This window comes from Perognathus longimembris, chromosome 6 (genome assembly GCF_023159225.1).
Source record: "Perognathus longimembris pacificus isolate PPM17 chromosome 6, ASM2315922v1, whole genome shotgun sequence".
In the NCBI taxonomy this organism is placed as follows: domain Eukaryota; kingdom Metazoa; phylum Chordata; class Mammalia; order Rodentia; family Heteromyidae; genus Perognathus; species Perognathus longimembris.
Window position 1 is genome coordinate 51,978,440 of NC_063166.1, and position 576,716 is coordinate 52,555,155.

The 576,716-nt window shown below is 41.3% G+C and overlaps 1 protein-coding gene across 1 annotated transcript; it reads right to left on the bottom strand.

Moving 5' to 3' along the window:
* Nucleotides 1-287: 287 nt before the first annotated feature.
* Slc24a3 (solute carrier family 24 member 3) lies at nucleotides 288-485,749 on the bottom strand. Its single transcript, XM_048348728.1, has 17 exons — nucleotides 485,323-485,749; nucleotides 410,972-411,100; nucleotides 180,840-180,916; nucleotides 120,182-120,256; nucleotides 115,463-115,547; nucleotides 114,985-115,088; nucleotides 60,646-60,720; nucleotides 47,921-47,946; nucleotides 43,031-43,084; nucleotides 37,155-37,288; nucleotides 34,986-35,146; nucleotides 33,307-33,577; nucleotides 27,139-27,305; nucleotides 24,290-24,404; nucleotides 22,709-22,821; nucleotides 3,796-3,861; nucleotides 288-2,255 (listed from the first exon to the last, which is right to left on the bottom strand). Exons 1-17 carry the CDS (start codon nucleotides 485,459-485,461, stop codon nucleotides 2,106-2,108), a joined length of 1,941 nt encoding a protein of 646 aa, XP_048204685.1. The 5' UTR covers nucleotides 485,462-485,749; the 3' UTR covers nucleotides 288-2,105.
* Nucleotides 485,750-576,716: the final 90,967 nt, after the last annotated feature.

A 576,716-nucleotide genomic window follows, 5' to 3' on the forward strand; every position in this document is an offset into this window, starting at 1 on the left:
TATATCTCATGTATGTATATATGCTCTTTTGGATTGTATGTATATACATATGTGTCTGCATATATATGTTAGCTATTATATACATACATATATATGTACACAAACAGATACAGACATACACCAATTTTTTTAGGTAAGTCTATCCAGAAACAGTAGAAATGTAAGTAACTGGCCACAGTGACCGCAATCATCCCACAATCATTCTACCTCCTGTGCATTCTCCTGGCTATAAAACAAAACATTCCACAAGAGAAAGTAAGACATGTTGCCCAAGGAAAGGATACAGAACAGAGAAGTTTATTTTACACTATCCATCCAAGAAAAAAATCGCCATAACCCAGTGCAAAATGTGCAACAGAATCAATATGTGTCTCAGCTCTGAGAGCCCAAATTGGTGATTTCCTCTCCTGGTCCTAGGCCAGGTGCACCCTGGGCTTATGCTGCCCTCGGTTTGCACTCTAGACAGAAACATTCGACCAATTTGTAGCAGGTTATTATTATAATTTTTTTTTACAATTCATACCAGAATGTGTACAAGGGACTGGAAAAACCATACCAAATGAATGATAAGTGATCAGTGCTTAAAGGAAATACGAGGGACAGCACGGGCGGGCAAGAATCCACAGTTTCAATAAATACAAGTGTAACAAGCATGGGTAGGTCTCAACTCGGTGGAATTAATCTGCATAATAAGTCAGCATCATACAAAAATCTAGCAGGGCTGCTGAGCAGTGATTGGCAGAACATTCACAATAACTTATGCCCTTGAGCAAGTCCGTGGTTATTAACACATTCTGTGGTTTCCAAGGTGTTTGTTTTCTGCCTTCTCCTTCCCTGGCCATCCCTCTGGGTGGGGAAGGAAGGGGCCCGGCCAGCTTGGGGATGGCATCTGCACGACCGACGAGGAAGGATGGTTGTTTGCCCAAGAGCCAGCCGTCAGGGTCCAGTGTACTCAATACCAAGTGACAAATTGGGACTTCATTGACGACATCTGTGTGCAAAATGCGCTTCTCTCCATTTTCCAAGAAACCAGTGTCTATAACTCCTGCCTGGAAGTTAGTAGTGGCCCCTAAGTCGCTCCCTGTCACCCCACATGCCAAGCAACAAGTACATATCTCAAGGACTCACAGGCCGGGGAAGCTCCTGTCATTGGCTGCCTGGCGCCTCGCGGATGGACAGTGAACCAGGGCCTTTGTGTCAAAGGCTGCCGGCAGGCTAGAACTATTGCTTGAAAAACTAGAAAGAACCTCGTGAGGAAGAGATGGTCAAAGTGAACATGTGGGAAGTGAGTTTTCTTCGTTGACACCTTGTGTCTCCCCTGTCCTACCCAGGTAATGCCTGCAGGACATTGGTGAAGTGGAGGTACCCTTGGGCAAAAAAAAGAAATGTCATGCATTTGTTCCTAGTGGCCTTGCCCGGTGAAGTAAGTGCGAAATCCATGCATTCTCCAATCCACCTGGGGTCCCCACCAGGAGCCTCGCAGTATAACCTGCAGATCACCAACTAAGCCACAGCCCAGGGAATGAAGACACAAGGGAAATCCTGATCCCTGGAAGAAAAGGAATAAAAGGGGGACCCCCCCCCCCCAAATGAAACAACCCTTTAAACCCAGTAAGCTAGGAATCACCTCCAAACAAAACAATCCTAAATGCTCTCTCATCAATGGACCCTCTTGTCTATTTCTTCAGCAGTCTCGGGTCATAAATTAGGGCAGTCTTCCATCAAATAACTTAAAAAAGGAGGAGGGATTGTAGTAAATTGTGCCTGGCTTGGGCCAGTTAGCAGCCAGTTTTGTTCTAAAATCTCAGTCACAGTTCCAAAGTGGAGCTTGAAAATTCACGTGGATGCTGGATGTCTTCACAAGGACCAGGTAATGAGGGGTCGGCGGGCAGGGGGCCAGGGCTGGGCAGGAGGTAGGACTGAGGAGGTGGGGCGTGAGGGAGGTGACAGGGAGAGCCTGGGCCACCAGGATATGAGCGGAGGCCTGTGGACAGCACGGGAGAGACGGACGCCGCGGCCCTGGGGGCCCATGTGACTCGGGGTGCGGCTGGGTCTCGTATTGCACAGAAAAGAAGGACCTGGGCCTCTGTCGATGGCTGGGCAGATCAGTGGTCTCCGCACATGGGCAAGTTCACAAAGGTGAACACATTGAACTCTGTCATGATGGAGAAGCACAGGAACACGCCGTACAGGAAGAGGCACCCACACCCCAGCTTCTTGTCCAGTTGCCATTTGTTCAGGTGAACGCCAAACACCTGCAACACACAGAATGGGTCAGAGGCCACCAGGAGGAGGGGTTCAGGAAGGGCTGCGAGTGGCCAACCTTGGACAGGGTGCTGTCTCTCAGCCTGCATCTTAGCTGGGTGTCAGTGGCTCATTCCTGCAAGCATAGCTAGTCAGGAGGCTGAGATCTCAGGACTGTAGTTCAAGATCAGCCTGGTAAAAAAAAAAAAAGGACGCGAGACGCTTATCTCTAAATGAACCAGTAAAAACCTCAAGTACAGATGTGGCTCAAGTGGTAGAGTGCCAACCCTGAGTGAAAAGCGCTAGGGGACAGTGCTCAAGCCTTGAGTTCAAGCATCAGGACTAGCAAGTGTGTTAGCATGCACACATGCACACATGTGTGCATGTATGTGTGCATGTACACAAGTACACACATACACACGTGCACGTGCACACACACACATACACACCATCTCATATAGTGAAAGGCAGGAACATCAAAAGGATAGGAAACCAGAACACACAGGTGGTGGCAAAGTACTTTATAAAGAAAACTGACAAGACCACCAGAGAGAGGGTCGGGACTCTCCCTGGACTCCAACCCTGTAGCTCTCTTGTATTAGTTCAGCCTGTTTTTGAAGCTTCCTGCATCTACCCTAACAGGTCCTGGCTCTTCCAGGAGGACTCAGACTGCATTGCTCTCTGGTGGTGGCCTGGCCTAATGGTTCTTCTATTATGCATGAACCTCTCTTCCAATCCTGGACCTGCAGGTGAAGAAGTTGTCTTTCTTGCCCTCGTGGCTGCTTCTAAACCATTGTCTTCTCTTCCTCCCTAAAAACACTCAGTGTGGAGTCCTAAGTCTTCTCACTACTGGTGTCTGGCATCCAAGATTATTTTTCTTGCTTTCTGTGAGCGCTTCTGAATTCCCACTCCTCGGTACATGTAGGTTAAAAATAGATCAGCTGACATTCGGTTGCACACTTGTACATCAACTGATAACTCATGTGAGCTGATCCAGGCATTGGTATGAATTTGTTTCCACCAAACATGTAGGTAAGGTAGAGAATATTAAATCACACAAATGGAAGCACTGGCCCAAACAGTGACTGGAATGGTACAACATATATTCTTTGTCTCTGAAGATTGATCAAATCCACAGATTCAGGAATGTGTTTTTTAACCTGGAATAATCAGTTCATTGGAATCTACCCTACAATGGCTAGCATGCATAAATGTGGGAAGTTCTCTTTGCCTTTTTTTGTTTTTGAAATTCAAACCAGGGTTTCATGCATGCTAGTCAAGTTCTCTACCACTGAGCCAAAACCTTGACCCTCTTCTTTGTCATCGATAAACATTTTTGGCTTATTAAACATTCTAGGGGCTTTGTAGCAGAGGGCTGGCTCCTTTCAGAAAGGGGGTGAGGGAGGAGAGATGCAGTAGGTGTTAAGATCCTCTTTCAGAAGCAACTGCTAGCTCAGATGTGACATCTACAGGTCTTTCCCCATCTCCCAGGAGCTCAAGCTCATCTCTGGACATGTGAGCTCAAGAATGAAAGGAAAGCTGCCAACCTACCGTGACAAAGACAGAAGCCAGTAGCAAGCCCACGGAGTAGATCAGCCCCCTGCTGTTCAGCCGAATCTGTAAAGAGGGATTAACCAGAGTTAGACCTATCTGCTTAGCACGGGGCACTCAAACAAATGGCTGTAGCCATGGTTCTAACTGTCTCCTCTAGGATGGAAAGGCAGACTGCCAGCTGCAGCAGCTGTATCCTGTCCTTGGGATTTGTGCTTTCCTAGGAACCTGAGCTGGTCCTTGTCCACTCTCGACTCAAACTTCCACAAGGTTGCATCAGCTGGAGCACTCAATGCCAATCAAATTCTTGGCATGCATTGCGAGATTCTTGCTGTCCATAAAATGTTTCTGTTAACCTGATCCTGAGATCAGGAGCTTTCTCAGACTCATATTACTTTTATTTTATTATTTTTAGGGTGAATTTTACTAGTCTGGTGATGGAAGCTATGACTACATTTTTTCTTTTGCATAAAAATGTGTACTTCCATAAGTTGATAGAAGAGGTGAATGAGGTGGGCTTGTGAGTTAGAACAGAAGAGGGATGAGTTGAAATGTCATTTCTGATATTGGTAAAATAATTTGGGAAATTTGGTGCTTTACAGTAATGCAATGAGGTTAATGTGAAAGTTCTGAAGAGAGGAGAGATATAATTTTTAGAGTTTTATTTATTTTCCTTTTTTATAATTGTTTGTAGTCTTGAGATTTGAACAGAGAGCCTCAAACTGGCTAGGCAGGTGCTTTACCACCGAAGCCATGCACCCAGCTCCAATTTTCAGAGTTCTGGAAGATCTTCCTGCAGTGATGAAATGTATTCTCTGAGTTGTCAAATACAGTACTCATGTGGCAGTTGAGTAAAGGATCACAAAGTCCAATATTTGCTTATCTTTAAATAAATTAAATTTGTATATGAAGAGCCACATGTGATTAGTGGCTACAATATTGGGCAGAGCAAGTAGATGGATTAAGGGGTCAGCTTTGGTCAACAAAGATCCTAGAGATTTTTTTTTTCCCCATAGTGTAGAGAGGATACTATTTCTGCCTGTGGCTGAAATCCTGAGACAGGCCTCTGGCATACAAGGGATTCCTGAGAGCAGCAGTTCCCAAAGGGGTGGAGCCAGGTCTCCCCAGGGAACTTGTTAGCTGGGCTGGCCCTGGCCCTTGGTCCACCTGGCCCAGCTGAGTCAGCTGAGTCAGCCCCAGAGGTCTGAGGGTGGGTAGCAGCCTCAGGGCAGTTCTGATGCTCAGCAAAGTTTCAAACTACCTATTTAGGAGAAGTAAAAAACTTAATCTCACTTTTCTTCTTCTCCCAGGGTTCTGGGTATAGGACTTCATCAGTAGTAGTGGTCCCTCCCTCCCCCCCCACTCCAACAATATACATGGATTCGGGGAGAGTTCCTCTGTGTGTTTCTGGTCAAGGAGGACAAAGCTGACTCATCTGCTGTTTACTATGCAAGAGTCCTTTGGGCCCTCGGCAAGGTTCAAGGCACATCATGCCTTCATTTCCACAGTCCACCGTGGTGGGGCGTGGGAGCCAGGCTGTGTCTCCACAGGTGGGTGTGTCAGGTTCATTTTTTATTGAATGTGCTAAACAGCCAATCCTTTCTGTGAGGACTTGGAACATCCTACATCTCTCATCCAGCAGCGTTCTGTTGCAGACCGAGTGAGCCGGGCTCTCTTCTGAAATTCAAAATCTCTGAGAATCTATCATCTGCTAAATCAGAGCAGGGCTTGGCTCCCAACCGCCAACCAATTTCCTAAGAATGAAGAAGGAACCCAGGCACAGCTCCAGGACACACAAGCAATGGGTTGATCTTGTTAATTCAGTGTGGTCAAGCAGAGGATTGGCCCTGTCTAATTTGAATGGTCGGGTAACTTCTTTTACTTCTTTTAGGGCTGGTATTAGGTTTTGAACTCAGGGCCTTGCACTTTTCCCTGTTTTGTTTTGTTTTTTTGGCCCATGGCTGGCGCTGAACCACTTGAGCCACACACACATCTACTTCCACGGAAGCTTAGCTTTTTGTAGACTCCTAAGTTGGCCGAGGCCAGATTCCTCTTCCTTTTATCAACCAGGGTTGGTTTGAAGAGATTGGCCCTGAAAGATTCTTTCTCTTGACCACCATGGTGATACAGGCCTATAATCTTAGCACTTAGAAGATGACGCAGGAGAGGAAGACCATGATTTTCAGGCTAGCCTGGGCTACATAGCAAACACAATAATGCTTCCCTCTTTCAAATATACAATTCACATGGATTCTACAACTGTCCCACTTATACCCTGGCTAGTGTTGGAGGGGAGGTGGGTTCCCAGAGCATCATGGTGGTCCATAAGCAGTAGGAAGAAGTCTGAGCTGTCCTCAGTTGCACAATCCTTGGGTGGCAAAGAAATACTCAGAAACTGTGAATAAACTCTCAAATCCTTTGAGCTCTCAATTTTCATCTTTTTGAAAGCCCTGCTTAGGCTCTGAGCCCTGGGGCTGAATCCTTGTCAGCAACAAGAATCGAGGCAAATGATTTTTTACCCTTAAGACACCAGAGGTAGGGCTGGGAATATGGCCTAGTGGCAAGAGTGCTTGCCTCGTATACATAAAGTTCGATTCCCCTGCACCATATATATAGAAAACGGTCAGAAGTGGTGCTGTGGCTCAAGTGGCAGAGTGCTAGCCTTGAGCAAAAAGAAGCCAGGGACAATGCTCAGGCCCTGAGTCCAAGCTCCAGGACTGGCCAAAAACAAACAAACAAACAAAAACAAAAAACACAAACAAACAAAAAGAAACCAGAGGTCAGTAAGAATAAAGATCCTAGCCAGGCACCTGTGGATTACTCCTGCAATCCTAGCTACTCAAGATCACGGTTCAAAGCCAGCCCAGGCAGCAAAGTCCATGAGACTCTTATGTCTAATAAACCACCAGGAAACTGGAAGTGGTGTTGGCTCAAAGTGACAGAGTGCTATCCTTGAGCAAAAGAGCTCAGGGACAGCACCCAGGCCCTGAGTTCAAGCCCATGACACACACAAAAAAGAAAAGATTCAAACAGGAAAATTCCCCCTGGCTAATCATTTTCAAAATAAATCATGTTAAATCAAAGCATTTGAACTTTACTCTTCTTACAGTCACATACAGTGATTCAAAGAACTATGCTGATGAAATTCTAAATCTGGCTCCAAAGATGAAAGAGGATTGAATCTTTTGTGGAGGCTTTGGATGTTTTCCGCTTTCTCACATCTTCTCTCTGCAGTCTTTTTGGGGGTAGCCTGGGGAATATTTTTACATCTTTTTATTATTAAATCAGAGACCTGAGTTTTAACAGCCTGTACTTACTTCTTGATGCCTTACCCTACCTTTCCATATTAATGTGGAAGTCAGGAATTAGATTCTCTCAGTGCTTTTAGCCTGACTCAGGCTCTTCTAACCTCAGACGATGGGTAGTAGTTGAGACAAGGGTCAATGGACTATAATGCTTGAACCAAACTTGGCCCTTTGCTTTGTTTTTGTCCCCCCTCTCTCTCTCTTTTTTGTAAATAAAGTTTTACTAAAATTCAGCTCATCCATTTAAAAATCAATTCCCCCCCCCCCCCCCCACCCCCCACCCCAGGCCCTACTTGAGCTCAAGGCCTGGGTACTGTTGCTGAGTTCTTTTTTGCTCAAGGCTAGTGCTCTACCACATTGAGCCAGGGCATCACTTCCAGTTTTCTGATAGTTAACTGGAGATAAGAGTCTCACAGACTTTCCTGCTGGGGCTAGCTTTAAATCATGTTCCTTAGATCTTTGCCTCCTGAGTAGCTAGGAGCCACCAGCACCCAGCTTTTTGCTCTTTTAATTCTACATTACAGCTTAGTAGTATTGAGAGAGACTGACTCACAAAGCTTGAAATGCTTGTTCTCTGGCCTTTTATAGAAAAAGTCTGCCAACCCTGCTTAAGGGCACAGATTTTCGATTCAATCTGGAAGTTTTGCCATATCTGATTGGACATTCACTTGCTGAACCATCATCTAAGTTCCTTAAATGTCAGTTATAAGAAATGCAAAATGTGGCTAAGACAGTCCTACATTGTGGATATCTACGAGAATTCACAGAATTAATCCACATGAAAGCTCTTATGCAGGCCTGGAGTGTCTTGCATTCTCAGTAAGTGAGCACCATTATCCCTGCCTGTGGGGCTAGCTTCCTGGGTCCACCTCCCCCAGCCCTCCAGGCATGTTTTCCTATAGCCTCACACCTCTAATGCTTGACCTTGTACCTATGACTATGAGGGAAGCATTCGGCCACAGTCTCCCTTCATCCCTCGCCTTTTTTTTTTTTTATTATTACTTTAGTTATTATTTGGACAAGGTCTTGAGTATTCGTGCTTTGAACCAACCCCTTGTAGCTGGGAGCACAGATGCATGCCACCATGCCTGGCTTGTTGGTTAAGATGGATCTTGCTAATGTTATTCATTAGTCTGAGGTTGGCCTCAGACTCAGTCCTCACAATCTCTACACCTCCCAGTGAACTGTGATTACAGGTATACCAACATTACCATGTCCATCCCTTGGGTGTACTCTTTTTACACTAGCGTTTTTCTTTTCTTTATTAGGAAACGAACCTAAGGCCTTGCACATGTTAGGCAAGCACTCTACTAAATAGTCCTAGTGTCCCCCTTCTCCCCCTTTCTTTTCTTTTTCTTTGTAGTAGTAGTGTGGTTTATACTCTGGACTTCACTGGTCAGGCTAATGCTCTAAGCCATTTGTCTAGCTTTGCTTCCCCCCTCCCCCCATTATCTTAGAGATAGAGCCTAGAGAACCATTTTTTTGGGGGGGGGGGGAAGTAGGCTAGCCTAGAGCTATGATTGATCCTCTAGATCTCAGCCTTCTGAGTAGCTAGCCAAGTTTGCCCAGCTTCCATAGTTTTTTTTTGTGAGATAGGGTCTCACTAACTTTGCCTGGGCTGGCTTCAAGCCCTCCATCATTCTGTCTCTGCCTCCCAAGTCGCTAGGATTATGAGAATGGACCACTATGCCTAGCTACTCTTCTTTTATTCAGCATAATTTTTAAATTTATAAAAATTTAAAAACTCTTTAATGGTTACCATTTCAATATACCCATTATTTTTATACAGTAATGTTCTAAATATGTCATAGTTTCCACCCTGTTGTTGAAGGATATCTGCTGCTTCCAATTTTGAGTTACTCTTCTCTAATTAAAAAAACTCTTCTCTAATTAAAAAATGAAAGGAAGCCTACATGGGTCCTTGTCTCAAATAGAAGGGCTGGTATTGATCTTGTTCATCTGATTCAGACATCCTGTTTGTGCGTGGGGCTCACTCTCACCTCCTCAGCTGGTACAAATGTCCTGAGGGATGCTGGGGTGTGAGTGTTTCCTCATTCCATATTCTCAGTAGACTTAAATGAACATCTGCTAGTGACGCCAAATGTATGTATGGGCATGCCTGCTGGGTGGTAGAATAGCTGAGCCGCACAGGCCAAGTGTGGAGACGTCAGTGGAGAGATAGATCAGAGAAAGGGATAGTTCTAAGCTAGCTTTTCTAAGAGGGCATCGTGTGTGTGATGCATAACACTACAATAAACACATAGATCGTAAGTGTATTTACTACTGGATATTTTTTTTTTCCTGGGAGTGGTGGTCAGTACTGGGGCTTTAACTCAGGGCCTGGGCATTGTCCCTTACTTTTTGCACTCAAGGTTGGCACTCTACCACTTGAGTCATACCTCCACTTCTGGCATTTTGGTGGTTAATTGAAAGTAAGAGTCTCACAGAATTTCCTGCTCGGGCTGGCTTCTAAGCTTGATCGTCAGATCTCAGTTTCCTGAGTAGCTAGGATTACAGGTATGAGCCACTGGCAGCTGGCTTTGGATGATTTTGACAAATGCATATAACCACCATCTCAGTAAACACATAGTAACTGTCCTTCAAGGCAGCAGCACTAGTTCTTTGGGGCCTGCAAACTAGACAAAATAGCACCAGACCCTTCTCACTTCTGTATTACCTTGGAAAAGAGCTTTCGAGTTCTGTGTCTGCACAGTGTTGCGCTAAATCCCTTTCCTTCTCCCTGCTCCACAGATGCCAGGCAGAGCAAGAGCAAATACAGAACAAGTTCATGGCAAGGCTGATCTGGGAGCAAGTGTGAGACACATCTCAGATCATCCCATCTGATATTTAATGTTGTTTTTATTTCTTGCCTTCACAAATATGCATTGAATGGTGACTCCTTTGTACAATTACTTCAAAATAATAAAAAATGTAATTAAAAATTAAAGTAAAGGAGATACTGTGAAGGAAAAAAAGAAAAAGAAATATGCCCTTTCACTTTCCAAATCCTTCTTGGCAGCTGCTGTGGAGGAAACAGGGATGGCTGCTTCCAAAGTTAACAGGAATGTGACCTATCATGCACGCATGCGCACAGCACTCACATCGAATTTCACGAATTCCTGCTGCTCACAGAACAGTTCCCTAAACTCCACTGTATTTGGGGACCTAATACCTCTGCCTAAAGGATTTTGATTTTCCCCAATGCAACACTTTTTAAATCCCTCTATGATTTTAGGTCCGCTCCACCCAATCCAAGAACTCTTTTAGAAAAACAAAATAAGCCCTTGGATTTTTTGCACATTTATTGATAATTTGAAACACATGGAGCCTGTTGCGCTATATTTTGTGGTTTGGATAGTGTGAACACTTGTTTGGTCTAGTTTCCAAATGGGTGTTACTGAACTGACTTTTCATTGGATGGTATCACTGAGTAGGAATCTCTGTCCCTAAGATTAATGGAGATGGGAAAGTGAACAAGTGCATCCACAAGAGGCAAATTAATGACAGCGATCACCCCTCGCTCCCCTCCTTTCCCAGTGCTCTCACGCACACAGTGTCTCAGTGCCACTTCACAGGTAATGTGTTGGTTTTGTTCTCTCCCTCAGAAGATGAGGCAACTTAAGCTAACACACTTTTAGTCAAAGCTACAAGGCTGGAGAAAAGTTGTCTGCTTTGACTCTAAATTACAGGCACTTTATAGAACCCTGAGGGTCCCCTGGTGGTGGTGGGGCAGGTTGGGGGGCAGGGCAGGTTGGGGGGCAGGGCAGGATCTTCCTTTATACCTAACAGTCTGGGCTTTTCCTGCCTGCCATTTTTGTAACAGTCCTGAATGGATTTGTAAGGACTACAGAAGCCATGATGGGACACGTTTAGTCCACTTTCTGTGGTTATAACAAAATACCTGAGGCCAGGTAATTTATACAGAATGGAAGGTTTTTGGAGACTGGGAAGCCCAGGATCATTGTGACAACATCTGCTTGGCATGTGGTTGGAGCCTGGTGCTGCATCATGGCATGGTGAGGAGGGCATCTTATGGAGAGACAGAGCAAGGGGGCCAGTTTATGCCTCTCTTCTTCTTCTAAAGCCATTAATGCCATCCCAGGGCCCCACCCTCATGTCCTCATGGAATTCTGATCACCTCCCAAAGCTCCACTTCCAAATACCATTAGCATAGGATTTATAAAATGCTAGGGGACACAGGCAACCCACTGTACCACACCCAAATCCCTCCAGCTCCAGATGTGACTATTTAGGTGGCTGCCACAGCTGCCTCCCAACTTCTTGTACCTGCCCCTATGACTGAGAGCTCTTTCCTAAACTGTGGACACACACAGCAATTGATTCCAGGTGCTAATGACAGTCATGATCAGGTACAAATGCCTCTGTTCCTTCTGAGGGATCCTTGTGAGACAGGGGCTGCACACGGCCTCCTGCAATCTGGGAGATTCAGCTCCAGTTTCCATGGTGGTAACAGATCTGCTAATATACCTGCTGTGGGCTGCCTCTTAACTTATCTTCTCCATTTTCCTACTTGAGTTTCCCGTCTCTTCTGACTGATCTCCTCACCTAAATTTTTGTCCTAGAGTTGATAGTTCCTGGAGACACCTAAACTGTCACATAGTGAGATTTATCAGGTGAGCATCCCCACCCCCCGATCTGTAGCCATCCTTCCTTCCCACAAATGCCACCTAATTTTGCTAACACAGTGTCTGAACTCCAAGGGTCAAGGCTTGAGGAATGGTTCCTTCCAGGTCCCGGTGGAATGGAGTTTAGGTCTCTCCATGTCTTTTACATGCCATTACGTGGCCAATTCCCCAGGCCCAGCCTCATGGGAGATGGGGGTGGGGGAGGCATCACCCTGTAGCTTTGTGTTGAGATGAAGCAGTCATTTGGGAAAATAAATAAGTCAGGTTCATGGCAAAGCAAACTCCGGGCTTACTTGCTACAAGCATTTGCTGCTCTGCCCTCATCTCTACCCTCTGCCCATCCCCAGAGACTGGCTTCATTTCCTGGAGGACACTCGGGCTCATTCCATGTAGCCTGCAGTAACCCTAGGACATGTTTCTGCATCTCTGACATGGGAAGCAAGCAGCTTGTGTGGGTTTAATGGCCTCTCCCAACCTTGCAAAGGGACCTGCTGACAATTCTGAAGCCATTTTTCCATCTTGTCCAGATGGGATTTCCAAGTCATAATTATGGGATAATTATCATCCAGACAGCTGTTTTGAGCCTGGTATTAGGTTCAAGCACTTGGCAGGGAAGAACGAATATAGTTTTACAGATTTTGACATTTCTTACACTCAGCGGCTTGCTCAGAAGCCAGCTAGTTACCTAAGTGCCCTAAATAAGAAAAAAATTCTAAAAAGTCCAAGTTTGGAAAATGAGCACTTCTTGTCCAATTATGGTGATGAACATCTGTACAATGAGGTTGAACAGAACTACGAAAGTCACTGGGCTGGCTACAGGGAGCCAGGGCAAAACTCATTATTTCTGAGTTAGAGCTTAGAAATGTAACATAAATCTGAGAGGGAACAAGAGAAGAGTAGCTGTAATTTTTTATTTCTGTTTCTAAGCAGGAGTTCACTTCACTCCAAGGGTGCACAGAGGTAAAAAATAAAAAAACAAGTGGCAAGTAGAAATGTTTTCACCCTACACTTGGTGACTAGTTCATTCTTCCTTAGGTCAAGCATTAACTGAACACCTACTATGTGCTAGGATGCTGTGGTAATAAGCAAGGCATAGTCCTTTGCACCTAGAGTGACAGCTTGTGGAAGAAGCTGAGCATGCCAGCAATTCCCACCAAAGCAGGGTGTATGCTCACCTGAAGGCTAGTGGTGCAGGAGGTGTAGGGTATAGGGCAGTGGCTGGAGAGCTGGGAGGTTAGTGAGAAACTAGCTGTTACTTGATGAGCCCAGGTGATCAGAGAAAGCAAGTAGGGATATGAATGAGAAAATTTTTTCTCAGGCCTAAGGAATAGCTTACAGAGTTAGTTACCAAGGCTTGATTCACTGAATGAAGGTACCAACCCTCCACCCAGGGGCAGTTCCTGTGGCAAGGGGTAGGGAGATATGTGAGGGAGTTGGGAAGTGGGAGAGCACAGGTATGAGTGGTAAAAAATGAAATGGAAATCAGGGGGTGTGTGGGGGTCACATGGTAAAGGGCACTGGAAATCATGGTAATGGAAAGAATGAAAGCTGTTGGAGACAACGAGATGCAATCATGTGGCCTTTCAGAAAGAAGATTCTGAGAAATTCATGGAGAAAAGGTTGGAGCCCAGACCATGTGGATGGCAGCAAGACTAGCCAGGAGGCATTTTGCATGAGAAGGAAATAATTAGGATTAGGATTTCGGTGGTTTTATCAGTTAGCTGTCCCCACCATAATGCTGTGTAACAAAAGTCCCCAAACTCCATTAGAATCATTTCTCACTCATGCATCTGTGGGTTTATATGTGTCTGGCTGAATCTGTCTTGGCTCCAAGCTTCAGCCAGGTCTAGTTCCAGTGTTTCATCTCATAATGAAAGGCAAGGGCACCAGAGACCACACCTAACTCTGCACACATAGTTCAAGTTCTGTTCTTGTATCTGTTCTTGTATAGTTCTGTTTTTGTATCAGGCCCACTCATTTTTCTATTCAACCAAGTCTATCCCACAGTCAAATCTGAACTCAGGAGGCAGGGAACTGTTTCTGCTCATCATGAAGTTAGAACCACTTCTTGATGTGTCAGGGACCGAGACCCTGACTTGAGCCTCTGGCTGGAAGCCACCATAGAAAACATGCTATTGAGCCTCTGGCTGGAAGCCACCATAGAAAACATGCTAAGAAACCAACCATTGAGTCAGCACCACCTTGGTTGCACTAGATGGCCCAGTTCATAGAGCAATAATAATAGATAATTCTTGAGAATAAACCTACCAGAACGTCCTACAGTCAAGTCTCTTAGCAACCCAGGTAGGACCCAGTGTATAGGAACATTTTGTGGTCAGGTCACTTAGCAACTCTCCCCTATAGCATGACCAGTAACCTTTTCACCCTGCCAACGTCCTGCTATCCCAAGCCAACTTCCTACAGGTGCTGAAGAACTGCCCCCTCCTGCTCCAAGATTGCCCCCTCCTGCTTTAAGAGTATATAAGTGTGTGAAAAATCAAAATAAATTGGCAGCTTGAACAGACTCCCATTTGTCTTGCTGTCCTCTTTGCGTCTCCCTTTCCCTTCATTCTCTCTCGTAGGTGGTCTCCCCTGTTGATGTCCTGCAGGTCGGGACATTGATGTTGGCCAGGAAATTAAAAAAACAAAAAACATCTAGCTGGGTCCTGGTGATTCATTCCTATAATCCTAACAGATCTGAGAATCCTGGTTCAAAGCCAGCCCTTGTAGGAATGACTGTGAGATTCTTATCTCCAATTAAGCACCAAAAAGCCAGAAGTGAAGCTGTGACTCAAGTGGTAGAGAGCTACCCTCTAGTGTAAAAACTCAGGGATAGTGCCCAGGCCCTGAGTTTAAGCCCCAGGATTTGTACGTACACACACACACACACACACACACACACACACACACACACACACAAAAGGAAAGGAAGGAAGAAAGAGAGAGAGAGGAGAGGAAAGGAAAGGATAGGAAGGAAGGAAGAAAGGAAGGAAGGAAGGAAGGAAGGAAGGATGGAAGGAAGGAAGGAAGGATGGAAGGAAGGAAGGAAGGAAGGAGTCTACCAAGAGGTTGAGAAGTAGTCATCAAAAAACTAACAAACAGGAACCAAATGCCAACAAAACAAACAAATGAGAAACAGGAGAACTGGAAGAAACTGAGTCTGTGGAGCCCAAGAAACATTTCAGGCCTTTTCCAAGGTTCTTCTGAAGCCAACCAATATCTCCTTCTCCTCCAAGAAGCCTATCTCACCAAATGGAACACTTCCAGAATGACATGGGCTGGAATCACTGTACTGAGAACAAGGATTGAACCCCCACCCCCATCTTGTGCTGTGAGAACCAAATGGAGGGCCTGTGTGGAGTGGACCAGTGAACCAAATCAGATCTTGATGTCTCCCTGTCTTTCTTGTTCATCTTTTCTGGCAAGCTTCATCAAGTTCAGTTGCCAGTTCCTGGAGTCTGACTCCATTGACTAAAACAAGCTTTCTCTTTTCTGAAAAAAAAAAAAAAACTCTATTGTCTCCCACAGGGAGTTGGAGCCATTTCAAACAAAATCTAGAAGCAATTGTGTGTAGCTTTTTCTAACACACCTGCAGTGGATTGGAACTGGCCAGGATGAAAGTATTTATACCACAGAAATTGACACGAAAGCAGAATGCTACTACCAAAGCCAATCTCCAAACTATTTCCACAGGACCTGGAGAGGCAACGTGGATGTTTGACAACACCCTAGTGAATGGCACTTCTTGGAGTTGTTCTAAAAAAAGAGCTCCTAGGTATGACAGTGACACTGCCCAATACTCTTAAGTAATGGGGCAATGGGGACATGGAGAAGGAGCATGTGAAGAATAACACGGTAGCTGGGGATCTTTTAGATAACACTTGAGCTGATTTTTTCTTGGGGATTTTTAGACAAGACTTGAGGTGATCTATTCTTAGAGATTCTTTTTTTTCATTGACAGTTGTCTCAAGCAAAGAGCTAACTACTAGGAGGATAAATAATACTCCAAAAGGATTTTTTTAAAATTTTTTTTGCCTCTTCTCCCATTGTTCAGTGCACTAGTTGGCCTGTTACTATACTGCTCAATTTACCTTCTAGTCCTGACTCAGGTTGAAGATTTCCAAATAGTGAAAATTACACTATTTTGGGCAATCTTATCAGGTTATGGAATGTACAATTTTAACAAAAAAGACAACAGATTCTAAGAGTTTCAAGTTGTGATTACTGAAAAATTAACCCATGTTGGGGACTCAGTTTTGGCCTTGGTGGGGGAAGGGCGCCAAGAGCGAGACGCTGCCCTTCCCCCCAGCCCTGGAACAATGTAACAGCGAGTCCCTCCCACCTTCCGGCCTCAACCGGAAAAGAAGCCCCCCGCCCATGGGGGGCGAACATGTGCATGCCACCATGATAGGGTTGTCTAGCCCACAAAGGAAGTTTCATGACATCACCTGATGGGCAGCCCGGCTTAGCCAATGGCCCAAGTCCTTCCCTTTCCCACCATTACCGCTATATAAACCCCCCTCCCAATTAAATCCTTTGAGACTCATTCAACCATCCAGCCTTCTCCCCGTTATCTTTCTCCTGCGGTTCCTGACACATTATGGGGGGCCGAGGAAGAGATTTCGGCATCCCACTTCAGCCTAGAGCAGTCCAGAAAGGACACGCCTTACTCCTTCTGCCGGTATGAGGGGTAGGGCGGAGTTTCTTCCATAGAATCGAGGTTCAGGCATTCCCCCCGGAAGATGGCGGGGGGGAAGGGGTCCTCGAGGCCCCAACATTGGAACACATCTCCTCTGGAGAAGTTAGGAGAAGGGGTCCTCAGAGATCCTGACAAACCCATTTTTTTTTTCTTTTTGAATTGTGTCTTTCTCCCCCTTAAATAGTACTAGTGTTTGAACTCAGGGTCAATGCCTACTTAATAAGATAGGTATTCTAGCATTAGAGCCACTCCCTGCTCCCTGCTTTTTGTCTCATTAGTTCCTGTGTGTGTGTGTGTGTGTGTGTGTGTGTGTGTGTGCCAGTCCTGAAGCTTAAAGTCAGGGCCTAGGTGCTGTCCTTTAACTTTTTTTTTTCTCAAGGCCAGTGCTTTACTACTTGCACCACAGCTCCACTTTTGGCTTGTGGTTAATTGGATAAGAGTCTCACAGACTTTGCTGCCTGTGTTGGCTTCAGATTGCAATCCTCAGATCTCAGCCCCCTGAATAGCTAGGATTTCAGGCATTAACCACCAGTGCCCAGCAAATCTCATTCATTTTTGAACAGGATCTTGCCTTTTGCCTGAGCTACCCCAGATGTCAGTAGTCTTAAGTTTCTTTTGTAGCTAGGAAAGAAGGTGCACACGACTGCACCCAGTTTTTGCTGGTTGAGGTGGGATCTTGTGGACTTTTAGCTTGAGCTGGTCTTTAATAATGAGCCTCCAAATACCAGCCTCCAAAATAGCTAAGATTTTAGGAATGCCCCACCATACTTGGTTTTTCTTAAGAATTTTTTTAAATTTAATTTATTTATTAATTGAACACAAAATTTTTTGACAAGGTGTTATGCAAAAAGGGTACAGTTACATAGTAGGGCAGTGTGTACATTTCTTGTGATATCTTACGCCCTGTTTTTCTTTCCTTTCTCTAGGTCAGGTAGACATATATACAATATACAATGTATCAAGAACATATACAGTAGCCATGTGGCCAAGCCCAAGAAAATTCGCCTAGGGCTTTAAATGTAATGTCGATATTAGACAATATGTCAACAGTAGTCTTATATGAACGTACATACATAGCTTTCGAGCTATTGTATTCCACTGAGAGGTCAATTTTTGACCTTTATATGTTGAGTAGTTGTTTGGTTTTAGTTACATACTGTTGGGTCGCTGCCCCAATCCTGTGGGGAATACCATTTGACAAGCAGTTTTTGGTTTCACAGACCTGGTCTCTACTGTCTCTCTGTCTCCCTTTGTTAACAGTCATATATCAGGGAGATCATGCCCCTTTGTTTTCTGTGTTCTAGGCTTGTCTCGCTCAACATTATTTGTTCAAGTTCTGACCATTTCCCTGCGAATAACAATATTTCACCATTCCTAATCGCTTAAGAATTTTTTTAAAAAACCTTTTTGTGCTGGTACTAAGGCTTGAACTCAGGGCCTGTACACTCTCTCTTAGCTTTTTCACTCCAGCCTGGCACTGTGCCATGTGAGCCATAGCTCCATTACTGGCTTTTTCCTGGTTAATTGGAGATGAGAGTATTAGGAAAGTCCCTGAGACTCTCATCTCCAATTAACCTGGCTGGCTTGGAATCACCATCCTCATATCTCACCGTCCCATCTCCTCCTATCTCCTAGCCTCAGCTAGGATTATAGGCATGAGTTTTGGGTGCCTGGCTCTCCTTCGGATTTTTAAAATTTCAAGAAACAAAGGGCAGTGGAGCATCTGGATTCTATATGCAGAAGAATGAAGTTGTACCCTTGTCTCCCACAATATAAAAAATGAATTATTCATTCCCTTGGGGATCATGAACTTTTGATTATTATTTCCCTCAACTTCTACTTTTAAAACAGAGGTCTATATGGGTTGCTTGCATTTCTGGAAAAAAAGTGAAAATCTTTCTTGTACTGGTTACAGAAATAGCAGCATATGGAAGAAAATGCAATGTGACACAACTTTCTCTAGAATCTTCCCAGTCAAAGTTTCCCCCAAGAGGATATGGTGTATGCCATAGTTGCCATAGTTATTGTCACAGACATCTGGTTTCCCTGCCTCTTCCCTTCTAGTTCAAGGACAAAGGAGGGCTGGGAATATGGCCTAGTGGCAAGCGTGCTTGCCTTGTATACATGAAGCCCTGGGCTCGATTCCCCAGCACCACATATATAGAAAATGGCCAGAAGTGGCGCTGTGGCTCAAGTGGCAGAGTGCTAGCCTTGAGCAAAAAGAAGCCAGGGACAGTGCTCAGGCCCTGAGTCCAAGGCCCAGGATTGGCAGAAAACAACAACAACAACAAAAAAAGGACAAAGGAGACTTTCCATGGCAGGGCTAGCTGTAGTTGTTGTACAATTCCAGCAGAATGACCAGTGACCCCATTATGTCATCTTCAGATGGAAAGCTTACATTTGTGCCAAACAATTAATAGGAACTGAAGTTTTGTCTTCATGATATCACCCTGTGATTAGCTAGCAAGACCTGGAAAGGGTTTGTTTTCATAGCTGTGGGAATTACTGACATGACAATATGTTTAATTTTCTGTCATCTACAGTGTGTTGGGAGAATGCCAGAAGAGAGGGAATGAGGGTAGACCATTAAGGGAATTGTTTATCATAGACAGTGGGTCTGAGTCAGAATTTTAGGCCCAACATCCGTGTTCAGGAAGGGTTCAAAGTTGGCAAGAAGACATGGTTTGCTTCTAGGATGATCTCTAATTTTTGTTTTTGGAAGTTTTGGTTTTACCTTCCATAACTGTTCCTGTGTAATTGCAGTAAAAAAAATTAAATATAATAAAAAACAAGAGATGCTAGAGGGCCAGGTGTAAAGGCTTGCTTCCTGGGCAGATGCTGCTGGGAGTTGCTGTGGCTCTTTAAGAGGTAGACCCAATAAGTCATTCAGCACCTGACCCTGATTAGCTTGTGGAAACTTAGTTTTTGTCTTTGCTCTTTTTCTGTGCCCTGCTTCCCCAAGTGAACAGGGTGTCCTGACACGAACTCCCACCACGAGGGAGCTAGAAACTCTAGAACCATGAGGCAAAGCTAACCTTCTCTCTTCATAAGTTGTCAGGTTTTCCACTGGAGTGACACAAAGATCTCATACCCTGCTCCTGCCTGTCCATCTCTTGCTGAAGAGTCAATGTGAAAGAAATTCATTACTTGGGGATTGATGTTCTGGGTCATATAATAGCACCCATTCATCATCTAGGCTTTAGCTACAATGCTCTAGTCATCAAGAGAGGAGCTCAAAAGCAGTTGGAATTCAGGCAGCTGTTAGTTTTACTTCTTCATAGTTTTCTAAGGGGGAAGTGGGAAAGTAAAGTGGGTTGTAGGTGACCTAGAATTTAAATGGGTGAAGGAACATAGTTATTGGCTACATTGCTCAGGAAGACTAAATATTAACACAGGGCCATTAGTCTTTTCTAAGGAAGCTAGGCCATGTTAACTGCAGGCCTTCTTTTGAGAGAGGGGCAAGCAGGCTTGAGGATGGGGTTGAACTGATGACAAGGGAGGGTGGAAGGATGGAAACAGGAATCTTTCATTTTTACCCTTCACTCACCAGATACTCTACTATTTCTCTTCCTAATCCTTAAAACAGGTGGGAGGTATAGCTCAGTGGCAGAGTGTCTGTCTAGAAAACACATGGTCCTGAGTTCAAACCTTAATACCACAAAAAAGTGGAACTGTTTAGATAAAAGTATGGGCTTGAAGGAGTATCATAGTTCTGATGCTATCCATACCCTCCATCTTAGTGTATGTGAAGTGTTCCCCTAACTTGTGAACAGAATTGTTTGTCGAAAGCTGGCACAAATGCAATGGGAGGTCTAATCTCAGTTCTATTATTACACGCAACACCTTTTTCGTGGTGTAATATCTGGCTACTGTATTAGCTAGTGCAGCTGTAAACTATTTCCCCATTACAGAAAGTTCCTCTGAGCAAGCTCTACCCCACCATTTTCTATACTTACTATAAGCACAAGTAACTTTAACCACAAGATTAAAAAAAAAGTCAGACTAGCCAGTGGTAGATAAATCCCAAGAAATTCTTCAGTACTGCCACAGTTCTTGCTGTAACAAAATGACAAGCTGGCATCAAACTATTAGTACTTTAATGATATTTAAACTATTAATAAACTACTCATGAATACTCCTGCTCTCAGCTTGAGAACAGGATACACTAACAGAAGGAACAGGTGGTCCACATGTGACCCAGAGAAAGGGAATCAAAGAGACTGATTGGCTAATGTGCCAGCATGACCATGACAGGCTCAACCCCAGTGCTTTGCTCTTGTGGTAGAGAGCGAAACCTCCAATAGGGTGGATGCTCTGAGCAATGGCAGCTGCAGGAAAGGTTACTCACTGGATTCCTTTTGCTTGAGTTCTACTTTCTACCACACGAATGAGCCTGCTAGCATTCACAGCCACCTGCCCCTCCTCTTTTTCCTGGTGACACAGATAAATTTAGTTGAGATTCAAAGCTAAATGATTCATTCTTTCTTGCATCTAGGTGGTTACCTGTGACTTATCTGGTCAATTAAATGGCCACAGAGAGGGCATAAGTCAATACTAGCTCTCACCAAATCACGATCTGTCCAATGTTTCATGCCTTTTCTTCCTCTGATTTTTGTGTCATTAGAGAAGGACTCCCAGATGATAGAACCACATGATGCAATAAGCCCTAATGCCTGAGTTTCTGTTGGGAAGAGTCCTTTAGAGCTGTCAGAAGGGGAACTTCTGCTGCACAGAATTTGAAAAAGAAACCACTGCTGGATTGCTCCAGCAGTGAGATATTGAGAGTTGTCGGTAACATAGTAGTGAGGACTGCTAGTCTAAAAAATAGAGTATTTGATCATCTGTGCAAAAGGTGTTAATGCAGTTCCAGTCTGGGGCCCAGTGGAGGCAGAGCAAGCCCTGAAAAGGTGGCTCCTCAGAACAGTACTGACCCCCAATGCTGTTTTATATAAACGAAGCAAAGGGCCAGCTTCCACCAGCTTGCCTAGGAAGCTTTGTAATGTATACTCTGTCTCTGTGCTGGGGCTCTGAGAGTCAGTTCCTACAGCTGTCCTTGGAGAAGAACTGACTACCACGTCCCAAAAATCCTCCCACTCCAGGGGACTTTGCTGGGCAGACATCTCACACAAAGCCCTGTAGTCCACTGCTACAAAGAACCCAGTAGGGAAGCGATTGTCCTGCACCTGATCTGTTGGTAGTTCATGCTTTTGCTGCCTTTACCCCCACATCCTTTGCCATAATAAATCTTATCCACGTACATAACCTGGTGTTGATTCCTGCACATGTCACTGGTGGACCACTGCACTTAAGGATGCTCATGGAACACCAAAAATAGCTCCCACATGAGATTTTTTTTCTTCAGAAATATAGAGAAAAAAAATCACTCTAAACATATGCCTTCTGCCTGGCACTTAACTCTTTGATAATATCAAAGGCTTGTGAATTTGGTTGACATGAATCAATTCGTGAAAGTGAGATAACAGCCTCATTCTTTAGCTGACACATTTTAGGATGGTCCTTTGGAATCCTGTAACCAATCAATGGCCGACACCTCTTCACAGGCCAGCCTGGATGCATCTCCTCAGTATCTCTTACACGCATCATGTTACCCAAGGGGAGATGAAGCAAGTCCAAATGTACGAGAGTAGGGATGGGCAAACTGTGTCCCAGGAACCAAATCTGTCCCACCAACTCATTTTGCACAGACCATGACTTAATAATGACTTTTATACCTATAATCCTAGGCAGTTGAAAGGCTGCCATCTGGGAGGATTGCTGTTTGAGGCCAGCAGAAAAGTTTTCGAGAGCCCAACTAGGAGTTGGGAACACTTATCTCAGTTCTGATGTAAATCATAAAACAGATGGATTTTAGTCCAGGCATGTGCCTGGGTAAGGAAGTGAGACCCTATTTCAAAAATAGCCAGCACAAAAAGGGCTAGGGGTATGGTTCAGCAGTAAGAATGGAGGCTGCTTCCTCTCACATCGGCTGTGATAGAGAAATATCTGTCCCATGATGCCCAAGATGCTGACTATACTGGCTTGTGACAGAAGAAAAAACATTGCTTGCCTCTGCTGTAGGGTCCCTAATGTCCCACAAGCATGGCTTTGGAGGGACATCAACAAGAATGATTTGTTTTGTTCTCAACATTATTATTTCCACACCACACCTCCTCTGCCCTAAGAGAGTCCTGTGGCCAAGGCCATTACAAAAAGAAGCCAGGTTGTTCTGGATGGAAGGAAAAGCTACACAGGATAGCACTTACGTAGGATCCGTAATCCACAGCCAGAGTCTGCAGAGCCCAGGGGAGGCCGAGGCCGATCAGGATATCAAACACATTGCTCCCAATGGAATTGGATACAGCCATGTCCCCCATTCCTGCAAGAACCAGAAGACACTTAAGCCAGGAGGGGACGGGGGAGCGGAGCTTCACATGGACTCTCCCAAGTCTTTGGTCTGATGGCTGGAAAGCCATTTTGCTGGACTACATAGTTGAATATCCTTCCTGAATATCAGTCCATCACTGAAAAACAGAATGACACTGATTGTAAAACACACAGTCGATGGGACGATTGACCTTCACTTCAAATGTGATCACTGATTCAATGTAAGTGATTCTGTGGACGTACTGAGTGAGCCGTGTTCTTGAAGGAATTAACTCAATCTATACAGTGGCTCAAGAGCTTATCAATGTATACATTTTAGCATCATCTTCCGACTGCTCTCGGCTGAATTCAGTTCTTGTGAGCAATTGAGTCATATCAAGATAGTGCAGTACTTTTGTGAGGATGTCAAGAGGGTATTGGTAAGTTCTGTAGCTGCACAATGAATTGGTGTAAAAAAATGTCCCCAGCATCCATTAGTCACGTAACTGACAGTGAGCATGGCCATCAAAAACGTTCACACAGGGAGGGGAGCACAGGTTTTGATTTTTTTTTTTTTGTCAGTTGTGGGGCTTGAACTCAGGGGTCCTGAGCTCTTTCACTCAAGGCCAGCTAGCACTCTACCACTTTGAGCCACAGCTCCACTTCAGGTTTTCTAGTGGTTATTTGGAGATAAGAGTCTCATGGACTTTTTCTGCCCAGGCTGGCTTTGAGCCTCAAACCTCAGATCTCAGCCTCCTGAGTAGCTAGGATTACAGGTGTGAGCCACCGGTACCCCACTTGGTTGCATAGTTTTGAAGAAGGAAATGATCATACACTGAAAACTGAACTCTCACACCTGTGGCTTTGAGAAGTGTGAACTGGGTAAACCTTAGATGCAGAATTCATTGCTCTTTCAGCTTTAGCTTTTTCATCCATAAAACGGGAGTATGCCTGTCCTGCCTCACAGAGTTGTTCAAATTGCTGGGACACCTAGAATGCCTTACTTGGTAAAGGTTAGCTATCACTGGATTTCAGCATTGCAAGGAGGGTAATACAACCAGAGGACCTGTGGGTGCTGCCTAGGAAAATATCCCTGCTTTCTTCAAGGGTAGAACCTTTTGGCTCTTTTCTCTGTTCTTATCACAGGAAGCCTTTGAGAAACTCAGCATTCAATTCACTTGTCATTCCTTCCAAATGGCATTTGTGCCCCAGTAGCTGCCAGGTGGGCCTCATCTGCCCCTCTCCATGCTTCCCTTCCTCCTCCCTCTCTCCCTTGTTCTCTCCTTTTCTCCCTCCTTTCCCTTCTTCCTTCTTTCCCTCCTTCCACCTTTCCCCCATTGGTCCTCTTTCCCTTCCTTTCTTTCCCCTTCGTCTCTTTCCCTTCCTCCTTCTTTCCCTCCCTCCACCTCTCCCTCCCCCCTTTCATCCCTCCTTCCCTTCCTCTCTTGTCTTTTTATTCTCACCATCCCCAGAGGTCCCACCTTGTCTGGCTACGATGAGGCTGGCCATGCAGTCAGGCACACTGGTTCCTGCAGCCAGGAAGGTGATTCCCATGATGACATCAGGAATCCCCAGAGTATAACCAATGATCGTGACCTGGCAGAAGCAGCAAGAGGTATGAGGTAAGGGCCACTGTGAATCCCACCTGCCAGCCTTCCTCTCATTAAAACACAGAAGATTCCAAGCTGGATGAGCTCTCTGGGGGGAAGCTCTGCTCTATCAACATAGGGGACAATGAACATCATGGGGATAAGACTAGGGTTGTGGGTCATAGATGCTACACTTAAGAGAATCCACACTTGCCATATAAAAGTTCCTTTCTCATTTGTTCTTTTAAGATGACACAGTCTTAGGGGACTAGATTATTATTATTTTGGTGGTACTGAGATTTAGACTCAAGGTCTTATGCTTACTGGGATGGTGTTACACCATTTGAGTTATGCCTCCAGCTCTGTTTATTGCTGCTTCTTTTTAAAAAAGTTTCATTGACTTTTCTGCCTGGCCTGGTCTTCAACTAACATCCTTTAGCTCTCAACCTCCTGAATAGCTAGGATTGTAGGTGTGAGCCACTGACACCAAGCTAGCACTAGACTTTTAAGGAGCAGGACAAAATATTTGAACTCATGGTGGTTCTGGGAAATCTGTGATGCTAGGAAGTTAAGCATGCTCATCAGCAGATGCATTGTGGGAAGAAGCAAGACATGGGAAGGGGCTGGATTCCACACTTTTCTGGTCTTGTCAGAAAAGCCATAGTCAGCTTTTCCCGTCTTCTATTCCTTGGTGACAATGTCATCTTTCAGATCAGCATTCCTCTGCTTCACCTTATTGATGACTGGCTTTGGTCTAACTCTTTTTTTTTTTTTTTTTTTGGCCAGTCCTGGGCCTTGGACTCAGGGCCTGAGCACTGTCCCTGGCTTCTTCCCGCTCAAGGCTAGCACTCTGCCACTTGAGCCACAGCGCCGCTTCTGGCCGTTTTCTGTATATGTGGTGCTGGGGAATCGAACCTAGGGCCTCGTGTATCCGAGGCAGGCACTCTTGCCACTAGGCTATATCCCCAGCCCCTGGTCTAACTCTTAATTGTCTGGAGTAAGTTATGCTGCACCTGTTTCTCAGGTGGGGATACGGAGGCCCAAGGAGGCATCTGCCTGGGTCATATATTGCCGGGAAATGACAGAAAGCATTCCAAGTTGGCCAGATGGGCTCATTATACAGGCAGCAACGTGTGTGTGTGTGTGTGTGTGTGTGTGTGTGTGTGTGTGTGTGTGTGTGTGTGTGTATTGGGGCAGATTTGGGCAAAGGGTGGAAGCTGGGAGACCTGATATTCCCTTCTGCAGATGAGCCCACTGTGGCCCTCTGGGGCCTTTTCATGGGCTGAAAGCATTAGTGAGAGAGATGATAGAGGAGCCGTGTGGGCCTGAGGAAAAGGGATTTTTAAGAGGCGATTATTCAGGATATTTTGGGACACCATTGTCCCTTTCTATAACATTACAAGAAACACAGCCACATGTTTTAAGGAACATGTGCTTTTCAGAAACCCCTAGGGCAGCAGTTGAAAGACACACCTACTCACGGAAAGCTGATTTCACTCCCAAATGCTTTGATTGCTCTTCCCTGCCCAAAGGTTTGGGGGACTTGAGTTAAATCCACTGCCATGCCTGACTTGCTCTCTTCCAGAGCAGGGGGTGTTGTTCATGTCCTTTTAGAGCCGAATTTAACCCGGAGGGGCCACAGGCTTTTAACTTCTAGTCTCCAGGGAAGAGAGGAGATGTGGCAACATACATTTCTATTTTGTTGTTCCAGGAGCCTTTGTAAAATGGAATGACATGCATCTTGGCCAAACCATACCTTTCCTCCCTTACCCTCAGCAATGTCCTAGAGGACTGTGGTCTCTGGCTGGGCCTGGATTGACCTGCTGCACTTTTGTTGTTATTATGATGGTTGCGGTTGAGTCTGGGGAGTTGGGGGAACTGATTATCCCAGGAGGCCCAGGTCTTTTCCTCCTCCTGTTCTTTTCCCTTTCCCATCAGTCATTTTTCTTATGACTTAACAGACCCTCCAATGGCAAAGTGTGATGTCGAGACCAGGGGTGAGAATTCATCATAACAGGTTTATAAATTGGCTCTCACCTTCAAAATAATCTTTTCATTCAGAAACTTTTCTTTTTAGCTCTCTGAATATGTCCAATACTTAAGCATGTTATTTGAATTTGCATAGTTTTTTTTTTAGGGATTTTAATTTCTGTCTAACTCTAGTTGCAACGAAGTATGTTTATACTAAGACTTTGAAGCTAGGGGAAGGGTGAGATTGACCATCACTTCCCGGATCTTCACTTTCTAGCAGGCCCTTTGCCTATGGCCCTGCTGATCCTCCACTACAGTAGGTAGCATCTGTTTTACCCACTCAGGAATTGGCTTGGCTAAAGGAATGTGGGAGAAAGTAATGGTAAGTCAGTCCTAAATGAAGTTTTAAGGGGGTGCCTCGTGTTTCCACTTACCCTCTTGAGAGATACATTTCCAGCTCACTATGAGCCCAGAGGAAAAAAGAGTAAATAGAATAGACATGGACCCAACTTGCTGCCAGAATGAAATGTAACCATGCTGTAACTCAAAGCAGAGCTGGACAGCCAGTCCCAGCTAAGATGAATCAAATCACTCAAAGATGTAGGAGCAGAACAAACGCTTGGGATTCTAAGACACACTGAGTCTAGGGGTTGTGCAGTTTATGACAGGTTACAGTTACTGGTGGAAGCCTCAGCTCTTGTTCTCCTCTATGTTACTGTACTTTTCTCTCTAAGAGAACTAGCAACACCTGCCATCCTCTGCATCCTCACCATCCACACCATCATGTAGGAGAAGGCTGCAATCCACAACGTGGAGGAAGCAAACGTCACCATGAACCATTTCTCCCAGTGGGGCTTGTTGCAATTGGGGACAGTAAAGTATAAGACGAAACTCAGTGGCCAGGTGAATGCCCATTTCATAATTTCCAGTTTGCCAGCTGGAAAGAAAAAAAATCAGTTAGTTTCATTTCTTTGTTCTGCTGCTACCCACCACCCCCCTGCATTTTATATGTCATATTATATGTCTCTTCTTCTAACACCTTCAAATGGTTTTCCACCACCAAGGAATAAACAGAATAAAAAAAAACCCACAAATATATCCACTGCTTAGCAGTTAGTTACATCAGGCTGGGGTTCAAGGGATGGTGTGGCAAATGCAACAACTGGAAAAGAAAGAGGACACAGAAGGAGTGCAGTGTACAGATGTGTGAAAGGTTAAAGAGGGAAATGGGGAGCTACGAAGACCACGGGTTTGTGAATCTTGCCAGCATAGTCTGGGAATGAAGTTTTTCCACATTATAAAGTGCTGTTGGACACAGTGCCACCTAGTGGACTCTCTCAGCATTTGCATCCCAAGTTGTTAAGGATTTGTAAATGCATACTTGCTTTCTGGCTCACTACTTGCTAGATGATGAAGGATCTGCCACCAATGACCTGTTGACACCATCCCAGTGATGCACGGGGGACCTTTGCCTGAGGTTTTGTGCACCAGTGACACCAGAAATGCATATTTGGTACTGTACTGCTATAAGTTCCTTCGAATCTCAGATCTGACAATCTTATCAGTTCAAGTTTGGCTTTTGTTATCATCTTGCTTAACTGGGAATTCACCTCTGGAAAGAAACATCTGCACATGCACTTCAGTTATGATGAAGAACATCTCCATCTTCCAGAAAGTCCCTGGTGTCTCTAGTCCACTCTCACTCTGACCACTGGAGATCAGCCTTTCCTGTTCTCCAAATCTACATGGATTAAATCACCTAGCACATTCCCCAAATTGTTTCCAAAACTGCATAGAAAAAATACCTAACATCATTGTTGGCACCCTCTGCTCTCCCACAGACAGCCATGGCAAAGTGGTCTAGAGAAGTGAGTGGGGGCTTCTCTCTCACTCAATTGGGGCTCCAGCCCCCACTCTGTGTAGTAATTGAGTTGTTCAGTTTCTTTTTTTTTGGCCAGTCCTGGGCCTTGAACTCAGGGCCTGAGCACTGTCCCTGGCTTCCTTTTGCTCAAGGCTAGCACTCTGCCACTTGAGCCACAGCGCCACTTCTGGCCGTGTTCTGTATATGTGGTGCTGGGGAATCGAACCCAGGGTTTCATGTATATGAGGTAAGCACTCTTTGCCACTAGGCCATATCTCCAGCCCCACGAGTTGTTCAGTTTCTTAAACTCCCTAAGCCTTGGTTTTATCATCTGTGAAATGTGGACACAGTGACACTGAGCTCACCAGGAGAATGAAATGAAATGATCATCGAACAGGTAATGGAATAAAATAAGCTTACCCAATTCTCTAGTCAAAAATCTCTAGAGTTGTTTTTGCTTCTTCCTTTTCTTTCAACCCCATGCCCAAACCTGACATCTGTCCAGGGCATTTCTGTCATCTCCACAGCCCTCACTTCCTCAGTTTTTCCATCATGGCCTGGTGAGAGACTTGGCTTTCCTATGGAGTCTACCCCAGTGCCTATCCTACCTCTACCAACAGCAGAAAGAGACAGAGCTTCAAAAAGCAAACTGTTCTAGAATATTCCATCAACATCCACTGGTTAGCTTCAGAGTAGGATTTTAGCTCTCTCCCATAGCCTATGAGGCCCTACTTGGTTTGGCCTGAGCCTCTCATTTTCCTGCTTATTTAGTATTTCCCTTTCCACTGGTTTTCCTTCAGTCCTCAGGTCCTCTGAGCCCTTTTCTGCCTGAAGGAAGCTCAACAAATATTAATATTATTAATACTATTATAAACAATCTAATTAGAACAAAGAAAATCTAATTAGAACAAAGAAAAGTTTAAGAACCCAACAAAGATGGATCAAAGAAAGGAACACAAATATTAAGACAGATGGGTTTCTTCCTAGCTGCTGTGCATCTTCTTTGATTCGAGGCTTGAGACAGTGATGTCCTTAAGGTTGAATGGGCTGCAAAACAAGACTTTCTAAGGGATGTCTAGTGCGGAGCTTCAAATGCTGCAGGATCCAGAACAAGGTCAGGTTTCCTAGAGTGCAAGTGCATCTGGGATTCCTGCATGTCCCTAAATCCTGCAACAGACAGAAGAGGCACTGATCCATGGGGGTGGGGTGGGGTGGTATCTTGGAATCCTCTCCCCTAGCTGATCTTTCAGAGAACACCCAGGTAGAGAGGGGGGAGAGAAAGAAAGAGAGGGTGAGGGGGGGAGAGAGAGAGAGAGAGAGAGAGAGAGAGAGAGAGAGAGAGAGAGAGAGAGAGAGAGAGAGAGAGGGCGCTCATGCATATAATCATAGTTACTCAGGAGGCTGAGATGTGAGGATCTCAGTTTGAAGCTAGCTCAGGCTGACTCTTATACAGCCATTTAACTAGCAAAAAAAGCTGGAAGTAGAAGTGTGACTCAAATGGTAGAGCACCAGCTTTGAGTGAAAAAGACAAGCAAGAGCACTGAGGCCCTGAGTGCAAGCCCTAGCACACAGACAGATAGACCACACATACACACACACACACACACAGTCCACACAGACACATAGACACACACAGACACACAGACACACAGACACACACACAGACACACAGACACACACACACACACACACACACACACACACACACACACACACACACACACACACTGCCAAGCTAGACAAAGGGGAACGAGGAGACAAAGCTGCATGCAGCTGAAATTAGGGCTAAGGAGGGCTGAGTTTTCCCCCTGCTCTTTGCAGATATTTCCACTTGGCCAGGGGAGGATGCTGTCTTGGAAGGCATAGCTCCAGGGTGCTGAAAGGGCTGCATCAATACTGCTCTGTAATGACAGCCTTAAAGGCAGCGATTCAATGAGTGTTATCGAAAATATGTCTTGAATGGTAATGTAAGAAACATAACTGCTCGAAGAAACCAAAATGATACCAAAAGGGATGTTTTCAATGATTCAAAGCAGTCCAGTAAGGCCATTTTAGCTGGCCTTAATGTCTGTTCCTGGACAAAAGAGTAAAAAGATTGCCTTTCCTCTTTGTGACTGAAGCAATTTTGGACATTATGTTACCTTTTGCTTCATTACCATTTGGTCCAAACAAAGCCCCAAAGGGACAGGCTTACTCATTCATTTAGCAAATATTTATTGGGTATCTTTTGTGCCACATGCTGCTACAGGCACCAAGAACACAGGGATTGGAGAACACAGTCCTCCCTTTCATGGGGCCCATATGTCAGGATGATGAGAATGCTCTTGCTGCTCCTTCCCTTTACTCCAGTCACAATGCTTGGAGGCATAGGGCATGCATTCTAGTACATTCCTTGGCGAATGACTTGGATTTAAGTAGCAGAAGCCTTGATTCTACAATTGTATTCCTTCTTAAGCTTTTAGAAAGTTTCATCCGTTTTACAAAGATTAACTCAACCACAAAGAGAAGTAATATTTCACACCTCACCTGCAAACAGTGAGCTAATCAGTTGGTTTTGTTTGTAGCTGCTACATATATGGTGAGTTAGAAAGAGGAGAGAAATGTAAGGGCAATGTGCAAGGGAAGAATGAAGTGTTGAGACACTTCTTAATATGGGTTTCATCTGGTTGATAGGGACTAAGACTACCAAGAAATATATCCCGAAGGTGGCAAAGTGGATAGAGCCAGGACAGTGCACCCCCTTATCTGCAGGAGTCACATTCCATGCCTCCAGTGGATGCCAGAAATGGTGGATAGTATTGAACTCCACATTTACTGCTTCTTTTTTTTTTTTTTTTAATATATTCATACTTGTGATAAGGTTAAATTTACAAATCAGGAAGAGATACAGAATAATAACAAAAGAAACAGATCAATCATAGCAATATACTGTAACACAATTGCCATCTCCACTACTTTTATGCTACAGGGTTACTTGACTATAAACAATGATACAACACAATCACTGTGTCTGCTAAGCAACTAGCAGCTGGGTAGTACACACAGCATGGACATGCTAGACATGGGGATGAGTGATATTCTGGGTGGGACGGAGCAGGATTATACAAGAGTTTGTCACATTCCTCAGAAAGGAGTTCCATTTATTTCTGTAAATTTCTTTTTTCCTTTTTAGTCAGTTGTGGAGCTTGAACTCAGGACCTGGCCCTAGCCCTGAGCATTTTCACTCATAGCTCGTGCTCTACCACTTTGAGCCACTTCTGGTTTTCTGGTGGTTAACTGGAGATAAGAGTCTCATGGACTTTCATGCCAGGGCTGGCTTTAAACCTTGATCCTCAGATCTCAGTCTCTTGAATAGCTAGAATTACAGGCATGAGCTACTACTGGCATCTACCTTGTTTCCAAAATTTTCTATTTGACATTTCCAAACTATGGTTGATTGCAGTTGATTACAGTTGACTGGAGGTACAACAGAAAACAAAGCCATAGATAAGGGGGAGCTACTGTATGCTGTTTTCCCCCGATAAGATAATCTACTAACAAGCTGCAATTTAACTGGCTGGTTGGTTATGGAATCTGGCTAGAGGATAAGAATTTGCATGACATTTTCTAGTTAGTTTTGTTAGTTTTGGGAAGGACATAACAAGGTTTCCATCTTAGGAGCTGTGATGGGGCATGGGAGCCATTGGGGTTTGGGTTTTAACTGATGTCTCCTGGGGACACACAGAGGAGCACCTCAACAGCCCCAGCTAGACCATGCCCCAAACCCACACAGGCCTCAGACATTCCACTCTCACTTCCCCACTAAAGAGGGGGGGCTCTGAAATTCTTCCTCAGATGGTCCTCATGCCAGTTCAAACACCCTAGGGAGGCTGCACACATTAATCAAGCCTCGGGCACTTGATAGTGCCCTGAAACAACCAGAAGCTCCTAGAAAAGAAGAGCAAACACTTTGGGCTTAGTCCATCTGTTCTACTAATGGGCAAGGCAGAGAGTAAGGTTATGGCAATGTCCAGCAGTCAGAGACACACAGCCTTGGTGACTCGGGTCCTGAGAGCTTTTACCAGCCATGCCCTTCCTCCTTTCAAAGTGCCAAGGATGCCTGCTGACCAGTCCAGCTGGGTAAAGACCTGCAGATGATATATCTGGGCAGGTCTGTTCCCCCAGCAGCTCCAGCCCTGGAAATAAGTTCTGGGAAAAAGAGGGAACTGAATAGAGGTAAAAGATAGGAAACGAGAAGGGGATTTGGGCATGTGTCCCCAGGGCTGGCATTGGCAAGAAGGAAGGCCTCAATCAATGGTAATGGGACAGGCAGAGGGCCATGAGATGCCTCCGCCCCGGAGCACCAAGCTTCCTTACTACTCCCTCCACAGCACTACACATTCCACAGGAGGGCTAAGAGGAGATCATTGTCCACACAACTTTTTTTCAGGGGTGTGTGTGTGTGTGTGTGTGTGTGTGTGTGTGTGTGTGTGTGTGTCATACTGGTGTTTGAATTTAGTGCCTCCTATTTGTTAGGCAGGCTTTCTGCCACTGAACCACACCATACCTCTAGCCTTCCTTTGTGTTTGTTTGGTTTGATTTATTTATTTTTGAGAAAGGGTCTTCTTGCCTGGGTACGTGCCTGGCCCACAAGTCACTTGCTTTAGGCACAGGCCAAAGTACCCAGACATTATGCTCCCCCATAGTAGCTTGGGACAAGAGGTTTGTGCTATACTGTATCTAAGAATTGGTTGAGATGGAGTTTTGTGAACATTTTTTTTCCTGGTTTGGCTTCAAACTATGATTCTCCTATTTCTGCCTCCCAAGTCATTGCGATTACCAATTACCAACATGAGCCACTTTGCTCAGCTCATACAATGAACTGGAACAGAACTCAAATTCCAACTCATCATCATGGGCTACCATGCTGGTCATCTTTGGACCTTTACAACAGTCCTACAAACCACTGAAGAAACGAACATATTTATGTTCATATAGAGGCTTAAGAAAATTGAATAGTAAAACCACCATCCAAGTCAAGGCATTCATTCACTGGCCCAAAATAACTCCCCACCCAAACCCAGACACAGGAACTTACAGGGCGGGTCAAATGGTGTGTATGGTCCTTCATCATCGTCTTCCTCCTCTTCCTCTTCTTCATCATTCTCATTGTTTTCATTGTCCTCATTCTCATTCTCTGTCTCATTGCCGGCCTCAGCAACAGCATCATCCCTCCGGGTCCCATTCACGCCCCTGTCTGGGGCACTGCTGGGTCCCGTCCCGTTCTCCACAGTGTGCTTAATTGGGATTTTGATGGCCACCTCTGATTCACCATTGGCATATGCCCTGCTGTTTATCAGTCTTTGTCTCTGGAAAGAGAAAGTGATATACTTACCACAGGCAAGCACCTGAAATCCAGAGCTGGCACTATCAATGCTTCCCTGGGCAGCTAGCTGGAGATGCTTTCCCGAGACTCTGGAGTCAAGTGCTAAGAGATTCCTCAAAGGGACAATGAATTCAGACAAGCTCCTACTAGGAGGAAAGATTTTATAAGCCACTGGAATTTCCAAATCTCTTTAGAAGAACCTTCCTGGAATGCAAGCACTTCTTTGATGTGTACACTTTGCAGTTATCTTCCTTCTCTAGATTATAGGAATTACTGTTCCCTATGTGAGCAAGTCACAGAACTGTGGTCAGACCAGTGTTATTAATATGGCTGTCATTCCAGAGAAAGGACAATTAGGTCAGAGACTCTGGATAACTTTAACGAAGGTATCCTTTATTTAGCAACAATTTTGGTTCAAGATCACATTGGGGACTTTATTCAAATGGATAAACAGAAGAAAAAGGTGGCTGGGTTCTGGTGGCTCACACCTGTAATCCTAGCTACCCAGGAGGCTAAAATCTGAGGACTGTGGTTTGAAGTCAGCTTGGACAGTAGTGTCCGTGGGATGCTTATCTCCAATTCAGTACTAACAAAGCTGGAAGTGGTGCTGTGACTCAAGTGGCAGAGCATTAACCTTGAGCACAAAAGCTAAGGGACAGTGCCCAGGCCTGGCGTTCAAGCCCCAGGACAGAAAGAGAGAGAGAGAGAGAGAGAGAGAGAGAGAGAGAGAGAGAGAGAGAGAGAGAGAGGAAGAAGAACAAGAGGAGGAGGAGGAAAAGGAGAGGAGGGAGAAAGGAAGAGGAAAAGAAGGAGAGAGAAGGTAAAGGCGAGAGGAGAGAGAGAAAGGGAGGTAAAAAGGAAGAAAGAAAAGTCGGGCACTGGTGGCTCATGCCTATAATCCTAGCTACTCAGGAGGCTGAGATCTGAGGGTCAGAGTTCAAAGCCAGCTTGGACAGGAAAGTCTTTGAGACTTTTATCTCCAGTACCCACCATAAAACTGGAAGTGGTGCTGTGACTCAACTGGTAGAGCATTAGCCTTGAGCTAATGCTTGAAGAGCTTAGGAACAGCGCTGAGGCCTAGAGTTCAAGCCCCCCAACTGACAAAAAAGGAAGAAAGAAAGGAAGGAAAGAAGAAAGAGTTCGGTAGAAGGCAACTGGGGAGTTTTGTTATGTAACTAGGAGCTAGGCAATGTCTTTCCACTTATAGAGGGAAGAGAGAGGAACAACATACACTTCCAGCCTGTGAGCACAGATGTTGGAAAAGGATTAAGGGATATTATCAAGTTAAATTCTGAGCCAGATGCTGCTTCTTTCAAATCAGGAAACTTTCTTTCCTTCCCACTGTTTCCCACTCCTATCTAGCAGTAGATGGGCCTTGCTTTCCCAGGTACCTCATTGATTAACATGCGGCTAGCCATTGAGAGCCGGGTCTTGGGGGGGAAGTGGCTCGTAATCATGATTCGAAGGCCGGCCTCAGAGAAAGAAAGCTGATGCGGGTAGGCTGACAGCAGCTCATCCACCATAATCACTGACGCTTTGCGGTGGAAATTGGCTAGAGAAAGGAAAAAGGTACAATAAAACAGCATTGAGGTCAGATCATTCTTCCTCCTAGTCTCTTCTTTGTCTTTTCCTCTCACTTCTATCCATCCATCAATCCACTCATCCACCCATCAATCTATCCACTCACTCATCAGTCCATTAGTCCATCCATCTGTCCATCCATTCATCCGTCTTTATACTCACCCATCCTCTCCCTATCTCTATTCCCTCTATCTATGTATTCAGGGAAGGTTACAGTGAGAAACAAATTGGGAGAGGAGTCAAAATTTTTCATATTAATAGCTTATTTGAAAGAATTGAGGCATCATTCATTGACATGGCCAATAATAATAATCTAAGAGATTTTCTCATTTTCTTTTTTTTTTTGCCAGTCCTGGGGCTTGGACTCAGGGCCTGAGCACTGTCCCTGGCTTCTTTTTGCTCAAGGCTAGCACTCTGCCACTCGAGCCACAGCACCACTTCTGGCCATTTTCTGTATATGTGGTGCTGGTGAATCGAACCCAGGGCCTCATGTATACAAGGCAAGCACTCTTGCCACTAGGCCATATCCCCAGCCCCAGATTTCCTCATTTTTCAAAGGTTATTTTCTCACCATTTAGATCTGGGGCACAGGAAAGACACCATAACTTTTAGTAATGATGCCCTTTGAATGGCAGCAATATTCATACAGAACTTTTAAATGCTATAGAACTGACTATTGCACCAGGTAGAAGTCATGGTACAGGAATGTGCACTCTTCTGCAGCTCAGCCTGTGAGCAGAATGGACAAGGGAGCTGGTGGGTAAGTGAGCAGTCTACCTACAGAAAACCAATATGAAGGGGGCCGGGGACAAGGTTTCTGCATAATGATTTTGTGGGAGACTGGAAAAAAATGTTTCACTAAGGCCCTTAGTGGAACAATTCACAATTCTTATGAATGAACAATACGTGCTCACAGCTCATAGGTAACTAGCCATAGCTGCTGTTAGTACTTGTTCCCATTTTCCAAGCCACTAAGAACCTCAAAATGATTTCTAGAAACACTGACTAATATTAGACAGCTCTCTTTGGTTCCCCAAGAGCCCTCTTATGATTATAAACTATTCAGACAAGAAACTAAATAAAATCTTCATGGAGAATGATGCTAAATAAAATCTAAGTCTTCTATTAAACATACATAAAACTCAGAAAAATATATCAAGTATTTGATTTTTAAAATCTAGTAACTGCCCAGACTCGAGATAAAATTGAAAATAATATATAGATTTTGTCACTTCTTTTTTCCCCCTGCAAAACAATAGTATGGTACACATTTCAGGAAATAAAAAAATAAATGAAAATGAAATCCCTGGCAAAATTAAATGATATTTTTGTACATTCGTCTACAAAAGAATATTATTTATCAGAAATTACCATATTATTTCCCTTAATATATCAGCTATTTGTAAGAACCTACTGAACACAGTAATTACTTTGTAAAGGTAATTTCCTATCTCCTTTTGCAGCTTGGAAACTGAGTTAATGTACCTTAAAAGTTAATTTGGATATGTGTAATAATATACCAACAACATTTGTCATTTTATAGACTATCACATTAAATTCCTCTATGTATTTTACTTGATTTACTCATTAGGAAAATGATTCTCATTAATCAGAAGAGAAAAATAAGGCCCTGAGAGGTTAAGAAACCTGCTTCACAGTAGCACAAACCAAGTATGGCAGAATAAGTACCTCAAAACCCATGGACATCTCTCATTGGATCTCCTGTCCTTATTTCCCATATGACTTAGAAAATGTGTTCTCTGCAAATCTCCACATAGCTTTCTGTGTTGACCCATTACCCCCATGATGCAGCCAAAGGGAGGACAGGAGGAAAGCAAGCTTCTGTAGCCTCATCTCCTCTCTCTTGGGGCAGGCAGTGTTTCCTCAAGGTCAGCTAGGATGGCTTGGTGTGTCTACGAGGTGGGCAGGAGGACTTAGACTCCAGCACTTCCTTCTTGGCCACAGGATCTACTGGTTACCTTTCTTAAGTAGCACCACAGTTGCGTCGCAGTTGCTGCTGTCATCAATTTCAGTATTGTTGGCCAATCCATTGACCATGTTCCCAGCACCTTTTGTCCTCCTTTCAAAGCACTGATGTATGCAAGCATTATATCTGAGCAAAGCAATAAGCAGAGAGAGACCATCAGAGTTTTCATTTCTCCACTTCCCAACTCCCACTGCATCTTCCCTGACGCTCTCATGATCTAGAGATGTTAAGTGGAGTCCCAGGCCACAAGCTATGATATGTTCTTATTTTGTCATCCTATTTTCACTACCATAGAACAGTGGATGATAAATGAAAATAAATTGATCCTAGTATAAATCAGTAGTAGCATGAGGCTTTCTTTGCCGCCTCTTACCTCTGGGATTGAGCTCCCGTACTCTGAATCTGAATGGTAGGCTATGACAAGGTTCCATGGATGGTCAGCACCTCCCTCCCATGGATCACATCTCTTGGGCTTTTATTGTCAGGCCTTTGCATGGCATGGAATGAGATGTCCCATCCACACTGTCACCATGGTTTATGTGGTACAAGCCAAATGGCTGTCTATGTCTCTTCCTGTCCTTTGTTTCAACTAGTCAGATCCTTCATTGTGTGAATCTCTATTAATGTTGTACCCCAAAATTCCTGGTCCAACTGGCTTTCAGCTTTATGAAATAAATTCTGAAAAATGATCAATTATTTTCTTTGTAATATGAGCTAGCATATCCTTTCTTTTCTTTTTTTTTTGCCAGTCCTGGGGCTTGAACTCAGGGCCTGAGCATTGTCCCTGAGCTTCTTTTTGATCAAGGCTAGCACTCTACCACTTAAGCCACAGAGCCACTTCTGGCTTTTTCTATATATGTGGTGCTGAGGAATCGAATCCAGAGCTTCATGTATACGAGGCGAGTACTTTTACCACTAGGCCATATTCCCAGTCCTAGCATATGCTTTCTTAAAGGAATACACAAGGAAATTTCCCGAAAGAAAATAAAGACAAATATTTGCCACAACTCTGCCAACCAGGAAGACAAGAAAACACCCAGCTCTCTGAGTGATAAGAACAGCTTGAGCACAGTGCAGTGGAACTGGACAGTAACTATGAAGACTGGAATTGGGAGGGAAGAGGCTTCTACAAGTTCCTTAATGTTTTGGATCTAGAGCCCTAGAAAATTCTCGTGGAGTCATCCTAAAAGACTTTGGGATACTTGTGGGCAAAGATCTGGACAGGGTTTTCAGAGCACTGTAGGCCTCAACTGTTCATTTTTTTTTCTTCTCACATTCAAAGATTTAAAGTTTTCATGGTTTACTGGCAAAGAAAAACTCCTTTGTGGAGGCCCCTAACCTGACCTCCAGCTTTTTATAGGAATTGCCCCCAGAAATAGGAGAATCTCAATTGCCAGCTAGAAGATCAAACAACTTCTGTTTCTTTTCTTCATTCCTTTTGTTGTTACAGGAGTCCCTTCCTGCTACTTCCTTGTGCCTACTTTTTTCCATTACAGCAGCTCTAGGGTGGGTTGATGGTGGGGACAGACGTACTCTCTGTGCTTGGACCTTCTTTCCCTTGAACTACTCCCTGTTACTCTTTGGAGCCTGTAGTTGTTCCTACAGTGCATGAAAGAGAATAGAAAAGTAGTTGAAAGTGAGGGATGCTGTCTGAGAAGAAATATCCTGGAAGGTTCTCAGAAGTGTAAGAGGTGGGTATAGAACATCACTATTTTTCATGGAATAATGGATCCAGATATTGAGCACCAGTGGCATCCAACATGACAAACAGAGAGAAAGAAACTGTTGGTGGTGTCTGTGGAAGCCACATTCACTACCACTCAGGACACAGTCTAGCCAGATTTGACATCAAATGAAGTACATCTGATTCCCAAGGTAGACAGATGATGGGAAAGCCAAGGCCTGATCAGAAACACACTTCTTTAGCTTCCACTTTTGGTGTGATTTGAGGTTGAGACACATAGGACACATAGGAATCAGGCCAAGGGAACAGGCTGCAATACATCACAACATGCACTCAACAATTTCTTTCTTTAAAAAAATTATCCTTAAGTAGTTTTACAAAAGTTGCCATTTAACAAAGCAGTTTATGAATACAATACATCTTGGTCGATGTCAATTTCTAAACCATAGCAATCTCTGCAGGGCAAACAACTGACCTTTCTGACAGAATGAATTGCAAGGAAGAAAACTACACACAAAACAAGAGTATAATTTTGCAGGTAAAAAGAGATCCCAAATAGGCTGGCAACAATTACAGCAACTTAAAAAAATCATTCATTTGAATTCTGATTAAAAAATATTACTGATACTCAAAGAAACTGTCAAATATGCTACTTATGAGATTGCTGGAAATTTGAACATGGATTATTTTAAGATACTGAAAAATTAGTATTCATTTTTCATTAGTTTTAGGTATAGTGATAGTAATTGTGGCCGTGTTAAAATTAGTACTTTCAGAAACATGCTAAAATTTTTAGGGGTGAACAATGTGATGTCTGGGGTTTCAAAATTCACTGGAAGGGAGGGCACAGATGGTGAATGGATGGAACGACTGCGTTGATGGTTGATGGGGCTGGGCTGGAGATGGTCACACGAGGCCGGCCACACTATCCTGTCAACTTCTGTGCATGTCTCACATCCATCCTCCCAAAGACAAAGCTCCCCACTCTAGATTCTGATGGCATGCTTCTCTCCCTCCCATGGGAGGAGAGGCAGGGATTCCACCCCTGCCACCGAAACCCTCTCCCCCCAAAACAACCCAGTCCTGCACGAGACAATTCGTTGTAAGAACTATTATGTGTTTTACCTTTATTGGGGTTTGGATAGCAGGATAATACTACCATAAAATGAGGGATTTCTTGAAACTGGACTTTACGTTACTGACTTAATAAAGCTGTCAGATGTGAAAAATGGAAAGAGGTAAATTGCAGGTATGGCTACATTTGGGAGAGATGGGGGAGAACGACGAAAGGATGATACTGATCAAGATGCATTGTACTCATAAGCTGACATGTTGAGTTAGAACTCCCTTGTACAACTACTTAAATCTCCCAAAGCTGTCACATTCCATCCTCATTAAAAAGGAAAAAAAAACACCTTTGGGGGCTGAAATTATTAATTTTATTTGAACAGTCAAAATGGCCAAATCACTTGACCAAGGTGCCATGGTGGGGAGGGGGAGGGATGGCAGGGTGAAGTCTGCTGCCACTGCTGAATGGAAAGCACTTGCTCTTTCTTGCCCACTCAGCCTTACTTGGGGAACAAATGTCAAAGACAGGTGTACAGAAATCGATTCTGCCAATGTACACCTGTGCCATGCATTCCCTTAAGCTTTCTACATATCTGGCCAACCTGATATTGTGTATGAGCCTTCAGACCAATGTTCAAAGTTATTTGAAAGTTATGTACCCAGGAAGCAGCTGATGATTTTAACTTATGTTGCTGTTTTCTTTTAACTACAGTTCGGTTTTATGTTTTTAATTGAACATTTTAAATTCTGTGCTTGTACCTTGAAGGTATTTTATTGTGAAATGTACAATTTTATAAATTAGGGATTTTATAAAAACCCAACAGTTAGAGCTTCTGGTTGCAGAGGGGACTAGCGAGGGAGCAGAGATTTCCACTTAGAACCTAGGACCAGAATTTATGCAGAAAATTCTGGAAGCAGCCATTTTGCTGCTTTATTGTATCCTGCTGGTGGGCGGAGCTGGGACCCTGGGAAACTGAGGCCTCAGCAGAAACACACCTCTGTTCCCACATTTGGTGTGATTTGGGGTTCAGGGTTTTCTGATAGCTTGGCAAAGGTGTGCATTTGTCATAAAGACACACTAGCAAAATCCTTCAACCTTCCTTCCTCTTAGACCTCAGATGTGTTTAAAGACCACCTCATTTTGTGAAGTCCCCAGAATGGGTTATACTTTTAGAAGTCCATGTCAGGCATACGGCAGACACTAAGGCACTGTTCTTCCCTAATCATTATGGGTCCATCCACATTCTCTTCTAAGAGATGTAGAGCATAGAGCCTGAAACAGTTTCTGTGGCACTGTTTTCATATATGGTTTTGCCAACGTGGGCAAAGAGGACTAAGATAGTAGCCTTTTCTTTTGGAAGCTAGAGACTCTGAAAGCCATTGGGCCAATTGTGTTTTTCTCTGGGAGCTCAGTGGTAAGGAAGGTGATTAGTTTCATGGTGTGTGACTCTAAGTTTCTCCATCAGTTCCTTCACTGTAATCTATACCAGTGCATGTTCCAGTAAGGTCCTACCCTAATGAAATGTGGTGGCCACTAAGAAAACAATGACCACTCTGCAGCTCCTCGAACAAATCTAGGTGTCATGTTGAGTGCATGAACAAGATTGCTCACAGCCCATCCTAGACATCAGCCACGCCAGGTGCTTGCCAAGGCCCTTCTAAACAGGTCTTTCTGTTATAAGTAGCCAGGATTACTTTCTTCAGGGCTCACCAGCAAGGAAAATTTACCATGTCAATTTTACACTGCTAACCTGATACGTTCAAACTGGCATTTTCTGAGTCCTCTACTCATGCTGCTGGAGAAGGTGGTCAGCTACATATGCTAGGGAACACAAGGGCTGATTGAGAGCAAAAAGGGACAGCTCCCATAGGAGAGACCACTTTGTGTCATTTATACATTCAGCACTTCAGTGACACCAGGCAAAAACATGAACAAGCAGGTTCAGTTTACCCAGAGAACAAACACATGAGCAATAGAATGCCTGATACAAATAAAGCTGCCTTGACTTCCAGAGGTAAAAAAAATATGGGATGTGGTGGCTGAAAAATATGTGAACAAGTATTTGACACTCTTTCTTCAGCAGACAGAGCCCTCCAGTGGCCAATACTTAGTGATTGGTTCCTAACACATCAAATATGGCAGGCATGATGGCATAACTTCTGAGATCACAGAAGGTGTAGCCAGAACCGTCATACTCTTTTTTTTTTTTTTTTTGCCAGTCCTGGGGCTTGGACTCAGGGCCTGAGCACTGTCCCTGGCTTCCTTTTGCTCAAGGCTAGCACTCTGCCACTTGAGCCACAGCGCCACTTCTGGCCGTTTTCTATATATGTGGTGCTGGGGAATTGAACCCAGGGCTTCATGTATACCAGGCAATCACTCTTGCCACTAGGCCATATCCCCAGCCCCCCTTCATACTCTTTCTCTCTTGCTCCAGAGGAAGCCACTCAGAAGTCCTAAGGAGGAGCACACATGACAACCTGAGCTCTGTGTGTGGGCTCTCTCCAAAGTGGACCTAATAACCACCCCAGCTAACACCTTACCTGCAATTTCAGGAGTGACTCTGAGCTAGGACCACCCCTACTCCAGCGAAGTTGCTGCTGGTTTCCTCTCAGAAATGATGTGAGATACCATATGTTTGTGGTTTGAAGCTCTTGAGATTTGGGGTAGTTTGTTATGCAGCAATGGATGACAGATACAAGAGTAAAGCAAGTCTGCAGGTGTGGGATCCTTGGTTTCAGAGGTCTCCCAGTTCTCTCTGGTTTCCTCTTCCCTAATCCTATGCAGAAACACAACTTACTATACTTCACCTTCTTTCTTATGAAAGTCAAGAGAAAGGCTGTTAGGTCCTGAATAGGTAGCAAGGGTTCTAGAGAGTTCTCAGTGAAACATGGAAGCTGTGATGTAGTCATTCGTGTGGATTACATGGGGCTGCTGTTATCATTAGTCATCAGAATCACAGGAACTCTCAATATGTTGCCAAGGGGTTAAGTGAGTTTACGATGATGAATGATGTAAACCAGATTGATGCTCCCTCTTCCTCCCCCCTCTTCCTATGTTACCACATAATTCTAGGCATAGGAAATTGGGGAAAAAGTTATGGAAGTCTGTTACTTACTTCATGATGACAATGTAGATGAGATACATCATCACAAGGACTAGGGACTCCCACCTGCACACAAACCAGAATGGTTACAGAAGGTGACTCTTGGCCCACACCACTCCACTCAGAGAACATCTGATGCCAGTGATACAGAGGGCAATGCAGGTGAGTAGCCAACATTTTCTGGTCTACAGATATTTTTAACACTGAATATGACAGCCAACAATCTTTCTCATCTAAAGGGAAAATTCTTTTTCTTTTCTGGCATTTACTCACCTAAAAGAGCTCTTGGAAAGCAACAAGTCTTTCATGTATATTGCTATGAATACAGGCCTCTATGTATAAATCAGTTCACAGCTTAAGCATTCACTGAGATTATTCACATATATATGTTATATATACATATACATATATATTTACAAGGGGAAAACAAACTAGAGGAATTGGCAAGAGTGACTGTGAGGCTGTTGGATACATAGGGGTTAGTCAGAAGTCGTATAGGCAGAGAGAGGAAAGAGATACATTCAGACAGAGACGGAGAGAGATCAAGAGATAGAGACAAAGTCAGGGAGAGAGACAGGAAGGTTGGGAGACAAAAAAAAAGAGAACCTGATAGAGGCAAAAGAAGAGGGAGAGGAAGAAAGAAGGAAAGGGAAAGAGGAAGAAAGAGGTGGAAGGGAGGGATATTAGGGAATGCAAATCCCATATTGTGTCCCAGAGGATGATCAGTGATTGGTCAAGTTGCAATTCAAACTCCCCACTTCCTAGTTGTTACCATAGATGTACTTGAGAGGGTATCAAGAAGTTACCATGTTGGATGGGGATGTCTTGTTTTTGTGCACCCTTATCTGCAAGTTCCTTATGTGACTCAATTAACTACAGATTGAAAATATTTCTTTAAAAGATCTACATTTGTACCCTACATGTTTAGACATTTTTCCTTGTCATTATTTCCTAAATGACACATCATAGCAACTGTTTATGTCACATTATCATTGCATTAGGTATTTTAGGAGAAAGTGTGCAAATGCTGTGCATATATTATGCCATTTTCTAAGGGATGGAAGCATCTTTGGATTTTGGTATTCTCAGTATGACCAAGAACCACCTCCCCCACCCCAAGGGATGATTGTATTTGTATTTGGTGAAGTTCATTTCCTCCTAAAAAAAAGCACTCTTGTTTCAAAATAAACACAGCTGAAATCAGTTTCTTTTTGAAGATTTGGAGTGAGTTAATTAAATGCCTTGCAATTTCTAGGACATGCTGGAATATTCTATAATGAGGAATGGAATCCACTGTTTGAAGTATTATCAAAATGTTACTGTGCTTTGATTGCGTAGATTAAAGAATCTGATTTTTAAAGAAAGAAACCAGCTCCTATACATACCCTTTCAACAAAATAAATTCTTGTGGATTGGCTGGGTAAGAAAAAAGCAGGAGAAGTGAACAGCGAAAAATAACTTCAAGTTCAATATATTTTGCATTCCCTAAATGAGGAATTGAAATCCCCAGAAGTTCCAAAGCAGCTACGGGCCAGTGGTGCAGAGTTTAATTCTCAGCGCTACCCATGTGAAAAATGCTCTCCATCAGCCCCTGCATGTAATAGCAATAATTACACAACAGGCTGGTGCTCTGAGAATGATGTTTTTCTGGGATCCTAGAAGCTTCCCTGGCTTAGTTCTTCCCTGGAAGTGATGACTGTGAATGATTTATGATTCCAACATCTTTCAGGCTAGAACAAGGCACACAACATCTTTGGGCCTCATTTATCTGTGGCCCTCTTGGACTGCCAACTCCATATACAGGAGCTCCAGTGCTCAGCCACAAGGCCTAGTGACTTGCTGCCTTTCAGCATCTACAGCCTTCAGATGCAGGCTTTGGGGGCTGCCCTCTCTTTCTTGGTCTGTCCTATTGAGATGTGAAAAGATGTTTTCATGGTAACAACTGAAGTTGACTTGTCCTAAAGCCTGCTTTCACTCCTCTTGCTGCAAGCTTCCACTGCAGCTGTGCCATGAAGATGAAAGCTTCCTTCAAAATAACAGACAAGACAGCAGCCTAGGGCTGGGAATATGGCCTAGTGGCAAGAGTGCTTGTCTCATATACATGAAGCCCTAGGTTTGATTCCTCAGCACCACATATATAGAAAATGACCAGAAGTGGTGCTGTGGCTCAAGTTCAGAGTGCTAGCCTTGAGCAAAAAGGAAGCCAAGGACAGTGCTCAGGCCCTGAGTTCAAGGCCCAGGACTGGCAAAAAAAATCCCCAAACCAAACCAAAACAAAACAAAAAAAACAAAGACAGCAGCCCAAAATTCTTAAGGATTTTCTGCGTAACAGCAGTAGAACCAATTGTAATCAACCATGATCATAACTTGCTTGGTCTTTAGGGCAGCCATGTTAGCAAAGGCCAGCAACACGGGGTCACATCAAAGCACCTACTATTTGCTAAGGCAGAGCGAGGGGTTTGCTAGTGGTGCCATCTATTTTCAAGAGGTTGCTTCTAGAAGTTTCCTTGCACTGCACTTTATCTCTAAGCAGTGTGTCTGAGGTGAATCTACTACTGCCTTGGGTGACCACATCTAATATGACAACTGATGAAGCTCTTCCTTACCTCTGAGACATGGGGTACTTCTAAGTATTTTAATTCCTTTCAGGATCTTGATCGCTACTACTAAAAAAAGTCCTTCTTAAAAAAAAAGTCCTTCTTACTTGGAAAAAGTTATACTAAGTGAAGTGAGCCAGACCCAAAGAAACATGGACTCTATGGCCTCCCTTATTGGGAATAATTAGTACAGGTTTAGGCAAGCCATAGCAGAGGTTCACAAGGCCCAATAGCTATACCCTTAGGAACACATAAGATGATGCTAAGTGAAATGAACTCCATGTTATGGAAACAATTGATATATCACAGTTGTAACTACTTTCAACGTCCTAGGTGTATGTGTAGTTTCTATTATTGATGATGCTCTTGTATCACCTTCCTATGGTTGTACCTACACTATCTCTGTAATCTTATCTGAGTATATTGGAAACCGTGTTTACTGGTATTGGAAGTAGGAAATTGAAAGGGAATACCAAATTTGAGAGACACAGGGTAAAAAAAAGAGAAATAACGACAAAAGCAATACTTGCAAAACTGTCTGGTGTAAGTGAACTGAACACTGGGGGGGGGGGGAAGGGGGGAGGGAGGGGGGCATGAGGGACAAGGTAACAAACAGTACAAGAAATGTATCCAATGCCCAACGTATGATACTGTAACCTCTCTGTACATCAGTTTGACAATAAAAATTTGAGAAAAAAAAAAAAGTCCTTCTTGTTGATTGATTATTTTGTGCTAGTCCTGGGGCTTAAACTCAGGGCCTGGGCACTGTCTTTGAGCTTTTGTGCTCAAGGTTAGTACTCTACCACTTTGAGCCACAGTACCATTTCTGGCTGTTTGGTAGTAAATTGGAGATAAGAGTCTCACCGATTTTCCTGCCCAGGCTGTCTTTGAATTGTGATCCTCAGATCTCAGCCTACAGAGCCCCTAGGATTACAGGTGTGAGCCAATGACGCCCAGCTCAAGACCTTCTTATTGTTTATGAGTCAATCTGGAGACCAAGTATCTTGCAGGATATTCTCCAGGCTGTCTCTACCTCTCCCCTCTTGGATGGAGGATAGAGTTGGCAAAAGTATAACACATAGGATTCTTCATCAGTGAGATAGATTTCCTAACATCCTCAAATTCTGGAAATCACAGTGATGTCCTCAGACACAGATACTTCCTCCAGCAGAGGGTTAGAACAAAGGGTTACTATTCGTTTTGCTGAAAGTGAAGCTAGATGAACATTTTCTCTAGCTCATTCTGAGCTTTAAGTAGTTCCGAGAGTTTTCTAACTACAGAATCTTTCCTATTCCAAAGAGGTTATTTTGCACTGCTCTACTTCTGCAGATCAAATATTTGAAAAAAATGTACCAAGAATGCACAGTACAATCAATTTCTATTTCCACTTCAAACATCTGACTCGCTCAGAACTTGACTCAAGAATAGAGATTTGGACAGTTGGTCAAAATGCAAAATATCCTATATTTGGGCCAACATTTCTATCAGAAATAACCACTGATATTCACAGCACTCTCTCTTATTTTTTTTTAATATCCAGAAACACTTCAATGGGTTGAAAGTCACTGATGTTCCTGCATCCTGACTCTTAGGGGATGTGTTCATTTGCTGAACTTGGTCTGTATACTTCTATATTTTGGATCTGGAATGCCCCTAAAGGCTCATGCATTGAAGGTGCAGATTCCCATAGAGAGGTGCTATAGAGAGGTAGAGAGGTCCTTGAACCTTTAAGAGGAGGCACCTGGTAGAGGATTTAAAGTCATGGTGGGCATGTCCTTGAAGACAATAGTGGGATCAGTCAACTTCTTCTGTTTTCCAGCTGTAAAGTGATAGACTGTGAAATTCTTACCAGACCAAAGGGTCAAAAACAACAGGGCCAACTGATCATTATAAAGACCTCCTAACTGTGACTGAGAATAAACCTTTTTTTCTTTATAGGGTGATTGCATCTTAGGTGCTTTGTTATAGAAAGACACACAGATACAGTTTAGAATGATCAGCCCAATCTTAGCCAAGGCCTAGCAAATAGTTGGATATAGAAAGGCACAGGAAGGTCACAATATTGAACCTGGATGATAAAAACACCTTAGCCAAGAAGATCTCCACTAGAACCCATCAGCCCAGGGCCCAGGGGAAAAGGGTTGCTTGGTGAAAGCCAAGTTAATGTCTTTGTTTAGTTGGACAGAATTCCTAAGGAATTCTAGTTGTTTCAGGCTGTCATGACACTTGTCTTTCCTAAACCCTAACTCTAGTCTCTTCAATATATTTGGGATCACAATCTAACAAGAAAAAAAGAGGTACTTACCAAGAAACCTTTTCATCATAAATGAACTGGGAAAAAAACAAAAAGAATGAGATTAGATATGTACACACACACACACATACACACACACACACACACACGAATGATGCTTTAAGATGGTCTGTTGACCTTTGTTGTTGGCATGGGGTAATAAGAACTGGTATGGAACAGGAAGCTCTTGTGGGCAGACTCTCTGGTTTAGTCATTAGCCAGGGTTTGCAGAAGGTGTGGCTGGCAGATTGGGGTGGAAATGTAGAGAGGGGAACAAGCATCAAGTAGCCTCCTGCTCCCTGCACCTTCTGTTCGACAGTGTAGTAACTGGGAAGGCTGTAATATGGGAAGCAGAAAGAGGAGCGGGGCAGGTCCTTCTGAATGTTAGTCCTTGTGTGCAACTGTGAGATTGCCACACTTCTAGGAGCAATGTGCAGCTTCTTTAGTTTCCACGATTCTCTGCGCTCAATGCTCTTCTTCCTCCTTTTCCTTCTCCTCCTCCTCTGCTACTAGGGTTTGAACTTGGGACTTCAAACTTTTGCTTGGTTTGCTTGCTCGGCTGGTGCTCTACTACTTGAGCCACGCCTCCAGCCCAGCTTTTTCCTTGCTAATTGGAGATAGAGTCTTTGTGGACTTTCTCTCCAGGCTGGCTCTGAAATAAGATTCTCCAGATCTCAATCTCCTAAGTATCTAGGATGACAGATGTTATTCATCAGCACCCTTCAAATGCTTTTCTTTTGATTGAGTTCATTGTTCTCCATAGAAAACCTGACATTATGACCAGAAGTAGGGGATCAGTATCTCCTGGTATCACATATAGGAGGGACCATGAAAGATAAATGCAATAACAAAGGTGTGTGCAGATCCAGGCTGGGCACTGTTGTCTGCCTGGCTAGGCAGGAGTTGGCCCTATTGAGAAGGAAGAGATTAAAGAAGGGTCAGAAGCAATGAGAGGCACAAGGGTCAAACAGATTTTTCTTATCAGTCAGGATTGAACATATGCACCAGGATTTAAGTTGATTAATCCATAGTCCATATACCATGTACGATCATGTCCCACTATGGGAAAATGCTAATATGATCCTTTGATTGGTGTAGGGCTGCCTAACTTAAGTAACTTTCCAGGGGCACTTGCATTTGTTCTACAACTCAGCACTGGTTCTTAATTTGGTGTTCTTCTCATAATATGTTGATCTACCCAAATAATTTGTAGAAATCAAATGGGCACATGTGTGTTATTCAGGCAGGACACCCAGGAGGTTTGACAGTCCATTCTGCACTCAGGAAATACAACTGCTTTGTACATGATCATCTTTGAGTTCCACTTCCCTTTGGAGGAAGGCTCTCTGGAGACTCAGATGCTTGCTGATCGATCTGGGTTTAAGTGTAATTATGACACTCAGATGGTAAACGTAGTTGACAGTGTGGGCCTTGCTTCCATCTCCAGTGATGAGAGTAAGCGCCAGTTATGTTGAGATGCGGGCCAAACCTCAAAGATATCCCACAAGACACATACAGGGAGCAGTCTCACATCTTGAAGCTCCAAGAGAAGAAGAGGAAAAAAGGAACACACTTGTTTGTAATTTATTCTCCTAACAAAGTGTTGAAAAAAAGGACACTGGATTCCTCATTTCTTTTCCTCTTGTCTTGGTCATTAAGTTCAACAAAATGACATTTCGATGAGAATGCCAAACCAGAATGGGAAAGAATGAAAAGAGTAAAGGAAAAACAGCCAGGCATTGGTGGCTCACACTGATTCAAAACCAGAAAAGTTGTCAAGAATTTATTTCCAAAACAACCAGAAAAAAGCCAGACTGGAGGTGTGGTGGAGTGCCAGCTTTGAGCAAGTGTGAGGGCCTGAGGCCAAATGCTAGTAGTGCCCCAAACAGAGGGGGTGGGGGTCAGAGGGAAACAATGCCATAATCTAGGCTAGATGGTATGAAAGCCTTGGGAGCCTTCACAGTTGTTTTTGTAGTTATCAGCTTTAAAAATTGCTATCAAGAAATAATAGAACAGACTAAATTATTTAAGCTGGAACAATTTTTATTAATTAGTTACTTCAATAGTAGTCTTAGCAATGAGCTGGCACAATCTGTTCATAGCCACTTAAGAGAATATAAGATAGCAGGGGAAGGGAAGCTTATAGAGCAGGCCAATTAAATTTTCTTCTATCAGAGAAAGTGAGCAATGCCAATAATACAAATACAGCTTTTAGTAAGCTCTTCTTCTCTGTGACCTTTCCCACAAATGGGGGCACAGGTCCTTCAAAAGGAGTTGCTCAGAATTCACTCACTCTGGAACTCACAAAATTACCTTCTCTATACTTTCTAGGAATCAGCATGGACAAACATGGATGTAGCTTTTTAATAATTTTAAGGATCATGTCCAAGAAAAATATGAGACTGGACTTAATTGTACAAAAGTCTCCAAACTGTGAACAAAGTCTACAGCGAGCCCAGTAAATCAAAGACTGAGAAAACTTGTATGAGGTTGGGCAAATGACCCAGTTAGAGGCAGAGCCTCTTGAGCTTGAAGGATTAGTATAGTCAAGGGAAAGGGAGGGGTGTGATTCAGGAGGTCAACAGGGAAAGAGAAATGAAGGCCATCTTGGGGCATGACCTAATAAACAGCAGAGGTCTGCAAACATCCAAACAACGGAGTTTCCCCTCTGATTTCTCTTCCTAGCATGAGGCTAGGGCATTCCTTGTGGGTACACGGTGTTGATGCTGAGGTTTCAACAAAGCCAGGAGGACTTGGATGTTTTGTGACTGATTGAGCAAGCACAGGTTTATCCCTGTATGTGTAATGGACTGTGTAGAATGAAAAGAAGGTTTATAAAAGTACAGAAACATGGATGACAGGGACTTAAAATCAGGAAGGCCTATAGAAAAGATAAGTGGAAATGGCCTGCTGTAAGAAAGGAGAAGGAAGGGAAGTAGGACTTAGCTCTGAATGCTCAGAGGGGGTCCTCTGGGCAAGTGGAGGCTGTTCGGTTCTTCTTGGGGACACTGAAAATGAGAAAACAGGCATGGATGGTAAAAGTGCCTCTTTAGGAGAGGACAAGTGACACCAGCCTGATGTTGCATTGAAATCAGTAGACTTTCAAGTCCCTAAAACGACATGGGCAGGTGTTACTTTTGCTTGAGGCTGCAGATGGTTCGGGAGAAATGCATTTGTTGTTACAGATTTTATTTCATTCAATTATCTTGAGATAAGCAATGCATATCCTTCTGTTCTTAGGCTCTAGCTGTAAGAAAAAAACAACTCCCTCCACCTCTTACAGCAGTTAATTCTAGTGTGGAAGAAACTGAAATCGCTTATTGCTGAAACAAGTTCCCCCCAGTGACCATTAGGTGGTGCTCACGCTCCAGTCCTCACCTCATGTTTTACCCTGCCAAGGCAGGGGAGTTGAAATGAAGTCAGTCCAAGTCCATTTTCAAAGCTTCATTAAATCTCCTGGAAGGAGGGAAAGCACTTCAAGGCAGACAGCCTGCTGAAGAGCCTTCAGCCAACCTATGGCTATCATTGGGTAAGATGGTATTTTAAGGAGGGGAGGGGGTTGTTTCTGCTTAAGGCTCTTTCTTGGGGACAAGTTAGAATTTAGGTGGACACTTGATCCCAGAGTTGCAATCTAGAGACCTCTTGTGTAGCCTTTGGAAGTGAGCTAGCCTTTCCACAATTGGGCTTTTGAAAGCAAGTCTCTGCTAAGCAGCTCTGGTCTTTAGATGGGCTGGGGCCAGGCACTGGGATGGTACTGATAGCTTAGACCTCAAGTTTGCTAAGCAAAAGGGGCAGGCCAGGAGCTCTGGTGTCTGACCCACACGCAGTCCATCCAAAGCTATCCTTGGCTGTGCCTCAGCTTTCCATGTGTTCTGCAGCTGGACTAAATGTGAACTAACAGGAATGGAAAAAAAAAAAAAAAAGCCCTCATTTCCCCAGGCTTCAGAGAACCATTTGGGTGCCATGGAAACCAGCTTGTCAATCCTGGTGTCTGGCTCTAGAATTCTTTTCCAGCAAGACAGGCTGACATCAGGTAGGTGAACCCCTATCGATGTCAGAGCATCCCAGGGAACTGCCAAAGCAGTAGCTGCACTCAAGATAGGAAGAGCAGGGAGAAAACTGGGGGTTAGGGGGCTGACCAGAGGTGAGGCTGGGAGGGGCAGTGGGTGGCTGCTTCAACACAGCCATGTCAGTCCTGAGGCTTGCTTACTGTAAGCAAGAGGAGATAGAGGTGGCTGCTTTGCTGCAGTTAGGGTTACAGAGCCTCTGCTATAATCATTGGCACCGCTAGAATCTTAAGCAGTGAAAATAATAGGAGCAAATCAATACCATCACTTTCTTTCCGGAAGCTAAAACCTTGAAAATGGAGCTAGCTCCCCATAGACTTTTCTCATTCCACAGCACAGGGACCCCCTCAGTTGATCTGCATCTGGGATCCTTACTTTTTCAGCTCTGGGAGCAAGCGGTATTTAGTCTGGCTTACCTGGCTTAGCTGAGGCCAGCGTAAATTTATACGGAGGGGGGTGGGGAAGGTATCCAGTGAAATATACCAGAAAACAGCTTAGACTTTAAGGCTACACAGAAATTCCCACTTCAGGACACCTTGCAGGCTGACTGGCTGGTGTAAGTGTTGGTAGGAAGGAAGGAAGGAAGGAATGAAGGAAGGAAGGAAAGAAGGAAGGAAGGAAGGAAGGAAAGAAGGAAGGAAGGAAAGAAGGAAGGAAGGAAGGAAGGAAGGAAGGAAGGAAGGAAGGAAGGAAGGAAGGAAGGAAGGAAATAAAGATGACCTAGAGACTGGGTTTGGAAAGAACTGCTTGTTGTATGTAAGTGCATAAGGGCAGACTCCAGGGAAGAAACAGAGTGAGAAAATAAATTTAGAAAACAGGAGATGAAAGTCTCAAAAGCAAAAGGCAGCACAAAAGACAAAAACAGCACAAACTAGGACATCCAAGTCATTTTTCTTATTAAAGCTTGGTGACTCTCTTTGAAAGCTTGCATTATCTAAGGCCAGCTGACCCATGACCTTGTTCAAGAAACAAATGCAAGGATGACCCTAGTCACCTAGTTTTGCCAGCATCTTTAAAAGTAGATAGCAGAGACTGCAAAATGGGCAACTTCTGTTTGTATGGCCCGAGTCAGTCTGTCACAATCATTGCCTATTACACTGATATTGTCACTTGGTATAAAGAGAGCTGAAATGAAAATGGGGTACAATGAGTGTACTCAAGGAAAAAGAGAGGTAAACAGTTAATTCCCAGGGAAAAATAGAAAAATCCCAGAATGGTCGGAGGTTGAGGCATAATGACTAATACAACCATTAAAAATTTCTTTTCTCTCCCATAGGAAAAGCAAGATAAGAAAAAGCAAGATAGATTTCTTCAGCTTGGTGTTGGTGGCTCATGTCTGTAATCCTAGCCACTCAGGAGGCTGAGATCTGAGGATGGTGGTTCAAAGCCAGACTGGGCAGAAAAGTCCATGAGACTCTTTTTCTTTTTTGTCATGAGATTCTTAACTCCAATTAGCCATTAGAAAACTGGAAGTGGTGCTGTGGCTCAAGTGGTAGAGCGCTAGTTAGCCTTGAGCTGAAGAGATCAGGGACAGCACCCATGCCCAGAGTTCAAGCCCTATGACCGACCAAAAAAAAAAGTTTTTTTTTTTCTTCAGTGGCTCACACCTGAAGTGAAATTGTGGCTCAAGTGGTAGAGCATTTGCCTTGAACAAAAGAAGCACAGGGACTGTGTCCAGGCACTGAGTTCAAGCCCCAGGACCAGCATACACACAGAAAACGGTTCCTTAAAAATATATTTAAGAGGGCTGGGGATATGGCCTAGTGGCAAGAGTGCCTGCCTCATACACATGAGGCCCTGGGTTCGATTCCCCAGCACCACATATACAGAAAACGGCCAGAAGTGGCGCTGTGGCTCAAGTGGCAGAGTGCTAGCCTTGAGCAAAAAAGAAGCCAGGGACAGTGCTCAGGCCCTGAGTCCACGCCCCAGGACTGGCCAAAAAAAACAAAACAAAACAAAAAAAAATATATTTAAGGGGGCTGGGGATATGGCCTAGTGGCAAGAGAGCTTGCCTCGTATACATGAGGCCCTGGGTTCAATTCCCCAGAACCACATATACAGAAAACGGCCAGAAGTGGCGCTGTGGCTCAAGTGGCAGAGTGCTAGCCTTGAGCAAAAGGAAGCCAGGGACAGTGCTCAGGCCCTGAGTTCAAGGCCCAGGACTGGCCAAAAAAAAAAAAAATATATATATATATATATACATATATATATTTAAGATCCATTGTCCTCATGAATTCTGAGAGGAGGAGGAGAACCTGTTTCTTTTCTGCCTAAAAATAAAACTATAAAATAAGAATGATTTAAAAGACAGTAACCGGCATATTTTGTTAGATGAAAGATTGGATTGTGTTAGTTGCACACAGTGGAATTACACTGGAGCAATGAAGACAGCCATATCATCTTAGGCACCCACTCTGGGAAACATGAGGCAGGAAGCTCCCTGATGTTGGCCAAGTCATTTAACCTCTAGAGCCTTGATTTTGCCATGATTTTAATGGTATTCATTCACTGGCTACTGTGTGTGTCATGAGCATTAAACTACAAAACCATTCTCAGCAGCCCCAGTGTAGCCCTTGGTCCACTGAATATTGACCTATGCTATAGATGCCTGTGAGGATGCATTTATATTTCCTATGTGATAGCTTGCTCAGTAGAATGGCACTATCCAATATGGCAGACACTAGTTACCTATGACTATATACATTTAGCTAATTAAGATAAAAAATGGAAAGTGCATAATTTATCAATATAGAAGCAAACACATCCTGGGTTGTATGCAAGTATACACAAGTATATTAACTGAAATATGGTATTTGCATGGGTGAATTCAAGTGGTGTAATTTTTTTTAAAGAAAACAAACTCATAGTGCAACAAAATGAATGCCAGAAAACTGGCACTTGAAAGGTGTGAGCGGAAGGCCAAAGAGAGAGGGGTGGATGAATAAAGAGGAAGGAAGAGAATCCAGTCATAATATTCAACCTATATCCCATGAATTTAAGAAAACTGAAAGGAAGGGTTAGGTTGGGAGGGAGAGGGAGAATAATAAAAGGGATGACGTCAATCAAGATGCATTGTACTTATAAACTGATATGTTGAATGGTAACTCCTTTGTACAACAAAGATAATAAAAATGTAATTATTAAAAACAATAGAAAACTTAGTAAACAATAAAGCACAAAAAAGTGCAGCAGTCTAGTCAGATCTACTTCAAGTGCTCAAAAGCCACATAATATAGTCTAGTGGCTACCATAGTGGATACAAAGTGCTAGACCATTTCTATCACTACAGAAGGTCTTTAGGGAGTGTCCATGGTTTGGATGAGTGTCCTCTAAGGTCCAGTTGTCAAAGGCTTGGTCTCTTGGGTGGCACTATTGGAAGGTTAATAGGACCCTTGTGAGGTGGAACCTAGCTCTCATTGGGGGCATGCCCTTGAGGCGATTGTGGGACCCAGCCTCTTCTTATTGTCTCTTGCTTTTTGGTCATTGAGGTAAGAGGTTGGTTCTATCCCACACTCCTGCCATGATGAGCCACTCTTATCAGAGGCCCAGAACAATCCTTACTCTTTCTAGTTGGCCACAGATATCTTGCTATTGTTACTGAAAAAATGGTGAATAATACAGAAGCACCGACCATCTCAGGCAGGGCTCAGCTAAGCAGCCTCTCTTTTTCATTTCAAGATCCTTTCACCTGGGCACGGGCAATGAGCACTCCCAAAATGGAGAAGGAAGCATTAGTTCTGACTAGCCTCACTGCTGGGCCTGTGCCCAGGCTGCCTCCATGAGCACTCCAACATGGCTACAGCTAGGCAGCACCGGTGGAGTGCAGTTCAGGACCAGCCCTGGTGATGAAGAACCTGTTCCACAGGACTCTCCCGTCTCCCTGGAAGTTTCTCTCCTCCTGGAGCTCTCTTGAGTTCCTGTCCTCAAACTGAGATGAAGGGTAAAAATAAAGTATTTCTTTGAGGGCAGCTGTTAGACTGATGATGCAACGAATCATTTGCATTTATGGAGATTACATGATTATGGAAATTACAGTAACATTTCAATAGAGGAAAGTGACAGGGCTGCTAGAATTTGGAAGAAGGGCAGGACTGGGAGGCCTGAGATGCCCAAGGTCCAAGGCTCCTGGCGGGTGGCAGAGAAACAGATGGAGGGTTGCAATGACCTGTAGCCTATAGGCATCTGTTGGACCTGTTGGATTGAAGGAGATCGGGAAACAAAAGAAACACCCAGATGGCCTCAGGGCTATAGGTAAGGGTGTCTCCAGTCACTGAGGAAGACTCCAGGAACTGTCCAGGTTTCCCAAGGCCTGGTGTAAAGAGTATCACGAGGGAGTAAGGTGGGGGGAAGGGCATGAGAAGAATATACTTTATGCTTTTGAAACAGTCATTTCTCTAGGTAATGATACAGTCTCATTTTTTTCTGCTTTCTCTTTGGAACAAACAAGCAAATAAAAGTAGTACCGAGCAATGTTTAGGTAATGGGTTTTGGAAAGCCTGACTTGATGTCTTTCTATGAATTGTTCTTTAGCTATGTTGGTAGAGGATGCAAGTACTTGTCCTACACCCCAGTTTTTACTTTCTGCCCTGTTCTTGTCCCATCTGTGTCTGCGTGTCTGCTTATGTGTCAGTTGTTTTAGATCTCCAGGAAGGATGATGATCTTAGCTCCTTCCAGGCCTACTCTGAGCCCTTTGCCCCTGAGCAGATCAGCATCTCTGGAGAAGCCATCTTGCCAGCTCTTTGGCAAGATCCCATGGCTGCCCTCAGGGCTCCCATGCACCACTCCAAGGGGCCTCTTGGTTGAGATGAACACAGAAATTGCATCTGGTCCCATTTATTCTGATCTTGCCCAGTGGGTGAATAGACTCTTTATTGTAGAACCTCAGGGGACCAACAGTTACTCTTTTTGATACTTCAGAACCCTATAATGGGGAGAACATTAAAAGAAATAATCTAATAGCTAAATAAATTGTTTGGGAAGGTTGGTAATTATTTTGTGGGTTGGAGAAAGGGCTTTTAAATAAAGGAATCTTAAGTGCCCATAGCAAAATCCTAAAGAAAGGCCTTGTATTCTATAAGGAAAACAGGAAGAAAAATGATTTTATTACCATCATATTTGGGTAGGAAGAGAACAAGAAACTCTGACCAAAAAAGCTACAGTGTATTTGTGAGTGACAGCCTGAGGCTGGGCCACGGAAGAAATTTGGAGACACTTGGAAAGTTGCTTTTGCTAAGTGCAGCCTTTCTGGAAGTGACATTCTTTCATTCTTTGTTCAGTTTTAAGCCTTATATAAAAATGACCCTAGAGAGTGTCGCTTCTATTTAACAAGAATAAAATAAGCCAGGAAGATGAACAGGAATTAGAAATCCAGATGGAACATGAGTTCCTCAGGTTTCCATGATTCCTTTTCTTTGAGAATCTCAAGATTTGGTAATTGCCTAGCTATGATGATGAATACTCAGAGGCAAAAGGTTTCCAATCATGGCACAAGGTAGGGTCCTAAAAATGCTATGTGATGTGAGTGTGACTGGCCTGTGACACCTGTCACCCAGTGATTGACAGGGTTGATTCAACTGATTTGATTAGCTGGGTGGTGTTCCCTTCTTCCCTCATAGCTCCATGCTTACTCCAGTCAAAGAAAATGTCCATCGCTATAGAGGAGGACTGCTCTTCAGTAAAGGGTTTAAGCGTAGCTGTACTCCCTGCTAGAACCTTCAATTGTACTCTCAAATGCTGTGCTGTGCCTCTGGCATCAGAATCCCATGAGGGTGGAGGAAGATGCTGGCTGAAATGCAATTTCCCAAGTTTCAGACGACAGCCTGTGGAATGGATTTCAATGGTTCCTGAGTTTTCAGTAGGCTAGTTGTTTCCAATGCATCCTCAAGTTGGGGAGAATACCAGTCCAAGGAAAAAGAGCCAAGATCCGGCCCTGAGAATGCAAACATTAACACTTCTATTTCTTCTTAACAATGGTTCAATGCAATGTTTCTGAAGATCACCAAACTCAGGCTTTGAAAACATGTCTGAAATATGCAGCGTACATTTTCCAGGGTGGGCAAAGCCATGTGATTTTGTAGTTCATTGCTGGTGGAGGAAATAGCTGCCCTGGCAGCCTACACACTGGACTGCCTCAGCTGTGATTTATACATCCTACCCTGAGGGTGGATGGTTGTTTGTCCCAAAGACCAGGCTCAGGGGAATGTCACCTGTGACCCACAGGAGCTAAATCTCTTTACTTCTTCACACATCATTAACAGCAATTTTACATTTGTTTTGTCTTGGACAGGTCCAGATAAACTGGCCCCCAAACAAGTTATTTCACACACAGTCCAGGAGGTGTCAATGCTGAAAACAGAGTTTAAGAAGACTGACACCAGAGAAATCGCTCTTGGGAGTAGAGATTGCTAAGCTAGAGCTCCTGGCAGACCTTGACCTTCTTCAATCCATCTCATTACCTTGTCTTTTTGAGCCTTGTCATCTCTTTCTGAAATTCAGCAAAGTAGATGGTTCATTTACACTAAGGCTTATCCATGTCTTTTGAAAAAATATTTTTCAAAAATCATGCTAAAACACCCCCAAAAGGCAGAAAAGCACATGATGAAAAAATAACACATGATGAGTATAAGTTGGCTTATCTCAGGCCAAATTCTACTGGAACGAGAATTTGGTAAGTATGGGTTGGGGCAAAAAAGAGAGATTATGAGGTTCCATGGTAACAACCAACAATAAGTACACAGTTCCTGTGTCTATTAACTAGGTCTTGGAAAGATGAAACACATCTTCAACTCCAGCATGGCCTACTGAGCCATTCTCCACTTGAGATGGGTGTTAATCTTCTTAACTTATTCTTGTCTCAACCCTAGAAGCTCTGGAGGACAAGCGTCAGTGCACATATAACTCCATGTTTAGAACGTACCTCGCGATGGGTGGCAAACCTGAAATTTTCAACACAAGAAACTGAAGAACACAGCTGCTTCCAAGTGCCATGATGCATATCAAACAGCATGTTTATTTCACTGGCATAGAGAGTTCCAATAAAATAATGTGCAGGAGAGTGCTTTGTGAAGTAGATGACTATAGATGTCTTAGTTTTCTATATTGTCTTGTAGGTGAGACAACTGAAAGCCAGAGAGGTTTGATTTCTCCAAGATTATTAGTTAGTAAGGTGTATCAGTTTCAGCTCTCCAGATATACAGAACCAGTAGGAGATATTTATTGACATACACACATACATACATACATGCCTACAGATACAGATAATTATGAGATAATGGCTTGCATTATTATGAAGGTTGAGAAGTTCTATGACCTACCATTTATAAAAACCAACAGGATTAGTTCCAGTTCAAGCCCAAAGCCCTGAATATTAAGAAACTAATAGTGTAAATTCCAGTTCCAATTAAAAGGCCCAAGAACCAGGAACTACTGTCTAAGAGCTGAGGAAAACAGATGACCCTGCTTAAGAAGAAAGCAAATTCACCATTCCTGACTTTTGGTTCTACTGGGGTCATCGAGGGATTCACTCACATCCACCACATTGGTGAGAGTGATCTTTTTCACTCATTGTATGGATTCAAAGACTAACCTGTCCTGGAAAACTACAGATACATCAGAAAAATATTTCACCAGTCCATTGGGCTTCTGTTATCTCAGTCAAGCTGATATGGAAAATTAGCCATTATGTGTGTATATGTGGGAGGGACCAGCATTAGGAGTCAGAGCTTCAAGCTCTTATTACACTGTTCTTTCCAATTTGCTATTTTCTTCCACATGGCTAAGCTTGAAAAACTAAAGAGTTGCCGCTTCCTCCAAACAGGTGCCAGTGATGAGTTAAACAAGGGCTGAACAGGTACTCAGCCCTGGTAGAGACTTGGATGGCTCTGAGGATTGACTCAGGGCATAGAAGTGAGGGGAGGAAATGGCTGTGACACTCCTACTTTTCTGCCTGCCCTGCCTGCCATGGGATGCATCATAGCTGCTGCCTCAGTTCAGTCCCAGGCTGTAGAGACCCTTCCATGTGGGCTATGGGATAGATTTCTACAAGACAGAAATGCACAAGACACTAAGTCAAATGGGTATAGTATGAACTGGGGAAATGTCAATGTGCTATCATTTTTCTAAGTCAAGTGATTGTGATAGGATGGGGGGTGAAATATAGGAAGAGGACTAATCTTGGGGGAATACATCATCAAGTTTAGAGATGTGTTGAGTTGGGGGTGTGATATCAAGTATAAAGTCATGTACCCACAAATGGGCATTAGGCAGGTGTTCATGCTAAGAACACAGGTGGAGGGTGTTGGCACAAAGGTGGTAATGGTGAGAGATATTTTGTTTTGCAAGGGGAGCCAGAATCCTGAAGACTCTGAAGAAGGGAATCAAAGAACCGAAACAAGTCAGAGCGAATGGCCAGGAGGGCCATAGAAAGAGTCACGGGGACTGTCATGGACCCAGATATCCTAGGTTCTCACTCCCCTTTCCATAACTCAGTTACCAGGCAGAAACTCTGGGTGACCAAAGTAACAGAAAGAAGGAAAAGCTGCTTCCACATAAAGACCTGCACTTGCCTATTCACCACTAGTGTCCTTGACTGAAGCTCCATGTAGAGGAGCTGTGCATTGCCTGTGCTGCAAAGTACGCTGATGGGAGCCCAAAGAGAAAGATCAACTTACCACAATGAGTGCCACCACGGACAGCGTGTAGTAGATGGAATCCCTCAACAGGCACCAGGAGGAAAGAGCCACAACCTAAAGGAAGAAGAAGACAAAGAGAATAAGAAACAGGCTATCCGAATGTGCATGCTAGAGAGAGTGATCTTTTTTGTTGTTATTGTTGTTGGTCTTGGGACTGGGGATTGAAAGCAGCACCTTATGTTTGCTAGATAAGTGCTCTATGACTTGATGCATACCCAAAGACTTTTGCCATTTATTTTTGCTAGGGACTTTTGTATCAGCCTAGAAGCATGATCCTCCTGTCTTTGCCTTTTGTGTAAACTAATGTGTACCATCACACCCGGTCCTACAGTATGACTTCTGCCAGCTTTTGTTTTCTCCTAGTAGAGGACATAAATAGAACAAAAAAGGCAAAGGAAGGGGTGAATTAGCTCATCCTTAGGCTGAAAGATCTATTTTCCTGGCCAGTTACAAACCAGAGACAATCTTATGTCTGTCTGCAGTCTTGAACTCGATCAATCAGCCAATCAATAGGAATTCACTGAGGGTCTTTAGGTAGATTAGTCTGGATCTTCTGAGAGGCAGGTACCAAGACAGGATTTAACTATAACAACTGGGTTGGAAGGAAATGGCTAGTGACAGAAACCTTCAGGTTTGACCCCTGGGAAGGAGAGGGAACTGCTGGGTCTTCCAGGCTGCCAGCCAAGAGGAAGGTATGCAGCATGGCTGAGGGGAATCTTGGGTGCAAAGCTGCCCATCACAGTCCTCTCATGTCTTTCAGGACACGCATTCCTAACCTCAAAGTGGTGAGAGGTACAGACTTAACCTGGGCTTTTGTTAATGTCTGTTGCAGTTCCCTTCTAAAGGAGTACAGATGGAGACCTATATAGCGCCCTTTTGGCCTTCACACTTCATCTCTATTTTATATGTCTGAACTTGTTGTCATTTGACTCCTGATATAATCAGAATTAAAGAAAGAAAGGGAAAAAAACCCAACAACTGACCTGGTGATCTGGTGAAAGTGTTCTTGTTACTTGGGACATATGTCCTTAAAGAAATACTGGCTTTTCTGAGTCTAGGACAATAGGCATGTTGCTAGAGGTGATGGCAACCAAGGCTATAGGAGAAAGAGCCTCTGGGCACCACAAGGAGCCAGAGAGCTGGATGTTGTGGGAAAGTGGAAGGAGCTGGGGAGGCAGGTAGAGACTCCTGTTCTGGAGAGAGAGTCATTTCTTCCTGGTAAATTCTTTAAAGCTGCATTGTGAGGGCCACTTGATGCTACTCTGGCAAACTCTTATGAAGATGATGGGAAAGATCACAGAGCCATCTCAGAAAGCCTGATTATCACTCTCAAATGTCCCCCTTCCTTCAGCTCTTCATGTTCTCTACACCATGGTCACTGGACATTTGTTTGGCTATCTTTGCCCTTGGCCCAATAAGTAAAACTTGAACTTGAGCCCTTCTCACTCTTGCTCAGCTTTTTTGCACTCTAACCTTGAGTCACACCTCCATCTCCAGCTTTTTGCTGGTTAACTGAAGACACGCCTTTCAAATCTGTCTGCCTTGGATAGCTCTGAACTTCGATTCTCAGATCCCAGCCTCCTAAGTAGCTAGGATTACAGGCATGAGCCACCAGTGTGCCCAGTGGACCTTACCCTCTTTTTGCCAGCCATCTGACCTTAGCAAATTTGAGAGACATACCAAGATCCTAGCAGGTGTATTGGGGGAGAACTGGGAATCTTGGGTTCTAAGTCCCTGTGCACAAAGTCTCAAATGGAGGCCAGTATAAACAACAACAACAACAAAAACCCAAACCAAAACAAACAAAAAAACACAAACAAAACCAACCAAAAAATAGCTGTCCATTGTAAATGCCTCCCATGGGGTGGGGGTGCGGGGGCTTTGTCCTCCATCACTTGAAGCTGTTGGGATAAGTATATTAGCAATTGTGGCTAAAGGGTCATGGTTAAGGGCTCCAAGACCAAATGAAACAAAAAAAAACAGTAGCAACAGTTAAATTTTAAAAATAAACTGCTTTAAAGAGATTCAGAGCAAGCTATCAAGCAGAAAGACAGGCATAGAGATATATGCTAGCGATGGACATAGGAAAGAAGCAACTAAATCAACACTGACACCACTTGTCCTTGTGGGTAGTTTTCAAAATTAAATTCATGTATTGGTAATTGAATGCTTCGCTATTCCCTCAATAAAAAACATACCAACCCAATGAGGGTTCACATAGTTCATTTGAATTCTCAGTGAAAACAAATTTTTCTTTCTTTCTTACCTTTTTTTTTTTTCCATCACCAGGGTTTGAACTCAGGGTAGGAAGGTTGCTTGACATGTGCTCTACCACCTGAGTCACAAGCTAGCCCCAACCTAGACTTTTTTTGATTTTTAGTTATTATTATTATTTGTATTTTAGATGGGATGATTTTTTTTTTTTTGGCCTGGGGTTAGTCTTGGATTGTGATTCTCCTATCTACACTTCTCCCATAGCTGGAATTAATGAGTATTAGACATCTTTTTGTTTTTGTTTGTTTGTAAATCTCTAGATGGGTTCTAGTGACCATCTGACTTAGACCTCGAACATATTTCCAAGAAGAGAGAAACATGTTGGCATCAAAAGGGGAGGTCCCTTGCATCTGGAGGCGGTTGTCAGTCAACCCAGAGCAGGCTGATGAGAAGCCAGTTCAGGTTCCTTGGCACTTTGCAAAGGGATTACAAGGAAGCCAAGGTTTAGGGAAAAAGCCAAAGTGGGCAATTCTGCCCTTAACCTGTCATAGAGATGATTAAAAAGTCAGCCCCCAAGGAAAGCCCTCAATAAATTCAGCCAGAGAGTCTATTTCCCCTGTAACTCTAGGACTCCCTCCCAGTTGGAATTTCATCCTGGTATTTCCTTCCCTATATCTGGACTGCATTTCACACATTCTCTATTGAATATTCAGTTTGTTTCCTTCCTGTAATTTCATTTAGCTTCAGAATGGCATAATGCAGAAAGAAATCACACTTCCAAAACACAGGAAAACACATTCTATTCTCTTTCAGAATTCTTTCTTCTCCTAGGAAGTTAAAAATAATTATTGAGAATAAAACTATGTGCATATACATCACAAATCTATATACAGCTCTCTCTCTCTCTCTCTCTATATATATATATATAATAGACTCCCAATACCTATGGGTACTATGTATGTATAAAATATAACATAATATTTATAGCCACATTTCTTGTCAAGTGATGGAATATGACATGGCAGGCACATTTTCAAAGGCATAAATACTCTCAATTTGTGAGTTTGACTTTTTTTTTTAAAAAAAAGATCATCATTGAAGCAGATAAAGCACCATAATAGTTACATGACACAAAACTGCTATCTTCTTGGAGAAATGTTATTACACACAAATTTCACAGAAAAAAAGATTTGAGAATTATAACATGAGTTTCATGGCAAGCTTTTGAGCTGACATGATTTCTACAACAATTTTTTTTTCAGGATATATAGTCATACATTTTGGAGCTGGATAGGGCTGTAGTTGTCCCCCAAACAGTGTGAAGACATCAGCATTGAAGTTTGGTCAGGTGAGAGTCTGACATGGGCTTTTTTTCTAATGGGTAGATTGGCGCTATCATCTGTTTGTTGTTCCAATCTGGTTAAAACCTCACTGAAATCCGACAGACTTTCTAGAAGTTCACTACTGCAAATGGACAGTAGCTAGATGCTAGTGGCTCACACCTGTAATCCTACCTACTTAGGAGTCTGAGATCTGGAGGATTGTGGTTTGAAGCCAGAAGGGGTAGGAAAGTCTGTGAGGCACCATCTCCAAAATAAGCAAAAAGTAAGGCTGGAGGTATGGCTCAAGTACTAGAACATCAGATGAGTGAATGCAAGGCCTTGAGTTCAAACTCCAGTTCCAAATGAACATGGCCATGAGAAATGGTAAAACAATGCTTTGGAAAAAGATAATGAACTGCTTATTAATCTTTACATCCAGGAACACACAGTACAGTTTTAGTTATAGCTTAAATTTTATATATGTTTTCTGAGGAATTTCATTTTGATTTTTAGGGTTATGTGAGGAAAAAAAATGACATGTAAATAAACTGCTACTGGTGATATATTTAAATAGAAAAGAGACCACATCAGAACAGTGCAGACACAGAGATATCTCTTGAATATTCTTCATGGAGCACAGGAAACAAGACATGCTCAAGACAGCCTGGGGGGGGGGGTCTCTGCAAAACTTATAAGTGCTTTCTTCCCTCTCTACAACATGCGTTATGTGCAACAGTTTTCATATTAAATGGAAGTTATTCACTGTGTGGCCTTCACAAGTTGGTAGTTCAGAGTGCTTACACAAACATACACATCAGAATTCACAGTGGGCTCCACTGCTAGCAAAAAAATGCTGGCCTTGCAACCACAGGGCTATGGCTTCCCTGCTGAGCTCCAGAGCCCTTTGCCCACTCTAGAGACCAGGGACCAGTGAACCTGCATTCACTCCCAGGCTCTCACAGACTAGCATTTGATAACAGATGCAATGCTAGGTGCCTGGAACAAGTCTGTTGAGTAAGTGTAGTGCATTTAGGGCCATTTTATTAAAGTGAAAGTGTTGGTTTGAAGTCTGCATGGGGGACCATGCAGACAATATCTTCTTGTTTCAGCCAAGTGGAGAGAGAGCTAGGGTACTTATCCACTCAATGCATCCATGTCTGGTTGAGGGCTACATTCAGGCATGTTAATTTTCTGATATGTTTCTTAGCTCAAAGGCTTTAGTGGCCAGGAAAGCCCAAGGACAAAGCAATGGAGGTCTGGCTGTAGGAGTCAGGTCAGTGGAAGTGAAGTGGTAAAGGTGAGGAGTCACAGATGGAGTATTGGCAGTGTATGTTCCAACTGGAAACAGGATTCATCAACAACCAGATAATCAGAGTAAGCCTTCACACATGGAGTTAAAAAATCTTTAAACGGGACCTGTGATAGTTTGAAACTGGAATTCCTCCAAATGGCCATGTGTTAAAGGCCTCATCCCCAGCTTAGTGTTACTGGGAAGTAAGACCTTCAAGAAGTGAGGCCTGCTGAGAGGTTTTAGGTCACTGTAGGTGTAGGAATTTGACTATACCTCTGCTCTTTTCTTGTTTTATTTTTATTTTTGTCATCCATTTTTGCTTCCTGACCATGAGGTAAACAGCTCTACTACATGCTCCCTGCCATGATATACTGTCTCCCCACAGGCCCCAAAGAAGCAGGACCAACCGAGACCATAAGCCAACATAAACCTCTGCTCAAGCCTTTTTAACTTGATTATCTCAGGTATTTTGTTATAGGAATAGAAAAACACAGCCCACTCCCATTGAGTCAAAAGTAGCTTCCACAGTTTCACACTCGTTCAGGTCAGGAATAGTGTTCTGTTTCCCCAGCCCATAGAGTTTGAAAGAAGACAGGAAAGGCTCCTGAAAGCCAGGACCTCTTTCTTTCTCCTTCTGAGTGCTGACTCCTGGGGTACTCAGTTTGCAAGGTGTCATAAGTGTGAAACCACACTTACCATGTGCTCACTTTTCTGAGTATATGTGGGTTTTCAATGAAAATGTTACTCAAATCCCTAGAACCACATAAAAGTTACTAGAAAATGAAACTATGTTTGCTATCAGTTAATATTACCTGTTAGTTCTTGTCTTCCCTTCTTCCCTTCCCTGTTCTTTCCTTCTTCCTCTCCTCTCCCATCTCTTCCCCTCCTCTCCCCTCCCCTCATTTCTCTCCTTCCTTCCTTCCTTCCTTCCTTCCTTCCTTCCTTCCTTCCTTCCTTCCTTCCTTCCCTCCCTCCCTCCCTCCCTCCCTCCCTCCCTCCCTCCCTCCCTCTCTCCCTCCCTCCCTCCCTTCCTTGCTCCCTTCTTTCTTTGGGCTTGAACTCAGGACATCAAGAGTACTTCGGTGGAACTCTAGTACTTGAGCCATACCACCCCGCTGCCCCAATCCCTTTATTTTTTTGCTGGTTACTAAGGAGATGGAATCTAGTGAGCTTTTCTTCCCAGGTTGGCCTCAAACCCAAATCCTCCAGAACTCAGTCTCCTGAGTAGCTAGGATTACAGACCAATGTGAGCCAGCAGTGCCCTGCTTATATTAGTTTCAATGTTAACTACTCCATGGAAACCTGAGGTTGGCTTATTAATCACATTATCTTCTAAGATACAGGAAGATTTTTAGATGTGGATTCAGAGAATGATTTTGCATTTCTTTGGATGAGCACACCATTGGCAATTTAGTGATTTTGGAAAGCTAGATCTTTTACATTGCTCATGAGTCTCAGGCTGGATATCGATGGTGGTTTAATTCTGGTTGTTTGTCTTGGTCAGTTTAATTTGTTACTTGCTAATCGGAATACTTACCCACATATCTATTGCAGTTCTGGGGGTAGAGTGATAAGATGGTCCAGGACTTTTGCCTTCTCTTGCAAGGCACCCTCGCATCACCATGGAGCTGATCTGTAGCAGTCTCTTTAGACAAGGTGAGCACTACTCAGCTTTCCACGAGTCCCTCAATGCCAAAGCCAAGAGTCAGCCACTCCTCTCTTACTGTTGTTTTGGCCCTGCTTGCTTTCACTCACTCAATTCTGTATACTTGGACCTTGGATAAACATGCACTATGTCCTCTGACTTAGAAGAATTGCACTATTAGTATTGACAACGAATCTAGCCAGCTGCCATTTCCTTGAAGTTTAACATGGTGAGGCTTCTTGAATATTTTCTGGGCTAGGCACTCATTCACACTCTGTGAATCTCCTTTCAGTAGAATGTATTAAAGGCATACAATAAATAGCAAAGAGTCACAAGAAGTTGTTCATTGAAATTCAGCTATCCAAATATGGAAGCTATTTTAACATATGCTCTTCTTTGTAAATGAGAGCTGGTAAGTTTCTTTATTGTCAGAACAGGCAATCATTAAAATAAAGAGATGAATAAAGAAGGAAACTGGGAGCTATCAGAAACAACTAGAACATACCATGAAAGCACCCTATATTTCCATAGAGTTGATGACACAGGTATTGGTCCATGTTTGTTCTCTCATGGATAATATAACGTAAATTTTTCTCCATCCAAATTCACTTCCCCTGCCCCGCCCTCCAGTCCAATTTATGGAAATGGAAACCGTGAGGTTTTACTTATTAGCTCCTGGCATTTGGTCATTTGATTATCTCTCCACCAGCAGAAGGACTTAAGGTAATGTGTTCCTGGGTCTACCCTGGTAGTGCTGGTAGAAACTCAGGTGTAGGAGGTAGAAACAAATGGCAAAAAATTCTGACTGGGGGTATCTTTAGGTTTCAATTATGTGTACTGTTTGGTCCATTGTGATAGATAAAAAGTTGGCCATATGTCTGTAGTTTTTTTCAGGAAGAATGAAAGTGGCTCGTAATATTCATTCTCTTCTCTCAGACCCGTAAGTACAGAAGTGGAGTCAGTCCTTGGAGGACTGAACGATGTTCTCTCTCTCCACAGCTAAGTGTGTGCCTGCTGCAATTTACCTCAAGTGTGGTCCAGGATAGCAGTGTGGCTATCCCTGGGGAGTTGTTAGAAATGTACTTCCCAGGCCCCACTGCAGACTTACTGCATCAGAGTCTGCATCTTAATAAGATGCCCAGCTGATGTACAGGCACTTCCAGTGTAAGAAGCACTGACCAGCATAGAGCTGGGGAATTCCCAAGTCACATAAATGTGAATGCAAAAAGGGAGAGACTGGTGAGGGGCCACAGCCCTGGCCCTGAGCAGTGGGTTCTAGGTATGGTGAAGGTGGCACGGGAAGTCATCTAGGATCTTTGGGTCAGAAAGCAACTCTGTGGGTGAGGAAGGTGGAGGTGGGAGGATGAGACTACAAATGAGAAGCTCTACTTGCTGGGACTTTCTTCATCTATTTTGAGCATTAACCCAGCTTAAGAAGCTGGGGAAAGAACATCTCCTCTTACTACAGAACTGTATAAAATGATTCTAGCTCCTTTACAAGATACCTACATGAAGAAGCAGCATAAGGAAATTCAAACCTGAGTGGCACAGAGTTTATTTTATAACATATGTCTTTTGGGTTAGGGAATAAATATTTCCTCTTACCATTTACATAACCTGAAAGGGCCACCTCAAGCTTGAGGGGACATTTTGGTGCCTGATCTGTAACTCATCATCATAGGACTTGGTCTCCAAGCTGGCATGGAGTTTTCCTGTGTCCCAAGTGTTGATCAAATGGGAAGATAATACATATCACGTGAGTTGGGAAATCAAACAACTGAGACCTTGCCCAGCACTTGCAGTTAAACATATTGGAAGTAAGACAATCCCTCAAGTGACAAAATTTATTACATTAGCATTTGGTGTCTGTAATGTAATATTACCAGACTGTGGAAAGGTGTGAGAAAATGGATAATGGAATCCTAGGGATGCAGTGTGTTCCATTTCCTTCTACTTGCTCTGAAAATTAAAAAGCTGTAAGCCAAGGTGATAAGAAATAGAATGAGCCATTTTTCAGTTCACAGGCTTGGATATGATGTTAGAAGTCTCCTTTTCATAACCTGGAAAAATCCAAGCTTTTCTGGTTCCTTCAATTAACAAAGAGCAAGAAGGACTGAATCTGCACTTTCACAACAAAGATTTCGACCTGCTTTTTGTCAAAGAATGGAACAGTTGCTATGCCAGGAGTTAAAGGGTTTAAAGTGGTAGTGTGTTCAAAGAACAGACGTGGGTGATCACTCTCCCCAACCATATTTGGGAGCTCCAGGTTAGAAGGACATCCCCTTGCAGGTGAGGCCAAGTTCTTATCTTACAGGGCCATAGTGATCATTTCACACTAAAAACTACTGGTTGCTATGCCTTTGTAGCTACTGGCTGCAGTTTGCTTTCAGACACTCTATTCTAAGAAATTTCCGTGACTCAGAGTAGGGAGAGCAGGTGACACTCATGAATCAATCCTACAGCCAGGGCAAAATGAACATAAGGGCATTTCATAACATGTGCTTGGAAGACATTATCCTCCTACATTAAATGAATTGGGAATTAAAGCACGGTAATAATACATCCATAGCACATCCAGGCTTGATCCGTCTAAAACAATAGAGCAGAGCTAAGGGACTAAGATAGCCAATAAACCCGCCAGTTATCAAAGGCCCTTCCCAAGGAGCTGAACAATTTTTAGATGAACAGATGGAGAGAGGTAAGAGAAGTGCTCCCTTCTTCCCAGTGCTCACTCTGGGGAGATGTTTTCTGCTCCCAAAATGGGGACAGCTCTCCACTGTCAATGAATTAGGCATAGAGTGTAACCCAAAGACAACACTTGGACAAATATGAAAAGTAGAAGGTGCTTTCTAATCACATACCCTGCAAAAATGACTAGTTTCCTGCTTAGTTGAATCTTGTTTTACTTAGTGATGACTTTGAAACAGGAAATTTGAAGTATAGTTTATAAGCATTAAAAGCATATCAACATAAGACCTATAACTCAATGAGTTATAAATTTTTTGGTATGCCCATGTAGTCTTCATCCCAATCATAATAGAAAATATTTCTATCTTCCGAAAAAGTGTCTCCCAGTCACCAGCTTCCACTCAATCACTGACAGCTTTTATCTTTCATTGTAGCTCTGCTGTGACTTAAGTTCAGGTCTTCCTGCTTGCTGGGTTGGCACTTTGTCACTTGAGCCATATGTCCCCAGCACCAATTTTTTTTTTTTTTTTGGCTACTGTGTATATGTGTGAGTGAGTGCGCATGCTTGTGCTTATCCTGGGGCCTGGGGCTTGCATTCATGGCCTAGGTATTGTCCCTGAGCTTTTTTGTTCAAGGCTAGCACTCTACCACAGCTCCATTTCTGGATTTTTTGATAGTTAATTGGGGATAAGAATCTCATAGACATTCTTGCCCAGGCTGGCTTTGACTGTTAATCCTCAGATCTCAGCCTCCTGAGTAGCTAGGATTAGAGGCATGAGCCACAAGTGCCAGGCTTGCCAGCTACTTTTGAGATAGGGTGTCAGGTCCTTCCCAGGCATGTCTGAGCTGTGGTCCTCCTATTTCTAGGGATCTATGATTACTGAGATGGCAGGCATGTGCCATCTCATGGCAGACTCTCCCTGTGCAGACACAGTCTCTTGGACTTCAATTCCCGGAGTTGCCTAGAACCACCTTCCTCTCAATTGGAGCTTTCCAAGTAGCTAGGTTGATAGGCATGAGCCACCACATTCAACTCTTCACTGTACTTTTGAGTTTTATCTGTGTTGTTGTATCAGTAATTTGTTCCCTTTCATTGTTGAGTAGCATTCCATTTGTCCATCCATCTCCCTGTTGGGCACTTGAGATGCTAACAGTTTTGACATATGACTAAAGCTGCTATGAACATTTTGAAACAAATCTTTTGGTGGATACTAGAGGGGCGCTTTAGATGTACATGTCTTGAAGTCCTTAGTTTCCTTCTTAAGGGTCTCGTGTCTTCCTGGCAGTTTCTGGTGACTGCTAAGCAACTGAAATGTGTAGTTGAGTTTTTCCTTGACTGCCAGAACTTGGGCTCTGAGTGGGTGGAAGGAATGAACTGACCAAATCAAAAGTGGCCTATGGGGCTGGGAATGTAGCTTAGTGATAAAGTTCTTGCTTAGCATGCAGGAAGTCCTGGGTTCGATTCCTTAGCACCACATAAACAGAAAAAGCCAGAAGTGGTATTGTAGCTCAAGTGGTAGAGTGCTAGCCTTGAGCAAAAGTAGTCAGGGACAGTGCTCAGGCACTGAGTTCAAGCCCAGGACTGGCAAAGAAAAAGAAAAAGGGAAAAGAAAAAGTGGCCTATGAAAATCAAAGCCAGGATTGCTGAAGTGAAAATAGTTGACCCAGGACTTCCTTGATAATAAACATTTCAAAGAGAAAGGCAGCCTACCTTTAGACAAGCATACAAACACTATCATGGAGGAAAAGACCTAAATGCTTCCCCTTTGACTGGCAGTGTCTCAGTATTTAGGAAGGACCATAATTATAAAAATAAGCTCTGAGTAGGAAAGTTGAAAGGAAGTTGAAGGCACAGGAAGTGTTCCTTTCCTTTCTAAACCTGTGAACTATTTTATAGCAGATATAGAAAGGGGTGGGAGGGTGTGCTGGACAACTTCCTTGAATAACAATGGCAGTAGCAACAGTGGCATTTTATTGAATGGTTATAAATACCAGGCACCATCCTTAGGAATTTTTTCTGCATGCTTTAACTAGTTCAATGCTCATGCAACTCTTTAAGATGAATGCTTGCTACTCAGCCAAGTAGGTTTGGGGTGTCTTGGCCCCAAATAGCTTACAATACAACTGTTTAGATATCCAGTCTTGAAGGAGGTAATTAAATTTATTGAGGTAATCAGTATGGACCCTAATCCAACAGGCTTCTTGATAAGGAAGTTTAGTAGGGTGCAGAGATATACCCAAAGAAGACCAGGTGAAGATACAGGGAGAAAGATGGCCACATAAGCCAAAGAGCAAAAAAAAAATCTCAGGAAAAAAACTAGCTCTCCCATATCTTGATTTCTTTTTGTAAATATAACTTGAAATTTTAATATTCATTTATATTAAGGAACTCATTTTTCTCTAAAGACATAATAAAGTGCCATAATTAATATGTGTCTTCTTTTGGATAAGAATGTACAGGATAGAATCAGGCAAAAGTAGGAGTTGTGATAGAACCCCTTTTCTCTTTCTTCTTCTCCCTTCTCCGAGACTGTGTCCCTCTGCCTTTGAACTAGGGGACTGAATATAAAGCATCTGCTAGAAAGGCACTCTACCACTAGAGTCATAATTTAACCCCCTTTTCCATTGGCTATTTTTGACACACCTTGATTTTGACTTTCAGCTTTCTTTTTTTTAAATTAAATTTTATTGACAAGGTATTGTGCAAAGGGGGTACAGTTACATAATAAGGCAGTGAATACATTTCTTTTGATATCTTATACCCTCATTTTTCTTTACCTTCCCTAGATCAGGGAGGCATATATACAATATCCAGTGTGCCAAAATCATATACAGTAACCACATAGGATATGCCACAGGAAATTCGACTTTCAGCTTTCTAAACAGTGAGAAGGTAAGATTTTTCTGATCAAAGCCACTTCATCTGTGCTATCTTGTGGTGGCAGTCCTGGCTACCTGATGCTATTCAACACAATGTAGTTTCCATTTTATAGAAGTGGGCAGCCAAGGGTGATGGTAATCTGCTATTGATGGATGCCCAGAATGGCTGAAAAGCTCATGTTTGGAAGCATTATAGAAAAAGACTTCCTTTTTCTTTTCTCATGGAATAAAAACAAAAGGTGGGGATGGTGAGGCTCTGTGTCCTGAGTGAGAGAGGATAAGTCAGCCTGGCGAGCAGTGTGTATGGTCCAGTCATGAAACCGAGCAACTAATAGTCTAGGATGGGTCTTCTGGGCCTTTCCCCATGGCAGATGTGTTGTTGAGGATACCTCACCAACAGCATCATTGCTCTTTCTCATTGACACTGAGCTGAGCACTGACATGCAGGTCTGTCCGATGGTCTTCTGAGAAAATAGGTTATTTGGTGCAATCAGCTAAGATGTCCGTATGTTAATCCTTAGAACCTGAGGACACGTTAGTTTGCTGGTAACAAGAGCTTTGCAGCTGTGATTAAATTAAGGATCTTGAGATGGAAGATTATCCTGGATTATCCTGGCATACCCAAGGTAATCCCATGAGTCCTTACAAGTGGGGGAGGGAGGGGAAGAGGATGAGAGGGGTAAGTAGGTGTGACCATGGCAGCAAGAGGATGAAATGGCACCTGGACGAGGCCATAGCCCAGGAATCTACATGGCCTGGAAGCTGCAAAAGGCAGGAAACAGATCTCTCCCCACAAAATCTTCCAAAGAATTCAGCCTTATTAACACCTTGATTTGAGATTTTTAACCTCCAGAACTGCAAAAATGATCAATTTGAGTTAGCTTAAGCCACTGAATTTGTGATAGAGGACCCAGGAAACCATTAAAACTGTTCTGCTGTAGAACTCTGTGTTCCTAACACAAAGCATGCATCTCCTCTAACTCTATGTCCAGCAGGTGCTCTGAATCAAGGGAGTAGTCCTTCGGAGATGAAAAGAAAAATGTCCTGCGCTCCTCAGACCAAGTGGGACTCCCAAACTCTGCAGCAGACACTGGGTGGTATTTAACTCATATCCTGTAGAGAAGCATGTGGTCACTGTCGTTTTCCAGAGAAGGAAAGAGACTTCTCAAGAGGGAAGTGTGGCAAAGTGAGACCAGAACCACACTGCCCAAAGTCTGGCCTAAAATGTCAAAACCTTAACTTTCAGAGCTGGACATTATGGCACACCCCTGTAATCCCAGCACACAGGAGGCTGAGGCAGAAGGAGCACAAGTTTGAGGTTACCCTGGGTTAGAAAAGACCCTGTCTCAAAAGAAATAGAGATAGGCAGACAGGCAGAAAGAAAGAGAGAAAGAGAGAGAGAGAGCTGAGAAAGAAGATAAGAGGAATAACAAAACTCTCAAAACAAACTTTTAAAAGTATTAAAATACTTTATAGATGCCATCCTAGCCACTTTTTTTGGCCATAGTTTGTCATCTTACTGATTTTCAAGGGTACAGTTCACTGGCACTAAATCTGTTAAATACATTTACATTATTGTGCGTTTGTGGTGGGCTTTGTATCACAACATTTACAGCTATTAACACACCATCGCTACCAACCACCTCCAGAATTTCATTTTTTCCCCCCAACCTTTTTATACCCATTAAGCAACAGCTGCCCACTTTTCCTTTCCTTTTTCCTGGCAACCTGTCTTGGAATTTGACTACCGTAGGTACTGAATGTAAGCAAAATCCTATGCATTTGTCCTTTTGTGTGGAGTTTATTTCACTCAGCATAGATCCATGCCTGACTGAAGCCATGATTTCAGCCCTCCCATCATTTCCCATGGCTGCTTGGGCAAGCTCTACCATCTCAGCACGCATCTCCAAACTTACAGCAACTCACCAACCATTCTTGGTCCTAAAGAATACTGTCGTACTGAATTATGAGACCAAAGTGTATGCTCAGACTGTCCATATATTGCCCATGGAAACAATAATTATGACAAAATAAAAAGTGGTAGCAAAATTCTTTGTGGTATCAGTCCTGGACTTGAACTAAGGGACTAGGCTCTGTCCTAAACTTTTTCATTCAAAGCTGGCACGCTACTAGTTGAACCACAGCTCCAACTCTGGCTTTTTGGTGGTTAACTGGAGATAGACTATCATAGAGCCTGGCACTGGTGGCTCATATCTGTAATCCTAGCTCCTGAGGAGGCTGAAATCTGAGGATCATAGTTTGAAGCCAGCCTGGGAAGGAAAGTTTGTGACTCTCATCTCCAATTAATCACAGAAAAAGCCAGAAGTGGTGCTATAGCTCAAATGGTACAGTGTTAGCCTTGAGCAAAAGGAGCTTATGGACAGCACCCAGGCCCAGAGTTCAAGGCCCAAGATAGGCAGAAAAAAAATAAAAATAAAAGGAATTTTATGGACTTTCCTGCCTGGGCTAGCTTTGAACCATGATTGTCAGATCTCAGCCTTTTGAATAGCTAGGATTAGAGGCATCAGCTGCTGTCGCTTGGCTTAGAATACTGTTAAAAAAATAAAAGTCAAAGCATATTATTACTTCTTCTTTTCTGGATCATCTAAACCATGATAGAGGGAAAAGAGGCATGACTACTCTATAAGCTTAAACAAATTAAACTTGAGGCATTTGGGCTTTCTTTTAAATATGCTGGTAAAACAAGTTAACATCTTGTCTCATCATTTACAATTATACTTCCATAATGAAGTAATTGATAACCACATTCTACACACACATAGAGACATGGTCATGCTGATTATGTTTTACATAATGGAAATGACTGTCAATGTAATTGGGTTTTATTCCTAGTAGTTAACATGCTCCATCCACACACTGAGCTCTTTGAGGGCCAGCATCTGAATTCTCTGCAGAGTACCATCGAGGCAGACCCAGTTGCCCATGTTGTCCTGATTGTGGGGTGTTTTTTCACTCTGTGGAAACATCTCTCTGGACATTTTATGTATTAAATCAGGCCTTTCCCACAGGAGCCTGTTAGGCCCTTTAGAAATTCTTCTGGGGTAAGCGGAGTCCGATAGAAATGGCTTATGTCATAGCTATGAAAAACCATATTCCATAAGAAAATGAGGTTATATACTGTTGTGTTAGATGGAAAAGGATGACTGTCACACTGCTGTCAAATTACTCCTGTAATCTCAGCTACTCAGGAAGAAGAGATTGGGAGGATTGTAGGTCAAGGTCAAGTCTGGATAATCCACAAGCCAGGAATTGTACCTATGGTCTCAGCTACGTGGGAAAAAAGAGGTAGGAGAAACATGAACCTCAGCTGACCCTGGGCAAAAGGTGGTTATGGATCGAGTGACAGAGTATCTGCCTAGAAAGGACAAGGCCCTGAGTTCAAAATCCAGTACCAACCGGGAGGAGAGAAATCCCCACCAACAACTCATGGAAGGTCTGTCATATATATTGTGAGTCACTTTTCTTTTTCTCTGCTTTGACCATTTGATTATAATGAGTCTTGGTATGGGTATTTCAGCATAAGTCCTGTGGGAAACCTTGGCACTTCTGAAATCCTATGTACACTTCCTCTAGTTCAGCAAGTTTCTACTCATCATTTCCCCAGATAGGCTCTTAGTCCTCTCTACGATGCATGGCTGAGTCCACTGGATGGCATTCTCTGCGCTTTTTCCTTCTTGCCCCACTCACTGAGTAATTCCAGATGGATTCTTTCTTCTGTCAGTCTTATCTACTACTGATCTGCACTAGGGATTGCTCTTCCAATTCAGTTGTTCTATTCTCCAGACTTTTTTTTTTTAAGTTTTTCTCTTTTTTTATATTCTGGTCATTAATTTTTTTTTGTCTGCTTCTTTTCTCTTTTTGCTCACTGAACATCTTTACGATTTATTCCATAGGACTCTTATCTCCAATTAACCACCAGGAAAAGATGGAAGTAGGGCTGTGGTTCAGGTAGCAGAGCACTAGCCTTGAGCAAAAAGGCTAAGGGACAGTGCCCAGGCCCTGAGTTTAAGTCTCAGTACTGGTGGACACACAAACACGCATGCACATAACACACCCACACCCACCCACCCACATACACACATACACACACATGCCTAGTGTGGAGATAGTGTTGCCTTAAAACTCCTGATGAAACAAAAGACCAGGACTATATGGGAAAGATACAGATTTCAAAGAATTGCTACTTGCATTCACTGTGGCCAACTGTCCTGAATAGATACTCCCAGCTGGGACAAATGACACCATGCATGTCTGCAGTTCCTGGCTCCCATGAAGAATGAAACTATAGAAAAGTGGGGTTAGTGTTATTGGAACAGCTGTTACCATCAGCTGTTCTTAGCAGCTGCACCTTGTTTTTTAGAAAAAAACTGACAGGTGCTATTGGCTAAGGATAGGACGGCAGGAGGACTTCCTTAGTAAAATTACACCCATAGATTTTCTCAAGGTTCTTGTTCGTATAATACTGGATTGATAATAACTGGCTGCCATTAAAATACAATGTTAACCTCTTTTTAATACTGTCCCGAGTATGGACAGGGTATCTCATGATGTCCCACTGTGTAGTCACTGAAGAAGATTCCATCTCTCAACCCTACCTGCACTTAATAAATGACTGTCACCCCTCAGATTACCTCTATATAGTAAATTTTGGATGGGGGATGAACCAATCCTAGACTATATGACCTCATTTCGTCTGACAGACTGCAAAAATAACCCCAGATTCTTTGGAGCTTGTACGATCCAGGAATGGCAGTTCTGCTCATTTTCTCTCCAACCAAGATGACTTGCTTTGAGCCATATACAACACACTGACATGCAAGGTGCAGGTTCTAAGCTGTGGTCTCAAGAGGTTTAAAGTCCATTCTCCTGCTGGAAATTTTCTCACCACTATGTGAACAAGCCTGGGGTAGCTAGGCCCAGCGTTTTTACATGAGACCTTTAAGTAAACCCAGTTGGTCAGGCGCAGCCCAGGCCAGAAGGACCAACCCATTCAGCTGGGCTCACATCCACTCACCCGCAATACTGAGCTCCATAACATGGTGTTAAACCCTGAAATCTTGAGATAGTTTGTTGTATAGATAAGTGAGACCTCCAGAGCTCATTTACTGAGTCAGAACTCTGTGAGTGGGCTCTCCGAGCCATTCCTTTCCCTTCCCTTTCCAGTTCTCTGATTCCTTTCTTTCTTCCTTTGTCTGGTTCTTATTATGTAGCCCTAGGTATCCTTCAACTCACTATATAGCCAAGGATGGCTCAAAGTCATGGCCATCTTGCTTCTGCCTCTGCTGAGCTTACAGACCTATGCTACCACCTCTGGTGTAATTAAGGATCTTATTTTGTTTTTCTTTCAAATCTAGGTTTCTGGCATGCTAGGTAGTACCCTACCGACCATACCCAGATTACTTTCTTTCTCCAAGAACTGGATAATCTGTGCAATACACTGTGTGGGGCTGAATTGACACACATTTTCCCCCTCAATTCTGGTTTTATATTGTATAGCAGGCATGTTTGTAGGTCTTCTTACAAAATGAAGAATGTACATTGTAGTGCCTTGATTTCAGGCATGGTGATGTGGTTTTCACTGGACACTGGGATGAGAGAAGATGTGATAACCCACTGTTCTCTAAGCCTAGCATTAAGAAGCCCAGCATATTTTACCTATCTTCTTGTATTGCTGCCATCCTTGAAAAGATTTTTCCCCCTTTAGTAGCAGCTGCCATTTCAGTCTGTCCCCAGAATGAAGGCTGAGAGATAAATTATTTTTGTGAGTAACTGAGATTTAAGGGTCTGCTTGTTACACAGCAGTGGCTTACTCTCACCAATAACTTTATTTCCATTTTTCCAGTCAAGTGGTATATCACATTCCATTCTTGGCTGGCTTCTAGGTTTGGCCTCAAGGATGACAGGTTCCAGGGTATTTTCCTGCACAGAAGTCCCCAAGAGACTTTGGAAAATGACCTTCTGAGGCCAAGATAAGATAACCAAGTAGAGTCCAATCAAAACATCATAGAGAAGAGACTGGGTACAACGGTATGTATAAATGAAAATTCCTCAGAAAAAGAGCATCAAGCTGCCCAAGAAAGGCAGACTCTTGAAGAAAAAAATAAGAGGAAACAAGTGAGATCTACAAAATTACTAGATAGAGGTCTGTGTGTAGCATCTGACAAGAGGACTTAGCAGGCTAGTCCACTGGGAGAGGCTTTATGGGAGAACAAAGCAAACTCTTCAACTCCCTCTCTCCTTCCTGAGTCACAGGGATGTGCATTTGTGCCTGTTGACATGTAGCTCAGTCCATCTGGGTATGGTCTTTCTTCCTAAGGACACATACTTGCTCTGACCTTTAGTGTGTGACCACTTCCTTGCCACTGGAAAGACTACCAAGATGGTGCACACGATTAGTTACAGAAATTGTTCAATAAAGAAAGCTTCCTGTGATGGTAGGACTCCTGGGCCCTCCCCACAACCTTGTGCTCTGGAGCCTGGGGACTGTCACGTGTATGATGGAGGCACTGAATCTGACATTTTATTTAACTTTAGTTAACTGAAAGGGCCATGTGTAGTCAGTGGCTACCATTCTGGACAGTATAATTCTACAGGCTGTTATGCACCTTTAATAAATAGCACCACCACTGGACGGGTAAAAGCTGTTGAAACATTAAGCCATGCCAAACATAGCACAGGCTTGCTGGTTCCTTTTGTGGTGTTCGCTTCCATGTTGGATGTGCTGATGGTAGGGAATCAACACACAGTGTTGACTCTGAAGAAGGGCTATTGGCAAGAGAATGGCCACTAGACAATGAAATACATGACAGCAATATGGACCTGTGCTGCCAGGTTTTACAAGTTTCCTGAGCAAGTTAACAGCATATGGCACCTTCCAACAAGAAATCTCTCCTCTTACTCAACTGAAGACCAAAATCAGGCCAGGTGTGGTAGGTAGTACAACCCTACAGTCCTAGCTACTTGGGAGTTAGAGATCAGGAGGACCATGAAAGTCCAGTCAAGGCAAACTTTAGCATGACCTCCTCTCAACATAAAAGCTGGATATGGTGGTTCACTTGTAATCCAAAGTATAAAAGAAGCATAGGCAGGACTGTGGTCTGAGACAAATCCTAGGCAAACATTTGTGACTGTCCAAAAAACATCTAAAGCAAAAGGGTTGAAGGCATAGCTTAAGTGGTAGAGCACTTGCCTAGTGATCATGAGACCCTGAGTTCAAAGCCCAGTACCATAAAAATGAGGACCTCTTTAAATGCAAGTGACTGCTTTGGTAACTGTCCTTGTTTAAAAGCAAAATGAAACAAGCCCTTACCACTGAACTCATGTGAACTCCACATGCTGCTCCAGGGTTGGAAAACCACCCAGCGTGGCTGGAATGTTAAGCCCACTTTCAGATATGCTATCCCCCAGTTTAGCCCAGAGCAGGGTGTGCTGGCAGTGGCCTTCTCAGAAGCACACAGGAGCTTCAGGAATGAGAGTGGAAATGTGTTAGACCATGCTCTTTGAAGCAGAATTTTTTGTTTCCCAGATCTTTCAGATCAGACACCCGTCTTCCAAGTGTGTGAAGGATAGCTGCAGGTTTAATGACATGCAGGAAACTATCTTTCAGACCCATTCTAGGTCTGTAAGAGACATTGAACATTACCCAGCCCAACTGCCCCAGGCACCACCTTCTGTGTTCCTCTAAGTCCTATAGCTCTTGGCAGATTAGCCTTTGATGACTTCATTTTCACAGAATAGCTATTTATAGGCGTATCCATCCACCCACCATCCATCCACCACCCACCATCCATCCATCATCTATCTATCTATCTATCTATCTATCTATCTATCTATCTATCTATCTATCTGGTTTGAACTCAAGACCTTGTGCTTGCTAGGCTGGTGTTTTGCCACTTGAGCTATGCCAGCAACCTTTTTGGCTATGTATTTAATTTTTAGATAGAATATCACTTCTTAAATACATTTTTATCACAGAACTGGCTTGAATAACAACCATCCTACATTAAGTTTCCTGCATATCTGCCCTACAACGTCTAGCTTGTTAATTGAGATGGAAGGCTCCCTAAGTTTTTTGTCTTGGTCTCAAACTGATGTTCTCTTGTTCTCTGCCTCCCATGTAGCTGGGATTTGTGGGGCACTCAATCACCTCCTTGATACATGTCAGAACCCTGCTCTAGCTCCCCATCTTGCACCAAACCCCTCTGCCTGCTCCTATCCAAGTGTTATTCTGACTCCCTAGGGCACTCAGCACCAAGACAAAGTTAGTGCTTATGAGCGCTCTCTCTCTCTGTGTCTGTTTGTCTCTCTCTCTCTCTCTCTCCTCCCTCTCTCCCTCCCTCTCTCTCTCGGTCTCTCTGTCTGTCTGTTTCTCTCTCTCTCTCTCTCTCTCTCTCTGGTTGCTTGAGTTTGTAAGTGTATAAGAATCCCTGAAGACAGTTTCTCAGATTCCATTCCCTCCCACATCTTGCCTGATGTTGGTCCAACATAGAAGTTCCAGATAGTTTTGACAGTGGATGGGTAGAGTCTGATGTGATGGACAAGTTTGCATTGGCTGCCAAGAGATTTGGTAGCCAATGCCTACTGGTAATAATTTGGAAACTGATCCACTGAGAAGAACATCTCTGAAGGAAAGCAGGTAGCCTATGTGGCTCTGATTAGCCTGCAAAGAGCAGAACACAGAGAGGTTGCTCTACAGCCTCATTCCTTAGCATGGCCAGGGAAGCTGGTTACAAAGGCACCCACTGCAGCCCTTCTGAACCACAATCTCTGCATTCCTCAGCTTGGCAGCGGTCTGTGTACACACTAAAATGTGAACAGTGCTGCTTTAGCAGTAAACATATATCTGAGACAGACATAAGTGTGTGAAACCTCCTGAAAAGGAACCCCTCACAGAACACATTTGGGAATGCATATGATTCCTGAGGGACCAGGGCCAGCCACACCTCTGACCAAGAGTGTCAGGACCCAGGCCTCTCCCTCAGCGAACATCATTAACTATCTGTAGTAAAAACTAGACCAATCAAGCAAGTCTGCCTCCACTCTCAGCCTGAGGAAGTTAGGTGCCAGGGCAGAAGGGCACTAGAGGGGAGAAGAAAGAGAACCATTCAATAAGAGACCTAGGAGCAAGGTGAAGCTACTTTGAGTCTCTTTACTGGGTTGATCACGTCAAACCTGGAATCCATTCAAGCTACTGCTTAAGAGGAGGATGCTAATGAGAAGGTGTTGACCAACAGGGCTCCTTCAGGACAGGAAGTTGGGGAAGTTTCTGTGGTCTCTGTAAGAAATAATGTTCTTTGCTTCTTTTTTACTTCTAACTTTAGTAAAGGTCCAAAGAGAGAGAATAGGAAATATAAATGTGCACATCACATCAAACCCATACCAGAAAGAAACCTAGAGTTCACAGAATGTTACTTCTCAGGGAAATCTTTTCAGAATCAGTGGCATTTTCATTCTGCAGGGAAGGAAGCAGGCGAGTCCTGCTGGGTGCTGGTGGCTCATGCCTGTCGTCCTAGCTTCCTAGGAGGCTGAGATCTGAGAGGATCAGAGTTGGCTCCAGGCCAGCCTAGGCAGGAAAGTTTGGCGACTCCATTTGTGATCCTCACAACTACAAGAAGTCTAAAATGGGCAGATCACAGCTCAGGCATGGAAGAAAGACCTTATCCTTAAAATAACCAGTGAAAAATAGGGCTGGAGGCATGGCTCAGCCGCACAGTGCCAGCCTAGTAGGCCAGAAATCCTGAGCCCAAATCCCAGTACTGCATCCCCCACCATAAAAAACAACTGGGTTTTTCCTACATCCAATCTGCTAGGAAGCTCCCCATTCTGTCCTCTGCCTTTGCAAGGAGCTGCAGCTCTTTGTAGATACTTATCTCCTTTCCCAGCTAGCACCCTGCCATGGGAGCTCAAGACTCTTAATTCAGGTAAGAGCAGATGAGATATCATTCCAGCTTGTCTACAAACACAAACCTGGCAGGTGAAGCTTTATATGATACCCCCATAAACATGGGAGCTGCTGGCCTGGTGACACCGAGGACAGCTGGTGAGCATGCTCCCTCTGTCTGCTTCCCGATGAGCTTCTGCTTCTTCTGCCTGCCATCACACTTCAACATAAAAGTGCCAAGGGTCTGTAAGGCCAGTTCTTACTCTTGCAGTCCTTTTCTCTCAATAATGACACATCTATATCTCAAGGTCTATTAGGTTTCCCACTGCAGAGAACTGCCAGATGTCTAGGTTCTAAAAGAGCTTGAATTTGAGGTGTTCAAGTGCAATCAGGATCTCTCCAAGCTGAAGACTGATAGCACATTGAATCATTATGATTCCCTGACCACCACTGCCTTTAATGCAAAGGAACAAGAAGCATCATTTAATCTTATTTCTAATGTGCTGGAAGCTTCCCAGAGATAGTAAAGGTGATGAGGAGACTTTACAGTACGACCACCTCCTGGTGCTGAGAGACCCTCAGGCTAGGCACACTGACAGATGCTCAGTGGCTTTATTAAACCTGGCCATTGTAGAGTGAATAGGCCAAGGGAAAAAGTGGCCCAATTCTTCTGGAAATGCAAAGGAGGGCCTTTGAGAACGAAAGCTTGGAATCCTTTGGGTGGGTTTCAGGGGAGGTTCCCCCCCTCCCTATTTTGCTTGAAGAATAAAGTATCCTAAATCCATTGATATGGCCTAATCTCTCTCCTCCCTACCCTCTTCCCCTTCCGTTTTTCCTTCCTTCTTTCCTTCCTTCCTTCCTTCCTTCCTTCCTTCCTTCCTTCCTTCCTTCCTTCCTTCCTTCCTTCCTTCCTTTCCTCCTTCTTCTGCACCTTCCTTCCATTTATTTTTGTGCTGGTCCTGGAGCTTGGAGCTTGAACTCAGGGCCAGGAGCTGTCCTTGAGTTCCCCCCCCCCCCCCCAAGGCTGGGATTCTACCATTTAAGCCACAACTGCACTTCTAACTTTTTTGGTGGTTAACTGGAGATAAGAGTCTCACAGAATTTCCTGCCTGGGCTGGCTCTGAACTGTGATCTTCAGATCTCAGCCTCCTGAGTAGCTAGGATTACAGGTGTGAGCTATGGGTGACCAGTTCTGATCCTCCTTTACCTTAATCTCCTTTTCACCAAGATTTTCTTTGGCCATAATTTAAGTGCTACCATAACTTCATCCATACTGCTACCCTAAAACTAGACATGTTCTTATAATGCTAAACTGTCATTGGCCAGCAAACAAAAGTTCCTTCTAGTGATTTTCAATTACATAAATGTAAGAATACTATTAAAAAGTGGTAGAATTCATTGTTATTGACCTTCAAGAGGCTGACTAGAGCCTTTTCCCTTTTTGAGAAGCCTTGAATAGCTCCCTTTAAGGTCTAATCCAAAGTGGTTGGATTTTTATCTATACAGTTGTGCCAGCTATGTTATTAAAAACAGGTTACTCCAGGGCTGGGGATATGGCCTAGTGGCAAGAGTGCTTGCCTTGTATACATGAAGCCCTGGGTTCAATTCCCTAGCACCACATATACAGAAAATAGCCAGAAGTGGCGCAGTGGCTCAAGTGGCAGAGTGCTAGCCTTGAGCAAAAAAAAAAAAAATAGAAGAAGTCAGGGACAGTGCTCAGGCCCTGAGTCCAAGCCCCAGGACTGGTAAAAACAAAAACAAAAAACCAAAAAAACAACAGGTTACTCCAAACTGTGGTGAAATCAAACAACCCTTCTCAGATTCACAGTTTCTATACATCTGTAAGGATAGCTTGGGTCTGCTCTGCCTGTCATCAACTGGGTAGCTTGAGGATTGGAGACTTGAGTCAGGTGGCTATCACCTATACTTATGCCTGGGTTTTGGAGTGGAAATACTCAGTTGGGGTGTGGACAGCTGAGGATCCTCAGGCATCGAGCTCTGGTCTTTGTTGTTGTTTTTTTAGAATTTATTTTAATGTTGTTGTAAGGGTGATGTACAGAGGGGCTACAGTTACATAAGTAAGGTATATTTCTTGTTGTATATTTCTTGTTGAACATTGTTACACCCTCCCTCTTTTCCTCCCACTTCTCCTTCCTTCTGACTTCCCTTTCCCCTAGGTTGTAAAGTTCATTTCCAACATAGTGTTTTGTGAGTATCATTGAGCTCTATTCTTTTGGGGTCTATGCAACATGGTGGCCTCAGGGAAGCTGCGTTTGCTTCACGATTGTGCAGGTCCCAAAATACCATGTCATGAGAATATGTGTGTGTGTGGGAGGGGAGGTGGGGGGGAGGGGAAGGGGAGGGAGAGGGAGAGGAGAAAAGGGAGAAGGGGAGGGGGAGAAGGAGGGAGAAGGGGGAGGGGGAGGAAGGGAGGGAGGGAGGGAGGGAGGGAGGAGGAGGAGGAGGAGGAGGAGGAGGAGGAGGAGGAGGAGGAGGAGGAGGAGGAGGAGGAGGAGGAGGAGGAGGAGAGAGAGAGAGAGAGAAAGTATGACTGTGTGTGCACGCATGCCCAAGTACCTTTCATATCTTCTCAGCCTTGGAGCCATGTGATGTCCCTCCTCCCTGCTCTTGTGCTGAAGGCAATCACTGCACCAATGATAACAAGAAGAGGTGATTTAATCGCCACTGCCGATAGGAGGAAGGTAAAAGGATTTTCTGCTATGTTTTGAGTTGTGGTGGGCAGGAATGGGGGAATGGGGAGAGGAGTATGGGCAGCAAGGCTGGGGAAGTGGCCGGGAGCTCTGGTTCTTAGCCCTCACCCAGCTACCATTTTACAGCTGGCTTGTGAGAATCTGAACTCTTGACATCTGAACTCTTGAAAATACAGACTACAGATGCTTTCTGAACTGGAGGACAAAGTCGGGACTGCCTTGTCCCCATAGATCACTACAGCTTCCCTTCACATTAATAGTCATTCCTCTAAAATAGTACTCTCTCCCTAATAACCATGCAAACATTTAAATATACAATATTCTAACTCAATTCATACTAACTCACTTAATCCTTCCAACAACTGCATGTAGGTGCTATCACTGTACCCATTACTTAAGATCATCGAAGTGTTCGTTACACAGTGAACTGTGTCCTCTCAAAATTCCTGTTGAAATCCTTACCCCCACCCCTATCCCCAAAACTGGAGCTTGAACTAAAGGCCTGGATGCTGTCTCTTAGCCTCCTCCTCCTCCCCCTCCCCTTCCCCTCCCCTCCCCCTCCCCCTCCCCCTCCCCCTTCCCCTCCCCTTCCCCCTCCCCCTCCTCCTCCTCCTCCCCCTGCTAGCAGGTACTCTACCACTTGAGCCACAGATCTATTTCTAGCATTTTTCTGGCTAACTAAAAATACGAGTCTCATGTACTTTTCTGACTGACCTGGCTTTGAACCACAATACTCAGCTCTCAACTCTCTGAGTAGCCAGGATTCCAGGTGTGAGCTGTGGGTGCCTGACATATGTTGAAATTTTAAGTCCCAGATCCCAGAATGTGACTATATTTGGATAAGGGCTTTGGGAAAGGCAATCAAGGTAAAATACAGCCTATGGGGCGGGGCCTGCACCAATCTAACTAATGTTCTCATAAAAGAGCAGGACAGGGAGGCACACAGAGGAGGCAAGGAGAAAGGCCTGGGAGAACTAATTTGGGTGACATCTTGATGTCAGAATTCTCACTTTTTAGAGGTATAAGAAAATGAATTTCTGCTTCCAAAGCCTCTTTGGCTGAGGTGCTTTGTTACACAGCCCTAGCTGACTAATGTGTCTGTGATGTGGAGTCAGGACCCAGGCAGCCTCTGCCTGTGTTCTCACCCATCCCACTCTGTGGCCAGGTGGGTCCCATATATGACTGTCTTCTCCAGATTTTCCCATGGACAGTAACAAAAGTATTTTAAGTCATACTTCAATTCTACCGTGCAAATGTCATGGCAAGTGCTTCGTAGCAATGCGAGGAGGAGAAGCCAATTCAAAGTGAGGGAGAAAATCAGGAAACAGACACCAAACACCAAGATTGGAAATGAAATTATTTAAAATAGGATGAGAAGTGTGTAAAAGCTCTCTGGGAATCTGGCTTTGGAAATGAAATTATTTAAAATAGGATGAGGAGTGTGTAAAAGCTCTCTGGGAATCTGGCTCAGAAGTTGGAAGTTTAAAGAAAAAAAATATCTCAGAGGCTTCAGAGTTCCCTGTCTGTTCATTATGCCACAGTTAGATAACATGCAGTACTGCTGGGGACACCTCTACTATTTACATTAAGTCTTAAAAAAATAAAAGGAAAACAATCATTGCTGTGACACAAAGAAAGCCCATGGACGTGGAGGGGTTCTGGGAGAATGTGGGCATGGGGCACGGAGTGATTTGGGATTGGTACTGTGAGCTGTAGACTTCTGCTGGGACAGCCTGGCTCCAAACCTTAGAGAAGGAGCCTGGACCAGCTTCCTGCAGCCAGTCTGTAAGGAAGGGGATTTTCTCAGCATTTGCCTTCCCAAGTCTGCCCCAAATTAAATCTCCTGGGCTGTGTGTCCTGCAGGCCTTTATGAGAAGAAAGCACATACCAATTCAGTACCAGCTCCACTGGGGGGTTCTAAGCCCTGCAGATATGGGTTGCTGACTTCCTTCTTCCTGGAGGGTAGTGAGTAGAAGGGTCTGGGTACACTTCCATGGCTGCCACAGTCCTGGGGGCTTCATTCCCTAACATCTCTGAGATGCTCTAAGGACATCAAACCACCAAAAAGAGTGGGTTGGCACACATTCCTTGGCATTGACCCATGAGGCACGTGGCTGCCTAGATTCTTAAAACTCATCAAACCCTAGGGTGGGCTCAGATGACATGCTTTAGGGAAGTCTATGGAGCAAGGTTCGTGTTGAGCTTTGTCTTGTAAGATTGTAAGCACTAAGGGATGAGATCATGCCCTTAACACTGATGTACAACTCCAGCCTGGTGCCCAGCATGCCCAAAGGAGAACAAAGTCCATGTGGGCAAGGGTTTCACCTGCTTCATTCACCACAAAGAGGTATTCAATAGGCACTGAATGGATTAACGAAAGAGTACGTGAATGCCCACCATTCTAGCCTGTGAGGAGCTCCAGGTGTTTGTTACTTCATTCTATTCCTAAACAGGCCTCAAATGGGGCCTGCCCAATGGGGCCAAACAGTACTGAGATGTCTTTAGAAGGAATGAGACAATGAAAGGGAACTGATATCCTTAAGGGTATAGCTTATCATAAAGCCTTCAAAACTCCTCAGTGTCATCTAGATCTTCTACTTCTTTTTGGATAATTAAATACTGCTTGCAATTCACTTTTTAGGGGTGATTTTGAGCACAGAGATGTCTTGGTCCATTTCCAAGTATCTATTTTTGGTAGCCTCAGCATCAGTGGGCAAACCCAGGTCAGCTGTCTTAGATGGACAGTGGGCCTAGAAACTGGATGGGCATAGCTCTTGCTAAAACACTTTTAGTCTTGCACCCAACTGCACTTAACTGACTTCCTTCCTTCTGGGTGCCCATGAAGGCTCAGAGGTTCTAGATGAGGCCTCCAGAAACAAGATACTAAAACCTTCTCCATAAAAGCACTTGATGCCCAGCTGTAGAGGTGTAGATATCAGGTGGCTACCTCCACAGTTGCAGAGAGATGCCTTACTAGGACACATCTCTGGTAGGAAGTTCAAGCCTCACATGGGCTCTACTTGTTCCATAAATCGTTACTTGCATCACAGCCTGACTCCACCTTCTTGCTCCTTTTCTTCATAGATATTAAGCCCTAATAACATCTTGCACTGTGAACACTGCCTCATTATCTTCCTCCAAGAAACTTGGACCAGTAACTGCATAAGATCCATTCATTCACCATTCCTGGACTCTGCTTCAATTATTGACTAATATAGTTTGTTTGTTTGTTTTTTTAAATCACCATTCCTAGACTTGGCTTCAATTCTTGCCTAATAGGTTTTTTTTTTTAAAGACAAATCAAAACATGCACAAATGAAGCCAAACAATAACAAAATCAACTGGAAGGGGAGTTCAACCACTCACTAGGAAAGAGGCTCTATCCCATAAAGGTCTGTTCAAGGATAAAGCTAAATTCCACATAGTCTGTGAAATTAAAGCTTAAAAGATTATGGCTTAAAGAAGAGATTATAGCTGGGATAATGAGCAAACAGAAGAGACTTACTAATCACAACACAAATACACACATACACACATACACCACCACCACCACCACCAACACCACCAGAAGCAGCAGCATACTATGATTGGGGCTGTTAAGTGCTAACTTAGTGGATTATTTGATCTTCCTTGAATGCTCCTTGGAATTCAGCTCATTCTTCACCCTCAGACTTAGCAGAAGGGTCTACGTGAGGAAACTACCTGGGAACAGAGGAAAAGCTACAGTAACTGTAAACTTGGTGGCAACTGACTCTGAATCCACAGGGGCCTCACTATCCCATGCTATACTTTCTCCACTCTGTAGTTTGTGCTACAAATTTGCTTTTTAGGGGCCTTCTGTATGTCACTTGCTTTCTCTGTCTCACTTTGGTGGTTCAGAATAACAGGGGTAAGGTGGGTTAACAAAAAAAAGTCACAACATAGCCAGGCACCAGTGGCTCATGCCTGTAATCATAGCTACTCAGAAGGCTGAGATTTGAGGATTGAGGTTCAAAGCCAGCCTGGGCAGGAAAATCCATGAGATTCTTATTTCCAATTACCTCCCTCAAAACCAGAAGTAGTGCTGTGACTCAAAGGGGTAGAGCACTAGCTTTAAGTGAAAAAGCTCAGGGATAGCACCCAGGCCCCAAGTTCAAACCCCATGAATGACACCCCCCCCCAAAAAAAAACACCTGTAACATGAGCAAATGGGTCTTTATGAAGTTCTGAAGTATGAGACCAATGCCTAAAACAAAGGAAAGCAATAGGCCTGGGACACTATGGAACAGCCTCTGGGAGGGAAGAGTTTGGGTTGGGTCCTGTAAGAACCACATTCTGAGATAAAAATACTGTACAGTTAAGAGTGTAATGGCAGGCCATTTTCACTTCATGCCTGGTGCCATTCTAAGTGTTTACATATATTCACTCATTTAACTACTACAATGGCCTATCAAGTAGAGCTCCTATTACAAACCCACTTTACAGATGAGGAAACTGAGAATTGAAGCAATCTGCTCAATGTCATACAGACAGCAAGTGGAGAGATGAGATTTGATCCAGTAGTTGAGTTCTGAATCCCAAGTGCCTAATTACACTTTTAATCACAATCTTTGCAAATGACACTTAGGCAATCTTGTGCAATTCTACAGAAATTACAAGAATACATGCTCCTTACCTCAGTCCAATTTCATGCCTAGCTGCAATTCTAATGAGGGTTACCAGACTCAAGGGACTATCAACAGCTTGCTTTTGGTAGAAACACCTTAGATGGTAGTCTAAATTGTAAGTTTTGGTCTAAGTTCTAAGAAAATGTGGCCATCAAGGAGATTTCAAACTAATCACCCATTGGAGGAGTCCTGGGTTTCCCAAGATTACTTACTACTATTATACCATTCACCCATAGGCTGAAAACCATCAGTGAGAAATACTACCATGGCTCCAACATGGTGATAGATTTCAGAACATGGCTATGACCTATCAAGATGGTCACTCTATTTCTTCTTCTTCTTCTTGTCTCCTCTCTTCCCTCCCCTTCCCTTCCCTTTCTTTCCCTTTCTTTCTTCCTTCCTTCCTTCCTTCCTTCCTTTCCTTCTTTTCTTTTCCTTCCTCCCTCCCTCTCCCACTCTCTTTTCTTTCCTTTCCCTCCCTCCCTCCTTCCTTTCTCTCTTTCTTTCCTTCCTTGATATTTTTCTTTTGATTTTTTTTGATATTTTTCTTTTGATATTTTTTTGATGATATATTTCTCTTTTTCTTTTCTCTTTCTTTTTTTTTCTTCCTTTCTTTTCTTTCTCCCCCCTTCTTTCTTCTGGTCCTGGGGCTTGAACCTAGGACCTGGCATTATCCCTGAGTTTTCTTACTCAGGCTAGCACTCTACCATTTCACTTGAGCCATAGCCTCACTTCCAGCTTTTTGGTGGTTAATTGGAATAAGAATCTCATAGTCTTTGCTGCCTGGGCTGGCTTCAAACTGAGATCCTCAGATTTCAGCCTCCTGAATAACTCAGGTTATCGGAGTGGTGAGCTACCAGCATCTAGCTCAATTCACTTTGTAATCAGGAATCTGAGAGGCTCATTCTTTGAGCTGCTTCATATTCCCAGGTGATCATGAGCAGTGGAAAGTGTTGAGTCACCTGCTTGGGCTCCATTCCCACCAGCAGTCTTATCTCTAACTTCAAGATAGAGCAGTCTTCTCTGGATATTCAACAGATGTAAATTGGCTCCACCTTCATCACACCAAAGAAACTATTTATCAGATCTGCAGACAGACAACAAGAAGCAAAGTTCTCACAGTGGAAGAATGAAGATATAGAAAGATGCCAACAGCCTGTGTCAAGACAAACAATGATAGTATAAGGGGGAGGTATGCAAAGAATGTCACTCCTAAATAAAGAACAGGGTGGAACCTGAGAAAAACACCTAGAGGGAGCTGCTCAAGTGTTATGAGGCAAGTCTAAGAACCAATTGCTACATGGACCATTGTTGTCTTCAGCTTGGTGAAAGGGTGATGCATGTGATGGGGAAGAGATGGTCATGACGTACTGGGAGAATCATATCCTCTCTGTCTGGTCACAGTCCTGGAATAGAGATGCTGTGAGGCATGAACAACCCATGAATAGCAGGTGTTTTGCAGCCAAGGTCCATAAAGGTAATTGAGAGAAGCAAAGAGAATCCAGGAAACATGTTCTGATATAAACAAGAGGTAGAGAAATTTGAGAATTTGCTATTCATGAATGAATACACAGGGAATAAATGTGTTTTGGTTTGGTAGAGAAAATAGAAATGGAATCTGTTATCATATAGTCCAGGAAAGGAAAATTCAACAAAAAACTGTAGTGAACTTTTTACCAAATTAAAACAGAATGGCAAGCTGTATCCCCAAGGGATAAACCACTGAGGCTTGATGAACTCTTGATCAAAACATTGGTTCGTGTCAATCACCAAATAGCTATCAAACACTATTTAGGAACAGGGAAGACATCAGGAAACAACTGACAAAACACTGCTATGATTCATTTTGTCCCATTTTGTTTTTGTTTTTGTTTTTTTTTTGGCCAGTCCTTGGTTTTGGACTCAGGGCCTGAGCACCATCCCTGGCTTCTTTTTGCTCAAGGCCAGCACTCTGCCACCTGAGCCACAGCACCCCTTCTGGCCGTTTTCCATATATGTGGTGCTGGGGAATTGAACCAAGAGCTTCATGTGTAGGAGGCAAGCACTCTTGCCACTAGGCCATATTCCCAGCCCTCATTTTGTCCCATTTTGGAGGAAGCTGTATAATATATGAATAGATGTTAAATTATCATGTAATATAACATATTGTAGAGAAAAAAACAAGGCAGAACAAAGGAAGAACTGGGAGTTCTGGGAGGGAGGGGCGTGTGTAGGTTCCATCCACCTTGTTCTTCTATTCCTCTGATTAACCAATCACAAATGGCAAATCTCAGCTCTAAAGGATAACAAGGAATCAGGCCTTAGAGGCTACTCCTTGGCTTTTGTTCTAGGTATGATACGACCTTCATGGAGTTTAAGTAGAGTGGCGACATACTCTACCTTTGGCAACTTCAAAGATCACTCTGGCTGCTCAGTAATTTGGATCTTGAATGTCCCTGAAGGTTCATAGGTTAAAGGCTGGGTTCTCACTATGGCACTATTCTGAAGTGGTGGCCTTTGAGAAAAAGAGGCCTAATGGGAGGTCCTTAGGCTATGGCCTTGAAGGGAACCTCTTCCTCTGCTTTGCTTCATAGCCATAAGGTTAGTGGTTTTGCTCTGCCACATACATCTATTATGATGTGTGCCATGCTCCATAGACTCAAAAGTGAAAGAACCAACTGACCAAAACTATGAGGCAACTTAAACCTTTTTTTCTTGAAAGCAGGCAGGGCCTTGTGCAGGCTAGGCAAACACTCTACCACTGAGCAATGTTCCTAGCCCTAATTTTTCGTTTTATAAGCTGATAATCTCATGTATTCTGTTATAGTGAAGCAAGTAACTTCCAATCTGAGCATAGGAGAGTAGATGCTGGAACTCTGTGTTTGTAGGACTTAGTACGTGGAAGACACAGTGGTATCCAGCCATAATTTTGTCTGAAACAACCATTTACACACACATAGGCTGGACTGCAAACTATCAGTCTCTGACATTTTTTGCCTGAGCATTTCCTGGTTGCCTGAGCCTCCTCTGCCCCCATGCATGAGGCTGTATATTTCTGGGGAGTAATCATCTCAGGATTTAGCTCTGCACTAGTGACTAATGAGCACTGGTGTCTTTACACCTCAGGTCTCTCCCAGCTCCCAGAATTCTACCAGGACATTGCATCTCCAGTGTACAGAGTGGCAGCAGGCAGCTAGATAACACACTGCTGGCTACCTACTTTATCTCCTTTGTCTCTGTCTCCCACATGAGTTCAATGTTTGCTACCATTCTGTTCTGAATAAATCACTCATTCTTGAATCTTTTTCTAAGGTTCTGCTTCTGGAAAATACAAAATTGGACAGAAGGGGAAAGCTGCAAGATCTGTCATCGCTAGATTCTGATCATTTCTCTCTATGGCCATCCCTAGCAGAAGGCAGGGTGGGTAATAACCTAGGGGCTCCTGACTACAGCTGTGCATGAGGCTGGGGGACAGTACAACCCCACCATTCTGTTCCTAGGCCAAAGAAGGATGGCCAGGTCATCTCTAAGGTTAGCTTAGCATTAGTGATTCATTCATACCTTAGAGAAATGGTGGCTCTGTGATCTCAGTGCATATCTGTGCAAGTAAAATTAGGTCTGGTTAAAAAAACAAAAAACCTCTGAAAACTAGAAAAAAAGAGAGGAGGAGAATGAAGAAGAGGAAGATTGGGAGTAAGAAATGAGAAAGGAGAATGAGAAGGAGGAAAAAGGAGCAGAGGAAAAGGAGGAGGAAGAGGAAAAGAGGAAGATGAGGAGAACAAGGAGGAGGGGCAAAAGAGAAGAAGAAAGGAAGAAGAAGGAAATAAAAGGGAAAGAAGAAAGGAAAACAAGGTGCCAATTTTCAGGAAAACCTTTTTTTTTTTTTTTTTTTTTTTATACCGGAATTGTAGTAATAGACTCAGTTAACTCACAATGAAAACAAATGGAGCAGTTTTCTACCCAAGTTCCCTTACATGTGGTTCAAGACCTGCATTTTGACTCAGGAAGTACAAACTGAGGATTTGTGGCTTCAGAGAAATGCTGTTGGAATGTGATGGGAAGCATGGTAAAATCTCAGTCTTACTATTACAGGTAGCTTCCAGTCAGCTCAATGGGAATATAGAGACCTCTTTATCAAGCCCTTTTTGGCTTCAGTATTTTTTTTTTACTCAGAGAAAGAAACATTCCTTATTATTTAAATATAATAAATCTGATGGAAAGAAAAGACAATATAAAAGATGCCTTCATATAAACTATGTGAAATGGGGGTAAGTTAATAAGTAAAAAAAATGATTGCATTCATTATCTGGCAAAATAAAATATAGGAATGTAATGTTTCCTTAAAAGTTAGGCTCTAGGAGCAAACCACACCCTGCTCACAACAAGAGAAAAGGGTTGAATTAAGCCTTGATTGTTCCTTGCTATCATTTCCCCCTGCATACAATGGTAGATGAGCATAACTTCCCCTCCCCCACTTCACAGTTAATTCTCCCACACAGTCATAAAGGGAGTTGGGGAAAATGTTGCATGAATTTCATCATGTTTTCCAGGACTGTGTCCTAATCCTTTAATTTTCTAATCCTCCTTTTTTGGAAGGTTAGAGAGGCCATGTCATCATCCTTGTCTCTTTTCCATCCTCAACTGTGAGTCTCTCCTTTGTCAGTGCCTCAGTGTGTGGGCTGTGTGCCATTGTCCAACACAGGCACTTTACAAGGTCTTCCATTTTTGCTAGACTTCCAGCCTCCCTTTGCAGTCATGCAGTTGGTTTGCATTTTTATGGGATATTACAACTTCTAACAGAGAGCTACAAACTGGACAAAGAGGCTGATGTAATGGATGGGAAGAGATGCTACGGTAAAGCAGGGAAGAATGGATGTGAGGGTCTACTTTTGTAAAGTGGTCAGTTCATTAGTAAACTCCATGTGTCCTGCGAAATCTGTGGATAGCAGTTACTCAGATCATGAACAGTGTATTTAGGTTGCCGAGGTCTCCGGCTCCACTCCATATAACACTCTCCCTCTGTCCACTTAGAAAAAGCAATATTGTCATTTTTCCTCTTTAGAGCTTTACTGTGATGTGATGGATTCTACAAAAACAAAAGCATACCTGAAAATGGAGTTAATCTACAAAGAAAGTCACTGGCTTAGTGATGCTTCTTCATAAAACAGTGTGCAGATGTGGGAACACATGAACAAACAGAATAGCTATCAGTGAGTCAACTTAGCTCCTGCAGTGGAATCATGCACTGGAATCTTGAAGTCTGTATAATACCCTGGGCACTTCAAACTTACCAAACTGAGGCTTTTTGCTTTCTGTTTGTTTGGATGTATATTCTAATCTTATATTTCTGATGAATATTAATATATTTTCTCAGTTTCATAGTTCCCATATCATAACACCGAAGGAAACAAAGAGCAAAGACATCAGGAAGTGACATTGGACATGGCCCTGAAGAATAAAAATGAAATATGGGAGGAGATATAGACTAAATAGAGGTGAAGCAGGCATTTCAGTTAGGAGAAACACTATGTATACAAATTATTGTGCAGGCAAGACAATGAGGGTCACACAATGAGTAGTTCAGTTCTGCTGTGAATGTGGGTAAATGAGAAGCAGCCAATCATTATAGATGCTGTTGGAATAGGAATGGTGGATTCAAGAAGTCTGCTCAGTGCAGATGTGACTGGGGGGGGGGGTGGTACAGAGGCATGAGGGGTTTGGGGGAAACCTGTGGACCAAGTGTGAGGCCAGTCTGTACTAGACAGTGGAAAGGACTTGGAGAGGAAGAAACAGGTAAGAGACATGCTGCAGTGGGAGAATGAATGGGTCAGATTTGAGAGCAAGTAAGGTGTGAGGAGTCTGGAACAGAAGCCAGATGTATGCATTCAATGCATCTGAAGAACTCAGGTGTCATGGCAGGCTGTTAAGCAGGAAGTTTAACTCAAGGTTTACACCTTGAACTAGAGGCTTTCTCTGAAGACTCAAGTTGGAATGATGTGACAGCCACTGGCAGGCCAAGTCCTGAAGATGTAAGAAAAGTCATAGCCAGGGATGAAGAATGGATGCTCAGAAGATGAAGTTGAAGTCTGATAAGAACATCCCATATAAAAGCAGGATTAGCTGATGCTCTGTGGGAAAGGAATGTCATTAGGAAACAGAGGGATTTTAGAAGGAAGAGAACATTTTGTAGAATGGAGTAGTAGGAAAGAATGTTCCTAGCTGGGATTTGTGTCTTGAAAGAGCTCTGTGAAGAACTTGTGTTGGTTTAAATTGGCAAGCAGGGCAGGAGAAGAAGGTAAGCTATACATTGTGAGTTCCAAGGAGAATCATTGAGTTGACTGGTGTGTGTGTGTGTGTGTGTGTGTGTGTGTGTGTGTGTGTGTGTGTGTTTTCCTAGAAGGTAAGCCTCTGGACTCATTCGCTTGCCTATCCTTCCCCCATGTCTACATGTCTCTTCCTTCACTGCTGAAGAGACCCGAGGAACTAAAGACGGGCAGATGCTGACACTAGGTGGAAAGAACAGCGTGGTCACACACTGCCCACATACACACTGGAACAATGAGGGAGGTTAAATGTGAAACAAAATTGTGGAAATCAAGTCCAATCTGTGTGGCCTAGAAGGTCATTCCCCCACTTCTGAGCATCAGATCAGTCATCTTCAAAATGAAGGATGAGTTCTCCTTGTTTCTAACATTCTTTTAGGTCATAGTTATTCTTTCATGTTTGTGACCTTCCTTGGCTTTCCACCTTTTACATCCCCCATCCTCAGGTCCCCATTGTCCCCAGACCTCCCACCCACCCCCTAGTGACACATGAATGCTTTCTATTTATAGTCACTGAAAAAGAAGAGGCTACTTCCTTGGGGTCTCAATATTCATTCATCAAAGTCATCCGGTAAATACTGCTCAAGATTCAGTGAGAGATCCTAAGAGTTGTAGCAGAACTTGAAATCTCTCTATAATCACCTTGTGTTTCTGCATTTCAACACCAAAACATTAAAATTTTTTTTATTATCTTCAAGTAACTATCCACAGGAGTTGCCATTCAACAAAGCAGTTCATGAGTACAATGCACCTTGATTGATGTCACCTCTTTCAACATTCTCATCCATCCCTACCAACCCCACACCTTTCCTCACTAAAATATTCTTGAATACTCTAAATTAGGAAATTCAAAACTAACATAAATACCTATACTCTAAAGAATATTTAAAAAGAAGGCTCACTGCAGCATCATTTACCATAGCCAAGATATGCAATAAGCCCAGATGCCCTTCAACAGACTAATGGATCAAGAAAATGATGTATATATTCACAATGGAATTCTACTAATTCATCAGAAAGAATGATATTGTGCCATTCATGAGGAAATAGAAAGACTTAGAAACATAGCTTGCGTGTTTTTTCTCAGTTGTAGTGGCTAGAATGTGCCTATAAATCTACAAGTAAGCACACTGGGTTACAAATGAATTAACTGAAGTGCAACATACTCTATAGAGAGCACAAATAGCATAATGCTTTAAAAATACAAAGCTAAACTCCAACAAAATAAGTACTAAGAAATAGGTACTTACAAGAGGGGAAGGAGGAGCTGAAGGGAGAAGGTTAGAGAATGAAGGGGGCAAGGAGGAAGAATGCAGGCAAAAATTAATTGTATATGCCACAGAATTAAAAAAATATAAAGGAGCCAGGTGCCAGTGGCTCACACTACAGTCTTAGCTACTTGGGGCTGAGATCTAAGGATTGCAGTTCAAATCTGCCTGGGCAGGAAATGCGTGAGGCTCTTATTTCCAATATTAATATTCAAAAAATGTCAGAAGTAGCACTGCAGCTCAAGTGGTAGAGTGCTAGACGAGCAAAAACGCTCAAGGGCAGCACCCAGGACTGGCAAAAATAACAATAATAAAATAAAAATAAATAAAAAATTAAAAAAGGAAGTGGTGGGTCAAAGATGGGTGAAAATGTTGAACTGATGAAACAGATCAAAATGCATTATATACATAAACTGCTTTGTTAAATAGCAAAAAGTCCATACATAACCTAAAATTATGATAAATAAGGGAAGGGGTGGGCTGGGAGAGGTGGATGAAAATGTTGGAAAAGGTGACAGTGACCAAGATGCACTGTACTCATAAACTACTTTGGTGAGTGGCAACTTCCCTTTTGTACAACTAAAGATAATAGAAATATTAGAAAAATATAAAGAAGGCAATGCATGCTATAGCTGTGAATGAGGAAATGTGACCATGTTTGACTAGGCTGGTAGGAGGAGGGTTGACCTTTGTTCTCCTACTAGCAATCAATATAAATTACTAAGAATCAGAAGAATTAGAAGATGTTGGCCTCAGGAACTCACAGGTTGCTATTATTGCATTCTAGTACCAAGGGTACATTTTATTTAAGAAAAAAAAAGAATAGGAAAACTTCTTTTGTGGAGAAGCCTTAGTAGGAGTCCTAATTGGAACCAATACTGAGGCAGTGGATTTAAGTGATCTTAAAATATCACAAGAGAAAGAACTGGAAATAAATATAATGTGAAAGCCTTTGAACATCTGACAGCTGTAGGTGGGCCTGTGAGTATAGGTCTTTAATTAAATATAATCAAATGCTTGTTACAAATAGTGCAAATCTTCTCTTTGCCCAGTCTTTGGCCATTTCAAACCACTGGGGGAGCACAAAATTGATGACTAGTCGAGAAATGAGATGGAGCCAACATGTTGTTTGCTTTTTCCTAGATCATTTGCTTGTTAAAAGCTGAATGCCACAGGTAGGAGGGCAGAGAGGTTAAGAGAACTATTTGCATAAAACAGATAAATGTCTGATTCTCTGCTTTCCCACTTACTACTAAATCCTGATGTCTTAGAGTCTGCTTTCTTGTTTGTCAAACAGGGAAATGGTTACCTACAAGTTATCAACTGCTGTGCAACTGATTATTTTCACACCTAGCAACTTCAAACGATAAATATTTACTATCATACAGAGTTTGTGAGGAGTATGAATTTTGAAGTAGCTTATTAATGACTCATTAGATTGCAGTAAAGATGTTGGTTGGGGCGACCATCATTTCATGGCATAGAAGAACTACTTCTAAGGTGGCTCGCTCACAAAGCAGGAAAGTCTATACTAGTGGCAGCAGGCTCCAGTGCATCCCACAACATGGTTACTGCTTTCCACAGAAAAAGTGAGCCAACAGAGAAAGGCAAGGCTTCAGAAGCCCCAGAAGCCTCATGCCACCATTTTCATAATGTATTACTGATCACATGGATTGGCTTTGTTCATTGTAAGAGTAGACTAAAACACTTGAGTATCTGGAGGCTGAAATCTATGGGATGCCATCTTGGAGGATGGCCACCACATTGATTAAGTATCATTTTTTCAAATTTCAATGTTAGTATAATGAATAAACAAGGAAATATACATGTCATGTAGAGCTACATATAATGTGTAACATGCATCCCTCTTAGATTTTTGAATCAACTGATTAAGTGATCAGATCACTTAGTACTGTCTGAAAACTACAAAGACCTCTCTGCCCTTTGTGATAAAAAGACACTGGAATCTCTGGCTCTCCTTGGAAATTCTTACAAACCTGTGAACAATGGTGCTCAGTGTAGCCCAGAAATAACAGAGAGATCAGCGGGCTCAGCTGTTTTATGTATCAGCCTTAGAGGGAAATAGAGGACCTAGACAGCTGCAGTAGGCACCCCAGGAATTTGTAGCTCTACCCCCTTTTATTATGTGCATCTTTGGCTTCAAGACCAGTAATAACACACTTAATTTCAGAATAGAGACAGTAGTTAAGAAATTAAAGGACAAAAGACTGAGAAGAAAAAATGTACCCAAATTCTAAACACTATAGAAAATATCTTCTTTCTTCTGATGGAGAAAAGACTTCTTTCAAACAATTGCCAAGTGGTTTGGCAATGGACAGCCTGCTGGGTGAACAGGACTTAAGACTCAGGAAAGATTTAGTCACAAACATGAAGTCATTATGGACTATTTATGGAGTCCGTTAATTTAATCTCTGATGGGGCCCATGTGACACATGAGCAGCCAAAGCAGGCAAATCATCCCAGAAACACCATCCACCAATCCCCACTCAATATTTGTTTCTTTTTCTTGGTATCGGAGAGAAATTCAGTACACAAGGTTGGAGATGCAAAAATACAGTGCATCCCCAAGCTGCATGAACTCTTATCCATCAGAAGGAAAAAGAGACTTTGCAGAGCTTTCTGAATTTGAGTACATCATGCCCCAGTGATTTGATCTGACCCGGAGGCAGATGCTGTGCTATGGTCAACAATGCTTAGACTAAGACCCTCTCTATATTTAAGCTCAGGCCAGGGGACTTGGTGAAGCAGGCCTAGCTCTGGCCAATCAGGACTAGAGTCTTAACTATACATAATGATCATTTTGCATCGAATTCCTACTTGGGCTTCACTAGATCAGCTTTGAGTTCCAAAGAAAGCCTGACACATCTTACTGGGACCTAACTGAACATACACTGTGTGTGTCCCACATACAACTTAGGCGAATCTTGGTGTGTATAAACCCACCTGGGTTGGACATTCTCCCAGTGGTAGGAGAATAGGGTCTTGCAGGATAGGCAAACCGGCCTTCAACTTTCCACACATTCATTTGTTGGTCATCACCATAGAGAAAGAAAGAGCACTGAGAACCATCTGTGTTGGACCCGTTTCCTGTATAGAGGACCAGGAAGCAAGGATTTTATATATGTGGACATAGAACCCTTCAGATGTGTCTGCTTATGAAGAAGAAACATTTAAGTGAAGCCAGGCTTGGTGCAGGGGACTGCTTTGGAATTAAATAGCTGAGAATGTGGAATGGCTGAGATTCTAGATTTGGCTAGCCCTGGGTTTGAAGTATGAATTGGAAACATTGAAAACCAGCCATGGCTTCACTTTATAAAAGAGGATCCGGTAGCTGGCTAGATAAAGTAGAAGGCAAAAGGGCGCTGAAGCCTATCATCCTAGGAAGGGTGCCATGGAGACTTGTGTGCAGAGTGGTAGATGGAAGTTCTCCTGAGTAAACCATAGGCACTGCCACTGTTGAGCTACCTTCCTGTGCTTCCATCTGTAAAACAGGGATAATGACAGTACTTTCTTCAGGAGGACTAAGAAAAACAATGTATGTAGAGCCCACACCACAACAACAATACTTAAGAACATTCAATCTATGTTAAAATAAGTGTTATTTAAAAATAACTACTCTTATTTCAATTTTTCTTGCTAGCAGAAAATGCCTTCTCTTAATCGCATTCCAATAGTCTTACTTAAAGCAGAACATACCAAAATCTAGATTTAAACACCCATGTAAGTAATATGATTCTATAAAACAAAATTATTAACATGAAATATTGATGACAGTATTCTCTATGACAAAAACATGAATTCACACCTCTTTCCAGGAAAACTCCAATACTCCATATGATCTGACTTGTAAGATGCTCAAATTCACAATGTCAACTTGGATGACAGTCCAATGCCCTGGCATTACAGTCATGTGTCAGAACCCTTTCGAGAAAGGGTTGCACCAAATCTTTGTTGCCTATGAGTAACCAGGAAGGAACTGGTCACTTCCTTATTTTGGCCAATAGGTTAGGATAAAAATGAGGAGGGGAGGCTTCAGCTTGGGTGGGCATTTCTCCCCAGGAATGAGGAGAAAGGGTATAGATGTCTAGGATCTAGGTGTGGCATTTTTTCTGCTCACCTTTGGGTATCAATCCCCATGTGGAAGGGATTCTAGTTCCTTGACATCTGGGTAGCCAAGGCTTAGGAATTCCTAGAGGAGGGCCATTGATCAGGGCACCAAAGGGACAGGGGATGTCTGAGAGGGCAGCTGCTGCTGCTGAAAATAAACCAGAGGCCTCCAGACCAGGGGCCTTGTGGAAAAAGCCTGCATTCTCCAGACAAGCTCTCATCTGGGCAGAGAGGCCAAGCCAAGGCCTGGGGCAGCAACATAGGCAAAGGGTGGGGCTGCCTGGTAGAAGCTGGGCAGCAGAGAACATCTTGATGAACTACAATGTGGGGATTGAGGGAAAGATGAGAAAATTCAAGTGGACCTGACAGGATCCCCATGATCATGGTGTAGTCAAGTCTTGGGGACTGGTGCTGCATTCATGTTCTTGCTTGTGCTCATGCTTGAGCTGTAGGCAGCCCTCTGGGTAGAGGTGAAGCTACAGCTATGGCTGTAGAGTCAGGCACATGTAGGCATTGGGAGATCAGCTCTGCAGTTACTTGCTGCAGAATCCGGAATAACTCATCTTTCTCTTTGAAGCTTCACTTTCTCAGTCCTCTGTTTGGGAGGAGGAAAACATTTTCCTCTCTGGTGCTGAGCAGATGAACTGCCCGCTTAGCTCATGTTATGGATATTTCCCACGAGGTGACAATTTTCTATGTGTTCTCAGATATACACATTTCTGAGCCTATGGTAACAACACTATTAATGGGGGGTATTATTGTTACTCTCAGACAAGAAGACTAAGGTAATATGTAATTGTCCTCAGTTCAAACGGCCCGGTTGTGGAGATGCTAGGATTTGAAGGCAATCAGCCTTTTCATAAAAAAAAAAAACTTAGCCTAGTGCCTAGTACAAGATGACTAATATTTACAATTATTCTCTCTGCTTAGGGCCAGAATTGGAGCCATATATCTCAAGTATTTGCTTCCATTAAAACCGAGTAGATTCACATTTCATTAAAATCTATTTTCATTTATGCTAGATGACAGATATGCAATGTTCTTTTGTCTTATTGTCATAGAGATTAAAAAACTATATTTTAGCTTGATATTGTTTATCTTATATGAAACTGTAAAGCAGGCTTTTGGATGGTACTGAGCCTTCATAGAAATATGAAGACTCCTGCTAGGGGCTTACTGCCTAAATAGAATTTATCTAAGTCTGGAGAGGGACGGTTCATTGAGGCTGAGCTGGCAGGGTATAAAAGCCAAAGCCTCAGGCAAGACAAGGCTCACAGGTTGGAAGATTAATTCCCATACTTACATAAAGGCAACATGTCTTTTATCCTGACTTTGTTCATATCTCTGAAACCAACAACATTGAGGCCTTCCTTCTGAAAGACAGTCTGACCCTTTAACTTTGTCCCAGGCTTAATAGGCAGCATGTGGCAAAACTTTCCAAATTTCTGAGAAAGGAATCAAACATGAACAACACTGAGCTTTGACTTGCTGGGTCAGTAAGAATTACCTGGAAGCCCTCCCTTCCCTCCTCAGTTTTTCCTCCATGTCCCTGAAACAGTGGACTCTCCTGAGAAAATGAAGAGACTATGGGCAGAATGGGATCAACAGAAGACAGTGGGGAAGTGCAAGCTGTGCTGCTCTACGTAGTAGAACACCACTGCAGCGAAACACAGGGGTATTAGACACAGGGAGCAGAAAGGGCCTTAACATTTTTTTCATCCCACACTGCTTTTCAATCGTTCCTAAATTTCACAATCAAGGCACATATAAATGTAAGCCAGAACGGAGTCTCTGTTTCTAAAAAAGAGAAATGATCATGTTCTTATTCAAATGACGGACCACCTGGGTAGCAAGTTTCAGCATTTTCTACAAGAGACTGTAAAACAAAGAGGTTTTAGATGTGGTTTTCTAGACTAGAGAGGAGGGTGCGGCAGTCTTGGAAAATTCTGTCTTTTCTTGGTGAGGGTCAGTCTTCTACCTTTCACATCAGAAGGTCCCTCTGAGTTGCTTTTCTTCACTGACTTATGTGTGCCCTACAGAGATTGAGAACACATTCTGGAACCAAAGCACCTAGCTCCACTTCCAAGCTCTGCTATTTCTACATGTGTGGCCCAGGGCAAATTTCTCTACCTCCTTCTTTCTGTTCTATTTTCTCTGCTGGAAAATAAGAAAAACAGAATTTAGATCATTGGACTGGTTGAGAGAAGGATTAAATGAGTGAATACATATAATTTTGTATTAATTCAACTCGGATCCCAATAAAGATTAGGTATTGACACAATGCTGTTCTTAATTAAAAAATAGATAATAACAACGAGCAGAAGTTGTATATTGTCTTTAAAAAGAGGAAAAACAAGATGCCATTGGGGAGAGGCAGGACACATGGTTTTAGAAGCTGTGGTAATCAAAGACAGAGCAAGAAAGCGGAAAAAAAAAATAAGGTTTACAACATAATGGCCAAGATCTGAAAATGATGAAGGTCAAGGGTCAATGTCCTGTAACAGCTGCACCTAGTCTTTGAGTCTCTCAGCTGTTGGCTACCGCATCGAATACACAAATTCCAATTTTCCATGCCCCAACTGCAGCGACAATGTCATCTTGGAGAAAAAAGTCACAAATAAATAAAGCACAGGAGGCCAGTTTTTTTTCCCATGTCCTGGGGAAGGGAGGAAGGAACTTACCGTTCTGCATGTATAAAGTAAACGGGCCCTTTGGTAGAGTCAGCGGAGAGACAGAGCATCCTTTGCCAGTGAAAATAAGATATTTGGTCCATGAGCTCGTCATGCCCCAAATAATCTGCACATTAGCTGGACAGGCTAATGAATGGCATTTGTTTTTCTCACTTGGAGATTCAGGCTCAGGTCCAGTGTTAAGGTTTCCATTTAAATGCAGAGTTGTATTTTCCCTGCAGGAAAGGGCAGCTGGATCAGGAGGTATGCATGTCTTACTTCACATCTGTCAAAGGAGACTGGCTTGGGAAAAGAAGGATTGACCTTGAAAAGTGTTTTTCGTATTATAAAAACAACACAATAAAAAAACACTACTTTTTTTTCTTTTTTGCTATTTCTTCATTTTAAAGTTGCAAACTGAGTCTGTTGCTCAATGCCTTAGCAAGGAGCTAAGAGAGCTGGCCAGAAGCTCAGAGAACCTGTAATAAGGACATCTCCATAATTTTTGCATCCCAGTATGTGCTGATACAATAGCCAACAGCTAGCTGGGTAGAGAGCTGGCTGGGAAAGAAGGTGAGGGAGGAGAGGACAGAAAATGTGATGGGCTAAGCAGACTATTGTAAAAGCTGGTCAGTCTCCTGATTTGTTTCCTGTTTCACCATAGGCAAACAGGCAGTCTGTGAATCATCATCAATTTGAAATATACTAAGCCAAGCTGACCTTGAGATGGGTAGTGTTAGCCGGGGTTTAGGGGTCACTATAAGTGGGATTCTACAAAGAGCCAATCAGTACTTCGATTACATTATCACTAACAGGAGTCAAGGCTGGACCCTTGAGAAAACTGGGTGCTCAGGGAGGTTGGGCCGGGCTGCCAGGGACTACAACTCCCCAGTTGATTGAGCTTTTAGTGTGGGTTGTATAATTACAATTAAATTGAAAGTTAAATTTCAATTAAAAATAAAATCTCAGTATTTATTTCAGTGTTTATCTCCTCCCAAGGTCATCTTCAACACACAGTGGTCAACTTTAGGATATGCTGAATGTAGTTTGCCTACTCTCTGAAAACAGTCTTCTAAGTTCTCATGGCCATTCTATAATCAGTAGAGTCAACAAATATTCTTAGAAATTTTCTGCATTAAAAAATGTCAATGTCTTCCATGATTTGTCTTATTATACTAAGGCTATTTTCAGTCCATCAGCAAATCCTTTTGGTGACACCACCAAACTACTCTGAAAACCACTCAGGTCAGACCACAGACTTTCTATCAGGTCTCCCTGCTGTCATCTTGCCCCCATAGAGACCTTTCTCAACAAGGTAGCCAGAGTGATTTCCCCAAAGGATAACTCAAAAAATGCTACTCTATGCATTCAAATACTTCAGTGGTTTCCCACTATATTCAAATTCTCATCAGGACTCTGGATTGGACTTGATCTTCTTCTGTCACCGTCTCTAAATTCTCTCTTAACTTAGGCTCCAAATTAGCCTTTTTTCTGACCCTCATCCATGCCAGGCTTAGTCCTGTATACCCATTCTCCTTTCCACCTAGTATTATCTTGGATCTGCATATGGAGCTGCTTTTGTAACCTGGTGTTCTTTTGACACATCTTCGCTGACCAATCTCACTAAAAGCAAATTCTTTACCTTCTCCACCTGTCACTTTCTAGCCCACTGCCCAATGCAGTTCCACTTTCAATTTTAATCATTTATTGGTCCACATGTTGTTTTTTTCTGTATTCTGTTACTGGTCTAGGAGGACAGAAAACTTACCTATGTTGTCCACTTATTATGCCCTGTGCCTGTACATAATAGGCAGTGAATAGAAGGCCACATTAAACTGCTAATTCTGTTTCATGACTCATCTCAGGTTCTTCTCAAAGAGTTTCTACTGTTTTGATTTTTTTTTTTGGCACAACATTGAAATTTAATTCTAGATAATATTTATCTGCCAACATGCTATAATACTTATCAGTACATTAAACATTACATATCAGCTCTGCAGGCAAAGGTTTTTTTTTTCATATACATTCATCATTTATTCATTTATTTTAAGGCTTGAACTTAGTGTCTCATGCTCTTGCTTAGCTCTTTGCTCAAGGCTGGTACTCTACCACTCAAGTGACATTTCTACTTCTGGCTTTTTGTTGGTTAGTTGGAGGTAAGAGTCCTAGGATTTTTTTTTATTTATTGTCAAAGTGATTTACAGAGAGGTTACAGTTTCATATGTTAGGCACTGGATACATTTCTTGTACTGTTTGTTACCTCCTCCCTCATTCCCCCTCCTCCTCCCCCTTTCCTTCTCCCCCCATGAGTTGTTCAGTTGGTTTACACCAAACAGTTTTGCAAGTATTGCTTTTGTAGTCGTTTGTCTTTTTATCCTGTGTCTCTCGATTTTGGTATTCCCTTTCACTTTCCTAGTTCTAATACCAGTATATACAGTTTCTAATGTACTCAGATAATATACAGTGATATTGCAGGTACAACCACAGGAAGGGGTCTATCAGTGTGCACGATAACAAGTTGTAACATCCACCCAATCACAGAGATTTAAGGCACTCAGCCTTCACATCCATTGCCCCCTTCTGCAACAGGAGCAATGTACATTTAATTTCTTTTCAAAAATCATCTGAGTGCTAAACAATATCCAGCACTATTCTTCCTGCCCATATTGCAGGCTATGTTGGGAATCAGACAGAGACTAGTTGGACTCTGGTGAGCTTATAGCCTAGCACCATTAGTCTCTATTGGCATAAGAGAGATTGGCTATGCCTTTGTAGCCCCATCACATTTCATTGTTGCTTAGGTTGGAGATGGTCACTGGATGCATAGCTTCCTATTGCTCTTGGCACTGCTGTTTGCTTACTCTAGCTTAGGAGGCCAGCAGATCAGCATTTCCCAGTGTTTCCAGGGGCAACGGCTGTCTGTGTGCTCAGATGGGGTGTTTCCTCTGCTTGAGGAGTGACTCATGCTTGTAGCAACACTTGAATAAAAGAGCACATTTTAAGCAGTAACATTTTCTTCTCAGAGTGGAAGATAGCATTTTTTTTCACTACATTAAACCATCAGCCTTTGCAGGGTTACCTTCCTTTCTTGAAAGCCCTTTAAGATAGTACCTGTTCTCTCAGGCACTCATTGTAGACCTTACTTTTCCCATAGCATGAGCCTCCATTGAACACAGTGTATCTCCTTCCCATTTCAGTATCCCACTGTATAAATGTCTCACTATCTCTGTTTTCTATTCACCCATCCTTCCTGTACGCATCTACTTTCCTATTTATCTATCTACTCACTTACTTACCTAGCTATCCTTCCATTAACCATCCTTATTGAAGTGTTAGTAACCTTCAGCCCAATTCTAGAAAGCAAGTGTTTTCCACCAGCTTCCTAGAGGTGCCCAGAAGAGTGTTTATTCTCTGGTTTTTGTGAGGGTCAGCCTAGCTTTGGTTCACTTAGGTATGAGCCAAGATGGCATATTCTAATCAAGAGCCCAGAGCCCACTTGTCTGGAATGAAGGGAAGTATGGTGTGTACTGTGTCCTGGAAGGAAATAGCTTTGTGTCAAGAGATAACACTCTGTTCTTGAGAGGATTGGTAATGGTGGTAAGGCACTGGGCTTCTTGTGTGGTCTGTGTCAGCACCAGTTCCCAAGGATATAGGTGTTGGTTCAAAGCTCACTTCCCAGGGTGATGATGTGAAGCTTAATTACATGAAAAGGATTGACATCCACAGCTGCCAGGAAGAGTACATATGGCTTCCCTCCTCACATTTAGGGATGATGCCCCTGACATCTGGGTTATGGCTGCATTTGGCCTTGCTGGGCACATGGGAAGTGACCTCTTCATTTTCTTCTGCATAGCTGAGAAGTGATGTACTAAGCACCTCTCTTGTAAACCCAAATGTGAGCAAAAGCACTAATAAAGCATCGCTACGATCAATAGAAGCCATTTCTAATTGCCTCACTCACTATTGATTGGACAGGACTCAGGGGAGTGGTTGAGTCGAGTGATCTAGACAATGGGGTGGGATGAAAACTAGCCCTCAATTAACACACCAGTTCTGAACAGACTGTTCACCGAAGAAGCTGGGAAATCTTCAGTGAAAAGATGATGATCAATACCCTGGCTCATCAGGGAAATGCAAATTAAAAGCACAGCAAGGTGCTATTTGTGCTAGTGATCCCTAGAATGGTTACAATAAAAACGAAAAGAAAACAAAGTAAAATTGATAATACCACATGTTGGTGCTGATGACAAGTAACCTGAATCTTAAACAGTGTTGATGAAAATAGAATAGCTATTTTGAAAAGCTGTTTGGCATTTTTGTATTAAACATACACACCACCAAGAGCAGTAAAACTACTAGGTTATTTGCTCAATATAAATGACAAATGTATATCCACAGAAAATCCTGGGGCAGATCATGTGTGGCCAGTCACAGAGGCAGCACAAGCCTTGCCTTTTCACTACTTATCCCTGCATGACAACTAGGGACCAAAACCTATGCATCTTGGGGGAACTGATTGGATGCTTCTCTTCAGGAGAAAAAAGATATGGGTAGGTGGTTGTGATTAAATCAATAGGGCAATGCATGTGCCCTAATCAGAATGGTTCAGTTAGACCTGAGTTGGCCCAATTGGATTTTTGTTTGATGATGCTAAGTGGAGGCTGCAGGGTGGTGTGGACAGGAAGACATATTCTTTCTCTTTCTTGATCAATGTGATATATATATTTGAGCACTGAAACTGCCTCCATCATTTTCTGCTATGAAGGAAAACCAGTTTCTAGGAGGAGACAGAGGATATGAGAGACAAGAGCATGATTAAACTAAGGTAGAGCCCTGATCATATCATACTTGATGTCCACTTTGCTCTGAATTTATTGGTATTAAAAAAACCAATTAACTTTGTTCATTTAAGATGTCAACTAAAAAGGTTAGGAGTATAGCTCAAGTCATGGAGTGTTTGCCTTTATGTGCAAGGCCTGAGGCCCAATGCCCAGTCTGTCTATCTAATCTGTCTCTCACACACATACACAATGTCAGTTAGAGCTGGATAATTTTTACTACCTGAAACTAAAAGCCTCTTAACTAATCTAAATGTGGATCTGTGAGTGGATCTGATTTCAAAAGATAATTCAAAGAGGTAAGTGAAGCCAGAAACAAGTTCTGGAAGCCAAAGTCAGAGCTAAGACAGGGATGTGAGGTGAAAAGATGGAGAAGCAATCTAACTGGAGCAGCTCTGGGCTTGGAACTCTGGGCCTGGAAATAAGTGTCTTGCACAAAGATCATGTGTGGTACTCGGCCAGGACCTAACCTAGAAGGGAAGAAGGTAGGAACAGACAGAGAAAAGCAACCACTCAGGACACTGAGGGAGACTGTCTCAGGCAGATGACCAGTTGGATGACTAGGACATCAAACAAAGACTTCATGCTATAGGGCTGCCTGGACTCTCAGGCCATCATTAGCCTAAGAATGTGAATGCAGCTGTTGGAGCTGAAGCAGATTCAGCTGCTCTTCCCATTCATTTGGCCTGGGAGTGGGGCTAGGGAGCTGCATTCTGACAGGGACCTGCCTCTTGACCTAGGAAGCCTGTAAGGGAAGCTATGTACCTGTAAAAGACACAGGGAGAAACTGTTTTTTGGGTCCTAAAGCCCAATGACTGCTCCATAGGCCAAGGCACTGGCCTTTATTCACTGCTGCACAATGCATTCTGCTTTCCAGCCACTCACACGACAACCTGCTTCGCAGTGGGCTCTTCTGATTCTTTAGTTCCTTCATGCCTCAGGGATTTAAAAACATTTTTTTGGTATCCTTTCATCTCCCTCACCATAGTGGAAGAAAGGCCTTCAACTCTACTTTTAGGCTTAGCCATTGGTGGTAAGTGTTTTTCAGCCTTGCCTTTCCCAGTCCCCAGATCTTGAGGATCTGAATGATTGCCAGAACTGGAACGCGGCAGCTGATGTGTTAGGTTTTACCTGGGGAACAAAAGGCTGAGCACGGGGCTGGGAACTGGGATGGTCTGTGGATTTCCCTTTATGCTTGTCAGCACAACTCATCCATCTGTTTGGTGAAAGCAAACAGCCCTGAGGAGGATGCTGTGTGTGGCCCGGGATGGGTTCATCATCAATCTTGGGCCCCCACCCTTGTATGGATATGTCCATTCTTTGCATTGTCCTCAGGCTGTACAGGCCAAACTTCTAAAGTACTTGTAAAGGTCTCAGGTTAATTATGAGATACAGTAATTGCATCTGGCTATTTTAAAATCATAGTGAGAAGAGAAAAGGTTTTACGGTCAGCTGACATGTCTGTTCTTGTCATAGCCACATGGGTAGACCTCTCCCAAGGCTTTCAGTGTCCATTTCCCTGTGGTCAGTATGGCATTATCTTAAACCTCAGCAGGTGTACTTCCACGAACATTTCCAGAACATTGAGTAGGGGCCTGCGCATTAGAGAGGCATAATAAAGAATAGCTGGGCCTTTTTAATTATTTTCTTAAGGTGATATAGAGAAGTCAGGTACTGTCTTGACTTACAATAATCTGACTTAATTATGTCAGTTAATAAGTACATTGGGGGGGCAATGTCACCCCCTGCCTCACTCTATCCCAATAGCTCATATTTTTTACACTAGAAAACATTCTCTAAATGCAAAGTGTTCTGGGTCTGGACTATGTTTTTCCCCCAGCACTGAGGATTGAACCTAGGGCTTCACACATGATAGGTTAAGTGCTCTACCAATACGCTATAGCCCTAGCCTATGACTCTGAACTTTGAATAATTCAGTCGTACTGATGCTTGTGTTTCCTGGATATTCTGTGGGCCCCAAAGTCCATTGTTTATGTTCAGCAAACCAGGATTGCTAAGGAATTCATATTCCTTAAAGAAGAACCTTATCCAATGAGTGGTAGAAGTTGGGGAATAAATTCCCTGATGTGAAATGATTCAGACTCAGGTATCTAATTCCCACATCTGAATGAAACTCCAGTTGTCCAAAGTATAACTTGCTCAATAGCATACTTTCCATTGCTGCCTCCTCTTCCCTTCTTCACTCCCTCTGAAATTTGCTGGCATTTCCTAGGGTCACCTTTCAAAATTAACTACTTGCACTTGAATGTTTGCTTAGTGTCTCCTGGGGATACTGAAACAAAGGCAAGTTTCAATTCAGACCTGCAACTTCTGTTTAGTTTTAACAGCCAGTTCAGATAGGGTGTATCTGAAGAAAGGTAAACCCAGCCAAGATTAGATGGGCCTTGCCAAAGAACATCAGGAACATTCTGAGGATGCCAGGAGCCAATGTGGAAGCTCTTTATAATAAGCTGGAGCCATCTGCCGGCCTGTAATAACCAGAATATGAAGTCCTAATCTGGGATGCAGTTAAACTGTTTACTCTCTGTTTGTGGTTTTGTATTTAAAGCTTAACATGCTCTGAATGCTGGATTTAAATTCATAAGCACATTGTTTTACAAAACTGGCATGAAGTCCTTTCAATGCAATATGCAAAATTGCATCAAGACTTTCATGTTTTCTCTTCATTATTATTCTTTGTTCTTAAAAAAAAAACAAAAAACCTGGTAGGACCACAGACCTGTAAATGTCTTGCAGGAATGCCAAGAACAACTCTCCCAGCCAGTTTCTAAGAAGCAATTTCCTTCCAGTCCTATAAAACTCCCCAAAGCACCTAAGGCGAACACTGAAACATTGGGTATGTTTGCAAACTGCAAATACAGCAGACATTTAATTACACTGAATTCATCAAAACCCTAATTGAGACAGGAGCTCAAATCTTACAGCTTAATTACTTTAATTTCAGATGGGTAACAGACGTCCTCATGTACTGCCCTTTATACTGAAATTCGTTAGAGAGAGGCCCACAGACGCACACTAGTAATTCTCTCAGCCAAATGAAGGTTCGGATCAACATAAATAATAATGCTAAGTGAGACCCCATGATTGGATTTGCTAATCACTTCAATTCCCAATTTCTATCCTTTGCCATAGCGTTCCACCGAACCAGCTCTGCCGCCTGGGAAGGTTTCTGAGAGTGCAAAGCTAGGCAGCTTTCAGTTCTAATTTTTCTTTTCTTGAAAAAAAAATCCAGATTTAAATTTTCCCACTCATCAGACAACACAGAATCCAGTGCCAGTCGTCTGAGACTGTCCTTCTGTTAATATTTTATTTTGGTTCTCAATGAGTAGATCTTCTGTCTAACTTTCCCCTTTCTCCCCATTGCATGTTTGGTGGGAACCCCTCATGCCCCTTCATTTAACCAAGTAAGTGGTCAAATTTCCCAATAATCTGGGGTGGAATGTGGTGGTAAGAACTCCAGGGATTGGTATTCAGAGAGCTGATGTAACTTGTAGTGACTTGTCTTGGGGGACCAGGTGCCACTAATGTTGAGGACGTCTAGCTTCATCATGGTGGCAATGTTACCACATATCCATGCTTCTACCCACTCCATGGATAAAAAAATTGAGGCTTAAAGAGAAGTAACTTCTCTGAAGCCCCTTATTTAGAAAATGACAGAGTCCAACTGCATTCCTAGGCCAATCAGATTTCCCCTGCCCATGTTCCATCTAAAAAATAATTTTGCTTCCTCTACAAAGACTTCTGGGTTCTACAAAACCCTGGAAAAGAGAATTGGATAGCTCTGGAAATTTCCAAGTGGGAACAGGACAAGGAAAATTGGAAGGGACAGCTGGCTCCCAGAGTCATCATGAGGACGGCTATTTCAAACCCCAATCCTGGAGGTTACTTCTGTCTAGTTAGGTAGAGTTGTGAGATGACCCAGCACAGATGCAGTGATAGACAGCAGCTTCTGCTGAGGTTCCAACAGCTATGTGCCCTGGAGGCAGGCATTCTAACCAAGCCTGATGAACTGTGCTGTTGATGAGTTATGGCACCCGCCACACATGCATTCAAGCCATTTCCTAAGTAATTAGTTGTGTGACACTGACTAGACTCCACCCAGTCATTTGTTTCACTTCTTTTTACATGATCTCTTCCCCTTTGGGCTTGCTTTTCAATCAAGTTTCAGGTACAAATGACTAATGAACTAATGACAACACTAATAATGGCCAGCCTAATAATCATAGTGCTAATGGTGACGATGCTAATTAACAGAGTGTTAATAGCAACAGACTGCTGGTGTGACTATTCATCTCTGGGAGGAGACCAAGCAGAGGCAGCAACAAGCACCAAAGGCAACCACCTAGGGACAGTTTTCTGCTGCTAACCACATACACAAGAGAATGATAAAAGCTCTATATTGTGAGTCCAAAAAACCTAAGACAACAGATCACTGGGAATATAGAAAATGTTCAGTTCACTGAGCTTGGCAGAACTCAATCATCATGAACTGAAACAACTATCTAGAAGTCCCTTTTCAGAAGCATCCTATCTGCCTGGGACCCCTGGAGCTGATTACTGACAAGATCAAGATGACCCACTCGTTGGGCGTCAGTAGCTCACATCTACAGAATTCTCAGCTACTCAAGAGGATGAGATCTGAGAATTGCTGTCTGAACCCATCTCAGGCAGACAACTCCAAAGAAGCAGTACAAAGCAGAAGTGGAGGTGTGGGCTCAAGTGGTAGAGTACCAACTTTGTGTGGAAAAAGTCAATTATGAGAATGAAGCCCTAAGTTCAAGCCCAATTCTAGAAAAAATGCCCCTTTTCCTGTCACTCAGAGAGGGACAAAAAAATACAACCTGGCAATTCAAACAATTCAATGGCATGAAGAAGGTGGTAGTAAGAAATGGGCTCTATAGAGACCACCAATGGTACACCTGAGTGCACTTTCAAGGATACTCTCTGAGTCCACACCAGAGAGACACACAGCAGGGATGCCTGCTGGCTGGTGAAAAGAGGTGGTAGCTGGCACAGGGTTGGGGAGAAGGCTGTCAGAAGATGCTGTCTTTAGCCTTTTATGTTAACCAGCCACTTCCAGCAAGGCACAGAATGAACCACATCAAAGCTGCTGACTGGGTAATATGGTCACCAGTTACAAGTGGAGTCACTTCACTGGACTTCTAGAAGCTCTCTTTCTAGAAGTTGCTTTCCCTAGAAGTAATTTGGCTGCCTGGAAGCTTCACAGTTAGGTGACTTCTGATCAAATTCCCAAGACTTTGTAAAATAGATACCAGTATTCAGGAGGGACCCAGACCTCTATGAAAATCCCAGGCAATGGGTGGGCTGCAGGCCTACATACCCCCACTGAACCTACCTCTGTAGGAAGAAAAGCTAATCTGAAACTGCGACCACTGCAAATTATTTTAGCAGAAAAAAAAGTCTGGGTTTTTTCATATTCTTTTTCTCTTATTTGTTTTATTTCTTCTGGGCCAAACCATACTGAAAATTGTTTTAGTTCATCCTAGTCCACATCATTAACTCATCAATATGAGTGACACTTGCAAATTCAAAATTTCCATCTTTTGGGCTGGTTATTATTTATAGAGAACTGATGATTCTAGGCTTCATCAACCTTCATTGAGGGCCATTCCAATTGATCCAACTTTGTAGAGTACAAGTCTCCAAATGACCATTTTCCAAGATCACTGGGCTCTGATGTGGTTGTTCCCCAGCAAGGAAATCCCATCTTTGCACTATGGCCCTCAGCTCCAGATTCCCTGCTCTACCACCAGAGAAGATTCATCCTTCTTACCTGTCCTGCAAAGAGTCCACAGACACCAATGATACACAGGATGTTGAACACTGCCGAGCCGACAATGGTGCCAACTCCCACATCGCCCTTGGTGATGAAGACTCCTGAAACACAGACTGGATGTCAGCCTTGCTAAAGCAGCCCAGCTACATCCCAAGGTGGTGACCTTGGTTACCTTTCTAAGTGCAGTTCTATTCTCATGATCTACAGGAAACAACTGAGGTTTGGCAGGAGTTTCCCAGCGCAAAGGGAAAACTGATGTAGCAACACTGGGTCTGGGACAAGTTCAAACAGAAAAAAAGTATTATTTAAATAAGCCAAGAGCACAGTGGGAAACTGATGCTGGGCTTGGGGCCCCTGGACTTCATTTCACATCATAGCCAGCAATCCCAGTTTGGGAGCCAATATCTCTAGACCCCTTTGCTTTAATGTAGGCCAAGGCTGAAATGTGTTCCCCTGTCTTCTTGTGCTCACCTACCTATGACTGATGTAAACAGCTCCGGGGCCGAGCTACCTGCCGCCATGAATGTAGCCCCTGCCACATCTTCACTTAGGTGCAGGCGCTGCAGAAGAACAAAGACAAAGCACAGGTGAGTTGGGATCCCAACTGGGAGTGCAGATGAGCATGGTTCCTAAGGTCTCAATCCCTGAAAGATTAAGGGTCGGGGCTTTAGTGAGACCTGGGGCTTGGTTCAGTCCTCCTTTCTTTCTTCTCCTTCCAGAGCTTACATTCCTGCTGGAACCCTGCTCAGCCAAAGTTCCTCTCCCCATCCTTCATAGACAGGATGATGGAGAGGATGCATTGCTTCAGGAGTCAAAGGTTCTGCAGAAGATTTAAAATTCCCAACTCCAAAGCACCCTGGGGTGTGCTGCTGAAAGAGAGGAGGGGAGTGAATAGGCTGAAGCCACAGTGGATGGTAGGCACACCACGACAGTGGGCATTCACCTGCATGACAACAGAGCTGCTGTGTATCTTCAATGCTGCCAGGCACTACGATTTTAAAAGAGATGCCAATAACCCAAATTTGTGTGATTTTTTGCAATACCTTGATAACTTCAGGCTGAATAAAGCTCATGGGAAGCAGTGTGTGAGCTTTCATTTTATGACATCAAAGGAGGAGACTTTGGGGGTGTGTCTGTGGGATCCCCTTCTGATACTTACTCCCCATATTTGATATTCATATCTTGGGCAGCAGAGTGGAAGTGGATAGAAAGCCATGGCCCACACAATGGACTCTACAGATGACCCAGGTTGTTAGAGCAAAAGGTGATTTGCAAGAGAACAAGATGCATAAACACTAGAAGCTGCTTAGTGTCTTTGTGTTTTCTGTATTCTATCATGACTTAGCATGTGAGTTTCTAGCTCTCAGTGAGCAGCCAGTTCCCTTCTTGCATCCCAGCCAAGACTACTAGTGTGGAATGCCATACACCCTCTCCTACAGTACCTGCACCCCCTTGCTCAGCCATAGAGGGGCAGCATGCCCTTGGCAAAAGCCACTGGCTCAATGGACTGATGGACAATGGACTGAGGGGTGGAGCAGGGCAAGGAGCTGCAGGCAGCAGGAGTCCCAATGGAGGAGGAGAAGTTGGTCTTGCATCCTGGGTCCCTCAGCTCTGTACTCAACAGCTAAACTTTTCATGGGGCGTGGAGAAAACCAAATCCTTAAGATACTGAAAGCTGTGGCTGGGAGGGATACTTGATTTCCTCGGTCTTGTGGAATAGAGGACGGTGAGGAAAGCAGCCTGACAGAGAGCTCAGATCTGCTGTGGTTGGTTTGTTGTGAACCGTAATGGTGAGCTTTGGCCTTTTCCCTCCCTCTACGCTCCATAGCCTCTGAAGCTGACTCACGTCTGATTCCTCTCTCTTCTTTATCCAATCTGTTTCTTTTCCCAGATCTCCTTCCATTCTCTATCTTAACCCCAATTTCCTCGAGCTCTGGCAATATCCTGGGGTCTTAGGATCAGCAGCTAGGGGTTTTCTTGCCTCTAGACTTCTGATGACTATGACATAGTCTGGGCAAGTCCCAGGCTACTTCTTGGGCATGGAAGAATTCCTTACTCTCCAGCCTTACATACACAGGGCTCCCAGGAGTTAATACAAACCCTGGTTCTGGGTCTGTGGCTCAGAATTTTCTATGTAGCCTCAGCTGGCTTCTAACCCACAATCCTCCTGCCTTGGTCTCCTGTGTGCTGAGATTATGGGAGTGTATCATGCAGCCACCACATTTATCTTTTCTTGAAATGCTTGGTCAATAGGACATTTCCTCCAAGCACCACTCCTCTGGTCCTGTCCTCTGTACAAGCCCTCCAATGCCACTCCCAGTGGCATCAATCCCTTTACACTTGCATTTTCTAAGTTCCCATCCAGCCGCTGAGTATCCAGCCAGCTCTTAAGATGCTTGCCTCTTACAGAAAATAGTGCAGTGTTCGCATATAACCTGCAAATCTTTTCTCTTATATGTAAGTAATCTCTAGATTACTTACAAATTCTAACACATAATTGCTATACTGGTAGCAAATAATGACAAGAATGAAATATGTACATATTTAGTTCAGATGGAACTTTTTAAAATTAGTATTTCCAATCTGAGGTTGAATGCTCAAGATATAAGACACCATATAAAGAACCAACTGTATCGTTCTGGATCCTGCCAACTTTTGGATGGGACAAATTATCCTGTATTTTGTCTAGCATCTTCCCCAGCCTTTGGTACAGAGCTAGGCCTGAGCAGAGCCTAGCTTAGTATTTACTGCTTGGGAAGATCTACTGCTGCCCTGGAAACTTCATCATGATCTCAAAGCTTTCCTGCCTTTCCCATTTGACTTTATCTTTGGTCCATAAGCTTCTGCTTCTGTGTCAGGAATGGTCCTCAGGAATGCTGTGGTTTCACCTGTGCTGAGCCTTTGTTGGTTTTTCTTCAGTGTCCTCTCCCTATCTCTCTCCTTTGCCTCTGTTCACCCTGGACCTAGGATTTCTCAATGTGCTAGACATCTTTGCACGTCTCACCATGAACCCTCCTTGTTTAGTTGGAGTTCGGGGCAGGTGAAGTGGGTGGTGTGGAGCAGCGACTTTGATAACCCCAAGGCCTGGCATGTGCTTTCAGGATCACCATCACATTGATCCTCTTCTTTCCTTTTCCTTCACTTGCTTCCCACCAACCTTGCTTTTGTAAATGACTTTAAAGGATTGGAAATTGAATCTATCCCTAGCTATGATTTGTTGAATAACATAGCTTTCTTTCCCAAATCATCATTCACAAAAGCTGAAAACAACTTCCTTTTGAGCTTTCTGCCTTGCCCTGCTTTTGTCCTCAAGTAACCACAGTATCATATCAACAGGCAGTGTTAGGGACAGCCCAAGAACAAGCTCCACAGAGATGACTCTGTGGAGCAGAGTGGCGGAGAAGCATGGATGGCTGGTGGAGCTCAGGCTGACTTGTTCAGATCATACTCCTCCTCTAATTAGCTGGGTGATCCAGTGCAAGTGTGCTCAAAGTCTCCAGGCTCTGGCTTCTCTGTTCCTACAAGTCTATTCACAATAGCCAGCTGTGGAACCAACCAAGGTATCCAACAACCAATGAATGGCTAAAGAAAATATGGTGTATATATAATACATATATGTATGTATGTATAGGTATCTAGTACCATGGTGTACTCAGCCATAAAAATTGAAGTTATGTTGTTTGTAAGAAAATAGATGGGATTAAAGTTTATCATGCCGAGTGAGCTAAGTTAAAAAAAGCCAAACATCCCATGTTTTTATTCATTTGTGGAATTTTGACATAAACGATGATGATGAGGATGGTGATAATGAGGGTGAGGGAGAGAATCAAAATAATAATAATGGGACCTGAATGTAAAAGGGGGACTGTGTGGGGGCAGGGATCAGTAGATTATTGTGGAATGATTATTTATAAGTGCCAAAACAAACAAAAACAAACTTCTAGAATGGAGAAGAAATGGCTTAAGTTAGTGATTCTCCAACAGTGGTTTCCAGGTCAGAATCCTTGACATCACCTGGGAACTTACTAGAAATATAAATTCTAGCCACTGTCCTCATTGTTCCCTAAGATGTACTGAACCAGATGCTGAAGGGAGGAGGAAGGAAAAGGAAGGTGCTCCAAAATTTGGGGATCATTGACAAAATAAAACTAGAGATCCAGATGGGAGCTCTGTCTGGGAGACATGTTCTCTGCTAGCTAGGATGCTGAATGAACAATAAATGAATCATAAATTTAAATCTTGAAGATAAATTAAAATACATCTCAGAACAGACAGTGAGATGAAAGAGGCAAGAGAGTGAGAGTTCTTAGATAGGGTAATATGTTTTGATGAATGAGACTCAACATGCTCAACATGCTCTTCGGCTTAGTGTTCACTGTGATGATCTGTGATAGGGACACTTTCCTGGATCTCTGTGCCCAATTCTTTTACCTTAGTGCCTTCTGGGTTTCCCCATGAACTCTGACTGTAACATATATAGAGAGGAGTCTTGAAGGCAGTGTGTGGTGTCACAGGGTTCTTACCCTGAGAGGGTTAAGAGAGCCAAAGGAAATGGAGGAAGGGAAGATGGAGGAAGTGAAAGGGCATGGAAATAGCAAGATCTAAAAGAGGAAAAGAAAGTGGGGCAGCACAACACAGTACAGGCGGACCTTTCTATCTGAGGGCTTTACTCAGCAAATTCAACCAACAATGGCTGATAAACACTGGGTAAAACTGTGTCTGTACTAAACATGCCCCAAATTTTGTCTTGTCATTATTCCATAAACAACACAGTATGGCAGCTATCTGTAACAGCATATACATAGTAATTGATATTACAAATAATCTAGAGATGGTTTATAGTACATAAGTGATATATGGAGTGTATGCAAATATGACTCCATTTTCTGAAAGGGAATTGAGCAGCCATAGGTTACGGTATTCCCTAGGTATCCTGGAAGCAATCTCCTAGGGACACCCAGGGACAATTCTAGCACCAATTATGGCTAAATGCAGCAGGAAAGGCTGGCTGGTTAAAAGTCTGATGATCCACTGATGTCACAGAATGCTTTTCTGTTAATATTATCCTTCTCTCTCAGGCATACAACTGTCTGTCATCTAAATCTTACCAGGACTTCAGAGGCGGCTGGAATACAACCATAGCACAGGACTTATCCCAGGGCTCACCCAGCACAAGGAGAATCAAGGAACATACCTCACAGATCTTCTCCAACGAGGGGACAAAGAAGTCATCGCATACTATGGCAAGTGCGTAGAACATGTACATAGCCTGGAAGAGAGGAGAAAAGACAGAGGCAAGGTCAGGCCGTGCCAAGGGTTTGAGGGTCTGGTCAGCCTCTGCTTCATTCATGTTCTTTGTTCTCATGAATTTACCCTCACACTCAGAGGAAGTAGAAAGGCTTTGCAATGCCTACAAGACCTGATATGATTGGGCCTCAGCTTCCTTTCTACCTCACTGCTCCTCATCCTCTTTCTCCCAATAATGTCAGGGATACCTGCTTCAGGATTCTTGTACTTGCTGTACCCAAATGCTTCTCAGTATTTTAATGGCCAATCCCACGTTCCCTTCAGTTTCTCCCCCAAATGTCAACCCAACAGCCCACTTACCCCTTTTCATCTTCCCCCTCATTAGAACATATATTATATATTAGGTTAATTTATCTGTTAAACTTTTCTCCCATGAGAAATTTACAAGGACATTGAATTTATCTTATAATTATTGCCATATTACCAGAAGTCAGTGCAGGATTGGTGCATAATAGGTGGTCTGGAATGAAGGAATAAATAAGCCTAACGTTTCCAAACTGAGCTTGCTTATTATCCTGGTCCCTGCAGGGCTGACTTTGCAAAACTTGCTTTTACATCTGGGTCAACTGTGACCAGGGTAGCTCCTAGGATTCTACATTCTAGACAGAAATTACCTCACCTTATCCAACCCCATGTTTCTTCCATAAGAAATGAAAAATCATTTGGATTCTAGTGTTGGCTGACCACCTAACATATTCCCACTTCTTTTTAAGGGAACCTCACTTACCACCCCCTACCCAAATATTCTCAATGTCCTACGTGGAAGGTGACTCTACATTTTTCTGTAGTTGTACATAGAGGTGGGGTAAGTCTGTGTGAAGTATTCTTATTGTCAATGGATATTAGTTTTAGAGATGAGCTTGTGCTCTTAGTGGGATAGCAGTAAAGGTGTTTGTTTTATTTTTAGTCAACATTGGCAAAGGGAGCCATTCCTCACTCTCTGTTGCTAATTTTGGACAGGAAACTTGGGGGGTCCCATCAGCCACTGGAGGAAGTTTGACTTGGGATGAAGTTAACCCTGAGTTGGAAAGCACTTGAATCCTTAATGACATCACTGAGCCATTTACCATAATGGCACTAGAGTCTACTCTGCCTCTGGACTCTGAAATACCACAAGCATTGCCGAGGCCACTTTGACCTGGAGTTTCCCAATTACTTGCAGTCCAAAGCTCTACAATGGTTCAGTTTTCAACATCCTTGCTAGTTGATTCGTGATTCACATGAATCTCAGCATCTTTTCCTGTTGAGAACAGGATGGCTCCACAACTTGGGGTACTTGATCATCCCACCCCTGTTCTTTACCATAAGACACAAAAATATGACTCAGGCTAGCTACCAGAATTTACTCTGTCATACAGTGGTAGGAGAATGCAAAGTCTGATAATGGGCCTATGCAGAGATTAATAGAGAAGATAGGAGAGAGAGTCTCTTTCCCTTTAAGATTTAAACACTTCTCTCAGGCTTAGAGCTGTTGTAGGCAGCTGTCCTATAAAAAGAGCTTGCCTGAGAATATTGCACATACACACATACATACACCCATACACACACTTAGTGATATAATGTGAACACCAAACCCAGCTCAATCTGAAAACAAGTAAATTTTCTAATTTCATAAGCCTTAGGCTGTTTTGGGTTGAGTTTCTGTCACAGCTGTCTTTCACAAAGCCTTCTGTAACAACCTAAGTATAAAATGATCTCAAGCCTTTGACTACTGAACTAATTCAGTCCCATTTTTAGTCCTCTGTATGTACACACGTGCCCTCATGTGCACATAACACACACATGCACACACACTGACACACAAACACACATGTAGATATTTTGTCTTTTCTGCCAGATTGTAAGATTCTAAAGTATAGTCTAACACTTGATCTGGGAGTGATTCTGGGAAATACCAGACAAATGCACAAAGATATATTTATTTACAAGCTGCTATGTCAAATTATCAGAAGTCAATAAAATATACCATAGGGATGAGTTTTATAAACTATGATTCGTTATCCAATGTAACAATATTAAAGGGGTTTAGGAAAAGCCACATTTTCATAAGAAAATACATTCATAGTACATTGCTAAGGACAAAGTGTTAAAATATTTCATGGATTTCTTTTGTTAAATTATCTAAGTATATGTTCTGTCTCTAGGCATATGTGCATATAGAGTTTTAAAGCCACTTATCAAAATTATAGCCATGTTCTCTCACTTGGTTGGTGTGAATCTAAGTATTTTGAATACTCATTATTCATAATTTCTAACTTTCTACCCCGAGCTTGTCTTTTTGTGTTATTTTCTTTGTGGGTGGTTTGAGATTTTAGGGGTTAAAAACTCTATTTAATCTGAGGAGCTGGTAAGATGGACATACAGAGAATAACTTTTTAAAAAATCTTCTTTATCAATTTAAATTTTTTCATTTCTTTATTGTCAAAGTGATGTACAGAGGGGTTACAGTTTCATATGTAAGGCAGTGAGTACATTTGTTATCCAACTTTTTACTGATTGACATATTTATAATTTGTATACAATTATTTCTCTGTGTTGTTAGAAGATTTAAATTTAACAATAATTAATGCTGTGTTTTATAGTCTGGTGGATAAGCCAGAAAATTCGTATCCAAATTGTAATGGACTCAAACCCTCTTTTGCTATATGACTTGGCTGATCCAGTAATGTGCGGGTCTTAACATTATCCTTGAAAGGACATCCAAATTCAGTAATTGAAACACTGAACTGCACATCTGTGGATTAACTAAGATCTAAATAAGCTGTCCATCACTGACATATTCAACTCACTGAAGCAGCCAACACTGCTTAGAAGTCCATAAACCATCTCACCCGGACCATGTTCCCATATTAAGTATTGATCTTGTTTCAAGGCAAAAGGGACCATCTAACACACTATAATATCAGTGCTTGCACTGGAATGAGAAATAAGTAAAAATTGGCTGAAATCTGCTGAGCTCTCGGTGCTTTTCAGGGTGATGCCTACAGAAAGCCACATTAGTTTGTATGCACAAGGCAGGGCGAGGCAGGGAAGCCTGCTGTCAACCAGAGACACCCTATGAGACAAATCACCTCTGGGGACTCTTTGAGAGGCCTGCAAGGCAGTAGGGCTCCCTGCCAGTGGAAGGGATGTCCCTGGCATCTGAGAGCAGGCTTGCCTCTGTGGTTATCAAACCCTCACTCTCCCATATTATTCACTGGAAAACAGGTTCTCCTTAGAAAAATAAGCACGCAAACAAAAACCATGCATACAAGTAAATAGAACAGAGGAGCAAATAAAGGTACAGAATTCAAGTTTAGGATGTAAAGGGCCTACCAGTAGTACAATTGGAACAAGTATTTTTTTTTTAAAGAAGAGTAAGGCAGTTTCAAATTCATTTGGCTCTCCCTATATTTCAGATGGCTGTAATAATAGCATAGATAATGATATTACATTTACTATTTGCTACTGTTTGTTGTGAGAAACTCCATGTTCTTGGTACTTTGCAAGGAATATCTCACTTAATTATCACCACTGAAAACCCCTTGATGTATGCTAATAAAAAATATAAAGACATGTTTGAACTGGCCCCAAACCTTGGGTACCCAAAAGGTGTTACAGTATGCCCTGGAGTCCAAGCCCTGAAACCCAGCTACAGCAACCAAAACAATAAAGCCCACGAAGGATCTTCTCAGGAAACCATGGGTAATGCAGGTATAGAAAAAAGTCTTTTGAGCTGGGTGTCTGCGGCTCATACCTGTAATCTTAACTACTCAGGAGGCTGAGATCAGCAGATTGCAGTTCAAAGCCAGCCATGGCAGGAAAGTCCACAAACACTTACGTCCAACTAACCATTCAAAAACTGCAAGGGGTACTGTGGCTAAAGTGGTAGAGTGCTAGCATTGAGCACAAAGTGGCTCAGGGACAGTGCCCAGGGGGACAATGCCCAGGCCCAGAGAGAGAGAGAGAGAGAGAGAGAGAGAGAGAGAGAGAGAGAGAGAGAGAGAGAGAGAGAAGGAGGGAGGGAGGGATGGAGGTAGGAAGGGAGGGAAAGAGGGAGGGAGGAACAAATGAACAAGTGAATGAACAAACAAGCAAGAAAGTGTTCTGGAGCTTTATTTCAAGTCTCATAACCACTGGACCGTCTCTTTCATAAAAATGACCAAAGCCCCCTGTGTGGGAATTTGAACTTGGCATTGATCATGTGAAGCCTGCTGTGTCATATCTCTCAAAGGACAACAGTTATGGGTTTCACTCATCTGTATCCACGCTGTCCTTGATCAGGCTGGCATATATGAGGTTAGTGGATCCCATCATACTATTCACAGAGTATCTGGGCTGGGCACAAACAGCTCCTGAAAGAGTTGTAGCCTGGAGCCTTGGGGGAAGCCCAGAATAGGTGCAGGATCTCAGAGCAAGTCCTGGCTTGACACTTCTGAACTGTATGACCTTGAGTGACGCTTCTCAATTCATTTATTCCTTAACATGAGGTGAATCAGTGTGCTCTCTCATGAACTTACAAGGCTGTTGTGGGCAGAACATGGAAATGAATGGGCAAAGAGGCTTGAACAGAGCAGAGCACCACACTTCACACATAGTAATTATTGTTATAACAATGTCATGGGGATATGCCTAAGCTAGCCTGTCAGCAAAAGGAAAAAAAAAAAAAAGACTTGAGAAGCAGATCTGAGTCACCCAAGTTGTTCCTGCCAAAGCAATCAAGCAGATGAAGTGAGAAGCATTCAGCTAATTCTCTAACCTAGGCCAAGTCCAGTTCAAGTTCCAATCAAATAATGATTTACTGTTTTAAGTCACTGAGGTTGTAAAGCCGTGTGCTGCATAGCACTGTTGTGGCAATATGTTGACTATATCCTTTGATGTACAGGTAATAGACAGAGCCAAGATAAGACGACAACTGTAGTGAAAATGAGTAACTTCCAGGAGAGCAGACTTAAAAAATTCCTACGAGACAAGATGATGGAACAGAACTTCCAGGGCAGCTAAGACCACAGACTCTCCTCTCTGCAGAAATAATATTTATATGCATAAAGTATACACAATTCAAAGAAAAAAATGATGCTCTTCTAAGGAAGTCACAGCTTTGGGATTATGAATGATTTATTTATTTATTTATTCACCAGCTGGGCAGTGGTGGCTCAAGCTTGTGATCCCTAGCTATTCAGGAGGCTGAGATCTGAGGATCATGGTTTAAAGCCAGCTAGGCAGAAAAAGTCTACAAGACTCATATCTCCAACAAACTACTCAGAAAAAGCCAGAAGAGGCGTCATGGGTCAAGTGTTAGAGTGCAAAAGGAGCTCAGGGACAGTGCCCAGGCTCAGAATTCAAGTCCCATGACTGGCACAAAAAAATAAAATAAAAAATAATAGGAGTTCCAACTCAAAACCAGATGCACTGGTTGGTGGGAAGAGTCCTAAGAATTAAAAAGTCGGGCTGGGAATATGGCCTAGTGGCAAGAGTGCTTGCCTCCTACACATGAAGCTCTTGGTTGGATTCCCCAGCACCACATATATATGGAAAACGGCCAGAAGGGGCACTGTGGCTCAGGTGGCAGAGTGCTAGCCTTGAGCAGGAAGAAGCCAGGGATGGTGCTCAGGCCCTGAGTCCAAGGCCCAGGACTGGGCAAAAAAAAAAAAAAGTCACTGTTCTGGGGTAAAGAAAGACTTCAGTTATAGTCAGGAATACCCAAGGTAAGTAGCTCCACCTAGGAGAGCACCTGTGAAGATCCTAAGATAGACAGCTTAGTTACCTGTCCATTGGCCATTCACATTTATCTTGTGAACACAATTCCAGTGCTGCTCTGATTAACATTATCTTTAGCTTTTCTAGCCTCCCTCGAACTAGTCATGGCCATGTGATACCATCTGGCCAATGGGAATAAGACATAGATCCAACTCAAATATCCTTTCTGCCTTGAACTTTGATTTGATATTTGAAATAGCAGAAGCCACTATATGACCATGAATGAGTGAGGCAGAAAGCATAAGAACAGACACCAGCATACTGAGTGGCCAGTATTCAAGGACACCAGTCTCCATTTGAACTAATGTCTAAAATCCACCGTGCTTCTTATTATATGAGAGAAGGAATCCCTTATTTGCTTTAGTCACCAATAGTCGAAGTTTAGATGCTTGAAGCCATGAGCCCCTTACAGATATGGAGCACAGAGGAAATTCTACTGGGTAGGGGTAGTGAAAGAGGCCAGAGAAGACATCAGAGAAAGCTTCACAGAAGTGGCAACTGAATAGGGATGTTGTAAGATAAATGATGCAATAGTTCTCATTAGGTAATTTCAAAGGTTGATTGTGACAAATAAAACTGGAGAACTTTGGTGACAGTGCTTAACATACAAAATATGTAGGGTAACAAGAAATCATTGTGGCCTGTGACTTAATGAAGGTGAACAGGCTCTAGCTGAAATGTCGTTAAGACGTAAGTGCTTCTGAATTGTGAGGGCAAATGTATTTGAGCAGCCTCACGTTAACCTGCTGTTTTATGGGTCATCTACAGTCAGCAGTTTTCACAGATAATTTCTTTTTACTACATCATCTGCACTCCTGTCTCTGTCTTTAATTTCAATGAAGGTATAGCAGGAGGAGCATTTCCTAGGGAAGGTCTATAAAACTCTGGCTTGGATGCAATTGTTTGGAATCTTTCAAGGAATATGGTTTGAATTATTAAAAAAAATAGAGAGATCTTCTTTTTCCTTCTCTGTTTCATAGTTTCAAGTGATCATATGATTCGACTGAGAAAAAGAAAATTATTATTATTTTTTCAAACACACTTCCTCTCATTCCAGGCTCTTATATATCATAGCCCACAAGACCAAAGCAGAAATCAATGCATGTGTGTTCTTGGGTTTTGTTACCTCTGTGGATATCATTCTTCTGGAAATGCTCAGCTACTCTAGTTACCAGAAGGTCAAGCTTAGCTTCACAGCCCAAAGAAAGCTTTCTGAACAGGAACATTGGAGGAGGGAAGCTGAAAGGAAGAGGAATGTAGCTGATGCCTAGCATGTTCCTTAGGCTTTACTAATTTAGAATCCATGGATTATCCAGTGGAAGAATCTGCCTCTGTTTCTCTGAAGACTTTCAGATCAAGAACTGGTGAGACATAACTCTGTAGAGTCCTCAACCAATAGGAGTGAGCAAAAGGAGTTGGGGGAACAGTGCCCAGCCCCCTTGTGCTCTAGTTGGGATAATTAGTCTTCCTCCAAGTTCTCCAGCAAATGAAGTTCCACATGCCTAGATGGCTGCATGCTGTGCACGAGCCTTTTATTTGCACCCTTCCTGTCTCTGTCCTGCTCCCTATTCCTCTCTAGGCATCACTGAAAACCCCTTGCATTCAAGTCCTTTTCTCTGGTCTGCTTCTGTGAGAACCCAAATTAAAACACGAGTGACATGAGTTAAAGAAGATTGTGGAGGGGGAATGAAATACAATTAGAAATTAAGATGTAAGATGTGCCGTTCTCATCGATAACTGTCTTTCTAAAGCTCAGGGACCCTCTCCTGAGTTCCACCCCAATTAAGTCAGTTGACAATGTCTTTGGCCCCAGTAGCAGTCAAACTCAAACTCTAAATCAAAAAAGTGTATGTTAATGAAGTTGTGCCATTAGCACAAATCCTAAAATTATTTTATCCTAATGGAGTTTCATGATGCCCAGATGTGGGGGGTAGCTCAGTGGCAGAGTACTTGCTCAGAAAGCACAAGGCCATTGGTTCAATACCCAGCATATAAATAAATATATGTCCAGTTGTGGCCACTGCTTTTCAGTGTTCTTGGAGGTCACCCCAGTGGGAGCCATTGTTTTAGAGCCTTACAAAGAAGGGATCTGCAATCTCTGCAGAAGTATGTCAGCAAAGAAAGAACCTTCAGAAACCCCCTTGTATTCTTCAACTTCCTTCTGTTTCTTTTCCTTTCTCTTCTCTTCTTACTTCCCAGGCCTCGTGCACACTGTCCACTCGCTGAACTACCAGCTCCTGTGTCTTTGTGGAAGTCATTTATTTTTCCCTGCTGTCACAGTCCCCAGTATCCACTGCCATGTCCCATTGATAACCACTGAAACAAGGTCAGGAGTCAGAGTGCACAGCTGGACTGGTGCTGATGCTGATGTAGGTGCTGCATGTGGGTCAGGTACACCTCTCCCCCTCTGACTCCTAACCTGCAGGTGGGGATGCAAGGTGTCATTTAGCTTCACAGTTGTGATCTGAGGCCCAGGGAACTTCATGAACCTTGCATAGGCCAGGTTTGAACCAAGGTGACCTTGAGTCAGAATTCTGACCACCAGGACTCAGAAGGAGGATAGCCTGTCTTCTATTGGAATTAAATCTATTCCTAACACCCCTATCAGATTTCAAAGGCTTTTCTGGGGAGATTACTTTTAGATGGAAGTTTGTAATCTGGACCCATATGCCCCTAAACTCAAGGGGCATTTATAAAGATTTGCAGAGTTTGTTGATTTGGATGAGAATAAGTCACTGGTCTTGTTAACTACTCTTAACATTGGTTACTTTTATTTTAATTAATTAATTTATTGCCAGTCCTGGGGCTTGAATTCAGGGCCTGAGGACTGCCCCTGGGTTCTTTTTGTTCAAGGCTAGCATTCTACCAATGGAGCCACAGCACCACTTCTGGATTTTTCTATATATGTGGTGCTGAGGAATCAAACCCAGGGCTTCATGTATACAAGGCAAGCACTCTATCACTAGGCCATGTTCCCAGCCCACTTTTATTTTATTGATTGACACAATATTTGTGCTTCTTTATGAGATAAAATGTGATTTTAAGAATAATTTTTATCATTATTATAAAGGTGATGTACAGAGGGGTTAGAGCTACATAAGTCAGGTAATGAGTACATTTCTTTAGGGGCAGTGCCACCCCTTCCCTCGGTCTCTCTCAGTTTTTCCCTCCCATCCCCACCCACAAGTTGTATAGTTCATTTTAAACTAGTCTAGTGACCACTACTGTTACATTTGTTCATCCTTTGTCCTTTTTTGTTGTTGTTGTGCTGGGGATTGAACTCCAATCTGTCACATGCTATGCAAATACTGATCTACATCTCAACTCCCAATGTGACTTTTTGATTCATTGGGTAATGATCAGGCAGGATAATTCACACATTCGTCATCTTTAACTTTCATCAGTTCTTTATGGTGAATGTATTCAAAATCTTCTCTTCTAACTATATTGAGATACACAATGCATCATTGTTAGTGCTATCTACCATGCTGTGCAATTTTTCTCACTAACTTTGAATTGGAATTCAGCATTTCCTTCTTCTATAAATATGAGCAACAAGTAAATAATGGTATTCGTAAGATTCAGGACTATATCTTCAATGGATATCAAAGATATTTTATATCACTCTTTGGAAGTAGCAGGAACCTTGAAGTATTACTTACAACCATCACTACTTCACAAATAGGAAATGTTAAGACTTGATGCTAGATCTTCTAATTTCCTAACAAAAGATTACACCTACTACTATATCACCACATCACTTAATGTTCATCAGTGTACTGGAAAATGCACAAACATGAGAGACTCCAAGCACCACTTCTAGAAGATTAAATTCACAGGTTAGGCCTGGGGCCCAGGGAGCTACATTTCCAACCCCAAACAAGGTGGTTCTGATGCCAGTGGTCCAAGGGAACACACTAAGAAGGACTCTTGTGTGTCTAGTAAATACAAGTAAGTTCTACTGCAAAAACTAAACAGGAGGGGCTGGGGATATAGCCTAGTGGCAAGAATGCCTGCCTCGGATACACGAGGCCCTAGGTTCGATTCCCCAGCACCACATATACAGAAAACGGCCAGAAGCGGCGCTGTGGCTCAAGTGGCGGAGTGCTAGCCTTGAGCGGGAAGAAGCCAGGGACAGTGCTCAGGCCCTGAGTCCAAGGCCCAGGACTGGCCAAAAAAAAACAAAAAACAAAAAAAACTAAACAGGACACCTTGAAGGGGTCAAGTTTAGAACAGTGGAAGAGAAGAGCTAGGGGTGTCTGACTAGGTCCAGCAGGAAACAAAAGCCAGCTCAATGAAGTTTGAGTAAAGACATTTTAAACTGAAGACTTGTTAAGAAAGGGCTTGTTTCCAGCAGCACAGTCAAGGTGTGGGAAAGCAACAATGACTGTTCGTACACCTGGAATCTCACCCTGGTGGAGAGCAGTTACTTTTTTCCAACATGAGGAGTGGGAAGAGTTGTTACAGCTGGGTGAGTGTGGGGAAGGGTTGCCGAACAGGTGGGTAATCACAGAAGAAGAAAGGAGGCAGCTGATGTGAAATCCTGGAGTAGCAGGGTCAAGTGAAACACCCGTCCTTTCTCCTACCACCTGCCCCTCTCCTGGCTGTCTTCTGTTGGTTGAGCTGGAAACTAGAGGAAAGGAGCCTTGGAAGAGGCCTTTCGTGGCTGATTTTTTAGTGCAGAGAAAGAAAGAAAGAAAGAAAGAAAGAAAGAAAGAAAGAAAGAAAGAAAGAAAGAAAGAAAGAAAGAAAGAAAGAAAGAAAGAAAGAAAGAAAGAAAAGAAGACTGGAGAAGTGATATAGCTGAAAAGACCACTAGGAAGCTTGAGGAAGAAAAGAAAGAAGAGGGTGGAACAGAGGGAAGAAGCAGTCCTTCAAAGGGGAAGACGAGGAGTGAGATATGAAGACATTTTAGATCTAACTCACAACATAGCCACAAATATATGAGTCCTTATTTACTCCTTCATTCCAACACCTTTCTAGATCATTCTAGCAAAGATGAATCAACTTCCTTACTACAGAAGGGCCTCACACTGAGGAATTACTCACCTCAGGCCTACAGTTCATAAAAATGAAAAGTGTGAAGGTTTAGGATACTTTCAAACATTTCTGTACCCTCAGGCCTAGAATGCCTGACACTCTGCAGGACAGTGGAATGCTTCATTTTAAGGCTAGAAGACCAATTTCTTGTTTTGTTTTGTTTTGGCCAGCCTTGGAACTTAAACTCAGGGCCTGCACACTGTCCCTGACCTTCTTTTGCTCAAGAGTAGCACTCTACCACTTGAGCCACAGCGCCACTTCCAGCTTTTTCTGTTATGTGGTACTGAGGAATCAAACCCAGTGCTTCATGCATGTTAGGCAAGCACTCTACCACTAGGCCATATTCCTGGCCCTAAAAGACCAATTTCATTTTTTTTTTTTTTTTTGCCAGTCCTGGGCCTTGAACTCAGAGCCTGAGCGCTGTCCCTGGCTTCGTTTTTGCTCAAGGCTAGCACTCTACCACTGAGCCACAGGGCCACTTCTGGCCATTTTCCATATATGTGGTGCTGGGGAATCGAACTCAGGGCTTCATGTATACGAGGCAAGCACTCTTGCCACTAGGCCATATTCCCAGCCCCAATTTCTTTTTTTTTGGTGCCAGTCCTGGGGCAATTTCTTTTTTTTTTTTTATTTTTTTTTATTAATTGGACATAAATTTTTTTACAAGGTGTTGTGCAAAGAGGGTGCAGTTACATAGTAGGGCAGTGTGTACATTTCTTATGATATCTTACAACCTGTTTTTCTATCCCTTGTCTAGGTCAGGTTGACATATATGCAATATACAATGTATCAAGAACATATACAGTATTCACAGACTTGGCTGGGGCAATTTCTTAATAAGGATTTTATTAATAACTTGAGCTGAGTCTTTCCATGGAAGGCCATAGTATGGAAGTAATATTCTTGCTAGACCTGCCACTAAACTTTTACACTACATGGCTCATTTGAAAGATAGCAGGCTGGTTAAAGATACCAAGATACTTACATTCTTGCCTTCTTGTTCCCCCCACCCCCATTCTCTCTACAAACATGATCTTGGTAACTAGAGACTGAAGGCAGTCAGATAACAAACATCAAACAGTGGAACTGCAGGCCAATCAAAGCTGAGCAACCAAAACCAGAATTGGCCTGAGACCCAAGGACTTAAGACAGGTTGGCAATATGGTGCCTCTTCACACACACATACACACACACACACACACTTTACTTTTTTCTTTTTTATTATTAAATTTAATTGTATTGTCAAGGTGATGTACAGAGGGGTTATAGTTACACATGTAAGGTAGTGAGTACATTTCTTGTTATACTTGTTACCCCCTCCCTCATTTTTCTTCCACCTTTCCTCCCCCTCTTTATATATTTTTATTTTTTCAACATGTATTCAGTGAAGGATGGGTAGCAAAGTTAATCATCTATTAATGAGAGTATATACAAAAATAAAGGCATTTAGTAATTCATTTTCACTGGTACAAATATAGTCAATATTCTGAAGAACATTTCCCATCATTCTGTATTTATTACTGTCTTTCAAGCTTCTTTGTAGTTTTCTAAAGTTGAGAACTTCTTGTGGATAAATTCAAAGTTTTGATATTTAACATTTAGGTGGAAAACTATGTTTTATTGGACATTGGAAAATACTATGTACTATTCAGATTGAAAACTAGCTAGATGGAATGATGTGATCACTGACCAAATGCATGTGATAGAAATAGGGAGGTGAGAGAAAAGAGCGAGATATTTCCTATACCTACTTTAGGTAGTTATTTACTTCAGGTTCAAAGGGTCAGTTATTTATCTTCAGTGGTAAAAGGATTGTGTTGTATGGAAGTTCAAAGTAGGTGGCATCATCTTTCCAGTTAATTACCGCAATGAGTAGATAGACTCACACACTGAATCTACCTTTGGCAACACAGCTGGAAGCCACAACAACCTTCTTAAGTAGGGACCGTAACCTAATTACTCGACTGGCAGAACTAACCCAATCCCAAAACATGTGCTCTTGGAGTATAAGGAGATTTTTGTGGTAGTGGTGATGGGCTCCAATGAGTCACCTTAGGGCTTCTAACTGGATCCTTCCTGCAATGAATGTAAAGGGCCCACAAACTGGATCATTGTGGGCAGAGAACCAGTTTGAGGTTGTGTGTAAATGAACAAAGCCAGCAGGCTCAAGTGGGATTTAAATTCTGACTTCTATTTTATTGCTTAAGAACTAGTAGAGCTAGCTAAGCCATACCAAAGCTTCTGACTATAGCGCTTCCACCTCACACTTCAATGACAATCCATTAAAATTATCTGATGACTACTATGGATTTTTTAAACTAAAAGATTCAAAATCTCTTTTGTCAGACAATTAGCTTTGCTGGGCACATAGACTCCTTTGCTCTGGCTGTTGTAGGCTGGTTTCAATTGAGGGGTAGTCTGGGGAAATTGGTAACACAGTACAAATGACTTGTAGTTTTAATCTGCCCTTCTTGCAATCTGTTCACTTGTGGTGTACCCTTAGAAAAGCAATCAGGGTTCAAGGAAAAGATGTTCTAAGTAGAGTGCAATACTCAAAACCTCTCTGTTGTCAGAGGAAAAATGTGAGATGTTCTCATCATTAATGAGAAGGACCTACGCTTGATGCAGTTTGTAGATGCTGACACTAACAACATTAGGAACTGTGGCTGCAAGCTAAAATTTAATCATCCATCCAGTTACCTACCCCAGAAGTCTGAAAAAGCAAGAAGCAAAGTTACAAATAAGTACCCAGGAGACCATCTAAAGGCATGCACAAGGAAAAATCCCTCGAGGTTATAAAGGGACTAGAAGACAGTGATATCTTCCAGTTTTTGTAGTCCTCTTTTGCACCTTACAAAATAGGAGAGAAGAAATTCCCTAGGTGATTACTGATGCTCTTTTCAAGGATAAGTCAGTCATGGAGGCAATGAGGATACCACCATCATGAAGCAAGAATCTATCTGATTCTATCTGAGTCTGTATCTCAGCTTTGAGGTTAAGTATTTAAACAGCATGGCGGCTTTGGTTTTCCTTGTCTATAAAATGGGGGAAATGACAGCAGCAATGTTGTCAATATTTAATAAGTTCTAGGATATTGCTGGAGGGATCACTACTATTTTAATAAAATAGAAAAGCACAGAGGGGTGCAACTCTATAGAAATGGACTGAGGAAAGCATTCTTACTCTCTTCTTTCCATAATCAGAAAAAGAGATTGGCCCATCTTTTTCCTCTACATGGAGGTCACTTCCATTGAAGCAGGCACAAGGGAGTGGTTTCTCAAGGATCTTGGTTTCTTTTTCTTCCTTTGTCTTTAAGAGGTTGTTGCCCAACCAAGGAAATCCAACCCAAGTTTCATGTTCCAAAAAGCACATGATATTAGGATTCCCCAGTGGTCAATGGGATGGCCAACTCGATGGTAAAATACAACCCACCCCTGGATCCAATGTTAATTGCAACTGAAAGCAGATGGTATCTAAATCTAGGCCCATCTGCTCCACATCTGTGGGACATTTCCCCAGCACAGAAGACAGAACCATGGCCAATTGGTGTTTGATCCAAGAAAGTCTGGACTTTTGCATTTAAGAAACTATCTTATTTTTTGTCATGATAAGATTTTCTCTTATCTACATAACCACAGAAACATTGGTTCAGACATCCAAGCAAGGAAAAGCCAGTGGAAATACCTCAGGAATGTAGGACTTGCTACTACAGTGCATGATATGATCATAGAGAGAAGAAAATATCTGACTATGACTTGTCTACTGGTTTGTAAGACAATCTCTGAACACCACCCTTCTCTCCTCCCACAAACCCTTCACACAGATAATTTCAATAGTTAAGTGACTCAGATGGGAAAATTCACTTATTAGATCCTATTACTTATATTTCCTATCTTTTTACAAACCAGTAAGGGAATAGTTTTGAAGAAAACAAAATCTACTAATTGAATAAAACAAGAATGGATAACATGGCTCCTGTAGGGAATGCCAGTGTCACTAGGATCTGGTCAAGTGGGAACATTGAGACTACTGGTATCAGCTAACAAGAAAAACATTACCATTGGATATTAAAGGTCTCTTTTTAGTTATGTCTTCACAATAATGTTGTGCCAAACAGGGAATGATGCCTTTGATTGTAGATCTAATGGTAGATATTGTTGACTGGTGCTAACAGTCAAAAGAGCTTTAAAAGAATGTGGAATATGGAGCAGATGCACCCATTTTTTGATCCATGGCTGACAACTGACAGCTTCTACCTCATCTATCATTTCTCTGACTTTCTGCCTGAGGTTTCCACCAGGGCTGCATAATATTCCTCAGCTTCAGTTTGACAATAAAAAACAAAAACAAAAACAAAAAATAATATTCCTCAGCTTATCTTTAGAGCAGCCTGAAAGTGGCAGGGGCAATTAGCAACAAAAGAGAGGTTGAAGTAGGGGTTAGTAAACCAATGATCCTTCTAAGACCTCACTTACGACATTCAATTTGTGGTATGATTCCTTAATGGGACTAAATCCACTTTATGAAACGGTTAGCTATGTCTTTATTTTGCTCTTTCTAGGCTTCCTACCTCTCCTTGCCTCATACTTTCCCACCTTCCCTTACTTCTGACTCTTGGACACTGTCTTTAAAAAGTCACATATACCTGATGGTGTGTTGGTTGAGGTCTAGGAGAGCCAATTATTAAAATTTCAGGAATTTTGCAAGTCAACTGACAAATATTGGTAACTTAAAAATGGCCATGTTGAATTTACATCCTGAAAATTTACAAAAGCTGCCAATTGGGACTTTTAAAAATTAATTTGATTTTTCAGGAGATAAAATAGTTGTTCAGTATTTACAGCTAGCTTTACTGTCTTCACTTAAGTCCTTGTTCTAGACACCCAAATTCAGAATGTGAATAGTAGGTGCCTCTAAAGGTACCAATACATGAACATCATTAACAAAAAAAATATAAAAATTTGCCATGGCTATTAGATATATTTCTTCATGGGCTAGAGGATTAATGCTTCGCAGTGCATGAAACTGGTAGATGATTTGTTAGTAGATTTAGAGGTAAGTGGATAGAGAAATTCGAAGTAAAAAATGCCAGGAGCAATTGCCAATTAATAATTATTCCAGAAGAAAACATATGTGACTTGAGTTACACAAAATCTCACTAGGTAGTACCCACAAATACATAGAAGTTAGAATTAGTTTATGAACACGTAAGTAAATATGTTGGGTGGTATACAATATGGAAGGTTCCAGAGAAAACTCAAATAGTGTGATTCCTTATAAAGACAAAATCACAGCTCAAAAAGATAAATGATAGGGAAACAAGTATTAGAAAGGGGTGGGTCAAGGGGAGAACGGTGGATAAATAAAGAGAAGAAATGGAGGAGAATGCAGTCAAGAATTGAGTGCATATTCTAAAAAATTAAGAAAAGTATGGGAAGATGTGGGTGCGAGACAATGTTGAAAGGGTGACATTGATCAAGATGCACTGTTTTCACAAACGACTCTGTTGAATGGCAACTCCTTTGTCAACTACTTAAAGATAATAAAATATGTATACATACATATTGCTTTCATTGATTAGATGAGAAGATATAAATTATCTTTTAAAATAAATTTGGCATTTGCTTTTTTTCTCTTTTGCTTGTTTTGGTTTTTTGCCAGTCCTGGGGCTTGAACTCAGGGCCTGAGCACTGTCCCTGGCTTCTTTTTGCTCAAGGCTAGCACTCTACCACGTGAGCCACACAGTGCCACTTCCAGCTTTTTCTATATATGTGGTGCTGAGGAATTGAACCCAGGGCTTCATGTACACGAGGCAAATACTCTACCACTAGGCCATATTCCCTGGGACTGTCTCAAAAACAAATAAAAGACAAACTAATAAACAATCTCACCAAATAAAAACAACCATATCAAGTGTTGGTGAAAATGAGGAAGTGGAACATTCATAAGTTGTGAATTGGAAGGTAAACAAGCTACAGTTACATTGTTAAATAGCTCCACAGTTTCTTACAAAATTCAACATGCACTTTCATACCATCCCTAGTAGTTACTTAAAAGAAATGAAAATTTTGGCAGACATGACTGGACATGGGTGGTCATAGCACCTTAACTCATAATCCAAATGCTTGCCAACTGGTGAATGGACAAACAAACATCAATACTCCTATCTAATGAAACTCTGCTCAGCAGAAAAGGAGCACACACAACTATATGGCTAGATCTCTTAGCATGATGCTAAGAGAAATTAGGAAAATACCAACATCTTACTTTCTAGATAGAATCGCCTGAAAATTGTACATCACTGTGGTCTTGAGCTGAAAATATGTACCTGTAATCAAATCACGAGTTAAGAGAAGACAAATTCTAGATGCTCTGGGCTCATCAATATTGTAAAGGTCATAAAATATAAAGGAAGGGTTGAAAAATACAGATGTTAACATCAGGGGAAACTAAGTGAAGGGCACACGGGAATTTTCTACTAGTCTACTGTTCTATAGCCTGAATATTAATTAAATTTGTGTTAAAATAAAACATACGTAACAAGAGTGCATAGGTAGGCTAAAATTATATCTCAGTATTATTGACTGAAAAAATTAGTATGTCTATGTTTCTCAAATGTGATTCAGAAAGCCTGGTGTTTCCTCAAAGGACTAACACACTGGCCACTACAGCAATGTTTTAACACTCCAGCTAACAACAGTGCCTCCTTCTCAAACTGACATCATTATTTAGAGTTTGCCAGGAAAAAAAACACACACACACTTATTTAATTACTTAACTCAGTGCTGAAATTATTTAGCTGACACTGAATTCTCTACCAGTTTGGGTGATGGGGTGGAGGAAAGGACAATTTAATAAGACAAACTGATTATTAGCCCCAGAAATGATTTTCCAACTAGAATACTTGGTTAGGAGAAAATAAACCTACTTCAATTATCCTCATGCCTAAAACACATTGGGAAAGATACCCTCTCTAACCCCTGGTGGTACTGGGGATACAACCCAAAGCCTCATGTTTGCAAGGTAAGCACTCTACCACTTGAGATATACTTAAAAAACTGTTATGTTCAGAGGGGTTACAGCTATATATGTAAGGTAAGGTAATGAGTACATTTCTTTTTTATTTTTTTTTAACCTTTCTTTATTGTCAAAGTCAAGTACAGAGGGGTTACAGTTTCATATGTAAGGCAGTGAGTACATTTCTTATCCAACTTGTTACCTCATCCTTCATTTCCCCCCACCTTCCCCATCCCCCCTTTCCTCTCCCCCCATGAGTTGTACAGTTGTTTACACCAAATGGTTTTTAAGTATAGTTTGTCTTTTTTTCCTTTGTCTCTCGATTTTGGTATTCCCTTTCCCTTCCCTAGTTCTAATACAGTACCCAGGGTACTAAGATCAGATATAGTGATAGCAGGGATATAAACATGGGAAGGGAATATGAGAGGAAAAAAAAGGGTACTGTTTCACATGGCATATTGAAAATAATTACAACAATGATAAACCACTTGTTTCCATAATGTGGAGTTCATTTCACTTAGCATCATCTTATGTGTTCATACAGGCATAGCTATTGGGCTATTGTGATCTTCTGCTATGATTAACCTGCATATGTACTAATTATTCCCTATGAGGGAAACGATAGTATCCATTTTCCTTTGGGTTTGGTTCACTTCAATTAGTATGATTTTTTTCCAAGTCCTTCCATTTCCTTAGGAATTGGGCAGTGTCATTCCTTCTGATAGAGGCATAGAATTCCATTGTGTACATGTACCACATTTTCCTGATCCCATCATCTACTGAGGGGCATCTGGGTTGGTTCCATATTTTAGTAATGACAAATTGTGCTCCAATGAACATAGCTGTGTTTGTGGCTTTAGTGTGGTCTTGCTTGTAATCTTTTGGATAGATGCCCAAAAATGGGGCTGCTGGCTTGGAGGGGAGCTCTGAGCCTTCTGAGGAACCTCCATACAGCTTTCCAGAGTGCTTGAACAAGTTTTACATTCCCACCAATAATGTGTTAGGGTTCCTCAGGCCTGAGGACCAATGAAATTGAACTGAAGACCCAGAAATGAACTTGCAGAACTATGGCTATTAATCTTTGATAAAGAAACTAAAAATATAGGATGGAAGAAAGAAAGCTTCTTCAACAAATGGTGCTGGCAAAACTGGTTCAACACCTGTAACAAACTAAAACTAGATCCTTATTTATCACCCTGCACCAAAATCCATTCCAAATAGATAAAAGACCTCAAAGTAAAATCAGATACCCTGAAAACACTACAAGAAGGAATAGGAGAAACACTTGGGCTCCTTGGCACAGGACGAAACTTCCTTAATAAAGGCCCAGAAATGCAACAAATCAAAGAAAGATTGGACAAAGGGGACTGCATCAAACTTCAGGGCTTCTGTGCTGCAAAGGACATAGTTTGCAAGATAAACAGAAAGCCTGCAGATTGGGAGAAGATATTTACCGGCCATACAATGGACAAAGGCCTTATATCTAAAATATACATAGAACTCAAAAAATTGAATTCCTCCAAAACAAATCCTCAAAGAACCAACTGTCCCCTCAACAAATGGGCTAAAGACCTAAAAAGAGACTTTTCTGAAGAGGAAATGAGAATGGCACTAGGCTATATTCCCAGCCCTCAGGATCAGTCCTTTATAAAAGCTCCAGAAAGCTCACGGGCCTTTCCACCATGTGAAGATACATGGCAAACACATGCCTTCATTTTATGCCTTTTCTGAATTATTCTTTCACTCTCGGGGAAAGGTCAACAGACTGGTCTGGCTCTCTCAATGTTCCTCCCCTTTGTACACCAGAATGTTTTCTATTTTCCATGGTGTACATGGTTTGTCACCCCTTTCATTGTTTCCCTCTGACTTTCCCAACGCCAGCCATGCCCCCTCCAGTTGCCTGCTTGTCCATGGTGTACATTTCCAAAAACCTTTGTAGCAATGGTTCTTTGTATGCTTCAATGCATACATACCCTCAGTTTGGGGGTGCTGCCTTTGACTTCATAATAATGTCACTTAGGAGGCTTGGCCTCAAGCTGGGCACTTGTGGCTCTCACCTGTATTCCTAGTCAGGAGGCTCAGATCTGAGGATTGTGCCTCGAAGCCAGCCTAGACAAGAAAGTCTATGAGATTCATATCTCTAATTAACCACCAAAATGCTGGCAGTGGAGCTGTAGCTCAAAGGCCAGAGCACTAGCCTGGATCACAAAATCTCAAGGACAGTGGCAGGCCCCGAGTTTAAGCCTCAGTAACAGCACATACACACACCTAAAAAAAACCAATGCTTGGCCTCACTGTTCCACAGCTTCCCAAATGTGTGTATCAGTATCCCTCTCACACATGCCCCAATCATGCTATTCTTATTTACTGGGTACCACAATGCCAAAGACATTATGAAGGATGAGGAAGGATTAATCCCACCTGGACCCCACCTCTTGAAATTTACAGAGCTGTGTTAAAGAGAGATTATTAGAAGCACCAATGAGTAAGATTTCACTTTTCTATGTTTCCATTCACTGTGAAAGTCACCTTACTTTCTTGTGATGAGGTGAGTCACCTTACAGTACTGTGACCAATCTACCATCTTTCCATGGATTTTAAAGGTTTTGTCAATACCAGGAACTATCTATATTCATCTCTCTCTCCCACTCTCTCTTTCTCTCTCTCTCTCTCTCTCTCTCTCTCTCTCTCTCTCTCACACACACACACACACACAGCTGCGCATACAGTGGTGACCACACACACTGTGCTGTGTCCTATAAGGTACTTGTGACTTAGAGTAACTATCCAGAGAAGGAAAAGGGAAAGAAAGGAAGGGAGGGAGGGAGGGAGGGAGGGAGGGAGGGAGGGAGGAAGGAAGGAAGGAAAGAAGGAAAGAAGGAAGGAAGGAAGGAAGGAAGGGAGGAGGGAGGGAGGGAGGGAGGGAGGGAGGGAGGGAGGGAGGGAGGGAGGGAAGAAGGGAGGGAAGGAAGGAAGGAAGGGCAAAGCATCTGGCACATTTAGAAGCATCTAGGTAAGTATATGCCACCTTCCTCAGAAGAAGCGAGATGACACAGGAGTAATTTCACATAATCCTGCCTGTTCTCACCCATGGAAATTTATACTTGAGGGGAGGGAGCTTCTATGCCTGGCCTCTAACAGGCCAACGAGACTGGAGGCTGCCATGAAAACCTAAATAGAAAGAGGACAAAAAGATCCTTAGAAATGTTTAACCTCCAAGTAAAAAGTGTATGGAAGCAGCCAGTATAAAATGCTATTTCCTAATGAAATTAGATTCAGCCTCCTTGCTGGAGCCCAGAGATCCAGCTAATAAACAATGAAGCTATAGTTCTTTTGTTGTCAATGAGACAATGGCAAGGAATGTAAAACTGGAGGAAAATAAAAACTGTTATTGTAAAGGTGATGTGCGGAGGGGTTATAGTTACATAAGTCAGGTAATGAGTATAATTCTTTTTGAACAGTGTCACCTCTTTCCTTGGTTTCTCCCAGTTTTTCCTTCCTGACCCCTCTCTCACACAAGTTTTATAGTTCATTTTCAACGTAGTTTCTAGTATCACTGCTGCATTTGTTCACCCTTTGTCCCACTATTTCTGTGCTCTCCCTTACCCTCCCCCAAACAGATAAACTTACATACAAGACAAAGGGACAGAAATAAAAAACAGTGACAAAGGAGAGAAAAGAAAGAAGCAAAAATAACATAAAACCTCTTGCTTCCATTTCTTGAAGTTCATTTCAATCAACATCATTTTATATGATCATATGCCCATAGATATTGAAAGTTTGTTATCCTCTCTTTTGGTCTCACTGTGTGAATGTCTAGAATCTTGTATAATTTATCATGCCCAAGTGTATTTTTTTGTCTTTTACCATCTAGTATGTTTACATGTAGATTTATAGGTACTTTCTAGTTATAATAAGTGAGGGAAACCGTGTAATCTATGTTTCTTTGGGTCTGGCTTACTTCACTTAATATTAATTTTTCCCATGTCCTTATGAATGGTACAATTCCAAACTTCCCAGTAGATGGTCAGAATGAGATGCTACTAAGCTCTACAGAGTCAGAAAATTTAGTGTTGGAATTGACTCAAATCAGAAGAATGTGTTTGATGAGTTTCCTAGTTTTGGGGTGGACATGTAGACAGAACTTGTGAGGTGAGTTTTAGAGGTCAGTTTTAAGAGAGGCTGTCCACGGAGGTCTGGGGATATGAGAGGAGAGAGGCATGTCTATTTCTTCTCTGCTCACTCTCTTATCCTGCCTCAGCCTAATAAGTGGATGGCCCAATTGTTCTTCCTAGACAAAAGAATATTCCCAGGGATATACCAGCAATAAGTTTCAAATGAAAAAGACTAAAAATGTAAAAGGTAGATCTTGAGGGAAAGTAAGAAAAGTAAAATTCTCTTAGGTGAGAGGTAACTAAATCACAATAATGTCAGGCAAATTCAAGAGCAACAGCAAAGAAGTGAATAGCTTCTTGCACAGTTGGCCAAACCAACTTCCAATGTTTTTCTTCCCTTGTTATTTTTTTTAAAGTGTTTTTATTTTAGAGAGATTTTGACATAATTTGGGCTTCAGCAATGATCTGGTAGCATAGACCAGCCTTTCTGGTCCTCTGAGGAGTAAATGGAAGTAGGCTGAAGGTAATGAATGAGCCTCTTGAAATGATTCTAGGAGTCATGAGGAGACAGTTGAGAGCATGTTCCACAGCGTAGGAAATGAACAGAAGGGCCTTCATGGGATGGTGCTCCTATCCTCCCCAGCAGGAAAGGAGCACAGCCCCTCCCTACCCCAGGCTAACAGTTGGGGGGATATCTCAACACAGGGTGACAAGTGTTCTCCAGAGGAAGCCAAGAGGAAACCACATACAAAGAAAACAGCCTCAGGACATGCACTAGCAACTTCATCAAGGAACTTATTTCTCTAGCCCCATCATGCTGGCAGTGAGAGGTCAAACAGATGTGGGATGGAGAGTGGGAGTGAGAATTAACTTTAAAATATGACACTACTGTTTAACTACCAGAGAGATTGCCCCACACACATTGATGATCTTTTCCACTTTATATATTCTTAACCTTCAAGGGTCTAATTATAACCCAGAAAGACCCTTGCCTTTCCTAAGTCATAGTAGACCTGGCCATTATTAATACCTAGTACTTCCTCCTTAGCCTCAAATTCTTTCCTCCATTCTACTCTGATCTCTACATCCTGCCTAGATGATTACACCCAATGTCCTGACTTCAATATTCCATATATCTTTATTAGGAATTCTGCCTGGAAATTATGAGAACCAAAGGGAAACTTTGCTAAATGGGAGGATAGAAAGGGCCAGCAAGTTAAGAAAGCTGCAAAGGCATTGCCATAGTCCCTGAACTGACTCTATTTGAATTTTTTTCCTTGAGAAAAATAGGAATTTACGAGTTGAAGCTGTTATTAGCTGGATTTTCTATTCTCAGCAGCCAAATGTGACTCTTCAGGTGCACTGTATCTGCTCCGTGTCACGTGCCCTCCTCCCCTTCTCACTCTCATTTGCTCTCAGACCTCACTGCCCACTAGGGTCTACTTCACTTTCTGCTCTCGCTCTTAGCCTCATCTGTTGCTAATTACTGCTTCTTTTTAATTTTTTCAATATGGCTCTTTAACTGGTCATGGCTTTCAAGGCACTTCCGCTCTCAATTAGACTCAGGGGTTACTTTTCTACACAGGTACAATACAAGGGGCTAGAGGCCATGGATTGAAGGGTTGGAGTTAAGTCTTACGTAAAGGCAAAAGGAAATTATATTGGTCCCAAGCCTAATTATATTATGACATCATTCTGCTGGTGTTTAAATGAAATTCAAATAAAAAGTAGAACCGCATTGACCATTTTCCTTGTGCGTGCTCTCTCTCTCTTTCTTTCTCTCTCTCTCTAAGCCCCATCTTTTCCTAATTGTGATGTTGTTGCTACCTATAAGTCAAGAGGATAGTAGAATCTTTCTTTTCAAATTTTACTTGTTTTTTTTTTTTTTTGGCCAGTCTTGGGCCTTGAACTCAGGGCTTGAGCACTGTCCCTGGCTTCTTTTTGCTCAAGGCTAGCACTCTGCCACTTGAGCCACAGCGCCACTTCTGGCCGTTTTCTGTATATGTGGTGCTGGGGAATCGAACCCAGGGCCTCATGTATACGAGGCAAGCACTCTTGCCACTAGGCCATATCCCCAGCCCCCAAATTTTACTTGTTTATTGACCTCATTTAATAAACTAAGGAGAGTCTTTCAAATATAGTGCCTGCCTTATTCAGCAAAACGAAGCTGAGCTATATCTTGATTGGGAGGAGAAGGGACTAAAAGAGCAGGGCAGATAAATGAAAACAAGAATGGTAGGCCAATAGAGCCATACTACCCAATGTACATTTATAAAAATGTATCTAGAAAACTTGAGATAGATAGGGATGGAAAAAATGGGAATGAAAGAATGATGGAAGGGGTAACTGATCAAGATATATCGACATGTTAAACTGAAACATTAATTGACAAGTTAAATTAAAATCACTTTCTACAACAATTTGGAGAAAACAAAAACCAAAATCTACTGCCCTATCATTCTCTCTATGGGTCTCCTTTTTCCCCTTTGTGAGAAGGGTTAAATACTATAATGCACAACAAAATTGAGGCTCATTTTACTACTATCGGTGTGTATGGAGTTTTCAAATGACACATGAGTGAAAGATTTTCTTCTAAATGTGTTTTTATGCATTGCTTTTCAAAGAATCAAAAAGAAATTCATGAAGTAGAAAAATTAAGAGTAGGAAATAAAAGAAATTGATGTGATTCCTGGATTAGAGCTAGAGTAAGAGACTTTAGAAAATAGCATAGCACTTACTTTCAGAAAATGTTCAAGACCAAATTTAATTAAGTACTGTCTTGGCAATCAAAGCTTTTACTTGTATTTCTTCCAAACATACTTTTTCCTTGATAAGAAGGACTAGCAGTATTATGTGTAACAAAACAATATATTTGAAAGAAAAATATCTAGAACTTTTATTTTGAAATAAATGTCAAAATTCAAATTCATTGTCTTGGAAAAGTTTTTCTCATGCTTTCCATTTTTCAAAACATGGTAGGAAATTAGATTTTGATCACATGCATTATAACCTAAGTCATAAACTCCTCATCAGTTGGGAATAGATACTGAGTTTTCAAATGAGTCAAAAGTTTTAAGGTTGAATCTAGTAACTGCATTGAAAAATTAAATTATGAGTTATATATGTGTATATATGTTGACATTCTTAAAATTCATGTCTGTCTTCTGTTTATAGCTGAGTGAAGTTCTGTTATTGCAACTTCTAATCTCAGAGGACAATACATCTCATTTGGTTTGGTTCATTCTAGACTGTTTCTCTAAAATGCAGTTGAGATAGGGACCTGTTTAGCTAGCTACCAAAATTTGTTGCTTACCTATTGATGGTGTAAAAACTTCATGAAGAAATGACTAACCAGAGTAATAAAACATATATCAGCAGCCCTTGTAGTTAGGTACCATCAAGTGCCTCCGTTTTAGCCAATCAAATGTGAACTGGCAGGAGGGAGGGCAGTTGAGCTTATTCTTGGAGAGTCAAACACCATTAGGGAAGGCCTCAAAAGAGGGCAAGATCAGTCTAGTGAACAAGATTTGAATAGTAAAAGGTATTTGCCCTGAAGATATCCTCTACTGATGGCTGACATCCTGATTTTAGCCTTGTGAACTTGGGCAGGGATCCCAGCCAAACTTTGCCTGATACATGAGATAATAAATAGTATTTTTTAAGCTTCTAAGTTTATGGTAATTTGTACACAGCAACAAAAATAAGGGGTCTACTTGTTATAATAGTTATCCTACTCTATTACCTGGATCTATTGAGAGTCATAAATATTGTAACATCTCATTAATTATTATAAAGTATACCTCTAATTAATGACACTGAGTTTTTTTTTTTTTTGACACTGAGTTTTTAAGGCCACTAGTTATAGTGTTAAGAGTATCTGAAAACAATGAGTTTACTTTGGAGGTCAAGTGTTCTATTTTTACCAAGTGTGTTATCTGTTAGCAGAAGGGAAATTCCAACTGTGTAGTATCAGAAAGAGGCTGAATACCAAGCAGTCAAGACAGGGACTCACTGGTCAGATGTGAGCACTGCCAGCCTTGCTTGTAATTCTCTCTCTCTCTCTTTCTGTCTCTCTCTCCATATATATACACACATATATTTATATAGAGATATCTATCTATCTATCTATCTATCTATCTATCTATCTCTCTATCTATCTATCTATCTATCTGCCAGTCCTGGGGCTTGAACTCAGGCCCTGGGCTCTGTCCCTGAGCCTCTCTGTGCTCAAAGCTAGCACTCTACCACTTAAGACACAGCACCACTTCCAGCCTTTTCTGTTTGTGTGGTACTGAAAAAATCAAACCTAGTGTTTCATGCATGCTAGGCAAGCACTCCACCTCTAAGCCACATTCCCGGCCCTACAATATATTTTTTACAGCACAACCACCCCATTCATGCGCTGAATGATATGACCTTAAATATCCAGCATGGTGATGGAGGAGACTGTGTATATTCAGAGGAAAAAAGAAGGAAGGTAAAAGAGGAACCTTAAAACAACAAGCTTTGGGCTGGAGTTCATCTTATGATTTGAGGGGCAGGGAGAGCTGGAACCCTACCACAGTTCCCAATACTTGGTTATTTTGCTAAAGTCTGCAGTGGTATCTATGAAGATGTCCTGATTCTGTGCCCAAAGGAGTCCATTCTATTTAGAGAGCGGACAGAACTACAGCAAAGGCTGAGGGTTACTAGAAAACATGAATTTCTTATTCTGGCTCTGGGACACCAGCAAAGGAACTGTAATTTCAGCATCTGACTCTAAGCTGGGCTCCGGGCAAGGATAGGCTGAGAAGGGAATTGTTTTTGGCCTGGCCATGCACCCAGCTGCTCCTGAGCATGCACAGCTCTACATGAGGCTCCGTATGAGGAGAGAAAGACCATGACAGCAGCCGTGTGGCTTCAGTCTCTGGTGAGATCCGGATTCATTGCATTGCCTTGCATTTATTTCCTGAACAGCTTTATTAAAACATAATTTACATACCAGAAAATCCCCCATTGTAAGTACACAGTTATGACTTTCAACAGATGTATACAACCATGCAACTATTGCCACATCTGGTTGTAGAATACTTTCATTAACGCCCAAGGTTCCTCTGTGTCCACTTGCAGCCAATCCTCACTCCTACCCCTACCTTTATAAAACCAATGGATTGCTCTCTCCCATTAGTGTTACTTTTTGATAAATCCCCTGTCATTAGAATCATGCAGATCTCACCCTTTATGCCTGCCTTCTTTCACTTAGCTGGGTGCTTATGGGGCATCCTGAAGGCACTGAAGATGGATTGAAACCCTCATGGAGGTTAAGACTAGTTAAGGGAGAGAGATGCTAATCAAAGCATCCTACAAACATGTGTAATTACACACTGTGATAACAATAAAGCACAGAAAAGGTAAAAACTAGTACTAATCCACACAGCCTGGGGATGTGATTTGACCTGGGTGTTCAGAGGTACCTGCAGAGAGGAAGTGATCTCTCAGCTGAGATCTAAGGAATGAGCAGTGGTTAATATCCTTAAGAGAGAATAAATGTCAGGGAAGAAATGGAAGGTCAGATGTGTTAACTCTGTGGGACATGGCAAGTGGGTAGAAAGGAAAGAGGTGGAGGATACTTTCTCAGCCAGATTCCTAAGGAGGGAGAATGCACCAGAGCTGCTACATCTGGAGGCAACTGCAGTGGAGTCAGCGGCAAGAAAAGAGTAGAAGCGGGGTACCATTTGCCTCACTCCATCACATGCATACAAGTCCCCTAGCAATCTTCCTAAAATGCAGATTCTGACTCTCAGGGTAGAGCTTGAGAGTCTGTACTCTTTTTTTTTTCCTTTCTTATTTTTAAAATTTTAATTTTATTGTCAAGGTGATGTATAGAGGGGTTACAATTACACAGTTACATAGGTAAGGTAGTAAGTACGTTTCTTGTTAAACTTGTTACCCCCCTTATTTTTCTTCCACCTTCCCTCCCCCATCCTCACCCCCATCCCTGGCTCTGGTGACACCTATACTGTGGTCAGTGAATGACACCGTTTGAAGCCAGCACTGTGAAGACCTGCCAGTAGAGTCAACAAGACTAACAAAACTAGAACCCAGGATGATGGTACCCAGGATTCTGGGCTCTACAAATGCAGGAAAGGCAGCACCAACTTCAGAGAAGAGAGAGAGTCTGCAAAGAAACAAGTTTGGGAGCTGAGGGCTTGAGACTTGCAGGGCTGTGCATGGCTGTGCAAGGCTGTGCTACAGAGAATCAAAATACCTCTAAGTCGGAAAGGACCTAGTTGGAAAATCTTGGAAAATCACCAGTGTGGCTATGTGTGCTGATTCATACCTGTAATCCCAGAAGTCCGGCAACTGAGGCAGGAGGATGGAGAATTCCAGGCCAGACTGAGCTACATGGTGAGTCCTAATGGGCCAGCCTAGGCTACATAGAGACAGCCTATCTAAAAAGAAGAGGAATTACTAGTCTGAAGTTCTGGGAAATGAAGGAGGGTTTTAAACTATAATGGGGAGTTTTGAACATTCCATGAAGTAATACTGGAGTTGGGCAATGTTGAGATGTAATGGGGCAGAGGCAACAGCTCTGGTCCTTCCTGCTGGCTTTATGAAGTTTATCTGTTTATATATTTATTTTATTATTGCTGTGTGTGTGTGAGTGTTTGTGTGTGTGTGTGTGTGTACACTGGGGCTTGAGGCTTGAACTCAGGGCCTGAGCATTGTCCTCTAGTTTCCTTCTTTCCTTCTTTCCTTCCTTTCTTCCCTTCCTTCCTTCCTTCCTTCCTTCCTTCCTTCCTTCCTTCCTTCCTTCCTTCCTTCCTTTCTTTCTTTTTTGCTTGAGGCTAGCATTCTGCTACTTGAGCCACACTTCCACTTCTGACTTTTTGGAAATTAACTGGAGATAAAAGTCTAATTGAAAATGTACTCACTACCTTACATATGTAACTCTGTAACCTGTCAGTAGATCACCTTGAAAATAAAATCAAATTTTAAAAAGTCTCATGAACTTTCCTGCCCAGGTTGGCTTTGAACCACAAACGTCAGATTTCAGCCTTCTGAGTGGCTAAGATTGCAGGTGTAAGCCACTGATGGCTGGCTGCCAATATGTTTTATATACTGATGAGATTTGGCTTATAATCTTACTTTAAAAAGGAAAGAAAGGGACTTCCAGGAAGACGGCAGAGGAGCAGCAGAGTCCTAGCTGAGCTCCCTCTGACATCACAGTTTTCTCACCCCGGAGAAACTTTTACTCCTAGAAAGACAGCCAGAGTAAGTTCTCACAGTACAGGGATTCTGGCCAGGAAGGAAAAATCAACTTTGCTCATCTGAAAACACAGATTTGAGCTCTGGGTGGTGTCTGGCCGCTGCACCAGTGCCGGCACCTGCACAGCACCCGGCACAGCGACCCACACTCCGCGCGGCTAAAGCACAGAGTGTAGACCAGGGAGAAATCCTCCAGATGGCGGCTGAGCACAGACGGGCTGAAATCACAGAGAAAGCGTGAGTACCCCACGAAAAATATTCTCGCTCACACCCACAGAGCAGCTTCTGGAAGGTAGCCTTTCCCCCACCGCCAGAGCAAAGCGCCATCTTTGAAACTGGCATAGGGTCAGACCAGACTGGAACTAAAGTGGGCCTGGGGAAAGCGAGGACAAAGGAGCCATCTTTGAAAAGGGCAAGAGGGACTGACCAGTGAGAGCCAACTCCGCCCAGGAGAACGCCCCCTGCCCAGGCGGGAGGCTTGTCCTGGGCCACGGCTTCACCAGAGGTGCCCCGCCCAGCCCGCTGGAATTTCTAAATTTAAAGCGAAAGCGGGGAGCAGCTATCGGCAGCACGGAAACATCAGATGGGGGAACAAACAGTTCCTGAGACAGATAAACGGTCCCGTCACAGAGGAAGCACAATTCCCAGCCCGAAATGGAGCTGAATTCCATAGCCAGCTCCTCCAGTCAGCCGCCCTGCCCAGGAGGGAGGAAGCTCCCCCAGGCAAGCAACTCTTAGCCGGGTAAACCAGGCCAGAGGCGCCCCGCCCGGCTGAGTCCACAGCCTATTCAAAGCCAGGAGTTAAAGGCCGCAGCCCCACAGCAGACAGGAGTCATGGTTCCCGAGACTGCTCACGTCCCCATCTATAGAGGACGCCCAAGGCCTACCTGCAAGCTGTGCGAACCACAGAGAGCCAGGATTGCACCAACAGGGGAGAAGGGTCAGAACAGATCCACCCCCTGCAAATTGAAAGCAAGTCAAACCATCCAATCAGGAAAATAGACTGCAGACCATCACAAGGAAACCAGAGACTGGGGAAAGACCGCCCAAACAAGGAGGACTCCATTTTTTTTTTCCTTTTCAAACATTTTTAAAACTTTAAAAAAATTTTTTTTTAATTGTTTCACTTCTGAAACGTCGTTGGTTTTCTTGTTTTCCATTTTTACCTGTTTGTTTTATCAAGTTTTTTTTTCCTTTGGTTGTTAGTTTTTCTGGTTTTTTTTCCTTTTTATTTTTTATTTTATTTTTTAAATAATTTTTCTCTGTTTTGTGCATCTGTCTTCCAGTATTTTTGCTTTATTTCTCTTTTTGCATTTTCTTTCTTTAAAAATTACTTTCCTATGAATAACACCTCCACTCTTTTCTGCTAACTCTCCATTGTCTATCATTTTAACCTTGTTCTTTCTACTGATTCTACTCTTCTCCACATTTCCACGTCACTGAAACTAAACCAAAATCATCACCCCCCTCCCCCAATACATTTTACTCTATTCTCTTTACTACCTCTAACTTTCCCTCCTGACTTACTTCCAGGACATCCAGGTTCCACTGACTCCTGGTTATTGGATAGAGGGTATCCTGCTTAATCTGAGTGAATCAAAGGGGTTCATAGAGAAAGCCAGTCCTAAAAGAACTAAATATAAGAACAAGAATTGCTCATAGGGTTGTAACAGTAAATAAGTAACTACGGAATACAGGGCCCAGGATCAGTTGTTATATTGAAATTGTATTCTTTAGGAACACCAAATCTAAGTTTATAGACAGGTATACAGGTATCTGTATATAATTGTGAACTTATAAGATTTACACAACAGTGCTTGGCAAGGGCTGCTTTGAGTCTTAAACGGTGCTCACAGGTGCTTGTAGATTGGTATTCCCAATCCAAATGGGCAGAAGAAACACAAGAAAGATGGCAAACAATGGAGTCTTTTCTCCCACTCAAAACAAGCAGGAAACAGAGCAGCCAACCAAAGACATAGAAGAGAACCCTCAAAATGCTCTACAAAGGTTACTGATAAAATCAATACAGCAATCCTTCCATAAAGTAGTAGATGATTTCATGGCCTCAACAAATAGAAAGATAAATGAAATTCAAGAGTCAAATGAAAAGATAGCTACCCAGGTAAAAGATTTGAGAGACAGCACTCAAAACCAAATTAATGAAGTAAAGAAATCCATGCAAGACCTAAGAGATGACATGGAAATCATCAGGAAAGACAATTCAGAAGGAAAAGAGATTTGAAATCGAGTAGGTAGCCTACAGTCCCGACTAACTGAAGCAGAGGATCGAATCTCAGGAACTGAAGATTCCCTAGAATCTATGGAGAAAGATAAAAAAGCAATACAAATCCAGTCCAATCAACAAAACAGATTGCTACAGGAGATTCAGGACATGATCAGGAAGCCCAATTTAAGGATAATAGGTATTGAGGAAAACTTGGAGAAAGAAGTTAATGGTATAGGCAACCTATTTAACAGAATATTATCTGAGAACTTCCCAAATATCCAGAAGGATAGGCCTATACAGATACAAGAAGCATTTAGAACCCCAAACCGACCAGACCAGTATAGGACACATTGTGATCAAAACAGGATCAGTAGAGTACAAGGAAAGAATCCTTACAGCTGTTAGGGAGAAGAAAACAATCACATAAAAAGGAAAAGCAATCAGAATTACCCCAGACTTCTCAGCAGAGACCATGAAAGCAAGGAGAGCCTGGAATGAGGTATACCAAACACTAAATAAAAATAACTACCAACCGAGAATACTGTACCCAGCCAAACTCTCATTCATAGCCGAAGCTCAAATAAAACTCTTCCACAGTAAGGAAAAACTGAATCAATATATCTCCACCAAACCAGCTTTACAGAAAATCCTCAAAGATGTACTATACAGGGAAAATAATCAAGATCCCAATACATAGAAATGAACCCTAAATAGTAAACATCAGATCAAGAAATGGGAAGACACAGCTTTTAACAAGATAGTGATAATGAAAGGAACAAACAATCATCTCTCAATCCTAACTCTCAACATTAATGGACTTAATTCTCCAATCAAACGACATAGGCTCATAAGTTGGATCAAAAATCAAGATCCATCTTTCTGCTGCCTCCAAGAGACACATCTATCCAGCAAAAGTAAACATCTTCTAAAAGTGAAAGGCTGGAATCAAATCTATCAAGCAAGTGGCCCCCATAAGCAGGCTGGAGTTGCAATCCTAGTATCAGACAAAATTGACTTCAAATTAAAAAAGGTAAGAAGAGAAGGTTACTACATACTAGTAAAGGGATCTCTCCTACAGGAAGATATAACCATTCTAAATATCTACACACCAAATGCAGGAGCACCCAACTTCATCAAACAAACACTACTGACTCTAAAAACACTCATAGACCCAAACACATTGATAGTGGGGGACTTTAACACTCCACTATCATCTCTGGACAGATCAACACGCCAAAAACTGAACAAAGAAATCACAGAACTAAATAATTGTATAGACCAACTAGACTTAACCGACATCTACAGAATATTCCACCCAGCAAAAACAGAATACACATTCTTCTCTGTAGCACATGGAACATTCTCCAAAATAGATCACATCTTAGGGCACAAAGAAAATCTGTACAAATTCAGAAGTATCAAAACTATTCCCTGCATTCTCTCAGACCACAATGGAATAAAATTAGAGCTCAACTCAAACAGCCACCACAGAAAATCCTACAATTCATGGAGACTAAACAACACACTGCTGAACCATCAGTGGGTCATTGAAGAAATTAAAACGGAAATTCAAATGTTTATGGAATTCAACCAAGATGTGCACACAAAGTACCAGCTCCTTTGGGACACAGCAAAGGCAGTACTCAGAGGAAAATTTATATCTCTGAGTGCATACACCAACAAACTGGAGAAACAGCAACTCAATAATTTAAGGAAGCACCTTAATTTCCTTGAAAGAGAACAATAAGCCAAACCCCAAGTCAATAGACGGAAGCAAATAATTAAAATCAAATCAGAATTAAATCAATTAGAGACGAAAAAAACCATCCAAAGAATCAACAAAACAAAGAGTTGGTTCTTTGAAAAAATCAACAAGATAGACAAACCCCTGGCAAACCTGACCAAAAAACGAAGGCAGCACACTCAAATAAGCAAGATAAGAGATGAAACAGGTAACATCACCACAGAAATAACCGAAATTCAGAAAATAATAAGGGACTATTTTGCAAACCTTTATGCCAACAAATTCGAGAACTTGGAAGAAATGGATGTTTTCCTAGAAAAAATTCATATCCCCAAACTCAACTATGAAGATTTAAACCTTCTAAACAGACCCATATCCAGTATTGAAATAGAAACGGCAATAAATGATCTCCAATCCAAGAAAAGCCCAGGTCCAGATGGATTCACTGCACAATTCTACAAGGCCTTCAAAACAGAACTCACACCAATATTTCTCAAACTCTTCAATGAAGTTGAAAGAGAACGTTCACTACCAGACATTCTATGAAGCCAGTATAACCCTCATCCCAAAACCAGTCAGAGGACTATAGACCGATTTCCCTGATGAACATAGACGCAAAAATTCTCAACAAAATTCTGGCCAATCAACTTCAACAGGTCATCAAAAAAATCATATACCACGATCAAACTGGATTCATCCTAGGGATGCAAAGTTGGTTTAATATACGCAAGTCAATTAATGTAATCCACCACATCAACCGGAGCAAGGTAAAGAACCACATGGTTTTATCTCTGGATGCGGAAAAAGCGTTCGATAAAATCCAGCACCCATTTATGCTAAAAGCCCTGGAAAAACTGGGATTCCAGGGAACATTCCTGAATATAATCAAGGCAGTTTATGACAAACCAACAGCAAGCATAACTCTAAATGGTGAAAAACTAACGCCATTCCCTTTAAAATCAGGAACAAGGCAGGGATGTCCACTCTCTCCCCTGCTCTTCAACATAGTACTAGAATTCCTAGCCAGAGCAATTAGGCAAGAAGAAAATATAAAGGGGATCCAAATAGGAAAAGATGAAGTTAAACTTTCTCTCTTCGCAGATGACATGATCCTATACTTAAAGAACCCCATAGACTCTACCCCCAAGCTACTAGAGCTGACTCAAAACTTTGGCAAAGTTCTAGGATATAAAATAAACCCTCAAAAATCAACGGCCTTTCTCTATGCTAATGACGCAAAGACCAAGGCTGAAATCAGGAAAGCAACTCCTTTTGCAATAGCCCCCCGAAACATAAAATACCTAGGAATAACCTTAACCAAAGAAGTGAAAGACCTCTTTGATGAGAACTTTAAAAGCTTGAAAAACGAAATTAAGTCAGAACTAAGGAAATGGAAAAACCTCCCATGTTCCTGGATTGGGAGGATTAATATAATCAAAATGGCAATATTGCCAAAGGCTATCTACAAATTCAATGCAATACCCATTAATATCCCAACACCATTCTTTAATGAAATAGAGGAAGCAATCCAGAAATTCATATGGAACAATAAAAGACCTAGAATAGCAAAAACAATCCTAAGCAGAAAGAACAGTGCTGGAGGAATTACAATACCCAACTTCAAGCTGTATTATAAAGCTATAGTAATACAAACAGCTCGGTATCGACACCGGAACAGGCCTGAAGATCAATGGAACAGAATTGAAGACCCAGAAATGAACCCACAAAACTACGCCTACTTAATCTTTGATAAAGGAGCTAAAACAACAGTTTGGAAGAAAGATAGCCTCTTTAACAAATGGTGCTGGCAAAACTGGTTCAACACATGCAACAAACTAAAACTAGATCCTTATATATCACCCTGCACCAAAACCAATTCCAAATGGATTAAAGACCTCGAAATCAAAACAGACACCCTGAAAACACTAAAGGAAGGAGTAGGAGAAACACCTGGGCTCCTTGGCGCAGAACGGAACTTCCTTAACAAAAACCCAGAAAGGCTACAAATCAAAGAAAGGTTGGACAAATGGGACTGCATCAAACTGCAGAGCTTCTGTACGGCAAAGGACATAGCTCACAAGATAAACAGAAAGCCCACAGACTGAAAGAAGATCTTTACCGGCCATTCAACGGTCAAAGGCCTCATCTCTAAAATATATGCAGAACTAAAAAAATTACCTTCCTCCAAAACAAAACTGCAAAGAAGCAATAGCCCCCTCATCAAGTGGGCTAAAGACTTAAAAAGAGACTTCTCTGATGAGGAAATGAGGATGGTCAAGAGACATATGAAAAAGTACTCTACATCACTGGCCATAAAAGAAATGCAAATCAAAACAACATTGAGATTCCATCTCACCCCAGTCATATATCAAGAAAACTAACAATAACAATAACAATTGTTGGAGGGGATGTGGCCAAAAGGGAACCCTACTTCATTGTTGGTGGGAATGTAAACTGGTTCAGCCACTCTGGCAAGCAGTATGGAGATTCCTCAGAAGGCTAAATATGGAACTCCCCTATGACCCAGCAGCCCCACTTTTGGGTATCTATCCAAAAGACCACAAACAAAATCACAGTAATGCCACCAGCACAACAATGTTCATTGCAGCACAATTTGTCATAGCGAGAATCTGGAACCAACCCAGATGCCCCTCCATAGATGAATGGATCAGGAAAATGTGGTACATATACACAATGGAATTTTATGCCTCTATCAGAAAGAATGACATTGTTCCATTTGTAAGGAAATGGAAGGACTTGGAAAAAGTTATACTAAGTGAAGTGAGCCAGACCCAAAGAAACATGGACTCTATGGTCTCCCTTATTGGGAATAATTAGCACAGGTTTAGGCAAGTCACAGCAGAGGATCACAAGAGCCCAATAGCTATACCCTTATGAACACATAAGATGATGCTAAGTGAAATGAACTCCATGTTATGGAAATGATTGTTATATCACAGTTGTAACTACTTTCAACATCCCATGTGTATCTGTAGCTTCTACTATTGATTATGTTCTTGTATCACCTTCCTGTGGTTGTACCTACACTATCTCTGTAATCTTATCTGAGTATATTAGAAACCGTCTATACTGGTATTAGAACTAGGAAATTGAAAGGGAATACCAAAATCGAGAGACACAGGGTAAAAAAAGACAAACAACTACAAAAGCAATACTTGCAAAACTGTTTGGTGTAACTGAACTGAACACCTCATGGGGGGAAGGGGGAGGAGGGAGGAGGGAATGAGGGACGATGTAACAAACAGTACAAGAAATGTATCCAATGCCTAACATATGAAACTGTAACCTCTCTGTACATCAGTTTGATAATAAAAATTTGAAAAAGAAAAAGAAAAAGAAATAATGCAGGAGGCAATGTGGCATCTGAATAATACTCTATGGATCAATTTGTATCCATGACTAAATATGCTTACAATTGGTGTGTGTGTGTGTGTGTGTGTGTGTGTGTGTGTGTGTGTCTTTCTGTCTGTCTCTCTGTCTGTCTGTCTATATGTGTCTTTGAGGGTCCTGAAAAGACACATACTTCTGAACTGGTCATTGTACTTGTTCCAGCACTGCAGAAATACTGGAAGATATCCACCCCCGGAGGAGGGACCAGGTACCTGTAAGAATGTATCACAGGGGCTGGGGATATAGCCTAGTGGCAAGAGTGCCTGCCTCGGATACACGAGGCCCTAGGTTCGATTCCCCAGCACCACATATACAGAAAACGGCCAGAAGCGGCGCTGTGGCTCAAGTGGCAGAGTGCTAGCCTTGAGCGGGAAGAAGCCAGGGACAGTGCTCAGGCCCTGAGTCCAAGGCCCAGGACTGGCCAAAAAAAAAAAAAAAAAAAAGAATGTATCACAGGGATGAAGGCAGGGCCAAGATTGTCCACATGCACACATCATAGGGGGATCTACCAGCATCACTCCCTCCTGAAGGCCTGCGAAGCACCGCTGACCTAGTTGTTTGATTCCTTTCAACTCCACATGGGAGTAAGAGTCAGAGGGAAAAAAAGCAGCTGTTTTATCTGGTCTTAATTAAACATGATCTGCATAGAGGGAAGCATCTCTGTACAAGTGTGGGGGTCAGGACAGCTTACAAGAAGGAAGGATTCTGAAGAGAAGCCAGGCAGAGGCTGGGAGCTGAACAGGCATATCAGCCTGGACACTGGGAATTCTGAGTTGCATTTGTCCATACAGGTTCTTTGAACTACTTACTCACTCAGATCTGCTCCAAAAGATTCACTTATTTTACATAATTACATATCATCTCCCCATCTACATGATAAGCATCTTGTGTTAAAAACTGCTTCCTCTATTTCCCATACATAGTTTGGACCACTCTTTTTCCCCTCTTGGGAGCTTCATAAGTAATGAAAGATAAATAATGTTACTGCATTATTTTAAAACTCAATGTGATCATTCTTCCACAAAATCTTTAGGAAAAATGAGTGTGTCTTTGCAGCCTTATTCTTCCTTAATCCTTGGATTTGGTGCTGGAAGAAACCATCCATATTTCCTTCCCATGTACTAGGATGCTAATCTGAGCTCAGAATTCAAGTTCACAGGGATTCTTTATAATGACCTGCATCTGTGCCTTTTTTTTTGGGGGGGGGGTTGGTCATGGGGCTTGAACTCTGGGCCTAGGTGCTGTCCCTGGGCTCTTCAGCTCAAGGCTTGTGCTCTACCACTTGAGCCACAGTACCACTTCTGGTTTTCTGGTGGTTAACTGGAGATCAGAGTCTCACAGACATTCCTGCCTGGGCTGGCTCTGAACAGTGATCCTCAGATCTCAGCCTCCTGAGTAGCTAGGATTACAGGAGTGAGCCACCAACGTCCAGCCATCTACGCCTTTTATCCCACATGCATCCTCTGGTCTATTCTGCTGACTGTACCATCTTAGATCTTGTGGAGAGAGCAAAGAAAGCAACATCTGAACCTGGCTTTGGGCCCCTAAAAGCTAGTTGTTAGTGTTTTGCACATGTGATTATTATCAGATGCATGCTTAAATTCAAAGTTTGCTATTGTTCTTTGCTAAGAAATTCCCCTATCAGGAGAGGCAGATGTTATGTTTATTAATCTTCCTTCCCACCATCTTCAGCCTTATGAATTTTAGAACAAGATTGTGATATCATTTGGGCAGAGTGATATATTCCACTTCCTTGAGCTTGGGCTAGAACTTTGACAGATCCTTCTATGCTTATCTGCCTGTTGATTTTCTGACTGTCACATCAGAATGTAGACTCTCAAAACTGAGACACAGGATGAAAAGTGCCCCTTTCCTTCTTGGACCACTTCTCCCATCTTCTACAGGACCAAACACAAACTCTAAGAGAGGACTTCTGTGATGTTGCTACTTCTCATTAAAATTGCTTTCACAGCCTCCAGCTTACCTATCTGAACAACTTCAAATGTAGCAAACTAAATCCGTAAAGGGTGGTTTTGATTTTAAGAATTGGCCCATAATCTAATATGTGGCTTATGTGGGTGGTCAAGATGGATAATCATTTTTTTGTTGTTGTTAGAAATGAATTGTGACTGTAGTAGCATAACAAGCTTAACTTTCTGGTGGGGCTGAGAAACAAACAACTCTTCACCCAGAAAGAAAAAGTTCCAGAAGTTTTCAACATGACAGTGACTTCCCAGGAACCATCGTGTGATGGAGACACATGAAGGGGGCACACTCATTTCAGTGTGTGCATTCAACAATCTTTAGGAGAACTAGTTTGTTAAGCCATGCAACCAGCACTTTCTGAGGTCAACCACCCATAAAGTATGATGTCATGTTTCTCCTAGAATGAAGTTGCTATGCTTCCTCTCAAGGCCTAGCAGAGTCTTCTCATCTACCCAGCGGAAGAGTCCCATTTATTCAGCTTTTGTGGTGTGCAGCCTTTGTGCTCAATGCTCAGCTCTCATGTACCTTTGTCAAAAGTCTGCCCCCTCTTAACCCAGGAGCCTATGTTTCCAAAATGATGATCAAAATTTCCCAAAATGATGTGACATTCTGATGCTCACTATAGTGACTATGTATTGAAAGGAGCCCCTCTTATCCTGGGGAAGTGGAGGCAATTTCCAAGATAATCTGTGGGTACCTGGAATCTTGGATGGTATCAAACTCTTGTGATAACAAATCATGTTAAGTGAGGTGAGGTAAGCCAAGCTGAGAGACAAATAGCACATTTCCTCTCATATGTGGAAGCAAGAACTAAAATATACAGGAACACGATAGATTATACAGGACTTTAGGCATTCACACACAATGAGACTGAAGAAGGATACTCTTAGGAGAGGAATACAATGCAATGCCTATGTGTCTCTGGATCATACAAAATAATATTTATCAAAATGAACTCCAGTAAATGGAAACAGGAGGTTTGTGGTGTTTTTTGTTGCTGTTTTTATTCTCTTTTCTGTCTTGTATATGTGTTCACATGTCTTTGGGAGAGTAAGAGGAGGCACAGAAATGGTGGGACAAAGGGTAAACAAATGAAACAGTGGTACTCACTAGATACTATGTTGAAAATGAACTATACAACTCGGTGGTGGGGAATGGGAGGGTAAAACTGGGAGTGAACAAAGGGGTGACATTGTCCAAAATGCATTGTACTATGCCTGACTCCTGTAATTGTAACCCTCTGTGTACATCACCTTTATAATGACAGTAAAGAAAACCAAAATAAAGAAAAAAGCCCTCTAAATACTATTTTTTTCCTATTACGTCAGGAACATTCACTTTTAAACTAAAGAAGTACTCTGGGGCTTGTCTTTGGTATTATTCAAATTGCAATCATTGCTGCTCTGGCCCTTTGGGGTATCATTTTGTAAAGTAAAGTTTACTTGAATACACAGCATTGTGATATGGAGATGGTTGATCTGACAACCCAGAGACTAAGTTTCTAGTGGGTGGGTAGTGTATACAGCATAGGTACACTGGACAAAAGTATGACTCATATCCTGGATGAAAGATAGATGGCTCCAGATTTCCTCATACAACTCAGAGCCTCATGCTATTTATAATCCAGGAATTGTTTATTTCTGGAACAAATGTTTAATGTTTCCATTTAAATGTTTTTTGGAGCATGGTTGACCTTGAGTAACAGACTACAGGAAGTGAAGCTGTGTATAAGGGGTGGCTGCTGTAGATATTTTCAGAACCTAATAAACGCATGCAATGGCTCCCCCAACGTCACATTCTCTAGTGTTTCTGAATAGATAGGATGGCAATTTTCACATTGGTTTCAACAATTTCTATCCACTCAGGTGTGTTTCCTTCTTGAGCTTTGCCTTTCTTAGCATTGCCTGATCCTATCTTTACCCTTCTAAATGCCCACTTTCTACCTTACAGCAGGAGGTCACAATTGGTTCATCTGAAAATGACCCATGCTTTGCTGGGTCAGATCTCTTGAATTCTCCTTCGGTGTTGCTATAAGCTTATCTCTAATGGAGTGTAAGGGAAGGCAAGGGGCTAAATCTTTCTCTTGTTTCCAGATGCTTAAATCCTGAGAAAGACCTGACAACATACATACATACATGCATACATACACACATATATGTATATATGTATACACATATATGTATATATGTATACACATGTATATATACATGTGTATATATACATGTGTATACATAAATATGAATGATATATATCCTCTGTACATAGGTTATATGTAACTATATATAATTATATATATATATATATATATATATATATATATATATATATATAAAATACACACCCATGCGGTAAAGGCACCGTGATGCACATTGCAGATGAAGACCTTTGAAGCGGGAAAGAGGGGTGGGAGGGGAACATGGAGCAGATCTAGAGTCACACACAGTTCCCAACTCCACAAGATCAGCTTGCTTAAGTCCAATCCTGTTCCTTTGCTAAAGTTCTTTTAAATCTCAGGAAGGTATTTTATTTAATCAGATACATTAAAAAAATCACAACTGCTATCCCAAGAAATTAGTTTGGTAAGTAAGGAGACTGTATTTACTAAGAATCTCCCCAAATCTGAGATGCTAGGCAGATGCTAGGCAGCTAGGATCCTGACTGGAGAGGAGCTAGGAGGAAATGAGGACATCCACTTTCTTAGTTGCACCCTCCAAATCCTTTCTTCTGCATCTGTCCTGACACGGGCAGCCCTTCATGACACTTGCTGATGGATGAATATTACCTGTGCTGTGGGTCTCAGAGCGGCCATGGGGAAAGTACTGTTCCTGAATGGGCACAGGCTTTTTAATACTTTAACTTGACCATAAAAGGGCAACAGGTCCAGGCGAGGGCTGGGTGCTTTCCAGAACATAGAAAGTGAGCAAAACTGAGGAGTCTTAGGGCAGCTCCAACTTATTCTCACAGGGCAGCAGCCTGGAGGCAGCATTCTTATTACTATTATTATCAAGTCTTTCACACAAGCCGTGCTTTTTTTTTCCTGTCTGAAAGCCTTCCACTGTGGGTTTGAGCCTAAAAGGTACATTTTGCCGGAAGCTTTAAGCAAACTGTATGCAGTATAAAGGGAGAACAGAGCCAAAAGCTGCTTTTAAATCTGAACATGTGAGCTATGTATGTGTGTGTGAGTTCTTAAAGTAGCCACCTTTCAAGTTCTTGCCCTCTCTACCATTCTTAACTAGGAATGTTTTGTAGGGTAATCTCTCAAGAAGCAGGAAAAAGGGCCTGGTGAGAATATTAGTTTGAAAACTGCTTCAAAACCTATACATTTCAAATATACTTCAAGTGACACTGTTATTAAAATAGATTTTCATTCACACTGGTAGTGGGCCTTTAGTGGAAGAACCATATGACCTAGGACTAACTGCCAAAGACTGGTAATGTTTGATTTGTCTCCTACTGACAACTTGCTTTTTCTACTGCTAAAAATAGTTTGGGAAATTAAGCAAATCCAATGCAAACTCACCTATTAATGCATCCAGTTAATGACTACAATGTGAAAACAGAATGTCAGGAAATGGCCCCAGTCTTTGTGTGATATTAACACCCACAGTGACACATAGGATGCGCCTTCCTTGTCTTCCTCCCCGTGATGCTGGCTCTGCCCTCACATAATATTCAGAATGTACCGCACATGCCTAGGAGTTGCTATTACTAGCCCTTAAGAATCATCTGCTTAATGTCTGTGTGAAGGAATGGTGTCTGCATTTTCATGGCATATTAGATCATTCATTTGCATCTAAATTGGGGGTACAGGCAGAGATATCAGCCAATGGGCTTTCCTTGGCTGTGGGCTGTTCACATTGGGCCTTGGAAGATCCTTACTTGGAGCACTGTTTACTGGGTTCTTGGATTTCCCTTTCCTGGCTGCAGGGCCAGGACTTTTGGAAGACTCATTCTGGAGGCCCAGAAGACACTGCTCCAACAGCAACTCTCCTCATGTGTCCTAGATGGGTCATCCATCCTCTCGGGGCCTGTCAAATGTAGCAGGCAATAACAGCAAGCATGTCTATGATGTTTTCTGTGTCACATGGTTTTGAGGATAGATGTCCACAGGCCAGCAGACACACAAGAGGCAGGCCCCCTAAGTGCACCAACCCGTTCCACAAGGCCTGCAGGCTCCCAGCCATGCACCAGTCCAGTCTGCTTGGAAGATGCATGGGGCCCTTCCCTTATACAGCACTAGCCTGACCTCTAGCACAGTCTTTCATCCCAGGCTGCCTCCTCGAGGTATAGAGGGCAGGAAGCAAACTGGGTTCTGTGTGATGGGGACTTCCATGGTACCAATGATCCTGATTTCCAATTCCCTTTAAAGTGGAATGGGGATATTATAAGCCAGCAGTCTGGATGATTTCCTGCCCAGTGAATACACCAATGCAATCAGTAATCAGAATGAGACAACACAATATGACCATAGTCACGAACCCCTAAGAGCAACTAATCACCATCTGGGCTGTCATGTTTAGATCTTGACTGTCCCCTCATGTATGAAAGGCTTGGTCCCCAGTTTGTCCCCAGCTTGGTGTTACTGGAAGGTGGTGGAGTTCTTGGGAGGTGAGGCCTAAGAGCCCCTGGTCATTGAGTATTTGCTCTCAAAGTGGATTGTGAGACCCTGATATCTTCCTCTTCCTTTTACATGTTGGCCTCAGTCTTGTACAGACTTTACTCTATCACATGTTCCCACCACGTCCCAAGGCACAGGGCCAATTGATTCTGAACTGAAACTTCCAAAACTGTGAGTCAAAATAAGCCTTTTAGGGATTATGTTTCTAGTTTCAGACTGCTGTTTGCTTCCCAGAATTGTACCTGGTCAGACTTGACTGGCCACAAGTAGAGGTGACCTGGGAGGTGCTGCAACAGGACACGTGCTGGCTTTAGAGTATGGAAAAGCTGCTTTGTGGTAACTGCCAAATTCTGTATTTACAGGAAACTGGCACTTTGTAAATACCACGCTGTGCTATTTATGTAGCTGGTTCTCATCAATATATGTGGAGATTTTGTAATTATCATGAGTGCTATTCAAAGGCTTCCTGAACCTCAGACAAGGGAGCATAACAGATAGTGGGTGGAATCCTCAAGATACCACTGGCCCTGGTTCTTGCAGTGGTGTAGTGAACCCATACTGTGATGAGAACCAAGGGCTCTGAGGACTCAGTGGACATAGAGGATGGAAGGCAGACACCAGTCCCTCGAGGTCCAGACTGGGAGTGCTGCAGAGCCTGTCCACAAGTCTCTGACTCACCTCTGTGTTAGATTTGATCTTGGAGCAGGCCATGATCCTCATTTTGAGGCCTTAGGCCTCCAGATCCTCTGGCAGCTTAAAGGAATCTGGGAAAGCTGATTTTAAATCTATATTTAAAACAAAGCTGAGAAAACAGATCCTTAATGTGCCTACTGCTCAGGCCTACTAGCCATTGTCACTGGAAGGGGAATTTTCTCTGCTGGAACCCCAGTGCTCACCAAGCTGAGGGCATGCTCTTCCACACACACGCAAGGTGCCCTGAGCAATTCCCTCAATTTCTCTGTGAGTTATTTTCCTCCCTAGTAAAGTGGAAGAATGAATTATATCTGCACCACAGGGAGCAAGTCATTTAACAACCCTGAGTCCTAATTATCTATCTGCAAAATGGGAGTGACAGCAGCCATAAAACAGAATACCGGATGTCCACAGTGTGCAGAGATCTTCTCATCCCTCCCCCTGTCATCTAACACTCCCAGTTGGCATTCTCCTATGTTGTGTGGACCATGCTTTATCTATTCCTCCTTGTCCCCATTCTGCATCTCTCATTCACAAAGATCTCAGTGAATACTTCTTCATTTGACTGAACCCAAGATATTGACACACAGTCTGGTTTAAACACAACCTACATAATTTGTTTCCTTGAAACAGTTACCTTTCAAGCCCTGATTTATTCACTTATATAATGGGAAGGATTACAGCTCAAGAGGATCTGAATCTATTCTCAAAAGAGCGAGCAGAAATCCCAGCACAAATCTCCACACAGCAGGCTCAAGCTAGTACCATTTCCTCTTAAAGGCCGGGAGGCAAAAACAATTGGACAGCTGTGTTTCTATATCATATACTTCCAGGAACCACATTTTTCTCTCTCCAATTATTCTTTGAAAGCATCTTTCAAGAAAGCATCTTGAATTCCTAATTACTTGGATGCTTATTTGGGAAATTTTAGGAGGCCTTCTAATGGACTCAGTACCTTAACATTGAGTCCACTTGTGGTTAAAACCTGAAATGGGGGATCATTGGGTGGTATACCTGTTGTCTGAGCAATAAACACAAAGAATCAATAAATATGAGGTAATCTTCTGCTCACCTCATCCTGATGCATGTGGACAGGTCTGGAATTGATGTGACTGCTGTGAACAGCTGGGCCATAAACAACGGGAATCAGCCATTGCCCAGCATCTTGCTCCTTGCCTTGAATATTAATCTGTTTTTGAGGCTAGAGACTTTTATTTGTGATATGAGCCCTACTCCCTATATGGGATAGCTGTGGACCTGCATGGGTAATGTGGCTTGATCTAACTCCCAGGGCCTTAGAGACATGCCCATCTACTCAGGACGGGAAAGTACAAAGCCTCCTTCTGGGACTGCCTGATCATATCCCAATGCCCAAGCTCTCAGCTATTGCCTAGGGAGCTTGAGATGGACAAGCTCAACCCTTCTGTTGTATTTGCAGGAACTTCAGGCTCTCTAGGAGGTGGTGTGTTCTGGAGAATCCAATCATATCACAGGTGCTCAGAGATGGGGATTCAGGCTACCCAGGAGCCCTTTCCTCTTCTACTGTATAAATCCACAATCTTGGACCCTGAGAATGTTTCCTTCTTTTAAGGATGAAGAACTCAAGATAATGAAGGGGAAGTGACTTTCTCAAGGTCATGGAGCTTTTGTCTTTGGGACAGAATGACGCATTCATCACCTGTCAGGGAAATCAACAAGCTTAGGATCTGGATATTCTCACCCAGCCATGTGCACTGTCTTTGGTGGTTGGGCTTGCCATTACTGTCCTTCACAGACAAAAAGAAAGAGACACTTAGCAATTCAGCTGATTGGAAGACACTGAATTCAGTATGGAGGCCTGGGCATTACATCTCAATGCTAGATAGCTTGCCTAGCACTCATGAAGCCCTGAGTTTGATCCCACTACCACCATACACAACCAAAAAGAAGCAGCATGGCTATCATCATGCTGATGTCCAGCAGGTACAATTTCTTTGTATCTTGTAATTAGTCAGACCATAATGAAAAGCAGTGGAAGTCTCTGCCCATGTCTCACAGTACAGGGTACCCCCTTCCCTTCCTTCGTCACGCTGTGTCTCCATGCCAACACCATCACTAAACCAAGCTTATACGGATATATTCACAGAACAGATTTTTTACTTCATTTCTAGAACTTATTTTTTTAAATGAAGGCCAACTGGTTTTATAAGGAAGGACACAGTAAATAATCTCTTTAGTCATGCTGTGCTTTTCTAGTTTGAACAGATTCCTCCTTGAGCTGACTCAGCTATTTATTACAGGAAGGGAGACAGGAAGATTTACTTTTTGCCATTTTTGGTATAGAATAGTCTGATTCCTTTGCCAGCAAAGAATAGAGCAAAACATTGGGGTGGCGGGTTGTTGGTGAGAGTTCACATAGAAACAAAAAAATTGGGACATGTGTAACTAATTGTACAAGACAGCAGTGTGTAGTTAAAGGAAATCAAAGAAAAGGGTGTGCCTGGGCTCTTAAGGTGGGAGAACCCTGGAATGTTAGAGGCAGAGGAGGAAGAAGGTCTAGGGCAGAAGTATTGAGTGGGGGTTGGAAATAAACTTGGCGAGATGGGTTAGATCACATAGTCATAATTCTCGTGTATATTTTTAAATCAACACTCGATTTTCATATGGAATATTATCATAAAGGAGAGACTAATTCACAAGCACTTGCAGTGGTCCATTGAGAGAGAGATAGTAATGGCCTGCACAAGGGCCAGGAGAGTGGAGACCAAAGGAATGGGATTAAGACACAAAACTTGACAATACATGGGAAGAAGGGAGAGAAATCAAGGTTTACTTAGAAAAGTCAAGCCTCAGCAACACAATGCATAGTAGTAGTAGTAGTAATAGTTACTGAGATGACAAGGATAAAAAACAAATGTGGGTTAGGAAGTCTACAAAGACTTTGTACCTCTATTTCTTGTATCCTGATGCTGTATGAATCCAGGGACTGTTGTATGATTTGTCAAGGGAGATACACATGCAAACACATGCACACATACATACACAAACACACACAAAACACACAAACACACAGATGTCCCACATGTATATATACAAATTTTTTCAGACTCCCATTTCATTTTGTGTGTGTGTGCGCGCGTGTGTGCACGTGCGTGCTCATCCTGAAGCTCGATCTCAGGGCTTCAGCACTGTCCCTGAGTTTTTTTGCTCTATCACTTGACTCACAGCTCCACTCACAGATTTTTCGCTGGTTAACTGGAGGTAACAGTCTCACAAACTTTCCTGCTCAGTCTGGCTTGGAACCATGATCCTCAGACCTCAGACTCCTGAGTAACTAGGATTATAGGAGTAAGCAATTAACACTTGGGCAGAATCCCATTTCAAGTAGCAGTGTCTCATATCTTTAAAATGTTCTAATGACAATACTTGAGATTGAATTTAGGGTCTCATGCTTGCTAGGAAGTGATCTAGCACTTGAGCCATGCCTCCAGTTCTTTTTATTTTAGTGTGTTTTACACATAGGTTCTTATGCTAATTTATTTGCGTGTCCTCAGATTATGATCCCCCTACCTCACCTCAAAAGAAGCAGAGACTATAAATGTGTGTCACCTTGCCTGGACCTGCTTATCATAATTTACAAAATGTTAAGTGTGTGTGTGGGTAATAGATGCACTCATATGTGTGCATGGACAGGACCTCCAGGACCCGCCCTCTATGGAGGAGAATACTGGGTCTTTCTCCAAGCTGACTCTGCAAAACCAAAACCAAGGTGAAGAATTCAGGTAAATGTTGACCTATATCCAGGATAGGGTGAGAAGGCCCAGTATCAGCTCCCCCATCCCCCCAAAAAATGCTGCTCCCATCACAGCTTCAGATACTAAGAAGCATTTTGCTAACTTTCAAAAATGTATCTCTGCCTAGTTCCTATGGTCTACAGAGCAGAGAAGGTACTTCTAACAAGCCCAAGAAGGAAGAAGGAAATCTTTAGGCTTCTACCTTTGGATATTAAAAAACAAAACAAAAATCGAAAGAGCTGATAAGACAGATTCTATGATTACCTCTGGAATGTTCTTATAAGCAACAGGAGGACTTTTAGTACTATGAGGATATACCATGGAAATCAATGACATTCAACCAAACCAAAGGCCCAATACTGAGGGCTCCATATGGACCTAATTAGCATCCCTGCTTAGAAATTTTCACATCATCAAGGAATCTATTTTGGCTAAATTGATCCTAGGATTCTGGAGGAAATGGTATTGGGAATCTTAGGAAATAAGTCTCTCAATCAAAGTACCATTGATAAGTTAAGATTATCCTAAAAAGATGGGCAAATGGGTTCATCTTAGACTACCAGCACGGAGTGATATTTTACTTGAAGGGCCCTTCCACCAATTTTTTGAGATCTGTTTCCAAATTTCAAAGCAAATATGTTATGTAAAATGAAAGAGCCAACAACTTTTGATCATATTAGAGATCTCTAGAAACATGAAAATTTTGTGAGGGTCTCTAGATGTTTTTAAGCAAGGTAAGAAGCAATCAGGATCACAGGAAATGGAGAGATGACCAAGATTTTGGCCTCCTGAGGCTTTTGTTAGGCAGACTCCAGGGGGTTGGGACAAAAAGGACTCCTATTTCCTCCTGGTGGTTGCATTCCAGGCCAAATAGGCTTAGGAAATCAAAGCCACATTCCCCAACATCTCCACTCATCTTTAATTCATGACATGTTTGGACACCTTTTATAAGTAGGCAACTAAGTTTGGTTGCTAAAATAATCCCTGACTAGTTGTAGAGACTGGCCCTTCAGGGAAAGAATTTACCTCAACAGAAGTTGAAGAACATTATAATCCTCATTAATGAGGATGTTTGTTTAGATGTTATGTGTTTGTGCAAATGTTCAGAAAGAACTCCTTATTAAGTTGTGAAATGGACATACTTTCTTCAAGGGAAGATCTCCATTGTACTAGGTCTCTTCAAGTCCCAGGCTATATGAGCAGCACAGATATTTTATAGAGAGACAAGGTATTCTGTTAGTATAGATGACTTACTACGTGTACTTGCTTCAACTTGCTCTCTCTTTTCTGTACACTGGAGTATTCTATGGATTCAACTCTACATGTCTCTCAAAGTAGGCCTGGCTCCAGAAGTTCATCTTTGATGGATCCCCAGAGCCTTACAAAAACACTGAGCAGCAACTCTGACTTAGTGAAAGGGACAAACTTCTACTCAACAACCAGGATACTGAACATACATCATTTATTCATTTACTCAGACATGGCACATTGAGTGGGCAATTTTTGATACAAAGTGCCATGTTGGGTATGATAGTGACATAAAGATGACCAGGACATGGTCCCAAGTCTCTAACACTAATCTAGCAAGAAAGGAAAGGAGTAAACTTGTTATAGAGGAATATCAAAGAAAAGTAAGAATTAAGAGTAGGGAGATGCATGTTACCATCATTTCTTTTTCCCTTGTGGAAAATAAGGATCCTGGGGGAAAGAAAAAAGAATCTTGAAGGAGGATGAAATGATCCCAAGAAACACATAGCATATCTAGATTAGCTGCTAGGATGCTGAATCTCCTTTGCAATAAGGTCAAGTTTTTTTGGTTAAACTTGAAAATCTTACCTAGAGTCTATATTCTGTCAGGAAGGTAGAGAGGGGAAAGGAAGGAAAATTAGAATAAAAACGAAAGTTCCTACTAGGTAGTACTTATTTGGAAGTCTTAAGGTGTAGTAAACAAAAGACTTGTATTGATGTTTTCCAGAGAATAAAATTGGCAGAAATCTACTGACAAAAAGTAGCACTATTCACCCTAGACAAGGTATGGGACTATCCCAAATGCCCTTGGATGGACAAGTGGATCAAGAAAATGTAATATGTATATGCAATGGAATTTTCCTCATCCATTAGAAAGAATGATATTGTACCATTTGTAAAGAAATGGAAAGACCTGGAAAAATTATGCTAAGTGAAGTCAGGCCCAGGTAGACAAAGGATGATGTTTTCTCTCATATGTGGAAGCTAGATTAAGCTTATAAATTTGTATGTAAATATGTTGGGTGGTAAGCAAATGTATACAAATGTCTTAAATTAAATGTAGTAGATTCAAAGTAGATCTCAAATAATGTAATTCCTTAGGAAAGCAAAATCAAAGTTCAGCAGCAACAACAACAAACAACAAAAACCAACCTAGAAGGAAGTAGGTACTCAAAAGGGGTGAGATGGGGTCAAGAGAGAAGATGTAGACAAATGAAGAGAAGAGGGGGGGTTGCAGTCAACAATCCAATGTATATCCTACAAAATTAAGAAAAGTGAGGGAAGGGGGATGTAAGGGAGAAATGGGTGTGCCTGCTGAAAGGGGTGACATTGATAAAGATATATTGTATTCATAAACTGCTTTGTTAAATGGCAAATTATTTTTACAAAACATAAAGATAATAAAAAAAGCAAAATCCACTCAATACCTGGTATTTAATATACATTTGGTTGTTTTCTGATAAGTTAGAGTATTTTGAGTATTTTTTTTTCCAGACTGATTTGTTGAATATTTACTAAAGGCTGTTTCTTTAAGTTATGACGTGAGGGGCTGGGAATATGGCCTAGTGGCAAGAGAGCTTGCCTCATATACATGAAGCCCTGGGTTTGATTCCCCAGCACCACATATATAGAAAACGGCCAGAAGTGGTTCTGTGGCTCAAGTGGTAGAGTGCTAGCCTTGAGCAAAAGGAAGCCAGGGACAGTGCTCAGGCCCTGAGTCCAAGGTCCAGGACTGGCAAAAAAAAAAAAAAAAAAAAGTTATGACATGAAAAACCTGAACACTATACCTAGTCACTGATTTACTTTTTGTACATACATTTTCCAGTGGGAAAGTATTCTTATAGGTTGTAAGTAGTCTACAGATAACTATATTATCTATTATCTGCCAGTGGTTTCTGGGATAGCCAATGTCATCTCACAGTTTATTTACTATATAAAAATAAAAACAAAATAAATATTGGAGTGTTAAACAGGTGGATCAAATAATAAGTTAGACAAATAACATAAAAATGGGGAGGGAGTTGAGCATGCTGTGGATAGCATACGTAAATATTCAGTATCTAAGCAATGTGCAAATGCTCTACTGCAGGAAAGAAATGAGCTAAAACACAAAACTATCTCTCTGCTACTTTCATTTGGGCTCTCATAAAATTAACTCTGAAACCACCTACTCAAAGTTCATTCCTTAAACTGCCTTCTTTTTTTAAATCATCATTTGAATTCTTTTTTTTCTTTTTTTAATTGTCAAAATAATGTACAGAGGGGTTACAGTTACATACATAAGGCAGTGCGTACATTTCTTATCAAACTTGTTATCTCCTTCTTCATTTTTTCTCCAATATTCTCCCCTCCCTGGTTCCCTTCCTGCCCTCCCCTGAGTTGTGCAGTTGGTTTATAGCACATTGTCTTGTAAGTATTGCTGTTGCATTGGTTCACCTTTTACCCTTTGTCTCTCCATTTTGGTGTTCCCTTTCCCTCGTTCCAATAAACATACATACTACACCCAATGTATGAATGGATCAAGAAAATGTGGTACATATACACAGTGGAATTCTACACATCTATTAAAAGGAATGACTTGGGCCCCATTTGTGAGGAAATGAAAAGACTTGGAAAAAAATCATACTAAGTGAAGTGAGCCAGACCCAGAGAAACATAAACTCTATGGTTTCACTCATTGAAAACAATTAGTACTTGTCTAGGATAATCCTAGCAGAGGGGTATAATAGCTCAATAGCAATGTATATATGATCACATAAGATGATCCTAAGTGAAAAGAACTACAAGATTTTGAAATAAGCGGTTTATCTTTGTTGTTGTTATTTTCAACGTATCCTATGAAATCATGCCTTTTTCTTTTGTCTTTCTTCCCCATGGTTTTAACCCCTGATGTTACTGTAACTGACTTTGGTACACTGGGTATTATATGTACATTTATAGAATTATTTTTAGTTAACATATATTTTAACAGGAGATTTCACTGTGATATCTGCATATATGCACACAGTGCTCTCTGAACAAATTCATCCCCCCTCCCCTTATTCCATTCCTCCTCTTCCTCAAACTGCTTTCTATCTTGCTTTAGGTTCAGGACATGAGCTGAAATGATGACAAGACAGAATGACTTACACCAGACCTTTTTTTCCTTTGCATGTGTGGAAAGAACTCAGGTCTCAGAATTCTGTATCTCCTTTAGTCTCCTGGGTTTGAGAGTAGAGCCTTATTTACATAGTAAGAAGACAGATGATGCCTGATGAATCTGGGCCTCAGTACTGAAACTCAGTATCAAGATCTCACAGTTCAAGTCACTAAATTGAGGAGATCCCTAAAGTGTCAGACAAAAGGCTTCTAGTTAAGGTGTGTTAGGCTGAGCACTGAGGAGTGTGGTTCAAAGCCATCCTGGGAAGAAAAGTCCATGAGACGCTTTTCTCCAATTCCAGCAAGAAGCCAGAAATGGAAGTTAGGCTCAAGTGGTAGAGTATCATCCTTGAGCAAAAAAAAAGCCAAGCAAGAATGCAAGTCCCCGAGTCCAATCTCCCAGTACTGGTGCAAAAACAAACAAAATGGTATGTTAAAGAACAAGTTATCAGAATGATCTGTAGCACTTACTACTGCAGGGAATGCTAGAAAACAGTGTACAGCATATATTTGGTTGGTGCAACTGAGGAATAAAGGAACTGAGATATTTATTTACCATAAAAGACATTTCTGACAAAGGGCTGCTTCCAGAGCTGTTGAATTCTGGAACTCAGAGACTGTCTGCTGGAAGAGTGGGCTTTAGGGAACAGAAAACATCCAGAACTGGAAGGAGGTACTGGGAGTTGGTGACTGGGTGAGCACATACAACTGGCAAGTACTAAGTGAGTACAGGCTGCAGTATGCTCTACTCAGTGCCAGAAACTGTGTCGAGAGCACCAAAACCTGATCTCAGGCATCTTACAAAGACATCTGATGACATCGTTGCTGTGTTTGTCTTCAGTGAAAGATAAGGAAACTGAGTGGTTTGCCTATGACTGTAGGCTAATAAGTAAAAAAGCCAGGACTAAAATGGAGGTGTGTATCATTGAAAGTGCATACTCTAAACTATCACACTTCATATCCGCCTTAGGGGCGCTGGGATAGGAATCCACCAGCAAGCATACAGGGAGCATATGGGACCTAATGATTTGATGTAGGCTTTCTGAATGAAATCTCATGGGCAAGAAGGGATGGGGGTGGCTGAAGATCCCACCAAAACACAATGTTACTCTCTTTGTGCTAATCCTCTCTGGACACCAGTTTTAGCTTTGTGTTGACACTGACAAATTAAGGACATGCTCAGCACTTTTCCAAGAGTAAACAGCAAATTCCACAAGCTGTTCTAATCTTTTTTTTTTTTATTTCTCTTCCAGGGTGAAATCCCTTAACTAAACACATTTGCCCAGAGTGTGAATTATTGCTGGGACCTTTCTGACTGGACCATATAGGTCCCCTTGGCTAAATTTACTCTCAACTTATTTTATTAATGTGATCGTAAAAGAGATTGTTCTTGTAATTTCTTTTTTCAGATTTTACTATGTGAAAGTGCTACTTGTTTTCCTACATTGATTCTGTAAATTGTAACTTTGCAATTTTTTGGTTCTAACAATCTGGGCTGGAGATTTTAGAGATTTTAGTTGCCTCTGCATAAGATCACATTGTTAGCAAAGAGTTTCATTTCTTATTTGCCTGTTTTGTGGTTAATGATGATGAATTGCATATCTCAAATTGCTAAGAGTGGATTATATTTACTTGTTTGTTCATGTAATCATTCATCAGTACTAAGGATCAAACCCAGATTTGTTTGTTAGGCAAACTCTCTGCCACTGGGGTATATTCCCAGCCTTCCTCCCCACCACCCTGCCCAGGGGATTTTAAATGTTCTCATCACAAAGAAATGACGCATATGGGATATGTGATGATGGATATCTTAATCTGCCCAATTTGGTCTTCTACAATGTATGCATAAGGAAATATCCCACTGTTCTTCAGAAATTCAGATAATTATTATCTGTCAATTACAAACACAAAAATTAGATTTGCAGGACCCTGTTCTAAGCCCCAGACTTGATGGAAACACCAGTCACAGAGGCATTCAATGGCACACTGTCCTGCTGCTCACAGGAACAGTGGCTGTATCTGACTACACCTGGCACCCATCATGTGACAGCTTAAACATCTGCTTTTTCTGAGGTATGGGGTTAGAAGAATGTGAAGACCAAAAATTCTCACACTTACTGAGCATCTATCACAAGCTTCACTTTATAGATTTGTAAACTGAGGCCAGGAGAAGCTCAGGGATTTGTCTAAAGCACTGAGTTGGTTGGTAATAGATACATTTTACTAGCTCATATCTTAGGTGACCTTCTTCCTCCCAGCATATTATAGGCTACCCTCCACTCTGTAAGCCCAATAGCCTGGCAGTGCCTCTTCTGCATCTTGCTTGTTGGAACAGCCAAGCACAGACCATCCCTCAAGAGGACCCAATAAAGAAGCAGAGCATCTGCTGGCAACCCTGCTTCGTGACCATCTCTGCTTCTTGATTTCAAGTAGACAATAAGGCAAGGGAAGCAAGATGCTGAGTTAGAATTCATCACTAGGCCTCCTAGGGTAATCCCAGTGGCATGTGGCAATTTGCATTTATACTAATTAAAATGAAACAATGCTGGGCAACAAGGACTCAGGCCTGTAATCCTAGCTACTCAGGAGGCTAAGGTCTGAAGGATCATGGGACCAAGTCATCTATGACAGAAGAGGTCACTAGCTCCCATCTCCAATTAGCTAGTAAAAAGCCAGGCTGGAGAATGGAGAAAGGAGTGATATCGATCAAGATGCATTACACTCATAAACTGATATGCTAAATGGTAACCTCTTTGTACAACTACTTAAATATACTTGTAATAATAATTACACTATGAAATCCCTCCTCACAAAAAGATAAACCAGGTTGGAAGCATAGCTTAGGTGGTAGTGCATCAGTCTAGCAAGCAAGCAAACTATGCAAACACAAGCCCTGAGTTCAAATCTCAGTTACAAAAACAGTTCTTCACCTATGGCCAGTGAATACCATATTAAGACTAGTGAATATAATCAGCAAAGAAGGTTCTGTTGGGAGGACATGGTTTAGGATGGTCTACAGGGGAGCTTTGAGTTCTAGAAACAGAGGAGTTGTCCTGGGAAGACAAGAAGTTCTGAGGCTGAGGTGGATTGTGAGCTTAGACTGTTAGGGAAGGTGGGAGCTGGGAAGGGGCCTTCTTTGTCCCTTGGAGAAGGATGTGGGAAGCTGTCCACACTTCCCTTCTGTTTCCTAACAATCAGGTAATGCCTCAATACATTCATTATTTGCCTCTTCACAAAAGCAATCTTGACCCAGAGGAGCACTTTCAGGCAAACCATTTTCAAGATATCAAAATTAAACAGCAGAAATAACTGGAAGTGACATCTATTTACTTGGTGAAATCCCTTCCAAAGCAAAGCTGCTTCCCCTTTGCTCAAAAAATGTCCAGGAAAAAGCTGGGAGCCAGGGAACCCCTCCTTCTTGGGCCTGGGAAGAGACTCACTTGGGCCCAGCTCTTTGAAGAACTCTGCTTGAGACAGAGGAGGCTGTGTTGCAGAGCTTGGTCTCCCATTCTGGGAACTGTTCCACCCTTTAGGCCTCTGGAAGGAAGCTGTATGATTCAGTTTTGCTGAAAAGTTCAGACCTAACTCAGGGAGGTCAGTCAGCCCATATAGACTAGTGACCCATGGCCAGGCAGAAAAACAATGAGCCAGTGTGAGACTTTGGGGAGCTGTGAATGAAGAAATGAACAGGTGCTATTAGGTAGTAATCAAGCAGGGCATAGAAGAGTTACCAAGTAGAGTCAGGGCTAGAATGGAGCAGAAACACATCTCTGAAGAAAACAGAAGTTGTACAGGGAGAGACGAGTGTCAGGTATTTTGGGTACCATGCTAGGCTGGGAATAACACAAAATAGAGAAAACTGGTCATATACATGCACAAGCCACAAAACCAGACAGAGGACACTATTTAAATATATTGTATCCTCCCCTATTTCCAATGGCTTTTATCTTTTTCTATCCCACTAATGCCATCCGGTTTACTCTGCAGTTTGGGGAGCAAGGTTAAGTCACAATGGAATCCTAACACATAAACCAGCTAACATTTAAAAGCTGATATGAGAATAAGAGAATGTAGATCAAATCCCACCATGTAAATGTCCCCAATTTCCTGAGTTCTTTGGGATTGGGGAGGAAGGAAAAAACATGGACCACAGGAGAGAGGTCTGGGGATATCACCAATCTTGGGATCCAGCTCTGCATATCATCCAAGGGGGACATCAAAGAAGTAGCATCAGTAGTCCCTCCCTATCATTCCTGGAGGGAGGGCCTCCATCTGCAGAAGTCCTGGTTGATGGGCAGCACAGGAATCATATCTGGACTTCTAGAATGACCCACCCTCATGGAGCCCACTTTCTTTATTACCTGCAAGCCCCTAATGGTTACTGCACACTGAATAGAGGTGAAGTGGGACATGTAAACAACGTGGTTTCCACTGGTGGACAGAATGGGTTAAAGTAGATGGCCAGGAATTTCCCATAGAGTTGAGGCATCATGTTTGCTGTTTTGAGAGACCAGAGGGGGTCCAGATAGTAGGCACTCTAACAGCTCAGAAGGAAAAAAAAATCCTTCTTGGTGAGTTCCTATGAAAATCCCTCTGGTAAGCTTCCTATGAAAATCCTGGGAGTGTTTGGAGCAGGTCTAGGTTTTAAAATATGAAGATGCACATAAAGAACATTCTCACTGAAACTTTTCTTCCCTCTCTCTCCCCTCCCTCCTTCTCTCTCTTCCTTTTGGTGCTGGAGATAAAAGTTGGGGTCCCCTACAAGCCAGCCAAGCACTCTATCATTGAGCTATACCCCTAGCTCCTCATATTGATCGTTCTTTCCCCATCATGCCAACTGACAGTACTAGAAGTATAGAACTAGTTAGCAGCCCTTTTCTAAATAAACTCATTTAACAAGAATTTGTCTTAGTAAAGGAGAGACTTGTCAGGTGTGTGACACTTTCAAACCACCATTCATACAAGCACAGAAATATCTGCCTGCTGGAAGAAAGGAATTATATTAAAGTGGAAAAAGAAGCCTCAAAGCTTAGGAAGACACTTTTTGAAAGCTGACAAGGTGCAGAGAGTGTATTTATTCCTGCTGTGGGGTTTGGTCTATTAAGAGTACACAGCTTCCCACATTGATTTTGAGAACCTCAAATATTGATTATTTAAAGCTTCTTTTACTGAAATTAAAAAAGAAACAGCTTGGCTGATAATCTCAAAGATTCAGCTATTCATGTCATACAGGGTAATTAGCAAAATTCTGCAAGATATTTATAAATCACAAACAAATCACAATTCCAGAAAATTATTCACAGGCTTCTCTCTGTAGTAGGGGGAGCCTCAATGAGTTTATATGGGTAAAAATTTCTTCACTGATAAGAAATCCAGCCTTTATTATCTCACTGTCTTGAAAAATGGGATATAAAGCAAACTTCAAAGCCCATATTCGTTGTTGAAAAAAATCATACAGATCATGGATTCCCCCCAGCCCCTCATAAGCAACATACCCACAAAGGACTGTTGGAAGGAATGGAATCCTCTTTTTGAAATGCAGTCTCAGGGTTTAAGGATTATATCCACAAAAACAGAGAGATCCAAAGGGAAATTAAAACTATAGTGTTTGGCAAGTTGAGCTCAAAATGGATATTTTAGTTCCACAAATCATATACAATGGAGATAGGTATTCATATGATAGAAAAACAGAAGCAAGTCTGGACACTTGAGATCGAGAGGATTGGGCCAGGAGCCCCCAGAATCATCTGTATCCCAAGACATCATCCCAAGGATGATAGTGAAGTGCTGACAAGCACGTCTGAATAGACACTCACCAGGCCTCTGGCATTCCTCATGGTATCTTGGACTTTTTGGCCTCCTACCCAAATGGCCCAGAACGTTTTCCTCAGCTTACTGAGGCCTTTCTCAGGAAGGAAGAACACCTCTGACCAGCCTTAGCCTTTGGCAAGGAGGATGGCTGAGGAATGGTGAGATCAGAAAGATGCTCCTATCCCGGTCTAACTCATAGCAGACAACTGTCCTCATGGTGCTTCTCCATCTCCCTTACTATCTTCTCCACCTCACTGCTCCTCCAGCAGATCTGTCCTCAGATGCTGTTACTCCCTGGCCCCTCACACCCATGCATCCATTAGCATGGCTATTTTCCACTCCTGCCGGGACAAACCCTTTTCTCCTTTCTCCTTTGGAAACTGCCTTCCTAGCCATCCTTCAAGGTGAGCACCCCCTTTGTACCTTCTCCGAGCACCCACAGCAGTCATACATCATTCGAAGCACTTAGTACATGGCAGGTACTGACCACAAGTGGTTGTCTTCATAAGATGCTAGAGGAGGGTGTTTCAACCATCTAGCACAACACTATCTCATTGCGGGGCTCAGAGATATTTTTTTCTAGACAGGAGAGTTCAGAAAGTTTGTATTTAGCTTCTTGCAATTTTGACTCATGCACTCATCAGTTTCCCATTGGTTCCTAAAATTCAGTTTGCTGTTATAGTTGTTCTTACAGCCAATGATGTTCATTGAATGATTCTTGAACATCTTGAATATGTTGGTTGGCATGATTAGTGAATGGGGATAAAATGAATCCTGTATTGTACAAATAAATATGTAACTTTAGTTGTTCAATGAGCTGAAAATGGTACAAACTGGCTTCTCTTATGAGGCTTATGTCTCGATGTAAGAGGCTAAAGTGGGTTAGAGTTGCACCTCGACTCTGGATACATCAAAGTTCACTGTCACATTTGTCTTTGCCATATAGGAAAGACATTTTCCACCCTTACTGGCCCACTTGTTTCTGTTGTGGACAATACATATGTAAGTGGAGCCTAAGTAGCAAATTTAAACCTTTTCATCTGAGTTTCTTACCGCCCCCCCCCTCCCAAGAAGTAGACACTGAATGGGGGCCAGGGTAGATAGGTCTAGGTTTGGGGGTATTGGGGTGGAGAATTCTGCCGTGTAGATCTTAAAGTGAAGGGGCTCAAGGTATGGACTAAGAGTAGCATGGGATATGCCAAAGAAATGATCTGCAGACCGATGGCTACTCTTGTAAGGATGCACCTGAGGGCTGTATTACCTATTCCTACCCAGTTTGCCTTCATGCTTATGTGGAATGACATTAGCATAGGCCGCAGAGGTATTCCTGGGTACCCTGGGGTCATGAAGAGCAAAGAAAATGCAGGTTACTTGGCCTTTAGCTGGGGGGGTGGTGAGGTGAGGAGAAAAGGTGCTGCCAGCTGCAGGCCACAGTGCTGCTCTGGGAGGATGAAAGCCCACAGTGATTGGGGGTGTTGTAGAAATAGCATATCTCACATGTCAAGGCAGCAGGGTACTAATGGCTACCCGGGAATTCTGGATTCCACTCAGTGCCTGGGACTCCTCAGTCTAGTGACAGAGGAGCCTCTGTGGTGCCACAAGTGGCATCTGTATTCATTGCTCAGTGTACGCACCTCTCTGGAAGGGCAAGGAGGAGTGACAGGGCTCCAGTGTTACTAGCTACCTGATAATTTTAGAGTTTCTTCGCTTAAAGGAGACATCTAATGCTGTCACATCCCCACCCTGTGGGGAATGTTGTAGAAGATTTGATTGCTTTGACCTGGAAGTGAACCAAGATCAAGTGGTTTATGGGTAAAGCGAGGTAAACCATATTATTAGAAGCCACACAAAAAGCAAGGACAGCAGATGGGAGCCTCATGTCTGATCTGTCTCCAGAGCCTCAGACCCCAGGTTGGCCTGACTGTCTATATGTATAGACCGCAAACAAACTTCATGTCCTCTTCTTTTCATCTTGGGCTTGTAGCTGCAAGGAATACAATGGAAATGACACTGTGTAATCTCCAAGGCCAAGTCACAAAAGGTCAAGAAACTTCTTCCATGCTTGCTGTACCTTGCCCGTTCTGAGCCCCAGACTGCCACAGAGAAGTCTGACTCCTGGAGGCTGCCGCACTGGGGAGGCCCCAGGGAAGATGCTGGGGCAATGATGGAATTACAAGGAAGGGAACAAACTCTTACTGATCATCTGCTTTGTGCTAGATACTATGCCAGTTGTCATCATATTTAACCCATGGATTTAGCAAACATTTTTCCCCCCTTAACATGTGCCATGAATAGGGGTGGAGGTGAAACCAGAAACAAAACAAAGTCTGTGTTCTCCAAAAGGTTTATACATGAGTGAGGTCAACAGACAACAACATAATGGCAGGTCACGTGGAGAAAAAGTAAAGCATATTCAGGGGAAATACTGTGTTTGAAAAGGAGTCTCCAAGAGGGTGGTGCGAGCAAAGAGAGAATCAGAGTAAACAGTGAGAACAAGTCCCTTTGTCTTTGGAGTCTACAGCGGAGCAATAACACAGAGGGAATACAAATGTCTTTCAGATCATGAGTTGATGCGCTGTAAGAGATACTGCATTTGGAGATGCTCCCCTACAGAGTTCCAAGGACCCTTATCAGATGTGTTGGCAGGAGGGAGAGAGATGTCCTTGTGGGCACTTCAACTGCCCATATACCTCCACCCCATGAGCCATCCAGGCAGAGGCAGGGAAAAGGTACTTACGCAGAGCACGTGCAGGACCACTGCTCCCTGTCTTCTCTCCTCATTGCTGAAGATGTCACTGGGGAATTCGTGCAGGGCTAAAGGACAGAGAAAGAAAACTAACTCAGTATAGAGGGCAACATTTTCAATGCTGGAGGTCTAGGACCACATCATAAACCTCAGTTTAGACTCTTGGTTTTAATATGACATCTAAGAATTTGGATGAATATAAAAGAAAGTATTTGTGAGTTCACAAAACAAATTAGAATTTAGTATTTCCCTCAAACAAGGATGGAGGTAACAACTGGTAAAGATGACTCATGTCTATAACCCTAACTACTCAGAAGAGAGTGATCAGGAGGATCATGTTTCAAGGCCACTCTGGGGAAAAAAATCATGAGATTCTAGCTCAACTAATAAAATGTAGGCATGGTAGTGTGTGCTTATCATCCCATCTGTGCTGGAAGCATAAATATAGAATCACAGTTCAGGCTGGACCAGACATAAAATATGAGAATCAATTTGAAAAATGATTAAAAGCAGAAAGGCCAGGGATATGGTTCATGTAGTAGAGTACCTCTCTAGCAAGCACAAGGCCCAGAGTTCGAATCTCAGTATGAGCACCACTTCCTTCCCCACCCCAAGAAAAAGAATATAGATGACAAACCACAGTAGTAGACTTGGAGAAGCAATGTCTAATAGAAATATTCATACGCAAGATGTGCCTTGATATGCTTATAGGATTGAATTCCAGGACTCTAGGCGGGATACCAAAACCCTGTGCATGTTCAAGTTCTTCTAGAGATGGGCACAGCATTTGCATACACCTATGCATATCTTCCCATATATTTGCATCACCTCTAGATAATTTATAATGCCAAATACAATGTAAATACTATGTAAACAGCTGTCATACTGTGTTGCCTAGGGGATGACAAGAAAACAGTTCATAGATGTTCTGTAGATAAGATTTAAAACAACATTTTCAATGTCAGCTGGTTGGATCTGTGGGTGCGCAGCCTGTGAGCACAGACGGCCAACTGTGCTATATTATATTCTTGCAGCTCCCTGTCACCTTAGCACTTGAGTGGTTTGCAGATCACCACTGGTGACTTCAAGTTTACTGAAGGAACATATCAACTACTATCACACACATTTGTTGCCAATTATTTTGACATTTCATTTCAGTATGATCAGCCTTCCTTTGTCACTTTACATTCTGTTACCCATAAAAAAATGTTTTTCTGGGGGCTGGGAAAATGGCCTTGTGGTAGAGTGCTCGCCTCGTATACATGAAGCCCTGGGTTCGATTCCTCAGCACCACATATATAGAAAAAGCCGGATGTGGCTCTGTAGCTCAAGTGGCAGAATGCTAGCCTTGAGCAAAGAGAAGCCAGGGACAGTGCCCAGGCCCTGAGTTCAAGCCCCAAGACTGGCAACAAAAACAAAACCAAACAAAATGTTTTTCTGAGCAGAACCTGTAGCCCAAGAGAGCACACACTCTACATAGTTTAGGACCCCTGAACTAAGCTGCCCTTCATTTTCTTCCCTTCCATCTCACTCTCACCTGCTCTGGCCTAGTCCTGTGGTCCACACACAGGACAGCAACTCCTTCCCTGCCTTATCAACTCTGCTCCCCCCCACCTTTTTAAATTTAATTAAAAAAATTTTTCCCCTTTATTGTCAAAGTGAAGTACAGAGGGGTTACAGTTTCATATGTAAAGCAGTGAGTACATTCCTTGTTCAACTTGTTACCTCCTCCCTCATTTCTCCCGCCACCTCCCCATCCCCCTTTCCCTCCCCCCCTCTATGAGTTGTTCAGTTGGTTTACACCAAATGGTTTTGTAAGTAATGTTTTTGGAATCGTTTATCTTTTTATCCTTTGTCTCTCGATTTTGGTATTCCCTTTCCCTTCCCTAGTTCTAATACGTGTATACATGGTATCCAGGGTACTAAGATGAGATACAGTGATAGCGGGCTGATTTAACCCAGAACTGCCATAGGACGAGGATGGCAATCACCAGGAGGGGCTGGCCACACCTCTCTCTCATCCCACACCTCCTGTATTGGGAGTACAAGCCTGAGAATATGAACTGATGGTCCTGTAAGATTCCTGCTTTCCTGCCGCCCCCCCCCCCCCGTGTCTATTCACTCGCACAGGTGCTCATGGGGCAGTTCTACCAGCAAGGCATTGCAGGAGCTCAGCAGGGGGCAACACATGTGCTCTCAAATTCCCACTAGATGGGATCATAGATGTTTTTTCACCTGGAACATATATTACACTTTCTTGTTTATATACCTTTACTCTGCTTATTTGTTTACCTATACAGTTTTTAGTATTAGCCAGGAGTGTGTGCCCACCCTTATCTTTGTCTCCTCTCCCTGTCTCTAATAAAAACCAATTGCCCTTCATGGCCAAGAGCTCACATCACTGACATCACTGCTCCTTTATGAGGCTCCTGTGGTCCTCCACTAGGAATCTGTCTCTTCCCCTTTGGAGCAGGTGTCAGAACATATCTATCATGACAGTTATCACTGACAGGTAACCAGTCAGCCGTCTATCCTGATAGGGCACCAACCAAAAAAATATCTGATTATCAGACAGCTCTATCACCAGTGCAGAGTTATGGTGCACAGTGGTGGGATTGAGGTACATTTTGTGATAAGTATTCAGCAGTGAGCTATTCTTTACTTGCTCCTCAGCAGGTTTCCTACACAAGGAGTCATGTGGTTGTAAGAAATACAAGCTGGAGGGGAGAGCCAATGGCTCATGCCAGTAATCCTAGCTACTTAGGAGGCTGAGACGTGGACAATCATGATTCAAAGTCAGCCCAGGTAAAAAAGGTGAGATTCCATCTCCAATTAAGTAGCAAAAAGCCAGCATGGATTTTTGGAAGAATGACTAAGTTGATAAGACTACCGGCAAAGTAAGCAAAGCCAAGCAATTTCAAGGTCCTAAGTTCAAGCACCAATAAGGGCAATTTTTTTAAATAAAGGAAATAAGGGCTGGTGATGGCAGATGAAAGAGTTGAGGCCACATGTTAGAAAGAAGGTAGAGGTGTAAATTTGCATCTGTGATGTGTCTATATCAGCTCCACTGTTCCTACCTCACTGGTAGGTTACTGAGGATGATAGTGAACTATGTATGTCAGTAAGTGAGAACTTGGGTTCTGAATCTGGCATTTTGATTTTGAACCCTCTTGATATCAACAAACAGCAAATGGATCAATGAAAGTCAGTGAGACCAGGATCCCACTGGCTTGTGTGTGTGTGTGTGTGTGTGTGTGTGTGTGTGTGTGTATGTGCATTCTAGTAATGGGGTTTGAACTCAGGGCATCCTGTTCTTGCTTGGCTTTTGTTGCTCAAGGCTGGTACTCTGTCATTTGAGATACATCCCCACTTCCATCTTTTTGTTGATTAACTGGGGTTAAGAGTCTCTTGGATTTATGAGTCTAGGCTGGCTTTGAACCATGATCCTTAGATCTTAGCCTTAGTTAGGACTGTAAGTGTGAGCCAGCAGTACCCAAGCAGGATTTGCTTTTTGGTTGTAGAAGTTTAGTCTCACATAGACTACATGGACTTATCCGAACCTCCTGGGAAAGACCAGGCTGGAGGCTGCACACAGGATGGAGCAGGACCCAAAAGATCTAAAGTGAGCTCAGCAAAGTCCACTGAGGCATTACTTAAGATCATGGCCCAATCAGGAAGGATGTGAGATGAGACTTAAGAAATGAATTCAGGGACTTTCCTCTCTATCTTTTCCTGGTAGTGACTCAATCTTGTGCCCTCCAGAGCTGAACTCTGATCCAGCAGCAACTCCTGGCCCTTGGCTAAAGGTATCTCCCCATCAGAAGCCATGATAGGTCATGAGAAATTGTGTGAAATTTTTCAATGGAGTGAGGCCAGCCACCACTTCAGCATAGCTCATGCCAGAGTCTGGAAGCAGAGCAAGTGGGGGAACCCTGGGGAACTTTTCTTTAAACAGATGTGGTTGGCCCAGGGCTGAGATGAAGGTAGGGAAGGTGGTGTGGAGAAGGGTGTAGAAGGCAGAAATGAGTCAGTCAAATGCTTTCAAAGTAATTTGCTTCCAGAAAAACAACAGGAATTCTTCTTTGGATAACTAATAACATCATGGAAAGAATGACCAGGTTGAACATCCCTCTAGGGAGTCTCCTGGCATCCATTGCACGTAATCCACTTGCCTTTACATTAGGGCTCCTCTCAGCAAATACTATAGGCTCGGACTGAAATTGTAACAATGGTTTCAGAGCACTCGTGTACAGCTTGTGAAGAAAAAAAAAAGAATAAATATTTTGGACCATACTAGACCACATGTACTAAAGCCTTGAAAAACAAAACCAAAGAGCCCACCTACAGATACCATCATAAGGGAGATTAGGATGCTGCCAGATTAGGACTCCTGTGTGCTGTGATGCCTCTACGAGAGATACACAAAAGTAGGAACAAAGAGACCTCATGATTTACACCTGCATAATTAGATTTGAACCACAACATCAGAAGTGCAGAAGGGAAGTTATGATCAACTTCCAATGCATTTTTAATCTAGTATGATAGGAACCAACTATTAAGATTCCAACCATAGTTAGCTCAACTGTAATGTAATCTTGCAATAAAAATCTAATTCCATTCTGTTAGAAGCAACCTTGATCCACTTGCAAGAGCATTGCCAGATGATCCTGGTAATACTGAAGGTAAAATAGGGAGAGTTCCATCACCAGGGACTCACTGGGGCAGAAGCTTTATTGGGGGAGGAGGAAGCCCTTGACATAGCCTTTATATCAGGCCCCTTCCATGTGAACTATGCACACGCTTGCCAAAACACAGTTCCCCCCACCCCAAGGGCTGATAAGGGCTGCCTTATCATGGTTCTGAAACTCTTTGAACCTCCCTTCGGAAAGAGTCAGACTAGAGTCAAGGAAAGCATCCACAACTGGGGATCTGGACATGCACAGTACTCCCCAGCAGAGCCTTTGGTGACAGGACACTGCATCTCTCTGGGCCTATTGATTATCTCAACAATGTCGTCTGAAGGCTGTTCACAGTGGTTGAAGTGTATAGTATGATGTAGAGCACGTAGCAGATGCCTACCAATTGTCAGAAGGACAAAGAATGCCTAACAGAATAGACTCCAAACAGCACAGGAATGGCGTAAGTCAGTTCTGCCCAGCTGGCCCAATGGCTCAGGGAAGTACTGCCAGCACAGCCTGAGTCCGTTCCCCAGAGACCAGGCAAATGATCCACGTGGATGACACACTCTGGTGCCTTGCTTGTGGGAACTTGTGTTTTCAGAACAGCTACACACTCCAAGAGGAGTTTCTGGAGACAGAGTGGCAACTGGACTGGAGGGCACTGTCCCAAGTGCTTCTTGGCCTTGTTTCCCTTCTCTATAAACAGGAGGCCAGACAGCATGGGGCCTACAGGGCCTTTGGCAGAGTTAATTGTTGGTGTTGATGCCATTCTTCGTGTGGGTGTTTCTCATGCCAAATCCAAAAGAACCAAGGGTTTTTCTTAAGGCTGGTGCTAGGATGCTCAATGTCTCTGAGAGCTTGACAATTTCTTAGACCAGCTTGTTCTATTTTGCATAAAGGCCTGTAGTGAAGAATCGAACTTAGGTTCAGATTCCACTATACCACACAGAACTTATTTCTTTCATCTGAAGATGGGTATGTTAATGTAATTCTTGCAGGGTTTCTGTGAAGAACAGAGATAGTGTATATGAAATACTACTTACTGATTCATAACAATAACAAGATGTTGGTTTGGTATGGGACACATATAGGGCACATTGCTCTCTGCTACTGATTCAAATCACTGATTGTCAACTGTCGACCTTACATTAGCATCTGTCCCCGCAGGATAGTGTTTCATCCATGGAGCTGTGTTTATACATATTTAGGCAGTTGGGACCAATCACAGGCTCATGTAACATGTTAGGAACAGCTACATATGTAGGAGAAAGCAGCAGTTTCATCTACAAGCTTTGCCCAAACACCTTCAAAGTCCTCAAAATCTCTTTCTGCCCCTTTCTTCTCTTAATTTTCTTTCCAGTACATTCCACCAGCCCTGGGGACCAGCAACAGCATCAGTGTTGTTCCCATGGAAACAACTGATCCCTGAATTGGATGGATTCCCCCTTTCCAAGGCAACAGCAATCAGTGATCCTGCTTCTGTCTCCTGGCTATGTTCATAAGGCCTGCATTTGATGAGTCTAAATAGAGGTTTGCAGAGAGAGGTCAAAGTGTTTTCTGTTTTGTCTGGAACAGCAATGCAGCTAGGAAAAGCATGCCATCTTTAGACAGACTCAAGGAGCAGCCCAGGTTGGACACAAACACATCCTAAAGAGGCCAGATCTTTCAACATGTCTGACCAAAGGAAACCAGGTTGCTGCAGCCATCAGCCAGGCTCTCATCTAAGCCTCTTTCTCATGACAAATGACCTAGTGCAACTTGATAGACAGGTTTCTCAGGATTGCTCCCCAAAGTGGGGGTCCATTGCTGCCTAAGTCTTCCCTGCAGTGATGGGTGACCTCACTCTATTGTGTCAGACACTGCCTTCCTCTCCACCACCACACACCTTCCCTAATAAAACATGCTGCTCTCACTTTTCCTGGCTGGAACAGTCTGCACTCTGCCAGGTGAGGTATTTACTTGGCCTCCCACAAAGCCTTCCTTTTGGCACCCCAGTGCAGCATACAAGCGCCCATCAAATGATTTTCCAACCACACTGCAGTCATTTGCTTACCCTGTGTACCTTATATTCAGGGACACTGTGAACTCACTGAGGATAGGAACCCTATATCTTTTCTTTCAATTGCCAGCACCTACACCAAGTGGGGAATCCATGAAAATAAAATAAATGTCAAGTGACTCTAAGGGTGAATGAACACAGAGACCTGTTTGTCAGGAGGTGGCTTTTAAGTGAACACAAAAGAGAATTACTAACTGGGAAATGCCATTGAGAAAGATAACATTTCTGTCAAACTTCCAACAAATTGATCCCAACTCTAGTGCTTATTCGAGTTGGTCATAAATATCCCAATTCTTTTTGTACCAATGACTTGGAAGGATTGCTTTCTATCATATCATTATTGGGTGAGGCCAGCATGCTAGTTTAGTGAATAAAATAGGAGCAAAATGACACATGTCACATGTCACTTTGAAAACCTAACTCACTATCTTGCATTTCCTCATTTCAAGATTCCTGAAAACATATCTCAGGTTGAATGTTCATCAGCCTGGGTCCTTGAATGACATATCAGAATGCATAGTGCCCTGTTATACACATTCTATAATACAGCATGAGCAAAAAACATTTCTGGGTGAGGCCAGCATGCTAGTTTAGTGAATAAAATAGGAGCAAAATGACACATGTCACATGTCACTTTGAAAACCTAACTCACTATCTTGCATTTCCTCATTTCAAGATTCCTGAAAACATATCTCAGGTTGAATGTTCATCAGCCTGGGTCCTTGAATGACATATCAGAATGCATAGTGCCCTGTTATACACATTCTATAATACAGCATGAGCAAAAATCATTTCGATCTTTGTGGCCACTGAGATTTGAAAACTGTTTGTTTTCTAGTATATTCTAGCCTGTCTGAGTAATGTCACAGATGATATGATCTGCAGCATCCCTGTAACTTTTTATACATAAAGTCTTGTCTTACCTAAAATTTTGGTTGTTTTCTAGCTTTTCCACTACACAGGGGGGAGGTGAAGGTTAAAGCTGCAGGAAGTTCATTCGTCTCTGTTTCTCCAGTGCTGAGTAAAATGTTCATTTTAGAAATTAACATACTTTTCTCAGTTGATCGAGGTAAGGGGCCAAGAAGTAATCAGAAATTAAGACTTCTTTTCCTAACTGAGGCCCATGAAGAAAATTATCTACAAGAGAACCTGTGTGAAAGATTATGCAAGTTGACAACTCCTTATATGACATGTTTGGGATTAGCAGTGTTTTGGATTTGGGATTTGCTTTTGGGTCTTTGAATACACACATACACACATACACACACACACACACACACACACACACAATGAGAAATTCTGGGAATGAGATCCAAGTCTAAACATAATATAGCTTGAAGGTAAATTTTTAAAACACTGTACATTTGTGCATGAAGCTAAGTTTCATAGTGTGGAATTTTCCACTTGTGGTGTTACATCAGCCATTAAACTGTTTCATATTTTGGAGTACCTTGGATTTTGATACTTTGCATTACAGATTGTCTGGGCACAAGTTAAATTTTTAAATATTTAATTTTTGGAAATGTTTTAGAGATATTTTAGTGCCCTCTTATACTTGGAAAGGTTAATTAAGCCAGTTATAGTGCCTGAGGGAGAAAATCAGACAGGAGGACGCTGGTTGTTCCAGGGAACTGAAGTTTGCTCTGAGATCATCTTTTGATTTTGTGTCTGCTTCTAAGGACCATGCCTTAATTAGTTTGAAAACTTCATTAACAAATCAATACAGTGCAAAGAACCTCATATTTAGTCAGCCCTTATCATGTGCTAGATGCCAGACTCAGCTCTACTTATGGAATGGTTCACAGGCATTTGTCTTTGAGGAAAGGTGAAGCTGAGGCAAAGAGAGTTCTCAGGTCTGTAAAATCATCCCAGTCATTTTAATAGCCTGAACCTAAGGATAGAAATAAACTTTATTCAGCAAACAAATGCATACTTATCACATGTTCAGTATTTCTCAATGATCAAAAGCATACTCTTCAAGTTACAGTTACAGAGAAGTTATCTGATGCCTAAAGAAAGTAACCACCTTTCAAAAACCAGAAATAAAGTTCAGCTTTAAATAGACCAATGAGTAAATGGAAGCCGGGCTATGGAATCATCCCTGTGAAGAAAGATGTAACCAAAATGGTGGGGGCAAAGAGTCTTCACAGGGAGCTCATAATTGGAAATACACTTTCAGGTTGGTTGAAAAAAAGTTGTAGTTGTCATATGCTTATGAGATGTTAGTACTTAGGATATGAAAGCAGAAAGGTTATAAGTTCAAGGCCAACCTGGGATACAGACTGAGTTCTAGACTAGCTTGAGTTACATAGCAAGAAAAAAAAACAACAGCTTATAATGTGATATTTTCTTACTGCAGGAAGTCAGAAGAGCCTGAAGGCCTGGATGTGAATTTCAGCATGCATAAGTTCTGAAATCTTGAGAAAAATGCTTTAATCTCTTAGAGTCTTAGTTCTTAATATACAAAATGAGAGAACAGAAATAATACAAGTTTATGTTATTATGAAATATACGATAGTTAGGATCAAACAAGTAATCACTAAATGGTGTATCTTTTAAATTTAAATTTAATAAAGATGGGAGGGTGCAAAATACAGGTCAGAGGTATTTCCCAAGGCATCAATGGGATAATCCTGAGGCCCAGTCGTTTTCATGGTACCTGCCAGCACTTGTATGAGGTCTTTCTTCAAAGCTTCCAGACACAGGAGGCTGTATTTCTGGAGAATAGCTCTTTTTCTAGAGGTCTCATAGAACAAGGAAGCACAAGTACCCAGCTCCCTCCACACTGGGATGAAGTAACTCAAGTGTATTCTACACTGTTGGGAGTTCCTAGCAAAAGGAAGCTGCTCATAGTGGTGACTGTCTTTATAAGGCAGCTCCAAGTAGATACCTTCCCTTCCCTTTCTCATTATTTCCACTCTTATCACCTCCCCAACAAACTACTTGAACTTGAGTCTGTTTGGGGGACTACTTCTGGCAAATCTTCATTTAGACAAGGAGAGTTAGAAATTTTGTATTTTTTCACTTCTCCATTTCAACAAAGACAAGTTTTTTATTCAAAGGACTCATTTATATTCAGGTGCTATTTTCCTCCAAACAATAGTAATCATTTCTGTGGGCAATTTGCAGTGGACTTATTATTTTCATGCATTTATGGCAATCTAGATAGCATTACAGCATCACCTTACTCTTGAATGCAGGTTGGATAATTGCCTTTGCTCCTTTTCCATGGTGCTGAAGCTGATCCAACACCCATGACAAGCTCCTCGTTTTCTACTTTAGAGTTCTTTTTCTCATGTCCATATTGGCAGGAGACTTTAAACAATCATCCCACAAGATTTTCTCCTGGAAGGGAACAGACATTCTTTGGGACTAAAGAGCCTTGATCATTAGTTACGTAGATGTTTGGCCTGGCAAAGCACTGAGATGTAATTTGATGAACAAGAAACATATTCTTTTTATCAATAATAAAAAACCACGGCATTAGTACCGCTCATGTTCTGAGCCAGTAGCTACTGTAGGACATCCAGTGATCTCATGAATAATGTAATGATCGCAGGCCACAAACTACTTGCATGTAGCCTACCACCTGCATTTATTGCTCATGTTGGACTATCAAGGCTGTGTCAGCAATGAATTATCATGGAAGAAAATAAAATACTTATGGTAAATATCCTTATGGTGTTCAGAACTTTATACACTTCTTGGACTCCTTTGCTTCTCAAAATGTCCCTCAGTGCCAGTCAGAGACAGAACACATTTAAATGAATGACCGAAGAAACCCAATCCAGATGCTGTATCTCTTACATTCTTATGTTCGATGATTGATCTAGAGAAACTCACAAGCTGACATACCTAGAAACCCTCTTAATAGTTCCTAAAATGGATCCACAATAATTAAAAAGCAGATCCATCTCCTGGTGTCCCACTAGTTGAGAGTGCTTCTCAGGTGAAGCCAGGCTCTCAAGGACACTAGGAGGTTTAGGTTAAAGGGATCAGAGACCATCGTTGTCTGTCCTCTCTGTTTCCACCTGTTCAGTGGCAGTGCCTCTTTAAGACCTGTGAAAGTCTGGGTTACAGAATAGTTGGGATTCTTTGTAGAGACACTAAATAATAAAAGCATGGACTTTGTTTTAAATACAGAAAAAGAGAAGCAGATCCATGACCTGAGCATGCATGGAGAGGATAAGGTGCCAATGAAAAATTCTCAGGAAAACATGCTTGAAATAATTTCTTTTATTTCTTTGGTGTTCCTGGGGTTTGAACTCAGGGCCTGGTATTTTCTAGCAATCTACCACTAAGACACACCCTCTTGCACTAAAACAGATTTTTTTCTTTTAAAAGAAAGTATCAACTCCCTATTGGAATTGGAATTTAATATGTTTACTCTTTAATCATTTAATTTATAAGAGATAAAACATACATGCTAAATGACTGGAGGTTTCAAAGTCAGTGTTTAAAGTGTTAAATTATCAAATCTCAGAGCTAGAAGTAGCCTTTAGTGTTCTATTGAACTCTAACTAGAAAGGTAATAACTTGAGAGATTTTGTGACGTGTATAAACCAGCTCTTCCCCCCCCCTTTTTTTTTCCCAGGCTATTCTGTGGTTGTGAATTTTGGGAATAGAAAATAGGTATCATCTGTGTTCATCAGTTGACTGGATAATGACTGACTGTTAGACTGAGAATGAATGACAGACCATCTTGATCTACAATGTCTACAATGCCTGTCATGGCTATGAGAATGGGCATAGGACTGTGTGTGTGGTCTCTCTCTCTCTCTCTCTCTCTCTCTCTCTCTCTCTCTCTCTCTCTCTCTCTGTCTCCCACTAACTGGACATTTGCTGAATGTTCTAAAATGTGAGAATAACACTCACCCTTTAGTCTTGGTAGGAATGATCCCGCCATGATTTCCTTTATACCTCTTTCAAAACAATTTTAAAAAGAAGCATATTTCAACACAATACTCTGAAAATACTAAATACATTCAAGTACATGGATTAGATTATTACTCATAAAAACTTAACTTGAAACTTAGTCTATGAAAATAGGACAAGTAAGGAAACTCACAGCTAGTTGTAGGAAGACAAAATTAGTGGGCAAAATACAGATGGGCACTGGTGGCTCATACCTGTAATTCTATCTGTTCAGGAGACTAAGATCTGAGGATCTCAGTTTGAAGACAGCCCGGGCAGGAAAACCCATGGCCTTCTTATTTCCAGTAAACTAGCTCCCCCTCACCCATTCCTTGAGGGGAAAGAAAGCAGATGCTACGTACAGGAAATCACTTACTTACTCTTTTATGTAACCACAAGTTTTATATATATATTATCATTTTCATATGGTTTTAGATAAAAACACTCAAGAATCTACCAATTATGCCAATAATTCTTTTCAAGGATAGATTTGAATGCAACACTTTTGTGTGTCAGGTAACAGCTTGTGTTCAAAGTCTAGATCCCAAGTATCATGGATCCATCTCTTTGAAAACATGTCACTGCATATGAAGAGGTCTTAAAAGACCACCAATTAATCCAAACTCAAAGTCATTTTGTCCTTTGCTTCCATTTCCTTGAATCATATGAGACTCTGGAGATAGCATATGGTAACTTTAGACAAAATAACTTGGTGACTTTTGCTTTGACAATGTGGTTTGGCTTCCAACTAGGCTTTTAGGGTATGAACTGTTAGAAATGGCTCAGGGTCTTGAGGTGTCGAGATCTTGGGGTGTCATATAGGAATAAGGACACCAATTTGAAAGGAATTCAGCAAGGTAAAGTTTACTTCCCCAAATCTGGCAAGCAAGCACACAGAGCAGGCGGCCTATGACTTTTTTTACTCCCTAACCCAGGAGGCCTTACCCATCTGTTCACATTGGCTGAGCTCAGATTCACAATCTGCAAAAGGATGTGTGTGGCTTAATTAACAGAATGTTACGAAAAATTAATGATCTTCTAATAGGTTATCTTTTAAAAATTATTGTAAAGGTTATGTACAGGGGGTTTACAGTTACATATGTTAAGTAATGAGTACACTTCCTTTTGAACAGTGTTACCTTCCCCCTTATTCTCTCCCAATTTTTCCCCTCTTGACTTCACTCCCCTAACAAGTTGTATAGTTAATTTCCAACATAGTATCTAATGGGTTTCACTGTTGAACTGGCTCATCCTTTGTCCCATTGCTTTTGTGCTTCCCCTTCCCCACCTCAAATCAGATAAACTAATACACAAGACAAAGTATACTGAAATAAAAAACAGCAACAGAAGGAAATAGACTAAAGAAAAAACAAAAGAAGGAAAGAAAAGACCCACAGTACAATAAAAAACCTCTTGCTTAAATAAGAAAAAACAAAACAAAACCTCTTGCTTTCATTTCTTGGAGTTCATTTTGAGAAGCATCATTTTATATGATTACATGCAGAAAGGAGGGTATTCTTAGGAGAGGATAGCAATGGCTCTATAACAGGCTATCTTAAAGTATAGCAGGAAAAGGTTGTAACTCAAATGTAATTAACAAGGGCCAAGCTACCTGGCCAAAGCAAGAACTTTTCAGAAAAAAAATTCTCACAAGATTACCAGAAAGGAAGCAAACTACTTTGATAGTAAAAAGGCTTTTCTCACAAAACCTGAAGTAAGAACCAACAATAAGGGAGAAGCTGAGCAAGACACGTGTGCTGTCACAATTAGCAGAGCAGGACTTTCATAGTTTGGAGTGGACAAGATGGAAATAAGAGAACTTAGAATCTACCTAATAACTTTTTATTGTATATTTGATTTCATGGATGACAGACTGAAGAGACTCTGGATTTTTTTGTTTTCTTTTGAAGAGTGTTCAGTTTTGTTCTAAAAAGATCTTATTACTGGAAGGTGATCTGTGATGGTAGTTTTAGGCTTTAGGGTTGAGTTGAGTTAGTCATCTTTTGTGGGTGGAAAGACGCTATTCTAACAAGCATGTTTTGTGTCCTTGGTCTTTGGATGTGCTCCTTATAGGACTTTGATGGGAAATGAGCTCTTTATCAAGCCCATTTAACTTTGGGAACTTCAACTCATAACTCTGTCTTCCTAACCATTCAGCCTTCCAGCTGTTATTTCTCCCTGGGCTGCTTGGAATCTTTCTCAAGCATGCACAGTTCAGGGGCCAGCAAAAATGTGAGAGGAGTTTGCAGGGCTTCTCCTGAGTGATTACTTTTTCTCTGATGAGTCCTCTAATAATTCACTGCTCAAAACGAATGCCTCAACTCACTAAGATTGTGCTTTCTGCTGGGACTCACACCACCTAATACTAGTTTCCCAAAAGGAAAAGCCAACTGATGTGCCCCATTCCCAGTGTGATTTCCTGCTTTCAGGTTCATATTTCCTTCATCCTGTTTGCTTTATTCACTTTCCAGAACTTTAAAACAACTATTATTTCTTTATTTTGTTTGGGGTTTTCAATTACTCCTATAAAACTGTTAATCCAGTATGATCTACTCTATATGACTCAGGGTCAAAAGTCCAGATTATATCATCATGACCATCTGCACAAACAAAAACAACAAAAAATCACAGTAAACCAAATTTACAAATAGATTCCCCAAACTTGCTACTTGCCACATTAAGTTCTCCAAGGAATTAGTGCTGTCTGAATCAATTGTACAGCCCACACATACATCAGAACCAGGGAAAATGAAGATTGTTGAAATGGGCTAGCAAGATAAGATGAAGACCTAGGAGGTTGCTTAATTTAATACAAATTTATATGGATAAAGAATGATTAGACAGAAAAAAATGATTTGGAACAATAGGAAGTTACAAGAAATCCTACAGCATTCTAAATCCCTCGGCTATAAATATTTCAAGGTTGAGCCTTCTCAAGCAAGCATTTGTGAGAGTTCTGATGTCCCTGACAGGTGATATCCCCAGGCTCAGAAGTAAGAATGTGTGTTCAGAGGAAAAATGGTATTGGACGCCAGTTAAAGCCAAGGGAGTGAAATTGTTCTGTCTTTTCTTTTGGAATCTGGAGGATCTCTTACATGTTTTCTATAAGTGTCATATTTTGATGTCCCACGTGAAGTTAGCAAATTGAACTTCACAGCAATAGAAGGTAGGTGTTTAATAAATGCTTTTCAAGCCTGGACAAATTTGTGAAGCTTTATGAAAAGGAAATAAAGGTAGACAGAAAATGCGATTTTGACCAAGTCCAGTCACTACAAAGAGCACATAAAAGTCCTAACAATTTTTTGAAGTAAAAAAAGGAAAATTCTGTCTTATTCTTAAGTCAGTTGTGACCAAAATAATAAATACCACAATTTTGGTCCAAAGGGAAAGAGACAACACAAAGTATGAAGGAAAACTTTCACATGATTATTGCATAAGTGAATCTCTCTCCTGTTACAGGTAGGTAGTGACCTCTAAGACCCTCAGAGCTTATGAGTCTGTGTCATTGGCTGCCCTTGTATTCTTCTATATTTCACTGTAGAGTTAGCCAGAGTTGAAGACAGATAAAAAGAAATTCCCAATCAACACAATTATGCAAGACCAAATAATACAGAGGTGGAGGCACCAACCTAAACCCTGTGATGTCACAACCTTGGTCATGACATCACAGGATGCCAGATGTTAATGTACATATTCATTGAGATGAACCAGGACAAATCTGTCTCAATTGAGCAAAAGGCTGATCAAGGAAATAAACATTCTTTATAATCCTACCATCCACGAACTACTTCCCTGTGTCCTTGAAGAAGCTGGATTACAGCTCATCACCTGGCATGATGCTTGAGCTCATGGGATGGGTAGGATAAAGTAACGGACTTTCAAAAGACAGAATTTCCTATTATTAATTCCTTTGATGATGAGAGGCTAATTTACGCCAATTTTTTTTATTTTGGATTCATTATTTTTATTTCAGATTTTGGAATATTTTCATATGCATAATGAGATATCTTGGCAATAGAACACAAGCTTAGCATGGAATTAATTCATGTTTCTTTCTTTGTTTGTTTGTTTTTCTCATTCTTTTTTATTGTCAAGATGATGCCCAGAGAAGTTACAGTTACATGCTTAAGGTAGTTAATACATATATATTTCTTGTCATACCTGTTCTCACAGCCATTTTTAGGGCCCGGCTAGACTCTGAACAGGTTACTACCCCAATAAGTAACTTATCTGTACATTGATGGATTTTCTCATAACCACTAAATTTTCTAGATCTGGTGAGAATATTGATTTAAATAATTACTTAAACATGATCTTTTCAAGAATTTTTATTTTACCCTTGTAGGTGACTAAATTCAGTACTCTACTGCTAAACTATCTCCTCAGCCCTCCTATTGATGCCTGAGCCCCTTAAAAATTATATATAGTGTTTTAGACTATGAGACTCTAATGTTTAAAATTATTTTGCATAGCTCAAATAAATGCAATCAGCCCATCAAGCCTATCAGCATAAAAATCTCCTATCTCCTAGGTAACACTAAGATGAGGAGAGAGGTAAAAGGGCTTCTTTTCAATCTGATGACTAGAAGCAGCAAATCCTGTGGGGAGTAAAAACTGAGGAAGCAGAGCCCAGCCTAATAACATTGGAGAGGCCAGCTGTGGAGTATCTGTAGGTGGGAGGGTTTGTAAGAGCAGCTTGTCTTTCTCTGAGCCTCTGAGCAAGTCGCTTATTCTCAGCAATCTCAGGCAAATGACTCTTTCCAAGGACATAGAGTTCCTTTGAGAAAGATTCAATGACTCTGGCTTCTTTATGATCACAATCAGCTTTTTAGGGACACATATATGCACGTTTCCCCATCAACTGAACTCCAGCATTCAGGATATAGTTGCTACATCTGCCATGTCACTATACTTCTGTCAGAGAATAACAAGGGAGTCGACAACATGGTCTTAACTTCATAGAGCTTATAGCTTCACTGGGGAAGCCAGGTTCAAGCATACATACATGCTTACACATGTGCGCGCTCACACACATACAAACAGAAAGTAAAGGATGTCAGAAGGCAGGATATGTCCCACATGGTGCTTGAATGCATGTGCACACATGGTTGCACAAATATGAAAACATGTATGTTCTATACATGATATGTGTGTCTTCATTTTGTATATTGACATATATATATATGTATATATACATGTGCAAGTGTGTGTGAGACCTTAACCCCCCAATGCAATGGTATTGGAGGATGTGACCTTGAGGAGTAATTACTTGAGAGGGATTAGTGCCCTAAGAGTCTTGAGAAAGCTTGCTTCCAGCTCTGTTCTCTACCTCCATTTGAGGACATAGGGGCATCTGGAAGTCTATAACCCAGAAGAGGACCCTCTCTATAACATAGTCATGCTGGCACCCCAATCCCTGACTTCAAAACTCCAGAACTGTGAGAAATAAGTATCTGTTGTTTAGAAACTACCAAGAATGGTACTTCAGTATACCAACCAGAGAGCAAACTAAGACAGTAAGTATGTATATTATGTCTAAATACTGTTGTCTAATGATCATCTCTCACAGTAATGCTTCAAGACAACACTACATGTATTTCACTATTTTCTCTTCCTTTGTGGTGGTAGAATGGCTCAGCTCCTTCCTTGGCCACTTACACAGTGGTTGGATCTGGAAACGTGTGAAGACTAATATCTCAGGGCCCACTGGCACTGGGGCTGAGAAAAGCCAAACACCTGATGTGGCTGGGAACAACTGGGGCTCCTTGACCTCTCTCTCTTTCTCCCTGGTCTTTCCCTGTGGTCTGTTCAACATGGGCATGCCTCATCTAGTGGCAAAGAGCTGCACATGCATGTATGAAGATGGAGCCAGGGTCAGTTGCATGTGGCTCACAACTGTAATTCTATAAGAGGCTGAGATTTGAGGATTCAGGTTCTAAGCCAGCCAGGGCAGATAAATCCCAACATTCTTATCTCCAACTAATCAGCAAAAAATCTGTAAGTAGGGGCAAGTGTCAAGTAGTAGACCACCAGCCATGAGCAAAATAGCCAAGCAAGAGTACAAGGCCTTGAGTTTAAGCCCCAGTACCAGCATAATTTTTTTAAAAAGAGAGATCCAGGAAGAAGTGAAATGAGTGATATGACTACTCACTCATAACCAACCTATCCTAGGCACTTACCCAGAGCATTTCTACTGTGGTGCTCTGTCCTTTAGGGAAGATACTAAGTTCTGGTCAATCTTAGTGGGAGGGAGTGTGGCCTCAACTTTTGAGTTTTTGCTGGAGGTGGGATAAGATCCCACAAAAACATGTGGAGTTATTGCGGCAGTCAATTTGGAAGATACATTCTGCCTCTATCAGAAATGATGAATCCATAGCTATTACCATGGAACAGTGAGTAGTTCACACACAGGTCAGGAAGAAAAGGATGACCCTTTCATCAGTCCAGAGGGGAAAGATCTTCCTGGGACAAGTCAAGTTGAAATGGATCCTTGTGAAAGAGTTGGTTTTACATGGCACAGAAGTGGCCATGCAGACAGAGAGGAAAGAAGAGAGGAAGGGATAGAGGTAGGGGACCATCCTATGTCCTAAGATGGCAGGTGTTTTTTAATATGTTTCTTCTAAGAAACAGACAAACTGTCCAATGGAAACAGGATAGCTTTAATGTGCTTACACATTACTGCTTTCATTATTGTCCTGATCATTCCTGATTCTCACAATTCTGTGGAGGAAACTGGGCCCAGTTAACAAAGCAAGTGTGTTTCTGGGACCAAGTGTTCTAAGCTAAGTGCCTTGTTTCTCTCACCATGGTAGTCTCTTCAGAATCATCACTGGGCATAGCTTAGCTCATATTTCCCCCAAGCTCAGGCCTTGTGATATCTTTATCATATCCAGAACTTCCTATTCTAGTGGAATGGTCCCAGTTCCTTCTACCTCAGAATAAATTCTTGCCTTATGTGAGGGTTCTTGTCTTGTTTCAGTGCTGGCAATGTCCGCATGTGTCTTAACTATTGTCTTAGGTCGAGAATGAGCCAAGGAGTCATTAGCTTCTCATATTACCTGCCATATTTTCTGAAGAAAAGCATGTTGGCACCTTTTGCCAGGGCTCCAAGTTATTGCCTGTATTCTTTATGGTCATGAGACATCCGTATCTTCATGTTTACTTTTATTTATTTATTTTTTGTGGAGGTAGTAGTGTTTGAACTTAGGGCTTTGTGTTCTATTGCTCATGGCTGGCATGCTACCACTTGAACCACCATCTACAGTCCTGAATATTTTTCGTTCTACAAGGCAGAAAAAGTTGTTATTGGGCTTTTGAAAGATCTCAACTTGTAGTAGAGCAAGGTTTAGACACTGGGGAAAAATGGATGTGAAAGTGGCCAGAACCAAGAGAAGCAAGTGCTTTGCTTCTCCCCAAGGATGCCTTTGCCATTTTTCTCACTCCAGTTCTCAGGGTGCTTTCACAGCCACCACTGGGGACTCCTCTGGCAGGGACTCCTCTGTAAGCCTCTGCTCTATACGCTGTTAATTCCCGACTCATCCTCCCTGTTCCCACTGCCTGCTCTACATCTTGATTTTCCAGGGGCCACTTTTCAACATCTCTTTCCCATGAACTTATGCCAGGCTAAGCCCAGAACCACACAAATATGGCTTTTTCCTCCAACATTCCCTCAGTCATCCCAGAGGAATCCTGTGCTAAATCATTATAGAGATCAGGATCAAAACACGTGAGTGCAGACTGGTGAGCGGATAGTGGGCAGCAATTCACTTTTCACATGCCTGGGGGATGGGTACAACCCTCCTTTCAGTGAGGGAATCTCCAGAAAGTTCCCCAATTTATTGGTTTCTAGAGGAGTCTATCTATTTGTGCCCTGCAGAAGAACATTCCTTCTATCAAGACACTGCATGCCTACGATCCTTACTGAACTGAAATGGGCAGGCTGGTATTTAGAATGGACTGATGCAAGACTGGACTTGCTCTAGGAAATTGTCAGTGAGGATGGGGCAGGGAATGAAGAAGCCACAAAAACAAATACTCATGGCCAAAGTTTCCATTCCCCATGCCAGCTGAAAGCAGCCAGGGGTGTCCCAGAGGCATGTCTGACTAGTCTGAACTGAGGCGGCTGTGAGATTGTCTTCTCACAGTGTTTAACTGGTTCTGAACACATTCCAGACATTTCTGTGTTTGCTCATCACATTAGTTTTTTTCTTTTCTTAGCCTTGATTTTACTGGGAAGGTCAAATCCAAATAGCTCAAGTTGCAGAATGTGTGGTTATGTCTTCGTCTTTTGGAAAGAGGTACACACTAAGGTATCATCAAGGTACCTCAACCTGGAGTACAGAGGAGGATTTATTTAGATATTAGAAACATACAGGATGAAAGAAAATGGCGACTTGGGTTTAGCAATGGAAAAGATTGTAACTTTTGTACCATTTCTAAATACTAGGGAGGCAAGTAGCAGAGAAAAGGTAATTGGTCAGGGGCAAGACTAAACATATCCAAGATAGAAAAAGTCTTCCAAATATCTTTCACACAAAAGGTATAGACCACACATGTTATTAGCCAGCCTTCCCTTTCTGGGGTGGTGGGGTGGTGGTGATGGTGGAGAATGATCTTGCCATAAAAATGATGGGAACAAGTTCTATCTGTGCCCTCATATTTTAATAAGCCTGGATGAATAGTTGAGTGGCTATATCCTTAGCTGGTGATGATCTATATAGAAGAGTTTCATATTTGACCAATTACTTTATCATATGCATCACTCTCCACTCTATCCCTCTATAAAACACATCTAAGACCTGCATAGATTAGAAAGGAAAAATAGCTCTCATAGAAGAATGGAGGGTACGTCCCTATAAAGTGACAAGAACTTGTACAACCTAGCCAATACAAGTATAAAGAAGACAACAATATGATGCTCTACCCCTGTAGTGGATACTGTAGGTGCCTTTCCAAAAGGCTTTCACTAAGTTGATGACTCTACCACCCGGTGTTGTTGGTTAATGGCTCCAAAGGCATAATTTTAAAGATAACTGCCACTGGCCAATGCTTGCTACCTCATCCAGAAATAATTGGAAGATTAAGTCTTTGCTCTCAAGGTACAAAGGCCAGTTTCTGCCCCAAGGTGGGCCAGCTCTATGGTGCCTCACGTGCTTCATGGTTCCTGTGGGTTCAGGATAAGGTAGCCTGAACTAAAACGACTTTTAAACAAACAGTACAAGAAATGTATCCAATGCCTAACGTATGAAGCTGTAACCTCTCTGTACATCAGTTTGATAATAAAAATTTGAAAAAAAATTACTTATTTATTGTCAAAATGATGTACAGAGGGGTTACAGTTTCATATGTAAGGCAGTGAGTACATTTCTTGTACAATTTGTTACCACCTCCCTCATTTTTCCCACCTTTCTCTCTCCCCCCATGAGTTGTTCAGTTGGTTTACACCAAATGGTTTTGTAAGTATTGCTTTTGGAGTCGTTTTTTTTTTATCCTTTGTCTCTTGATTTTGATATTCCCTTACCCTTCCCTAGTTCTAATACCAGTATATACAGTATCTAGGGTACTCAGATGAGATGCAGTGATAACACAGGGACAACCACAGGCAGATACAAGAGGATCATCAACATAAAAAAGCTACGGTTTCACATGCATGTTGAAAGTAATTACAACAGTGGTATAACACTCATTTCTATAACATGGAGTTCATTTCACCTAGCATCATTTTATGTGTTCATAAGGGCATAGCTACTGGGCTCATGTGATCCTCTGTTGTGACTAGCCTAAACCTGTACTAATTATTCCTTATGAGGGAAACCATAGAGTCTGTGTAAAATGACATCTTTGCTGAGTCCCTTTCCTCCAAATTCTCACACTCTTCTTCTCCTGAGAACTCTCTATCAATAAATCATTCCATTTGTATCTCTGCTTTAGGGACAAAACCTGAGACAGTCCCTTTGGTTAGCTACTGCTGTCCATCTCCATAGGGATAGGTCATTTTCCTCCTTTTAAATTTTTTTTTTTTTTTTTTTTTGCCAATCCTGGGCCTTGGACTCAGGCCCTGAGCACTGTCCCTGGCTTCTTTTTGCTCAAGGCTAGCACTCTGCCACTTGAGCCACAGCGCCACTTCTGGCCGTTTTCTATGTATGTGGTGCTGAGGAATCAAACTCAGGGCTTCATGTATATGAGCACTCTTGCCACTAGGCCACATTCCTAGCTCCTTTTCCTGAAATGTAGAATGAATACCAGATGCCAACATTATCTCACCTACCCATAGCTACTTAATGATGACCAGAGCATCCCCTTTGAATCTCTGCAGCCCGGAATTGGAATTGTAATCCTAGTTCATTCTGTTCCAGGCCAAACCCATGGGCCTGAAAAAGCTGCCTGTCAGGCTGTGCGCCCTGGAAACTGAGCACAGACCAATTCAGATTTGGCATCAAGAAACAAATGTGCTCTTCCCCCCAACCCCCAAATAGTTCTGAGATAGTTAAAATTGGGAAGGATTTCCAACTGCCAAATCTCCCTTTGAAGTTTGAGGAGGGGTTTGGGGGGATGTTTCATATTTTAATAAAAACTTTCTTTCCTAGATGATTCCATTGCTTGGGAGGGAATGAGTTTGGATGGAATCAGACATCCTTGTGGAGACACTCTAAAGATTTGAGTCTTCAAAGCTTTCCTGAGCAGAGTTTATATCTCTTATAGATTGAGCTATGTTACTACAAGGAACATTTCTCTGTTTCAGGACCACCTTTTTGCTTTCTCTCTCTGTCTCTGTCTCTCTCTTTCTCTCTCTCTCCCTCCCTCCCTTCTCTCTTTCTTACAAGAACTGAAAGTGTTTCATATTTTCCATGGCCAGGACTGACTTTGTTGAGGAAAGACTATTGATAAGACCACCTCACAGTCGAAGACATTCAGATAACACAGAAAGCACCTGCTGGTTACATGCAGACCAGCTGGTTAGGGCTGAGCAGTGTAGAAATACTTATCAAAAGGAGAGTCAACAACCAAAGCCTCCCTCTTCTCCTCTAGACAAGTGCGAATGATCAAAGTCCTAGATAGCCAGTTAGAACCCACATGAAAGAAGTATGATCTATTTTAATTTGGAAGGCAACAAGCCAAATCAAGGTGCCAGAGCTCAAAAAAATCAAGTGCTCATCAAACACGCCCATCTGTCTCCACACAGGCTTCCTAGGAACAAAGATGCAGAAAGCACTGTTTGTGGCACACACCTAAAAAGTTAGTCTCATTTCTGTTTTTCTTTGGTGTGGAGTGCTGTGCCATACTTTTCTTGGGAAAGGGAGTGGTGGGTTACTTGGCAGTCGACCTAAAGGCTTTACTTCTTGACCCACTCTCATCCTGTCTATAGCCCTAACTCAGATTCCTGATCCTCCACCCACCAGTGTTCCCAGGTTGTGATCTTGTGACCATTATCTGTCCTTGAAGTACATTTTCATTTATAGACTTTCCTACTCATCTTCAAGCTGGTACTAGATGTTCATAAAGTAGTCAATAAATGATTAAGGGATGCCTGATTATTATATGATATGGTTTTAGCACTTGATTTATTCATTCCACAAAAACTTTGGAACACCTACTCTGTGCAAGTGCTAGGTTCATCTACAAATGCACAGTCACTCTGCTTATATTTCTTACTCTTTATTTTTATATATAGATATCATTCATATACATATATGTATATAGTATGTATATATATGCACACATATGTACATAAACTTCCTTCCATGTTATAAATGTTATACCAGGTTCTATGGACTTGAGGTATGCTAGAATTGTGATCTGAGATGATGACTGTTCTTGTGACCAGCTCATTAGGATGGAATTGAGAGCCACAGAGATGGCTGACAAAGAAATGCCTCATACGATAACACTTCTCCATCCCACTGGTCACCTGGTCAGCCTGTGCTGATTTCTGTTGCCATGGTAACAAGACTAGAACTAGTCATTTAATTCAGAGAGCTATCTGTCAGCCCTACAGTAACTTCAGGGTCAGAAATAATTCTATGCCTTGAGTCAGACATCAGAACCATGACATGATACTGAAAATATTAGTAATGCCATACTTACAATAGCTGTTTAAACTACAGAGTTGTAAGTCTGGCAACTTTAATGAATGAGATACTCATGTACTTCCAGGGTTATGTGAGATAATGTTAGGTCATGTGACAACAAACAGAAAAATTGGCCTATAATCTCAGTTATTTGGGAGGCAGGAGGATCAGGAGTTCAAGACTAACCTAACTGGTTAGTGGCAGCTAGCTAGTTAGTGACCTTATTGACAAAACAAAATGACTGAGGGTGTGGCTCAAGTAGTAGCGAACTTGCCTTGCATGCATGAGGCTCTAGGTTTAATCCCAAAGTACGACAACACAAAACAAAAACTAGTCATATAATGGCTATTTTTTAATATTGTTGAGCTATTTGTGTTTGTTAGTGAAACAGATAAAATAATATTTAAAAAGAAATACAGTTTTGGAACAATTTCAAGGATATTTTTTTTCCTAAGGAGTAGGTAGATACAGTAGCCCTATAAATGTGGGACACGGGAACTTAAAATACCAGGCCCTTGAGCTGTGGATTAAAGGGGCAAAGGTCCATACCAAGTGTGTGTGGTGTGGGGAAGGAGTATTGTCTAACATATTGCTCACTTCCTTGCATCCTCTGTCAGAATGAGAAGTATGGGTGAACTTAGGACAGGCCAAGGATTGAGCAGGCGCCATGGGATGAACACCGGTCCATCAGCATCCTGTCTCTATTGAAAAGATATGGATATTCAAAAAGACAAATTACCTGCAAAGCCACACAACCCCTGAAACAGAACCAGACTGAAATCTGTCTTTGACTCTAGAGCTAACTTTCTTAACTGTAATGTTGTTCTGCTTAGAAGCAAATACCTGGTTGAGAAGGTAAGGAAGAACATACATGGTTCTGTTAGAAGCATTACTTAAAACACTTGCAAACACCTGTGCCCTCAGTTGGCACTTTCAGATTGGGCACACAGTAGATGACTCTCTTGTTTTCACTGTATCCCTTCACCTTTCCTTCTACTTTCCAACAGCCAGCACCTGCATGCCTTCTCCAAAGTACAGCCTAAGAGCAGTCATCAAAGAATCTGGGCTTTAACTACTTGCCCCTTCCTCTTCATGTAAGTGGGAGCATATGTGTAAGCCAGCTTCTTGGTCTAGGGTTGGGATGGCACATGGGGAGTATTCACGTTTGAGAGTACCCTGTGAAATTGGTGTGAAGCTGCTCCAAAAAATACTTTACTGAGGTCCTACCCTTGATTTGTTTTTCTTTCTCCCCCATTCTTTCCTAACTCTCTTAATGGCATGCCATAAGTAAGTGGCCAACACACAAATCATCATCTTGAGACCACGTCTGGGAAGTCCATGATGTCCATCCTGTGCCTGACGCATGAGTAAGAATAAAGAGGAAATTATAAGAAATTCTTAGAACATGATAGCAGCACCTAGAATGAAAAACTTGGTGAGGCTGAAGCCAATATGACCCCAAAATAGCTTTTACATGGCCACCTTTGTACATCAGGGCAAGGATTAGCCATTTCTGACCCAAGGCCATTAATATACTAAAGAGCATGGCAGACTAATGATACTAATTAAACAAACTCAGGAACATGTGAAACAATAGAGATGGTGCTGAGACTGAGCATGTTGAGGGAACTATGTTTGAATAGGTGAATTATGGACTAGACAACTAACAAAGACTGGGGATCTAATGCAAAGGACAGACAACACAGTGGCCAGAAGAAATCAGAACAAAACAAATACTTAGAGGAACAGGAGGAATAAACAGTCCTCCTTGCTTAGATGGCTCCTAGAAGTTCAGATGAAGGACTGGGACATTGACAGTTTGTGTCCAGACTCTTGACATTTAAATATAATGAGGAACTGTCCTAACTAAGACAAGGCAAGACCAACTTCACATGCTCTAAATGATTATTGCCATAATTGAATTAGTGATGCATGGAAAAGGGAGAAGACCAGTTTTACTAATGTTTAATATTTTAAAATATAAATAAACCACTTCCTGCTCTGTGATTTGAACAGTGCATATTATATTCATGTATTGAAATATCACACTTGCACCACATAAATAATTATGTGGTAGCCAATTCTGTAAGAAAATATCTAAGGAGATAGTCATGTTAACTATCCTGGCTTGCTAATCACATACTATCTACATGCATCAAGTTATCATACTCCATAAATTTGTGTAATAAAAATAACATCTTTAAATTATAAAAATAATGTCCTAAAAGTAGCAATTGTAGATTGCTATGAAAGAAGGTAGCAAATTTTCCCCAAATCCAGTCATTCCTAAGTAATATAATATAAATATTACATGTACAGACAGACAGACATAATGCCAGCACAGGGGTTGGAATTCAGAGACCTAAGCTCTCACTTAGCTTTTTTGCGTAAGGCTGGTGTTCTACCACTTGAGACATGCCCCTGCTTCTGGCTTTTTGATGGTTAATTAGAGATAAGGGTCTTACAAAATTTTCTGCCTGGGCTGGCTTTAAACCACAATCCTCAGATTTCACCTCTTGGAGTAGCTAGAGTGAAAGCCATAAGCTACCAGAGCCTGGCCATGATGCATATTTTTAAAATCCTTGAGGAAAGACAAGGAGCAGATTTTCCCAAGTGCCATGTAGACAGATTCCTCCATTGCTCTGTGAAAAGAACACAGAATCCCCTGTCCTCTAGGAAAAGGGATCTAGGAAGTAGACCAATAGCTAAGGAACAATGTCTTTCCAACATTGGTGTGTTGGATAAAACATTCATCCTATCAGCCTCCCCTCCCCAACTGGAAGGCTCTAACTTCTCACTCAACTTTTGAGTCAAAATTACTATTGTCTATCAAATGTCTAGGTCAGGCTTTCTCAGATTCAAACATGACTGCTCTTAAAGCTGTATCTTAGGCTAATCATGGACATGCTAATGTGGTCCAGGTATCTGGGAATCTCTCTGTAGAAAGCTAGCTTATTTGGAAACAAGAGGACATGGAACTCTTGGGATCTGGCCTGCTTCTCAAGCTTCACTGATAAGAGTTAGGGGCAGAAGATATTTCCTAATAGCTTGATTTCTCAGGTCTGATAAGCCATTCTGTTTGAGTCAGGGACCACCTTCCCAGTTACCAAAGGACCTTGGCTGTGTCTTTGAGAGCTATACTTCCTTGAGCTCAAGGTTATCTGTATTTTGCTGTCCAGAGTGACAGATGGAAGGACATTTGGCTTTTGGGGGTCATTTTGGGTAAAGTGTCCAAAATCCCTATATGTGGTCTGGAGCTGTCAATGACTGGGAACATGAACTCCACAATCTCTAGATGTATGTGAAGTTTACAAAGACATAGGTTAGCAATTCAGGAACAAACGCGCGCGTGCGCACACACACACACACACATACACACATGCACGCACACACTTTCTCTATTCTCCAAAAGATTCTTTACTTCCTCCTGCCAGAAATCTCCAAAAATGGGACAACAGAATATTCCGGAGAGGCTTTTTCCATATGTTAACAGATGAGCCATAAATGAAAGAGACATGTGCTATAAAGTACACTCTTTGCTAATACTTTCCTGAATGTACTGTGGATTTCCTTTGATGTCTCACAGAGAATTTGGGGCTGGCAGATCCTCAGGACCAGTCTCAAGTTTGACAACAGTTAAATATTCCATTGACAAGTACTTCGGTATCTCTAAATTGTGGCCTCTGATTGATGGTATTCTGGATCATTCCAAAGACCCTTGACCTTATTGGAAAAAAAATAAATTGGGAAACATCCACAAGGAAGAGAAAAATGTTCAGGTTTAGACTAGTATCTACCAAATGGTAGGTGCTTAGTAACTATAAATTAGAAACCAAGAATAAAGGCAACGATGCCATAGCAGATACATGACTACAGAGTTTATGTCATTTTCTTGAACCAAGGGCTGCTTTATCCTGCAATAGTAATTAAAATTTTAAAAAATGAAGTATTTGCCACAAAATCCATGATTTTAACTCAGGATTCTGAAATGTGAAAATCCATATATGCTGAGAAAATACAAAGTCACGAAGGAAATGGCTACCAATCCCATGTGGAAGGGGACCTGTGTGTGTCTCAGTTCCTTTGAATGCAACTGAGACCCTACTAAGTCTCCATTTCATCACAAACAATGACCATTTGTCCTGAGGAATGACAGACAGCAGTTCTGTATGCATGGGTTGTACTAGGCTTTGTGCCCTCCCCAGAAATTATAAGGAGAGAAAAAAGGGAAGAGGGATCTAGAAAGTATCCAGGTTTGTGCCCTGGGATTGCTCTCCATAAACACTGCTTGTGCCCATTAACAAGGAAGTTAAAACATAACTTGGCCAATTTCCCATTTATTCTCATCGACAGGGATTTTTTTTTTCTTGTGCAGAGCAAGGGTTTGAACTCAGGGCCTTACTCTTTCTAGGAAGGTGTCTACCCCTTGAACCACAACCCTAGGCATTTTTGCTTTAATTATGTATTGAATAGTCTTACATGTTTATGCTCTGGCTGGCCAGGACTGAGGGAAATCCTATTTAGGTTTCTATGTGGCTGGGATAACGGGGGTATATTTCATTTTCAGCCTTTCATTGCTTGAGATTGAAGGTCTTATGAACATTTCACCTCAGCTAGCCTCAAAATGTCACCCTCCAGATCTCTGCCTCCCAAATAGGTAGGATTACAGGCATGAGTGGCTTAGCCTGGCCACAGGCAGCCCAAATCTGAAGACGGAAGCATCCTAGCCACATAGTCTCAGAGGGAAACAAACAAAGCAAGGAAATCTCCCTAGCAAGACTGATGAAGTTCAAAGAATATCACTCCAAAAAGCCTAGGACAAAACTTTATGACACCCAAGTAGTACCAACATCCTGGACATCAACAAGGATTATTATTATTATTATTATTATTATTATTATTATTATTATTATTGCCAGTCCTGGGGCTTGGACTCAGGGCCTGAGCACTGTCCCTGGAATCTTTTTGCTCAATGTTAGCACTATGCCACTTGAGCCACAGCGCCACTTCTGGCCTTTTCTATATATGTGGTGCTGAGGAATCGAACCCAGGGCTTCATGTATACGAGACAAGCACTCTTGCCACTAGGCCATATCCCCAGCCCAAGGATTTCTAGCATTGAGTATCTGTGGTGTGTCCTGTAAGTTCACTGGGCAGGTGGTGTGGTGCACAGACCTCTGTCTTTGTCTTCTTAACTCACAGCAACTGACCGGGTGAAGAGGCTGTGATAAACTCTACATTGAATTTCTTACTGTCTGGTGATACTGATGGTATTGTGTAACCTGCTAGATTGAGGTTTCCAGAGAGGCTTTGGGTCCACCAAATCTGTGAATTTGGGGAATGATAGCTAAGACATGAGTCTCCTCTCTTTTCCTTGTTTGCCAAGTTAGAAAAGAACTGTTTCACTTTGGAAGTTGTTCTTGTTGTTAATACTATTATTCAGAAGCACTATTTCTGATGTAAGAAGAGTCCATCAGACTTGGTGAAAGACAGTGGGGAGAAAGAAGTGGTATGTATGTAAACAATGAACTAGGGAGAGAGAGAGAGAGAGAACTCAGGTGGTGAGAAAGCAGAGCCACACCTTGTACTTAGAAGGAAACAAAGATTCCCAATGGCACTGGGCCCTCCAGTTTCTGAGTCCCTCATTATCCCATTACAGGACATTAAGTCAATTCAGGAGGAATCTCTCCAACATCTCCTATATCCTGTTCACTTGGCTCTAAAAGAAATACCAAGGAAACATTACAAGGAAATAATTCAATGCTCCACATGAACAGATCATGCAGATTCTCTTTTGAAATTATTATCAAACTTATCTGCATTTTACAGCTAAGAAACTGAGATTTAGGTGTTAAAATAAATATGTTCAAAAAATTGGAACCCCAACTCAATACTACATTTGAATGACCCCATTTTCAGTATCTCTCACCATCCATCACCCAACAGGGTAAAATTCCATGGTAAATGAATTTGATCATGCCTGTATCTCAGCCCTTGGGATCAAGGGCCTGAAGTACTTCGGTTTCCAGGCTTCCTATGCAATACCACATCTTTACTGATTCTGGAGAATGTGTAGTCCTTGGTAGACAGTAAGTGGAATCTAAGTTTTCCTTTAGGTACTACAGAAGCCTCACCTCATCCTTAGTTATTATTTTTTCTTGGCTAGTTCTGGTCCCCACTGGGATGAGCCACTGGATGGACAAAGTATGCAAAAGTAAAGGCAACAAGAACAATTTCCAGGAAGTGGCAGTCAGTACTGTTGATGGAATCAGGCAAAGAGGGAGGAAGAAACACAAGAACCATAAAAATAGGTTCTTAAAGGGGAGCCTGTGGGCGGAATCTCAGGCCATCATTCCTAAGTAAGGAAGGGAGTGAGGTCTGGAGCCCATGGCATCATAACAGTGTTCTTTTTCTAATTCATCCCACTAGCAGGCAGATATAGCCTTTTGGAAACTTTCATTTGGTTTTCAAAAAATTACACATTACTAAATTCACTACTTTCAGTGCATTTGGGTTTTTTGACAAAGGCATTTTTTCATTCAACTCCTTCATAAGGAAGATGGCAAAACATTTCTCTTGTCCTCCAAATTCTCTGGTAGTCAACTCCCAGCCCTTGGCAAATGGTGATCCATTTTTCTGTTCTTATAATTTAGAAATCTAATTTATTATGCTAATAACCATTTTTTAGACCTTACAAAATTCTGTTTCCCTAATTAATGTTTCACTTAGAGGGGAGAATCTCCTTTTTTTGGTAAACCAAAACATGCTCAGCCTGAGGATACAGGTAGGAATTGGTGGGCAGTGAACTGGAGCAATGCCCTGAATAGGGCAAAGGCAGTGACCCACCTCCACCTGCTCACATGCCCTCACCACAGGTCTTCTCAAGACATCTACTCCAGAGTCCTCTAGGCAACAGTGTTCACAGATGGCATCACCCAAGGCTAACCCCCACAGAGGAAGGAACCAGGTGTAAGGAACAAACAAATGAACAATAATATTTATTTAAGGACAGTGGTTATTCGTTCCAAATGCATGGAAGAGGCTCCTTGTTTCATGAGGATACTCTCTCTCCTAGGGAGAACTCTTTCTTTTGGGCAAGGAATATACTCTGTCATGATTCTAGTAACCCATGTGGGAAGGTAGCTTGAGCAGGTGTTTTATGAGTGGTAGAACTTGATGATGTGACTCTTCAGGGGGTCCTAGAATAGCTGGGAGGCCAGTGTAGCTAGGCCATTTCTCATCACAGCCAACTGTAAAAAGTGAATGCCATGTTTGAGTAAATATATTAGGCATGGATGTGTTTGTGTCCAGTAAGCAATACAAGCATTTCAAAAGTAACTCTCAAAGAGTTAAGAAGGAATAAGGCCTTCCAGACATCCTATCCTGGCCCAGATACAGGCAAAATACTGTGTCTCCAGAGGGTCTTTGCATGTGTATTTTCATGCATATGAAGCACTTAGGCATAAACACAGCCTTCTTTCTTTTCACACAAATGGTAGCTGATTAAGCACAGTGGTCTTCATGCTGCTGCTTTCCCTCTACATTATCTCAGAAATCTCCAAGAAAGGCCATGATGCAGCTGCCTCTTCTTCTTAGGCCTGGGCAGAAGGATGACTCATTTAAGCCCAGATACTGGACAGACCTCTCGCTTTCTGTTAGTCATCTGTCCTGCAAACTGGGCTGCCCCAGCACTCTGTGCATAATTCTTGGTGTACAGGGACAAGAATATTTACGGGACAAGAATATTTACGGGACAAGAATATTTACAGGACAAACTCCTGGGAGGGGAATTGATGGATATAAGTGATATAAGTGATATGCATTTTAATTTTTTCATAGAAATAAAATCCAAGTTGAGTTTTCTGTATCCAATATGCTTCAGACCCAAATTAGTTAAGATTTTGGATATTCTTCACTTTTAGAATATTTGCATATATATAATGAGGTATCTTGGGGACAGGGCCCAAGTATAACGACAAAACTGATCTACGCAGTATACACATGGCTTGAAGGTAATTTTAAGCAATTTTTTTCAGGTGTAGAATTTTCTACTAGTGGCATGTCAAAGCATAAAGCATTTCTGATTTTGAAGCACTTTTGGATTAGGGCCATTCCACCTGTGCTATCCAAAGGATGAATCCCAATACTCTTAGAGCTGTCAGCAACATGACAGGGGCTGGCTGGGATTTTTGCCAGCATAATGAAATATGGACTTCTGTGACCTTGGCTACCCATACAGGAAACAGGGTCAGAGTAGCTTTCTTTTGCATTTTCTTTTACAGCTGAGGAGATGATCTTTGAAGATGATTTTTTAAAAAAAATGTTGTTCAAATACACATAGCAAAAAAATTCATCTGAGCCAGGTGCAGGTGGCTCATGCCTATAACCCTAGCTAGACTTGAGCAAAAGAAGCTCAGGGACAACACCTAGGTCCTGACTTCAAGCCCAAAGGACCCCCCCCCCCCAAATAATCTTAATCAGGATTTTTTCTTTCTCACTCTCTTCCCTCCCTTCCTCTCTCCCTTCCTCCCTTCCTCCCTCCCTCCCTCCCTCCTTCCTGCCCTTCTTTCCTTCTTTCCTTTTTTAGGGCCTTGCACTTATAGTGCTCAAGAAATGCCTCCATCCTTCTTTTTACACTGATTATTTTCAAAGCAGCATCTTGCTTTATGCCTATGCATTCTAGGCTATGATTCTTCTACTTGTGCTTCCCTGTGTCACTCAAGCAGAACCACTGTGCTTCCCCTGTCCCCTGTACCTGAAATACAAGTGTGTGAGATGGAGTCCTGCAAACTTCTTTTTGCCTAGAATGGCCTCAAAATGTGATCCCTAGATCTCTGCCTTCCAATGCCACTGAGTCAGGCCTTAACTAGCATTCTTTTTTTTTTTTTTTTTTTTTTTGGCCAGTCCTGGGGCTTGGACTCAGGGCCTGAGCACTGTCCCTGGCTTCTTTTTGCTCTAGCACTCTGCCACTTGAGCCACAGCGCCACTTCTGGCCGTTTTCTGTATATATGTGGTGCTGAGGAATTGAACCCAGGGCCTCATGTATACGAGGCAAGCACTCTTGCCACTAGGCCATATCCCCAGCCCCTAGCATTCTTAAATATACAATTCAGTGTGACTATATTCACATTCTTTGTATAACTATTATCCAGAAACTTTCCATCTTGGAAAACTGAAATTCTGTACCCACAGAACAACAATTCCTATCTATTTTTCCCTTCAGCCCTGTCTAATTCTACTTTTAGTCAATATGAATTTGACTACTCTAGAAACCACATGTAATTGAAGAGCTTCTGAGACTAAACAGGATTTGCCTTTTTGTAAGCATCTCTTTCACATAGCCTAATATCCTCAAAGTTAAGATGTCTCAGAAATTCTTTTTTTTTCAGACTGAATAATATTCTTTGTATGGATATACCACATTTGGTTAATCTTCTACTTGTTGGCTATTGTGAATAAAAGATGCCATAAACCTAAGAAGCCAGTATCTCTTCAAGACCTTACTTTTAACTCTTTGGATGCATAATCAAAATTGGAATTGGTACCTTCGATTCTTTTATATTAATGCTGTTTTGTTTCTAACAAAACCTTAAATATCCATCAGCCCTTGGTTCCAAGGAGTATTCAAGTCAACACAGAAATATGGCCTTATCATAATCCTTCTGATACTCTGAGACTTCATCAAGAGTTAAGCCATACAATATCTATTTGCATATGATCACATAAAATGATACTTATCAAAATGAACTCCAAGAAATGGAAACAAGGGTTTTTTTTTTAATTTTACTTTTTTTGTGATTTTTTTTGCTTTGTTTTGTTTTCAATTTTTCCCCCTTTGTTGCTGTTTTTGAGTTCTGCACTTTTTGTCCTGTATGTAAGTTTATATCTGTTTTGGAGAGGGGAAGGGGAAGCATAGAACTAAATGGTGAGACAAAGGGTGAACTATTTCAGTAGTGATATCCACTTTACACTGTGTTGAAAATGAACTCTATAACTTATGGGGGAGGGGTTTCAGGAGGGGAAAAAAGTGGGAAAATTGGGAAGAGGTGACACTGTTAAAAAAGAAACGTACTCACTCATTACTTGGCCTATGTAACTGAAAACCCTCCGTATATCGCCATTAAAAATAAAAATCAATTAAAAATCAAAAATCCACTCCACAAAAGAAGCCATAAGTCAATCTGCTTTACCAGTGTGTGGGCACAAACTAGCCCCAAAGTTTGGAGGAGCCAGACTACAAACCCAGCTGTAGTCCATCTCCAAAGCTCAGGATGCAGTGGCCACTCAGGGTGGGTGCTTAGCTAAGCCTCCTGGCTGTGTCAGCCCGCCAGCCTCTCTCCTGCTTTCAACTGGAGGTGTCCACAATGAAGGAAGCAGCTCCTTTAGGCATTTGGAACATCATTTAACCTCAGGGCAAGGAAAACAGCTGGTATAGCTGATAAAAACATGCCACCTACCATCAAGATCTTGCCAACTCTTCTGAATTCTAAACTGAAGTTGAATTAAGGGGGAGGCACAGAAGTGCCCTACAACCTCACAACTCCACAACCCCACAAGCCACTGTAATGTGAAAGCTAAATTCTGTGTCCAGTGTCTCCCACTGGCTATGGCATAAATTTATTTTCCATTTGTTCAATTGTAAAGAACTTCTCTTTTGGTCCCTCTTCTCACTGTTTTGGAAAGCTAAGTTCAGCCAAAAATCTGCCAAGGAGCTATTGTTTGTTAAATGCCAGTGACCCAAGTCCAGCTTCCTTCTGATCAGGGAAGACATTTTGATGAGCAAGAACTGATCACTGTCCCTGATGTGTATGTGGCTTTGCCAGTCATTAATTAGAAGGAACAAGCAAATCATCAGTATGTTACTTATTCCATAAAGCCTCACTCTCTGCAGTGGAGACAGAGAGTTGACAAGTGAGCTCAGCCAGAGGGCTGTATTGGCTGCACCATCACTGAGTGGCAAGCCCACAGCAATGCCATGGAGCATTTCTGTGGCTCAGCAGCTTTCCCATCTGCTCAGCTGGTCCTCACATGGAATCAAAAACCCTGCAATGAAAGGTCATGGCTGGGCCTTGACTGCTTGAGGACACCCTCAAACTCTGCCTCTAAGGTCCTTCCTGAAATCTCTTAAGATTCCACAAAGTCAGGGGGTAGAGAAATATCTTAGCACAAAGGTTCTCACTGTCCGAATATTCATGTAAGCTATGTCTTTTAGCCTCAAAGAAGCAGAACAATCACCTAATGGGAAATGAAGGGGAGCTATCCCAGGCTGGTTCCCTTCTTCTATTCACTGTTTATTCATTCATGTAGTATTCAGTAAGTACTTGCATTATGCCCATCCATGACTAGACATTGGAAATACAGCACTTACTGTAGAGTGTAGAGAAACTGGTGACTTAGTTTCATTAGTGAACCCATGGAAGAAAATGACTGTTCTTGGCCTACTTATCCTAATTACAAACACCCAGGCCTCCTGTAGCCAAGATACTTTCTGCCAAATCACAAGGCCACACCCGATCATACCATATGCAGTCCAAAAGAGGTGGCAAATATGACTATATTATAAAAGGCAAGTATGACTATAACTCTTTTAAGAGCTCACATGTCATTGTACTTCTTTAGCCAACGTATTAAGCACCTTACATGCATTTCTTAGTTTTGCAACCACCCTAGCAAGTATATACCACAATGGTCCCTTTTTACCAACAGAACTGAATCTCATTGAGTCTGAGGAGTTTGTCCACATCCCCTGAGTGATCAGGTATTGAGGCCAAAGACCCTTCCTTTATACTCATCCTAACTCAAGTATCATTGGGGCTGTCAGTGTGCCAACCAAGTACTCAAGAGAGTCATGGTATTCATTAAGTGTCAGTACTCTTTACCTAAGGAATTTATCCTCTCATCTAAGAGACACTGAAACAGATCAGAAAAGATGAGGATTAATGCCCATGGATGCCTTCAGATGCTCCTAATAATGGTGCTGAGACAAGTCAATGCAGGCAAGGAAGCTGTGTGAGCAGACAGACGTCTAAGATGGCCTGTGATATGACTGCAGTATCCCTAGAACCCTGCTACAGGCTAAAGAGTGGCTTTCCAAAGGGGGGAAAAGGATATTTTTGTAGGCAGAGCATGGATAGTGCTTTGCTTCCTAAGGAGACAAACTTGGACCTGACCAGAAAGGTCATGCAGTCACTGCATTCACAAGCACTCACACATGCTGGAAAGTGGCTGTGCCAGAGGTCCGGTTGCTTATGCATATGAACTCACAGCAACTCTTAGCCAAAGTGCTATTGGCTGGTAGTTCCTTAGACTATACAGTATTGAAGACCCCTAGTTGACACCTGAAACCACTGAGCTCTTTGGCCACTATATATATGTATATATATGTATATACATATATATATATTTCCTACATGCATACCTGTAATAAAGCTTAACTTATAAATTAGGCACAGTATTAACAATAACCACTAATAAAATAGTATGATTATACAGAATACTATAATAAAGTTGTGATTAGGGTCTCTCTCTCTCTCTCTCTCTCTCTCTCTCTCTGTGTGTGTGTGTGTGTGTGTGTGTGTGTATTTCAAAACATTATATGCTCACCTTTTCACTTAAGGGAAGTACTTCATAACTGAATTGCCAGCATCACTACTCTTGTGCTTTTGGGATCTTTCTTCAGTAAATTTAAGGGTTACGTAAGTACAAACACTGTGGCTACTGAGTGACTAATAGGAGGGTAGTGTATACCACATGGATATCTGGACAAAAGTATAATTCATATTCCAGGTAAGCGAGAGTAGAACAGTACAAGATCTCATTGCTATTCAAAAGGAGTACAACTTAAAACTATGGACTATTCCTTTCTGGAATTTTCCATTTGGTCATGGGTAATTGAGACAATGGAATGCAAACTTGCAGATGAAAGGATTACTGTAAGTTAGATGAACCATTCAGGGTTTGGATGGACTGGGGAGCTTGGGGTGATTTATTAGACACAGAGGATATTTGTGGTTCTTTTGGTACATCAAAGCACTAGGGTGAGTCACTACCTGAGCTTGGACCTGGGTCTAAACTCCTGTGATAGAAATGTCCGTTCTTATCCCAGCAGGGGCTAAGACACACTGGGGCCACAAGGGGCATCATGGTTACCTACTGGGGCACAGTGTCTGAGTCAGACTAGTCAAGCTACCATGGATTCAGGGGCTGTGGTTTTTTTGTTCTATTTTCTCAAAACATCTTTGAGGCTAAGATTCAGATCTTCTCCCTCAACCCCACAAGAAGAGGATGCACCTGAAGTTCAAGGACATTTTCCTTATCATATAAAAAGAAGAAAAGAAAAGAACAAAAAACTACTGTATAAAGGTTCATGCTGAGAAGAGCAGCAGCTGCAAAACATATTGTGGCTGATTTACAGGCCTGAACCAGGTCAGAAGGGCGCTTCAGAAATAGAAATGGAACCTTGAAGAGGCATCCGTTTTTCTGGAAATCAATAAGGCCCAGAGCTTGCACTTCATGTCTCCCAGGGGGAGAGGGAGGGACATTTATTAATTTCAGGAAGCCTGGGACAGGACTGGAGCAAGGATACAAAGTGACTCCCAGGTGCCTGACTCTGATGGGCAACCTCTGGATTCTGATCACTAAATGAAATCCCTAGAAATAATCAAGATGACAGATGGCAGTGAACAGGAATGATTGAGGACTCCTGGCTGGTAGCATGGATGAGATTCCTGAAGGCCTCTAAGAGGAAATTGATGTCCGGGGACATGGGTGTTCTATTTCTCTATAGTGTTTTTCATCCCTCAGCACAGGCTGCCTGCTTCTTGTGGACATGACAACCACATTCTTTCATTTACTTTCAATACCTACAAAACCCAATGTTAGCAAACTTGACTCCTATTTGCATCAGAGATAAGTGATTTTATACCACCCAGAGTATATATAGTATAATATAGGACTGCATCCCAATAAACCCACCCTAACTTGAAATTATCTTCAGTTGAATGTCACTGGGTACACATAACTCATCAAATATCCCTCTCATAAGCAATGTTTTCTAAGCATTTACACTGCTCTCTCCAAGAATATGCTTTATCCTTTATTTATTCTGGGTGCTAGCATTTTTTAGATATGTCTTTAAAAAGATTTTTCTCCCACTGTGTGACTTCATTCTTCATTCTCCCTGTCTTTGTCTCTCTTTCTTCCATGGTACTGTGATTTGAATTCAGAGTTTCATGCTTGCTAAGAAGGCATTCTATCACTGGAGCCATTCTCCTACTCCCTCCCCCTTTTGTCTTAGTTATAATTCAGATAAGTTGTCAATCTCTATGTCCAGAGCTAGACTGACACTGTGACCCTCCTGCCCACACTACTCAAGTAGCGGGGTTTACTGGAGTGTGCCATACTTATGTCCTACATTCTTCTAATAGAGTCTTACAAAGAATAATTTTAAATAATAATATTTGGCTCTTGTGGTTGAACCCAGGACCTTGCACAAGCTAAGAATGTGCTCTACCACTGAGCTATGTTTCCTGTAAAAGAAGTTTTGAATTTAATAGAGTCCAACTCATTAATTACCCAAGGCCACCTAGATTTTCTCCTAGGCATTTTATACTTTTACATTTTATATTTAGGCTTATATTTTATATTTCTCAGCAGGAAAATATATAAAGTCATGTGTGAATTAAGTAAGACCACCAGGATTCCTCTTACCTCTCTGCCTTTAATCAAGTCCAGCACTTTCACCTGAGGCAAACTGAAACTTGCTATTTTTTTCATCAGTAACATTTTGGATTAATATCAGTTCCCACTGAAGTGACTTCTGGGTGCATGGATTTTTGTATTAATATCAGTTCCCACTGAAGTGACTTCTGGGTGCATAGAGATAACCAGCTGCAAGAGCAGCAAGAAAGAGGCTGGGAATGGATCATTTGGGTATGGTAGAGCTGGGAGAGACATGGATGAGGGAACTGAAGTGGAATCTTCTCAAGTAATTTGCCAGCTTCCTTCAATACTTAGCTAAATAGCCCCTCCCCTGTCCCAGCTAAACCTGCCACTTTGAGCCACACCTCCAGTCTAGCATTTTGCTGGTTAACTGAAGATAGAGTCTCAAAGACTGTTTTGCCTGTGCTGGCTTTGAACCATGATCCTTCAGGTCTCAATCTTCTAGTAGCTAGCATTATAAGTGGGAGCCACTGGCACCCCACTGGGTCCCACTACTTTTTTTTTGCTCACAGTGGCCTCAAACCATGATTTTCTTTGCTAATCTCTACCTTCTGAATAGCTGGGATTGCAGGTGTGTGCCACATCTCTAGCCCTGAAGTTTCCCTTATATAGATCTTACATGGCTAAAGTTAATTCTATTTACTTTATCACAGTTTAACTGTTATCTAAATAAAAGGATCCAGTGTCTGATAACCAGTCATGGGCAGTATATAGGCATGCATTGGTTTCTGTCTTTGACCACTTGACATTTTCTTAATTAGTTAGACTGGTATTCGCTCTGGATTTTTAAGGTAGATAATCATATTTTCTACAACTAAGTTATCCTGTTTATAACAGGATAATGTCCTAAACATTAGGACATTTAAAATGTTAAAGAAAGTTAGCTTGGATATGATTTTGATTGGGATATGTGTTTCTTGTCATCTCTATTGCTGACTTGATTGTCAGACAGTGTTTTGACTTTGGGGGATACTGAATTCAGAGAGGCAGAGAATGCAATGCTGTCTACCAGAGACTGGATAAGCAGGATGGATGAGGAGATGCTGGTCAAAGGTACCTAGTTTCAGAGGCCAGGAGTTTGGCCTAGTGGTAGAGTGCTTGCCTAGCATGCACAAAGCCCTGGGTTCCATTTCTTGGTACCACATACACAGAAAAAACTGGAAGTTGCTCTGTGGCTCAAGTGATAGAGTGCTAGCCTGGAGCAAAAATAGCTGAAGGACAGTGCCCAGGCTCCGAGTTCAAGTCCCACAACTGGCAAAAAGAGAAGGTACACAGTTTCAGTTAGGGTTGAAGAAGTTCTGCAGTCTTATTGTACAACTTAGCAACCATGGTTAATTTCAGTATACTATAGTCAGCAATAAATAGTATGCTTGAAAATTGCTGAGACAATTTTCTGAAAGTAGATTATAAGCATTCTTACCACAAAAAAAACCAAGGTTCTCAGGTATAGATATATGTTAATTAGCTTGATTTAATATAGTTAAATATTTCATTATATATATACATATATATCCCACAAATAAAGAAAACATGTTATAAATAGTAATGAAAAAGTAAAGATGTTCCTATGAACATTTTTTTCCTATAGTGGTATGCTTTGTTTTGTTTTCTACGGAGACCCATTTCTAGGATTGCATGCCCTTGGTAGACTATATTATTAGTCATGTTTGAAATCATGGATATAAACCTCCACCTACTCACAAGAGATGAGTCTTCCTCTGGGCTGCAAAGGTAGTTAGTATTTTCAATCATTTTCTTTTTCCGGTGTTCTGCCAGATGTTCAAATCTGGGCTATGGTGTTGTCGGTGGTAGGGAATATGAGTTGTCCTCTACTGTTTCCTGATGCCTGGCACAGGAGCTCCCTGTGACGTAGGGAACTTTTTGATGACCTGAAAGCATGTAACATGTAACATGGGCTCTTTTCTGTTCTTTGCCATGCTTCAAGCTTGGGGCCCTAGAGATCACACTAGGAATTTCAGAGGGAGTGGACACCAAATCTACCCTGGCTTCAAAGAAAAGCTAGAATCAAACTGCCACTGTGGCTGACAGGTTTTAGAAAGCAAGCTCCCTCCTGGGTCTCTGTTGAGTAAGACAAGGAGAAAATCTCTTTAGACAGTTTAATTAAGTTGACTTTCACTGTTCTGGAAAATAAACTAAATTATTTTTTTCTATTAGCAAAAATGACAATTCAGCATCCAGACAGATGGTTGAATTAATAAAAGTTCATTAGAAAATCCATCTTTTAATTAGAAGTCCCTGCAGAGTAAAGCACAAAATTAAGGGATGAACCAGACTGGTGATCTAGTCACCAGTGTGGTGAGGTCATATGTGCAAAGGCATGCTGCAGACTAGTCCTTCCACCACCTCAAAGGGGATTTACATGAGCTCCTTGTCATCACTTGCAAGGGAACCAGATCTTCCAGGATAAGTAAAAGTGTTCCCCCTCAGAGTCTGGCAGGAACTCCAGAGGCCATCCCAAGACATGATGAGAAGATCTCTGGTCTAGAGTTCAGGTTTCAAGGTCAGCCACCAGGATCCAGTTCATGGTTCTTAGGCTTCCTGACTCACCAGTGAGTGGTTCGCTCTGTGAACTTGAAAATGGCAAAGACAGCAGTAATGTTTCATGGCAGGGGTTGTGTGGTTCATATAGAGAAAGTAACAAAGAGGACTGAACACATATCCAGAAAGTCTGCTTTCATTGCTCTCCTTATCACTATTGCCGCTGTTGCTACCACTGCTGTTGTAAATATTAGTGTTACTACTATTACTACTTCTATTACTGGTACTAAAAGCAACAATACTACTGGTAACACTGCTATTGCTGCTATTACTATTACTGCTGCTATTATTTGTGATACTACTATTAGTACTACTGCTGCTACTAATGCTGCTGTTGCTACTGCTACTAATGCTATTGCAGCCATTGCTGTTACTACTACTACTACTACTACTATTACTATTACTACCACTACTATTACTTTCTCTTTGGCAAAAGATATTTATGGTAGATTATGTATTAATAATCTAGAATTCTAACTATTGCCAGTGCCATAAACCTCAAACCTCTCTGCCTGCCTGCCTTCCTTCTTTTCTTCCCCTTCCTTCCCTTCCTCTCTGTCTTTTATCTCTCTCCTCTCTCTTTTCTTTCTCTCTTCTCTCCATCTGTCAATTTGTCCTTCCTTTTCTTTTCCTTTCTCTTTCTCCCTTTCTCCTTCTTCCCTTTTCTCACTCCCTCCTTCCCTTCCTTCTTTATCTTCATTCCTTGTTTCCATCCTTCTTTCCTCCTTCCTCCTTCCCTTTCTTTTTTATCTCTCTCTGTCTCTTCTTTCTTCTCCCCATCCATCAGTCCTTCCTTTTCTTTTCCTTTCTCTATCTCTGCCTCCTTCATTCCCTTCCCTCCCTCCCTCCCTCCTCCCTCTCCCTCCCTCCTCCCTTTCCCTCCCTCCTTTTTCATCTTCCTTCCTTCTTTCCTCCCTCTGTCCTTCCATTCCCTTCCCTTCCTTCTCTCTTTTTTATCTCTTTCCTGCCTCTTTCTTTCTCTCTTCTGTCGATTCTTCCATTTTCTTTTCCTTTCTCTCTCTTTCTCCTTCCCTCCCTCCTTCCTCCCTTTTCCCCTCGCTCCCACTCTCCCTTCCCTCTTCTTCCCTGTGTACTATAAATCTAGCTTGTTCTCCAGAAAAAGCCAATGTTTTAGAATCCCGAATGATCATAGAGACCTAAGTTTCATATTCGGCTGAGCATGTAACTATGAAATATAGCTAATAAACCTTCTCTATCTGATATTTTGATTTCTTTTTTTTCTTATTTATTGTCAAAGTGATGTACAGAGAGGTTACAGTATTTTGCTTCCTTAACTTCCAGTTAAGTGCTGTTAAACAGTCTGAAAGTATGGAAAATTGTTGAAATAATTAATTCCTAAATTTTAAATTGCATACCATTCGGAGCAGGACCTGAGTCATCCCTTTGTCCGAGAATCAATGTTGTATGTGCTACCTGCCCATTAGTCAGTAGCTCTGTTGATCAGATCTACTGTTTTAGATGCAGAAAGAGTGAGCTCCTGGATGGAGAAGAGACTCACATGGGCTTCTGGCTCGGTTTCTTTCTCTGAATATATCAAACCTTATGATCTAGCCACACTTGCCAGTAAAGCCCATGTCCCCATTATCCCAAAGTGAATCCAGCTTCTCTGGAATGTAAAGGTAGTCATTCAAAGACCAATGTGCACCAACTATAAATATACCTTGAGTATTAAAATCCCTCATTGGACTCACAGAGATGACCACCCTTAAAGTTATTATATACTCAACATAGAGAGCCATGGCACATGACACAGGCTATTAGTTATAATCTGGGTAGTGAATATATTTAAGAATATTGTGAAAGTTATCTTCCATCTCTACAGGGAAAGCATATATGCACTAACTCAAACTATTCAATAAGTTGCTAAACTGTCTCCCCACTCCCAGGTATCTGTGGACCCTAAATTGAGAAATATTGCTCTATACAATAGGAATTAAACAAAAAAGGAAATTAAATATTTGCAAAACTGACTAATTCTAAAACCCCAAGAGTACTAGAATTTAAATAACTATATAGCAATAGCTTTGTAAAATATTAATCTTTCTGCTGTGTAGAGATTTGCAGACTACTATTTTTATATTTTTGACTTTCAATTGTGCTTTTTTCAGAGGATCAGGTTGAAATGTGCATATAGGAAAATAAACTGGTTGTATTTATCTAGTTATAAAAGTGGTTTGTTTTGGTCTTTTTGTTGTTGTTGTTGGTTGTGGGACTTGAACTCAGGGCCTGGGTGCTGTCCCTGAGCTCTTTTGCTCAAGGCTAGTACTCTGCCACTTTGAGCCACAGCACCATTTCTGGTTTTTGAGTAGTCAATTGGAGATAAGAGTCTGCCCCGGCTGGCTTCAACCTGCCATCCTCAGATCTCAGTCTCCTGAGGTTTTGTTTTTAAGTTAAAAAAAATCAGTTGTTTATAGAGACTGCTGGAGTGGAAGACAGAGATGTGGAGCTACAAAACATCATCATCTTTTCTGTACACTTGTTTCTTCATTTCCATCTTGCCCTGGCCAAGTGATGGGCTGAGGTTGTTTGGAGCCGGCTTCTCAAAGCCGTGTCAAATATACACAATTTTGATGAATTAGTTGTAAAGTTGTTATTGTCTTGACATTGGGAAGGTATCTACAGCAACAGAATAAAGGCCTTTCTCCTCCCCATTTAGCCATTATCTCAGGCCAGAACTGTCCCATTCCTAACATGTGGCAACCTAGTTTCGAGAACAGAAAGAGAAATGCATAAGCGAGGAACCCTATGGAAGCATCTGGTGCCACTGGCTTAATGGCCTGTTCATTGAAGTTGAAATCTGAGGCAATTTCTGGTACTGTTTCAGTACCAGAAACCACCATGGTTTAAAGATTTGGTGACTCCAGGAATGTTCCATGGGCAAGGGCTGCACAGTGACACCACTTCTGATGGTTTCTAGCTAGATTGTAGCTTCAGTGTTAATGCTCTTCTGTGACTCTGCTTTTACTGCATGTCCCTCATGCATCTTGACCCCAAACCATCAGAACATGTAGAAAATGCCCACGTGTTCTCCAAGCCCCTGACATTTACTCTACCCCTCTCATCCTCTGCAGGCTACCATCTCAAGCATCCTCATGCTTCCTTTCTCTGGAGCCTTCCTAGCTTCCTAGCTTTCTTCATCCTCCACTAAACACCATGATGTTTTCCATTATTATTTTGGCATTAAAGCTGGTGTGTGTGTGTGTGTGCGTGTGTGTGTGTGTGTGTGTGTGTGTGTGTGTTTCACCTCTTCTGGACTCAACTCTGGTCCTTACATCATAACAAGTGAGTGTGGACTTAAGAAATTAATGAGCTTATGTGTATTCATGTGATCTACTTGGTACCAAGCCTGTCCACATAGGTAAGATCCTATGCCTGTATCCCATTTGTGACATTCTGTGTTGTTTATGTCAGTATTCATGAATGGGTATGGTGTGTGTGTGCGTGTGTGTGTGTGTGTGTGTGTGTGTGTGTGTGTGTGTGTGAAAGTATGTATGTATATAAGCACAAAAGAGGAAGAAAAGCTTAGGGCATAAGTTAAATGCCACATATCTAAGTGTTTATCTCAGGAATCACTGCATGATTCCTATTCAAGGATCTATGAAAGAAGAACCCTTTCTTGACACTTGGGCCTAGCCTCCTACCTACTTTCAATCCTTTCTCAGAGAAGGAAGGCCAGCTCTAAAATCCCACAAGTGGAGTCTGACTGAACTGACAATTCTGCTCAGAAATCCAAAAGGTCTCCTTTTCTGTAGCCAAGGCATTGCTAGCTACCTAGCTTAGGGGAAGCAGGGCCACTGGAAAATTCTACAGTAAAGGAAGAACATGTATACCACATATCCAGGAAATGAAGAGCATATGTATCAACTTTTGTGGGTAGAGCTTTGGCTCCTAGTTTGAATCTTCAGCTGACAGACAGAATAGATGAAGTCTGTGTGGTGGGGAGCTGTTAACACACTCAGGCAGAGTCCTAAGACTACAGGAACAAGTTGAGGTTGGCTGGCATGAGTGTACTTGTATGTGGGAAGATACCTTCAACACAGAGATGGGTATTGATGTGCAGGGGAATGATTTCAGGTTTGAAGAGTTGAGGTGAACATGGTGATACACTTGGATAGTTGGGAAAACATCTATCCTGTTTATTAATATTCATCAAATGATAGTCTCCTTTATCCATGTAGACAAATTGAGGCGTTCTAGTGTTTTTTATAATGCAGAGATACGTCGGGCCAAGTAGACAGCAGATGTCATGGCAAACTAGAAAAAGACGGGTTCAGTACATTTGCTCTCTCTTTGTTCTAATTGGCAAACCAAGGTAGACTCAAAAGTCCAAAACTACGTAGTGGTAGACTGGTGCTCAGGTCCTGTACTGTCTCCAGATGTAGACACCATGCAACATTGCCACTAGTCCTCTTGGTAGAGGAGGGCTCCCTGCTTGGTGCTGTGAGCAAGTTGTAGTTGGTCCAGTACCACAGGTTAGCCAAGGCAGCTGGAGTCTCCAAGCTGAGGACATGCTGTTCTTTGAAGAGCTTCTCAGCACTGAGTAAAACATTGGCTCCAAACCCACATGGTGAGAAAAATCCAGATTATTTTAATCTTCAGCAAAGTGCTCCAATGCTGCTGCCACCCCCATTTCTTCTTCTTCTTCAACTCCCAGCTCCTTTAAAATGCATGCCATTCAGTTCCTACAGCAGCCTTCCTCATCCTCCATGTCTCCTGCCCTTCAGGAATACATCCTAATTCTTTTTGTAATAATCCTGGTGACTTCCACATCCATAGAGATCATAATCCGCCCTGGCTTTATTACTTCCAATCATGTTTTCTATCCTGGTGAAGCTTTGGCTCTTGTTATCTTGAATGATGTCATGGCACCCAAAATCTAGTTTTTGAGCATCCTGCTTTATTTAGGTCCCTCCTCTTATCTGCCCTGCCCACTCATTCTAGAACCCTCAGGGCTCCAGTCCTCTTTCTTTCTTCATCTGTCCCCCTTTTTTTCTCTTTACTGCCCTGACTGCCTCTTAGGTCCCATTTTCTATCCTTCTAATGATTTCTTTTCAAACACCCTTGTGATTTTCCCCTTTTGTGTGACATCTTCAGATTGTGGCATGATTAAACTCACTCATCCACCTAATTTGGCTCATATTGGAGCAACGTGTGTGACCAGAGAAAATGATCGATCTAAGCCAGCAAGTCTGACCTTGAATAGGCCATGGTTGTGCAAAAAGTAACCAGCAGGATGGATGATCATGCTACACTTTCTTGGTTTTATCTCTGTGTTTAGAGATTGGCCATTTTATATTTTCTTCTATCTCTTCAAACGTGTCATCACTTTATCACTTTGCTTTGTGTTTGGAAAAAATGAGTGCAACCTGGCTCTCCTCTTTCTCCATCCAATCTCCCAGTCTCCCACCCTGTATATCCCAGTTTCTCACCTCTGTGAGAACAAACTGCCATTGTTTTAGAAGTGGGATCAGTGAACCTGAATTCTATGTTCCACCTCTTGGATTATTAGCAACTTTACTCCTAGAGTTCTCCTCTCTTCTCACCATATTAATATTTCTATGTCATCATCTCCATCAGCAAACAAATAAGCTATAGCATCTACCCCAAATACCTCTTATCTTATAAGGGATCCTCCCCTTGTTTGATACAGGACATATGGCTCTTGTTCCATGTCTGTACTCAGTTTTCTAAGACAATTTTCCAAAAGTATAATTCTACTTTCTCATTACAGTTACTCTTTGACTCATTCTTTTCATTTTTGACTCCAAAAACTTCCCTCTAATACTGCCCTTGTCAAGGTCACTATATGATTCTAGGTACCAGAGTCCTCTGAGAATAATCCTCTATTCTCTTATTTCCTTGATCACTGCTTTCTTATTGACACTGTCTTAAATTGGCTTCTAGGATTCTCCCTATAGGCTACTCCCATTCAGGGACTTTTAATGCTTCCTTCACTCATGAATTCTAAGCAGTGAAGGCTCAGAGGACTTATTCTCTAAGTGAGCTGTCATTCTAGGTCACCTCAGAGCTTTTAACACTACTTATAAATCTATGTCATCACATGATTAATTCCAGGCTTGGCTCTAGCTAGAACTCTAGGCACATCTACAATGATATCCACACTCAGATCATTTAGGTGGTACTAGGTATCTCCCCTAAGCCTATCCTATGCCCTGATCTTCTGTGTGTAAGGAAATATGCAACAATCTACCAAGTTGTTAAGCCACAGAATCAGGACTGTTTCTTGCTTTTCTTTAGCTATTCAACCCAGTTTCACCAGCCAGTTCTCTTTCACTCTCAAAGATACAGTGTAGGGTGAGGATATAGCTCAGTGTTGCCTAGCACCACAATAAAACAAAAGATACATTGCAAATCTGCCCTCTTTCCTGAACCATTGAAGTGGCCTCTTTAATTGGTGCCCTGGCTTTCACCTTTGCTCTCTGCCATCAATTTTCTCCATCCAGCAGCCAAAGTGATCTTTCAAAGTGCAAATGGGCTCATGTCACTTCTGTGCTTAAAAAATGTCAACCCCCCTGATTATTTCTTTCACCACAATTATCCCAGCCTATAATTACCTTGATTATTTGTTTTTGTATCTATTGATGGTCTCATCCAAGTAGAACACAAGCTAAGAGGGTCAGAGGCTCTGTCTTAGTACCCACAGTGCTAGGCACGGGGCCTGACATGTACTAGACAAACTATATCACATTTTTGAATAAATTAATGAATGCCTTTGGGGTAGGAGGTCTTATCATTTGATTTTAGGCCTAGGAATGTTTCTCACTGTCAGCAGAATCTCCGCACATCCGAAAGATGAGATGTGCTTTAAATAGATACTAGTCCTGGCAGGAGCCAGGGAGAACAGCATCTCCGCAGAACCTTTTATCGCCCTCAGAAACTGAAAGCCCCTAAATATAGGCCAGCTATTAAAGATTCATGAGCTCCTGCCGTGATTTATCAGAGCCATGGAAATCCGAGACTTCTATCCTAGTGGGCACTTTGACATTTGCTCCTAATCAACGAATGTGCATATTTTATCACCTTTTGAAGGAAGTATGACTGGGGCAACATTCCTGAGAGGCTTCCCTGAGAGCCAGGATTAGGCTCGGCTCATCCAATCCAAATACTGAACATCTGCACTCTGTTTCCAGTGCACTTCAGCTAGAAAAAGGCATTTTGGGTTCATTTAGTTTGCCAGTGATATTTCAGGTACCTGAGCTACTGCTCACTATCCTTCCTTCTGTGGTATACCATTAGTCACCATTAGGAGAAATCTGCAGCATCCTTCTTGGTGGCAACTAGACATTTTGGTCTTAGGAACTATCATAGAAAGTAGATGGAGAGGGCATCGACCTGACATCATTTGACATTTTTCAGAAATTCTGTTCAGATTTAATGCTTGGGCTCCTGTTTTTAAGAAATGATTAAAACAGGGTTGTACTTTAATAAACAAGATATAGAATTTCATTTAAGGTTTATACCCAGTATACTTCTAAAAAATCCTAGGGCAGATTAAAAGGAAATGAAAGATGAAATAAGAAGGCAAGGGGAACATAAACAAAGGATCCTGAAAAGTGATGGTTCTCTGAGTGCCCAGTAGAAGCTCCTGGTAGCTTTCAACAATGTCAGTTTTTCAGTTGCACCCAGTGACTCTGGTTTAATTGTCTCAGGATGCAGCCTGGGCCTCGGTGTGGTATTTTTAAAGCTCACTGTTGATTCTAATGTGCTGCCAGTGGTAGAAGCACTAGCGTGGAGGAGGTAAAATTAGATTCTATTACATCTCAGAGATGAACTACTGAGTACAATTGGGCAGTGACTTTGCCTGTACATTTTCTGACATCTGTGACAAAAGGGAAACACGCTGAGCCACATCAATTTCATTTTCTGCTACAAGGACACTGCAAGTTGGTCTGCAGAGATAAGATTTTCTGTTTTCCTAGAAGAATCCAGCTCACACGAACCCCCCCCCCCCATACAGACCCCCACACACACACTCTAAGTGATATATCACTGTTTTGTGGGAAGTGCATTAACGAAATTTTATTGCTCATTGGCTGCATTCTAGCAACAAATCTGACCTTAGCAAGTTATGGGAGTAAGAACCTTAAAAGTCTCTTGTGTGTTTTATTTTTATGCACTTTTCTGTCCTCCTTTCTTCTCTTTTTTAGGAGAGGGAATAGTGCTAGTAGGTATTGGGGCTTTAAATTAGGACTTCTGGTGCTTGCTTGGCATTTTTCACTCATGGCTGGCACTCTACCACTTGAGCCACCAGTTTCTTTTTCTATGATTTAAAAGAAAAAAAATTTCCTAGCCCTTTAAAGGAGAATCTGTTCCAAATGGGATGTGTCCCTTGGCGGACTCAACTAAGAACAGACCCTTAGATCCAGAGCTTCATAGCTCTCCACCCTCCCAGCTTGTTCCCACAGTGGCATCCTGGGAGAAAAGGAGCAGAGATAAACTGTCAGTTCCATAAAATACAACTATACATTCTTGCAGGTTGTACTGCTTCCAACAGAGAAGCCATAAGCCACATGTGGCTATCTAGATTTAAGTGAATTAAGTTGAGTAAAATGTAAAAATCAAGACTTCCATTGTATTATCCATGTGTCAAGTTGTAAACAGCCACAGGTGGCTAATACTACCACCATCTTGGGCACACGGGCATGGAACTTTTTCATCACTGCACCAAAGAAGATACTAACACTGAAGGATGGAGAAGTGAAGGAAAATCAAATACCTAAGGATAAACTATGATACTGTCAGGAAAAGGCTTGTTGTGCATTTGTGGGCCTTAGTTACTTTATATATATAATGAGTATATATTGTCCTTTTGTTTTGGTCTCTATGTACTTGAAGACTTGCTAAAAGGAGAGCTTTAAATTCCCAGGACAAAAGTACTATGTGCAAGCAATTGTCAATTTGAGTAATATTAACAAAAAGCCCCAGCAGTCAGGCTCAGATAGAAAAATTACCAAGCTGAAATAAGTGAAGAAGACACACAAAGCTCTCTAGTCAGTAATGCTGTCAACCCCATGATGTTTCACAGTCATTCCTGTTCCAACAAATACTTAAAATTTTGGACTTGTCTTAATGAGCACATGCTTGAATGTACATACATACACACACACACACACACACACACACACACACACACACACACAAGAAACCACATGTGTATCTGTCCATGTGTGTATTTGAGCCAGTAACCTCAGGAACTGAGAGGAAGGTAAGCCACAGAGCCAGAGTGTAGAGAGAGAATGAGCCAGGTGTTTGTTCCTCCAACTCTAAAAAGGCACAGGAAAAACCCACCACCCTCTGCCAGCCAGGAGGCCAGGCAGACCCTAACAGCCCCAATGATGCAGAACCTCTTGTGGCAATTTTTTTTTACAGGTTCCACTGACCTTTTTACAGGTCAATAAAAACCATTAACTTTCCAGAAGTCTCTGTGACAACACAGGAAGAATTCATTCTTGGTGCTTCACATGTCATGAATGGGTGTCTAGGACAGGGAATTCTTCCTGTGAATAGCCTTCTATGTTCAACAAGGCCTTAACAGTGAGTTGAAAAGGTGCCAGAGATCTCCTTCCCCTACCTGGGCTGCCTCCCAGCTTCTGAGAAAGACCCTGTGCAGCTGACAAAAGGAGGTGTTGTCCATCCCTAAGCTCTCTTCCCACAAGACCTCTATGCAGTCAGGAGGAGCCTCTTCCATCCTTCCACATTCCCTTAGCCCCGATCTCTTTCCAGCTTACTCTATAAGGCAGGTTTGCTATTCTATATCTTACTCTGGATGTGAGTCAGGGAGTGGGCTCCTCAGTAGGGCAGTCAATGCTATAAGGATGGGCTACCTGCCCATAAGTCCTGACTGAGGGCCCATCTTGGTGTCCCCCAGTGTGTCTGATGGCATACATGTATAATTCAGTCTCTCATCTCAACCTCTCATTCATGCTTTACATTCACCTGGGAGCTGTATTAGGACATGCCATGAGAAAGACATAAAAAGATCTCTATACCTTGATAGGTGTTCATGGAAGACCATGACAACAAGAGACAGATACTTTCATGGGGGGATCCTAGAGGTCCTTCTCCATGCAAACATATGAACAGGTACCTATGACATTATTTCACCCAGATTAAAATGTTAAGTGGATAGAGAAACTACGGATAGTGGGCACTTGCACCCTGGCAAAGGGGGCACCATCCCTGTGCTCACCACCTACTTAGGGAATGCTGGCCCTGTCAGTACTACATGTGCTATAAGGAAAAGTTGGGATATAAGGATGTACTTGTATGTATATATGGAAAATTGGGGAGGCATTCACCGTTATGAAAAATGATGGGATATTTCTTTTTCTACTGGCAAGGAAAGTTATGCTGATGACTGAACAAAAGAACTTACATGGAAGTCACTGGAAAACTGGAACAGAAATGGCTTCCTTGTCATTCAGAGTTTCATCAGTGGTGGTGGAATTCACACAGGCATTCCTCCAAGTTAATAGTGGGATGCTTTAAACAGAATCACAACTAAATTTTCTGGGATTTTCTGTTTTTATCTTCGAGGTAATGGTAGGAGGCATTTGCTTAAGAATTAGCAAGAGAGATTTTACTGTAGAGATGGACATTGTTCTAAGAGATTTGGCTTGGAGGATTTTTCTAGAATTATTTTAGGGAATGCCTCAGTGTCTAGTAGGAATGCAGGCACTATGCTGGAAGCAGAAGTCATCATCCACTCTGTGGATAGCTTTGGAGGAGCAATTAGCAACCAGAAGCTAGAGGACAGGGAAGTAGCATGCTACTTGGGTCATATAAATGCATCACTCAAGGCAGGTGAAAAGATGGTGCAGTTAATACACATCTTAAGAAGCTCAGTGGCTTAACAAAGCACAGAGATTTCTCATCTACACAGCTTGTATCCAGTGAGGGCCAGCAGGAGCATTGTGCTCACCTAAATTTCTCTGGGAGGCTTCAACTCAACTTCTGCTCATATGATCGCCCCTGAAGGAAAGGGAGATGTGATGAGTCACTCATTAGTGATTAAAGCTTCCACTTGAAACAGAAGAACTTACATTTTCTCACCTTTCATTGGCTAAAAATGCCAGTGTGATTAAACCTGGCTTCAAAGGAAAGAGAATGTGATCCTACCAAGTGCCTAGAGGAGGAGAGAACTGTGACTCTGATGAACAGCACTAAGTCAGTCTCAGAGGCTGTGGGCTCAGTGGGGAGTGAAGCTACTTGTAAAAACACAGGTGGTAGTGGCAATGAAAGTAACCAAGAAAGAGGACTGTCAGTGTCAAGCAGATCCCTTATGACCTTCATTTGTCCAGTGACAGTAAGCCACCTACACCAGGAAGTCCAAGAAGCTAGGTGAGTGCTCTGATCCCTGGGAAATGTGACATGGGGGTCTTCAGCATGGGAACAGCTAGGGCAAACAGAAAAGTGAAAAACCCAGGTTACAATCTTCCCCCTAGAAGTGAACCTTTTTCTCCTTTAAAAAAATCTAATAAGTAATGAAAAGGTGGAAACAGATTTCTGTTTTCAAACAGCTGCCACTTTTCCAAGTCAATCATCAACAAACCACACACAAAACTATTTTCTCTTCACTGCCTACATGCTCTGGAGCAGAGTCCCTTCACAACATGACTTCTGGCCATTGGGAATATTCTTACTCCTGCTGAAGGGTAGCCAGGTCAGATTCCAGGCAAGGAAGGGGCAAAGGCATATAAAAGCACCTTTCTCTACAGCAGAGTGGGGCCAGGCAACTTGGAGACAGACTCTCAAATTAGGGTCTAGGAAAGTGATAGATTTGAATTAAACTTCCAAAGTGTCAAGGGTGGACACAGTTATTTCTAAGTAAGGAAATGTTGCCAGTGAGATCGAAGGGTAGGGTTGGGGTTTCAGAGTGCCCGCTGATGGCTGAAGTGACTTAATTTGCACTCATCACTTCCCTAACGCAAGGCTTACTGGTTTCATGGTGATGCCAATGAGAAGCTTTGGTCATGGCCTAGGTTTTCTTGTTTGGGTGGATGGAAGGTCAAGTACATTCTCCCCAGTAATAAACAACCATGGACATCATGCATCACTTAACAATAAGGCTACATCTGAGAAATGTGGCATTAGATGATTGTGTTTTTGTGGGATCTTCATAGAGCATAATTATACACATACACGGTACAGCTTACTATATACCTAACATATACAGGATAGCCCATTTTTTCTAAGCCCTTGATAAAACAACACAAGAGTAAAGTCAGTACAAGAGAAAATTATGTCATCAAGACATATCTGAAACTACTGCTGGCATATAACATAGCATTCCATTTCATGCAAACTTTTTTTGTATACATAGGAGTACATTCTAAAATAGCAATAAGATGTATTGTTTAATAAAAACATAAATCGGTAATGATGTTTGTTATCATATATTAAGCACAATGTACTATACATAATTGTATGTGTTATACTTTTATGTGACTGGCAATTCAGTAGGTTTATTTATATCAGCATCCTCACAAACACAAAGCAGTTTGTCATGACACTAAAACAACTATGATATCACTTGATAGTAGAAAATTTTTGGCTTCATTCCAACCTTATAGGACTGCCATCATGTATGCAGTCCATCATGGCTTGAAACATCATTATGAGCACATGACTGTATATGTGAGTATATGTATATGTGTATATGTATGTGTATATGTGACTGTATATGTGAGGCCATGGTTTAGCAAGGCTTGTCTCCACCAGGATTCAGGTCTCATGTTACTCACCATGATTGTGGACCTTAAGACTAGGCTGTGGACAGTTCTCAAGTGTGACCCTCCTGCCTGGAAGGAATAGCAGCCCCTGGGAACTGTACAAATGTTCCCTTAAAACCCACAAAGTTAGAAATCTAGGGATGAAGATGGAATCTAAGTTTGTTTTATGGTTTAGCTAAGAAGTGTCCTCCACAAAGGATTATGTATCTAAGGCTTATTCTCAAATGGTTCATCCATTCATTGGGAGGTAAGTGAATCCTGAGAGCTCAGACCTAAGCAATGGGTAATTCCTTTCTTGGATTTATGGTATGATGGCATTATTGGGGATTGGTGAAAAGTAGGAGGTGAAACCTAGTTGGAGAGAAAAGGGCACTGGGAGTATTATCTAGAATCATGTGTTTATCCCTTGCCGCTTCTCCACTGTCCCCTCCTTACTATCACTATGTGAACTGCTCTTCCACTTCCTCTTTGCCTGTAGAATGGATAGAAAAGGGAACTAAAATAAATCCTTTCTCCTTTAACTTGTTTTGTCATGTATTTTCTCACAACAATGAAGTTTAATTAACACAGTTGAAGAATCCTTTCTAGAGGATTCTGTTGAGTACTCAAATTTGAGAATGATTCTTTAATGATTCAAATTCAAGACCCTGGGGCTAGGGATGTAGCTTAGGGGTAGAGTGCTTGCCTAGCAAGCATAAAGCCTAGGATTCAATACATAGCACAACATTAAAACAAGACTGAAGACACTTGAATCAAAGCACCTAAATCAAAATCCTTGATCAAGCATTTAATATTTGTCTAAACTATGTTACTTTACTTAAGCACTTGAGAGTAAATGAAAATACATATTTTCCTTTTAAAATTGCTGTTAAGAATAAGTGAAATAGTGTCAGTAAAGAACTTAGCCAAATAATAAGGACTAAAATATGTATATTACATACATAATATATAAATGGCTTAATGCATACATATACATTGATGTAATATATGTAATAAATTCACATATACACCTGTGAGTATATTAGTGGGCGTGTGTGCGTGGGTGTGTATTCATAAAGTCAATTCTCCTTATCCCTGGGGGTCCACTCCATGAATTTAATCGACTATAGTTTAAAAATATTCAGAAAAAAGTAAATTATATATCTGTTGAACATGTACAGACCATTTTCCTTGTCATTATTCCCTAAAGAACACTATAACAGCACTGACATTGTATTGGGCATTGTTAGTAATCTAGAGATGATTTAAAGTATAAGAAGGATGTGAATATATTATAAACATATAAGGCAAGTACCTTACAATTTCCTACAAGGAAATAGAGCACTCACAGATTTGATATTCACTAGAAGAGGGGACCCAATTAGAGGAAGAGCTGTGTGTTGTGTCATGGTGTGCTGTGTTACCTTTTCTTTTCCTGTTGTTCTTGTGATTGGTGAAATCAGAGGTGAATTTCTCGTAGGACAAACCCAAACTCAACACGGAGGACAGCTGATTTATGTGAGACCATCTAGAGAACATGGAGTAATCTTATACTTAGAATCTCCAGACCTCCCTGCCCCAAGATTTGTTTGGTTTCTTAAGGCAACAAACATAGTGAGCTGAGGACAATGCAAAGAAGGACCAAGGTGTTCAGGGCATCCCCAGTGTGTTAGGTCACCAGCCTTATCACTTCCTCTTTTGGGACCTGTAGACTGTAGAAGTGTTACGACACAATGTTCATTTCTAGGACTGTGGAATATGTAATTCAGCCAATGAACTCTTTCAAATAAACTCAATCTGGTTTCATCTGGGACTTGATTCTACTTGGGAAATTCTATACTGTCCAACACACCCACAGGGCTATCCCAGAAAGTCCAAGGCTGGAGCAGGCCCTGTCAACTACCCCCTTGTTCCACTTTGCTTTCCTTTTTGATAATTTGATTTCACATTAGAGGCTTGCTGAAAGGAGAAAGAAGGCAGGTAAAGGAACAAGGAGTGCCTGTTGTAGAAGGCTTTGGAATGTCTTCTACACTGGTAGTGTGCTGAAGAGAACATATCCAAAATAATCATCCTGGAGGGAAAAACATCAAAATAAAACAGTGTGCACCAAATATGCTCCATGAGGCAATCTTCAGTTGGGTGCCATGGTTGAGGCACAGGGTTGAGTCAGGGGACCACTTGGGTTCCAGTTATGATTGTATGATTAAATCATTCTGTTATTATGGGGGGTATTGTACACATCAAACCACAGAGCACTCGAGGACATGCTGGAAGCACTGGTCTTGGTGTATTGCACCAGTCAGGCAGCCAAAGGAACCCAGCTGTCAGAGAGTCCTGCTCTCATCCTGCCCGGCTATGGGATCATTTGAAAGGGTTGGTGTCTCATTCCAACAAGCAGATTTTTCTTTGGCATTAGCCTGTAAATCAAATCAGGCCAGACAACAAACCCCCAATTCCCTGTATCAAAATGTTCCTTTCAGGACTGGAACTAGTGAGAATACAAAATTTAAGGAAACTCTGTCTCTGGTTACCACACTGTTCCTGTACCTCCATTAGGTCTCACCAAGAACACCTAGATGACTCCATACTAAGTCCTAGATACCTCCCTCACCTTACCCTAGTTCCAATTTGGTGTGTATTGAAAAGTTCTTGAGAGTTCTTGCTGCAAAGCAGGAGTACCACCTCAGAGCTTTGTAGAAGTGCAGAACCTCAGGTTCCACTCCAGGTCTCCTGAGCCACAATCTATACATTAACATATCTCTAGGTGACTCACAACTAAAAGTATGAAGTCTGAAAGTAGAAGTGATGAAGAGTGGTCAGAAATACTAAATTCTTTTGGCTTTTTCCATCTTAGCATTAATTGGGCAGAGGTAAGCATAATATAGGAGAAAAAAACCTAATGGCTTCCCTGAGTCTCTCTCTCTCTCTCTCTCTCTCTCTCTCTCTCTCTCTCTCTCTCTCTCTCTCTCTCTCTCTCCCTCTCCCTCTCCCTCTCCCTCTCTGGCTACCTGAAAATCAAAAATCTAAACTCGGATTCGAGAGACTCATTATTGATTATTGATTATTTAATTATCAACTCATACTGATGATAAGTATTTATTTACAGGTAGGTGCTGGGACCCAAACTCTTTAAAATTTCTGAATGTTCCACTGATTCTTTTCCTTAAAGTGGAGGGGAGAACTGAGTTTTGAACAAATCTAATGGTAATAGTTCATTTTAACCATCTAATGGGCCCAGGTAAGAGTGTTAAACTTTCAGGTCCCTAAAGATAAAAAATCCTTACAAATGGGGAGATGTCATTCTTTCTGGTGGAAGCATAGAATTCCATTGTGTATACACACCACATTTTCTTGAGCCATTCATCTACCGAGGGGCATTTGGGTTGATTCCATATCTTGGCTATGGTAAATAATGCTGCAATGAACATAGTTGTACTAATAGCTTTAGTGCGGTCTTGTTGATGGTCATTTGGGTAAATGTCCAAGAGCGGGTTGCTGGGTCATAAGGGAGCTTTATGTTTAGCCTTTTAAGGAGCCTCCATGTGGTGCATGCCTTGCATTATTAAAAGGCAATTAGTTGGCCCTGTCTGTTTTCCCAGCCCTGGGGCCGCGTGGCTATTATGCGGAACCCAGAAAGACAGTCCTAGCTGGCCCCGCCTATTCTCCGGCCCGGGGTCAAGTGTGGCTATTATGCAGAACCTGGAAAGGAGGTTCTAGCTGGCCCAGCCTCCCAGCCTTGGGACCACCTGTGGCCAAGATGGCGCCTGGAGGTGAACCCGGAGGCGGTCCTGTGGGCTGTGATGTAGAATTAGGCTGCCTCTTAGGATTGGTCCCTCGGCCCTCCACCTTTGACCTAGATAGGTGCACGTACCCCTCCCCTTCCGCCACTCTCTGACCCGTTTAAGAGCGGTGCCCTCCTCCCAATAAAGTGAGACTTAGCACTGACTAGCTCCCGGACTGTCTGTCCTCCGGTAAAAGGGGGGCTGGGTGTGGGCAGTCTGTCTGCCCTTTCCTCTTCTTGGCTCACCCGGTTGGGGCATGTTTTCCCGTCTCTCCCGCAGGTCAGGAGAACACGGGAGGCTAAAAAAACCCCAACACCTCCCCGACACCTCCATACTGCTTCCAGAGAGGTTGAACAAGTTTACATTTCCACTGACAGTGTAGTAGCGTTCCCTTTTGGCCTTATCCCGGCCAGCATCTGTTATCTTTAGTTTTCTTGATAATGGTGATTCTAACTGGGGTGAGGTAGAATCTCAGTGTTGTTTTGATTTGCATTTCTTTTATGGCCAGAGAGGACATTGCCCCATTTGTAAGGAAATGAAAAGACTAGGAAAAAAATCATATTAAGTGAAGTAAGCCAGACTTAAAGAAACATAGGCTGCCTGGTTTCCCTCATTTGTAATAACTAGTATATGTTTAGGATAGTTCTAGCAGGAGACCGCAATAGCTCAATGGCCACATATAAAATGATGCTAATCAAAATGAACTCCAAGATATGGAAACAAGAGGGTTTTTTTTTCTCTTAGTGTACTGTATGCAGTTATTTCTTTTTTCTTTCATTTTTCCCCTTTGGTTTACCCCCCTGTTGTCACTGTTTTTTATTTTGGTGTCATTGTATTGTATATAAGTTTATCTGATTTGGGAATGGGAAGGGGAATCACAGAAATGGTGAGACAAAGGATAAAGGGTAAACTAATGCAACACTGATATTCACAAGACACTATGTTGGAAATAAACTTTACAATTTGGGGAAGAGTGGGTGGGGGGAGAGATAGTAAAAGAAAACAATGTTTGACAAGAATTGTACTCATTTTCCTTACTTATGTAACTGTAACCCCTCTGTACATCACCTTTACAATAAAGTAAATATTTTTAAAAAATCTTAAATTGATATGTGACTTGAAATGGCTCATACAAGAAAACTCATCCATATGCTCCATTGTCTCTACAGAATTAAAGATAATTCTTATTCTAAATTTGGACTCCTAAAGGAGATATACTATCTCCACCCCCACAAAGAAACTTCTCATTTGACTTTGGAAGACACAGTTGGGAATAAACCAAATGTAATATGTATACACAATAGACTATTATTCACCTTTTAAAAGGGATAGAAATCCTGCCATATGCTGCAGTGCATCTAGATCTTGTGGACATTTTATTATATGAAATGAATCAGCCACAAATAGACAAGTACTGTACAGTTCCACTAATATAAGATGTCTACAATAGTCAAATTCATGCAGAAAAACAGCAAAATGGAAGTTTCCAGGGATAGGAATGAGAGACTGGGGAATTAGTGTTTCATGGGTAGAGAGTTTGTGTTGGAGAAGATGGATGTTGGTGATGGATGTACATCAATTTGTATGTGCTTGATGCCTCTGAATTGTATGTTTACTCATTTATTTCTTAGGTTCAAACATTTTTTCTGGATGATTTTTGTAGCTTTTTTTAATAGATCTGATAGATTATGGAAATGACATAGTTAACATATGTATCCTCTTATATTAACCTCGAGAAGGTTTATGCTTTAATAGTTAAATGCCCAAGGCTTTAGAACATGGAGGTCCTATGAGAAAGTAACAGTATTATCTTTTTTCTCAGTGGACACTAAGCACCTGCCAGACTTAGTACCAAGGAGGTACCATATGTCCAGGTGATTGCTGATGTGCAGCACTGACTCTAAGGTCAAAGCTATTCAAGGTTGAAATCACAGCCCATGATCAAACTTGTGCCCGGGCCAGCTTGTCCTGCCCAAAGATCAGAGTGGGATTTTGAACTGTGGCTTGGCTGCAGAAACAGCTTTGGAGAAGGCCCACCAACTTGCTGAACATCCTAAGTACATTTGAGAGATAGGATGAACTTGTGCTCCTGGGAGGAATTCCTCATTGTCGTAGGCTTTCATAGGCTCTCCCTTCAAAATTGCCTAATTACAGGTCCCAATGTGGATTTCCAATGTGTCTTTTCTTCAAAGTTAAGAAAATTTCATAGACACAGGAGAGAAAGTGTAGAAATCAGGGTTCTTATAAGTCCAATTTCTGGTAGCCTAGACCTTCCTGGATTGAATGTGGTTTATTACACCTTCCCCAATACACTATTAAAACACAGTCTACTCACCAATGCAAAAATATGACCAACATACAATGCTATACCTTGTCCATTGTAAGTGCCTAATACATGTTACTTAAGAAACTGTTTATTACAATCACACTTAGAATTTTTGTCTTCCAACCAAGTAGCTTTAATTATAGAATATCTGTCTTTATTTATGGTTCCCCAGAAGCTGACATTGAGATAAATATTTTAATTGGGGGAGTGGTCCCTGGAAGCACCTAAAGAAATGGGGAGTGAGACAGGGCTAAGAAGGCAGCCAGTACAGGACACATTCATGAGCTTGTTATCTCAATGGGCAACTTGGACTTACTTCCAAGAAATGTGCATTCATGAACATGCCTACAGGTGAGATTTCTGGTTGACTGAGGACACAGTCTGATGGCACCTCTCATAATTGTACATCCCATCTACCTATTAGGTTCATCCAGTTACCTACTTGTTATGACCAGAAGTAAGTTTCATAAAATGAATCAACTCACTAATAGCCCAACCTAACCCAAAACAAGGCTGTATGGAAAAGAAGAATGAACCAGAGAATCTTATCATTACTGTGCACTTTTGTAGCAGACATAACCATCTACCTGACATCCATCTCTACCTGTCCTCCTAGTTCTAATAGAATCCTGATTTTGCCCAGATAAGTTTTTTCCCCCTCCTCATAGTCAGGCGTTCATTAGCCATAATGGCATCTCTATTGCATCTGCAAATGCTTGGCTTCAGAAAAGACATGAAATATTTAGGATGGTCATGTTAGTTACTTCACAATTCACTACAGACAAGTTATGGAAATGCCCAAATGCCCTTCTATGGAAATGGATCAAGAAACTGTGAGATACACACACACACACACACACACACACACACACACACACACTATGTATATAAGCAACAGATATACATATATAATGGAATTTCATTCAACCATCAGAAAAAATTATGTCATTTGCGGGAAAATTGATGGATCTGGAAGAATTATTTTAAGTGAAGTCAGGCCCAGAGAGACAAAAGGTGCCTATTTTCTCTCATCTGTGGAAAGCTAGATCTGAATTATAAATATATATGCAAGAGCATATAGGTCCATATGCATATGTGCACAAACTAAAATATAGCATATGTATTGGAAAATTCCAATGTTGTAACTCCTTTGAATAACTAACTTAAAATGAATACCAGGAAGCTGAAACACGTATTATTAGGGGAGGAGGAAATGTCAAAGGGAGAGGGGACAGATAAATAGAGAAAGGGAAGGCAAATGCAATCCTAACATTAAATATCTATATGTGAACATGAAAGTAGGTAGCTTGAGGGGATTAGTGGGGTTGGGACAGATGGGGGAAGAATGAGGGAAGGTATAACATTGTTCAAGAGGCATTATACTGAAAAACTTACTTGTTGAATTGAAATCACTTTATACAACTACTTAAAGATAATAAAAAAAAGAAATATGAAGGATGTGTCTTCAAGGAGAAGGACACTAAAGGCTGCCTTGATGACTGTAGTAAATGAAGCACATGGGGCAGCCAGAGGACACCCTCAACCTCCACAAGTCCTCTCTTGAGAGTTGTTTATATTTTGATATACCTATTATACTACGAGTGGACAAGGTCTGCAAGGGCACTGGGGAGGACTGAGCCAACTCAGCTTGGGGGTGAGAGCAAGCATGTATCCTGCATACAGAGAAGTGGGCAGGAGCATGTATAGGGGCAGAGCATATGACAATGATACTAAAGGAGCCTGAAAATGTCTATAGCAAACTGAACCTTAACAGCATCTGTCCTTAATCCATTCCATCAACCCCTGCCAGGTCACCTGGTAGTTTTTCATTTAGAGCCAGAAGTCAAGGATCTCCAGAATTTGGTTAGGTCCCCAAAGGCCTCCAGTGGTTATCAGGATGTTTCTTTTGTTCACCAATATATTCTCATCTCCCATGGACCAGCGCAGGGCATGTGGGGAAATACATCAGCTTTTCCATGATCTCTGTGCAAGGGTACAGCATGTGGCTCTCCATAGTTCCCTCACTAAAGGATCACCTGCTTTCTTCTGGCTGTTTCCCAACACTACCAGACAGTCGGCCATCCCAGAAGGCCAAGAACCTTCCATCAACTTATTTTCCTCTCTAAGGATCCTTATTCCCATATTTCCTCCCTCCCCTCTCAGAGAGAGAGAGAGAGAGAAAGAGAGAGAGAGAGAGAGAGAGAGAGAGAGAGAGAGAGAGAGACAGAGAGACAGAGAGACAGAGAGACAGAGAGACAGAGACAGAAAGACAGAGATCCACAGACCCAAATGCGTCCCTATGTTAGCCACTTGATTTCCATTTGAAAGTTTCTCCCATTGAGGCATTGTGACAATTAGGACAGAAATAATGCTGGAAGCCTGATGGCTAGATAACAGGTTTCAATGTCAACCTTTGTTAAAGGTCAACTATCCCCTTTCTCCTGGAAAATTAATAGTTCTATTCTTTAAAAAAAAAAAAAAGGCACTCCATCTCTCCCCCATGGATCCTCAAATGGATGTCTATGGCTGGTGTAGAGCCAGTGCACTTGCAGGATAAGCCTCGAGAGCCTTATCTCTCATACACAATGCTTCCCAGGAGTGTTGCCGGCTTCTCTTGACTTATGTTCTTGCACTATAATGAGCTGTGGTTTGGGCTTCTCGAAATAGCCACACAGAGAATCCTGTCTTACAACATGTGGACAGACAGAGGCATGTTCAGAAAAGCAAGAAAGGATGGGAAGGAAGACTTGTGGCAACCACTTCCTTCTTTCATTGAATTGGGGCTGAAAGCCTTTTAAGTAATGCTAAGGTGTGTGTGGGGGGGGGAACCTGAGATAAAGTTGATTTCCTTTGACAGTCTTGGACTTGAGATGCCAACCGCACAAGTACTGTATGGTCCACTCATAAGGCAGGCATGCAGGGAAAGAAGAAGAAAACAATACCTGTGATGGATGGAGTCCATAAAAAAACAGCTGAAAGCTATTTATCAGCAGCTGGAAATGTAACCTCTTTGAGAATCTCCCAGATATGTACTCATTTTCAACCAACATCAAAATACCTCTACCATAGAGTGTTACCCAAATTTTCATTTGATCTTGCAAAAGCTGGCAACAAGACTAGAGTCTGCACCAATCACTTTTCTCTATGTGGTACAGAAGAGTTTCCATCCGCAGAAAAAGAAGATAAGAAGAAGTCTCTGCTCAGAGGGTTAGAGAAGTTTTCAAGTGATTAAGAAACAGAACAAGTGGACAGCCAAGGTCACTCCTAAGGGCCAAACACAATTTCATGACATGAAACACTGGGTAAGGCAAGGGCAGCCCTGCATGGTTTTGTAGAATGTGCAGTACACTGGAACCTTTCTTCTTAACTCTCACCACAAGCTCCTCTTGCCAACCCACACTAAGAGAAGAACTATTTAAAAATATTTTTTTAATCCTTGTTTTATAAATTTCACTGGATAATATGCACCCAAGAAAGGTACATTAAGTCACAAGTTCCACGTTTGATGTATTTTTCACTCATTGAACACACCCATGTATTCATTACTGAGTCAAGAAAAGGATCACTAGCAAATGTCTAGAAGTGCCATTCAAAAGAAATCTTTTTTTAAATTAAAAAAAGCTTTTGTGCTGTTCCAGGGCTTGAACTCAGAGCCTGGGAGTTGTCTCTCAGTTTATTTATTTATTTTTTGCTCTGGGCAAGTATCCTGTCACTTGAGCCACAGCTCCACTTCCAACTTTTTGGTGGTTAACTGGATATGTCTCATGGACTTTTCTGCCCAGGCTAGCTTTGAACCTCAGTTCTCAGATCACAGTCTCTTGAGTAGTTAGGATTACAAGCGTGCGTCATCAGCACTTGGCCAAATAGCATCTTTAAGGAAGTTTGTTCACTGAACCAATGCCCACAAGGCTGTGATCACCAGAAGGAACATCTTTTCCAAGTCTGAACAAAGCCATACTCTATGGGACAGTGAAATCCAGAGAAGGGTGGTAGCCACTTTTTTTAAAAACTTAGGATCTAGTGAGAGATGACAACTGTGTGATGCAGAATGTGGCAGTAAAGAGGGCTTCCTGTGTCTCCTATCTGTGTGTGTCCCCCTTTTTCGCCTCTGGCACCTTCTTACAGTGAAGACCACAGCCCATCAGGGCTGGGGAGACATGAATGAGAATATCATTGGCAGCAGGAATATAAAGAAGGTGTAACAAGGAAAGGCATGGTCCATCTTATCTTGAGAGTCATCCCGAGTTTAAATGCTGCCCACTGACCACTGGTTATTGTCTATTAAAAGCAAAGCCCAAAAAGTTTCAAGATAATCAACACTGTATACTTGGAAACCCATTGATGGTCAGGGTTTGGAGCTTTGAGCTTGAGACCAGTGAGCAAGGGTAGGGCATATCTGAGAATCTACAGTAGTCAGACAGTCCTCTTCTTCCACCAATGTTTCAAGGGTTATAGTTCAATGCAAGGTTTACAAACACAACTTTCCAGGAGAGATTTCTTGCTCATCTTTCCTAAGAAGCACTCTCTAATTAATGGAAGTCAGTAAAGGTGGGAGACTTCATTGCAAGAGCGGTGGGCCCTGGCACCATTCTGGGTGGGCACCATAGGTGGGAAGGCCCCCAAGACTGCATTTTCCTGCAGATGTCAAGGTGTTCTCCCAATTCTCAGCACAAGACCTACACCTAGAAAACTAAGGGATTGATTTTCTGAAGTTGTGTATCAGAGCCTGGTTATTCCTGGGGCAAGGAGGTTGCCATACTTAGGGCCTTTAATTTTACTGAAGTTTTGGGGGCACATCCCATAGTCCTGAGCTGTGTCTTCCTGCTACCACCTCAGCAGCTTCTGGGTACTCTCCAGAGCTTAGTAAAACTACATAGGTACTGAAGTACAAGGGTCTGGTCAAGGGAAAATGTGCAGCTGGTCCTTCTGACCTGTTTTTATAGTACAGAGACCCCAGTCCTTTGTCCTGTAAAACTTCTCAGCAGGCAGAACTATAAAATAAATAAATTTCTAAGTATTTCTGGTATTCTGTTATAACAGTATAAAACTAATAACACAGAGTTTATCTCATTGACTCCTGGACAACTTCCTGGGTAAGAATGACACAGGAGACAACAAAAGAGACAACAGACACTTCATGATACACTACTAGGTATATTATGGACTAGAGATGGCTTGGGCCCAATCTGATACCCTCAATGTTGGCTCTGGGGACCTCTGCCAACTCATTATCAGCACAACACTATGATGCAATGTTGACAAGAACTATCACTACAGACTGCTTCTTTAGGACTGTAGACAAATAATAACCTATCTGATGCTGTGATCCTTGAGTTCAGAGAAGCCATAGGACACCCCACAGAAACTTGTTGAAGTTAAGACCAAGGCTAGGTTTGCCTCCAGGAGCAACTGCTATCTTCTCTGAAATGCAAGGTTTTACTTTCACATTGCAGAGTATAAACATCACCTTATAGCAAGTTACCATAATTAAAAGGGAGTACGTGAAGTAACTACCTATGATTGGTACATATTAAGCATTCAACAGAAGGCAGCTCTTAATATCATTCACACTGCTGCTTGTAATGCTAAATCACCCCTATGTATGGAATCTAGGACCCTGGTAACATAATTTCTGTGGCTGAAAGTTTGGGAACCAGGTCCAGACAACGTAGCATATACCAGATGAGCCATGAACACCCAGGTTCCTGCACTCCTGGAGGAAGAAACAGCTGGCACTGTAGGCTACTCTGTACTAACTACTGGAGATATAGGGATGGTTAAATCTACCACAGAAATTAAGTTCGCTAAGCTGTTCCCAGTGTAGCAATAGGGATTTTCAAGGATGAAGTAGGGGTGCAATGGAGCCAGTGGACCATATACCTATGGCTTCTTGGAGCAACTCATCTCCCACCAAAGATCTGCTTAAATGCCCAGCAACTATGGCCTACCACGGGCCTAAGTGCCTCCACTGATGGTAAACCAAACATCTTTCCATCTTAGTATATTAAAAGCAGAGGAGGTGAGAAACAAAATCTCATTTCTGCTGAAGAGACTGAAACTCCTTCCTATGACTGTACCTCCTTAGGCCCTGAACTTACTGCTCAGAGCTCTGGAGACTTTTCCATTCAGACTTCTAGTCCTTCTAGGAGATGCTGTGGCCACCTGCAATGCCATTTTCCAGACCAAACAGTAGAGGGAGGCAGTTTCTCTTTGCAGGATAGGGATTAGACACTGCTTGCCCCTCACCGGAATCTACCTCCTTCTCCCATCTGACAGACTATACATGGAAAACTGACTAAAAGATATAGGGCTAGCAGGAAGGGGAGCAAGATGAACAAACAAGTTATTTCCTATGGAAGACACTGAATAACAATGGATGCTAATATCATTTGCCCCATACCAGCACTATGCTTTTGAACTCCTTGAGCATCAGATTCTGAATGTGTGTGTGTATGAGAGAGAGAGAGACAGAGAGACACAGAGAGAGACACTGAGAGAGAGAGACAAACAGAGAGAGAGAGAGAGAGAGAGAGGGAGAGAGAGAGAGAGAGTGTATGTGTGTGTGTGTCCTGGGCTTAAACTAAGGGGCTACATGCTGTCCCTGAATTTTCATGCTCAAGGATAGTGCTCTACCATTTGGGGCATGCTCCATCCAATTCTGGTTTTTTAGGCATTAGTTGGAGCTAAGAGTCTCACAGGCTTTCCTGCGGAGGCTGGCATCAAACCAAGATCTTCATCTGAGTAGCTAGGATTGATTACAGGTATGAGCCACCAGTGCCTGGTTGAGTATTGGATTCTTTACCTGTAAAGTGTGGATGGTGAGACCGCTGACCTCACAGAGCTTATAAACAGAAAATGAGATAAGGAATGCAAATATACACCAATGACCAATGCAGAACTTCTCCCAAAGAAAGTGCTAGGCAAACACTAGTGACTCCTTTAGTACATTATGTTAAGATCTGAGAAAGCTCATAACTGTTCCTATGTGCCATGCTCTCAAAACCCATCTCCATCCATAATGCTTCTTTAAAAAAGAAAGCTTAAATTTATATTTATTGCCACCAAATTTCATCTTTTAAGATATGCCTTCCTCATTGCAAGTTGTCAGACTTTTATGACCCCATTTCTGCTCTAATACAATTAATGCAGAGCTGGCTGTAGTTCCACCAAAACAGGTGTTGCATGCACATGAGGAGCCACTGCACTTGTAGTGTTTGGTTGTATAGTTGAATTCTGGCCAGCAATGAGGGGATAGAAGTAACACATACTCTTTCTTGATCAAAGCCCCTCAAATATCTTTTATAACCCTCTTTCATCTCTTTTTCCTCATGTTTGAAGCAGAAGGGAACGCCTGAGGTTCCAGCAAATGGCATCAAAGATGGAAAGCTCCTGGGGTCTTGAGTCACTATGTGGATAGGAGCCTGCTAACGATTGCACAGGACCTTGCAAGAGTAAGAAATAAGCTGTCATGGTGTTAAGCAACTAAAATTTGAAGCCACCTTGTGATGTAACAAGGTACTTTCCACTTGGCCTACTAGTTTTATGAGATCTATATGACTGGGCTTATACACCCTCAGTCCCCTAGCCCAGGTCATGCAGCAAATACTAGGAACCCCAGCAAATCACCAGGTTTGGCCAAGGTGGCATGAGCCTACTGGCAGATATTGGCTGTAGCTAACAATGAGTATTGCAAGTGCATGGGAAGGGTTTGGGGCAATGGCTCCCTCCATTGCTTACCTGTTTGCCATGAGCAAATGACAACTGCTCAAAGTTCCCCAGATTGCCAATAACGAAGCTGAGGTAATCTTTGTTTATAGCAAGAGTTTTTTATGGTACAATAAATCAAGGTCATTTAAAGAATACTCTCTTTTCCTAACAATTCCTGCTCAAATGGCTCATCCAAGCCACCTGAATCCTGCAAGTAAGAGTACCTCTGTCCTTTCCAGAGCCATTTCCTAGAACACTTGCTTCCATTAAAATATCTGCAGTCATGCTTCTTGGCAACAAGTTCCAGCCACTGACCAATTCTAAACCCTGCCCAAATGCAATCTCTGGATAGAGAATTGACATCTTATTCCTCATTGCTAGGAAACAGAAATTCAGTAATTATAACAAGAGGCATGGACATCCAGACTTTTACATGTTTTTAATCTGTAAATATTAGCTTTCCCATTGAAGCAGCTTGCTTTCAACCTCTTGTGCTTTTCAATGTTTAATTAAAAGGCTCCCGGAACTCATTAAATCCTGCCCTCTAGAAGTTGGCTAAAAATAAGCATGCTTTGCCCTCACAGCCTATCCCTTCCTGAATGTTCCTAAGGGTGACTTACTAAAGCACCACTATCTGAACTTCAGGGTACTGGGCAGGTGAGGCAGAGTTCTAGTGCTCCTATAAGTCACTGCTAAGTGCTGAACATCTAGGATTAACACCTGGGCAATAGCAATAAAGGTACCCATAGCTTCCTCACAGGACCTCGAGGATAGAGCAACACCATGGGATCCGACACAGCATACAGGTAGTAAAGATGGCATACTTTCTTCTTTCCTTTTTTTATATACGAATTAAGGCTAAAAGCCTCTATAGGAGGCTTTTTTTTTTTAGCAGATGCTGTTGGTAAATTGCCTATATTTCGCTCACTTTAACCACTGCAATGCACACCTACATGGTGGCATCTGTGCCTCTCTGCCCAAGAGTTATTTCTACATCAGAAATGCCAGAAATTCAACACCTGAGAACTGCCCTGAACCAATAAGCCATCATGTTGTGCATGAATGTCCCCCTCCTTCATTTCTCATGTATGCCTAAGTTCCTAGAGGAATTAAGCTATCAAGATAAGTTCTATGGCCATGCAGCCTTTCTAGACTCCTTCCCTTCCTTGTATCATATAACTCATTCTTTAACCTGCACTGCTATATAAACTATTGTCCCTTGAATTCTTGCCTTTGGATCTTCTGGGCAATCGCAAACTAAGAGAGATACATTGTACATAAATATATCCATGAATTCTGGACTGAGTATATATGAATTCTGCTTCTACCTTCCAATGTGATGATTTCTCCCCTTTCTAGCTTCCTGAGATCCACAATGTTAATTCAGGAATAATCTAGGCAGGGGCTGGGAATATGGCCTAGTGGTAAAAGTGCTTGCCTCATATACATGAAGCCCTGGATTTGATTCCTCAGCACCACATATATAGAAAAAAGCCGGAAGTGGCTTTGTGGCAAGAGGTAGAGTGCTAGCCTTGAGCAAAAAGAAACCAGGGACAGTGCTCAGGCCCTGAGTCCATGCCCCAGGACTGGCAACAAAAACAAAATAAACAAGGAATAATCCAGGCAGCCATATAAGGCAGTCCAGGTAATTGAGCTGGAAGGAAACACACTGCCCTCATGATGGCCTTCATGAGGTGGAGTGTGATGAACCTTTATGATACCAAGAGGATGATGTCAGTTATATGTAAGCTTTGAATATAAAGTCCAAGAACAAATAGAAGGTCATTGACAAGGTCAGTTGGGTTGGTAGTTAGACAGAGTGTGTCAAATTACCTTTCCAATTTTTAGTAGTTTAAAAACATCCTAGGGCTGGGAATATGGCTTAGTGGCAAGAGTGCTTGCCTCATATACATGAAGCCCTGGGTTCGATTCCCCAGCACCACATATATAGAAAATGGCCAGAAGTGGCGCTTGGCTCAAGTGGCAGAGTGCTAGCCTTGAGCAAAAACAAGGCAGGGACAGTCCTCAGGCCCTGAGTTCAAGCCCAGGACTGGCAAAAAAAAAAAAAAACAAAAAAAAACAACAACAACAACAACAAAAAAACAATCCAAACAAGCAAACAACAAAAAAAATCCCAAATAAAATAAAAAAGAAAAAGCCATTTAATATTTATTGGATGCAGTAAAAATAGTGCTTAAGTATAAATTTATACCATTGGATGTATATACTGCAAAAGAAGAAAAATGTACAGTAATCTAAATTTCCATTTTAGAAACTTGAGGCAGAACTGAGAATTAAATCCAAAGCAAGAATAAAAAAAGAATGATGATGAATAGGAATGAAGCACTTTGTATGCATATATGAAATTGTTTTAAGAAACAGGAAGGGGATAGCTTGACTGGGGTACATTATATGCAGATACAGTACTGTCACAATAACATTTCCTGGTACAGCTAATGTATATTAATTTTAAAATATTTAAAAAGAAAATCAGAGCAGAAAGCAATAAAAATTGAAAATAGGGCTAAAGACTTGAGGAGAGACTTCTCTGAAGAGGAAATGAGGCACATGCAGAAGTGCTCAGCATCACTGGCCATAAAAGAAGTGCAAATCAAAACAACATTGAAATTCCACCTCACCCCAGTAAGAATGGCCATTATCAAGAAAACTAAAGCAACTGGGATGTGGCCAAAAGGGAACACTACTACACTGTTGGTGGGAGTGTAAACTTGTTCAACCACATTGGAAAGCAGTGTGGAGGTTCCTCAAAAGGCTAAACATAGATCTCCCTTATGACCCAGAAACCCTGCTTTTGGGCATCTACCCAAAGGATTACAAGCAAGATCACACTAAAGCAACCGGCACAACTATGTTTATTGCAGCACAATTTATCATCACTAAAATATGGAACCAACCTAGGTGCTCCTCAGTAGATGAATGGATCAAGAAAATGTGGTACATATACACAATGGAATTCTATGCATCTATTAGAAGCAACGACTTAGTCCCATTCAGGAGGAAATGGAAAGACTGGGGAAAAAAAATCATACTAAGTGAAGTGAGCCAGACCCAGAGAAATATAAACTATGGTTTCACTCATTGGAAACAATTAGTACTTGTCTAGGATAGTCCTAGCAGAGGAACACAACAGCTCAATAGCAATGTACATATGATCACATAAGATGATCCTAAGCGAAATGAACTACAAGACTTGGAAATAAGTGTTTTGTCTTTGCTGTTGTTATTTCCAATGTACCCTATGAAATCATGGCTTTTTCTTTTGTCTTTCTTCCCCATGGTTTTACCTCTGATGTCACTGTAACTGACTTTGTTACATTGGGTATTGTATGTACGTTTATTGGAACTAGGGGAGGGGAACACCAAATGGACAAAGGGGAAAAGGTGAACCAATGCAATAGCAATACTAGAAGACAATATGCTGTAAACCAACTGTACATCTCAAGGGAGGGTGAGGAGGGAACCCTGGAGGGGAAAAAACGAAGGAGGAGGTAACAAGTTTGATAAGAAATGTACTCACTGCCTTATGTATGTAATTGCAACCCCTTTGTACATTTCTTTGACAATAAAAAAAGTGAAAAGAGGAAAAAAAAGATTAATTAAACCAGAAGGTAGCTTCTAGAAGAATTGACAAAACTGATCAAACTATAACCAGTTGAAAACAAAAATGAGAAAATTCACAAATTACCAACAAATCAAATGAAAAAAGAACCATACTAATCTCATAGACATTAACAAGATAATAAAAATATCACAAATAGCCCTATGCCTACAAATTTGAAAACTTACTTAGATGGAACAGACCAATTCCTTGAACGATAAAATCTACCCAAGCTCAAACACAGAGAAATACATAACCTGAATGAGGCAATGGTTATTAATCACTTTCTAAAGGATAAATTAATAACCTTTTGAAAGAGACCCAGATAAAAATGAATTCACCAGTGAGTTATACCAAAACGTTTAAAGAAGTAACTGTCAATTTTCCACAATCTTTTCCTGAGCATGGAAGCAGAGCCAATACTTCTTAACTCACTTTATGAGGCTAGCAATTTTCCTAATGCCAAAAAACCCCAAAGAAATTACAACTTGAAAATGACACCCCAATATTGCTCATGAATCTAGATGCAAAAAATCCTCAGCAAAATATTATCAAATTAAATCCAATAATATATAAAAATGTATACATCATGAACAAGTGTGATTTGTTCCAAGTTTCCAAGGCTGGTTCAACATTCAGAATTAATTGATATAATTCATCACATCAACTGGCTAAGAAAAAAGTTATATGGTCATATCAATAGATACACAAAAAGCATATTTCCCAAACCAACACTCAGTCATGATCAAAACTGTCAGTTAATTAGGGATAAAGAGGAACCGCATAAGACATCTACAATAAGCCTGTAGCTAATATCACATTTAATAGTGAGAAATCAGATATTTTATTAACTTGTCAGGAGTTCTAGTTTTTTCTACACAATAGGACTAACTTATTCTGTGACCAGAGAAAGACCTTGTACAAGGAGTAATAGCATTTTTAAAAAAAAGAGATAAAAATATCTGAAAGACAGATAGCTTATCAAAGAGATTACTGTTAAGTACATGAAACAACATTCCATGTTATATGACACTAAGAAAACACAAAACAGTAATGACACTACATACCTATTACAATGACCTAAATCCAAAATACTGATAGACCCAAATGCTAGTGAGAATATATCGTAATGGGGCTCCATTAACTGCTGGTGGAAATGCGAAATAGTACAGCCATTTTGCAACTTTACAGTTCATTACAAAATGAGGCCAGTTTTCACTGTTTAATTCAGCACTTTGCTCCTTGATGTTTACACAAATTAGTTGATAACTTTTACACACACAAAAACTTACAGATGAATGTTCATAGTAGCTAAATTGCCAAAACCTAGAAGTGACGAAGGTATCCTTTAGTAGCAAACAGTGTTTGCTCTCCATTATTATGCTGGATATTCTAAATCTTTTTGCTCTACCAGGCAATGAATATTTCTATGCAATATAAAAAGAAATGAAATTAGTAAAAGGAATGAGGTAGGATAGGTGTGGTGATTCATACCAAGCAGAAACAGGAAGACTGCAGTTCAAGGACAGCCTAGGCAAAAAGTCAAGGTAGGTATGGTATTCCATGACTGCAATTCCAGTTACTATGTTAGAGGAGTACAGTCAACTGAGGCTGGCTAGGAAAAAATCTTGAGATCCTACCTGACAAACACTAAAAGCAATAAAGCTTTCATCACGGTGGCTTGTGGAAGGAAGGGAGGGAGAGATGGAGGAAAGAAGGGAAAGGAAAGGAAAGGAAGGAAGGAGAGAGAAAAAAAGAGAGGGAGGAAAAGCAAGAAAGAAGAAAAAAGGGCTGGTGGTATGGCTTAAATGATAGGACAATTAGCTTCACGTTTTGAGTTTAAGTGTCAGTATTGAAAAAAAAATCAAGTAGAATAAGCCAATATGGAAAGGGCAAATTCATGCATGATTCCATCTCCATAATATACTGCAAGAAGTAAAACTATGGAGACAGATAAGAGGTCAGTGGTTTTCAGGAGCTATTGGGGGAAGAGATAAGTAAGCAGAGCAGGGAAAAACTTTTTGGGCAGGGAAAGTATTCTGCAGAAATCATTGTGTATAAAAGACATTGTGCATTTAGCAAAACCCATAGAACAGTACACCAAGAATGAAGTCTAGTGTAAACTATTTAGCTTAGTTAGCAAGGTATCATGATTTGTTCTTTGGCTGTGATGTAAGCAGTTAGTAGTAGGGGAAACTGGAGTTGGGTAAAGGGGTATAAGAGAACTTTCTACAAGTACAATTTCTGGTTGGATGTGAACTTCAGCTGTACGTTGTTCATTCCTTTGCTTTTAGATGCTCAGAGTCCCTCATGTGGACACCAGGAGGGTAAGCCCAGAGCAGGCTGGCCTTGTTGCTAGCTTGGTGAGACAGCCCGACCGCTTTTAGCTGTGATTTCAAAAACAGTTTGACCTAGAGAGGATCCCACAGTCTTGTGTAAAACATGGCTGCAGGTATGCAGCGTAAAATCGAAGAGATATGCAGTCTCTGCAGCAGCTGGGTTCCCACTCAGAAAACAAATAACACTGCTGGTAGCTAACACTTCCTCTAACACACTCATCAGGCTCACTACAGAAAGCACAGTCCATCTACACACATACACACCCCAGTGCTGCCAGTGTCCCAGTTTACACAGTCCCCTCTATGGAGGTCCTCCTCTCAGATGTCCCCTGAGGCCTAGGATACCCAATCCTCTAATGATGTTGTTTCTTGAATCTGACTTCTTTTTTGATCCTTGAAATTCTACTCAGGCTTTAAAGAGTAACCCAGCTAGGCCTCTCTTCCAGGAACTATTTCTGGATTTTTTAAAGTAAATAACTCTTCTAGCTAGAAAAATGTAAGAACAGCTTCTAACCACCGTATCCCTTCCTTCTGTTGTTTGAAGTCTATTAATTGTATCTAATAGCTTTCCCTCATGAGGACAGGCCAGAGGGACTGAGTTAGTGCTTCTGGTGGCTCTGCAGCTCATTGATTTTGAAGCCACTGACTTCAGCTAGGGATATAATAGCTCTTTAAACATCTATCCCTTTCTCTTCCTCTACCTGAGTGCTAGCTTCTTCCAAGATTACAGACTGGAATTTTTCTCTGAGTATTACACAAATCTCTATTTCAATAATTATGCACATGGTAAATACAGTGGGTAGATAGATGGGACTAGCTTGAGAAGAATAAAGCATGGAGTGTGGTTTTGCTCATAAATTTACATTTGAAATTGCTGAGCTTTAAAACAAATTAAGTTTATCCAGATAGGAAGAAAACATGTGTTCTAAGAGTATTTCTAATGTCCAAGGATTTTTCAGATCCCTCTTTCATCAAAGAAAAAATTTCAAGGCTTTCCTCTTTATTCAACAGGGTGAAATATAATCAGTCCACAGGACTATGTATTTCCTTTGTAGTACCAAAAGTTCTACATTCACTCAGAAACTCAGTCACTAACCTAGTCTCTCATCCCTCTCAAAAGCTGTTAATTGTACAACAAATAACCTTATGACTCACAGTTAAATTCAACCTCTTTCTCCCTTTCCAATCTCCAGCAAGAATTAGCTATGTCCACAAGAAGAGACAAGGCCTTGAAAAAATAAGAGGGATTTTCCATTCTCACTTTTTCAAAGCCTCGTGATAGATCAAATCTACCGAATGTTCTGAGTCCATGTAGATACATTTATGGAACAAAATGCATCAGGCATGTGGTCAGGCCTGGGGGACTGCCACTTTGCATCTTAGAAGTCCACAACAGAAGGGTGTCTGGGTATGATTTCAAGTGCTTCAGCAAGGCAGGAGATAAAGGCCGCACATCACTCTGGGAAAATGCAGGCAGAAGTTGAGGAGAATGGGATTTGGATCATGGGCTGCTACACTATTTGTCAGGTAGACTATCTGTCTACACTATTTGCCAGGTGGAGATGTAAAAGCAGAGGTTGATGAATGCCATTTTGTCTACACTACCTACCATCTTGTAAACAGGAAGTGGGTTAAGGGATCCAAGATAATCCTTCTCAACCATTCAGACATGGTGATGGTACAGACTAGGTCCTCCTGGAATGAAGACCTCTTTTAAAAGTTCAGTGTTTCCATCCAGTGTGGTTAAGAGTGATCCCACTCTGTCAGGTGCATTTTGTATTCACTAAGGCCAGCATTTTCTTCCCAGGTATTTGGGATCCCACAAACTTAACTCATTTCTTTCCTTCATTACAATTTCAACACATTCTCAAAACACAGGGCCACAGGTTCAGCCTTGAAGTGAGGAGTGTGCTGGAAGCTGCCGTGACAGAGCCTTGCATTAGAAAATCATTGTGTTCTCCATGGGCTTGACTGGAGTCAAGACTTGTGCATAGAATATTGTTCCAAAAATACAGCTGGCTCCTGCACTTGCCTCATTAAAATGCCTTCACTGTTGGTGGTAAAGGGGAAGAATGTTCTGGAATTGTAGGAGGCAAGTATAACCAACCACAGTGAGAAGAAAGGAGAGGAAAATCAATATTGGACCAGAATGCAGAGGTGTGAACCCTTGCTCACCAAGCATCTCATCAGCAGTTCTAAGACCATTGTCTCGGATATATGGTTTTGCTAGAGAACCACAGAGCAGGGTCATGCTATGGATGCCTAGATGTCCTGTGATATCATCCCTCTCTGAACATATTCATTCTCTTGCCTAGAAAAATAACATGAGGTGGGAAATCAATGTTCTCACTCATCACTCCTGGGATACTTGATGGCTGATTTCTACTTATTTATAAACCCTTGCATCTTTCTCTCCTCCCCATCTCAGCACGGCCCATTGGCTTCTGATCATCCTTTTGCATGATCATCCATACCTTCCCATGCTATTATTCCTCCAGTATTCAATGAGTGCCCAGTGATCACCCAGACACTGAATAATTCCTGAAGATGCACAGAGCAGCCAAATAGACATGGACCAGCAGGAAAACAAGCATGCAAACAATTCAACAGATGACTAAAGAAGGAAAGAGGGCCCTATGAAAGCAAAGAGCTAGAGACTTGACTTAGATCATGGATTCAGAAAAGGACTCTGGGGAGATGAGATCCCTGAGATCTGCAGGATGCCTCAGAATTTGCTGAATTAAAAACAAAGAAAACATCTATGTAAAGGCCTTGTGGAGAAGGCAAGGCTGAGTTAGTGTGAGGAACAGAAGGTACGTAGATCGGCAGAGCTGAGGTATTTGCTCTGAGGTATGCTGTATGCTCCCTAATCCCTCACACTTACCTTACAATTTATTCTCTTCCTTCTTCAGCTAGCCAACCAGCACAATGTCAAAACTTTCCCCTCATGTGGAAAAAAGCATTATGTTCAATATCCAGTTGTGAACACATGTCAGTACTATGCTCCACAACTAGATGTTATGAAGAGTTAACATTTTTTCTCTTTCTAAGCAAATGACAAGTTCTCACCAAAGTTTCAATAATCTCTATCTTATTCAACAACTGAAACAATATTCCTTCAGTATGAAACTTTCTGGGCTGTCACTTTAAATTTTTTTTTCTAATTCATTTGTCCTATCCTCTTAAATGTTATATTCCTTCTTTTTCATACCTAGTTCAAGCTTTCCACTTCTCTGTACAAAGTGGCCTTCACCTTCTCAGTGGAGTGATGAGAAGGGACAAGTTGACTCCAGGTTCATGGACTTCTATAGGAGAATAAAGCTCTGTGGGTCCTTGTTTATACTGTGCAGGAAGATTTTCTATTTATAAAGGTTTCCATTATGGAGTATTTGTGGCTATGCAAATGCACCTCCAATCTTATCTTTTATGATAAACCACTGGAGTTTTAGCTTGTAACTATGTATAAGTGATGTCTTTCATTTTCTGTATCCTGATGTTCTGACATCGAGTTTCTGGCTGACCCTACCAGAGCATCTACCAGAGTCAGCCAATTTCTAGAGATTAACTTAACCCCAAAAGTATACTTTTCAAAAACAAACCAATAGGGCTGGACACTGTGGCTCACATATGCTATCCTAGCTACCATGAATATAAATATGAAATATAAACAGGAAGACTGTAGTCTAACCCAGACCAGGCAAAAAGCATAAGACTAAAAGCAATGTGGCTCAACTTGCCTGGCAAACCTAAGGCACAGAGTTCAAACCCCATTACCAACAAAAGACTACAAAGCAACCAATCCAGACTCCACACCCTAAATATAAGCACCTGATATTCTGGCACTTACACTCTCCTCCTGTCCCAAGCAGTCTAGAGACAGGCACCAAAAACCTAGAGACATCCTCGATACCCCACAGCCTCAGAAAGTATTCAAACCAGGCGGTTCTAAGCCTGTTCAGTCTGTTTCACCTGTTTCTTTCTATGAACACCCAAATAAAAGCTCTTGCCACATGTCCACATCGTTCTTTTTGTCCAGGCAACCTTGATGTGCTGCCCTAAGTGGCTTCATGCATGGTAAGCTGTGAACAACAAACTCTTGCTTCAGTGGCAGGCATCTAATTTGTAGCTTTTGTCATACTTCAGGTTTTGTGTAAATACATTATATTTTAAAACAAAATGGGAAACTCTGAGTTACTATTGCCAACGCCACAGCTGGTCCTAGACAAGGCAGTAGAAACATCTTCTTGGCTTCACCTTTATCTTCCTTTTCAAAGAGGAAAACCAACTATTGTGATTGGCAAGAGAATAAAAATAAAAACAAAGATAATGCAGATGTAAGTTTAAAAGTCTGCATCATGTGCCCCTCCATAGATGAATGGATCAGGAAAATGTGGTACATTTACACAATGGAATTTTATGCCTCTATCAGAAAGAATGACATTGTTACATTTGTAAGGAAATGGAAGGACTTGGAAAAAGTTATACTAAGTGAAGTGAGCCAGACCCAAAGAAACATGGACTCTATGGCCTCCCTTATTGGGAATAATTAGTATAGGTTTAGGCAAGCCATAGCAGAGCATCACAAGGCCCAATAGCTATACCCTTAGAAACACATAAGATGATGCTAAGTGAAATGAACTCCATGTTATGGAAACAAGTGATATATCACAGTTGTAACTATTTTCAACGTCCTATGTGTATGTGTAGTTTCTATTATTGATGATGTTTTGTATCACCTTCCTATGTTTGTACCTACACTATCTCTGTAATCTTATCTGAGTATATTGGAAACCGTGTTTACTGGTATTGGAAGTAGAAAATTCAAAGGGAATACCATATTCGAGAGACACAGGGTAAAAAAAGAGAAATAACTACAAAAGCAATACTTGCAAAACTGTTTGGCGTAAGTGAACTGAACACCTAGGGGGGGAGGGAAAGGGGGGGAGGGAGGGGGGCATGAGGGACAAGGCAACAAACAGTACAAGAAATGTATCCAATGCCCAACGTATGATACTGTAACTTCTCTGTACGTCAGTTTGATAATAAAAATTTGAGAAAAAAAAAAAGTCTGCATCATGGAGAAAATTTACCTACAGTGACCTAAGTTTAGTCATTGCCTGATTCAAAAGAAAATCTTGGTGCATTTTCCCTGTGGAACATTCATTAAAACCACCGCAAGCATGATTTCTGAGGATCTGGATTTTGTAAGCTCATTAGTTTGTGGAAGAGCTCTCTGTGATTTGACCCAGTTTCAATTCCCAAACTTGAAAATAAAATACAAATCTTTTATTCACAAGGATTTGGTCATCTATCATTAGTCTACTAACAAAATATGGGGGATATTGCTCTACATAGAACTTGAAATGCCCTGGATAATATATAGGAAAGAGCAGGCATATTCCACTAAATGTAGAGCAGAGAGTTTCTTAGAGATAGCTACTTGCGATAGATAAAACAAAACCATATCTTAATTGTAACTACCTGAAGAACAGAACCATATTCCTTGTCTCCATCTAAAGTTAATTAAGATGAAGACAATTACTGTCATCACCAATTACAGACAGTTCATTGGATGCTCTAAATATTCACATGGATTTGTACTTCTCATAATTCATTGCATTAAACCAGCATTTTAGGATGTTTTGGTAAATATATGCTAGATAATGCAACTGCCTACCAAAACTTATTCCCTTTCTCATCCAAGGCTACCCATTGGGCTGACCTCTGCATGCTTATGCTTTCTACCCAGTGGAGAGAGACCTCAAATTGAAGGCTTTCTGGCTCTCCTTGCTGATTTTTGTTGCAACTTTTTCCTTTTACTTACAAATGTCTAGGGGGAAGGGGAAGGAAGTGGGGGCCTCTTCTGTTAGGGGCTCTGCCTGTACTTGGGCGAGCATGGTCACAATAGGACAAATGGAAGGTGGACACAGAAAAAGAGCAACAAAATACTGTCAAAGTATTCAGGTACTTTTTCTTTGTCTTCAATGACAGATTGAGCATTTGAATGTTTAACTCTGGAGCTTTTCATTGTTCATTAAGATGATTCTTAAGATTCCATATAAATATCTGTTTAATTTTGTAAAACAATGACTTAAAGTGACAACTCCTTTTCAGACTACTTGCTTTGGAGTTTGGGTCTCGCTAAATAACCTGTCTGTATAAACGTCCTTGGCACATCTTTCTCAGTGCAAAGATATGCATTCTTGTCCCTGTGTGACAATATCAATGACTTCTGCTGACTTCTTTTAGATGCTGTGGGTGGCAAAGATGCTGACCTCAACCAGCTACTAGGGAATTTAGGTAGCTCAGAAAGTAACTTCAAATGTCCTGCAATAGTCATTGCACTTATCATAACACAACGATTCTAGCCTGCTTTTAAAAGCCCCTACCATGGTGATTCTATAACCCTCTCAAATGCTTAAAGCTAATCTCACCATCCAGAAACTCTTTATACTCCTAAATAAATGCTCCCTGTCAGAGCTTAGTCCCGGGCATTTCTTGGCACTGATAGTAGTTATGCCTATGTGTTACCCCAGTTGGATGAGGTGAGAATATCCTTGAAATCAGATGGAGAAACACCTTGTTTCCAAATGCTTCTGCGATTGAATTTACTTCTTCTAATGTAAACCTCTTGAGTGAATTGTTGATTTTTTAAAATTCTAGCATAAAACTAACTGCATCTACTGCTTCAGATGGGGATAAGTGCTACAGTCACCTTCTCCCTTGGCTCAGTTGCAGTTTTACCAGCAGTGGGGGGCGGGGGGGGGACAGGCTCTGACCACCTGGCAGCAAAGGGAGATGAAGTTCTTGACTGCAGAGGCAGGTTGCTCCCCACTGGTAACTGAGGTCTCAGGGATTCCCTGATTACCTTATATTACTTAGACTGCACAACCAACCCAAAGAATGCCTCCAGGCACTCTACCCCTCTTTAGTTCAAAGTCGACAACACAAGCTCCATTATATCTTCTCCCTTTCCCCAGAAATCTTGCTCTCTTTGCAGGCATTTCTCCAATAAAATTATTCTATGTTGCATCCTGCTTGGGCATCTGCTTCTCAGAAGACCCAAGTTTGACAGACTGATATGTTTGTGATGTCAGAAAAGGGATGGGACTAGGGGCACAACCCAAAACTTCAATGCTTCCTTTCTATTGACCAAAAGCTGGTTAAAACCACCAAATGGAGAACACTTCCTCTACCATCCTGAGCGCAGGACCTAAGGTCTCCCTCCCTCTCCCCCCACCCCAGCAGTAATACATGGCTGGGCTATAGTCATAAGCACAAATGGAAGGTGAAGGGCATGACTCCACTACCAACCAGGTTAAAAGACAATCTCAAATGCCAGGACTCCACTCAGGAAGGATGGAGTAGGATGTACCTGTAGACTTATGTGTGAGTACATGCAAGTGTAACTTTTGCTTCTGTGTACATGTATGGCTGTGTGTGTCTATGTGTGCATGTGCATCAGTATGGATGTACATGTGTATTATTTGCATGAACAAGCATGCATGTTTATGTGCCTGTATACATATGCATGGGTGTGTGCATGTGTGAGTGTGTCTGGGTGTGCATGTGTGTGGTCACCACCTGGGGCAGAGGTATCTCAGGGGAGAAAGGCTGCCAACACGGATCAGCTGCATTTTTATGCACTATTTTCCCCATTAATGTTCTCCCTGAAGGCTACAGAACTCTACAGAACAGGTTCTGGTTTTAATTTCCACATAAATAAACTGGAAGAATGGCTTTTCCTCCTTCCTCAGCTTCCCTTTCCCCCTCTCTCTTGTCTCCCTTTCTTTTTTGCCTCCTTCACTCCCAACTTGAATCCTCGTTTTTCTTCTTTTGGCATCAGGACCGTTGGTATGGTTAGAAACTGCACCTGCCTGAGTACAAGAGAAAACTGAGCCAAGAGAAAACCCTACATCACTTATGTTCTTGGCTCCAATCCTGCCTTCTCTCTTCAGCAAGCCTCAAACAGAATCATACAGGCTCTTGACCACATCTCTGTAAAACCAGTGTTGGTAGAGATAATGGCTCCAGAGACTCAAATGCCAAAGGTGTGGCTTTGACCCAGTCACAGTTGGGTCTGGGCTCAAAGAAAAATGGCAGTGTTAGTGTGGATTCAGAGATGAGGAGGGAAGACCAAACAGAAGGCCTTCTTGCACACCTCCCACATGTCTGCAGAATGCCTTTTGGCAGCAGGAGAGTGGTAGCCTAACTACCCTCTCTCCTGCTTAATCCTAGCCCACCCTACCCCTATTTTTTCTCTCAGCTGTGCACACAGGCGCTCCCACTGAAGCTCTGGATTTAAAATGAGAGATTTATTGAGGAAATTCTCCCTGCTTTAGGGTGACATAACTTGAAATCAAATGAAGAACTTGTAATCAGCAACACTGAAGATGGCTTTTATGGGTCAGGCAGAAATGAAGATGGAGTAACTGGGCTGCTGCTCCGGGAGAAGCCCAGATTTATGACCTTGGATGAAGCCTATCTAGAGTCTGCCAGCCCAGGGCATTATTTATTTAACACATCAGCAGAGCTTCGAAGACAATCCTCTAAGAATCTTACTGTCAAGTAAAGGAAGCAGCATATTAAAATGACACAGTAAATTTAAGTTCAATTCTCATCATCTTCCCCATGAAACTATCTCTTTCCTGGTTGAACTAGACTCAAGAAAGAGTGATATCTCCTAAGCCAAGGAAAAACAGAATAATAGAGAAGGTGGTGCATTATCTTTGCATTTATTTACATGGAATTCTGTTTTATGTTTCCTCTGGAGATTCACCATAAAAACGAGGCCAATATCACACTGGAAATACTGCTTGGATAACCTTAAATAGAGAATATACTTCTGTTTTGTTAGAAATTATTAGCTTGGGCGCAGGAAATTACCATGTTGGAATATCAAAGGGGGTCAGAAATGAAGAGCTTCCTGTGTCAAGCCAACATATCAGTCATTTTCCTGTTGATAACAAAGGCAACAGTGTGAAAACTGGGACAGTAGGGCCACTTGTGTGGGTGACATTTCTTCTTGAATTTAGTAACCTTCAGAAAAATGAAACTGCCTTCAGGGGGCAGGTATTTCAGATTTGGGGTGAGCTTAATCAAGACACATTGTAAATATATAGGAATATCACAAAAAACTACTCTGTACAAACTAAAATAGGCTAATAGAATATTTTTTTGAAAAACTTATTTTAACCGGATGAGGGAAATAAATAAAATTCCTGGCAGTAGAGGGAAGTGAAGGAAAGGGGAGAGCTTCAAAGATGGGAGGAAATGATCATACACTTGTAACTGAGTAAAATCATGATGTGTGTTCCATACCTATTTCATTGTCCATTTGCACTACCCTGGAGGTGCATATAAGAATATAGATACAACAAAAGTACTTTGTGGTTTCAGACTTCATTGTTTACATAATGTGGTAGAGCTGTTATCTGTGGTGGTGTTTCACACCTCCACACTGGCAGGGCAGGTAACAACTCCATTTTTACACCTAAGGAACTGTAGACAAGGAGGTTCCAATTTGTTCAAGACCTTCTAGTCCAAAGTGGTGTGACCTGGTGTGGATCAGAACTCAGAGCTCTAGTGTAGGGCCTTCTCTCTTCAGCCTCAAGGTAAAAGCCCCAGGTCATCTACTAAGAAAAGAATTCATGTGAACAACTGAGCCACAGATCTTTGGTCAGCTGCCCTGGAAGACTTCTCACTGGTGAAAATGAACATGTGCAGGGAGGCGTTACTGCTGACTCTAACAATCCAGATGTCAAAGTTGCTTCAAGGATGTGGATGAACATCCTTGTTCTTCAACAACGAAATTTCTCACCTTGCTGCCAGTACCTTTGTAAATTGAAGTTTTGTGGAGAAGCCACAGCTGTATTAAGCATCTTGCTGCATGCAGACTGCTAGACCTTGACCATGACTCTAAAGCTACGAGTGCCATAAGACAACATGTAAAATGTGTAGAAGACATTTCTCCACCTGGTTTTAGCCTGCCTACCTGATGCTATGACCGATGGGAAATGTACTGATTTTGTTTCATTCGGTAACTATAAAAGTTCATGTCTCCTCTTCTACCGTGCCCAGGCCATTCAGACAACTTGAATAGCTGTCCCTACACACCATGGTCACTCATACTTGGCTCAAAATAAGTGCTCTAGTCTCCTTTCAAGTAGATTTGTTATTTTATATCAACATCCTGACCTCTAGTGACACATTTATTTTTCAGAAGTCTCTCAGAGTCCCATGACTCTTACTTAATATACAACATTAACACTATGTAGAATAGCTGAGTCCTAGCCCATTAAATTTTCAAGACAGCAAACGAGAGTAATGGTATTATTAGTGTGAAGAGAGCTGTCAGAGGCAAACCAGAGAACAGCAAATCTGACAGCTATGCTTTCAGGGAGTAAAGAGCACGTGTGATAAACAGAGGCCAGCTAGGCTCCCATTGATATAAATAAGGTAGGAAATGGCCAAGTATGGTGGGCTAGGTTCAGTGTGAGAAGGCTAGAAAGTATTTTTAAGGGATTGCATTAAAATAACTAAAACTAAAAAAGAGCTCTGTTCTATTGTTATTGAATTGGTGTCTGAAGGAACTTTTCAATTATTTGTGTAATGGAAACATAAAGAATACAACTATGCTAGATCCTCAGCATGTTCCTGCAAACAGGCAAGTCTATGTGTTGGCTAACAACAGAATTTTTTATAAGGCTTCCAAAATGTGGAGTTACCCACTGCTATTAAAGTCAGGCATACATACACAGGCTCAGAATTTTGCCAAATACAACTTTCCCTCTGAAAACAATGAACATTCCCAATGGAAGAGAAAGGGTCTCTTTTTGTGGTGAGTTAGCATAGTCCACAGGAGCACGTTAGTGAGCTGAAACTACTAAACAGGCATACTTTTCACCTTCCTGAAGTACACACACACACACACACACACACACACACACACAAACACACACAATCATACATTAATTGTACATGGTGGCTTCATTGTGATATTTTCACAGATGTACACAGTGTATCTAGAGCAAGTTCACTAAGTGTTTTTTCAGTCACAGGGCCTGGGTGTTGTCCCTGAGCTTCTTTGCTCAAGGCTAGCTCTCTAACACTTTGAGCCACAGTGTCACTTCTGTTTTCTGGGGGTTAACTGGAGATAAGAGTTTCAAGGACTTTCCTGCCCAGGCTGGCTTTGAATCCTGGTCCTCAGATCTCAGCCTCCTGAGTAGCTAGGATTACAGGCATGAGCCACAGGTGCCTGGCTACCAATTCCTTTATATTCCTTTAAGTATGTTCTCATCCCCCTTTTCAAACAGAATTCATGAAGTTTTATTATTATAACATATACATATACAGTTAGTATACTTCAATTCTGCTCACTCCCTAGGACTCTCTCCTTTCCTCCCAACCCCCTTTGACTTCTCTTGTACAGTTCTATGCTCATGTCCCATCATCATCATCATCATCAACAACAACATCATCATAAGTCTAGATTCTGCATATAAACAAAAACATGTTATATCTGGCTTATCTAAGCCAATGTGATCATCTCCAGTTCCATTTATTTTCCTGCACACAACATAATTTAATTATTTAATTTTTCTTTATGGCTGAACAATACTCCATTGTATACCTGTATACACACATATACTACATTTAAATATTTTATTGTCTTTAAGTAGTTGTACAAAACAGTTGTCACAGCACAAAGTTTATGAATACAGTGCATCTTTGTCAATGTCACTCTTTCCAACATTGTCACAAAAACCTCCCACCCATTCCCTCACTGAATTTTGTAGGATATATGTTGAAATGTCTTGCCATAAAACAGTTTATGTATACAATGCATCTTTGTCTGTGTTACCCCTTCAGAACTTTGACCCTTCTTCAACCCATCCCTTCTCTTATTTTTCTTAATTTTATGGAATATGCAAGAAATTCTTGACTGTATTTTCCCCCTTCCCCACTTCATTCATCTACCTCTTTTCCCTTGCCTCCTTTGCAAGTTCCCATATTTTATTTATGCATTCATTAATTCATCATCACCTAAGCTGATTCCATACCTTGGGTATTGTGAATAGTGTGGCACTAAACCTGAGTGTACAATTATTTCTCTTATATGTTGACTAATACTCCTTTGGATATATGCACAAAAGTGGGAGGGTTATAAGGCAGTTCAACTTTGGTTATAAGGCAGTTCAACTTTAAGTGTTTCAAAGAACACTATACTAATTCCCATGATGCCTCACTAATTTGAATTCCCTGAATAATGTATATGTCTCCCTTTTGCTCTAAAACCCCTGCCAACACTTGTTTTCAAATGATGGCCATTTTGGCTAGGGCGAGATGGCATTTCTTGTAGTTTAGACTTGCATTTCCTTCATGGCTAAGAACGTTGAATATTTCTTTGTGTATTTGTTAGCCATTTGCTCTTCTGAGAACTGTCTGTTCAATTCATTTGCACATTTACTGAGTTATTTGTCCTTTTCGTGATTAATTTTGAGCTCTTTTTATATCCAGGATATTAATCATTTATCTAATGAATAGCTGGAAGAAAATTTCCCCAATTTTGTGGGTTGTTTCTTGATTCTAGTAATTATCTACTTTGATGTGCAGAAGCTTTGTAATTTGATGGGATCCCATTTGTCAATTTTTACTCTTATTCCCTGGGCAACTGATGCCCTCTTCAGAAAATTGTCTATGCCTACTTCTTTTAGTGTTTTACCTATATTTTGCAGTATTACTTTGAAAGTTTCAGGGCTTAAAATCTTGATCCATCTTGAATTGATTTTTTCTGCAGGAGAGAGAAGGATCTAGTTTCTATCTTTATGTGGATACCTATTTTCCCAGTACCATTTGCTGAAGAGGCTGGCTTTTCTCCAGTGTATGTTTTTGGCTTCTCAAAAAATGGCACAATTGGGCTGGGAATGTGACTTTGTGGTAGAGTGCTTGCCTAGCATGCATGAAGCCCTAGGTTTGATTCCTTAGCACCACATAAACAGAAAAAGCTGGAAGTGGCATTATGGCTCAATACATAGAGTAAAAGAAGCTCAGGGACAGTGCTCAGGCCCTGAGTTCAAGCACCAGGACTAGAAAAAAAAGCAAGCAAATGCACAGCATTGCTTTGTGGGTCTACTTCTGGATGTATTCTGTTCCATTGCTCTTCTTGTCTGTTTTTGTGCCAGTACCTTGCTGTTTTGTTACTGTGATTCTGAAGCATAATCGGAAGTCTGACATTGTAATACTATGAGTAGTTCTTTTCTTGCTGAATATTACTCTTTCTATTTAGGGTCTTTTATGTTTCTATGCATTTGAAGACTAATTTTTCTATTCCTATGAGGAATGACATGGGGATTTTGATAGGGATTACATCTGTAGATGGTTTGCATCCCTATAGCCATTTGTACAGTAATTCTGCCAATCTATGACCATGGGGGGTATCTTTCCATCTTCTTGTGTCTTCCTCAATTTTTTCAAGGTTTTATAGTTTTTCTTGTAAAAGTTTTTCACCTCCATAGGTAAGTTTATTCCTATGGTATTTTATTTTTTGATGATATTGTGAATGGAATTATCACCCTACTTTTTTTATTAGCCTGTTTACTGCTAGGATATAAAACATTACTAGTTGTTGTATGCTGTTACTTTTCTATAAGGGGTTATCAGATGTATAAGTTTTATAGTGGTCTTTTAAAAAATTTTAATCTAATTTTGTTGTAAAGAGAGGGGCAATTATAGGGTCATATCTTCTACAAATTGGAATAAGTTAACTTCTTCCCATTTGAATCCCTTTTTTCCTCATTACTCTGGCTAAAAATTCAAGTACTATATTAATAAAAATAGAGTGAATGGACACCTTTTCTTGTTCCAATTTAAAATAAGTAATTTCAGTTTTCCCTGTTTAATATGATATTGGCTATAGGTTTGTCACAGATAGCTATTATTGTGTTTAAGCACATTCTTTCTATTTCTGGTTTCTTTACAGAGTTTTTAATCATGAAACAATGTTGTATTTTGTCAAAGACAAGAACTTTTACCCTGCCTGGGGGGGCTCTGGGACTAGTTATGAGGAGGTCCTATGAGACAGCAGACTATTTCCCTGCTGCATATTGGGCCAGGGATACATTATCTGCCTTGGAGTGAAATGCTATAGCGTCCACATAGGAGCCAAAATGCTAGAAAATAAAGTCCATTAATATTTTTAGCAGCACTGTTATATTTTCACAGGAGAGGTTCAATATATTATTATTCAGCCTTCAGATGTTTCTTCAGATGAAATACTTCTACATGTAAAGCAGAGAGTACACTTGTTTGTTGGAAAAAAGAAAAATCATGACAGCACTTTCCTAAGTGTCTAGAGTTTAGGGACAATCTGCAGTGTGTGCACCCATGTAATCCAGGATCACATCTTTGCGTGTATGCACATGCACATGCAACAGCATGCTCACAATAGCATATGTGTGTGGCGGATTGGTCCTGGGACTTGAACTAAAGGCTTGGGGCATTGTCCCTGAGCTTTCTTTTTGCTAAAGGCTAAGTGCTCTATTGCTTGAGCCAAACCTCCACTTCTGGCTTTTTGGTGGTTGAGTGGAGATAAGAGTCTTGCGGACTTTCCTGCCCAGGCTGTCTTTGAACCATAACCTTCAGATCTTAGTCCCTGAGTAGTGATGAATCCAGGCATGTGCTCCCAGTACCCAGCCAGGATCACAGTTCTTACTGTCTTCTTCATGCTAAGAGTTCACTGCCACTAGTCCCACCCTCCCTAGCATTCCAGGCTTCATGGGCATCTATTTCTCAAATTCCTTATGTTCAGACTCAATTCATTGCAGTGCATTGTGTATTCTTGTACACAAAATGACACATGCACACAAATTACATGTGTGTAATTACACACATGCACTCAGAGACACACATGGTCACATATGTGTGGATACCCACAGGAACACATATACTTATGTATCTTCTTCCTTGGATTTTCTGTCTTTGTTCAGACATCAAAATAGCATTTTACCTTTGTGTACACACCCAAACATCTTTTTATTCCCTTTTCATCTTTGTTTTCTTACCTTTGCCTAAACACCTGGGAATCATTATTTCTGTGTCCTTACATTCTTTTCATCTTCTTGCTGACCACACCAATCAAGAGCAGAGACTCAAACTGAGTCCCTCATCTCTCTTCCTACTGCACTGGATCTGTCACTTGCTATGAGCTGGCTAGATGTCTGTACTGGCTCCTAACCCCCCACCCCCATTTCACTTCCCTTCAAATCCAGTCTCCAATAAAACTGATAAATATTCAAATACAAGAGTCCTTATAGGGGTGAATGACACATCTCACAACACTCCATATGCCTTTGCCCTTCAATGCAGTAATCTCATTTTTAAGGGTTTACCCAGAAGATACAAGTCCATGAATCAAAACAATACACCATAGCACCATTATTGTAATAATAATAATAATAACAATAAACTACTGGGGGAAAAAACAATATTCCCCTAACAAGAGATTGTTAGGGAAATAATTTTATTTAGTATTACCTTTTGAAAGGCATTTTATGCTTTCAAAACAGAACCTTGAAGACCAATACCAAAACCAAAAACAAACAAAGCACCCTAAGGTGGCATACACACAAATGAATCTAACTGTATACACTGAAAACCTAAGTGCAGACAACTAATAAATTCAACCAATTCTTCTGAAGTATACCTTGTGAGTTTTCTGCTATTTCTGGTATTACTTACGTAGTAATCTGGAAAGACTATATGTGTATATGTACACCCAAACACACACACACACACACACACACACACACACACACACACACAGAGAGCAAATAGGAAATACATTTGTGTATTTCCAAGCCAATGTGGGGATATGGGATGGGGGAAAGCACAATACTTGAATTGGTATTATTTTATATGCTTTTGAGATACACATTTCTAAGACTCCTAAGTAGCAAGGGTATCCCTCAGACTTTGTTCTCTAATAATCATTCCTCACTAAAAGGATTTAGGGCTCTTTAGAGACATGATTATCTCCAAGGGTGAACCAGGAAAGGACAAAGGAGGGTAGAAATCCTGGCTGTACTTGAAGTCAAAGTCAATCATCAATGACATAGAAGCTGGTTTTGAAGGATTCCAACTGGCCCACCAAAAGGCTAATAGTATATATTAAATTTAAAAAAAATCCTGTGAGTCTACAATGATGATTTTTAAGGGAGGGAGTACCTCATAATTTTTCTTTAGAGAAGAATGCCAAACTACAACCAACTGGGGAATGAAGGAACTGTAAAATCACCCTTAATTAGAAAGGGTCAAATGTATCTATAAATTAGATTGGTGGTACACAATCAAGTGAACCACTTAGCCCAACAATATTGAGACAAGCTGCTATCCTAAGGCCCTTGGAAGAGACATCATGAAAGGGACATGGTTTCTTCTATGTGGTGATGTTACTAAAATGTTTAACCTTAATCTAATTATAAGGGAACATATACACATTCATGCTGAGGGGCAAAACAAACCAAAGGTGGGAGGCTGGTCTACATTAAAAAAGATGAAAGAGCCAGTATGCACACACAATATATCATCCTTGAGCAAACTCTAGATAAAGAACAGGAGACATAAAACCTTCAGTTAGAGATTAATTCAAGACATTTAATTTTATAAGGAACACCAGATAATAGATTCAATATGTTATTAAATGCTCAATTCTAGAGGTGTGATAATGGCATTGTGGTTATGTAGGACAATGTCCTTTCCTCCTAGAGAATGATGCCCAAGCATTTCATTATGATATGTATAATCTACTTTAAAAGGTCCAGAAAGAAAAAAAAAAACTACACAGAGAGAGACAAAGAGAGCCAGAGATAGAGACAGAGAGTCAGAGAGAGACATAGATAGAGGCAAAGAGAGAGAAAGGGAAAGTGTGGATGTGTTAACAAATTGGGAATACATGTTTATGGTCTATAACTCCTTTTTCTTTAAACTCACCTCAGTCAAGACTATTGGCGGGGGTGGGGGTGGGGGCAAATGCCTTTTGTGCACATCCCAGGCATGCACCTATCTCTGTTAGGTCAGGTACTGAGTTGTGGCTTGAAATGGACTGTGGCTAGACCTGGCATTTTGCACTGACCCGTGAGCTCCTTGGGAGGACTGGCTTCAAACTGTGATTGCACAGTCAGGACTTGGGCCCTCCCAAATGTCCACAAACTTGACCTATTATGGGAACTGGACAGAGAGGCCTCTAAACATGCTGCCTTCAGTCAATGGAATTCTGCTCTTCTCAATACCTACCTTGGCTCAAACTCTATACAATGCCACATTATTCACAACAATAAATTAAGTCCTAGAGGACCAATACCATTTGGTACCTATACCAAATCAGGAATTGAGCCCCTGGGAGTTGAGCAAACAAGTCTACAAATACTTCTTCTGCGTCAGTCCACTTAACAAGCTACAGTTTCTTCTGTCCTAATTTCCACATCATCATTTTCAGACCTGGAAGGTACTCTAGCACTTGGTGCTCACCCTGGCTGTTGGGTTACAGTCTCTGCAGTTAAGAGTAAATGGGCCAAGGAGGAAAAGCTGAAGGAAGAGAGATGCTTTCTCTCATCTGGAGCAGGACTCCTCAAATGTCTTTCACATTGTATCTCACTAACTAGCGCAATAGGTAAAAAAAGGACTTTTCCTCACCTGTTACAGTAGCTTCCCTGTGACCTACAATATAGGACCACTCTTGGGCAGTCCTACAGAACATGGGACAAGAGTTGAAAGGGGTGTCTTCCCTGCATGCTGGGTTTACAGTTCACTTGCATGTACTCAGGCAACAAGAAGACACCATTTTTATAAATGAAGGAACTGATGTCGGAGCGGGTGTGTGTGTGTGTGTGTGTGTGTGTGTGTGTGTGTGTGTGTGTGTGTGTGTGTGTGTGTGTGTGAAGAAGTCCAGCTTGCAAGCAGTCTTTTATGGCTGCAAGAGGACAGAGGGATGGGGCTTCTGAACCTTAGTAATCAATTGATCAATCAATCATTCCTTACTCAATGACAATGTGTTATTCCCTTCCCACCAGAGGTCTGCTAGCAAAAGGGCTCAGTTGCCCATCCCAGGTATTGGTATTAGTCTCTTTCTTCCCCAAACTCAATGAGCAGAGTTGTGTAAAGAAGTGAGAAATTCCTTCCTGATTACAAAAACAATACTGGCCTGCAATAGGGACTTCCTGCTTAAGCTCTTAGAAGCTGTGGCTGCTCATTAAAAACACCTGGGGACATTTTAAAAGTGCCTGGTGCCAGGAGCCAATTACCTTCCTCACTCTAAGGAGAAGACAGAGCCATCAGTATTTGTAAAGTTCCCCAGGTGACCTTAACTTACAGCCAGGGTTAATGACTACTGTCAGCTTTTTCATCAAAACTGTCGGGCCAGAGGCAGAATTTGCCCTATTTAAAGAGGTGGCTGCAAGAGGACAGCTCAGGTCAGAAGCTGGATCCCTGGTGACACAGTGAACACAAGTGTTCCCCTTTTTTTTTGGGGGGGGGGTCTCTCTCTTTCTCAAGTTCCAGACTGAGATTTATAAAAGATCTCCAAATGCCAAGCATCCAGATCAAGTTGGCCTGGTTCTGCTTTGAGTGTGGTCACTTCCTGGATAGATACGGAAGACCTCAACCTATCTGCCCGTGATCTCTGGTCAGACAGTATACTCAGTAAGACCCCCTATGCGTGACCTCCAATTAATGGGGAAAAGACATTCCTTCTTCCTGGTCTCCGGATGGGATTGCTCTGGGTGCATTCCTCAGGCTCCCAAAGGTCCCCAATGGAACTGAGCTCCAGATGCCTATGGTGCTAACTCTCTCCTTGATCCTACTGCATCTTGCATTGGCTCTCCAGCCAAAGCCTTGGCTATGTGTGTATAACTCATAATGCCAGGTGGAGAGTTCCCTATTGGCCCTACTCACTCACCCTGATCCTGGTGTCACCTCCTAAACAGGATCATCAAACCTACAATCAGCTTTTGGAGTCAACCAGAAGAAGCATCATGACTCCTGCAGTTCACACCTCTGAGCCTGTGTGGCCCTGGCTTCTAACAGCCCCATGATGTGGAGAGTTGAAAGTCACACACGGTATTTCCTGACCTCTACCAACAGAAGAGGCAAGAAAGGGGCTGAGGTAAAGTTCCAGTCCCAGATGCTTGCTGGACTCTTCTTTCCTGGATCCTTCTCGGTCCAAGGCCCTTCCCTCCCCCAAACTGCCTGAAGGGCAGAAGAGCTGGTAGTTAGGGAGTCAGCCTCAGCCTCCAACATTCCTCTGGGCAGGGATTCAGGAACTTTCTCTTGGAGGCGGGTCCTCCATATAAATATTAAATCAATCACTTGCCAAAGAGTTTATGCCAGATTCTTCATCCTCACACTCGGTGAAAGCTGAGACTCAGCCTAAAATAAAATATTCTCTTGGAGTTTAAATAGCTAGGAACAAAAGAAACTAGTTCTTTACTGCCTGATTTGTGCCAACAGGAAAGGGAATTCAGCTGCAGGTGGTGGTATGTTCATCCACTGGGAGACACAAAATGTCCACTTATTAGTGATATAAACAGCTATCAATGGTCTTGGCCTGGATCTTTTATTCACTGGGGGATGCAACATGATGAAGCTCTCACTGGTTTCCAGTCCTACTTTGTTTCTTAGCTCAAATACAGTACAAAGAGAAATCTTCTCCAGTCAACTGGTTACCTCAGCTACAATTTTGCAAGAAAGACAAAATAAATGTTTGGTTCTTTCTTATTTACTAGCTCTCAAAATGATAACTAGGAACCCTAGCATCTTCTCAAGGTGGACAATGAGTTTTCCCTTTTTGAAGAATTGTCAAGATTGTGGCTTGAAGCGCACCTGGTGCACTGCAGTCATTATTTGAAGGGATGCTGAGATCTTTACACTTTGGGCCAGTGGGAAATTTTCTAAATTAGCTTTCAAGTCCTACACAAGTGAGAATATTGATAACTGTTTTCTTCTTTGGTTTCACATAGTAATCTATCTTGTATACTTTCTGCTTGATCCCTATAGTCAAACATTTTCCCAGTGATCTCTGGTTCTTTTAAGGGGAAATGGTGTTTAGATAATGGTCTTTTAAAATTCACTGTGATGAACACCCAATAGCCTTTTCAAAGTAGACAACTCCTATTTGTGAATTGGGCATTTGCTTGTACTTTTCCTTGATAATTTTTTTTGCCATTTTCTCTATGTTTTGTTTTTGTAACACCTATTATATGGGTTGTAGATTTCACGAGCTATCCATCTGATTTTTTTCCATTTTTTTTTTCTTATGGCACTGAAGTTTATTCTACTTTCTTGGAGATTTCAACTTTTATGTTGCTGTTATAGAACGTTTTTGCTTTTGCTGTTCTCTTTTTTATTTTCAAGAGCTCTATTGTGTGCTTTGAATGTTCCTGTTTTATAGCATACTGTTCTTGTTCCATTATCCCCAAGACTATTGCTTATCATTTTATTCATGCTTCATATATATCCCATACTGTCTATCTATGTAAAGATCACTTGATCCTTCTTTTTTCATCTCGTCCCTAACTCTGTATTGCTAGAGGTACCTGGCACCTTGATTAATGAGCCTTTAAAGTTCTTCAGTTGAATCAGCTTGCTTCTGGTTGGTGTTTCCCTTTCTCTTCCTGCAGGAGCATAATCCAACTGTCTCTTTTCCACCTCCCCCTTATACTTTGGGAATCTGGGCTGACATCTCTCCTTTGCTTTGTACTGTAAGTTAGTGCCTTTTTATTCATATATTTATCATGCCACAGGGTCGATAAGGGAACAGAGATAACCATATACAATGCACTACATTTAATCCAAAGTTGTCTCCCATCTATTTCCTCTACCATTGCTAAAGGAGCTCCTTGTAATATGCATATGTGATCATGTCACTTTCTTTGGGATATCCCTTGATGTTTTCAGGATAAAATTCAATGAGTTAATATTTAAAGTCTCTCATGAGTCTATTTCTCCCCATGAGGAGTGGAATACCAGACTCAAAAATAGCCATGGATTCATTCAAGTTTAGGCATCAGAGCCAGAGTCAAGTTTACCCCCTGACATGCCTGGTAATGAGCCAATGCAAGCCCTGTATAAATGTCATAGCAGCTTATGGAGTGAATATGAAAACTCAGTGTTATTGCTGTACCTGAGTGCCAAAAGAAGCTGTCCTCTGAACCAGCCCATTTTAATTTTCTTTCTCCAGACCTTCAAGCCAAGGGTCAGGTATCCTGACCCTGAAGAGCTGGGAGCTCAGCACTAGGCCTTTATATGTTATAGATGTTGGTAATTCAACCTTCTTCCTGGGTCAAACTTCTCAGAAGTTGATTCAGATGTTGGTGAACGAAAACCTGACAATCTGTTATATAGGGATTGAGGTTTTTTTTTCTCCAGACCTAATAAAATTATAGTTTGGGGGACACAAGAAGGAGATTATAAAGTTAAGATGAGCGTACAAATAATTCAACAGGATTGAGGAGGCATTTTTAAAAAGAGGTTCAAACCAAGACTCAGGGTAGGTTCTAAGGCAGAGTTGTATCTTTTCAACATGTGCAAAAGAAAATATGGTTGCCTTCAGAAACTGGTAGATACACTCTCAGCCCATGGGGAGCAGAGGAGTTATAGTAGTTCCCTAGGACTTCCACACAAATTGCCATACATGAAGTGTCCTCAAGTGACAGAAGTTAATGCTTTTCTGTTTCTGAATTAAGATGTCATCAGGGCCCCCCTCCCTACAGAAACACTAGGAAAGAATCTTTCTTTGCCTCTTGCAGCTTCAGGGACCCCTTATGGCTTGTGGCTGGACTGTCTTGACCTGCATTTCACATGGCTTCTTCTCTTTGCGTATCAGGTCCCCTCAGGTTTTCCTAAGGAAAATTGTGAGGGCATCTGAGGCTCACAAAAGTAATCTACAGTAGTATTAATCACACCCCGGCATATAAATTAATATTTTTCCTTCTAAAGTCATATTAGGAAGTTCATCATTGGAAGAACATCTCATAGTAGATTGCAGGTATGGTCAGATTCCTATGCTTTCTTATCAAAAATGCTCAGTGGACATTTCAGCTGAAGCCCAACATTGTTCAAGTCTTCAGGATCACTTGCCCTGAGTGTTATGTCTGGGATTGAGGCAAGAGGAATCAGTTACTGTAGCCATGCAATTTCACATAGCCTTTGTGGTGATCCTTTGAGGCAAACAGGCCTAGCCCAGGAAAGGTGGCTTGCAAACAGGACAACCAAGTTTTCTAACTTGGAATCTGTGATCTGCCACCTACGAGCTGTGTGAACTTTAGCAAGCAGTTTGGTTGTTTTGTTTTATTTGGTTTTGGGGCCTCAGCTTCCTCATTTACACAGAGAGTCAATGGATCACTCACCTCTGTAAGGTAGTGAGATTCAAATAGTGGATAGGTGAGGCACCCAGCTTAGCCCTTGTAAATTATGAGCAAGGAATATGCTATCTGTCATTGTGTATATTTACAACTTAGGAGCTTTGAAGAGTTCATATCACTGACAAACTCAGAAACTAATGAGTAGTAGGAACACATGTCTAATAAGTAGGTCTGTCTGAGCCCCAAACTCTTTCTTAGCTGCTATAATATACCCTTTCCAATCTAGAAGCAAAGGAGGATATCAAAGGCAAGAGAACCCTGGTAGTTCTGCCTGTTAATTTCAGACATTGTTTAGGTGTCTTAAGTTATAAGAACTTACATGCATTATAGACTTTGTTTTCTTTCCTGTGACTGAAATATAATAGGAAAATCTACTTAGAAAACAACTTGTTTGAAACACAAGCAGAATTTTAACAATACATGACCATAGAGAAGACAGAAAATCCAGCGTAGGGCCCAGAGCTATTTTTCCCCCTAAGTTCCCATTATTGAGGAACAATTGATATAAAAAGTTAAACACTGATTTTCCTCAATACCCACCATATGTAATTCTGGTCTTTTAATTGAAACTATTACAGGAATGAATAGGAGAAATATTAGAATATTTGCACAGGCAAAAACTTTCTGAGTAGAGTTCCAGGGACTCAGCAAATCAGAGAGATAATTGACAAAGGACATAGTCACTAAGCTAAGAAGACAGCCTACACAATGGGAGAAGATCTTCACCAGCTATCCATTGGTCAAGGGCCTGGGAAATTGAACCCTCAAATCAAGAATCCTATTAATAAGTGGAGATAAACAGGCTTCTCAGAAGTAGTAGTAAAAATGCTCAAAAGAGACATGAAGAAATGTCATAAAAGGAATGCAAATCAAAACACTAACATTTCATCTCACACCAGTGAGAATGGCCATCATCAAGAATACAAATGACAACAAATGCTAGTGTGAATGTGGTGGAAAAGCAACCATAATATACTACTGATGGGAATGTAAACTACTGCAACCACTGGGAAGGCAGTTTGGAGATTCCTCAAAAAATTAAATATAGAACTACCCTATGATCCAGTGATACCACTCTTGGGCATTTATTCAGAAGATTATAAGTCAGAATACAATAATGACACTTGCACAATCATGTTCAATGCTACACTATTCACCACAGCCAAGTTATGGAAATAGCCTTTTAATAGACAAATGGATCCAAAAATGTGGGATATGTACAGTGAAATTTTACTCAACCATCAAGAGAAAATGACATATCATTTGCAGGAAACGGATGGATATATCTATATCGATATGTATGTAAATATATACAGGGTCATATGCATATATACACAAACACATGGTATATGAAGGAGAGGGTTCCAATGCTGTAATTCCCTTCAATAACTGTCATATAGTTCAATAAAATGAAAATCAGGAGACTGAAACTTTTGCTGTCAGGAAAGGGGAGGAAGCTCAGAGGGGAAGGGGACAGATGGATGAAAAGAGGAAGGGTGAGCAAATGCAGCTGTAATATTCAAAATATATATGTGAAAATGAACTAGGAAAAATGAGGGGATGGGTGGTTTTGGGGGAGTTGGGGGAGAATGATGGGGTGACATTGTTTAAGAGACACTCTACTCATAAGCTAACATGTTGAATTGAAATCTTGCAGTACAACTATTTGAAAGTCATTTTAAAAATCCATGAATACATTTTAGTGTATGTTTTTGTAAGCTGAGAGGCGGTTTTGGAAAGTTGTTTCACCTCAAGTTTTTTTTGAAGGGATGGACTATTTAGGTTTTATTTAGGAAAAAAATGCATAGTGTGGATATGCCTGACACATTGATTTCCACCCAACGTTTATATAAGACATGTGTGAGACTGGACCAGAAAAGTTCTGTCTCACTACATAAATGGAGATAAAATTTCTTGTCAGGTGGTCATTCAAGCCTCACCACAATTTGCACAGTCGTGGCAGATTAGTCTATACAGGTCTGAAATAACAAGCCAAGAAAGAAAGGAGTTTTATACTCTATAATGGACAGTGAAGGGCTGGGATGTGGGGGTGTCACTGTGAGCACAACTGCCTACATTTATCGACAAAAGTGTATGTTATCAGCACTACTAGCATGCTGATACCCACTTTCCACAGATGGCTGCATTGCTTTTATGCTGACTCAGCATGGCATATACAGGTTTTCAGGATAATGAAATCACTAACCATATTCAAACAGAAAAGAATTTGTAGTAGTTCCTAACTGAATATATACACTGTTAGGACTCAAAGAGTGATAAGTGAAGTAGAGAAAAACTCAATACCAAGTTAAGATAACCATTTATTTTGATAAAAAGCTTTATATTTAGTCTGAGCTCTTTGGTTGCCAAAGAAGAAAGGGAAACATAATAGGATGAGTTACCTAACTGATGTGATACTTGTCCACAGATTGAAAAAAGGTTGTAAAACAAGGCCAAACCAGAAAGTCATTAATCTGGACTGAAGGCATCTATGTGGGGTCATTATTCTTTTCTGGGAAACCTGGGAAAGATATTTAAAAAGAAAATAGTAACCTGAAATCACATTGCCCTGAGATAACTGATGCATTTGAAATGGTTTCTTCCAGTCTCTTCACTTAAAAATATAGATGAAATTAGTCAGGCACCAGTGGCTAAAATCTTTAACTGTAGTCTTAGCTATTGGGAGTACAGGATTAGGAAAACAGCCAGCTTGGGTAAGAAAGTTCACAAGACCCCTTTCTCAATGGAGAGTTGGATGAAGTGCTACATGCTTATGCTAGCTTCATCAGGAAACCTAAAATAGACAGATCAGAGCACCTGCCTAGCAAATACACAAATAGTATATTGTGTTAATTTCCTATTTACATTTATCTTAAGAGTTGTTACATGCTATAAATAATTCATCACATACTTTCCATGTTTAATGGTTAATGGTTCTTTCTTATATAAAGTGAATAATCCATATTTACTGAGCCATGCTCATAGGTATCTAATAGGTACCCAACTATCTAATATGAGCACTTTGGTATATAAGTGAAGTCCCACCTCTCTCTAAAGACATCATTAAGACATTCCTCGATGCTGAATTCTTCTGCTAAGGGCATCTAGTCATTTACATATATTAAGGCTCCTGTTGCATATGGGCAAGGTTATTTTTCAGCAAACTTGTTTCTTCTAGTGCATGACATTCTACCTTACTGTACCCTGTTCTGGACCATCATTTTAGAATCTTTGTTAATTTGATAGGGGAAATGATGTCCCTTTGCTATTCAAATTTGCATTTTGTTCAAATCTAATGAGGCTGGAAATTCTTCCCTATGTTGATTTGCCATTTACATTTCCTCTTTAGAGATTTGTTTGTCCTTTACCTGGGCATCTATTTTGGATTGTAATGTTTTTCTTATTGATTTTGATGACTTTTTACATATTAAAAGTATTCATCTTTTTATTCTGCTGTGTTTGTTTCAAGTATTTCGCAACTTGATGTTTGCCCATTAGTTTTGCTCATGAGTAAGCATTATGGAGAGAAATGTTAATAATGTTATAAAGTCAAATTATTCCTATTGTGCTTCTTCCCACACATTTTCATGAAGCAACTACAGCATAGAGTTTTTGTAGAATATTCCTTTCTAGAAATAAAGTTGGAAATGATCAAGATTTTCCCTTTTGTTGTCTGCTTCAAAAAATAAAGCTTCATGGTGAAGTTAGAGCTGCAGTGTCCCCTGAAGGTACCTATGTTAATAGCTTGGTCCCTAGGGTGATGTTATTGAGGGGTGTGGAACCAAATGGTGCTTGATGGATGGTCCTTAAGTCATTGGAAATGTGCCCTTGAAGAGGACTGAGGGGCCCTTGCAACCTTACCTAGCTCTCTTTGCTTCCTAGCCATGAAGTAAGTATTTCTGTTTATAGTTTGTTTACTTATTGCTTTACAACAGGCCCAAAGGTGATGGGACCATTCAATTATGGACTAGAACCTCTAAAACTATGAGTCAAAATTAATCTTTTTTCTTTATATAAATTACTTCATACACATATATTTTGGACTGATAGAAAGGCTGCAAAGATCAGGATTAGTGTTATGTGAAAGAGATTTCCTTAGTGGAAACCCAAACAAGCAACCAGATGAAGCAATGGAATAGCTGAAATACTTCACTTTCCAGTCACCTCCAGTCACCTCAGAGGGGCCAACCTGGGACTCAGCAACCCTCTTCTTCAAGAGGAGCTGGGAAATATTTCCAACTTTCCAGTCTTTTCTCTGTCATACATGCCAACCTGGTACCATTTATTTATTTTTTGTTTATTCATTCACTCATTTATTCATTCACTCAATAAATAATCCTTGCATCTTCATTTAGCCTAAGAAATTCTATGAGTGTCATAACTACAGAATTATCCATGTTCTCATTTTACCATTGACTTTCTATGTCCAGAAAAAGAGTCTAACATAAAAAAATATAACTACCTATAAACCAGGGCAACTCTGGGAAGAATTTTTTCATAGTCTTGCGCTTCTAGGTTTTGGCTCTCTCAATGACTTAGAACAAAAAGCAAAAGGGCTAAACTTGATTTCAGATGCTAACAGAGTGGGAATGTCCCACATGGCTACTAATTAGAGCAGTCACAGAAAGATAAGTGCATTCTGGTAGAAAACGTCAAGCATAGAGCTTCTTCTCTAAATAAGCCACTGTGTCCAATTCTGAGTATCTCTATCCTATTTCTCATGAAAACACTAGAGTGTTCCACAGAGATATGTCTACTAGGATGCCTACAAAATAACAGCAACTGGCCAGTTACTAAGAGTTTGGTGGCTGGAAGCCAAGCAGGTAATGATTTGCAAGCTGTTCAGCTGTTACTTCACATATGGAGAAGTACAGGGGATCCAGGCTGTGAGCAAATAGCCCATTTCCTGATTTGCTGCAAGATATTAAAGCCAAAATAAGGGCTCTGTCCTGTCCTGTGCTGTGCTGTGCTGTGCTGTGCTGTGCGAAATCTTGAAAGAAGTTCATCAGGTCGTGCAATGGCCTTTGGGTTGCCTTGTTCTTCTTTTTCTTCTTCCCTCTTGTTCAATTTGACAATTCACCCATGAGGGAAATTGAAGTCACAATCTTCATTATTTCCCCACCCTTGTTCAGTAAGAGTTTTCTCAGGGAATTTTCAGCTCCATCTTACCATCTCAATCAAAAATTTCTTTCCCATCTAGGCCATTCTCTGCCTGGATAATTTCATTAGGGCTTAATTTCATTAGACTGGAAGCAAAGAAACATTGGATAAATCTGAAAAAAGGCACAAGATAAATTTATAGGTCAAACACCCTGAATTCCTAAAGTCACTGGGGTTTGAAATCTGCCTACTGTCACACACAATATACTGTAGTTTAATATCTCCAAAAACGTTTTCCAGATCGTTGCTTAAGGAGGGGCTGAAACACTGTTCATGATCAGGGTTCAAAATAAGGTGTAGAATAAGTACAAAGTGAGGTAGAGGCAATTCGGGAACCTTTCTTACACTCACACTGTAAATTTCTTATATCACGACAGGACACAAAATTCATCAAATATGTAAGAAACAAAACTTGACTATATTAGAAGAGACAATGAAAATCCAATGTCCTTAGGCTCAAAGCTATAGCGTTCAGCTACTGGAGATCAACTGTATTAGAGGCTGCTAAAGTGAGACACTGGGATTTTGTTTCTCAAAAGGATAAGCCACAATTAATCAAGCTTTGAGGGGGAAATACATGACATTGCCCAAGGGATATCTTCTACTCCATATTTGATTTCCCCAAACCATTGCCCCATCAGGCTTGCTTGAGAGCTAGACTTTTCAGATGCCTGAGAAATCCAACTCACTTCTGGCTGCTGGTGGCACTGAAAAGATCCAGTTTCTAGAACTATGATGAAGGGTCATCATTATGCTTTATGATATCATGGCCAAGTATAAATATGTCTTTAAGTCTAAGACATGTCTGGATGTAGTTGGTTCTCTGTTGAGCAGCCAACTATTAAGACCCCTGTAGGGTTTGTAAAAGCTTGTGGTAGGGAAATAAAGAAGAGTCAGTATACAAAACCACTGTCTTTTCCCTCAAAAAACCCTACACTTTGTTGAAGAAGTACTGTGAAGAAAGGCCATTTCCGGGTCGAAAATGGGGAGGTACTATTTGAAAACACTGAGAGAAATTCATTGCCTAAGGAAGAGTGGGAGTAAAAGCATCTGGAAACAAGGGCATCCAGGCTCATGCCATACGGTGATCCTCTTGAGCCCAACAGACTTCCTCTGAACTAGCCAGTCAATGAGCCATCTTTGCCAAAAACATTACAGAGAAACATGTTGAAGGGTCACGAAGACCAGGATTGGGGTGGCAAGTGACAGGGCCATAGTGAGGCAGCAAGGAATGCAGGAAGAAATCATGAAGCTTCTCATCTCATCTCACCGACCACCTCAAATAATCAGTATTCTAAAAACATCTTCCACCTTAGCCCTCTTGCACTATCAAATATGAATCCATTAAAATCATGCAAACTTGGTTGTGAATTCCTTATTAAATATGCTATTTTGCATACAGAAATGTTTGATACAAATTGGCAGCCCCTAAGTGGATGAATGAACCAAGAAAAAGCGTTATATATGCACTATGCTTCCATCAGAGAGAATGGTACTGCCCCATTCATAAGGAAATGGAAAGACTTGGAAAAAATTATATTAAGGGAAATAATCTGGACTCAAAGATACAATAGGCTTCATGGTTTACCTCATTTTCAGTAATCAGAATGTGCCTATAAGTCTACAAGTAAACCAAATGGATAGTGAAAGACAAAAAAAAAAAAAAAAACTACACTTGGACATGATAAATTAAACAGGACTCTAACTATTCACACAGTGAGACCCAAGGAGGATATTCTTAGGAGAGGATCACAAAGTCTTAATAGCTATATGCATATGATCATATAAAATGAAGTTTATAGAAATGAACTTCAAGAAATGGAAATAAGAGGGGTTTTTTATTGGACTCTTTTTTTCTATTTTTCTTTGGTTTAGTCTCTTTTGTTACTGTTTTTTTTTTTTATTTTATTTTTTTTGGCCAGTCCTGGGCCCTGGACCCAGGGCCCGAGCACTGTCCCTGGCTTCTTCCCGCTCAAGGCCAGCACTCTGCCACTTGAGCCACAGCGCCGCTTCTGGCCGTTTTCTGTATATGTGGTGCTGGGGAATCGAACCTAGGGCCTCGTGTATCCGAGGCAGGCACTCTTGCCACTAGGCTATATCCCCAGCCCTGTTACTGTTTTTTATTTCTGTTCCTTTTGTCTTGTATATAAGTTTATCTGATTTGGGGAAGGGAAAAGATAGGGGAAGCACAGAAACGTGGGGAAAAGGGTGAGCTAATTTAGCAGTGATACTCAGTAGTTACTATGTTGGAAATGAACTATGCAACTTGGGGGTGGGGGACGGAGATCAGGAGGAGAAAAACTGAGAGAAAATGAGGGAAGGGGTGACACTGTTCAGAAAGTAATGTACTCATTAACCATACTTATGTAACTGTAACCCCTCTGTACAACACCTTTACAATTAAAAAATAAAGCATGAAAGAGTGAAGGAAGATGTTTCTAATGTCACCTCTTGAGATTCCATGAACTCATAGTTTACTGGATTCATGTAATCCTTTATTTTCAGCATTTAAATAGCACTTATTTTGTGCCAATCCAAGTTCCCGGTGCTAGAGCAAAGCGGAGTGTGGTTCAGCCTTCTTGAAATCCAAGAACCTGACAGGACGCTTACATCTCCAGTCATGGATCAAGTGGCATGCTTCCACAATTCCACCATTTTATCACTTCGTCTGACCATCTCTCTCCCAGTGAAATGGGTAGTCTCACCTAGCAGTCCAGAACACAGATCAGTTTAGGGTATTGTCGTGTGTGTGTGTGTGTGTGTGTGTGTGTGTGTGTGTGTGTGTGCGCGCACTCGTGCACTGTGGGCATGGATCCTACGTCTTGAACACAGGGACTGGGCTGAGCTTTCTTTGCTCAAGGCTAGCATTCTCCCACTTGAGCCACAGCTCCAGTTCTGGCTTTTCTGTTGTAAACTGGTGATAAGAGTCTTAGGAACCTCCCTGCTCCAGGTGGCTTCAAACCACAGCCCTCAGATCTCAGCTTCCTGAGTAACTAGGATTGCAGGGATGAGCCACCAGCACCGAACTGTCTTTATTATTATTATTATTATTATTATTATTATTATTTCCTCTCCTCTGCATTCCATGATTCTTTACAAGTATTTTTCCTAGATATCTAACAAGATGTTTGATACATCTTCCAGCTTGTTTTAAGGCATTGGCTTTATTACATAGCTCTTTTTAATGTTTTCTCACAAATGGGCCTGTTCCTACTGTACTTCTTGTTCTAAAATTCACTGTGTAATTTTAATTCTGGTATTCAAAAACTTATCTGCATATTTCTCAGATTAGAGACGTAATGTATATATCATTAAAAATTTGGAAGACTCATTGTCCAAAAAGAAATGTATTCTTTACCTGAATTACATAACTGTAATCCCTCTGTATATCACCCTTATAATAACAATAACTTTAAAAAAGAAAAATTTGGAAGATTCAAGATAAAAGCAAAATATAATCATGATCCTACTTAACCAAAGATATTCACAGAGAACATTTTAGACCACTCTACTCTAGGATATGTTATATAACTACGCTATTACACAGAGTTGTATATTAAAAAATTAGCAAAGCATCATTAACATTTTGCTGCCAGAGTTCTTCACAACCTTGACTTTTAGTGGTGACCCAGTTTTTCTTACTATGGGTCTGCCATAACTTTTTGCATACATTTCCCAGTTGGTCATTTAGGTTGTTTCCTCTTTTTTGTTGTAATTGTGTCAGCCATTTATATCTCTCTGTCCTTCTCTAAAGAGACATTTGCATTTAGCTGTGCTGCAGTCTTCTGGCTTAGTGGCTCACCCTCAATGGTGGTCTGAACTTTACCCTTTATTACAATGACAATGCAAACAATTCCCTACTTGTTCTTAGGGCAAAAGAAATGTACCCCCTTTTCTTCACCAGATCAGGTACATCCTGCTTCTAAATCCTACCATATCTCTATGGGCAATTATGGTGCTACTTCCTTAACCCCCCTGATCCTGATGCTTCTCCAGATGGTTTCCACCTACCTCACCCTTACAGTGACCTCTATCCAGCCTCTGAACCTGCTTCAGCTCTTCTTGGAAAGGCTCACTCCTTCTGCTTGCTCTTGCTAAAGCATCTCAACTTGCTATTCAGCCCCTGCCTGCAGGTTACCTTCTCGGTGTACCATCCCTAGATCTACAGTGTAAATAAAGAAGCTGTGTGAGGCCCTTCCCACCAGTCATCCTCAACATCACCCAGAATCATTGGGGTCCTCACTAAGAGCTCTGGAAATATCTGGTACTTTATGGCATTCTTCTTTGGCCAAATGCACTTTCTCAAGCTTATCATTGTGTCTTTTATTCTTCAGAACAGTTACCATATCCTGAAGGAGCTCAATAAATGTTCCTCAAATGACTAGATACATGAAAATTGTGTAGTATCCTGTCATAATCATAACTAAATACTTGAAAAAAAGGCTACTTATTAAGAAAAAGAGATTTATTAGCTCACAGTTTCAGGGGTTCAAATTTAACATCATGGTACACAGGCTCTGTCTCTGGCTTTGCCTTATGGATGATGGCAGATGGTAGAGCAAATGAGGTGGAAAGTTCAGAAATAAGAGCCAGGAGGAAACATGGTTTGGGTGATGCCAGGCTGGATTATTTCATAACAACCCTCTTGGAAGATCTCAAGAAGTTTCATAGGAATCACCTTCCAATGACCTAAGACCATACCATTAGGTCCTACGACCTCTTAGGTTCCTTGACACATTCCAATACATCCACCCTGGGAACCAAGGTTTTAATCATATGAACTTTGCAGTGAGGGACCACAATTAAACCACAGACAAACAGTAGCAAAGGGCAATTTCATCTTTAGTGAAATGCTCTACATTTTATTTGCCATCTGATAGGGATGTACTTTATACAAAGGATTTCTTAAATCTGGAAAACATATATTACTTGGGCCTATTATTTTGCTTCTGAGAATTTCCTGATGTCAGAGATAAAACTAGAGCCCTCAATTTTTTAAATCAATTTTTTTAATAATTACTTATTTATTGTAAAAGTGATGTACAGAGGGGTTACAGTTTCATATATAAGGCCATGGGTACATTTCTTGTACTATTTGTTACCTCCTCCCTCATTCCTCCCTCCCACCTCCCCCATTCCCTCTTCCCCCATGAGTTGTCCAATTGGTTTACACCAAATGGTTTTGCAAGTATTGCTTTTGGAGTCGTTTGTCTTTTTATCCATTGTCTCTCGATTCTGATATTCCCTTTCACTTCCCTAGTTCTAATACCAGTATATACAGTATCCAGGGTACTCAAATGAGACACAGTGATAGCGCGGGGACAATCACAGGAAGGGGATACAAGAGGATCATCAACTAAAGAAGCTACGGTTTCACATGGCATGTTGAAAGTAGTTACAACAGTGATACAACACTAGTTTCCATAACATGGAGTTCATTTCACTTAGCATCATCTTATGCGTTCATAAGGGCATAGCTATTGGGCTCTTATGATCCTCTGCAGTGACTAGTCTAAACCTGTGCTAATTATTCCCTATGAAGGAAACCATAGAGTCCATGTTTCTTTGGGTCTGAGCCCCCAATTTTGACACGGGGAGGGTCATCAAACACTATTTAGGTCAAGAATTTAAAGAAACCCTAGTATAGTAAAATGGGGAAATTATTGCACATATGTATGAATGACAAAACATGTCATTAAAACAGGCTTATAAAGAATTTTAGATGACTTGAAAGGAGTAAAAATGTATCAGAAGTTAATGGCATATCTCAGTGACAAAATTTATTTTTCATATAGTTGCAGTGTTTTACAATTTTTCTTTAATGCACACTCATTTATGTTACAACTAGACAAAAGGATAACTAACCAAAAATTTGACTCCAGTTTCTGAGGTACTTATATATAATTTTTTCCTTCTACTTAAAAAAATAATGGCCTTCTCCTGTAATATAAGAGCTAATTTTGCAAACAGTATTTTTTTTCAAATTTTTATTATCAAACTGATGTACGGAGAGGTTACAGTTTCATATGTTAGGCATTGGATACATTTCGTGTACTGGCAAACAGTATTTTTTAAAATGTTACAGAATGCCCAAAAAGGAGGAAGCAGTTTTACAAGCTTGCTCTTATAAGTACACTAAGAACTATTAGTAGCCATTACTAAGCAGAAAGAAGTATAAGGACTTCTACTTTGTTGTCACTTTCTACCAAGTTGTTGGGTAGTTCAGTGGTCAGAAAGGAAATCCTATGACAGAAAGAAAGCATTGCTACGTGGACAAGTAAACTGGATAGAGTTCTCAAAAGTACAAAAGGACAATACAGATGTGGAAAATGTTTATTACCCTTAGCTATCAGGGAAATGGAACACTAAACTCCCCTGAGACTTCCATCTTTCCCTTGTCAGAATGACAATCATGAAGAACACAAAATAACAACAAATGGTGATGAGGAAGTGGGAACAAGAAGCTCTCACACACTGTTGGTAGGGATTTTTTAATTAGTCTAGCCATGATGAAAATCAGTACAGATTACTCAAAACACTAAAAGCAGAACTACCATATGGTTCTGCTATACCCTACCTGGGTAATATACCTGGAGGAATCAAAATAATATGTAGTAGAGACTCCTGCATAATTACGTTTATTGCAGCATGAGTCACCACAACCAAGTTATAGAATCAGCCTAGGGTCCACCAACAGATGCATGGATAAGGAAAACAGGGTATATATACACACCAGAGTATTATTCAACTATAAAGAAAAGTGAGATGATGTCATTTTTTAAAAGTGTAGAAATTGAGATAATCATGTTAAATGAAATAAGCCAAACTCAGAAAGAAAAGTACACAGCATGTTTCTCTTGTATGCAGAATCTAGATTTTTTTTTTTTGAAAGACATGGAAGTAGAAAGGAAACTATTTGGGAAGAGGAAAGGGAGCAGCGAGGCCAGCCCAAGAGAGGGGGATGAGGAGAGTGAATATGATCAAAGCACATTATATACCTGTATGAAAATGTCACATACTGAAACATATTACTTTATACAGTAGAAACACATTAATATTAGTTAAAAGAAACACACTCTTGCCATTATTTTTTTTTTTGTGAAGCAGGGGCATGACAGTAAGGATGGCAGTACTCAGAGATCTGGTACTCACAGGCCTTCTTAAAAGAATCATCACAAGGGGCTATCACTAATCAATCAGGGCACTCACCTGTTGAATCTGAGAAGATGATGAACCAGGGGGGATTCTACCAATCAGTGAGTTGATTCAGCAATCAATATGATAAAGAAAAATGGCATGTAACAAGAGGGAAAATGGACACATATAAATGGTAACTATGGTTATTGTTGTTCTTGTTTAGCTCTTTTTCCTCTTTCCATTGCTGAGATTAACGAAAAGTAAAAATTTGGAAAAACAGATACTTTTATGATTCATTTATTTTCCTCGATGTTCTTTCTCTGTTGCGTCTTTGCTCCAGTCTCTTCTAAAGCCAGAAAAACTTTGTTGTTTTTCCCTTCTCTGTCTGTGATATGAAAGGCAGCTCCACCCTGCCAGGTGGCCTCCCGGGATGCGTAGAGCAGCTGGAGCGGGCTCATCAGAGCACAGCCTGCCTCTCCTCAACTCCCCGGAGGGAGACGGAAACAAGGACACAGCTCTGGGACATGGAGAAACTAAAAATGACAAAGGCTTACCATCTGAAGGGTATTTCCAACTATCACACATTTCCCATTTTTATTATTTCAATTGATTGCAAAAGGCCTCCTACTTCTTTCTTTGCTTTGGTCTTTCTCAGGCAGCCTCTCAGTACTGCTGTGCAAGTGTGCACCTTGATAGCTCACTGCTCCACCTGTGGTCTCTGAGAAGGACAGTGGCCTCTATTGCCCCTGCATTAACAAACCCAATGAACATTCACCTTCCTATATGGTTCCAGAAACAGACCTGTCCATAGGTATTACCCTTATGATAGCTGATGGAGAACTATCATCTCTGCACCAGCCTGTCACAGTCATCAGGAAAGAGTGCTGTGATTGATTAGTGAGGTAAATGATGGGTCTTTAGGAGGGCCTGCACATACCACATATTTCTACTATGACCCACCCTCTTAAATTACCCAGGCTTGTTGTATTTGTATCACTGTAACTTAGCACCGTGTAACAAAAGTGGGAGATTTCTCTAACGTACTGTAGAGTAAAAAGCAACCCACATTACCTATGCATTGGGATAGCAAGGTTACAGCCCCATCTTATTCCGGTCTGAGGATAGTCTGATCACTGAGGACAATCACTCTGTGTCTCCCTCTGATCCCTGCAGCATTTAATAGTTTCTCCTTCTTAACTAAACTGTCCCTTTTGTTTCAACCACACTCTTGTACTTATTCTTCCCTAGTCTTCTCACTCTACCTGTCATTCTGCACTCTAGCAAGTGTTGTATCAATACACACTGGGACCAAACAGCATGGGAATCCCTTCCCACCCTGTTTGTTCAGAATGGAATGACAGAACAGGGTCTCAACAAGCATTTTTGGATCTAATCAGCCTTTCTGGATGAAGAGCTTCAAGTCAATTGTTCTAGTCTTTGCATGGACATTAATCAAGAAGCAGAAAAGATGTAAAATTGAATTCAAGAAAGCTCCTCAGTTTGTAAACCAATAGAGCTCATCTTCTACAATTTCACTGTTTTTGCATGTAAGCACAAGGATAGTTCATGTGGAATTTCAAAGAATGTGGAATCTTTTACACAGAGCATGATTTGGTATCAACATCCCACACACTGATATACACACATTTTCACAAGCCACACACACATGCACACACTCACAAGGAACACATATTTAAGAACACTAGGCATTCTGCTAAAATATTGAGTAATTTGAATCGGACACCTCAATATTGCTAAAGCCAGTTAAACCTCTTAGACTGAATCATAAGGGATGTTGAAAGTAATCAAAATAGAAAGGAAGAGGGTACGTATGTGCACAGGTGCGCATGCGCATGCATACACACACACACACACACACACACACTTCAGCAAGTTTCACATCAGATTTTTATTTTAGAGGTTTTCTCAAAATTCCATTTGCTGACAGAGTATTAGTACAATTCTTCAGCAAAGGAAATTGTTCATTGAACAAACATGAATACACTTCCAAATCCATGTGTTTAAATTATTTCATTATTTTACCCAAAGTTCCTTTTTCTACACAAAGAAATTTAAAGACCCTTTTATTTTATATCATCTAATGTATGCAGTCCTGTTAGACTAGGTGGCTACATCTTTTATTTTAGTATAAATAAAAAAGATTTTTTTTTCTTCTGGGTTTGTGATTTTTCTTTTAAAGTGGCTAGAAAACATGTAATGTTGAATGTCCTGTTAGGAATTGGGTGAATTGTGACCGGATGACTTTCATTGAAAACAGACATGAAGGTATAAGCAGCTGAAATTACACTTCCCTCATTGTGAACCAAGTGCAAAGGGCTTCTCTGTTGTTTTCACTTTCGGTGATGCTTCTGTATATTCAGTCAAGCCACCAACCTCAATTTGGTTATTTGTTTGGTTCCTGTCTCGGAATGAAGAGGAAGTTGAGGCACTGAGATGCCATCAACATTTTGATTTCTCAAACATGTACCTTCTATTCCCACTGTAAGTTCTACTTTACAAAAAGAATGCAAAGACAGAATTAAGACTGCTACATGGTGGCACCTGGGGCGCCTGGCAAGCTCAGAGAGCTATTAGGAGTAGCAATGAATGGGAAGATCACAGAAGGGATTCAGTTGCACCAATATTTATTACTCAAGTCAACAAGCTGGAAAAGATACCAAGGGTGAACTTTTCAGAGACATGGTGACCAGGGACCATAAAGAAATGTATTGGACCTTGAATTAAGACCCGAGATGAGCTGGGAAGTGGTAAAAGGGACAGAATCAGACCATTACTGACACTTTCAGTAAGAGCTCATCCATGGCAGAGGATTCTGAGAACATTGGCTAATGGTGGCTAATGAAGAATGTTCACAAGGTGTGTCACACTATCTGCTCTCTTTATGCTAAGTACTCTAAAGAATGACAAGGAGAGAAACTAATTGGTCTCTTAAAAACAAACTGCTGCCTAGTTGGTGGGTTTAGGAGAAAACCACTGAGAATAAAAGAGCTGTCACTCAACTAGGAAGAGCCAGTCTCCTGATGAACGGCCCCTTCCCTTCTTCAGCCATGCCAAGTCTCATGTGAGGAGAAGCATGTCAAGCAAGAGAATGGGTTGTGGAACTGGAACAGACCACACCTGACTGGTTCCCAGCATGCCGTGAGAAGCCATGACACATTGTATTCAGGTTTGCATGGAGCTAGGTTAAACCCATGTTCAAATCAACCAATGGTTCTGGACAATGACTGAAGGGCAAGAAGAGAAATGGGACATTCTGGAGGCTGTGTCTACTTGATGAAAAATGCCCCGCAAAGCTGGACTTACCACTACCTTATACTCAGTAGTTCTCATTAACCACTTGTGCTCCCACTTTTACTTCCATGACCATGATAAGTAAATAAGAAAAATGTTTTGATAACATTGATATCATAAAGACCCTACCGATTTCTACAACTAGAGAGGCCATTAGCTTAGCCAGCTCAATATTTCAATGTCTGAATATAACTCACAAAAATTAGCCTCCACAAAGGGACTGTGATCTATAAAATTAACTGATAAAGCTCCCAGAAGAACACCTACCACATACAGCAGTTTCTAAACAGAATTTGATAGAAATGGTATCCAAGTCCAGGTTCATATTTTTGCTTTGCAGTAAAGCAAGGGTGCCACATGACCTGGGTACTGCATCACATTGCTCTTAGCAATGATAGGATTTTAATCATGTCTCATGCTCACCACAAGCTTCATATTCCTCAGGTGTGCATCAGGAAGCATTCACTCCATCAGTGGTTCCTAACTATGTCATGTCCAGTACAAAGCTTTTCTAGCTTTGTGTGGGAGCTGCACAGGAAAACCAAGCATTTTTGTTTTCACTCAGTATGGACGGTGAGGGTTACTCATAATATTTTGTTTAACTAAAAGATTGCATTGCTAACAATATAAGTTTGAGAAAACAAAACACTGGAGTCTATTGTCCCTAAAGGCTCTGCCATCTGACTCTGTGGTGTGTGTGTGTGTGTGTGTGTGTGTGTGTGTGTGTGTGTGTGTTTCCTTAAAGCATCCTGGATATACTGACATTCTTACAGCTGGGATATTCCAAAGTCCTAGATTTTCCAGGGACATTGCACACAATGGTCTCTCCACCTGGAATTCTATTCGTGCTCACCCCTGCTGCTGCTTTTCTGCCAGGTTAACTTTTACTTCTAAGTTACTTCCTCGGGAAGGACTATCCTGTCAGCTTCAGATGAGTCTGAACCTCATTACAGGTTCTCACGCGGCTCTTTTTTTGGTTGGTTATGGGGCTTGAACTCAGGGCCTGGGCACTATCCTAAACAATTTTTATCTCAAGATTAGTGCTTTACCATCTTGAGCCACAGCTTGGTTTTCTGGTGGTTAAAGTCTCATGGACTTTCCTGCCTGGGCTGGCTTTGAACTTTAATCCTCAGATCTCAGACTCCTGAGCATCTACAATGATAAACATGAGCCATGTGGCTATTTATAGCCATAATTAAATAAATAAATGTAATTAATCATTGGTATGATGTCTGTTTCACTTACTTAACTATGATCTTCACAAAGATGAGGACACAGACTGGGTCTGAACCACCTGATCCCTAGAGTTAAATGTCTTCCTAGACAACTCATGAATTCATGAATGAATGAATGAATGAATGAATGGTGAATGAATAAAAATTTAATAGGCATTAAAGATGTTGCTTATGCATTCATTACTATCAGGGCACCATTGCAAAAACTTCCAGATGGTGGAGAAGCCTGTAATTCCCAGAGACACATTTTTCTTAGGAAAGTGGAGCAACAGCACTAATGCCTCCCTAGAACCCAATTCTCTCTCTGTACTATATGATGTCTCAAAATGGCAAGCCAGTGACTTCTCCATAACAACAGTTTCTCCTGGGTTCACATTCCAGTCCCTGGATGTCTAATCTGAAAGCCTCTAGTCACATTTGTTAATTTCACTGATTAAATTTAAATAAGAGAAAATCAGTTCTTTAGTGACATGAGTTACTTTTGGGTGCTCAAGAGCCATTTCTGACTCCAGTAGCTACTGCTCCCTATTACTGCAGAGACAGACCATTTCTACACTGTTCCAGACCCTCAAAAGCTCCAGCTCACCATATTCCCTATTTCTGGATCATTTGCATTGTTCTCCATCTATGTTTTGCCTTCCTTCCTAATATTACAACTCTGACTTGGTGTACTTAAATATTCTCTGCCAATCTTTTCTGAAAGGACAGAGAGAGAAAGGTTTCAAAAGCTTTCATGTGTCAAGGAAACAAACTTTTGTGATCTTTCTGCCCAATATATTTTTAAATGTTCTGTTTGTTTTCATTATTCTTCATGTTCTCTGCTGACAACAACTTCCTTTCAAGGTTGGCCCTCTTAATTCTGACTTTATGTCCCTGAGCACTCTAAGTTTTACTTGTCTTTAGAAACCACACTGAGTTGCCTGTGGCTCCTTATCATTTCTGTCCTTCTGCTACCCTAGTTTCTAAGGCAAACTAAATTGCTTCTTTAGATGGTTGAGACACTGCCCCGATACCTACACTTATCTCTCACTTATACTCACATAATGATGGGGAGACATGGCTGGAGAGAGAAAAACCTAAGCAAATCTGCTTTCCTGAGCTGAACTCTCCTTATTTGTTGGCTTATTCCAACTGAGATCATCATGGCTTTAATTATTTTGTGATCATTTCTCTCAAGGCTTCTGTCTAATCTTTAGATTAGAGCTTTAGAGCACTAATTCTTTCTTTCCTCTTTCATAACATTACATTAAAAAGGGATTTTTGTCCTTCCTAAGAGTTCTGAATTGTTCTCATGTAGACTCTGCCTTAGTTTGAGCTCTCCCAGAAGCAGACACCAAGACCAAGATTCTCTTGAAGTAATGCTTTTTGGGAGCTGAGCCGAAGGAACACCAGCTGGAGGGAGGGGGAACAGGAAGTGATGTGAATGCAATCAATGAAAAGCATGTTATAGAACCAGCATCACAGCACACAGTTAGAGCTGAAACCCACAGGAAATTGAGGAAGCAGAGTCAAGCATGTGATTCTGAGTTAAGGAAGCTGAGGTATTTATACATCATCTCCCACTGTCATACCATGAGGGGGATTTCTTGACAAGGGTGATATTTTTTCACATTTTCAGACTTTTGGTGACTGGACAGGCAAAACAGGCTTTGCCGTTCAAAGAAAGCCCTCTATGAAGTGCAATATGCCTGTATAGAAATAACGCACTGGACTCTATTAACATGAAAATTATGTACTAATGCAATAAAGGGGCATCCAGAATGTGAATAGACATGCCCTGAAACTGAAGAATCTTTTTGGGGAAAGTCACTGACATTTTTATTTTTCTGTATAACTCTCCAAGTAATCAAGGGCCCAAAGCAGGTGATCGTCAAAGTTCTGAAAATTTCCATACATTCATGAAGCTCAGAGCTACTTTTGATAGCTATCTTAGTGAACATTTATCTCATACCCAGGACTGACAATAAACTATCAGATGCAACAAGTGTCAACCTAAAAGTCAGCCACTTCAGGGAAGCTGCATCTCCTGTTTTCTCTCTTCATGAAGGGATGACAATGGAGGCTGACATCATTCTAGGCAGCATCATTCCACCTCCATGGACTGGTTCTTCAGCTAACTGTTTTCTAACCATTCATACCTTAATGCTTTGTTTTGACAATTTCAGAAAAATCAATTAAAACCACTATCCTTCAGACTTCAGTTATTGTCATTCCTGAAACAGGAAAGGCACTTGATGACATCAATCTCCTTACACACACTCACAACAGCTTTAGGAAAGATGGGGTGCAAGCTGAGTAAACCAAAGCAGAGACTTAAACATCTCCAGATTCAACTTCTAGATGAGATTAGCAAACTACGAACCAGCAAATTCACAAAATTTCAGTAGTTGCATTAAAAGCATTTCACAAAATCTAAAATGTATTTTCTGACAAAAATTAATTAGGAAATTAGGAGGGAAACCCTTCTCACTTGATAAGGGGTGTCTCTATGAAAGGCATATAGCCTACATCATATTAAATACTAAAAGACTGAAACCTTTCCCCCCAAACAAGGGACAAGATAAGGATATCTATTCTCTTCCATTTCAGTTCAAAGTAACTGAAGTTTGAACCACTGCAGTAAGGCACAGAAAAAAAATGGTACTCATAGTTGAAAAATTGAAGATATCATGACCCTTTATAAAGTAGCTAAACATGAATGTAGTAGAAGGGATATGCGAGTTTTTAAGACTTCCCAATATAAACTCAGTGCACAAAAACCTACTGTATTTTAAACACTACCAACAAGCACTGGAAACTAAAACAATGCTGAGAGAAAAATCACTTCAACAAGTAGAGACGTGGTGTGTTCATACATCCGAGGACTCAATATTGATTAGATGTCATTTATCTCCAATTTAATTCCTATATTCAACACAGTCCCAATCAAAATCCCAAAAAGTTTGTTTGAAGAAAAGGAGCCATGGTGCCTTAAAATAAATTAATAATAAAGGAAAGTCAGTTTACAAGTTAAATCATAAGCCAAAACGAAATAATTACCAATGAGAGAAAACACTCCAAATTCTGAAATAAGTTAAAAAGTGAAGATTCACACAAAGAAACTAATAGATAAAAAGAAATATAGAACACCTTTAATTTAGTAAGGTAGAGTACATTCTCCTACATCATTTAAAGAAAACGATGCTGGTTTCCTGAGGTGCATTTCTCTCTTGCTCAAGTATTGGGAGAGCAGCCAAGTTTCTTACTTCCTGTTTGCATGTTATTTTGTGCTATAAGCATACTTCCCCTTGTTGCCAGAAGTCCTTAGAGAGCAAAGCTTATATTGAAAATTTCTCTATCATAAGAACTATCAGTCCATTCAATACTACAATGATAGTTCCAAATTAACCTTCCTTCTTGGAAGTTTCTAACTTATAGATTCAAAAAGTCTACTTTTGTCAGTCTCAAATTTTGAAACTTTTACTGTTTGCTTGTACCTTTTATTTTAAAAAATACAGTATTTCCCTTTATAATGAATTGTGGTTTGAAAAATGCTACGATTTATAAGGTAAAACGAAATGAGCTTAACTCCTTTGTACAACTACTTAACGATAATAAAAAATATTTTTAGAAAAGAAATGAGCTAATGCAAAAAATAGTCCTTTGTAAAACAACAAATATATGTCATCTAATAAACTGTTGTGAAGATTTTGTTTTTCCCTCAGTTTGAAAACACTGCTAAACAGTGGATGCAGCTCTTGTTTTCTTTCCAACTGCTATAGTTTCCAAGAGATTGTTATCTTGATTGGAGAGCTGGGCTTCAAGATAGGCTATCTCAGAGATTATTTCATGCCTTTGGCAAGAACCTCACTAGTTACGATACAAACAAATCATTCATATTCTGAGAGAAGGAAAGCATATGGCTTGCAGAATAAATTTTGCTAATGAGGAAACACTAATATAGGATTTAAAAGATCTAAATCTATATTTTAAAATATGTAAGATATAGAGTGAAGGAAATTTGAAAGGTGGACAGGATGTATTTAAATTGGAACCAAAATAATGTGTTCTACTGAGCTGGAATACATACAGACACAAAAACCTGTTTTCCAGAATGTGTATGGTACATACTTGCATGTTTGTTATGGCCAATGTTTGGTGAAACTAATGATCATTTTCTCATTTAATCCTTCAGGCCAAGTCCTCTTGCAAATTCAACTCCATTACTTTTTGTTAGTTTCTTTTTTGTTGTTGTTGTCTATTTTATTATCCTTAAGTAGTTGTACAATGGAGTTTCAATTCATTGTCAGTTTGTGAGTACAAATGCATCATGATCAATGTTCAATGTCACCCCTTTCATCCTTATCCCTCATCTCTTCCATCCCTTCAATTTACTTACCTAGTTCCATTGTTACACGTGCGTGCACACACACACACACACACACAGATTATTATTACTTCAGGCCACTTGTACACACCCAAAAGAGAGATTCAGTTCTGTTGCTAGGAAGAAAATGCTAAAGACCATCCACATGCAAAGATGGCAAGCAGAGGTGGTACAGTCTGTATGCATGTCCCTGTTTTTTTTTTCTTTCTGGCACTAATTACCATGATTTGACATGACTATATATTTTTAAGGCAGTATATGATTCTGACAAAATTAAGTGTCAGGGAAAATTATGTTCTATCAGCTTAAACCTTTTTAAGTGGCAGGGAGGTAAGGTGCTATGAGCAAAACAAACAAAAAAATAGTGCTAATGCTGATCTCATCTCATTCCAACCAAAGGGGGTGAACAATGTGTGGCTATATAGTTGTGTTTAAACCACTGCATTTTCTAAGACCTACTCTGTCCACTGACCTATACATACCACTGGTGGCATGTGGCTACTGAGAAAGCATTCAAAATGTGGGTAGTCTGAAGTGAGATGTGCTATAAGTGTAAAATGTACAATGGATTTTGAAGACTTGGTACAAAGAGAACTTAAATACTTGATTAATAATTCGTATATGGATTTCATGCAGAAAATGTACAAAATCATTTAAGTCAATTTTATCTACTTCTTCTTACTTTATTTAAGAAGGCTATTAGAAGATTTAAAAACACACTATGTATCTTGCATTATACCACTATTGCATAATGTGATTTGAATGGAAAGATGAATAACCCCTTGGCCTTGGTGTCTGGTCAATTTTGAAGTGCATATATTTAAAAAGCAACAGGAAAAACGTGCTATTCTGGGAGTCAATTTCCACATGCTTTAGAAATCTAACCATTTAGAGTCCATATATTGGCAATTATCTTTTTGAGAACTATCAACGGTCATCTACAACAGTCATGTACAATTTCTGCAATGAAAATTGATCCCTGGTTATCATTTAGGGCCACAATCCAGCCACAATATCATTATCATTCTTAAAAACAAAGATACCAATCAGAATGATGAAAGGGATGACACAGATCAAGATGCATTGTACTCATAAACTGACATGTTGAATCAAAAATCCCTTTGCACAACTACTTAAAGATATTTTTTTTAAGGAACTAGAAAAAAATTTAAAACTAAGAAAAAAACCAGATAGAACACCCACAGGAGCTGAAAGTATAGGGATACTGCTACTAAATAACAGCTAGAATATCAAACTTTGCCTTCTATTCCCCAAACCCTTTCCTGCAGTCTCATGCTTGGCTACCACCATTCAAAAACTGCATACACATTCTGGGATGCCCTCACTCTTCCCTTGACACATCACAACCTTTCACAATTCCCAGCCTTTCTCACATGCTGTTCTACTATTAGAATGTTCAGATTCCTTTTCTCTACCTATGAAACTTCTACTACTACCTTAAAACCCACATTGGATGCCTTCTCTTTTGCAATTATCCCACTCTGCTCCTGTAGTTCTCTTAATGTTTGTTTTTGTATTTAATTGTTAGAGTATAACTAGGTTTCACGATAATTGTTTTGTTCTTCATCTACTCATGAAATCAGAAGTTGTCTCACCTAATTTGGTAGCTTTATATGTGCTGGCCCACAAAATCAATGTGTCTTCATGTGTTTCTATATGTGCATATGTCTGCGTGTGTGTATGCTCCTTTGTACACATTTGCAAATACAGACACGCTCACATACAAAAGAAAAATCTATAAACCAAACAGTTATAAACCAGTTAACTGATCAGTTCTGGTAAGGAGACTAGGTAGCTAAAGAGCAATTTTTAATTATGGTAAAATGTACTGCATAAACTTAACCATCTTAACATTTTAAGTGTATAGTTCAATAGTGTTAACTGTTGCGTATTATTGTATGACACATACCAATTTTTCATCTCTAAGCAGTGAAAGTCAAAGCTCATAGCTGTTTAACTCACTACCTCTAACCCCTGCTCCCTGACCCTAAGCAACCACTGTTCTACTTGACATTTCGACCTTACACTAGAAACTTCATTGGGTAAAATTACAAAGAATATTTGTCTTTAGATTACTGGCTAATATCTCAAGGTTTATATATACTGGTGCATGTGCCTCTTCCACTGTATGGTTGAGTAATAAATAAACTACCACATGTCTACAGCACATCATTTCTCCATCATTCAACAATAGGTTACACTATGAAAAATGCTGCAATATGTGGGGGAATACTGTTTGAGCTCCTGATATAACTATTATTTTGAAGTAGTGTCTCTCTCTGTAGTCTAGACTGATCTTAAATTCATGATCCTCCTACCTTAGCCTCCCTGGTACTGTGAGGCTTTCTGCTTCTTTCTTCCAAACAGCAGAAGGTGTCACACCTGAACCAGAAATACTCAGACTCAGCCCTGTATCCTGTGTTAGAACAGTTCTCATCACCTTGTAAGCCCTGCTCAAAATCCCTGTCTACTGAGACAGGTTCCTATAGTTTCTACTCTCAAAGAAGAGTAACAGTACTGGAACCCAGTGTTAAAATGCTTTGAGCACTTAAGGAAGACTAAGCCACTGGAGGATACTGTGTGCTGTCTTTTACCACCTTTTAACTACCTATACCTCCAGGTGATTAAAAGGCACAATGCAGAGGGGTCCTCAGATATTGTTCTTACTTGTTTATCCTGGGAGAATTGCAGCTTGGCCTCAGGGAAGTGTTCAAACATAGGTTTTAGTTCCTCTACTGACCTCCAGACATGTAAGTTCCCAAATTCTTTCTTTTTTTACACTTTCATTGTGTCTGGGCCATACCAAGGCAAATGATGAGATCTGCAAGGTTTGGCTTCACAGATATTGTAAAGTAACCAGTGTCCAGAACACCAGTTCCCTTATCTCTACACTAGAACTTCAGGTCCTACCATATGTCAGCTGACATATGAACATGTAGCAGAATGGAAGCTAGGTTTTCAGGATGTCTCGCTATGCATCCTCAGACATAGGCCTTAAGAGAAATGCTTCCTGGCAAGGAAGTCTGAGAAAGTCTTCACACTGGTCATCCAAGGGCCTTCCAAAGACTGAGGTTAAGCTCCCTCTTACAGCAGATGCAAACAAACAAAAATTTGAGCCAACTGCTGTCATACTGGAAGGTGTCTGAATCTCCTGGAGTTGAGTTACAACACATATGAAGTACATACATAAGAAGTATGGGATGAGGCCACAAGCAATGATACTGTTGCTGGATGGGACCCCACTTGGAGAGTAATCTATTTAGACTTAGCATTTATGAACCTAACAAAGATTGGGCTGCAGGATCCATCACCTTGGAGATCTAAGCAGCTCCTCTATGAGACCAGACAAACTCTTCTCCACTTCTCAGTGACACACATTTGGACTCACGCCCAGGTTCTCAAGCCATGTTCATTCAGCAATAGCCTCTCAGTCCTTCAATTAGTCATCACAGAGCCACAAGGTGATGATTAATGTTAGTTGTCAAGTTGACTAGATGGAGCAAACTTCTGAGTGTGTTTGTGAGGATATTTGCAGAGGAGATTGATGAGTGAATTGAGTGAGGAAAACCCATCCTGAGTGAGGGCATCTAATTGTCCAGAGACTCTGACGGAACAAAAAAATTAGAAGCAGAAAGCTCACACAACACAGCCTTTCTTGATCAAGTTTGCATTTTTGCTGCTGCCGCTGTCACCTGTGCCCAACAGACTCTAAATTCTTCAGGGTCTGAATGTGTACTTGCACTACTGGCTCTCCTGGGAGCTTTCAGATCTTCAGCTTTAGACTTGGGCTGCATCATTGGATGGATCTCTTGTTTTGAGTACCCTCAAGCTCAGCAGCTCCTTTCCTATCTCTGTCAACTGCAGATGGCTTCAGTGAAGCAATTCAGCCTCTGATTATCTAAGTCCTCTCTTGTTTCTGGGGGTTGTAGTCATTCTAATCCTCTTTTAAAAACCCTGATTAGTACATTCATCATGGCCTGGAACAGAAAACATATCTAGGATCCAATCTAAGTTGCTGAGGACCTTGGTGGTAAAGGAAAGGATCCCTCAAGTCAGCTAATCAACCTGGGGTTACACACTAGGGGAACAGTTTGAAGTAAGCCATGGACCCATCTGGGGACACATCCTCTCCTAAAGGCTACTGGAGGACTTCTAGTTTGTTTTTAAAATCAGGGCAGCACTTCTCTCAGGTAAACACAGTATAATACTCAGGCCTAGGGAGAAAGCAAGCTACTGATGTATGGCCTTAGAGATTAGCAATCATCTTCAGTCACAAAGTCAACCAAAAAGTGAAGGATTTCCTGGAGATTCACTGGGCAGACAAGCCATCCTCCCCCTCAGGTAAGCAGAATACCTTCACCGTGCCTGTATGAAGGGCTCTCAGGGCCCAAATTAGAACAACCGGTTGGAAGAAAGCTTGGAGGTGTCCCACCTTTGCGCACATTCTTCATCCTTATTTCAAGGTATTTTCTAATTTAGGGGAATGGAGATATGTATACTAGGGTAATCATAGTAAATGTCAATGGTAGGATCTAGGTGGTGAGGGGCTCTCGTGTGACTGAAAACAGGGAAAAGGGATGGAACAGTAGTGAAAGGATGTGGACATAAGTCATTGATAAGAGCTCGGAGTGAAAAGAATATCTAGGACAAATTATGATTAAAAATGTGCCATTTTCCATTAATTAAATTTTTATTGAATAAGTATTACTGAGCACCTGCTATATTTCAGACACTGTTCCCTGGTTGGGAATTCAACAGGAAACAAAATAAATTCCTAGAACTGTCACAGAGTTTGTAAGTCAGGGATGCAGGAAAATTAGCAAATAAATATCTAAGACAGAGAAAGGTGTTATTAGTAAGATAGTGTAATAAGAATTACCAGTTCTCATCTTCTCACAGAAACATCAACTCAAGCAACAACCCATGCCATAAAATACCTTCCCACAAGCCAAGAAGTCCAGATGAGAGACTGCAGCACCAAGGTATAGCAAATCAATAGGAAGACAGACTGATAAAGATAGGAAGGACAGGCTCACATTGCTCTCATGATCCCTTCCCCAAGCCTAGGCAGTACAGGGCAGAAAAAAAGCTTCAGAATGAGGTAAAGAGGATGAGTTGAGCCCCCAACTTTGCTTTGGACATCACTGCCAGGACAGATTCCATAATACCATCTTTCAGAATGGTCCTAGAGTCCCATGCTTTCAATCTGTCTTAATACCATCTTAGCCCTACAACCTCATATTTTAAGCCCACTCTGATGTTAGGCTAGCTCCTCTCCACCTAATGTCCAGGTCAACCCCTCTCTCAGGCCAGCCCCTACAAATCTAGGCTCCAAGATTATCCCTACAGACACAATCTCCAGGGCAATCCAGACTCCATGCTAGAAGCTACAGGACAAACTGTAGACCCAATCAGTACCAGTCTAGTTCCTACGGCTTTAGCATCCAGGCTGGCCTCAACAGCTTCATGGCCCAGCAAAACCAGCATGTAGACCTAGTGAGTAGGTAAGTCCTGGTTCCAGACACATCTTCCATAGGCCCACTCTCCAGGCTACTATCATGAAGCTAACCTCCACTGTTCTCTATGGATACGAGCACTAGACCAACTTAACCAGACTCCATCAGCAAGTTTGCCAAGGGACACTACCAAATAACATTCCCAGAATGTCTAAATCAGAGGCCTAGTGAGGAATTTCCTCACCAACACTGTCAACAATAAAAGGGCAGATATGTCTTCAAGCATGCAAGCACTAGCACCTGACTTGAGGAATCATGACTAACCAGGAAAACATAACATCACCAAAAGAGTAAAGAGCTATTAACTGACCATAGAGAATTATAAATGTATGGACTGCCAGGCAAAGAATCCAAAGTAATCATCTTTAAAAAAGTATACAACAACAGACAACTAAATGAAATCTGGGAGGTAAAACACAAACAAAATAATAAAAGAAAACTCAACAGAAATTCTGAATTAAAGAACACAGTGACTGAACTAAAAAAAAAAATCCCACAGTGGACTTTAAAATCAGATTTCTATCAAGCAAAGAAAGAACTAGTGAGATTGACAAGTGGTCTTTTGAAATTACACAGAGAAACAAAATGAAAAGTGAAAAGGAGTTAAGACAATTTGTGAGAATTGTGAGGTAGTGTAACGACAGCTATAATAATTTGGTAATAAATCCATGACATATTGAAGATGCAAAGTATAAAAATCAATCACATAAAAACAGTAGGAAAAGTTAAATGTTTAGATTGTTTTGGAGTGATTAATGGTTAAGTTTATTGGATAAAAAGACACTATTATAATTTTTAAGTAAGGAATCAAAATATATCATTACATATTTCATCAAATCATAAAGGAAGAAGAATGCAACAAATCAGGACTACTGAACAAAAATCTAACAAAATAGTAGTAGTAGTAAATTCTATCTTATCAATAATTACTTTAAATGGAAATGTATTAAATTCTCCAATCCAAAGACACAGAGTAGCTGAAAAATATCCAGCTATGTGCTGTCTGAAAGAGACTTATTTTAGCATTAAGAACATACACAGACTGAAAGTAAAGGGACAAAAAAAAAGATATTCCATGCAAATGGGGAGCAGGAGGGGTAATATTTAGTATCTGATAAAACAGACTTTAAGTCAAAACTATCGTAACAAAGAAGCTTATTATATAATGATAGACTCATCAGAAGCATACAACTATAAATACATATTAACTAAAACATAAATGCATAAATACATAAAGCAACTATTTACACAACTAAAGGGAGAAGTAGACACTACCTAACAACAGTAAGGGACTTCATTATCACATTTACAACAACAGTCATCAAGACAGAAAATCAACAAGGAAAAACCAGAAATACTTTTTTTTTTCTTTTGCCAGTCCTGGGCCTTGGACTTCTGGCCGTTTTCTATATATGTGGTGCTGGGGAATCGAACCCAGGGCTTCATGTATACAAGGCAAACACTTTACCACCAAGCCATATTCCCAGCCCCTTGAACAATACTTTTAAGAAAATGGACCTACCAGAAACATGCAGAACATTCCATCCAACAGCAGCATAATGCACATTTTTTTTCAAGCATCCCCAAGTCTTCTTAAGGACAGACCATATGTTGGCCACAAAATAAGTCAGAACAAGTACAAGAAGACTAAAATATCAAGTATCTTTTCCAAACACAGTGAAAGTGGAAATGCAAAATGAGGGGAAAAAAGGAAAATCACAAATATGTGAAAATGAAGTAACATACTTCTGAACAACTAATGGGTCAGAAAAATAAAAATGAAAATCCTGGAATATCTTGAGACAAATGAAAATGCAAGTTCCAAAACACCCAAATTATGCCATGCAGGAGAGTCCAATGAAAGAAGTTTGCTGTGATGAATGTATATTGAAGGAAAAATAAGAGTTCCAAAATAAACACCTGATTTTAAGGAACCAGAATAGAAGAAAAGTAGGATCTATGCCAAAAAAGGAAACAACAAAAACAACAAAGATCTCAACAGAAATAAATGAAATAGAGAATAAAAAGCAACAGGAAAGATCAATGAAATTGAGTTTAGAGAAAAAGAAAACAACCTGACAGATCTTAGCTTGATTAAAAAGAAAAGAGAAGGGCTGGGGATATGGCCTAGTGGCAAGAGTGCCTGCCTCATATACATGAGGCCCTGGGTTCGATTCCCCAGCACCACATATACAGAAAATGGCCAGAAGTGGCACTGTGGCTCAAGTGGCAGAGTGCTATCCTTGAGCAAAAAGAAGCCAGGGACAGTGCTCAGGCCCTGAGTCCAAGCCCCAGGACTGACCAAAAAAAAAAAAAAATTAAAAAAAAGAAAAGAAAAGAGAAGATTTAAATGAAACAGACATTACAACTGATATCACAAAAATACTAAGGTATTTATTTATTTATCCTAAGGTATTATTGGGAACAATTATACACCAACTAATTGCATAAGCTAGAATAGATAAATCCCTTAAAATAACCAATCAAGAGTGACTGATGAATACAGAATATTTTCAAATGCCAAATAATGAGTAAAGATTTTGAATAGAGAATTAAGAAACCTCCCCCAAAATAAAAGCACAAGAACAGATGGCTTGATGGCTGGATTGTAACAAACATTCAAAAATTAAATACCAACATACCCTTTACAAAGAACTAGAAAGAACATTTCCAAAGAAAATTAGTTCAAGATCACTCTGATATCAAAGCCAGACACAGATATTTCAAAACAAAGGTTCAGGTCAGTATCTGCAATGAACAAAGATGCAACAATCCTTGTTAATTTTTTTTTTTTTGTCCAGTCCTGGGGCTTGGACTCATGGCCTGAGCACTGACCCTGGCTTCTTTTTGCTCAAGGCTAGCACTCTGCCACTTGAGCCACAGTGCCACTTCTGGCCATTTTCTGTATATGTGGTGCTGGGGAATCGAACCCAGGGCCTCATGTATATGAGGCAGGCACTCTTGCCACTAGGCCATATCCCCAGCCCCCTTGTTAATTTAAGCAAACTGAACCCAACAATGTATCAAAAAGATAATACAACATGGTTAAGTAGGATTTATCCCTGGCATGCCAATTTAGTTTAATATTTGCAAATCAATTAATGTGATCACATTAATAGTAAGTTGTTTAAAAATTGTGATCATCCCAATAGATGAAGAACTCATATTGCAAAGTTCACATTCTTTCATAATAAAAGCTTTCAACAAGTTAGGGATAGAGGGAAATCTCTTTAACACAATAAAGGCTACTTACAAGAAACTCATAGCTAGCATCATAATCAATGGGATAAAATGAAAACTGTTCCGTCAAGATCTGGTGCAACAATTCACAAGAGCCAAAATATGGAAACAACCCAGATGCCCCTCTACAGATGAATGGATCCAAAAAATGTGGTACCTATACACAATGGAATACTACATAGTGACTAGAAATGATAAAATATTGGTATTCACAGGGAAATGGTCAGAACTTGAACAAATAATGTTGAGCGAGACAAGCCTAGAACACAGAAAACAAAGGGGCATGATCTCCTTGACTGTTAAGGTGTTGGGGGGGGGGGCGGGACAGTAGAGACCAGTTCTGCGAAACAAAAAACTTGTCAAATGGTATTTTCCACAGGTTTGGGTCAGTAACCTTACGTTATGTAACTAAAACCAAACAACTACTAAACATAAAAAGGTCTAAAATAGACCTCTCAGTGGATCACAATAGCTCAAAAGCTATGTATGTACAATCATATAAGACAAGGATAAGCAAACTCTATTGTTGATGTTATATTTAAAATTCTAGGTGAATTTCCTTTGGCGTACGCCACGTGGCTACTGTATATGATTTTGGTACACTGGGTAGTGTATATATGCCTACCTGATCTAGGGAAGGGAAAGAAAAACGAGGGTCTAAGATATCCCAAGAAATGTACTCACTGCCCTATTATGTAACTGTACCCCTTTTGCACAACACTTTGTCAACAAAATTTAATTAATAAAAAAAAAGATCTGGTGCAAAATTAATCTCCCATTTCTATTCAGCAAAGCAACAAACATAGTACCCAGAGCAGTCAGGAAAGAAAGATAAATGAAAGATATTCAACCTAAAAGAGATGGCATAATTTTAAAAAATATTTTATTTATTTATTGTCAAAGTAATGTACAGAGGGGTTACAATTTAATATGTAAGGCAGTGAGTATATTTCTTATCAAACTTTTTACCTCCTCCTTCGTTTTTTCCCGCCCTCCCCCTCCCCTGTTCCATCCCTCCCCTCCCCTGAGATGTACAGTTGGTTTACAGCATTATTGTCTTGTAAGTATTGCTGTTGCATTGGTTCCCTTTTAGCCTTCATCTCTCCATCTCGGTGTTCCCCTTCACTAGTTCCAAAAAACATACATAAAATACCCAGTGTACCAAAGTCAGTTACAGTGACATCAGAGTTTATAAAACCATGGGGAAGAAAGACAAAAGAAAAAGGCATAATTACTAAATCTGCCACTAAAAGAGTTAAAATTAGGAAATCAATTGATGTTGCAGGATGCATGCATAATTAATATACAGAACTCAGTAGAGCTCCTATAAATTAACAAAAAGATAGATTGGGGAAAACAACAAAATAAAACAATCCATTTCCACTGGCATCAAAAGAAATACCGAGATCCGAGCAGTACTGGCTTATGCCTGTTATCCTAGCTACTTAGGAGGCTGAGATTTGAGGATCATGGTTCAAAGCCAGCCTGAGCAGGAAAGTCTGTGAAACTCATCTCCATGAATCATCAAAAAGTCAGAAGTGGAGCTATGGCTCAAATAGTAGAGCGCTAAGGTTGAGCAAAGAAAACTCAGGGACAGCGCCCAGACCCTGAGTCCAAGCCCTAGGGTCATCACCAAAAAGAAATTAAAATAATAAATAAACAAAAAGAGAAAGAGAGGAAGAGGAGAAAGAAAGAGGGAAAGGAGGAAGGGAGGAAGGAAGGCAGGTAGGCAGGCAGGAAGGCAGGCAGATTTAGGAATAAATAAATGCAATTGAGGGGATAATTTTGTATGTGTGAAACTTAAGGCACTGAATAAAAATGTTGAATGAGACATAAATAAATGGAAAGACATCCTGTGTTCATACTCACAAAAATTAATTTTGTTGAAATGCCCTTATGAGACAAAGCAATCAAATGTGGAATCAATTCCTATCAAATTTCCAATAGATTTTTTCAGAGAAATATAAGCAGTCCTGTGGGCTGGGGATATAGCCTAGTGGCAAGAGTGCCTGCCTCAGATACACGAGGCCCTAGGTTCGATTCCCCAGCACCACATATACAGAAAACGGCCAGAAGCGGCGCTGTGGCTCAAGTGGCAGAGTGCTAGCCTTGAGCGGGAAGAAGCCAGGGACGGTGCTCGGGCCCTGAGTCCAAGGCCCAGGACTGGCCAAAAATAAAAAATAAAAAAAAATAAAAGAAATATAAGCAGTCCTAAAATTCATATGGAACCCCAAAAGACCTAAGTAATCTTGAATTATAAGAGCAAAGCTTGGTGCAATGCTCTACCAGATTTTAAAATACACTATACAAGTTAGTCATCAAAAGAACATGGTGTTAATATAAAGCTGACACAACCACGTTAGAAAAGAACAAAAGGCCCAGAAATAAATCCATACTTTCACATTTCATTGGTCTTCAACAAAGACACTAAAAATTCACAATGAAGAATGGGCTCTTCCACAAATGGCAAAATTAGACATCCAGATGGTGAAGAATTCCTTAAAAATTCAATTAACAACGAATTAAAAGACTTAATGTAAGGTGTGAAACTGAGAGAGTAAAACTTCTAGAAGAAAATACAGGAAAGAACCTTCATGACCTTCGGTGTAGGCCATGATATTTTGGTATGGCTCCCAAAGCATATACAACAGATGTAGAAATAGATGAACAGGACTGTATCAAACTAAAGACCAGCTGTTGGAAGAGATAAATTTGTTCAAAGTGCACTGTGTGCATGTATGGAAATGCCACAAGGAAACCCATCATACTACAGATGTATGCTAACTGAAAATTAAAATTAAAACCATCTGCATATCAAAGTAAATAATCAACAGATTGAAGAAACAAGCTACAGAATGGGAGAAAATATTTGAAAATTATGTATCTGGTAAGGAACTAATATCCAAAGTATATAAGAAACTCAACTCAATAACAAGAAAAGAACTTAATTTACAAATCAACAAGGAAGAACTTTGTTTCTCTTTTGAGACATTTTTCAAAAGAAAACAAATGGCCAATTGGTATATGAAAAAAAAAAAGAGTTCAGCATCAGGGAAATGAAAATTTAAAATATAATGAAATATCATCTTACATTTATTAGAGTAGGTATTAGCAGAAAGAAGGAAGGTAAGTATTGGTGAGGCTGCAAAGAAAAGGAAAACTTAAAATTCTGTCAGTGCAAATGGAAACTAGGATAGCCATTACAGAAAATAAAAACAGTTTAGAGCTGCCTCAAAAAATTAACAGAATTGCCATGAAATCCTAAAGTCCCTGTTCATTAAACAACTGTTGGAAGTAAAAGATGTCCAGAGGTAAATTACGGTACCACCCCAGCCCAGACTGTTAGGGGAGGAAAATGAAGATAGAACACTATGCAGTTCTAAGAACTGAGTTCTTAAGAAACTTACTTGTGACTGAGTGGGAGCTTTCTCTAGCAGGTGGTACAGGAAACAGTCACAATGCAAATACTTCTTCTAGTTTCTAGCTGAGGAGCCAGCTGATGCATGGGAATGCATGCAAATATCCCATGTTTTATCCAAATGAAGCTTGGAATCCATTGCTCAAGCACAACAGGCAACATGACAACCTGCAACTTGATGATGTTCAAACATGGAGTACCAGCACATGTAACGTATTGGGGTGATCATGCATACACTTAGGTTATTTTGCAGGATAAATGGCCATTCCATTTTGCCCATGCAGAAAGATACAAAGCCCTAACTTGTAAAGAAAAATGTTTAAGGAAAGGCGCTGTCCCCATCCCACTTTTTCTGGCAACTCAACTGTATTCATAAAGCTAGCAGATTTTTCTTAAGTATATGGTTAAACTAAATAAAAAATGGAGACTCATGATGGAACAGCAGCTGTCTGAAGTATTACCAATGGAAAGTGGACTGGATTAGCCAAGCAGCATCCTGAGAAATATGTATATCATCATGATTACCTCCCATTTATAGCCTCGCCCCTGGGAGGGTGTTGATCAAGGCTGCCAGAGAGGATAAATCAATTCATTCCAATTAGACTTGGTGACTTTACCACTTGCGCTCTGAGAATCAGGCTGGAATCACTTTGAAAAGAGATTTAAACAGAAGCCTCCATCAGAAATGGACGGAAAATATGTTTTGGCAGCTGAGTCAGTGGCAATTGTACAGAGCTGAATGCTCCTAATTTTTGCAGGCTTTGCCGGAGAGTTACAGGGTGCCCGACTTGAGTGAATAAAGTGGAGCACTGGAGCAAGTGTGCCCATCACCTAGGCAGGCTGTCGCCAGTCTCCTGCATGAATCCTCCTTGGCCACCCCCCCATTCCACCCCAGGCCAGGTTTGCTTCATGAATCAATTCCTAGCAAGAAAGCCGTAATTCAGTCCCAGCTCCCACTAGGCCTGGGTGCAGTTTGGTCATCTAGGCTCCGTGTTCTGTGGCAGCTTTGACCACAGAAAGAGGAGCTATGCAGAAAGACAGATGCTTCTTACACTTGGATATAAGCAGGAAAGACAAGTGCATTCCCCATTGCTTGTCTGCCAGCTGCAAGGCCCCCAAAACAAAGATAACAGCCTAGTTAGGTTGCTCTCTAAAAAGAGGAGGAAGTTGCTTAATTTTAACCACTATGACACTCATGAGTAAAAATAAAAGTCACTTCATTTTCCTTTTGAGATTATTATCTTCTTCCTCCCACTACAGGGCCCTCCAAGGCTTCAGTCAATCATGTTATCGTCATCATCAGTCAGTCATCAAGTCTCCAGAGCTTTGCACATATTCCATCACACCTTGTGTGGCATCAGCCTGGGAAGGCTCTGGAATTTTGCATTTCCACCCACACATAAGAAGTGCCAATTTTGCAGACCCTGGCTACGAAATTCATAGCATTATCAGTTATAGTGAGTCACACAAATTGCTGACGTGTTTACCAGGATGTTGACACACTAAAGAATGCTCCCTAGTCCCCGGTTGAGAATGACCTCCTGGAAGATGTCCACATAAGCATGGGGAGAGATGCTGGTGGAAGGGGACATCCATCATCTATGAGAGTAAGCACAGAGCAGACACTGTGAATGCCACTCGAAAGTCTCCCTTTCACTCAGAGATGCATTTCTTTCCATTTCTACTTCAGTATGTCAACCTTCATTGCTTATTTCTATGTTCCACACTTAACTGGACATCTACCTGTTTCTCCAGGCAGATAAATGAGGCTAGATAAATGTAGATTTTTGTCAACCTGGAAAATTCCTGGAAATGAAACACAGAAATACTGTAACTTGCTAACACTTTCCTGACATGTGTTCTGGGGACCTTTGCCTAGTAACATGAATGCCTGTGGCCTAACCCATGATGAAGCTCAAAGAGGGTGGTACAAATCAGAGCCCTAGGGATAAAAATATCACTCTCTCAGAGCTGCTCACTACCTCCACCTGGATGAGGGGCCTGGCTCATTACTCACAGTTGGTGCTTAGAATAGCAGAGGCCCTTAAGCACACTGAATTGGACAGTCCCTTTCAGATCCTTGAAAGTATCTCTTGCCACTGGGCCTTTGCACCTGTTCTTCCAAGAATTTGCACAGTTGGCTCCCTACATTCAAGGCCTCAGATCATCTTTCTAAATCATCTTTTCCATCATTTTTCATTCTCCCACTTTGCTTTATTTTTCCTGTCAGCTCTTGTCACCATGCGCCTTCAGGTCCACACCAACACAGCTGCCTGAGAGATCTTTCCAGAAAGCAACTCTACCCTGATTAAAGCACTGCCACAACTTCCTACTCTTCTTGGAATCGGTCTTGACTTCTGAGAATGTGTACTACCAGATCCTGCCACGCCTCCCTCCTGCCTTGCCTTGCACCTCACTCATCGTTTTCCTCACTCTGCAGTCTCATTTCTTTTGTTTTGGTTGCTGTTGATCATTTCTTACGGTAACTGAGATCAAACCCAAGGCCTTGTACAGTTTAAGTGTGTGCTCTATCACTGAACTACATCCCCAGCTCCCACAATCTCCTTTCCATTAGTCTGATGCACCCTGCCTTTTGAAACCATAGGGCTTTTTCACAGCTTGCTCCAAACTTGCTCCTTTGGATCACAAGGCCTTTGCACAGCTTTCTCTAGCCTTCATTTACCTGGGTTATATTCTTTATGCAGATTCCAGATTCAGTGTTATTTTTTCCTAGTCCTGTTATATATTCACATAGTTATCTTCCATGATACTTTCCTTAACTTACAAGCACATATTTCAACATCAATACCTGCACCTGCTCACTTTTTACTATCAGCACCAAGACCACCAGTACCTAGCATTCAGCAACATGTTCCACAGAGACAAGTTAATGAAACAACTGAGGAACAAATGGATGAATGCTCATGGAATACTAACAAGGTTATGTCTAAAGACAAACATCATATTCTCCCTCAATCTCAACCCCCAGGTCAAGCTATAAGGAAAAAGTTCAGATCATGGTGGGGAGTATGTCACTGCTGTTTCCAGATGCACTGACCTAATGGGGGAAGGGAAAGCTGGTAGCTTTCACTACTTTTGACACTATCACACAATGCGGTTCTCTCTTATGGAGTATCTGAGTCCTTTACTCACTTCCAGCTACCAAAGGTAACAATGTTTGAATGTGAGCCCTCACCCCTACCCCTGTGGTCCAGAGAGATGCCTTCTCTACCATAAACACCACCACACTGGCCCAGCTCCACCACCAACCATGAGCTGCTTGGTCAGCCTTGAGCTCATCAAACCTTCTCATTTCCAAAGAAGAATCAACATCTCAATGATGGCTAGATAGCAAACCCAGTGAGCATACAACCACCAGGCTGTTGGTTCCTTTACCTTTCAACCTCATGGCCAAGGTATTTTTCCCAGCTGTGCCCATCATCCAAACAGGTTGACCCATCCCATGTCTAGAGTATGAACAGGGGAAGGCAGGACCACATGTGCACTTATGGGCATGCTAGCTTCTAACACCATGGTGGATTTATCACATCATAAGTTCTGCACATGCCAACTCCTTCCCACCCAAAAGGCAACAGGCAGGCAACCACATCAGGAAGACTTGGTGCTCTATGGAATGCCATCCTACCATTCACAATTCCTGGGCTTGTTTACCCAATAATTTCCCATTTCTAACAATGAGTCCTCACCTGCTTGTAGTCTCTGTTACCTGGGGTCATGAGGAAACATCCTAAAATAATATTGTGTTATAAAGGAGAGCAGAGACATGCTTCTTACACGTTGGGAGATCTTGATTACATTTAGCCATTGAACTCTTTTCATTAGAAAAACTGTGTCTTCCCTAAGACCTAGTGCTTTGATTCTGGCAACCATGGGATGAGAGAGCAGAGAGGAGGAAAATAGTTATAAAATGAACAAAGACTGTGTGTTTGGGACCTGTGAGTCTCATTACCAAATCCTCTAGAGACTTCCTGCCTGGTCACAAACAATCCTGGGTGGAAGGTCAAGGACACAAGGGTGCTTTAAACCTTATTAAAGAATATAAGAGGGGCTGAGGATATAGCCTAGTGGCAAGAGTGCCTGCCTCGGATACACGAGGCCCTAGATTCGATTCCCCAGCACCACATATAAAGAAAACGGCCAGAAGCGGCGCTGTGGCTCAAGTGGCCGAGTGCTAGCCTTGAGCGGGAAGAAGCCAGGGACAGTGCTTAGGCCCTGAGTCCAAGGCCCAGGACTGGCCAAAAAAAAAAAAAAAAAAAAAAGAATACAAGAACAATACAGAAGAGCTTCAATTAAGTGACTCATTTGGCCCCAAATTAAAACTTGAATTTTTACATTGGTTCAATTTCTTCTTCCTTCACTTACTGAACAAACGTGGCCAACCATGCTAACCAAGTTTAGCCAGACTGCATTTACTTTTATCACAATCAATTAGCTGAGTTTTATTTTCCATTCAGGAATAATTTACAGCCAACAGCTTAGAATTTAAAGCAGGAAGTCTTGCTTTGGCCACTGATAGCTTCCAGGTCTGATTTATTTCTCTTTTCTTAATGACAGTGACCCAGAAAACTTTCTTTAAAAGTCCATATAGGTCAAGCTGTGTTCTACTGTAGGTCCAATGCACCATTCATGCTCAGCACACTCCACAGATGGAACAACGGGTCCAAACTGTGAGCATATTCAAGCTCTGAATCTGACCTAGAGGGTTTTATTTCCCAGGCAGCAGGCTCTACCAGAAACTTCCATCTACTCAGATCTGAAGAAGTTTCAAAACAGAAATGATTCTTTGGATGGCGGGGGTGGGGGGGGGGTCAGCACAATTCAAAGGGACAGAGAATAAATCCTTCAGCTTCTGGGCTAGCAGGCCTGTGAAGCAAAGCAGCTACTCAGCTTCCATATGACAGGAAAACAGTCAAAAGACGCAACAATGAGTTGGGGTTGCTATGTCCCAATTTAAGTTTCACATACAAATATGAGGTAAGTAGATTTGGCCTGAGGTCAATAATTTGCCATCCTCTCCATAGCATCTGGTCTTTTTTCTAATGAGCTTTTCTGAACAGCTCTGTGCACAGGACCAGTCCCTATGACAGACAGAAGATGGATCCTTGCCACCTTCGGAAATAGGCTGACTAGTGTTCAAAATCTATGTAAAGATGAAGCATTTGAATATCTTTTCACATTTGTTTACTTACATACAAGAAACTGAAAAGATTTTAAAGCACATATTAACCAACTTTTGAAAGATGTTTACATCCAAATAACCCTTAGCCTAGAAAATAGTCCTGTCCATCTACAAAGCCCCCTTTGTGCCACCTCAGACCTCATGTCTATCACTATGGCTAGTTTCATCTGTTCTACATCTGCCATAAAATGGGATTGTGCAGAATGGATTTTGAAGTCTGGTGTCTTCATTCAGCATCCTGCATTTATAGTCCAGTCATGTGCTCTATGGCATGCTATCAGCGCCCTTTCCTTTCAATTACTGTGCTGTAGTTCGTTGCCTATATAGGCTACAATTTATCCGTTCCTCTCATGACAAGGGCACATTGCCCCTGACCCCTAAAGTCAAATTCATTCCAAATCAAAAAGAGAAGAAACATTCCCAAAAGAGCCTATACTGGCAAGGACACATTCAAATATCTATGTAGCTCAATGTCAATCCCTCACCCCATCCCCTCACCCACACCCCAAATTGGCCACTATGGCTCAAAGGAAAAATGGAGAAAGGCACACACTCCCACTAATAAATTATCCCACTGTCACCAGAATCCCAAGTAGGCAGGCCTGGCAAGTTCTCTAGACACCATGAATGTGTCTCTCCCAAGCCTTTCAATGGCCATGTGATGGACAGGCCTGTGGCATTTCCTCCGCTAACACTGGACTGTGAGGTTGGACTGCATAATTAACACCCATGGTTATTTTTCAATGCCTGCACCTGGCACTCTTAATTTAATTATCTCTCCATTTCTACAATTCAGTGCACACTGGTGACTGCTCCACCTGGCCATCCTTGCTCTGAATCTCTACTCGCCTGCAGGACTTTTCATCTAGAAATAATTAGGAACACAGGGTCCTCTGTCTTGTGGCCAACTCAGCCGTGAATGCTTCTGGACCAAGAGGGAAGTTTTATCTCCAACAAATGGAGTCAGCTAGCAGCCGTGTTAAAGGGATAGGGTTGATATCTAAGCATTTCTGCTCTAGTGAGAGCTAGTGAAAAATAAATAAAATAAGTGGCAATGACCTTTTAGAAGACTTGGAACACTCTTGTTCTGGGAGTATGTTTTCCCCTTGGCTTGCTTGTAGTGAAGAGAATGAATTAGAATCAGCCTCCCAGCAAAGACAGAATGCTAGTCTGCCAGGACTAGCCACACTGGGACCTACATGGGGGCCAGAGTGAAAGGCAACCTAGCGATGACTCTAGGCCTGGTTTTGTATAAGAATCAAGTGACAAACTTGAACACGGCTAGCTTTCCATTTGTCCTTTTGCTTTTAGCTTCTTGCTGAATACTGTCCCTATCACCTAAAACCTCATTTCCAAAAACTGTCAGTTTCATTAACAATAAATAAAATGAAAAGCATAATAACAAAATTACAGAAAATACTAGTGGGGGGTAATCCACTGCATTTCAGGAGACATTTTTCCTTTCCTCACACCTATATAGTCCTTCTAAGGAGTACTTGAAGATTCTATCACACACCCAGACTCATATTTTCCCACTAACAACCTATGCACATATATGATGTTAAAATGATTGAATTTTGATCAGTTTACTTATTACCCCTTTATTCGTATCAAGCAGTTATACAAGGGAGTTTCATTCTAATGTGTCCATATACACATGCCATACGCATTACTACTCGTACCTCCCTCTCCTTCTTCCCAAAGCAATCTCAACAAGCTTCACTATTTCATTTTTGAACATGTGCATAAAGTACTTTGACCATATCCATCCTCCTTTCACTTCTCCACTTGCCCACCCCCCTTTTAAAAGTAACCTCATGCTAGACAGGAATTCTTTCCAATTCCTCTTTTAACTTTTTAGTGTATGCTAATTGCTCAAGATTTATCACTGTGGTATACCACACATGAATATGTAGTATCTTAATCAGATTGACAGCCTCTTTTATTCTCACTTTCCTCATTCCCACCATTATCAACAGCTTTCAGTGAGTTTCATTTTGCTATCTTCATTCACAAAAGCAATAAATTTCAGAATATATTTCATGCTCTAACATCTGCATCCCCTACTCCCTCAAATGGTCCCCAAATTACACACACATATACACACATACAAACACACATTCATGTATAAATTTATGTACACATTTATCTTTTAGGTCTAACATCCACATATAAGAAAAACAATCCTACCTTTGTCCTCTGGACCTGTCTTACTTCAATAAACAGGTGATTTCCCTTTCTTCTTTATGGATAAATAGTATTTCATTGTGTATATATAACAGTTGTTTGATCCATTCATCAACTGGAGGGCATCTGGATTGTTTCCATAACTTCGCTATTGTGAACAGTGTAATCATAAGGTTTTTCTAATAGTTGTTTATTTATTTGCTTTGTTTTTGTACCAGTACTGGGGCTTAAAGTACGGGACTGGGCACTGCCCCTTAGCTTTTTCCTTCAAAGTTAGCATTCTCCCACTTGAGGCACAGCTCCACTTTTGGCTTTTTTTTTTTTTTTTTTTTTTTTTGTAGTTAACCTGAAATAAGAATCTCACAGACTTTCTTGCCCAGGCTCGTTATGAACTGTGATCCTCTCATCTCAGCCTCCTGAGGAGCTAGGATTACATACATGAGCCACAGATACTTAGCAATAATCAGTTTTAAAGAAGAAAGCTAAGCTGTCATCAACCTCTATTTCACTCTCTTTCCAGACATACTAAAGAACCTAGATAGGTGTAAGAATTTTGGAGGTCAATTCTCATTTAAACAGTATCCTTTCTTACTCATATAGAAAATTAAAGATCATCAATCTAAAGTGGAAAAATGTCTTAGGAAATCTTGATTTTCCTCTTCTGAGTTTTAAGGGTGTGCAGGGGGATACTTCAGTAACATCCCCGCTCTATATCCCTTTGCCCAGAGGCCCAGCCCAGCCCAGAGGGCCAGAGCATGCTAGCTTCCTGGTCTGTCAGATGATTTCATTGCCCAGATTCTGAGTGGAAATGGATACAACATACTTCCTATGACTTACAGCATCTGTCATGGAGTTTGATATGGTACTTCCTCCTCTTGCATACCATAAGGCCATCTACCCAAAAAATGTAGTAATTTCATGAACTCTGCAACCTGTCTGGACACAATCTGTCTTCTTGGGCCAGAGACTGTGGACACTGGAATTTTCTCTTGGGTCGCTGTCAGCCCTAACTTTCTGTCGGGCAACCTCTCTTTACAGGTGAAGTAGCAGTGTTGACCTGGGAGTGTTCATGTTTGTGTGTGTGTGTGTCTGTGCACGCACACACATGCACACACATGTACCCACATGGGCATGTACACACACAAACACACGTCAGCTCCAACCAGTTTTCTTTCCCATCAGAATAAAAGAAAAGCTACCCTACTTTATGATATATGCCACACCACAATGTTGTGATATGTTGCTGTCAGCTTCAGAGCACAGTCTGGCAAGCCTTTACAGCTGGAATGAAAAGCCAGATCTTGAGGCCCAAGAATCCCAAGCTCAAGATTAGGTTCAGATGCTAACTCTGAGACAAAGCTTTCCATCTAAGTAATCATGTAGCAGGGTGTATGAGAATCAGCATGGGAATGTGGAGGAGACAAATGGAAGGGAAGATGTCCAGTGATGCATTTGTTCTTATGTCATTTAGTGCAGTGGAAACTGGAGCTGACTCCTACTGGGAAATGGAGATGGGGATTCATAGACCACATGCCTCAATACTATCTCACCCAAGGGATAAGGGAGCTGGTACATTTATATACCAAGTCCATCTGTCAGTATGGGCTACCTCAAGATGCATCATTTCTCTGACTTATGCTTTACCACAAAGGCATGCAAAACACATGTAGGTGGCCAGAGGAATTCCTCTAGGCAAAGGGATGCTGGTGAAGTAAGTAAGTAAGGCTCTGTTATCTCCTAAAATCCTGTTGTCTTGCTGTTGGCAGAGCTGTGATTCAGACATTACCTACACTAAGCCCTCATCTACAAAATGCTGCTCTCATACCTACCCCACATGCTTACATCAAATGATGCTATGAACTAATTAATGACAAGGTATGGTCATATAATTGCTGAAATCCCCAAGCCACTATGAGCATAAAAAGCTCTGACAGAGGTGAGAAAGACACAGATCTGAGCATGAAGCAGAGGCTCCATTCAATGGAGAGGATTTCACTTGACTGGGTCTGTAGGAAACAGGTTCTCAGCCTAATTTTCAGGGGCATGAATCCAACCTGCTTCATCAGCAGCCCGGCTCAAGGGAAATGTGTTACTATAACAGGAATATAATCACTCATGCATGAACAGAAAGAAAAGGCAACTTGAGCAGCAGGAGGCTCAAAGTCTACCCTGCTTTCTCAGTTCACTCCAGGGTGACAGATAAGTAGAGAAATGAGAGGTCAGATCAGCAGAGAAACTAGGGGACTTTCCCATTTTCAAGGCATGACCAGAACTACTTGTTTTTGTTCTCAGGATAAATACTCAACTCTTCACAAGTCTGAGGCCTTCTCTATAAGAACCCCAAATAAAGACATTTGACATGAAAGTGCCTAGGCTACCTTACAAAACAATATTGAGAAAAGCTGATGTCAATGGCTAGGTGACAACTACATGAATAAAAGACCTAGTTAACCCTAAGTACAAATCTATCCTGAAAAAAAAAAGCTGTGACCACACAAAACAGGAATCTAGGATGTGTAAATAGACACCCCCTCCATGCATTCTACTCTCATTTATTTTCATACTATTTTTTATTAAAAATGATCTTAGCAGACACATTCAAATGCACAAGTCCAACCACTCCAGAAAATGGAACTTAGCAGGCCCTGAAGCCCTTTCTCCACCTAGTTTCTTCCCCTACTCGTGCCCCTCTAAACAGCCTTCTTAACACAGGATCCAGGGACTAAGAATGCTCACAAATTCTGTGTAATGGCTAAGTTCAAAGTGATAAGCTACTATAATTAGATTACCCATGGGCTCAAAATCCTCTAGAAATCAGGAACTACCATCTTAGACAAAAATAATACCAAGGAAAGGAATGGAAATGACTCAGGTCCATTCTAGCAGGGGATGGGAGGGACCTCAGGTGGCACACATAAGCTGTCCAAAAGGCAGAGGGATACTTTTCAAACAGTCTACCCAGGTGTCCCTGGCCAGAAGAACTAGAAATAGGTATATTTTTAATATGTTTTCATTTTTAAAATCATTATTGCAGAGGTGATGTACAAAGGGGTTGCAGTTACACAAGTCAGGTATTATGCTGAAAATAAATAGGTACACTTGTGACAGATTTCTGTGATCATGGTTGGATACAAGAATAAAACCTATCTCTAGTCATTGTATCTTTTTTAATTCAAGCACATTCATACCACCAGCATAATACATCCACTGTTGTTTTAGCTTAAGAAGTGATTAACCTCCCCAAACTTTCCAGTGAGTTATAGCCCAGAGGTCACATTTATTGGCTTTATATTGTCAATGAAGGCTAGGCAGATTATCCCAGAGACAACAAGGTTGAGAAGTCCTTATAACTCTGAGGGGAGACTGCAAGAGAAACCAGGGTTCTGGGAAGCTAAGAATCCTGCTTAGCTGGCAACTGATCAGCTTGACTCTTTGGCCTTGGCCTTAGGCTTCATTCTCATTTCCCGTGTTTTTTCTTTCTGAAGGTCACACTGCCTCCATGCCCTTGCTCTTTCAATGAGGAAATAAGGCCCAGCAATTTGGGATGGTTTCTTAAAGCCACATGGCACCCTGGATATGAAGATAATGAAGGAGTTCCTACCAGAGCTTTTTTATTCTGCCGGACCTGCCAGCTTCTCTGAAAAGTAGAAAAGTTCTCATTTTCCTTTACTATCTTTTTTGTTTTGTTCTTTATTTTCATTCCTCTTTAGTTTACTAAATGTTTGACGCCAAAACCCATGTTGCACATTGTTCTTACCAGTGTACCTATTTCCCATCCAACTTCCCAACCAGGTAAAAGATAAGCTCAGCCAAACCCTGGGACTATCATTGTGGAGGAGGTAGCAGTGGAGGTGAGGCTGGCTAACAGAACAAGTAAAGTTCTAGAAAGGCCTCACTTCTTTGGAATCTTCTAAGTCATAAATTAAAATCTGTAAGTCAGATACTTCAACCATCCAAACCCAGATCCATGCAAGATAAATTGAGGCAGGGCAAGAAAACAACTTCAGGCCCTAGAGCAGACTTACAGCCAAGATCTCCCCAAAAAAGAGCACAAAACTGAAGAAGACCCTCCTAACCTTCAATCTGTACCCAACTTAAACATGTGCCCTCTCTACACAACACATTTCCCTGTGGGCCCATCTAGCCCCAGGCCACCACAGGAAATGGTGAATCAGAAGTTTCCATAGACAGGTCCAAACAGTTGACCTCTGATGCCATCTAATTAAGTCTGCAATTCTGCCCTCTAAAAAGAGAGACAGAATTTGCTAGCTATTCTGTGTCCTTTTCTTGGTGCTGAGCAGGTGAAGGGAAGAACCTATATTTGATCACATTGCCTGATTTCTCTTGGGGAACCCTTCCTCCTGTTCTCCATCACAGAAGTGGCCCATGGGGGCTCTGAGACAGCAATAACAATGTATAGACAAGAAGCTTTTTGGAGGCTTGATTTTTTTTACTGTTCATGGTTTTGATCCTTCCCATTTTCATGGAAAATGGACTCACAGAGCCTGGCCCTGGATAGCACTAATGAGGCATGGTCATGACCATCACTCTTCAATGAACCATTTTTTCGTCCTTGTTCTTCAGTTTGCTCTTTGTCCTTTCTTCTCAAATGTTCTGCCAAGGTATCAGTTTCTGCACCTCTTCCCCTCATTAGAGGGGAAATGCAGCTATAGCCCATGAGAAGTAAGACACGGGTGTCTTATGGCCAGGAGCTACCATTCTGCAAATGGGAGATGAAAACTGGGTCTAGTATCCTACTTTACTATAAAGCCTGGGGAACAAACTTATGCATGCATACACCCTATTGTTTTATTATTTATTTTCCTTAAGCAGTTGTACAAAAGGGTTTTAATTCAACTTGTCAGTTTGTGATTACAATGCATCTTTTGAGGAACCTCCACACTGCTTTCCAGAGTGGTTGAACAAGTTTACACTCCTATCAACATTGTAGTAGCGTTCCCTTTTGACATCCTCACCAGCATCTATTGTTAATAGTTTTCTTGATGATGGTCATTCTTACTGGGGCAAGGTAGAATCTTAATGTTGTTTCGATTTGCATTTCTCTTATTGCCAGGGATGTGTCTCTTGGCCATTCTCTTTTCCACTTCAGAGAAGTCTCTCTTCAAGCCTTTAGCCCATTGATTAAGGGGGTAGTTGTTTCTCTAAGGATTTCTTTTGGGGGAATTTAATTTTTTTTAGTTCTATGTATATTTTAGATATGAGGCCCTTGTCTGTTATATGGCCAGTGAAGATCTTCTCCTAATCTGAGGACTTTCTATCTTTCTATTTATCTTGCAAGCTATGTCCTTTGTCATGCAGAAGCTCTGCAGTTTGATGCAATCCCATTTGTCCAAACTTTCTTTGATTTGTTGTGTTTCTGAGCCTTTATTAAGAAAGTTTTGACCTGTGCCAAAGAGCTCAAGTGTTTCTCCTATTCCTTCCTGCAATGTTTTCAAGGTATCTGCTTTTACATTGAGGTCTTTGATCCATTTGGAATTGATTCTGGTGCAGGTGTTTAGACAATTTTGCCAGCACCGTTTGTTGATGAGGCTGTTTTTCTTCCATCTTATTTTTTAGCTACTTTAACAAAAATTAAGAAGCCATAGGTCTGCGGGTTCATTTCTGGGTTTTCAGTTCTATTTCATTGGTCCTCAGGCCTGTTCACTGTTTATTTTTGAAAACTGAGTTTGGAAGATACCTCTTTCTTTGAATCATAAGATTTGAGTATATGTTATTCTGAGATTATTCCTTTTAAAAAAACACTTTTCATAATCTTAAAAAGTTGTATAAAGGCATTTCAATTCAATATGTCAATTATGTGTATAACACATCTTGCCCAATGTCATCCCTGATTTAAAAGAAAGAAGTATGGGGAAGCTTTCATCCACATGGAGGGTGTGGCAGATGCTGTTGGAAAGCTGGCCCCACATTTGGGTGGTAGATGGCAGGTTTTAATACTAATGGTAGGCAGATGGGAAATGTTGGCTCTTTTCTCAGAAACTAGAAAATGAGGTAACTTTCTGAATCTGCCCATCCACTGGTTTCCAAAGCACCATGTATCTAATCCAAGGCCATGTTTTTAGTCTAATCCAGAATGTTCTTTTTGTTCTGGACTCAGAAGTCTATTCTACATGATGTAGCACTCAAAAGGGGACTGTGGAAATGCTGGTCCCAGGCCTTTACCAGCTTTTACTGCTGTTATCCTTTGCCCAAATGAGGAAGGGATTTAAGTGTTAGGAATTACCACCTTCTCCACACTTTCGAGAGCAACTTCTAACCAACAACTAATGGAAGCTGTTTCATTATCTATCTACCAACCCCCATGTGGGAGAGAGGGCTGAGGCTCTGCTTCTACATTATTTTCTAGGATCTCTCAACAGAATCAATCTCAGCTCTGTTGCTCCTAGAACTTCATTCTCTTTCCTCTTGGTTGACTTCCTAGAGAGATGACCTATAGTTAAATCTTTGCTCAGGCTGTTCTTGGGAAAACCCATACTAGGGTAGGTAAGAGCCCTGGGGAAGAGGAAAGAAGGCTCAATTTCCAGGCAAGTTGTTATCCCTTAGCCTCTGTTCTGCCATATGCAGAATAAGCACATCTGAGTTAAAAATGTGCTGAGGGAGAGGGGTCAGCACCAACCATGGCCTACCAGGCAAATTGAAACTTGAGTTTTCTTTCCTGGGTACTGTCATGGTATAATTTTGACCTTGTGTCCTTGGCCTGAGTGCTAATCCATGGTTCAGAGACCAAATTATTTGCTAGGCTTCGTACCTGCTGGGCTAGACTAGAAGAAACTAGAAATCTATCTGATTTGTAGACCCAGTAACTGTGAGCTATATGGGGCTGCTGCCAATGTAATATAGCATAGTACTTTACAGCAAACTTTTATGTATATAAATAACAAGAATTTACTTGAAAATAATGATAAAAAGTATAGTAGAGTGCCAGTGGCTCACAGCTGTCACCCTAAGTACTCATGAGGCTGAGATCTGAGGATTGCATTTCAAAGCCAGCCTGGACAGGAAAGTCCATGAGACTCTTATCGCCAATTAATCACCTAAAATAGCCAGAAGTGGAGCTGGTAGTAGAGCACTAGTCTTGAGCAAATAAACGTCAGGGACAGTACCCAGGGCCCTGAGTTCAAGCCTCGGGACTAGCACAAAAAAACAAGCTGGCAGCACAATGGGCTTGTTTGCAAATGGATCACTGCAAACATGTGAGTAACTCACACACTATGATGTTATGATGACCATAAAGCCAGTAGGTGGCAGGAATTTGTCAAGTCCATTACAGGACTACCACGACATGTGCCATCCACTGTCATAAGAATAATCCTGTTTGGGTCCTAAATGTTTCCCAAATGTGTTGAAGGCTTGGATTTTAGAATGGCACCATTATGAGGCAGCACCTAAATGATAAATACATAGGCCATTACAGGTGCATCCTTGAGAGCACTTGGAGGATCCCACTCTCTTCCTCTTTTGCTTGGAGGCCATCAAGTGAGCAGTTTGCTCTGCCACATGCTCCTACCATTACTACCAACATACCTGCCAGAAGTCTAAAAGAAATGGGTCTGAGCCAGGTGCCAATGTCTCATGCTTGTTATCCTAGCTACTTGGAAGGCTAATATCTGAGGGTTCAAAGCCAGCTAGGACAGGAAAGTCTGTGAGACTGTTATCTCCAATTAATTACAGAAAACACCAGAAGTGGTAGAGTGCTAGCCTTGAGCAAAAGGAGCTCAGGGACAGTACCCAGACCCAAGCAAGACCCGCAAAAAAAAGAAAAGAAAAGGAGTGTAAACTGGTTCAACCATTCTGGAAAGCAGTATGGAAGCTCCTTAAAAGGCTAAACATATTAGCTCCCCTATGACACAGCAGCCCCACTTTTGGGCATCTACCCAAAAGACTGCAAGCAAGACCACACCAAAGTCACCAGCACAACTATGTTCATCGAAGCACAATTTTTCATTGCTAAAATATAGAACCAACCTAGATGCCCCTCAGTAGATGAGTGGATCAAGAAAATGTGGTACATATACCCAATGGAATTCTACGCCTCTATCAGAAAGAATGACATTGCCCCATTCCTAAGGAAATGGAAGGATCTGGAAAAAAATCATACTAAGTGAAGTGAGCCAGACCCAAAGAAACATACACTCTATGGTTTCCCTCATCAGGAATAATTAATACACGTCTAGGATAATCCTAGCAGAAGATCACATTAGTTCATATGAACACCTAAGTTCATATGAACACGTATGATGATGCTAAGCGAAATAAACTCCAAGTTATGGAAACAAGTGGTATATCATTGTTGTAATTATTTTCAACATACTATGTGAAATTATTTTTCTTTTGTCTTTCTTTCCCATGGTTTTACCCCTGATATCACTGTATCTGATTTGGGTACCCTGGATATTGTATATACACATTTTGGAGCTAGGGATGGGAAAGGGAATACCAAAATTGAGAGGCAAAGGATAAAAAGACAAACCAATGCAACAGCAATACTTACAAAACCATATGGGATAAACCAACTGTGCAACTCATGGGAGGGAGGGAAAGGTGGAGGCGAGGGGAAAACGAGGGGGGAAGTAACATGTTGGATAAGAAATGTACTCACTGCCTTAGGTATGAAACTGTTACCCCTCTGTACATCACTTTAACAATAAAGAAATGAAGACGAAAAAAGAAAAAGAAGTAGGTTAACCAAAACCTTTTCTCTTTACAAGTTAATTATCTCAGGCACTCTGTGATAATGCCTGAAAACTGACAGAACATCAAATGCTGTATTATAATAATGGTTTTCAAATGGTAATTTTTCAATTACATCACTTCTCCTACTTAAAGAGGTTTATCATCATTCATTTATTCATATATTCATTCATGCACAATTCTGATTATAACCTGTTACTATACTTTTTACATCCAAATTTTCTGAGAGTTTTGATCAGTAAAAGCTTCTATTTGGCTCAGTTGCCCCTTTGACATGTCAGGCCTAGAAAATGCTTCTGTACACCAACAAACAGAGAGCCTTATTTTTGGTTTAGAATGGATTCATCTTTTCTTCAATGCTTGTCATTAAATAAAGCATCATTTGTCTACATTGCTGGTTACTGGGGCCAATGGTTGCTATAGCTGCTTGCTCCAGGCAAAGAGTTAGAAGCCAATGGGCCTGGGATTGCAGAAGGAAGGAGGATGCCTACTGAGCACCCAAGGATCCAATGGGCCTCAGCTGAGTGCAGTGGCCACTGCTGGAGGGGGCCATGCCAACAGTGTAAACAAGGGCACACACACAGCAGCTCTGAAGCCACAGCCAGACTGAGAATGCCGCAAGTGGACTGAGACACACGGCCAAGGGCATGTGCCAAGAGGAGGACTGTGATGTGAAGCCAACATTCAAGGAAGTCAAAGGAAGCTGATGGAAGGAAACACAAGTCTTGTGCCAGTTTCCCCGATCGATCTTCTGACCCTGATTTCTTGATTTCAAACTCCATCTTCTCTATTTTTGCTCTAGCTGTACCTTGCTTTAGAGTATTAATATTCATTCTCACCAATAACTGTACTGTCTCATAACTGGTATCCACCAGCTATTATGATTCTCAGATTGAAAGGAGTTGAACATCCCTCTGACATAAGTTTTGTTCCACTGACTGCCACTATATTGTTCTGCGGTTATAGAGATGCTCCTTGAGTCTCCTAATATGAATCATGGATCCTGTTACCTGCCGACATCTGATGATGGCAGCAGGTCAATCATTACTAAGAACTCTTTTCTCCAATAAACATGGCCACAACAACAATATCAAATGGTACTAGTCACAGGGCTGTATCTTGAGGCTTTTGGAATGGTTAAAAAACCTTCCCCATTGGAAAAGAGAACATCAAAATGGAGACGAAGGGTAAAAGGTGAACCAATTCAATAGCAATACTTATAAGACAATATGCTGTAAACCAAATGTACAACTCAGAGGGGGAAGGTAGGAGAAAAATGAGGGAGGAGGTAATGAGTTTGATGAGAAATGTACTCACTGCCTTACATATGAAACTGTAACCCCTCTAACACATCACTTTGACAATAAATAAATAACCTTCCCCATTATTTGCCTTATGAATCTGGTCAACAAGGGAAAAGTCATCTGTGTTTCTGTTCCCTACCTGGTTCATCATTCCCCAGTCAGGTGTGGCTCAGCAAAATGATAAAACTAAAGGTGGGAAAGCAGATCGAGTGGAAGAGCCTGGGCAGCTAGACGCCTACTTACTCCACCATCTCTTAGATAATAAAAGCCATCAGAGGCGTACCACCTCTCTACTAAATGTCCTTTACTGCATAACACAAGTAAATAAAAATAAATAAATAAAAGGCAGGGCTTTCTCTTTATCCTTCCTTCTTTTTAGCTTTCATCTCAACTCTATACATTCATAATGAAGGCTCTGTTTCACCCCAGTGTTAAACCATAAATTTCAATTATCTCCATTTCTTCACAAAACAATTGTGCACTTTTCTCTCAGCTTCCAGATTTAAAACTGGGAAAGAGTCCTCTTTAAGGAGCCACGCTGGTGCTTGTGACCACTATCCAGAGGAGGAATCATAATGTGGCTGAGGAAAGAGCTTAGTAGAAGGGATTTCACTTCCTTCCCTACACTCTAAGCCCCCCAACATGGTAGACACTAGCCATATTACATGTAAAATTCAAATTTTGGCCCATTGGTCATAGCAGCCATGTATAAAATGTGCCATAGACCCTGTATCCAAGTACCTATCATACTAAATAGTATAGTAAACATCAGTGACATTGCAAGAGTTTCTACTAGACAGCAGAGCTGGCCAACTAGCACACTGATGTCAAAGTAGAAAGAACTCTGGGTTGAACCACCCTAGCAACGTCCAAGAACGCCATTTCTATATTTGCATCATGTACAGCAGAAAATGGAAAATGGAAATGGGAGACCATTTGCCTCTTATCTGTCTTCTACTGAGCTTCTCACCTTCCAAATGTGTCCCAGTCCTCATCCCTCAGTAAGGTGAAAGTTTTTTTCTCAATATGGAGCCCAAAGGCTAGTCTCTGTTTTCCTTGACTTTTAATGAATTCAACTGGATTTTACCAGAGCTCTCTGTGATTAAAAAGTCCCACTTATTACTGGAGAATCACATAACAATGAGAGAAACATCATTTGAAGAAGTCCATTCAGGTAATTATGTGCTTGATTTCTGAAATTTTTTAAAAATTTATTTTATTGTCAAAGTGATATACAGAGAGGTTACAGTTACACACATAGTAAGGTAGTGAGTACATTTCTTGCCAAATTGTTACTTCCTCCCTCATTTTTCTCCCACCTTCCCTCCTCCCCAATTCTCCTGCCCTGCCCCAAGTTGTATAGTTTACATGTCTTGTAAGTATCACTGTTGCATTGGTTCACCCTTTATCCTCTGTCTCACCATTTTGATGTTCCACTTCCTGCTAAGTAAAATGAGCTCTAAGATATGGAAACAAATGATTTTTCATTGTTGTTATTTTTTTCATCATTATTATTTTTAATGTACTATGTGAAATTATTTTTTCTTGTGTTTTTCTTCCCTATGGTTTAGCCCCTTTTGTCAATGTATTTGATTTTGGTACCCTGGGTATTGTATATATGTTTATTGTCATTTTTATGGTATTAAGTTTGAAACTCAAGACCTCATGCTTGCTTAGCTTTTGCTTGCTCAGCTGATGCTCTATCACAGGTGCTATGTTATGCCTCCATGCTTTCTCTTGAGGTTATTTTGGAGAGGGGATGGGGTCTTGTGGACTTTTCTTCCCATGCTGTTTTTAAACCGCAATCCTCTAGTCTCAGCCTTTGAGGCAGCAAAGGTAACAGAAGTAAAACGCTGGTACTTGGTTGATGAGTGCAATATTTTGGGGGACAGAAAGTAAACATCTTAGGAAGATATGCTTTAGTTGTTAAGAATTCAGGAAGAATCATGGGAGTCCAAAACTCACAAATACACTTAAAAAAAAACATTAAATGGAGGAATCCCAGGGAAAGAAACCTCTCTAAGTGTCTCCTTTCAGAAAGCAGCTCACTTTGGAGTTAATTACCAGCTTACCTATGACATGGGCAGGCAAGATTTAAAGGTCATTCCCTAAAATAGTCACAGTTAGGTTCACTTTCAGAAGGCTGGGATAACTTTCAGGAATGATTAGAGTAAGATAAACTCGATCAAGGAGTGATATTCATAATAGACTTTGATGACTGTTTGCCTTTAAAGAAGTTAAGTCTTTCCCAGGGAACATCATGTCCTTGGCCATGGAGGAGAAAACAGGACATACTCCTTCTCTGAACACCACCATCAGAAACAAACGAACAGAAAAGGGTCCTTATCAAATGGTATTACAATAGCATGAAAAACTAAGAGAAGATCATGGGATAAATTAATCACGAGGGGTAGGCAGGTAGAAGAATTGATTTCCTGTTTCAAGGAAGTTCCTACCAAACCCTGAAGAGGTTAGTAAAGGGAGAGTTATTTTTAAGACTTACCAAGTTTGAGTTGGCTTAAATATAGTCCTTGCCTGGAGGTAGGGAGAAAAACCAGGTAACAAATAATATCCTGCCCCACATGTCAGAGAAGAGTCAGAAAGAAAATATAAAACGTAGTCTTTCTTCACAGGCCATTTTCCTGAGCTAGAAAACAGCTGCCCTGTGCCACTGTGTGGTGTGTCAAACAGAGGCTGGTGCTACAGACAAGATTTATTAAGAATAGCTTTGAAAAAGATTCAATTGCATTTTTTCTCAGTATTACATGAAGTGTGAACAAAAGTATCATTAGAAAAACTTGACCATTTCTACTGAATATAATTTAAGCAATAACTGTGCTTTTCAATATAACAATTATCTTTAAAAAATAAAACACCTATGTGCCTCATTTGAGCTAGATGATTGCCTTATCTATTTTTAAATATCCTATAGAATGTCACAACCCATACAGAAACTTACTAAATCCAATGCAAGAGGGTAGGATTTGAGAGACTGAAGAAACACTCCATCATTGGACCCCTGGGTGGAGGGTCATCTGTCCATTTTCTGCAAAAGCCACTGTGCTTCTGCCACACCTGGGAATCTAGAAGGAGGAATGCTAAGTAGGCTCCTCAGAAGATCTTGAGGATGCTCAGGTTCCTGGGTCTACCCCCAGGGTTCCTATTCAGTGGATCTGGTATGGGGCCTAAGAACTTGCATTTCCCGCTCCTAGGGGAAATTGATGTTTCCTATTCTAGGACTGTTCCTTTAGAAATTCTGCTTAATGATTCCTAGGGTCGCCAGACAGTTGGCCTGAAGGGAAGTCAAGCTGAAGAGGCCAGTAGGGAGACATCCTTCACTTTGTCCCTGGCATCAAGTTCAGGGTCTCGTAAGAGGCATCTCAGCACCCAGACTGTTTATGGCTCCAAGAAGCTATGTTGAGAAGGTCATTCTTAATAGACTGTGCACAGACAGGCCCCAAGTGTCACCTCTGTCATCTACAATGCTACCCTGAATGGACAACTAAACTGGAAGTTTCTTGCTTCCTTCTTTTCATTGTTTCAATTGCTCCTCCACACATACACCTTTGTAGCTAATGAGTGGCAAGTTCTTGAACATACGAATGATGACACTACTCCCTCCAAACTTAAGTTTTTCCCAGCCCAGCTCTGGTAATGTTGGAACAACAGTTAATTTAAAAGTTAACTGCTCCCGAGGAAGCTTGGAGTGGTGTATGGACATGAGGCTGGGCACGAAATGTCACTGATCTGCTTCCCCTAGGTTTTGGATACCACTTGTTCAGCAGCCCAAATCTCTATGTGCCAGAGATGAAGTCTGCACCTGCAGCTCTCCTCAAAAACTTGGCTGCGTCTTTCCTAAAGACAGGAAACAGTCTCTACTAAGCCCACCACCTGACCCAGACTCTGTCTCCTCCCTGTCTCCTTGTTACTCAGGAGAAAATGGCATCTTTGCAACTGGACTCAACAGCCCCTCTCAAGTTGCAAACTCACCCTCGAGTTGTTTTCATTCTCCAGGAACTATTTTTCCTGGCATACATGTAACACACAATGAAAAAAAATTCTTTGCTTTTTTTTTTTAACATCCAATACAAAATAAGCGATTGTTAAGGCTCCAAACAGTCTGTTGTAATTCTCTAGCATGCTTTAAAAACAATAAGCCACATGAGAGTGTGTGTTTTTTGGCTTCAGTGTCTCTCCTGGGGCCGGTCCGAGTGTACTTTGTTCCTTCCATGGTCTCTGACATACCACAACGCACCCTGAAAGGGCATCCCCAGCCAGACACATGCTGGGCTGCAGGACTCTCCCTTTCGATATGGTCAGAGCACTCAAACAGCTGACATTATTCTCAAGAGGACATTTCTCCCCTCCATTTTTAAAGGCATAACTATGAAGGCATACAAATTTTATTTAAAACTTAGATATGTCACATGAAGCTACCCAATATGGACTAGCCTGAGGCACAATGTCTCAGAGGAATAATCTGATCATGAACTGTCCTTCAGTGATGCTGAGTAGAAACTCTACAGCTCTGACTAAAGAATGGGAAGAAAAGGAAGTATGTGCGAAAGGACCTTTGGCCCTTTGTGGGTTTGTTTGCTTTTTGGCCAGTCCTGGGCCTTGAACTCAGGACCTGAGCACTGTCCCTAGCTTCTTTTTGCTCAAGGCTAGCACTGAGCCACAGCGCCACTTCTGGCTGATCTATGTATGTGGTGCTAAGGAATCAAACCCAGGGCAAGCATTCTTGCCACTAGGCCATATCCCCAGCCCAGGATCTATGGCCCTCTGAAAGGTCACCACTGCTCTGGGGATCCATTCTTGTGCCCTAAACTTGCATCCTGATCTTCCTTATCAGGGCTTGGACCCTGGTGGGACAGCAAGAGATGAGGTATGTTTGAGGAGGAGGGATGGTGCAGGTCAGAGTGAAGAGCAGTCGAATGTGAAAATAGCAGCTTCTTCAAACCCAGAGACATCCTGGAAGACATCTGTTGACCTTGAATTGCTGGCAGTAGTAGCTCAAGCCTAAGGTTCCTGGGGACATGTGTAAAGTCCAACTATGTAACCAATTTTCTAATGGCCACAGCAAGTCTGCTGTGATTTTAGCCTGCACTATTACTGTCTCTCATTAGATATTAGTAAGTTTCTACAAAACTCTGTGTGGCACTCATCAGTATGAGTTGACATTATTTTTGAAATGAGACCTAGTCCAATCTATCTTTGTCCCCCACATTCAGCTTCCTTGACTGTCCTATAAGACTTTAGGGGATGACTGGCTAAATTGGAAGTAGCACTGGACTCAATACATAGATTTGAGTTCCCCATTTCTTTTGGGAGACTCTGAAAGATGGGGTTGCAAAGAAGGCTGATTACAAATTCTGAATAATGTACCTAAGAAGATGTACAAGACGTTCACTAAAACTTAGCTAAGACTTAGCTAAGAGGTAGACTCAACTGATCTTCAAACACCAGTTTCTCCTCTTGGAAATGATGTACTAGATCCAGCTCCTCCATCACAGAGTTGCTATGGTGACTGCATGCAAAGAACAGAGGCTTACTCAGAAGTGGTGGGGCAACCTTCTGATACTAGCACTGGGAAGTTGAGGCAGGATTTCCAAGTCTGAAGCCTGCATGGGCTACCTAGTGAGACACTGTCACAAAAAAAAATAAAAAACAACATCAAAATAGAAAAGGACTATGGTTGAAGACACTAAGTGATTAAGAATGGTGGATGCAAGGCTACATGCTAGGCTCTTCAGTGTGCTTTGTCCCAGTTATTTGATTTATTTCTTCTAACAAGCCTACACTTTAGCCATCATCATTTCTACTTGTTACACAAAAGCACTGAGCTCAAATGAGCCAAATGTGTTCACCGTCATGCACCCAGCAAGTGGTCAAGTTAGAATCCAAATTCAGATGACTAACTCAAAAGTTATCTTTAAACCCCTATAACAGTACAGATAAAAATGCCCTGAAAATGAAGTGAAAGGAAAGGTCATGTACTCATTCACTAACCTGGAATGCTAATTAGAATGACAACTTTGTGTTGTCAGGGGCCCAAGATTTCACTTACATGGGATTTTCTAGGTATCGCAAACCTACTCATAATTAAGAGTGAACTTTTTTTTTTAATGCAGTGCTTTTTAATAGAAAATTTCCAAAGGTAATTCTGTCCTATTTATTTTTGCTGCAGTCTTAAATACACATGGGCTAGAATTTAAGATTTCTAAAAATAACTCAGGGGCTGGGGATATAGCCTAGTGGCAAGAGTGCCTGCCTCGGATACACGAGGCCCTAGGTTCAATTCCCCAGCACCACATATACAGAAAACAGCCAGAAGCGGCGCTGTGGCTCAAGTGGCGGAGTGCTAGCCTTGAGCGGGAAGAAGCCAGGGACAGTGCTCAGGCCCTGAGTCCAAGGCCCAGGACTGGCCAAAAAATAAAAATAAAAAAAAATAACTCAGGACATTAATGAGTATCAGATATGAAAGTGAGATACAACTGGGCGACATTTTGAGTCTGTAATAGCAGTGAAGCAGCCTCCAATGAATGCACTTGTTAGTTTTCCCAGACTTTTTTCCTTAGGAACATTTTCAAATTTTCCTACTAGATTCTACCAAGGCATTTGTGAAATAGTTGTTGTATTGCTCATATATTCATTTATCCATCATTATTCATTTTAAATGAATCCATCTATCATTTTAAATGCATTTATAAGTATTTTGCGCACATCAGCATAGCTGTCCCTGAATACTTCAGTGTGAATACCACATCATATCTGCTTATGGAATTTTTTGTTGAAAAGGATTTAAAGCTGTCCAATGAAATGCCAGAATCCAAATGGAACATTCACTGAAGTTGAATACATCTTGTAATTTAAAGCCCTATTAGAATGTAGACCATTGCTGTGCCTAGAAAGCCCCAAAGGCTTCTTCTTGTTCAATCACGCCTCCCTGTCTAGGGAGCCTGCTTTCTGTAGCTGTCACTGTACAAAGTATGTTTCTATTCTATGACCTCATCTTATCTGCAATTATCTGGGTGGCATCCTAGGAGTAATTCCAAAGCCACTTTCATGGAAGTATACAGACGTTGGGGCCAGAGGCCTCTAGTATCAACAAGGACTTGGAAGCATCAGAGAGAGCCAGGAGCATGATTTCCACCTAAATGCAGTGAGTTAAGAGTGTTACAAAGCCTGCCCAGCAGTCTCTTTAAGGGCAAGATCCAATGCTCCTCCACCAAGGAATATGTCGCTGGGGATATGGCCTAGTGGCAAGAGTGCTTGTCTCGTATACATGAGGCCCTGGGTTCAATTCCCCAGCACCACATATACAGAAAAAATGGCCAGAAGTGGTGCTGTGGCTCAAGTGGCAGAGTGCTAGCCTTGAGCAAAAAAAGAAGCCAGGGACAGTGCTCAGGCCCTGAGTCCAAGCCCCAGGACTGGCAAAAAAAAAAGAATATAGTTCCTATAAGAGTTAAGTATTTCAATAGGATTCTGAGGAATAGGACACCGAAGGAAGATTATACCCCACGCCACACTGTAAGCTATAATGTCAAGACACTTGCAGAGTAAGATGTTATGACATAGGCTCAGATATTGATGTTGTGACATCTCTGGTTAACATATTAAGACTTTCACATATTCAGATACTGGGATATTTTCAAGTTGTGGTCTTGAGACATTCACAGGTTCAAATGTTGAGGGACTCAGATGTTGAGTTTTTGCAAGTTGACATGCAGAGATACCGATAGGATCAGCTAAGCACACACTTGTTGAGATGTTAAGAATTTTTCATTCATTCATTTGTTGGACTTCAAACATCAGATGATTTCAGGAAAGATGTATAGATACTGACTCCATCTTAGCAATGCTTGTCAAATTGTTCTTATACACCCCACTCCCTGAAGCAAACCAGTGGCGACAGCACTTGGAACCTTGGGAGGTTTACATCTGTGCCTACAACTTCCTATATCTCTCTCTTTCTCTCTCTCTCTCTCTGACTGAGGAGATTCACTGGCCCCCTGAGTGGGCTTGTCTTACACATGAGCAGGCTAGAAATTCTGGAGAGTTTCCAGCTAGGAATGACTCTAACCCCACCATTCTCACTTCTCCATCGACCATCACTGAGGTTCTTCCACACCCTTTCAGAGCCTGGGTGTGGTGTTCAGGCATGATCTGTGTGGTCCAGTCCTACAGAGATTTGAGGGGCAAGAGCTGTCACCACACAGTAACCCTGAGGCCACACACCAACCTCCTTGCTCTTCTTTCATCTGCCTCATGCTAAAAGCATTCAAAGTAATGGACCTTGGTCAGGAGGAAGATACTAAGTAAGATTCTTATGACTGGATATCTAAGCACTAAGCACCATAAATAAATCACACAATAATGACACCTTTGGAGTAGGAAGAACAGCTCTGGCAACTGAGCTGAGTTAGTGGGATAAATACACTCAATGGTGGTACCTGAACTGACACACGGAAAGTGACAACTCAAACGTACACAAGTCAATACCTACCATAACTCAGTATCAAAATAACTAGCTTGGCCATTTGGCAAAAACAAGGTTTGAAAACTGCAACCAAGACTAGCTTCCAGTCCATCATTCTCTAGCAGGCTCCTTGGAATGTCCACATGGTTTTTCCTATCACCAGAGATTCGAATGAGCAACCCTTTCCCAGCTGGAGTCTCTTACTCAAAGGCAGAGACTAACCATGCTCCCAAAGAGCAGGAGGGACTTTGAAGACAACAGCAAAATATATAGGCATTTCCAAGCTTAGTCCTAGTAAAGGAGTGTTTGAATAACATGCAGAGTCATAAAGGTAAAGGAATAAAGGGCCAGGAATAGTAGTACACACCTGTGATCTCAGTGGGAGGTAGAGAGGTAGGAGGATCTTGGAACCAGACCAATTGGTGGGGGGAGGGGGGAAAGAGTCACAAAACGCTGCTTGAAAATAAAACCAAAGCAGAAAAGGTCTGGAGGCATGGCTCGCATGGTCAAGAGCACTTGCCTAGTTAAGCATGAGGCCCTGAATTCAACTCCCAGAACTAAAACAAAAAAAAACTATTTTTAATGTACTATGCAAAATTATTTTTTTCTTGCATTTTTCTTCCCTATGGTTTAGCTTCTGTTGTCACTGTATTTGATTTTGGTACCCTCGGTATTGTGTATATGTTATCTGAATTAGGGAAGGGAAGGGCAACATCTAAATGGTGAGACAAAGGATAAAAGGCAAACCAATCCAACAGCAATACTTACAAGACAATATGCTGTAAACTAACTGTACAACTAGGAGTAGGGAGGGAATTGGGGAGACAGGAAGGTGGGAGAAAAATGAGGGAGGAGGTAACAAGTTTGATAAGAAATGTACTCCTACCATATATATATATATAACTGGAACCCCTCTTTATGTCACCTTGACATTAAAAATTAAATTTAAAAAAAGGGAGTGGGAGGGAGAAAGAAATGACATATTTATCTACTTTAAAGTTTAAAATTTCTGATAACCAAAAACAATCTTGCTACAGTAATATAACAAGATACCAGACAACACTACAAAAAAGAAAGCCAGAGGCACCCACTCATTTGGCATGCACAAATCTCACCAACATAATGTGAATGGAAAAGTGTATGTTGTAAAATGATACAAAAAGTGCCGTATCATTAATGCCAAGTTTTTTTTGAAGTAGCAAATTACAATGTTGTTATAGAAACATACTTTTATGGCAAGGACATGATATGTGTGTGTATGAACCATATATATGTATGTATACATATATGTAAGTGAATATATACACATATATGTATATATGTATATATCAACCAAGCATGGTAATGTACATCTGTTATCCCAGCATTTGGTAGAGGGGCAGGACAGTAAGTTCAAGGTTACCCTAGGTTCCATAGCAAGACCACATCTCACAAAACCAAGCTCAATGGTATAATTCTTGCCTAACACGTGCAAGGTCCTGTGGGTTCAATTCCCAACCCTGCAACCACCATCATAACAATAAAGTCCCAAGCACCCAATTCTAGATGGAGTTGTCTGTCCTTAAGGCAAGGAACACAATGTACTTGTAAGAAGTGAAAAGTTGACAAAGGATCTAGAAACATCTTTGTAAAAATGTTGTGTTGGTTGGCTGATGGGCATATACTTAGTCATTATATTGTTCCTTATATTTTTCCAATTTCTCTATACTCTTTATTATTAATTTTTATAACTATTATAAAAGTGATGTACAGACAGGTCACCATTTCATAAGCCAGGTCGTTATTACATTTCTTCTGGGTCAACGAAACCCCTTCCTTTGCTCTCTCTCAGTTTTTCACTCCCATTGCTGCCCACAAGTTGTAGAGTTGATTTTTAGCATAGTCTACTGAGTACCACTGCTGCATTTGTTTATTTACTCTTGTCCCTCCATTTCTGTGCCCTCGCTATATGTATGAAATATTTTCTCATAATTTCTTAATTTAAGTGGTAATTTTTCTGCTAGGAAGAAGTGACAGGTGATTCACCCTGGTGGGAATGCCTGATGGTGTGAGAGTACTGTGTTCACCCAGTTGCTCTTAATCTTAGGTCTTCAGGCCCTCAAGGGGTATATGAATAAAAGTCAGGGAGTCTGTGAAGTGAGATGAAGAAATTACATAAGCTTCTTTCTAAGTGATCATCCAACTTAAATGTACATTTCCTTCTAGGAATGTCATTAGCATTGCTGGGCATGGTATTAGTAGCTACCATGACTTTTTCACCATTAGCATGTGAGTGCTTCACAGCATATTACAGTGTGGCAGACATCCCCAAATAGCATGTATGCTCATCAGCCTTGCAAAATGACAGCAGGCCCATCATCAGATCTTGCTAATAAAGAAATCTATGGATCATTCACTGCAACTCCAATTATATGTCAATATAATCTAAATACCTTTATGTGTCATGTGTATTTTATCCCAAGTATTAAAAAAATCATTTTGTACTGCACTGACAAAGGACTTGAGAACCCTTTCAAAGAAGAGAAGCCTGAGATTCCCAGGAGACCCAATCAAGGCTTCAGGTCCTGGGGATCCTCAACAGCTCCAGGTCAGAGAGGCCAGAGATATCAATCAAAACTCAATTTCAGGAGGAAAAGGAAATCGCACTTGTTTATCTTAGCAGCTGTTGAATGCAGAGCCCAGAAATAAAGATGAGGTGTTTTTGAATGTGTCATCATTTTTATCCTGTCTTCTCTCTGTCTTATTTTATTGGATTTTAATCAGGAGCTATCTTGTCAAGTGTTCTAAAGTCAGGCATAAATTTAACTCAGCCCTGCACTACAGGATCAAATCTCTGAGGGAGTCTTCAAACAGGACAGATACTGAACAGAAGAAAGAGACTGATTTAGTGATGAGAACCAAATGCAGCTTTCTTCCTTAGAGCTTCAATGATGTCCTGACTCTATCCAGTCTGGGGTGGCAGATAGGCCATGGAATTCTGACCAGGGTTACTGCATGCCAATAAGAAGAGAGATACACTGCTTCTGGCATAAAGTAACTTCACAGAACTGCCCACCAAGACAGGGAGTTGGAATTTACAATTCTGCTCTCCTCCTAAAGCTTTGGTAGTTACTGTACCTTGCTTCTGTCCATAGGATAATTAATGATGTATGTTGTCTAGGATAGACATAGCAGAGGATCACAATAGCTCAACAGTTAGGTACATATGATCGTATAAAATAATGCTAATAGAAATGAACTCCAAGAAATGGAAACAAGAGGATTTTTTTTGGTTTTGTTTCTTTTTTAATGTATTGTGCAAAGTTATTTCCTTTTTCATTCATTTTCCATTTGGTCTATCCACTGTTGTCACTGTTTTTTATTTTGGTACCATGTGTCTTGTATATACATTTACCAATTTGGGAAGGGAAGGAGAATAACAAAATAGTGAGACAAAGGACAAGGTGTGAACCAATTTAACAGTGATACTCACTATAAACTATCTTGGAAATTAACTTTACAACTTGAGGGGAAGTAGGGGATCAAGAGGGGGAAAAGTGGGAGAAAATGAGGGAGGAGGTAACACTGTTCAAAAAAAGTGTATTGGGGCTGGGAATGTGGCCTAGTGGCAAGAGTGCTTGCCTCATATGCATGAAGCCCTGGGTTCAATTCCCCAGCACCCATATATATAGAAAACGGCCAGAAATGGTGCTATGGCTCAAGTGGCAGAGTGCTAGCCTTGAGCAAAAAGAAGCCAGGGACAGTGCTCAGGCACTGAGTCCAAGGCCCAGGACTGGCGATAAATAAATAAAGTCTTAAAAAAAAGAAATGCATTTATGTACTTACATTACCATAACCCCTGTGTACAGCACCTTTACAAAAAAATTTAAATTTAGAAAAAGACAAGACCAAAGTTCAAGATGATTTAAAGATTATTATTATTGTCAAATAGTTAATTACATTTTTGTAATGAAAAAGAAAAGTAACCAAAGAATATTAAAAATAAAATAGCTATTTTAAGCTCATAATTTATTGAGGTAGGCTATGTGCTAAATATGTTTGTAGCAATTTTTTTTAAAATCACTTTATTGAGGTATTGTTTATTGCAGCAATCCTTTTGCAGTGTCTAATCTCCTTCAGAAGTTTCCATATGCCTTTTTATAATGCACCCTTCCCACACATGCCTCCTAAGTAATAATTGATCTGCTTTCTGTACCCATAGTTTAGTTTGTATTTTCTAGAATGGAATCATAGGGTTTGTATTCACCTGTCTTTCAGCATTATGTTTATGATATCCTGGTGTGTTTCAGTGGTCCATTCCTTTAACTACTAAGTGATATCCTATCATTTGAATATCTCTGCATTTGTTATTTACCATATTATGGACATATAGATTTTATCAGTTTGGAGTTACTATGGAAATAAAAAGGCTATGTACATCCCTATACATATCTTTCTCCTTCTTGATTTATTTGTTTTACACAGGCTCTTGCTATGTTGCCCAGACTGGCCTTACATTCTTAAGTTCAATCAATCTACCTGCTTCTTCTTCTCAGATAACTTAGACCATCATATCCAGCTCACGTTCTTACTATATAGGCTCATGATTTTTGGATAAAGCCTTCAGAGGCAGCATGGCTGAGTCACATGGCAAGTATATGCTTCTCTTATTGAAAACTCTAAATTAGTTTGAAAGTAGTTATAACATTTTAACCTATCAACAAGATATTAGAGCTCCAGTGGCTCTACATCCTTGCAATACTTGCTATTGTCAGCTTTTAAATTACAGTCATTGTTGTGAACATACTGTATTATGTCAGGGTGTTTTAAATTTTTATTTCCCAATGACTAACAATATGAGGCATTACAATGTTATACAGTTTTATTATCGCTGGTTAATGTGATAGTGTCCTGTACAGGGGAGGCACTTTGTTTTGTCTCTTACTTCTTCATCCTTCCTGCACTGAAGAAGACTTGAAGATGCAGAATCTTTATTCAGAACCAAACCTTAATAACTATTTTATGTTTGGCACTGAATCTGACACACAGTAGGTATTCAATTAAGGTCTTCTGGAAAAAATGAGCAGGCACATTTCATCTAATTCTAGGATGCAATATAATAACATCCTTGAATGTTACTAAAAAGTGCTAAGTTCTAGTTTCTCTGAGTTGAATGGCCCAACACTGTTCATTTTTAAAAATTGTTATGATTAAACTGTCTCTCCCTTCACATCAGATCTCTAGTTTACTCCTGTCTGTAGATGACCTATCTTCCTAACTGGTGATTTGAATCTACTGGAGGCTTAAGAAGTTGAAAAAAAATCTTATTTTAGTCTCCTAGAGAGAAGCAAATGGACATGCCTGAGTGAAAGCATCAAAGACAGCAGATGAGTGCACATGTTTTCTATTCAATGTCTCTTCCTCACATAGACCTGAAAGGCCATATTGGACTTTCTCCTGGCCCAGAAAGCAATTTGACAATGAGGTTCAGTGCAGACTCAGGTTTTGGGAAGAGAAAGATCCCTCAGACAAGAGGGATCTATGTTAAACACCCAACTCCTCCAGAGCTTTTCATACATTCTGTGCTTCTGAAACTCATGGATTCCTCCGTTTATTATAGTATTCTGTCTTCATCAGAGGGAAGTGAGATAACTGAGAAATCAAACAAAAGGCATTTCTAACACCCTTGTGGGAGTATACAGAAAAAGAGGGCTCCACTTAAACTACCATTATGCCAGTGTGCCAATCGCATAAATACACCAAAAAATGTCCATTAAAGGAAATCTGGGGAGTAGATAAAGGTACGCAAATATTACTATTACTATAGGTTCATAAGAACTGACCACAGCATAATCACACAGCCGACACTGAAGAATTTCTCCAAATTGATTCTCAAGCCTGGGCTTAATAATATGTCCACAGGAGAAGCTGAGGTATGAGGGACAGAGAGCCACAAGGATGTCTTTTTTCTTTCAGCCTATATCCAGATTAGGAGAAAAAGCAGAGAAGTCTGAAGGTTAATAATTTTGTTTAAATAATATTCTTGTTTAAACATCAGGGCTGAGCTTCTACTTTTGAAAAGTTGGTGGGAAAGAAAAATGATCCCACATTGGGATGACTTAAGAGAAGAGAATCTCTGAGGGGATAAAGATTCCTACAAATGGAGGTGTTTGACCAGGAGCAGGAGGTACCCACTGTGCAAAGGCCAGGTTTCTGGGGAAGACAGATGGGATATAAATGTGGGGAAATATCTTTTCTCCCTCCCAAGAGTTTCAATGAGACCTTGTCCTAGTCCTAGGCTGTTAATGATCATCAAAATAACTGAACATCAAAGCATCAAAACAAGGAAGGGTAATGCCAGTGTTTAAGGAAATCTAAGAGTCTAGGTCATGGGGAAATTGAGTGGCATTAATATGTGCAAAGCCATCTGAGGAGATTAGGGCTGTGGTTACACTCGTACATGTTGTTAGAAGTCTAACTTAAACTATCATTGGGCCCTGAACACAGGTGAGTAAAAAAATCAAATTTGTGATTCTACTTATACTTCTCTCAAGCTAATGAGAAAATCAACCCAAACTAACTTACAACTCATGGAACCTGAGTTTTCCAGGAATCTTCCTATCTAATTCGAAATGATTCTGGAATAATTAATTAGCCGCATTGTTCTAAGAAAGCGAAAATTAGAGGAACAGCATTATCAGATATTTGTAGTCTCCCCAATCTGATCTTTTACATTAGATCACAACTGTTTCATCTCCTATGTAAATCCCCATCAACTGGTATTATCTCCCTGGAGCTCAGAGATGTGTTAAACTGACTACTGATGTCTGACAAGTGCAATGAAGGGGAGATGGCAGTACAGGTAACATCCATTTGTTCTTTTTTTGTTTAGAACTTCTAACAAGTTAAAATACTAAGCAGTATATATTTGTATAAAATACTTTAACATTTTCTAAATACAACAGTGTCAATAGTAATGGTAAGAGTAAAAGGGGAAAGGGAGAGACATAAAGAAGGAGAGAGAGAGGAAGGGTGAGAGAGGGAGGGAAGGAAAAGCATGACAAGAGAGAATGGGAATTAAGGAAATAAAATAGAAGAGCCAATTCAGACAGAAATAAATCTGTAAAAGTAAGTTTGCAAGGTAACTGATCTCTTCCACCAAATTCTATTTTAATCAAACACTTTTTTTTAACCTGACTACAGAATGAAATGAAATTTCACATTAAAAAAAGCATTTCCCATTTTTCATTTATAAACTCCCAGCTATGAATTCATTCCTTATATGTAGCAGAGCTGGTTATCCTCAGTAATCCCTGGCTTTAGATAGAGCTACTGCAGCCAAGAACTCAGTATCGTCTTCTGCAGACCCCTAGACACCTCCAATTGGGCTCATACTTTAGAGGCCTGTTCCCCATCCTGCTAGGTCTCTAGTTGAACATGTCACTTATAAGGATTAGTCTTGTGACATGAATAAGAAAATAATTCCAGCTAAGAGCTTAGGAACGGATGCCTTACAGGTGGTAAATTGTATAGACAAAACATCAGCCACAGAAAAAGGCTGAGAAAACCAAGAAAGACAGAATTTCAGAAATGAAGATGACATGGTAGTCAGTCAATCAGAATTTGGATGTCCCAAAAGTAGAAATTTAGTAATTTAAGGCAAGCAGTTATTGAGAAGTAATGAGAACAACAATAACAAAGTTACTGGAAAGGGGAATAATCCATAAAGCTAAGTTATCAAGCCAGTTTTCCTGCTGGGAACTCCAGAAACCTTATAAACCATACGCCTCAGAGCCATCCTACTCAGATGTTAAGGGATCTGGGGGTATTTACATCCTGGCTCTCACTAGTTCTTGGTTGAGGAGGAGCCCTAGTTTGTTCTATGGGACAAGCAGAATAGTGCCTCCTTCCCAGTTTTGCAGGGACCTCCCAACCCCTCTGCAAAAGAGACTCAAGTCCAGACTCAGGCTTCCTTTCCCAGGGAAGCTTGGGAAATATAAACATTAAGTATTAAGGTTTGAAGAATATGAGCTGTTCAATGACAGTGCCTAACGCATAGTCTGATATCTTTGGAAGGGACATGCAATCTGAAATCTTTGGAAGGGACATGCAATCCATGTGGCTAAGTCAGCGAGGATTGGTACAAGGAGAAAGACCATTGTACCCTAGGTGGAATAAGTATCGGAGGCGGAGGAGTTCTGTCTCATTGCTGTAATGGTTTAGGAAAGAACATGGAGAAGTGATTAAAAATTGCGTGTTGGCAAGAAGGTCTCTTACTATTCACCAAATATTTATTGCTCAGCCAGGCACTACACAAAGGTGCCAGGCCCCTCTATCAATCTAATGGAATGTTTACAGGTATTGATGGCTGGAACGGGTGGTGGCTGCACTAACACCAAGGAGGAGGAGATACATGTGGGAGACAAGGGATATCTAGCAACAGAGATCGACTACTCTTTGTTCTGTTCAAATGCAGAACTTTTTGCGATGAGAGAAATGTTCTGTTATCTGCCTTGTCCAACATTGTAACATTCACCCTCCTGTTACAGAACGATGGCTCCTCCAGATAGGACTGTGTTTGCACATGTCACAGAGTCTATCTGAGGCACTAAAATGAGCAACTATGGAAACGTCCAATCATCTGGAAATTCCCAATCCTTCTCAAAGAAAGAAAATCACTCTCTGAAGGCCCATCTGAAGTGTGAAACGCCTTTTGCCAGCCCATAAAGTATGCTTTGGAGTGCCACACTGTGAAATTGAAACCTCACAGCAGGGAGCCCTTGGCTTCTAGCAGAGCCTGAGCAGATGTCCTGGGAGAAGCAAGGTCAATTACCACCTTGTTGTGACCTGCCAGAGGAGCTGTCTGTCATCAGTTGGCAACCCAGCCTCAGAACATAAGCCAAAGATGGTGCAACTCTTGACTGAATCAAAGGAGAAATGCTCTGTTCAACATCAGGAGAGGTTTGAGAGAGACCAAGGAGGGAACTCAGTTCCAAGTGCTGTGTTGTCTAATCAAGAGACACACGATATATCCCTCCTTCACTCCCACCTCACATGGAGGTCTGGCCAGCCTCATTTTGCAAATGCAAAGCCTGTTGAGTTACAAGTTACCTCAAGTACAGAGTGAGGTAGGACTCAGGCACATGACTGACTTCCAAACCCAGGGTCTTCCACTAAGCATGTCCCCAGATGTGAAATTTAGTGCTATAACTTTATTTTTTTTAATTTTTATTATCAAACTGATGTACAGAGAGGTTACAGTGTCATACGTTAGGCACTGGATACATTTCTTGTACTGTTTGTTACCTTGTCCCTCATTCCCCCCTTCCCCCTCCCCCTTTCCCTTTCCCCCCCATGAGTTGTTCAGTTCATTTACACCAAACAGTTTTGCAAGTATTGCTTTTGTAGTTGCCTATCTTTTTTTACCCTGTGTCTCTCGATTTTATTATTCCCTTTCAATATCCAAGTAGTGCTATAACTTTACATTTCACCTTTCACTGTGAACTTTAGGTGGTTTTTATTTTGTCTGTTTTCATAGGCACAACTTAGACTTTATCATGATTTATTTTTCATTATTTACAAATATTAACTTTTACAACTACAATCTACATAATTATATTGTATTTTACTTATTATGAACACTGATTTTTAGAGTGAGTTTAGACTTAAAGAAATGAATGGATCATACTGAGTTCCCAAATGCTCACCCCTCCCTGAGTTCGTCCTTCTATTCACATCTGGCATTGATACAGTATACTGGTAATGATGAATATTAGTATATTACTAATTAAGGACCACAATTTTTACTATTTTGGGGTTTGCTAGTTATGTATATTCTCTGGATTTTTTCAAATAGGTAATGGTATGTACCTACCATTATAGCATCATCTCTGTATTCCACTTATTTATTCTTCTTTTCCTTCCTCCTTTTGCAAGCCACTCTAAGAAAACTGTACTTTTCACTGTTTTTGTATATTTTTTCTACAATGTAATATAACTGGTATGATACAGTATGTATTCTTTTATACTGGTTTATTTCAATTAGCAAAACAAGTTTTCTCCATGTTTCCTCCTCATTTTCCTCATCCTCATCCTCCTCTTCTTATTCTTTTTGGCTTGCCAGCTTACTTCTTTTCATTGAATTCTAATCCACAATATCCATGTGCCATAATTTATCCATATACCTATTTAAAGACATCTTGGTTTCTTTTCAGGTTGGGGTCTTCATGCATCTTTTGTCTATTATTTCACAAATAGTACTTCATATCAATTTCTATCACTTTGTAGGAAGGGCTGAAATACTGCTAGTCTTCTCAATGTTCTTCATTATGCCCTATGCCTTTACTTTCACACTTTACCTATACACTTAAGAAATGCATTAATATATACAACATAACTTGCTGGATTTTCAGTTGATATTTCATTGACTCTGTACATAAGTCAGGAAGAACTAACGTCCTTACATGCTTCTATTCCAAAACATTGAAAATATCTCTCCATTTATTTATTTCTTGGAATTCTTTCATCAGAATTCTATACTTTTTAATACTTTTTCATAAGATCTCTTAAGATCTTATGGATATTTTTGTCAGATTCATACAAGGTATCTCCTTTTCTGGTACAAATGTAAATAAAGAATGTGGGTTTTTAATTTAAAATCCTAAATTGTCCACTACTACCAAGCATATTTTTGGGATTTCCTACAAGTAATCCAGTCACCTAAAACAAAGTCAGTTTTACTTCTCTGTCCAAGTCTACATATTTAAAAAAAAAAAGTCATTTTCTGGACTTCTTACTTTGGCCAGGTCTTCTAATAGGATAGTGAACAGGAATGATAAGAGCCAGCATCCTTGACCTTCTTCTGATCTTGTGGGATCTTACCATCACTGTTGTGAAGCCCCTCTTGTGATATTGAGTCGTGGATCACCCACACTCATCCTCATCTTCCTCATTCTCTGGCTACAGGGCAGGCTTAGCCCATTATGTGGAGAAAGCTAAGACTACTGAGCAGCAAAAATCTCCACTGGGGGGCTGGGAATATGGCCTAGTGGCAAGAGTGCTTGCCTCCTACACATGAAGCTCTAGGTTCGATTCCCCAGCACCACATATATGGAAAATGGCCAGAAGGGGTGCTGTGGCTCAGGTGGCAGAGTGCTAGCCTTGAGGGGGAAGAAGCCAGGGATGGTGCTCAGGCCCTGAGTCCAAGGCCCAGGACTGGCCAAAAAAAAAAAAAAAAACTCCACTGAAATAGCCTTCAATCAATGGTGAACTAAAGTTGATGGATAAATGTGCCCCAATATCCTTGCCCTTCATGAGGAAAAAAAAAAATCTGTGGTATATTCTCTGGAGCCCGGTTTCCCCAAGTGTGCTGAGCCCTTGCTGCCCACAAAAGTGACCATTTTACCAGTATATACTTTGTTGGCTTCCTCCCTTGCCTATCTCACTTCCCACTCCCTCACCACCAGCGCTTCTTAGATTAATCACCTCCTAAAAAGACTAGTTCTGGCACTCAAATTCTAGTATCAGAGTCTTTTTCTTGGGAAAGGAAAACCAGAAAGCACAGCATGTTCACATGCAAATTGATAACTGGTTTTGTTCCAACTATAGTTGTAAATTATAGAATTTAGAATGCTTCAAGTGCTGTCCATGGATGCACTTATAGTTCTACAAACCCAGGTAGATATCCACATCACCCAAAGCATAAGCTTCAGAAATAATGTCATAGGCAATTTGGGTTAAAAAAGTAAATAATTGTTTAAAAATGAAGTGCCAATACACTTATCTGTGGCTTCATGATTTCACTGCTCCCTCCATCACTGACCATTGCTGTCTTCTTATAGAAGGAGGAGTCCACAGATACTCACTTGCCTTCCCCAACCCAGAAACCAATGCTCAGAATAGAAGTCATTCATGATTCTGTCTAGCCTCAGACACCAGGGCTTATTACCAAGACTGTGGGGAGACGGAGAACCAAAATATTGCTAGATCAGTATGAAGTCCATGGGAAATATAACCCAATGACTTCAGAAAATAATACTGACCCAAGACCCCAACAATTACTCCAGCAATTCCACCAAGCCTGACACACCTATAAAATTACATCCTAATCCGTTTGCTTTGTGAATGGGAACTATAGTTCCTGGCCCTCCCCACTTCATTATCTGTCTTCAGTGACTTTTAGCCAATATTATTTCCTAATACTTCCCAGCCCTTCCCTCTTCTCCATCTAGAACTCACTTTGAATCCTGAATGCATCAAAACTGTTGTAATTTTGTGCTACCCACCCTGCTCTCCTCCATTCTCCCTTCTATCTGCAAAATTTCAAAAACCCCAGTAGAGTCCCCATCTTCAGTGATGTCTTTTGACTCACCATTTCTCTTTCTCATTCATCTTTCAGAAGTAAAGCTGTGACCCCTCTTAGGTCCAACACAATGTCTGCCATAATGATGAGAAATGACAGACTAAATCATATCACTATGGCATGTGCTACACACTCTGTATGCTTTGGGTGATAAGCCTAATTGCTTTACTTGTTATTCATTCAGACTTCTATACCTATCTCCAACATTACTCATGGCACCTGAGACTAGAGCTGCTACAAATGCTATTCCCATTGTATAGGTCCTTCTTATTCCTACATGACTACCAAGACCCATCTCAAATATTAGGAAGCCACCTTCATCAGGCAAAATTCCCTTTTGAAATTCCAACCAACACAGTGATGAAAATAACCTCTTCTTGCCACCAGATACACATTCTACACACTAAGTACATATATTTCAAGGTTGTACTAAAACAGTTATTATAAACATGTTCTTGTGTAACTCAATGTTCAGCCGTCAAATCTGTGATTGCCCAATATTCCAATGTATGATTATTATAATGGAAAATGATCTTAAACATCAGATCTGTCCAAAGATTAATAAGGCCAACTCAGCAGAAATTTGTCCTGACAGGTACCAAGAGCCAAAGTTTTAGAACCATGGCAGAGAACAGGTCCCGTGGCTCTGTCCCAGGTTCCCACAGTGGCTGGGCAAGATGTAAAGACTGATTTATTAATGGACCTGCTTTGGCAAATGGCCCAGTCATCTTTGTCACTGCCAATATTTTCTGACTTGAGTTTTAAGCTCTAGAACAGAAAGTTAATCAGTTTAACTCACTGGATAGGGCATTGCATTGTGAAATTATTTAAAGGCTGGCCAAAGAAAATCAGACCTGCAAACAAAACTGTTCATGCAGGTACAAATCAAGGTTGATGCTTCACCTTAAGTTCCATGTAGACTAATATTCCAATAAAAATAAAAATAATAACCAATGTTTGGCTACATATTAAAGGCTTTTGACACACACCATCTCATTTGCTTTTAAAAATTATTCCCAACAGATTATTAGAGATGTCAAAACAGAAGCCTATAAGCCTCATGAGTTTACTTATTGCAATTAAGGAAGGAGCAAATGGTCATGCCTCAGGATTCCAATTCTAATGTTACACTCATTTCCATCATGTGGCTTCTTCAATGTCCATTTTCTATATCATACAATAAACCATCCTAGGATGGAGCAGAGGTCCCTGACAGAAGCAAGATGACCTGCATGAGTCTAGAGGATGTAGAATTAGAATACCCTGCACCTGACCAGAAAGGTTAGCACCAATATTTTAAGCTCTGTGTGCAGAATGTATGTATTCTGCTCACTTGGACACATTCTCCAAATACTAGAACACTGCCTGGCCAAGAACACTTTTGCTTGTCACCACACTGAATTAACTCTAAGGAAGCACTCAGCCAAAAACCAGTTCTCTCAGAATTGCAGACACATGATAGCAGTACGATGTAGGCAGAAATACAAAAAGACAGGAAAAGAACATAACAATCAGCACTACAAGCCATCAATACTAGAACAACCCTTGCTAGGAAGCAGGTAGGTGGCCATACCCTTTTATGAGCTAGCTTGAGTTTCATTGGCAGGATGAACTGCTTAGCTAGATAATATTAAAAGATCTAGAGTCTGCATGTGAGATTAAAAACTGCTATCTTTTGGGGGGTGGCTTCAGCAATATTATCAGAATCATCAACTTATTCTGCCCCTTTGGGAGTTGCTAAGACATTGCAACATTTTTTTTCTTCTTTATCGTCAAAGTGAAATACAAAGGGGTTACAGTTTCATATGTAAGGCAAGTACATTTCTTATTCAACTTGTTACCTCCTCCTTCATTTCCCCCCCCCATTTTCCTCTCTCCCCATGAGTTGTACAGTTGGTCTACAACAAATGGCTTTGTAAGTATTGCTTTTGCAATAGTTTGTCTTTTTATCCTTTGTTTCTTGATTTCGGTATTCCCTTTCCCTTTCCTAATTCCAATGCATGTATATACAGTATCCAGGGTACTAAGATCAGATACAGTGATAGCAGGGGTAAAACCATGGGAAGGGAATATGAGAGGAAAAAAATAGGGCATGGTTTCACATGGCATGTTGAAATAATTACAACAATGATATACCACTTGTTTCCATAACTTGGAGTTCTTTTTGCTTAGCATCATCTTATGTGTTCATATGGGCATAGCTATTGGGCTATTGTGATCTTCACTTTCCTAGACATGTACTAATTATTCCCTATGAGGGAGACCATAGAGTCCATGTTTCTTTGGGTCTGGCTTATTTCACTCAGTACGATTTTTTCCAAGTCCTTCCATTTCCTTATGAATGGGGCAGTAGAGGCATAGAATTCCATTATTTATATGTACCACATTTTTCTGATCCACTCATCTACTGAAGGGATTGCAACATTTTTCATTGGGTGTCAGTGGAATTTGAAGTCAAAGATTGGTGCTTGCAAATAAATGCTTTACCACTTGAACTGCGCTTGTAGCTCCTTTTGCTGATACGGTCTCACACTTTTTCCCTGGGATGACCTCAAATATAGATGCTCCTGATCTCTGCCTCCAAAGTAGCTGGGGTCACAGACATGAAAGACTATGAGTGGCAACACTGAGACTTTCAAATCTGCAAGCACCCACCAATGTCTGGGACAATATACCTTTTATATTACCATTTTTTGTGTAAACTGAAAATCTAGATAATCTTAGTAAGAAAGTCTGTACTCCTTCTTGACCTCACTCTTCTTACTTTCCCAAGCTTTGAGATGGCATGAATAGGACAGGGGGAAGGAGAGAGAGAAGAATATCATCTGTGTATGTTTGCTCAGAGTAGCTCTAACAAATTACAACAGACTTCAACAACAGAAACATCTTCTCTTATGGCTCTCGAGGAAGATATCCAAAGTGAAGGTATAGACAGTTATGGTTCCTTCTGGGGAACATGTGGGAGAATTGTTTTCATGCTTCACCACAGACTGGCTCATGGTTTGCTGCCAGTCTGTGGTGTTCCTTGGTTTGCGAAAATATCACTCAATATCTGCCTTCATCTCACGTGGCCTTTTCCTTCTATGCATGCCTATGCCCAGATGTCCCCTGCTTATAAAGACATCTGTCATGCTGGCTTAATATGACCCCAGTGCCTTCACCTTACTCTAATTACCTCTTTAAGGACACTATCTCCAAATAAAGCCACAATCTAAAGTGGGGCTGGTATGCCACCTTTTTCAGGGAGGCACACAATTCAATTCATAGCCATCTCACACCTAAAGACCTCAGCATATCTAACCTGTACTCCCCATGTCAGAGATGGAGGCAAGCTGTGAGACATTTGCAAGGGTACACAAGCCTGCTTAGAATGTCACATCATCTGACATTTCATGCTTCACAAATGATGAGAAGGGAGTCCTTCAAAGACGATTCAGAATTCACTTTATTTCCTTCTGCAATTCCTCTATCTCCCTCCTTTTTTACTCTCTATTCAGTATACTGTTGGTTAAGCATGATTTATCAAACACTTCATAAACTGTTACTAACTCAGGGCTATATCCACGTGACTCAACTCTTGGTCGGGGTCTATGAAGGTTGTCTCCTGCTTAGCTCTGGCCCCACCTCCCATGGGTTTCTGGCCTTCAGTTCCTACTCTTGGCAAGCGCTGCAGTCTCGGGTTAAGAACACAGTTCTGCCCAGCAGGTATATAGGGGTGGGATCTCTTTAAAACTCCATGTGGGGAGCAAAGTGAAATGTGACTCTGAGAAATATTTAACAATTTCTGTTTCTTCTAACACTGACATCCTTTAGCTTTAGTTTTCCTAACCTGTTCTTTTTACTTTTCCTAACAAAACAGGAAATAGAAGAAGTTTTTAACCGCTAAGTGAAATGACATTTTGTTCTCTTATAAATTGTTCTATAGACTCAGTGATAGTCTATGAATAAATATTCTCATGGATTCCTCATTGAGTCTATTTATTTATGTACTCCTTCCTGCAGAGCCAAGACCCACACAGATTCTGGGGAGAGAGGAAAATAAAGCAAATGGAACAGATACCCAGAGACAAAAATGAATCTGCCTCTGTTAAAATGTGGTCCCCATGATAAGAATGAGGACTGAACTCAATTATCTGAACTGCAGCTTCAGCCCAACGAATTTCCCCTGGGAATACTACAGTGAGGCTAAAATATAAAGCTCTGGAAGCATTAAAATTAATCATAAGCAGAGTCAGGTTTGTGGGAGCTACATGTCCAAGTATGCCTTTCTATATTCAGCAAATTGGAGCTCTTTTGAAGCTTGGCAGTGTCCCTATGCTGAGGTGAAGTTATCCCCTTCAAACTGTGGAAAGTCCCTGTGTCAATCAAAAATGACATTTCCAAGGCAACCCATAAATGTTTCCACTCAGATTGAGTCTCCAAGACTTGGCTTTACAAACACAGTGGAGAACCCTTTGAGGAGGCAAAACTGGGTGTGTATCTGAGACTTAATCATTACCATGGAACCTTACGAAATGCAGTTGGACCCATAGCATTATAATGAATGAAGAGCCACCATCAAGTGGGCAGGTAAAGCAGGAAGAAAGTGAAGTGAAGTATATGAAATGAGATACATCACTCACAATGACAAACTCAAGCAACCTTCACAACTCAATGTCATATGACTCTCTATTTCTCTCACTGTACTAAAAAAGACCCTGAATCTTCTCAGGTCAACTTCCTGCCCAGCATGCATGTGAAGGGGCCAGATTTCTGTATCTGTTACAGGATTCTAGAGCCAAACACTTTTTCAGTAGTACTAGAGTGTAAACTCGAGGACTCACACTCTTATAACTTTAGCTATGCTCCCAGACCTTTTTCACTTTAGTTATTTTTCAAATATGGTTTTGGTTTTTTTGTGTGACCAGCCTGGACAGCAAGCCTCCCATTTATACCTCTTTCACGGAGGTACAAATGTGATCACAGACACATGGTCGCAGTATCCAGTGGTGGCTGTTAAGATCAGGTCTCATAAAATTTTTGTCCATGCTGGATTCCTCAGACTTCTGATCTCTGCCTCCAGAGGAGCTTGAATTATAGGTATCATCATGGCTTGGTCTAGAGCCTAAACTCTCAAGCTTTCTCCTCGTGCTTCTCAACAGTTAGTTTCAACAACTTGCTGAAATCAAACAGCAAATAAAATCAAGCTGGCAGGTCAGTTGAAAGCATCGATCCAGAAGCCAAAACAATATGCTTTCCTAGTGTGCAGTGGCATTCCTTGTGTGATCTGGGTGGCAATGCACAGATGCAGCCTTTACGACCTCCATACAAGTCTGAGAAGTAGAGTTCAGAAGCTCCCTCATGAAACAATCCAAGGGCTTCACGGCCAGTGAAAATGCCAGAGAAAGTAACCTGATATGCAACAGCCCTAGGGTTTGCTAACCCTGTTAAACGAGAGACAAACTGGGAGGCAAGACCCCAATTAATATCCTGTCATGTCAGAGGCTCCCCTGGAAAGTCATAGCAAGAATGCCGGGGTAGGGGCGATTGCAGTTTGACATGGTGAAACTTGCTAATGAGTTGTTGTTGTTCACAACTTTTTTTTCTGCTAAAGGTAAAATATGTTATATTCATTTGTCTAAAAAGCTAAAGCTGAAAATATGTGGATTCTTGACTTTAATGTTTCATAAGGTTAAACGGTATATGGAATCTATGATTTTTCTATTCGATTTTTTATCTTCTCAGTGAAATAGCCAATGTGACAACAACAACAACAAAACCCTCCCCAAGAAGCTTTCTGTACTTCCACCCCCTGCTACCACTCTGTGGATGAGGCTGTTAGTTACTGTGTGAAGAGAGACACATCTTAGCCAATAGCCAGCCAACCTAACACATGAGGCATCCTCATCCTACAATCCCCAAGCTAACCATAGACATAAGAACTATCCCAGCTGACATCAGTTGAGTCTCTCCCAGATTAGTATACAGTAAGCCCTTATTACTGATTACATGTGGTTTTGAACACATATGGCTTAAAATTATAAATTTTAATTAAAAGAAATTTGAAAAAAAAACAATGCTGTAATTCCTGCTTGTGCATTACACAGCTCAACAGATACAAAAAAGCTCTGTCAAGCTCAGGCTGTTGTCAGTTGTGCTTGAATCATTATGTGATCTTCTCAGTGCTTCCCTGCCCTTAATTCTGCCTCCCCAAGGCATATGGTGCCCACAAAAGCAAAATAGAAGTGAAAGTGCTTAATTTAAGTGATAAGGTAAAATGTTTAGAATTTTGGAAAGGAACCTTGCAAAAAAAATGTCTTTAGTTTATTATTCAAGAACCCAAGTTTGAAGGCTTGTTACACAGCTATAACTGATACAAAAAGGGTTCCAATGCATGAGTGAAACATTTTTCTTCAGGACATACATATGACAGACACAAGTTTCTTCTGAGCAAGTGCCTATTCTCCTGGTTCATCACTTGATGTAGGAAAAAGAGCTGCATTGAAAGAGTTACCATTTATGGACTTTTAAAACTAGGATATGCACTTTTTCCAATTTATTGTTTTCCTCATAGCAACAGTACTTCATTAGCACACATAATTTAGTGTGTTGATATTAAATAAGGAAACAGATTCTCAGTGGTTGAGTGGACTGAGGTCACACAAGACATGGCCAGTTGAAATGTAAATCCAAGACCAGCTTTTTCCAAGTTCACATGCTTAAGAAGTTCTGTCTCTGTAATCAATTCATATTGGCGGTGTGAGAAGATCACTTCATGGCCATGTAGCAACTTCATGTACATTTCATGAACCAGAAATTTCCTAAGTAATGAGGCTTCTCAGTTTCACCCTGGACAGGCCAGAGCAAGTGCAGGCCAGATTAACTTTGCACCCAATGGATGGAAAGCCATTCTCCCTGTATAAAAGTCAAAAGAAGAATCTTGCACCAGGGTCCAAAGGTTTATTCTGGAAGAAGACAGTAAGTATTCCAGACTCTGGAGGCCATATAGATGCATTGGTCCACCACAAAACCAGACATAGACAACACATAATTGAGTGAGTGTGGCTGAAACCCATCAAATTTTATTTATAAAGTAGGCCAAGACTTGGCCTTAATAGATCCAGCCAGGGAAAGAGATATAGACTATTTGTGCCCTCACTCCCTGGAGTTAGGGAACAAAAATAAATACACTACTAAAAGAATCTTAAATAGAAATAATATTTGAATCATCCCCTCTTTATAAGGTTACAGTGATGATTGCTTTGCACTGAACTAAATAACAAAAGCTATCATGCTCTGAGGTATCTCGTAGGCACTGATAGAGCCTCCATAGGAGAGACTGTTTGCCACTGATATCTTGACTCTATCTGCTTGCAAAGTTTCTGACTGGGAGAACACACTGGGCTCATATACAGAGCAGGCAGTCCAGGCCTGTAGCTCTAGCAAATACTTGTGATCACAGTACCAATTAAGGTTGATGGAGTGGGTGGGCAAGCACTCCAGTTTCCATGTACCCTGCCCTGAATAACTTGGGTAACTCTGAGATGTGTTCTACAGAGGCTACCAGAGTTGCCCAGTCACCATGAGTCCTGTTGCCCATGGTGACCACCTGCTTGCTCATACTCCTCTTCTTGGCTCGGTGTGAGTCAACTTCTGGAGGAAGCCAACTAAGAGAGCTCAGTATGTCATCAGTTCACCAGCCCTAAAACAGTCCCATTCATCTTGGCTCTGAATCTTGGTGTATGAAAATCATCTGGTTTCACTGGTGAAAAAGAGAATCATTTATGGAATCCGTATATGAGATCTCCAAAAAACAAGTTTATTTACTTTCCCCTTGTGTAATATACTTATGTACTTTTATATGCTTTAAAGCACTCTTTCATTCTTTTTCTTTTTTTGTTTCCTGTGTTGGTATTTCTCAGTGTGATCATTTGCTTAATCACCAAATCTGCTCTTAAAGCATTTTAGCCTGTTTCCAAAAATCAAACTACTCTGCAATGACATCTGACCCCCAGTGAGAATACTGAAAAGAATACGTCCCTTGGCTCTGAAAGCTATTCCCACAGTCCGGCTCTCAGGACCTTTCAGCCAGTAGCAAGTCAATAGGAAAGTGGACCACATCCATGGAGACGCTGACCCACTCATTTATACTCTTTATTTTCTATGTGGCTTTTAAAACCAGATTTCTTTCTGGTCAAGCTCTCTGTCTAGATCTTTTGTTGCCTTCCTTTCCTTAACACTTTTATCCAGATATAATTCATAGTTCATACAATTCAACCACTGAAAATGTACAATTTGGTTTTCTTTGACATACTCACGGAATTGTGAAGCCATTTTGTGTGTGTGTGTGTGTGTGTGTGTGTGTGTGTGTGTGTTAAAGAATTGAGCTCAGGACCTTAACAAATGCTCTACAACTTCACACACAATCCCAGGCTTTTCTTTTTTCGTTTGGAATTGTTTAGTTTATTTCTCTGGTAGGGTTTTTCAAATACCTTTTGCCAGCTCATCCTAGAAACACAGTCCTCCTACTTCTTCTGCCTTACAAGCAGATGGGATTACAACCATTCATTGTCATGTCCAGCCCTTTTGTTATCTGTTTTCACCACAAATGGTGACAGGCAGTATGATCTCACATCTGATTCCTACTCAAAATACTTGTGTATGCATCTAAAAGATGAAAGTTTAGTGCACTGGAGGATAATTTAATACCATCAAGCATAGGCAAAAAATAAGCAATGGTTACAGTTATGTTTCCTTCTTTCCATTTAAAAAAATTCCACCAAAAATTATCAGTAACATTTCATTTGCTTAACAAGTGCAAATTTATACACACATGTATACACACATTCCTCTCTTGATCCTTTTTTTTTTCAAATTTTTATTATCAAACTGATGTACAGAGAGGTTACAGTTTCATACGATAGGCATTGGATACATTTCTTGTACTGTTTGTTACCTTGTCCCTCATATCCCCCTCCCTCCCTCCTCCCCCTTTCCCTTTCCCTCCCTGAGGTGTTCAATTCACTTACACCAAACAGTTTTGCAAGTACTGCTTTTGTAGTTGTTTGTCTTTTTTTACCCTGTGTCTCTCAATTTTGGTATTCCCTTTCAATTTCCTACTTCTAATACCAGTATACAGGGTTTCCAATATACTCAGATAAGATTACAGAGATAGTGTAGGTACAACCACAGGAAGGTGATACAAGAACATCATCAATAATAGAAGCTACAGATACACATGGGACATTGAAAGTAGTTACAACTGTGATATAACAATCGTTTCCATAACATGGAGTTCATTTCACTTAGCATCATCTTATGTGTTCATAAGGGTATAGCTATTGGGCTCTTGTGATGCTCTGCTATGACTTGCCTAAACCTGTACTAATTATTCCCAATAAGGGAGACCATAGAGTCCATGTTTCTTTGGGTCTGGCTCACTTCACTTAGTATAATTTGTTCCAAGTCCTTCCATTTCCTTACAAATGGGGCAATGTCATTCTTTCTGATAGAGGCATCAAATTCCATTGTGTATATGTACCACATTTTCCTGATCCATTCGTCTACTGAGGGGCATCTGGGTTGGTTCCAGACAAATTGTGCTGCGATGAACATTGTTGTGCTGGTGGCATTACTGTGATTTTGTTTGTGGTCTTTTGGATAGATACCCAAAAGTGGGGTTGCTGGGTCATAGGGGAGTTCTATATTTAGCCTTCTGAGGAATCTCCATACTGCTTGCCAGAGTGGCTGAACCAGTTTACATTCCCACCAACAATGAAGTAGGGTTCTTTTTTGGCCACATCCCCTCCAACAATTGTTATTGTTAGCTTTCTTGGTATATGACATTCTTACTGGGGTGAGATGGAATCTCAATGTTGTTTTGATTTGCATTTCTTTTATGGCCAGTGATGTAGAGCACTTTTTCATATGTCTCTTGGCCATTCTCATTTCCTCATCAGAGAAGTCTCTTTGTAAGTCTTTAGCCCACTTGAAGAGGGGGCTATTGGTTCTTTGCGGTTTTGTTTTGGAAGAAGGTAATTTTTTTAGTTCTGCATATATTTTAGAGATGAGGCCTTTGTCAGCTGAATGGCCAGTGAAGATCTTCTCCCAGTCTGTGGGCTTTCTGTTTATCTTGTGAGCTATGTCCTTTGCCGTGCAGAAGCTCTGCAGTTTGATGCAGTCCCATTTGTCCAACCTTTCTTTGATTTGTAGCCTTTCTGGGTCATTGTTAAGGAAGTTCCATCCTGTGCCAAGGAGCCCAAGTGTTTCTTCTACGCCTTCCTTTATTGTTTTCAGGGTGTCTGTTTTGATTTTGAGGTCTTTAATCCATTTGGAATTGATTTTGGTGCAGGGTGATATATAAGGATCTAGTTTTAGTTTGTTGCATGTTTTGAGCCAGTTTTGCCAGCACCATTTGTTAAAGAGGCTATCTTTCTTCCAAACTATTGTTTTAGCTCCTTTATCAAAGATTAAAGTAGGCGTAGTTTTGTGGCGTAGTTCATTTCTGGGTCTTCAATTCTGTTCCACTGGTCTTCAGGCCTGTTCCGGTGCCAATACCAAGCTGTTTTTATTACTATAGCTTTATAATACAGCTTGAAGTTGGGTATTGTAATTCCTCCAGCACTGTTCTTTCTGCTTAGGAGTGTTTTTGCTATTCTAGGTCTTTAATTGTTCCATATGAATTTCTGGATTGCTTCCTCTATTTCATCAAAAAATGGTGTTGGGATATTAATGGGTATTGCATTGAATTTGTAGATAGCCTTTGGCAATATTGCCATTTTGATTATATTAATCCTCCCAATCCAGGAGCATGGGAGGTTTTTCCATTTCCTTAGTTCTGACGTAATTTCATTTTTCAAACTTTTAAAGTTCTCCTCAAAGAGGTCTTTCACTTCTTTGGTTAAGGTTATTCCTAGGTATTTTATGTTTTTGGGGACTTTTGCAAAAGGAGTTGCTTTCCTGATTTCTGCCTCGGTCTTCGGGTCATTAGTATAGAGAAAGGCCATTGATTTTTGAGGGTTTATTTTATATCCTGCAACTTTGCCAAAGTTTTGGATCAGCTCTAGTAGCTTAGGGGTAGAGTCTATGGGGTTCTTAAGTATAGGATCATGTCATCTGCGAAGAGAGAAAGTTTAACTTCATCTTTTCCTATTTGGATCCCCTTTATATTTTCTTCTTGCCTAATTGCTCTGGCTAGGAATTCTAGTACTATGTTGAAGAGCAGGGGAGAGAGTGGACATCCCTGCCTTGTTCCTGATTTTAAAGGGAATGGCTTTAGTTTTTCACCATTTAGAGTTATGCTTGCTGTTGGTTTGTCATAAACTGCCTTGATTATATTCAGGAATGCTCCCTGGAATCCCAGTTTTTCCAGGGCTTTTAGCATAAATGGGTGCTGGATTTTATCGAATGCTTTTTCCGCATCCAGAGATAAAACCATGTGGTTCTTTAGCTTGCTCCGGTTGATGTGGTGGATTACATTAATTGACTTGCGTATATTAAACCAACTTTGCATCCCTGGGATGAATCCAGTTTGATCGTGGCGTATGATTTTTTTGATGACCTGTTGAAGTCGATTGGCCAGAATTTTGTTGAGAATTTTTGCATCTATGTTCATCAGGGAAATCGGTCTATAGTCCTCTTTCCGTGATGAGTCCCTGCCTGGTTTTGGGATGAGGGTTATACTGGCTTCATAGAATGAGTCTGGTAGAGAACATTCTCTTTCAATTTCATTGAAGAGTTTGAGAAATATTGGTGTGAGTTCTGTTTTGAAGGCCTTGTAGAATTCTGCAGTGAATCCATCTGGACCTGGGCTTTTCTTGGATGGGAGATCATTTATTGCCGTTTCTATTTCAATACTGGATATGGGTCTGTTTAGAAGGTTTAAATCTTCATGGTTAAGTTTGGGGATATGAATTTTTTTCTAGGAAATCATCCATTTCTTCCAAGTTCTCTAATTTGTTGGCATAAAGGTTTGCAAAATAGTCCCTTATTATTTTCTGAATTTCGGTTATTTCTGTAGTGATGTTACCTGTTTCATCTCTTATCTTGTTTATTTGAGTCTGCTGCCTTCGTTTCTTGGTCAGGTTTGCCAGGGGTCTGTCTATCTTGTTGATTTTTTCAAAGAACCAACTCTTTGTTTTGTTGATTCTTTCGTCTTGATCCTTTTTGATGACAGAAGCTCTTTGAGTGAAATAATTCCCTCTTCTTCCCACCTTCACTTTCCCAACACCCTCACATCTGATGATGACATTTAAGCTCTTACAAATCTGATTCACAGACTTGATTTGATCACCTGAGTGGTAGTGAAAAGATCTGTTACAGAGAAGGCAAACATGAGGTCCAAAAGAGAGATACTCTTCTAATGCATGTTACAGTTGCCTACAACTGTGATATTACAGTTGGTTGTACACTATCTTGCTGTGTACACACACACACACACACACACACACACACACACAGGGTCAGATATTTAAAGGGTTCAACGTCAACTATCCACTCACTGAAGAACCAATCAATATGAGAAAATACTTTGCCAGTCCTTGTACTTTGGCAAGATAGAGCCCCAGCTTCACCTGGGGCCAGGTATAGTGGTACATGCCTGTAAACCTAGTTACTTGGGAGGTGGAAATTCAGAGGATCATGGCTTGAGCCCAGCCAGAGCAAAGAGTTGTTAGCAAGATTCTATCTTAAGCAATAAACCAGGCATGGTGGTGGTGCATACCTGTGATCACAGCTACACAAAAGGCCAGAGATAGGATGATTGTGGTCTGAGCCTGGCTCCTGAGAGAAAGCATAAGATCCTACCCCAAAAATAACTAGAGCACCTAAAAAGAGAAAAGGAAAAGGCTATGCCATGAGAACCTCTCACTAAGCACTTCAGTTTGCCAGGTTAAAATCTCAGTTCATCTAACACTAGGGGGAGGCAAAACTAAATAGCTTTCTCTATGTCCCCCCCCCCGCCCGCCACAAATCGTATTGTCTCCCTACACTCAGAAGCCAAGCTTTAGAAAAGCATGGCTAGACACAAATGTGATGAGACACAAGGAAAAACAGGTGGGAATCCATTCACAAGTAAAACACAACCGTTAGTTCCTTGAAAATATTCCAGGTGGCACCAGAGTATCCATGGGAGCCAACATTACCTCTGATTTTAGGGGCTCTAATGAACCCCCAAATAAATGCCTCTGGAATCTTGATACAGTTTCCATACTAAGAAAGCAACCTCTTCATTCATATTCTGGGTTTCTATTTATTCTTCCCCATCAATCAGCCCTCAAAGTAACTCAAGCTAAAGAGAAAACAAAAATCATTTGGAGAAAGATGGATGCTTGTTATTCTTGGCATGAGTCAAAGTAATGTTGGAAAAAAGAAATCTGGTCAATTTTTAGAGTTGCCAAGAGGCATTGAGTGACTACACTAAAGATGTTTTGGTATAAAAGAAATAAAATAGAGATGATGTTTTCTTGAATCATCTGTACCCTACAGATGTGAATACCAAGAGAAGCCAGGAGGAGACACAGGTGAGAAGTGGCCTAGATGCTTCTCCTGGTGCCTGAATGTAGGTGATGATCCTTGGCTCCTGTAGTTGGCCTGCTGGCTGCTTTTCCTGCTCAGGGTTGCTCTACAGTTCATACTCAGCATGATAATCTCAGTGATCTTTGAAATATGGCTCAATAGTATCACTTCCATTCTCTAAGCTTTCCACTGGCTCCTTCTGCTTAGAAAAATATCAAACCTCCTTTCTCACCTTAATTTATTACTGAATAGCAACCTCCATACAAGATTTTATATGCTCCAAGCCCATCCACCTGTCCAATTCTTATCCCTCCCTTTCTAGTCCATACCACAGTATCCTTCTCAGCCCTCAAACATGTTTAACTTGTCCTGACTGTAGCCTTTGGGGGAGCTGATATCTTAGCCTGGAACATTTTTCTTTTTTCCCTGGTTGATACAAGACCAACATCTTCCTTCAGTAAGATTTCTGTTCCCAGGGCTCCTGATCTGGCTGACCCTCCCATTGATCTCCTTCACCACCCCTGAACTTACTCACCTTTTCTAATCTGTCAAGCAATTCTTTGTCTAATCCCTCTATCCCTTCTCTTCCCCACTCTCCGAGAACAGAAGCTTCATGAGAAGTGAGCTTTGTGTGGGTAGACCCTGGAAATCCTGCAGGAATGGATAAATCAATCAAACCAACTAAAGGGCCTTTAGGAAAAAACCTGGAAGTCATTTCAGGTTTAACAGAAAAACAGAAACAAAAGTATATAGAACTCCCAAAGATTATACACAGCCACCGATGGTCAATATCCTCCCCCATTTACTTTACTGTATTATCTGCTTATATTATTTTTTTCTAAGATGTTCTTGAGTATATTTCACCACATCATGACATTTAACTCTGAAATACTTCAGCATTTACTTCCCAAGAATAAACCTTAATACATTCATTGATTTCATTAAGCTTATCAGTACAATCTTTTAATCTAATCCATACTGAAATTTTATCAATTGACTCAATAATGGCCATTTGAGTCTTTTTTCCCTCTAGTTCAGGATCCAATCAGGATCTGGCATTTAGCTGTCTCTGCTATCTAATCTCCAATCTGGAGCAGTTCCTTAGCCTGTCTTGCTTAGTAGTAGTACTTTTGAAGGATATAATACTCCCTGTTCCCATAAGATATCCATGAGTAGCTGGAATTTCCTCATAGCCACATTCAGGTTGTACATCCTTGGTCACAAGGATACCACCCAGAATGTACTTCCCTCCTCCTGGGAGCACACACATTGACCACCTGATCTCACTGGTAACATTAACTTTGACTAAGAGAATTTCAATGGAGGAATGATTAAATTTCTCAACTCTACAGTTACTAATTTCTTCCTCTTGCTCCTCTCAACAATCTCTGAGGAGACATTTTAAGACTATAAATGGCTTATTCCTCATCAAAACTTCCCCTAGACTTTGCATGTCCAGGTGACCTGTATCTGACCTAATCTTTATTATGCTGGCTACAAAATTATGAGTTTCCAGGCCCAGCACCTCCTTCATTCTTGGAAGCTGCAACTCAGCACCCCACTGTAAGCCAAACTTTCCCTCCTTTCTCACTTGCTTCTCTATCTGTTGATGTATTTGTTGTAAATAAAGGATGACAGATTCTTATTTTTCATTCCTATCCTTAAAATATTTTGATGCTCAACCCAGATTTGGCCAGTGGGAACCCCTTCAAGTTGGCTTGGGCTTCTGTTTAAATGGAGTCATTTTAAAGCATATCCCTAAGACATTAGTTGCTTGCAAAGGTGCCTTTTATTTCCTTTAAAGGAGAAATAAGAATTTGTCCCCTCTAGAGACTGTGCACAGCTGGAGGCCATCTGATTAGCTAAGCTACAGTTTTGCAATGACCATGACCATGACCATGATGGCCTCTTCTAGGCTGAAAAGAAACCAATCATGGCCTGACCAAGTGCCTGTAAGACCTTTCTCAGCACAGCTCTGCCCCAGGAAACTGTTGGCCAAAGAAACACCAGCCATCACTTCATCCATGCAAACAACTCAGACAATTCTGTGTTAATCCATAACAGAATTTCAAGAGAAAGTCTATTAACTCAAAAATCTTGCTACAATTTATTGTATAAACTGCTCTATGAGGCATAGTAAGGAACCTCATTCAATTAAATTCATGGTTAAAGACTCTATAAAATCAAAATACTGAATCCAACTAGTCTGACAGTTATGCAGAAATATGGCAGACCTCCAACCTATGGAATTTTATGTAAGTCAGATTAGAAAAGGATCCTGAATACTACCAAGGTCAAACTATTGACCTTGAAATAGCACAGGTCAAAGGACTTAACCATCTGTGTATTAGATTTAGATGAAGTAAACAGTAAAACCTGGGACCACTGAACATATTTTCAGCCACAAATTAACCAACATATATATATATATATATACATACATACATATATATGTATATGCATATATATCACTCAGATATAAATAGGAAAGAATTATCTAATTATTTCTAGGGTAGAACATTCAGAAAGGAAGGATTTTATGATTTTATGTTTACTAATTTTTTGTTGTTGTTGTTGATTTTTTTTTTTTTTTGGCAGTCCTGGGGCTTGGACTCAGGGCCTGAGCACTGTCCCTGGCTTCTTTTTGCTCAAGGCTAGCACTCTGCCACTTGAGCCACAGCGCCACTTCTGGCTGTTTTCTATATATGTGGTGCTGGGGAATCGAACCTAGGGCTTCATGTATAGGAGGCAAGCACTCTAGCCACTAGGCCATATCCCCAGGCCCTTTACTAATTTTTTTAAAAAAATCCCTTACCCCATAAGCCAATAACAAATGTGATAACAGTATATTCAAAATAGCCTTAATAACTACACACAGACTATAGCAACCAGTAACCAAGATAATATTAAAACCTAGTGTGGAGTATTGTCGAATGGCTTATATGTGCCAATGAATAGAAGAATCAAAATCTGAACTCAGGAATATATAAATGTGAATTTCCTATAGGAATAGATAATCTGAATCTGTCAATGAAAAGGAAGGCACACACGTGGAATCAAGAAGAATAAGAGTAAAATTAATTTAAAAAGAATTTGTGAAGCTATTAAATTCAAGGAAATCAATTCCATTCCACTATCATATAGACATACTATTTCTTTTCTAACAATCTTATTCCCACTTTTCCTATGAGAAAAGTATTCTCTACTCTTATTTCACTACTGTGTTATTTCTCTTCACCCTTTTCTCTAAAACTTCTGATAAGAATTACATAGCTATCCAACTATAATTTTCCTCTTGTCGCCTTTGACTCAAAACCAAATATTGCTTTGGAACTGTTCTTGTCCGTGTCTTGTCCAAAGACTTTGGAGTTACCTGTTTGTTCATAGTTCTCCCTCTGTCACTCACTCATGCCTGGGAATCCAGCTTCTATAACCATTTCTCCTCTCCTATTCTCTGCTTCTAACTCCCCATAGGGCCTGAACTCAGTCCTTGGTCTCTCTCTTCCACACTCATTCCTGTGAGGCTCTCCTTGCAAACATAAAATTTCCCTTTTAGTATCTACTTCCATATTCAGGCTTTACTTGCCATCTGACATTTTCTCATTATCTTCCTTCTTACTATCTCAACTTGGATATCCAGACCACATCTCAAAATGAATGTTTCCAAACAGAACACTTTATTATTTATTTGTTTATTTATTTTTGGCCAGTCCTGGGCCTTGGACTCAGGGCCTGAGCAGTGTCCCTAGCTTCTTCTTGCTCAAGGCTAGCACTCTGCCACTTGAGCCACAGCGCCACTTCTGGTTGTTTTCTGCATATGTGGTGCTGGGGAATCGAACCCAGGGCCTCATGTATACAAGGCAAGCACTCTTGCCACTAGGCCATATCCCCAGCCCCCAAACAGAACACTTTATTTCCCACAAAGCCTGTTTCTCCAGCCTCCCTGACCATTCTTGCACCTGCTGAGAACAAGAATCTTGGATACTTCTATTAATCTCACATTCATATCCACTTATGAGGATGCTACTGCCTTCATATTGTTTCCTCCTCACACTCTCCCTTGTTAGTTCATAGTGAATCAAAACCATTTTCACAATCTCATTGACTACTCACTTTCTTCTCCACTAAATCCTCAGATTGATCCTATAAAAACTTAAGATTGGTCATGTCTCTTCTTGGAACAAGAGGTAGCTATAGATTCCATACTGAAAGTGAGAGACCTCCACTTGACTTGAAGGCCCTAGGTGTCTTAGCCCTCCCATCCTTCGCCGTTTCCTCCTTCATTCCTTTCCAGAAACACTTGATCCTTTTTATCACCCTATGGACAAACCAAGCATGCTTCCTTCTAATTCAGGGTCTTTCCCTTGTGTCCTTTCTCCTTGAATGCTATTTTGGAAACATCTCCATGGTTCTTCCCCTCTTTTAGAAATGATTCAAATGTCTCCTTCCCAAATAATTCCACTTGGACTTAAAGTTGTCACTCTTCCCACACTAGCTCCATTCCTTTTTCCCCTAGATCTTGTTTGTTTTTACCCATACCCTATCTCCCTTTTTAGTATCCTTCATATTTGCATAGGTAATTTGGCCATCTATTATTTGTCATTACTACCTCCATGCTCAGTCTAGATAGAAACCCCATGTAGTAGAGAGACTCTAGTTTTGTTTCATTCCTTATCTTTAAGCCCCAGTACACATAATGGGTGACACATGTCAAATAGATACATATTGAATGAATGAGCATATAGCATACATCTCCACCATTTTGTAGAAGAGTAGGAAATAGAAATGTAGACCATAACAGTATGGCAAGCCAAGAATGTGGTCAGAAGGCTGAAGAACAGACACATCCAAATCAATAACATCCAAATGATATTACAATGGCAATGATTCTATGTCAATGGAATAAATACTCAAAGAAGCAGAACAATATGACCTAAAGCAAGCCCTACTTATGGTTTAAAGCTTAGAGGACCTCACTGGAATCTAAAGAGATATAATGGTAATGTGCCAGGTTCTAAGTGAGACATTGCAGAGTAGGTGTTTATGGCACATGTTTCTCTCATTTATCCAGCAGAGAGCTGAATAAATTGTGTGACACACATTCATATGATCTGGATGCTCCATCCATTGGCATCTGCCCCTGTGGAAACTCTAGGATGGGTTTTTTTCTTGGTGACCTGGTTGGAAACAAAGCCACAGTTGCCTGCTGCTCCATCACTTCCCGTATCTGGCCAAGGGCTGAGAACAGGCAGGGAATCAACATGACCTTCTCAATAGCCAGAGAAGCTCAAGCTATTTCCACTAAATCCACCATTGCAGCAAAATGATACATCATTACAGAGCAAAATGATCAAAGTCTTGCTAGTAAAATTGTAATGAGATATTAAAAACTAAAATTAAAGAAATATTAATAAAATAGATGTAGGAAACAGTAAACGTCTATAAGAAAACCAGGCCCCATCACTATGCCTAGAACAAAGTCTTGTCCTAATGAATTTCTAAACTGTAGCTAACTATTGAAAGGATTTATTTTTTTCTGGTTTTCCAGATAATCCATTTCTATAAAACAAAGGGGGAAATTTTTGTTCTATAGTAAAATTTTTTAAATACAAAAGAAAAGAAAACTGTGTAGGAAATCTCCCTGAACCCTCCTAATCCAGTCTTCTAGAGAATAAAAAGATAAGACAGCAGGAGAGTGATAGGATACTTATTCCCCCAGATCTCCTTCATACCATTCCCTGCCAATGATGGCCTTCAAGTCCTCAGACTACAATGTTACACACACACACACACACACACACACACACACACACACACACACACACACACCCCACAGCATACACAGCTCCTACAGGTACATAGTTGTCATGACTAATCTCTGTGGCTACTTTGTATGCTTCTGTATTTTTTCTGGCTCCTTTTAATTTGTCCATTGTGGAAAATTGCTTCTTCATGAGACTATCTAATCACTCCATCCAAGTAATCCATGTTCTGCTTCCCAAGTGCTGGCTGATGAAAAGATTTCATGCACCAAAGAGAACAACACACCAGAGAGAAGTACGTTGCTCGCCTCTCCTAGGGAGGTAGTCAGGATGGTGCAAGGCACCAGAGGAGAACATCATCTTCTCTGAGCTGAGCTAGAGCTCCTCACCCACACCAGCCTTCAAGGCTGTGGTCTGGATTCTCTTTATGGGGTGACCCCACTCTGACTTGAAGGTCACCTGAAGTATTTTAAGAATGCAAGAAAAAGATGAACATGAGTAAGAATGAGATGGTGTCATCTTCTAAAAAAAGCTCTTCCTTCCATTTACCTCTGAGCTGTCATCACAGAGAGGCTGTGCTTCTTGAATGTCAAGTTCCAGGGTGACGACTGAAACTTGAAGATACCACAAAGATTAACTCCATGAACAAAAGTCTGCGACATTTCCCAGGATGAGAAATGTCACAATATTAATTCTAATATGTTCAGTTCTCCAGAAAAATATATGATAATTGGCTTTCCCATTTGCAACTGCATAATTGGGAGTTTTCTGTAGACATACCTAGTGAAATCTCTACTGAATCAACAGCTTAATTGTCACAGATTCTTGTGTGGATGAAGATGTCAAACCATCATGGGGCAGAATGTGGACAAGGCGGTGAACAGTGCAGTCCTGGTCACAAGCACAGCAGATCCCCCAGGATAGACTGAGCCTGGGTCTGTGGAATTGTGACACCTCTCAGGTGTCCTCTGGGACAGACATTTTCTTAAAAGCAGAATTCCCCATTCATCAATTAGAGCAGAAAAAATGCCTCCCAATAAATGCCAAAGGGTTTCTAAGTGAGACAAGATAAAATGGTTGCATCTCAATCTCACTGCAGGTAAGAAAAATACTAATGTTAAAAGTGGCTTCAAATTGATGTGGATGGACTTTTAGCACCAAGGAAAGCAGCATTCTAGATAATTTCTTCTGCTCAAATGAGGGGAAAGGCCAGTTAGATTTGCCCTCTGACATCCATTTACAACTTATCATCTGCCACAGTGGACAGACCAGATACCTCAAATGATTGAAATAAAAAAATATCTAATGGAATAGGAAGAACTTTTCTTTTTATCCTGAAATATTCTCAGGCTAGATCACTATGACCATCAACCGGTTTCATTATCCTATCCAGTATCTTCTGAGACCTTACCATGTACCATGTGCTGGGGGCATTTGATGTGTGATTTATCTTTATTAAGGCAAGTATTCTTCTTGTCTATGACAGACTAGAATGCTACTATTTTTAATTGAAATGGTAATGATGGTGTTGATAACATCAAGTAAATGGTTTTTGGAACTATGAAAAATATTTTTTTTTAACCAAGAAGAGAAAAAGCAAGTTTCTAGCTAAGGCTAATTCTTCTGCCATCTTGGCAATAAAGAACACACATTTCATTTCCCTTGCTGATAAGTGTCATTTCCAACACTGCTTTGACAGGTTCCATAAAAGGGTAGCAAAAGTCTCTCTTAGGTCTCAATCTCCTAGAGAATGTGGCATTTTGTGGTGAGGAAATCCCAGACAGTTGGCTGAAGAGGTGCACAAGCCTCATGATGTACAGTTGTCTTAAGACACAGGGCTACTCCACAGCTCCTCAGGGCCTGAAAACGTTGATTCCTGCAAGTCTACTTAGATTTAAGAGTATCTCAAATATAAGAGACATGGTCAACTTTGAAAGAAACAACCACTTAACATAAAATTCCAGGGTACAATTTTGGATGACCAGGCCAAAAACTTCTGTGTTCCAAAGGTCCTGCACCACATCTCCAGTCAGCGTATCAATAGATAAATGGTCCATGTCATTCTGGTTATAAGCTTTGTTTGTAATAACGTAAAAGCTTAAAGAATATCAAGAAAGTTGCACTTATCCTCAAAGGATAAATTGTTCACCCAAAATGTGTTTCTTTCTCACCTTGTGTCTTTGGGTCTCAGTCTTACCATCAGCACTTGCTGACAATGAGACTTAATTCCAGAAAGTACAAGGATGGACTCTGCCACAGTCCCGGGTTTGCTGTATTCTGCCAGCTTGTGGCTACCTTGTGCAGGTCCCATCATGAAGACATACTGAACAGGCACTGAATAATACTTAGTAGTCACAAAAAAATTTACTACTCAAAGTAGACTTTTGTGGAACATGCAGGCATAAGTTTCAAAGAGAAATCCCAGGTCACTGAAAATAGAAACTATCTGCTGTAAATGAGAAAGGTAGAGAAAGATTGGAAAGTCAACTTGAATGGCCTCTCGTGGTTGGAAGTGAAACAATTTGAGCTCAGAAAGATCAGTAATGAAAACAGAGCAGAGAAGATGATGATCAAAGAGGTGACATTGATCAAGAGGTACTGCATTTACAAATTGATTTGTTGAATTGAAACCCCTCATACAACTACTTAAAGATTAAAAAGAAGAAGGAAGACTTAATAAACTAATAGATCCCTGGTAACATTAAAAGGGGGCAGGATGTCTTTTCTACAGAGGAATGTCAGCTAACTTAGACATGGTTGAGGAGGTTAAACCATTATTGTATGATGAACACTGATTTAATAAGTGACCTTGGTGAGGATGATTCCTGGTTGCTGGGCTACAGGACAAAAGATGTTTGGAAAGCAGCAAAGTCAGTGATGAGATGGACACACCATCATATAGCAATCATAGCTGACAAATAGAAGATTGCGTGGCTCTTGATGATATGTGATGGAAAGGATGCTGCAGCACGGACATGACACTCTTGCCAAACATATTCAAGACAAGACAAAGCCAGATCCTGGCATTCTACAAGTTAATAGTCCTGAACTAGCCAAAGTATCAGTGGCAAGAGGAAAAATAAAAACAGTTGTTTCAAAAATTTGCAACCAAAACGAAAACTATCAAAGACTTTTTTGAGAGCAAGTGAAATTAATGAGTGAGCACAGAATTAGATACTATTAACATTAGTTTTGATGAAGAAATTAGAACAATACTTATTAACATACTGGAAAATTGCCATTGACATACTTTTTGCCAGTCCTGGGGCTTGAACTCAGGCCCTGGGCTCTGTCCTTGAGCTTCCCCGTTCTCAAGACTAGCGTTCTACTGAGTCACAGTGCAACTTCCAGCTTTTTCTGTTTATATAATACTGAGGAATCAAACCCAGGGCTTCATGCATACTAGGAAAGCACTCTGCCACTAAGCTACAATCCCAGCCTGATATACACTTTTATAAATACGTTTAAGTGGAACAACTCTCTTGATAGACCAAAAGAGTAAGACAATCTTAAGATGATCTGTATAGATTTCCAGATAATACAACAGCCTGGAGGTAGAAGAAATTGCCTAGATTTGCTGCAGTTGAAGTCACATAGCATGAGATTCTTTGAGTTCCTTCTTTTCTTTATGTACTTCTAATGTCTTCACTATTTTATTTGCTCCTCTCTTTGTTATGTAGTGCCAAGGAAAATACTGTATATATGTCAGTTATTTAGTAAATGAACACTCCATAAATTATTAATATTCTTACTTGCTCCCAAGACTCAAATCTTATGCCAACAAAAAACTCAAGTGTGCTGCTTCCTGAGTTTTCTTGAGTGTGATAATAGAATTGTGTTTGTCAGTAGAAACATAATCTTTTGTTTCTAGGAGATGAGGTTGATGTATTTAGAACCCAAGCATCATGATACCTATCTTTCTGCAACTGACTTTCAAATGATACATCCAGCAAGTACGTAAAATGTAGCCATATACTTTATTCTTCCCCCAAATATGTATACACATATTACTAACATCTATAATACATACATACATGTATTTGCATGTATGTAACCCACACAAATACATAACACATAATGAGAGGAAGATTACACAAATTGAACTTTACCTAAGGTGTCGATACAGAAGTCTATTGCACTCAAAAAAGTTCAGTGCCCTCAAAACAATGACCATGGCATGAACCAAATGGGAGACATCTTTTCTCCCCCAGAATGAGCAGATTTTCTTAACCCAGGAGCTCCAGAACATCAGTTCAGCAACAACCTCCTAAATGAGGTGGAAATAATCCTTTAAGTTCCACTCAGGCATCCTCTCATGTTAATTTCATAATTTGACCTTTATGATGTTAGTAAATTACCATATTTTGATTGAAACTAAAAACACATGCACAGCACTTTTCCAAATGACAAAGTGTGGCCTGTCTGCGCCTGACAGAAAACAAAGCTCCAAGACACAGGGCTCTGTGCTTCTGCAGCCTGGCTTTTATCCAAGCACATTTGGTTCCAGGTACAACTCTGATATCCAATAGATTTAAGCAAACATAATTACAGGTAAGTAAGCTACATGGGTCCAGTTTTTCTGATCTATACTGAAGCTGTCTGAGAGGGAGACAGGTCCAGAACTCTCCTTCGGGAGTTTGTTAGAGAACTCTAGTAATCTTCCTTAGCATAGGAAGGAACCTCTGATCCTATGTGTGAATAACCCATAGACCACAACCAATGGGGCATCTAGGGCAGGTAGGGTCCACCACCATGATGGATGTACCAGTTGCTCAAATACCAAGCTATTCTGTTCCAGTTGATAAATAAATGCCCTCCAACTCCACTTAGCACAGGTTCCTGTGCTTTCCTGCTCCACAGAACCTCCCTCATAACCACCACTTCCCCATAACCCACTGACCACCCCAAGATAGTGCTCCACCCAGACCACTCCTCATTGGTGATGTTTTAAAATAGCATTTTGCCTTCTGAACTCCTGTTCTTCTGGGGTGAGGTGGCTATTTTATTTATCTCCGCATTGCTGAACTCAGTACCAGCTAACTACATCAGAAAGCATCCACTGAGCAAGAAGAAGAGTCAGCGCTGAGGCAAGATTGTCTATGACTGACTTTGGTTAAATATCAGAAAACTTACAGGGTTAGGACCAAGATTATACTGCTGTTGAGCCATACCTAAGTTTTAAGGGCAGAACCATAGAAGAGCCAGGAGCCTGGGGTGAAGGTTTATTTATAAGGCAATTCTACTAAAAAGAATTCTGAATATAATTTTAAAATAACAAACATACTCATGTTTTTTCAAAGTACAAAAGCCCACTCTATCCATATTGGTATCTCCCATTACATGAGATGCACTTTGGTCTTCCATTTTTAGTCCCTTAAAGGTAGCTAAGCCTCACCTCAAAAAGTAATTGTAACTACCTCTACCCTCTAAAGTCTGGAAAATGCTGGAAAAGGGAAGAGATGCTGTCACAAAAGGAGCAAAGAAACCACTGCTTATACTGTGCTAGTCATTCTGCACAGAACTAAATAGAATAGAATACTTCTCTATCTCAAAAGTAGGTTCTGCCCAGCACTGGTGGTTCATGCCTATAATCCTAGCTACTCAGGAGTATGAGATCTGAGGATCTTGGTTCAAAGCCAGCTTGGGCAAGAAAGTTTGTGAGACTCTTATCTCCAATTAACAAAAAGCAGAAGTGGAGCTATAGCTCAAAGTGGTAGAGTGCTAGCCTTGAGCGAAAGAGCTCAGCAACAGTGCCTAGGCCCTGAGTTCAAGCCCCACAAGCCCCCCCCACCCCCGGCAAAGTAGATTCTTACTCTGTAGTGGTCCAGAGGATCAGGTGGGTTCTAGAACATGTAGGCCACTTGTTAGCCTCTATCTCAGATCTGAAGAGCATCTTGCACTCTTTTCCCAATAAAGTCCCATGCCTCAAGTATTTAGCTGTGATCTCTCTTCACACTTAGGGCCAAAAGTCACTAGGAGCCTCTAACTGTTGAAAACACATATATTGTCTCCTATCTTGATTTCACATCTGGTGGTAACAGCAGCGAATCTCAAGGAGCTAATTTGGTGTTTCTGGAAGAATTCTGAACATTGATGCCCAGATGTAACACAGTTCCATGGAAAGGGGTTCCGGGGTTTCTCCAAGCTCTGGTTTTGCTCTGATTGTGTCTCACTCTACTCATCAATGGCTAATTACTTCTCCCCCTATATATATCCTCACCGACCACAGAATGATGCAAGTAAATGTCTGGTTTCTGATCTCACAAAATGGACACTGAGACAAATACCTGCAATATATTAGTTATTTGAGAGGTGGAAACAGGGGAAGAAAGAATTGAGATAGGGAAAAGCTAGCCAATAAAGCAGGTGTTATCAAACATGTCACCATCGTGAATGACTCTGGAGCTTAATCCTATTGGGCAATTCTAGGAGACAATGTAGATTCACATCTCAATCATCCAACCTGAAGGGCAAGGGAGCTGGAGAATCTACACACCGACTCCCATCAGCTACTGGCTTCAGGCTATTACAGAGGTCAACAAGCCCATGGCAATCACAGCCTTCCATGGCTGGGCAGAGAGCAAAGCTAACTTCCAGTCTCTAGAGGAAGCCTTTTGGCAAAGGAGCGAACAGCTGGCACCTGGCCCATACGCAGTGAAATGGTAAATGTAAGGAGCCAAAGGCAAGGCTTGGGTAGTGTCTGCTTCCTGAGAGACTCATCATGCAGTTATTACTGAACAAGAAGACAGGATGAGTGAGATCACCTTTTACACAGAGGGTTTTAGACCTCTCAGGAGAAAGGTGTCCTAAAACTACAAGGGAGCTATATTTTCTTGACAAGAAGGTGCGAGCTGGGGAAAACTGACAAGACCTCTTCAAGGTAGGTATAACTGTCTGCAGCAACTCCAAGGAGACAGGGAACCTGCCACCAGCTGTTTAAAAAAAATAAAACATTTTAAGGCAAATTTGTGGCTAGGAATGTATCTCTATTTGACCTTCTGGGAATCAGTGGGAGGCTGGGAAAGGGTGGCCATGGCCTTGACTGCTTTTCCCTGAATACTTTTTTTCCTTTTGCCTCCTTTCTCTGAATACAGCAGGTCACATCATGGGAAGCAGAGGAGAAATGAAGGCACCATTTAGTAAGGGATGAGAAACAGAAGCAGGAGAATCTGACACCCATAAACAAGCACATCTGCCCAGCCACCCGTATTTCTCTTTGGAAATCAAAGAGACTTCAGTTATTTTTTTATGGATTGATTGATTGCAGATTTGGGAACACTGGAAGTCAGCTTCCTGTACAAAGACCTCAATTGTATTCTTGTTTTGATCTCTGGAAGTTCTCCCTAACTAAGGTGACCTTATCCCACTCCTATGGCCGACCTGACCTCTATCCTCATATCCAAGTCCCCAGTGGAACTCAAAATGACTTAGCTCTGACTGACTTACTGCTCCCCTTGTAAGAACTTAATTCCAGACTTTTTGAACAGCTAGATAGTTTCAAAATTAGATTTGTTTTTCTGATTTATAGGCCATAGCTCAGATTAAAAAGGAGACCCATGTCCTGTCAAATGGACCATTGCCTTTGCTTGTGTGATGTGGAGACATTAATGTTTTCCAGCCCACCACTCCAAGATTTCTGTAGACAATCCCTTTCATGGTTGGTGGTGGTGGTGGTAGTGGTGGCAGTGGTGGCATGTGCTCCAGTCCTGAGGCTTAAACTCAGAGCATGGGCACTGTCACTGAGCTTCTTTTGCTCAAGGCAAGCATTCCACTTGAGCCACAGCTCTACTTCTGGCTTTTTTTTGTGGTCAGTGTCTCACAGATGTTTCTGCTCAGGCTAGTTTTGAATCACAACCCTCAAATCTCATCCTCCTTAATGGCTAGGATTACAGTCATGAGCCACTGGTGTCTGGTGCCTTCCTTGGCTTTTTATGTTAGGCCTGGTGACCTGCTTTTCTTCTCTGGCTTTTGAGCATTTACCTCAGCTTCCCTTTCCCCTTCATAAGGTTATAGCAATGGGAACTGGGACTTCATCTTTCCCATCATCTTTTCTCACTCTATGCTTTCCAAATTCTTTGTGTATCTTGTGGTTATAGTGCTGGTTATCCAGTAGGTTGATGACCTTCCTACCACAAAGGCCATTAACTCCACAGAGACCACAACATTCAGGAGCTTAGGACCATTCCAAGCATACAGATCACCACTCCCTAAAATCCCATAGCTACCATCACACCTGCACTTTGTGGGAAAATCCTGTAGCCATGTGAGGTTAGAGGATCTTCTCTAGCCATATAACTAATGTAAGACAGAACTATAACTCCAATGTTTCTTTCCAGAACATCCCATTCCTTGTTGGTACTTAATGGAAAAACACTCAAATGTGCATCTCCTCTTATAGAGTGAGTAAAGATTCTGAACCTCCAGCCCCATGACCTGGTTCTGGGACCAGTATGTTCCAGAAAATCTGTCCTGGGGCCCTGCAACATGCACATGGAACATTTCAACATAAATTGCCCCAGTCTGGAAGAAAAGAAGGGGAAATAGATCTGCCCAGCCAAGAGGAACCATGTGAACCATAGTAACAGGTGAGTGCAAGGGTAAGTGGGTCTGAGAACATCAACACAAAGGACCTTTTCTTTGCAAAAACAAGAAAACAAAGCAGATAACCTCTTAGAGCTGAGAAAGAATAAGTGCGCCAGAAGCCAGTGGTTTAACTGCCAGCATGCTGGTTTGGTGACCCATAGGATCAAAGAAAATTTCTTCTTCACACTTCAATATGATGTGGCCTTCACCTTCATATCAAAACATGCTATTAATGTTTTTAAATGATGCAGTGACACAACGATTCTCTACTTTACAGATACAACATATAAATCCTTCATCTGACACAACAGGCCTTCTGCTCACTATGTCTGGACACCCCTACAAACCAAAGCTTAGTAGACCCCACCGTGTGTCATGACAAGCCTTTATCAGGGTACAGGCCATATAATGGACAGCATGCCAGATTGGCAGGTATCCCAGGCTCCCAGGCTACCTGAAGAGTCAAGAATCTTCCATGGTGAGTCCCTTCTATGTGCACCCGAGGAAAACCTCCCTCCTGTGTGAGAATGTTCAGGTGTTCCAGGTTAGGAATTTAAAATAGAACTAAATGACCTTTAATCCAACCTCATATTTAATCTGACCATCCCCCAAAACCACTGGCCATGAAAAGACATTTGTCTGTAGTCCTGGAAACTTATAGCAAAACCACCGATATGCCTGGAATAGACAATTTACAAAGACAAAAGCTTTTAATGTTCACTGGTGGTACCCCGGTGCTTTACTTGTCTGCTCCCCAGCATGATCAATGCTGACTTACATTAAGGAAAGCTTACAATTTAAGTGTGCTCTCTTGAACACAGTTCATCCTAGGTCAGGGCATTGTCTGGTCTCTGTCCCTGGGATTTGAAATTGTTTCAGCTCCTGGTGGGCTGGGGTAGCCAAAATTTCTAAAGCCTTAAAGGGATTAAATTTACCAGTGGCCCTTCCTGATACTGGCTTGAAAAGAGCATTAAAAAGGTTCTAAGACAAGAGAAACTGGCCCCTATGTTACAGTAACCCACAGAACCTCCTCTGAAAGCAGAGATTAGCTAGAATCAGCAGCCAGAATACCCTAGTTATGGTAGATTTACTGCCTTGTATTCTTGGTTAATCTCAAAATCTGACTTGTTAAACCAGTTTAAAAAAAAAAAAAAAGACCTAGGAGAGGCAAGTACAGACCACCAAGATAAATTAGGCCAGCAGCTAAGATTAGGGCAGGACTCCAGGCTTTCACAGGTTATTTGGCCAGGGTCACATCAGGTGTTAGAGCCTCAGGCAAATGGGAGGAACCAGACAGCACTCATGCTGTTCCTCCTAGGGAAGCATTGATTGAATTTTCCCTCCGAGAGGAGAAAATACACTGCTCCATTTTATCTCTCTATTGGAGGAAGAAGGAAGTAATAACAAAGGTCAAGAGGGAAAAAGGAATACAGCACAATGCTGGAGAACCTTTGGCCCTTTTCTGGTAGGTCCAGACACCCCTGGTTATACAAGTACAGTAAGTATAGGAACAGTGAATGAGAGTGATCTCTGGGTTTGTGAGCTATGACACCAGGAAATCTATGTGACCAGACCAAACCAATGGTCACCCCTTGCCACCAACAGCCATTCTGCAGCAGTGTGATGTGCAGCTAGCCTGTGGAGGGCTGAGCTTTGAGCAATCACAAGAGCACCTGGCAACTTTCTGGTTTTGTTAAAGGGCTGAAATAAACCTTACCACCTCACAGCCTGTCTTGATCCAGGTCAACAAAGACTAGACCAGAGATGTGTTGAAGCCAAGCCAATCTAGATGAAGCCATGGGACACAGTCATCTAAAAAGTATCAGAATAAAGTATAAAATATTCCTCACTGATGTCTCATGATCCTTACAAGTGCTCACAAACAAAGGGGATAATGAAGAATGCTGCCCTCTCATTTCCCTGTTTAGAAAGGCTCATTTCCTCATGTTTAAGAGGTGGAAAAGGAAATATATGTGAAGAAGGTTTTTAATTTAATCAATACTGTTTGGATTTTCTAAGACAAGTACATATTCTAAAAGTGTTAGGTCCTCTCCCTGAGGGCTCCATGCAGATGCCCCCACCTCATTAAGTCTCCACCCAGTTACCTGGGTAACCTGCAGACCTGGAGGCAGTTACCTCCCCTTTCCCTAAAGTCACCTCCTAATCCACCTGGCCACACCCCGTGCCCCTGCCCTAAATAAAGCAGGGCTGGGTGGGGGTGGCTCTCTCTCTCTCTCCCTTCTCTCTGGCCATGGATCATCTTGGCCACAGGCCAGCAGTTCGGTAATAAACTTTCTTTCCTGCCTGAATACCGTGTGGCGTTCTCCTTTACCGGCTACCTACTTTAAAAAACCTAACATATATGGTGCCGTGACTCGGGAAGGGCTTAAGAGTCAGGACAGGTGGAATTCCCATCTATTTTTCTCCTTTTTCTGGGAGTATCCCCAGTCCTGACGGCCCTTTTTCCGCGAACCGAACTGCTGCGAGTAGCCACGCGGCACTTTTCACTAATACCATTGCTGGCCTCCACATCCACCTCCACCTCCACACCACTTGTCTACCCTGGTGAGTGAAACTGCTGCTGCTCGGGTTCTCTGCCGCTCCGTCCGCCGCTTCTGCCGCTTCTGCCTGCCGCTTCTGCCGCTTCTGCCTGCCGCTTCTGCCCGGTAAGCTCATTCACTCACCAGGTGCCTCCCTCCCGTGCTTTTTGGGTTTTGCATCACAGTCACACCCAAGCCGGGACACTGCTAGCACGCCTCTTGACAGTGCAATGAGGCCTGCTCGAAATACTCGCTCAGATACAGTTTTTGCCACTGCAATGGTAAATGGTTAGAAGTCACTTATATTCAGGCTCTCTCTCTCTTTCTCTTTTCCTCTCTTTCTCTTCCTTTTTCTCCCTCTCTCTCTCTCATCTTCCTGCTTACTTGCTTACTTTATAAAATTCCCAAGTCGTACCATCGTTGTGTGCCTTGCTCACAAAGCTGCCTCTTTTCACAGACCTCTGAAACTGAGGCTTGACCACCCATGTGCTTTGTCAGCAAAGATATCTAAAAGTTCTTTTCTCTAGCATTGACCACGTGGTGGATATTGGGTTTAACAGGCATCAGCTCAGGCACCATTATGCCATGCCACCTGTCCTCTGTTAGTGTGTTTGTGTCCTGCCACCCCCCTCAACATGGCATCCCACTGGAGTTTATCAAAATATGGTTTCTTCATTTGATAATCTGAAAATTGTTGTTTGCTAGCAAAATTGTTTTTCTAACTGACCACGTGGTTTTAAAATATTGGGCAAAAAAAAACCTGTCATTTACTATTGGAATTCTGAAAGAGTCTACTGCTGAAATTCATTTTTACATGCTGTAAAAACTATGTGCACAGTGTGTATGTGTGTTCCATGTGTGTATGTATGTGTAAATGTCATTTGTTAATATGTCCATTTAGCTATATATCTGTGCTAAAACTCATCACAGCTACTGAGTTTTGTCATTGCAGAATTCTGGCAAGTATTTGGTCAGTTCTTGACAAGGTACAGGTAAGCTCTAGTCCCCTTGGTCTCCTTGTTGTTTTAATTGGAAATCAAAAAGGGCTTTTGTGGCAAAGACTCCTTGGATTGCAGTTCGAAGCCAGCCAGGGCAGAAAATCTCTCTCAAACTCCATCTCCCAACTAACCAGCAAAGAGCCAGGCTGGAAGCATGGCTCAAGAGACTGATCTCTAACCAGCCAAATGCTGGAAGTGGAGCTCAAGTGGTAGAGTACTAGCCTCGAGCAGAAGTGCTCAGGGACAGTGCCCAGGCCCTGAGTTCAAATCCTGTGAATGCCATCGGGGACAAGCCATCCCAGCAACAAGCACCTAGATCCCTGGGACTCAGCCAGTTCAGGGAACAAGGAACATGGAGAGGAGTAAGAGGAGAATTATGTCAGATCCTAAATGGAGTCACTTTGTCTCGCCCTTTCAAAATTAATCAGAGCCGGGGGATCAAGAGATAGTAGCTTGTCCATCTAATGTCCATGCCTGAGTATAAGAACTGTCCAAGTAATCCAATTTTTAATTTTGTGCCCTAAACCCTTCCTTTTGCCTTAATATTTTTTTTTGTCCAGCCCCTGCCTCATGAGACTTCTTCCAGGCTTCATTCAAGGACTGGCATCTACCACCAAGGGACCCTGCTGCTCACCTTCTCCAGGAGGGACCACATTTCTGCCTTTTACCCCTAATGCCGACGCCCCTTGCCAGCCGGAAGCAGCCAGAGAGAGTCTTCGTCCTTTTTCATTACTATTAAAAGGCTGGAATGTTAGGTCCTCTCCCTGAGGGCTACATGCAGATGACCCCACCTCATTAAGTCTCCACCCAGTTACCTGGGTAACCTGCAGACCTGGAGGCAGTTACCTCCCCTTTCCCTGAGGTCACCTCCTAATCCACCTGGCCACACCCCTTGCCCCTGCCCTAAATAAAGCAGGGCTGGGTGGGGGTCGCTCTCTCTCCTCTCTCTCCCTTCTCTCCGGCCATGGATCATCTTGGCCACAGGCCAGCAGTTCGGTAATAAACGTTCTCTCCTGCCTGAATACCGCGTGGCGTTCTCCTTTACCGGCTACCTACTTTAAAAAACCTAACAAAAAGGATCCTAACTTTAAAAAAAATCAAAGATATAAATATAAAAGCTACATATATTTAACTGTTCTAAGCTTATATATCACTGGAGTTCTGAACAGTTTTCTAAACTACCCTCTCTACCTGTCTACACTTTGGGTGACCTGCTTACAATGCCTGACAATTATATGACCTTCCTACAAATAATTTCTTTGTGAAACTGTTAACTGAGGGAAAACAAAAAAGAACTCTTCTAAGACTGTGAATATGATCTAACACATCTACCAACCATTGCCATTTGAAAAGGACTTTAGCACATTAAAAACTTGGATCAAGTGCCATTCTGGTTCATGCAGCAATATCCTATTCCAAGACTTATTGTTCTTATAGTGTACCCTCACTTCCATTCAATGTTCCAGAGTTTGAAACACTAATTAGAGTGATAGCTGGAAATAAAGGCAAAATTACTCATTATTCATAACAGATGGGTGGAAGTAACTATTTATTTCCCTAGCCACTATTAGCCTGTAGTTCCTGAAGGCTAAAATGATGTTCTTTCCCTCTGTAGGCCTCCTTACCTCCAGGAGAATGCCTGGTCCAGCACAAAAGGTCAGAGACTATGTGAACCATTGGCTGAATCTGCCTATGAAATCACCACCTATCTGTATTCCCTGTATGTGGTTTTAGATTCATCTATCACATAGGAGAGAACTTATGAGTGGATTCCTCCAGCCAAAACCTCTTACTTACAGTATGAGGTTCATCTGCAAGCTTAGGTTCTTGAACTGTGGTTAAGGCTCCTGACCAGATTTCTCACTTATCTGAATTCAAGTCTGTACACACAAGTGAGCAACCAAAATCAAAGTTTTATGTATTTTTTTGGCCAATCCTGGGGCTTGAACTCAGGGCCTGAGCACTGTCCCTGGCTTCCTTTTGCTCAAGGCTAGCACTCTACCACTTGAGCCATAGTGCCACTTCTGGCCTTTTCTGTTTATGTGGTCCTGAGGAATTGAACCTAGGGCTTCATGTATACGAGGCAAGTGCTCTACCACTAGGCCATATGCCCAGCCCCAAGTTGTGCTTCTTAATAGAAGGAAAAGAAGAAAAGAAAAGGTAGAAAGGACAAGTGGAAGGGAGGGAGAAAGGGAAAGAGAGAGGGAGCGAGGAAGAGAGAAATCTCACAGAGGGAAAGAAAAGCTTTCAGAGATACTTCAGAATTAAACACAATTTGACAATTAACTCCAAAAACAATTTCTTTGTAAGATTTAAAGTCTCCTAGATGTCCTTATGAGTTTTTCTTTGAACTTTCCCCAGAAAAATTAATGTGGCTAAAGAAACAGGTAGTGGAAGAAGAAGGGAGCATGTCAATATACAACATCTGGAAAGTATGACTCTACAGTGTGTTATGTAACTGGCAGCAGAGAGCAGCACCAGGTTCTGTTTGTGTTCTTGGTGCCCAGGCGATTGCAACACAGACAATGGCTTCGCATGCCACAGGCATCTGCAAAGAAGAATTGGGCCATAAGCAGTAAGGTGGCTCCCCAGGTAGTCACAGGTCAGTCCTAGAGCCCTGACCTTCCAGAGAACTGGTCTAGGCTAGAAAAGACACAGTTCTGATGATATCCTGTCCCCAAAACTTATTTTATGCACCACATTCAACAAAGAAAGAGGAAACTGATACTTACTGAACACATACTAGTTTGGCTCTTTTTAAAATCTACTCTAGGCTGGGGATATGGTCTAGTGGCGAGAGAGCTTGCCTCGTATACATGAGGCCCTAGGTTCGATTCCCCAGCACCACATATACAGAAAACGGCCAGAAGTGGCGCTGTGGCTCAAGTGGCAGAGTGCTAGCCTTGAGCAAAAAGGAAGCCAGGGACAGTGCTCAGGCCCTGAGTCCAAGGCCCAGGACTGGCAAAAAAAAAAAAAAAAAAAAAAAAAAAAAAAACTACTCTACACACAGTCAAGGAGAACATATGAAATTCCCATTAGGCCTCAGTGTGTAGATGCCACCCTGAGCTTCTGCATGGATAAGAAGATCCTAGCTAGAATGGGGCCTCTGGTCCTCAGATAACAATCTGAGGGCAAGTTATTCAAATATGGTAGGAGAAGGATGGAAGGTACAGAGTGAAAACAAGGGCCTATATAGTGAGAAATTGGAAATGGGTAAACAGATACCAACATACATAGAGGAGGTAGGCAGAAAGGAGGCAGAACCAGCTCCTCCATGAACAAAGGGGCAAGGTACCATTTCCAGGGCTGCTTTAACATGTACTTAAAACTGCTTTTGCTAAAAAGTGCCAATTCTCACCTTATCTTTTAAGTTAAATGAATTAAGTAGGCTAAAAGCCTTCACTCTTCATCTCTTTCCTTTGTCCCAAAATTTTGGGTCAGACTCATACTTTACACTAAACATTGGCTTGCTAATCACTCAAGAAGTGTTTCTCTAAAACCCAGTGAAATCTAAACTATCTCACCCCTCCCCCCTTCAAAACTGAAGGCACAGAATTAAGAGGCATCTACTAACTTTTATGACACCCTAGTCCAGATCCCCCATAAAGAGTCCTAAAAGTTCCACTGTTTCAAACCTGCAGTTACCATTCCAGGATTCAGGAACAGTAGAGCCTCCAAAACAGATCACTTCATGATGAGATTACACCAAATCAGGAATAATCATCTCAAGGGAACCAGATTGTATTCTCCAGCAATAAGGACTTCTAGGAGCCATCTTGCAGAAGCAAGAACTGAGATAATGATAAAAACAGATTTCATTTGGCCAAGACTGCTTAATTATACATACCGCTTTTGTGAGGTGTGTGTGTGTGTGTGTGTGTGTGTGTGTGTGTGTGTTCTGTTTGCTCTGTACTTTTATGTTGTATGTAGCATTTTATTTTATATTTTTTATCTTTAAGTAGGTATACAAAGGGTTTATAATTCAACATGTCAGTGTATGAGTACAGTGCATAATGACCAGTAACACCCCTTTCATTGTTCTCCTTCATCTGTCACAATCTCACCCATATATACCTCTCATTCCCTGTCTTAAATTTTTTTTTTTTTGCCAGTCCTGGGGCCTGAACTCAGGGCCTGAGTGCTGTCCCTGGCTTCTTTTTGCTCAAGGCTAGCATTCTACCACTTGAGCCACAGCGCTATTTCCGGCTTTTTCTATATATGTGGTGCTGAAGAATCAAACCCAGGGCTTCATGTATACAAGGCAAGCACTCTACCACTTGTCCATATTCCCAGCCCTGTCTTAATTCTTTCTCTATGTAAACTATAGCTCATGTCAGTACCCAGAAGACATAATTGGGGGCCAGTGAATTTCCTTATCGTTCTTCCCAAAGAGGACATGTTGATTAAATCTCCTTTCTATGTTTTTTACCACTACACACACATCTCTCTAATTTGCCTATTGAGACAGGTAACCAAGCATAGTCTGGTGGGTTTCATAGAGCTTTTTGCCCTAAAACTCTGATAATACTACATCCAATGTCAATTCTGGCCCTGCTCAGTCCCTCAGGATGTGCTAAAGCATTCCAGCTCAGCAGGGTCAGGATAGGTAAGCAGGCTGAATTCTAGTGATGGAAAATGATGTTCTGCTACCCTACCCTTGCCCGGTGACTCAGAACTGCCCAGGGGCAGAGGATTCATGGGCCACATGACAGAAGCCCAGCTCTCCCAGGAGGAGCAGGTATACTCAACTGTTTATCCCCAGATAATGATTCTACACCTGCAGGTGTATGGTGACCAATGGAAATTTTAAAGGGTGATGTCAAATTTACCTTCCTACAGAAATAAGAATTCAGAAAAATATGGGGGGAAAAAAAGACTATCCTTGTGGTGAGCATTACTCATAACATGTGGGACCTTGGGCCTTCTGCAAAGCAAAGCCTTAACTACCCTGAAATTTATTTACTATTTTCTATACCACAAACCAGAAAGGTAAGGAAGCTTTTGGCCATCACTTTCTAAAATTCAGTGTCACAGGAATCACCTGTGTATCTCTTACATGTACATTCATATTCAGAAGGTCCAGGTAGGTTAGGCACTGGAATGTGCATTTCTAAGGTGCTCACGGGTGAAGCTGATGCTTCAGGGCTCATCCTTGAACAGGTGGCTACAAAATGTGCTAATAAGCATTTCATTAAACCCTTAAACTACATTAGTTAATTTAATATTCTAGTCATGCTCTTAGGTTCAATACATATGAGGTTGACAAGGAAGCCCTTAAGCAGAAAAGTTAAGCATGCCAATAAAGGGAATGGGAAGGGCCAAATTTCTAGTCATTTGTAGTCTGTTCTGGGCTCATGTCTTATACTGATATAGCCTATCAAGAGGAACAGAGGGATAGAAAATGATCCAGGATGAATAAAACTGAAATGTATTGCATGTCTGTATGTAGATAGTGGGGGGGAAAAGCACACTGAAGGCTGTTAGCAATAGTGGATCAGGGAAAACCAGAACAAGAGCAATAAAGAGGGAGTAACAGGACTAAAATATAATATATGCACATGTGAAATAACACAGTAAAACCCCTTGGTGCAATTAACATGCACTAAGCATATGGGGAAAGAATGACAGGAAAATAAAACAGGCTATCTTGGGGGTCAGGTACCAACAGAAGGGAGGACAATTAATAGAAAGATGAATAAGGATGAATATGATTAAAGTACTTTATATGCATGTATGATAGAATAATGTAGCCTGTTGAACTTATTTTAAAGAGGAGGAACTGGTTGAGTGATGAGGAAGGGTAGTAGAGAAGGTAAACTTAATCCAGGTATGTTATAACAAAATGTCATAATGAAGTCCCTCATATAAAGAATACATGCTAGTAAGATTTTTTTTTTAAGAAAAGAAGATTAGCAAGCTAAAAAAATTTAGCACAGGCTTCTAAAATAGTAGATGGGACAGTGGCCTCCATGGTTGTAAAAGAAGGAGATTCTGGTCTGGATTATAAAATGGTACCATAACAGACATCCTCAACAAAGCCATGGCACCAATTTGTCATGAGAAAGTCAAATCCATATTTAATAGTGTATGAACCACAAGGCAAGAATGTATAGAATTTCTTTAGAAAGATATCAATCAAATACTTACAAGTTCATAGATGTCCTGGCATTTGAAGATGCATTTCATTTCATTCATTCAACTATATTCAACAAACACTTGTTGAGTCTCTCCACGTGCAAAGGAACTGCACTATCAGCAATAACCATGTAGGTGGAAACCATTTCTCTATGACAGTAGATAAATGAGGTTCTAAAGTCAAAATGCAGACTCCTCAACAATGAAACAAAGCCCCGCCCCCACTGCAGCTTCTGTTAGTATTCCTCTATCCCAGCTTGCTGATTTCAGATATTTCCTTTTTTTTAAAAAAATCTCAAAAAGGTTTGCAGAGTGCATTAAGTATAAAATATATGTTGATAAGTCCTCAGCCAAACGCATGGCAAATAGACAGGGGATTCAGTGCAATCTAGCTTTCCAATACCAGCTCTTAGTGAACACCACACGAAGGTCACCTTTCCCCAGCTTGGCCTGGGGACCACAAAGGTACATTCTTGGTTATCATTTCTGGTCTCCCAAAAACAACATGAGTAATAAAAGAAATACCTTTAGTCTTTTTTTTTAATTTCATAATGAAGCCAGTTCAGGTCAAAGAGGCAGTCTTCTTTATGCAAGGGCTATCTGAGCAACGTTCATAGATGGGGACTAAGGAAACGGAAAGCCAAGAAGTAGGTTATATCAAGGTTGGCCGATATATCTCCAGAGAGATCTTTTCCTTCCAAAGAATTTCTTTATGAGTCTATTTGAAAACCTTATAGCAGTGAATACTAGACCTAATTTGATCAATATTTGACTTAGTTTGATGAATGTGATACATACTCAGGTAAGCAGAGGCTAAGTTGAAGGGGAAAAGAATTCACCTTGTGGTCATCCTCCTTTTCTCTTCTCACTTTATATTCCTGTTGAGGGGAGCTATTAAGTCCAACTAATCACAATGACATATCACTTTCAAAATTTCTTTTTGGGCTAGAGACATGTCTCAAATGTTAGAGCCATTGTCTAGCAAGTGTGAGTGCCTGAGTTCAATCCCCAATATAGTTACCTCCAAAAAAAAAAATCTTTATTTCCACTAGGACCAGGAAAAACATACAGTAGTCCTCCCAAGAAAGGTAACTCCTAAGATGCCCAGGGACTAACTGATGATGCAGATAATACCAAACACAGATGCTGTATTTCCCTGTCCATATACATCAATAGTAAAACTCCACATATAAATTATCTACAGTAAAATATTAACAACCAGTAATAAATTAGAATACATTATAAAACTTCATGGTAATAAAAATTATGTGACAATAAAAATCATGTGCTTCTCTCTTTCTCTCACGATACCTTATTATGGATTTTAGTAACCTCAGCATAAGAATTTTTTTCTTAAGAACTTTCACCTTTTATGTAAAGCAATCCCTTTACAACATCACTATGGTATATCTGAATGCCAGCATCCCTAAGCCTTGTGCTTGCAGACATTACTAAGTAAAATACGGCTTCCTTACTGCTACTAAACACAAGCATTGCAAAGCTATGACAACCCATCTGGTAACTGATTTGGCTACTACCAAGTGACCAATAGGCAAACAGCACATACAGCATGAATATACCAGACAAAGGAATGAATCATGTCCAGGGCAAGACAGATAGGGATGGCTCAAGATTCATCATGATACTCAGAATGGCACACAATTTAAAGCTTGTTGACTTATGGAAATTTCGCTTTCATCTTTTCAGCCTGCCGTTGATTGCAGGTAAGCAATAGAAAGTTAAAACATGGCTAAGGTATGTGTGGAGGGGGGTGCACTGCTGTGTCTCTATGAGTTAGTTTGCATAAGCCAGCATTTGCTTGACCACAACAGATGTAGGGTTGGTTCTGAAGTTCCTAGAGCTCTTCACGTGTATCTCCAAGGCTGAGAGTATGGCTTTAGCAGAACACCCACCTCACAAGCACAAGACTCTGAATTTTAATTCCAAAGCCTCCCACAAAAACAAAAGCAGAAAAAGAAAAAATTCACCTTTGAAGTCTTACTGGCTACTAATAATGAGATGTTTTAGAGGATTGCAACCTAAATTTGAACGTAGTTGCAAGTATACCCACTCAATAAAAAAAAACAAAAAACTAACTTCACATAACTCATACCCACCTAGATTGGCATTTCACAAGGTCTGTTTTGCAGAGTTTCAGATTCTTAAAAGAATACAAATGACCAGAAAAGAGTTCCATTTCTCGATCTTAAAAAGATTCAATCTGTTTTCTTTCTGTGGTTCTCAGAGAATTTGATGTGGAGGTGTATTAGGTATCTCCAAGGACACGATGCCCTTTTTTTTCCTAAGCACTGCAGATAACAAAGCCCTTCCTCATTTCTGTTTTCCAAGTAGTTGCTAAACAAAATACATTTTCAGTATGGATCATACTGTATCTGCTTTTCAGGCAAATATTACCATTTTGTGATTCGAGTCGATCAATAAGTCTTAGAATAAGAGTATCCTTATAACCAATGAAAGTGAGTTCTTCATCCATGGATCTTCCTTCCACCCCTTCCCGCCAACTTCCCATTCTACCTCTGTAGACTCACAGTTCTGAAGTCTCATGTCCTACCTACAACAATAGTCATTGTATTATTCATTCACCTGCCAAATAGCTCATGGGAGCTTATTCCTTGCCAAAGCCTCATCTAGACCCTTGAAGAAATAGTAAGAAATATACCGACCCTGCCCTCTAGATTTGCTCTACCTGAATGTTCCTGTGAAAAGGGCTTTATAAACAAGTTATCTGTTTTCTTAAATTCTCTTTTCTCATTCATACAAACTCTTCAATCATATGAAGACAGAGTTTATGTATCCTTTAAAAGAAATAAACCAGTGCTAGCATGAGCCATCATAAACACTTTATCTATGCATCTGACAGACAAAAAATTCAGAAGAGGATCTCAATTGACTTAGCATTTCATGTACAGCTGGCACTATCAGATATTAGGCAAGGTTACAAATACTGTCTAATTCATGCTTAGTAATAACTCAATGATATCATCCTCTGCCTGATTCTCCCACCACAATACTCTGCCTCACCATAGGCCCAAAGGCAACAGAGCCAATTGGCCATGGGCTAAAGCCTGTGAGACCATGGGCCAGAATAAATCCTTCCTTTGTATACATTCATCTCTCAGGTATTCTGTCATAGTAACAGAAAGCTGACTAACACAAACAACTCTGAGAATTACACAGGAAACAATCATCTTCCCACATTCCTTATAAAAGAGGCGGTGGCCAGAGACATCCCAAGAAGAGAGAGAACATTCAGAGTAACCAAATGCAAAAATACATAGTTGAAAAGAAAGGTAACATCAAGGAGCCCTACTCTCTTGAGGCCCATGAGACCAACCTTCCCCAGGGATGTGATAGCCCATGGCAGTGTTTACACTTCATAGACAGCTGCTAACAACACACACCGGTCTTATATAAACAAATATTCCAGGGAATCCACAGGAAGAATTAAATTTAGAAGCACAACTATCATTCTGCATCCAAGAAGGAAAGAAAAAAAAGTCACATCTTCAAATTCAAACAGGACCAGTATATCTTGGTTCAAAAGTGTTCAAGTTGTAGATTATTTGAACATAAATTATTTAAGCATAGATGATTCAACACTGAGAATGCCCAAGATTGAACTTTTCATGCTAGTGCCCTCTTTTCCACCCCATCCCCTTCCCAAACCCCCTTTTCCCTTCTCTGTTTTAGCCAAGTAATGTAATGAGCATTTTCTTATAGTGCCCCCACCCCCACCATAAAATGTTTTGCTCTTGGCTTTAAATTGAGAAGTTTTTGTATTGATTTTCTTTTAAGCAGAGCAAGAAGCATGAGTAGATGCTCATAATCTCACTGTGCTCTTTCCTAGGAGATGGCTGGCCTCATTCTGGGTGTGTGGGGTCACCTGGATCATTTAGGGCTACAAGAGGATGGAAAACTGTAAGAAAACACAGATAGGGGCTTTTAAGGAACGAGAAGGGTTTCTGTTATTATGTCACAAAGAATCTGTGTCAGCAAGCAGGCATGGGTAGATGCCTCTAGGTCTCCCCACACTGTCCTTAAAGATGAAGACCCCAAGAAGCCTACACTCTGCAGAGCCTGAATATAACTGACTTCATTGAACCCCGAGTTTATTCCAGACATGTCATGACACTCACTCTTCTGTAGGTTATTAATAGTTATCCTAACAATTAGGATGTTGTGACTGGCACACGAAGTTGTGCATCTTGTTTATAACAAGGAAGCAGATCCAAGATTTATGGGTTGAGATGCTAATATAATTCAGGAAAAAGCCAACCAAATAATGAATAGGACATTAGATAGAAACTCATGTGCTTCGCAAGATGAAAAGATAGAAGTTGTACAAATTGTCCCTATGGGGCAAAGTGGCTTTAAGTCCATCATGCCGTACCCCATCCTTGAGAAAAGATAATGATTTTTGTGTGTGTGTCAATTGTTGGGCCTCTGTGCTGTACCTAAGCCTCTTTGTGTTCATGGCTAGTGTTCTACTATTTGAGCCACAGAGCTACTTCTTGTTTTTAAGGGGTTTATTGGAGATCAGAGTCTCACATGAACTTTTCTGCTGGCTTCAAACCTCAGATCTTCAGATCTCAGCCTCCTAAAGTAGCTATGATTACAGGCATGAGCCACTAATCCCTTGCAAGAAAAAGATAGTCTTACCTTTAACTTCATTTATCATGTTTCTCCATTTATATTTTCATTTTTAATTTTCAGTATTTCTTATTCCATATTCCTTTTTGTTCTTTAGGTTAACTAGTTGTTGGTTTCTCAAGTAAGGAGTTTGTGATTTATTTAATAATTATAGCTTGCTTTCTAATTCATTAATTTGTACCATCAGTTGTTTTTTTTTTTTTTTTGGCCAGTCCTGGGCCTTGGACTCAGGGCCTGAGCACTGTCCCTGGCTTCTTCCCGCTCAAGGCTAGCACTCTGCCACTTGAGCCACAGCGCCGCTTCTGGCCGTTTTCTGTATATGTGGTGCTGGGGAATCGAACCTAGGGCCTCGTGTATCCAAGGCAGGCACTCTTGCCACTAGGCTATATCCCCAGCCCTTTACCATCAGTTTTAATTCCTCTCTTTAGTATACTTAGGTATACTCTCTGAATCTTCCCTAATTTCTTGGGCTAAGAAATTTAAACTTTTAAATCTACTTTATTTATTTTGATTTAGCATTTTGTAATCATTTATATTATATCTATTCTATTCTATGGCTATATATCTATATCTATTTTTTCAATAATTAAACCCATGTGAAGGTACAATTGGACTATGTTATAGATCATTATGGAAATAAAATAAGAAATCAGAACAGAATGAATGATTTTATTTGAAAAATGAAAATTATTAAAACTGAATCAAAGTAGTAAAAATGTATACAAAATGGGGCTATTACAAAATAATTCACTTTCAGGAATTCACAAAACAAAATCCTGCTGTTATATTACTATTAAATTAATGATGTATTTTTAAAACTAGCAACACCATAAACAAATTCAAATGTAATCCTAAATATGGTATCTATTTTTATCTATCTGTGTACCTATGTATGTACCTAAATCATCTATCTATCTGTATTTTTATTTCATTTCTTCATTTGAGCATATATTTTAAGTACATAGAAAGGACCTATTTCTTTAATACATTATATTTAAAAAAACAACAAGAAAATCCAACTCAATAGAAAATGGAAAAGAATATGTATACACAAGCCACAGAAAAATAACTGTCAGTAAATAAACAGATAAAACTATATAATTGTTAATATAAATGGAAATCAATAAAATGTAAGCACTGTAAAAAAAGAAAAAAGATAGTCTTTATTGTCACCTTTTGATTCATTTATAAAACCTGGTTAATGTTATTTGAAACCCTGAATTTCAATAAGGAAAGAAATGATCAGTGTTTTGTTTTTTTTCTTTTTTAGGTGATAACTGATTTTAAACCTACACTATTAGGGACATTATATTCAGTTGGAAAAAAATAGCTGCTAACTCAAACAGAAATGGTTCCACTTCCCAGAGGTTCCTAAGCTTTGTATCCTCTGAACTAGGAGTATTATCTCCCCACAGCCTCTACTGCTCCCAGAAATGTAGCGGCCTCATGGTAGATGTACCTATCATTTCATCTGTTACCCAAGAAGCCAGGAGACACTGGCCAACTACCAGGTAAAAATCACATAAAAAAAGTTGGTGGCAATGCCATTCACATACTTTCTGAAGGAAGACAACTTGAAAGACCACTGGCCTGAGATGGAAAGGATGAATTCACTCTCTGGCTGTATATCCTATTAAAACTGTGCCATGTGAAATAGGCCACTCACCTGCTAGTTCTAACCTTTCCTGCTTGAAAATGTAAGGTAATAATCATATTAATTACCTGGGAACTAAAATTAACATCTGAGTAATAGACAATTGTGATACCATTTAGCGATAACATGGATGATAGATAGCAGGTAACATGAATTAGACTGAATATCTAGGCTTCAAAAATATACAAGGAAATTATCTCAGAATATTCATATAAAATCACATTATTTGAAAACACATCAAAATTACTTATGAGAGGGCTGGGGATATGGCCTAGTGGCAAGAGTGCTTGCCTCGTATACATGAGGCCCTGGGTTCAATTCCCCAGCACCACATATACAGAAAATGGCCAGAAGTGGTGCTGTGGCTCAAGTGGCAGAGTGCTAGCCTTGAGCAAAAAGAAGCCAGGGACAGTGCTCAGGCCCTGAGTCCAAGACTGGCCCCCCCCAAAAAAAAATTACTTATGAGGTAAAAAAAAAAAATTAGCAAAGGCCAGGCACTCCCAAAGAAGGAGGATGGTTGCTCTGGAGGTAGAAAACCTCAACAAGGCAAAAAAAAAAAAAAGATACAAATTGCTTATTAATGGAAAATGAAGCTAGGACTATAACTCAATGATAAAGAGTCCTGGCATAGCATGCACAAGGCCCATGGGTTCCATTCTTAGCACCAAAAACTAAGGAGAAAGATTGGAAGCAGATAACAGGTTCACTATTTCCAATCTGAAAGTCTTAAATCTCAAATGTTTTGAGTGTTGACATGATACCACAAAGGGAAATTCCACACTTGACCCGTGATGTTTCAATTTGCACACTATTTGTGCACAAAATCACTAGAAATTCTGTATAAAATAACCACAATATGTATAACAAGATATAAATAAAATATAACTGAATTGCATGTTTGGCCTAGGTTCCTTCTCCAAGGTATTTCATTATGCACATGAAAATATTTCCATATCCAAAAAAGTTTAAGTTTAAAACACTTCTGTTCCAAAGCATTTCAGATAAGCTTTATTCAACATAAATAAAAATGTTCAGCTATTACTTCTGAGAAAAAATACATTATTTTTCCCTTTATGCTTTTTGTGTATTTTTTCATTTAAATTAAGATGGAAAACAAATCTGCCAAAGAGCAGTTACATAAGGCATTTTCAAGCATTCACTTATTTAACAGACATTTAACATCAGCAAATATGATGTTTCTATTTCTTTTTTCAGGTACTATCTATATGTACTTGAGATGTAATTGTGAGCAACACAGTCTTGGTCCCAACCCACACTGGACTTTTCACTCACAGCAAAGATCAATACTTGTTGAAATAATCTGGCCACTCAAGATTTTTTCCCTGAAGTTTGACTTGGGGGTGGGGGGATGGAGCAAGGTGCTGGGAAGTCACACTTTGGCATGGCTGAGTTTTAATTCCAGATCTGCCCCACCTTCAGTAGGTGCTCCTGGAATGCCTGACTCATGGCCTTGTTACCAGAACTAAGGAGATACTGTAGTTCTAGCATTCACCCAGCCCTGGCTCCAATGAGGAACTCAACAAGTGCCTGGTTATTTCACTCAGTCCCTGGAAAGAACCTACGCATTTGAATCCTAGTGTAGAAAAAGCAGAGTTTGCATCTGGAATAATTATGTCATACAGCTGAGCAAGGATCGAATCATCTCTAGTTTCTTCACATGTTGTTCAAACGTAACAACAGCAGGCTGATTTTTAAGAGCTGAAGGGAGAACAAACATTTGGCCTAGAATGTAACCAGGATGGTGACAGTGACATCATGTCACGGAAGGAGGTAGCTGAAAAACTGAGAGAGAAGCCTGAACAAAGAAGGTATTAATAGCTGACCTCAAAGGTATGCCATATGGAAAAAGAGTAAGATTTATTTTAAGGCACTCAGGATGACTTAAGAGGAAATAACTTTGGCTCTTCACAAGGAAGATGATTTTAATAACCCCAGTTGCCCACGGAATAAAAGACCTCTGAAAGGCAGCGGGGTGTGAGAGCCCCCATCACTGTGGATATGCAAGCAGATGATGGTGATGGTACAGGTACAAAGGAAATTCAGGCATTATATGGGCTGCTGGGCCACATCATTTTTCCAAACTTCTGAGTATTGAGAAATTTTGACTCTGCCTTATGCAAAGGGGCGATAGAACAACTTCAGAGGTATGCTGTCCAACCTACAACTTGCTCATTAGTCCCTTAATACTAGTGTCTACTTTTGCAACACCTTTGCAGATTTTCTTTCATGGACATTTGCACATTTCTCCTTAAGAGCCAGTGGAGATGGAGCAGATCTATTTTGCGGCTGAACAGAGGAAAGTGCAGAAGAAAAGAGAAGGATCTGGCTGGACCTACAAGGGCCTTCCCTCTAGAGGACAGAACACTGGGACATGGGGGCCAGGGCTATATGCCCAGCATGGCTATTTCCTGAGGTCCAGGGCCCAGCTGTGAAGGTCATGACCAAAAAGCAAGTTAGTTGCCCAGAGTTGGCCAAGGACCCAGAACCTACAACATGGAGAAGGGCTTTTCCATAGCTGCCACCAGTGCTGTGGCTGCAAACCTCTACCTAAGGGGGAAAAGACAACAGCTGTTCACAGCCCGGGGCCAAACAGATGTTCAATCCCCAACCAGTTAGGTCAAAACAGCTGGAAATCTCATGTCTGTCTCTAGGCCACAAACCTTCGGCAGCAAGTTGGGGACTTAGAATTAGAAATGCCCTTCATCCTTCTCCTTGACACTGACTTTGTGAGGTACAAGAAGCAAGTCCATTTACTACACACAAGGAGAAGAGTGATAGGCTGCAGAGGCCTTTGTTAGTGGGGTGGTTCTTCAGTAGTGCTAATGAGGGTCTGTAGGTATCAGGCACTAGGGCTGCAAGACAAGCCAACCCAAGCTAGCAGTACAAAAGAGCAACACAATCCTCATTTCTCCTACTCCCTCTTGGTTCTGGAAATGCCTAGGCACATTTATACAGTTCCTGCTCACTAAAGTCTTCAGTCATACAGTTAGTTGTATTAGTCGGCCTCAGCTTCCTCCTAGCATGGTGGACTGGTTCAGTCCAACCAGGAGGTCAAAGCAGGTGAGGGTGGGGACAGGAGAGGGTCATGGAGTCAAGTGGAAGCTATCTTCCTTTTAATGACTCAGACTTAGAAAAAAGGCAGTTTCTATTGTAATTTGTCTATTAGAAGGGCTAGCCAGATTCAAGGGGGAGATGAGGACTACTTCATACTGACAGAAACAAATTGCTTAATGAGCATAATTTAAAACATCACAAGATCCAAACTATTGTCTAGAAATGGCACTCCACTGCCTCTGAGAGACCCACCCACCCAACTGCAGTGTGAGACTCTCCTCCTGTTGTACTATGCTTTGAGCTAAAGAGTATCACTTAGGCTGATGGATTCCATATTTGGGAGTCTCAGAAATACAAATCCATTAAGGATCTGAATATTAGGTTTATAAGGATTGTCTAATTTAAACACATTGACTCACTGAAAAATAATTTTGTATGAAATATTAATTCCATTGTATGCAAAGTAGTGAGGAATCAAACAGTTTCCTGAAAATGAAGATCTACTGTCTTTTAACTCTGGAATCAGAAAAGTCAGTGTGTTTGCCCCCCAAATCATACATGCACTAAACCACAGCATATCTGTGGCAATCAACATTTCCCACCTTCTCTTCAGGGCTCAAATGCAGTCTTCGCTATGAATTTATACAGGTTCTGGGTCCAGGCCTGAGCAATACTTCTAGAAATAACTCTTGCAAAAAAAGGATTTAGCCCTGGTGAAAGGATCCTTGAGAACAAAGCCTCTATTTTCTTGTGGAAGGAGCTAAGATATGATTTTCTTAGCTTCCCTTTTTACATATTTGGCACTTCCCTAGGGCCCCCCAAATCCACCACATGGATAGAGGAGGCAAAGGATGAATGAGAAAAGCTGGAATGTTTTCTTGGTTTTCATGAAAGGCTTCCTTTCTCACAGTCCTGAGTCTGTTCCTTATGCCATTGAGGCTCATCGGCAAGCCATCAGCACTTGTACAAACACATGTTACAAGGCCATGAAAACTAATGGGGTGAGCCTGAGTGCCTGCACTTAGCAAAAGAAACACACCACACACAGAAGAGAAAGAGTTGTCATGTGGTTTGAATCAGAATAAGCTTTCCATCCACGCTGAAAAGAGAGAAGGAGTTTAGAAGTGGATACTGATGTCCAGCTATCTCACCACCTCTCCTTTTCTTTAGCTCATTGGGACACACTGGCCTAATTGGCAACCATGGAAAGCTGTCTTTGGTCATAGGCATTTTTCTACCTGCATGACAAACATCTACATGTGCCAGGGTTTTCACATTTCCTAGAATATCTCTCAATAAATGACAAATGAAAGTAAGGGTGTAAATAACCTGTTTCCTTACCTCTTGGTGGGAGAATGCAGAGGTGTATCTTCTGTACTATATGCACAGTTCCTAATAAGACTAGATGCCTACAGTAGAAACCAACTAGTGATGCATCATTCTTTGGTACCACATCTCTTTCCTAGTTCACTTGCCCATTCCCTATTGTTGATCCTGAGATCACCTCCTAAATAGTCTAAACGCACCCAGCTACATGTCTCTTTCTAGCCAGTATCTGCTTCTAGAGAAACCAAAAACTATGCCAAGGTACTTGTTGGGTACAATAATTAATTCAAACATTTCTTATTTAATTAATGCCAGTATTATAGCTTGAACTCAGAACTTTGTGCTCAGAGGGCTGATGATCTACAATTTGAGCCATGCTTCCAGTCTAGAATTGGAAATATTGTCTTGTATACTTTTCTTCTCAGACTGGCTTCAAACCAAAGTCATCTGATTTCAGCATCTTGAGTAGCTAGGGGCACAGGCATGTGCTACTGGCATCCAATGATAGAAATATATTTATGATCACCAAGGAACTGCCAGTATTGCCTATGTCATTTATGCATCTCAAAAGACCTAAGAGAGTAAGGCAAAAAAAAAAAAAAAATCCCTACAAATGAGCACTAAAGGATTCTCCTGAGACAGAAGATATTGGAAAATGAGGGTCCTACCTTATCCTCAAACCCAAACACACACATTTCCCACACTAGTGCAGGCATCTGCTTTCCTACCTAACCAGGCATCCATTTCCAAATTAAGGTGCTTGAAGAAAGAATATATTTTCCTCTCTAATGCTGTAATTGTAATGAGGCGCTTCAGAAGGATGGCATGCTGGCCTCCCAACCCAGGGAAGCAGCTTTCACAGCAGAATAAACATGGCTGTTTACACAATGGATCACATAATTTCCTCCAACTTCTCAGCTCTTTCCTACTTCTGTGACAGCTAAACGTGTTACCTTACAACGGGAGAGGAGGAACTGATTACAAGGCTCAAAGGACCAGGGGAACCTTGTCCTCTTTTCTCCCTCTCTGCCCTTCCTATCACTCCAGGTTTCTGAGCCCAGTTCATGGTCCTACTTTGGAAGTAGGAGAGTATGAGAATTAGGGAAAATTGGTCCTTGCTAAGTTACCTTCCCTGATAAACTTTCCAAACATGACGAGTCCCTAAAATAAGTTGACCTAAAATGAACATCCAAGGTAAGTGACCAAAATCTTCCTACAAGTCCTCTCCTAGAAAGAAACACACTCACTACATTAACACTTTAGTTGAACAGCTTATCATAGTATATGTGCTATTTATACGTACTAACCATATGTATGTAGTAAATAATATATCTGTGTGCCAAAACATGAATTCCAAATGCAGTATGCTAAGAAGGCTTTTACCAAAGAACATATACTATATGATGCACATACAACAGAGTCTTCAACATGCATAAACTATGGTGAAAGCAATGAGACACTGCGGATTTTCTAAGAAGAAGCATGAGAGAACTTCCTGAGGGAATAGTATGTCCTATGATAGGAGTTAGATGTCAAAACTCATTGGTAGTATGCTTAAGACTTTTGCACTTTATTATGTACAAATGCAGCCCCCCAAAGAAGGACAAATAATGAATATTAATGATATAGACACTAAAGTACTCATGAAGGGAATATATTTTGTGGGGGAGGGGTTGATGCTGTTGTTACTTCTTATTTTCATTTGGTTTAGTTTTAGGAGTCTCACTATGTAGCCTAGGTTGGCCCTGCCTCAGCCTCCCAAGTTCTAAGACTACAGAAATGTACCACTATACTCTGAAAACTATGAATTTCTGCCAATAACCATAAATCCCCTAAAATAGGAGGAATTGATAAGGATATAAATATGCTATAAAGCCAGTACAGTAAAATGCAAACTACAAAGACTAGGTGCTGTGACTGTAGATGTTTTCTATTTTCATGTATGTTTGCAGAGATCACAATAAAATATTAGAATGCCGCGGGTGGAGGGAGGAGTTAAGGACCTAAAGGTAAGATTTTTAAGACTGGATGGGAAGAGAGAAAATGTAAATTTTCAAATACACAGCACATAAAATTGTAGCATTTTAGGGTAATAATTCTGGTTTTATAAGGCTAACTACTAAGGAATTCTGTCCCTGTGGAACTGCTAAGCCAAGCCACCACACCAAGTTATTTGGTTTGGGCACCTTAAAGGAAATGTCCTTTTCTAAAACACAAAGTAAATCTGCAAATGGGCCAAACAATGTATTGGACAGCTTAATTTGACACTGGCAAGCTATTTTAATGAGCATGTAGCCTTTGACGATTAACTATGTCCATTTTATTCCTGGATTTTTACAATATTAATACCTGCTAGATTTATTTTATTGTTAACTTGTAGTAGAAAACACCATGCCTTAATAATTAGACAAGTCAACAGCATGAATAATAATTATAATCTGCTGAATACCACTCATTGAGCCCCTGTTTGTGAGACCCCTTAGGATCTGCTCACAGTGTGTGCTCCAGGAACAGATTCAGTCAAGTGTGAGTGTTTGCTGCAGAGCATGGTGTTCAACCAAGGCCCCCAGAGGATACATGGCTGGGACTTTAGCAAGTGTCTGGGTTTAAAGTTAGGATCCCTTTTCAGATTTATAGAAGTCTGGCTTAAATTCCTAACTCTATTCTAAGAGTTATAAAAAATAATGTGGGTGCCCCTCATCTATAGATTCTCTTATGACCCCAAGGCAGGGTGGATATTAATAACAGAGACTCTGATTAATTCAGCTTAGTCTCTGTGAGCCAGTCTTTTGCTCCCTTCAGGAGTGGTTTGTCCCAGTGGTCTGTGTCTTGTCACCTTCTTCTTTCATGATTCGCTATCTCTAATCCCACTAGTACATTGCTCGGTGATCCCTGAGGTCCCATTGTAGGCCCAGGGCTGAGTTCATGGAATGAAGGCCTTACCAGAGATGAAGAAGCCACTAGGCTGGGCTCAAATCCATCCTGTTCTGTGTCTGCTTCTAAAAAGGGCTATTAATCTTTAATTCAAGAGATTCTATTGTTCGATCCTAGAAATTTCAACCAAATGAATGGGATCACATTTAGAGCCCCAGAATTACCCATATTATAACTCACACATGTTCCTAATAAATGTAAGCCTGGTTCCGGCCTGCCCCTGTTATACAGACTGGAGGGTGGCCACCAGCCCATTGGCCACAGGCAACCATTGAAGATGCCTCTATACAAGATTTTTCACTGACTAATTCAGCCCATATTCCCTGTAGTCCTCAGCTAGGGTGTCCACTGTTCTGTAGAGCTAAAAGAGAAGAGAGAGTGAGTCTTACTGAGCCAGCTGAGTTGGATGACTTCTAAATGCATAAATGCTTACAGTTATGGAGGCTAAATACCCAAGGTTAACAGGCACTGTCAGTTTCTGTCTGGTCAAGGTCCATTTCCTGGTTCATAGATGACCCTTTCTCTTCGTGCTGGCACAGGGCAAGGAAGCTTTCAGGCTTCTTATAAAGGCACTATAGTTTCACTCATGAGAACTTTGCCTTCATTACCTAGTTACCTCTCAAAGGCCCCACTACCTTATACTTTCACCAGGGGAGGAAATTTCAACATAGAATTTTGGGTGAACACCAACATTTGGATCATAACACCAAGGAAGCCTGAAAACTTTTGAGGTCTAGGTCCAAGATCTTCATGGTCTAGAGAGGAGCCCAGATTTAGAAACTCTCCAAGTGATTCCTGTGGCTACTACACCAAGGGGACCTCACACCTAAGCACAACTAATAAATGCTTGGAAGGCTTGAGAAAATCCAGATGCTTAGGCCTTCTTTCCAGAGGCTCTGATCTAACAGAGTTCACATATAGCCCAGAAATGAGCATTTCTGACAATCCCCGGGGGGCTGCTGATGCTTCTGACTCAGGCCTGTAAGAACACTTAGATGAAGGCAATCCAGAATGATGATGACCTCCTGGCAATCCGGATTAGAGACTTGCTGACTACAGACACCAGCATGGTGAGGAAGACAGCTAGCCATGTTGCCAGAAGTGAAAGAATATCCTGGTCCTTGCTCTAAGTCAACTAGCAGAGGACTCAGGAGATTCCCCTTTACCTCCAGATGTCAGCCTGGGCTTCATCTGCAGGATAAGGTAATTTGTGGAAGATGAGAACAATGACAGCTTCAGAAGAATCTCCCAGGTGTCCTAGTCACCTTCTGCTGCTTGAGAAATGACTAAAATGAGAGGATTCCAAAGAGGATCCCCCAAATTCCCAGAGGGCTGGAGACATGAACCGATGTTTGCTTCTTGGATGTGAGGAGACAAAGCCATCGGTAGTGGAGAAAATGTGCGCCAGAACCAGCAAGTGGCTCTCACCTTACATTGACCCCCATCTAGGTATGCCAAGCTACTACATTCTAACACTGACAGATTCTACCACAGTTGAGTATGTTGTTCACTGTTTGAGGGGAGCCTGCAACACAGGCTCTGGGAAAACTGTCCACATGTGGCATGGACTGCTACTCGGTCAGCAAGACCTGCATGAAAGCATCACTCCCTGACTCAAGAGAAGCAATTCCAAGTAGTAATGATTATTGGCCAGGTGGTCTGGATACCAGATGCCCTAGAACACAGGAAGTCTAGATTAATTTTTAAGGGAAAACTGTTCCTCAAGCAAAGTTTTAAACACATCACCTATACATGAGTATAGAAACTTTAAATGTTTTCCTTTTGTTTTTCACCATGGTTTTAGAGACAGGGTCTCACTACGGAATATAGGATACCCACAAACTCAAGATCTTCTTGCCTCAGATTCCAGCTGATGGGATTACAAGAGTATATTACCATCAATGTCAAATTCCTATCAATGTCAAATGCTTTCAATCATATGTTGGGTAGAGGAAACAGGGAATGGAGACCGTCACAATCACAGTGACCTCACCAGGGTAACATTATAAATAATTAATATGCTGGATTTGGTGATTCATGACCATAATTCCAACTACTCAGGAGGCCAAGATAAGAAGATTCAGAGTCCAAGAATGGCAAAAAATGCAAACCCTATCCAAAAAATAACTATAGCAAACATGCATGAGGGCATATCTTAAGTGATAAAACAGATGCCTAGCAAGCAGATGGCCCTGAGTTCAAACCCCAGTGTAGCCAAAAGTAAAAGAGAAATATTAAATATGGCCTAGGTACTACACGGAGTGGGAGAGGTTCAAGAGCAGCAGAAGTCATTTCTGCTCCAATCTTCCTCCCAGGCTACATCAGCACTGGTCCTAGGCCCTAGAACAGGAGGCAAGAGTAAACATTTGTGTAAAGGATAAGAAAGTAAATATTTTTGAGCTTGCAGGCTCTGTGGTCTGTGTTGCAACTACTCAACTCTGACTTCATAGACAAAAGCAGCCATAGACAACACATAATGGATGTGTGTGGCTGTGTTCCAATAAAACTTTATTTACAAAAGAGTCAACAAACCCAATGTAGCCAAGAGTTTTTGTGTGTTGAGCCTTGGCTTGAAGGAAGAAGACTTAGAAGTCACTAGAAACAGTTTGCCCTTCTTTTTTGTGACTCTGGATTTTCAATTATTTAACTTATCTATCAACTGAACATCACAAGACAGTCATTCCTGGGCTTAAAGTATTTTTTTCAAGGGCCAAACTGTTCCAGTGAGCTAATGAGCATGAAATGCTTTGAAAAGCCTAAAGTGCTTTGCAAATAGACCCACAAAAGCCCTGAATCTAACAACAGTTTGTCATCCTTTACCTGTGTTTCAAGAAGATTCTAGGCACCACTTACCAGATTAGGTTGCCTGGGTAGCTTTAAAGGAAAGTCTTTTCAAAATACCTCCATAAAAAGTGCTAAATGGATGTCAAAGCTAGAAGTGAATAGTGCCTGGCTCTCCTTTCAGAGCTTCAGACTTCTAAACTCTTTGCTAATAGAAAATAGAAAATCTTCTACTGTGTATTTTATCCTGCTTTCTATATAATAGCCTCTTATGCCAGAAAATCTCATTAATCAGAAGCCTCCTAGTTAATACCTCTATCTTTCCTTACATAGCTCAACTCTAAGAGTGTTGCATTGTTCCTGAACTGTCCTAGGCAACTAAATTGTCCTTTAAACAATTGTTATAATCCAATAATCTGAAGTTCCAATATGCTCAGAATGGTATAGCCCTGGTACAGGATGCCATCAGTCTGTCCTCTCTTGCCCTTCTGGTGACAAAGGTAAAGGAGTTTACAATTAATTAAGCACAAACTATAACTGAGGACCCAGCTATCCTACAAAGCTTACTCCTCTTAATGACTATTGCAACTCTGTAAAGTCAGCATCTTAATCTGCACTTTACAAAAAGGTGGGAATGAGTCTCAAAATATTTAGGAAATTCACTTGACATGATGTAGGTTGAAGGTTATGGAATTGGGACTTAAGATTTATTCCTGAACTCAAACTCTTCTATACAACTGCCAACAACTTTAACTTCACAAAAATGGGTACAACTGGGACATGCTGGTGACATGACAAGGGAAAAAGGGGAATCAAACTATGGCATTTTAACCAGGTGAGAACTGAGATGTTAAGCCATAATTAAAGCAAGACTTGGAAGACATTGAACTTCGAATTAGTATTTTTCCCCAGAGGGAACATATCCTTTTGTAAGTAGATAAGCATAAATAAGTTTGTGAGATTTATTTATTTATTTATTTATTTATTTATTTATTTATTTAGGCCAGTCCTGGGGCTTAGACTCAGGGCCTGAGCACTGTCCCTGGCTTCTTTTTGCTCAAGGCTAGCACTCTGCCACTTGAGCCACAGTGCCACTTCTGGCCATTTTCTGTATATGTGGTGCTGGGGAATCGAACCCAGGGCCTCATGTATATGAGGCAGGCACTCTTGCCACTAGGCCATATCCCCAGCCTGAGATTTATTTTTTAAAGACGGAGACAATGTAGCAGAGACTAGCTAGATATTCATCAAGCATGTTTTCTTTCTACATTCTTCTGATGTATCTTTCCCAATCTCCCTTGCAATTGCCACATGAAATGGTCATATGACTGAGCTCTAGCCAATGGAGTTCAAGCAGAAGTGAACATCTAGCCCAATAAAACTCTGCTATGCGTGATCCTCCATGATTTTTACATTCAATTCAGAAGAACATGGTGCCTTAAAGGCCAAGTTTGAGGATAAGAAAGTCACTGGATGAAAGGATCTAAAGCCCAAAAACCACTTGCAACAAATTCAACCACAGACTAGAATTGTAAATGAGAAAGAAGTTTCCCTAATGTAAAACCTCCATATCTATGACATCAGCCACCATTACCCTAGTTCATTAAAAGTTTGATACAAATTAAAAGGTAGATAACATTGGTTTCTAATTTGTTCCACTTACCAATGTCAAAGCTATTAATCTGAATCACTAAAAAAAAAAAAATGCAAATACAAAGAGAAATTCATGAAAGTCACGTGACCTGGTAAAATAACGTATGGATTTTAAAACTTAGCTTCCATTTCCTGAATTTAAACCCAATAAGAACTACATGGTGGTGGTTGCAATTTGTGATTCCTAATATTTTGGCGATTTTAGTTTAAAAGAATCATTAAAACAAAATGTCTGTTAATTTTACTTCTACAATGTTGCAACTAAGAAATCTAAAATTACTTTTGTAGCCTTTACTATGTTTCTATTGGATCATGCTACTCTAGATAGTGTAAACATCAGATTTTTCTTTGTTGTTTTTTTTTTCTTTGCCAGTCCTGAGGTTTGAATTCAGGGCCTGAGCACTGTCCCTGGTTTCTTTGTGCTCAAGGCTAGCACTCTACAACTTGAGCCACAGTGCCACTTCTGGCTTTTTCAATGTATGTGGTACTAAGGAATTGAACCCAAGGCTTCTTGTACACAAGGCAAACACTCTATCACTAGGCCATATTCCCAGCCCCTCATCAAATTTTTCTAATCAATTATTTACATATATTCTGTGTCATGTGGGAGTTGGGTGACCTAACTGCTTCAGACAAGTCTTTTGGACTTAGGAATGTTGTTTATACTTTATAGACAAGTCATGTCCAGCCCTGTGCTATACCAGCCACCTCTACGTTTATGGTTCACACCTTCAAATGCATTACAATATTCATAGCCTTGAACAGATTTGCCTTGTTTGTCCACGTATGTCTAGGTTCTTGGTTCTGAGACATATTCACTCCTTGAGCCTACCCTTCTGTCTTTTTCTTCATAAGAACTTCTACCTTTATTTCACCATCATAACTGGCATTTTATTTGTTATATGGTTTATGAACATTCCCATAAACACATTCCCATAAACACATGATCTGGTAAACACTTGGCATATGTCCTTTGGATCAGTACCCTGTAACTTTCACCTGGGTCTTGCAACCTGCCTAGCTCATTTCCTTAAAATAATAAGAAAGCTAAAATTGAAAAGATGATAGGTCTTTCAAGAGACACACTGCAAAGTATATAAATAAAACTCTGCAGAGTGTATGCAGAAATATTACAAAGAATTTTTTCTGCTGTAGCTGTCCACCACCCTCAATATTACATTTAGCTAACTTAATTTTCCTTGGATCAAATTTATTCAAAGTTAAATTTCTCTTAATAGGTCATCTGAGTAAACAATTTCAAGTGTTATTTGCCAAAAAAACAATATGTTTCCAGGCTTCAGATGAAATCGGCAGTGTCAGGCTAAGCAAACAACCTTAAAAATTCACAGAGAGCTGGAACAATTGCAGGAAAAAAAAATGGAGCCTGGAGGTCAGTCTTTTTTTTACTCAGTTCTAGAGGCAAAAAATAATAATAAATTTCCACTAAAACTAGATCTTTGAGGGGAAAGCAAGAATGCCATTTTTGTACAACTCCAAAATGCCTCCAAAATACAGCACTGTATTCCTGCAGTGGCAGTGGTCATACGAAGTGTGCCATCCCTGTCTTGCCATATATCACAAGTAGAAAAGTCATTTTTCTACAGATCCCATACCCTAGGTTCCCCCTGGCTACAATGGTGTGCTTTGGGCATAGAGAGAGAGAGAGAGAGACAGAGAGACAGAGACAGAGACAAAGAGACAGAGACAGAGACAGGGGTGGGGACGAGTCAGGTAAAGGAAGTGCTAAGTATGGCATGGAAAATACTTATTAAGGGGTGTCAGAGAATATCTTTGAGTGGAAGGTTGGGAGGGTTGGGGTTTTTTTGGTCAGATACTAATCTGGAACTTCCTTGTAATTTTCAGATTTGTGCAATGGAAGAGGTAAAGTAATTGAAGATCTATTTCACAGTTGAAGAAATGGATGTCTGAGAAGCAAACCAACTCTATGGCCCCAACAGGAAATAAATTCAGCACAGAAGTGATCCCATCTCTAATTCCTGAATTGACAGCCTTCTTCTCGCAGAATCTAAAGCCAGAGGTTCTGTGAACAACCATCAGAAAAGACCATGGCATCTCAAGTGGCAACTCACGACAGGAATTGTATTACTTTCTGTCTGTGACCTTGACACTATTAATCGTCTAGCCACAGCTCATACTGGTGTGTGCCCCCCCCAACTTCTCCCCACCATGAATGATCAAGTTTCTGTATAAACAATCACCCCTCTAAGCACAGAGGGAACTCTGATCCATCATCTCTGTCAAATGCTGCTGCTGACATCAAACATAGGAAGGGGTAGAGCCCAGAAAACACCAGGCTCCCTTCCTAGCTCCTATATTAAGATTTTTGAGAGCAGACACAACTATATTCAGTCAGTACAAATGATTCTCACTGTATTCAAATCCTCCTAATGAAAAGTAGGCAACACTGGCAAATGGCCCTTTGGCTTGCTGCAGCCCAGTCTTCCCACTCAACAATAAGTGAGAACATCAAGATGGTGAGACAAAGGACAAAGGGCAATCCAATGAAACTGTGATACTCGCAAAACAGTATGTTGGAAATTAACTGTACAATTTGGAGGGGGGGAAATGGGAGGAAAAATGAGGGAGGAGGTACAAGTTTGACAAAAAAAAATGCACTCACTACCTTACATAAGTAACTGTAATCCCTCTATACATCGCCTTGACAACAAAATTAAATTTAAAAAACATACAACATAAGTGAGAAATAGAGGATAAGTACCACAGTGCCCCCTGACCCAGAGTTTCATAGCACTCAGTTTCAGTTACCTGCAGTCAACCATGACCCAAAAATATTAAATGGAAAATTCCAGAAGTGAAAAATGTTTAAGTTTTATATTAGTTATTACAGAACAGTTCTATTTATTAGTTATTATTGTTAAACTTTGTAAACTTTATCATAGGTGCATATATACATATATATGCCAGTACATACATATGTGTATGTGTATATATACACATTATTCATAGTTTCAGATATTCACTGGTGGTCCTGGAAATGCCCCCACTGACAAAGGTTCTGCTGTTCTATTAAAATGGGAATACTAGTCCTTTGGCTCTCAATTTAATACCTGCCCAAACTAGAAACAGATCTCCAATAGGGTACTGGGAAGGGTACCAAGGCCCTGAGGCAGCGGAGATGGCCTGGGACTACATAGGATATTTTGATTACATTGTTGCTAGATACAGATGGTCAAGAGACACTAGTGTGCAATGCCATGTGCAAGATCTTCAAATCATATCTGTGTGAGAAGATGGTATTCAGGCTTTACTGCCCAGCTGACTGACTGCTCATAATTAAGCCACCTCTGGACATAGGCTGTTCATGGAACTAGACTGGCCACATCTACCTATGTTATTTTGTTTGTTTGTTTTGTTTTTTGGCTAGTCCTGGGCATTGAACTCAGGGCCTGAGCACTGTCCCTGGCTTCTTTTTGCTCAAGGCTAGCACTCTGCCACTTGAGCCACAGCGCCCCTTCTGGCTGTTTTCTATATATGTGGTGCTGGGGAATGGAACCCAGGGCTTCATGTATAGGAGGCAAGAACTCTTGCCACTAGGCCATATCCCCAGCCCTCTACCTACGTTTTTATGGCAAGTGGTTAGAGAATGTGGCTCAGGAATCTTGCACTGTGACCCACCTGTAATGGGTCAGCAGACAGTGGGAAGTTCCTAGGAAAACTCCTACTAGAGAGCTACCCAACATGGGACACTAGCTTTATTTTACTTCTATTACTTCATTACCAATTCTCAAACAGCTGAGAGAAGCACTCATCATAGTTTCACAAAGAAGAAGACAGGCTCAGAGAACCTGACTATGTTGCCCCAAACCCACAGCTCCTAAGCTGTGATGCAAACCAAGGAGAGAATTATTCCAAACCCAGTATTAGAGATACAGTTCTTGGATACACAAGCCATTCCACATTCTAGAAATGTATATAACTGACCTGAGAGGTACAGGAGATGTGTCCAGTGATAACTAGAAATCCTAGACCAAGAAATTATCTAGGCACTATGTTATCCAGTTAAGAGTATACACCACACACAGAGGAATACAGGGTACCAGATATGGACAACTAACCATCTGGGTTCTCTATTTTATTTTCATTCATAAAATTTAAATCATCACTGAATGGTGAAACTAGAGACATTTCAACCAACAGTATTCAGCCCTCACAGTCTGGGAAGTCAAATTAGGGTCCATGAAGGCTGCAGGCTCTGACACGTTAAGATCTGAGCAAGATTTTTCTTCTTTCAGGTTTGCACATCTCCATACAGAGTCAAAGGTCCCAGAAACATAGGCCATTCCCTTTAGTCTATAGATGAAGAAGTCAAGTATTTCTCTCATGGTTTCATATTCTCTTTGGACCTGCCCTATGCAATATGCATAAGGCCCATGAAGTCCACGAGTTCTATTTTACTGCCTCCCATTTCTCTCCTGAAGTCATTCTTTTCCTTCCTCTCCTCTCCTGTATTCTCCTTACCAACTCCAGTAGGTGCTGGGGTTGTGTTCTTTTTATAAACCTGGAATTAGTTCCCTTAAAAAAGCTTTTAGTGCACTTGGATTCTATACCCATCACTCTTCGAAAATCATTCCCTAAAACAGTAAGTAATGTCACTCACAGAGAGACTACACACTCACACCCCAAAACACGACCCCAACAACAGGTAACAGAAGCCTCCATCCCCACTGGCCCTGAACATGGCCAAATCCAAAAGAAAGTCATCATATCATGTCTGACTGTATTCTTTCCATGCCAAAGGTGACAACTAGACTCTTGCATACTGTATGTCTATTCTAACATCCCAGTTCTCAGTAGCCTATCTGCTAGAGAAAGATTAGATCACCCCATGGAGTCCACGTCACAGAACCCAGACTGTCTATCTCAAGTCAGCTTCAGATTGTACTTGGTTTCTCAGAACACACATCACACTATCTACTCAATTGGGATTCTCAAACCATTCATGGCCATTTTTATTTCTTTATAGCTGCCATGTGTTTCACTAACCTTCAAGAATGTTCTTTGTGAGCATTTAATAATGACCACAATCATCTTTGAATTCTCCACCTTGAGAACTAAATAGGATTTTATGAGATGGTGCAGAGAGTTTGATTCCTTCCAGCTTTAAGACCTACAACTTGCTGAAACGCTTTCTCTTCCCAAGGACCTATGATCTTAGGCGATACAGTGATGATTGTTTAGCATCATTCCTGAATACACTAAAATGACCCAGGTCTTTGGGTATAGGACTGGCATGTTGTTGAACTCTGGGCTCCAAGAAAGAGCACACATGAAACCCAAGTGTACATGAGGTAATGAAGGATGACACCAGAGCTCTAATGTCCATGTTAGGATAAAATACAGCCACAGACATAATCTATACCATAACTGGTTTTCCTACAGCTCACAAGCTAAGAATAGTTTAAAATTTTAAACATAGTTAAAAAATTTAAATATCATATTATAGACACTGTCTATATGGCCAACAATACCTAAAACATATATTCTTTAGCGTTTTTCCAGAATAAGTGTGTCACTACTGGTATTAGGAACTTTACCCATTCAGTGAGGTCATTTCCCTAAGGATTAGTGAGCAGGGACTCAATAATCCTGGGTTCCCTTTGATCCCTTTTTAATTTCTTTTTCAAAAGTTCAAAAGTATCAGAGGTAAAATGTTCCATATATGTAAGAACAAGCACAATACATATCAAATACAACAACAAATAAATGTATACTTCTTTCAAGAAGATCGACACTATGGGTGAGGATCTGACCCAAATTTCTCTTTACTGCAAAAGTCACTAGAAAAAAAAATCAGAAAGGATCTCAGGGATCAAAGAAAAGAATAGCACATCCTCACCCATCCTACTTTCAAGACACAGTTTCTTGCTTGCTAGCACCTGCCTCCACACTTAGTATCACTGTGAGACAAGACAAGAAAGGAATAGAGGGAAGGGAAGGGAAGGGAAGGGAAAGGAAGGGAAGGGAAGGGAAGGGAAGGGAAGGGAAGGGAAGGGAAGGGGAAAGGGAAGGGGAAAGGGAAGGGGAAAGGGAAGGGGAAAGGGAAGGGGAAAGGGAGGGAAAGGGAAGGAAGAAGGGGGAGGGAGGGAGGCAGGCAGATAGGGAAGAAGGAAGGAAAGAGGGAGAGAGGGAGGAGAGTGGGAGGGAGGGTGTTGGGGTCAGCGGGGGTCACAGCTGACCTTGACCTGCCCCTCCCCTTCCTGCCCTTGGCAGGAAGAGAAGGCTCTGCTCCTGGGGCAGCACGTATATAATGGAGAACACCCCAGAAACCCGATCCTTGGGGGGCTGGGGCTCCGCCCACAAGGGATGTCCCCTGACATCACTTGATGGACAGCTCTCGTGCCCAATATGTTCTCCCTTTCCCTGTGCCCGCCTTTGGGGTATATCTGGGGGGGCTCCTCATTTGAATAAAGTAGAACGTCCCAGAGACGTCTCCGAAACTCCACGCGCCCATGTCACCCGCGCCCCAAGGCTAAACCCGGGACCCCACTCCCGCTTCCGTTACCCTACCGGCCAGAGGGGGCTGAGAGGGTTGGTATGGATCCCCCGCCGAATAGATAGGTAAGCCCAGGACCCTTCCCCACGTGTTGGGGAAGGACAGAGCTAAGCCCGGCAAATTTAACAACCCCAACAGGAGGGAGGAAAGCAGGCAGGCAGGCAGGCAGATAGGGAAGAAGGAAGGGAAGAAGGGAAAGAGGGAGGGAGGGAGGAAGGGAGGAAGGGAGAGCTTCTCAATAATCTCTTGAGCTTTTATATTTGAGCTTCTGCAATATCTGCCCTAAAGATACTTAAAATGTTTCTGGATTTGAATGCAAAGAGACAAATAACAAAAAATGGCACCCAACCCTTCTTCAACAACCATAATCAAAGAAAGTGGCTACCACTGCTTAACACACAGCCACAATCATTACCTGGTTCAGTGCAGTTCTTGTTGCTCCGGAGTCCTGCATCTTCTGAAGTCAGACTGTCATTCACCTGCATTAGCTTCCTCCCCACCATCCACTTTCTGTCTTCCCCAATAAGGTCCATGAGGTCAAGCTCTGGGGAGAAAACAACAATAACCATACATCACTAATGGTTGAGTTTCAGCTTTAGCCATGCTGGATGTCCAGTGCCTTAATCAGCCATCATTTTCTCAGGTCTTCCCAGATCCTCAAACTATACTGCCTCTACCCACCTGATAGCTTCCTCTGGGCATTGAATTCCACTAGTTCCAATCCAGGTAGCTTTCAGCCAATGACAGGTATGAATTAGTATATAAATACTTGACTGCTGTGGCAGAATAACCTTGAGGTATGTATTCTTAACAGGATTCAAGTTTTCCCCAATAGAACCACGCTCTTGTGGTATACAGTATAACTCTTCTGATAAAGTGTTTTTGATTAATGGCTGTCTCTTCTCTATCTCAATCCCCTGCATCCAATGACATGCTTAGAAATACTTAACAACTAGAATATCTTAAGGGAAAAAATAGTTCATATTTATAGTCAGTCAATGGCTGATTTCCATGGTATTGATATTTTCATCAACGCCAATCTCGGAAGACCAACATGATGTTATTGAGAACAGAACTTAGAGTTGAGTCATCTCCACTAAAACAGCATGATCTGGTTTCAGCCTACCTAGAATCATCTTGCAAATAAACTACCATTTAACATATGCTCAGGATCTACCTCTTGAGGGTAACGTAAGCCAAGACACCATTTCACCATCCCCAAAGTGAAGTCTGAGAGCAAGTTTTCAAGACAAGAGGTAAAGGACAATATATACCACAGAAGGAATGTTTGGAAGTGAGTATAAAATAATGCTCCAAGTCTCTGCTCTGGCCAAGATGACTGTGAGGCTGAAGTGCCAAGTGAAAGAACAGAGACTAAAGTGTATATGAGAGGAGAACATGTCCCATTTTGTTTAGGACATTTTGAGGACTGAAAAAGATGCATGTTGCCTGTGGGTTGAAATATTTCCAGGAGGGAGCTAAGGCACAGAGAATACCAAGAGAACACACAGAAAATAAAGAAGGGCATGAAAAATATATATGGGTATGATCTCTGTAGGCTTCATGAATGAATGTAGACCCTATCCATTGAAATGTCTCAACAGGGATGACTACTGAAAAGTAAAAGAAGAAGAAATCCTAGGGAATCCAGCATTCTTCAGAGAGAAAGTGGAATAAAATAATCTAACAAAGGAGCATGGGAAAAGGGAAAGAGCAAGAAAGCATGCTGCAGGGAAGGTAGGCAGGAAAGAATGAAAAAAAAGAATAGTTAACAGCCTTCACTACCATGGAGAAATCTGGCAAAGACCCTGGAAAGTTGACATCCTTAGAAGATGGGGACAGTCATAGCATATTTCCGCTAAAGAGGCCCGGGCTACATCTTTAATGTCTACAATAGTTATGGTCAGAAAATAGATCTAAGTACAAGACACATGCCTAACTCGTGGACCTCGTGGCCTTCATACAAGGCCATGGGGCATACCCAGGCACACTGATATCATAGTCTGAAATGTTCAGTGGGTCATCATAACCTCTTCTCAATTTCTATAATGATTCCGATTTTCCAAGTTCTTTCACCTGCATTTTTGAATTTAATATCAGGGAACAAAGGGGAAACATTAACACTAACTCTCAAACATCTAATCAGCACTAGCTTAGAGTAAGTACTCAATAATCACCATTCCTACTTTATAGAAGGATAAAGTGAGACTTCTGAAGTTTCTGGAAATCACAAAGTTTATGGGTACCTGATTAAAGCCAAAATGCTAACTTCTTCATTTGCCACTAATGGAGAGCTGATCTCAAATGCTCCACTCCAGCAATTCCAACTCACCACACGTAAATCCAAAGTAAGATAAGGCACTCAGAAATGACCTTGGGCAATAAAATGCAGGTTCTAGATAGCTTACTATGTCAGAAGAACCGTAGATTTGGACAAGGTACATTAGCATCTTCCTGAGATGTAACCAAGTTTGTATGTATGTATTCATATGTGAATGCATGTATGTACATGTATGTATGACAAAGTCATACTGTGATTGGCAGATTGGCATTCTACTATCTTCATACTCCAAGTCAGAAAAAAGTGCTCCATTGAACTGTAATCCCAAAATTCAGGAAGACCCCAAAGATTTGCAAAGAGGCAAGAGTATCCCTTAAAATGACTTTCAAAGCTCCTTTTTATGCCAAGTTTCCATGGTTCTGTAATTCTAAGAGAAAAGCTGATACCAATTAAGAGATGTAAAAGTAAAGCCAGCCATTGTAGCAGAAAATTAGGGAAATTTTTTTTTTTACATAATGATTCAATATCTTCAGGAATTAGAGACTATTAAGGCAGCACCTCTGGTTTCCAAAACCTACAATCTTTTATCTCAACAAAAATAGACTCAACCACTGACCACTGATATAATAATGCAGAGACCAGAGTTTGAGGAGGAAAAAAATAATGAAAATATTGAATTGCATTCATTTCCTTCCTAGTGAGAACCAAGTTTGACAGGACTATTCTCCAATTCATTTGTCCTCATAAGACTCCCAGTGAGGTAAAAAAGAGACAATATGTTTCTGTGACAACTTACCTTTAGTGTAAGTTAGACTAAATGTGATTTGCCTAAGATCAGAGCCCATCTATAGCCAGAAAAATGACCTATAATAGTTTTCATGGCTCCTATGTGCTAATAGTGTTTATTACGAGCAAAGTTTCCTGTTCCACGTGGCAGTTTTAGTGCTATATTTTGCAAATAAAAAAAATGAAGCATACAAAGATTAAACCACTTGCCCAAGATCACAGTGAACAAAGAATAGGAATCTGAACCCAACTCTACTAACTCCAAAGGCCAAATGTGTCATAGATCCCTAAATACAAGGAAATGTGTCCTGGTTGCACTCGACAGTTAGGTGGGTTAAATAGTCTGCACCTTATGATGGGTTACAATTAAAGACTGTCTCTAGACCTATGGCCACAGAAACTATTAGAAATACCAGTGAGATATGAGTCCTTCGAAAGCCTCACAAACAAAAGAATGAGACAGTTCTAAAACTCCCCTTGCATGGTATTCTACTTGGTATGGCCAGCCATGATCTGGAAGGCTATATTCTTGCATTTCAAGAAGAGGTGCCTGTGAGGAAGCCTTGGAGGGTGGAAAGGCAAAGTGGATATGGAAAGGTATCTATAATTTCTATTTTCACTCTTCTCTCCTCGCTCACCTCCCCAGCTTCCTTGGACTGTTCTGTTACAGTGAAGAGCCTGTTCCGCAAAGCTACACTTGAGCAATGTCAACAAAAACAGTTGGCCCTGGTCCACGGCATTCTTGGCTCTTCATCTGCCAGGCCCTGAAAGTTGCATGTTGGCCTAATTAGTCAGGGGGAGGGGTAAGGACTGCAGAGCAAAGAGGGAAGGCAGTAGACTCATATGTCACATGTCACCAGCACATACAGCCTATATTATGTGGACTCTGAGAAGAAGGGATGAGTAAAAGAGGACTATGGAGATGGTATGGGGGTGTGCTGGCAGGAAAAGAAGCCCTATTCTCAATCTGAGACTCAAGCTGCATGCACTGAGGAAGGAAAGAAAGTGGAGGCTGGGTGCCAAGTTTCCATTACAAAGCTGTGTGCTCACCCTCTCATGCTCTAGCTTGCTTGCTTGCTTGTTCTCCCTCTCAAACTCCTCCCCTACCAACTCTCTCCCATCTCTCCCTTTCTCTCCCTCTCCCTCCTCATCTCACTCCCTAAACCCCTCTCATCTTACTCTGTCTCTGCCCTTTCTCCATCCTCCTTCTAATGGCTGGAGCAAAAAAGTCTAAGGATTTCTGACACCAAGGATAGATCTTCTTGAGTGCCCCCTCCACAACAAACAGCTCCAGCTCACAGCCTTTACCCCAAGACTAACAAAGGGTCTCTTGGGTTCAATCTGTCCCACAGGGCTTCCAATCCTTTGCAAACACTGGCCCTAGGCCCAGAAGTCTCTGTTTCAGGGATTAACTCTTTCAGACACCTGGGAAGGCAGTAGATGGAGGTGTGTGGGTAGAATCTTCAGCGACAGCATCCTTTATGCCACTCACCTATGTACCAAGTACCCTTCCTGTGCTGTCTCACCACATCCTCTCACAATGAATACCACTCCTTTCTCAGCTGCTGGGGATGGGTAAAGCAGCCAAGCTGGAACTCAACTCTGACTCCAAGTACAGAGATGTGTTTTTTTCACCTTGTGTCAAAGTTCCAGGACTGGGGATCCAGTCCTGGAACTGGATCCCATCCAGCCTGGGGATGGGGCCTTCCAGAACCCATGGGTTCCCTTTCAAAGGACTATTAACTCCAGGATTAACTCCAGGAAGTGAATGCTGCCCTACTTCTACAAAACCAGAAGAGAGAGAAGCACCATTCCTAAATATCCAGAGAAACAGAGTGCCTAATGTGCACATGCAGGAACTAAGTCATGGAATGCCTAATGTACCATTTAAGAAAGAAGGTCCAGAAAGCTCAGCGAAGAAACTGATCCCATTGCAGCAGCCACTGATTTTCTAGGCTGGCTTAGTCCTCTTCACCAAGACTATAAATACCCCACCCTGTAGTTTACACAGCTGCCTCCACTCTGGCCCTGGGTCTTCACCCCAGGGTTGGAGGTGGCGTTTGCATAAGCCAGCAGTCAGCAGACTGGACTGCCTTCTGCAGACTCCAGTGAGCAGCACAACTCTCCAAATGACCGGCTTCCAGACTCCACCCCTCAAGTCTCAGGAGGGTGCACTGAGTGATTTTACCCTGTGGGGTGTGTGTGTGTGTGTGTGTGTGTGTGTGTGTGTGTGTTGCACACTCATGTGGCGGTGCCTAGCTTTACACATGTGGATTTTTGAAACAGGAGTCTCCCATTGAATGTTTGTAGTTCTTGGAAGGAGTACAAATTGTGGAAATTGTGGAAAAGTTGCACCTTACCAAACAAGCTGACCAAACCCACCAAAAAAAAAAAAAAATAGTGGAGGCTAACTATGCCACCAAGCTACCAGAAAGGACTCAGAGATTGTGGGAGAAGAGCTCTCTGAACTGAAAAGAAGCCATGGATTTTTCTAGTCACTTAAGCACTGTGGCCTTCAGGACTGAGAAACCAATGGGCTAGTCAAGATGTCTCCAATCAGCTACTGCAATCTGCAGCTGCACTGTTCATACTTGATGTAAACTTATTACCAGTATCTCCACTCCCAGAGAAAACATGTGTTGAGGTTGAACTCAGCTTAGAACCAAGGTACCTCGAATAGGGGCCTCCCTTTCACTTAAAGGGTATGGAGGAGGAGGATGTGACCAACCCCAGCCACCTACCTAGTTTAAGTAGGTCACTCCCTTTGGAAACTGCATCTAAAAGAAAACCCACAGGAGACCCATGGAAGACTGGATCAGAGGTGTGGCTCCAAGGCCCCAAGGGCATTTCAGAAAGGAAACTGCCAGTGTTCAGGCAGAGAATTCTGCACCATCTCCAAGTGCTCCCCAGAGACCTCCAATAGAGTGGGACTGAGCAACCCAAACAGCACTGTGCCTTTAGAAGCAAAACGGGAAGAACACATGAAATGGATGGTGCTCTGATCAGCAAGGTTTCCATCTGGAAGGAGAGAGAGGGTGAAAGTGTGGGAGACATTCTTTCTTCTCCTGCTAACTCCATAAACTTATAGTTATCCCCCGACAGAAACAGGAGCCCGCTGGGTCTTAACAATTATGCAGGACTGAGGAGCAAACACCAAAATCTCATAATTATAATGACTATACCTGTTGAGAGGAAGTGAAAGGCACTTCCTCAGGTTTCTTGGATAATAGAAAGCTGGGTCCACCAATAATTACCCTCTCCCAGTGTCCTTAACACACACTCAAGGGCTAGAAACAAAATCTTAGACCAAAGACAACCTTTACAGGCTGACTGGATTAACTAGGATGGGAAAATGGAGAGGAAAAGGGCAGGCTATGGCAACAGGTGCATCCACAACTCAATGAAAGTGACTGAGATCCCTGGATGTGAAATGGAAATCATCTTTCAGGTAGAGGCTTCCAGTTGAAATGCTACTCCTACTCTCTGAGCCTGATCATCTCACCTATCACCTAGCCTATGAAAAAGCTATGGGAAATGAAATGGAGAAAGGCAGAAGCAAGTGACTACTTACATTGCTCTAACTACTCAGATCTCACAATATGTCCCTGTGATCAGTCTAGATCTGTGTTTTCAAATAATTCTGCAAGTTGTTGGGATTTCCTCTACCCTCACTGTCCAGTATGGTAAACACCAGCTACCTGTGGCTCTTATTTCACCTATGGTTATCCAAATGGAAATTGTATTTTTTATTGTGTTTGATTTTAGTTAAATGCAAATTTAAATATTCAATATGAGGCTAGTGGTTACACTAAGGTTGGCATTTTCTCTATATAGAATGTCCTCATTCCAAGGTCAAGAACCAAGACAGAACTTCAATTCCATTATCAGATTGAAGGGCAGAAACAAGGAAAATTACCTTTGGAAACAGGTAAGCAATCATCCCAAGAGACAAAGAAGATGGGTGTGCCCCACTTCTGTTCTCTTTTTGTTTCCTTCTTTGCCTCAGAAGAACAGCTGATCTTTCCGACTGCAGAAGAGATGGAAAGTCTCCTCTATATTAAAAAACTAGTGCTCAGCTATGTTGTTCTGTGACAAAGAAGCAGACATCTAATGAGAAGGTAGAGCAAAAAACAACTTAAGTTGATCAAGAAATCATACAAGATCCACTTGGAAAGGTAACTGCTTATGGTAATACAAATGCTCCCTTGTAGGCATTTGGGTGACTTGGAATTCTAGCCCTCCATCTGTCATTAGCTTTGGGCATTGGAGAAAATGAATCTATTTATCTCAATTACTGCATCTGTAGATGGAAAGGCATGAATAAGCTCACCCCTAATGTTCCTTTAGCCTGGATTTTAAGTTTATATTTTAAATTGAGGGTAGAGTTACCTGATGAAGGTTGGTAGAGACAGTCCTCCAGAGTTGTGCACTCCAGGAGGAATTGTGCACTCTGGGGGGGAATTGTGCACTCCAGGGGGAATATTAGAGACACGATTTTTCTGGAAGAAAATATCAGAAACTTCCTATCTGTATTATACACAACTGTAAAAATGAGGAAAGCACTTATTTTACTATTTAAAATATGGATGACAGAGGCACCTACATTGAGTCCATGTGTCAGCATATGTTCTCCTTAACATAACAGAAGAGTACTTGTTGCACATAACAAAGAGTCGGAAGGAAGAGTACAGAACAAACACGGCACCCTTCCTGGCTCTCTTGCTTTCATAACATTGTATGTAGCATAGAGTACTTCACATGGGTTTAATTAAATGGATTTGCTAATATGATTTAAAATAGTACAAGCTTTATAATATTTGGAAATGAGATGGGAGTGTGACCTTGAATTTTTTTAACCATATATACACTGATGCCTAATAGTGTTTTTTAAATTTTTATCTTAAGCGTGAATGATGTATTTCTATCTTACAAAAAGATAACTACTATAAATATGATAACTGTTTCTGAGAAGACACACAGCCACCAGCTAAGAACACACTTGGTGGGTATTTTTAGAGAACACACACTTACACCCAAACTCTTCCCTCCTCACAGGTCCTTTCAGATGACATTTTAACAACCAGCGAGAAATCACTTTACTATGGGAATTTTTTTATAACAAGAGAATTTTGAAAACAAATATTAGGGAATTTTGCTACTCCTCCCATAATGATAAAAATCAGTAGACTCTAAGAACAGTTATATGAGCCAGGCGCTGGTGGCTTATGCCTGTAACCCTAGCTACTCAGAAGACTGAGATCTGAGGATTCCAATTCTAAGACAGACCAGGCAAGGAAGTCTGTGAGACTCTTATCTCCAATGAACTACCAAAAAGCCAGAAGGAGAGCTATGGTAGAGCGGTAGCCTTGATCCCAGGGATAGTGTCCCAGGCTCAGAGTTCAAGCCCCAGGAATGGCACCAAAAATCAATTAATTAAATTCAAATAAATAAAATGGTTGTATGTGTCACCTTAAACTTGGAAGGATAATTACAAAAACTGATTAAAATATTCCAAATCAAGGAATTTTGAACCCATTTATCAAAAACATATAAATGCAACACTTTCTGAAAAGTGGTAAGATTAATCTACTAAAACCAGAGAAGATGAGAAGCCTTTGCATAACTGGTGAATGAAATTAAAATGTTTTGATTTAGTTGCTACAGCCAATGATACTTTCCTAGCACTAGATCTTTGTATCTTGTTGAAATTATCTGTTTCAGAAAGGACAGCCATTAAACATCAATATTAAATATTAACCTCAAATTAAAATAAACATTCCTTCAATTTTATGTTTCTCAGTATGGAAGTTATATTTCCAAAAATAATGTATATTCAATCATGTCATGCTCAATATGACATATTGGATATTCATAAACAATAACATTCATATTGTAAGACAATCAAAATGTTTTGTTCAAATACAGAGTATTATTTTGTTTTCAAATTTTTATTATCAAACTGATGTACAGAGAGGTTACAGTTTCATACGATAGGCATTGGATACATTTCTTGTACTGTTTGTTACCTTGTCCCTCATACCCTCCTCTCTCCTCCCCCTTTCCCTTTCCCCCCATGAGGTGTTCAGTTCACTTACACCAAACAGTTTTGCAAGTATTGCTTTTGTAGTTGTTTGTCCTTTTTTTACCCTGTGTCTCTCAATTTTGGTATTCCCTTTCAATTTCCTACTTCTAATACCAGTGTACATGGTTTCCAATATACTCAGATAAGATTACAGAGATAGTGTAGGTACAACCACAGGAAGGTGATACAAGAACATCATCAATAATAGAAGCTATAGATACACATGGGACGTTGAAAGTAGTTACAACTGTGATATAACAATCGTTTCCATAACATGGAGTTCATTTCACTTAGCATCATCTTATGTGTTCATAAGGGTATAGTTATTGGGCTCTTGTGATCCTCTGCTGTGACTTACCTAAACCTGTACTAATTATTCCCAATAAGGGAGACCATAGAGTCCATGTTTCTTTGGGTCTGGCTCACTTCACTTAGTATAATTTTTTCCAAGTCCTTCCATTTCCTTACAAATGGGGCTATGTCATTCTTTCTGATAGAGGCATAAAATTCCATTGTGTATATGTACCACATTTTCCTGATCCATTCGTCTACTGAGGGGCATCTGGGTTGGTTCCAGATTCTAGCTATGACAAATTGTGCTGCAATGAACATTGTTGTGCTGGTGGCTTTACTGTGATTTTGTTTGTGGTCTTTTGGATAGATACCCAAAAGTGGGGCTGCTGGGTCATAGGGGAGTTCTATATTTAGCCTTCTGAGGAATCTCCATACTGCTTGCCAGAGTGGCTGAACCAGTTTACATTCCCACCAACAATGAAGTAGGGTTCCTTTTTGGCCACATCCCCTCCAACAATTGTTATTGTTAGTTTTCTTGATATATGACATTCTTACTGGGGTGAGATGGAATCTCAATGTTGTTTTGATTTGCATTTCTTTTATGGCCAGTGATGTAGAGCACTTTTTCATATGTCTCTTGGCCATTCTCATTTCCTCATCAGAGAAGTCTCTTTGTAAGTCTTTAGCCCACTTGATGAGGTGGGCTATTGGTTCTTTGCGGTTTTGCAGAGTATTATTCTTAAAATGGCTTGTTTTATCTTTATTTTTATCCTTAAACGTATGTTTCATCACATATAGAGTCTTAGCTGGATCTGGGTTTTATGAAGACTGAACCTATGTAATGTGGATCTTTCTTTTAAATATAAAATTTAAATACAAAATAGCATTAATAATAGCATGTAATTTTGTTTCTGGGATTTGAACTCAGGCTTTGTGTTTTCTAGGCTCGTATAATACTGGAGAGCCATACCTCCAGCCCTGTTCCTCACAGATTATTTTAAGGGTATGGTCCTACTTCCTACCCAGGCAATTGCCTGAGTTGCCATTTACCTACTTTTAGGCAACCTGTCATCACTGGGATGGCAGGCATGCAACACTGAGTCCAGCTTATCTTCCATGGAGAAGAAGTCTCATGGACTGTTCTGCCTGGGCCACTGTAGTTCTGTGAGCCTTTTACCTTCAGCCTTCCACATAAGTTGTGATGACAAATGTACACCACTGTGCCTAGATATGGGTTGAAAAGGAGTCTCACAAATTTTCTGCCCAGGCTAACCCCAAAACACAATCCTCCTATTCTCAGTACCTCAAGTACCTAGAATTACAGGTATGAACCACAAATAACACATAATCTCTGTACCAATATGCATTTCTTGGAAGAGCCTGGAGACCCCAGCTTCCACTGACATCTTCCTTCCACTCCAGCTCCACCACATGCTACGTGCCATGTCCCAGCTCTATCTTCAGAGTCTGTATTTTCCACACATCTAATACTTTTGATCCCTGCAGACCTGCCAAATTCATTCCTTCAGTTCTTTTTAAAATTCACACTTCTTCTTCCAATTGAATAAGATTTGACCACACTACATTGCTTGGCTCCTCAAAATCACAGCCATTTCCATCATTTGTGCTTGGATAAACAGTCCAATTTATTCCTGAGTACAAGTATGAAATTGTCTGCTGTTTCCTCTCAGCTGTCTTGTCCCTTCATTACAGAAGAAGGCAAGATCTGAGACTTTCCCTCATTCTAAGCTTTTCTTAATTCATGCTGACAGTAAAAAACACCAAGAGGGGTGAGGCAGAGGGAAGTGAAAATGCAAAGCAATTTCTTCTCCCCAATTCTAAACTGAATGCCTTCCTTTACAGACGCCATGTATCAGGACTCCCAAAGGATGAAGAGAAGGAGAAAGAATTGCTCGGACCAGTGAACATAATAGTAATCATGAGAAAGAACATTTCCCCTGCTCACAAAGAAGAAGAAACTTGTGTTTGAATAGTGACACTGTAGTTTTGCCCTCTTTCTGATTTGGTTGTTTTGTGTTGTTTGTCCATCATGAGGCTTGAACTCAGAGCCTGGGTGCTGTCCCTTAGCTTTTTTCTCAATGCCAGCTTTCTGCCACTTTGAGCCACAGCTCCACTTCTGGTTTTCTGGTGGTTAATTGTAGATAAGAGTCTAAAGGACTTTCTTGACTGGGCTGGACAAATGTTCTTTCTTTTTTATATTGGCCCCTAGTACTTCCACAGATGAAAGATTCAACAAATATCTACTGAGAAAAATGCTGGATACATTTAAAATTTGGTGCCTATTCTTCTCAGTATCTCTTCTCCCTTAATTTGAATCATCAGATTTTCCTTTCCAAAGCGACCCTCCATCACATCCAGTTTACCTGCCTTGAGAGGAAGCTCCATCCACTCAAGCCATGAATGCAGCCTGTAACTAAGGCCTGGCCAACTACTATAGTTTAGGTCCTGCATGTCCCCAAAGGACCATGTTATGGTTTAGTCTCTAGCGCGGCACTTTTGGGGAGTGATAGAGCCTTTAGGAGGTGAGGCATAGTGTGAGGAAGTTAGGGCATGAAAAGAATTATCTGGCCCACTCTCCACTACCCTACTCTATCTTTCGTTCTGTCTTCCCCTTTCCTCCTCCTCCTCCTTCTGGTCTCTCCACTCTCTTCTATCCCCTCACTCCATTTCAATCCCTAACCTCTGTAAGGTAAACAAGCGACTTTGCTCCACCATATGCTCCCAGCAATGATGTGCTGCCTTGCCACAGGACAGCAATGGAGCCAATCAATCATGGATTGAAACTTCCAAAACTATGAACTAAAATAAGTCTTTCTTCTTCTTTATGAGTTGATTGTATCAGATATTTTGTTACAATAACAAAATACAATAATATTTTGTTACAAAATTGACTAACACACTAATTAAAGGCCTACATCCCTACGGGCCATGATGTCTGGTTCTGAAAAGTGGCCATAACTGATTCAACCCAAACAAACTAGGTCTGAGGAGAGAGACTAAGACCCCTCTCCCAGTGAGCCTGGATCTGGAAACAGGAGAGCCCACAGGCTCCAAATCCAAATACAGGCAAGGCAGTAAACAAAGGTAACCAGAGCCAGATCAAGAGGCAGGCAGCCAAGATCCTGATGACATGACATTTCAGTCCTGGATACCTGACACCAGACTGATCATCACAATTACATATTTCAATGGCTTTCCTCTATAGCTTGAGCCAAACTAGACTCTCTTTTCTCTAATAGTAACTGAAAGACTCCTAGCTGATTCATGCTTCCACTTTCTAAATTCCATCCCATGTAAAGTCAGATGAAATCCCAAATGGAATGTTCTTCCCCAAATCTCCCTGCCTTTATTCTGTGTCCATTACAGTGTACTGCTAACCAGCTCGCTTTCCCTTTTCTCTTCATATAATGACACTTACCTCATCATGAATTTGAAGCTCCTCAAAAAGCCCCCACAGACCAAAAGAAATACAGCTATAAAAAACACTGGGAAGCTGCATGGAAATTAACATGGCTGTAGAGGACAAAAGGTCCATGTCCTGGCTGCAAAGAATAAAGGTGGGTTGCAGATAGTACAGTAATATAGTCTATGCACAGCCTCTAAATATCCAGCCAGGCTAGGCCAGCTCACAGCCAGAGGCCAGCCCATTCAAACAACTTCTGATGCCATTGTGACATTGGACTAATGCTTTAAATTGAGACACATTGATTGCAATGTTGGGAGGTATTATCATTTGAGTTTCCCAAAAGTTAAATTTGAGAGAGAGACTTGAGTAGGAGCTTATTTTATTGGGGAGGAGTGAGGTAGAGTGGAAAACAAATCAAGGAAAGGTAACAAGAAGATAAAATGGTGTATTATGGAGGCTGTTGCTACTAGCAACAAGGGCACAAGCCCCCTGGAAGCCAGGAGATGAATTCAGAATGCCTCTTAAACTCAACCACCTGAAGGAGGAGGGCTGATACTCTTGTGCCTCACTAGTTGACCTGTCCTAGGGAGTCCAAACTCATCAAATTCCAGACTGCACTTCAAGTGGGTCAAGCCAGTTTCCACCTGTGGGGAATACCTTGGGCCAGACATAAGAATTATATATCCAATATGGGGAGCTGTGCTCTCAGGGAATCGCCTACTGCAGCTGAGGCTGGAACCTGAGGAAGGATAAGGGTACACTTAGAGGCACCCAAATTATGCCAGTTACCAAAGATAACTTTGGCCTTGTCTTGAATGCAGTATCTCTTAAAACAAGTGGGAAGATGTGAGTGGTTCAGAGCCACAAACATACAGACTTTTTAATGTTTACCCCCTTTGCTCTCTCTTCTTACCATGAAACAGAACTCCAGATCTAAAATATCTGCTTGATGTTTCACAAAGAAGAGGATGGGGCTGAGGACAGGAGCTGCAGTGGTTTCACGCAAACACAAAGTCACTTCGTTCTCACTTTTTCTTACTCTTCAGCTCATGCATATACCTTTCCAAGTTGGAAATTGAAGCCAGCAATAGGAGAACTACAAGTCTGACTGGAAAGAAAGATAGGATCCATTCCCTCTCAGTTTCAGTCCGAGTCTGAGGCCAGCAAAAGGAAAGGGGAGATAAGGAGAAGACTCCACTGAGCTGGACGGGAAAGGCTGGTGCAAGCAGGAAGTACTTGCCAATTCATGCTGCCTGAGCAATGATCAGACTTATGTCTCTTGGTTCAGCCAGAAAGTGCCACCTCCTCATGCTAATTCTCACTCAACCCCTACAAGTGTGTTTCTATTTATTAGGGATTTGCTTGAGTAATTAGGTCCTACTTGTTTTTCAGAGTTCTGACAAGCACTGGTAACAGACTTCCTATGACTCTCCCTTGAAAACACTTACTGAAAATGGAACTCAACACTCAGTATTTGGTATCTATCTCCCACACACACCTATCCAGGGGTTCCTGGTCCCACTCTGTAATTTCTTCTTTGCACATCTGCCTGCTCCCTTCTTTCTACCCCACAGTATCTCTCTCAAAATCATACTGCACATGTGAGAACTGTGTCCTGCATCAGTCTTCCTGGATGGGAAGATCTTCCGTGAAGGCAGTGAATGTTCATCTCAAAGGCCCTGTCTTCCCTCTCAGGTCAGAATCCTCATCAGGGCAAATCAAGGCACAAGCACCTACCTGTTCCCACATAGTCCCCATCAGAGTCAGCTCTATATCACTGTAGAAGAGAGAAAAAAAGTAGAAAGGAACAACAGAAGACACTGAGAGGCTCCCAGAAATAAATTCCCATCCCTCTCAGAGAACTGCTTGCCCCAGAGATGTTTGATGAAGCCAGCACCACACTGTGAATGGTGTCATCTGATTTACGAGGCTGTCTGGAGCATGTGTTGAGCCTCACCAGGGGCTGAGAGCATCTGAAGACATGTAGGAAGTCTCTGCTTTCCACCTCCCACTTCCCAGGCTTCCCCAATCCAGTTTCCAATTAGAAACACATTGCATATGAGTTTTGAATTGATTTGTCCTCTTGATGACAGGCTGTCTCCTATATGATGACAATTGGGAATCAACGGAGTTAGTGACATTACCTAACTCTGGAGGGGAGAGCTCCAGTAGCCCCATCCTGAGCTTCAAATAATACTTTCAGCAATGGCAACCCACAGGCTTTCCCCCAAAGGACCACAAGGAAGCAGTGGTCCCTTAACTGCAATTGTTCATGGGAACCAGTAAACCAGGCAATTCTCTTCTAGAAAGACAAGTACGGGAGCTCTTCCTACAAATCCATGAAGAAGATTTGAAGGTTTTAAAGGAAAAATGTATGTTTGACTCTCTGGTTCTTTGTGTTCAGTATGTTTACATAAGAACTTTTTATTTCCTTGTATGATCTTTAAGTAATTGTACAAAGGATTTGCCATTTAATAAAGCAGATTATGGGTACAATACATCTTGATCAATTATTGTGATTTCTAATAGCATTAGAAATGATTATCTAATGCATTATCTGTACTATCTAACAATACAGGTGTACCTTCAGTAATGTCTGCCCCCTATGAGACTACACACTGAGCAATGGGAAAAGTTCTATGTGCACTTAGACTCTTAACATTTGTTATCCTGATTGTACCTACCTTACACTACGCATGGTTTGGGCACCTCCACTGTATTTTCAATACCTCACATGTTATGTCAATGGCCTGTGAGCTGGGTGTTATCACCACACCTGAACTGAAAATACATTGCCCAGAATTTGGCCTAGCAACTTGTAAAAGTCCACCCGCTACATGCTTAGTCTCTGCAACGGACTAGACTACAGGCAGCAGTGAGTCCTGGAAAACTCAAGGTGATGACCTCCTGGTTTTCTGAGCAGAGAAACAAACCTAGCTTGTCACTCCCATGCTCCAACTCGCTCCATGCATCATTCCTTGGTCTCTTAGTGTCTTAAATTCATGATATCTGGACTTTTACTCAACACCACAAACTTCCCAAATGAGACAAGTGAGTGATAAGACTGACTTTTTTTTAGGAACATGGTAATCATATCAAGATATTTTATCATGACAAGAAAAAAAAGCTATAAATATAGCAAAATGTTAATGGTGGAACCTCAACTACATATAAGGATGTTCACTGGATATTTCTTTCAATAGTTCCATATGGTTGAATATTTTCTTGTTTTAATTTATTTTAAATTTAAGTTTTATTGTAAAGGTGATGTAGAGAGGAGTCACACTTACATAAGTCAGGTAATGAGTACATTTATTGACAAACAGTGTTACCCCTCCCTCATTTTCTCCCACTTTGCTCTCCTGACTCCCTGACCCCCTAAGTTGCATAGTTCATTTCCAACATAGTGTCTAGTGACTATCACTACTGAATTGGTTCACACTTTGTCCCGTGGTTTTTGTGATTCTCCTTCCCTTCCCCAAGTCAGATAAATTTATATACAAGACATAGGGTAAAGGAAAAACAGTGACATCAGGGAATAAACAAAAGGTAAAAAAGAAAACAAATAACTGAAAACAGTGCAATACAAAACCCTCTAGTTACCATTTCTGGAGTTCATTTTGATAAGCATCATTTTATATAGTCATATACAGAGAGTTATTGAACTGTAGTCCTTTCCCAAGAATATCCTAGATATATTCTGGTTATTACAACGGAGGGAAACCATGCAGGCGATGTTTCTTTGGGTCTGGCCTACTTCACTTAATTTTTTCAAGTATTTCAATTTCCTTATGAATGGTACAATATCATTGTTTCTGATGAAAACATAGAATTCCGTCATGTAATATACCAGATTTTCTTGATCCACTCATCTACTGAGGGGCATCTGGGTTGGTTCTATATCTTAACAATAGTAAATGATGCTGTAATGAACATAGTTGTGCTGGTAGCTTTAATGTGGGCTGGCTTGTGGCCTTTTGGGTAAATGCCCAGGAGTGGGATTGCTGGGTTACAGGACAGCTCTATGATTAATCTCTTGAGGGACCGCCATATTGCTTTCCAGAGCGGTTGAACAAGTTTACATTCCCACCAACAGTGTAGTAGTGGTCTCTTTTAGCCACATCCTTACCAGCATTATGATTATGAGGTTTTATTAGTTTTCTTGATCATGGACATTCTGGGGTAAGGTGGAATCTCAATGTTGTTTTGATTTGCATTTCTTTTATGGTCAGAGATATTGAACATTTCTTCTTATGTCTATCAGCCATTCTTATTTCTTCAAAGAAGTCTCTCTCTTAAAAATCTTTAGCCCACTTATGAATATGGTTGTTCTTTCTTTGAGGATATGTTTTGGGGGGAAGGTTTAATTTTTTGAGCTCTAAGAATATTTTAGATATGAGGCACTTGTCTGATGCACAGCTAGTAAAGATCTCATCCCATTCTATAGGCTTCCTATTTATCTTGCTAGCTATCAGTCAGATGTAATCTCATTTATCCTAGTTGAATATTTTCATACAAAATGCTGAGAGAATAATGTTGCAAGTGGTACATAAATATTAATAACGTACCTTTATAGTATCTGAGAGTATTATCAAATAAGATTAATGTAATAGCAAAGACTATGGCCAAGTTTAATGTGTCCAATAAACCCTTCCAGATGTGGCCATATCTGTGTGACAACTGTGTGTCTACACCTCTGTAGCTGGCTCTAAAACATGATAGGGAACTGCCAACAGCAGTGCTCTGCTTCCAAAACTGTGTTGACTCTGCCTTTATAATCTCAAGAGTAGCCAGTTACATGGAGGAGACATCATGGTGGCCTAAGGCAGGCAGATGCAGCCTATACCTAAAAATTGTTTCTAGTGCCTTACTGCGGAGTCATTCCCATGTTGGACAACAGCACAGTCCTTCACAGTCCCTCAGGCTGGATATGCTTCATTTCTTCTAGAACCTCAGTGTGACTAATCTTCTCATCACAGGGATTAGGATGGCCCCCTCAGTAGCACAGCCATATCAACTCTATGTTCTCTTCTGGGAGATCTGCAAAATAATCAGCTCAGAAGACAATTACCTCTGAGCAGCTCTACTCCCAATCCTTCCTCAGGCTATTACAATCACTAGAAACTTGCCTGAATTTAAGGTAATTGTGAAACAGGACCTATCCCTGCACCAATACAAACACGGTAACCTCCTAGCAAAATTGTTCATTTCTCTGATAAGTTATTGCAAGGCCGAGATAGGACCCCAAATCCATCACATGTGCCCTTCAAACCACTCTGATTTTGTTTGGAAGATGGGCTATTTCTTGTGCTTGGTTATCACTGTGCAAGCTCCATGCCTGTTTATTCTTCTCTGGAGATCTCTGAAAAGTTTGTGCTTCATGAAAAATCTCTAGGAAAAAAAAGTCACTCATACTCTCTTGCATTACTGTTTCAATTACTGTCCCCTTGTGTACCTACTTTTCACTTAAAAAGACACCAAAGACCCAAAGAAGTTTGTTTTTGCCTTGTTCCTGGAAAAAGAAATGTTAAAAGTGGCTTTTCCAAATAGCCTTCTTTTCCTCTGGCCTTTGCCAATACTTTGAAATGGGCAGGAAGAACATAAAGCACTCAGTTGGTCAAGAGCCAGGGGTCAGCTTCCGGGATTATGTGAATACTGGCACCAGTCATTTCAATGAAAATTGGTTTGAAAAGAGGTAAACCAGTTCAGGACGAACACTGCAGAATGGATCTACCTGACTGCAGTCGCTGAGGAACACAGAGTTGCACAAGAGCTCTTGACTCAGACACTGACCAGCCTCTAAGCAGGTGAAATAGCAAAGGGAAATGGCTTGTCCTCACCACTAAAATGCAGACCACATCTGGGAGTTTGATAGCATCTTTTGTTGTCTTTTGCTTTGTGTTCATGAATGCTGACAGTTTATAGATCAGATCTTGCAGGAGTCAGGTCTCTGCAAAGTTAGACTTCAGAATCTTCCCCACAGCATCCAGTAAAGACAACTCACAGGAGAAGCAGGAGGAAAATAATTTCCATATTTCCATGGTGGGGGGGACTCAAAAGATTCTTCACAAACTCATCTACAGCCCTCCTTGCAGGTAAAATTAAGGGGCAAGATTTATATTTTGACACTAATCTTAGGGGAAATAAAGGTGCTCCTCTGGCCTCTTGCTGGACCACAGATGACAGAGGAACCCAAGCATGCATGGCAGAGAGCTCTTTGAAAACCCTACAATCGGCTGGCTGCCTATTCTTCTTGGCTTAATGCTCAGCAGTAGGCTGCAAATAAACATTCTAAGAGGAAGATCCATTAGGAAAGCCTCTCTCTCTCTCTCTCTCTCTCTCTCTCTCTCTCTCTCTCTCTCTCTCTCACTTCTGGCCGTTTTCTGTTTATGTGGTGCTGGGGAATTGAACCCAGGCAAGTGCTTTTGCCACTAGGCCATATTCCCAGCCCCAGAAAAGCCATTCTCTAGGCTCACACACTAAAAAAAAAAAAAAAAATTATTATTATTTTTTTTTTTGGCCAGTCCTAGGCCTTGGACTCAGGGCCTGAGCACTGTCCCTGGCTTCTTTTTGCTCAAGGCTAGCACTCTGCCACTTGAGCCACAGCGTCCCTTCTGGCCGTTTTCTATATATGTGGTGCTGGGGAATTGAACCCAGGGCTTCATGTATACAATGCAAGCACTCTTGCCACTAGGCCATATCCCCAGCCCAGACTCTAAAAATTTTTAAACATTTCTGTCCATGGTTACAGGTAACTCCTGGTGGTTCACAAGGGCAGGAATATGTGGCAGTCTGGCTCTAAGGTTCACCTTAAATGACTGACTCCTTCAAGGATTTCTCTTTAAAAAACTATTTATGTAAATCATATATGTGTATAAATGTATGCAGATGCATGTGCATACATATACGTACACACATATATGTATGTATGTGTATATGTATGTATGTATATAAGACACATATGGCCTTTCTTCAAATTAGGCTTTAGCCATGATATTAGGTGAGTCATCAGAAGCCCAAAGCTGGCATTATTTCTTGAAAGAATCAAATTCTGGAGCTAGGATGTTCCCTGAAGGGGATGTAGTTTCATGGTCCAACCCCAAAACAATGTGAGCCATGCAAGTAATTGCTGTGTTTCTAGCAGACACATTAAAAAATAATACTAAGCAGGTGAAGTTAATTTTAACACATATTCTACTTAATCTGATATATCCAAAATATTATGAAAATTATTTATCAGCCTTATTGAGATACAACTTGAGATATACAACACATCTGAGTGAATTTTACATGAAACTATACAATGAAATGGTTTATAAAATATTGAGAGTTGTGGAACCTTCACCAACACCTAATTGGATAGCACAGGTCTAGTCTATGTCTCTCTAGGGAACTAAATTAAAATCCTAGAAGGACAATTGCTTGCTCAGTCACATGCTAGCCATATCTGAATGTACCTAGATGTCATCATAAACATGCTCCTGTCTCACCACACAGACTATAAAGACAACAATCCATGCAACTGGACAGCACTCATGGAAGCTACTCATACCAAGCAATGCTCAAAATCTCATTTGTCATTCTTTTAATCAAGACCCTGGTCCAGCCACAAGGGGGTAGAAACCAAGTCATAATTATCTAAAGGAAGTTTCTCTCAGTTAAGCATTGCACACACCATGGAAGCTGGGGCAGAAGGATCTAGAATTTGAGGTCAGGGTAGGATATCTAATAAGACTCTGCCAAAGGGAAGAGAAGGGAAAGGAACAGAAAAAAAGGAAAGGGAAGGAAAAGAAAACTCGCAATCCTTTTATTTTTATTTTTAATAGAAATATTAACATTTAATACACATTGATATTTAACAGGATCATATAACAACTAGCATTGCATATTAATAATTTATATATAACTGTGTATATATGTGGTATCTAATATGTATTATACACACATATACAATATGCATTATATATTACCATACATATATATTATAAATTTTTATATGCAGAGAGAGGAGGGGATGTTACACTCAGTGTAGACTGCCATAGCGAAGCCCACAGTTGGGGAGGCTCACACAGTCCTCTCCTCCTCTGGGGTGTGGCTGGCTCACTTGATGTGGGTGGATGCGCAGCTGGGACAGCATGGTGCTCAGGATGGGGACAGCTGGGTGAGGAAGTGCAGGGGGACATGGCCTGCACATAGCTCGCAATCCTTTTAGACAGCTGAATCTCAACAGCAGTCACCACAAACAGGTAACAATGATTAAATAGACAAATCACCATGAATAAGTCACCAGTGGCAGAGGGAAAAAAATATATGTATATATATATATATTTATGTGTATGTATGTGTATACACACACACACACACACACACACACACACACACACACACACACCTTACTTTACAGGCTTGTCATAGTTTGTTTTTTTTGTTTTTTTTTTTGGCCAGTCCTGGGCCTTGGACTCAGGGCCTGAGCACTGTCCCTGGCTTCTTCCCGCTCAAGGCTAGCACTCTGCCACTTGAGCCCCAGCGCCGCTTCTGGCCGTTTTCTGTATATGTGGTGCTGGGGAATCGAACCTAGGGCCTTGTGTATCCGAGGCAGGCACTCTTGCCCACTAGGCTATATCCCCAGCCCCAGGCTTGTCATAGTGACGAGATGGGTAGGGGAGGCCTGTGGATAATCAGAGCAAATGAGCTTCCAAGCTGCTAAACTCTTTTGTGTTGTGAATTCTCTTTCAAGAAATCAAAGGCATTCATTACTTCTAGGAAAAGGCAGTTGTATCCTTTCTTCTGTAAATAGTACAGGGATAATTAAAATAACAGTTAATACCTACACGGCAGTAATAATATATTGGATACTTTACTAAGTTGTTCATATACTTAGTTACTGCATGTACCTCCTCCTAGCAATGTGTAGGAGGCATTATTATTGTTGTTGCTATTGTTTTGGTTTGTTTTTTGCCAGTCCTGGGGCTTGAACTGAGGGCCTGGGCACTGTCCCTGAGCTTCTTTTGCTCAAGACTAGTGGTCTGTTACTTGAGCCACAGCACTACTTCCAGCTTTTTAACACTCTACCACTAAGCCACATTCTCAGACCACTGTTATTTTAATGATTTACACTTTACCTCTCTGGCCCAGAGAAGTTAAGTGATTGTCCCAAGATCATAGAACTAGGAATTGGTACAAGCAGACATTGATTCCAGGCAATCTGGCTGCAGCATTCCTGTTCCTGCCCTTGAGGAGTCTCGAACAACCAAGGAGCCCAGATCCTCCCTGTGAAGCCTCTTCTCCATGAAGTGAAACCCAAAGACTTCCCAGCACATGCTACATGTCCTCCAGAATCTTGCCTTCCAGCTTCAGAGAACATTTGTGGCCAGCCCTGACTGCAGGCATGAGTCAGAGAGACAAAAAAAAAAAAATCCTTCCTTTTGCTTATGAATTATTATTACTTGTCATCACGCTTGTATGAGCCACAAGAGTCTGGATTTATTAAATTGGAAGAAAAGCTTCTGAGTGTGTGACTGAGGAATGACAGATTCCACAATGCTTGGAGTCACTACTTTTGTCCTCAAAACCATGCCCCTCCAAACCACCCGCCTTAAATCCTCTCTCAGAAATCCTTGTCCAGGACAATAAGCCATCTGGCAAGCATGCCCAGGTGGCTTCTTCACCAATGGGCCCTTGCTGCTCAGTCTTGGCTCACTGAAGATTAAGAGGGATTCCCAGGATTTGAGAAGCCTGTGAGTGATGGCACAAAGGCAGCCAGATTCCAGTGTCACATCAGGAGTGGATAGACAACCACAGGAAAGGATTGCACAGGAACACACTGGGACAGTCCTAGCTGGAGACCACAGACTGGTTGAAGATGGGTACAGGCATAGTTTGCTCATACAATGTTGTAAACATTCCCCCCAATTTCTTTTAAAAGCCACATTTTCAGCTTGTCCTGAAAAACCAGAAGACCTGACAACATGGTTCATAGTTTGTGTCATATTTTGTGGGCACAAAAGGCCTCCATAGGAAAGCCCCATGCTCTCACCACAATCCCCTCTATACCCTCCAGCCACATGTGTTACATGGACACAGAACATGTACACTGGATCTAACCACAGGCAGGGAGTGAGGACCCAGCTCATCAAACCACACTCATGCCACATTCAGAGAAATGGTTAGTTCAAAGCTTTCCTCCTCTTCTGTGATTCCTTCCCTCTTCAGTCAATGCTTTTTCTGCTTTGCCCCAGAATAATAGATCTTGTACTCCTCTCTCTCATTTCTCCATCTACTCCAATAGCTCTTAGACGATAGGGTTCTTCCATAAGCTTGGGTTGGCTTCCTTATTGCTAGACTGGACTGAGACCACAGTAAGTTCTCAATGAGGGGACATAACATGAGAAGAGCCTCACGGTGATTTCATGTGGCTCCTTAAGGCCAAGACTTTGGCAACCTGTGCCAAGATCTCAGAAGACTCTGAAGGGTATACAGATGTGATTTCTACAGGCAAAGACACTGCTGACTCAAAAATTAACAATCATGGAACAATCAGAGAAGAAGTGAATGGCAGACTACATGGAAAGTGTATGGGAAATCCAGAGGATTCTGAATTGACTCTTTTCAGAACTTGGGCCCTGAGGGCTTGAAGCAGGCTCTGCCAAGGTGACGCCTGGCAAGGGATTCATAGTTATGTGCCATGCATGCCTTCATCATACCCTGGAGTCCTGAACCACTGCATGCCTATCCTGAGTGAAAGCCTCATGAAAATGACTAACTCCTGCAACCAAGAGTGGTCAGGTCATTACATTTTATATTTGGACTCACTGTCTAAGATATGGCTTGTACCGGAATGCCTCACTATGTTCCCAGTGGATGTGAAACTTTAGACCTGGCCCTCTCTTTCACCTATAGGATGGGCCAGATAAGCCAGTGGGTCACCGGGGACAATGTCTGATACCTTCTATAAATGCTACCATTCTGTCTGTAGCCCAGGAGCACATGAGTGTCATTGCCTAATCCTGTGGGAAGACCAACAGTTCAGGAATTGCTCCACATGTAGCCACATGACCTTGCTTAACTCCAAGAGGAAAAGTACCTATTGTGAAATTATATAAGTCTAAATGCATCCACAGATCCAATCATGAGATTTTTTAATGCCACTTCTATATATAGATATGTTTAGAATGTACCACCAGGTTATTGACATATTAATTCTAAATATAGTTGGCTCTCTCCCCCACACTGGAAGATCCAAAGAAATTTATCATGAGAGCTTCACAAAATAGTGGTTGAATAAATCCATACAACTGTTGTCTGCCTAGTTTATACAGTCCAGTTGAGACAGAGTCTCTGGCAGAGGCTTCTGGAAAATGGACCTTCCATTCCAAACTGTGAGCATTTTGTAAGCTAGAAGCAGAGAGGTAGGGAAGGATAAGAGAACAGCTCAGAGTATCCACTTATTGGAAGAGATGAAACTGAACCACTTTGTCAGCTAGCTGATTTCAACACATGACGGCAGTAATTAAAATCAGTCATCTGGGTTAATTAGCACCTATTACCACAAATGGATCCTTACCCTGTCACTGCCACAGATTTTTTTTCTTCCTGCTCCAAGCTTTGGTGGCAAAGATTTTAATACCAGTGACTTCTGGGTCACTGCTCCACATAGCTGAGGGTCGTACCAGCACAAAAGCCACACAAGTGACACCCCTCCCCAAAGCCAAGGATTCACCCTGCCTCGTGTGTGGCCTTCTGCATTGGAAAACTGCTGGGATCCATTTTAAAGCTAGTTATTTTTGGCTCCAACACCTCTTTTGTCTTCAATCCATGGTTGTCTGTGGTCACATTCTCTCTGGTGGACATGGACCACTTTGTCCAGAGGAACCAGGCTGACTGAAGATGGTTGTAAAAGATAACAAGGAATTTATTAGGAGTTAACACACAATACTCTGTGTTGGCTTTGATGGGATCAACCATCACCATAAATTACAAATCCACAACACTGGGCTTCAACTACTGAGAAAATATCTTGGTCATAGAGAAAAGCCCTTTGGAGTACCTATGGCATTCAGGCATTCAGGGCATTCAGTACATTAGGCATTCAGGTTGCATAGCATCTTGGTGACTTTCTACAGCAAGCAAAGTGGAAACTGCTTAACTCTTCGCCACAATCAGGGAATATCATCCCATAGAACAAGACAGAGGGCAGATGCTAAAGAAGCCCCGCTCAGTCCCCAGGAGTACTTCCATTGCTTTTGCACAGAGTTCCCCTCCCTGCTTCTCAGCTCCAAGTCCTGCACTTTCTAGCCGCTCCCAAGGGTTATCTCCAGTGTGCAACTGTGAATATTTTACCTGAAACCAGAGAAAGAGGGGAGCCATCCTCTAACAGTAAGGAATGAAATTTGGTACATGAATGCCCCACTTCCTTGCCAGCCTGTGGGATGATCCTGAGGTCTGTCTCAGGGCTGTGGGCATGGCTCAAGTGGTAGAGCCCTTGCCTACAAAGCATCAGGTTCTGTGTGCAAGAGAGATACGTTCTCTATTCTGAGCTCCATTAAACAACGTCACAGGCAAGCACTATGTCATACAGCAGGGATAATAGATAGGGTATCAATTAGTAATGTCTGTATTGTTTAATATCGACATTACATTTAAAGCCCTAGGCGAATTTTCTTGGGCGTAGGCCACGTGGCTACTGTATATGTTCTTGGTACATTGTGTATTGTATATATGTCTACCTGACCCAGGGAAGGAAAAGAAAAACAGGGTGTAAGATATCCCAAGAAATGTACACACTGTCCTACTATGTAACTGTACCCTTTTTGCACAACACCTTGTCAAAAAATTTGTGTTTAATTAATAAATAAATTACAAAAAAATTAGTAATGTCTGTAATGGTTCCAAGATAGGAAACTGGTGGCTAGCACGCCAGGCATTTATAATCATTTTTATATGGAAAAATATCAAACCAAAAACTTAAAATGCAATTCTGATATACAGCATATATAAGATCTTAAGGATCTTTTTCTGTATAGGCTTCAATTTCCTCAACTATGTAAGTACAGAGGTTCCTAACCTCTAAAGCTATTATGAAGAAAGACTGAGTTCAATGATAGATGAAAGCTTCTGCCATAGTCCTCGCTCAATAAATGTTTAGTTCTTTTCACACTGGGAACCAGAAAGCGCTTTTATTTTTTTAAGTGTTTTGGACATCTTAAGAAAATACATTATTTGCACAAACTACTTAATGCATTTAATGGCAAAGAATTGCTAAGGGCTTAAAAAAATTTAAGCCCTAAGATGAACTTCTCTTTATGGCCACACCTCTTTTTTGGTTTAAAGTAGTTTTTCAGTTGGAATTTAACCCTCCAGGCAAAGACATTTGATTCTAAGTAAACTATAACACACCCCATAGAGCAAGAGAACTTAGTAGTCATAATTCCTAGGTCAATTAAGAACACAGAAGAAGGAAGATGTTCAGAAATGGGACTGGCTTTGATGAAAATGTTCTGAGTAATTAACTAGCAGCTACGCAAGTTTAGAGCCTGTCCATTAGCCAATTGGTCTGTTTACATACAAAAGGGAGATCTCTTTTGGTATGGCCCAATGGGTACTATGATTCCAATCCAGGAGCCTGGTGCTCCTGACAGTGTGTATCTAGGCCATCAAGGTAGTAGAAACTTGTGCACTTGGGAAGTAACTTGAAATACTTTGTGCAAATGGTATAAGCAGTGGCTTGGAAAATATGCTGGAAAGTTAGCTGCCAAAAACCAAAAATGAGAACAATTTCAGGCACTTTCAGTAACCAACAAACATGCCAGAGAGCCCAGCATTGAGCCCAGACAAGATGGATACAGGGCTCACAACTGTTGAATGACTTAATGACTGCTGGCCCCTGTAGTAGTCCCCTGCATGCTTGGAATGCCCAGAGGATACCATTTGAGAGGAATGCAATTAGGAAAGATACTCTTTCCTAAGGATTACTAGATAAATTTGGGAGGGGGTGTCTTTTCTCAAGGAACAATCTTCTGAGGATGTAAACACAAGCTATCCTTGCTTTATACAGTTCTAATATGTATCAATTTCAATGACTATGACTAAAAGATCAGTGCCTGAACAACACAGTTGAAGCTTCATTTACACTGTATATTAACTGTAAAGTTTGCTCTAACTCCTTGGCCCTCAAATCACCATGCAAATAATATGTGCAGAAAGACCAGCTACCGAAGTTTTTGGTTTTTTTTTTGCAAAGTCAGTCATAAAAAGTCACTGCCTTCATTACTCAGTCCACCAACAAGACAGCAATCATTAAGTTGTGTTTCCTCCCTGTAATCCAGTGATTAGACCCATGTGAAATCTTACAGAATGGATAATCAAAAGAAGAAATTGGCCAAGCAGATGAAAGTGAAGCACAGAAATAAATGAAAAGTGGTGCCACTGGGAGGGAGATGGGACCAGAACATAAATGACATGGGGAAGGAACAGCTGACCTTGGGAATGCTGACAGGACTGTGATGCATAAGACTACCTCTGCAGCCACAGGAATTAGTGGAGACAAAGTCATCTACACACATGAAGGAAGCAGTTACAAGAAAAAAAAAAAAAAGAACTCTATTTCTGAGGAACTCTGGAAGGTATTTCATATCACTAAAAAGCAGGAACGATCAATCAAGAACTATGACAACTGGCCAAAGTATTAACACTTGTTCCATCTCCAAATTACTCATCAGATTACTGTGGATGTGTGTGTGTGTGTATGCACACACACCTGTGTATGTTTCACAAAGAATTCAGTTACTGTGACCCTCCATATTTGTAATGCTTAAAATTAAGTATACTAGCTAAAATTTCATTTTATTATTTTTTATTTTACTACACATTTGTAGCTGATATTAAGAGTATTTGATGTGTGGACAAAAATACACTAGAGTTCACAAAACCATAATCATTTTTCTTCCTGATACTCAGATCTCTTTTCATGGTTTCAACCTGCAGGGAGCATTTTTCAGATTCTGTACTACCATGGTGTGGGATTCTGGGCACAAAGAATTAATTCTCTGAAAAGTAGGCGCCCCAGAAGAAGGCAAGTAGCAAAATAGTTTAGAGATTGGTTTGAATTTCTAGCTCCAATAAATGAAGGAAAATGCCAGAAATGTGGTCAATTTTTTTCCAAGTCTCTCTTCTTTTTATTTTATTTTTTTATTTCTGGGACTGTGCTATACTCTGTAACAAAAAATGGACTGGCAAAAGCAACAGTGTCAGTTTTATAAAGCTTCACCATATATCAATCATCCTTTGAATGATGGGTTTTTCTCTACTGCTCTCAGACAACTGTAGTGCAAGAGCCTCTCAGCATCCCTGTCTACAAAGGAGAAAGGAAAGGTGGCACTAATGCCAAAGCCCCCTGCTGGCCCTGGAAGCTTCAAATGCAGAGCATCTACACTTCTAAATTTTTCTTAAATAAGTGTAATAAGCTTTAATTGACCCGATATATCAAAAATATGATCTTCTCCACATGCAATCATTATAAATCATTCATGAAAAAGTCCTTTTCTTTCAGTATTAAGTCTTCAAAATCTGGTGGGCATTTTATACATCTCAACCGCACAATTCAAGCTCGCTGGGGCACACGTGACTGTTGGCTTCTGACTTGCATGGAGCTAGGAACTGTCTCCTGCTGCCAGGAAAGATCTTTCAGTGGCTAAAAGTTTCATGTTTTTAGCCACAAAATTATTACCTTAGGATTATACCCTTCCTTTCTAAAAAGGGTTCTGAGAAAGTCATAGATCACTAGAAAGTGCTGAAGATATTTCAGAAATTGCATTTTAGGGTTTTTTTTTTCCCCTCCTCTTTAATTTTCTTTTTTAGTTAGGGAAAAAAAGTATTCCAGCAAAGCAACAGAGGATGTGGGCATAGGCTACACATAACCATTTTTATATCTAGCTGATCAGGGAATACCCCACTTAAGAAAGTAGCAACCCAAGGTGCTGCGGGTCTTTCTTGTCTACTTATATATGCGTGATGTGTAGATACAGAATTAATTCTATTTTTTCATCTAGCTGGAAGAACTTTATTCTGCTTATCTATTTGTACATTATTTAGAACAACATATTTAGAAATAAGTGTATTCCTTGTTTTGAATCGCTTTTATCTTTAAATCTTAATGAATCATACTACAACTTCAGGTCAGATATTGATTAGAGTGGATGATAACAGTCACTGTTGCTCATTCGTGATTTTTAAAGGTAATACTTTAATGTACAATTAATAGTTGTATTTATTTTCAGGCGTTGATACTCTACTCCCTACCATCCCTGCCTGAGAGAGAGAAAGAGACAGACAGACAGACACAGACAGAGACAGGGAGATAGACAAGTAGAGATACAAATAGGGAAATGGAGAGAATAAAAGAATAGGTTTGAAGTTTTTGAATACTTTTTGCATCTGTAAAGATAATCATATTTTATCTCTTTTTGGAGTAAACTATATTAATAAATTTGTGCATTTTAAACTAATGATTCATTCTTTAAATATTACATATGCTTTTAAATTTCCAATATCTTCTTTGATCTTTTGCTAAGCTGTGTCCTTCCAGGGAAAAGCTACTTTTGTCTGAGATCCCTGGAATACTGGCAGGCAGTCACTTTTAAATCCTGCTATAGCTATTTCTATGACTGATCCACTTCTCTTGCTTGACATCTGTTTTTGACAAGTCCCTTAATAGACTTGTTTTCTACTTTACTGAATGTACTCATGTAGATATGTTAATAAGTACATATTCATATATTTATATATCTACAAATATATATATATATATAATTTCTTCTTTTCTACTTTGGATTTACTTACTGTTCTTTCCTCTACCTTCTTACATTGTGGAATAATGCAATCATGTACTGCATAATCACATTCCAGTCAACAACAGAGTCCATATGTAATGATGCTATGAGATAATCATAGAATTGAAAAATGCCTATTGCCTAGTGATGTCCTGGCAATCTTGAAGACCACACAGTGCATTGCTATGTGGTAAGGTGAGATCAGTAAATCTATGATGCTTCAGCTACAGACAAGTGCAGTACATACGGTTCTACATAGTACATAATACCTGATGGTGACGAGTAAGCTGTGGTTTCTGGTTTGTGTGTTGTCTATACTACAGACTTTTTCATTATTTTATAATTTATTACTACTTCTAAAATGTTAACTGTAGAACATCTCAGGTAAGTATTGTGTAGGGATCCAGTTATTGTTAGAACAAGATGTGATGGCTCCATGGATGTTATCACCATTGAGAACTTCCCGGGATAACATGTAGGTGGAAATAGTGACACTGAGATTGACCCCATGTAGGCCTTAGCTAACCTGTATGCTTGTGTTTTAATCTTTTAAAACATTTCAAAAGTTAAAAAAAATTACAAGGTAAAAATGGTTATATAAGGATGTAGAGGAAGTATTTTTGTAAAGCTGTGCAAAGTGTTTGTGTTTTAAAGTATTACTACAAAGAGTAATGTCTAAAAAATAGACGTTTATAGTCACAATATGCTATGGTTAATTTATTCTTGAAACAAAGAAATTTACCAATTTTGTGTAGCCTATGTGTTCTATGTTTCTAAGTGGATAATGGTGCAGGGTATGTCCAAGGCCTTCACACTCACTCACCCCCACCGACTCACAGTGCAACTTCCAGCCCTACCATCTCCATTCATAGTAAGTTCCAGATACTGGTATACTCTTTCTTATCTTTTGTATGCTATTTGTACCTTACCTTTTCTATCTTACACAAAGTAGTCTATTATACAATGCAGTCTATAATACACAACATATTCTATGTTCGATGATACACAAACACTAACTACAGTGGTACAAATGCCTACAGCATTCAGTACAGTAACCTGCAGTAAAAACAGACTGGGTATGGAGGAGGCTGTACCATCTAAGTGTAAGTACACTCCAGGTGATTCTTGTAACCACAAATTTAACAACTAACTTCTCAGACTGCATGCCCATTGTTACATGATGCCTGACTGCAGAATGATCTGTCATATAGAAGAGCATATTACATGTATCATGAGACTATAAATGTCTCTCTGTGGTCCAAGAATTTCGTGGTGATGGTGACTCTGTAACTTTGTATCAGACTTGCATTATAGGTAGGTATAAAGTGGACTCCCATACATGTTCTCATCATATTTTGGAAAAAATATATATTCTATATTATTGTGAATAATTGTATTGTGAATATGTATTTATTCAAATTTCTACATGCTTAGTCAAGTTTTTTAATTAATAAGTTATTCAGTTAAAGGGAAAGCTGAATTAAACGATCCCAATATAGAAATTAATTTCTAGTTTCTTCTTGTTATACCTTCAGTCTCTAATACTTTATATTGAGATTATGTTACTACATGCCTAGAAGTTTCAACTTGAGGTAACCGTCCAAAACCCTGTATCATTTACTATTAAGTACTGACTCTTCATCTTAACCAGTATTCTTGGTATTCTTGGGTCTTTACCAGTGCTTAATTAGATACACTATCCAATCCAATCCATGGGTTGTCTTTTGGTTAGTGTCTGCCTTATACATTGTTTTCCACTCCTTAACTTTCAACTGCTTGTGTTTTTAGGCTGTAAGTGTAACTGTCCATTGAAAACAACAGAGATGAAATATATTTTTATAATGCAGCTAGACAATCTATAATAAGCAATACATCTATTATTACTACTCATTTACTTGAGTTTATTCGTGGCATCTCACTTTTTCATCTTTTATTTATCCTGATTTTTCTCTTCTTCACTTTCTTCTCTTGACTCCTTTTATTTTCTTTTTTTTTGTTTATTAATTGAACACAAATTTTTTACAAAAAGGGTACAGTTACATAGTAGGTCAGTGTGTACATTTCTTGTGATATCTTACGCCCTGTTTTTCTATCCCTTCTCTAGGTCAGGTAGATATATATACAATATACAATGTATCAAGAACATATACAGTATTCACAGACTTGGTCTCTACTGTCTCTCCGTCTCCCTTTGTTAACAGTCATATATCAGGGAGATCATGCCCCTTTGTTTTCTGTGTTTTAGGCTTGTCTCACTCAACATTATTTGTTCGAGTTCTGACCATTTCCCTGCGAATAACAATATTTCACCATTCCTAATCGCTATGTAATATTCCATTGTGTATAAGTACCATATTTTTTGGATTCATTCATCTGTGGAGGGGCAACTGGGTTGTTTCCATACTTTGGCTATTGTGAATTGTGCCGTGATAAACATGGAAGTACAAATGTCCTTTTGATATCTTGGGTTTTGCTGTTTAGGATAGAAGCCTAGGAGTGGTATGGCTAGGTCATAGGGTAGGTCTATATTGAGCTTTTTGAGAAACCTCCATACTGTTCTCCAAAGTGGTTGTACTAATTTGCACTCCCACCAACAATGGAGAAGGGTTCCTCTTTCCCCGCACCCCCTCCAGCATTTGTTGTTGCCTGAGTTCAGAGTATAGGCCATTCTAACTGGGGTAAGGTGGTATCTCAGGGTTGTTTTTATTTGCATTTCCTTTACTACCAGGGATGTTGAGCATTTCCTCATGTGTTTCTTTGCCATTTTTATATCTTCTCTTGTGAAGTCTCTCTTTAGCTCTTTTGCCCATTTCCTAATAGGTTTATTGGGCTTGGAGGGGCTTAGTTTTTTGAGTTCTCTGTAGATGACAGATATCAAGCCTTTGTCTGTTGCTGTGCTGGTAAATATCCTTTCCCATATCGTTGGCTGTCTTTCTATTTTGGTGGCTATGTCTTTAGCTGTGCAGAAACTTTTTAATTTGTAGTAGTCCCATTTGTCGAGTCTTTCCCTATTTGTTGTGCCCCTGGGACTCTATTCAGGAAGTTCCTTCCTGTGCCTATAAGTTCTAGCGTCTTTCCTACTCTGTCCTTCAGTAGTTTCAAGGATTCAGGTCTGATATTGAGGTCCTTGATCCATTTTGAGTTGATCTTGGTGCATGGTGATAGGCTTGGGTCTACTTTGAGTTTTCTGCATATGGCTGCCCAGTTCTCCCAGCACCAGTAGTTGAAGAGGCTATGTTTATTCCATTGTATGTCTTTAGCTCCTTTGTTGAATATCAGTTGGCTGTAAGAGTGCGGTTTTATTTCTGGGTCTTCAATTCTAATCCATTGGTCTTCCGATCTGTTTTTATACCAATACCATGCTGTTTTTGTTATGATGGCCTTGTAGTAGAGCTTGAAGTCTGGTATTGTGATACCTCCCGCACTGCTTTTTTTGCCTAGAATTGCTTTGGCTATTCTAGGTTTTTTGCTGTTCCATATGAATTTATGGATTGGTTTCTCTATTTTAGTGAAGAATGTGGCTGGGATTTTGATAGGTATTGCATTGAATTTGTATAAAAATATGGGCAATATGGCCATTTTCACTATATTGATTCTGCCTACCCATGAGCATGGGAGGTCTTTCCATCTCCTTGTGTCTTCGATTTCCCTTATTAGATTTTTTTAGTTTTCATTAAATAGGTCCGTCACGTCCTTGGTTAAGTTGATCCCTAAGTACTTTATTCTTTTTTTGGCTACTGTAAATGGAATTGTTTCCATAATTTCCTTTTCTGTTTGTATATTGCTGGTGTACAGAAAAGCTGCTGACTTTTGTGGATTGATTTTGTATCCTGCTACTTTGCCAAAATGGTTTATTAGGTGTAGGAGTTTGGGGACTGAGTTTTTTGGGTCCTTCAGATATAAGATCATGTCGTCTGCGAATAGGGATAACTCGATTTCTTCCTTGCTGATGTGGATCCCTTTGATGTCCTCCTCTTGCCTTATTGCTATGGCTAGGGATTCCAGCACTATGTTGAACAGAAGTGGGGAGAGTGAGTGGGCATCCTTGTCTTGTTCCTGAGTTTAGGGGGAATGATTTAAGTTTCTCTCCATTTAATATGATATTAGCAGTTGGTCTGTTGTATATGGCTTTTATTGTTTTGAGGAATGTTCCATCTATTCCTGTTCTCTCCAAAGCTTTTAATAGGTATGGATGTTGTATTTTGTCAAAGGCTTTTTGGGCATCAACTGAGATAACAATGTAATTCTTAATTTTAGATCTGTTTATGTGGTGAATTACGTTGATTGATTTACGGATGTTGAACCATCCTTGTGACTGTGGGATGAAGCCTACTTGGTCATGATGTATGATTTTCTTGATCAGTTTCTGGATCCTGTTAGCTAATATTTTATTGAGGAGCTTTGCGTCTGTGTTCATTAGTGATACTGGTCTGTAGTTCTCTTTTTTTTTGTTGGGTCTTTGCCTGGTTTGGGAATGAGTATGGTATTAGCTTCGTAGAATGAGTTTGGGATTTCTCCCTCCGTTTCTATTTCGTGGAAGAGTTTGAGGAGTATTGGAATTAGCTCCTCACTAAAGGTTTTGTAGAATTCGTTGGTGAATCCGTCTGGGCCTGGGCTTTTCTTTGTTGGGAGGTTCTTGATTACCTCCTGTATCTCACTGTAAGTTATTGGTTTATTTAGTTGATTTATTTCTTCTTGGTTCAGTTTGGGCAGTTTGTACTTCTCTAAGAATTGATCCATTTCTGTAAAATTATTGTTTTTTGCTGAGTAGAGGTTTTGGAAATAGCTCCTTATGATTGTTTGAATATCGTGTGTACTTGTTGTAATTTTTCGGGTGTAGTCCTTGATTTTACGTATATGAGTCTCTTCTCTTCTTTTTTTTGTAAGTCTTGCAAGGGGTCTGTCAATTTTGTTTATTTTCTCAAAGAACCAGCTTTTAGTCTTATTTATTTGTTGAATGGTCTATTTTCAATCAGATTTATCTCTTCTTTAATCTTTGTGATCTCTCCCCTCCTAGTCGTTTTAGCTTCTGTCATTTCTTGTTTCTCCAGTTGTTTTAGTTTCATCGTGAGGTTATTCACCTGCTCTGCTTCCATTCTTTTAATGTGAGCGCTGAGGGCAATGATCTTGCCCCTCAGTACTGCCTTAGCTGTGTCCCATAGGTTTCTTTGTGATGTATTTTCATTGTCATTGTGGCTTATGAATTCGTTGATTTCATCTTTAATTTGGTCTGTGGCCCAAGTGTTGGATAGCAGCGTGGGGTTTAGCCTCCAAGAGTGTGTATAGCCTCTGTGGTATCCTTTGTTGTTGAGGGTTACCTTTAATCCACTGTGATCAGATATAATACATGGGATGATGTCAATACTTTTGTATTTGCTGAGGTTCTTTGTGTGGGCTATGACATGGTCTATTTTGGAATATGATCCATGGGCTGCTGAAAAGAAGGTGTATTGGGTCTCTGTAGAGTGAAAGGTTCTATATAGGTCTGTTAGATCCATTTGGGAAATGGTGTTATTTAGGTCCTCAGCTCCCTTACTAATCCTCTGGGTGTTGGATCTGTCTCTTGGAGAGAGAGGGGTATTAAAGTCACCCACTATGATTGTGTTTGCATCTATCTTGTTCTGTAATTCTGTGAGAATTTGCTTGACATCTGTAGGGCCTCTTTTGTTCGGTGAGTATACATTTATCACCGTGATGTCTTGATTCTGGATTTTTCCTTGTATTAATATGTAGTGTCCTTCTTTGTCTTTTTGAGTTGACTTTAATGAGAAGTCCAGCTTGTCTGAGATCAGAATGGCTACACCTGCCGTTTTGGTGGGTGCATTTGCCTGCCGTGCCAGCCGGCAGGGGAACAGAAATCCTGACTGAGGGGCGGCAGGGATACGGAAAAGGAAAAATAAGGCAAGAGAAAAAAGACAAGAGACAAAGATGGGGTGCGGGAGGTCTGCAGCCGTAAGGTTGAACCTCAAGACTACAGCCAAGTTTATTCCAACTCCCAGCTTATATGCAGTTTTGGAACCAGGGAATAGCATAGGATTGTTAAAATTCCAGAACATAAAGAGTCTTTGAAGTTTGCAACATTTGATTACAGTAAACACAGGACAAGGTTGATTAACATAGGAATCTACTCCAGCGGACATAGCAAGGTGGGGACATAGCAAAGCAATTCCGGACAGTGGCTGTGAACAAATGTCCTTGCCTTTAGCATATCCTGGCGGTAACAGCACAGCCAGAGGTGATAATGAATCTAGCTGCAGGTTTGACTCCCGTCATCTTGGGGACATCGGCACAGCCAGAGGTCAGGATGAGCTTAGCTGCTAGCTCGGCTCCCGACACATTTGCTTGGTAGATCTTGCTCCATCCTTTCATTCGAAGCCTGTTTTTGTCCCTTGCTGCAAGGTGGGTCTCTTGTAGACAGCAGATGTCAACTTTTTGTTTGTGAATCCATTCTGCCAGTCTGCTCCTCTTTATCGGGGAGTTTAAACCATTTATATTTAAAAAGATCAAGGATAAGGGTGTTTTTTCTCCTTCCATTTTCTTGTTGGGCTGTTTTTTCCTCTTTTTTTTTTTTCTTGTCTTTAGTGAGCTGTTCTTTCTGTTGAACTTTGGCTATTGAAGTTTCTTTCTGATTCCTTCTGTGTGTCTTTTACGATCTCTGTTGGGTGGGCTCCCCTCTTAGAATTCGCTGTAGGGCTGGTTTTTTATTCACATACTCCTTTAGCTCTTCTTTGGTGTGGAAAGATCTGGTTTTTCCTTCGAATGTGAACTCCAATTTCGCTGGATATTTAATCCGAGGTTGCAAATTGTTAGCCTGAAGTACTTGGATGGTGTTCTTCCACTCACTTCGAGCTTGGTAAGTTTGTGTGGATAAGTCAGATGTTATTCGAATCCTCTTCCCATTGTAGAAAGTTTCCTTCTTCGCTTTGGCTCAATTCAGAATTTGCTCTTTAATCTTGAGGTCTGTAGTCTTGAATATTATGTGCCTTGGGGTGGCTTTCCTGGGGTCTGGCCTGCCAGGTGTCCTATAGGCTTTGGTTACCTGGATGGGGTCCCCTGTGAGATTGGGGAAGTTTTCTGCAATAACTTTATTGAGAACATGTTTAAGCCCTCTGCTCTGGTATTCGGCTCCTTCTTCTATTCCAATTATGCGCAGATTATATCTCTTGTCTTTGTCCATTAGTTCCTGGATTAGTCTGTCCTGAAGCTTCACGTTTTCTTGGAGTGTGGTCATTTTCTGGTTGTTGTAGGCTGCTTCATCGTCCAGGCAAGAGATTCTGGATTCCATATGGTCCACTCTTTGTGTTATGGTTTCAATTGCGGAGTGTATGGATGTCAGAGAGCCATTTATGGTTGTCATATCAGCTCTGATCGTGGAAATTTCTTCCATTAAAGAGTTGTATTTTAAATCTATTTTTTCATGCATTTCAATTCTCAGGATGTGGAGATTTTCTTTAAAGGAGGCTTGCATTGTATCCATTTTTGCTTCCATTTCTTTCTTGGCTTCCTGGGTGTCCTTCAAGATTTCCGCTCTAAACTCCTGGAATTGTTTTCTGATTTCATTTCTGATGCTTTCCATCATTCCTGTTAACATGGCCTCATTTGCTTTTTTAGTCTCCATCTCCTCTTCAGTTGTGCTGCTTTTTGGAGCTGGCGAGTTGGCTTGCCCTTTGATGAACTGAGTTATGTTTCTTTGTCATTTGCGCATCTGGAGATCTGGATGGCTTCTCAGGTTTGGTTTGTAGCTCTTCCCTCTCTCCTGTGTAGGCGTGTCTACGGCAGCAGGTGCTGCCGCTGTGGCCCCGCCCACCAGTGCAGGGTACGCCTACCAGAGTGGGCGCTGTCACCGGGGGCCCCATCCTCCTGTGCGCTGTGCGTCCACTACAACAGGCACTTTAGCAGGGTATGCCTCCCAGAGCGAGCCCCGGGTTGTTGGGTTGTGTTTGCGCCCTCCCGCGAATCTGTTGGGGGGGGGGGGGCGGTATGTGTGGGGCCCAGTGGGATCGACTGTCCGGGTGTGGGTTAGCACCCTCAGACCTCACCTCCGCTGCGAGGGGGGGACGTGATCAGGCCCAGGTGTCCCTGCTGTGCTGGTATTGCCCACCAGCGCCAGTGATTTTAGTTGTAAGAGTCCGCGAGGTCCAGGCGCCTCGGGTTGGGCTTGCACTGCCGGCCATCCCCCGGCCCCTGTTGGGAAGGGGGCGGGGCCAGTTCTGCCAGTTCAGGAACCTGTGGGGCCTTGGGGCTGCTCCGCCCTTCCCCTGCTAAACTGACTTCCCAGTGCCCGAAGGGAGCTTCCCGCCTGATTTGGGGGTTCTTTGTTCCCACGGGGTGGGGAGGGGGACGGAGATCTAGCTTCTTTGTATGGCTTGGGTCTCTGATAGCTGGTCTCCCGTTGGGTGAGGGGGTAATGGGGAACTCATTGATCCTGCATTGTGTGTGTGTCCCACGCAGCCGTTGGTCCCTCAGGGGGTGGCGAAGTGTCGTGGTTGCTTCCCCGGTTCCCTCCTTCTGCCGCGCTGGGTTCCCCTGTCTGAACCCGATGTGGACCCGAACTTCTCATCACTGCTGTTGTGTCTCTTGGTCCGCACCCTCCCTAGTGACCGTGGGGTCTCCAGCTATCTGGATTCTTCACTCCCGGCTGCCTGTCTGCCGATCCCCAGGTTCCCCTTTCCCAGCCTGGCCCTGTTTGGGCCAGGGTCGGCTGGTGGGGGAGGGTGCCCCGGAGATTCTCCGGCTCCGTGTAGGTTTTCAGCTCTTCTTTTTTGCTCCTTTTTGTTTTCCTGTGTTTCTCCACTGTTTCTGGATGCTGGTTTTGCTGGGTTCTTGATGGGGTGTTGGTTGTTGGAGTTCCCAGCTCGCTATTCAGTTGGAGTGAGTCGGGGTGCCTCCCTGCTCTGTCGGCGCCATCTTTCTCTCGACTCCTTTTATTTTCATTCCACTTTTTATTCTTTGACTGGGTACTAAATATCCATTTCTCTCCTTTTCTTTCTTGAAAGTCATATGTCTTATTTTCATCACTCCAGTAATTTCTTGTAAGTTTTAACATGTGCATTTAACTTAATAAAATTAAATGTAACTCAACATGTTAACTCAACTCTGTCTGCAGCAGCTTTTCCTAGAGCAGCTCCTCCCATGTGGCTCTGCTCCTCACTCACTTCTCCCTAGCCTGAAGGTTTTCTATACTTAGTCTCTAGTGCACCATGCCTCCAACCATATCATGGATATGGCAAAAGCCATGGTCCTCATCTAGTGAATACTGTCCTGCCACCTAATTTTTACATGCTTCCCTCCTATTCATTTCTCAGATGTCCTCTCTCTGATTGCTGAGAGAAGTCTTGTCTGGGCTTATTTAGGGTTCTACATTGCATGCTCTCAAAACACATCCCTTCTAGCACTTTTCCTCAGTTATGATTATACATATACTCTGTAGTCTAAGTTTCTAATTGATGTCTGTCTTTTCAGTCATCTCAGAATTGGAGTTCTAGCAGCTGGCTCAGCAGCTGGCTCATGATATCCACCCATAATCCCTTAAAGGAATAGTGTCTGAATTGAAATGAATGAAGAGGTGACAGCAATGACCTTAAAGGAAGATAGAGCCAGAAGGCTGGAGTGACAACAGAATAAAAGAGGTCAAATAGAAGGGCACAGGCTAGAGAAAATAAAAGTGTTTGGTAAATGAATGAGGTTTTAAAAGGAGCTACATTTCACTTCAAGAAATTGTATTGTTGTTCATTAAGTAACTCTTCAAGATATTATAATAGCTCCATTTTAATACAACAATAAAGAACCAGATACGGTGGGCTACATCTTGAACCCTAGTACTAAGGAGATTGAGGCTGGAGGATCCTAATTTGGAGTCCAGCCTGAGGCACATAGGATAGGACTCTATCTCCAAAAAAAGAAAAATAAAACAAACAAAATAATTAAATAAAAATAAACACATATAAAAAACTCTTTATTATCACTACTACTCCTACTATTATAAGGGTGACAGAAAGGAGCTGTTATAAGCAAATTTGGTATTTACTGGTATGGAGGAAATATTGTGATTCAAAAGAAAACCAGGCGTTCTCTACAACATATCATTGTAGACTGTTTGTCAGTAACTTTTCAATGTCCTTAAGCCATTTTACATACTATAAATTGACAGTGATGCAAAATAATTACCTCTATCTGTAAATTTTATGAAGTAGGTTAAATTAACTTCTCTACTGTGGAAGAAAACAATTTTTTCTATTTACACATTCACTTCAATATTCTTGATCTATACATGTGTGTTCTTTGGATTACTCTTGGGCATGTGCAACATCTTACCAGTTCCCTCATTTGTTATGAATTATATGAAATCTTCATGACAGGTTTATTTAATATCCATATGGAGATTATGACTTACTATTTCTGAAATCATTATTTAGCTAGGAGCAGTACAATTTGCCCTGTGATAATTTGGAGGGAACTGACAGGTGACTGTTACTTTCAAAACACTATCATATGCAGAAAATCTCAGTTGCTTTTGATGCAATTTTGAGGGGAAAAAGAGAATTCTTTCTTCCCACAGCCCCAACCTCAATCTATATGGGACATCTCAAACACATTACAAAGCTGGCCTCATCTCACACCTGTCTGTTGACTCACTAAATGAGTAAGTGAAAGGGTGAATGAAGCTGAAACAGACAAAGCAAAGGTTTTCATTTACTCTCACTTAAGCCCACACAAACAGGTTCCAGATTATGTCAATATCCCTCCCTCCAAGTTGTGAATTCATCTTCCTCTTGGATCTGAGCTCCTGTATGCCCATTCACAATCGTACACTTCACCTCATTGTCCTCTACCTTGTCCAAGGAATTCTTTTGAGTTATTCTCCAGACCAAAAGCTCATTATTGAAAATTGGTAGGTGTCTATAGCAGGATCTGATAGAATCAAGGCAAGGAGAGATATGCTAAAGCCATCACTTTTTCCAAAGCAAGTCTAGGGGCCTGGAAGGTATAACTGGGTCAATCAAAGGGAGTCATTCAAACCTGCTGTGTGGGGTGATCAAGTTCACTTATTATTCAGTATTTCTCCAGCCCTTAACACTCATCCCTCAGCACCCTTTTGCCAGAGAGACAAAGAGAATCCATTTTGCAGTAAAATGACTCCCAGTGTCTAGGGATCTCCATTCACTATTCATCACAATTGCCATCACTATAAGCTATATTGACAAAGCTCCTGAAGGGAATTCAGAGCCATCAGTCCAGAAGGCAAGAACTCAGGCAAGAAGGGACAAAGCAGAAAATTTCAGTATCTGTCCATAAGCACCATCAGCATAAACAGAGGGGCTAGTTTTCATTCTTACCTATTCATCAGTGTTTTCAGGAATGCTCACAAAGTACTTTTCGATGTTTCTGAATTCAGACCTCAATACTTACCCCTTGCCTATGACAGACTGAAATGATTAGCCTAATGAAGATCCCCACCCCACTCTACTGGGCAATGGAGTGGTCCAAGTTAAAGCCAGATCATCCCCAGAAACCAACTACCATGGCATTCCTCTCTGTGCAAGGAGTACCCTAAAAACCAAGGGGGCAGTTTCCCAGCCGTGAGTTTTGCAGTGGTCAAAGAGAGGGTGCTGTCCCTGGTCAAAAGGAAGAGAGTATTATTGATGGTGACATAAAAACCATCCAGGGCACCTGCCTTTGATTTCAGTGTCCAGGTTCAGCCAGGCTGGGACTGCCGTTTCCTAGGACAGTGCCTTTTGTCCTGGGGCCATGAGTAGTATTCACCACTGCAAGTCATGTAACCTTGGACCAAACTCCCAAATTTGACCCACCAGATAGGGATTGATCAGATCAATTACCTACCAATGAAGAGAGACAGGAACACCCCCAGCCTGCCCCAGATATGCAGGGGATGTTAAAAGGCCACTCTGGCCAGATCAAAAAGATAAGAGATCAGAAGGATAGACTGCTTGAGGAGCATCATCTTCCAAAATGGTGGCAAGTATCCTAAGGAAACATCCTCCCCTTGAACAATACCCTGTCCCTCCTAAATGTCACACAGCCTCAAGTTAGGGGTCACCCTGAACCCTTATCTAAAAGTTACCGAGGAGACAGCCCCCTGGTATAACCAAGAGCCAGACAGTGGTATTTCCCCAAATACAGGGGTGGTGGCTAAGAATGGCAAGGTGCACTAAGAAAATGTGCCACCCCGTCATTTCTACCTGAGGGTGTTTTTGCTGTCTTTCCTCCTATCATGTAATACAGGCTTAGTACACTATGAATACTGCAAAGAAAGGGGAGAGGGGCCAGCACTTACAGGCCCGATTCCAGACACAGTAATTTTGGAAAGAGTCATCCTTAGTCTTTTTTTTCTTTCTCTCTTTTAAAGTGTTTCTCTGAAGAGCTCTAGTTACTGAGATCACACTTTCTCCAGTATAATTAACACTTCTCTCCTCACTGTGTTTCCTCTGCCTGCATCACTAAAGCATAAAGCTGGTCTTCTGACACACATATGCAGTAAGGACTAAATACCAAAAAAGAACAAGGGGCCAGGACACCTCAATGATGGCAACTGGCTCTTCTGTAAGATCTGGCTTCTCTTTTAGCTATGGTCTGCCCATGAGTCCTCTCTATCCAGCCATTACAACCCAATTATCCACTGTACGTTAAACTCCAAGGTACACACTGATTGGGAGCATCTCCTCTTTAGAACTGTTCTGCTAGATCTACTATAGCAGAACATAGTATTCTGTAAGACTTTACAGTCACATTCTGGAATAAATCCAAATACAGACACATGACCACAGAAAGACATGTGCAAGAATGTTCTGAGCAGCATGCCTCATAACAGAAAACACTGGAAATCACCCAAGCATTCTTCAGTTCTCACAACAAAATAGTTAATGGCAATGACAGTGAGTAATCCATAACCAGACATGATGACATGGACAAATCTCACAAACATGACATTCAGCAGAGGCACATCTAGACAGACCACACAGAATATGTTATTTCAACATGCAATATCAGGCAGAACACATCTGTGCTGTGCAAGGCAGATAGTGGTTGCTCTTGCAAGGGGATGTTTGTAAAAAAAAAAATCACACTAAATTTATGTTAGGGGTACTTCCTACTACATATCTTCAAAAGCAGTTATAAAGAAAGTAACAAATGAATCATGTTCTCCTGTACTGAAAAACTGTTCGCTACTTCCTATTTGAGTTGAAAATAGAAAAGACGGCAGGAAAGCAGGGAAATCTCACAGCAGTTCAGGTTCTTTCACTAAAAGTGGTATCATCTGAGAATAAACCCAGGCCCTGGCTTTGATCAGAAGGCAAGATCGAAGATGGAAGGGATTTCTGAGGAAGCAAACCAAGAGTCTCATGGGAGAAAGGAACAGCTCTCCTGCTTAACCCAACTTAATTCAGCCACAGGTCAACAATCATATAGACAACACTTCATTCAATTATAATGCACAAGACCAGAGATTAAGTAAAGCTGACTCTGGGCCCCTACAAAAAACAAGTTCTCTAGGACTCCAATGCAGATACAATACTCTACAGATGCCTAAGTTCCTTATGGAAAATGACACGGTCTTTGAACATAACCTACCACATTCTCTCGTACATTTTAACTCATCTCTAGATAACTTACAATGCCTACTATAATGTCCCTATTGTGATCACCCTGGGTTGAATCCATGGACATGGAGCTCATGGCTACTGAGGGCCAACTACATATACTATGTAATAACACGTGAGTGATCCACTTTGTACCTCAAATTCCAGCCTGGCCCTCCCAGATTTCACCAAGAGATTGTTGTATCAGACTGAGCCAATATGTGACATGAACAGATGTTGACCCTAAAGAGCAGCGCTTGCTGTGACTTTGCAGGGACCCTTGTATCAGGCCTTCTCAGATGGTAAATCTCTCATGAAATCCTTTTAGAGGCAGGCAGCTGAGGCAAAGGAGGAGAATACAGCCCTATCAGCTAACCAGATCCAAACTGACTACTCAACTCTATGTATCAGCATACCTTGTCCCATGCCTGCCTGCCCAGCAGCAGATACCCATAGTCTTAAGTCATCTCTTTACACTGCAAAAAGGCTTTTGACTTAGAAGGGGAAAGGGAAATGCAAGCACATCTGCAGATCCCGAAACTTAGGGTCTCCCAACTCAAAACTTGAACTTCATTCAGTGGGCTAATTGCCTTGTATAAGATGTCTGTGTGTTACCAAAATTTCACCTAGTCAACATTGCAGGCCAAGAAGTACCTATGTATTACTAAAATTAACTGCAGAATTTAGAACTGTTTGGAGCTTAAAGTCCCCAAAAGAAGAATGAGACTCACCTAGCTCAATTCTTTTTTTCTAATGCATTAATTATTGTTATTGTAAAGGTGATGTACAGAGGGGTTACAGTTACATAAGTCAGATAAACTGTACATTTCTTTTTGAACAATGTACTCTCTTCCAGTTTTCCCCCATCCCCCCTAAAAATTGTGTATTTCATTTTCAACACAGTGTCTACTGAGTATCACTGCTGCATTTTTCACCCTTTGTCCCACCATTCTGTTCTCTTATCCCTCCCAAAGACAGATAAATGAACAACAAACAAGACAAAAGGAAAATAAAATAAAAACAGCAACAAGAAAAAAAAACCTCTTTGCTCCATTTCCTGAAGTTCATTTTGATATTTACATGATTAGATGCACATAGGAATTACACATGTGTGTTCCTCTATTAAAAATACCCTCCTAACACATAAGATTATGCTAAGTGAAATGAACTCCATGTTATGGAAACGATTGTTAGATCACAGTTGTAATTACTTTCAACGTACCATGTGTATCTGTAGCATCTATTATAGATGATGTTCTTGTATCACCTTCCTATGGTTGTACCTACACTATCTCTGTAACATTGTCTGAGTATATTGGAAACCATGTATACTGGTATTAGAACTAGGAAATTGAAAGGGAATACCAAAATTGAGAGACTCCGGGTAAAAAAAGAAAAACAACTACAAAAGCAATACTTGCAAAACTGTTTGGTCTAAGTGAATGGAACACCTCATGGGGGGAAAAGGAAAGGGGGTAGGGGGAGGGGGGTATGAGGGACGAGGTAACAAACAGTACAAGTAATGTATCCAATGCCTAATGTATGAAACTGTAACCTCTCTGTACATCAGTTTGATAATAAAAATTTGGAAAAAAAATACCCTCCTCTGGGCTGGGAACATGGCCTAGTGGCAAGAGTGCTTGCCTCCTACACATGCGGCTCTAGGTTCGATTCCCCAGCACCACATATATGGAAAACGGCCAGAAGGGGCGCTGTGGCTCAGGTGGCAGAGTGCTAGCCTTGAGTGGGAAGAAGCCAGGGATGGTGCTCAGGCCCTGAGTCCAAGGCCCAGGACTGGCCAAAAAAAAAAAAAAAAAAAAAAATCCTCCTCTGGTCTCACAGTGTATGAATGCCTAGAGACCTGAATAATGTATCATGCTCCAGTGTATTATTTTTTTACTATCCAGTGTATTTACCTGTAGATTTATAGGCACATTCTAGTTGCCACAAATGAAGGAAACCATAGAGTCTATGTTTCTTTGGGTCTGGCTTGCTTCACTTAATACAATTTTTTTTTGTGTGTGCCAGTCCTGGGGCTTGAACTCAAGGCTTGAGCACTGTCCCTGGCTTCTTTTTTCTCAAGGCTAGCACTCTACCACTTGAGCCACCGAGCCCCTTCTGGCCTTTTATATATATATATATATATATATATATATATATATATATATATATATATATATATGTGGTGCTGAGGAATCGAATTGAGGGGCTTCATGTATATGAGGCAAGCACTTTACCACTAGGCCATATTCCCATTTCACTTAATATAATTTTTTCCAAGATTTTACATTTCCTTACAAATGGTACAATATCATTCTTCCTGAGGGATGAGTAGAATTCCATTGTGTGTGTGTGTGTGTGTATGAGTGTATATATACACATCATATTTTCTTGACCAAAAAAAAATCCTCAAAGAAACAACAACACATTTAATAAATAGGCTAAAGACTTAAAGAGAGACTTCTCAGAAGAAGAAAAAATTCTCAACAGACATCTCTGGCCATTAAAAAATGCAAATCAAAACAACATTGAGACTCCACCTCACCTCACTTAGAATGGCCATGATCAAGATAACTAACAATAACAGATGCTGGCAGAGATGTGGTCAAAGGGACACTACTACACTGTTGGTGGTTCAACCACTCTGGAAAACAGTATGGAGGTTCCTCAAAAGATTAAACATAGAGCTTCCCTATGACCCAGCAATTCCACTCCTTGATATTTATTCAACTTTTTTTTTTGTCAGTTGTGGGGCTTGAACGGAGGGCCTGGGTGCTGTCCCTCAGCTCTTCAGCTCAAGACTAGCACTCTACCACTTGAGCCACAGCACCACTTCCTCGATATTTATTCAATAGACTACAAACAAGGCCACACTAAAGCCACTAGCATAACCATGTTCATTGCATCATTGTTTACTATAGTCAAGATATGGAATCAATACTTTTTATAAAAAATAATAGGTTTATAAACATTCACATACTGAACTATCAACTATCCCTGCCATGGTTTGGATGGGGCTGGTTGCCCATGTATTTATGTGCTAGAGGTTTGGTCTCCAGTGAGGTGATATGGGGAAACCTTGGAAAGTTGGGGAGACATAGTGGTTCAGGGACTGGAGGTTCTCCCTGGAATGGATTCATGTAATTTTTAAAGGACCTTGCAAGGTTAGGTTGTTTAGAAAAACAACAATATTACCCATCTCTGTTGTCTGGATTCTTGTCTCACTATGTAGTCTCTCCCTCCTGCAGATACTTCTGCCATAATGTCATGCAACCAGAAGGGCCTCACCAGGGCTAGCACTTTTCTGTTTGGATTTCAGCCTCCAAAAGAGTAATGTAAATGAATCTCTTTTTCTTTATAATATACAAAGCCTCCTGTATTTCCCTACAGCAACAACAACAAACACAGAATAATACAGTCCCTAAGAGACAATACCTCCCTTCTTCCCACACATGCATCCCTGTCTTTCCATGGTCTTCTGTCACAGTCACTGGCCTCTCAATGTGTCCTAAATGCTCATTTTAAGTGCTTTTCTTATCTACAAACTTTGCCAAATGGTGGATAGGAGTATACACTGATACATACACTGCTCTATCATCTGCTTTTATTTGCTTATTCCAGAGCTGTGTTGTAGTATGAACCGGTCAATCACTGTCAGTAGCTATATCCATCCACACTTAGAGTCACAACACCTTCCTGTATCACAGATCATATGTGAGGATTTTATCTCAGGAATTTTCTCTGTGGTACTTCGTTTACACCAGTCACAACACTGATTTGGAAACATTCATGTTGGTTTGGATGCTGAACAAAGCAGTAAATCCGGACCAACTTCTCTAGAACATGGGTCTCCCAAAATAACTTATACTCTGTTCAGAGTCAGCACCCATGAAATAAAGCTTAAAGGACTGGAAATGTGTGAACCCAGGTCACTTGGGCAATGCTTTCTCTACCTGCAATTGCAAATCCATCCATATATCCATTCATTCAACAGCTACTTACTAAACTTCTTGCTGCAAAGCAACTTACTATGAAGGGACATGGGAGCATTAGAATCTCATAACCTACCTAAAGAGATTTTTATATAAAAGGTAAATAGCTGATTTGGTAATTCCCCCACACTACCCTCCATCCCCCACATGGTATCACTCAGAGAAACTGCCCTCTGCTCTGAGTTGGGCCTATAAATGTTCCAACACCAGCACTACATGTGGAAAAACAGTAAAAGCAATTCAAATGTCCCACATGATGGATAGACAAAATGCAAAATGGTCTGTGGTATATTGTAGGAATGAGGCAGCAGCCAGTGAGGAAAACAGAACCAAAGTAGATTTTACAAATGGAAGGAATTTAATAGAAGAAATCAGCTTAATAAATGGCAGCACTGTCAAATGGGTTGATGAGACATGGCAGACAGTACCAGGAGGAAGCTGTTGGCAACTCTAGGTGAGAGGAGTAGAGGGAGAAGGGAGTAAGGGCAGGGCCTGTCCAGTACAAAGGGACAGAACACTAGCAGGAATGTTACCTGAAGCCTAGAAGAGGAAAGGTGGGGGTGGGGGGAGGGAGTGAAAAGAGAAAACGTTCTTTCTCACTCCCTACTTTGGCCAAATGTACCCAGAAGCAAGAAGGTAAGAGAGCTAGGGAATACAGTTCCCTGGCATTGAGCTGTGCAGGGAAAAGGAAAAGGACACACACGAAGATGCACAGGATATTTTGACATTAAAAAGGAGGAGAATTAATCTCTAACATATGCTGTTCAAATAAATAAGATTCCCAATAATGTGCACAGCTAAGTACAATGCTACCATCTAAGCACAGGAAAATACCTTGTTTATTAAGCATAAATAAAAGAGTAGAGTTGGGTACTGGTGTTTCATGCCTTTAATCCTAGCTACTCGTGAGAAAGATCTGAGGATCATGGTTCAAAGCCAGCCCAGGCATGAAACTCTTGAAAGTCCATGAAACTCTTATCTTCAATTAATCACCCTAAAACCAGAAGTGGAACTAAGGCTCAAAGTAATAGAGAGTTAGCCTTGAGAAAAAGAGCTCAGGGACAATGCCGAGGCCCTAAGTTCAAGCCCCACAACCACCACCACCAACAAAACATACATAAGCTGGGCACCAGTAGTTCACTCCTGTAATCTGATGATTTCATCCTGAAGCCAGACCAGGCAGGAAAGCCTATGAGACTCTTATCTCCAATTAACTGGAAAACAATCTGGAAGCAGAGCTGTAGCTTGAATAACAGAATATCAACTTTGAACGAAAAGCTTAGGTACAGTGCCCAGGCACTCAGTTGAAGCCCTAGTATTGGCATACCAAGAAACAAAACAAAAACAAATAAATGTTTATAAATCAGAATGCGCTCAGCTGATAATGTTTGGCTTCTAGAAACATGTATAGATAGTAGGAATAGGAATGCTCAAAGAGGACCTAAGCATTTTCTGTGTCCTCAATCTTACAAAAGGTTGTAATCCATGAATTACTTTGACAATAACAACTGATTATAAAGACTGGGTAAGGGGATAAAATGAGTAGATACTGGTCAAAGGATATGATTTTGCAGCTATAAGATAAGTTCTGGAACACAGCATGGTGAATACAGTTCATACTATGCTGCTGTATACATGAAATTCAGTAAGAGTAGATTTCAAGTGCTCTCATAACACACACATACACACAAAACACATAATACAACTTAAGGATAATTGTAATGGAAGTGTTCATTAATGGGACTCTGCTCATCAGCACACAATGTATGCATATATCATCACACATCATCAATATATACAACCCACATTTGTCAATCAAATATTTCTAATTTAAAAACTGAGTGCACGGCTGGGGATATGGCCTAGTGGCAAGAGTGCCTGCCTCATATACATGAGGCCCTGGGTTCGATTCCCCAGCACCACATATACAGAAAATGGCCAGAAGTGGCGCTGTGGCTCATGTGGCAGAGTGCTAGCCTTGAGCAAAAGGAAGCCAGGGACAGTGCTCAGGCCCTGAGTCCAAGCCCCAGGACTGGCCAAAAAAAAAAAAAAAAAAAAAAAAAAACACACACACACACAAAACTGAGTGCACAAGCCAGTTGTGGTGTAGACTGTCTCCTAACCCTGCCAGTCAGAGAGCATATACTCCCATATCACTTTTTAGGGGAATTCATGTGTGGCACTAGAGTCTTTTGTTTATACATGCCTGTCTTCCTACTGGATTCTAGATACTATACACCCTCCCTGAGTAAAGACTTCATCTTATTTATCCCTAAATATTACAAACAGTAAGCAATTCCTTAATGAAAGTTGGCTGAACTGAGCCACATACCAAGTGGTTCACACTTGTAATCCTAGCTACTCAGGAGGCTGAGATCTGGAGGGTTGTGATTTGAAGCTAGCCTGGGCAGAAAAATCTATGACATTCCATCTTTGATTAATCAGCAAAAAGTCAAGATGGAGGTGTGGCTCAAGTGACAGATGCCAGTAGTGAGCAAGCAAGCTGAGCTAGGGGGGAGACCTTGACCAGTACTGGAAAGAAAAGAAAAGAGAGAGAGAGAAAAAAAAGAGAGAGGAAGGAAGGAAAAAGGAAACAAGTTGGTTTAACTACATCATATTAAATTCCAAGCAAATCCCAAATAAAGAAAATAAAGTACTATGTAAAGGATCAGGATAAGTTGAGCAGGATTAAATGTTTAAGAGCATGTCACTCTGTGAGCACTTCACACAGGGCAAACATTTAGTTTGTCACCGGTGTTCTTTCTGTCAAATTCATATATATCCCATATGTGCCCTGACCTTGTAGACTACAGCATAGGCTTCATATCTTTGAGGTAGGCTCGAGCTGAATGCTTCAAGTGCAGGATAGGGAACCCAAGCTCACTTTGTACATAAAGGAGAAATACAAATGGATGTTCAGCAGAAGGATGTACCTGTTTCTGATACAACACTGCTTCAAGCAGCCTGTCGATGTGACTGACGTGCTGGAGCCATTAGGGAGAAAGTGGCTAGGCCTGAGCTGCCAGATAGGTAAGGATCCTGGAGGTGCAGCAGCTAAGTGACAAGATTTGGACCTAAGGGCAGATGAGAGCAGGCACAAGGGACAACTAGGAGACTCACTGAAGGAGAAAGAACAAACATCCCTTTTCCTGGATGTTGGTGCAATGAAGACATGGTAATCCAGAATACTCAGATATTAAACCTAGCATCAAAGCAGAAAGGAGGCATTTGCTTTAGAAACAACCATATTTTGAGATAAAGGCACAACACCTTAGTGAAGATACTTATCTCTCTTGTATGTTCCAGGCCCTCAAGCAAGGGCTAGACCTTTGCACAAACAAGGAGGCCAGGTAGGAGCAGAGGCAAGAGGACAAGCACATAAAACCTTTGTACAAGTACAAAGAGCAGCTCTTCTTCTGCGTAACTCCAAGTCCATCCCCTTGTAAGCTTAAACATCCTGTGCAGGGCACAGTCTGTGCCAGCCTATCAAGTGGCCCCTGATAGAGCACTGTCGAGGTTTAAAAGATAACAGGGGCTGTACGAAATGAGTCAAGTGTTCCATGGCTAGAGTTCTCAGCATGGGAATATGAACTTCTCAGCAGTATTTAGCTCAATGTGAGTGAGCTCACAATCAAGAAGTGGCTCCTACACTGTCACACAATATTCCAGGCAAGTGCCAGCTTAGGGCTGGATAAAGGACAGAAGCCATAATACCCTCTGCTGGGGACAGATGATTATAAAGGTAGGGGTGTGTGTGTGTGTGTGTGTGTGTGTGTGTGTGTGTGTGTGTGTAGTGTGCATTGCATGAACACAGACTTCTGTTTTTTAATGCATAGTGCTATGGCTAGCTCTTGTATAAATGACCAATGACAAGATCCCTTGGACATCTGACCTCAGGCATGGCTCTTCACGAAGAGCTGTCAGGGGGTATGCTGCTTTGAATAGGCCTCAGAACCATGCTCACTGCTAGCAGACAGGATGCCCATCATCACCACAGGGCTAGAAGTCAAGTCCAAAGCCAAACATGCAGATAGAAGCAGCATAGTACAGACAGCTGCCAAGTCATGACCACTGTTCTTCTTTGCAACCCTTTCAGAAATACCCCCTGTTCTCATTGCTTCAGAACATGCCAACACCTCAGGATGCACCTGTGTGCCTGCAGCTCCATTTGAAGTAGGCAAAGATGTCATGAGGCTCAATGTTTAGACTCCTATTTCAGAAAGAAAAGAAACTCATTCTCCTCTGTGCCCCAATGAAGAGCTACATTTTTCTTTCAACATCAACAGGCCCTTAAGAAAGTCACGCTTCTTTACCAACAAAGGCAGGTCTCAACCTTAGCATTTCTAGCATAAAGTGTTAGGATAATCTTAAGTACAGTCACTGTGGTCCAAAACTTTTGTGTTGCTATGTCAAATTTCCTGACACAAACTTCTTAGAAGGGAGCAAGGTTTGTTTGTTTTGACTCACAGTTTCAGAGATTTTAGTCTATGGTCTCTTGGCCCTGTTGCTTTGGGCCTGTGGCAGCACAGTATAGCATGGTACAGTACATGATGAGGAGACTGGTTCATAGACCAGCAGGAAAACTCAGAGGGGACAGGAAAGGAATCTCAATATACCTTTCAAGCACATATCCCCAATGACCTAACTTCCCTCCGTAAAGCTCCATCTCCTACAGATTCCACTCCTGCAACAGGGACTAGGGACCAAGTCTTTAACACTGGAGTCTTAGGGAACATGATAGACCTAATCTACAGCAGTTACTCACACAGCATGCCCCATGCTGTGTGGTGTGTTCATTCACATGCAGAGAGGAAAATCCCAGCACCCTTTTGGCCCAGGCTTATAGCAATGCCTTTCAAATCTCTCTTCCCTACACAATAGGAGACTTTATTAAGCAAAGTTCCCTGGATCTCCTGAGACATGCAGCAGTTTGGTGTGGAACCCAAGACTTTGAATTGCTAACATCTTTCTAGAAGACTAGGGGAGCTATGGGGTACTGCTGCTATTGATCCAAGGATCTTACTTTAGAAAACAGAAAGTTACACTATGAGCAAAAATTTATAACACACAGAAGGAATCTATTGAGCTGTGCAATTTCAATGGCTCTGTGAAACCAATAGAAAATCACATTTACCAGAGTAAGTCTCATGAAATAAAAATGAATAATGGTTCAGGGCATGCTTGGGAGGCAAAGCTATATTGCTCTGGTTGTAAATGAGCCTTAAGAGGAAGTATTATTTCTGACATCTTCTAGGAAGTAGGTGATTTAAAATTAATGATCAAATTACAGAGATTTAGCGTTACAATGTCAAGACAGTTTAACACAAATGCTCACATTTCACAGATGAGGAAACTGAGAAACAAAGACACCATACCAAAGGCTGCTTGCACAAGTGGGACTAGAATCCCTGTCTCCAGACTTGGTGTCCAGTACTCCTCCTGTTTTGGACAACGTCCCTGACCTTGTGAGCTGACTTTCTGTCCATGAACATTTTCATGGCAAAAACTATAAATATTCAAGAGCATCATGAAGTTTTACTGTCCTTTGTGGCAGAATAATACAGACTAGTCCTGCATAATGTCAACCTGAACAACTCCATTCCTAGTATCTCCTAAAATAAACCCCGTTCCATGCTGACACACAACGTTCATCAGCAAAGCCTGTGCGAAGCAAACGTGCTTCCTGTCTCTCCTTCTTCCTCCTCTCCTTCATACTACACTTCCCAGGGGACTTGAGAAAACACTGGAAAGCAAACCCCAAAGTAAAAAAAGTCATTGAGGAACACTTGTAGCACCCCAGAAGTACACAGGAGCATTTCTACCCATGAGGACAAGATGTACCCTTCATGGTTTACTTGGCTCAAGATTAAAAGATGATGTTCTTGCCATTTTAGGAAGAAGACTATCTGGATCTGCCTCGTACTGGACATCCTTCTTCTCCTCAGCTAAGATCTGTTGTTTTTCATTCAATTAACACTGCTGGCTTGTATAGCGGCAGGGAACTAGGGAGAGCCCCTCCTCTACCACACACTTACTGCTCTTGCAAAATTAAGACAAGGGTAAAACATTTTGGTTTCTTTTTCTTTTGTTACCAGAGGAGTGGTCTGTGCTTAGGAAAGCCAAAGCAACTGTCAAGAAGAAAAGATAAGGAAAAACAAAGTGCTTATTTAAAAAGGAAAGGTCATCTTGTGACCCATTTGAAGGCGATGCCATGGCCTGATACTATGACCAGTTTCCCAGCTGGCTGCCCTCCTTTGACTTCACTGCAACATTCAGGTTCTACTTCTACCTCTACCAGGAAGAGACGTTCTGGGGAATTTCTGTTGAGGGATGATGGTAGGTGAAAGCAACAAGCTGAGGTGGAAGAGACAAAGTGGGGACACTTGATGCCAAGCACAAAACACCTTCTGAGTAAGCTTAAACAAAAATTTAAAAGTCATTCCAAAAATCTCTAAGATAGCTGGCCCGATGGACAGAGCTCTACACAAACATGCAGAAGGTCTGCAATTCCAATGGCATTGTCACTGGCTGACCAGGTATGTTGGATAAACAATGCCAAATACAACGTGATATATCACAGACTCACATGCAACCCTGTTGAATCAATGCTAACAGAACATTTTGTTTAGCTTTTTTCATTCTGATGATTTTTTCTATTTCTGTATATTAATTGTATAAACAGGTTTTATGGTGACATAAAACATTTTAACCTGTAATGTTTTAGATAACAACAATACATATTTATGACCTATCTATTCAAAAGAGTGCCACTCAGCCTGTACAATGGAAATTTTTTTTAAGTAACTACCTTTATATAAAACACATGATAGTACAAATGCAACATGGAACATCCTGTTTATAAGTCAAAAATGTAACAGGGCTGGGGATATGGCCTAGTGGCTAGAGTGCTTGCCTAGTATACATGAAGCCCTGGGTTCAATTCCCCAGCACCACATATACAGAAAATGGCCAGAAGTGGCGCTGTGGCTCAAGTGGCAGAGTGCTAGGCTTGAGCAGAAAGAAGCCAGGGACAGTGCTCAGGCCCTGAGTCCAAGCACCAGGACTGGCCCCCACTCCCAAAAAATGCAACACCAAGTTGTACATATTTTCTTTCATTTGGTGTAGTAGGAATATTTACTACCTATATGAAGATTATATGTCCATATGACAGAATGCTGCAAAGGAATATTAATATTTTGATTAGACAGGGAACGTAACTTTAACTCAGTTTGTTCTTCCTTCTACCTCTGTTTTTATCTACTTAGTTTACAGAATCCCATAAAGGATGTAAATTAGTTGATAATACAATGGGGTCCAAGGGGAGAGAATCCTCCATCCCTCCAAGAGTCCACCACTCAGAAACAGTCTCAAGTAAAAAGATGAATTTATTGGGGAAATTCCAGATGGACTGGTCCCAGGTTTCAGAAAACATATAACACAAAACAGGACAGAGATACAGAGTCTTAATTCCGGAAGATTTCTAAGTACCAACAAACCAATTCAGCTCCAATGGAGAACTGAATTGGGACACAATGGGGACAAGACACCAGACTCAAACATGTGGCATGGCATAATGGCGCTTGGGCTGGCCTGCCCCTAAGTAGGGTCAAGTCAGGGGGCTGGGTCACAGGAAGCTCCCAGTCCCAAGCACTTGACTGACAGGTTCAGTAACATACAGGCCATGTGCCTGCCCCTGTCTCTTGGGATTCAGGAACTCCCATTACCTGGGGATGGGGCTTCCCTTCCTGTAGAAATCTAAGCATGCCCATCAAGAATTGGTTGGGAGAAGGGGGTACTACTGTTTACAGGGAGAGGGAATCCTCCTGAGCTTCTGAGCAGATGGGGCAGGGCCCTCAACAATGAAGCTGGGGGAGGGGGGAGAGATAGTGTAGATGGAGTCAGCTTCTACCCTCTTTTGCTAGCTAGATCTGACCTCCATGTTACAATAGGTTATTGGAGCAAAAAGTAATAAAACAAATATTTATTAGATTTCTCCTCCATATTAGATACTAAGTGTAATATGGAGGTCAGATCTGGCCAGTGCCATCATTGGCTGTTGAGGGGTGTCAGATTGACTCCATCTCAGATTAGTTAAAGAGAGCAGAAGCTGACTCCATCTTTGCTAAGATCTCCCCAGCACTATCCAGGGAAGTTCCCCTTCACTGTGATAAGATTGTGTAAACTGCTTGACCAGTGGAACGTTCAAGGTTAAACCTGTGCCCACCCATGAGTAGGCTTATCCACCTGCATGATGTGAGCCTCGCCAAATCGGTGCACCAATTCTAACTAAAGTGATAGGTTGGTTCAAACAGTTGCTATGAGGCAGATTGTAACTCCAATGGCCACCTGCGTGTGGCAAGCTTGACCATGTGGTATTTGCCTTTATAACCCGAGTGTGACCCAGGGCTCTGGGGTCCCAGCTTCGGAGTCTGGGCTGTGGGCATGGCCAGGCAGCCTGCTTTTTACGGTTGCGGTCCCAGCTCTGGAGTCTGGGCCGTGACCCTAGCCTGTCAGTATACTTTATACTTCCCCAATAAATCCATCTTTTTACTTGAGACTGTCTCTGAGTGGTGGACACTTGGAGGGATGGGGATCCCCCACCTTGGGCCCCATTACACTAAGTATACAGCCATCCTTAAATGCTCCATACTAAATTTTGTTCTCAGGGAACTGATATTTCTGTTGGAAAAGGGCAATAACCAAATCTGTAAATAAATATACAGCCATCAAATCAGCAGGCGCCAGTGGCTTACCTATAATCCTAGCTACTCAAGAGACTGAGCTCTAAGGATCACGGTTAGAAGAAAAAGCCAGTAGTGGCACTGTGTTTCAAGTGGTAGAGTGCTAGCTAGCTTTGAGCACAAAGAGACTCCAGGACAACTCCCAGGGCTCTGAGTTCAAGCTCTGGGACTGGCAAAAGAAAAAAAATCCCATCAAATGATGATGATGCATAAATGATCCACTCATATATGTACTCAGTCACTCTGGATTTTCTTGTTGATCCCACTTTGCAGTAAATCAAACTATCATCAAGATTTGCTACACTGAGTTTCCTATTGCTGTTCTAATATACTAATATAATATACTTAAATAACTTAGCAGTTTTAAACAGCTCACAATCCCAAAGGGGTCTCACGTAGGTAAATGCAATGTGTGGTATGGTTGTGTTCCTTTTGTAATCTCTAGAGAAGGATCAATTTTCTATCTTTCTATCCAGCTCCTAGCCTGCCTGTATTGTGTGGCTCATGGCCCCTCCTTCCATCTTCAAGCCAGTCATTTTATCTCTCTGTCCTCTGCTTAGGTATTCATACTCACTTCTCTGATTTACTCTCTTGCCTCATTCTTTTCCTTATAAGGATCTCTGTAACTGCACTGAGGCCACTTTGATAATCCAGAACAATCGCTGTATCTCAGGGTCAGATGACTAGAAATTTTAATTCCATCTACAATCTTAATTCCTCCTTTACTTGCCACACAATGTAGCAAATTCACAGATTCCAGTGATCAGGGAATATATATCCAGAAGGGAAGCATCAGTTTGCCTGTCATACAAAGGTAACTTCTCCAGTGCCTTGGCAAAATTATTTGGTAATCTCTTTCTTCAGGCATGTTTAAAGTAGGAGAAATAGAATAAGAGATTTTACTCCAGCAGACTCGGTTCAAAACAATAACTATCTACCTATATGACTTTGGGCAAGTCCCATTCATTCAAAAAGGAAAATAATACCTAATCCTAAGTATATCTAATCCATTATATAAAGTAAATTATAGAAAGATTTGTGAGCCTGGAAAATGCAAAGTCAAGTTAGCAAATACTGTATAGATTTGGTTGCTCCTGAGTTCCTCTTTCCATGAACTGAGTTTCCTTTTCTTTGTAACAAAGTAAAAATTTCAAGCTCAACTCAGAATAGGCATTCTGCTATAGGATATTATGATAAATAGCCAGTGGCATGTGATTCACTTGTTGACAAATTCTCTCTGAAAGAAACATACAAGTATACAAAAAGGCTATGAAAGAGCCCCTGAAGCATAATGTGATGTGACAGGTAGACTGGGGGGAGGGGAAGTTAATACTGATCCCCAAATGGTACTATGGCTCAAGTGGTAGAATACTGATCCCTAAGTGATGCTATGGCTCAAGTGGTAGAATACTGATCCCCAAGTGGTACTATGGCTCAAGTGGCAGAATGCTAGCCTTGAGCAAAAAGAAGCCAGGGACAGTGCTCAGGCCCTGATCTCAAGCCCCAGGACTAGCAACAAACAAACAAACAAAAAAAACCCTAGGACTGGCAAAACAAAAAACAAACAAAAAACTATTCAGCTATGGCATGAATCTCAAAATTTCCTAGTGGTAAATTATTTTAAAAATTAACAGTATTTGTTTGTATAATAAATTGGTGATTATTACTTACATTTTAAACTATTAAGACTAAATCGTAAGAAATATTTTAATATATGTGGAATAAAAAAAGCAATAGTAAAAACAAATAATAAATACCAGAATCATTTTCACAAATAAATGGAAGAAGGAAATAGGGAAATAATCAGTAATTTTAACAGACTTCTATAAAACTTTGATCAAATACAACACAGGAGAAGTGAGAGGAACCAAAGCTATAAAATGCCATTTTTCCAGGAACTATTTATAGATTTGTACAAACCCAGAGGGATTTCAGGGAAATTTAACAGAGATTCTCAGGTTCACTTGGAAAGATAAAGGGCTGATAATAGCAAATGATTTTTTTTCTAAAACAAGAGGAAAGGAATCTTGCCTTATCACATAATTAGCATGCTAATAAACATGATTAATTAATGAGTACGTAGGACAAAATAAATGCCACAAAACCTCAGCACAGAGAGAAAAGGCGTGGACTAAAAGTGGAACATGAATCTGTGGGTGAAGGACTATTTAATATACTATGCTAGAATTAAATAATAAATCTTCATTTCTTGGCAAAATAGATTCCAAATTAAACTAAACAGTGATTTTTTTTTTTTTTAGAAAATTAAGCAATACAAACAGGGAGAAAAGACAGAGGGAGTATGTGGAAAATATGATTGAGACCCTGGATCTAAGGATAAAATAATTAAAAATAAAAATAAAAAATAAATACAGGTTTGCTGGGTGCTGATGGCTCATGCCTGAAATCCTAGCAACTCAGGAGGCTGACTCTTATCATTAACTAAACACCAAGAAATGAGAAGTGGAGCTGTGGCTCAAGTGGTAGAATAACAGCCTTGAGCAAAAAGCTCAGAGACATCATTCAGGCCAATGTCAAGTCCCACACTGCCACCAAAATAAGTAAAAATAAAATATAAAGGCAGGTTTAAGTAGATATAAATGAAAATCTACATGCTTGATTTTTTGAAAGAGTAAAAGATTTCAACCTAGTGTACACATAAAGACTTTACAAATCATTCGAAGAACACCATTACTCTATTAGAAAAAGAACATAGACATGATCAAAACTTTCTCCCAAGGAAAGAAGCAGAAGTAGCTGATAAATATTTGTAAAAATACTCAGCCTCCTGATGATGGAGGAAAGCAAATTAAAGCAATGAGACATCATCTTTTCTGCAATCAAATTGAAGTAAAAATATGTAGGAGATAAGGGTATATATAGCTCAATGGAAGTATACTGGCCTAGCATCTGCAAGGCCTTTAGTTTAATTTCCAGCACTAGAAAATGAAAAAAGAAAAATTAAAATATGTAAAACAATTGCAATATACACCCAGGAAATAGAACATGAAATTTAGCACCCTCAAACATAGCCATTGGGATTTCAAATCTGTTCTAATTAGTGAAAGGTGATATAGCCTTTAAAACTGACATATTTATTGACACAAAAATATCACTTCTAAAAATTCAACCTAAAGAGGTTGTCAGAAATTGGCAAAGACTTCTGAATAAGAAATTCACCACAGTGAGGATTGTAGGAAAATGCCTCACTATATCAGGTAGAGGCAGGAATAAATAAATTATGTTACCATCCAAGGATAAAATGTAACCATTAACTCCCTGGGATATAAGATCAGATACCTTGGATTCAAATCCTAGTCGGTCTCATAAAAACCTTGATTCAATAATTTGGGTCTATTTTTCTTTGTATGCAAACAAAAATTGTACCAACTCCATAGGGTTGTTTGAGTATTTAAAGAAGTCCAGACAGGTAAAGCCCTTGGAACGATGTCTCAGGCATTCTAAGTGCTCAATAAACATCACTTGCCTATGATGCTAAGAAATACATTGTGGTTTTGATTTTTATGCCAGATGTCATGGTATATACCTATAATGTGAGTGCTCAGAAGACAGAGGCAGGAAGAATTTGGGGTCAGCCTGGGATACATAGTAAAACCCTGTAAAACACTTTAAACATAGTAAACCACTTTTTAAAAAGTGTTTTTTAATATACTTTAAGGTAGCCATCACAAATCATTTTTCAGTTTAATGCCACAGAGAAACGCTCACAACAAGCTAAAATGCAGAATCTAGCAACTCTAATCAATCTCTTCAAGAAAATAGAAGAGGAGGAAATATTTCCTAACACATTTTACGTGTTATCCTGAGAGGAAAAACCAGACAAAGTACCAGAAAAGAAAATTTCAAGCTGATAGCTCAGGTGACTATAGACACAAAATTCCTTGGCAACATTTGACCACATCAAATCAAAGAAATACAAAATGAAGAACACACTATGATCAAGTTTTGTATATCTAGAGTATACAAAGCTGATTCTATATTGAAAAATAATTCCATGTGATCTTTTCTAAAGAAGAAAAATCACATGCACATACCAATTCATACAGGTAAAACATTGGGTAAACTTTAGCTTCTATCCTTTAAAATAATCTCTCAGAAAACTGAGATCGACATGAAATTCTTTAACTTGATAAAGAATACCTACAAAACAAACAAAAAAAACTATAGCAAACATCACATTTCAGAGTGAAGAACTAAATGCTTTCCCTAACATCCGGGATGGGGCATGAACGACTATCCAAACAACATTAAACCAACAGTACTAACCAGTCCAATAGGTAAGAAAAAGAAATTACTTACCTATACCACTTGGCCAAAAACAAAGGAAGGAATTATTAATTTATTGATTCAGGAAGAAGTTAGATAAAGGAGAGTAAAAGAAATGAAGTCTCAAACAAAATACAAACTGTGTAAAATGATGCTAAGCAAAATGAACTCCAAGATATGGGGGAAAAAAAGAGGTTTTTTTCATTGTTGTTGTTAATGTACTATGTAAAATTATTTCTTTTTTCTTTCATTTTTCTTTTTCCCTAAGGTTTATCCCCTATTGTCACTGTATTTGCTTTTGGTACCCTGGGTACTGTATATACATTCATCTGAATTAGGGAAGGGAAAGGGAACATCAAACTGGTGAGGCAAAGGACAAAGGGTGAACCAATGCAACAGCGATACTCACAAGACAATATGTTGGAAATTAACTGTACAACTTGGGAGGAGGAAAAGTGGGAGAAAAATGAGGGAGAGGGTAACAAGCTTGACAAGAAATGTACTCACTCTCTTATGTATGTAACTGTAACCTCTCTGTACATCACCTTGACAATAAAATTAAATTTAAAAAAAAAATACAGACTGTGAGTTTCCATTTGCATGATAATTCAGGAGTTTGGTTTTGTTTTTGAGGCAAGATCTCACCACATAGGCCAGGCTAGCTTCAAATTCATGATCCTCCTACATTCTCTTCCTTAATGTTGGGATTACAGGCATGTTCTACCATATTAGCTATGCAACATTCTTAAACAAACAAAAACTACACTGAGAGAGAACAAACCAAACCAGGGCCAGGGATTGAGGAAGGGTGTGAGTGCAAAGAAATCATTTTAAGGAGGGTATATTTTAGGGAGGGAATATAATATTCTGTATCTTTACTATCAATTTAATCATGTCTAATTTTTAATTTAAAATGTATTTTAGGGCTGGGGATATGGCCTAGTGGCAAGAGTGCCTGCCTCATACACATGAGGCCCTGGGTTCGATTCCCCAGCACCACATATACAGAAAATGGCCAGAAGTGGCGCTGTGGCTCAAGTGGCAGAGTGCTAGCCTTGAGCAAAAAAGAAGCCAGGGACAGTGCTCAGGCCCTGAGTCCACGCCCCAGGACTGGCCAAAAAAAAAAAAAAAAAAAAAAAAAAAAACAAATAAAATGTATTTTAACTTAAAAATTAAAGAAATATCTAAGATATTTATATAAAAAGGAAATGTACAACAATGGAGGAAAATAATAGAATTGCCCTGAACGTAAAGGAAATGAGTTTACTGTTTGAATACATCCAGTATATATTGGTGATTTCACCCCACCAAACTGGACTTGCCTTCAAGAGAGCCTCACCATCAGCTTCAAAACCTGGATTGATAAAGTCCTAGGAAGCTTGTGTTTTTATGGAATTAATGTTCAAGTTTCAGCTGAGACTTTCAACAGCAGAAAAAACTTGTAAACTTGCAAGATCAAAGCCCTCTGATAAGAGAAATTAATGGCCACTAGTTTTCAAAACATAGTAATCTGAGCAATATAATCCTAACAGTTACATGAAGTGGCTTATCCAGGTAGAAGGTGAGTGGAGGCTGTGAATTCTTTCCTAAAGCAAGCTAGGAGTGTCCTACCAGCCAGTGTTCCTATTTAAACAGATCTCTTGTTTGATGTAAGAAGTAGTTCATCTGAAAATTCCTAACATCCTCCAGTACTGACTACACTGAATGTCAAAAGAAAATCCCCCAAAAGACTCCAGTAACTCAGAAACATTTCAGAATTTTGGATCATTTTACCAAAAGTTTATTTATATTAAAGTGCATTTTCTCGCCTTAATTTTCTGCTGTTTATTTACTAATAAGCAAGGAGTCAGAATTGCATTTCTCTTCTATGTCACTTGCTTCCAACATAAAAATGAGACATGTAGACTCAATGGCCTTAAAGAGTACCTCCATCTCTAATATTCCAGGAAACAAATAATGGTGAAAGCAATATTACAAGATACCTAGCTAAACTGCTGAGTGAGTAAACTACTGAAGGGGGCCCTCACTAAGATGTATTGTGCAAATGACAGAAAAAAAATAGTAATTAGGCAGCAAAAAAAAACTGTTGACAAGCTAAGCATGGTCTTTTTACCAGGTGCTTAGCTCATGTTTGCGTACCTGAGAGCAACAAGACTTTGAAGGCATGAACTCTCCAGAGCCAAAGTTCTGGATATAGATTGGTTTGATGATCATCTCCCTAAGCAACCTTATAAGTAATCTTCTGGACAGAGTATATTATTCTGGGTGTCAGAATTTCCCTTAATTCTTATTATTATAATGCTTTACTTGTTTTATCATTGGCTCAGAAGATTTAAGTTACTTATTCTGATGGAACTTTTTGCACTAAGAGTTGGGTGAGGTGTGGTAATAAGAGAGGAACCCTTCACTTTGGTGGTAGATGCACAAACCTACACAGTGACAGAACTTTATACCATTCAATGCACAGGCACAGATCCAGAAAAACATGGTGGATCTGAATAAGAGGGGTGGATTGCATCAATATCACTCTCCTGGAGATATTATAGTTTTGTAAAATGTTACCAGTGAAGAACACTAGAAAATATATACAACAGATGTGTCTGTATTATTACTACTTCTACCTGCACAGAAATCTGCAATTCTCCCAATGAACATTTCCGTTTACAAAAAGTATATGTTAAAGATTAAGCCTTCCTTCTACCCAATCCACTGATCCTTGCAGGAGGCAGCAACCCTTCTCAATTTCCTATGTACAGCAGCTAAAAGTGAAAAGGAAGGAATGTAGAATAGAAGAAGGCAGGCTACCTAAAATAACCTGGGATAGTCTTGCTATTTCTGCAAATAAATCAGCCAGTCATTTCTATACTCTTAGTTGGGAGAGCTGAATACCCCTGGAGACAAGTGAAGATTTTGCTGCACAAATCTCCCAAGTTCCAGCTTCCTCTTACAGAAGTAACCTCCACATAAGATAGGATACTGAGTGATCTTTCTCTAGGAAATCTGATCAACCCCCTGATAAGGATGGAAAATGAGACTTGGAGTATTGCCCAATGGAATGGCCCAAGCAGATCATCTTACAGGGACACTCACATCCAACATTATGTTCTACTGCTGTTCCAGTCATCTTTTCAATAGTCCCATCTAAATACAAGGTAGAAGATGTCAAAGATCCCCTGTAATTTGAAGAAAGTACTATTGTGGATAATAGAACAGAATAGATGCAAAATGAACAATAAACAACTTGGAGAAACAAGTTTGTAGCGGGTAAAGAAAATTTCAAAGACTATTGTATATATGCCTATAGCTAACAGATATGATATGATACTGAGGAAGCAGTAAAAATATTTTTGAAAGCAGTAAAATATTAGAAATAATTTGCACCCAGCATACACTTATAAGTTTACAGGCTCACATCTTAATCCTAGCTACTCACAAGGTTGAGATCTAAGGATCATGGTTCAAAGTCAGCCTTGACAGGAAAGTCTGAGAGACTCTTATCTCCAATTAACTACCAAAAATATCTAGAAGTAGAGATGTGGCTCAAATTGTAGGGAACTAGCCTTGAAAAAAGATGCTCAGCCCTGCGTTCAAGCCCTAAGTCCAGGGGGGGAAAAACTGCTCAAGAAAAAAAGAGCTGTTGGAAATTACAAATATGATAGCAGAAATAAAAATTCAGTGTTAAGTGTTGGGAATTCTCAATTAAAGAATTCTATTTACTTATGTGTTCATAAATGAATTTGAGCTTCCACACATGAAAAAGAAAACATGCAACCTTTGTGTCCCTGGGGCTTGACTTACTAAACATAAATTTTTCCAGGTCCTTCTACTTCTTTGTGAATGATACAATATCATTCTTTCTAATGGATGATTAAAATTCCACTGTGCATATATACTATATCTTCTTGATTCATTCATCCATTGAAGGGCACCTGGGCTGATTCCATACCTTGCCCATGGTGAATAGTGCTGCAGTGAACGTGGTTGTACTGGTAACTTTGCTGTATCCTGATTGGTAATCCTTTGGATAAGTGCCCAAGGAGTGGAATTACTGGATCACAGGGTATTTCTATGTTTAGGGGTTTTTTTGGAGGAAGATCCATACTGCTTTCCAGAGTGATTAAACAACTTAATATTCCCACCAATCGTGTATTAGGGTTCCCTTTTGGCCACATCCATACAAATGTATTCACTGAAATATGGTAGATTCAAGGGAGAACTCAAATAGTGCAATTCCTTAGAAAGACAAAGTTAGAGTTCAACACAAACAAATACCAAAAAATAAGTACTTGGGGGGAGGGGGGAAATAAGGGAGGAGGTAACAAGTTGGATAAGAAATGTACTTGCCTTACATATGAAACTGTACCCCTCTGTATTCACTTTGACAATAAAGAAGAAAAACAAAAGAAATAAGTACTTGGAAGGAGGGGGGTCAAGGGGAGAAGCATAGATGAATGAAGAAGAAAAGGGAGAAAGAATGCAGTCAAAATTCAACATATATTCTACAAAATTAAGAAAATTAAAGAAGGGGTAAGTTGGGAGGGATGAGTGAGAATGTTGAGAGAGGTGGCATTGATCAAAATTCATTGCATTCATAAAGTGCTTTGTTAAAAGGAAGTTTCTTTGTACAACTATCTAAAAATAATTCAAAAATGTTAAAGAACTCTGTAGAAATCACAGCAAATGGCCAGCATAATGATTCATGCTTACAATCCCACCATTCAAGAGGCAGAATTAGTAGAATCATCAGTTTGAGGCATATCTTGGCTACACAATAATGCCTTGTCTGCAAAAGAATAAAGAAATAAATCAGATTACAAGGAGAGAAATTGGAGAAAATTAGGAGATGGATCTACAAAGTAGAACATTCAAAACACAATCCAGAAAGAGAGAGAAGAGACAAAGGATGGAGAAAAATTATAGAAGAAAATCCCCAGACCTGAATGACACTCACTTCCAGATTAAATGAATCTGCTGAGAAGATCCAGGAAGATGTATGAAATCAGACCCACACAAGTCATGTAACTATGACATGGCTGAAATTCCCAGCAAATATCACTTTAGAAGAAATGGGAATAACATAGGTTTCTTGAAGAGAGAGAAAAGATTCCAAAAGCAACTGAAAACTAGGACAGCATCAGACTTTCTAGAGTCACCACGGGAAGATGGAAGACATCCAAGCAATGCCTTCAAAATCCAAAGGAAAAGCCTTGATCCAGTCTAATAAGTGTGGCAGAAAGAATATATTTTCAAATACACAAGGTTGAAATCCTGTACTTTCCCTTGAATGTGTGGCCCCAAAACATATAGTAAAAAATGCAGAAGTAAGCCAAGAGAGACACATGCATGGTTCCACACAGGGAGAACTTTGGGATGAAGCTCAAAGGGAGATAGAAAGATGACAGCTGGGCAGCAAAGCTTACCAAGGCACCTGACCAGACTAGGCCAGAGGAAGCTGGTGAAGATTTCTTCCAACAGAAACTCCATAGAATATTTGATATCAAGAGGAGATCTGGCCAACAGAGGAAAGTTTGGGCTATGATTGTGGCAAAGGTTTAGAAGCAGTATTTTTTCACACAGAAGGCAGGAAAATTAAGCCCAGTATATTTTATTGCTCAGCTTCAAGTATTTATACCACGGTGATAAGGTAAATTTTTTTTTAATTTTTATTGTCAAACTGATGTACAGAGAGGTTACAGTTTCCTACTTTAGGCATTGGATATATTTCTTGTACTGTTACCTTCTCCCTCATTCCCCCCTCCCCCCTCCCCCTTTCCCTTTCCCCCCATGAGTTGTTCAGTTGATTTATACCAAACAGTTTTGCAAGTATTGCTTTTGTAGTTATTTGTCTTGTAAATATTAAACATTACTCTAACTCGGTGGTACTCAGTCTTGACTGAACATAGGTGCCATCTTTATCACTATAAAATTTTTTTTTAAAATACCTATGCCCGGCTGGGGATATGGCCTAGTGGCAAGAGTGCCTGCCTCGGATACACGAGGCTCTAGGTTCGATTCCCCAGCACCACATATACGGAAAACGGCCAGAAGCGGCGCTGTGGCTCAAGTGGCAGAGTGCTAGCCTTGAGCGGGAAGAAGCCAGGGACAGTGCTCAGGCCCTGAGTCCAAGGCCCAGGACTGGCGCAAAAAAAAAAAAAAAAAAATACCTATGCCCATGTCACACCCTGGAACCCTACATCAGACTCTAGCAATCAAAAACAGGAGTTCACAGATTCCCAGGTGATTACAATGGGAAAAAAAAAGATTGACAGAGAGCTCACCTGAGACAATTTTTAGTCTGTTGTACACAATTCACAAATCCTCACTCTAGCTGCAAGCAGTTAAAATCTCCATTGTTGACCCTTTGGCTCACTGTTCCACCTACCAGCAAAGTCAAACTAACCAAAAGTAAGTGTTTTCAGTTCTGTCTGAAAAAAGAAGGCATTATTAATCTCCCAGTAACCGTTTATGAAGCCTCCTTTCTCTGGTCACCCAATCCTCTCCTCAACCCCTTTGTTCTTTCCTGTCCTACCCTCCACAAGTTCAAATTCAAGGGGAAGACAAGCTTATTAAGCTCCAACATTACAGAAAAACAATGAACAGAAATGCTGCGAAAGTTGCAAAGGGGAAATTCCCCAAACTGGATAGTAAATGAGCTGACTTCTCACCCTCTCCAAAATCCATTGCTTTTGAAAAACATGGAATAGTTGCTAGATTTCATGACTGAAATAAACAAGTTAGGCTGGTTTGGACAGCTCCAAAAATGGCAAAGGTCTTCCTCCAGCTCCCTAGAGCTTCTCCTAACTCTGCACACCGTTCAAAGGGTCAAGGCCTTGCCTGCACCATGGTCTACAAGTGAGTCCAGTTGAGTTTCCACCAAGGTCTGAAAAAAAAATCTACGTATATGTATAGTCATTCTTACTCATTAGCATGCTTGTAGTTAAAAAAAACAACCATAGCTCTACAGCCTCTATGTTGAATTTAACTACACTTGAACCTTTTGCCAGAAAAATCTCATGCCTTCCTGCCTTACTTTAAGGCTGAAGAACAAGGCTAATTAAAAACAAAAACAAAAACCTGTACTGAGTTAAGAGGTCTTTTAGGACAGTAGTTCCCCTTTTGCCAGTCCTGGGGTTTGAACTCAGGGCCTCAGCACTGTCCCTGGCTTCTTTTTGCTCAAGGCTAGCACTCTACCACTTGAGCCACTGCGCCACTTCCATCTTTTTCTGTTTATGTGGTGCTGAGGAATTGAACCAAGGGCTTCATGCATGCAAGGCAAGCACTCTACTGCTAAGCCACATTCCCAGATTGTCGTGCTCCCAACTAGTCCTCCATTTGTTAAGCCCATTTAAAGTGGCAAGTAAATGGACTTGGGCTTGATAAGGATCCCTCTCTACCCACTTTCTGCATACTAATCTCACCAAAAGGCCTTTCGGGTAAGATCAGTGCCTAAACTCTCATCGCCATGCCACAGCTCCACACAGGGTCCAGGATATCAATTTATGTTCTCATCCAAAGTGAAAAAGCGAAGCTGTTTTTTCTGCATCTGAACTAATACCGTGTTTAAACTTTTCCAGCTCTAATATTGGAAAATGACATTTCATAATTATTAGATTTGTATTTCCTTGTTAATAATAAAACTTGAAAGTTTTACTTGTGTTTGTTGGCCATTGTACAATTACATTTTCATAATTTGTCTGCCTGAGTTCTTTGCCCAGTTTTCTTGTAATGAGTTTGTCTTTTTAAATTTCCCATTCCTTACCAATTTATTTCTTTATATTTCTCAAGGTCTAGATTTTCCTGACCACCATGACATCATCCAGACCATACTGTATTTCTTGTTTTATACCTCATAATTTTTTTTTTATCAATGGCCTGAATGCTGACACTTAGCTTTTGCACTCAAGGCTGGTACTCTGCCACTTGAGTCCCAGCTCTACTTTTAGCTTTTTGTGGTTAATTGGAGAGAAGACTCTCATGGATGTTACTGCCTGGGATGGCTTTGAACTGTGAACCTCAGATCTCATCCTCCTGAGTATTGAGAATTACAGGAATGAGCTACAAGCACCCAGCTTGGCTGGGGGGTGGGGGTGGGGGGTAGTGTGTGTGTGTGTGTGTGTGTGTGTGTGTATGTGTGGTTTGAACTCAGACAGGTGCCCTACCACTTGAGCTACACCTCCCTACCTTGATTCTTAAGAATTTTTCAGTGCTTCTCTCCTCATTAAACCATTGTCACCCCAGCAGCTAGCAAAAAGCCCTTCATGAATTTGATGAATGAAGGAACAAAGGTCCCTGTATGTGACACACTTTGGATCCATGCAGGAAATCCCTGAAAGAGTTTCAACTTAAAGAGTTTCCCAAGGGTTAGTTTACAAAGGTGGGTGACATCAAAGCTAGAGAAACTAACATGAGATGGGAATACCCCTGGACTAGCCACAGTAGGAGCATGACCAACCCCAGGCTAGAAAGGAATGAGAAGAGAACAGGAGGTGCAACTGGAGACCAGCAGCTCATCCCCACTGGCTCAGGGAAAACCTGACTCCCCTTGCCTCTTTAACACTTTAATTCTCAAATCCTACAGGCTAACACCCATTTGAAACTACTGCAATGAATAAAAGCAATTTCCAAACAATCTCTGCAAAAACAGAAGGCAGAAACCAGCCAGAAAACCTCAAATTTTCTTCCTGGCAACACAATGTACTTCTGGTGCAACTTCGGGGACATTTTCTGAATTCCCCATACCTCAGTTTCCCTGTTAAGAAAATCTGTGTAGCCCTATCCCCATCGCACTCCCCCAAATTCTTTTCCTCAAGGAAAAGTCCTTACAGAAAAGAGAGTTGCCAAAATCCTGTCCTGTCAGCCAACTTCCACCAGGCCTTGGAATTCTCAGCAAATAGCTGGTTTTGCAATTCTTTGGGCTTTGCCAACCCTCCGGGGTAAAAAAATAAAAAATAAAAAAATAAGAATCTTCCCACAAGGATTCAAGACTTGCAAGTAGAGGAAATCTTTGAGAAAAATCTGGGTTGATGAGCAGCTAAGAAAAGCCAGGAAGAAAGAAACACATCTATATACGTTTGTGCAGAAAATAGAAAAGGTTGAAAGCAATGTGTTTCTAAAATACTGCTTCTATGAAACCAACCTTCTGTTACGTTTTTACTCCTTGGTTGCCTGAAAAAGACAGGGTGATTCCCAGTCTCTAGTTACACCCTCCTCAGCCGAGGCTGGAAAATGCAGTGGTATGTGACTTTGACATGGAAAAGCTTAGGTTCAAATCACTTGCCACTTCAACAAGCAACCTCAGGGACAGCTTGATACATTATTTTTTCCAGCTCAGTGCTGTGGTCAGAGAAGGTAATAATGTCTCATTTTTAGGACTAGGAGCAGAATTAGAAATCAGGAAAATATGGTCTTTCTTTTTTTAAAAGCAGTATTAGCGTTAGAATACAAGGCCTTGACTTTGCTGGGCAGGTACTCTATCACTTGAGTCATGCCTCTACCACTTTTTTTTTTTTTGTAAGAGTGTTACCACTTTGCCCAGGGCTGGCTTGACCTATGATTGACCTATATCTCACTTAGCTGGGACCACAGACATGAGCCACTGCATTCTGATAACTTGTTGAAATAAGGGTGAGTCTCACCAACTTTTTGCTGAGCTAACCTCAAACCAATTCCTCTGGATCTCCACCTCCTGAGTAGCTGGGATTATAGGTATAAACTACCATACCTAGCTACAAGGGCTATAATTTTAATCCAAGCACAGCAGTTCAGAAATTAGAAGATCTCTTTCACTTAAGAAGCTCTTAGTTTTTGTGGCAGTACTGGGGCATGAACTTAGGACCTCACAATCCTTGCTCATGCTGGTGCTGTCTCACTTGAGCCATACTTCCAAGTAGGCCTTTAGTGGTTAACTGGAGATAGTGTTTCTGACTTTTGGGGCTGAACTAGCTTTGAACAGATCACAGCCTCCTGAGTAGCTAGGATGGCGTGAGCCATCAGCACCTGGCTTCACAACTTCCTTTTCATATGTGCCTCTGTATTTAACAAACATCTTCTAAGCTCCTATGACAGACTGGATGACAGTGAGGTGAGGGCAGTTCATAGGGTCCCTGACCTCCTGAGGTGAAATATGGTGAAAGGAAATGTTACTTAAACCTTAAATAAATACATAATTTCCCTTCACTGCCATGAAGGGAAAACACAGTATATTAAGAAAGCACAATGGGAACTTACTATAATCAAGAAGATCCTGGGCTTGGAAGTGAAGGGTTAACTAATCATAGTAGTGACCACAGCAATCCAGATGGTAGGACCAGAACACACAAGGAAGAGATCAGAGACCAGAAGGGAGACCTGCCTGCTTTCAAAGCAACAGAAAGGCTAGAGTAATGAAGTAAGGAAAAGGGAGATGAGGAGATTTGGCTATCTGGTAAGCCTGTTCCAAGCCCTGTCAGGGAGGAGAAGTCATAAAGGCAAAGATGGGCAGTGATATCCACATGGGCAATGAGATCCACAATCTAAATTTGCAGTCCACATCTCCACCATATCCCCTTCTTCAAAGATCACCTCTGGCCCCATGCTGCTAGGGTGATCGGAAGACATTTCCAAGATTATATGCACATGCATCTGTGTGCATGCACATAAACATGCATGCATGAACACATGTTTTAGGCTGTTGACTGCTTTGAGAAATGTCTACAATCTAAAGTTAGACTCCTTGCAGTCCCTTGATTTTTTCCAATTCAGCCATACCCATATCTCCCATCACACATGCTCTTCATATAGCATGACCCTACCCTGCCCCCCTGAGTGAGTGATGCCTCTGTGTCTCCACTCTCTGAACCGGAGCTGACATTTGCCATAGCAGAAAATAGTGGAAGCGGTACCATGTGGCTTTTGAAGCTAGGATGAAAAATACCAGGCGCTTCCACCTTGTTCTCTTAGGATGCTCACACTCTGAACCCAGCTGCCATGCTCTGAGGAAGTCCAAACTGAGCCACGTGGAGAGGCCACGTGTAGGTCTGGGCCAAGAGCCACATCAACCCCCAGAAATGGGAGTGATGTTGCCTCAGATGATTCCAGATCCAGCTGTCAAGTTGCCCAGCCTTGCAACCTTCCCAGCTGAGGCTCCCAACCTAACGGAGCAGAGAAAAAGCCACCTCCACCATCTGCCCCAACCAAATTCCTGACTCAACCTATATACAAGAAAAAAAATAAATGTCTATTAATTCTGAGTTGTAGGGTGATTTGTTGCACATGGACACAGAAAATGTATCAAGCCTGTGTGTGTATACATACACACATACACACACACACACATACACACACACAGAGTAGATGACTGTAATTACTTCTGAGTTAGAACCCCTAGGTTTTAGCCACACTACTTCAGCAGGAAAAAAAAGATGGCCAGATAGCTCTCACATCCAAGAAAAATTAAATACTTTTAAATGACTCAAAATATACAGAAGTAATCCGTTCTCGTTGCAAAAATAAACGAAAACTCTTGTTAGCAAATCTTGAACCTTATTTCAATTGGCTTTGAAAACACACCAAAAATGAGATCGTCACCAACAACAACTAAATGGGGCACCTAGGGCTTGTCTTTCTCCACTGCGGAAGGCTCACACTGAAGTTACAGCACCTGGAAAAGGTTTTCCAGTGAAATAAATGGAGGCATATATACCGTGTGCTTGTCACAATGCCTGGCACCTAAGAGTCCACTAAACTGTAGTTACTATTGCTGCTTTTCCTGTTATTAGAATAAAAATGTTTCTTGAATCAATACTAACTCTTCCTGACCTAAATTCAACATCCCACATACTTAGTCTCCAGTGGGGAGAGGGGAGGGGAGAGTATAGGTTCTTTTCTGTCTTAAATATACTGAACATATGGAAAATCACCTCAGTATATAACCAAGAGTTTTCAGCATATAACCAAAATCTGAGTTTAGTTAGTAGTCAGGAAAGGGATCTCCATTTCCATAAGATCAGGAATGTTATCTGTTATGTAACATAACTGACACATATCTCCATTTGGTTGGATAAAAGAATTGTCCTTTGTACAGGAAAGAAAAAGATAAGAGGAAGATCAGTATGTGAGGAAAAACAAGCTTATGAAAAGTTTCCTTGCATAATCACTGCATGGTTTTTGAAGTGAATAAATGAAATATTACCTTTGGTTATTATGAAGGTACCCTCCATGGGGTTATATAAATATCGTAAAGCTGTCCCTAGGCTATGGTGCCAAGATCAAGGAACAGAGGTTGGAACAAAGGAATAAGTCACCACAGGTTGATTTACTTCCTTTATTCCTCAATTGCAGGGTGACTTTCACTCATTCACTCAGCTTCTCAAGTCACAATATCATTAAACACAAGGCTAAATTCCAAACTTAAAGTACCTTTAAGAAGAGTAGCTCCCACGTCTGTAGGGCAAGAGTCACTATTCATTTTTATGTATGCTGAGTGGCAATTTCCCAGGCAGAAATACTATTATCGGATTCACATGCACTAATTAATCTGTTAAAAATTACCTCCAAAAACCTGTATTTGGCTGCCAAATGCTGCTTCTGTGAATCTCATACAGAAGCCATTGGTATCTGATAGAATGAAAGGTGGCTAGAGAAGGAACTAGAACTGGCATACTAACTGGAGGAAAGAGACTGGCCAGCTCCACCAACCACTGTTGGCCTTTCTTTCCCAGTTAGATCTTTCAGTTCAGAGGCAGAACTTTTCCTAACTGGACTCTGATAGAAGAGAGTAATAAGGAAGTGAGGAGAAAAGGACATGAATAGCAAAGAGGAGAAATACATAGGTAAAGATGGGGGAAAGGCATGTGGTATGGATTTAAGTCTGAGTCAGTAGCCACGAAACAGAAATGTCACTACCAAGGGAAACCATTTCAAAATGATCTAGTCACAAAGTTCCAAGCTTATAGTGCTTCATATACATACACACGGTTCTGGTGGGGACCCATTGATCCTCTTAACTGTATGTATCACATTCTCCATCGAGAAAAGAAAATGCCCTTTATATCCTGGAAGGTGGTTGGAACCCAGTGACTCACAGAGCCCCAACACACCTGGAAAATAGTTGGCACATAATTGACTTGGAATGGCTCTTGCTAAAGGTGATGTGAACTCTCTGAGTGAAACTCAGACTGATGCCTGGAAGGTCTGAATCTACCCTTGGAGAGAAGTCTTCACTTAGAGGCAGTGCACCCACAGCTAGAAAATCCCAGCTTCAGAACCAATGGAGACAGCCAGGCTGTAAGGCTTCCTCTTGACTATGACGGCCTCTCTCCTATTACCATATATGATGAAGTCTGTTGAGAGATCTGCTAAGACCTGAATGACCATCCAGTTCCACCACACACCACTGTACCAGTGAAATTGCTTGGTGGCATCTTTGAAGATATGGCACTATCACTATTGAAATGCCTTTATTCTGCACTTCGCAACACCTGGTTTCAGAGTTATGCCTGTCTTCACATTACAGCACACATTTGCAACTGGTTTTTCTCACGGCCATTTGCATGGCTCTTTTTCCGCAAAACCTGCCACTTGAAAAGCAGGAGTATAAAACCATTTTACAAGTTATTCTTCCAAGCCTTCCCTTCGTGTTTTTTTTTTTTTTGGTGTTTTTTTTTTTAAGACAGCTGCACCCCTGAGTCCAAATTGTTTTTGGTGGACAACTGTTATAAACACATTTCTCCATGAAGTCGATTTCAGCTCCAGAAACAAAACAACGACAAAAACCTAACTTGTGGGTGAAAAAGCAGATGCCGGGCAGAGCCACTCCAAAAGAGTGGACGAGGTGAGCGGCCAGGCCCACAGCAGCGGTCCACAAGATGGGGCCATAGGGAAGGAGGTCTGTGCGCGGTCAGTTTATGAGAACAAGCCCATAGCTCAGCCTTAGCTGGAGGCTAACACTTTTCCTCCTATCCCGAGTTCCGAGCAAGCACCTGTTCTGTCTGGACAGGCAGTAAAGGATCTTTCTAAATCGACCCACTCTGCCTGTTCTGTAGAGAAACACGTGGAGACCCAGGTGTTAACCACTAGCCCCTTTCAAGCCTTCAGTGAACCTTGGTGTACAGGTGGTTACCTGCACAGGTACTGAACCTTACCAAGGTAAGTTTACCACTGGCTCTATGGGCACATGTGTAGCCAAGACTCCCTCCCTTCGCTGCCACCAATCCCTCTAGATTTTGGGAAAGGAGGCACAGGTAAAGGTGCCCAAAGCAACGCGGCTTCGGCATCGAGGACGCCTCCACCTAAAGCCTTGAGATGGACAGGGGATTCTTCATGGTTGCACTCCCTTGCCGCCTCCCTAGACCGCTTGTCCGCCCACCCCGAGGCCATGGAGCCCTTGGATCTTAGTCGCTCCGCGCCAAACCTCGGGAGCCATGGGGCCGAGGGAGCCGCAGCGCCCACTCGGGGCCGGCGAGCGAGCACTCACCCTTCTGCTCTCGCAGGCTCGACAGCGACCAGAGCAGCAGCGCCACCGAGGCCAGGAAGCAAAGCTGGCTCAGCAGAAGGTCCCTCCGGCGCCGGCGGCGGCGGCGGCGCGCGCGGTCCTCGTCGCCGGGCGGCGGCATCCTCGGGCGGCCAGGCAGCGGCCCCAGCGGACAGCGGCCACTCCTGTGGCGGGCGGCCGCGGCGAGGACGGCGGCGGGAAGCAGCCCTGCGCGCAGCAGCCGCGCGTCCTCGCTGCGCTCCCACCCGGCCGCCGCCTCCTCCTCTCTTCCCTCCTCCCGGCCGCTGCCCGTCTCCTCGCCGTCGCCCTCGCCGTCGCTATCGCTCAGTCCCTCCTCCGCCCCTTCCTCCTCCTCCTCCTCCTCCTCCTCGCCGCTCGCCCTCGCCGCCGCCTCCCGGCGCTCGAGGTCCCTCTCCTCAGTGCGCGCCATGGCTCCCACGCTCCGCGCCCGCGCTCGACCTGGGGCGGCGGCGCGGCGGGGGCGGCGGGGGCGGCTGGTAGGCGGGGGCGGCCGAGGAGGAGGAGGAGCGGGGGAAGGACCCGGACCGGCGAGAGCAGGGCTCGCCGATAGCCAAGTCCTCGGACTGGCGAGGCCACCCCGGGCAGGCTCCGGCCTCACCGGCTGCGGGCGTGCGTCGCCAAGCCGCTCTACTCTCTGGTCCGAGCTTGGGCACCTGGGGCCGACCCCGGGTCAGGAGCACTGGCAGGCATAGTTTGCGTGCAGCCTGCAGCTATCGGGCTGCTCCGGCCCAGGCTGGCGGGTGGGGGGCGCACGGTCGGGGAGTGGGGAGTGACAGTGCTTGGGACGCAGCCCTGCACTGGCCCGCACGGCGGGGAGAGGGCGCGCACAGAGAACACGGGGCCAAGGAAGGAGCCCTGCAGCCCTTCCCGCCTTCGGTGCCAAGAGAAGGGGTGGCACCGCACTGGGACACACACAGGCACACACACACACCAGCTATGGTAAGCCGGTCTCCACCCCAAAGGTTTGGCCCGAAACTTTAAGCTGTCTGTAGCCTTCTCCAGTGCCCAGGATTGGAGCAAAGGAGCGCTACGAGTGCTCTTGGCTGGCGCTGCTGGCCTCGCCTCTTCCCGCGGGCCTCCTGGGTTCCCCTCTGCCCCCTTGTGGGGATCTCCCAGCGCGCCAGTCTTTGGTCCTGGAAAGTGTCTCCTCCCAATGGTTTTTTACTAACTCAGGGTGTCCAGGCTCCCTCCTCTGGCCCAGGCTCACACTTCCCTCCCTGGTAGGCTAGACCAAAGCCTAAACTTGTATGTAATCCTAGCTACTCAAGAGGCTGAGATATGAGAATTGCGGCTAGGCGTCAGCCCAAGCAGAAAAGTCTGAGACTCTCCTCTCCAATAAACTACTCAGAAAAAAAAACCCGAAGTGACGCTGTAGCTCGAGTGGTAGAGTGCTAGCCTTGAGCACAAAGAGGCTCAGGGACAGCGCCCTGACCCTGAATTCAAGCCCCAGGTTGGGCAGGCACAGAGACAGACAGAGGCAGAGACAGAAGGAGCAGGCAGGCAGAAACAGGTGGAAGTGAAGGGGGGGTGGGGGGGACACCTAGAATGGTTACTGAAAGAGGAAGCCTGAGGGGGTTTGGGCTAACCTTAGGAGGAGACAGGCTCCTTGCCTGCAGTGAGCTTCTGCCTGTTTTATTCCTGAGGTTGGTTGGTGGCCTAGTCCCTGGTGGATTCCAGCTCTCCTGCCACTTTCTGCTCAATGTGAAGAGTGACAGAAGTTGCCCTCTAGGCAAGCCCTCATGTTCCCATGTACTGCTCACTGTCCCTCCTTGGGCTTCCCCTGCCTCCAGGTGCCTCTCTAGGCTGCTGGCTGGATGGTACAGCCCTGAAGAGAAGATGGGGATGGGTGGGTAAAAATAAAAGGTCTTGTTTCACAGAGAATCCTCTGGAAGCCACGTATGTGTCTGAGTGACTTATGGAGCCCTGTCAGATCAAGGAATAAAGCTGCAGGTGCCAAGGAGGTGAGGAAAGAGCAAACAGTGCAGATTTCACTATGCCTTGGTCCTGGAGGCTGGCAGAAAAAAAAAAAATGTATCCTCCTATGGGTGACATTCTACCCCACAGTGAGATGTCCCTAGTATTAAAACAGCATCTGGGGACCCAGCAAAAGATGAAGTCACTGTAGGTGATTTCCTGTCTCTAGAAGGGCCACTTCACCCAGCAAAAGTAGAGGACCTTTGCTTCCTGTGCTTATGATTTGTCCACTCCTATTCTCAGCTTGACATCCTCCAGCTCTACAAGTGCCTATGTGGTTGTCCCTTCTCTTAGGTTAGATGGACTTGCCCTATCTGTTCCTAGCAAGAAGGACTTGAAGCCATGTGAGTCTACCCATGTTGGAGAGCATGGGACTTCTCCAGGTCTGCCACTCTCATCAAGCAGTCAGAAACACAGAAACAGCTGAAGAGCTCAGAATAATTCAACTAACTCAGAAAGTCACTCAAATACTATTTCTAGTGAAAAGTAGGAGACAAATAGAAGGTGAGGGAGAGGATATGAAGCTAATTGGGTTAGGGAAGGAGCACTCAGGGGGAAAATTGCCAGAGGCACAAGATACTGAGTAATCTGGCAGATGGGGAGGGGGAAAGCAAGAAAGGAATGGAGAAGAAACCAGGAACTGGCAATTCCTTAAAAGAGAGAACACTCCTGAAAACATTCAGAGAAAGGAAAGTAAGGAACTAAAGTGGGGATGGGGTGGGGGCAGCTTGGAGAAGCCACCTTGACCCAGGAAGCAAGGTGAGGGCCTTGGGTCCCCAGCCTGATTGGGCCTAACTCTTCATTTTTCTGGGGGATGGTGCCTCTGTAGGAATTGGTCTGTGATCAGGGGTGGCCTTGGTCTCCACCACATCTCCTCAAATCAGGCAAGAGTGGAGTGAAGCAGAATCTCAAGTGGAATCAGTGCTGGAAGAAGAAAATGAACACAGCCCTGACAGGGCTCCTCTACCCTAGAAAAGTTGTCATTTGTGCCCTACCTGTGCCTCTCAGTTTCTGAAAGATCCCCAGCAAAGTGGATTTTGGAAGAAGTGAAAGTAAGACTCAAGAATGTGTTTAGAAGGGTATTTCACAACCAGGATGGACATCAATCCACAGGTGCCTTTTACCTTTTACTCCTTGATCTGTTTTCACTTGATCCTACAGTTTAGGCAGACAGCCTCAAGAAAGAAATTTCAGGCTCTTGATGCTTTGTCTGAGAATGACCTTGCTTAGAAAGACAAGCTTGGCTCTCAGATATACAGAGGTTTTCCCCCTTCCAAGACTGGCAGGTGTATTTACAGAGCACCACCCCACCTGAGCTGGATGCTGGGTCACCATTCCTGCCCTGCTACTGCTTGGACAAGCATCTCATTTTCCATTCCGCACAGAGACTTGGGGCCTATTGTGGGCAATAGAAGTGCTTCATCATCCTCCTAGTTCTAAAACAGCCTCCTATGAACATATTTTCCATTACCCAGGGAGTAGGGCCCTATCTGTTCCTAGCAAGGTGCATCTCTGGGCCTCCTGCAGTCTTTCTGGCTCTCCAGCCTCCTCTTACCTGCAGTGCCCAGAACCTGATAGAGCGGTTTCTAGAACAAAGCAAGGCTGTGTCTCCATAGCACCAAACATTGCCAGTTGTGGCAAACAGATAAGCTGACAATTTAGAAGTAGGGTGGGGAGAAGAGGAGAAAAATCACAGAAGTCATTTGCTTGGTGAAGAGACAAGTGCCCGGCCCCTTTGCCATGGCTGTCAGTAACACAAGCATATGTAGCCCAAACCCAAAACCACTATCAATGTTCACTGGAAACCTTTAAGAACAATAAAATCAATATTGCCAGCTGTGGGATAAAAGGATAAATTCTTCTGTAGAACATTCCCAGCGGAAACCTTGGATGCTCCACCCTTTTCAGGCCTAGAGGCTTAGTGGTCCAGGCCTACTATCTTTGCAGAATTTATGTGTCATCTCAGGAAACCATTGCACTGACAGGCTTGTGAACTGCCCTGCTAATGCAGAGCCATATAGATCTGGACAGAAACCCAGCTTTATGATGAAAGTCCTAGAACCCTCCTTCTCTCTCCTTTCTGGTACAAGACCAATAAAACACCATTTGGACAGACAAAAAAAAAATGGTCACAATGCTGTGGTAAGTCCACACAGTCACTATGCTATGGTGAGTCCACACCCCATATCATGAGCCCTTGAGAACACTGTCTACCAGGTGGGCTTCTATGATTTTAGATTTTTACTTTTAGAACTAGATGCAAAAACCTCACTTATTTTATAACTTTCAAAAATTTAAGCATTTCCCCAACCATGCATTTGTTTGATAATTGACTTATTACCTGGATATGAATAGTTTTTCCCCTAGTGTATTGCTGCCATATTCATCACTACCTTTTTAAACAATGTCTTATTGAGGGTGTGTGTGTATGTGTGTGTGTGTGTGTGTGTGTGTGTGTATACAAAGGCACACAGCCTAAGCCTTCAGCTCAAAGATATTACTTATGTATAAGTATACTACTAAGTAATTTTTAAACCAGGACATAGAAGACATGCCTTTCTTCTGTGCCCACCCCTTGCCAGGCAATAATCTCATCCTAGGTCAATGTTGCCTGACCTTGAACTTCAGACAAATGGAGGCCACTTGGATTTAGCCTGTTTCCATGAGATCTGGTCACAGAAGTGTGCACAGCTTTGATTTCTTCTTTTTTTATGCTGTGTAGGTGAAAGTTCTTTTGTTTTCTTAATACCTGATGCTTCAGTTCCCTTCCAAGTGCAGTGTAAGCCAAGAATAATCAAACCACTGGATCTGGATCAGAGACAAATGACCTCCCAGACTGGCTAGTTTCATAAGGAACTTCAGCTGAAATTGAAACAGTCATTCAGGGTTACTTTTCAAATAGGTTTCACCAAGTAAAGAAGAGTCCAAAGGTGACTGTAAGAAGGTCAGCCACTTACTATGGGGACCAATATTTTAAAGATAAGAAGAGGAATTCCTAAATACTCATAATATGAAGATAGCTTTTCATGAAAAAATGTCAAAACAGGGCTGGGAATATGGCCTAGTGGCAAGAGTGCTTGCCTCCTACACATGAAGCTCTCTGTTCGATTCCCCAGCACCACATATACAGAAAACGGCCAGAAGGGGCGCTATGGCTCAGGTGGCAGAGTGCTAGCCTTGAGCGGGAAGAAGCTAGGGACAGTGATCAGGCCCTCCTGAGTCCAAGGCCCAGGACTGCACCCCCCCCCAAAAAAAAAGAAAAAATGTCAGAACAACCCATTTTCTGTGTATTCCTTCTACCTCTTTTTTTCCCCCCAAATCCGGGAGTACAGAACAGATGCTTTCAAGGGAGATGTACACATAGTCATGAATCCTGGAAGTCATGGAGCTTCCTTTCAGTCCAGTGTTGTTGGACATAAAATATACGGAACTTGTGAGAGGGACCATCCCAGCCCATCCTAGGCAAATGAAATTCGAAAGGTGTGGGAATATGTATTATTTACCAGCTTCCAGGAATTTCTTCCATATGAAGGGCTAAGGTCTGCTGTTCTTAGGAAAGGAACCGTTTGGCATGTATTTTTGTTGGATCCTGGAGGATAAAGAGATAGTAACATTACCTAGCCCTTTTCCATGAGTACTTTCAGTTGACTTGAAGAAATAAAGACAGGGTATGCCGCAAACATATCTACAGTTATGTCTGCATCTCTGGTTGCATACGAGTGCTGTGGAAGAAGAATATGACCCCTAAAACAATCCAGAGTCTCAGAAATAAGAGATTAAACTTTTAAACCCTAATAGGGTAAAAATTAAGTATTCATAATTTGAACCATTTGTTCATTCTATGAAGATCATCACAAAGAAAACAAGCAGATGCCTCTAATTTTATTTGCTCACATAAATTTAGAGTACCCTTAGGAGAGCCCGGGGGCGGGGGGGGGGTGTTAATTTGGTTAGCATTCAAATCTTAGGCTTTAGAATCCATTTTTTTGTTGCTGTTGCTTTTTTCATTTGTTGATTTATTTTTGAGAGTTTTACTATGCAGCCCAAGTTGGCCTTGAACTCAAGATCACCCTTTCTTAGCCTCCAGAGTACCAGGATTACAGATGTACACCTCTACACCCAAATAGGAAAGAGATGGCCAAAGTCAGTCACCTCTTTGCATAACCTTGAGTTATCTAGACAGAGGTAATCACAAGAAACCCCTTACCTCAAGCATCAAATGGGTCTGCAGAATCCACATTAATTCAAATACAACTCAGCTGTCAAGCCTATCAACCTCATAATTGTAAACACGTGATCTATCACTAAGTCCTCATTAATGAGAGACACCTGGAGTCAATAGACTGGCTTCATGTTGTCCAGAGTTGCCTCATTTCTTACCACATTTAATCTAGCAGGTTACCAGGACTGGAAGGTGACTCTCACCAGATGTGGTAACCTGAAAACACTGTAGGGGTTGCCCCCTGGTGGCAGTGGTAAACATCCTTATAAGGGACTCAACTGTGGAAAGGTGTTTTTTCTGCTTTTGACTGGCTTAACTTTTATCTTAGACTGAATTCACAGTCTCTTTTCTTTTCATATTTTCTCTCAGACAACATTAAGATATTATTTAGATGACTGGTACAACACAAACATCACTCTCTGTCTCCAGAGTTTGTTTCAATGGCAAGATTTCCTTAGATTTTTCTATCAGGCCATACTGCCTTTAGGTAGTTAAATAGTTATTCCTTTTTTAAAAATTTGGTAATTTGTTCTTTGAAGGTACCCTCAAGGTCGCCAGGATTCCTCTGTAGCATTTCCTTTCTAGTCATTTAGGTTATTGCTACTCAAAATGTCATCCCTGTAGCAACAGAGTATAACCTAAACTTCAAAAAAGTACCCTAAGAAATTAAGAATCTAATGCTGTCTTGGCCTAACCATTTTTAGTTTTGTCAACCAATTTCCATGCTTCTCTGCAGCAAACATCTTTCCATTAACATGTTATGCTTTAAAATAACAAGGATTCTAATAAGATGACAAAAATATTAAAAGAATAGGGGGCAGGGCTGGGAATATGTCCTAGTGGCAAAACAAAACCAAAAGAGAATGGGGGTTCATTTCACTTAGCATCATCTTATATGATCATTTGTACATGGCTATTGAGCTATTGTGATCCAAAGTGTTCAAGTTAGGAACAAGGAGAGCCTGAAGAACCATCATAGATTGAAAGAAACTGAGGTGAAATAATTCAGTGCATTGCTTCACCCTTCATCCTTTGTCTCACCATTTTCATGTTTCCCTTCCCTAATATATACCTTGAACACTTTGGAAGCAGGCTGAGAATTTCATAGAAAGGATCTTCGTTTTGGTTTGCCTGACATGTTCTTATGAATTGCATGAGATTGTGCACTGTGTGGTAATCAAATGATGTGTGTCCTTAGCGCATCTCACCAAGAGATTCCTGATTCCACTATTATTATTCTTACTGGCAATCTTCATCTTGATCACTGGAAATGAATGTTTGAGGGTAGATACTTAGCTTTAGCAGCCACTGATAAATCTGTCTGTAACAGTGATTTCCATAAGATTCACCCAATTTGCTATGTTCCTGAAACAGTGATTGACCATAGGTGAGACTTCAGTGTGTAAATAGGCTGGAAGAAAGAAAGAAGCTGTGTTCAAAAAATGTGTGGCAGGGAGAAGAATGCAGGTTGTATTTCCATTTTGTTTTTCTATTCCAGGGAACTTCATATGGAAGTAAAGTACTCAACTTCAAGACCTTACATAAGTTCTGTGGATAAGAATTTCTATTCACAAATGTGAATTTAAGAAGAGTAAAGAATTATAAGACTGAACAGTGAGTTAACCTTTCTAAGGAATTACACCCTGATACTCAAAAGGAGTGTTAGGATCAAGGGGATCCTTGAAGAGAGGAAGAGGAAAGAATGCAATCATAAAATTCAATACGTATTCTACAAAATTAAGAAAATTGAAGGAAGGGGCTGAGTTGGGAGGAATGAAATGAGAATGATAAAAAGGATCACATTGGTCAAGATTCATTATATTCATATTCTTTGTTGAATGCAATTCCTTTGTACAATTACTTAAAGAAAAAAATCTTAAAAATAAAATTAGAAGAATTGTAAGATTGGAAGTTCTGTGCTTAAAAGAACTAGGGTACTGTTTAGAATGGAAAACCTATACAATAGTCCATGTACCAAACCTACTATGACTCCAGTACATAAATCAAGCTGAGACAGTTATTTGTAATCAGAGGTGGAATTTTTTAAATGTTTAAACCACCCATACTTTATTAGTATCAACAAATTCCTTTGGTAGACAAAACTTTTGTCTTGATTACTTGAAGGTGTTTTGATGAAGAAATCCTTAGTCAGATGTGCCACTGGTGGCTTGTAACTTGAGCATTTCTTAGTTCAAAGGTATTTGGTTTGGTTTTATTCTTAAAACATGAATTATGCTCTCTTTGTATTTAAGAAAAACCTCAGAGGCACTGAACTTACTACATGGGCTCCTTGCTCAAACAGCAACCTCCCCTAATTCCCTACTAAGCAACAATCTCCGCTTGCAAAAACAAGAGTAAATATTCTACCAAAACTAAGACTTGAAGCTGCCAGGAACTCATTCTAGCTTTGCTGCTGCTGTATAGGATTCAGAGGTTATCACAACTCCCACTTGTCTATTGTCTTCATTTATAAAAACACCAGTCTTTTCCTCCCTCCAAGATAAAGAACCACATCTTTACTCACAGTGATACCAACTCTCCTGTAGTATCTACTAAAGTAGAAATTTTACATGATGTAGGAAACTAAGAAAGATCTAAATGATGTGGAAACTAAGTGGAACATAGAAACGGAGGTTGTGATTCAAGTAGTAGTATGCCTGTCTAGCAAATCTGAAGACCTACCTGAGTTCAAATCCAATACCATACAAAAGCAAGGAAGGAAGGAAGGAAGGAAGGAAGGAAGGAAGGAAGGAAGGAAGGAAGGAAGGAAGGAAGGAAGGAAGGAAGGAAGGAAGGAAGAGAGGGAGGGAGGGAGGGAGGGAGGGAGGGAGGGAGGGAGGGAGGGAGGGAAGAAAGGAGGAAGGGAGGAAGGGAGGGAGGAAAGAAAGGAGGAAGGTAAACTTAGTTAAAATGTCCATAAATAAAATATCAGGTTTAAAAAGCTTTATCTTTGGAGTCACTTGCACATTTAAGTGTAGACAATTTCAACTTCTATATAAACTAAGAGCCAAAGAAAAAGGCATAATCTTGATAATAACGCCAGACAAGGATGGGAAAGTTATGAACAATCTCAAACATGACCAGATATGCACAAAGCCTTACACAGAACATTAGCTTATTGAATCCAGACATGAAAAGAATATATATAATTTGACAAAGGTGAGTTTTTTCCTAGAACAAGGTTAGACCGGCATAAGAAAAACCTATTACTAAAATTACTGAAGTGAGTCCAACATGAATAGTGCTGAAGTCAAACCAAAGGCTGATGGGATGTAACCTGAGGCACCAAAGCATCTTCTACAGAACAAGAGTTATTAACTAAACACAGGGAGGGAGAATCAGATAGGAAAAGATAGCTTCATTCAGCTACAGGAAGATTAGGAACTTCTGCTCAATAAAAGATGGCTTTTTGCTAGTTAATTGGAAATAAGAGTTTCACAGACTTTCCTGCCTATGCTGGCTTTGAAACAGGATCCTCAGATCTCAGCCTTCTGAGTAGCTAGGATAACAGGCTTGAGACACCAGTACCCAGCTTGATTATTTTTGTTTTAAGGCAAAAACTTGTCTTTACATACAAATTATTTTCCCAAATCACTTCCAACTCCATACTTGATATGGCAGTTTTCTAAGGCTATTGTAACAAGTTACCATAAACTAGGTACTTAAAGCAACAGAAACGTACTCTCTTTCAGTTCTGAAGTCTGAAAATCCAATTTAAAGGTGCCAGCAGGAGGGAGCTCACTCCAGATCCTGCTTTGGCTCACTCAACTTCCAGAGATTATCAGGCATTCTGGAAATTTCCTGGGTGTAGCAGCATTGCTCTTATCTTTGCCTACATCACCATAGGTTGCTCTTCCTCTGTGTGTGTGTGTGTGTGTGTGTGTGTGTGTGTGTGTGTGTGTGTTTTCTCCTCTCCTCAGAACATCAGCCTTGGACTAAAACCCAGCCCTATCCAGTGTAACCTCTAACAAGGTCTCATTCTGTGTTTCTGGCATGAGTTTTGAGGGGGCACTATTAAACTCAAATGTCCATTATGACTGTTGAAAAAAATTGCACAGTGGCTCTTCCTTGAAAGGAATTCTGCCTTTATCCTAAGTGACTCAAACTGTGGCCATCCTTAGGAATAATATTTTTTCCTTGTAACCCTAAAAAACAGTGATTTACAGGTCTTATGATACCCTGACTCAAGTACAAGTTGATTTTACTTTTATTTGAAAGCCAAAAGTTGGCACATATAAATCAAGGGGCCAGCTGGTATTCTTGGTGGAGAGTCTCTGTTAGCTTGAGTGTTGATGTGAGAAGTGAAGGTGAATGAATGTTCTTTGGAGGAATGCACATTTGATATGTGTTCTCACAGAGTTTTGCCTATAGGATTTGTCACTTAAATGGGAGAGAAGTTTATGTTCCTCGTATGGCTTTACACTGCCCCATATTGCTTCTGCTTATGGAGTTATGTATAGTTTTCTCTGAGAAAGCAAGGGGGAGTTGGATTAGGGATGGACACCTGTCAATGCCTTGTACTGAGGGAAAAAAATTGTAAATTAACTGAGCTGAGAAACCAAGATATTCCAGGTGCTTGTCCATCCCTTGGTATTACACAGGACAACTCAGTGTGTTCAGATATTAGTCTACATTATCTAGTGCAGTTGTCTGGTGAGGATCAGATGGTAAGCTCACAGTCCTGCAAACAGAGGTGATATTTTATATGGAAGATTTTCACAACTCTAGAATACCAGGAAGTACTCTGCACTGAATGGAACTTTTGTCTTGGAAGATGGGCCCTACACTGGGAGGCTAGAAAGAAATGTTTTCTATTCTGGGGACAAAGTGTAGGGATGAAAGACACTCAAGTTACAAAGAAATGAGCTAGCTCCTCTGAGGCTGGCAGGAACTGGGGAGTAAAGCATGGAAGGAAACACCCAATGCTATAGGATCATATTCCCTTTACCTCTGAATATTCATCTTCTCAGTCAAGGTTCGTTTAGGAGACAAACACCTAAGTTATCCTCTTCACAAAACAACTTCATATAAAGAATTGTGAATTATCTATTGAAGAAGTGAAAAGGCAGAAGGAGAACACCAAGGTATTCTGGTACTAGAACAGCATGAAGCAATGACGGCCAGTAGGACTGGAGAAACACAGGGAAGAGGCTGGAATTCTTGACATCTAGATGCTCAAGTAAGTCTTGTGGAGGAGACATGAGGAGTTGGTGCTGGTGCTTCTGAGCCTAAAGGAGGTTCCCTGTGGAACCTTCCTTGGAGGAAGATCTCTGAGGAAGGGGCATTGGCCAGCTGGAGCCGCTTTCTGGGGGTGGGGAACAATAAGACTAGCTTTGTATATGTTGAGGAAACTGCAAACTAGACTTGGCTGTTGCTATAGGAACACAGGGTGCTGCCAGCTTGGAAAACAGGCAAGGATGAGAAGCAAACAGGAAAGAGCAAACACCCTTCCCCCCCCCCCCCCAGCCCTGTGGTCTTCCACTCAAACTCCTCCTAATGGAGAGCAGCAGAGAGTAGCAGGCAGAGTAGACGTGAGTCCTGGCCCCAGTCTACAAAGCTAAGTATAGAAGGTCTAGTTGGGAGCTGAGGGTCAGTAACTTTGCAACTGGTCCAGTCTGGCTACTCATCATATATAGAAATAAATATAGATATAGATGGTATAAATATAGATTTCCTCCCCCCACACATACTATACATCCACTAAAAAAACTATGACACCTACTGAGAAGAAACAATATCTCTACATGCTACTTAGATCCCTAATTTTCTCCCTAAAATGAGGAGAACCCAAGTCTCAAGAATCCTTGTGTCCATCTCTGAATATCTTGAAGGCAGAGCCCTGGCTGCCTGTGGAGCTCAAGGCCACCTGGATGGGGAAGTAGAATGGGGATATTTGTCAAGTGGTCTCTTTGATCTCAGGAGCCTCTACAAACAATTTTAATGTTTTTCTTGGTGACACTGTGTCTAGTTTTTATTGCATTCAGGAATCAAGGAGGGAACATTTAATTTAATACTTGTAAAAAAAAAGTCACACAGCCATGTCTCATGGTGAATGTAAAAGATGGGCCGAAATTTCAAACTGAACTCACCTCTATTTCAGCAGCATTTTTAATATTAACTGATTATTTCCTAAGGTAATCTGAAGTTCTTATGGCCCCCAAACTTCAAAGTGGATCATAAGAGGACAAATGCAAAGAGAAAAGATTCTCCCTATTATATCCATCTGATATAACTAAAAAAACTTGAAAATACTTGCTGTTAAAATGAAACAGCATATGCACTAGACACAATGCTGAAAATGAACTATATAAATTGTGGTGGAAGGGGTTGGGAGGGAAAAAACTGGGAGAAAATGAAGGAAGAGTGGCACTGTTCAAAAACAAATGTACTCATTACCTAACTTATGTAACTGCAACTCCTCTGTAGATCACCTTTACAATAAATATTTTTAAAAATATATAAAAGCCAAAAAAAGAAAAAATAGCAAACAGGCAGGTTTATTCCTGCCCTCAGTCATGTGTTTCATGAGCATGGTGTCTTCTTTGGTTTTCAAAAATGTATCTGAATATCATTACAGGGCATATGAGGTCTTCAGTTTGCCATAGCCACCACAAGTTTCCAATGTCTCATTTGGCTAGCATATACCACTCGTCCATTACTACATGAGGATTTTTTACTAAATAAATATCAATCATCTCTTTCTATTCAAAGCAGGCTATGCTGCTAAGCATAGACTCATAAAATTAAAGGCATTTGGTTTCCCTTCCTACCTGCAAGGGCACAATCTGTGATCTTTGAGTATGCTTAAGTTCAATTGGTCCTGTCCCTAGCCGTCACTACATCAAAACTCCATGGAGAGAATTAATGGAGAGCAGAGCAGCTCAGTTAATACATACATCAGAACAGTCAACTCTCCTTTCTTGTAGACTTTCTACCAATCTAAATAAAGTATGTGACATCACAACTTAACACATTCTACACTCGAGCAGAGAAAGTATAGCTTTTCTTTTTTTGTCAGTCTGGGCCTGGTTGCTGTCCCTGAGCAATTCTGCTCAAGGCTAGCACTCTACCACTTGAACCACAGCACCACTTCTGGTTTTCTGGTGGTTAATTAGATAAGATTCTCACCAACTTTCCTGTCTGGGCTGGCTTTGAACCACTATCCTCAGATCTCAGCCTCCTGAGTAGCTAGGATTACAAGCATGAGCCACCAGTGCCTGTGGAAAGTGTAGCTTTTTAAAATAATAATGTAGAAAAAATAACCCCCACACATTTAATCTTCCCAGTCATTCACCAGGTTCCTAGTCACACAAAGAAATAAGAGTCTTTTTCTTTTTTAAAAATTTTTATTGTCAAACTGATGTACAGAGAGGTTAGTTTCATATGTTAGGCATTGGATACATTTCTTGTACTGTTTGTTACCTCCTCCCTCATTCCCCCCTCCCCCCTCCCCCAAGAAAGAGTCTTGAATAAAATAAATTCCATTTCTTTGGGTTCAACTGGTCTCTTTGTAGTTAATTTATTCTAGTTTCTTGCAGGTAAATTCTTTCATCTTTCGAATTCTATCCTTCTCAAGTCTAAGATGGAACCTAGGGACGTGAAAGAACTTCTCTTGTCTTTGGAGATGGGGAGACCCTTATCCTGTGATTCTCTTAAGTCTACCTACTGTAGAGGTTGTTAATGTCTCTGGAGGACAAACCCTCCTGGAGTTCCCAGTTGCCAAATCTGTCAGGGCCCAGTGGGCCTCCACACTAACCTCAAACTATCTCAGCTCTTGCTGGCACCACACAAACTGACCTGTGGCAGGGGAAGGATCAGGAAGTAAATCTCACCTTTCCCCCTCATTGTCCTCCTTCTTCCCGCAATTCCACCAGGGGCTGGCTTTCCTTTCTTCTTCCTGACAGCTAAGACTACCATCAAAACCACTTTGCCTAGGAGGGATCCCCATCTATCCCTTTACCTGTTTTTGCAAAATGGCTCCTGGGCAACAGACAAGGGATAGAAATAAAAACAGAAATGAAAATTTTGTTCTCCTAAGTTTTCAAATTGTTATTCTACCAGAAGCATATAGATCACAATGATTGTTGAATGAAAAGACCATATTCACCTTTCCATGAGTAGAATTATTTACAACCCTCACAACTGTTTTTATTTTGATCATGTGACATTGCTTAGCATATCCCCACAAACACACACTTATCCTAAACACATCTGACACTCCCTGTGCTAGGGGAGAGCTGGGAAGGCAGGTTGTCCTACCTTCCCCAGCACCTTGGCCATCTCTACCTGCCCACCCTTCTCTGAAGCCCTTGCTCTGCTGACCCTCAGAAACCCTGGCACACTGCCCAGCAGTAGTCAGGCCAGACAGGTTCTCAACTGGATGGTTAATCCTGATACTGGGAAAGGTAACCAAGAGCCTGCAGAGGAGTTTATTTACTTTTTAAGTCGATTTTCCAGGAGCTCCTAAGACCTAGACCTTCTAGAGGTCCTCAAGATTCACATTCTGTGAATAAATTCAATCACCAGATGCTACATGGAGCCCTTTTTTGGTTTGTCCCTGGTGACACAGAAAAGAATCACCCTCCCCCCAAAAGTAATTCAGAATTTCCAGTTTTCTCTGTTTGACCTATGTCTCTTTTCCACAAGCTACAGTTTATAAAAATATTTTTTTCACAAGACTAAAACAAAATAAAACGCACTTCCTTCCTTTTCCTGGCCACCATGCACACCTGTAGAACATTCTCATAAGCACTGCTCTGCATGGCTGCTCTCCTCACATTGCTCCCTGGGAAGCATTCCCCATAGCACCCACTTCAATCATATTTTCTCCCACACAGGCCACTTGCACCCAGAGGCTGCCTGCCTTTTAATGTAATTGTACACAAAAATGATTAAGTCTTTTAATAGCATCACTTAGCTGCATGAAAGGGTTTCATTTTGACATGTCTATAAATACGACGTACCTTGATCAGACTCACTGGCCCATAGCTCACTCTAGTCACCTTCCCCTCTCAAATCAATCTGAACTAGCTTCATGGTTCCATTTCCACAGAGGTACATAAAGTGTTTTGACCACAGACTTAGATCTGCAGTTTCCTTCTCCTAACTGTAAGCAACAGTTTATAGCTCATTATTTATGAGGTGAGGGTGGAAAGAGTATGGGGTTGGGAGAAATAAACAAGAAGGTCCCAAACCATTAATACAAAACAGCCACAACTGGACACCTATATTGAACAGATACAATCCAAACCAGGATAACTCTCTCTGAACAGGTCTCAATCAAAACACAAATGCCATTTGGAGATAAGCAACACACCCACACACACACACACACACACACACACGAATGCACACACACATTCACTGATACAGGAACATAGTTTAAATCGAGCTCAGCCTGGCAGTGCCTGCCCTGGTAGTGCTCAGCTCCAGATTAAACCTTTCCAGTGCTCCTGCATGTATGCATTCTGCAGAAGTCTGGGTGACAGAGCCTCCAGGGGCTACTGCTGCTCCTTTTCAAATGGGCACATTCTATTGAAGGCTATTATACCTTTCAAATTCTAAGTGTTTCCTATGTGCCCATGAAGGCTGAGTTCTAGTGTTTAGCTTGAAATGAAAGCTTCTAGCCTCTGATTGGAAAACTGTTAGTGAGTGACTAAACATCATGAAGTGCCTTGAAAGGGAGAGGAATCTCCTCATCAGTGGAACTTAAAAATAACAGGATTTATATGTACATAAATTCATATGTACATAATTTAATATCTAGGCTGTAAAGAACACCAAAGATAAGGAAGCAAAAGACTTCTTTGCAATCAATCTTAAGAGAAACTAAAGGACCCTATATCCTTTCCTCACACAAGATATACACAGGTGCACAACTGAAAGAAGCTGGGAGGAGGGCACAGAATGAATGGAAAATGGCTGGGGGGATACAGTAGAAAGGGCCCCAACAGCTGCAATGGACACTGATGAGAACAAACTAAGCAACTCAATGGCAGCATGGAGGGGTGAAAATTAGAGAAAAAGAAGGAGCAGATTACACTAAGTAAAAGAAAAGAGATGGACCTGTATATATTGCCCGATATGGAAGGAATTGTTTTACAATTAATAATCATAGAGGACATAAGCACTGTAGACTAGAGTGACAATGTACATTAAGGATAAGATTTTTTTTGTTTCTGAAAAAATAATAAAGAAAGGAAGGGGGTAGGATGAGGGTCCGGAGGGACGAAAGGAGGGAGAAAAATGAGGAAAGGGATAACAGGTATGACAAGAAATGTATATGTGTTCACTACCTTAAGCTTGTAACTGTAACCTTTTTGTACAACATCTTGACAATAAAAAAAGCTAAATAAAAGAACAACAGGATTTTCCAAAATCATTTTGGAAGTGTTCCCATGTGAGGAAAACTTGTTGTAAACCTCCCCCAATTTCCTACTGTTCCTAAGTGGATGCTCTGGGAGGTTCAGCTAAAACCCTGCAGATGAGGCTAAGGGTAGCTGCCTTGTGAAGACATCTCTGTGACTGGTTGTAATCACACACATTTTAAGGCTCTCATATTTTATATATTCCACCCATACCTCCTTCTGTGGGGATTTCTGCTCCCAGGCCTTTGTGCGGAACAGTAGCTGGTCTAATATCCTGTTCCGCTACTCCAGCCAGATTGGGATACTGACACAGGGTGTGGGTTGCAATCCACAAGTTGGAGTGCCAGCTGACAGCCTAAGGTCAGTGGCTTTTCTGACCATAGGATGGGTTTACTCCTGAAGAACACCACCTCTCTTTGCAGACACCATCCTCCTCTTCATCTACTCTGACTCTTGTGTGAGACCAAAGATCAGAAAAACAGCGCAGTTGGAACAGGAAAGGTATCTCATATGCAACAAGGGAACTGGATGGAAGAGAATGAGACAACGTGCTAATGAAATAACACCCCTGACCTCTTCACTCGAGCTGTGGGAGTAATATTATATGCAACCAGGATGCTGCCTTCTGCTGTAGCTTTCTACTGCTACCTCCATTTGCTCTACAAAGGGCTGATTATCCCACTCAAGTCATATACATGCTTACACCACCAAAAGACTAATGGTATCCCCTTCCTTTAAGAGGATTTGCCATATAGCAACAAAGTGATTTTACTCCAGCTCTTACAAACACAGGTCTTTGTCTTCACCTGAAAATCTGGTACAAAGTCTAAAGCAAAGAGAACTGTTAAATTGCTAAAGGATAGAGTTTTTGTTGGCATTCACACTGGAAAAAATCTCCACAGGTTCTCCTAATGGCAGAGACGCTTAAGAGCCAGGGTCAGCTGGTGCCCAGCTGCTGGTGGTGCTGGCTGAGCCAACAGGAGTCTGAATAGATGGCTTGGTTGGCACATCTAGGCCATAGTTAATTCATCTCTGCTGAAAGACTTCTTCATGTGGCAAGTTCTGACTTCCCTTCAAAAAAAGGAGAATGGGCAGGTAGCAGTTGGTTAAAGGAAAGAAGGAGATTAGAGAAAGAAATAGCTGTTTTTTTCCATGGCACAGATGACAAAACCTAAAATTCAGGAAAGAAGAAATACAATAAAAGAGAGAGCAATGTCCGGGGTGAACTAGGAGGTGGACTGAGTAGTAACGACATGTAGGATCTTTCTTCTACTCCTCTTCTACACAGTTAAATGATTCCAAAGCTAGATGGAAGAATAAAAATTATCAGATTTTATATTCAGTGTAGGTTATGTATGTCTCTGTTTCATATTTCATCCAAACCACCTCTTTCTGCTCTCTGGGTTAGAGGCTCTGGGGTTGAGGTGTTCAGTTCCCTCTGATAGCTTCGGCTATGCCCATTGGCCAGTCCTGATGACAGGTGTGGTGACATCACAAGGCTGATGGCTATGGGCTTAGTCCCTGCCTATGAGGCTTACCAATGACACTGGCAGATATTACTGAGCTCTCACTTTTCTTTTTTATTTTTTTCCAGTCCTGAGGCTTGAACTCAGGGCCTGAGCACTGTCCCTGGCTTCTTTTTGCTCAAGGCTAGCCCTCTACCATTTGAGCCACAGCACCACTTGTGGCCTTTTCTGTATATGTAGTGCTGAGGAATCAAATCCAGTGCTTCATGCATGCTAGGCAATCACTCTACCTCTAGGCCACATTCCCCACTCTGAACTCTCACTTTTCAAGAACTCCATTCCAGTGTCTCAGCAGTGCACCACCACCCACCACCCCCCTTGCAGGAAACACATGCATTTCTAAATCTACCTAAGCAAAATGGAGATTGGTTAAGGTAATATCTGAAGAAATATAAACCCCTACAAATAGGTATAGGTCTCTGCTTCTAAGCACGACTATTATTAAGTTCTGCTTATTGAAACAGTGGTTGTTGTTTTTTTCATTTTATGGAAGTCATTTAGTGTCTGGTCCTTCGCCCCCAACGCTCTCCTGGCCAGCGGGAGAGGCGGGGAAGCACACCAAGACCAAAGTGAGCCAAGAAAAGGTGAAAGGTTGACGAACCGCCCACACCCAGCTGGAGGACAATCAGACAGCTCCGGAGTTGGTCTCCCAACCTCAGTTTATTCAGGGAGGAGTCACACTCTTAAAAGGGCCAGAGAGCGGCAGGAAGGGGAGGGGTGTAGGGTACCTAGCTAGGGGCTATGAGGGGCGGCCTGAGCTGTCTGTCAAGGGTGGATGGCCAAGGGACCAACCCTAAGAGGCGGCCTAATTCTACATCACAGCCCACTAGACCGCCACCAGGCTCACCACCAGGCGCCATCTTGGCTACATGTGGTCCCAAGGCTGGGAGGCAGGGCCAACTAGAACCGCCTTTCCGGTTCTGGGGAACCTGGAAGGCAAGCAGGGCTATCTAGGACCACCCCTTCCGGGTTACAGCGTAATAGCCACGGGGCCCCAGGGCTGGGAAAACAGGAGGGGCCAGCTGATTGCCTCTTAATGATACAAGGCATGCCCCACAATTTGGTTCATTTCACTACTTATCAGGGTCAAGACCTGAAGTGAGAAAAGTGGCTCCCACATCATAACTATCAATCTGTCACAGTGTTGCTAGTGGCAATATTTGCAGTGGTCAAGCTATGGAATCAGCCTAAATGATCACCAATGGATGAATGGATAAAGAAAATATGGCTTACATACACAATGAAGTATTATTCACCTACAAAGAAAAATGAAGCCATATTATCAACAGGAAAATGTTGGTCATTCTGTGAAGTGAAAAAAGTCAGATGCAGTAATGCATTTTTGTTTCATACATGGAAATGGGAGAAAAGACAGGTGTGGTGGTTCATGCCTGTAATCCCAGCACTTCAAGGCAGAAGCAGGCAGATCAAGAGTTCAGTATCAGCCTAAGCTACATAAACCCTGTTTCAAGAAAAGACAACCTGAAAGTATTAGAAGGCCTTCTAGGGAGGGGCAAAGGGGTTGGAGAAAAGAAGAAGGAGAAGAAAAGAAGTAGTTTGGAAGGTAGATATGACTAAAGTGTGATATATGTGTACATTCATATGTCACAATAAACTCCATTCCAGTAATATATTAATCATAATACAAAGAAAAAACCTTGTATGAGTGTCCAGGTTGGGAACTAAGAAAAAGGGATTGAATAGCCCTATGCCCTATGTAGAACAGGTGGAAGTGCAGCTATGGGAGATAAGGTAAAACTGGACACAAATTCCCTCAGGACCAAGAGCCCAAAGCCAGATGTGAAAATGAATCCACAAAGCCTCACCAAGCCACAAAGGTGAATCCACAAAGCCAAGCAACAGAGGCGAAGACAGAAAGTGAGCATACCTACTGAACACATATCACATTCCTAGACATACTCTCTTCTCTCTCTCTCTCTTCTCTCTCTCTCTCTCTCTCTCTCTTTCTCTGCCTTTCTCTGTCTCTCTTTTTCTTTTGCTGCTCTCCAACTTCCTATGCTATGGAGCTCAGGCTGGCTTCAAACTTACAATCCTCCTATCTCAGCCCCCTAAGTGCTGAGATTATAGGCATGGGTCTCCACACATGACTCTGTGATTTTTCTATTATATCTTAATTAGTCGAGTCAAGAAATGGATAGTCAGTACAAATTATTTCAATTATACAAGTGAACATATGGAGGATGAAAAAGGATCTCTCCCCATCTTTAGTTTAATAACCCACGTTGGTTTAATAACGCTGTCCATTTGCACATGCTGTGTCAAAGCATATACTGTAATTGTGCTCCTTGTCTTCTCCTAAAGGCCCCTACCCTGCTGATCAGCCAGCAGCAGCCCTAACACAAGGTGCTTCAGCATCAGCAACTCTCCAAGAGGCTCGTTTCCCATTTTTCCTCTCCCTATTTGATCACTAGAGAATGAAACCTCACCAGGGAGGTTTTGTGATGATTTCATTCATCCTCCAAGTTGCCCCCACTGGGATAGAGGACTAGGCTAGAAAAATTAAATGTACAGGCTCCTAATCATCTCTCTCTATCTTTCTCTCTGCCTCTCTGCCTCTCTCTGCCTTGCTTTCCCTCTCTCTGCCTCTCTGTCTCCTCTCTGTCTCTCTCTCTCTCTCTCTTTCTCTTCTTCTCTCTCCCTCTCCCATTGACACTGTAAAATACCGTATTAGGAACCCACTGAGGTATGTTCTACTTAACTGGCAATATTCTTAAATTATTGGGACTGGCCAGTCTTTTCTGAAGGAAGAAGTCATGATAATCTGGATACAAGAAACTGAAAGATCCAGGAAAGCTACAGAAGATGAAGTCTTCACCAACCAAACTGATCAGTGGCTAAGGAGAGAAAGAGAGAGAGGGAGAGAGAGAGAGAGAGAGAGAGAGAGAGAGAGAGAGAGAGAGAGAGAGATTCCACCAAGTCAGTGTGCTGTGCTAGTCAACCAGAAAGGAAAACCAATCCACCCTTATGGGAGAACATGGTATAGTTATGTTTCAATTCATACTCAAACTAGCCAGATGACCTTGGCCTCTGTTCAAACATGAGATGAAAAGTTAGGGATTATAGTTCTAAATGTCTGTGCTCCTACTAACCTTCTAATTTCTAAAACACTGTTGCTACTAGCTTGACACAATAAATAAATATTGGTCCTAGTAAACAGTGATCACAGGTCTCTGAGAAGTTAGCAAACCTATTTTGGGGGAAGATAACCCACAGCTAAGGCATCAAAAAGAAAAGACAAATCATGGACAAATAACTCAGCCTGAACTATCTCAAACACACCATGAAACAAGTTGTGAAGGATTTTATAGATGTACTGGGCTGATGGAATTCTGCCTTGTATGTAGAAGAGTACAAATACACCATAAAAATAAAATAATGTTGCCAAAAGCATAAATAAATATCTCCAAGTTTTTATATCATGTGTTTATGGTATACTCTTCATTTTTAGTGGTTATAATGGGTTAATGACGGAATTTGGATTTTATACTTCTGGTTTAGATACTCTATTCGAGTACTTGGTGTGTGGCAAGGGCTCACTAAACCTAGTTACAGGACTTCCTGTGGACCTACCATAAATCAATCATTCTTTCCCTCTTTCTGCCCATAATCCCAGGCCCACTAGAACAGAACTATGGATAATACCTGTGGACTGGTGTTTACCAAGAAAGGAAAAATGCCATGTGAACTAATACTCTTGCTGCCTTCCTTGCAACCCCTAGAAACTCATTATTCCCAGGTATATCAACTCAATCAGTGATTTCCATTTAAAGGAGCTTGTGGGTTGAATTATTAAAGGTCTCTGACCCTTGACACAAGGGTCAGAGACTTCACACTCTCTGGAAGCCTCCGTAAGCCAACAGCAGATCTAAATAATGGGGAAATACCACAGATCCTTCCTTCTAGAGGTGTCCACTGAATAAAGCCCCAGTTGTCCCAGAAATATGCTCAATGTCACACACACACTGCTGGCTTCCTTTCGTTCAGTGTCAATCCCCTGCTCTCAGATCTATACTTCCTGGAATCACTTCTCAAATGACTGCCTCCTGGTGAGCTCCATCTAGGAGAGCCATTCACTGCAATGCAATCATCTCTCCACCTCTCCACAATGCAGTCAGAGATATCTACATAAATACATGCACCTTTCTCCAAAGGATTTAAGGAGGTCCAAAATTATTCTACTTGCCTAGTGCAGCAAGATTTTTTAAAACATAGTTTAGTCTTAAGGAAGTCGTAGCCTTGCATTGCAGTTTATTTTCTTTCATTTCTTTGTCTTAATACAAAAGTGGTAGATGCTATTGCAAAAAGTCTAGAAATTATAGTTTGGCAAATAGGACAAAATTTCACATCAATTATCTTTGGTTGTCGTTGGTCATGGAGCTTGAACTTAGGGCCTAGGCACTGTTCCTGAGTTTTTTCAGTCAAAGCTAGCACTCTGCAACTTGAGCCACAGCACTACTTCCAGTTTTCTGGTGATTAATTGAAGAATCTCACAGATGTTCCTGCCTGAGCTGGCTTGGAACTGTGATCCTCAGGTCTCAGCCTCCTGAGTAGTGAGGATTATAAGCATGAGCCACTGGCACCTGGTCTCATCAGTAATCTTAAACACCAAGAATATCACAGCTGATATTTTGGTGAAGATCTCTCCAAACGGGAGGAAAAAGTGGGTGTGTGTGTGTGTGTGTGTGTGTGTGTGCACACATGTATGTGTGTGCATACTCTCAAATAGAACCATAATGTATACTGTTTGGAATTCACTTTTTCCATTTAGCATCATCTTAAACATCTTGCCACATAAATATCCTGCTGTATCTGTATTTTATGGGTAGAAGAGTATTCCATTGCATAGTTCTGTCATTACCTATTTAATCTATTGCCCATCATTGAACACTCAGAATGACATTTCATATTTAAAGCACCATCAGAGACATTGGCTCCTTTGATTTTCCCAATAAGAAGCTGTTGGAGAAGGCAGGTCAAACAGTGACTGTTCGACAGATGAGCCAACAGGGATCCTTTCTGATAAAGGAGACAAGATTCAGACACATGAAGGCTCACAAGTAGGATTATTATGCTCTGTGAAACTGAGCCTAAACTGTATTGAAGAGGCCAATTTATTCTGCACTTTGCACATACTCGCCTTTTTTAAGGAGTTCTCTGTTTATGCACCACAGACAGATGAGCATCATACACTGCCACACTATCAAATCACAGTTGACCGAGCTATGGTAGACACCAGACTTAATGGAAGTTCATTCATTTGTTGGTCAACTTATGGTTCTTGTGCCCTACCTCAAAAGACCAAAGTCTTCCTGAGTCATGTATAGAGCTATAAGACAGAGATGCATGTAGTATCAGTTGTGGGTGCCATTGAACATAGAAAGTTTGGAACAGAGTAGCCATTTGGGACCATTTTGCAAACCAAAGTTTATGAGAAAGTAAAAGTCAGAGGATTGAAGTTAAAATTAATTTTATACATCATTATTGTATAAAATAGCAGAAAGAACCAGGCATGGTGGTGCATGTCTTATAATACAGGCTGTTGGGATATTGAAGCAGAGAAATCATGAGTTTGATAATATCTTGGACTAAATAATGAGGTTTAGGCTAAGCTATGGAGCGAGACCCAGTCTCCAACTCCCATCTCCCAAAGTAACAGAGAAGCAATGAAGCAGATATAGAAAGAGGAGAAGGATTTGAAAGGAGAAGAAAAAGAAATAGATGGAGAGAAAATGAGAGGAGAAAAGAGAAGAGACTAGCTAGAGATGTAGCTAATATCACCCCTGTTTTTGCAACTGAAAAGTTCATCCCCATTCTGAAACCTACTTGTCTCTAGACCTTTCTGGATTCTTGAGTAAATTTCTAATATGCCACCTTCACTTCAATTTTTTTGCTTAAACTCTTAGGAGCATTCATTTATCTATGAATATATATGACAATAAACATATAGACATGAGATACTCTGGGCATAGTCATGGAGAAAGTCAGAAGTATTCAGGTCTTGGAAGGTATACAAGGTTGGGGTGATGATGACAAACAGGAAGATGAATGGGAATACTGGACTAGGTTTGGAAATTCTGAGGAAAGATATTTGTTGGCTTCCTGAAAAGGAAGGGGCATTGGTGGTTGAAGAAGAATATCTTCCAACAAGAGGAGGAGGGACCTTCATTTCATCATATAACCCCTAGATAGTAGCCATAAAACACGAAGAACACTCCCAAAGAAGAACCTAGCAGTACACATGGCCTCTTTGGGGCAGGTAGGTAGGACCTGGCGGGCACTGGTCTCTCTAAATTCAGAGTAGCTAACAAAGTGAGTGGCAATATATATATATTGTGTGTGTGTGTGTGTGTGTGTGTGTGTGTCATATGACACCTGAAACCCTGTTGTGCTATAGTGTGTATCTCCCCCTTTGCCTCAGTTTTCCTTCCTGCAGAATAGAGCAACTGTTACTTCCTTCCACTCATTCACAGACCAACTGAAGTTCCTCCATTACTTACATATCAGCCCTATAAAACCTTATCCTAGTGCCAAGAAAAGGTTTCCCAGAATCACTGGAAAAATCAAAGGGAGATCAAAGAGCAGAGCATCACCTTGTCCTCGGGAATGTTAGAAAGTCAAGGACTCAAAAAACTTTCTGAGTGGTAATAATGTCACAGTGGAAAATTCTCAGTGTGCAAGCAAGGTTCAATGTGCAAGCATTTATACTGCTTGTGAAAAGACGTTGGTAGGAAAAAAGAGACGATTTCTTGCAATATGGGTATCATTAAATATGGAGAAATGTAAGCACTGTTCCCCCAGAAATTGAAAATGCATGCCTTCATCCACTGCCAAGCAATCAATCAAAACTTAGACACGGTTTCCAGTCCAGCTTTGCCATGATGAGCATACTCTCAGACAATATTACAACACAATGTAATTAACAGAATAGTCCTCTCTCAGGATGGAGATGGGATGAAGAGTGGTGAAGATGCTATCCAGGACCAACACTCCATTTCTCCTAGTCAGCAATGGACTGCTTTGCTAAGCACTGGCGCAACCCAGGAAACCTATTTCCCATCCTCTTGCTTCCACTCTCAACCAACAGGGGGCAGTACTGGCAGGAAAGCTGCTGACCTGTCTGACTCACTTCTCTCCACTCCCATTCTACAGTTAGTGAAGTAGGTAATATGTTACACCCTCCACTGCGACCCATCCAAATTCCCAAATGGCCCCACAGTGATCCATCTAAACTCCCCTAAGGCCTTAATGAGCTAGCCCTTATGTCTGTCTCTCCTTTCCTCTCTTTTGTGTCCTCTCTGCCACATGCAGATAGTCATGTTGGTCCTCAGACATATGAAGCTCATTTCTCGCTCATTTCTCCCTCTGGGACAGTGCATTTACTGCTCTAAGATCTCCATAGGATCTTATGCAGTCAGATCTTCTATAACATGATCTACATGCCCCTAAAAAATGACCTTGCTGTGCAAAAATCGTGTAACAAAACCCACAAGACCTAAAGGGAAATGGGAGTAGGGATATGACCCTCCAAAGTGCTATGAGTGATGATGAGAACCTAATAAAAATGGTAGCAGAAAAAGAAGCCAAGGACAGTGCTCAGGCCCTGAGTTTAAGCCCCAGGACTGGCAAAAAAAAATGGTAGCAGAATTTTACTCAGGTAAATGGATAAGAAAATAAATTTGGCCTTGAAAGCAGCCTAGTGTTTGTTTGTGAATTGTTGTGACTAGGAGAGGTCATGTGAAACCAGACAAGAATTGTACCACTGGATAAGCCTATCTAGGTCTCACAACACTATGTATGTGAGGTGAGGTAGCCAAGTCCTAGATCTACCTGTTGTGTATTCCCAAGCAATTCCATTTGCTGGGTGCTGTACTCTGTTGTTTACCTTGTGTTTTTGTAGATGAAGTCATGCATAAGCAAATAAAAAATGTGTTTCCTAAAATAGCAATCACATTAGAACAAATTCACATTTCCAAAACAAATGTGAGGGATGTGCTGACTGTAATTCAGATTTCAGCACCTGCCTCTTCAGAGAGGCCTCTGCTTGCCACCAAATCAAATATGGCCTCTCCTCTAGCACAGGGCCCAACACACTACCCCAAGTTTACTTTCGTCCTAAGAGCTGTTCTTGTTTAATATTATCTTGAATGTTTATGTGATTGGTTTTCCTTCTTACTTACCTTTTTATCTCCATGAGGGGAGACAATGCCCCTTATCCAGTGCCTCACACCCAACTAGTTTACAACAGATCCTCCTTTCCTTACAATGTAAGTGTAAATGACAACATTTTTTTAAATTTGGAAATTGGATTGGTACATCTACTGTACCCATAAACCAGCCTTTGTAAGGTTCATTTTATTCTACCTCCCATTCTGTCTCAATATTATTACTATATAAAAAATGACCTCCAAGTAACCATAATATTATGGTCATCCACTCAAGGGTCGAGAACTGAAAAGGGAAGACTGGGAGACTCAATGACTGGAGACTCAACTCATCCAAGTTCACTCACTCCCACATCTGGTACCTGGTCTGAATTGACTCAGAGTTTAGAAGTTCCAGTCAGAGTGTCTAGCTGTGGTCTGTACTTCGGCTCAGCCTCCTCACTACATGGTGACCTTAACATCACAGTATGCCAGATAGGGCACAAGGATGAATCACTTGTTACCATCTAGCTTCAGAAGCCATATGGAATTATATCTGCCATACTTTATCAAACTGTAGTAAGCATGGAATGGTTTCTTAATAGCATATCAAAGGTGTTGTATTCCAACCCATGGAACCTGAGACCACCCACAATTATCTTCTATTCTGTGGCACATTTGACCCTAATAACAGGAGGTTATCTAGGACATGAACAGATCCCATGAATCCTTAAATGCAGTGAATATTCTCTGGCTAATGGAAGAAGAGGATTAAAGAATTATTTATTTTTTCATGCTGCTGTAAAGATGGAAAAGTCACATAAAAAGGCACACAGGAAGCCATTAGTAACATTCAGAGTAAGAAAAGGAGAATCAGTCCCAAACCATATGGAATTGATTTCTTTGGAGCCAATTTCCCCCTACAGCCCCCAGGCAAGAACTCATCTTAGTTTTGGTCCTATGGTTCACTGATAAGAGAATGTGGAGGGGCAGGGCTGTTTCCAGTGTTTAAGTTGGTGGTCATTTGTTAGAAGGAAACAGAAAACCAGCATAAGAGCCCACTGAGATCCAAAGGGAGGCGACTTAGATACTCACTCTAAATGGAAAGAGAGTGTATTTTGTAGCTCTATCTAGAAATCATCACATATTATTTCCAGAAATTGCTGACCCAGTTTTTAATCCACCTGTACAACAAAAGCAGGGGGGAAAAAACAAGTCTAAATAGTTATCCATATAGCAAAACTAGGTACTGGCTCTCTTTTTCTATCACTGCATGTCTAACCCAGCTGTACCTGCATGTCTAACCAGTGCACCTGCTTGGCATCTGCTGTCAGGCCTAGACATCTCCTGCCAACTTCAAGGCCTACCATAGTTATTTATATAGAACCAAGCAGGAAGACATGCAGATTCATGTGGGATGGTATAAACTAGCTGTAGGATGTATTCTGAGAGAAAGGAGTCAGAGATGCCAAAGATATGATACTTGCCAAAGCAGTCAAGGTACTAAAGCTACCACAGAGCTCTAGGGAAGCTTTGTGTGGTAGATGCACAAGAAATGAGAGACATAATAAATACCTCAGTAAGGAAACAACCAATGTATGAACGTATCATAGCTTCATTATCTGATGGTATAATCACAATTTACTAAGCACATGAGGCCAGAAAATCAGAACTTAAGGGATGCTGTTTCCACTGCCTGCCTTAGTCAGAATTACTGTGTGTAGTGGAGACCTTTCTGTGATAATGAACTATTTTATCGTTCTGCTATCCAATATGGTAGCTGCTAGAACAGGTGACCAACTGACAATTTCTAAAGTGCTGATTCTGCTAAGGCATGGTTTAATTTTACATAAATCTAATTAGCCTCATATTGATAGTGACCACAGCATTTGGAAACATATACTTAGATGTTTTTCAAGGTAATATTTTATTTAGAAAACCCAGATTGAGATTTGAGCAGTAGGGCAGGTATATTAAGAACACAAAATGGCCCTGCTCCCAGTGAGAGCAGGGAGAATCCTTGGCATTCTATCATCTTGCTAATGAGGAACTCATTATGAACCATAGAAACCACTTGGAGCTCATTCCCTTTAGTCTTTCCAAACATATTCATAGTAGGAGCTACAGGTTGACTTCTCAAGGGGTAGCAGTCTAGATATTCAATAAAACTAATACTACCATAGGTTGGTGTCACTCTTCTCAGCAAAGTAGTTACATAGAGGGGAAATTAATTTTTTCTAAATAACATGGAATCTTAGATTGTGGGACCTTATTTGCAAGACATATTGGTTTGAGCAATAGAACAATAAAAAGGGTGAACTTGGCTGGGGATATAGCCTAGTGGCAAGAGGCCCTAGGTTCGATTCCCCAGCACCACATATGCAGAAAACAGCCAGAAGCGGCGCTGTGGCTCAAGTGGCAGAGTGCTAGCCTTGAGCGGGAAGAAGCCAGGGACAGTGCTCAGGCCCTGAGTCCAAGGCCCAGGACTGGCCAAAAAAAAAAAAAAAGGGTGAATTTGACCAGAACTCACAATTGTTCATCTAAAATTCGGCCATATCTACAGAGTTAATTTTCTTTTGAGTGAGGATCTTACTATATAGCTCTACCTGGTCTGAAGCTCAAGACCTTCCTGCCTCAGCACCCCTAGATGCTGAGATTACAGGTGTGGCCACCACACTCAATTGGGACAAATGTCTTTACCATTATTTGACTTCCCTTATTGTAGTAATGTCCTATCTCCACCTAAACTGCCTTCTGAATTCTTGGTACAGCCAATGCTCCTAAAGTACTGGAATGTGGGGAAAAAAAAAAAAGAAGCATTATTATCCGTTCCCCTGGGGTTGGTGAAGCTATCTTTTTCAGTTGTTTGTTTTGGGGGGAGGGAGCTGGGCCTAGGCGCTGTCCCTGAATTCTTCAGCTCAAGACTAGCACTCTACCACTTGAGCCACAGGATCACTTCATATCTTTTCAGTTTTATAACGAAAAAGTAGACTACCTCATAGCTCAACCAAATTGTAGTTATTTGTGATACCTACACCAGTGATCACAAAAAATGTGTCTAGAACTGAGAATATGGCTTAGCAATAGAGTGCTTGCCTAGCATGCATGAAGCCCTGGGTTCGATTCCTCAGCACCACATAAACAGAAAAAGCCAGAAGTGGCACTGTGGCTCAAGAGGTAGAGTGCTAGCCTTGAGCAAAAAGAAGCCAGGGGCAGTGCTCAGGCCCTGAGTCTCAAGCCCCCCGGACTGGCCAAAAAAAAAAAAAAAAAGTGTCTAAGAATTGTCTGTAAGCCCTGGTTCACATGACTTTCCAATATGGGGGAAATATACTCATGGAATCAAGTACTACAAAGTCTCATGGGTTAATTTTGTGTCATTCCATGAAGGCATTGACAGTGCTACTCAGAGTTGACTTCCTCCACAAGATACACATGCACATGCACATGCACACACACAGAATACACACAAATCCTATACATCCACACAACACAAATACACACACCAAACCACACACATACCATTTACAAACTCTACAGTTACATGTGTGTGGTGTACACCACACACACACACACACACACACACACACACACACACACACCCCAATATATTTAGCAGCCAAAAATGATGGAAGGTTGCTATTCACAGGCCATACAAGAGATTTTATGGGAACATGAGCTTCGGAGATTCCATTTCCATTCAAACTGCCTGCAATGTACATCTGAGCTCATGCTAAGCCTTCTGGGAACTCCTGCTAGACCAAGCATTCAGTTACCAAAACCAAATAAGAGAACTCACAGAAAAAAATAAAGATAGTGGGTAATACTTCAACATTATAGTTTTCTTTAGAAATGCTTCTTAAAACTTACAATATATGCTAAGCCTATTAGACTGGGTTCTAGTATAAGATAGATTAGCACCAGAGTGTAAATCTAGCTATTTTCACACTATTTCAACATCTTCCATATTTCCACATTACAATGAACCACTGGTACATTTTCTTGATGCTATGACCTTTAATAAGTCTAAGAAGTAAAGAATTGGCATAAACCCAATGCCCACTTATTACATCCCTGGAAAGGACCCAGGTCACTCTGGCGGACAGGTCACCTCTCCAGGCTTGCCCACCTTAGAAGTTCTTTTTTTTTTTATTTATTTGTCAAAGTGATATACAGAGAGGTTACAGTTTCATACATTAGGCCTTGGGTGCATTTCTTGTACTATTTGTTACCTCCTCCCTCATTCCCCCCTCCCCTCCTCCCCCTATCCTTCTCCCCCCATGAGTTGTCCAGTTGGTTTACACCAAATGGTTTTGCAAGTATTGCTTTTGGAGTCGTTTGTCTTTTTATCCTCTGTCTCTTAATGTTGTTATTCCCTTTCACTTCCCTAGTTCTACTAGTAGTATATACAGTATCCAGTGTACTCAGATGAGATACAGTGATAGTGAGGGTACAACCACAGGAAGGGGATACAAGAGGATCATCAACAATAAAAACTATGGTTTCACATGGCATGTTGAAAGTAATTACAACTGTGATATAACAATTTCCATAACATGGAGTTCATTTTACTTAGCATCATCTTATGCGTTCATAAGGTGTAACCACACCTCCTATGGAGATTCCAGTCACTGAATGAGAGTAGTAGTCTCTGCAATTGGAATGTAATGGAAATAAAGCTCTATTCATAAAGAAGAGTTTAGGTTGTAGGCCTAGTTCTGTCAGTAACTAGTTGCAGAGAGTGGGAACAAGCATCTAACTATGCATCATTATCATCACTTAAAATATAATCTTCTGCAATGGGTAATAACACTGGATAGAGACCATACAACCTGGAAAGGAGAAAGGTGCACTCCATGCACAAGTTTTTATGTAGTTTTTAATGGCTAATGATTAAAAACCATCTCTATCATCTATCTATCTGTCTATCAATCGATCGATCAATCATCATGGGGCTTAAACTCAGAGCCTGGGCACTGTCCCTGAGTTGTTTTTGCAAAAAGCTAGCGCTATCCCACTTTGAGCCACAGCATTACTTCTGGTTTTCTGGTGCTTAATTGGAGACAAAAGTCCCATTACTGCCTGGGCTAGCTTTGAACTGCGATCCTCAGATCTCAGCCTCAGAAGTAGCTACGATTACAGGCATGAGCCACCGGTGCCTGGTTCCTCCCTCTTTCTTTCCTTTCTCTCTTTCCTTCTTTCTTTCATTCTTCCTTCTTTCTCTTTTCTTCTTCCTCCCTCCCTCCTCCTCCTTTTTCCCCTCCTCTCCCTCTCCTTCTCCTTTCTCCTTTTCCTTCTCCTCCTTGAAGTATAGCAATTCAACTCAGATCCCCATACATATTAGGCAAATATTCTACCACTTGATCCACCCCCAATCTCTTTTTTGTTTCATATTTTTTATTTTTGAGATAGAGTGTTACTAAGTTTGCCTGTTCCGGCCTTAAAAAGTAATTGCAATCTTCCTGCCTCTGCTGTGAAGCTGGCTGGGATTACAGAAGTTTATGACCATGATCTGACAGGTTTTTCTTAGTTAACTATTTCCCAACCTTAGGTATTTTGTCATGGCAGCATACTAAAACATGTAGTATGCACTATAATGATAAAAATAGATTATGAAATGTACAAACTATTTGAAGGTGTTAAGAAAAAAGGGGACAAAACATTACAACAAAAATGATAGAAATGCAAGAAAAATAAAACAAAAAAAACCTGAGCAAACACAAACCATGGAAGCAGATGGTGGAGGACATAGTCATACAACAGATAACTACACAGCAGCTCAAATGGGTGAGCTACAGTAACTCAGAACACAACAGGGGAATCCCAAAAACAAAGTTGAAGGTAAAGGGAAGTCCCAAGAAGAAAATGTAGTCAAATTATAAAGTGAAAAAGCATGCAGGACTGAATACATTGGTGAGGGATGCAACTTATGTAATAAAACTGTGAGCTAAACATGAAGTAGCTACAACCATAAAATGCAAGATAATGGTTAGCCCTTGCCAGGGATGGGAAGGGGAACAGCAGCAAGGGGCCTGGGGCACAAGGCTTCCAAGGAATTCCTAATGATTCATTTCTTAAACTGGGTGGTGAATGTAGCACCTCATGTATCTCTTTCTTATTGTGAAAATTACTACAACTCAGGGCTGAGGCGCTGTCCCTGAGCTTTTGTGCTCAAGGCTAGTGCTCTATCACTTGACCCACAGCTCCACTTCCAGATTTTTGGTGATTAATTGGAGATAAGTCTTACAGACTGTCCTGCCCAGGGCTGGCTTTGAACTACAATCCTCAGATCTGTTTACTAAAGAGCCAGGATTATAGGCATGAGTTAGCAGCACCCAGCGTATGTTCAACTTATTTAATTGTACATTTTAAGACATTTTGGTAGGAAATGAATGTAGGAAAACATGTTTTGAAGGTGTTCTTTGTAACCAGGTACAGAAATCTTAAGTTGTCTTTCCTAGGAAAGACACCTGGAGAATGAATCATCCTCACAGCCCAAACTCAGGTTCATACATTTCCAGATCATCAAGTGATTATGTATGATCCTCTGTGGCAGATTCTAAATATCTGTGATGGGCTTGCATAGAAGGCCAATTAAAATCAAAAGTGTTAAAATTATATTGTAGGGTTTTATTTTGTTGTTTTGTTTTTGTATCTGGAGTTTTATTGCTTTAGATAAATGTTAAAACATTTGGGATTCCCTATTCAGGTTTTCCAACACCTCAGAGTGGCAAATTTCTCCATATAAATTCTAACAAATCATCCCATTCCTTAAACTAACAAAGCCCCACATGTGAAAGTCAGAAAGTGGTTGATATGACAGTCCAAGGTTTGTTTCATAGTGCTGTATTTTGTTGACGGGGAAGGGAGAGAGCTCAGCCCCAGCACAGTGCCCGCTTCAGTGTGGCTAGGACACCCTGGTACCATCATGCTACATTATGAAGGTGCCATACTCACAGGTGCCAGCTCTTCAGGAAATTTAGTCTTGTCCCAGGATTCCTTTTACTAGCTTTCTCTTTGAAAATTCTCAGAGGGGCTCATATCCCTGTAATAATAGGGGCACACAACCCATGTCACCTGACAGGAGTGAAGAACTACAGCACAACAGATGCTCCAACACCTTACTCAGATCCTCTCAGCATTCACCATTCCCCCATACAGCTTCGGTCAGGGTTTATGCCATGCTGTGTTCAGGACACGATAGTCCCAAACAGTTATGAGTACACAAAATGATTTATTTCATGGTGTTATGCCTATATTTCTGATCCCCAAAGACCACCAAGGAGCCAATACCAATACAAAGGCACAAAAGTCTTTATTGCAAGCTCGAGCCTGGACTCCCAACCGTCACCGACGCAGCAGATCTGGATTGAGAGTCCTGACCCTCAGATAGGCAGGGTGTTTTATTGTGATTACAACAGGGGCAGGGTATTTCCAACTTGGCAGATACTTGATTGGATGGCATTTAGCAAGCAAGTCTTGTCCTATTTCTATTGGCTATCTACCCTTTCAGTTATCTATTTTGGCTTTGATATCAGGAACTGGCCTCCATATCAGGAACTGACAACAGGTAGTCACGTAGCACTGATGCAGGGGGTAGAGCAAGTCACAAATGGGTTAAGCAAGCCGTTTACAGAAGCAGAATATTGCGGTCAGGCTGACCTAGTACCAACTTTATTTTAACAATTGCGACCATGTTTTCCCATTACCACTAAGCAAGCCTGAGCAGGCTAAAACAATCCAGTACTCAATCATAAGTAAACCAACCTGACAGTTACTATGGTATTTCTACTACTATTATGGCTATTTCTATAGTCTATGACTATGATCATTTTTACTGTCCGTTTCCATGGTTGCTACCCAGGCACAGAGGGGAACAAGTGCTCCCTACATTTTTAAATGTCAAACTACAAGAAACTAGTCTCACGGGTGGGGGTACAGCCCTCTATCATGGAGTCATTATCAGAGTTTAGAAGCTTTTATAATTTTAACACTAAAACTTATATTTAGTTACTCCAGTTTTCAGGTCAGCCCTAACAGTGGATCACTTTACACTCTATGAGGCAGGTCCTCTCATGTGCCCAATAGACAGACAGATAAATAGAAGCCCATTAAGGTTAAGTAATCCCTTTGCATTACCCAGCTCCTAGGGAGTAATACTAGAACAGAAGCCCAAATCATCTGTATAAGGTCCACCCCAGGGAGGGCTCCATGCAGATTCTCCCACAACTGTTTAAATCTGTACCTAGTACCTGAGTTACCTAGGTAACTGGCACACCTGGAGGCAGTTACATCCTGCTTCTCCGAGATCACATCCAATCCACCTGGCCAGATCTCCCACCTTTTCCTATGCAATCTAGCTCAACATAGTCCTTGCTCTCTGTCTCTCTCGCTCTTTTCTCTCTTTATCCCTTCTGCCTTCCCCTCTGTCTCCCTACACCTCCATCTTGTGTGGACTGGCAGTTTGCTTTCCCCACAATAACCTCATTTCTGCCAGAACCATGTGGCATGTTTCCTTTCCTGTGAGCCTTACACCTGGAGCCATGACTCAGGAGGGAACAGAGTCAGGAGTTACTCCTCCCTCTGCTCTTCAGAGGGGTTAATCCTCCTCTTTGACCGCCCCTCCTCAGACCAAACTGCCAAAAGCCAGAGGAAAGTCACTTCAGACTTCTCACCTTTACCATTGCTGGCTATGCATCCACCACACCATCTCCTATCCATGTCTGCTACAGCCCCTGCTTCATGAGACTTCCAGGCTTCTTTCAAGGACTGCCATCTACTGTTGTATTCCGAGAGCGAGAAGAATCCATCAAGGCACAATTTAAGGTGGTAAGGGGTTTTATTTACAAAGGGATTTTATTTACAACCTAAAACCCAGAACCAGAACAGCATTCCATCTCCAAATGCTAGCCTGCGACTACCTTGTCCTGGGCTAGCTGCCCAGAACCCAGACCTGAGACCTGTCCTGACCTAAACTCCGAACCTCCACACCTTAATCTCCAACCATCTCAGCCTCAAAACCTCCACATTGAAGGCACTTATGGCACAGAATAAGGGACAGAGCACACCAAGGGGTCCTCTTCCTGGGGATCCTGCAACACTGGGGGAGACTTTTTAGTTACAGTTTCACTTACAAGAATTTTAGAAAACTGCTTTCCCATCCTGGATAAAAGAATTAAGTGGAGCTGTATAAAGGATACAAACAGAATAGAAAATAACCTAAGATAAATACACACAAATACTTAATCCACACATCTCACATGCTGTCCAGATGGATTATCTTGCTGGGGCCTCCATATGTTGTATTCCGAGAGCAAGAATAATCCATTGAGGCACAACTTAAGGTGGGAAGGGGTTTTATTTACAAAGGGATTTTATTTACAACCTAAAACCCAGAACCAGAGCAGCCCTCCACCATCAAATGCTAGCCTGTGACTACCTTGTTCTGGGCTAGCTACCCAGAACCCAGACCTGAGACCTGTCCTGACCTGAACTCCTGAACTCCAAACCTCCACATCATAATCTCCAACTACCTCAGCTTCCAAACTTCCAAACCTCCAGAGGAACAAGCTTCCTTCCTGCAGGCCTTGCCTCTCCTCAAGCTTCAAGCCTCAAGCCTCCCCACAGGCTTCTCTGCGGGCCTCAGGCTCCGGACTCCTCCTCAGGCCTCAGGCCTGGGACACTCCCTCAAGCCTCAGGCTGTGGACTCCTCATGCCTCAGGCTCTGGACTTTCCCTCAGGCCTCAGGCTCTGGACTCTCCCTCAGGCCTCAGGCCCCACTCCTCTGGCCGCTCAGCTCGACGCTCTGCTCCTCTGGCTGGTCTGGTTCTGCCCTGCTCCTCTGGTGGCTGGCCCAGTTTGGTGGGCTCCGTTCTGCTTCTCTAGACGGCCTGGTTCACGGCGCTGCTCCGCTCCTCTTTACTCACCTTCTCTCCTGCTCTGCTCTTTTCTTCCTCTCTCCTCTTCCCCCACCCCTTTCCTGCAGGCAGCCTGTATATACACTGGGGGGGGGGGGGGGGGGGGGGGGCTCTCCAGCCCCTCCCTCCAATCACCAGACTAACTTGGAGTGCCACCATGGCAGTCCAGGCCAATTAAAAGTGCTACTGTGGCTGGGGGGGAGGGGGCTTCCTAGGCTGCCCCTCCCTTACTCCTGGCTGCAGCCTAATGCCACGCCCCCTCCTGCAACCTAGGCAGTGACACAGGGATGGGATTTCCCTGCCCCCGCAGGTTATTATACTACCACTAAGGGACAGCTGCTACTTGCCTTCTCCCAGAGGGGCCACATCTCTGCCTTTTACCCCTAATGTCGACACCCTTTGCCAGCAGGAAGTAGCCAGTCAGCTCCCTTTTTCATAATTATTAAAAGGCTGGAATGTAAGGTCCACCTTGGGGAGGGCTCCATGCAGATGCCCCCCACCTGTTTTAGTCTGTGCCCAGTACCTGAGTTACCTAGGTAACTGGCACACCTGGAGGCAGTTACCTCCTGCTTCTGAGGTCACATCCAATCCACCTGGCTAGACCTCCCACATTTTCCTATATAATCCAGCTCAACACAGTCCTTGCTCTCTTTCCTTTTCCCTCTTACTCTCTCTCTCTTGCTCTTTTCTCTTTTTCCTTCCCTTTTCCTTCCTTTTTCCTTTTCTCTTCTTTCCCCTCTGTCTCCCCACACCTCCATCTTGTGTAGGCTGGCAGTTTGTTTCCCAATAAACTCCCCCCAAATAAACTCCTTTCTGCCTGAACCATGTGACAGGTTTCCTTTCTGGTGAACCTTACAATCTGAACCTGAAGGCCTAACTCTTAATGCTTGAAGCCAAAGAAAATTAGCTTGGCACCACTGGCTAATGCCTGTGTTGTAGCTACTCAGGAAGCTGAGATTTCAGCACCAAAGTTCAAAGCTATCAACAGAGGAAAAGTCTACATGACTCCATCTCCAAAGTAACCAGCAAAATGCCAGGCCAGAGGCAGAATGCAAGCTATAGAGCATCAGCTGAGCAAGCAAACCTAGCAAGCACATGGCTCTGAGTTCAAACCCTGTTGCTGTTAAGAGAAAAAGAAAACTTCTGATCTAAATGCATGAACATTTCATAAGCAGATCACTGTACCAAGAGCCAGATACTACAGCACTTCAGAACTTATGCAAGGGACAGCACACATGCACGTATGCACATGCATGTAAGCACATGTACACATGCACTCGTGAGCAAGCGAGCATGCGCACACACACACACACCTGTTCCTCCAGCTGCGGCCAAGAACAACTTTATGTATTAGCATTCTGCTGAGTAAACCACACTAAACTCAGTCCAGTCTGCTTTTCATAATAACACTCTCATCTCCCTGCGGTTTAGTGGTAAGAGATGATTCGAGGTCCAAATATCAGCATCCTGATTCCAGCTCTGCTACAGCACCCTAAGATGAGCAAGCTGAACAACCTCCCTAAAGCTCAGTTTCCTCACAACTGTGAGAGGGTTAAAGACACCCATGAAATGGTGGGTATAAACGATTACATTAGATGATGTCACAGTTAACAGTCCAGCATCATTGGATGCTGATGGCATATATCACTGTTCTTTAACATTCTGTAACAGAAATATGAAAGCTCTGAAGCCCCATAGACACTAGTAGGGCATCTTGGAAGATCTTAGGCAATGACTTTATCCCTGATCCATGTTCATATGGAGTAATCCACAGTTTTGATTAAGTGAGATGATGTGTGTGAAGGCCTATGGCCCGGTAGGATCTAGTCTGGGAAGGAGAACCTCTGTGGCTTAATGCACAGTTCATGCTTGCATTCAAGTACATTCAATAAGCATGATTTTTAGTAACCAGGAACCCTTAGTGACACTCCAGGGAAAGGACGAAGGCCAACATTCTCCCTCCCATTCTTAGACACTGCAACACAGATTCTGTGTCTCAACTGGACTGGATATATCCATTCCTATCCAATCCACCCTGCCAGTTAGTCTGTTGATTAGCACACTAATATTACCCTTGAAATTCTCAATGAAAGCTTTTAAATCATTACACAATAAAAAACAAACAAACAGTAATTCTGTTCAGCTTGTCCATGAGTGAATCTAGGGGACATAGCTGAATCTTCAGCTCCAGCTACCTGGCCAAGCTGACAGCCAATATGTATGTATATACATGGATACAGAGAGAGAGAGAGAGAGAGAGAGAGAGAGAGAGAGAGAGAGAGAGAGAGAGAGAGAGACCAACCTAAGGCTTACATATGTAGAAGACAAAGAGGTTCCTTAGCTGTTAGGATACTACAAAGGACTGAATGCTATTCTGTCTCCTCCTTAACAATGCTTTATGCCAGATGTGCTGTGAAAAAATCAAGTCTGGCTTCTTTGTGTCCAGGTGAGTTAGGTTAAAATGATGTCAAGTGATACACAAATCTGATCTACTGCTATATTTTGCAATGTGCAAACAGGCATTCCAAGCTACACATGTCTCCACTGTAGTCCAACATTTCAACACAGAGGCTCTGTAAAAATTATTTATGCACAGTCCTATGGGCTTTAACCTAGCAGAGATGGCTAGAGACTAGGCAATGCATAGCTGTCTGTGCTGATGAGTACTCCAACAAATACTGGGACACAGCTTTAGAAGACCATCCTTTCTGAGCAGCTCTCTCCTCTGACACTCTGCTGTAACATTTCAGCCACTTTAGCCTCTCTACACTTCAACTCCATTTCCCCAACTCAAGCAGTCTACTAGGTTCTGTCTTTCCAACCTCTATACCTACTCCCTCCACTCCCTCCTCTGTTTCATTACCTTGGAACTTCCTTCCCCTGCTCCCCCCTCTCTTTCTTTCCTTCTTTCTTTTTGTGCCAGACCAGGGGCTTGAACTCAGGGCCTTGGTGCTGTCCCTGAGCTTTTGTGCTCACAGCTAGCACTCTACCAGTTGAGCCACAGCTCCACTTTCAGCTTTTCTGGTGCTTAAGAGGAGATAAGAGTGTCTTGGACTTTGCTGCCTGAGCAGGCTTTTAACTATGACCTTCATATCTCAGCCTCCTGAGTATCTAGGATTACAGGCATAAGCCACTGGCACCCAGCCACCTTGGAACTTTCTCCAAGCCTCAATCTAGGGCTAATCATGGTCTCATCTTAATTATTTCTGGCCTTTCTTGATGTGCAGTGTTCTTGAGAACCAATTCTTATGTATTCTGTTTTTCAGTTGAAGGTAAATCTGGTCCTTTCATTTTAGCTGAATATGGAAGCAGCTTTTATTAATGTTTGCCTAATTCTTGTAAACCATGAATGTATCCATGGGTGCAATTGATACATGGATATCCATCACTGGTATTTATGTTAATAACTAAGACAAAAGTGAAACAAAGAGTATAAAAAATGGCATATTGGAATGTCACTTGTTCACTGATCATGTGAGGGACTCCTTTCTTGATTGCACACTAGTTTTCAAATATGGGGAATGTTAGAATATCTTCTTGACTTCAAGCAAGAACTGAGCACTGAAATGCCTGGCTTGACTCCCAGTGGCACTTCTTGACTGGTGTGGGACCATTTAACAATTTGTACCTCACATTCTCCCATAGATCCCCATGCCCCACAGGGCTGCATAGGAAAGACTAATGTTGATGGGTGTAAAGCACTGAGTAGAGTCCAGGTTTGTAGTAGCTACTAGGAGAAAACATGGGTTTATGTTAATACTTTTAAACAGCTTCAATCCGAGATTCATAATTTCAAAAAAGTCTATAGAGAACACAATGCCATCTCCTCTACCCCTAGAAATGCCCAGCAAGTGAACCCATATTTTCCCACCTTACCTGTATAGCTAGCTGTATAGGTAGCAATGTGGAGCAGTCTCATACAGGAGCAATCCTTCACTGGTCTCCATTCAGAGCCTTTATGACAGTATTAAATCAACCATAGTGGGAGGATTTATACTATGGAAATTGGCAAATAGTACAACTTGGGGATTTTTCTTGCAGAGAGCTGGTTGTTAAACATTTATCAACATGCTACTGTTCCTTCTTGTAGCCTTCCTGACCTAAGCAGTTTAATTTGTTTAATGGAATGGATGCATCGTACTTTACATCAAGAAAAAAATCAATCTTTCTCTAGCAGGCATTAAAACAAATAATGTAGTCTGTCCAATCCTACTACCAAAACATACTGCTACCAAAAGAATGAACAAATTAGCCTTATGCAAACAGTTTTTCAGGGTAGTTTGGGGCACGAGTATACAAATTCAAGATAGTCTCATACCTAATGCATTTCCATTAATATCCAGTTCTCTGGAACTTAGCAATTTGCAGAGTGCAACTTGGAATGAAGCAGAACCTAATCTCTAGAGAGCTTATGATAAAAGCAAATTATCTGCCACAGATGGATAACTCCTTCCATACTCCCCATTTGAGAAGAGCAAGGCCTAGAGAAGAGAAAGCAACATCACCAAGTCCAGCTGAAATGTATCATCTTTAAGAATTAGAAGGGGCCTCCAATTCTTGACCCCTTTTGTATTTATGTCCTTTGTTATATGACTTCATAAATGATTTCCACTAAAGGGAAAACCAATTCCCTGTCCTCCTTGACTTATTCATGTAATTTCTTCAAGTCAGTAGAATGAAGTACAAATAAGTCTATGCCTCGAAGGCCTTAAATGTTTTTCTTTTGCTATGTTGCAGCTCTGGATCACTCTAGGAACATGCTTAGCTCAGCATGATGGCTCATGCCTATAATACCAGCCACTCAGGAGCTGAAGATCAGGAGGATCACTACTGGAGACTGGCAGGGCCCAAAGTTCGAGATCCTAGTTGAAAATTTACTAAAGCAAAGATAATTGAAGGCATGGCTCAAACCATAGAGTACTCAACACCCAATACAGAGAGAGAGAGAAAGAGAGAGAGAGAGAGAGAGAGAGAGAGAGAGAGAGAGAGAGAGAGAGAGAGAGAGGACAAGGAAAAAGGAAAAAGAAGGGAGGAAAAGAGTGGGAGAGAGTAAAAGGAGAAAGATCTCTAGCTAGACCACTGGCTATGGAGCAAGAGATATAACAAGGACTAGACACTTCAGCTGTTGTAGCCTAACGCTGTGCTATGCCAGCCAGTTTGCATGCATAAAGCAAGATGTAAGTCACCAAGCTAAGCCAAGTCTAGGTCATCAAAACTCCAGCCAACCCCACATACAAGTGAGACCAGCCAAGACCCTCAGACACTCCAGTTGCTGCTCAAGTTATCATTATATGCCACCAGACCTTTTTGATTGATTTTAAAATGAGGCATTACTATAAAAATAGCAAAGTTAAATAAACATTAAGAAGAAAATTATTTTTCTCTTGTCACAAGGAACAATTTATTAAAAGTTGAAGTGAGTTTAAACCATAAAACCTTTGAAGGTTGAGGCTGTGTATTCATTTTGTAATCTCTAAAGCCCTGGTGCCTAGGATATAATTGTCCTCAAAATGTTTCCATGGGGCTGTGTCAGAGAAGCTGTTCTCATAAAAGCTCCCTTCTGTAAAATCCTCATTAGATAGATGCTTCCTATCATTGGAAATAAAGCACCATCAGTTGTATTTTTATTTCTAGACTACAGTAAAAAGGTTTATTTCACTAAATGGATAAACTAAACAGGGCTCTTCACATGCAAGTGGCAAAAAAGTGACTCAAACTAGCTTGCTATGGTGGCTTACAAATTTTAAAAAGTCCAAAGGCTAGGTCAGGGGTGAACCATCTTGTCAGGACTCTGATGCTTGCTCTTCCCACCTTACGCTGGTCTTCATTGCTCTGTGTTATGAACAGGCTCACAGGAACCCAGCTCCATCCCCCCGCCCCCCCCCCCACCAGGAGCAATGGTTTCCCACTTATCAAGTCAGAATTTCAGTGACTACATTACAGAATATAAGTAACTAGAATAATGAGAAGCAATTCTCTCTCCCCGCTCTCTCTCTTTCCCTCTCTCCTTTCCTCCTCCTCCTCCTTTCTCCGACTCCGTGTGTGTGTGTGTGTGTGTGTGTGTGTGTGTGTGTGTGTGTGTGTGTGTGAATACACTCAACTTTGGTTTTGATGTCTTGCCTTTGGAAAGTTTGAAGCCACAAATTAGAAGCCACAAACTAGAAGGCACCAACAAGAGCAAAAATTGATAGAACTACTTAGAGCAACACAATGAAGAAAACCACAAAATCCCTAAATACCAATTCAAACACTCAAGATACATACCACTAGGAGAACACACATTGTCAACTAGTACTGTAGGCTTTGAACCTCACACAGATAAAGAACCCCACATAGATGACAGAGAGAGAGAGAGAGAGAGAAACCACAAGAATAAACCAACCTCAAGTTAAATACTGTCAGAGAACATAGGGAAGAAGAAGAACACTGCTACTTTGCTATGTGACTATGTGCTATTTTGCAAAGTTACTTCATATCTCTGAACTTCATTTACTCATTCATTCATTCATGCAAATATTTCTTAACTAGCTCTCATATGTCATGTAAGCCATGTGTTAGGCACTGTGGTTCCCTGTACCCCCACCCTCTGCATACCCACCCTCCCCCCTCCCAGGTCCTGGGACTTGAACCTTAGCCCTGGACTCCTTTTGCTTATGGCTGGCACTCTATCACCTGAGCCAGAGCACCACTTCCTGCTTTTTCTGTGATTAAATTGGAGGTAAGAGTCTCCTGGATTTTTCTGCTCGGGCTACTGAGTAGCTAGGATTACAGGTATGAGCCACCAGTGCCTGGCTGGCATGTGATTGATGTTTTTAAAAACTGCTCTGTATTTAAGATGTGAATTAAATTTGCACAGGAAGATCTCCAAGGCTTAAGAGCCAAGTTTGCAGATGGTCATCAAAAGTTTGAGCTCCTTGAGACCCAAATGACCCCCTAACCCTCCCACAGGATCCTCTGCCTCCAAAGCACTATGCCAATTATGCTTCTGGGGAGCTGCCTGATTGGGTCATCCTGAGTAGCCCATCACTCAAGGTCTACAAGAACTCTCCAACAAGAAGTAACATACCACTTCTACTCATGCTATTTTTACCCAGAAGTTTGGAATATATCTATATCTTTTTGGCTCAAATTAACTGGACACATTCTGAAAGCATAAATGCCACTCACTGGGAAAGGCTAGAGTGGGGAGTGGTGACTGAGCCACAAATATCTGTAGCACCCACAGCTCAGCAAAGCTAAAGCAGGGGAATGGGTAGCAGGAACTGAAGGAAACACAAACAGTACCCTGTGATGTACAGCTTTGTTACTAACAGAGAACCTAACCGAGAAGATAAACTTACTAATAAGGAAGCTAACAGGGGAGATACGCTTTACTAACAAAGTTAAATGTCCTGTGGCAAGCAGACTAACAAGAAGAGTCTTCCAGGAACACCTAGAGATCCAAGAGGAGTGTGTACCAGCCAGCAGTGCTGCTTCAAAAGTCCAGTGGCTGCTGCTGGGCTTAAGCACTCATACTTCCGATGGTGCTCCCTTGCCACACTGCCTACCGATAAGGGAGAGTGTATATAGGCGAGATGTCACAAGCAGTGTCATCACTGAGTCGCTTTACCTTCATATATGTTCTGCATTCCAAGAGATGGCCTTAGGGAACAGCTTCCCTCTGCAGATGATGCCAGGGTGCTTGTGGAAGTCAGTCTTACCTGCGCACCTGAATCCTGGCCTGTTTCCTTTTCTGTCTTGTTTTGGCTAATGGAGAGAGAAGGAGGGATGTTTCTGGATGAGAGAAGATGATGTTCATGCTCTGTATTTCTTGGGGATCCTATAACAATGAGATGAAAATATTACTTCATGACGAACTCAATTCTGATCTACCCAGGGGGATAATTTAGACTTTGTGTTGCTTCTTCAGCCTATTTTCTTCCTAGACATGGCTGGATCTTCTTTCTCTATTTATGGTCTGAGAATTAGGCGGCTTACTTTGTGGAATCTGGTCTGTTTAGCTCAGGGCTTCCTAAAAGCAGCATTAATGACATTGGGGCTAGGCAATTCCTTGTTGTGGGGCAATTATGTGCTCTGTGGGACGTTTGTCCACTCTTGGCTCCTAACCATGAGCTGGAAGTAACACCCTCCCAATGTAACCCACGAAAAGGTGTCCAGACACTTCCATTGTTTGCTGGGGAACATTGCTCCCCACAATGCTCACATTGTGCCCAGTTTTAAGCTTAACTTCTAGGAGCTGTTGGAATTTTAGGTCTTTGTCTCCAGTGCTTGCTTTTTAAGAAATAGGATAAAGTGTGAGCTAAGGGCAGAGCAGCAAACATAGTTCTTTGAAGATAGTCTTGATTTCCATGCCTTAATACAATATCAAATGAAAACTCCATTCTCAAATCAAGCTTGAACATCATTTACACACTAGCACAAATTAGAGCAATTAGATCTCCTTCTCTTCTAGGAATATATACTATTTTGCTCTGGCCTGAAGGTCTTCTGTCTGCTAACACTTTTGAGTTTGGCCACCATTACTTTGTTATCTGCTTAAAACTACATGAATGACAAGAATCTGTTCTAAAATCTCAGCCTTCATGAGCTTCTCTCCTTTGATACAAATTCATTCTTTTATGTATCCCACAAGTGCAAAATGGAAATTCTTTTTCATGAATTTTTACTGTTGTTATAAAGATGTTGTACAGAGGGATTACAGTTAGATTAGTCAGGTAATGAATATATTTCTTTTTGAACAATGACACCCCTTCCCTCACTGTCTCTCAGTTTTCCCCTCCCACTTCCACCCAAAAGTTGTATATTTGATTTTCAACATAGTGTCTAGTGAGTACTACTGCTGCATCTTTTCACCCTTTGTCCCACTATTTCTGTGCCCGTCTTACTCTCCCAAAGACAGATAAACAAAAAGACAAAAAGAAAATAACACCAACAAAGAAAAAAAACCCTCTTGTTTTCATTTCCAAGAGTTCATTTCAATAAATATTATTTTATATGATCAGGTACACATAGGTATTATGCTTTGTGATCATCCCCTAAGAATATACTTCTGTAATCTCACTATGTGGGAATACCTAGAGACCTGTATAATTTTTCATGTTCCAATATAGAAAAATGAAAATTCTTAAGATTCAAGGACTGGGGCCATCAAGTGCCTTCCTAGTAAGTGTGAGTTCCTGAGATCAAATCCCTGTACCACAAAGGGAAGAAAAAGAATTCAAAAAGTTAATTTGGTAGGAGAAGGGTAAGGGGTAATGGATAATGTCCCTACAAACTAAAGTAAAGCCATTTCTTCCTGGAAAACCCCAACTACAGAGTCGTCAGGTGTGTGACACTTATTAGTAAGTGTGATGAGATTCCAATGTCTCTCCTCACCTCAGGCAAAAACCAGCCCTCAAAACAACTTCACACAGTGGGTACTGCTTCTAATAGTATCCCTACAAAATGTTTCTTAAAATCAAAATTGTAAACTTCTCATCACTGGACACTTCCCTGGACACTCAAATCAGTCTCTGGGAGTAGGGCTCAGCATCAGCTCCCCCAGAGAACCCCACAAGTGGGAGCAATGGACTCAGCCACACGAAGGCTTGTAAGAAATCCATCTCCACTGAGCCAGTAATTCTGACATTCAGCGATGAACATTAGATGAATGTATAAAGATGGTCATCACAGCAGTGTTTACACCAGTGAAAAATTGGAAAAAACATAATTGTCTAACAGGAGATTGGTTTAGTAAATTATAGTTCATCATGTAGTGAAATATTATGTAGTTTGTTGGTCATGTATCTGAAGACTAATTTGTGGCATGGAAGATGCTGATGATATATAACTCCAACTGTGGGAAATCTACACACATAGATATATAAGCCTAAAAATGTTGGCCTGGGGCTAAGATACTCTTTCTAGGATCTAAAATATGTGAGGAAATGTATTTCTTTATTCTTCTTTTCACTTGTTGAGCATTTTAGTTTCCAAGGAACATGATCATTGCTGGAGTGTAAATATTGACAGCGTCCTCCAAAGGCAGTATCACTGAGAGGTATTGTGAAGGTTTAGGAGGTCTTTGGGTTACTGGGAGTAGGGGAATGCCCTGAAAAGAGGTTAAAGTACCCTAGCCCATTCTCTCTCTTTCTCTCCCTCCCTCCTTCCTCTTCTCCATCTCCATTTCTCTCTCCCTCTGCTTCTCTCTTCCCCTCCCTGACATACACACACACCACCACCACCGCCATTCCCTCACCTAAGGTCTAAAGCAATAAGCTTCCTGATCTTGGACTAGAGCCTCTTGAACCATGAGCTAAGTAAACCTTTTATCTTTTTAAGTGAAGTGTCTCAGACATCTTGGTTTGGTAATGCTAAGCTGATTAATATAGTTACTTTGTTTGGTGAATAAGAGAGAAAATACATACACACAAAAAAAGAAGATGACAGAAAATGATTTCAAATTTCTCATAGCCTAGTGGCACAGACTGGAAGCACATATAAAAACAAAGATATTTGGGGTAGAGCAAGCTTGTACTATGTAAAGTTTGTTCTTTTCTCCATTGATCAGTGGTTCATTAGTCAAATATTCCATTTTATTGGTGTGATGACTACTTTCAAATGGTGTTTCTTCTTTGCTAGGGTTATCAACTACCTGAGTAACCAATTTGAGTTGAGAAAGGCAGTATGTGATTGGCATGATCAGGTGACACCTAGGACCAGTATTCTTCCATGGATCTCCTCAGAATGTCATTTTGTTGATTATCTGCATTGGGCTAGAACCTCATCTTTGATCAAATCAGTTGTGGACCAGAGTAGCAGGATCTCATGTTACTTCATGTGGACATGTTCTCAGACTGTCATTGATGCTCATAGTTTGTGGTGATGTGGTTTCCTAGGAAGTATTCCTAGTACCTGCAGCCAAGTGGCACAAGGAGACTTAGGCTCAGTCTCAAAGGGAAACTCAGGACAGGTATCAGAACTGTCTGAATTGTGGGAATGATAGGAGGAGATAAAAACGCAAGAGAGCTCTAACCATGTCTCCATGGCTATCAGTCGTTATCAAGAAGAGTCCCTGGAGGGGTAAAAGCTCAGGAACTTCTGGATGTGCATGTGCCCTAGTCGTAGGGTAGAAGTGGGGTAGAAGTCATCTACCACCAGAAAGGTGCTGGTGTTCTGTGGATGAAAGTCCATCTGACTAGAAGGAGTGTGGGTAACTCCACATGGGCCCTGATCAGGCCAAAGGAATGTAAGCCAACCATAAACACTCACAGGAGAGTCTTCCATAGGAGAGTCCATTCTTTACCATAGGACTCTAGGTGCTCATCTGCATTAATGAGGCTTTTCCCTGATCTTTGATAGAGGAATACTATGAGAAAGAAATGACAATGTGATTGCTGAAGCCTGTGACCCAGCCCTGCTGATGGACTAGACCAGAGAGGCCCACACCCAAGCGACTCCCTTTCATGCCTTCCTTTCCTAAGGATGCTCTCATGTACTGTGCTTCCTTTACCTCCCCCTTAAATCCTCCCCCACTGCTTTTGTTTCTATTGGAACATTATTCACAATACACAGGTGGCTGTTCATTGAGCCCTTTCTTCCATTTTCTGTTCTAAGCACAGATAATTATGCATGTCAAGTTAACATGCAGGGGTAAATATTATAATTTGGTTTCAGGGGTATTACACATAATGTGGTTTTTGTTTCCTCCGCCTCTCCAGCTAAACAGAGAGCATTGTTCACTCCTCCTGGATGAGCTTGGAATATTCTGGAAGACACATAAATAAGGTTTTTAATTAAAAAAAAAACTCACTCTGAGCCATGCTGCTTTGCATCCCTCCTCTTTCAAATAGCAGCATTATTTGTGACATCCGGTGTCAAGCAAACTCAGCCTGTGAGTCATGCAGCAGCAGCAAGACACATGCGCTGACTCCATTATGAAATGATGAACCGCCCCACAATCCAACGTGAGATGCTTTATTTGCAGATTAAACAGGAAGCTTTCTCCAGAGGGTCCTAAATCAGCAGAGCTATCAATTGGTTATTGCTGATTAGCATTTATGTTTGAAAAATAGCAAGGGATCATTTACATGTGAGTTTTCATCTTCCTCCAGGAGGAGAGAATGGTAGCAATCCACTGGTTTCTCCCTAGGCCAGAAGACAAAAAACACCACACTACTACAAGGGACTTGAAAAGGCAGAACTGGAATTGGAAAGTTGACCCTGTGCTTGATAAGCATATGCAGAATATGATTAGAGGTTTGGGGTTTTTGTTGTTATTGTTGTTTGTTTGTTTGTTTGTTTAAATGTATTCAATAGAGCCCAGTTTCAAGACCCAAAGAAAGATTCCTATTTCTCTCTGGCTCTGGAATGAATGCAGCACATGTAATTCTCCCTTGATATTGTTCTGAACACCATCTTGACTAGAACCCTAGAAATATGAACAACTTAGAAATTGTCTTCAGCTCCCTACATACCTGCCAAGGAGCTGGGATGAGAATGACTGAGTAGCCTGAGGCTGTGGAGGAATTTCATGATAAATAAATGGTCATTCTTAGAACATTGAGTACCCAGAAGCAATGAACAAATGAGAGTTACCCACACCAGTAGGTGTGGGACTTCCCTGAAGTGGGAAGAGACACAGTCCTTCCTGTCAGTTTTGAAGATCAGCCTTTGAGAAGAAGCAGTTAACATCCCAGAAGGGAGCCTGTGTACTTTCTGAACTGTGGGAACCATGGGAGGAGACAGAAAGGCAAGAGAGCTCTAGCCATAACTCCATGACGATCAGCCATTGTCAAGAACAGCTCCTGGAGGAAGTTCCAAGCCTTGGGTGAAGGACCCAAAGTCATGTCCTTGAGAATAAAGTGAAAGATGCCTCTCCCTGTGACTTGGCTTTATAAAGAGCAGAAAATGTTTACATTGGAGTTTAAGGAATGCTATGATTCAAAAAGAAAAATTGGTCAGGGCATCTGGGAGAAGAAATAAACACATTCTCTTCAAGTTAATTGAATATGTTTTATTTACTATCTGCCACATGCAATGTATCAAAGGGAATATAAAGCTTTAATAAATCTCCCGTTTCAGAGAGTTTATGATCCCAGAGAGTAAAGAAGTTTGCAAACAAGTAGATTAAAGGTAGTGAAACTGGGTTTTTAGATCCCAAGCCCAAGTCCAGAAATCCCATGTTAGATTCAGCCACTTGCCCCCCATATGCCAAATAAAAAGACATGGTGAAGGGCAGAGAAAGATTTATTACATGGAAGCCATGGGAAGACAGCACTTTAGTAATCTTCAGCCATCTTTAGAGGTACAGACATTGACTTGTAGTTAAATAAGGAGAATTAGGGCCAAAAGGGGAACAAGGAACGCATAAAATAGTCCCATGTCACTGGTGTAGCCAGATTGCGCATTCTCAATCCTTGTACTTAGAAGAGTTTTCCTGTGACAAGATGCTTATCCTTGAATCTTGTTCTTCCTGGAGTCCAAGGTGATTATAAAGTGACTGTAGCAGGGAAAAGCTCAGATCAAAGGGCCAGATGCAAGAGGCTGAATGTATAGTGTTTCCTTTATTCACTGACCTAGAATAAAGCAGCTTTCCAGAAGTGATCTTCTCCAAATAGCCTCAGTTCCAACGCCCCCTCCTTCACTGTTAAACTGACAAGGATTACAGAGGACCAACACTTGAACAAGAGCATCTAGTAGTAAAAACAAAAGCTTCCTCAGTACTCAGCATGCTCCTTGAAAGTACTGTGCCTCTAAGTAAATGTAACATCAATGTTGTTAGGAAGATAATATTTTTTCCCCACTTCACAGATAAATAAAGTGAGTCCAGAGAAACAAAGAAAATGCCATCACATTCTGCATGGAGACCACTTTCCTTAGGATGCCTTCTTCCTTCTTGTTCATATCTTTCTCTATTTCTGTTCTTACTGTTAGACTTGGGCTATATACACTTGTGATTTAACTCTATAAGTATATATCAGATTCTGAGTGTGTTCCTCCAAAAAGGACATTATAGGGATCAAAAGAGACCAAGACTTGGTGTCTATTCTCGACCTAAATCCAGCAAGGAAAATGAATCAGGAAAGGAAAACAAATCTAATTCACAGCAGGATGCCCTCTGGGATAGGATGAATGAAGCACTGTTTACTTTTAAGGAGAGATTCCAAATGACAATTATGGTTGTATTTATCGGATGTCCGTTGCTACAACAAAAATGTCTGAGGTAATAAACTTACAGAGAAGAAAAGGTTATTTTGCCTCATGGTTTTGTGATTGGTAAGTCCAACGCTTTGGGCCTAACACTAGGTACTACATCACTATGGGAGAACAAGGAGGAGCAAAACTGCTTACCTCATGGTACAAAAGTAGAAGACAGCAAAGAAGGAACCAAAATAGCTGTTAGGGCAAAAGATCAAAAGACTTCTGACAAAGCACCACTTCTTGAAGATTCCACCACTTCTCCAGAGCACCATTCTGGAGGCAAGTCTTTTAACACGCAGCCTTTGGAGAACCATCCACATCCTTGAGCAAAGCATTATGTTTTTTATTCTTATCTTCATAGAAAAATATTTTTAATTATAAAGTAGTAAAAATTATTTGAAAACTACAGTAAAACTAAAAAAGTTTAAATTATTCATAATGTAACCAGCCAAAGAAAAGTACTATTACATTACTGTATTTCATTTCTATCTCTTTTCTCCCCAAAGAAAGTCTTTAACAAATGTCATCAGAATAATTCTGTTCAGATAATTTCAATTCAACATTACCTCATGAGCATTTTCCTTTGTCACTAAAATGTGGTGAATTTTAAAGGCTATATGATATACTCATGCATGGGTGAGCCTAACCTGTTCTCCCATTTTGCTGTTGGGAATATTTATATTTTGTCATTTTTATTTTAAAAAAAATAAAACAGTGATGCAATATCCATTACGGACATTTATTCCCCTTCAAATGTCACAATGAGTCTTCTTTTTGTAAAAATGCAGCAGCATTTGTAAGAATCTGCAGCCTTTCCAATTAAACTATGTTTGCTCTTATAAATTAGATGTGGCTGGTTTGGAGGAAGCCAGTGTTTTCCCTCACCATAGACATACAGCTCAGCTCCCAATTACCACCTGATGCTGCCGCCTCTTCAGCCCATTTGCCATCTGCCCAGGTTCATTTGTCTCTATAGAGAATGTAAGGTCATCCTCATACCATTCTACCAGCACCATTGTCCTATAATAGCCAAGTGGTGATTATTGGCTTCACTTATTATGTCCAGCTATCAACAATTCAAATTGAAAAAAGTTCCCTTTGATAATCGTCTCCTAAAAGACCCTAGAAGTTAGTCTTCCTGTCCATTTTGGATCATGTGTAGTATATTTTGTTCAACCAACTAAATCACACTGGCCATGCAGATCTCTGTCATCACTCACCCACTATACAATGAAGTCAAGTTATGAGCTTACTTGGTTTATCTTTGGGATCCATGATGCTATCTATTTTGCTTTGTACTAAAGAATAGAACCAAAGCAGAGGACAGCGGAAGGCATGCAGATGGTATGGAACAGTGGCACAGAGAACTGAAATTTTTTACATGGAGTCAGAAAAGAAGCTGTTGGAATCAAAATGGACTCACTTGTGTCAGTCTGTACCAAAAAGCTCAATGAAATAAATACATCCAGGAAGTTTTGAAACATGGAATCTTATGTATACATGCATGATAATGAGAGCTATCACACACACAAAAAATATTCCAGAGCAATAACCTTGTAGAAAGGATGCTTTTCTAAGTATGTCTTTCTATAACCATCTGTATGACCTTGAGCTAGCATCACCTTTGTCACCAAGGAGTATTGTCTCAAAATAACTTCCATAATCTTCATTTTGTCTGTAAGAATTTCCCTTTCCCCCGTTCCTTTACAACCACAGCTTGTGCGATATGTGTGTTCCACACTGCAGTGCTTCCTGCTCTTCTCCAAATAACTATCATTATTCTCCTCTCTGGTTGAAAAGGCGACTATTTGGGAAGATCAGCAAAGCCCCTGAGGCTTTGTTGTGCCTATGGTGTTTCTAGAACAGCAAGAAGGCTTAGTGGTCAGGGTGGTAGCCAGGACAGTGGCCAGTGGTGAGGGCCATAGAAGTGAGAAGTAATGGGGACTAGATCATTCGGGGCCTTGAGGCCAGGGAGAAGGCTTTGGGTGCCATCTGAATGAGACGAGAGCAGTCAAAGATATGATCTCTTCCTTTCATAGGGATTACTCTGGCTGCTGAGTAAAAAATTGACAATGTTGGGTGGGGTGGGAGCAAGTGAAGCAAAGCAATGTCAGTTAAGAGACTATGGAAAATTCCAGGTGTAAAACAAAGGTAGCTCGGGTGCAGGTGATAAGAAGGAAAGTTTGAGAGATTATTGAATTCTAGATACATGCTCTGGTAGATGAGAAACATAGAAAGGGATCCAATATTGACATGAAGCAAGGATTTGGGACAAGAAACATGGGAAAATGAAGTCATTTACTGAGATACAGAAGACTTCAGGAAGAGAACAAATGATGAGATGGGAGAGATCAAAGGTTTAGTTTGAGACACTGATATAGGATAAATAGTTATTCCTTCCTCCAATTCCCCCTCCAATTGAGTTCGAACCCAATTTCCTTCTAATGGTGCATGGTGATGAGGCCTCTGGGAAGTGATTATATCATTGTTGGAATACTCATGAATGGATTAATGTCCTCATAAAAGAGATTCTTACTCTTTACAATGGCAACACACACACAGCCATCTATAAACCAAAAAGAGACTAATCAATGAAATCTTTGAGCTCTTTGATCTTGGATTTCCAGCCTCTAGACCTTTGAGAAATAAATTTATGTTGCTTAAAAGCCACCTAGTTAGGGGGCTGGGGATATAGCCTAGTGGCAAGAGTGCCTGCCTCATATACACGAGGCCCTAGGTTCGATTCCCCAGCACCACATATACAGAAAACGGCCAGAAGCGGCGCTGTGGCTCAAGTGGCAGAGTGCTAGCCTTGAGCGGGTAGAAGCCAGGGACAGTGCTCAGGCCCTGAGTTCAAGGCCCAGGACTGGCCAAAAAAAAAAAAAGCCACCTAGTTGGTGAGATTATGAGGTAGCAGCCTGAATATAAGACAGACATATTTGCTGGGAGATGATTATTCTATATACAAGTGAGGACGCTGGCAGGTATCCAGGTATCAAGATACACTTATGAGAGGCCTAAGGCATCTTGTACCTGTGATTCATGTTCAGGAGGCATGCATGAGTATAGTCCCAAACTTATCTAGGTGAGACACTGAGTTCAAAGTAGTCAAAATTTCTGTCCTCTACCTCAAATAACATTTTTTTTTATCATAGCCAACTTATTAACCTCAAAACTATGGTCATCTCCAGTGACTATATTCAAGAATCCAGGCCATCTTAAGGTGTCCCAAAACTTTCTTAAGTTCTCCCCAAACTTTCAAGCAGATACAAGTTTTCTCTGTCTTGGAAGCTCACCAGTGGAGATGCTATCATGGCCAGAGACCCATTAGGAACAAGTTAAACCAAGTGAGGTAATAGGTAGTGTTTGAAAGAAAAGAGCAACAATGCCTGCTATACCCTCACTAAGATTCTGCCTATGATTCAAGTCTGGTAGGTAAAAGTGACCATCTAGTTGTCCATTCTGTGTACCTTTAGGATGTGGGACCAGAAGTGAAATATCAAGAGCACGTCTATGAATTTAAGCAAAGGACTTAGACTCTCAGAGGGTCATTAACCCTGCTGTACTTTCATGATGAATCATAGACACCTGGAAATTTTGTGGGAAGGGCTAGAGCCTATGCATGGGTCCTCAAATAAATAAATTACTCCTCAAAGTGGAGAAGGGGCCAGAGAAAAGAGGAAAGAGACAGGTGGACATTTTAGTTTATCATGGTAGGTACCTTATCTTGCTATTCTTTACAGAAACAGAAAGGAGTATGGGAATATGCTCAGACAATGTACTCAACATGACATAGAAACGTTACATAGAGAAATACCCTGTGGCTGAGAGAACAATTGAGTGGTAGAGTGCTTGCCAAAAAAAGGGGGGCCCAAACCAAAAAAAGAAGCAATAACAACCCATTGAGACAGAAAAGATCTTTTAGGACCAGTTGCTGAGCTTGGAGTGGACAGAGTGTTACAACACATCTCTGAAGATATCATAAAAAGGGATTGAAAGTTCGTTGTTGCTGTTCACCATGGAGGAAGGTTTTTAACTGGTTGCCTATCAGCCAGCATCCCTCCAATGTCCCAAGGATTGCAAATATGAAGAGCAGTATTTTCATATTCATAGTTATTAAAACATTAGTATTAAGCATAATAAAGTGTATTGACTCATATCTGTAACCATGATCTTCACTAGCATTGAGTGCTTACAGGCACTGTTCCAAGGGCAGCAATTTGTTTAATTCTCAGGAGTCCCATGGACAACTCCCTACCTCCATTCTTCCTGATCTATCAGCACACACACACATAGAGAATCATCCTTCCTTCAGGAGGAAGGATTTTTTCCTGCCTCTGGCTTCTGGAACACTGCATTTTATTGGCAGTTCCTCCCCACTTTTCCAATTCTCTAAACATCAGGGAGTCTCCTTGTCTTGGCCTGTTTGGGCTGCTATAACAAAGTAGCACAGATTTGGCAGCTAACAACAGAAATGTATTTGTTTTGGAAGCTAGGAAAGTAGTTGAAGATCCAGATGCCAGCACAATCAGGCTCGCTCATGTTGTGAAGACTTCCCACTTAATTGTATCCTCATATGACAGTCGTTCTCTGTCAATCTTGGGTCTCTTTTATAAGAATACTAACCTCATTCCTGGGGTTACTACTGTGGCATACAAATGCTTCACATAAATTTCAACACATACATTTTTCTAAAGGATATTCTTTTTCTAAGATCATTGCACCCTCTATCAGCTCAAAGCCCCCTCTCATCTCTTCCAACACACTCTCAACCAGTCTTGGAACTCTAAGCATGGCATATAAACTGACAACTGCTGAATTCTCACTTCCAATCCAGGGGTCTTCTTGCTGGGATGCCCAGGAGACATTCTGAAGAGCATGCTAACCCCTTGTCCATTTGTTCCGTCTCTATCTTTGTCTTTGTCTCTGCTGTCTCCACCTCTGCATAGCTCTCTCCCTCTCTCCTGCTCTAACTCTGCATTTGGTCAGGTAGCTACAGTGATGCCACTAGAACATTCAGACTTTGTCCTTGTTCTGCTTAAATCAGAACCCCAGTGAGGTCCCCTCTTTCTCAGCATTCAATGCCACCATCCAGCCTACAGACCCTGCCCTGCCCCACTCCTGATCCAATGGCCTCATCTCCCACTCCTCCCACTCTCACCCTGGTCCAGGCACCAGACCAAGGGTCCTTCATCAGGGCCTTGACACTAGCTGAGTCTCTGAGGTGGCCTGTATTTAGATATTGTGTGGCTCACTCTTCCTTCACATTCCTCTCATATGATCCTCCAGAGAGGTCTACTCTGATCATCAGGATGGCATCATCACCCATCTCTCTGTCCTCTTCAGCTTATTTATTACTATTCAGAGCATCTTACTCCATGGCATAGGATATAATTATTTGCTTTTATGATTTATTCTCAGGCTCTCTCTATGAAACATAAGTTCACTTTTCTGGTCTCATTGTCAAGAGTAGTGCCCACACTTAATTGTACAGAGTAACTACATGTTAAAGACTCACACACATCCCTAAAGAAGCAGTAGAGAACCAGGGCTGGGTCAATGGAAGCCTCCTTCTGCTTTGACTGTAGAAAATAAGCATATGCATGGTCAGGAGAGTTTCCTAGCACAATAATAACCCCATCCACCAAAAAGCCTAACCAACACATGATAAATTCTCTGCCCCAAATATTAGACTACATTCGAAATGATCTCTGTAGTTTTTGCTCTCCCTCAATGATACCCAAGGAAGGTTTGAATCAGCATGATTTCATCTCTAACAAACACTATAGTGTACACTTAAGTTACTTTGGAGAATTTCCAATAATAGAGTTGGCCCCCATCACATGCAGATTCAGCCACATGCATCCCCTCCCATACTAGGTTGTGGTTTGGCACCTTCCTCAAGCTTTACTTTGGGGTACAGTTTATGCTTCTGTATGCCTGTGTGAAGCCAGAAGATCCAAAATAAACAAGTCCAGCACAGCAGTTGTGAAGACCGAGACCCAAGACTTGGGTTACTACAGCTCTCTGTAACCACTTGGCACTGTGCATTTAAAATACTAAATAGCTACGCACTGGAGGCTCTGTGATCCTAGCTACTCAGGAGGCTGAGATATGAGGATTGTGGTTCAAAGCCAGCCCAGGGAGGAAAAGGCCATCAGACTTTTATTCCCAATTAACCACCCAAAAGCCAAAAGTGGAGCTGTATGTGCTTCAAGGAGTAGGGTGTTAGCCTTAAGCAAAGAACCTCAGAGTCAGCACCCAGGCCCTGAGTTCAAGCCCTAGACAGGCACAATAAATAAATAAATAAATAAATAAATAAATAAATAAATAAATAAATAAATATTAGGGGGAATCTTGAAGATGGTGCCGCCACAGTAGGGAGGCACCCCAACTCGCTCCAACTGAATAGCGAGCTGGGAACTCCAGCACCCAACACCCCATCAAGAACCCAGCAAAACCAGCAGCCAGAAGTAGTGGAGAAACACAGGAAAACAAAAAGAAGCAAAAAAGAAGAGCCAAAAACCTACATGGAGCTGGAGAATTTACGGGGTACCCTCTCCCCACCAGTCGACCCTGGCCCCAACAGGGCCAGGCTGGGAAAGGGGACCAGGCGATCAGCAGACCGACTGCCGGGAGCGCAGACTCCAGACAGCGGGACTTCACAGGCACCAGGGAGAGTGCGGACCAAGACATACGGTGATGGCGGCAACGAGAAGTTCGGGTCTACACCGGGAATGGACGTAAGTGGCTGGGGAACCCAGCAGAAGAGGAGAGCCGGGGACGCCACCACGAACTTTTGCCACACCTGAAGAACAAATGGTGGCGTGGGACACACACACAATCCAGGACCAGTGAGTCCCCCATTACCCCCTCCCCCAACGGGAAACCAGCTATCAGAGACCCAAACCCTACAAAGAAGCTAGATCTCCCTCCCTCCCCCTCCCCACACCAAGGGAACAAAGAACCCCCAAATCAGGCGGGAAGCTCCCATCAGGCACTGGGAAGTCACAGGAGTCTAGCAGGGGAAGGGCAGAGCAACCCCAAGGCCGCCCAGGAGCCGGAACTGGCCAAACTTGCCCTGCCCCCTTCCCAACAGGGGCCGGGGGAAAGCCAGCAGTGCAAGCCCCACCCGAGGCACCTGGACCTCGCAGACCTTTACAACTAAAATCACCGGCGCTGGTGGGCAATACCAGCACAGCAGGGACACCTGGACCTGATCACTCCCCCCCTCGCAGCGGAGGCGCAGTCTGAGGGCGCTAACCCGCGCCTGGACAGTTGATCCCACTGGGCCCCACACATACCGCCCCCAACAGCGGATTCGCGGGAGGGCGCAAGCACAACCCAAAAACCCGGGGCTCGCTCCGGTAGGTGTACCCCGCTCAGGTGGATGGAGCCACAGCGGCAACGCCCGTTGTAGTGGGCGCACAGCACACAGGTGGGCGGGGCCACAGCAGCAGCGCCTGCTCTGGTAGGCGTGCCTACACAGGAGGGCAGAGCTCTCCATCGGCCCGTGCCCACTCAGTTTGGCACATTTTGCACAAGTGGGTGGGCCGCCCCCTCAACAACACCGGCCCCAGAGCGGTCCACACAGGAAGGCGAACTGCCTGAGAGGTGAGCTCCTCTGACCAAGATACAGAGTGGAAAAAAGAACCAAAGAAGAGATAAGGGGGCTGGGGATATAGCCTAGTGGCAAGAGTGCCTGCCTCGGATACACGAGGTTCGATTCCCCAGCACCACATATACAGAAAACGGCCAGAAGTGGCGCTGTGGCTCAACTGGCAGAGTGCTAGCCTTGAGCAAAAGGAAGCCAGGGACAGTGCTCAGGCCCTGAGTCCAAGGCCCAGGACTGGCCAAAAAAAAAAAAAAAAAGAAGAGATAAGCCTCCACGCCATGCTGAATTAGCGACCAAGAAACCCCCAACAGGGGTACGCTAGGGTCAGCACAGCACAGTGGCAGGACACTGTCCTGCAGAGAAAAACACAGAACCTACCAGCCCCCAAGTGCAGGGAGAGTGACCACCTCAACAACCGAGAAGGGCACGCTCACCCATTGGGAAGCAAGGTCCAACAGCCAAACCCAAACCCAGAGCCAGGACACCAGGACACAAGACTCCCACTGATGGACCAGCACATAACCAAACCAGGAAAGCTACCCACAGATCTCCAGATGCGCAAATCACAAAGAAATATAACACAGTTCATCAAAGGGCAAGCCAACTCGCCAGCTCCAAAAAGCAGCATGACTGAAGAGGAGATGGAGAATAAAAAAGCAAATGAGGCCATGTTAATAGAAATGATGGAAAGCATCAGAAACAAAATCAGAAAACCATTCCAGGAGTTTAGAGTGGAAGTCTTGAAGAACATCCAGGAAGCCAAGAAAGAAATGGAAGCAAAAATGGATACAATGCAAACCTCCGTTAAAGAAGACCTTAACATCCTGAGAAGTGAAATGCATGAAAAAATACATTTAAAATACAACTCTTTAAAGGAAGAAATTTCCACGGTCAGAGCTGATCTGACAACCATAAATATCTCTCTGATATCCATAAACTCCGCAATTGAATCCACAGCACAAAGAAATGACCATATGGAATCTAGAATCTCTCACTTGTATGATGAAGCAGCCGACAACAACCAGAAAATAACCACACTCCAAGAAACGGTAAAGCTCCAAGGCAGACTAATCCAGGAGCTAGTAGACAAAGACAAGAGATATAATCTGCACATCATTGAAATAGAAGAAGGAGCTGAATACCAGAGCAGAGGGCTTCATCATATTTTCAATAAAGTTATTGCAGAAAACTTCCCCAATCTCACATGGGACCCCATCCAGGTAACTGAAGCCTATAGGACACCTGGCAGGCCAGACCCCAGAAAAGCCACCCCAAGGGACATAATATTCAAGACTTCAGATCTCAGGAATAAAGAGCAAATTCTAAATGCAGCCAAAACGAAGAAAGAAATTTTCTACAATGGGAAGAGGATATGAATAACAGCAGACCTCTCCACATAAACCTACCAAGCGTGAAGAGAGTGGAAGAACACCATGCAAGTTCTACAGGCCAACAATATGCAAGCTAGGATTAAATATCCAGCGAAATTGGAGTTCACATTCGAAGGGAAAACCATAGGAAAGAGGATCTAAAGGAGTATGTGAATAAAAAACCAGCCCTACAGCGAATTTTAAGAGGGGAAACCCAAGCAACAGAGATCATACAGGACACACAGATAGAAACAGAAACAGAAAGAGCAGCTCACTAAAGACAAGGTTAAAAAAAAAAAAGAGGAAAAAACAGCCCAACAAGAAAATGGAAGGAGAAAAAACACTCTTATCCTTATCTCTTTGAATATAAATGGTATAAACTCTCCGATAAAGAGGAGCAGACTGGCAGAATGGATCCCCAAACAAACAGTTGGCATCTGTTGTCTACAAGAGACCCACCTTACAGCAAGGGACAAAAACAGGCTCCGAATGAAAGGATGGAGCAAGATCTTCCAAGTAAACGCACCTACCAAAACGGCAGGTGTAGCCATCCTGATCTCAGACAAGCTGAACTTTTCATTAAAATCAACTCAAATAGACAAAAAAGGACACTACATTTTAATACAAGGAAAAATCCAGAATCAAGACATCACGGTGATAAATGTATACTCACCGAACAAAAGAGGCCCCACATATGTCAAGTAAATTCTCACAGAATTACAAAACAAGATAGACCCAAACACAATCATAGTGGGTGACTTTAATACCCCACTCTCCCCAAGAGACAGATCCAACACCCAGAGGATCAGCAAGGGAGCTGAGGACCTAAATAACACCATAGCCCAAATGGATCTGACAGATCTATTCAGAATCTTCCACACTACAGAGACCCAATACACCTTCTTCTCAGCAGCACATGGATCATACTCCAAAATAGACCATGTCATAGCCCACACAAAGAACCTCAGCAAATACAAAAGTATTGACATCATCCCATGTATTATATCTGATCACAGTGGATTAAAGGTAACCCTCAATAACAACAGTTACCACAGAGGCTATACACATTCTTGGAGGCTAAACCCCACACTGTTATCCAACACATGGGCCACAGACCAAATTAAAGATGACATCAACGAATTCATAAGCCACAATGACAATGAAAATACATCACAAAAAAACCTATGGGACGCAGCTAAGGCAGTACTGAGGGGCAAGATCATTGCCCTCAGCGCTCACATTAAAAGAATGGAAGCAGAGCAGGTGAATAACCTCATGATGAAACTAAAACAACTGGAGAAACAAGAAATGACTGAATCTAAAATGACTAGGAGGAGAGAGATCACAAAGATTAAAGAAGAGATAAATCTGATTGAAAATAGAAGGACCATTCAACAAATAAATAAGACTAAAAGCTGGTTCTTTGAGAAAATAAATAAAATTGACAGGCCCCTCACAAGACTTACAAAAAAAAGAAGAGAAGAGACTCATATACGTAAAATCAGGGACTCCACCGGAAAAATTTCAAGTACACACGATATTCAAACAATTATAAGGAGCTATTTCCAGAACCTCTATTCAGTAAAAAACAATAATTTTACAGAAATGGATAAATTCTTAGAGAAGTATAAACTGCCCAAACTGAACCAAGAAGAAATAAATCAACTAAATAAACCAATCACTTACAGCGAAATACAGGAGGTAATCAAGAACCTCCCAACAAAGAAAAGCCCAGGCCCAGATGGATTCACCAACGAATTCTATAAAACCTTTAGTGAGGAGCTAATACCAATACTCCTCAAACTCTTCCGTGAAATAGAAACAGAGGGAGAAATCCCAAACTCATTCTATGAAGCTAATATCATACTCATTCCCAAACCAGGCAAAGACCCAACCAAAAAAGAGAACTACAGACCAATATCACTAATGAACACAGATGCAAATCTCCTCAATAAAATATTAGCTAACAGCATCCAGAAACTGATCAAGAAAATTACACATCATGACCAAGTAGGCTTCAACCCACAGTCACAAGGATGGTTCAAGATCCGTAAATCAATCAACGTAATTCACCACATAAACAGAACTAAAATCAAGAATCACATTGTTATCTCAGTCGATGTCCAAAAAGCCTTTGACAAAATACAACATCCATACTTATTAAAAGCCTTGGAGAAAACAGGAATAGATGGAACATTCCTCAAAACAATAAAAGCCATATACAACAGACCAACTGCTAACATCATATTAAATGGAGAGAAACTTAAATCATTCCCCCTAAACTCAGGAACAAGACAAGGATGCCCACTCTCCCCACTTCTTTTCAACATAGTGCTGGAATCCCTAGCCATAGCATTAAGGCAAGAGGAGGACATCAAAGGGATCCACATCGGCAAGGAAGAAATCAAGTTATCCCTGTTTGCAGACGACATGATCTTATATCTGAAGGACCCAAAAAACTCAGTCCCCAGACTCCTACACCCAATAAACCATTTTGGCAAAGTAGCAGGATACAAACTCAATCCACAAAAGTCAGCAGCTTTTTTGTACACCAGCAATATACAAACAGAAAAGGAAATTATGGAAACAATTCCATTTACAGTAGCCAAAAAAAGAATAAAGTACCTAGGGATCAACTTAACCAAGGATGTGACAGACCTATTTAATGAAAACTATAAAAATCTAATAAGGGAAATCAAAGAAGACACAAGGAGATGGAAAGACCTCCCATGCTTATGGGTAAGCAGAATCAATATAGTGAAAATGGCCATATTACCCAAATTGTTATACAAATTCAATGCAATCCCCATTAAAATCCCAGTCACATTCTTCACTGAAATAGAGAAAGCAACCCAATTCATATGGAACAGCAAAAGACCTAGAATAGCCAAAGCAATTCTAGGCAAAAAAAAAGCAGTGCAGGAGGTATCACAATACCAGACTTCAAGCTCTACTACAGGACCATCATAACAAAAACAGCCTGGTATTGGTATAAAAACAGACCTGAAGACCAATGGATTAGAATTCAAGATCCAGAAATAAAACCGCACTCTTAGAGTCAGCTGATATTCGACAAAGGAGCTAAAGACATACAATGGAATAAACATAGCCTCTTCAACTACTGGTGCTGGGAGAACTGGGCAGCTATATGCAGAAAACTCAAAGTAGACCCAAGCCTATCACCATGCACCAAGATCAACTCAAAATGAATCAAGGACCTCAATATCAGACCTGAATCCTTGAAACTACTGAAGGACAGAGTAGGAAAGACGCTAGAACTTATAGGCACAGGAAGGAACTTCCTGAATAGAGTCCCAGGGACACAACAAATAGGGGAGAGACTCGACAAATGGGACTACTACAAATTAAAAACTTTCTACACAGCTATGGACATAGCCACCAAAACAGAAAGACAGCCAACCGTATGGGAAAGGATCTTTACCAGCACAGCAACAGACAAAGGCCTAATATCTGTCATCTACAGAGAACTCAAAAAACTAAGCCCCTCCAAGCCCAGTAAACCAATTAGGAAATGGGCATAGGAGCTAAAGAGAGACTTCACAAGAGAAGAAATAAAAATGGCAAAGAAGCATATGAGGAAATGTTCAACATCCCTGGTAGTAAAGGAAATGCAAATAAAAACAACCCTGAGATACCACCTCACTCCAGTTAGAATGGCCTATACTCTGAACTCAGGTAACAACAAATGCTGGAGGGGGTGCGGGGAAAGAGGAACCCTTCTTCCTTGTTAGTGGGAGTGCAAATTAGTACAACCACTTTGGAGAACAGTATGGAGGTTTCTCAAAAAGCTCAATATAGACCTACCCTATGACCCAGCCATACCACTCCTAGGCATCTATCCTAAACAGCAAGTCCCAAGATATCAAAATGACATTTGTACTTCCATGTTTATCGCGGCACAATTCACAATAACCAAAATATGGAAACAACCCAGATGCCCCTCCACAGATGAATGGATCCAAAAAATATGGTACCTATACACAATGGAATACTACATGGCGATTAGGAATGGTGAAATATTGTTATTCGCAGGGAAATGGTCAGAACTCCAACAAATAATGTTGAGCGAGACAAGCCTAGAACACAGAAAACAAAGGGGCATGATCTTCCTGATATATGACTGTTAAGAAAGGGAGATGGAGAGGCAGTAGAGACCAGGTCTGTGAAACCAAAAACTGCTTGTCAAATGGTATTTCCCACAGGATTGGGGCAGTGACCCAACAGTATGTAACTAAAACCAAACAACTACTCAACATATAAAGGTCAAAAATCTACCTCTCAGTGGAATACAATAGCTCAAAAGATATGTATGTACGTTCATATAAGTCTACTGTTGACATATTGTCTAATATCGACATTACATTTAAAGACCTAGGCAAATTTTCTTGGGCTTGGCCACGTGGCTACTGTATGTGTTCTTGATAAATTGTATATTGTATATATGTCTACCTGACCTAGAGAAGGGAAAGAAAATCAGGGCGTAAGATATCACAAGAAATGTACACACTGCCCTACTATGTAACTGTACCCTTTTTGCACAACACCTCGTCCAAAAAATTTGTGTTCAATTAATAAATAAATTAAAAAAATATTAAACAAAAAAACAAGTGCGAAGTACAAGGTATACTCATTTTATTTGAGTTTGATAAGTAAAAATTTAGGTTCATACATGAAATGTTCACCAAATTCGATTGATATGTAGAAAACTACATTATAATTCTTAATTTTAATTAACAAAATTTTAATTGCTTCAAAAATAGAGTACAAGTGAAGCAGCACATTAATACTTTTTATTACTACACAGATAATATTTAATTGTTTTCTCATACAGAGAAGAGGATTTTAGAACACTCTCTGGATGTCAACTGGGTGCACCTGCAAAGGAGAAGCAGATAATCCTGTCTTTATCTGCATTTAACAGATAAGGAGGTTGAATAATAGTGGACTTTTGTAGCCTTAACTCAAGTGACAGAGTTATTACAGAACAAAGACTTAAAGGCAGTCATCACCTGGCCTTGATATGAGCCTTCATTTGGACCCCTCATTGACTGACACCTGGGTCACTCGTGTTTTAATCACAACTGAATGATATTTATTGTTCCAAATTACACATGTATGCATGAATTTAAATTAATTCTTCATGGGCTAGGGATGTAGCTTGAGCAGCAGAACTGTTGTCTAGCAAGCACAAAGCCCTGAATTCAAATTCTAATACTGCCAAAAATTGGATAACAAACTCCTCAAACCTGTGGCATGATGATTCCACTAAGTATGTATCCAAAACAAAGTCCATGAACAACAAACAATGTACATGATTATAAATCATAGTTGCACAGAAAATAGATGCAAAAGTATACACATGGTAGGATTCTGTGCATATGTTTATATCAGGCCCAAGAGGGACTACTAGCTACTGACAGCTTGTGTACTAGGGAACCTCTGGGGAGGCTCATAGGATTCCATGTTTGATATGAATGCTGATTTTACAGATGTATACACATGTAAAGTTCTATTGAGATGCACATGCTTAAATGTATTAAAGATACATTAGTGTGTGCTACATCCCCAAAGATACCAGAGACTCAACTGAAACACTTGATCGGTGCTTGTCATCAGAGCAAAGATGAGAGAGGACTAGAGGTGTACAGGGATGTAAATTAACACCAAGGACAAAATAATTACAACAGGACATAGAGAACTATGTCAATGCCATTGACAGTCCTTTTCCTTCAAAGAATCAACTCAGCTTTCCTGTCCTGCCTTCTTCCAAACCCTGGTATGGTGAAAGAAGATTAAATGGGGCAGCTTTGGTTCAGGACAAGCTGAGAGACATTGCTAAAACAGGTCTCAGGTACATCCAAGAGCTGTCTGTACAACCCACTGGGTACATGCGACCTTGTGAACTTGACCCAATCGCAACTTTCTGGGACAAAATTTACTAGCTTTTCTCATAGCATGTGAAACTATCCTCCTTGTTCTGGAGACTGTGCCCAGTCCCCTCCTACAAGATTGTTTGACCTTTGCCATGTCAATCATAGTTTTTGACAAACAATAGATGTAATAAACAATCTCTCTGCCATTTAAGGTATAAACCTAGCCACTGCCTTATGAGAGACATGAGCTTGAATTTTGTATCTACTGGAATTACAATCCTGATAAGCCCTAAATAAATGCAATTCTTCTTTGTGCTCCAGAGGTTGATATTCATCTTGACCAGCAGTATATTTCATTTTTCTTGTATCAACCTGATGACAGAAGACCACTTTCCACTCAAAATGGCTTTCCAGGGAAATTCTTTTGCAATCATAGTAAAATTTCCTATCTACCCTTTCCACATGTGTTTCCCTTCCTCTGAAAATAGGAAGTGATTTCCACCTGCAAAGTACATTTCTGACTGCAAGAAGAAATTTAAGGTTCTACTCATATATTCTCATTGCCCTGCACTCTTACATATAACCAACTTTATAATCCCATACTTTTAACCAGCTAACATTGGCTTGCTTCTCCCAGGATCTAGACAATGGTTTGGGCTTGGTGACCAAAAACTAATGCCAGTAGATGAGCAGATTTTAGTTATGTGCATCACTTGAGCATCTGTCTAATATATCAGGATATGACTCCAAAATGATGCAGCAAGTCATCTATGCAAGCAATTCCATGAGAAGTACAAACAGCACATACTAATGTGCTGTGTCAGTCCTTACAAAAATAAGACCACAGATTTTAAAGTTTTTAAAAGCTTTCATTTCTGCTGCCCCAGGTGCTAAGTCCCCTATAGTACTGCACAATTGTTCTGGAAATCTCTAGAAGTCTCCGGTTGCAAATTTGGACTCACTCCACTGCAGGTAGAAATCACAAGTCGGACAAAAGTGAAAACACACTTAAGATTTTCTATTCATTATGGAGCTATCATGCTTAAAGGGTAATAAACATAAAAGGGTATGAAAATTGAAAATGAGATAAAGGCATATGGCCATTTTTCAATATCTAGAGTCATTTAATTAGTCATTCAACTATAATTGCCTGAAGACTGAGAAAAATGGCACAATTCAAAGTTCTGGTTCATCTATCTAGTAGTTTTGCCCAACCATGCTCTATCAATTTATAAAATCCAATCATTTTATAATTGTCCTAAACCAAATTGAGAGTGAGAAGGGACTACCTTTGAGAAATCACCTATTCTATTTTCTTTGGAACCCACTGGTACAGTTTAAGCTGGAAAAAAATAATTCATTATTGTAGAAAAATAACTGCACAGCTAAAAGAGGCTATGTGCCCCAGGGTTTTGGCACTACAATAATTTGACAGAGGTCTCACGCTGTCACATTTAACATGACTGAGTGACTTCCCAATTTGTGTAAGGCCTCAGGAAGAAAACAAAAAACAAAGACAACCTCAACTACACCACTCAGAAATAATTGCAAAGAACACTATTCCCATACCTGCCTCTCTCTTAGATCCTAGATCTCTAGGTCTTGGGCTCATACTACCCTTCAATAACTCTGGGATGGTCTCCTCTTCTGCCATCTAGTGGTTGAAACAGACCAGCACAGAACCCCTGTGGGTTCAACCTCAATAACCTGCCAAGGGTCATAAGGTAGCATGCATGGACCAGTGCAAACTTCCTTTCAACAATGCTCATTGCTAAGTTGTTGAGGGGCTTTTCATTTTCAGTTTTTAAAGATATTTTATCAATCAGTTGCTTTATTGCAGTTAAAACTCTATTCTTATTTTCAATAGGCAACTACTGTTTTTGTAAATTAAATGTTAATATTTCTGACAAGTGTAGATTCCTACGAAGTTGTAAAAACTCATACAGACAGATATATGTACCCTTTTTATAATTCCCCAATAAAACATTTTGTAAAACGAAAAAACAATGCTCATTGCTATATCCCCAGTACTTCACCTAGTGTCTTCTCAAATTATGAGCTTAAACATAGGTTGAGTTAAACTTTAAAAACAAGCATTTTACTGCCCACGTGTGGCAATCAGAAAAATGTAAAAGACAGTTCCTGTCTCCCAGGTGTATTCAAACTGGCTGGGAAAATAAAGTCAAATACATGAGCATCTGCCATTTTCTTAAACCATACCAGTCTGGTGGCCCAATCCAGAGCTAATGGACATAGTAATGAAAGAGAGTAATGGCTTCCTGCACCAGAAGATCATTGGACTTAACTCTACTTTCCTCCCTGCATTTTTCCAAAGATTGGCCCCATCTACTCTCATAGGACTAGCAACTGCTTCTCCTCTCCCAACATTCATGATGCAGCCCTCAGAACATGAGGTGTCCAAGGCCCATAGTGGCTGTGCTGAAGCTACTGTCTTCCTGTCTTTATCCATTCCAGTGATCATCTAAGATAGCTCTTACACTGTGCTACATCCTTTGGTCAGACCACAGTCTCAGGCTGCCTGGACTCTAGAGCCTTACAAATCATCTGACCAATGGGGATATGTTTCCCACTCAACAAGACACTATTTCATTCCAATTGCCCATCTCTCTAAAAACATGATATGTATCATCTTTGTTTAAACTGGAAAACTAATCTATATCACCCTTGAAATCTGCCTACTCCTTATTACCCTTCAGGGCCCTAGACTAAGCTTGAATATTTAAAAAAAATCCCTTTAGCATGGAAATGCACAACATGTGGCTACAAACTAAACAGTATAAAATAGCTTTAATTTTTTTCTTAAATATGGGGCTGGGAATATGGCTTAGTGGTAGAGTGCTTGCCTAGCAGGCATGAAGCCCTGGGTTCAATTCCTCAGCACCATATATACAGAAAAAGCTGGAAGTGGTCCTGTGGCTCAAGTGGTAAAGTACTAGCCTTGAGCAAAAAGAAGCCAGGGTCAGTGCTCAGGCCCTGAGTTCAAGCCCTGTGACTGACCAAAACAAATAACTTTAAATACAGTAGTTAAAGAACTCAATCTTCCCCCACACTTCACTGTGTTCTTCGTGATCCTCAGAGGGCAGCTGCACCCACAGCAACACACCCTCACATAGCTGTTTTCCAAGGGGAACAGTGAGGAGAATCTTTGTGCTCACACAGTTCTGTCATATCAGGAAAGAAGAATACTTCTCAGAGCTCCCCAGAAGGTTTTCTTTTATATACTGTTTATGATTGTGTCAGTCGTGGGGCTTGAACTCAGGGCCTGGACACTGTCCCAGAGCTCTTTGGCTCAAGATTAGTGATCTACAACTTTGAGCCACAGTGCCACTTCCAGCTTTTCAAGTGGTTACTTGAAGATAAGAGTCTCATGGAAAAGACACTGTATGAAAGGAAATGTACTCTTTACCTGACTCATGTAATTGTACTCCCTCTGTATGTCACCTTTATGATAACAATACAATAAATTAATTTTTCAAAGAATATCATGGGGACTTTTCTGCCTGGGCTGGCTTCAAACCAAGATCCTCAGATCTCAGCCTCCTGAGTAGCTAGGATTACAGGCATGAGACATTGGTGGTTGGCTTCCAGGATAGATAGATAGATAGATAGATATAGATAGATAGATAGATACATACATACATACATACATACATACACCTTTTAGCACCTATCTCCCTCAAAAACAAAAGAGTTTCCAAATGAACAGATTTGTGCTTTCTTCAAGTAGGACAAGAAATCATACTTGAAGAAAACACAATTCTGTTCATTTAGAAATCCATTGTGTATATATACCACATTTTCTTGACCCATCCATCTACAGAAGGGCATCTTGGTTGGTTCCATATCCTAGCTATGGTAAATAATGCTGCAACAAACATGGTTGTGCTGGTAGCTTTAGCCTTGTTTGTGATTGTTTGGGTAAATGCCCAGGAGTGGGATCATAGGGGAGCTCTATGTTTATTCTTTTGATGAACCTCCATACTTCTTTACAGAGTGATTGAACAAGCTTACATTCCCACCAACAGCGTAGTAGTGTTCCCCTTTTGCCACATCCCTGCCAGCATGTGTTATTATTTATTTTCTTGATAATGGCCATTCTAACTGGGGTGAGGTGGCATCTCAATGTGGTCTTGATTTACATTTTTTATGGCCAGAGATGAACATTTTGATATGAGGTTCCTGTCTGTTTTATAGCTAGTGAAGATCTTCTCCCAGTCTATGGGCTTTCTCTTTTTCTTGCTAGCTATGTCCTTTGCCATTCAGAAACTCTGCAGTTTAATGCAATTCCATTTATCCAGACTTTCTTTGATCATTGTGTTTCTGGATCTTTACTTACAAAGTTTTAACCTGTGCCAAGGAGCCCTAGTGTATCCTCAATCCCTTACTGTAATATTTTCAGGGTATCTGCTCTTACCCGAGGTCTTTGATCCCTTTGGAGTTGACTCTGGTGCAGGGTGATATATAAGGATCTAACTTCAGTTTTCTACATGTGTATAGCCAACGCGGCTGGCACCATTTGTTGAAGAGACTGTGTTTCTTCCATCTGATTATTTTGGCCCCCTTATCAAGGATTCGGTGGTCATAGGGGTAATTATGTTCTTGTGTGAACATCATAAAGTGTACTTATATAATACACAAAGATGGTATAGGTCAGTCACTTGTTATGACCACTTGATGCCATCAAAGGACACAGCAAATGCCTGAGGCAGTTGCTAATGCAATGCAACATACTGTTTATAGTAAATTGTTTTATAAGTAAGAGTATACTTCAAAATAGGGAAGTTTATTGGTTTATAGATATATCAACCAGTAAAATAGCCATTTATTGTCTCTGTCATTGTTTATAATCACTGTTTGTAGTGATCACTGCATAGTTATGGAAACCATGCTTATAGGCCAGGACTCTGGTGTGCCTTCTATGTGGTTCTCTGTGCTTTGCCCCCTGGGTCATTAGATTGGTGACATTACATCCTCACATATATTATGAGAATACAGGCATGAGGTGTTTTTCCTCTGTGCCATTACTAAAAGAATACAGAGGGATCCCTCCCACAGGCTCTTTGATGATTTTCCCCTGATTCCATGAGTCAAGACAGCCACATATCCAAACCTTAGCTGAAGGGGTGTCTGAGGAAGTGAGCATCTGTGCTGGTAAGGAGAAAGCCAAGAGGTGACCATTGGCTAGACATGGTAGCAGTTGTTAAGCTACTTAGAGTATATAATAAATATTCAAAATAGACAGTTCTTCAGGAGACTATACTTGTCAAAGAGAGTTTCATGACAGGGTCAGTTTGTAGTCACAATCCCTTAGATGGAACACTTAGATTGTCTTGGAACATAATTAAACTGGGTGAGCAATGCATAGAGATCACTCATTTCAAGCTATTTCAGCACAGTGAATGGTTCATAAGCCTTGAAGGCCACCATCTCCTTGCCTTTCATCTCCCTCTTCCACCTTGGCCTGTTTTTCTCATTGAAGGAGGCAGGCCTATCTTTGAGCTACCATCAAGGATGCCCATGATAGTAAATCACTAAACAATTCCCCTTACTATGAATTTAGGAACAATGTGTATAGACTGGATATGCATGGCTAAGCTTAGGAATTAGATGAATAGCCATGAGTAGTGGATGAGTTTGACTGTTTTCCTGGTAGCTTTATGAAGAATCATTGCTCAGAAGTTCTGATTAGGTCATTAAGATTAATTGCAGCCTCGTGAGAATAATGAGCTCTATCTTCACAGATTGATGTCATGGGATTCACTGGTAAGAAGCCACAGGTTTATCTAACACCTCTGCTTTTACATTCTATTTTCTCTTTGAAGCTCAGACCTTGAGACCCTTTAACAAAATACTTAACTAACAATTGGTGCAAGGAATGATGACCACAAGGCAGTTTATAAGGACAAAGGAGCACAGTTAGCAGTCACTTGAACCTCATTGTCATATGACCTGTAGTACTACCATATTTAACTGCCTAACAGCCCTAAAGGACACTCATTCTTAACTTACCAGATAAGAAAGTTGCTTATCCCTGAGACTTTGCAACTGGCCCCAAATCTTAACCTCTAGGACCTGAGAGTGCCTCGCTTAGATTCCAAGACTTTTCTAACTCCAGAGCCCGATCTTTCACCTCTCCTTTTATAGAAATCAGTTGAGAATTTCTGCAAATCAGGCTTTTCTCAAATTATTCCAGGAAGAATTCTCAAGAGTCAAGAAGTCAAATCACATAACACTTTTCTCTAAAGTTTCTAACTCTATAATCTCAAAGGAACTAGCCAGACTTATTACAGTAGCACTTTAAACAGTGAAGTTAACATGAAAGTGTCGTGGATGGTAACTTCTTTGTATAACCACTTAAAGACAGTTTTAAAAAATGGAATTTTTAAAAGATGGCCAGAAGGGGGAAAATCACCTTATATTTCCTTAAGATGGAAAAGATTGTCTTGAGCCCCATTTTGGCTGAGGGAGAAGAAGCAGTCATGAGGTCCTGGAAATGTAAAACATCACAGATTTGTAAAGTCTGAAGATCTTAGAACAGGGCATTTCATGAACTGATGAGTGACCCTTCTCCATCTGGCTCCCACTGGAAGAATGGTATATACGTGCAGCATTGATGGGCTCCTTTACTTCCAGCTTTTACAAGTCAATATTAGATATGGCAGACTGAGCCAGCTACTTGGTGAACATTCCCATCATGATATAAACAGTGCTTTATGCTCATAGGGACACACACACACACACACACACACACACACACACACACACACACACACGACATTGCTTTGCCTTCCTTACTGACAGAAAAGCTTCCAGAGCCACTGTTCTTGGACTTAGAAAATAAACTGTTTTGTCCATTGCAGTGGGTCCCACAGGATGTTTCTTCTATTCAGAGGGCATATTTTAGTGCAGAAGGGGTATAGCAATGAGGTCATAAAACAGAATGCACTGGTCTTTCCAGGTGCTCCACCACTCAAGTGCTGGCTTGATATGTGCAAAAACTCAGATAGTAGACTCCAGGAGTCTATATTAAATGAGATTGGGGGTGTTGTCCCTACATAATATGCTCTATATCAGCATCCAAATATAGTACTCCATATGCCACAGTCAGAATGCCAAAATCCACAACTAGTCCATCTTAGTGTTTCTTCTACAAGATGCCATAGACTAGGTAGCTTACACAATGTACATTTATTTTCATTGTTCCAGATTCAGAAGTTCAAGATCAAGATGCTGCCGAATTAGGTGTCTGATGAGGCCTCCTCTGTTCCTGATTTGTAAATGACACCTATTCTTTGTGTCCTCACAATATAGGAAAAGGATAAGAGAGTTCTTTGAAGTCCACTTCACAAGGGCACTTTTCCCATTTCTGAGGATATTTTTAATTTTTGTCAATTATACACAAAGCTTCTATAAGCAGTCATATGCAAGTTGTGTGTGAACATCAATTTTTAATTTCATTTGGGTAAATAATAAGGATCCCAACTGATTGACTCATATGAAAAAAACTGAGGTTCAATAAGAAATTGCTAAATTGCCTTTAAAGTAGTTGCACTTTTTTCATATTCATTAACAATGAATGAGAATTCCTCTTCATATCTTCACATCTTCACTAGCACTTGAATCTCAGATTTTTAATTAGCCATTCTAAAAGGTGCATAGTGGCATTTTGTTGTTATTTTATTTTGCAGTTCCCTAAGGACAGATAGCATTGAGCATCTTCCAACAGGTTTTATTACTACCTGCTTATCTTCTTTGATGAGCTGTCTGTCCTGTTCTTTTGGGCATTTGTAATCAGGTTGTTTATTTTAATTGTTAAATTTTAAGAGTTATTTTTACTTTTGGATACAAGTCTTTTATTGGATATTGGTTTTACAGAGATTTTCTTAGTCTGTAATTTGTCTCTTCATTCTTTTAGCAATAGCTTTCAGGGAATAGAAGTCTTATATTTTAGTAAAACTTGATTTACTGACATTTTCTTTCATGGATTCCTGTTTTTGGTGTTCAATATAAAAGCAAATAGATTTTCTTTCTTTAGTTTTCACCTAGGAGTTTTGTAATTGTATGTTTTATAATTAAGTTTATGATATATTTTGAGTAAATTTTTATGGGAGGCTTAGTTTGTGCCCAGTTATTTTATTTTTATTTATTATTTACTTATTTTGTATGTAATCTATTGTTCTAGTGTTATTTGCCCAAAAAAATTACTATCTTTACTGTAGTATATTTGTATTGCCTTTTCAATATCAAATACCAGCTTTATAGAAAGTCTTGAAGCAAGATAGTGTTCATTCTCTAACTGCTGCTGCTGCTGCTGCTACTGCTGCTCTGTGTTGGCTCTGCTGGATCTTTTGCCTTTGTATATGAACTGTAGAATCAATTTGTCAACATCTACAAAATAACTTGCTGGGATTTTCATTGAGACTGTATTAAAACTGTAGGTTGAGATTCAATGCAATCCCAAGTTGAGAAAAGCACACATCTCAAGAATATTAAATTTTGTGATACATGAACACACTAAATATCTCTCCACTAGTGATATTACCTGTTTAGAATTTTCTTTCCATAGTGTTTCTTAGTTTTCTGTACATAGATGCTCTCCATTTTTGTGCTTTCATTTTTTTGTCTGATACTAGTACAAATGATGACACTTCTATTTTCACAAAAAGATTAAACAAATATCTTCCAAGAAAGACTTCAAAAGGCAAAAGGTATCATTTTTGTTACTGTATGATAAGGATGTTTTATGCTTTGATCTAGTTATCTCCAATAAAAGAGTTTTAAGCAGTAGAACAATGATGATCATTGAGTGGCTGTTTGTCCTGACATTTCTGCAAGAGGATGAGGTGGGAGGAAGACTACCAGGTTTGGCAGGTACTAAGTAGCAAGTCTTGGGAAGCCTTGGGAATGCCTTAGGGAACCTAAATAAATCCAAGATACTGAGAAACTTGGCAAGCAAAATAAAGAACAAATTTCTAACTACCCAAGTCTCAGAATTTCCTAAGACCACCTAGAAATTGCCCCCTCAACCAGTGAATGCCATTTCTTGCTGCACCTGCTTCTGAGAGAAATACTTTATAAAATTTCTCACAGTAGTTTAAAGCCAAAGAAGACAGACCATTATTTTCACAAGCACCTCAGCCTCCCCAATGATTTGATTGTGCATGAGAATTGATTGACTCCTGAGACACATCCCACTGGGGTTAATTTAAGTATAAAAGAGAGACTTTCTGGCATAGCCTAAAGACATATGGTATCCTAACAGGTCTCTGAAGGTCTGAGATCCAACTGGAAATGCCACACGTAAAACTGCACATGGAAACAAAAACATTCTTGTCATACCTACCTAAAACAAAGCCAAGAGATCAAGGAGAAAATGCTCAGATCACAAAGGATTGTTTTAGGAATTGCCCCCCAGGCTAATCCAATGAAATGACCTGGTAATATTTGGTGGGGGGAGACTTCACCCAGCAACTGAGGATAAACTGCCCAGTATGAATTACAACTAGTTGCCCTTAGTTGCTGCCTTGATTTGTTAATCCGAGCTTGTCAGCTGCTGTGAAGTTTGCAAATGCAGAGAAGTTGCTTTCAAAATAGTCTGTATAGTTTTTCTCCCTTGCTCCCTTCCTAGTAGGTTTTTCAGACATTCTAGAGGTTATCCTGGTTTCCACATACATCTCATGTTATAATAATAAATTTGGTTAATCCTAACTAGACACAAAGGACTCAGGTGTTGCTTGGTTTTTCCTTCTCTGGATAAGATAGAATTAAAAGACTGTAGTGGGGGGCTGGGGATATAGCCTAGTGGCAAGAGTGCCTGCCTCGGATACACGAGGCCCTAGGTTCGATTCCCCAGCACTACATATACAGAAAACGGCCAGAAGCTGCGCTGTGGCTCAAGTGGCAGAGTGCTAGCCTTGAGTGGGAAGAAGCCAGGGACAGTGCTCAGGCCCTGAGTCCAAGGCCCAGGACTGGCCAAAAAAAAAAAAAAAAGACTGTAGTGGTTCCCTGTGCTCTAACCGGAGGCCGTCCAGGCATGTGCAGGCTCCTGCAGGGGACCACCTCTGTGTCTGAATTCAGAAGTTCCTGTCAATCTACAGCAATGGTTCCAAATTCCAGGGACATCAGAATCACCTGGAATAGCTCAACTTTCTGAGCCCCATCCCCAGAATTTTTGATATTCTTTAGGCCTCAGATTAGGCCTGATAATTTGCATGACCAACAAGGTCTCAGGTAATGCTGTGACTATTGACTGCAGACCACATGGTGAGAACTGTGGGTCTACAAATCTCCTGTTGCATCCTTTTCTGATCTAGAAACCACACTTAACTTGCTCATTGGTCCTAAGAGACAATCACAACCTTTCTTTGCCTTTATCAGGAAATAAAGAGACAAATATCTCCCTGTCTCTAGAGGTCATAGAGCTTCTGTAACTCTTTCTCAATGAGAGCTGGCCTTGTCTTCCCTCAGCCTGTGGGGGCAGGAATCTAGCCTTTTCCTTCATGGCATCTATATTTAACATCTACCACAGAACAATGAAAGCAAGTTCTCTGGAAAGATTGGGCAGTCTGGCACGTATAACTCCACTCCATTGTGGCAGTCTCTGAAAGAGACAGAGAATGGTCAGATGAATGTGTAATATATTCCTTCCTCAGTAATAGACCCCAGAATTATCCACCATCTGTCAACATGGCAGGCTTGCTTGTCCTTCAGATCTCACTGACAGTGAATGACCTGATTTCTTCCTGTGAGTTAACAGTGAGTGGCTTTGATGAAATATTCACACATTAATCTACACTGACGCTCACTGACCAACTACAGAGCATATACCAAGAACAAGGGAGCAGAGAACCACTGTCAGAGCCAGGCTCTGGCATTTGGCTTCCCTGTCACAAATTCTGGCCAAATTATGCTGGTCCTAACCTCTCAGCATGGATGTAGAATGATAGGGGCTAATCCTGGCACATACTCATCATCACCATTCCCAGGGAGCATCCTTACCAATTTGTGTGCAAACGTGTGTTAGCTTCTCAGGGCATACCTTTTTACCAGAGGTACTACTTTATGAATGAGAAAATTCTTACTTAAGTGAAGAAATTTGCTTACAGGATTAGAACCTCAGGTTTACCAGAATCTGAAGCCCCGAATATTAAGCTCTGTGTGATACTGTCTTTCCAGATTGTATGTGTTGGACACATTATGACAGATACTTGTTTATTCATTATAACATTGAACAATATGCCTACATTACATACATATGAATACGGGTGTCAGTATAGTAGAATGTGTGTATGCAGTTAAAATAGGAGTGCACCAGCTGACATCAAACAGCCAGCAATACCGCCAATCAAGTATAAACAACTTTCACAGAATATAAATAATATTCAGATGAAGACACTTGGTGACCAGGGTGAAACAAGACACAAACAAAACCCATCTATAATTATGTCTAAAACTAATTAGAGACAAGGACACTCACTCTGAAACCATAAAAATTAAGCAATAATTATCTTCTGTTCCTTTATCGGTGACAACATTAGCCCCATTTAATCAGCTTGCTGCCCAGATGACAACTGTCTAGATACTCTCAACATCAGAATTGTTTCTACTCCCTATAATAGCCAACCCATGGCAAACCTCCACTTCCTCAAGCCCTTCCTTAGGCTTGCCCAACAAGCCCACACACTATAAGAAGACCCTGCCTCATGTCCTGTTTCTGAGCAGAGAACTTAATGAATCTAATCTTGTTTTTGTTTTGGGGTTTGTTTGTTTTTTTAGAGGGGGAGTGGGGCAGGAAAGCTGGTCCTGAGGCTTAAACTCCAGGCCTGGGTGCTGTCCCTGAGCTTTTTGTTCTCAAGGTTATTGTTCTACCACTTTGAGCCACTGCTCCATTTCCAAATTTTTGGTAGTTAATTGGAGGTGGGAGTTTCATGGACTTCCTTGCCCCAGCTAGCTTTGAACTGTGATCCTCAGATCTTAGCCTTTTGAGTAGCTAGTATTCCAGGTATGAACCGCCAATGCCTGCCTTTCTAATCTTGATTTGACTTCAATATACTCTTGGGGTATTTGGCTGAGGTTTTTACATCATATGCACATGCACCCATGTAGGCTGGCACTCACATGTGCACACACACGTACACACACACACACATTTGAAGCCATTAGTATAACCAATGTTGAACGCATATCCACCAATCTCATCAACTAATTTAAAAACCACATAGCTGGAATACTCTCTCAGTTTCTGATCTCAGTTGACTCTTGAGTCTTTTATCTGTGAAGAACTTAATCCAACCTCCCTATTCCTTGAAACCACAACTCTGTTTCCTTTGGGCAAGCTTTAGGACCCAGATTAATTTTCCATGACCTTGCTCTGATACTGACTTCTGGATCTAAAACAGGGATCACACATGAGAAGTTGGTGAGTTCAGGTCTTCAAAATATGAGTGTATACCCTGTTAAACATGTGCACAATGGGTGTGATGGTCTCACTCAGCAGAAAAGGAGGTATGGACTGCAAATAGTGGCATGAGATAGAAACCATAATTCCTTCCATGACTGAGAAGAGTCTGGCTTGGGACAGAGTTTTAGCCTGGTGCAACCAGGGTGAACTTGAGCCAAGACAATATAATAAAAAGATTAGAGAACACATTTGGCTTTCTAACCAGAGCTCCTCCAAGCTCCCACCCAGTTATCTGCATAAGACCATTTTGGATTTGCTGAGAGGGCTTTGGAAGTCTCCTGCCCCCACTATCCAACAACTCTGCTTTAATCTCTCCTAAGCATTTATTCTTCTAATTCCAACTATTTGAAGGACTTTAGCATGCTTTTAAAAAAGCATTTTGAAAACCATTTGACTAAATAAATCTCTTATCCCACAGTTTTGTGTCAAGAAAGGACAGCATGAAATTATTAAGCACAAAAAGAAAACAAAATATTCAACCCATTCTTCCAACCTTGAAGGCCAAAAATCTAATGACTAATTCCCATTGGGGCATTGGGCTGAATGTTCTCTCATTCAGAGAGCACTTCAATAAAAAAAATTGATTGATGGATAGATAGATTATAAAAGAGTATTATTATGCTGCTACAATATTAAAAATAAATAAAAATGTTCAATGTCATAATTTGACATAATCAAAATGGAGATTTCAGAAGCTCAATATGAACCAAGTGATGTGGAACCCCTTATTGGGAGGGACAATAACCAAAGCAATGGGTCCTGGTGGGTTAAGATGCTAGTAGAGAGGAAAAGTTAGAGGAGGGCTGATATACCAAATAGCTGAGATTAGACAAAAGGGAGCAGTATAGGATTTGGATTGAAGACTAAAGATTGGAGAATGGGGTACAACTCACCCACCAGAGGATCCTACCAAGTATCATGAGTAAGGTGCATGCTTGTCAAAAATTCCTCTGTCATCTGACAACTTGTGGGGGGAAGACAAAGTAAGCTAAGCTGTCATGGGCTTTGTATTTTTACTTCTCATACTTTTTACATTATTGGGATATAACTGTCTCAACAGGAATGTGTGTGAATACAGACTTACATTAAATCAACAAACAAATGTACCCAGTCTTCTGAACAGTAAGTAGAAATATCAACAGGTCCCAACCCCAAAGCTACCTCATGCCCTAACAACTTCCCCTCCTGCTTTCCAAAACCATAAACCAACATTTCTTCTTCTCAAACCTTATATAATAGAGTTGGGCACAAAAATATATACTCTCATAGGCATAGTTTCTTAAAATTAGCGTTATAGTTGAGAAACTTGTTCTTATTGTGCCATGCATGTACTTACATTTCATTCATTCTTATTCTTGTAGTATAACACTGTGTGAATACACATCAAACTACTCATTAATTCTACTGCTAGTGAAAACATATAGTAGTTTGAGGTACATGTTACTCAACTTTCTATTGCCATTAGAAAAGAGGTAACCAACTTAAATAAGATGAAAACTTTTTTTTGGTTGACACTTTCAGATATTTCCATCTATTGTTGGCTGGCCCCATGTCTGTTAGGCCTGTGGCAAGGCAGTGCGTGATATTGGGATTGTGTGGTGGAAGATGCTCCCTTCATGGCAGCTGGGAAATAGCAAGAGACAGAAAAAGAAAGGCCTGGGGTCCAATCATCCTCTTCAACAGCATGTTCCCAATGACCTAATTCCATTCTACTATGCCCCACTTCCTAAGGTTCCACCACCTCACAATGGCCCCATGGGCTGTGGACAACAAACTGTCAAGACATGGGCCTTTGAGGAATAGCCAAGATCCAAACTACAGCAGGGAAACTGTATAGCACTTCTAAGACCATTTTGGTATATGCCTTTTGCTAAACAACCATGTGCACTGCCATTGGGCTTATTCCTAAGAGTAGAATTGTTGATTATAGGCTAGATAGCTAGATGGATAGATAGTATTACTTAGTTATAATAATTGTGTTGATGTGACTTTATAAACCAGACAGTGTGCCAGTGTCCATGAGATTTTACTTTTTTAACCCATAAGTCATAGAAAAAGGAGTGATGATAAGAAGAATTTGAAGAAGGGAGTGGTGATGATGAAGGAAATATTACATCTGTGAAAAATCTCTCTTTGCTCTTAGGTTCTTCGAGCCTACAAATGAAGGTAACATAAGCTTTGCTTCTCTTAAAAGCTATGTAAAAGAAGCACCTGAGTAGGCTCTTGCCTAGGGGAGAGGCAATGTATGGCCACGTATTTCTGCACGCTTGTGTGGTAGGGGAGGGGATAGTGATAGTATTATATTTAATTCTCTTACCCTGATAAAGCTACCTTACTCCAACAATTAACCCTACTTCCCACCCCACCTCTCAGCCCAAGGAAGAATATACTCCAAACCCAAGGCTGCCCATGGTTCCTTCTTATAAACTTGTCATAAAACAGTTACCCCTAGTGAAGTCAGCAAACAAGGCTGATCCAGAAATCCAAGCAAATTATACTTTGGTGGCTTGGCTGGGCCCAGTGTATATGGCTCAAGGAAACATTACCAATTGTTCTACTAGACAAAACTTTGACAACATAGCTATGTCTTGGAAGCTACCACCACACATGGAGACAGTCAGAGTTAGAGCCAATGTAAAACATTTCACTTTGCTGGGTGTGTATACATTCTATTTCCTTCTAAGATTAAACACACTCTCTTCCCCCAGCGCCTCTGCTAACAGTCTCCTGGGCGTAAATGGTATGAGATGTCTACATTCTACATCCGTTTCGAGTTGAAATGAGAGAAAAATTACAATTATATTTTTAGAAGCTGAAAGAGACAGACTGGATGGGGTTGAGAGTAAAAGCAAATTCTAGCAACCAAGCTAACAGATGCTTCTCTTAAATGCAAATATTTCGTGGGATTCAGGGAAGTTATGTGCTATTTGAAATTGGACTGCAACAAGAACTTTGAGCCACTAGCTCTTTTCTTTTCTTCATATCCCTAAGTAAATTCAAGAGAAAGAGCGAGAAAAAAATCTTCACATCAAATAAATAAGTAAACAAAAGATGATCTTCCATCTGGTTGCAGTGAAGCCCTGCCTGGAATCAAGGAGACAAACCAGATCCATGCCTCTCAAGGAAACAGCTTTGATGAGTATGGCAGGAATTTTGGTTGCAAAATATGCATGACCTAAATGCCAGGAAGGAAGAATGATGTTTATTGGTTTCATACAATTTGGTAAATACCTTCTCAACTTCTTGCTTACAGATCAAAATAATTTAATGTCATTAAACTTATTAAATCCATTCTATGTACAGATGCTATATACTATAGCACACAAAAATTCTAGTTCCACCGGGTACTGGTGGCACATGCCTATAATGCTAGCTACTCGGGAGGCTGAGATCTGAGAATCGCAGTTCAAAGCCAGCCAGAGCAAGAAAACCCATGAGTTTCTTATCTCCAATAATTACCAAAAAAGCCAGCAGTGGAGCTATAGCTCAAGGGGTAGAGCAATAGTCTTGAGCAAAACAAGCTCAGGAACAGTACCAAGGCCCTGAGTTCAAGCCTCAGAACTGGCATTAAAAAAATCTAGCTTAACAAAGAAGCAAAAATGACTAAGACAGAGCCCTTCTCCGAGGGACCTGTAGTCCAGTTGAAGAGACAGTTGTAGTACCCATAAAGGGACCACATGGTAAGAAGGGAACTCCATGGATGTTTGTGAGCGGTGAAGCCAAGAGCACACATTTGGGAGGGCTCCTTTTTCTTTGCCATGTAGCATCTGAGAACCTAAAACAACTCCCACTACACAATGTCATTTACAAGAGTCACATAGGCCCGGGTACACACAAGGCCCTTTTCTGATAGCTAACATAAAGCAAGCATATAATACCGTCAGTTCTTTTCCTAAACCATCTATTGTCTGTTTGGCCATACCAAGCGCTCCATCTAAAATTTAGGGTTACATTTCCTAGCCCTCCCTTTCTGCAGGGATCTAAGTATAGACAAGAAATTATCAATATCAGTGAAAAGAACACACATGGAAAGGCAGAAGTAAAACAGGCCATAATATTTGGGAAGTCATGTTGTCAACTGCATAAGTATTACTGAACATGATGGTTATCAAACCTCACTGGAAGGTCACATGTTGGTAACTAGGCATAGTACCTTCTCAGATACCCTTGTGAATTCTACTCTGTCTAGCTCCAGAGTTGCAGGTGACTATTTCTCTCAACCTTCATCTATAGCCTAGAGAATAATACTTCCCCAGAATCCTCCCAATCTTCGGAAGTTCCAAAGCAAAACACTTTATTTCTGTAATATATTTCGTGACTATTATCCTGACCAGTCTCAGACAAATATGTTTTCCAGCTCAAAGTCATGAGTGCTAAGAAAAATGAGTATTTGGGAACTGGCTCATAGAATGGCATGGTTGCCTCATACCAACATAGTTTGAAAACAAAGACACAGCAGGTAATTCTGGGGAGAATGTTCTTGGGCATCTGCATTTGTGAGTCTTTGTAGAACTTAGAATAAGAGAATGCAAGGATCTTTGAAGCCAGAGTTAAGGATGAACACTTCACATGCTCACATATAAAAATTTGCCATCTGCCACTAGGTTAAAGATATTTTGTGATAATCATCAAAGAGGGATGTCCACAGAAAATACAACAGGCCCTTCTTTGGATCACAAAAAGAAACTATGTAGCCAAGTGTCAGTGGGTGACTCTTATCTGCAATCCCTAGCTACTCAGGGGGCCTGAGATCTAAGGATGGAGGCTACAAGCCAGACCAAGCAGGAAAGTTCAAGGAGACTTTTATCTCCAATTAACCACCAAAAGGCTGGAAGTGAAGATGTGGCTCAAGTGGTAGAGTGCCAGCCTTGAGTGAAAAAAGTGAAAGAACTACACTCCAGTAGTGAGTTCAAGCCCCTGTACCAACACACACACACACACACACACACACACACACACACACACACACTTATACTTTAACCTGCATTTTATATTTGTTTTTATCAAAAGCATGAAAAGGATCTTTAGGCTTCTGGTGGTTAATACATGGGATGGCACATGAGTCCACATGCTACTAGTAGTGTTTGAGTCACCAAAGGAAAAATGAGTACCCTATAATGCAAAGAGTCTGAAAGTGATTTTTTTAAGCCCTTCTCAATTGGAATTCCAAGGTATTAAGTCCTAATAACCTAAATCATCCACTAGTTATACATATAGAATACTAGCCAGACTTGTATCTCCCTTGGAGAAATCTAGAAAAATGATTCAAATTACTTTCTGTGGGACTTAACTCTATTGAAAATGGTTGAATAAAGCCACCATGTTTAGCAAGTCCTTTTTTTGAAAAATATCAGAAAAAAGAATAAACATTGAGGGTTTTATTTTTCAGTGATGTTTAAAGTCTCTATTCAGTGCTTCACAAAATTAAAAAAAAAAGTTTTACTTATTACTGGACAAAAAAGCCACTCATCTCCCTTTGACAATAAAAAGTGGCTAAAATAATGCATAGAAAACAACAAGGCAACAAACTAAACACATCCCTTGGTCAGCAAACACCACAGAATACTCATAGGGAAAAGAAAAACACTGAAGAAACAGCGCTTGGGCAAGCATTCAGTGTGGGAGATTATAAGCAGAGCAAGCACAGCTGTTTCTAACAAGTTTTAGCGTATGAGATTTGCCAGATTGGTTTCAATAATGAAATCCACAAAGAAGCACTTTTAGTGAGTCACTACAGTAAAGATTGGCAGGGAAAGATAATCTTGACAATTGATTTCTTTACTAAGGACTTGTCCTTAGGAGATGAAAAAGGAATTCTGAGGGAAGGCTACCAAACACACAAAGCATTATTTATGGGTAAACAAGTACCTTGTATTGGTAAGCATACTGGAGAGAGGTCAGTTGTAATACTAATTTGGATTTTTATAAGATTTCATAATGCAAGAAGACTGATCTTGAAAACTTTTTGGTACCACATAAAGATGTGTAAGTTACCTCATACCAAAGAACTTCAAAGATATGTCAGTTTAAAGATGGCTCTCACATAGTTTTATTTGACAAAAGACAAGTGTTTTAAATTTGCTGTCTTTCCCTGTGATGACAAGTGGCTGTCATGGCTCTGCTACTTAACAAATATTTTCTTTTGCAAGAAGTTCTTTACCTGTACAAGTCAAAGATGACATTTAATGAAAAGTGAAAAGAAACTTGTTTCAAACAAGTGTGTACTCTGAAGAGAAGTGTTGTTGGTGTAGTACTTAAGCCTGGGGCCTCCCATGTGCTAGGCAAGCACTGTTCCTGTGAGCTACACCTCCACCTATAAAGAGAGCATTTTAAAAGGGGATGTTCCCAACACAAGTAGAACTTTTTATTCCAAAAAAATCAAATTGCACTTATTAAAACTGAAATGTCCATCCACACTTTAGAAATTTGGGAACATTTTTCTAATCTGTTAAACAAATGGAGAATTTTCAGTGGTTTACAGTTTCTTCAAAATATTCCAGCAGGAAGCTGTGTGAGTAATTTGCAAAAGCAATTAAAGGGCACCAAGGAGGAATATAATCTGAGAGAAAATTTTCAACAAAAACCTTGGTAAAGTTAGTAAGTGTTAGGTTTTTAAAGTAGGTAGCCGGTAAAGGAGAACGCCACACGGTATTCAGGCAGGAAAGAAAGTTTATTACCGAACTGCTGGCCTGTGGCCAAGATGATCCATGGCCGGAGAGAAGGGAGAGAGAGAGAGAGCAACCCCCACCCAGCCCTGCTTTATTTAGGGCAGGGGCAAGGGGTGTGGCCAGGTGGATTAGGAGGTGACCTCAGGGAAAGGGGAGGTAACTGCCTCCAGGTCTGCAGGTTACCCAGGTAACTGGGTGGAGACTTAATGAGGTGGGGGCATCTGCATGTAGCCCTCAGTAAGTATCATGGTTGTATGGTTTAATCTACAATGTATTGATCTTAATTGGTTCAATTTTAAGCCAGTTTCAGACAATAAAATCAGTATTTTCATATGATTCAAATATATATGTTTTTGCAGCATCTACTAGCCAAGACTCTCACAACTACCTAGAGAAAGGGGCTTGTACCTCACAACCCACTCATCTGCACTCAGCTTAATTAGGTAGTAATGTGACACCTCACTTTTCATGACCCCCAGTCTGCACAGAATTGTTTCCTGCCTCTGGAACCTAAAACAGAGGAGATGTTGTGAGGATTTACAAGAAAACGGGTCAAAACACCTTTACATATCCCTTTGCACAAATGCATGAATAACACGAAGTTCCTGGTAACAGGAAAAAAGAAAGAGAGAGAAGTACAGCAATTGAGTTGAAGGGAATAGAACAATGAAATTCAGAGACACAGTGACCTACAATGATTGAGATTTAAATAGAATAGAGCAATGAAAACAATTGAGCATGGGATCTACAGCCCTCACACACAGCCCCTGACACTTTAGCCCTCTGCAGCTTCCCAGAACATACAGACAATTCTTAAGTAAACAGTGGGAAAATACCAGGCATGGTGATTCATGCATATCACTCAGGAGGTTGAGGCAGGAGGCTCATGAGTTTGAGGACTTGGACTATATAGTGAAATCCTATCTAAATCTAAAAAGGGAGGAGAAACCTTGAGATGATAGAGAGGAAGATTCTATCTCTCTTCAAGTGAAGAATAATTCAGGTTAAAGACAAATGGAGAAAGTTCTACTCCCTGTTCAACTGAGGTGGCAAGCTGAGGTGGCCACATTTCAAGTCTGTGATAGGTGGTAGAAGCTTTTCTTCCTAATGGAGATTATACATCTTTAATCTCAAAGGAGAATTGTGTAGGTTAAGAGGAAAATGCAACATTTCCCAACTGTGAGAGCTTTTACAAAATAGCCTTGGCTTGGAATTAAAGGAAAAGAGCTGTGATTCTGATGCAGAGGTGGGCCAACAGCACCTCATTTGTTCAGAGCAAGTGCCTCTTCTCTTACCCCACACACTCATCTTAGAAATGTTTTCAAAATGAATGTAGCAATTGATTAAAACAGACAGACTTTGAGAGCTAAAATATCAGGAGACATACGGCTTCCATATATCTTCCTATCTTCCCTGGCAAGGTTTCCACTGGGGAGAGATGAGCACAGAGGCAGCTGTAATCACACGTATTGATCCTAGTGCTGAAAACATTTTTCATCAGTCTCAGAAATTATATTGTCAAGCATAGAAAGCCAATAGAGCAAGTGTTCTTGTTGATTGCACCTATAAAAATGGATGAGATGTTATGGACTGTAGCTTTTTTTTTTTCCTTCAGGAACTCACTTCCATCTTCTCAAAATATCTTCCTCTATGCATTCACCACTCAAGGTTTGCAAACCAAGTGGCATGTCTATCTGCTTTGTGAGACCAAGACAAGCAGATTAACTTTAGTGAAAAATTTGTGCCAATGATTCTGGAACAGTTCCTGATTTGTAAAGGGTTTCTGGGAAGTTTTCTGCGAATGCAAGAAACTGTAGATCAGGTATATGGACTGGGTAGTAGTCACTTCATCTCTGCCAAGTTATAGATTACTTGATACTGAGAATTGAACCCAGTGCTTTGCACATGCTAAGCAAGTGCTCCACCACTGAATCTATGCCCCCTAGCTTTGATTACCCCCAACACCTAGAATTGAGTTAGGTGACAGAGACATTGACCTTTATGGTTTAACTGAGAATCCAAATATATAGGATAAACACCTGACATCACATAAGGAAGGTTTGGGAGTACGGGAGCCATTGTGTGAGAGAAACACCAAAGCAGAGTCTTGCAGGGAAATTGAAGGCTTTCTAGTGGAAGTGGCATCTCATCCAAGTCGTAAACATTAAGAGGGGAATGTCTTGCATAGCAAATTCTTGGGACAAAGGCTGAAAGGCTTTGGAGAGCCTGAGAATACAATACAATGGAGGAAGTATATAAGATTTTATCTGAGAGTGTTTATTAAGATATAATTCACATGTAATAAAATGAGTCATTTTAATACACAGTTCAATGAGTTTTGACAAATGTACAGAATGATATAAACACTACCATAATCAAGATATAGAAAAATTTTATCACACTCAATTTCCTCCTTTGTGGCCAATCTCTTCCTCTGACTCTGCCCCACCTACCACGAATCTCTTTTCTGTCCCTGTGATGTATATTTTCTAGAGTGGTATATAAGTAGATCACAATTGTGCATACTTTTGGAGTCTAGCTCCTCTCACTAAGCATTATGTGTTTGATATTCACCATGTTGCTATGAGGAGGTACACAAGAGTTTTAATCCATTGAATTTAAGGCTATTGGCATTTTACATTGTTACCAATGATTTGATGTAGAAATCCTAGGGTGTTATTAATTGCTGAGAAATGCAGGGGAGCTTCTGGAATCATAATTGCTGATATGCATAGTTTACTTTCTTCTCCCAACTTTCCATAAGGATTAACACAATTAGCAAGGCACAACCAATCATCATCTGTAAAGAGAAAGACCAAATCCACCCCTGTCATCTCCCATTCTCCAGATGAGTGAGGTTTTGCCAGATTTTACACTATCACCACATAAATGTAAAAACTTCTCATTTGTTTCCCATCAGCCAGTTAAGAAACCAAAACTATAACCTGTACAAATTCAGAGGGAATACACATTGGTGAGTACTGAGTAGATAAATAAAACAAAACCCATTTAAGTGAGTTAGCTTACTCCTGGCTGATTCATTGGAGTCATCTGGGGAGTTTTAAAAGCTACTGATGCCTGAGTTCCACTATCCAAAATTCTTCATTAATTGGTTTCACTGTGTCCTGGGCAATGGGATTTTTAAAAAACCTCCCCAGAGTGCTTCTCATGTGTGGCCAGAGTTAAGAACTCCAAATTAAGGAAATTCAGCAACCCGAGGGAGAAGGAGAGCAGATGACTTACTAAAATAGCGCTAATGGAAGAGACACATGAACTTAAAGGAAAAACAAATGAGGACTCCCAAAGGGCATTTAATTTAACATAGAACAAAAGGTTTTCTAGAACCAGGACACTTAATTCTGAAAATACAATTTCAATAGATTAACTGAGAAGAGAATATTTTTTGTGAGAAGCAAATTACTATTTTGGAAGGTCAAGTGAAAGAGTTAGTTGTTTTACAAATGATGTGAAATTGATGAGGAATTAAAAGAGACTCAGAACAGATCTAGGGTATCTGAATGTTAATAGTGAAAGTTTAGTTAAGGGAGAAAAAGGAACAGATGGAGAAGTAATAAGTAAGGAAATCATAAAAGAAAAACTGTCTTAGCTGAAAAAAGTTTTGAGTCAGGTTAAAAAAAGCAACCAAACCCAAGTAAACACAAACAAAAGCAACCAAACCCAAGTCAACATAAACATATGCATATATGTATACATATACACATATGGCTATATATGTGTAAAGATATATATATACATATATACACATATACACATATATAGACACAGACATATATAAACATATGTAAAGGTATATATAAGGCGTGTGTGTGTGTGTTTATAAAAACTAGACACCTAATAACATTTCCCGATGAAATTCCTGAATTCCAGTTATGGAAAAGAAAATATTACATACATACAGAAAAAATGATGGATTGCTTATGATGGAAAATGAATAGATTAGCAACAGATACCTTTTCTACAATACTGATGGTAAGCTTGTGGAAAAATAAAGATGATTGAATGAGAACAGTATTCCAAGAATCCTATACCCAGCCACACTATCAATCACCTGTCAAGGTAGAAAAAAGGTATTTTTAGACATTAGAAACTCAGAAAATCTATAGAAAATATAGATGATTCTTATACTGCTCTAGACCACAGAAAGAGTACAAACTTCAAATCCAATCAGGAAAGCTAATTTAATCATACAGGAAAATCTGCATAGATGATATACAAAAAACAAAAATAATGGCAACAAACTGAATAGATGTAAAGATTACAAAGAAATATTGGCAACCTAAATCCATTATTATATCAAACACATACTATAATAGGGAACATTTGTTAAAAGAATGTAGACACTTCAATCCCCAGATGAATGCATTTTGATAAGCTCATGTCCTATGGAATTTTAGCACTATAAATCATAATCTAAAAATATTTTTTGTAAATTCAGCCAAAGCTGATGCTAATATTTATATATAGAAAGGAAAATGAACTAGAGCAGCAGAGGCAGTTTTTTTTTAATTAAAGTTAATTACCTAACTTGGTTTTAAGATTTTCAGGAATGTTTTATTATATGTTCTTAAATATTAATTTTTTATATATATTGGTATACAATTGTGGGAAGATCCACTGTGACATTTCCACACATGCATACAATTATGTCCCAGACAAACTCACCCCTTCCATCACTCTCCCTCGCCCCTAACTATTAAAAATGTGTTTTCATCAAGCTTCACTGTTCTGTTTTCATACATACACATAAAGTACTTCTACCATATTCATATCTATGTTTATCACCCCAATTTTAGTTCCCCTCTGCCTATTAACCTCTCCAAACAGATCCTCTTCTACGCTTCTGTAGTTGTTTTTTTTACAAATGGGTTTCACAATGATATTTGGGGATTTGGGTTGTTGTTGCCTGTTTGTTTTGAGAAAGGTCCTCTCGATGTGGTCTAGGCCAGCTTTACACACACAATTCTGTGTTATCCCAAGTGTGGGATTACAAGTCTTCATCACCACATCTAATTAAGACTTACCATAAAGCTATGGTAATTAGGATAGGAAAACAGAATGAGAGTCCAAAAATCGACCAACACAAATATGACCAACTGATACTTTAAGAAAGATACAAAAGAAATTCAAAAGAAGGAAAGACATTCTCTTCAAAAAGTATTTTGTTCTCTCTTCCTTTTCTCTTTTTTGTTAGTTTGTAACTGGAGGGTAAGAGGGGCCCCAGAAAAGGCAGAACAAGGGTGAACAAATACAACAATTATACTAAGGAGACACTATGTGGAAAATGCACTGTACATCTTATGGGTGGAGATGGGAAGGAAAAACTGGGAGAGAGCAAGGGAAGGGGAGACATGGTTCAAAAAGAATTGTGGGGAAGGGAAGGGAAACATCAAAATGGAGAGACAAAGGGTAAGAATAGTTTATAAAATAAATTTATTATAATGCATATTACTGTCATATAGTCATTTGAAATGATTTCTGAATATATTTGTAGTGAAATAGTAAAGAGGATGTTTGTTAGAAATTTAGGGGGACCGGAGAAAGATGGCGCCGAGACAATAGGGAGGCACCCCGACTCGCACCAACTGAATAGCGAGCTGGGAACTCCAACACCCAACACTCCACCAAGAACCCAGCAAAACCAGCATCCAGAAGCAGTGGAGAAACGCAGGAAAACAAAAAGGAGCAAAAAAGAAGAACCGAAAACCTACACGGAGCCGGAGATTAATCGGGGCACCCTCCCCCCACCAGCCGGCCCTGGCCCAAACAGGGTCAGGCTGGGAAAGGGAAACCCGGCGATCGGCAGACAGGTTGCCAGGAGCGCAGAATCCATATAGCGGGAGACCCCACGGACACAAAACAGGGTGCGGACCAAGACACACCCAGCAGCGACGAGAAGTTCGGGTCCACACCGGATTCGGACAAGGGAACCCAGCGCGGCAGAAAGAGGGAACGGGGGAGCCACCACGACACTTCGCCAACCCCTGAAGGGCCAACGGCGGTGCGGGACACACACACAAAGCAGCAAAAGTGAGTCCCCCATAATCCCTTCCCCCAACGGGAGACCCAAGCCCGACAAAGACGATATATCTCCCTCCCTCCCCCTCCCCACTCCCGTGGGAACAAAGATTCCCCAAATCAGGCGGGAAGCTCCCAGCAGGCACTGGGAAGCCAGTCTAGCAGGGGAAGGGCGGAACAGCCCCAAGCCCCCAAAGGTTCCTGAACTGGCAGAACCGGCCCCGTCCCCTTCCCAACAGGGGCCAGGGACGGCCGGCAGGGCAAGCCCCACCCGAGGCGCCTAGACCTTGCGGACTCTTACAACTAAAATCACAGGCGCTGGTGGGCAATACCAGCCCAGCAGGGTCACCTGAGCCTGATCTCGTTCCCCCTCCTCGAAGCGGAGGCGAGGTCTGAGGGTGCCAAGCCACACCCGGACAGTCGATCCCACTGGGCCCCACACATACTGCTTCCCCCACCCAACGGACTCGCGGGAGGGCGCAAGCACAACCCAACAACCCAGGGCTCGCTCTGGGAGACAGACCCCACTTAAGTGCCTGTTGTAGGGGACTCACAGTGCACAGGAGGGCGGGGCCCCGGCGAAAGGGCCCGCTCTGATAGGCGTGCCCTGCACTGGTGGGCGGGGCCACAGCGACAGCACCTGCTGACGCAGACACGCCTACACAGAAGGGAGGGAAGATCTACACAGACTTCCAGATGCGCAAATCACAAAGAAACATAACTCAGTTCATCAAAGGACAAGCCAACTCGCCAGCTCCAAAAAGCAGCACGACTGGAGAGGAGATGGAGAATAAAAAAGCAAATGAGGACATGTTAACAGGAATGATCGAAACCGTCAGAAATGAAATCAGAAAACAATTCCAGGAGTTTAGAGCGGAAATCTGGAAGGACACCCAGGAAGCCAAGAAAGAAATGGAAGCAAAACTGGATACAATGCAAGCCTCG

Coding starts and splice junctions, on each gene's coding strand:
- Slc24a3 (XM_048348728.1), bottom strand. CDS start 485,461: ATGCCGCCGCCCGGCGACGAGGACCGCGCGCGCCGCCGCCGCCGCCGG. Junction 43,085..47,920: donor TATGATGAAAAGGTTTCTTG/GTAAGTACCTCT, acceptor GTTTGTGTGCAG/GTGGGAGTCCCTAGTCCTTG. Junction 37,289..43,030: donor ATCTACATTGTCATCATGAA/GTAAGTAACAGA, acceptor TGCTTTGCTCAG/ATATAATGCTTGCATACATC.